This window comes from Heterodontus francisci, chromosome 32 (genome assembly GCF_036365525.1).
Source record: "Heterodontus francisci isolate sHetFra1 chromosome 32, sHetFra1.hap1, whole genome shotgun sequence".
Classification (NCBI taxonomy): Eukaryota; Metazoa; Chordata; class Chondrichthyes; order Heterodontiformes; family Heterodontidae; genus Heterodontus; species Heterodontus francisci.
This window is the reverse complement of record NC_090402.1, coordinates 52,557,895-53,105,030: the sequence shown is the minus strand read 5'-3', so window position 1 is coordinate 53,105,030 and position 547,136 is coordinate 52,557,895. Positions and strand designations below refer to the sequence as shown.

The window sequence follows — 547,136 nt, the reverse complement described above, 5'->3', positions numbered from 1 at the left end:
AAAGAAGGACCCCATGGCCTTCCAGTGGCTGACCCTCATGCCTGCTAGGAGAGCAGTTTACGATCAGAACCCGTAGGAAGACAACAGGATCGATGTGGGTAAGCTCTGAAGAAAGCCCTGGTCATGGTGTATTCATGCAAGTAAAGTGAATGGTTTTGAGATAATAGCTGCTTAAGATGCTAATGATATAGCTTTGATGTTGTTTCTCCATAGATTGCAAATAATAAGCAATTCAATAGCATGTCTCTACTGGGAAGGGATAATAGGAAGGTCACAGCTGATCCACAGTTTCTGATTAGTAAGTACAATGTACAAGAAACAGATCTTGTTGAGCAGACTTGTTGAAGGGAGATTAACCAAACATGGTTATAACACATTGACATAATGGCATTACATTAAAAGGATGTATTTAAACCTGTAAAGGGTACAATCAATGGAGCTACTTGGGGACTTATCTGGACTCGCTGAGTCTAGGGTAAGCAGTCAAGACAGACATACCTTTGATTTTCTGAAGTGATCCCCGGTATGTGATTTTATAATAATTGTTCTCTATATCTCATATGCACCCCACATAAGGGGTTGTTTTATTATCTCATTGAATTGATCTAATAAATAAGTATTAATCAAATTTTCAATGTTTCCTAGTCCTTGAATTTGTATTAGAGGTAAAACAAAAATGACGATATCCTACAATACAAGGGCAATAGGATTGTATGATGATATCCTAAATCAACCCAACACTTTTCACTTCGCAATTGTTCTTCTAGTGATAAGCTTCAATCTATGCTACTTCTTACTAAATCACCAACAAGGAAAATACTTCCACTATTTACTGTCTTAAAATACTTTTAAAAATTTCTAATACTCTATTAGATACCCGTTAACCTTCCCAGTTCCAGTTAAAAAGTCCCAATTTTTCAAGACTTTCTCCTCAACTATAACTTCTTATTCCTAGTGAATCCTCATTATCCTCTTTCTCTGGCTGTAATAATCTTCCTATAAAGGGGTTCCCAGAACTTCACACAGAACTCCACCTGTTGTTTTTGAATGTATCATGGATAGTTTTCTGCAATATGTTCTAGAATTAACAAGGGGGCATGCCATATTAATGAGCAATGAACCAGATTTAGTTAACAGCCTAATGGTGCGTGAATATTTATTGAATAATGATCAAACTATGAACAAACTCAACATAGTGTTGACAGGGATATATGCAAAACAACTGCTAAGATTCCAGGTTTAGGTAAGGTTGACTTTAATACAATGAGACAGAGACTGTCTGCAGTAAACTGGTTAAGTCTGTAAATGGGTAAAACAACAGGAGGTCAGTGGGAGGTATTCACAAAAGAATTTAATATGATATAGAACCAGTTTATACCACTAAGGGGAAAGGGTTCTACTTGCAAAAAAAGACAGCCATGGAGAGCTAAAGAAATAAGAGACAACATAAATCTAAAAGAAAAAGCATACAAAATGCAAAAATTAAAACGTGGCAAACGTAAAACATACAAAGAACAGCAAAGAGTGCCAAAATGGATAGGAAGAGCTACAAAAAGGGAGTATGAAAAGAAATTTGCAAGGGATTTCAAAATCAACGCAAAAGTTTTTTTTACAATTAAATTAGGAAAAAAGACGGTAGTCCGGTGCAATCGTGATACTGTCAATGAAATTAAGGAAATGATGTACATGTTGAATAATTACTTTGGATCAGTATTTACAGAACAGGAAGAGGTCAGCTTGCCGGAAATCCCAAGGAAACTATTATTGGATCAGGTACTCACCAAAAGTAACTTAAGCACAATAACTGTAATGAAGAAAATAATTGCATTAAAGAGTGACAAATCCCCAGGACCAAGTGGCTTCCATCCCAGGCTTTTAAAGGAAGTCAGTGAGGACATTACAGATGTAACTGTAATCTTACAAAGTTTTCTTGATTCAGGAACCATTCCTTTAGATTGGAAAATTGTGCCCATCATTCCACTATTCAAGAAAGGTGGAAGAGGAAAACTAGGGAATTATAGACCAGTTAGTCTAACATCTGTTGTCAGGAAATTACTAGATTTTAACATTAAAACTGAATGCCTTGAAAACCTTCAGCTGATCAGAGAGTCAGCATGGATTTGTAAAGGCTTGATCATGCCTGACAAACCTGATTGATTTTTTGAAGGACTGACTAAAATAGTGGGCAGGGGAATGTCTATGGATGCTATTAATGTGGACTTCTCAAAGCATTTGATAAAGTCCCTCATAGGAGGCTGTTAGCTAAAGTTGAAGCCCATTGAATTGAAGGCAAATTATTGACCTGGTTAGGAAATTGGCTGAGTGGCTTGAGACAGAGAGTAGGGTTAATGGGCAAGAACTCTAAATGGTGGAATGTGACTGATGAGGCTGGATTTTACCAGTCCTCCAACATTGTGGTCATGGTGGTGGGGGGGGGGGGGAGCCAGGACAATGCCTCCAGGAAGGCCCCACCCAATACTACCAGCGGCAGCGAGGCCTCATGGCGGCCACCCTGCTGCTCGGTGACAGGACCATCATTACAGTATGTTAACTTATTACAATCAAGGAATAATTACCTAACCCATCATGCCAGCCATTCCACTTCCATATTACTGTCGGTGGCCAGCCCTCCTGTGCCATCCGATCTCTGAACAGAGATCTGATGCGGGACACTGGTGGGGAGGGGGTAAGTATTTCAGCATGTTGGCGGGGGGGGGGCGGAAGAGAGGGAAAAAACTTAACCTGATTGGTCGACGGGGTGATGGGAAGGGGTGGGGGGGGGGAAGGTCAGATACTCAAGGTAAATATTCTTGGGGGGGTGGGAGGGCAGAAATGATATTTAGGCTATCGGGGGTGGGGGGGTGCATTGGTGGGAGAGGGGCTAGAAAGACTTCTGCAATAATTTTTAATATTTTAAAATGAACTGTTGCTTTAAAAATCAAAAATGTCAGTAAGGGCTCTAAGCACTTTAAAAATGCGCAGTGGTGCCGGACGCCGTTGTTGGGGATGGAGGGCCCGCCCCTTCCACGTTATTGGAGGCAGTTGGACCGCCCCAGCAATGTAAATGAGCTGCCGTGCTAAATATCACGGCAGCTACACAGCACACGTCTCGCTACTCCAAGAATTTCAAGCTTGAAAGTGATAGCTATGAGGAAAGATTGGATCGGGTGGGTTGTTTTCCTTGCAACAGAGAAGGCTGAGGGTGATTTAATTGAGGTGTACAAAATTATGAGGGGCCTAGATAGAGTAGACAGTGTTACAACCAGGTGAGAGGGGTCTAGGGGTTCCCTCAGCCTTTGCCTGATTTAACCATAACAGGCTTTAATTTTTTTTAAAACACCATGTTTTAGCTCCCCCTCAGTGATTCCTTGTCCACCGCTTTCCAACTGTAAGGCAAAGAAATCAATTCAGACAGGTTTTCTTAGATTTTTAAACAAGAAAGTTGTAAGTTTATTAATCTTAAACTATAATCCGGTTAACAACTACAAATATGCAGCGCGACCAGCATAGCATACATAAGCAATAAACACACATGCAGATAGAGACAGACAAGTAGAAAAGAATAAAGTCGAAAAGTTTGATGCAATAGATGGGTTTCTATTTTATTGTCCTTTGAGTTTGCTGTGAAGTCTTTGGTTGCCGTTCAGATTTGCAATTCGTTGGGGCCCAGTGCATGCTTCAACTTGTTTCGAGGTCGGAGTCTTTTCTCTCTTGAGATTTAAGTGTCTTCCGTGGGTCCGGTGGCTTGGGATAAAGCGAGAGAGAGAGACAGAGAGAGAGGCAGGCTTCCTTGCTCCAGTTTCAGTTTCGACAGCCTTCTGCCTTTCTCTGTGGCACAATTTTTAAAAACCAGGTTGCCCAGCAGGTTAGTCATGTGACTAACTGGTTTGACCACTGCTGTTTGTGGATTCTGCCATCTTAGCAGTCGTCCTGGAATGTGAGCTTCCTCACTTTCAATGTCTGGTGATCATAGTCCAATTTGGGTTAAGTGAACCAGGCAATAGTCCTTTTGTCTCTCCAAACACTGTCTGTTCGTATGTAAATATTTTTCCAACCAAGTGTCTGGTGATTTTTTTTAACCGGTCCTTTCTTCACTCCAACATTCTAAAATCAATGTCCATATGACAAAATTAATATGCCTCATTCTTGTCAGGTGGGGGTCTGCATGGCACCTCCACACCTACTGGAATGAAATGCGATTTTTAAAACAGAACATTTCATTAAAAGGGACTAGAGAGAAGATAAGGACAGGAACACACACTTGCATCTCTCTCATTCATTCAGAACCCTAACAGACAGTTCAGCCTGTCTTTTCTTGGTGGCAGTGCTGCTTTAAATGGCCCTTTCTGGCATCCCAATAAACATGCATTTTTGGGGCAGTTTTTTTCAGTTTGTACATTTCCCTGACTGCCTAAAAGGGTCTTTGTGTCTTTGATCTTGTTGAGGTCGGCAGTGGAGGCGGGAGGGGGGGGGAAATGGGGAGCGGGTTAGGTTTAATTAGTTCTAGGTTGGAGTTCTGTTCAGGAGCGGCGGCAGTGGGTGGTTCCACTGTGAACTCTCTTTCAGTGCCTTGATGAGTATGCAAGGGCTTTTCACCTCCGGGAATGGTTATTCCCTTTTTTCCTGTTGGGGAGGATTCTTTGCTAATCTTCCCTTTGTCCTCTGGGACACTCCTGCTTGCAAGTATTTTTAGAATTAGAATTATTATTTTGTGGCACTTCGACTAGGTGAGGCATCACCCTCACAGTTTCTCCGCCCTCTTGAAGACTTCCTTTGCCTCTGAAGGTGCCTGTAAATGCTGTTAGCAACTATGGTGGTGTGCTTCTAGTGCCTGCATTTACATAGTAGGATGTGGAGTCTAATTTTCCAAACATTTCTGGGTTGGCTGACCGGACAGTAGGGGTTTTCATCCGGGATTCTTCCCGGACTTCCTTTAACCTGCCCACTTTGTCCCTTTTTCCCCTTTCCTTTCTAACCTGTGCCAGCCTTGCGCCTCCCTGTCCCCTTTTGTTCTTGGCAGGGTCCCTTACAATTCACCAACCCTCTGCTGCAGGGTCCTCCAGACACCAATACAGGACTTAGGGGTGCAGGTTTCACTGTAGGTTGGGGTTTCTCCTCAACCTGGCACATGTGGCAACTCCTACAGCACTCCTCCACATCTTTGTGGAGTTTTGGCCAAACTACTTTCTAATGCAAACTTTGGTTTCTCGTATGCCGACATGTACAGCCTTACCATGGACCAGCCTTACTATTTTTCTCTGGTACCTCTGTGGCACCACTAACTGGTGAACCACTGTCCACTCCTTGCTCTCAGGTCTGTGAGGAGAACTCCATTTCCTCATCAGTACCTCATTCTTTAAATAATAGCAATCAGGGACTCCCTCTGCTTCAATTTCAGACTGGGCAGCCTGTGCTAACTCTCTCAATACTGGGTCAGCTCGCTGAGCCTCAGGTAGGAAAGATTGATTTAACTCATTCCCTGGGTCTTCTAATTTTCCAAAGAAATCCTCGGACAAACAGATTTCATTGTTATTGGCCTGCAGTGCCAATGGTGTCTTCTCTGGGAGAGCTGGTTTGATCATGGGCTGATTCATTACACATTCAGGGAAACTGCAGGGGACCATCTCCTGCCACTGCCCTGTTTCTCTGACCTCCTATGGTCTCTCTCTCTCTACTGGGAAAGCTACGACCTTCATCCCCGCCAGATCATTACCTAGGAGCAAGTCAACCCCGTCCACAGGCAAACTAGGGGCAATCCCTACAGTCACCGGTAAAGGCCTGCTCAGGTCAAGAAAGAAAACCCCGACCCGAATCTGACAGAGCCACATCGGACCCGAGCCCAACCCGGCCCAAGTCCTTCCATTTTTTCCCGCGCCCGACACGACCTGACCACTGTATGTGTGTAGACTAGAGTCCTGACAGTGATCATTTTATATTTTTATATAAATACTGTATATTTTATAATAATTAATCACTCAGGACCTTCCTGGTCTCTGCATCTCAGCTGCTCACTGGATAAACTTGCAGCAAGTAGTTCAACCCATAAAGCAAGAGTCTAGGTAATGTATATGATATTTTCTAAGCCTTCGGGCAATTGCTGTGTTTATTTTAAGCAATACAGATACTGGTACAATGTGGCACAACCTGTCTGGGCACAACTCCATGGGTTTCTGTTTAACTCGTGATCAAACAATCACTGACTTCGTGGCTCTAATCTTCAACATTTTAAACAACCTTTCAAGTCCAATTAATACTGTGTGTCCCCGACCTGGCCCGACCTGGACCCAACCCGACCCGAACCCGACACATGTTGTCGGGTCCCGTCGGGTTCAGGTCAGGTAGCAGGCCTTTAGTCACCGGTCCTGAAACTAGGTCATACACCAAGTGCACCCGGTGTAAAAGTGCAGGCATATGCTGCCCTCCAACTCCATTCACCACCATTCTGCAGTTTACTGCACTCTCTGGGGAAAAGGTCAGGCCTTTTCCCAGTAAAAGGGATCTAGTGGCCCCTGTGTCCCTGAGGATTACTATGGGCTTGCTTGCCCCACTCGAGGGGTATGGGGTTACTCTCCCTTCTGACACAAAACCCTGATAAACCTCAGGAATTCTATTAAATTTTCCTGCACTTGCAGCAGTACAAAGAACAAAGAACAAAGAAAATTATAGCACAGGAACAGGCCCTTCGGCCCTCCAAGCCTACGCCAATCCAAATCCTCTATCTAAACCTGTCGCCTATTTTCTAAGGGTCTGTATCTCTTTATTTCCTGCCCATTCATGTATCTGTCTAGATACATCTTAAAAGACGCTATCGTGCCCGCGTCTACCACCTCCGCTGGCAACGCGTTCCAGGCACCCACCACCCTCTGCGTAAAGAACTTTCCACGCATATCCCCCCTAAACTTTTCCCCTTTCACTTTGAACTCGTGTCCCCTAGTAATTGAATCCCCCACTCTGGGGGAAAAAGCTTCTTGCTATCCAGTAGACTTCCTGGGTCTCACTCTTACTGCAGTTAAAGCCATAGCTTGTTCTGCTGTGCTTTCCATCAAGTTCCTTACTTCACTGAGAAAGTGTATCCTGATTAACCCTCCAGGTTTTCCCTTTAGTTTCCAGCAATCAGCTATTAAATGCCCTGCTTTATTAGAATGGAAGCACACAGGTCTCCGGGTCTCACTCCTGCTTATAGCATCTTCCTTTTTGGCTGGCTGAGAGCCCCCTGTGTCTCCCGCTTTTCTTTCTCTCCCAGGACTGCTTGGGCTTCGATCACCTTCCCACCCTTTGTCCTTTACAAATTTATGGGGGTGATTAGGAAAGGTTTTCCTTGGGAAACCGACTTATAAATGAGAGCAAACTCATCGGCCAGAACTTTGGCTTGCCAGGCTCTATGAGCCTTCTATTCCTCTACATGTGTCTTTATGGAGAGTGGGAGAGAGTTTTTAAATTCCCTAGCAAAATTACTTCCCTGAGATTTTCACAGCTAAGCTGTATATTAAGAGCCCTCAGCCACTGGTCAAAAGCCCGCTGCTATTTCTCTCAAACTCCAGGTAAGTTTGGTCAGCTTGCTTCTTGAGAGTTCTAAACTTTTGGCGATAGGCTTCCGGTACTAACTGATATGCCCCGAGGATAGCATTTTTGTCAGTCCATAATTTGATGAACTCTCACCTGGCAACATAGAATAAACTTCATGGGCTTTCCCTACTAATTTACTCTAACAAGCCTCAGCTGGCCACTTTAACTGCCTTGCCAGTATTTCAAAAGACACAAAAATCACTTCCACATCTCCCTCATTGAATTTTGGGATCAGTTGGGAGAGTTTAACAATTCTGTACCCAGCCCTGAATTATGCTCCTCCATATTGGCCATGCTTTCACTGGGGTTACTCTGTTGCCCCCTAGTTAATTCAAGATGCATCAGATCTCTCCGCATTCTTTCTGGAAGGTTCTTTCTCTTCCTCTCTTCTGTCTCTCTTTCTTTCTCTCTCTCCTCTCTCTCTCTTTCTTCATGTTCCTTCTGGATGGCTTTCTTTTTCTCTCTCTCTCTTTCCTCAAATTCAAGTTTCCTTGTTCCAATTGTATACCCTGTCAGTCTACTTCTAACCCCATTTCTGCTTCTTCAGAGTCAAGGGAAAAATGGTTCGCCATCAGCCTTAGGAGTTCAGACTTCCTAGCCTTGCCACATACAGTAATCCCACACTGCTCAGCCATTTTCCTCAACTCCTGCATAGACAATGCTTTTAACTTATCCCAAGTTACTTCACCCTGGCTTGGGGAGCTACTAGCTTCAGACGCTAGACATTCTAGCACACAAAACCACAAGAAAACCTGTATTGAGATCTTTTCTCCTTTTTTTGATTGGGAACAATTTGGCTTCCCACTTCCAATTTCTCTCATTTGTCTATTGTCAAATCCAGGAGGGTAGCCCCCAAATTTCTGTTATGACCAGGTGAGAGGGGTCTATTTAAAAAAAAACACTGTTTTTTAGCTCCCCCTTAGTGATTCCTTGTTCACCGCTTTCCAATTGTAAGGCAAAAAAATCAATTCAGACAGGTTTTCTTAGATTTTTGAACAAGAAAGGTGGAAGTTTATTAATCTTAGTTTAGTTTAGTTTAGAGATACAGCACTGAAACAGGCCCTTCGGCCCACCGAGTCTGTGCCGACCATCAACCACCCATTTATACCAATCCTACACTAATTCCATATTCCCTACCACATCCTCACTTGTCCCTATATTTCCCTACCACTAGGGGCAATTTATAATGGCCAATTTACCTATCAACCTGCAAGTCTTTGGCATGTGGTAGGAAACCGGAGCACCCGGAGGAAACCCACGCAGACACAGGGAGAACTTGCAAACTCCACACAGGCAGTACCCAGAATTGAACCCGGGTCGCTGGAGCTGTGAGGCTGCGGTGCTAACCACTGCGCTGCCTAAACTTAAACTCTAACCCGGTTAATGACTACGAATATGCAAAGCAATCACTCTAGCATGCATACACGATAAACACACATGCAGCTAGAGACAGAAAAGTAGGAAAGAATAAAGTCGAAAAGTTTGATGCAATAGATGGGTTTTTATTTTACTGTCCTTTGAGTTTGCTGTGAAGTCTTTGGTTGCCAGTCAGACGCACACTTCAACTTGTTTCGAGGTCGGAGTCTTTTCTCTCTTGAAGTTTATGTGTCTTCTGTGGGTCCGGTAGCTTAGGAGAAAGCAAGACAGAGAGAGGGAGAGAGAGGCTTCCTTGCTCCAGCTTCAACTGTCTTCTGTCTATCTCTGTGGCACAATTCAAAAAAAAAAGCAGGTTGCCCAACAGTTTAGTCATGTGACTAGCTGGTTTTACCACTTCTGTTTGTGGATTCTTTTTTTTAATTCATTCATGGGAAGTGGGCGTCACTGGCTAAGCCAGCATTTATTGCCCATCCCTAATTTCCCTTGAGAAGGTGGTGGTGAGCTGCCTTTTTGAACCGCTGCAGTCATCCTGGAATGTGAGCTTCCTCACCTTCAATGTCTGGTGATCACAGTGGGCCAGGGAATAGTCCTTTTTCTCTACAAGCACTGTGTTAGTATGCAAATGTTTTTCCAGCCAAGTTTTGGTCATTTTTTTTTTTAACAAGTCCTATCTTCACTCCAGCAACAGTTTAAAATCAATGTTCATATGACAAAATTAATCTGCCCCATTCTTGGCAGGTGGCGGTCTGCATGACAACAGAAGGACCTGTTTCCCCTGGCGAGAGATCAGTTACCAGGGCACACAGATTTAAGGTTATTGGTAAAACGATTAGAGGTGACATGAGGAAAAACCTTTTCACCCAGAGGGTGGTGGGTGTCTGGAATTCACTGCCAGAAATGGTGGTGGAGGCAGAAACCCTCAACTCATTTAAAAGGTACCTCGACATACACCTGAAGTGCTGTAACCTGCAAGACTACGGACCAAGCTGCTGGAAGGGATTAGATTGGGCAGCTAGATTTTTCGGCAGGCGCAGACAAGACTGGGTTGAATGGCCTTCTTCTGTGTTGTAACTTTTCTATATTTTTTTCCCAGGAAAAACTGCTGCAAAACCAACTTTAATTGACTGGGCACTGTGTGCGGATGGCCGAAAACCATCTCATCCACAAGGTCCTGTTTTCTCAACTCTCAAATGGCCAGCATTCCAGGGGAGGACAAAAAAAAGCTTCAAAGACACTCTGAAGCTCTCTTTGAAGCGTGACAGCATTGACATTGATTACTGGGAGGAGCTTACTACCAATCGTTCAAAATGGCAACAACTTGTCCATCAAGCTGCATCATGCTTTGAGTCTAAACGCCTTAATGATGAGGCAGAGCGGCAGCAGAGAAGGAAAGAAAAGGAAGCAGTAGTACAGCCCTCAAGTTCACAGAGAATGGTGGCGAGCTTGATAAATTCAGCCCATTGTGTCCTGCAAGGATCGGTATTGGGACCTCAACCATTCACTGTATTTATTAATGACTCAGATGATGGGATAGAAAGCACCATATCCAAATTTGCAGATGACACAAAGATAGGCTGCATTGTAAGCAGTGTAGATGGAAGCATAAAATTACAAAGAGATATTGATAGATTAAGTGAATGGGCAAAACTGTGGCAAATGGTTTTCAATGTAGGCAAATGTGAGGTCATCCACTTTGGCCCTAAAAAAGGATAGGACTGGGTAATTCCTATTTTTCTTTAATTCTATCACAGGATGTGGCCATTGCTGGTTAGGCCAGCATTTATTGCCCATCCTTAATTGCACTTGAGAAGGTGGTGGTGAGCTGCCTTCTTGAACCATTGCAGTCCATGTGGTGTAAGTACACCCACAGTGCTGTTAGGAAGGGAGTTCTAGGATTTTGACCCAGCAGCAGTAAAGGAATGGTGATTTCGTTCCAAGTCTGCATGCTGTGTGGCTTGGAGGGGAACTTGCAGATGGAGGTGTTCTCATGCGTCTGCTGCCCTTGTCTTTCTAGGTGATAGAGGGCACAAGTTTGGAATGTGCTGTCGAAGGAGCCTTGATGAGTTGTTGCAGTGCACCTTGTAGATGGTACACACTGCTTCCACTGTGCGCGGTGGTGGAGGGAATGAATGTTAGAGATGGTGGATGGGTGCCGATCAAGTGGGTTGTTTCGTCCTGGACGGTGTCAAGCTTCTCAAGTTTTGTTGGAGCTGCACTCATCCAGGCAAATGGAGAGTATTCCATCACACTCCTGACTTGTGCCTTGTAGATGATGGACAGGCTTTGGGAGTCAGGAGGTAAGTTATTCACCAAAGAATTCCCAGCCTCTAACCTGCTCTTTTAGCCACAGTACTTAAATGGCTGGTACAGTACAATTTCTGGTCAATGGTAACCTCCAGGATATGGTGACAAGCTAGAAAAAGTGGCGGTCCAAAGAGACTTGGGGGCCCAGGTACAGATTAAAATGCATTGAACGAGTACAGAAAATAATCAAAAAGGCAAATGCAACGCAAGTCTTTATATCTAGAGGACGAGAATGCAAGGGGTAAAAGTCGGGCTTCAGCTGTGTAAATCCCTGGTTAGACCACACCAGGAGCTCTTCATTGCATTCATCAACCTGACCAAAGCATTTGACTCAGTAAATCGCAAGGCTCTGTGGATCATGCTCCAAAGATTTGGATGTCCAAGAAACTTCTTCACAATCCTGCAACTTTTTTTTGCTCCATGATGATATGACTGCAACTGTCTTGAGTGGGAGGTCTGAAACAGATGCCTTCAAAATCCAGACCAGGGTCAAGCAAGGCTGTGTGATAGCCCCTATACTATTTACAATCTATCTGACAGTGAAAGATCAGCTGCCCTCTGATATTAAATATCACCTAGATGGCAAACTCTAGCCTCAGTTGCCTCTGTCCCAAAATTAAACTGACCACCATAGACATACATGATCTACAGTTTGCGGATGACTGCAGTGTTGTTGTCCACTCTGCACCAGATTTGCAAGCCACTCTTGATCTCTTCAGTTCTGCATACAAGAGGCTTGGGCTGCTCTTGAATGTGGCCAAAGTAAAACTCATATCAACCCATGCCTGGTCAGCCAAACATTACACTTCCCATATATGTTGAAGGAGAGACTTTGGAATATGTTGATATGACTGCAACTGTCTTGAATGGGAGATCCCATACCTTGGCAGCCACCTCTCTCAAAAGACCACCATTGATGAGGAGATCCAACACCGGATCAGCTGCGCCAGCTCCGCCTTCTACAAACTACGACAGCGAGTGTTTGACAACAAAGATCTCTGCAAGTCAACAAAAGTCCTAGTGTACAGAACAGTTGTTGTTACCACACTCCTGCACTGCAGTGAGACCTAGACTGTGTATCAGCGACACATAAGAGTGCTAGAGAAATTTCATCAGCAACACCTCCGTCGCATCCTCCCGATTCAATGGGAGGACAGCCGAACAAACACTAGTGCTCTTCTCGAAGGCAGTTCCTTAAGCATTCAGGCAAAGCGGGTGCAAAACCAACTTCGATGCACTGTGTCTGGATGGCCAAAAACCGTCTCCCCCACCAGGTCCTGTTTTCTCAACTCTCAAATGGCCAGCGTTCCAGAGGAGGACAATAAAACGCTTCAAAGACACTCTGAAGCTCTCTTTGAAGCACGGCAGCACTGACGTTGATGACAGGGAGGAGCTTGCTACCAATCATTCAAAATGTCGACAACTTGTCCAAAAGCTGCATCATGCTTCGAGTCCAAATGCCTTAACGATGAGGCAGAGTAGTGGCAGAGACAGAAAGAAAAGGAAGCAAATCCTGCACTCCGCATCCCACTACCTCATGGGACATCCTTCCCCATGTGCCCAAAGATCTGCGGGTTGAGAATCAGCCTGTTCAGTCACCTGAAGATCCATGGCAGAAACTAGCGACCTTGAGTAGTTGTCATCCTCGAATCGAGGGACAGCTGACGACAATGACTGTGAGCAGTTCTAGGCACCACACCTCAGGAAGAATATATTGACGCTGGAGAGAGTGCAGCATAGGTTTACCAGAATAAAATTTGGACTTCTAGGGTTAAATTATGAGACAAGATTATGTTACGATCTCAGTGAGACCGTTAACATTAAAATACGAGATATGAAGCCCCAGTCCAATTTAAAGAATTACACAAGATTTCATGTTGTAGGACTTTTTTAGTATAACAACTAAACTTTAAAAAAAAACCCCATTAACTAAATAGTACTTTGTAAGTAGCTGATACCCCAAATTACAAAGAAAATTATTTACTTCTCAAAATACTTGAAAACCTCACACCACACTTACACATTACACAGTCCTTTTTGATGATGAAATCCTTTACTGATAAAAGTCCCAAACTCCTCCCAGTAGCAATAGGTTGGATCTACCACACCTTTTCAAAAATCAACGTCCTCTTCTTTCACTTCCCTGAGCACTTCTGCCTGGAGGTCCATGAATAAGGCAATTCCTGGTGATCCCACTGGTCTTCTACTTCTCTGCAAGCTTCAACTTTCAATACAAGTTCAAATCTTCACAGCCTTTTGCTGTATAAGGCTTCCGAAAGCAGGTGTCTCCTCTCACTCTCTCTCGAGTCTTCTACCACAGGTATTATGGGATATGGGGGAAAGGCATGGCAGAACAGGCTCAAGGAACTAAATGGCCTACTCCTGTTCCTATATTCCTAACTTATGAAAATTCAAATTTTGTGAGTCAAAATGTTGGAATTCTTACCTAACAGCACTGTGGAAGTACCTTTACCATACGGACTGCAGCAGGTCAAGAAGGTTCATCACCACCTTCTTAAGGTCAACTAGCAATAGGCAATAACTGCTGGCCATGCCAGAGACACCCGTATCCTGAGAATGAATCAAACTATCCTTCTACTTCTGATCTGATTATAAAATCTCTTATTAATTCCCTTTATGTTGATCATGATCTTTTTTTCTTCCTCTCTTAGCAATGATAATCTCCCTTTTCCTTCCCTTTGATACCTTTTATAAATATAACACTAAGTAGGCTCTGGTCCCTATTCCTTGTGGTACATGGAATCAGGAGTAATCCTCAATTTGCTATCCTGGAAGTCCCATTTTTAGTTAGCCATAGAGTCATTACAGCGCAGGAGGTGGTCATTTGGCCCATCGAGTCCATGCCGGCTCTCTGTAGAGCAATCTAATTAGTCCCATTCCCCCACTCTATCCCCGTAGCCCGGCAAGTTTATTTCCCTCAAGTTCCCATCCAATTTCCTTTTGAAATCGTTCAACATCTCCATTTCCACTACCCTCATAGGCAGCGAGTGCCACATCATTACCACTCACTGCATGAAAGAAGTTCTTCCTCACGGCCCCCTGCACCTCTTGCCCAAAACCTTAAATGTGTATCCCCTAGTCCTTGTACTAACAACTACTGGGAATAACTTTTCTTTGTCTACCTTATCTAAACCTGTCATAATCTTGCACACGTCTGTCAAATCTCCACTGCTGCATGGGAAAACACCAACTTCTCCAACCTAACCTTCATCCCTGGAACCATTCTGGTAAATCTCTTCTGCACCCTCTCAAGGACTCTCACATCCTTCCTAAAGTGTAGTGACCAGAATTGGATGCAATACCCTAGTTGGGGCCTAACCAGAGTTTAATACAGTTTCATCATAACTTTCCTGCTTCGGTACTCAATATCCCCATAGCCTAAGATCCCATATGCTTTGCTAACTACCCTCTCAATATGTCCTGCCACCTTCAAAGATCTATGCACATGAACCCCCAGGTCCCTTCTGTCCCTGTACACTCTTCAGAACTGTGCCATTTAATCCATATTGCCTCTCCCTATCCCTGATGCCAAAATGCATCACCTCACACATCTCTGTATTAAATTCTGTATGCCACTTGTCTGCCCATTCTATTCACCTATGTCCTGTTGAAGTCGATTGGTATTATCCTCACTCTCTGCCACACCTCTAAGTTTGGCATCATCGGCAAATTTATACACTGAACCTTTGGGACACTACCGTCTACCATCCTCCAGTCTGAAAAACAACCATTTACCACAACTCACTGTTTTCTGTCCTTAAGCCAATTTTTTATCCAAGTTGACAGTGACCCTCCTATTCCTGAGCCTCAATTTTGTTAACTAGCCTTTCATGCGGTACTTTCTCAAAAGCTTTTATAAAATCCATATAGACAGCATCCATTGCTTTCCCCTCATTAACCATCTCTGTTACTTCATCAAAAAATTCAATTAGTCATGCGCGATCTGCCTTTTACAAATCCATGCTGGCTCCCCTTAATTAACTCAAATCTCTCCAAATGCCTGTTGATTGTTTTTCTCTGATTATTTTTTCAAAACCTTACCCACCACTGATGTTAAACTGACTAGCCTGCAATTATTAGGAACGTCCTTACACCCTTTCTTGAACAAGGGTGCCACATTTGCCACTCTAGAATCCTCTGTCACGACCTCCGTATCTAGGCAAGTTTGGAAGATTATGGCAAGCCTTTCCGCTATCTCCACTCCCACTTCCTTTAGCAACCTGAGATACAAGCTATCTGGACCAGGTAACATATCCATTCTAAGCATAGACAGCATTTTCAGTACATCCTATCTATCAACTTTCACCCTATCCATTACCTCTACCATCTCCGCTTCTACCAATATTTTATCAGCATCCTCATTAAGTATTTTAGCCTGGCCCTCTGCCTCTTAAGCATATATCACCCTCTTTGTCCCTAATAGGCTCCACCCCATCTCCTACTACCCGCTTATTATTTACAAGCTGGTAGAAGATTTTTGGGTTCCCTTATATGCGGACTGACATTCTATTCTCTCTTTGCTAGTCTTACTTTCCTATTCACTTCCCCTCTCAACCTTATTGTATTTGGGCTCATTCTTGCTTGAAGAATTCACCTGAAATGCATCATACGCCCTCTTTTTTGTTTCATCATATTCTCTATCTCCCTTGTCATCCAAGGAGCCCTGGCTTTGGTTCCCTTACTTTTCACCCTTGTTGGCACAAACCTAGCCTGTATCTGAAACACCTCCTCCTTAAAGATCACCACTGTTCCGTTACAGTTTTTCCTGTCAATTTTTGATTCCATTTTATCCTGGCTAAATCCCCTCTCATCTCACTGACATTAGCCATCTTCCAATTTAGAAGTTCTACTTTGGATTTTTCCTTACTCTTCTCCATTGCTGATCTAAATCTTATGATATAATGATCACTCTTACCCAAAGTGTTCCCCGACAGACACATGCTCGATTTGGTCCACCTCTTTGCCCAGCACCAGATCCAGCAACACCTTTTTCCTAGTTGGACCAAGAAAATACTGGTCAAGGAAGTTCTCCTGAGCACATTTCAGAAATTCCTTCCCCTCCTTACCCTTTACTCTTACATTATCCCAATCGATATTTGGGTAATTAAAGTCCCCCAATATGATCACTCTATAGTTCTTGCATATCTCTAGTGAGATTGAGGAATGGAAAGAAATTATTCGTAAAAAAGTAGTACCAGAGATGTTAGTGAGACTGAAAGTTGAAAAATCCCCTGGACCTGATGATCTACATCCCAGAGTGTTGAAAGAAGTGGCTGTGGAGATAGTGGTTAATGGTCATCTTCCAAACCTCTATAGATTCTGGAGCAGGTCTGGAAGATTGGAAGGTAGCAAATGTAATCCCATGATTTAAGATAGGAGGGAGAAAGAAAAAGAGGACCTACAGACCTGTTAGTCTGACATCAGTAGTAGGGAAAATGCTAGAATCTGTTATAAAGGATGTGATAACTGAACACTTAGAAAATAATGTTAGGAATGGCCAGAGTCAACATGGATTTATTGAAGGGAAATCAGGTTTGACAAACCTTTTAAAGTTTTTTGAGGATGCAACAAATAGATAAGGGGGAACGAGTGGATGTGCTGTATTTGGATTTTCAGAAGGCTTTTGATAAGGTCCTACACAGGAGGTTATTAAGCAAAATTTAAGCACATGGGATTCGGGGTAATATACTGACATGGGTTGAAAATTGGTTAACGGATGGAAACAAAGAGTAGAAATAAATGGGTCATTCTCAGGTTGGCAGGCTGTGACTGGTGGAGCACCGCAAGGATCAGTGCTTGGGCCCCAGCTATTCACAATCTATATCAATGATTTGGATGTGGGGACCAAATGTAATATTTCCAAGTTTGCTGATGGCACAAAATGAGGTGGGAATGTGAGTTGGAAGGAGGATGCAAAGAGGCTTCAAGGGGATTTAGACAGGCTAAGTGAGTGGGCAAGAACATATGAACATATGAATTAGGAGCAGTAGGCCACTCGGCCCCTCGAGCCTGCTCCGCCATTGAATAGGTTCATGGCTGAACTGATTACTCCACATTCCCGCATACCCCTGATAACCTTTCACCCCCTTGCTTATCAATAATCTATCTACCTCTGCCTTAAAAATATTCAAAGACTCTGCTTCCACTGCCTTTTGAGGAACAGAGTTCCAAAGACTCACGACCCTGTGAAAATAATTTCTTCTCATCTCTGTCTTAAATGGGCAACCCCTTATTTTTAAATAGTGACCCACTAGTTCTGTATTCTCCCACAAGAAGAATCATCCTTTCCGCATCCACCCTGTCAAGATCCCTCAGGATCTTATATGTTTCTATCAAATCACCTCTTACTCTTCTAAACTCCAGAGGATACAAGCCTGGCCTGTCCAACCTTTCCTCATAGGTCAAACCGCCCATTCCAGGTATTAATCTAATAAACCTTCTCTGAACTGCTTCCAACATTTACATTCTTCCATAAATAAGGAGACCAATATTGTACATAGCACTCCAAATGTGGTCTCACCACTCTGTTTCACTGAAGCATAACTTCCCTACTTTTGTATTCAATTCCCCTCGCAATAAACATAATATTCTATTAGCTTTCCTAATTACTTGCTGTACCTGCATACTAACCTGATGCGATTCATGCATTAGGACACCCAGAGGTTGGAAAAACTCAGATTGTTTTCACTGGAACGACGGAGGTGGAGGGGTGACATGATAGAGATTTACAAAGTTATGAGCGGCATGGACAGAGTGGATAGTCAGAAGCTTTTTCCCAGGGTGGAAGAGTCAGTTACTAGGGGACATAGGTTTAAGGTGCGAGAGGCAAAGTTTAGAGGGGATGTGTGAGGCAAGTTTTTTTACACAGAGGGTGGTGAGTGCCTGGAACTTGCTGCCAGGGGAGGTGGTGGAAGCAGATACGATAGCAACGTTTAAGAGACATCTTGACAAATACATGAATAGGAAGGGAATAGAGGGATATGGGCCCCGGAAGTGCAGAAGGTTTTAGTTTAGGCAGGCATCAAGATCGGCGCAGGCTTGGAGGGCCGAATGGCCTGTTCCTGTGCTGTACTGTTCTTTGTTCTCTGCATCTCAGAGTTCTGGAATCTCTTATTTAGATAATATGCTTTTTTACTCTTCCTGCCAAAATGGACAATTTCACACTTTCCCACATTATACTCCAGATCTTTGCCCACTCAGTTAACCTATCTTAATCCCTTTGTAGCCTCCTTACGTCCTCTTCACAACTTACTTTCCTTCCTATATTTGTGTATTCAACAAATTTAGCAATCATACCTTCAGGCCCTTCATCCAAGTCATTTATATAAATTGTAAAAAGGTGAGGTCCCAGCACTGACCCCAGTGGCACACCACTCATTACATCTTGCCAATCAGAAAATTACCCCTTTATGCCAACTGTTTCCTGTTAGCTAGCCAATCTTCTTTCCATGCCGATATGTTACCCCTACTCAATGAGCTTTTATTTTCCGCAATAATCAAACTTATCAATTATCAAATGCCTTCTGGAAATCTAAGTACAGTACATCCACCGGTTCCCCTTTATCCACAGCACATGTTATGTCCTCAGAGAACTCCAATAAATTGATTAAACATGATTTCCCTTTCACAAAACCATGTAGACTCTGCCTGATTACCTTGAATTTTTCTGAATGCCCTGCTATACGTCTTTAATAATAGCTTCTAACATCTTCCCTATGACAGATGTTAAGCTATCAACCATTTCAAGCAAATTCTTCGCATGGACTGCCCACCTAAAAGCGGATGATAACCTGCAGTTTGGTCGGTCAACTAAGATCTTATGGAGCATCTCATCAAACATTGCATGATTTCTTTCACAGATGCCATTACTGAAAGGACTTTCAGCTGCGGTGTTCATCACTACAATGTTCATATTTTTGCATATGTCTCTAAACTCGTCATTGACAATTTGCCAGTCAGGAACTTAGCCAGAACCCCAGTCCAGTCCCTAACCATTTTTCCATGATTTTATCTACAATCACTCTTGTCTTTCCCATGTATTTCTGTAAAGACTGAATCTTGTTGCTATGTCTATGAAATGCAAATGAAAATATTTCTGTCCTTGTCCTCCACCTTCAAAATCCATAGCTACTACTTCATTAACGTCTCATGCTAATGGAGACTTAGAATAGGTCGTGATGATGTCTTCCGATACTTTTTTGCATATATCACATTTTTCACTAATCTCTTCAATAAGCCTTTGTGTTTCATCATCAATCACTTTAGTAGGATTTTTAATCTGTGTCAAGAGGGATGGGCTAATTGTCGATGTAGCTTTAAGACAATTTGCTTTTTTCTCTCAAACTCTTATTACCTGATGCCATTAACATTTCTTTAACTTCTTATTAGAGATGCTAGGTTTTGTTAAAGGGATGCATGTTCTGATCGGGTAAATTGAAAATCTATTGACTTTCCAAAGACAATTCCTTTCTCATGTCCTATGTCCAATTTCATTTGTGCCTTTTTCATGGAAGATTTGCTCAGCAAGGGTATCTCACTAGATACCATCTGTACTGTAAGGGTTTCAGTTCCCTTCCTCCTTACAATGATTCTTGGACCCTGGAATTATAAGAACAAAATAGACACAATAAACAGGTTTTGGCTCGTCAAATTCATTAATTAGACTAACAAACCCACAGTACAAACCCCTCTATGATTTTACTGAAACTTACAATCGCCCACACGGCTAGTTGTTACCGACGTTGATTGGCCTGGATCTGGAGATGACCAGTCCCCATCCTTCTTCACCTGACTGCAATACGCACATTCTGATGTTGTCCTTTCTTACAATGTTCCAGTCACGCTATCAGTTATCAGCCTGCTGAGCTGCCTGGTCTTTCACTTCTCTTTATCTTGCTCTTTCAATCTCCTGAGCTGTGCAAGGTCAAAGACAACTCATCTCCTCCCCTGCTGTCTTCACAGCATAAAAAGGCTGCGTTTGCTGACAACGCAACCACTCGGTGGCACAGTACTGGCACATATGCAAATGCAGCCTTATCCACTGAAACACCAGTCTGCGATGTCTCAGACAGCTGCCAGAAATAAAGATGGCACTGCTCAATTTGTCACAAAAAACAAATTAAACCCAACCTCCTCCATGGCTGCAATCGCCACCTCCATCCCACCCTCAACAGTACCCCACTCCCTCATACTATCACACTTCTCTTCGCCGCTCTCTCCAGCGCCCGTCTGCTCGTCGCTCGCTCCCCGCCTCGCCACTGCCTTCCCTCAGACATATGCTCCCACCCTCCCTGCCTTGCCACTTTGCTGCTCACTCCCCGCTTCCACCCCCCTCCCCCGGCCGCTCGCTCCCTGCCATACCACTTTGGCCATCACTCCCCATTCCCCACCCGCCCCCCACCCCAGCGTCTTCAGGAAGCATGCGGCTGAGGGGGGAAGCAGCGAAGTGGGGAGCAAGCGGCCGAGGGGGGGGGAAGCGACGAGGGCGGAAGCCAGTGGCTGAGGTGGGATGGAGCGGTGAGCAGTCGGGAGCGGGAAATTGAAAGTGGCGATTGAAGCAGATTGCAGGAGGGAGCAGGGCTCTGTCAGGGGGAATGGAGGCAGCAACTGCAACCATTGAGGGGTGAGGACATCTTTGCATGGCGACGTCAGCGTGCGCATGTGCACATTCATATTGGCAGGCTGGCAAATGTTCGCATGGACATCCATGATTGCTCTGCGCATGCTCTGCATTGTCAAGAGTCACTCCGTAAAGATGTGATTTCCCTCTTGGTGGCGCTTAGCACATGGCATTATTCAGGTGTTAAACCCTAATGTGTCTTCCATTCTTTCTAGGAACGGATTGTGATACATAATTTCAGTTAACTTATGGCATTGTCCAGTTGTTAACGTCCTCCAAGCTGATCATGAGTCAGAATCTCACTTAACTTATTCCTCCTGTGCATCGAGGTTAACTGTTTCATGTCCTTCAGTCTTAAAAGTGGCTTACTTCAACTAATCTGCATGGAATCACCACCCTTTTTAGTGACTTTAATGTATCATCCCTGAAACTGACCTAACTTCAATCCTTACTACTGAGTGAATCTAAATAACATTTCAACCTATCCATTCCACAAATAGGCAGTGCATTCCAAATCCTAACCATTTGCTGTGTAACAAAGTGTTTCCTCATGTCATCGTTGCTTCTTTTGCCAATCATCTTAAATCAGTGTCCTCTAGCTCTGGATCCTTCAGCCAATGTGAACAGTTTTGCCCTATCTACTCTGTCCAGACCCCTCATGATTTCAAACACCTCTATCAAATCTCCTCTTAATCTTCTCTTCTCTAATAGACCCAGCTTCTCCAACCTATCCATTAACTTAAGTTCTTCATTCCGGAACCATTCTTATGAATGGTTTCTGCACCCTCTCTACTGCCCTTAAGTGCCTCTAATGCCTCAAAAGTGTGGTGCCCAGAAAGGGACACAATACTCCAGTTGAGGTCAAACCAGTGTCATATACAGGTTTATTGTAACTTCCTTGTTTTTTGTACTTTATGCCCCTATTTATAAAGCTCTTATGCTCTATTAACCACTTTCTCAACCTGCAATGCAACCTATGATAATTTGTACACAGATAACCCCCAGGTCCCTCTGCTTCTGCACCCCCTTTAGAATTGTATCCTTTAATTTATATTGCCTCTCCTCATTCAGCTGAGCAAAATGAATCACTTCATTTAATTTCATCTGCCAGTTGTCTGCCCATTCCACCAGCCTACATCCTTTTGAAATTTACCACTATCCTCTTCACAGTTGTGTCATCCACAAATTTTTGAAATTTTGAACTGTACACCGAAGTCTAGGTCATTAATATATATCAAGAAAAGCAGGGGTCCTAACACCAAGACCTGGAGAACCCCACTAGTCCAAAAACAACCATTCACAACTACTCTTGTTTCCTGTCACTCAGCCAATCTTGTAACCATGCTGCTACTGTCCTGTTTATTCCATGGGCTCTAACTTTGCTGCCAAGCCTGTTACGTGGCACTTTATCAACTGCTTATTGGAAGTCCCCCTCTCTCTTGGCATTTCTTTGTGGACGAAGATTTTGGGAAGGTTGCAGTCATCGGTTGCAGGCCCACTGGTACCTAGTCAGGCCTATCCGTGACCAGCAGATTCTCCCACAGCAGGTACAAGTGAAGGTGTAGTCGCTGCTGGGGGCAATTGGATCCATCTTTCTCCTCCTTTTCTCTTTCATGCTGGTTCTTCATCAGTCTCAAAGGTGTCTGTAGCCCTCCTGATGTAACAACTCCAGGCATCACGGCCTATGGCAGGAGCTGCCCACTAGCGATGGTTGATGTGGCACACAGAGGGGGACTTCTTCAGGGAGTCCTTGAAACATTTGCATGGGACCCCTCTGTTCCTTTCACCAGTGGTCAGTTCTCCATACAACACGATCTTGGGCAGGCAACTGTCATCCATCCGGGCAATGTGACCTGCCCAACCCAGTTGGCTTTGCAGGATGATGGCCTCAATGCTGGTGATGTTGGCTGTTTCCAGGACTTCAATGTTTGTGACGTAGTTCTGCCAGCAGATCTTGAGGATACTGTGGAGGCAGCGCTGATGGAAGCGCTCCAGAAGGCATACATGACAGCGGTATAGGACCCATGACTTGGCCCTATACAAAAGGGTGGTGAGGACTATGGCTTTGTACACTTTGAGTTTGGTCTCTGCTCTGAGGCTGTGGCTGCTCCATACGTTTGTAGTCTGTCGAATTCCGTTTGCTTTTGAAAGCCTGTTGTCCATTTCCTTGTCTATGGTGGCATCAAACAAGGTGACGCTCCCCAAGTAAGTAAATTGCTTGATGGCATTCAGCTCAGTTCCCTCAATGACAATGCTTGGTGGTCTATATTCTTCTTGTGGAGTGCAGGCTGATGCAGGACTTGTTTTCTTTAAACTGATTTCTAGACCGAAGAGTTGTGCTGCCTCGGAAAAATGTGTTGTTATACGTTGTAGGTCTGACAGACTGAGAGCCAGGAGACCATAGTCATCGGATTACTATGGGCTTGCTTGCCCCACTCGAGGGGTATGGGGTTACTCTCCCTTCTGACACAAAACCCTGATAAACCTCAGGAATTCTATTAAATTTTCCTGCACTTGCAGCAGTACAAAGAACAAAGAAAATTACAGCACAGGAACAGGCCCTTCAGCCCTCCAAGCCTACGCCGATCCAAATCCTCTATCTAAACCTGTCGCCTATTTTCTAAGGGTCTGTATCTCTTTGCTTCCTGCCCATTCATGTATCTGTCTAGATAGATCTTAAAAGACGCTATCGTGCCCGTGTCTACCACCTCCGCTGGCAACACGTTCCAGGCACCCACCACCCTCTGCGTAAAGAACTTTCCACGCATATCCCCCTTCTGTAGTTGCTAGGATTGTCCTTTCACCCATTTTTGAACAAAGGTGTAACGTTTGCAATTTTGCAGTCCTCTGGCACACCTGTATCTCAGGAGGTTTGGAAGATAATGGCCAATGCCTGCGCAATTTCCACCCTTAGGTATCCTTGGGTGCATCTCAACCGATCCTGGTGACTGATCAACTTTAGCCAGCCCATCTAATACCTCCTTTTTAATCAATTTTTAGCCCATCCAGTGTCTCAACTGCCTTCTTTTTTCACCATGGCTTGGGAAGCATCTACCTTAGTAAAGACAGATGCAAAGTACTCATTTAGTGCCTCAGCTATGCCCCCTCCATGCATAAAATCCCTTTTAGGTTCCTTATTGGCCCCACTCCTTCTTTTACCATTGTTTTACAATTTATATACATGTAGAAGACTTTTAAATTCCCTTTTGTTAGCTGAAAGGCTCTTCTTATACTCTGTTTCTTTGTTTTTTCACTTCCTCTCTGAACCTTTTATAATCAGCCTGGTTGTCAATTGTAATTCCAACCTGACATCTGTCACATGCACCCTTTTTCTGGTTCATCTTAACTTTCCATCTCTTTTGTCATCCAGGGAGCTCTGATCTGTTTGCCGTACCTTTCCCCCTCGTGGGAATCTACCTTGACGGCAACTGAACACTCCTTTTTCAAGGCAGCCCATTGTTCAGTTAGTTTTGCCTGCCAATCTTTGATTCCAATTTACTTGGACCAAATCCGTTCTCACTCCATTGAAATTTAGTTCCCCACTTTTCCCCTTTGTTGGAATGTACCTCGCCTGTACCTGAAACATCTCCTTAAAGATCACCCATTGTTCCAATAGTTTCTCTTGTCGGTCTTTAGTTCCATTTTACTTTGGCCAGATCCCCTCTCATCCCATTGAAGTTAGCCCTTTTCCAATTCAGAGATTGTTCCTTGCTCCTCTCTATTATCCCTCTAAACCTTATGACACAATAATACTCTCACCCAAATGTTCTTAAATTTCAACTATCCATCCTTCTTCCTTTGAAAATAAAACTGATTGTACTATTTGGTACTTAGAATCAGTCTTTCCCAAGCCCTCTTGGCTTTTGAGTGCACCTTTCTCCCTGCATTATATCAAACTTGGGTTAAAAGTTTGTATCAATTCATCACTACTGCTTCATTTGACTAGTCTTGTCTCCTGTTTTTTCCAATCCTGGTTGTATCTCACTATCTAACCTTATCACTTAGATTTGTCAGTGTAAAAATGAAAGCAACCATTGATTGCACTAAGTGTTACAGTAACAAGAGGCAGCTGAAAGGTATTTAGCCTAATAGTTTCATGTAGAACCCTGAATACTGTGAGCTCACACTAGCATATTCATTGTTGTGGATCAATTACATGCAGTGCTGTCTGACCAGAACATTACACCTTAGACTAGCAATCTGACCTGTACTCTAGTTTTGGCTATATAATTTAGCCTTTCATAATGGAAAACTCAAGCTCCAGGATCTTTTATCAGTTTGCATGCTCATAAATTGAAAGCAGGGAGGGAAAAACACAAACTAAATTACAATCAACAATTTTTATTCAAATCAAACTAGCAGTTAATATAAAACTGAAAATATGAAACCACAGAACAGGAAAAAAGACAAACTTCAGAAACAGGTCTTAATGTAACAAAGAAAACATGTTTAGAAGTTCATAATATACAATTCTGTTTAAGCAGCCTCTTCCTCACCCTCCTCCTCAAATTCACCTTCATCACCAACTGTAGCATCCTGGTACTGCTGGTACTCAGATACTAGGTCATTCATATTACTCTCAGCCTCAGTAAACTCCATCTCATCCATACCTTCACCAGTGTACCAATGCAAGAAGGCTTTCCTTCGAAACATGGCAGTAAACTGCTCAGAGATGCGTTTAAACAGCTCCTGGATAGCCGTACTGTTGCCAATGAAGGTGGCAGACATCTTGAGGCCTCGAGGTGGGATGTCACAAACAGCAGTCTTAACATTATTGGGAATCCATTCAACAAAATAGGTACTGTTTTTATTCTGTACATTCAACATCTGCTCATCCACCTCTTTCATGGACATACGGCCTCGGAAAATGGCAGCAACGGTCAGGTAGCGGCCGTGCCGAGGGTCACAGGCAGCCATCATGTTCTTGGCATCAAACATCTGTTGGGTAAGCTCAGGTACTGTGAGGGCACGGTACTGCTGGCTACCGCGGCTAGTTAGAGGAGCAAAGCCTGTCATGAAGAAATGCAGGCGGGGGAATGGGACCATGTTCACTGCTAATTTACGCAAGTCAGCGTTCAGTTGACCAGGGAAACGCAGGCAGGTTGTTACACCACTCATGGTGGCTGACATTAGGTGGTTCAAATCACCATAAGTAGGAGTTGTCAGTTTAAGGGTATGGAAACAGATGTCATAAAGAGCCTCATTATCAATACAGAAGGTCTCATCAGTATTTTCAACAAGCTGGTGCACAGACAGAGTAGCATTATAAGGCTCTACTACAGTGTCTGATACTTTTGGTGAAGGCACAACGCTAAATGTATTCATGATTCTGTCAGGGTATTCTTCACGGATTTTACTGATAAGAAGTGTGCCCATGCCAGAGCCAGTACCACCACCAAGTGAGTGGGTGAGCTGAAAGCCCTGGAGGCAATCACACCCCTCAGCCTCCTTTCTCACCACATCCAGAACAGAGTCAATTAATTCAGCACCATCAGTGTAATGCCCTTTGGCCCAATTGTTACCAGCACCACTTTGACCTGCAAGAAAGGAAAGCAAGATAAATACTGTAAGGCAGTACATCAATGCACCAAAACAATCTTACAGTGAGAGATGCACCAAAGCTCAAAATTGGCCAAACGCAGGCCTTGCATGTTTAAGTTCCCACAGTTTCAGTCTATTGCTATAACGGATTAGTTACGCGAAGTGCCTTCATCGAAATTCTAGAAATTACCATTTTTGTAATAGTAGTACTCCCCCTTAGACTGTTCTCTAATTAAAGCTAAATAAAAAGCTTGACAATAAAAAAGAACCTAAGACGCAAATGTAAAAGATGGAACCAAGTGGCAATGGGCAAAATATCTGATGCGCAACATAGGGAAGATACTAATTAACTCCAGAGAATTTCAAACGAAATGAATAAAACTATGAGGCCTGGTTGCAACCTTCAAGAATATCAACTGATAAATATTATAAAATCTAAATCTCCTCAAAGGACCAAGTAATTTTCATAAAACTTCCCATCTCTTCAGGAATTAGTACAAAGCAATCTAGACAACAAAGGTAATTGTTGCTCTACCTGGAAAAGTTCATTAATTTCCAGAAAGTCTCCTACTAATTATCCACCCATCAACAAACCATGGATTAAGCACGCTGAACAAAATTGTCCAAATACTGCCAACCAGCTTCAGGTAGTCAATTTCATAAAAACTTTACCTACCAAACACAAAGTTATCTGGTCTGAAAATCTGTCCAAAGGGTCCAGAGCGAACAGAATCCATAGTACCAGGCTCCAAATCCATGAGAATGGCTCGGGGTACATATTTGCCACCTGTTTAAAAATAATCAAACGTAAGACATCACAATGCTCATAATGCAAGCGAAAATATTATCAATATTTTAAATACCTGTAGCCTCATTGTAATAGACATTAATCCTTTCCAGCTGAAGGTCACTGTCTCCATGGTAGGCTCCAGTGGGATCAATACCATGCTCATCACTGATGACTTCCCAGAACTAGAAAAAAGTAGTCTTATTAATAATATGTCCAACAGGTCATAAGAACATTGGAACAGGAGTAGGCCATTCAGCCCCTCAAGTTTGTTCCCCAAAAGGTCAAAAGCAATTAAGTTCTTCTATTATCATCCTTATGTCAAAGTACAGTACCCTCCACTAGTAGCTGCGACACTGGAGGTTGAATCCAAGATACTTGTGATGACTTGTCTTAACAGCAATGTGTTACCATTGTGAATTTTTCCTTTTGGAGGAACCTGTTCAATGTTGAGATCAAATATGGGATGAAATCTACTTGATCTTTTGGGGTTCTCAAAACGTCAGAGTAAAAGCCTTTTCACCAATCTGGTTTAACTTGTTCAATCGCAATAGATGACACCAGTCACCAACGTGTCAGGGACAAAACCAGGGTTACTCAGATTAGATGAAATGGCTTAAGAACTGTAGGAAGCAGTACAAAAATACACGCTGATAATCTGATCTAAACATTTTATATGATCCTCTCCTACCTGGTCACAGTTAAAGGATGCCTGTGATGAGAATCATGACAGCCTAGCTTCAAATGAAACACTCCATGTTTTCACACCACTGTGGATCCCACCTAAAGCCAGAAACTAGTAAAGGTCAATAACTGTCCTGGAAGAGCTTGGAGATACCATTAGTAGCTTGTAACCTTTCACCAATTGCTCTATTTGCAGTAAATGTCCATCTCATGCCAACAAGCAAATATTGGAAAGTTGTTATCTCCAGTTCCTGAGGAAACCTGAAAACATGCATGCCAACAGCATCAAATTCAGCTTCCTAATGCTTATAAAGTAGATCAAATACAGGCGGATGTCCTTAACAGAATATGGCAGCAATGGGGACCATCACACAACGGTCACATTGGATCATTCAACCACTAACAAAAGACCACAACAGTGCTTGAACAGACTTCCCAATTAATGCCGATGACACCTCAGGTCATCAACAGCCTCAGTAGCAAGGGCATTTCTTTTGGAAGATGTCTTCTACAACTTAGCGTCAAGCTATCTGATAATGTTGCATGTTAAACCAAAACTAAAATGGAAGTAGATCTCAACTAATTAATCATATGCCATGCCGCATTTACTGAGAAACAAGTCTTGATGCCAGATAGCACCAATTCTCCAAATAGTCGGGAGTCAAAGACATGCGCAATGCTTGTGATCATTGGAACTTGTGCCTCATGGCCTTCAGGATGATGTCTGGTTCAGACAATTCTGTTTTTCAAGCAAAGGCGAATCACAGCACCATATTATTGACAAATTGTTCAGAATTGGTCTTTTCCTATCTGCGCTTGTGCAAAGATTTACTATAATTGCACCAGGGATGCAGGACTTCAGCTACAAGGAGACATTAGAGAAAATGAGCATGTTACCCTTGGAGCAGAGAAGGTTATGGGGAGATTTAACAGTATTCAAAATCATGAAAGGTTTTGATGAGTAAATAATGAGAAACTGTTAAGAGGGCAAGTTTTTTTATGTAATGAGTTCTGATCTGCAATGCAATGCCTAATAGGGTCATGGAAGCAGATCTAAAATTGATGACTTTCAAGAGGGAATTGGATAGATACTTGAAGGGGAAAATTTACATGTCTGTGGGCTAATGGCAGGGAGTGATTAGTGTAATAGCTCTTTCAAGGCACTGGCACAGTTGGTCAAACAGCCTCCTTTTTGCTGTTACCATTTTAATGAATTTACAACACTGGTGGTGTCCGGCAATTTGGTGCTCAAGGTCAAATAGCAAAGAACAAAGTACCATCTTCAGATGAGACCCACATTGTCTAGCATCGTGGGACTGCCCACACTTTGAACTACTTAGTCAATCGTAGCTAGAGCATGTCTAGAAATAGGTACTATTCCCACCCCCAAATCATCTCTGGAGTTCCAAGGATCTATTTTTGGGCCACTCCTCTTCCTCATCTATATGCTGTTCCTTAGCATCATCCAAAGACATGGTATAAGCTACAACATAGGCCAGTTACACCTAGCACTATCTCTCCACTATTATTCCATCCTCTGCAGGCACCGTCAAGAAACACCAGAAAGACAGCAGCCATCACCTTCAGCTCCTACCAGGACTGTACCCCTCAGCATAGATCCAAGACAAAATAATACTATTCACAACCTGGGTGCCCCTTTTGACTCCAAGCTGGCCTTCTAAGACCACCAATTTCCACCTCCATCTGTACCTTAGCCCACTGCTACTGAAACTCATGCATGTTGTTGGCATCTCCAAGCCTAATTACTCCAAAACTCCTCTTGTCCAGCCTCCCATCCTGCATAAACTTCAGCTCATCTAAAATTCCATTGCCCATATTATAGCCATCACTACCGTCTTGCTAACCTATATTGGTCCCCAACACCTCATTTAAAATTTTTCACCCTGGTTATTAAATCACTCCATAGCTTCACCTCTATCTACATAGCCTCTTCCAACTTTTATAACCAAGACTCATCATTCCCGAGTCCAACCTCCCAGGCATAACCTATTATCTCCAGCCTTTCACCTCCCACTTTCATCCCTCATACTTTTTTTGTTTACCCCTCATACACTGTGCAGCAATAAATGTATGAGAAACGTGTACTTTCAATATCATAGCAGTCACGTATGAAACGTGTGCTTTTTGCTATCTCCACAAGAGAACAGGCCAAGTCAACACAGGAACGTGCAAAGGATGTAAACAGAAGCATGAGGTCAGGCTTGGTCCTGATACCAATACACGTCGTAGGGGAAATAAATCTATTCAGCTAATGGTCGCTCAGAATAATTTCGTTTTTGAATAAACGAGGAAAAATAAGACCTTTTCCACAGCTTCCTATGAGCTATTAAAAACAGGTTGAAGCATTTTTAATAACTTATTGGTTCTGAGTCATGAACTTCAACTGTTGACAGTGATCCTTAGTAGAATCTGGATATTAAAACGGAACTGCAGTTCTACACCAAATCTTCCGTCCAAGAGAGTACAGCTAACCCGTTATCCCATCTGGTCTCCACAGACATTGACCGCTAGCTTCCTGTAAACGTACCTTTGACCAAGCTTTTGGTTATTTGACTTAAGTATGTCTTTATGTGATTCCGCGTCAACATTTGCTTGATAAAAACTCTCATGTGAAATACCTTGGAAAATTTTATTACGTTAAAGGCGCGCTATACAAGTCATCATTTTGGATTCGCAGCATCTGCAGTTAATGCGCAGAACACCACAAGACTGTATGGCGCTCCTCGGGTACTTTGCTCTGAATCACATGGGTTGACTGCGCGTCACCCACGCATGCCCCGCCTCCGCGTGCGTCATTCCACGCACGCATGCGCCCAAAAACACGCCGGCACGCGCGCTTTCCAACGGTCGCACGACTCAATCGGTGGTTTTTATTGGTTGATCACAAATTTAACCGTCAATTGCCCCGCGAGGCGGGAAACACGCGAGCCGGCCTCTCAACCGACCATCTGCTCGGCTCTTCACAGTAACCATCCGCAACCCAGACCTCTCATCAGTGCCATAAACCCAACACCTCAGCACTATCATCGTAAGACGGGAAAGCATCCAGTTGAGTGGGCAGCTCTCTCCACCTCAGCAACTACTTTGCCCCGGAAACCCTGGGAGACTCTCTGGCCGTTCCGCCATCCTCGACCGTCGTAGCCCGATTCCCTCACTCACTGCCTGAGTGACTACAATACAAACCTTTGCTCCAATCTGATTACCACACTGGCCCGCCTGAAGATGTACAATCTCTCTCATCTTCCCAATTCTACTCTAAAAAAAAAACCTAACATCTACGAAAAACAAACGTCAATACTGAGAACAACTGCTTGCGCCGCACTTTATATAGTGTCTGCGTCATCACCGGTTGGACGTTCCGTACTCTGTTGCGTCCATTGGATTAGCCCTATGTCAATCAAACCAAACATCCGCCTATCCCGTGGAATATGTGCTCCCATTGGATCATTCCGATACTCGCCTTTGATTGGTTCTGTCCAGATTCAGGGCGCGGAGCCGTGGTTGACCCACGTGGTGAAGAGGGTGTGGCAGGAGGAACGTGGCCGATAAGATGGTAACGGGGTGTTAAAGGGGCACCGAGTTTATACCACTATTTCACAAGCCTTCATCCGTGCACATCATTCAGCTATATACTCTTTCTTTCTTTCTTTTGGGCCTCCTTATCTCGAGAGACAATGGATACGCGCCTGGAGGTGGTCAGTGGTTTGTGAAGCAGCGCCTGGAGTGGCTATAAAGGCCAATTCTGGAGTGACAGGCTTTTCCACAGGTGCTGCAGAGAAATTTGTTTGTTGGGGCTGTTGCACAGTTGGCTCTCCCCTTGCGCCTCTGTCTTTTTTCCTGCCAGCTACTAAGTCTCTTCGACTCGCCACAATTTAGCCCTGTCTTTATGGCTGCCCGCCAGCTCTGGCGAATGCTGGCAACTGACTCCCACGACTTGTGATCAATGTCACACGATTTCATGTCGCGTTTGCAGACGCTATATACTAGACAAAAGCTAAATGCTGCAAATCTGAAATAAAAACGGAGCATGCTCAACAGGTCCAGCAGTATCTGGGGAGAGTTAGTGGGCTAGTTTTCAGAGCTCAGAAGGTTGGGAGACGGCATGGGGGTGGTGTTGGGTTTCAGGAAACCCAGAAATATGTGCAGCATGTCTGTCAGCGATTTTTTTTTTAATGCAGTCACTTCATTAGCATCTGATTTCCGGGTTTCCTATCCAGTTTAGTTTAGTTTAGAGATACAGCACTGAAACAGGCCCTTCGGCCCACCGAGTCTGTGCCGACCATCAACCACCCATTTATACTAATCCTACACTAATCCCATATTCCTACCACATCCCCACCTGTCCCTATATTTCCCTACCACCTACCTATACTAGGGGCAATTTACAATGGCCAATTTACCTACCAACCTGCAAGTCTTTTGGTTGTGGGAGGAAACCACAGCACCCGGAGAAAACCCACGCAGACACAGGGAGAACTTGCAAACTCCACACAGGCAGTACCCAGAATCGAACCCGGGTCGCTGGAGCTGTGAGGCTGCGGTGCTAACCACTGCGCCACTGTGCCGCCCAAATTAGCAGCAGCAGGCGTGACACAATCCCAATTCCAGTAAATAGAGGGACACTCCAAATGTGCAAGTTGAAGCAGTTGGAGCTGGCATGGCGAGAGAAAGAAGTGTTGGAATGGAGTCAAGAAAGAAAGAAAGACTTGCTTTCCTATAGTGCCTTTCACAACCTTAGGATATTCCAAAGCACTTTTGAAGATATATCATTGTTGTAATGTAGGAAACGCAGCAGCAATCTCCCATAAACAGCAATATAATAATAAACATATAATCTGTATTTGTAGTGTTGACTGAGGGATAAATATTCGCCAAGACACAGAGGGGAATCCCCCAACTTCTCTTTGAAATAGTCCCTTGGGCTCTTTTACTTCCACCTGAGAGGATAGACCGAGCCACAGTTTAACTTCTCATCCAAAAGACAGCACCTCCACAAGTGCAGCATTCCCTCAGTACTGCACTGGATTGTCAGCCTTGATTTTTGTGCTCAAGTCTTGAATCGGGACTTGAACCCACAACCTTCTGGCTTAAAGGAGAGAGTGCTAACAATTGAGTCACAGCTGACACAACGGCTGCCCACTTTGCCAATGCCTCTCTGGAGGCTGTGCTGGGGGCTGTGAGTACCTGGATGGAGACACGGTTCCCTAACAATGAGAGAAAGAAACTGGCTGGGGACACCAAGGCGTGTTTGGAGGTGGCAGAAAAGGTCAGAAGCAGAAGCATAGCGCCATGCTCCTGGATCAAATGCAGGAAGCGGTTCAATGACCTAAACAGGGCAAGAAAGCTGAGAGCAATGGTATATTCAACTACATTCTGATGCGTGTATCACACCAACTCCCTCATTCTGGCTTCACAAACCTACTCCAGCAGATCAGTCCTCACATCAAATTTCCTTGCAGGTACACTCATCCCTCTCAGTCAATGTACTTCCTCACATCCCCATCTGTCCATCCATCACCTGCTCTCACCCACATCTTATGCTTATGCAATGTCCACACCTTTCCCTCATAGTCACCTTCAACAAATGTGTTTCATCCATTGGGTGAACAGATGCCATTACTCATAGGTCAGTTCTTTCCCTCCTTGCAGAAGAGAGTGCAGAACACTAGGAAGAGGCCCGTCCTCCAGCCATCTCGCTACTGACAGCTGCAGAGGAAGAGGCGCTGGGGATCAACAAAATGTCGGCCATTGGAGATGGGGTCTCCCAGCTATCTGGTGACAGAAATAACTATCAGACTGTCACATGCCATACAAAACTCACTCATGTTGCCTCAATGTCAATAGCGGTGAAGTATGATCATGTGCATAATGATAACTTCAAGCATTCTTCCCTTGACAGTACTCATTCATTTCATCTCCTACAGGACCTTCACACATCCCACAGGAGATGGTCAAGGTCGCCTCTAATGGTGATGACTCCCGTGGGGAGGTCACCCCCTCTGAGGGTGCATTGTTACAGGACTTAAGCAGACCATGAACCAACACAGATACTCAAACTTTGGTGAGTCTAATTAAAAAGAAAGCTGGGTTTTCACCTGGTGACACACACTTAACAAGTGAGCAAGAGCAGACGGTGGAGTCAGGGACCGCAATGGAGAGATCATGTCAAATGCACAGGATTCTCCAAGTTCTACTCAACTGAACGCAGATGCTGTACCCCGGGTGCCACCGATGACGAGGATCGCTATTGGGCATCAGCAGAGAATGTGCGATGTACTGACAGGTTTGCCAAGCACGCTGCGCATGATTGTGGAGAGATTGGAGGAATCCATCTTAAGCATGAGTGGCATGCTGTCATATTGCTGTCTTTCCATGTAAAGAGTGGCCACCTGCAGAGAACATCAAACACGGCAATTGCGTGCAGCCCTTCACACTCCAGATGCTAGCTTAAAAAGGATGACCGATAGCCTAGCCTCAGCCTAGCCACACCCCACTGATCTGCACCAAAGTGTTCTGCACAGTGGTAGCACTGAAATGCGGATGGGCTATGAGAGGGATGTTGGTGGAAGGGGACATGAAAGTAGCAATTCGGTTCAAAGCACTTCCACTTTTCACTCATTGTACCTCCCTCCCCAATCAGTACACCACAAGCTGCCTCATGGGCTCCAAAACCCAATGGATGTCGGCCAAGAGCATCTCAGCAGTCAGAGCAGGGATCTGAGCAGTCTGTCACTGCCTCTGCTGAAACTACAGAGGTTCCACCACGCAGAAGTACAATAAGGGAAAAGTAAAGATTTGTAGTTGCATAAGGGTATGCACATGGATGTCTTAGACATTGCTGTATTGTTAACTTTCTGTTGTTTATTTGAAGCATATAAATATTATTCATTTGCACCACTTTCACCACTTGCCTTTTCTTGGTTGCTGGCTGGCAATTAGCCAGTTGAATAGTAGGACTAGAAGTGGTGCTGACCAATGGGTGGCTGTGAAAGGGAGGCTTGGTTGTTTGTAGGACTGCTTTGTGTTAGTGATGTTGGTGGGAGGAGAGCAAAAGTGGCTTTTGCATGTGGTTGTTAGATGGGTAGACTGGTGGAACCTAAGTGAACCTGACAATAATCAGCATCCCGGGCAGCAATGTGTGCCATTGGTGAAGCAGTGCCCTCATCACCTTCCACCTCCTTATTGTCTTCCTCCTCCTCTTCTTCGTCTTCCTTCGATGAGGCTGTGTGGTGTGCAGCTTGTTCCTCCTGCAGGTCCAGACCTCGCTCCTGGGAAATGTTGTGCAGAACACAGCACTCTAAGACCATTCTGTAGACCCTGGCTGGTGTGTACCAAAGGGTGCGTCCAGATCGGTCCAGGCACCTGAAGTGTATCTTAAGCATGCTGATGGCTTTCATTGTATCAATCCTGGGCCTCATTGCTTGGGTTCCTCACGGGTGTCATCAGCCAAGTTTTAAGTGGGTGTATCTTGTCCCTGAGTAGCCAGCCAATAACTTTGCTTCCAGGTGTGAAGACATTTGGGAGCTTGGACTGCTGCAGGACAAAAACCTCATGGCAGCTGCCTGGGAAACTTGGGCACACCTGCACAAAAATTTTTTTGTAGTTAAAAACCACATTGAAGCCCTTGCAGTTGATGAATAGTCCTGGATGATCTGGCAGTGCCTGTATTGCCTCCTGTGTGCAATGACTCCATGCAACTGTGGGAAGTCAGCCAGAGCTGCAAACCCGAGCGTCCGCTCATTCCAACTGGCATTATGGGTGGCAAGGTTGTCATAATTGCCAGCCCTGGAATACAAGCCATCAGTCACCTGCCTTATGCATCTGTGGGCCGCTGACTGGAATATCCTGTAAATGTCCCCAGCGGAGCCTTGGAAGGATCCAGAGGTAAAGAAGTTGAGGGAGGTGGTGACTTTGACAGCCACTGGTAAAGCATGGTCTAGATCCAGCAAGTTGCAAATGTCTGTCACCACCTGATGTGACACCCTGAGCCTTCTGAGACCCTGGTATTCCATCATAATGAGAAAGCTGAAAAGACATGCTGTCAAAGCTTTTTGCCTTGCACTCATCAGGACAGACGCAAGAATGCCAAATTTCAACTGGAGCAGCAATTTATACTGCATGAGAAAAGGGTATTGATTAGTTAGCAAGTTGACTCTGATTAGTTGAGGCATTGCCATGGCAAAAGAACCAGGGAACTATTGTCCTCCACACTTTTGTTTAATTCAAAAAAGGCACAACGCATGGACATGTTCCTTCTGCCTGCAGAGGACAGGTCCCTGAATATATGTAGTAACATAAGAATATAGGAGCAGGAGTAGGCCATTCATCCCATCGAGCCTGCCCCGCCATTCAATATGATCATGGCTTCCACTTCAATGCCTTTTTCCCACACTATCCTCATATCCCCTTATGTCATTTGTATTTAGAAATCTGTCAATCTCTGCTTTAAACATACTCAATGACTGAGCTTCCACAGCCTTCTGGGGTAGAGAATTCCAAAGATTCACAACCCTCTGCGTAAAGAAATTTCTCCTCATCTCTTTCCTAAGTGGCTTCCCCCTTATTTTGAAATTGTGTTCCCTGGTTCTAGACTCCCCAACCAGGGGAGCATCTTACCTGCATCTATCCTGTCTATCCCTTTAAGTATTTTGTAGGTTTCAATGAGATCACCTCTCATTCTTCAAAACTCTAGAGAATACAGGCCCAGTTTCCCCAATCTCTCCAGAATATGATGTGCAAGCTGCACCAATTTGAGGTAAGTGTTATTTGGCAGTACTTGGATGGAAAATGGGAGTAGCTGCAATTGGAGGCAGTTCTATATTTTTGGTAGAACTGGGGTTTGGCAGAACTGACATGTGGAGGGGTGGGAGGGGTCCTGGAATTTGAAAATACTGTGATGGCACTGGTAGAATTTGACATTATGGAGGGCAGGTTTTCATGGTGCAACTTGGGTTTGAATGTGAAGTTCAGCTCACTGGTGCATTTCTGGTGTTTATCAGAGGTGAGCAGGAAATGGACTTGACAGCACTGGGTGGTGCTGGGTGGGCGGGATTCCCCAAGTCTGGCAGCACTAGTTTGTGACTTTCTGAGTTATGACTTTGTGAATTTGTGATTGATTACTGGACATGAATCTGTGTCTGCCTCCCTCTGGGCTGAATTTTGCAGCTAGGCTGCAGGTTCTGACGTCGGGTCCACGAGTAGGTGCTGCACTCATTCAAGCTTTGAGCGACAAGCTGCATGCAATTTTATGACGGCTGGCCAGTTAACATAGTGAAGGTGTGGGGGCCATCCACTCACAATGCAGAAGCAGGAAACGATGCAAAGGAGGCGGTCAGCTTATGCCGCACAAGGTGCTGGCATCATATTTAAAGGGCTGCCAGACCTGCATTCCCTGCTAACTGCCTCCCAAGTCCTACTGCGTACTTACCAACCACTGGTGACTGCCTGCCTGGAAATCAGAAAATTGAACGGAAACCTGCAGCCACAATGGCAGAAGGAAGACCCCGAGTGGCCCAATGGTTCAGTGATGCTTCCATGCAGGCTCTCCTCCAGGCTCCAAGGGCAAGGCAGGAATTTAGTTTTAGTTTAGAGATACAGCACTGAAACAGGCCCTTCAGCCCACCGAGTCTGTGCCGACCATCAAACACCCATTTATACCAGTAGTACCCTAATTCCATATTCCTACCACATCCCCACCTGTCCCTATATTTCCCTACCACCTAACTATACTCGGGGCAATTTATAATGGCCAATTTACCTATCAACCTGCAAGTCTTTTGGCATGTGGGAGGAAACCGGAGCACCCGGAGGAAACCCACGCAGACACAGGGAGAACTTGCAAACTCCACACAGGCAGTACCCAGAATTGAACCCAGGTCGCTGGAGCTGTGAGGCTGCGGTGCTAACCACTGCGCCACTGTGCCGCCCCTCAAGTTCTCTTTCTCAGGAATGGGAGGAGAAGACCAGACCGACTGATCAAGCAAGCCTGGATGGAGATTGCAGAGGAGGTCAGCAGCCGTGGGGTCACCCCTCAAACCTGGATATCGCAAGCACGTCAGTGACCTTATTTGGCCTGCCAAGTTGAGGACGCCAATACCTCTTTTCCTTTTGGGGATTGCATGTGGCAATGAGAATGGCTGCCTTTTGTGGAGAGCGAGTGACCACGCAGTCAGTGGCAATGGGGTTAGGCTGCCAGAGCAATGGTTGCATCTTTGTGAGAGGCTTCATCTGTCATTATTGACCCCCACAGGCTCCCTTGAGAGTGGCCACATGCAGGAGGAAATTCGTGTGCCCCCTTCATGGCTGGTGGGCTGCCACCAGAATAAGTGTTGTGCTTGTCTCCGGGGGAAATTAACAGTTCGTTTTTATGCTTGCAGGGGAAGACAGCCCATACATAAAGGAAAGGGCCAAGACAAGCAGAGGGGTTCCGTATTTGTCCATCTTGACCCCTATGGGGGAAGAGACCTTGGAACTGGCAGAGCATCAAGGCAGCGACTCTATCGCGAATGGCGAGGCAGAGTGTCAACACAAGAGAGTGAGTGAACAAGTGCAGGAGCACAAGGCAGCAACTGGCACGTAAAAGGCATAATGCTCATGTGTCCATCACTGGACACATGGAGCTCTACAGTAGGGATAGTTGGAAGGACAAATAGGAAGCCCATAACCCTTCAATCTATCTGTTTTTATGCAGGTCAGGGTCATACCGAAGGGCAGACAACTGGAGAGACCACGGTCAGACGGCCGCCTCTGAGGAGGAGGAGGGATCCTCAGAGGGTGCACCATCACATCATTCCCCTGAACCCCCCCCCAGCGCAGACACTCTCACGTCAGTAGGTATCTGTTCGTACTTAGGATCGGGCACATAACTAGGTGAGCACAGCGCAGACGTGCCTGAGCATCTGACGGTGCCACTGACAGTCAGAGGACTGTGGGAGGCTAGGCCGATGCTGAGCCCCAGGCAGATGACGTGCCTCTGGAGTCATCGGTAACACTTGCTTGCTGCCTCCTTTAACCAGGTGAGGCTCTGAAGTCGTGTGGTTCCTTTGTAGCATCTGTAAAATTCAAAATGCGCTCTAAAAGTGCAGCCAATTAGCCAATTTGGCGCCTTAATTACCGTCCAGTCACATTGATATGTGAAGCTTGCACTCCATGTCAACCATCGTCGGTAAAATGCGGAAATGACGTAAAGACGTAGGACTTCTGGTCCAATATCTTCTGTTCCACTTTTATGCACCCTCCTCTCCCCGAACCTGTTCAAAGCTATAAGAAAGTGTTAACATTCTATTATATGTCAACTAAACACAGGTGGAAATTATAGCTTTCAAAATTCAATTAATTTGCTTTTTAATTTGGAAAGCACAAATTAAAATGAGGAAAGATACTCTGGGGTCGATTTTACCTCACTGGCTGGTGGGTGTGGAAGGTTAAGATAGCATTTGGGTTATGTTGTATTTCTGACATGTTCCCCCCCTCCCCCAACCCCGTGACCAACTTAAATCAAAACTGGCACTCGAGGTTGGCCCACCTCAGTCAGCCAGGAGCCTATTTTATAATCAGATGTCATGGCCTGATGATGTAACTGACCCCGCCACACAATTTCAACTGTTGAAATTGGGAGTCCTGCAGAGTCAACCCCTACAGCAACACCGTGGCAAAAGTCAAGGTAAATACTTAAATTACCTTTTCTAATGATTCCATTGGGGCAGGAGGAGCAGGAGTCCTTGGAACTCCCCATCCCTAGCCATGCCTTTTCTTCCCAGGACTAGCACCCCCAGAAAACTGCCCCCATCCTGCCCCAGTATTAACCAAGCTGGGGTCCTCAGGCTCCCAACAGGATTTCTGCTCCCACCTACCCATTCTGATGTCACTCCTGTTGGGAGACAGTAATGGATTATTCAAATGAGTTCTGAGTTAAAATGGCCTCACTCTGAGCTCTCCACAGGGATTTCCCTCCTACCCCAAGTTAAAATCAACCCCTTACTTGTCTTTTTCTCTGTGAATGACAGTTGCTTATAATTAGAATGGTTATCTTTTCTTACTCTAACTTGTCCTTTGGGACAGAAGGAATTTGAGTAAGCCTAGCAAGCCACTCAAGATGTATCAAACCACGACAGAAAAGTTGAAAAAAAAACAAGACTGACTACCTGGCATTGACCTAGGCACTGGAAATGCCAAAGGCACACCCTGCCCAGTCAATTCTGCAAAGTCCTCCTCACTAACATCTGGGGACTTGTGCCAAAATTGGAAGAGCTGTCCCAAAGAACAAGTCAAGAAATAGCCTGACACAGACATACTCACCAAATCATACCTTACAGATTATGTTCCATAGAATAGTGACAGCACAGAAGGAGTCCATTCAGCCCATCATTTCTGTGCTGGCTCTCCACCAGAGCAATTTACCTAGACCCACTCCTCTGCCTTTTCTCCATAGCCCTGTAAATTTTTTCTCTTCAGATAATTATTCAGTTCTGTTTTGAAGGCCTCAATTGAATCTACCTTCACCATATCTCAGGCAGCGCATTCCAGATCCTAACTACTTGCTGTGTAAAAATGTTTTTCCTCATGTCTCTGTTGCTTCTGTTGCCAATCACCTTAAAACGGTGTCCTGTGATTCTGGATCCTTCGGCCAATGGGAACAATTTCTCCCTATCTACTCTGTCTATACCCCTCATGATTTTGAACACCTCTATCAAATCTCCTCTTAGTCTTCTCTTCTTGAAGGAGAACAGACCCAGCTTCTCCAAACTATCCATGTAACTGAAGTTCCTCATCCCTGGATCCATTCCTGTGAATCTTTTCTCACCCTCTCTCGTGCCTTTAACATCTTTCCAAAGGTGTGGTGCCCAGAACTGGATACAGTACTCCAGTTGAGGTTGAAACAGTGCTTTATACAGATTTATTGAAACTTCCTTGTTCTTGTACTCTATGCCCCTATTTATAAAGCCCAGGATCCCTTATGCTCTGTTAACCACTTTCTCAACCTGCCCTGCAACCTTCAATAATTTCTGCACATAAACCCCCATGTCCCTCTGCTCCTGCACCCTCTTTAGAATTGTATCTTTCAATTTATATTGTCCCTGCTCATTCTTCCTACCAAAATGAATCACTTCACACTTTTCTGCATTAAATTTAATCTTCCACTTGCCTGCCCATTCCACCAGCCTATCTCTGTCCTCTTGAAGTTTACCACTATCCTCCTCACAGTTCACAATACTTCCAAGTTTTGTGTCATGTCATGCACACCAGAAGTGTGATGATACAAATGATGGACCAACTGTGAAGAGTTATGAAAAATTGCCATGTCTTTTTTTTAAAATGAACCTTTATTTTGAATAGTGAACAATGGTCCAAAATGGCTGCCAAAGGAAAAGGAACTGACCTTTGTGCATTTAAACTCTGACAAAGACAAAGGACAAACCTTCAAAGCTGAGAGATGCCAATTGCACCCCATCCTAAAAACATTGCAGACTTGAATATCTTCTTCTGAAACAAAGAAGGTGTGAAGTAGTCACGTCCTGGGCCATTGTGCGATCACCATGGAGGAGAGATGAGACCGTCTCCTACCGAGGTTAGAAGTAACACAGCTTTACCTTAAAAAGACAACCTAAAGCCAAAAAGAGAGAGAGTGAGAGAGAAGCAACATCCAGCAGCTTGTTTTCCAGCAAGCAAGAAAGCATGTGCCCTGCTGTAGAATCTGACATCTACATTAGACTGCAGTGAACTAGAAGTATCCCACCATCTTCAACTGAACTTTCAATCAAGAGAGATGTCTACAATCATCTCAGGCCTACATCTGTCGAGAACTTGATTGCCAAGAGAATTCAATAGGTTTATCGTGATCTCGTCTCCCCCGCCCACTAAAAGTCACCTTCCTTTTGTTCCCTATCTGTCTCTTGTGTGTGTGCAAGCGAATGTGTGAGTGGATGTGCTTGCGACAATTTCATTGTAAGGCATATCAATCAATAAACAATTGATTTTCTGCTTTTTAAAACCTACAGGAAAACATGTCACTGCCTACTTATTTGAAAATAAAACACCAAGGGGTTAAACAAAGAACAGTACAGCACAGGAACAGGCCATTCGGCCCTCCAAGCCTGCGCCAATCTTGATGCCTGTCTAAACTAAAACCTTCTGCACTTCTGGGGACCGTATCCCTCTATTCCCATCCTATTCATGTATTTGTCAAGATGCCTTTTAAACGTCGCTATCGTACTTGCTACCACCACCTCCCTCGGCAACAAGTTCCAGGCACTCACCACCCTCTGTGTAAAGAACTTGCCTCGCACATCCCCTCTAAACTTTGCCCCTCGCACCTTAAACCTATGTCCCCTAGTAACTGACTCTTCCACCCTGGGAAAAAGCTTCTGACTATCCACTCTGTCCATGCCACTCATAACTTTGTAAACGTCTATCATGTCGCCCCTCCACCTCCGTCGTTGCAGTGAAAACAATCCGAGTTTATCCAACCTCTCCTCATAGCTAATGCCCTCCAGACCAGGCAACATCCTGGTAAACCTCTTCTGTATCCTCTCCAAAGCCTCCACGTCCTTCTGGTAGTGTGGCGACCAGAATTGTACCCAATATTCTAAGTATGGCCTAACTAAGGTTCTGTACAGCTGCAGCATGACTTGCCAATTTTTATACTCTATGCCCCGACCGATGAAGGCAAGCATGCCGTATGCCTTCTTGATTATCTTATCCACCTGCGTTGCCACTTTCAGTGACCTGTGGACCTGTACGCCCAGATCTCTCTGCCTGTCAATACTCCTAAAGGTTCTGCCATTTACGGTATACTTCCCACCTGTATTAGATCTTCTAAAATGCATTACTTCACATTTGTCCGGATTAAACTCCATCTGCCATTTCTCCGCCCAAGTCTCCAACCAATCTATATCCTGCTGTATCCTCTGACAATCCTCATCACTATCCGCAACTCCACCAACCTTTGTGTCGTCCGCAAACTTACTAGTCGGACGAGCTCCATTTTCCTCCAAATCATTTATATATAATACAAACAGCAAAGGTCCCAGCACTGATCCCTGCAGAACACCACTAGTCACAGCCCTCCATTCAGAAAAGCACCCTTCCACTGCTACCCTCTGTCTTCTATGACCCAGTCAGTTCTGTATCCATCTTGCCAGCTCACCATGTGACTTCACCTTCTGCCATGAGGCTTTACTGAAGTCCATATAGACAACAACCACTGCCCTTCCTTCATCAATCATCTTCGTCACTTCCTCAAAAAACTCAATCAAGTTAGTGAGACACAACCTCCCCTTCACAAAACCATGCTGCCTCTCGCTAATAAGTTCATTTGTTTCCAAATGGGAGTGAATCCTGTCCCGAAGAATCCTCTCTAATAATTTCCCTACCACTGATGTAAGGCTCACCGGCCTATAATTTCCTGGATTATCCTTGCTACACTTCTTAAACAAAGGAACAACATTGGCTATTCTCCAGTCCTCTGCGACCTCACCTGTAGCCAATGAGGATACAAAGATTTCTGTCAAGGCCCCAGCAATTTCTTCCCTTGCCTCCCTCAGTATTCTGGGGTAGATCCCATCAGGCTCTGGGGACTTATCTACCTTAATGCTTTGCAAGACTCCCAACACCTCCTCCTTTTTGATAACGACATGACCCAGACTATCTACACTCCCTTCCCTAGTCTCATCATCCAAGTCCTTCTCTTTGGTGAATACTGATGCACAGTACTCATTTAGTACCTCGCCCATTTCCTCTGGCTGCACACATAGATTCCCTCCTCTGTCCTTGAGTGGGTCAACCCTTTCCCTGGTTACCCTCTTGCTCTTTATATATGTATAAAAAGCCTTGGGATTCTCCTTAATCCTGTCTGCCAATGACTTTTCATGACCCCTCTTAGCCTTCCTGACTCCTTGCTTAAGTTCCTTCCTACTTTCTTTATATTCCTCAAGGGTTTCGTCTGTTCCCAGCCTTCCAGCCCTTACGAATGCTTCCTTTTTCTTTTTGACTAGGCTTACAATATCCCTCGTTATCCAAGGTTCCCGAAACTTGCCAAACTTATCCTTCTTCCTCACAGGAACATGCCGGTCCTGGATTCTAATCAACTGACGTTTGAAAGACTCCCACATGTCAGATGTTGATTTACCCTCAAACAGCCACCCCCAATCTAAATTCTCCAGTTCCTGCCTAATATTGTTATAATTAGCCTTCCCCCAATTTAGCACCTTCATCCGAGGAGTACTCTTATCCTTATCCACAAGTACCTTAAAACTTACGGAATTATGGTCACTGTTCTCGAAATGTACCCGTACTGAGACTTCAACCACTTGGCCGGGTTCATTCCCCAATACCAGGTCCAGTACGGCTCCTTCCCTAGTTGGCCTATCTACATATTGTTTCAAGAAGCTCTCCTAATAACAAAATTCTTGCTGCGGTCAGGTGAGGAGTTGAACAGTGGAAACTACCCACGTTGCACCACGTGGCCATAACAGTCATCTGCAGATTTTGAAATTGTGCCCTGTACACCCAAGTCTAGGTCATTAATATATATCAAGGAAAACAGTGGTCCCAACAGAGACCCCTGGGGAACCCCGCTATATACCTTCGGCCAGTGATACAAACAACCTTTCACAACTACCCTCTGTTTCCTGCCACTCAGCCAATTTTGTATCCATGCTGTTACAGTCCCACATATTCCATGGGCTCTAACATTGCTGCCAAGTCTGTTATGTGGCACTTTATAAAATGTCTTTTGGAAGTCCATGTAAACCACATCAACCGCATTACCCTCATCAACCCTCTCTGTTACCTCATCAAGAAACTCAAGCAAGTTAGTTAAACATGGTTTTTCCTTGACAAATCTGTGTTGGCTTTCCTTAATTAATCCACATCAGGAGCTGAAATTTCCAGCACAGCTAGGAGTTGAATGAATGTCGCTGCCATGCATCTATATCTCAGGGGCACCACCAGTTCACCAATGGGTCACACAGCACAAGAACATAAGTATAATATAATGTAATATAGGGTTGTTACCGAGCAGAGTATGTAACTAGACTGTGAACATCAACAAAGGAAGTGATGTCGTATAATCTGTACAGAACCTTGTGTAGAGTGGAAGTGGAAACCTTAGATGCAAGATGTGTGTAAATAAATTCCTGTTACTTTAACCGTCAGGCTATTATATATTCTTTACTAAGCTTAATAGTTATCAGAATATTTTATGATGGTAATGGTAAACTGAAGAGAAGATGGAAAAATCTTTGCCTATACCGACCGGAGAACTTTGAAAAAGTAGCTGGACTGAATCAAGCTGAGGCATAGCCAAAATGGGTCCGGAAGTTTGCAAGGTATATTGCATCGGGTCTCGCGCAGAAGCCAGACAAGGAGCAGGTAAGTATGCTGTTGTATGCAATGGGGGAGTGTGAAGACAAAATCCTCATTACTCAAGGCATAGACGAAGAGAAGGCTACATAAGGGGGGAAATTTTATGCTCTCCCCCGTGGCAGGTTTGGAGGCGGGGAGAGCATAAAATTGGGTGGGATGGTGGCAGGGGGTCTTCCCGCCCCACTGCCAAATGAGGCTCTTAACTAGGCAATTAACCCCCAATTAAGGGCCTTTCCCCGCCGTAGCCGCAATTATCGGTGCGGTGGGCGACCCTGTCACCGCTTAGAAAGCACGGAAGGAAAAATCGTGACAGCTGCTTCCCAGCTCTGGGGGGTGTGTGGGGGAACCCTCCTTCAAAGGCACTTAGAGCCTGAATGAAGACACACCGAGGGCAACCCACCCGCCCCCCGCCACCCTTGCTGCCTTCTCTCAGCCCCACGACCCCACCCCATGAGAATCTTCCAACCATGAAGCCTGGCACCAGCAACAATCCTCAGCCTCCAGGACCATCATCTCCAGCAGCAGCCACCGTCTCCGCAGTGGCACTACAGCTGCCGGCCTCTGTTTGGATGGCAGCTCTCCAAGGGTGGGCCTTCCTAAATCCCATGGAAGGCCCACCACTATCCACTTAAGTGCCTGTTTGATACTAGATTCGGTGGGCCTTCTGGAAAAGAGGCGATGTGGGATCTTGATTTCCCTCAGAGTCAAGATCCCCACCGCCAGCATAAAATTCCCCCCAAGAAGTCATTAAGGCACTCAAGACTTACTTTAATGTAAGGAAAAATGTCATCATGGAGCAGCCAAATTTAATAAGCGTACCCAGCAGAAAGGGGAGAGCATTAATTCATTTATCAATGATTTATATAAACTCGCTGAGGATTGCAAATACGGCAGGTTACAGGAAGAGCTGATTACAGACAGGATTGAACTTGGTGTAGTAGATGATGCCCTTTCGGATCAACTGCAGTTGAGGGCTGATCTCATGTTAACGAAAGTGATTCAATTAAGCAAGCAAGCAGAGGTCAGAAAATTTAACCGATTAGTTGTTCGAGGGAACAGGGAAAATCTGATCTCAAGAGTAGCAGACTCCATTAATACGTAAAGAAAACAAAAGGGAAAATGGCAGTAAAGGACACGAAAGGCGGGAAGAGCATCTAGAGGTTGCAGCAACTAATTGCAATAGGTGTGGCCGAGTGAGGCACCAGCAGGAAAACTACCCAGCCAAGGAAGCAGAGTGTTTTTTAATGCAAAAAGAGGGGACACTTTTAGTCAGTGTATCGCTGTAGAAAAACAGTGCTGTAAATAATTAAAGGGAAATTCAGAGAAAATAAAAAAGTTAATGAAGTATATGATGTACAAAGTGTTGAAGTACCTTTTTTAGGGGAAATCCAAGGAACAAGTGAGAATTGCTGGATGGCATAAATTCTTGTGGAAGGCAACAAGATTAATTTTAATAAAAGCAAAATACTGCAGATGCTGGAAATCTGAAATAAAAACAAGAAATGCTGGAAATACTCAGCAGGTCTGGCAGCATCTGTGGAGAGAGAAGCAGAGTTAACGTTTCAGGTCAGTGACCCTTCTTCAGAACTGGCAAATATTAGAAATGTAAAAGGTTATAAGCAAGTAAAGCAGGGGTGGGGCAAGAGATAACAAAGGAGAAGGTGTAGATAGAACAAGGTCACAGAATAGCTGACCAGAAGGTCGTGGAGCAAAGGCAAACAATATGTTAATGGTGTGTTGAAAGACAAAGCACTAGTACATATAGGGTGTTAACGGACTGAAAATTGAACAGCCGCAAGTGCAAACATGAAAAAAAAACAGTGGGTAAGCAAACTGAACAAACTAAGATGAAATAAAATAAAATAAACACAGAAAAAAAATTTTAAAAGGAAAAAGAAAAAAATAACTAAAAATAAAAGTAAAATAGGGGGCCCGTCATGCTCTGAAATTATTGAACTTAATGTTCAGTCCGGCAGGCTGTAGTGTGCCTAATCAGTAAATGAGATGTTGTTCCTCGAGCTTGCGCTGATGTTCACTCACTGGAACACTGCAGAAATCCCAGGACAGAGATGTGAGCATGAGAGCTGGGGGAGGGGGGAGGGGGAGTGTTGAAATGGCAAGCAACTGGAAGCTCAGGGTCCTGCTTGCGGACTGAGCGGAGGTGTTCCGCAAAGCGGTCACCCAGTCTGCGTTTGGTCTTCCCAATGAAGAGGAGACCACATTGTGAGCAGCAATATTTTTAAGGTTAATTTTAAACTGGACACAGGAGCAGCAGTTCCAGTACTATCAGACACAGAACCATGGCTGAAGAAGAAAAGTCTCAAATCAACAGGTAAAACATTATATGAGCCTGGTGGCATTGAGTTGAAGGTAATAGTAGAGTTGAAAACAACACTGAGTTACCAAGGAAAATAAATTCCTGAGACCTTATATGTAATCAAAAATCAAAGTTGTTCACTCCTAAACAGAAAGACTTGCATAGACCTACAACTAACATGTAGAGTAGAAGAGCTTAAATGTACAGAAGAGCAGCCTAGAGATCTTAGGCCAGAATTTCCAAAATTATTCAGAGGATTGGGTAAGTTAAAAACAGCACATCACATCACTCTGAGGCAGGATGCAGACCAAATGTGTTTGTGCACACCTCGGAAAGTTCCACATCCACTCGTCAAGAAAGTTAAAAACAAAATTGAATTAATGACAAAACAAGGAGTCATTTCACCTGTAACAAAACCCACAGGGCGGTGCTCAGGTATGGTCCCAGTGAAGAAACCTAATGGGTCCATTCGAATTTGTGTTGATCTCACACAACTGAATAGGCAATGGAAAGAAAAATACATCCAATGTCATCAGTAGATGAGAGTTTGGCAAAGCCAAATTGGATGCTTACAGTGGATTTTGGAAATTACCATTGGATGAGGAATCTAAACTCTTAACAACATTTAGAACACCATTTGGAAGATTTTGTTTTGACAGTTTACCATTCAGAATTATGTCAGCACCATCGATCTTTCAAAGGACAATATCAAGAATCCTGGAAGGATTAGATGAGATCATCTGCCATATGGATGATGTATTAATCTATGAAGCCAATCAGAAGGGACATGTTACAAGAGAGAGCAGTACTACAGAGATTGGAAGAAGCAGGTCTCACACTGAACGAGAAATGTGTTTTTTCACAGCCAATGGTAAGATTTCTTGGACATATAATCAATGGGTTCGGTATTAGAGCAGATCCACAAAAGACAAAAATGATAAAGGACTTCCCAGAGCCTAAAAACATTACAGAGCTTCAATGGTTTATGGGAATGGTGAATCAAGAAGGGAAATTTCTACTGAATTTAGCCAACATCAATGAGCCATTACGACAGTTGTTGAAAAATGACATTGTTTAGTGTGGAAAGAAGCCCAACAAGATCCTTTGAGAAAATCAAGGACATACTAGTATCATCAGTAGTTTTAGCACATTTTGACCCAAAGCTATCCACCATCATAGCTGCAGATACATCATCTGCGGGATTGGAAGCAGTCCTATTTCAAGAGCATGGGGATGGGAGACGCAGACCTGTATATTTTGCTGCTCATTCATTAACAGAAACGGAGCAGAGACACACAGTCGTAGAAAAGGAAGCATGAGCAGCAACTTGGACATGTGAAAAGTTTTCAGAAGTATGTCCTAGAACTTCAATTCAAAATCGAAACATATCATAAACCATTGGTTACTCTATTAAGCTCAAAGGAGCTTGTGAAATTACCTCCAAGAATACAGAGTTTTAGATTAAGATTGATGAGATTTGATGCAAAAATTGACTATGTTCCAGGAAAACAGCAGACACTTTATCACATATTTCATCAGCAGGACCAGAAGAAGGAGATATTTTGCTTCTTGAAGAAGTAAAAGTCTTTGCTTTGATGACGACAACAATTTTACCTGCTACAGCTCAGGAACTGAGTGAAATCAGGAATACGTAGAAAACAGATGATGTATGTGCAGCAGTCAGGGAATATTGCTTGCATGGATGGCCAGTGTACATGCCACATAACCCTGTTCTAAGGCAGTATTACGAACAGAGGGGTCATCTAAACATTGTTGATGATTTATTGACCTACGATGAGAGATTAGTTATCCCTAGAATATTGAGATTAGAGATCTTGGAGAGATTACGCCAAGGACATTTGGGAATAACAAAGTGTACAGGCAGGGCAAGACATTCAGTATGTTGGCCTGATATATCGAAAGAAATTGAAGAGATGATGATATCAAGATGTATCACATGTGCTATCAATTGTCATGAGACAAAAGAACCACTTCAGAATGGTTTATCCCCATGTGAATTGTTAATGGGAAGAAAGTTGAAGACCCAATTTTCCACACTCCCAAGAGCATTCAAGCCCCAAGTAAGTGCAGAAGACTTGGAAAAAGCGAGTGAGAGAGAGGATAGAGAGCGGACAAATCAATAAGGAAATTATGACAGATTTCACTGAACCAGAAACTTCTCAGACATCTAACTTAGGAATCAGTTTGGTTTAGAGACCAAAATCAGTATGGAGAAGTGAAAGAACAATCACCATATCCACGATCTTACATTGACCAAACTGAACAAGGGATGATAAGAAGAAACAGAAGGTCAGTGGTAGTGATACCAAAGAAGCAGCAAATACAAGAGGACCAATCATCTCAAAAATTTGATGAACCAGTGATGGTGCAATCAGCCATCAACCCAGAGGATAACCCGAATGAAGAACTTGAGTCATCCAATAGTTCTACTCAAGTACAGCAGAGTCAAAAGGAGGAACGAGAAGACTCAAAACCTCAAACCCCTTTGAAAAAAGAACATGTTATGGCAGACTTGTAAAAACATCACATGGTTAACAATCTGAGAAGTCAGAGACTTGGGAGGAGATGTAATATAATGTAATATAGGGTTGTAACTCGGCAGAATATGTAAACAGAGCATCATCACAGAAAGTGATGTAATGTAATCTGTACAGAGCCTTGTGGAGAGTATAAGTGGAAGCTTTAGATTCAAGACGTGTGCAAATAAACACCTGTTACTTTAACCGTCAGGCTCTTATATATTCTGTACTAAGCCTTAATAGTTATCAGAATATTACAATAATAACATAAGAAATAGGAGCTGGGGTAGTAATCTCTGGATTACTCCCAAGGACACATACTAGTGAGTATAGAAATAGGAGAATACACCAGATGAATGCGTGGCTCAAGGGATGGTGCAGGAGGGAGGGCTTCAGATTTCTGGGCCATTGAGACTGGTTCCGGGGAAGGTGGGACCTGTACAAACTGGACGGTCTACACTTGAACAGGACTGGGACAAGTATCCTTGCAGGAAGATTTGCTAGTGCTGTTGGGGATGGTTTAAACTAGATTGGCAGGGGAATGGGAACCTGAGGGCAGTTTCAGATAAGACAATTTTAGGCCAGGGAACGGAAGGCAGAAAATTAGTGAGTGACTCGGAATGACAGAAGAAGCAAAGATTAAAAAGTGTGCAGCACAGGAATTTGGCAGTGTTAAAAGGAGTATTTAAATGCAAGGAGTATAGTAAAGCCGATGAGCTGAGGGCACAGATAGACACATGACAACACGATATTGTTGCTATAACGGAAACTTGGCTTAAAGTGGGGCAAGAATGGCAGCTGAACATCCCTGGATATAGCTGTCAGGCGGGATAGAGAGGGGGCTAAAAAAGGAGGGGGTGTAGCATTATTGGTTAAGGAATCAATAACAGTTGTGAGGAGGGATGATATGCTAAATGAATCATCAAATGAGGCCATATGGGTGGAGCTCAGAAATAAAAAAGGGGCAGCCACACTACTAGGAGATTACTATAGACCCCCAAATAGAGAGAGGGAGACAGAGGAACGAATACGTAGGCAGATTTCTGAGTGTAAAAACTATAGGGTAATAATAGTTGGGGATTTCAACTACCCTAATATCAACTGGGATACAAACAGTGTGAAGGGCACAGAGGGCACAAAATTCTGGAACTGCATTCGAGAACTTTTTTAGCCAGCATGTAACAAGCCCAACGAGAGGGGGTGCAATTCTAGATTTAGTCTTCGGTAGTGAAGCTGGACAAGTAGATGAAGTAGCAGTGGGTGACTATTTTGGAGATAGCGATCATAATACAGTTAGTTTTAGCATAGTCATGGAAAAGGACAAAGATAAGACCGGAGTTAAAGATCTAAATTGGGGGAAGGCAAATTTTATGAAACTGAGAGACCATCTGGCAAAAGTGGACTGGATACAGCTACTTGAAAGAAAATCAATGGCAAACCAGTGGGAGGCATTCAAAAGTGAGATTCTACAGGCACAGTGTAGGCATGTCCCCACAAAGATAAAGGGTGGTATGGCCAAATCTAGAGCCCCTTGGTTATCTAGAGGCTTACAGAGTATGTTGAAGCAGAAAAAGAAAGCTTATGATGATCACAAAAAATATTAATACTTCAGAAAGCCTAGAGGAGTATAGAAAGTGCCGGGGTGAAGTAAAAAAGGAAATTAGAAAAGCAAAGAGAGACATGAAAAATTATTGGTAGGTAAACTCAAGGAAAACCCGAAGCTGTTTTATCAGTACATTTAGAGCAAAAGGATAACTAAGGAAAGGGTAGGGCTTATCAGAGATGTACAAGAAAACTTACACATGGATGCAGAAGATGTGGGCATGGTTCTTAATGACTTTTTTGCCCCTGTCTTCACAAAGGAGAGGGATGATGCAGACATTGTAGTTAAAGAGGAGGAGTGTGAAATGTTAGATACGATTAGCATAATGAGAGAGGAAGTACTAGAGGGTCTGACATCCTTGAAAGTGGATAAAACACCAGAGCCGGATGGATTGCATCCCAGGTTGTTAAAGGAAGCCAGGGAGGAAATAGTGGATGTGCTGAGGATCATCTTCAAATCCTCACTGGATACGGGCGAGGTGCCAGAGGATTGGAGGTCTGCGAACGTTGTACCATTATTTAAACAGGGTGTGAGGGATAGGCCAAATAATTACAGGCTGGTTAGTCTGACCTCGGTGGTGGGTAAATTATTAGAATCAATTCTGAGGGATAGGATAAACTGCCACTTAGAAAGGCACGGACTGATTAGTCCGTGCATTTGTTAAGGGAATGTCATGTCTTACTGACTTAATTGAATTCTTTGAGGAAGTAACAAGGAGTAGTGCAGTGGAAGTGGTCCACATGGATTTTAGTAAGGCATTTGACAAGGTCCCGTACGGCAGACTGGTCAGAAAAATGAAAACCCATGGGATACAGGGGAATGTGGCAGGTTGGATCCAAAATTGGCTCAGTGACAGGAAGCAAAGGATAGTAGTCGACAGATGTTTTTGTGAATGGAAAGCTGTTTCCAGTTGCGTTCTACAGGGCTCAGTGTTGGGTCCCTCGCTGTGTGGTATATATTAATAATTTGGACTTAAATGTGGGAAGCATGATTGGGAAATTTGCTGATGACACAAAAATTGGCCGTGTAGTTGATAGTGAAGAGGATGGCTGTAGACTCCAGAATGATATCAATGGTTTGTTTGGGTGGGCGGAAAAGTGGCAAATGGAATTCAAACTGGAGAAGTGTGAGGTAATACACTTGGGAAGGGCAACTATTGTGAGGGAATACACAATAAACAGGAGGATATTGAGAGGGGTAGAAGAAGTGAGAGACCTTGGAGTGCATGTCCACAGGTCCCTGAAGGTGGCAGGACAGGTAGATAAAGTGGTGAAGAAGGCATTTGGAATGCTTTCCCTTATTGGCCGAGATATAGAATACAAAAGCAGGGATGTAATGCTGGAACTGTGTAAAATGCTGGTTAGGCCACAGCTGGAGTATTGCATACAGTTCTGACCACCGCATTACAGGAAGGACTTAGTTGCTCTGGAGAGAGTGCAGAGGAGATTTACAAGAATGTTGCCAGAGCTTGAAAGTTGCAGCTATGAGGAAAGATTGGAAAGGCTAGGGTTGTTTTCCTTAGAACAGAGGAGACTGAGGGGTGACTTAATAGAGGTGTACAAAATTATGAGGGGCCTAGATAGAGTAGGCAGGAAGGACCTGTTTCCCCTAGCGGAGAGGTCAATTACCAGGGGCCACAGATTTAAGGTGATTGGTAGAAGGATTAGAGGGGACATGAGAAACTTTTTCACCCAGAGGGTGAATTCACTGCCAGGAATGGTGGTTGAGGCAGAAACCCTCAATTCTTTTAAAAGGTACCTAGATATGCACTTGAAGTGCTGTAACCTGCAAGGCTATGGACCAGGTGCTGGAAGGTGGAATTAGATTGGGTGGCTATTTTTTTAGCCGGCATGGATACGACAGGCTGAATGGCCTCCTGTGCTGTAATTTTTCTATGGTTCTATGGATCGAGGCCATTCAGCCTCTCGAGCCTGCTTCACCATTCAATAAGATCATGAATGACCTTCTGCTTCAACTTCACCTTCCTGCACCATCCCCCCATACTCAACAATTTGTTTCTCACATTATCATGGCAATAGGCTTTTATCAAAAGAAAGCTAAAGAGTGATTTGTAGGTTTTTGTGTAAACACAGGACTTCACTCCAACACACTACGGGAGCATTTCCACACATTGTTGTTTGTTAAAAGAAAGGTTCTTATCATTGTCCAAATAAATCAAAAGAAACACCAAACATGAGAGAAAGAAAGCAAAGACAGTGCAATTCTAAACTAATAACGGGAAATGCGTATCAGGTCCGTCAGCAGCCTTGAGTTTAAAGGTAGGTTAATGGTCAAGGAGAGATCCGGCAGAACAAAGAACATTTAGACAAAGTGTCACAGCCTGTATAGGATCTCATTGCTGAACGTTAATTTAAGGGATTCTTTTACTTTTGTAGTTCTAGTGACCACAGCAGCTATGAGTGGCACTCAAACTTCATTGTACTCCGCTCTAATGTTCAACAAAAAGAACCAATGTAGGAAAATCCAGTTAATCTGATATCACAATCCAGGAGAGAGAAATGGAGCCACTGGCTGGAATTCAGCAGAACAATCTGAGAAAGGACCTGGCAAACATAAGAGAACTCACAATATCATTAGGTTTAGAGTAGTTATGGAAAAGGACAAGGAACAATCAAATGTAAAAATGTACAACTGGAGGAGGGCTAATTTCAGTAAATTGAAAAGGGATCTGGCCCAGATAGATTGGAATTAATGATTGGTGGGTAAAACAGTAAATTAGAGATGGGAGGTCTCAGTGAGGAAATGGTTTGAGTATAAAATTGATCCATTTTCATGAAGGGACAAAGAAGGTCACTCAAAGCTAGAGCTCTCATGATGACAAATGTACAGAGATTAAAATGAAAAGAAAAAGGAGGCTTATGATAAATGTCAGGTCCATAATATGCTAGAAGAGTCCCAGACTCCTCCATCACTGTTCCTGGATATATCCTGTCCCACCGGAAGGACAGACCCACCAGAGATGGCAGACAGCACAGCAGGTACAGGCACCAACATATTGCACCACAGACATTTGACAAAATTATTGACTCAGCCACGGACATGGGGGCAATTAATTTGCACATAAAGTGTATAGCCAACCTAATACCATTAAAACACAGTCCGATTTTAAACACATTTCTCTTTATTTAGTGAGTACCTGGCATTGGTTTCGCTTGCACATGTAGTCAATGTCTGCCCACACACTTGATGTAGCGATGTGGAGAATCCAGATAGATGTCCATCTGTCAGGAGTGATCTTGATCTCTTTCTCTCCCCTCTCGCTCTCTCTCCCTTTCTGTGTCAATCCCTATCCCCTCTCTGTGTCCATCTCTGTGTCCATCACTCTTCCCTCTATGTTCACCTCTGTCCCCTGTCTCTCTCCCCTCGCTCTCCTCCCTATGTGTCCATCCTTCTCCCCCTCTCTCTCCCCTCCCTTCCCCTTTCTCTCTCTCCCCTCCGCCCTCTCCCCCTCTCTCATTCTCCCCCTCTCTCTCTCTCCCCTCCCTCCCTCCTCCCTCTCTCCCTTTCTCTCCCCCCCTCTCTCCCTCTCCCCCCTCTCTCTCCCTCTCCCTGGAACCGTAGAAAAGTTACGGCACAGAAGGAGGCCATTCAGCCCATCGTGTCTGCGGCGGCTAAAAAAAACTAGCTGTCCAATCTAATCCCACCTTCCAGCACTTGGTCCGTTGCCTTGCAGGTTACAGCACTTCAGGTGAATGTCCAGGTACCTTTTAAATGAGTTGAAGGTTTCTGCCTCAACCACCGATCCGGCATTGAATTCCAGACACCCACTACCCTCTGGGTGAAAAAGTTTTTCCGCATGTCCCCTCCAATCCTTCTACCAATCACCTTAAGTCTGTGCCCCCTGGTAATTGTTCTCTCCGCTAGGGGAAACAGGTCCTTCCTGTCTACTCTATCTAGGCCCCTCATAATTTTGTACACCTCAATTAAGTCACCCCTCAGCCTCCTCTGTTCTAAGGAAAACAACCTCAGCCGATCCAATCTTTCCTCATAGCTGCAACTTTCAAGACCAGGCAACATTCTTGTAAACCTCCTCTGTACTCTCTCCAGAGCAATTATGTCCTTCCTGTAATGTGGTGACCAGAACTGTATGCAATACTCTGGCTGTGGCATAACCTCTAACCTCTCCGTCTCTGTCACCACCTCCCACCGCCATGGACGTCCATGTGCAGACACGTTGCCGAACCCTGTGGCACAGTGGTATACAGTCGGGAGGGACTAGCCCTGGGAGTCCTCAATATTGCCTCTAGACCCCATGAGGTCTCATGACATTAGGTCAAACATGGGCAAGGAAACCTCTTGCTGATTACCACCCACCGCCCTCCCTCAGCTGATGAATCAGTACTCCTCCATGTTGAACACCACTTGGAAACATTAAGGGTAACAAGGGCACAGAATATACTGTGGGTGTGGGACTTCAATGTCCATCAAGACTGGCTCAGTAGCACCACTACTGACCAACCTGGCTGAGTTCTGAAGGACATAGCTGCTAGACCGGGCCTGCGCCAGGTGGTGAGAGAACCAACAAGAGGGAAAAACCTACTTGACCTCGCCCTCACCAATCTACCTGTCACAGATGCATCTGTCCATGACAGTATTGGTAGGAATCACCATTGCACAGTTCTTGTAGAGATGAAGTCCCATCTTCACACTGCAGATACCCTTCATTCGTGTTCTGTGGCACTACCACCTTGCTAAATGGGATAGGTTCAGAACAGATCTAGCAGCTCATAGCTGAGCATCCATGAGGCACTGTGGGGCATCAGCAGCAGCAGCAGCAGCATTTTGTTCAAACACCATCTGTAACCTCATGGCCTGGCATATCCCTCACTGTACTATAACCATCAAGCCAGGGGATCAACCCTGGTTCAATGAGGAGTGAAGGAGAAATCGCCAGGAGCAAAACCAGGGATACCTAAAAATGAGGTGCCAACCTGCTGAAGCAACAACATCGGACTACATGCATGCCAAACAGCGGAAGCAGCATGCAATAGACAGAGAAAAGCAATCCCACAACCAACAGATCAGATGAAAACTCTGCAGTCCTGCCATGTCCAGTCATGAATGGTGGTGGACAATTAAACAACTAACCAAAGGAGGAGGTTCCACAAGCATCCCATCCACCATGATAGGGGAGCCCTGCACATCAGTGCAAAAGACAGGGCTAAAGCATTTGCGACCATCTTCAGCCAGAAATGCCGAGTGAAGGATCCATCTCAGTCTCCTCCTGAGGTCCCCACCATCATAGATGCCTGTCTTCCGCCAATCTGATTCACTCCACATGATATTAAGAAATGGATGAAGGCACTGGATACAGCAAAGACTATGAGCCCTGACAATATCCTGGAGGCAGTACTGAAGACTTGTGCTCCAAAACTAGCCAAGCCACTAGCCAAGCTGTTCTAGTACAGCTACAACACTGGCATCTGCCCGACAATGTGGAAAATTGTCCAGGTATGTTCTCCAGAAAAAACAGGAGAAATCTAACCCAGCCAATTACCGCTCTATCTGTCCACTCTCAATCATCAGCAAAGTAATGGAACATTGACAGTGTTATCAAGCAGCACTTACTCAGCAATAACTTGCTCACTGATGCTCAGTTTGGATTCCGCCAGCGGCATACGGCTCCAAACCTTATTACAGCCTTGATCCAACAAAGGAGATGAATTCAAGAGAAGAGGTGAAAGTGACTGCTCTTGACATCAAGGTAGCATTTAACCCCAAGTGTGGCATCAAGGAGCCCCAGCAAAATTGGTTAATGGGAATTAGGGGAAAACTCTCCACTGCTTGAAATCATATCTAGCACGAAGGAAGATGGTTGTGTCTGTTGGAGGCCAATCATCTCAGCCCCAGGATATTGCTGCAGGAATTCCTCAGGGTAGTGTCATCAGCCCAACCATCATCAGCTCCTTCCTCAATGACCTTCCCTCCATCATAAGTGCAGAAGTGGGGATGTTCGCTGATGATAATTGGCAAGTAATATTTGCGCCTCGCAAATGCCAGACAATGACTTCTCCAACAAGAGCGAATCTTGTTGGAAAACCATTTCCCCCTGACTTTCAATGGCATTACGATTGCTGAATCCCCCATCATCAACATCCTGGAGGTTACCAGGATCAGAAACTTAACTAGAACAACCGTATAAATACTGTGGCTACAAGAGAAGGTTAGATGCTGGGAATTCTGTAGCGAGTAACTCACCTCCTGACTTCCCAAAGCCTGGATTAGTGCAGCTCCAACAACACTCAGCAAATTTGACACCATCCAGAATGAAGCAGCCCACTTGATTGGCACCCCACCAACCACCTTAAACATTCACTCCCAACATCACCACATGGCAGCAGTGTGTACCATCTACAAGATGCACTGCAGCAACTTGCCAAGCCCCCTTCGACAGCACCTTCCAAGCCATGACCTCTACCACCTAGAAGGACAAGGGCAGCAAACAAATGGGAACACCACCACCTGCAAGTTCCCCTCCAACCCACACACCATTCTGACTTGGAACTATATTGCCATTCCTTCATTGTCACTGGGTCAAAAGCCTGGAACTAGAGCCTACTTAAGGTCGGGAAAATGAATCCGACCCGAACCCAACCGAACCACCGTGGACCCGAGCCCAACCTGGCCCAAGTCCTTCCGCTTTTGCCCCAAGCCTGACCCGACCCAACCAGACTCGACCCGACCCGGCCATCCGTTTACTTACCTCCCGACTCGGAACCTCCACGAAGCTGCCGCGCATGCGTAATGACGTCATAGTGATGTCACTCGCTCACTGCGCAGACTCGGTTTCGTCCCGGACTCCCAGCTCAGGTAAGTGTTTTATTTTTAATACTTACCGGCACAGTACTGACCCTGTGTGGCCGGCCCGACCCGACTCGACTTGGACTCGGCCTGACCCAACCCGAACCTGAAAGCCGGAGCCTGAAGATGGGCCCGACCCAACCCGAACCTGACACGTGTTGTCGGGTTCGGGTCGGGTAGCAGCCTCCTCCTGGAACTCCCCTCCTAACAGCACTGTGGGTATATCTACACTATACAGACTGCAGCGGCTCAAAAAGGCAGCTCACCACCTCTCAAAGGGAATTAGGGATGCGCAACAATGCTCACATTCCATGAAAGAATAAAAAAAGTAGGGGAGAGCTGGGGAGGGGAAGGTTGGTGGGGATGTTGTATCTTACCATTGTTGCAAATATCACCAAGCTTTGATATCCCTGAAAACCAGCTCTGCTTGGGTTTCTTTAAGGGCTGAGTAAATCAAGTTATTGTCAGATATGTTTCCTATTTTCGTAAATGTTTTTCAGTAAACTTGCTTCAGTAAACTTTGCATCAGTATTCACCAAAGAGAAGGACTTGGTGGATGATGAGCCTAGGGAAGGGAGTGTAGATAGTCTCAGTCATCTCATTATCAAAAAAGAGGAGGTGTTGGGTGTGTTGCAAAGCATTAAGGTAGTTAAGTCCCCAGGGCCTGATGGGATCTACCCCAGGATACTAAGGGAGGCAAGGGAAGAAATTGCTGGGGCCTTGACAGAAATCTTTGCATCCTCATTGGCTACAGGTGAAGTCCCAGAGGACTGGAGAATAGCCAATGTTGTTCCTTTGTTTAAGAAGGGTAGCAAGGATAATCCAGGAAATTATAGGCCGGTGAGCCTTACGTCAGTGGTAGAGAAATTATTAGAGAGGATTCTTCGGGACAGAATTTACTCCCATTTGGAAATAAACAAACTTATTAGCGAGAGGCAGCATGGTTTTGTGAAGGGGAGATCCTGTCTCACTAATTTAATTAAGTTTTTTGAGGAAGTGACAAAGATGATTGATGAAGGAAGGGCAGTGGATGTTATCTATATGGACTTCAGTAAAGCCTTTGACAAGGTCCCTCATGGCAGACTGGTACAAAGGTGAAGTCACACGGGATCAGAGGGGAGCTGGCAAGATGGATACAGAACTGGCTCGGTCATAGAAGACAGAGGGTAGCAGTGGAAGGGTGCTTTTCTGAATGGAGGGATGGGACTAGTGGTGTTCCGCAGGGATCAGTGCTGGGACCTTTGCTGTTTGTAGTATATATAAATGATTTGGAGGAAAATGTAGCTGGTCTGATTAGTAAGTTTGCAGACGACACAAAGGTTGGTGGAGTTGCGGACAGTGATGAGAATTGTCAGAGGATACAGCAGGATATAGATCGGTTGGAGACTTGGGCGGAGAAATGGCAGATGGAGTTTAATCCGGACAAATGTGAGGTAATGCATTTTGGAATGAGGGTACAGAAGAGGTTTACCAGCATGTTGCCTGGTCTGGAGGGCATTAGCTATGAGGAGAGGTTGGATAAACTCGGATTGTTTTCACTGGAACGACAGAGGTGGAGGGGCAACATAATAGAGGCTTACAAAGTTATAAGCGGCATGGACAGAGTGGATAGTCAGATGCTTTTTCCCAGGGTGGAAGAGTCAGTTACTAGGGGATATAGGTTTAAGGTGAGAGGGGCAAAGTTTAGAGGGGATGTGCGAGGCAGGTTCTTTACACAGAGGGTGGTGAGTGCCTGGAACTTGTTGCTGGGGGAGGTGGTGGAAGCAGGTACCATAGAGACATTTAAGAGACATCTTGACAAATACATGAATAGGATGGGATTAGAGGGATACGGACCCCGGAAGTGCAGAAGGTTTTAGTTTAGGCAGGCATCAAGATCGGCGCAGGCTTGGATGGCCGAATGGCCTGTTCCTGTGCTGTACTGTTCTTTGTTCTTTGTTTGTTCTTGTCATGGCCTCCCTCCTGGCTAGCTCCCAGTATGCCAATGACCATGTGTCATGACTTGCTGAGTATTTCCAGCATTCTATGTTTATGTTCTCCATTTGCAAAACTTGCATTCTGTAACTGAACATGACCTTTCCATGCACTTCATTTTTAAAAATTGCCAACAGTGGAGATATCTTTACACAAGCCGGGGTGAGGGACCATCTGTATACAATGCTGGTCTCTGATACATGACTGGTATTTTATTATTGATCCATAGAAACCATCTTTTGTAATAACAATACAAGCAGAATGTCACGCGATCTATAATTTTAGTGAACTTGTGGATTTTAATGAATTGTCCTGGGGCCAATACTCATTACTCAACGAACATCACTAAAACAGATTACTTGGTTATGTATCTCATTGCTGTTTTGTGGGAGCTTGTTGTGCATAAATTGCCTGTCATGTTTTCTACATTACAATTGTGACTACACTTTAAAGGTTCTTGATTGGCTGTAAAGTGCTTTGTATTGTCCTGAGGTCACGAAAGGAATCATAGAAAGTTTATGGCACAGAAAGAAGCCGTTTTTCCCATCATGTCTGCGCCAACCAAGAAACGAGCCAACCCGCCTAATCACTCTTTCCAGCATTTGGTCCATAGCCCTGCAGGTTACAGCACTTCTGGTGCACTTCCAGGCCCCTTTTGAATGAGATGAGGTTTTCTGCCTCTACCACTCTTTCAGGCAGAGTGTTCCAGACCCGCAGCACCCTCTGGGTTAAAACGTTTTCCTCATCTCCCCTCTAATCCTTCTACCAATCACTTTAAATCTATGCCCCCTAGTCAGTGACCTCTCTGGTAAGGTGAATAGGCCCTTCCCATCCAGGCCACTCACAATTTTGTATATCTCAATCAAATGTACCCTCAGCCTCCGGTTCCAAGGAGAATACCACCAGCCTATCCAATCTTTTCTTATAGCTGCAATTTTCCAGTCCTGGCAATATCCTCATAAATCTCCTCTGTACCCTCTCTAGTGCAATTACATCCTTTCTGTCATGAGGTGACCAAAACTGCACACAGTACTCAAGTTGTGGCCTAACCAATGTTTATACAGTTCCAGCATAACCTCCCTGCTCTTATATTCTATGCCTTGACTAATAAAGGAAAGGAGTCCATATGAACAGGACTGGGACAAATATCCTTGCAGGAAGATTTGCTAGTGCTGTTGGGGATGGTTTAAACTAGATTGGCAGGGGGATGGGAACCTGAGCACAGTCTTAGATAGGACAATTTCAGGGCAGGGAACAGGAGGCAGAAAATTAGCAAAATTAGTGAGTGACACTGAAAGACAGAAGAAGCAACGGTTAAAAAGTGTGCAACACAGGAATTTGTCAGTGTTAAAGGGTATTTATTTAATGCAAGGAGTATAGTAAATAAAGCCGATGAGTTGAGGGCACAGATAGACACATGGCAACACGATATTGTTGCTATAACGGAAACTTGGCTTAAAGAGGGGCAAGAATGGCAGTTCAAGATCCCTGGATATGGAGTTTTCAGGCATGATAGAGAGGGAAATAGAAAAGGAGGGGGGTGTAGCATTATTAGTTGAGGAATCAATAACAGCTTTGAGGAGGAATGATATGCTAAATGAATCATCAAATGAGGCCATATGGGTGGAGCTCAGAAATAAGGGGGCAGCCACATTACTGGGAGTGTACTATAGACCCCCAAATAGTCAGAGGGAGATAGAGGAACAAATATGTAGGCAGATTTCTGAGTGCAAAAACTATAGGGCAATAATGGTTGGGGATTTCAACTACCCTAATATCTACTGGGATACAAACAGTGTGAAGGACACAGAGGGCAGAAAATTCTGGAACTGCTTTCAGGAGAACATTTTTAGCCTGCACGTAACAAGCCCAATGAGAAGGAGCGTAATTCTAGATTCAGTCTTCGGTAATGAAGCTGGGCAAGTGGAGGAAGTAACAGTGGGTGACCATTTTGGAGATAGTGACCACAATACAGTTAGTTTTAGCATAATCATGGAAAAGGACAAAGATAAATCAGGAGCAAAGGTTCTAAATTGGGGGAAGGTAAATTTTACGAAACTGAGAGGTGATCTGGCGAAAGTGGGCTGGATACAGCTACTCGAAGGAAAATCAGTGGCAAACCAATGGGAGACATTCAGAAGCGAGATACTACGGGCACAGTGTAGGCATGTCCCCACAAAGATTAAGGGTGGTACTGCCAAATCTAGAGCCCCCTGGTTATTTAAAGGTTTACAGGGTAAGTTAAAGCAAAAAAAGAAAACTTATGACGATCACAAATATCTTAATACTTTAGAAAGCCTAGAGGAGTATAGAAAGTGCAGGGGTGAAGTAAAAAAGGAAATTATAATCGCAAAGAGAGGACATGAAAAATTATTGTCAGGTAAAATCAAGGAAAACCTGAAGCTATTTTATCAGTACATTAAGAGCAAGAGGATAACTAAGGAAAGAGTAGGGCCTATCAGAGATGTACAGGGGAATTTGTGCATGGGTGCAGAAGATGTGGGCAGGGTTCTTAATGAGTTTTGTCTCAGTCTTCACAAAGGAGAGGGTTGCTGCAGACATTGTGGTTAAAGTGGAGGGGTGTGAAATATTACATACGATAGGCATATTGAGAGAGGAAGTGCTTGAGGTCTGTCGTCCCTGAAAGTGGATAAATTGCCAGGAACAGATGGATTGCATCCCAGGTTGTCAAAGGAAGCCAGGGAGAAAATAGCCGATGTGCTGAGGATCATCTTCAAATCCCCACTAGACACAGGTGAGGTACCAGATGATTGGAGGTCTGCAAACATTGTACCATTGTTTAAAAAGGGTGCGAGGGATAAGACAAATAATTATAGGCCAGTCAGTCTGACCTCGGTGGTGGGTAAATTGTTAGTTTATCCTGTCCCTCAGAATAGATTCTGTCACTTAGAAAGGCATGGATTAATCAGGGATAGTCAGCATGGATTTGTTAGGGGAAGGTCATGTCTTACTAACTTAATTGAGTTTTTTGAGGAAGTAACAAGGAGGATTGATGAGGGTAGTGCAGTGGATGTGGTTTACATGGTTTTTAGTAAGGCATTTGACAAGGTCCCACATGGCAGACTGGTCAGTAAAATGAAAGCCCATGGTTATTATATACCACAAAAAGCACGGAACCAGCACTGCGCCCTGCAGAACTCTGGGATCAGCCTTCCAGTTGCAAAAACACCTGTCAAGAATTGCCCTTTGTTTCCTGCCACTGAGTCAGATTTGTATCCAGCTTGCTACATTCCCCTGGATCCCATGGGCTTTTATTTTTTTAAACCAGTCTGCCATGCGGGACCTTGCTAAAATCCACATAGTCCACATTAACTGCACTACCCTCATCAATCCTCCTTGTTACTTCCTCAAAAAATTCAATCAAATAAGTCAGACATAACCTTTCTTATGAAATCCATGTTGACTATCCTTGATTAATCCGTGCCCTTCTATGTGACAGTTTATCCTGTCTCTCAGAATTGATTCTAATAATTTGCCCACTACTGAGGTTAGACTGACTGGCCTGTAGTTATTCGGCCTATCCCTCTCTCCCTTTTTAAACAAAAGTACAATGTTAGCAGTCCTCCAATCCTCCAGCACTACACCTGTATCCAGTGAGGATTGGAAAATGATGGCAAGATCTTCTGCTATTTCCTCCCTGGCTTCTTTTAACAGCGGTCATCCGGCCCTGCTGATTTATCTACTTTCAAGAATGCTAATTTCCCTTAATACTTCCTCTCTCCCTATGTTTGATATTAGAGATTGTTCTGTCAATGTAACACAGGTACAAATCAATGGTGATGAGAACTAGTTTGTTTCTAAATGCAACTTATGCTTTAGCAAAATGAACTCAAATTACAGAGGAAAGACAGTTATCTCCCTCAGCTAAATACACTTTCAAAAGTTTATACACTGCAAAATAGAAGTGAGAATAGGTGTGCATTTAGTCTTTTTTCTCACTCACTCAAAAAAAGTTTTAAAAACCTTAGTATAAACTTTACATAAAGCTTTCGAAATTGTCCTGCAGCTTTTCTTCATATAAGTTTTTAGAGCAACTGACGATAAACGGCTAGAAACTGAAGAAAGATATTCCATCAGTACAGCTGATACAATGGCACTTGTGCATCCCAGGAAATTATATATACTGCACATGCTCAGACTGCATAATCACAGCTCTAGTCAAAAATATTAAGTGCAAGTCCAAGATTTTGGAAGAGGTTAAAGCTTTCCCATGATGTTACTTTGACCCCGTTTCCACCCCCCCCCACCCCCACATAGATAAACTTACTTTCTCTCCCCTCCCCATCAGTGTGACGCCTCGTTTCCCCAGATGCGGATCCAAAGTTGAAGCAGCCTAGCCAGCAGCCAAAAAAATCACAGTGTGACACCAGGCTGTGGCGCAAGTATCATTTATTCATTCATTTTAATTTATTTACATATTCAAATGGGGGTCCCATTGCTGAGGGGACCACCACGAGGCCTCGCCACCAGCGGTAATATCGGGCCGGTCCTTCCCAGCATCAGGGTGCATGGCAGCCCTCTCCCAAAGCTATCTTCAGCACCTCCCCCACCCCCCACACCATGGACCCTAGCGCCTGAGGGAGAACAAAATCGAGCCCATAAAATACAAATAAATGGAAATTTAATCATCTTATTGTAATTTTTTTATTTTTAAAAAGCTTTGCTTCAACCCAAATTTGAACACTGAAATTTCAGTTAGTGAGAAAAAAGGCAGTGAAACATCTTTGTGATAAGTATTAAGTATAATTTTATCACCACTCAGTGGCCAGATTGTGCAAATACAGTATTAATATAAGGCAGTTTAATTATATATGTGGACACAAGGAATTTATAATAGAACAATGAGGGAAGTGTGGCAAGAGGACCAGGTTTTGTCGACAGGAATTGCTTGAAGACATAAAAATTTTATTCAGATATCATTTGAACACCTATAGCGATGCAGAAGGCAAGACAAAACCAAGGTGATTAGTGGGTGGGGATAATTGGACCTGGTACATGGATGTAATTCTATCGGTATTATAAACTCCCATGTCTAGACTGTCTATGCAAACTTGTCATGCTGTAATTCCATCCTCTGCTACCATAAAGATGTGATTAAAACTTGCATTTATCTAGTACCTTTTACAACGAGAAATATAGAAACTGGAATGTATAATGATGAAAGATGACAGAATTGCAAACACACAAGATCTTTAATATATTACAAGTCCATCTCCTGTGGTATTGCACATATTAAGTCAGAGAATATGGTTTCTCTTACCTGTCTGTGTTGCTGTTTCTGTCTCGCCTGTTCTGCTGCTTTATCTCTTCTAATCTCTGCAAAACTTTCTTCCTCCTTCATCTTCTACTTCTCTCTTGTTTGTTTGCTTTCAGGCAGGAGGTTGATGGTGTGTTAGGGAATTTGGTGTAGGATTGGGGAAAAACGTAGCCCTTAGTGATTCCATTCCCACTCCCTCACTCTCAGCATCATTTACCCCATCACCTTCCCTTCCTACCACCTTTATTTACTGTCATGACTACTCTTACCTCTTCCATTTTGAATTACCCACTCATCCCCCATATGCTCCCCTCACCCTTAACTCTCCATCTACTCGCCCCATAGGCAACTGGAGGCCAGATGCCTCTCACCCTGTTTCCCTTCTCTCTTCCTTTATCAGCTTCCTTCAGAGACTTGTTTGATTGCAAAATTTAACTTTTTAAAATTCAAATTATAAAGATATTGTATTTCTCTGTCCCTTCCTGTATCATCGGTGTCAGCAATGACCTCTCCTACGTGTCAGCAAACAGGTGAAATAATTAAATGGCTTCAAGATTCAACTGTTTTTGAAGATTAAACATTAGTTTGAGAAAGACTTTTGCTTTCTGATTTCAGTGGGTCACTTTAATACATTTTCCAACCTTTAGCTACATGTGGAATTAGTAGTCATATTTTCCTCACTCACACACATTCTCTGCTTAAAAGACACTCAATATAAACTTTACTTCAATTAAGTTTTGGAAATTTGCCTTTCAAGTTTTCTTCAAATAATTAGAACAGATTGCAAACTGCTAGAAACATAAATATATTCCATCAATATCAAAGTCTAATGCATCCTGCAGAATTAGATACATTGCACATGCTCAGACTGCACAACCCAAACTCAGCTCTGGGTAAAAATATGAGAAATTTGTTCACTTAGTGTTGCTTCCTAATGGCGCTATGACTATATCAATTCTTGGGGGCCGACAGTGTTGTGGGTCGCTTGCTGCTTGGCCCCAGCAAAACAACATAGTCTGCATAACATCGCTAGAAAGCAGCACTAAGTGAATGAATTTCTCCCCCATAAAGTCCAAACCTAAATTTTTGGGAGAAGCTAAAAGCTTCAAATAAAAACTTTTAAGAAGGCATTAAAAGACACAAAAATCAATTCAACAGACACATTTTAATCACAAATTATGTCATTAAAATATATATTTTGTATAACTGTTACTTTGGACATAGAAATTTCAGCTATTGAGGGGAAAAAGGTGATCAAAAATGTTCATGGCAAATGTTTAGAAAGCCTGTGGGAAAAGTCACCCAGTGGCCAGATTATGCAATTACAAAGTGATGAGTTTACATAGGCAATTTCCATTACAATTGACATGTTGGGAATTTGTAATGGAAATGTGTGGCAACAGGAAGTAAGATTTTGTAGACCAGCAGTGCTTGCCAACATAAGATTTTTATTAAGATACAGAATAGTATTTTTTCTAATTATCTAATTATTTTCTAATATCTGCACGTATCTCATTAAAAGTCTTGATCCTTTACGCCTGTACCAATTGTTATATAATTAATATCTTCAATTAGCTACCATACATTTTATAGATTTTCAATTTAGCAATGTATCACTATCTGTCTGGGAGTTAAGGATCTCTCATTAGATAATAGAAACACATTGGGTTCAACTTTGAAAACAACACTCCAAACAAAACTGCATTGCAATTATTTAAATTTATTCCCTTAAAAAGTAGCATTTGATATTAAAACAAGAAAGTGCAGAATGGCAATAGAGCACATGCACATCTGAAGCTTTGTAGATGATACACAAAATATAGCTTAATTTTCTTCTCCGCCTAATTCTTCCTCTTCAGCCTCCTCTCCAGATGTGGCATCCTGGTATTGCTGGTACTCAGATACCAGATCATTCATATTACTCTCAGCCTCAGTAAATTCAGTCTCTTCCATGCCCTCACCAGTGTACCAATGCAAGAAGGCTTTCCTCCGGAACATAGCAGTAAATTGCTCAGAGATGCGTTTAAACAGCTCCTGGATGGCTGTTGTATTGCCAATAAAGGTGGCAGACATCTTGAGGCCTCTAGGTGGGATGTCACAGACAGCTGTCTTAACATTGTTGGGGATCCATTCAACAAAATAGGTACTGTTTTTATTCTGTACATTCAACATCTGCTCATCCACCTCTTTCATGGACATACGGCCTCGGAAAACAGCGGCAACGGTCAGGTAGCGGCCGTGCCGAGGGTCACAGGCAGCCATCATGTTCTTGGCATCAAACATCTGTTGGGTGAGCTCGGGTACGGTGAGGGCACGGTACTGTTGGCTGCCACGGCTGGTCAGAGGAGTAAAACCTGGCACAAAAAAGTGCAGACGGGGGAAGGGGACCATGTTCACTGCTAGTTTACGCAAGTCAGCATTGAGCTGACCAGGGAAACGCAGACAGGTTGTTACACCACTCATGGTGGCTGACACAAGGTGGTTCAGGTCACCATAAGTAGGAGTTGTCAGCTTCAGGGTACGGAAACAGATGTCATAAAGAGCCTCATTATCAATACAATAAGTCTCATCAGTATTCTCCACAAGCTGATGGACAGACAGAGTGGCATTATAAGGTTCAACTACAGTGTCTGATACTTTTGGTGAAGGCACAATACTAAACGTATTCATGATTCTGTCCGGGTATTCTTCACGGATCTTGCTGATGAGGAGTGTGCCCATACCAGCACCAGTACCACCACCCAGTGAGTGGGTGAGCTGAAAGCCCTGGAGACAATCGCAGCTCTCAGCCTCCTTTCTCACCACATCCAGAACAGAGTCAACCAGTTCAGCACCTTCAGTGTAATGACCTTTGGCCCAGTTGTTACCAGCACCACTTTGACCTGCAACAAATGAGATCAATTTAAATTTTTACAACTCTTAGGCAATACATCAATTAGCTAGGATTTTGTTCTTTGGTAATCCAGGGCAGCATTACTTGTATACTATTTTAAAAGCTTGTGCTTATCTGCGTGAACTGCCTGGACAGCATTTACAAGAGCATTGATGGCCAAGACTTCTGAATTGCACAAGTACAGAGGAGTAAAGTCCTCGACTACGAACAGCATTGTTGCTACTTCAGCAATGACCTTAAACATACCTCACAACAATCTGCTATGTGTTTATATAGCTAGCTGCATTATATGATTTTTTTTGTGAATAATGGCAAGAGATTTTAGTGCTGGGGAACGGCACCCAGTATCAGCATTAACTGCTCCAAGGTTAGGTATACGATGCTTAGATACATAGTAAGTTGCCTCTACTCTGGCCCCAAAAATGTTCTTTAGCTGTAATCCCAGAAGATCACCTCATAGTTTATGTTTATCACTTGTCCATTTCCCAAATCCATCATCTTGTGCTTCTCTAAATGAGATTTCCAAGGGGTAATTTTGTGTTGTAGGTTAATCCTGAAACTCATCATCAGTGGAGTTTCATTCCAATAGAGGCTGGGCCGAATTTAAACCCAATCACAAATTTGAAAAGCCAATGTGTAAACATTGCTCCACCTAATCCTGATAAAAAGTATATACCTAGATGAATAAAGTAAATATTGTCACTTTTGAGCTGATTGGCAGCTATGGAGAAAGACTAGTAAAGATATGCAAGGTGGAGTCGGCTTCAGTTTATAAAAGCTACAAATACCGAGTAATCCACAATTCAGCAGTGAGTTTTGAGTATATAACGATAATGACCAGGTTAATGTTGTATGGCCCCCTTTCCCTTCGCCACCACCATCATTTGGCACAACCTGCCTGTTTCCAGGGGTTTCTTGGGCACTAGCTGCTACTCCTGAATTGTTATACTCTTACTTGGCGTCACTGACTCTATGGATGGTGTGTGGTGAACATGTGCTGGGGACTAATAGAGGTTTGTTTTGTTATAAACAAAAAGCCAGGAAAACAAGCAACAGTAGCAGGGCCAATAGGAGAACTTAGATTAACAAAGAAACAGCCTGAACAAAGAAGATGCATGGTACAGAAGAGAAAACTGCAGTAGCAAGAGGACAGTAGAGCTAAAACAGACGCAGCAACAGCCCATGGCTGATATAAAGGGGGTCAGATAAACAGCAGAGAAAGCACATCACCTGTCAGCCGGGGAAACTGCAGTAACGCAGCAGAATATACACTAAGCCTAATGCAGAAGTTTAAAGCCTGCATCCCATCCTGCTTGGACATACCGGCCTGGAATTTCCTTAGGGATTCTCCAGTGGAAGATTGGGAATACCCCACGGAAATTCATGGCCAATTTAGCCAGCTCGCTCTTCACATCTAAAGAAATGTACTGTCAGGAGTGCACAAATATTTAAATATTCACATACGGAACAGTAAAATAATTTTTAAAAATCTGCAGTAATGGATTTACCACAAGAAATACTTTTCTATTTGTGTGCACAGTAAATTTCATTCTAAATCTCTGGGAGCCATTTGTCACAGAAACCAGCAGCATTATGGAGGTCCCTAACACTGCATCTTGTAAGAGTATTAACTGCACTTCCCGCTCTCATTATGTTTGAGCTGAGCGCACAAATTGATTCTCTATTTTGTAATCTAACGTCTCATTATGATTGAGGTGCTATGGATTTGTAGTTTAGTTAACCTAGTGAAATGCATTTTAAAAACCATGATTCTCAAATTCAAGTTCTGATGAGAGGTCACAGACCTGAAACATTGACCAAAATTTTATGGCACCTCAACGAGGGGGCTGGAGACTGGGGGGGGCCGAAAAATTGCGTGGGAGGTGGGGGGCAGTGGGTGGGGTGCCTTTCCCCGACGCCTTCCCTCCTCCGCTGCAATTTTATGCGGGGTGGCGAGAAACGGCCCTCCCACCCCAGGCCAATCAAGGCCCTTAAGTGGCCAATTAACTGCCACTTAAGGGCCTCCTCCCGCTGCCGCAGGTATTTTAGCCCTGGCGTGTGGGCGACAAAAGCCCCAAGAACCACCTGACGGCATTCTTGCAGGCTGGGGCGTGGTCCTCCTGATCAGGAACCCTGTGCCCCAAGGCGGGCCACCCCCAAAGCCCCAACTGCCCCCAATGCACAACATTCCACCCCACCCCAACCGACCCCTCCCCCCGCACCCTTGCTTTGCCGGGGCCCCAAAAACTCCACCTCCTTTCTGGGGCCATCTTTCCTCCTCCTGCTGAAGCTGCGTATAGTCCCAGCAGTGGCGGACGCATTTAGTGGTGCTGCTGGGACTGTGGCTGGCAGCTCGATTAGGCTGGACTTCTTGCCTCAAGGAGGTGGAAGTCTCGCACAAGGCCAATTAAGGGCCTGGGGAGTGAAAAATCCCAGCCTGGCTCCCTCGGCCTGGCACAGGCAGGCTCGCCACCAACTTTTCGGCAGGTGGGCAGGGCCTCCTGCCCAATGATAAATTCTAGTCGTTAACTCTGCTTTTCTCTCCACAGATGCTGCCTGACCTGCTGAGTATTTCCAGCATCTTCTGTTTTAGCTTCTCAAATTTAGGTTTGGTACCTTACTTCCTCACAACCCCATTACTAATTATTTCCTACTCATTTATGAAGGTCTTGACTCCTTCCTGGGATACAGCTCCACAAGTACCAGCTGCTCTACCAGTATTGCCAAGCCATTCAACACCTAAGGACATCACAACAGAACCTGATCTGATCCTCAGTTGTTGTTCATATCTGTACATTTCCAGCAGGGATTGATGAATAGCGAACACGTATGGAAACCTACAGTGAATTCCCCTCTTTAATATCAGGGTACAGAATCAATGTAGCATCTCTACTGCCACTCTAGCGCAGATTGGCACAAAGCAGGAAACTGTGTGATTTTCTTGCTGTATCCTATTCTACTATATACTGGATGAACTCAGAGACACACAGAGAGAATTTATTTTTAAATACCATACATAGAGGTTTTTCTGTTTAATTTCAACCTCCACATATAGATTGATATTAGGCTATCATGGAACTAATCAGAGAAATTGCCCCTGAAGCCAACTTGCACCCTGAGTGTCAGATGATCCTTTACTTATTCTGTTATTTCACAGGAGGTTATTTTAACCCTCAAAAACAAGTGGCTTGGTTCAGGTAAGAAGGTAAGATGTGAAAAATCTCAAAAATAACCCCAAACCGGCTTGAACCCATTCTCTTCCAGTTTTTAGGAAGTTTAAAAAAAAATGCTTTAACCCATTTTGGCTGGGTTTCTGGGCCTCGGGAAAACTGGCAGGGTAAAAGGTGGCGAGAAGGGTATTAAGGTAATTGCATTTGTTCTCCCCAGCCAACAAGCTTACCTGCTTCCAGCTACACGATCACTCCCACCTCCACGCTCTCGCCCCCCTCCCCTGCAAATTTCCTTTTACCAACCCCAATCTGAAATCTCTGACAATGATCTGAGCCCTTCCCAGCTGTGATCTCTCCCTCCCTACCTGCTCTCTGTTCCTTGGTTGCGGCATTGTGTAAAAAAAAAACTGAAAGACAGTTAATATCTGCAGGAAATCCATACATTAGAACTCCTCCAACCTCACTCCCCCTCTTTCCTCCCCATAAATATTGGGGAAATGGTCTCACTTTGAGGCAGGCTTCTTTGCTGGCAGAAGCTATTGCAAGACCACTGAATTACAAACTAATGCAATTTTATGATTAGCAATGAAAACACTGTAAAACAGCTCCAACGTACAGCAGCCCAAAGAGAACAAGGCTTTGGAGCTTTATGAGTTCAGGATAATTCTGTCAGAATACTACATACTAGATTTATTCAGAAAATGGGATTAAAGGGATTAATTAAGGGGATTAATGTGATTAAAGAAATGGCGATAACTTGGTTACATAACTGGCTAACAGACAGGAGGCAAAGAGTAGTAATTGACGGATGCTTTCCTGCCTGGTACAGAAGTATGTAGTGGGGTCTCCCAGGAGTCGGTATTATGACCATTGCTTTTCTTATTATGTATAAATAACCTGGACTTGGGTATAGGGACTACAATTCTGAAGTTTGTGGATGCTATAAAACTGCCAACATAGTAAGTGGTACAGATAGTAACAGATTACAGCAGGACATAGATGAGGGAATGTGGATGAGTGTGAAGCGATGCATTTTAGGGTGAAAAACATGGAGAGGCAGTCTCATTAAAATGGTACTATTTTGAGGGGTGTACAAGAGCAGAGGGACCTTGATGGTGGTAGAGCAAGTTGATAACATAGTTAAGAAAGCCAATGGGATACTTGGCTTTGTAAATAGGGGCATTAAATACAAAAACAAGTAAGTCATGCTAAACCTTACAAATCACTGGTCAGGCTGCAGTATTGTGTACAATCCTGGGCACCACTCTTCAGGAAGAATGGCAAGGCCTTGGAGAGGGTGAAAAGGGATTTACGAGGATGACACAAGGGATGAGGGAGTCTAGTTATGTGGAGAAATTGGAGAAACTGGGATTGTTCTTCTCAGAGCAGAGAAGGTTAAGTGGAGACCTTATAGAGGTATTCAAAATTATGACGGGTTTTCATAGAGAGAAACTGTTTCCTCTGGTAAGTGGGTCAGTAACCAGAGGACACAGATTTAAAATAATCGGGAAAAAAAACTAAAGGGGAAATTAGGAGATTTTTTTCACATAGAGGCCTTTTAAGATTTGGAACACAATACATGAAAGGGTGATAGAAGCAGGAAATTTCAAAAGGCAATTGGCCATGTATTTGAAGAGAACTAACTTGCAGGATTATGGGGAAACAGCTGAGGTGTGGGACTTATTGGATAACTCTTTCAAAGAGCCGGCACAGGCACAATGAACCAAATTGCCTCTTACTGTGCTGTAAGATTTTATGAATAGGAGTGCACCCAAGTTCAAATGATCTATTATTATTTGTCAATTTTTCAACCTCCACTTACAAGTAGAAAATACTATAAAAGTAGCACAAACACCAACCATCTTCAGGCCAGCTCAGACAACAGAAACAGTGAAACACTTGTTCTGAGCTGTCAGGTGACTGATACTTGGTGAAAACATTACTAGTTTTACAGCCTTGAAAATAGCACAAAAGAAACCTAGGAGAGCACATTAAGCTCCCGTGTTGGGTTTTGCCATGATGGGAAGATACATGCCATTACCAATTTGCCAATTGTTTGACGTTTGGCTTTCTTCAAGTCTCAGTTCCAAGGAATAAAATATTTTGCTTGACTTTAGAGGCTCTCTGTGTCATCTGTCCCAACAGGCAATCTGAGCACATTGCGCATCTGACATTTCCGTTCTACAGAACAAACTGAAGACAGACATTCTAGTTACTCACCAGTAACCTGTGCGGTCTGGCACTACATTAACTGGAGACGCAAGATTTAGCAGGTTTGTGACTATGCTGGATGAGCTACTCTGAAGTCGGTTTTGTTGCAGAATGCTGCTCAGTTGCTGCATCTTTCTCACAATGCTCATCACCCAAAGGCCAAACATGGGCAACAAACATTTCAATAACATTCCATTCAGCAGGGAAATCTCCTCTAGGTTGATGTTAAGGCCTAGAGTTTCTGCTCAGTATTATTCTAATGATGTTAAAATAACACTAATAGAAAATCAAGGGCCTAACACACTACAAAAGCGATACATGTGAAGTAGCAGTTTACTTTAAGTATCAGCTTCTTTTGTCCGAGTAAGCAGGCAGTGGGTTCAAGCCCCACTCCACAGAGAGACTTCAGCAAAAAAAGTCCAGGTTGTACTGAGAGACTGTTGCATTATTGGAAGTACCATCTTTCAAATGAGATGTTAAAGCAAAGCTTCATCAGCCTGTTCTGGTGGATATAAGATTTCTTGACAATATTTGAAGTGCAGGAGAGTTCTCCCTGGTATCCTAGCCAACATTTAGTGATGTTGATGACTGAAGGATAAAACAGATTAACTATCATTGGTTGCTGTGTTTTCCTGCACAAGTGACAATGCTTCAAAAGTACTTCAGCACCTGAGAGGCACTTTGGGACATCCGGGGATATGAAAGGCACTATATAAATGCAATTTCTTTCTTATCTTATAAACTTTACTTACCAAACACGAAGTTATCTGGTCTGAAAATCTGCCCAAAGGGACCAGAGCGAACAGAGTCCATCGTACCAGGCTCCAAATCCATGAGGACAGCACGAGGCACATACTTGCCACCTAGATCAAAAGGCTAAATGTAAGTAACCTGTCAAAACTTGTATTATACTATGTTACTCACAGCATTGTACTGTATCAGTCACAGCATCAGACCACGCAGTCATGGCATCATACCGCGTTAGTCTCAGCATTGTATCATTCTCAGCATCAGTCAGCATTAGTCTCAACATCATACAGCTTCAGTCTCAACACTGTGTCGGCCTCAGCATCATACAGCATGTCACAGCACTGCACCAATTTCTGCATTGCATCAGTCTCAGCATCATACAGCATCAGTCTGAGAGCCTGGGAGTCTGCAAGGGCTCCCTGAAAATTGTGTCTTTTACTATGCTAGCTGTGTATAGGGCATGGAATGTTAAAAATCAAGTTCCTATCAGTGCCACTGAATTCTACAAGATAAGGAGGAGCAGCTACTATGGTAACCCCATCTAAAAGTAACTGGTGCACTCTGTAGCCTGGGTAGGGTTTCTTAGCCTCAGATCTCCCCTATCTTTGTTCCTACTCCATTGACCACTACCATTTCCAGCAGCCACAGGAAGCATGTGGCCTTTTTAGGTAGACACGATGGAGAACACTGTGGAATATTTCAAGAGCCTGGCATCAAAGTTACTAGCACCAGTTTAATGCTTATTTTTAAACTCATCTTTGGCACAGGACCTGTTTATTTGCTGTTAGCAGTTACGTTGATTTCTGCCTTTATGGCATTAGCTGTGGGCCTGTTATTCTCTCTCCTGCATTTCAGATAGGACACATGGAGTTCCCATTGGGGATTCCTCTGTATCTTTGCTTGTTGGATACAAGAAGAAGCAAAGGACCAGGCTGGTCAGTCAGTCCAAAGGTGCACAGTACCCCAAATCAGAACATATACCTTCAGTTGTGCCAGGAACATTATCTTCAAAAGGCTTCACTTTACTCATAAAGCTATTGCTCACTTCCACCACAAGTACTTCCACCCTTAAATCTTCTGCCACAGAGTCTTCCAGGTTGTCACTGAAGATATCCCTAACATTAATCAATCAGCTGTGCAAAAATGCATTAAGTAAATCGTTAATGAATTGTGTGCTACAGCAAGCAATCTCACCTCCTTCCCCATTGACAATCAGCAACAAGGTAACAGGGCACTGCAATTTTAGAGTTACAGGATACCCGACAGTCCAAGCAGTCATAGATTGCATGCACGTGGACCAATGTGCTCCCTTGTCAATGGATTACCTACCAAAACAGGAAAGGATTCCACTGTTATGCAAGTAAATCCTAATTCTTCCCTGGAGCAGCAATAATGCTTTCATTTTAAGGGGGTGCACTGTGCCAGCCCTTAATGACTCAGAAGCTAATCCTCAGTGTGGCTGCTGAGAGACCAGGGTTATCTTTGCAGCCATGGTTCCTGACACCCGCTTGGTATCCCAGGGCATGAGCTAACCTCTTAGATAACAAGGTCCATTTGCACACCAATAATAATCGAGCACACCACCGACATGATGAAGACATGTTTGAGGCGCCTGGTTCAATCTTGTGCCATCCTGCAATACCACTGGAGAGGATTTCAAGAATGATAGTTGGAGGCTGCATTCTGCACAACTCAGCCTTATAACAGGCCTCATCACTGAGGCACTGGAGAAAGAAGGCTCCAACAGGATCAGCAAGAAGAGCACAGCAGCCTGAAGAGGGTGTGCAAGGCATTCCAGCCAATCCAATAGCAAAGACCTTCTCTTGACTTCCAAATCTGGTCAGTGCATTAACAGTTGTTTATATCTTCCCTATCTAACCGAAAGTTGCCATCAAATGCAGATCCTCCTCTGCATGCAACAATTCATACAGCTCCCATTTATGGCAGCAAATAAAAGCAACTTCCAAATCTATTCAAGAACAATACCTTTGCATGCAACAAGTTTAGAGAAACTATAATTTTAATTAGAAATTGGATTGTTTGTGTACCGAGTGTTTCTGTCCACCGTGCTTTCCCTTGGTATCAATGCATCAAATATGGATTCCTATCCCTAGTATTACACTTCTCCTAGGGACTCTCTCAGTAGTAGACGTGTGTGAAATGGCTGACTGGCGTGTTCCAGTCGGAGCCGCCTTGCACTAAAGTGGCCCGAGTCTCATAGAAGCAGGACCTCTTGTGCCGTTGTCTGGGAAGCTTAGCCCTGAATTCTCCTCTGCAGTTATATAACAATCAGAGAGGGCTAGCACTAGAGCCATATTCACTTCCATCCCAAGAGTATCCATTGTCATCTGTGCTCATTTCTGCCATGGCAGTAGTACCTGGAACACTGGATCATCATGTAAACCTAACGGGTATAGGGCCAGCATGATAAAGCTTGCAGCTGAGGCAAAACTTGGAAAAGTAGTAGAATGCGATGAGGATAGTTCTAGGCTTCACGGTAATGAAGAGATAAGAGATGATGGAGATGTAGAAGTGCATCATAAACAGAGTGCTCAAGTTGAAAATTTGGTGAAAGTGGGAATTCTCTGGTAAGTACTGTTGTGGATATCTCAAACATAATTTAGTCTCTTATCTGACTTTAAAAGTTGTAAAAGAAACAGCAAGCTAGTTAACAGTGACAGTTAACTGTCATTCAGTTGTAAGTGATTGCCTGAATAGCAGCTAATTACTGTGACCAGGAATCTGAAAGACCACTTGTAACTGCTTCAAAAAAGTGTATAAACAGTATCTGTTGATGTAGAGAATATTTCATAAATAGATTGCATTCTAAATGGAGTATAAAAATTAGGAACTTGGCGAGAGTGGGAATTCAGTGCAGAGGCAGAAGGAGGTGCTGTTTATTGCCTCCAAAACATGTAGTGGTGGAAGTAAGCGTGAGGCAGTAAGTATTTACAATTTTTGTCCAGTATTTTAATGCTTAGTGCAAGATTGTGTGTAGAAAATTTTAAAAAAACACCTTACAAACTAAAAACTAGATATAAGTAATATAAATAATTTAGACTAAGATAGGGCGGAGCAGGTTGCGTATATGGACTGCAGTATGTGGGAGTGTGGACAGTGAGACTGCCCCGAGTGAACACATCTGCAGTAATGTGTCCATCTCAAAACTCTGTGGCTCAGAGTCATTGAGCTGGAATGCGTGTTGGAGAAACACCAACACAAAAGTGAACGGGAAGAGTATTTGGACAGTTGGTTCACAGCTCATAGAGAGATGCAAGTTCAGGGTTGATGAAACCGATAGTGTGCAGAATAAGGGCAACCCAGGTGAGATAGAGAATGAGGATCCGCAGAAACTGATCTGATCCAACAGGTACAATGTCCTAAATAAAAACAAGAAATGCTGGAAATACTCAGCAGGTCTGGCAGCATCTGTGGAGAGAGAAGCAGAGTTAACATTTCAGGTCAGTGACACTTCTTCAGAACAAGGTACAATGTCCTTGCTGCTTGTGAAGATAAGGATAAAAATTGTCGAAAGGACAGCCAGAATGAGAACCATGTCACCTTGAAGCAGGAGGCTATCTAAAGTGGGAAGGAGGAGGAAGAGGAGGGGAAGTGTAACATGGTGGTTGTAGGGGATTCAATAATTAGGTGGACATAGAGCATCCTCTGTAAGCAGGGTCAAGAGTCCCACATGGTGCCAAAGCACGGGACATCACAAATTGATTTAAAGACTATTAGAGAGGGAGGGGGAGAATCCAGTTGTGGTCCATATTGGGACCAACGACATAGGGAAGAGTAGGCAAGCAGTCCTATATGCAGACTACCAGGAACTAGGAGCTAAATTAAAGTGCAGAACCTCAACAGTTATAATCTCTGAATTATTACCTGAGCCACCTCCAAACTGGCATGTGGATAAGCAGTTAAGAGAGGTAAAGAAGGAGCTGAAGGGGTGGTGTGTTAAAAAGGGGTTTCACTTCATGGAACATTTGGCACCCGTACTAGGAAAGGAAGGAACTGTACCATTGGGATGGGCTTGACCTGAACCGGGCTGGGACCAGGGTCCTAGGGGAAAGTATAAATAGGTCAGTCTTTCGGACTTTAAATTAGTAAATGGCAGAGCGGGTGGGGGTGGTGGTAGGGAGGGCTTATGTGGAAAAGGTCATATAAATAATAGTTCCAAAACAGTGTAGAATAACAATTAAGAGTCAGCGTTTGCTCAGTTGCCTCGGAGTCACAAGGTTCCAGGTCCAAGTCCCACTGCAGGGCTTGAGCATAAAAATCAAGGCTGACACTCCAGTGCAGTACCGAGGGAGTACTGCATTGTAAGAGGTGCCGTCTTTCGGATGAGATATTAAGCTCAGGCTCCATCTGCCTGCTTGCGTGGATACAAAAGATCCCACGGCACAATTCAAAGCAGGGGAGTTATCCCTGGTGTCCTGGCCAATATTTACCCCTCAATCAACATTACAGAAACAAATTATCCGGTCATTATCACATTGCTGTTTGTGGCTGTGTGCTGTGTGCAAATTGGCTGCTGCGTTTCCGACATTATAACAGTGACTACAAAAGTACTTCAATGGCTGTTAAGCGCTTTAAGACATCCAGTGGTCATGCAAGTCTTCCTTTCTTTCAATCAGAAATTGTGCTTTAGGCACTATATGTATAGAAAAAACTAAAATATGTAATTAAACCAGGAGAGAGAAATAAGAAACATGTGAGTAAAGCATTTGAAGAGAAGGACAGGTTAGGGTATGTGGCCCAAGTAAACAGTCTTTATACAAATGTACAAAGTATAAGGAAAAAACTGAATGAATTGCAATCGCAAATTCAAATTGGAGGATATGACACGGCTACAAAACGGTCAGGACTGGGAACTAAATATACCAGGTTATAGGGTCTAAGATAAGGAGATTGGTAGAGGGGGAGAAGTACCCTTAGTGGTTAAGGATGAAATCACTTCAATGGTAAGAGAGGATATAACAAGAAGTAAGCAGGCAGCGTTGGCTTAAGAAATAGAAAAAGATGAAGTGGGAGTTGTGTATAGGCCCCTGATAGCAGTAGTGAAGTGGCAGATTGTACAAATTCAAAGATTAAACAAGTATGTAGCAAAGACAGAGTGATTTTAATGGGGAATTTAATTGGTAGGATGTAACTAGTAGAGTCCCATAAGAACCTGTGTTGGGCGTCAACAATTCACCATATTTATTAACAATTTTGAGTCGCAATAGAAAACCACAGATCCAAATTTGCTGTTGACACAAAATTGGCAGCATTGTAAGCAGAGTAAATGGAAACATAACATTACAAAGAGATATTGATAGATTAAGTGAAAGGGCAAAAACTGTGGCAAATGGATTTCAATGTAGGCAAATGTGAGGTCATCCACTTTGAACCTAAAAAGGATAGAACAGGGTACTTTCTAAATGGTGAAAAGCTGGAAACGATGGAAGCCCAAAGAAAATTGGGGGTCCAGGTACTCAGATCATTAAAATGTCATGGACAGGTGCAGAAAATAATCCAAAAGGCTAATGGAATGCTGGCCTTTATATCTAGAGGACTAGAATACCAAGGGGGAAGAGGTCATATTTCAGCTATACAAAGCAGTTCTGGGTACCTGTGGAATGATATTGGCCCTGGGGGGAGTACAGCATAGATTTACCATACTGGACTCGACAGGTTAAATTCCGAGGACAGATTACACAAACTAGAGTGTTATTCCCCGGAATTTAGGAAGTTGAGGGGTGATTTGATCTAAGTTTTCAAGATATTAAGGGGACCAGATAGGGTAGATAGAGATAAACTATTTCTGCTGGATTGGGAGTCTAGGACTAGGGGGTATAATCTAAAAATTAGAGTACTACTAAAATTAGGAAACACTTCTTTACATAAAGGGTGGCAGGCATTTGGAACTCCTTTCTGCAAACAGCAATTGATGCTAGATCAATTGTTACATTTAAAACTGAGATTGATAGGTTTGTGTTAATCAAAGATATTAAAGGGAGATGAGGCAAAGGCCCATGCAGTTAGGTCACAGATCAGCCATGACCTCATTTATTGGTGAAACAGGCTTGAGGGGCTAAATGGCCTACTCTTGTTCCTATAGATGTCTAGGCTCTTCATCCAAGGGAGTGCACAATCTCTAATCAGCAACACCTTTTTTTATTCGTTCATGGGATGTGGGCATCACTGGCTAGGCCAAAATTTATTGCCCATTCCTAAGTGCCCTTGAGAAGGTGGTGGTGAGCTGCCTTCTTGAACTGTTGCAGTCCTTGTGGGGTAGGAACACCCACAGTGCTGTTAGGAAATAGTTCCAGGATTTTGACCCAGTGACAGTGAAGGAACAGCGATATAGTTAGATATAGTCAGGATGGTGTGTGACTTGGAGGGAAAGTTGCAGGTGGTGGTGTTCCCATGGATCTGCAGTCTTGTCCTTCTAAATGGTAGAGGTCACAGGTTTGGAAGGTGCTGTCTAAGGTGAGTTGCTGCAGTGCATCTTGTAGATGGTACACACTGCTGCCACTGTGCATCGGTGGTGGACGGAGTGAATGTTTGTGGATGGGGTGCCAATCAAGCAGGCTGCTTTGTCCTGGATGGTGTTGAGCTTCTTGAGTGTTGTTGGAGCTGCACCTATCCAGGCAAGTACAGAGTATTCTATCACACTCCTGATTTGTGCTTTGTAGATGGTGGACAAGCTTTGGGGAGTCAGGAGGTGATTACTCGCCGCAGGCTTCCCAGCCTCTGACCTGCTCTTGTAGCCACAGTATTTATATGGCTACTCCAGTTCAGTTTCTGGTCAATGGTAACTCCCAGAATGTTGATAGTGGGGGATTCAGTGATGGTAATGCCATTGAACATCGAGGGGAGATGGTTAGATTCTCTTTTGTTTGAGATGGTCATTGCCTGGCACTTGTGTGGCGCAAATGTTACTTGCCACTTATCAGCCCAAGCCTGGATATTGTCCAGATCTTGCTGCATTTCTACAAGGACTGCTTCAATATCTGAGGAGTCATAAATGATGCTGAATATTGTGCAATCATCAGTAAACATCCCTACTTCTGAGCTTATGATTGAAGGAAGGTCATTGATGAAGCAGCTGAAGCTGGTTGGGCCTAGGATACTGCCCTGAGGAACTCCTGCAGTAATGGCCTGGAGCTGAGATGATTGACCTCCAACAACCACAACCATCTTCCTCTGCGATAGGTATGACTCCAACTAGTGGAGAATTTTCGCCCCTGACTTCAAACTGAAACAAAATAAAAAGGAAAAATATAACTAAAAATAAAAAGGGGGGCCCATCCTGCTCTGAAATTAGTGAACTCAATGTTCGGTCCGGTAGCCTGTCGCATGCCTAATTGGTAAATGAGATGCTGTTGCTTGAGCTTGTGTTGATGTTGAATGGAACACTGCAGCAAGCCCAGGACTGATATGTTGGCATGAGAGCATTTCAGAACATGACGGGCCCCCCTCTTTTATTTTTAGTTATATTTTTCCTTTTTATTTTGTTTCAGTTTGTTGCATCACTCATTTTTTACCATGTGCCTGCCCACTTTTTTTCATGCTTGTGCTTTTGGCCAGGCTATTAATTTTTCTGTCAATTAACACCCTCTCTGCAGTAACATTTTGTCTTTCAGCACACCATTAACACCTCCTTTGCTCCATGACCATCTTGTCAATTATTCTCTGTGACCCTCTGTCCTATCAACACTTTCCTTTTTGTTATCTCTTGCCCAAACCTGCTTTATTTGCTTGAAACCTATTACATTTCTAACCCTCGACAGTTCTGATGAACTGATGAAAGGTCACTGACCTGAAATGTTCCTTCTCCCTCTACAAATGCTGCCAGACCTGCTGAGTATTTCCAGCATTTTTATCTCAATCAAATGCTGCTTTGTTGTCAAGGGCATTCACTCTCATCTCACCTCGAGTTCAGCTCTTTTGTCCATGTTTGAACCAAGGCTGTAATGAGGTCAGAACACCTTCCTCCTCACAAGGGATAGAAGCTCCCTTCTTGCTCTGTGTGTCACAAATGTTCTCCCCTTTGGTTTACTCTGACAACAGATCTGCCCCACAGCCCCAATAAAATGGACATCTCTAAGGTGGTGCTTGGGAAGGAATAAAATGAGTCTGTGTGTATGAAGTGTTGGCTGGAATGTATGTACTGGGTTCTTCCTCAGGAAGATAGAATGGTTCTACAGACTAGGAACATAAGAACAAGGAGTAGGCTATTTAGCCCCTTGAGCCGGTTTCTCCATTCAATAAGATCATGGCTGCCCTAACTCCACATACACACCTTTGCCCCATAATCCTTTATCTAGCCTTGTTTTCCCTTGGATATAGAAGATTAAGGGGTAATCTAATTGAGGTGTTTAAGATGATTAAAGGGTTTGATAGAGTAGGTAGAGAGAAACTATTTTTTCTAGTGAAAGAGTCCAGAACAAGGGGGTATAACAAAAGGAAGATGGTTGTGGTTGTTGGAGGCCAATCATCTCAGCCCAGGTCATTGCTGCAAAAGTTCCTCAGGGTAGTGTCCTAGGCCCAACTAACTTCAGCTGCTTCATCAATGACCTTCCCGCCATCATAAGGTTAGAAGTGGGGATGTTCTCTAATGAATGCACAGTGCTCAGTACCATTCGCAACTCCTCAGATACTGAAGCAGTCCGAGCCCACATACAGCAAGAACATTCAGGCTGGGCAGATAAGTAGCAAGTAACACTCGTGCTACACAAGTGCCAGGCAATGACCATTTCCACAAGAGAAAATTTCACCATCTCTCCTTGACATAATAATTGACAATCCCTTGGGGATGAGCAACCATAATATGATAGAATTCTTCATCAAGATGGAGAGTGACATAGTTGATTCTGAGACTAGGGTCCTGAAATTTAATAAAGGAAACTACGAAGGTATGAGACGCGAGTTGGATATGATGGATTGGGAAATGCTACTTAAAGGGATTACGGAATAGGCAATGGCAAACATTCAAAGAGCGCATGGATGAACTGCAACAATTGTTTATTCCTGTCTGGCGCAAAAGTAAAACAGGAAAGGTAGCCAAACCATGGCTTACAAGGGAAATTAGAGATAGCATTAGATCCAAGGAAGAGGCATACAAATTCGCCAGAAAAAAAGACCTGAGGATTGGGAGCAGTTTAGAATTCAGCAAAGGGGGACCAAGGGATTGATTAAGAATGGGGAAAATAGAGTACAAGAGCAAGTCTGCAGGGAACATAAAAACTGACTGTTAAAGTTTCTATAGGTATGTGAAGAGAAAAAGATTGGTGAAGACAAATGTAGGTCCCTTACAGTTAGAAACAGAGGAATTTATTATGGGGAACAAAGAAATGGCTGACCAACTAAATGCATACTTTGGTTCTGTCACCAAAAAGGACACAAATATCATACCAGAAATGTTGGGGAACATAGGTTTAGTGAGAGGGAGGAACTGAAGGAAATCAGTATTAGTAGAGGAATGGTGTTGGGGAAATTGATGGGATTGAAGGCCGATAAATCCCTAGGGCCTGATAATCTACATCCCAGAGTACTTAAGGAAGTGGCCCTAGAAATAGTGGATGCATTGGTGGTCATCTTCCAAGATTCTATAGACTCTGGAACAGTTCCTACAGATTGGAGGGTAGCTAATGCAACCCCACTATTTAAAAAGGGAGGCAGAGAGAAACAGGGAATTATAGACCAGTCAGACTGATGTCGGTAGCGGGGAATATTCCAGAGTCTATTATTAAAGATTTTATAGCAGAGCACTTGGAGAACAGTGGTCGAATTGGACAGCGTCAGCATGGATTTACGAAAGGGAAATCATGCTTGACAAATCTACTAGAATTCTTCGAGGATGTATCTAGTAGAGTTGATGAGGGGGAGTCAGTGGATGTGGTTTATTTGGACTTTCAGAAAGCTTTCGACAAAGTCCCACATAAGCGATTAGCGTGTTAAATTAAAGTGCATGGTATTGCGATGGATAGAAAATTGGTTGGCAGACAGGAAACAAAGAGTAGGAATAAACGGGTCTTTTTCCGAATGGCAGGCAGTGACTAGTGGGGTACCGCAGGGATCGGTGCTCGGACCCCAGCTATTCACAATATATATTAATGATTTAGATGAGGGAACTAAATGTAATATCTCCAAATTTGCAGATGACAAAACGGGGTGGGAGGGTGAGTTGTGAGGAGGATGCACAGAGGCTTCAGGGTGATTTGGACAAGTTGAGTGAGTGGGTTAATGCATGGCAGATGCAGTATAATGTGGATAAATGTGAGGTTATCCATTTTGGTAGCAAAAACAGGAAGGCAGATTATTATCTGAATGGCTATAAACTGAGAGAGGGAATATGCAACGAGACCTGGGTGTTCTCGTACACCAGTCGCTGAAGGTAAGTATGCAGGTGCAACAGGCGGTAAAAAAAGGCAAATGGTATGTTGGCCTTCATAGCAAGAGGATTCGAGTACAGGAGCAGGGATGTCTTGCTGCAATTATACTGGGCCTTGGTGAGGCCACACCTGGAATATTGTGTGCAGTTTTGGTCTCATTATCTGAGGAAGGATGTTCTTGCTATAGAGGGAGTGCTGTGAAGATTCACCAGACTGATTCGTGGGATGGCGGGACTGATGTATGAGGAGAGATTGAGTCAGTTATGATTATATTCGCTGGAGTTCAGAACAGTGAGGGGGGATCTCAGAGAAACCTATAAAATTCTAACAGGACTTGACAGGGTAGATGCGGGAAGGATGTTCCCGATGGTGGGAGAGTCCAGAACCAGGGGTCATAGTCTAAGGATACGGGGTAAACCTTTCAGGACCAAGATGAGGAGAAATTACTTCACCCAGAGAGTGGTGAGCCTGTGGAATTCACTACCACAGAAAGCAGTGGAGGCCAAAACATTGTATGTTTTCAAGAAGGAGTTAAATATAGCTCTTGAGGTGAAAGGGATCAAAGGATATGGGGAGAAAGCGGGAACAGGTTACTGAGTTGGATGATCAGCCATGATCATAATGAATGGCGGAGCAGGCTCAAAGGGCCAAATGGCCTACTCCTGCTCCTATTTTCTATGTTGACATTCAATGGCATTACCATCGCTGAATCCCTCACCACCAACATCCTGGGGCTACCATTGACCAGAAACTGAACTGGAGCAGCAACATAAATGCTGTGGCTGAAAGAGCAGGTCAGAGGCTGGGAATTCTGCGGCGCGTAACTCACTTCCAAAGCCTGTCCACCATCTACAAGGCATAAGTCAGGAGCGTGATGGAAGACTCGCCACTTGTCTAGATGAATGCAGCTCAGGAAGCTCAACACCATCCAGGACAAAGCAGCCCACTTGATCAGCACACCACCTTCAACATTCATTCCCTCCACCACCGCACGCAGTGGAAGCAGTATATACCATATACAAGATGCACTACAGCAACTCAACATGCCTCCTTCAACAGCAGCTTCCAAACCTGTGACCTTTTCCATCTAGAAGGACAAGGGCAGCAGATGCGTGGGAACACCACCATCTGCACGTTCCCCTCCAAGTCACTAACCATCCTGACTTGGAAATATATCTCTGTTCCTTCACTGTTGCTAGATCAAAATGCTAGAACTCCCTCCTTAAAAAGCACTGTGGGTTTACCCGCATCAGCTGGACTGCAGCGGTTCAAGGCAGCAGCTCACCACAAGAGCAATTAGGGATGGGCAACAATTGCTGGCCACATCCCATGAAGCAAATAAAAAAAAGTTAGGCCATTCAAGGGTGATGTCAGAAAGCACTTGTTCACACAAAGGGTGGTGGAAATCTGGAACACTCTCCCCACAAAAGCTGTTGAAGCTGAGGGTCAATTGAAAATTTCAAAATGGAGATTGATAGATTTGTGTTAGGTCAGGGTATGAAGGATTACAGATAGATGAAATTAAGATACAGATCAGCCATGATCAAACTGAATGGCGGAACAGGCTCCTGTTCCTGTGTTCCAAATGGATTGTTGGTCTTTATCTGATGAAGACTGGAATGAAAAGGGTAGGAAATTATGTTTTAGCTATACAGAGTCTTGGTCAGATACCATCTGGAGTACTGTGCTCAGTTTTTGTGGTGTGAAATTATATAAGGATGTAGGCACTGTCTCAGACATTGGTAAGCAATCATCTGTATTCGCAACCATCTTCAGCCAAATGATCCTGAGATCCCCACCATGATAAATGCTAGTCCTCACTCCACTCAATTTACTCCACTTGATATTAAGAAATGCACTGGACATAGCAAAACCGAGGGCCCAACAACATCGCAGCTGTGGTAATATAGCCCCACTCTCCAGAACTGGCTGCATCTTCAGCCAAGCTGATCCAGTACAGCTACAACATGGGTATCCAACCTGATAATGTGGAAAATTTTCCAGATATGCCCTATACACAAATAGTAGGACCAAATCAAAGCCAGCCAATTACCATCCCATTAGCTTACTCTCAATCATTAGCAAAGTGTTACAAGGAGTCATTAAAATTTCTTTCAAGTGGCACTCACTCACCAACAACCTGGTCACTGATGCTCAGTTTGAATTCAGTCATGACCCCTCGGTTCCAGACCTCATTACAGTCTTAGTCCAAATGCAGACACATGAGCTGAATTCCAAAGGTGAGAAGAGAGTGACTGCTCTTGGCATCAATGCAAAATTTGACCCAGTTTGGCACCAAGGAGTCCTAGTAAAACTGAAGTCATGAGGATCAGGAAGGAAACTGTCCACTGGCAAGGAGGAATGTCTGAAATGTGTTCCGGAGAACTTCCTTGACCAGTATGTTCTCGGTCCAACTAGGAAGAAGGCATTGCTGCATGTGGTGCTGGGGAATGAGGTGGGCCAAGTGGACCAAGTGTCTATGGGGGAACACTTGGGTAAGAGTGATTTTTGTATCAAAGTTTACATTAGATTGTAGGTTGTTCTTCTCCATTGCTAAAGTAGAACTTATAAATTGGAAGAGGGCTAACTTCAATGCGATGAGAAGAGATGTAGCCGGGGTAAAATGGAACTAAAGATTGACAGGAATAGCTGGAACAGAACAATGGGTGATCTTTAAGACAACGACGTTTCAGGTAAAGGCTAGGTACATTTTAAAAAGGACAAAAGGTAAAGGAACTAAAGCCAGGGCTCCTTGGATGGCGAGGGAGATAGAGTATATGATGAAACAAAAATAAAAGCGAGTACAATGCATGTCAGGTGAATTCTTCAAACGAGAACCAGGCCAAATACAATAAGCTAAGAGGGGAAGTGAACAGGCAAAGAGAAAGCATGAGAATAGAATGGCAGTTCACATAAAAGGGAACCCAGAAATCCTCTACCCACATGTAAATAGTAAGGGATAGTAAGAGGTGATGTGGGGCCTATCAGGGACAAAGTGGGTGATATGTTCTTAGAGTTGAAGAGAAAGGCTAGAATATTTAATGAATACCTCGTATCGGTGTTTACTAAGAGGATGCCAATAAAATACTGTTAGAAGTAGAGGTAATGGATGAGATGAAAATTGATAGGCAGAATGCACTGCATAGAGTTTATAAGCTACCTAGCCCAGATGGCCTACATCCCAGGTTGCTAAAGGAAGTGGGCGTGGAGATAGCGGAAGGGCTTGCCATAATCTTTCAATTTTCCCTAGATACAGGGGAGGTGGCAAAGGATTGGAGAGTGGCAAATGTGACACCCTTCTTCAAAGAAAGGGTGTAAGGACAGTCCCAGCAACTACAGGCCAGTCAGTTTAGCATCAGTGGTGGGTCAGGTTTTAGAAACCTGAATGAGGGAAACAAAAAAATCAACAAGCACTTGGAGAGGTGTGAGTTAATTAGGGAGAGCTAGTCTGGATTTGGAAATGGCTGATCGTGCTTGACTAATTGATTTTTTTTAATGAATAACAGAGAAGGTTAATGAAAGGAAAGCAATGGATTTTAAGAAAGTATTTGACAAAGTACTACATAAAAGGGTGGTTAACAAACAAAATTGAGTCTCATGGGATAGGATGGTCAGTGTTAGTTTGGATGAAAAATTGGTTTAAGGACAGAAATCAGCGAGTCGTGCAAAATGGTTGTTTTTCAGACTGGAGGATGGTAGATAGTGGTGTTCGCAAGGTTCAGCGCTAGGACCACTGCTTTTTTGATATATATATATATTTTGATATATATATGACTTGGATATTGGAATACAGAGTAAAATTTCAAGATTTGATGCTACCAAACTTGGAGGAGTAGTAAACAATAAGGATGATATCAATCCACTGCAAGAGGACATAGATAGGCTAGCAGAATGGGCAGACAAGTGGCATACAGAATTTAATAGAGAAGTATTTGGGGCGGCACAGTGGCGCAGTGGTTAGCACCGCAGCCTCACAGCTCCAGGGACCTGGGTTCAATTCTGGGTACTGCCTGTGTGGGGTTTGCAAGTTCTCCCTGTGACTGCGTGGGTTTTCGCCGGGTGCTCCGGTTTCCTCCCACCACCAAAGACTTTCAGATTGTAAATTGCCCCTAGTGTAGGTAGGTGGTAGGGAATATGGGATTACTGTAGGGTTAGTATAAATGGGTGGTTGTTGGTCAGCACAGACTCGGTGGGCCAAAGGGCCTGTTTCAGTGCTGTATCTCTAAATAAATAAATAAAGTGTGAGGTGATGCATTGTGGCAGAAGGGATAGGGAGAGGCAATATAGACTTAATAACACAGTTCGAAAGAGTGTGCAGGGATAAAGGGACCTCGGGGTTCATGTGCAGAGATCTTTGAAGGTGGCAAGACACATTGAGAAAGTAGTTAGCAAAGCACATGGGATCTTAGGCTTCATAAATAGAGATATTTAGTACAAAAGCAGAGAAGTTTTGCTGAACCTTTATAAAACTCTGGTTAGGCCACAACTACTGTATTGCATCAGTTCTGGTCACCACATTTTAAGAAAGATGCGAGGGTCCTTGACAGGGTGCAGAGGAGATTTACTAGAATGGTTCCGGGGATGAGAGATTTTAGCTACAAGGTTTGGTTGGAAAAGCTGGTTTGTTCTCCTTTGAGCAAAGGAGATTGAGAGGAGATTTCATAGGGATGTACAATGTGTACAGGTTGAGTTAGGGTAGAAAAAGAAAAGCTGTTCTCATTAGCTGATGGTCCAGCATGGACTCGATAGGCCAAATGGCCTCCTTCTGTGTCTTTATGACTCATATGTAGCACAAAGGAAGATGGCTGTTGTTGTTGGAGTCCAATCATCTCAGCTGCAGGATCTCCGTTCAAGATGGGCAGTATCCTAGATCCAACTATTTTCAGCTGCATCACTAATGATCTTCCCTCCATCATAAGGTCAGACATTGGGCTGTTTGCTGCCAATTATAGCGTTCAGCTGCATTCATAATTCCTCAGTTAATGAAGCAAGTCCATGGCCACATGCACTAAGACCTAGACAACATCAAGGTTTAAACCAATATGCCCTTGTCCTTCTAGGTGGTAGAGGTGACAAATATTATAGGTGCTGTTGAAAGAGGCTTGGTGAGTTGCCGCAGTAGATCTTATAGGTGGCACACACTACTGCCACTGTGTACCAGTGAATGCTTAACGTGGTGAATGGGTTGCCAATCAAGCAGGCTGTTTTGTCCTGATGATGTTCAGCTTCTTGAGTATTGTTGGAGCTGCACTTAACCAGGCAAGAAGAGTATTCTATCACCCTCTTGATTGTGCCTTGTAGATGGTAGACAAGCTTTGTGGAATCAAGAGATGAGTTAATCGCCACAGGATTCCCAGCCTCTTACCTGCTCTTGTAGGCACAATTTTTATATGGCTGGTCCAGTTAATTCTCTGGTCAATGGTAACCCCAAGGTGGTTATTGTTGGATTCAGCAATGGCAATGCTGTTGAATGTCAAGGGCAGGTGCTTAAATTCTCTCTTGTTGGAGATGGTCATTCCCGTACTTGCATGGCAAGAATGTTACTTGCCACTTATCAGCCCAAGCCTGAATGTTGTCCAGGTCTTGCTGCATGGGGGCACAGACTGCTTTAGGATCGGAGGAGTCGTGAATAGTACTGAACGGCTGTGCAACCATTAGTGAACATCTACACTTCTGATCATATGATGGAGGGAAGATCATTGATGAAGCAGCTGAAGATGGTTGGGCCGAGAACACTACTCTGAGGAACTCCCGCAGCGATGTCCTAGGGCTGAAATGATTGACATTCAACAACCACAACCTTTTGCTAGGCATGACTCCAACACGTGGAGAGTTCCACACCCGTACTCCGCTTCCCGCCCCCCCCACCCCGATTCTCGTTGCCTTCACTTTTGCTAGGCTCCTTGATGCCATACTCTGTCAAATGCTGCCTTGATATCAAGGGCAATCACTCTCACCTCACCTCTGGAATTCAGCTCTTTTGTCCATGTTTGGACCAGGGCTGAAACGAGGTCTGGAGCCAAGCACCCAGCCAAATCAAACTGAGCATCGGTGAGCAAGTTATTGCTAAGTAAGTGCTGCTTAATAGCACTGTCGATGACCCTTTCTATCACTTTGCTGATGATCGAGTAGACTGGTGAGGCGGTAATTGGCCTGATTGGATTTGTCCTGCTTTTAGTGGACAGGACATACCTAGGCAATTTTCCACATTATTGGGTAGGTGCCACTGTTGTAGCTGTACTGGAGCAGCTTAGCTAGGGCAGCGGTTAGTTCTTGAGCATAAGTCAACAGTACTACAACCAGGATTTTGTCAGAACCCAAGGCCTTTGCTGTAGCCAGTGCCTTCATCTGTTTCTTGATATCATGTAGAGAATATCGAACTGGCTAAAGACTGCCATCTGTGATAGTGGGGAGCTCAGGAGGGGACTGAAACGGCACTTCTGGCTGAAGATGGCGGGCTGCACTATCATTGAGGATGGGATACGCTTGGAGACTCATCCTCCAGTTCGTTGTTTAATTATTCACCACTATTCATGACTGAAGAGCTTTGATCTGGTATTGCTCAGCTTTGTCTATCATATGCTGCTTCCACTGTTTAATGTGCATGTAGTCCTGTGTTGTAGCTTCACCAGGTTGGCACCTTATTTTTAGGTATGCCGAATACTACTCCCGGCATGCTGTCCAGCACTCCTCATTGAACCAGGGTTGATTCCCTGAGGGATATGACTGGCCACGAGGCTACCAATTGTGGTTGAATACAATTATGCTGCTGCTGATGGTGTACAGCATTTCATGGATGCCCAGTTTTAAGCTGCTAGATCTGTTCTGAGTCTATCCCATTTAGCACGGTGGTAGTGCCACACAACAGAATGGAAGGTGTCCTCAGTGTGAAGTCAGGACTTTGTCTCCACAAGGACTGTGCAGTGGTCACTCCTACCAATACTGTTATAGACAGATGCATCTTCCACAGGTACATAGGCGAGGATGAGGTCAAGTAGGTTTTTCCCTCTTGTTGATGCTCTCACCACCCTCCACAGTCCTAGTCTGGCAGATATCTCCTTCAGGACTTGGCCAACTCAGTCAGTAGAGGTGCTACCGAGTACATCCTGTTCCTTTACTACCTTCATTGCTTCTTCTAAATGGTTTTCAAAATGGAGGAGCACTGATTCATCAGTTGAGGGAGGGCAGAAAGTGACAATCAGCAGGAGGTTTCCTTGCCATTGTTTGACCTAATGCCAAGAGACTTTATGGGGTCTGGTAGGTTCAATGTTGAGGACACCCAGGGCCACTCCCTGCTGACTATATACCAGTGTTCCACCATATCTGATGTTTTTGTCCTGACGATAGGACAGGACGTACCCAGGGATGGTGATAGAGGAGTCTGGGACAGTAGCTGAAAGGTATGATTCAGTGAGCATGACTATGTGGAACAGCTCTCCAAATTTTGGCACAAGTCCCCAGATGTTAGTTTTTTTTTTTATTCGTTCATGGGATGTGCGCATCGCTGACTAGACCAGCATTTATTGCCCATCCCCAATTGCCCTTGAGAAGGTGGTGGTGAGCTGCCTTCTTGAACTGCTGCAGTCCATGTGGGGTAGGTACACCAACAATGCTGTTAGGAAGGGAGTTCCAGGATTTTGACCCAGCAACAGTGAAGGAAAGGTGATATAGTTCCAGGTCCGGCTGGCGTGTGGCTTGGAGGGAAACTTGCAGGTGGTGGTGTTCCCATGCATCTGCTGCCCTTGTCCTTCTAGGTGGTAGAGGTCGTGCGTTTGGAAGATGCTGTCTAAGGAGCCTTGGTGTGTTACTGCAGTACATCTTGTAGATGGAAAACACTGCTGCCATTGTGCGCTGGTGGTGGAGGGAGTGAATGTTGTGGATGGGGTGCCAATCAAGCGGCTGCTTTGTCCTGGATGGTATCAAGCTTATTGAGTGTTGTTGGAGCTGCACCCATCCAGGCAAATGGACAGTATTCCATCACACCCCTGACTGGTGTCTTGCAGATGGTGGACAGTCTAGGTTGATGCCAAGAGGTCCGTCTGGTTTTATTCTTATTCAAATTGTGTATAGCGGTTTGATACAAGTGAATAGCTTGCAGGTCATTTCAGAGGGTAGTTAAGAGTCAATCGCATTTCTGTGGCACTGCTGTCACATATAGGCCAGGTAAGGATGGCAGATTCCCTTCCCTGAAGGACATTAGTGAAGCAGATGGGTTTTTACAAGTTTCATGATTACTAATGAAACTTGCATTTTATTACAGATTAATTCAATTTAAACTCCCCCCAGCTGCCGTGATGGAATTTGAACTCATGGCTCCAGAGCATTAGTGCTGGCCTCTGGATTACTAGTCCAATAAAATTACCACTATGCTACCATCTCCATTCAAGGTGGCCCTTCTGAAGGGCGAAGAATGGACAATAAATGTCAACCTTGCCAGTGCTACCCAAATCCAGAGAATATAATTTTTTAAATGATCAATTCCTAGAATGTTACAGCACAGAAAGTTTTGTACTGCTGTTTTTCTCCAATAGAGCACTAACATATCTGAAGGTAAGATCACTGTAAGGGGTTTAACATGCTAAATACCATGCATTCTCCACAGTGTGGCTGGTTCCTATTACCTTGCTTTTCCTGAAAATGTCATTAAACTTCTTTTTGCACTGGTAGGTAGGTTATGTACAAGGTGTTTAAGTTGCCACTATATCTCCTGGCTAACTCCGGTTGGGTGGCTCTTTCTGTGGTGCTGTGTGCCAAAATGGATCTCCTTCCTTTGCTCCACATTCTGCTATTGCACTTCCACTGTTACTTCTGTAAACTTGGGCATTCTCTGTCCTCCTGCCATATATCTTCAGAGCCTTACTGTAGCAAAAGCATTAATAATGCCTGTTGTTTTAAGCTGCTGTGGCCTTTTAAATCCTTCGAATCCTAACACTGATTCTGACACCTGGTACTTTGCAAAGTATTATAATGATGCTAACTCCACTTATTTCCCCAGGATTAGTGCTCAAGACATTGAGTATGCACAAAATGTGATCGGAATTGCTAGACCAAGGCCCTTCTAGTTCAATTACTAACATCCTGGTAATCACATAATACCACCCACTTCTAGTCAGGTTTGTGTCCAATCGGAATATCCAGATTTTTATATCAGCCCACAAAGCAATAGGTTCATGCAATATGTCCCTAAATATGTCAGATAGATCAAGGATGATATTAGTAAAATTAGGAGTGTATATAGAATAGTACAAGTATAAATATTATTTGTGAGAGGGTAATGATGATCCATTGAAACCAAAGGAATGTTTCAAACTGTATGGATAAGCTAAGGAATATACTGCCTGGTTTTCATGGGACTGTCACTTTTGAGGAGGATCATCGTGTGAATTTTGTAGTTGTCTGTCTAAGTCACTTCAAATGGAACAATAATTGGAAAAATGGCAGCTATACCCGGAGTCCAAGAGTAGGAATGGAAGGATTGAAAGGAAGGGTAAATATCTATAGCTCTCAAATCTCTGATTAGCAAACATGAATCAGACTGGAAGTCAGTATTATGGAATATATGTGCCTGCAGGGGTTTGGAGCTTGAATATATCAAGAGCCTCTTCTAAGGCAATCCATGCTTGAAATAGAAGTAGAGCTATTTGTCAAACAATTTGTCAAATTACGTTTCTGCATATCTTGAGTACAGCCTTGTGGTAGAAATTTGGGCATACAGAATGTGGGGGGCGTGCAAGGTGAAATCCCTTCACCTATTGGGCCTTGGGCATCATTAATATCAAGCTGGTGTGAGGCAAACAGCCAGGCGGTGAAGTGTTGAATGAAGATCAGGCCACTTCTCGTGTCACAAAAGCCCTCAGGTTAATAAGAACTGGGAGTCAGGCGATCCGGGCCCGGGGTGGGGGGGAAAATTAGGTATGGGGAGCAGCAGCCTGGGTTCCTTAAAATATCAGGTTGGGATCAGCACTCCTGCTCCTCCCAGCTCCATATTTGGATAAGTAAATTTCAAAAACATATCTCTTTGGTAGCAAGTGGTCTCAAGGTCGGGTTTTACTGTGTGTAGCAGGCTGCCTCAGGCCAAGCCAGTCGCAGGGGAGGCTTCAAACAGATGTCAGGCCTTTTACTTGCATATGCAAACTGCCTAACGGCCATTTCAAGAGTATGGACTTTCTAGCATTTTATTTCTCTGCCCACCCTCTTGAGGTTTAGTAGATCATTTAGCACCAAAGAAACAGTGCTGTACATTCGAATTCTTCTCCATCTGAACATTGGTTTAGACTTAGATATGTTTTTAACTGGTTAATGCTTCCATTAAAATAGAAAAGAAATGTTATACAGACCTATTGAGCAAATATCAAAACCAGTAATTTCCTGGTTTACATGACTTACAAAAAAGAGCCCTTTGGTTTGGGGCTGTTATGACGAAAGAGGTTTTAACATGCAGGTGTTCAAAGCATGTCACTCAAGTTGTTAAAAATCCCCATGAAATACAACAATACAAATCGTGCCTCATTCAATTGCTAAATTAGAGGCTGTTTAATCTAATCCACAAACTAGTGATTGCTACTGAAAACATCCTTCCCTGTGCTAGTCAAAAGCTAGCATGATGCTTTGCATTTTTAATTCCATTGCTAGCAACAAATGTTTGTGAAATTCTACTTTTTTTTACAAGATAGTAGACACTTAAACTTGCAGAGCACCAGCAGTAACTGTCCTGCATCACCTGTGTGCCAAACTCCAGCTGATACAGTACAAAACTGTACAGCTCTCCAGCTGATAATCATCATAATGTTTCCACAAGCCAGAATTTAAGTACCAAATTTGCTCGTGGCAGCAAAATTTTAAACAAAAACTTCCTAAAAAACTGAAATTTAAAAAAGTGTGATTGATGATAGGATGCCATGTTGGGAGAAATCGCTACTCTTATCCATATTATACAACCTTAAATATGTAAAATATGCCAATTAATACCTGTAGCCTCATTATAATAGACATTAATTCTCTCCAGCTGGAGATCACTGTCTCCATGGTAGGTTCCGGTAGGATCGATGCCATGCTCATCACTGATAACTTCCCAGAACTAAAAAAAGTATAAAGTCAATATTAACATATGTAAATTAGTTAAGCAAGTTTAAAGAGGACTTGGTCTAGTATGTACGGACACGATCACTAATCAGACATATACTCATCTCTGGTCCCTGGAGGATTTTGCTCCTTTAACACCACCCCACTTGAACTAATGAAGCAATATAAGTATTCTTCACTCTTCAAATAAAATGGTGTACAGGTTCAGGGTGGAGGGGGGCGACGGTTTGGCACAGATACCATTAAGTATCTCAATAGGCTTCCCATAGGAAGGTTGAGGCCAGAACACTGCACTCCTTTAAGAAACAGCGAAATGGGAAGAGACTAAGGATGGTATTGTGAAAGAGATCAAATGAACTGAAAGGCTTTCTGCATGCAAACCTACCTCATATGATTAAACAAAAGCCCAAGTAATATGGAACAATTTTCTCAACTTTACAGTAAGACAATAGCAACACAAAAGAAACTCTTGCCTAGATGCAATTAACAAATTCAACTTGGATAACAACACACATGGGATTTCTCCTCACTCATTCACCAATGACCTGCTCGCTGATGCTCAGCTTGCAGTCCATCAGGTCCACTCAGCTCTAGACCCCATCACAGCCACAGACAAAAAAGCTGAATTCAAGGGGATCAGGGGGACACTCTCCAGTGGATGGAGTCATACCTAGCATTAAAGATGGCTGTGGTTGTTGCAGGCCAATCATCTCAGCCCCAGAGCATCAATGCACGAGTTCCTTAGGATAACATTCTAGGTCCAAGTATCTTCAGCTGCTTCATTAATAATAGTCCCTTCAGCATAAGGTCAGAACTGATGATTATACAGTGCAGCTCCAATCACAAATCCTCAGAAAATGGAACAGTCCACTCCCACATGCAGCAAAACCTGGGCATATCTCCAAGCTTGGAATGAAGTGGTAAAGTAACATTTGCACCATCTCCAACAAAAGCAAGTCTAATCACTTCCCCATGAGATTCAATGGCATTCCCACCACATTATTCCCCATCAACAACATTCTGGGGGGCGGGGGGGGGGGGAAGATGCAGCTTTGACCAGGAACTCAACTGGTCCAGTCACACAAGTGCCGTGGCTACTAGAGCAGGTCAGAGGCTGGGTATTATGAGTGGCTCAGCTTCTGATTCCCCAAAAATCAATCCACTATCTACAAGGAACAAGTTTGGCATGTAGTGGAATACTCTCCACTTGCCTATATGGGTGCAGTTACAACAACACTCAACAGGCGTTCCCCTCACTAACAGTAGTGTAGGTGCACCGACACCACATGGACTGCAGCAGTTCAAGAAGGCAGCTCACCACCACTTTCTCAAGGGCAATTAGGGATGGGTAATAAATGGTTATGCTTTGTAGTGGTTTGATGCAATTGAGTGGCTTGCATGGGCCATGTCCTCTGGTTCTACTGTTCTGGACAAAGTGAAATAGCTTGTCATGGTCTACATTGTGTTCCTTTAGAATCTGAAGAACAGCAATCCTTTTGACCTCTTGCTTCCAGTGACAGCATGCACAATTCACAGTCGCTCCATCTCTTCATGAATTCTAGTTGTTTTCTTCTGTATCCTTTCTATTGCTGCAATATCCTTTTTTATACTGCAGCGATCAAAACTGTACACTGTATTTCAGGTGAGATCGCGCCAATAAAGTTGCAGGATTACTTCACTATTTTGGCTCAATATTTACCTTTTAATACATCCCAAGATCTGATTTGCTTTACTCACTGCCTTGGAGCATTGGTATGATGAGCTGAATTTATTGCCAATCAGGAGCCCACATCGGTCTTATTTTCCACACGCAGCATTTTATTTCCATTTAAGTAGTCTCTTCTTTGATTTTTGTCCCTATATGAAGGACTTTGAATTTCTCTGCATTAAATTTCATCTTCCACCTGTATGCTTATCCTGTGTAGCTTTGCAATCTACCACCTTAATTAGTTTTGTATCATTTGCAAATTTAGCCATTGTGCTTGTGATTACTAGCTCCAGAACATTTATAACAATATTAAACAAAAGAGGTCCAAGAAACCACCCCTCTGGGACCCCACTGGAGACATTCTCCCAGGCTCAGGACAATTGCTGTACCAATACCTATGGGTTCTATTGGTTAACAAATTATGTATACATCACAAAATATTTCCACTGATTCCTGCTTTCTTGATTTGCAGTACCAGCCTTCCCAGAGGAACTGTATTGAAGGCCTTATTAAAATCCAAGTACAGAACATCTCTACTGCCTTTTCCCTATTGAGCTCCTTTGTCATACCCTCAAAGAAAACCAGTTAGATTGACAACAGGCCTTCATAAACCCATAATTGGCCATCTTTTATGATTTTATTTCTATCCAGATGCTCCACGATATTATCTTACATAATAGCTTCCATAACTTTACCCACAATGGGTATCAAACTCACTGGTCGGTAGTTCCCTGGGTCACTTTGCTACCTTTCTACAGTCCCCAGAGACTTCTCCAGTTTTAATTGCTGGAAGATTTGTATCAGAGTATAATTTCCTCCCTTACTTCCTGAATGGTCCACAAATGGATCTTATCCAGCTTATAAGATTTATTCACCTTAAGTTTGCACGGCTGTTTGAAAACCATGCTGGGGGTAATGTGAATAGTGTCGCAACTTACCTTTTCCAGATCAAGTAAGTTACCTGTCTCCTCCTCGGCAAAAACTGAAGCAAAAGAATTATTTAACACCTTTGCAGCATCAATCGTCAAGCTCTAACTTTCAGTGGTCCCATTCTTAATATAAACTAAAAAACGTCTTCACTTCTCTTGGCATATTTAATTCAAAAATTTGCTTTGTCATTCGATGCCTTTTTTACTCTCCAGGCATGCCTTTTGGTACTGAATCAAATTTTAATTCTGCACTATTTTCCTTCATGGCCTTAAATGATTTTGTTTTTCTTCATCAGTTGTTTGATAGACCCATTCAACCAGGCAGAAGTGCCTTTAAACTTGGTACCTTTGCTTTACATGGGTACATTAGTCCACTGCATTCAGGATCACATCTTTGAAGGAACTCTACAGTCCTTCTATTCTCCTAGCATATTCAAATGATCTAGGCCCACTTCGACAAGACTTCTCAAGCACTTAGAGTTGGCCCTCGTAAAATTTGGCAAATTTGTTTGGGTTTTAGTAACCTTTCCAACTCTTATGTCACATGTGACATTATGATCACTGACACTTGAAATGTCACTCACCTTTGTGTTGGAGATTTGACCATCCCCATTACTCAATCAAATCCAGGAAATTTTCTTCCATTGTCAGCTTTTTTTTTACAAACTAGGTCATAGAGCACTCTTACATATAATTCCAGAAATCCTTTCCTGTCTTACCAGCAGAGGCAGGATCAGCCCAGTCAATTCCTGGTAAATTGAAATCTTCAACCAATATAGTTGGTCCACTATTAGGCACCATCCTTATCTCATGGCACATTTCCACATCAAGGTTATAAGGAGCAAGGCTAGGAGTAAAGCAGAGAGACCCAGACAGAGCAATACAAGGAGCCCCAGAAGCAGAGTGGAGAGAGAAAGCAGAATAAGGAGCGAGGCCCAGGATCAGAGCAGTCAGAGAATGTGAAGCAGAACCGTATAAGGAACGAGGCCCAGGAGTAGAGCGGCGAGAGTGTGCACGGCGGTGCAGTATAAAGAGCAAGGTCTGGGAGTACAGCAGTCAGAGAGAACGAGGCAGAGCAGTATGAAGAACAAGGCCTGGTGCAGAACGGTCAGAGAGTGAAGCAGAACAGTACAAGAATCAAGGCCCAGGAGCAGAGCAGTCAGATAGAACCAGTCTGACTGAGAGTTGGTGACCCGAACGGGAGAAAAAAAAAAATCAGTGAGGTATCAGCACAAGGAGGCATGTAGGGATAAGTCTACAGGTAAATATTTAACTTAAATCAACATATAGTAAGCTAGATCAATTAATTATAAAAACTATCAAGTAAGCCAATTTGATAAAATACATAAACTTTAACATATTCTATACATTACATATTAATCATATAATTGCAATTTCGAACAGATCTAGCAATGCAAAACTGGGCATCCATGACGCGCTGTAGGCCATCAGCAGCAGCAGAATTGTACTCAACCAGGTAGTGTCCTAGGCCCAACCATCTTCAGTTGCTTCATCAATGACCTTCCTTCGATCATAAGGTCAGAAGTGGGGATGTTTGCTGATGATTGCACAATGTTCAGCACCATTCGCGACTCCTCAGATACTGAAGCAGTCAGTGTAGAAATGCAGCAAAACTTGGACAATATCCAGGCTTGGGCTGATAAGTGGCAAGTAACATTGGCACCACACAGGTGCCAGAAAATTAGCACCTCCCAACAAGACAGAATCTAATCATCTCCCCTTGACATTACGATCGCTGAATCCCCCACTATCAACATCCTGGGGGTGACCATTGGCCACAAGCTGAACTGGAGTAGCCATATAAATAATGTGGCTACAAGAGCAGGTCAGAGGCTAGAACTCCTGCAGTGCGTATCTCATCTCCTAACTCCCCAAAGCCTGTCCACCATCTACAGGACACAAGTAAGGAATGTGATGGAATACTCTCCACTTGCCTGGATGGGTGCAGCTCCAACAACACTCAAGAAGCTCGACACCATCCAGGACAAAGCAGCCCGCTTGATTGGCACTCCCTCCAAAACCAATGCACAGTGGCAACAGTGTGTACCATCTACAAGATGCACTGCAGCAACGCATCAAGCCTCCTTGGACAGCATCTTCCAAATCCGCGACCTCTACCACCTAGGGCAGCAGGTGCATAGGAACACCATCACCTGCAAGTTCCTCTCCAAGCCACACACCACCCTGACGTGAATGGAGAAAAAAAGTGACATATAGCACTAGAGTAATAAATAGTAAAGGCATTAGTTGGGGTCAGACTAAGAGAAAATACAATAAAGGTCCAAATTAGCTTTACAGTGTATGTATGTAAATGCATACAGCATTGTAAATAAGGCTAGTGAGCTGCAGATGCAGATAACCACATAGGACTATGATGTTGTGGTGGTAATGGAGACCTGGTTCAAAAAAGGGCAGGAATGGGTTCTAAATAATCCTGGATACAAGGTGTTCAGGAAAGATAGGGAAGGAAAGAAAGGAGGAGGGTAGCAGGATTGAGGAGACTATTATAGTGCTGGAAAGAGAGGATGTCCTAGAGGGTTCAAGGACAGAATATATTTGATCAGAGTTAAGAAACAATAGAGGTACTCTATTGAGTGTATTCTATAGGTCACGTAATAGTGGAAAAGTTATAGAGGAGCAAATTTGCAGAGAAATTACAAAGAGGTGCAATAAGTGATAATGAGAGAACTTTGATTATTCCTAATATGAACTGGGATAGTAATAGTGTAAAGGGCAGAGAGGGGGAAGAGTTTCAGGAGAATTTTCTAGGTCAGTACATTTCCGGCCCAACGAAGAATGAGACATTGCTGGATCTGGTTCTGGGGAATGAGATAGGTCAATTGGATCAAGTATCAGTAGTAGAACATCCAGGGAACAGTGATCAAGGTATCATAAGGTTTAGGTTAGCTATGGAAAAGGACAAAGAACAATCCAGAGTAAAAACACTTAATTAGAGGAGGGTCAATTTCAGTGGGATGAGAACGGATCTGTTCTGGGTAAATTAGAATCAAAGATTGGCAGGCAAAACTGTAAAGGAACAATGGGATACCTTTAAAAAGGAGATAGTTCAGGTATAGTCGAGGTACATTCCCACGAGGGAGAAAGGTAGGGCAATCAAAGCCAGAGCCTCTGGATGATGAAAGAGATAAAGATGAAGCAGAAAAAAAAGGTGAGTATGACAGATGTCAGGTTGATAATTCAAGTGAGAACAATGCTGAATATACAAAGTTCAGAGGGGAAGTGAAAAAGAAAATAAAAAAGAGACAAAGAGAGTATGATAAGAGACTGGCAGCTAATATAAAAGGGAATCCAAAAATCTCCTTCAGGCAAATAGTAAAAGGGTAGTAAGAGGAAGGTTTGGGCCGATTAAGGACCAAAAAGGGGATCTACGAATGGAAGAGGGCACGGCTGAGGTACTAAATGAGTACTCTACATCTGTCTTTGCCAAGCAAGAAGATGCTGCCAAAGTCATAGTGAGAGGAAAACAAGAAATGCTGGAACCACTCAGCAGGTCTGGCAGCATCTGTGAAAAGAGAAGCAGAGTTAACGTTTCGGGTCAAGGTCAGTGACCCGAAACGTTAACTCTGCTTCTCTTTTCACAGATGCTGCCAGACCTGCTGAGTGGTTCCAGCATTTCTTGTTTTTATTTCTGATTTCCAGCATCCGCAGTATTTTACTTTTATCATAGTGAGAGGAGCTATGCATGGGCTAAATATTGATAGAGGAGGTACGAGAAAGGCTGGCTGTACTTAAAGTTGATAAGTCACCAGGACCAGATGGGATGCATCCAAGGATGCTGAGGGAAATAAGGGTGGAAATTGTGGAGGCACTGACCATAGGCTTCCTTAGATACAGAGGTGGTGCTAGAGGACTGGAGAACTGCAAATGTTACACCCTTGTTCAAAAAAAGGATGCAAGGATAAACCCAGAAACTACAGGCCAGTCAGTTTAACCTCAGAGGTGGGAAAGTTTTCAGGAACAATAATCTGGGGCAAAATTAACAAGTCACTTGGACAAATGTGGATTAATTAAGGAAAGCCAGCATGGATTTGTTAAGGACAGTGTATAATTAATTTGATTAAGTATTTTAATGAAGTAACAGAGAGAGGGTTGATTGAGGGTAATATGGCTGATGTGGCGTACACGGACTTCCAAAAGCAGTTTGATAAATTGGTACATAATAGACTTGTCAGCAAAGTTGAAGCCCATGGAATAAAAGGGACAGTGGCAGCATGGATACGAAATGGCTGAGTGACAGACAACAGAAGGTGAACAGTTGTTTTTCAGACTGGAGGATGGTATTTAGTAGGGTTCCCCAGGGGTCAGTAATAGGACCCCCGCTTTTCTTGATATTTCTTGGGTACAATTTCAAAATTTGCAGCTGACAAAACTTGGAAGTATTGTGAACTGTGAGGAGGAGAATGATGGACTTCAAGAGGACATGGACAGGCTGGTGGAATGTGTGGACAAGCGGCAGATGAAATTTAATGCAGAGAAGTGTAAAGTGTTACATTTTGGTAGGAAGAGCAAGGAAAGGCAATATAAAATAAAGGATAAAATTCTAAGGGGGTCCAGGAGCACAGGGACCTGGGGGTATAAATCGTTGAAGATGGCAGTGCAAGTACAGAAAGTTAGTAAGGCATACAGGATCCTGGGCTTTATAAATAGAGGCATAGAGTACAAAAGCAAAGAGGTTATGGTGAACCTTTATAAAACACTGGTTTATCCTCAACTGGGGTATTGCCTTCAGTTCTGGACGCCACAATTTAGGAAGGATGTGAACATCTTAGAGAGGGCGCAGAAAAGATATACAAGAATGGTTCCAGGGATGACAAACTTTGGTTATGTGGATAGATTTGCAAAGATGGAGCTGTTCTTAGAGAAGAAAAGATTGAGAAGAGATTTGATAGAGGTGTTCAAAATCACGAGCGGTCTAGACAGAGTAGTTAAGGAGAAACTATTCTCAATAGAAGGGTCAAGAACCAGAAGTCACCAATTTAAAGTAATTAGCAAAAGCACCAGAGGTGTCATGATGGAACACTTTTTTTAGCAAGTGGTTAGGGAGCTAGAATGCACTGCCTGAGTGTGTGGTTGAGGCAAATTCAATCGTGGCTTTCAGAAGGGAATTGGATAATTATCTGATGAGAAAAGATTTGCAGAGCTATGGGGAAAAGATGAGGGAGTGGACTAATTGAGTTGCTGTTGCAGAGAGCTGGCATGGATACGATGGGCCGAATGGTCTCCTTCTGTCCTGTAATCATACTATGATAAAAGTGGAGTTTAAAGGAGCAGCTTCAACCAAGTGTGCTCTTCCGTAGTGAGAAAGTTTTTTTTTTATTCATTCATGGGATGTGGGCGTCGCTGGCCAGCATTTATTGCCCATGAGAAGGTGGCGGTGAGCTGCCTTCTTGAACCGCTGCAGTCCATGTGGGGTAGGTACACCCACAGTGCTGTTAGGAAGGGAGTTCCAGGATTTTGACCCAGCGACAGTGAAGGAACGGCAATATAGTTCCAAGTCAGGATGGTGTGTGACATGGAGGTGAACTTGCAGGTGGTGGTGTTCCCATGTATGTGCTGTCCTTGTCCTTCTAGTTGGTAGAGGTCACGGGTTTGGAAGGTGCTGTCTAAGGAGCCTTGGTGCATTGCTGCAGAGCATCTTGTAGATGGTACACACTGCTGCCACTGTGCGCCAGTGGTGGAGGGAGTGAATGTTTGTAGATGGGGTGCCAATCAAGTGGGCTGCTTTGTCCTGTATGGTGTCGAGCTTCTTGAGTGTTGTTGGAGCTGCACCCATCCAGGCAAGTGGAGAGTATTCCATCACACTCCTGACTTGTGCCTTTTAGATGGTGGACAGGCTTTGGGGAGTCAGGTGGTGAGTTACTCGCTTCAGGATTCCTAGCCTCTGACCTGCTCTTGTAGCCACGGTATTTATATGGCTACTCCAGTTCAGTTTCTGGTCAATGGTAGCCCCTAGGATGTTGATAGTGGGGGATTCAGCAATGGTAATGCTGTTGAATGTCAAGGGAAGATGGTTAGATTCTCTCTTGCTGGAGATGGTCATTGCCTGGCACTTGTGTGGCGCGAATGTTACTTGCCACTTATCAGCCCAAGCCTGGATATTGTCCAGGTCTTGCTGCATTTCTACACGGACTGCTTCAGTATCTGAGGAGTCACGAATGGTGCTGAACATTGTGCAATCATCAGCAAACATCCCCACTTCTGACCTTATGATTGAAGGAAGGTCATTGATGAAGCAGCTGAAGATGGTTGGGCCTAGGAACTCCTGCAGTGATGTCCTGGAGGTGAGATGATTGGCCTCCAACAAACACAGCCATCTTCCTTTGCGCTAGGTATGACTCCAACCAGCAGAGCGTTTTCTCCTTGATTCCCATTGACTCCAGTTTTGCTAGGGATCCTTGATGCCATACTCTGTCAAATGCTGCCTTCATGTCAAGGGCAGTCACTCTCACCTCACCTCTTGAGTTCAGCTCTTTTGTCCATGTTTGAACCAAGGCTGTCATGAGGTCAGGAGCCGAGTTGCCCTGGTGGAACCCAAACTGAGCGTCACTGAGCAGGTTATTGCTAAGCAAGTGCCGCTTGATGGCACTGTTGATGACACCTTCACATCAAGTCTATTTTCCTTTCAAGGGGTGAGCTACTGTACTTGTCCTTACAGGTGAATTTTTGCTGCATCCCTTCAAAAATGTCTCTTCCTTTGGTTAGGATGTTAGTGGAATATTAGATGAAGGATGAAGTAATTTAAAAAGACAGTTTACTCCCCACTAGGCAGTGCACAGCAAGTGCAGTAGGTTTACTACCAAAATATGTTCCCCTGGAGGAGAGATCCTTAGATAATATGCTGTCCCTATCAAAAAAAAGCATGCAATCCATGGCATGTTTTTTATCAAACTGAAGCTCCAGCAGGAAAGTGAACCATCTTGCTTGCTGGCTGCATGTTAGGCATAGCCTGTTACAGAACTGGAAACTGGTGGACACTTCCAAGAGATCAGAAAGCACATCTCCTCAGCAAAGATGGTATCAGGATTATTGTAAATTTTTTATTCTAAGCTCTTGTGAAGGATCTCCAAAATAAAAGGAATCTGGAGGAATGTGCATTGGAATAATTCATGTAAGAAGTCCTAGAGAACAAATATATATCATCCAACTGCTCCAAAATGAATGTGGTCATCAGATAATCCCATCTGCACAGACATATCAAACACATCCAAATGGAGAGGGGCCACAAAAAACGGGAAACTCATTCCCTAAGAAAATTTTCAGTAACCACATGGACTCTTGATAAGCTTTGAGCAGAAAGAACCGATTCTGGCAATACCAATATCACATTTACATCATGGCTCTACTCTGAAGAACTGTGGGGTACCCTATTTGGTTGATTGCATTGTCTCCCCAGAGATTCACTACTTCTCCCCATACTTAGAGGGTCAACCAAAAGCTGCGATTTCATGCCTAATGTGCCACCTGGCATGTCTCAGTAGACAGGTACAGGTTTTGACCAAATTTCATGAAAAGCTTCTGTGTATTTGTAGTTTGGTCTTAAGTAACTTTGGCCAATTCAACACCATCTTCCTCCTCAGAGGATTTGGGTTGCTAATCACGTTCAGGTCACTATTACCTTCTGAGGGAAGAGTATGTACCTTTACAGGTGGGAATTTGGCTTTTGATAGGGAATCAAAGCAGTCATGCAGTGTTTTATCCCAATATATTATCTGGGGCAGTCTGTTAGAGATAGCTCTGTAGCCTGGAATCTTTGCCCCCAAAAAGAGGGATATTTCTAATGAAGGTAGAAGATTATTACCACAGCAGAAGTCTTGGAGTACAAAGCTCGGCTTATCTGGAAATAATTTCTCTGGTAATGTTTTGAGTCCTCCTAGTTTCCCTGAACCAAGGCGTTATTTACGCTTGCGTGGATTACAGTCTGAAGGGCATCAATTGCTGACTAGCTGCAGGTTTGTTTCAGCAGTACTGTTGCAAGCACTGCCAGTATCCCTGAGCCAGGAGGAGTTGTCCATTTAAAAGGAAATATTGTGTTACTAGAGGTAACAGAACTTGGTGATAGTTGCTGACATTACTGAATGCACTGACTCAAATGCTCCACACTGAAAGGCATAAAAGAATCCTTAGATTCATTCAATACCAATAAATACCTCATATTGATTGAAAGTATCAGCATCCTTCAGTGATATTTTCTTTGCAGTCAATTCCAAGGTGGGCTCAGCAACATTCAAATGGACATGACTGGATTTCTATGACTTCGGTATTAGCTGACGTCAGTTAACAGCACTCTTGCATCAGGCAGTAGGTTCAAGACTGACACCAGAAATTGAGCATCTAATCTAGATGAAGATCTACTGGAGCATTGAGTGAGTACTGTTAAGGGTTGCAGGTACTACCTTTTACCTGACAGTTAGCAAAGGTCCCATTTATCCAGTCAAAGTGCGTTCAAAGAGCAGGGAGTTTTTCTAATGTCTTGTCCAACATTCCACCCTCAATCAGCATCAAAACAAGGCTGTCTCATCACTTAGCTTGCTGCTATTTATGCAATAGTGGGTGTACGCAAAATGATTGATGCAGGTATATGCAGCAATTATTGTATATAAAAGTACTTTGGAATATTTCTCAGCACCATATAAATGTGACACAATCTATTTCTAAATAATGTGAAACAAGTCACTCATGTTTAGGCACTGAGTGCATGTTTGTGCTGGCACAGTGACCCTACCACAAAAGTCAGTGTTTATTTGACACAGAAGATGTATTAGACATAGGAAGAGTAAACTGTTACGCTTCTCAGGCCTGCTCCACTACTTAAGTAGATTATAGCTAATCTGCACCTCAAATTCATTTTCCCACCTTTTGAAGGAGATTGTTCCAAACTTTTTCAGTCAGGTCATTGTAGAAGTGCTTCCTGAGCACCCTCTTGACTGGCCTAGCTCTTATTTTAGGATCATGTCCTTGTTCTTGATTTCAGAGAAAGTTTCTCCGCATATACCCAATCAAATCCTTTTAACATTTTAAATATCTCAAACAGACCTCAATCTCCAATACTCAAAAGGATTACAGCAAGTTTATGCAGCCTGTCCTCACAATTTAATCCTCTAAGCCACGGTATCACCCTGGCGAATCTGCACTGCACCCCTTCCAAGGCCAATATATCCTTCCTGAGGCATTATGTCCAAAATTGAGCTCAGTACTCAATGTCTCACCAAGGTTCTGTACAACAAACAAACTTGATCCTCTTTCTATTCCAGCCCTCCTGAGATAAAGGCCAACCTTCCATTTGCCTTTTTGATTCCTTTAAGTGCCTGTGTACTGACTTTTAATAAGGTGAATTTGGACTCCCAAATTTCTCCTCCTCTGCAGTCCCTCGTTTCTCAAGATTTAGAAGATACTTCCATTCATCTTTTATAGCGTCCAACATGAAGAAATAAAAAAGTGAATGATCTCAAACTTGCCCACAATGAACTTAATTTGACACTCTGGCCACTCACTTAATCTGTCTATATGTCCCTTTGCAATTTCCTGCCTCCATATGTACAACTTACCATATCTCCTAATTTACTGCAAACTTTGATATACAACTCTATTCCTTAATCCAGGTCACTAATAGTGAAAAGCTGAGGCCCCAGTACAGATTCCTTGTCACCTCCTATAAATCAAAATATACTATCCTTTATTCCCATTCTGTCTCGAACCTCACAAATAATTTACAACCCAAATCAAAAGGCTCCCTCCAAATTCTGTGCTCTCATTTTTGCCTGTAGCCATGTGTGGATCCTTATCGCATGCCTACTGGAAGTTCATATTAACAACATCCATAGACACATCCTTATCATTACTGACCTCCCCAAAAAATTCAACTCAATTAGTCAGTCATGACTTAGCCTTAAAGCTATATTAGTTCTCTGATCAGCTCAAAGTTGTTCAAGTGCTCAGTCACTCTATCCCTAATAACAACTGTGGGGAAGCTACTAGAATCTATTAATCTGGAATGCCTGTGACCTAGTTTCTCTCCCACCCTACTTAAACTTGTCAACATTATATCATGTCACAGGCTTGCTGGGGCATTGTCTCAGTACGAAGCATTGAATCTAATTTGTGCCTTGGTTGTTTGCAAATGCTTGTTTGGTATGTCTGTTTTATCTGATCGGATTTCTTTAAAGCAGAAGGAAAAGTAAGACTTGCATTTCTATAGCACCTTTCATGATCTCGGGAACTCAAAGCACTTTACAGCCCATGATGTACTTTTTGAAGTGTAGTCACTGTCACAATGTAGGAAATGTGGCAACCAATTTACACAGCAAGCTCCCACAAACAGAAATGTGGTAATGACCAGATGAACTGTTTTGCAATGCTAATTGGGGGATACATATTGGCCAGGACACCAGGGACAACTCCAGCTCCACTCTAAAATACTGCCATGGGATCTTTTAGGTTTACCCGAGGGCAGATGGACCTCAGTTTAATGTCTCATCTGAAAGAAATGGAAATATTGGTTCCTGGTGTTGACCTACCATCTAAAGAGCAGAGATTTTCAAACTCTACTTCTGGATCTTTATCACTTCAGTCTTCTAGGGAACTTGAGAAATGTAAAAAAAAAGTTCATACTCAGCACCTGATCAATCTAAATTACTGTCCTCAGAGTTTGGAGACTTTGCTCCTTAAAGTTTCCAAAAAGGAGAAAGAGCATTTAGTCAAGGAAAACTGAACTGGCAACAGACCCTGGAGTTCTGCATCATACAACAGTACACACTGCCTCCTATCCTCTACGCCACAACAACATTTTCTGCAGAATCTATCAACCTAGGCTGCAATGAGTTCAGTATTTTCCAGGTGAAAACAATCTTTATATTAAATATCTTGAGTTTTGAACACTTTGCATAAATACATTTTGAAATCAGGATCATCTGGCAAAGAAAGAACTGGGCATCCCTTTTGAGGAATCTCACTGGTAGAAAGTAAACGTTTGAGTTTTGCTTATGTCACTTTCTATTCTTCTTCAGCAGTCCCTCAGGAACGAGGATGACTTTCTTCCACTCCATGGTCCTTAGGTAACTGAATAGTCCAATTATGGATCCACACACTCTGCCACAAGTGGGAAGGTGGTGTTTGATGAGGCATGTGAATGGGATGCTCGAATTTCTGAATGCTCCTTCTACTGTTTGTGCTTGGTTGCTGCCTGGGCATGTCAACGTTGTTTGAACTGGCTGGCACATTCGCGCTTGCTTCTTCTCCATTTTGGGCAGTCTCAGGCAAGAGATTCCCACGAATCAATGGAGATGTCACATTTTTTCAGGGAGACTTTAAGGACATCCTTGTAGCATGACCTCTGCCCTCCTGGTAACCTCATGCCGTAACTGAGCTCAGATTAGAAAGCTTGTTTTGGGAGTCGTGTCAGGCATGCAGACGATGTGGCCCACTCAACATAAAAGGACTAGCCATGACCAGTATCTCGATACTGGGGGTGATGACCTCATATTGGAGCGCCTGTCCTGCCACTGAATTTGCAGGATCTTGCAGAGGCACTGCTGGTGATATCTCTCCAGGGCTTTGGGATGACTGCTGTACAGTGTCCATGTTTCCAATGCTTACAGGAGGGCAGGTAGCACTGTGGCCCTCTAGATCATGAGCTTGGAGCCAGGTTTGAGGTCTTTGTCATCAAACACTTTTCCTCAGATGACTGAAGGCTGCGCTGGCACACTGGAGACAATGCTGAGTTTCATCGTCGATGTCTGCCCTTGCTGAGAGAAAGCTCACAAGATATGGGAAGTGCACCTCATTGTCCAGTGGTTCACCGTGGATCTTGATAGTAATCACATTGACACTTGTAAGCACATAACCACCTTCTTAAATATCATAACATCCTCAGAGATACCCTCGCTTATAATTTCTATAACAAGTGACTCATCCGCAATGTTTTCAACCTACACCTAAACTCCAGCTCCAAATTCTGTCACCCTGTTCTTACTCAACTCATCTTTCACAAGTTTCTACCCAAACCCCCCCTGCCCCCACCATTCCTGAGGCATCAATCACTGAGCGACATTAAAGTTGTCAGAGATCACCTTACCAGCCACAATCCAGTGCCTTCCCCAAATCCCACTAGCCTAAATGCTTCCATCCCCTGACCCATCACAATACCCCTGCCGTTGCTATTCCCTCATCTCAAACTTTTGTTTCCTGATACAGTCCCTATTTTCAATCCTAAGAGCTGCAAACTGAAGTCATAGAGTCAGAGTTTTAAAGCACAGAAACAGGTCCTTTGGCCCAACGCACCTGCGCCGACCATCAAGCACCCGTCCTAACTAATCCCATTTCCCCGCACTTGGCCCGTAGCCTTGTATGTTATGGTGTTTCAGTGCTCATCTAAATATTCCTTGAATGTCATGGGTGTTCCTGCCTCTACCACCTCTTCAGGCAGTGTGTTCCAGATTCCAACCACCCTCTGGGTGAAAAACAATTTCCTCCTCAACTCCCCTCTAAACCTCTTGCCTCTTACCTTAAATCTATGCCCCTAGTTATTGACCTCTTTGCTAAGGGAAAAAGTTTCTTCCTCTCTATCCTATCAATGCCCCTCATAATTTTGTATACCTCAATGAGGTCCCTCCTCAGCCTTCTCCGCTCCAAGGAAAACAACCCCAGTCTATCTAGTCTGTCTTCATAACTGAAATGTTCCAGCCCAGGCAACATCCTGGTGAATCTCCTCTGCACCCTCTCCATGCATCCTTCCTATAGTGTGGTGACCAGAACTGTACACAGTACTCCAACTGTGGCCTAACCAGCGTTTTATATAGCTCCATCATAACCCCCCTGCTCTTATATTCTATGCCTCGGCTAATAAAGGCAAGTATCCCGTATGCCTTTCTAACCACCTTATCTACCTGTGCTGCTGCATTCAGTGATCTATGGACAAGCACCCCAAGATCCCTCTGACCCTCTGTACTCCCTAGGGTCCTACCATCCATTGTATATTCCATTGCCTTGTTAGACCTCCCAAAGTGCATCACCTCACACTTCTCAGGATTAAACTCCATTTATTTATTTAGAGATACAGCACTGAAACAGGCCCTTCGGCCCACCGAGTCTGTGCCGACCAACAACCAACCGTTTATACTAACCCTGCAGTAATCCCATATTCCCTATCACCTACCTACACTAGGGGCAATTTACAATGGCCAATTTACCTATCAACCTGCAAGTCTTTGGCTGTGGGAGGAAACCGGAGCACCCGGCGAAAACCCATGCGGTCACAGGGAGAACTTGTAAACTCCGGACAGGCAGTACCCAGAATCAAACCCAGGTCCCTGGAGCGGTGAGGCTGCAGTGCTAACCACTGCGCCACTGCTCCGCCCATCTTACCAGCCTATCTATATCGTCCTGTAGTCTAAGGCTTTCCTCCTCACTATTTACGACACCAATTTTCATGTCGTCTGTGAACTTACTGATCATACCTCCTATATTCACATCTAAATCAGTACACTACAAACAGTAAGGATCCCAGCACTGAACCCTGCGGTACACCACTGGTCACAGGCTTCCACTCGCAGAAACAACCCTCTACTTTTTGCTACTAAGCCAATTTTGAATCCAATTTGCCAAATTACCCTGGATCCCATGGGCCTTTACTTTCTTAACTAATCTCCCATGCTGGACCTTATCAAAAGCCTTACTGAAGTCCATGTAGACTACATCAACTGCTTTACCCTCATCTACACACCTAGTCACCTCTCTTGAAAAATTCAATCAAATTTGTTAGACACGATTTCCCCCTGACAAAGCCATACTGACTATCCCTGATTAATCCCTGCCTCCCCAAGTGGAGATTAATCCTGTCTCAGATATTTTTCCAATAATTTCCCTACACTGATGTTAGACTCACCGGCCTGTAATTACCTGGTTTATCCCTGCTACCCTTCTTAAATAATGGTACTACATTCACTGTACTCCAATCCTCTGGTACCTCTCCTGTGGCCAGAGAGGATCTTAAGATTTGTGTCAGAGCCCCCGCTATCTCCTCCCTTGCCTCATATAGCAGCCTGGGATACATCTCATCTGGGCCTGGGGATTTATCTACCTTCAAATCTGCTAAAACAGCTAATACTTCCTCCTTTTCAATGCTAATTTGATCGAGTATATCACAATCCCCTTCCCTAATCACTACACCTACTTCGTTCCTCTCCATATTGAGCACAGATGAAAAGTAATCGTTCAAAACCTCCCCTATATCCTCCAGCTCCACACACAGATTGCCCCCATGATCCCTAATGGGCCCCACTTTTTCCCTGGTTATCCTCTTGCCCCTAACATACTTATAAAACACCTTGGGATTTTTCTTTATCTTCTCTGCCAGTGATTTGTCATGCCCCCTCTTCGCTCTCCTAATTACTTTTTTACAGTACTCTCCTACACTTTCTATACTCCTCTAGGGCCTCCGCTGTTTTCAGCAGTCTGCCATACGCCACCATTTTTTCCTTATCCAATCCTCTATATCCCTTGACATACAGGGTTCTGACCTGTTGGTCCTACTCTTCACCTTTACAGGAAGATGCTGCACCTGAACCCTCAATTTCCCTTCTAAATGACTCCCACTGGTCTGTGCAGACTTTCCTGTAAGAAGTTGCTCCCAGTTCACTTTGGCCAGATCCTGTTTTATCATATTGAAATCTGCCTTCCTCCAATTCAGTACTCTTATTACCAGTCCCTCTATGTCCTTTTCCATAAAGATCTTCAATCTTAGAGTTATGGTCACTATCCCCGAAATGCTCCCCCACTGCCACTTCTACCACTTGTCCGGCTTCATTCCCCCTAGGATTAAGTCCAGTACCGCCCCTCCTCTTGTAGGACTCTCTACATGCTGGCTCAGAAAGCTCTCCTGAATACACTTGAATTCCACCCCCTTTAAGCTTTTTGCATTAATACTGTCCTTTCTAATATAAGCAAAGTTGAAATCCCCTTCTATTATTACCCTATTATTTTTGCACCTCTCCAATCTGCCTACATATCTGCTCCTCTATCTCAACTTGACTGTTTGGAGGCCTGTAGTACACTCCCAGCCAAGTGACTGCCCCTTTTTGTTTTTAAGTTCTACCCATATGGCCTCATTAGAGGAACTTTCTAGGATATCATCCCTCCTTACTACAGTAATTGTCTCTAATCAACAGTGCAATGCCACCTCCTCTTTTACCCCCTCCCCCATCATGTCTGAAGATTCTATACCCTGGAATATTAAGCTGCCAGTCCTGCCCTTCCCTCAACCATGTCTCAGTAATAGCAATAATATCATAATCCCATGTGTTAATCAACGCCCTCAATTCATCTGCCTTACTAGCAAGACTCCTTACATTAAAATAGATACAATCCAGCCTTGCATTATTTGCCTGAGCCTCAACAGGTCTACATTTACTCTGTCCTCCGGACTGACTTAGCTTCACATTAATATTTGATTGTACAACAGCCCCTACTGTGCATCCACTCTGTATCCCATCCCCTTGCCAAATTAGTTTAAACCACCCCCCAACAGCACTAGCAACTCCCAGCAAGGATGCTGGTCCCATTTTGGTTCAGGTGCAACCCATCCATCTTATACAGATCCCACCTTCACCAGAAACAGGCCCAGTGATCCAAGAATCTAAAGCCCTCCCTCCTGCACCATCTCCTCATCTGCTCTAACCTCCAATTCATATACTCACTCACCAGAAGAAACCCAGAGATTACAACCTTTGAGATCCTACTTTTTAAATCTACTGCCTAGCTCCCTAAATTATTTTTGCAGGACCTCATCCCTCTTTCTACCTATGTCATTGGTACCATCGTGGACCACGACCTCCGGTTGTACACCCTCATCCACCAGAATACTTTGTAGCTGCTCAGTGATATCCAAGACCCTTGCACCAGGGAGGCAACATACCATCCTGGAATCATGTCTGCGACTACAGAAACGCCCATCTGTTCCTCTAACCATAGAATCCCCCTACCTTTATTGCCCTCTTGTCCCTTTTTTCCAGCCCAGCACAGCCGTGTCAACCATGACATTCCGATCATGATCCTCGTTGCATTCTCCAGAGGAACCCTCTCTCCCATCGGTAGTCAGAACTGAATACCGGTTAGAAGGTGGGATGTCCTCTGGGGACTCCTGCACTACCTGCCCTGACTTCTTTGTCCATCCAGCCACCCAGACACCCCTGAACTGTGCTTGCTTAGGCACCAGCTTGACTACCTCCTGAAACGTGTCGTCCATGTAGTCCTCCACCTTGCGGATGCACCACAGTGTCTCCAGCTGCCGCTAGAGCTCCGAAACCCGAAGCTCAAGCTTCTGCAACCAGAGACACTTACTGCAGACATGTTCGCCAAGGTCACATGGCACGTCCACGACTTCCCACATTGCACAGGAGGTACATTCCGCATGGCCAAGTACATCAGGCACATTACTGGTCAAGTGATTCATTTGACTGCTTCTCACTTTACTCATCCAAATCCGAATACTTCATCGTGGAGGGCAAGGTCAACCCAAAGTTCTTGTCATCCAATGCAAACTGCCTCCTCAGACCTCTTTCCCCTGCACCATGCCAAGAGACCAAAAATCTCAACCATCTTTGAGATCATCTGTGCGGGTGTTTCTACCACTACCTATCCACTGATCTTGCATTAAATTCAGTCGAGCTGCAGCTTCTCTCCCATTTACCCCTCAACTGTCTCCAAGCTCCACTGTTCTTTGACATCCACCTCTTGTTCCCTCAGTCCTCTCTCACATCTCACTCAACTAACTCCTTCTCCAACCCTCCATGTTTACAGGCATTGCTAATGACTCTTTGCTCAGACATCATCCCCCATCCTTTCAAAACCACCATCACCATTTCTTCCGCAAAAACTAATCGATCCTCTCCAAATACAGGCCCATCTCGGACCTTCTTGAAAACATCATCTCCCAGCTCCAAGCAAACCTTTCCCAAAACATTCTGTTCAAATCCCTTTATTCCTGTTTCCATCCTGCATGGCATCGACACCATCCCAGCAAAATCACCACTGACAACCTCCCGTCACAGTGCATCCATCCTTACCTATTCACAACTTCTCTGCAGCATGTAATACAAGAACACAAAAAATAGGAGCAGAAGTAGACCATATGGCCCATTGAGCCTGCTCTGCCATTCAATAAGATCATGGCTGATCTTGGGCTTCAATTCCACTTTCCTTCCCACTCTTGATTCCCTGCAAGACCAAAAATCTATCTATCCCAGCCTTAAATATATTCAATGATCCACAACCCTCTGGGGTAGAGAATTCCAAAGATTCACAACCCTTTGACTGTAGTAATTTCTCATCTCAGTCTGAATGATTGACCCCTTATCCTGAGACTGTGTCCCTGTGTTCTAGATTCCCTGACCAGTGGGAACAATCTCTCAGCTTCTACCCTATCAAGCCCTTTCAGAATCTTGTATGTCTCAATTAGATCACACCTCATTCTTCTAAACTCCAGAGAATACAGGCCCAATTTACTCAGCCTCTCATCATAGGAGAACCCCCTCATCCCAGGGACCAATTTAGTAAATCTTCACTGCACTGCCTCCAGTGCAAGTATTTCTTTCTCAAATGTGGAGACCAAAACTGCACACAGTATTCCAGGTGCAGTCTCACCAAGGCCCTGTACAATTTTAGTAAGACTTCTTTATTCCTGTACTCCAATCCCCTTGCACTGAAGGCCAACATGCCATTTGCCTTCCTAATAGCCTGCTGCACCTGCATGTTAACTTTGTGCGTTCCTTGTATGAGTACACCCAAGTCTCTCAGATCAACACTTATCAGTTTCACATCTTTTAAAAATATTCTGCTTTTCCATTTTTACGACCAAACTTCACACTTCCCTACATTATACTCCATTTGCCATCTTGTTGCCTACTCACTTAACCTGACTATCTCTTTGCAGCCCCTCTACATCCTCCCTGCAGCTTACCTTTTCACCGAGCTTTGTATCATTAATTTTAGTTATACAGCACTGAAACAGGCCCTTCGGCCCACCGAGTCTGTGCCGACCATCAACCACCCATTTATACTAATCCTACACTAATTCCATATTCCTACCACATCCCCACCTGTCCCTATATTTCCCTACCACCGACCTATACTAGGGGCAATTAATAATGGCCAATTTACCTATCAACCTGCAAGTCTTTGGCATGTGGGAAGAAATCGGAGCACCCGGAGGAAACCCACGCAGACACAGGGAGAACTTGCAAACTCCACACAGGCAGTACCCAGAATTGAACCCGGGTCGCTGGAGCTGTGAGGCTGCGGTGCTAACCACTGCGCCACTGTGCCGCCCCTAAGCAAACTTAGATATATTAATCTCTGTCTCTTCATTCAAGTCATTAGTATAGAGTGTAAATAGTTAAGGCCCCAGGACTGATCCTTGCAGCACCCCACTATTTGCTGCCTGCCAACTTGAAAATGCCCCATTTATGCCCACTCTCTGCTTCCTGTCTGTTAACCAATTCTCTATCCATGCTAATATATTATCCCCAACACCATGAGCCCTTATTTTTAGTTTAGTTTAGAGATACAGCACTGAAACAGGCTCTTCAGCCCACCGAGTCTGTGCTGACCATCAACCACCCATTTATACTAATCCTACACTAATCCCATATTCCTACCACATCCCCACCTGTCCCTATATTTCCCTACCACCTACCTATACTAGGGGCAATTTATAATGGCCAATTTACCTACCAACCTGCAAGTCTTTTGGCTTATTAATCTTTTATGTAGCACCGTATCTTTTGAAAATCCAGGTATACTACATCCACTGGTTCCTCTTTATCTACCCTACTAGTTACATCCTCAAAAAAATAAATTTGTCAAACAGGATCTCCCTTTAGTAAAACCATGCTGACTTTTTCTAATTTACTATGCTTTTCCAAGTGCAATGTTAAGACTTCTTTAATAGTTTCCAGCATCTTCCCAATGACTGATGTTAGGCTAACTGGCCTGTAGTTCCCCATTTTCTGTAATAACCACATCATTCTCCTCCTTCACCCCATGTTCTGTTTCAGCTTCATGGACTTGTTCCACTGCATTTCTCAATATAACCAACACATCTCCAGCAAGTTTACCTTCCCATCCTGCACACAACTTAATTCCTCTTCCTCCCAACTACATGTTGCGCTTCAGGTGACATCTTCCACATGAACAGAGACATCTTTCATAAGTTTGTGACAGCTTCTGGTTCTACCCATCTACCAGTTCCCTGTGCTCAGTCATCAAATCATTAAAGATTCCCAGAACCATTTTTTTCAGCCATTACCAGAAACTTCATTTCCTTGGCACACAAATTATTGCCTGTCCTGTGCACAAGTAGTACAAACCTTGCTGTCCTCTTCATCCCAAAGCTACAAATCTCAACAATATCCATCACCATAATTTCTTTCTTACTCAAGATTATTTGCCTCCATGGCAGTATCAGCAAATCCCACATCCAGGTTTTTCCCCACCATTTCATCCTTGTTGGCCTCTCATCTTTAAGAAATCCAGATTGTTCAAAACAGCTTCCTATAATCTTGTCCTGCATAACCATTCTTCCCAATTTACATTGTTTATACTGTCTCAGCAAATTCCTCTTCCAGACCCAAGCCCATTATTTTCATTTCCACTTTTTCCCCTACCCTTTTGCTTCTTTTCTCTTTACCCCCTCCTAGCCCTCTTTCACTTCCTTTCATTCCTCCCCTCAGGTACTCTGCCTGCAACACACCTACCCGAGTCATATAGCACTCCCACATTCCTACTCTCCTGCCTCCATCCCAGACATGACCTACAGCTTCCCTGTGTTCCTCTTCGCATCCTCTGAAGGGCTTATCTATGTACTAGTAGCTGCATCCTTACAAGCATCAACCCTAACTAACCAGTTCTACACTCTTGCTGACCTGCCCACATGCCCACTGGGGGAAAATTTTGCCAAGCTCTTCCCCATCCATCTCACCCTTCCTAGTGCTGACCCTGTGGACTCTGCCAGCAGATCAGCTTCGCCGCCCCTCTCCGCATTATCCTTCCAGTTACAGATGTTCACTTGTGAACGAGGCCCTTGCCATCGATAAGCTTATTGGTGGATGACTGCATAAACATCATGGCCTTGATGGAAACATGGCTGAGGGGGTGACGACACCTTCCACCTAAATGAAGCCTCCTTGCATGGCTATATTTTTCCACCACTTGCTCTGTCCAGATCATCATGGTGGTGGTGTGGCTCTATCACCAAATCCCACTTCAGCCTGAAACCCACTACTCCCTCTGGCACTTTCTTTGCCTTTGAGCACTTCACCTTGTTTCACCCCTCATTTAAAATCCACATTCTCTACTACCCACTCAAGTACCATAAATAATTTCTCATATCTTCATTGCTTTCCTCCCTCAATTTCTGCACCGAGCAACTTCTCAATATCGGTGATTTCAACCTCCATTTCAATTCATCATGCTCTTGCTCCTGCGTTCACTGTCCTCCTAGCCTCCCTTAATTTCTCCTTTCATATAAATTCCCCTATCCAAAATCACAGCCACTGCCTTGGCCTTGCCATCTCACTTAGCCTTGCTACTCCAATAGTATCAATCACAGCTAAGGCCATCTCTGACCACTTCCTTGTATCACTCCCCACCCAAATCTCCCTTCCCTCTCCCAACGCTACTTTTTTCTGTGTCCACCCCTGGGGAAAAAAAACACTCCCAATTCACTTACAACTGCACTTTCAAAATTTCAGTGTCTAGCCTTTGTAACTTCACTCACCACAACATTTCTGCAGCTATCTTATCTGTTCAACCACACCCTCACCTCCACTTTTGATGTCCCAGTTTCCATTAAAATCATTGCTCTCTCACCTTGACTGATCCCCTGGTCCAGCCATCTCCACTCCCTCAAGTCTAAGGGACACAGAACTGAACAGATACAGCGGACAACTGATGACACAAAGATAGGCAGAAAAGTAAGTCATGAAGAGGACATAAGGAGATTACAAAGGGATTATAGATAGGTTGAGTGGGCAAAGATCTGGCAAATGGAGTCTAAAGTAGAAAAATGTGAAATTGTCCATTTTGGCAGTAAGAGTAAAATGGTGAGAGATTGCAGAGCTCAGATGCAGAGGGATCTGGGTATCCTAGTGCATAAATCACAAAAGGTTAGTATGCAGGTACAGCAAGTAATTAGGAAAGCTAATAGAATGTTATCATTTATTGTGAGGGGAATTGAATACAGAAGTAGGAGGTTATGCTACAGTTATACAGGGCATTGGTGAAACCACATCTGAAGTACTGTGTACAGTATTGTTCTCCTTATTTAAGGAAGGATGTAAATGTGTTGGAAGCAGTTCAGAGAAGGCTTTCTAGACTAATATCTGGAATGGGCAGAAGACAATTGGGAGAATCTAGAACCAAGGGTCACTGTTTAAAAATAAGGGGTCGCCCATTTAAGACAGATGAGGAGAAATTTTTTTCTGAGGGCCATGGGTCTTTGGAACTCGCTTCAAAAAGGCACTGGAAGCAGAATCTTTGAATATTTTTAAGGCAGCGGTAGATAGATTCTTGATAAGCAAGGGGGTGAAAGGTTATTGAGGGTAGGCAGGAATGTGGAGTTAAGGTTACAATCAGATCAGCCATGATCTTGTTGAATGGCAGAGCAGGCTCGAGGGGCCAAGTGGCCTACTTCTGCTCCTAATTTGTATGTTAGTATACATGTATGTGGTTTAGCTATTCAGGACCAGATGTAGCTGGACCACAAAGTGCTATCGGGTCCTGCTCTTGTCCACCAAAACTGTTTGCATTTTAGGATCATCCTAAAATGCAAAGATAACCCCTGTTTTTTCCTCTATTGCTAACCATTTTCTTAAATCCCTCTCCCATCTGCTCTACCGTCACCACTAAATGCAAGGAGCTCAAGAACTTCTTTGGTCTCCATTGTAGTGACAATCAGTTGCTTTAGCCCACTTCCCTCCCTTCCCCTAGCCCATTGGGCCAAACTTGCTGTAAGAGGTGAAGTGGTTTAAGGTGGGAATTCCAGAGCTTAAGGCCTTGGCAGCTGAAAGCATGGCCACCACTGATGCAGCGATTTAAAATTAGAGATGTGCAAGAGGTCATAATTGAAGCAGTTCAGATATCTTGGAAGGCTAAAAGAGATTAGAGATCAGAAGGGGCATGGCCATGGAGGGCTCTGAAACAAGGATGAGAATTTTAAAATTGAGATGTTGCTCAAGTCTAGAGCTAATAAAAGGCATGGATGCCCTGGCCCTGAACTTGCATCCTTCTCTACTTTAATCGCCCCACATGCCCTCTCCAAGCTTGTCTTCTCCTTGACACAACCTCTTTCTCCCGTGACCCATTCCCACCAAACCACTTATCACCTAGCCTAGCTCATGTTAGAGGATATTGTTAATGGTTCTCTCCTTAAATATTGTCCCGTCTCCTATAAAGCTATCAGCATCACCCCTGCTCTGCTCAATAAACTAACCCTTGACTCCACCATTCTTGCAAACTACCATGTTCCCTTTCCTCTCCAAAGTCCTTGAACATGTTGCCACCTCTCAAATCTATGCCCATCTTTTCCAGAACTCCATGCTTGAATCCCTCCAATCAGGTTTCTGGCCCTGCCACAGTTTCAAAATGGCTCTTTTTTTTTTTAATTTGCTCTTGGGAAGTAAGCATCACTGGCAAGGCCAGTATTGCCCATCCCGAATTGCCCTTGAAAAAGGTGGTGGTGAACTGCCTTCTTAAACCACTGCAGACCACATAGTGCAACTTCCACAGTGCTTTTAGGGAGGGATTTTGACCCAGGGACAGTGAAGGAATGGCAATATAGTTCCAAGTCAGGAAGGTGTGTGACTTGGAGGGGAACTTGCAGGTGGGTGTTCCCGTGCATCCACTGCCCTTGTCCTTCTAGGTGGTAGAGGTCATAGGTTTGGAAGGTGCTGCTGAAGATTCTTGGTGAGTTGTTGCAATGCCACTGTGCGCCAGTGGAAGAGGGAGTGAATGTTGAAGATGGTGGATAGGATGCCGATCAAGAGGGCTGCTTTGTCTTGGATGGTGTTGAGCTTCACTCATCCAGGCAAGTGGACAGTATTCACAGTCCTAACTTCAACCATGTAGATGGTGGATGGACTTTGGGGAGTCAGGTGGTGAGTTACTTACTGTAGAATTCCCAGCCTCTGACCCACTCTTGTAGCCACAGTATTTACATGACTGGTCCAGTTAAGATCCTGGTCGATGTTAACCCTCAGGATGTTGAAAGTAAGGGATTTAGCGATGGTAATGCCATTGAATGCCAATAGGAGACTGTTTGATTCTCTTATTGGAGATGGTCATTTCCTGGCCCTTAAGTGGCAATTAACATTTGTGTTACACATCAGCTAGAGCCTGAATCTTGTCCAGGCCTTGTTGCATGGGGCCACAGATTGATTCATTATCTGAGGAGTTGCGAATGGTACTGATCATTGTACATCCAGCAGCGAATATCCCCACTTCTGACCTTATGATGGAGGGAAGATCATTGATGATGCAGCTGAGAATCACTTGCAATGGCTTCCTTCTCTTCCTACTCGATTACTCTTTGTAGTCCCTCAAGGATCTATCCTTGGGCAACTCCGTCCTCCAATTCTCATCTCCATGCAGCCCTTCAGCAACATCATCCAAAAACAGTGTCAGTTTCTACATGTATGCTGATGACACCTACTGCCTCTCTCATCTCCTTCACTGTCTCTAAATTTATCAGACTGCTTGAGCAAAAATTTCCTCCAATTATAACACTAGGAAGACTGAACCCATTGTCTTCAGTCCCAACTACAAACGCCATTCCCTAGCCTTCAACTCCTCACTTCTCCCTGGCAACTGAGGCCAAACCAGACTGTTCACAACCTTTATGCCATACTTGATCCAGAGATAAACTTCCAACCACATCCACACCATCACTAAGACGACCTATTTCCACCTCACTAACATCACCTGAATCTCCTTTATCTCAGCTCATCTGCTGCTGAAACCCTCATCCTTTGTTAGCTCTAGATCTGACTATTCCAATACACTCCTGGCTAACATTCCACATTCTACCCTCTACAAACATGAGGTTATTCAAAACTCTGCTGCTGGTGTCCTAACTCGCACCAACTCCCATTCACCCATCACCGCTGTGCTCACTGATCTACATTGGCTCCTTGTTAAGCAAAGCCTCAATTTTAAAATTCTCATCCTTATTTTCAAAGCCCTCCATGGCCTCGCCCCTTCCGATCCTTAATCGTCTTTAGCCTTCCGAGATATTGCACTGCTTCAATTCTGGCCTCTTGTGCATTTCCAATTTAAAAAAAAAAAAATCGCTTCACCAATAGTGGCTGCGTGCCTTCAGCTACCAAGACCCTAAGCTCTAGAATTCCCTCCCTGGACCTCTCCACTTCTCTTACCTCCTTTAAGACACTCCTTAAAACCTACCTCTAAGATTTTGGTCATCTGCCCCAATATCTCCTTACATAACAGTCAAATGTTGTTCCATAATGCTCCTGTCCATTGCCTTGGGACATTTTACTACATTAGAGATACTATTTAAATACAAGTTCTTGTTGTTCAAATCTCTGTGGTCTTGTTAAATCCTACACAGCCAAACACCCACTCTCCTCAGGCCCTTCAACTCCTCTCATCACCAATCAATCATGGACTGTTCAGCCATCTCAGCCCCAAGGGCTTTAACTCCAATACTAATTTCATATTTTTTCAGTTTTAAATCATTCTAAAACCCATCTTTCCAGCCAAGCTTTCAATTACCTCTAATGCAGAACAGGACTCATTCCTTTAATCTATATTTCCTTTAACTCAAAGTGCTTTGAGTGGTTTCTACATTAAAGACATTAAGAACTCCACTTATTCTGCATTTTATCCTCTAATTGAAACCTTTCAAAATGTGTGCACTGGCACAAACAGGATTCTGATAACTCACTTCCACCATCCATAATCATATATTTGAGGTTTTTAAATCCAAGCATTCAAAAATAAGAGAGAACGATCTGCTATCCTTTTTATAGCTATATATTGACACTAAAGATGAGAGACTTCAATAATGTGGAGAGACTAGAGAAGCTGGGAATGTTCTCCTCAAAGCACTTGAAAGACTGAATAAAGGTGTTTTGATAAGGTAAGTAGGGAGAAACAATTTTCCATGGCAGGAGGGTCAGTAACCAGTGTACACAGATCATTGGCAAAAAGCTGAAGGCAGGGGAGGGGGGTGGGGTGGGCGGGGAGAGAGATTTCTTGTTTTTAAATGCAGCAAGTTGTTGTGATCTGAAATGCACTGACTGCATGGGCAGTAGAAGCAGATTCAATAGTAACTTCCAAAGGAAAATTGGATATATACATCTACACACACTTGAAAAGAAAAAACATTGCAGCATTATGGAGAAAAGGGGAGTGAGACAAATTGGATAGGTCCTTCAAAGGCCCAATGGCCCCCTTTGTTGTATGATTCTCGATGTTACTTTGCCATTTCACACATCTCTGGACCAAAGACAGTAAAAATAAACCAGGCAGACGCACAGCACAATCTGACTGACTTTGTTGATATTCACCCCCGACAACCTAGCCCCAACCTAAACAAGTATTTATATAGGGCCTTTAATGTAATAAAACATCCCAAGGGACTTCACAGGAGCATTATAAAAACAAAATTCGACACCAAGCCACATAAAGAGGCATTAGGGCAGATGACCAAAAGTTTGGACCAAAGAGAACATCAACATAAGCAATAGGAGCAGGAGTAGGCCATAAGTCCCTCCAGCCTGCTCCACCATTCAATAAGATCATGGCTCATCCGATCTTGGCCTCAGCTCCACTTTCCTGCTTGTTCCCATTACTCTTAACTCCCTTATATTCAAGGATATGAGCCTTGAATATATTGAATGACCCAGCCTCCACAGTTCTCTGGGGTAGAGAATTCCAAAGATTCACGACCTTCTGAGAGAAGAAATTCCTCCTAATGTCTTAAAGGCAATCCTTATTCTGAAAGTATGCCCCCTAGCTCTAGATTCCCCCACAAGGAGAAACATCCTGTCAGCACCTACCCTGTCAAGCCACCTCAGAATCTTGCATGTTTCAATAAGATCACCTCTCATTCTTCTAAACTCCGAGTAAAGGCCCAACCTGCTCAATCTTTCCTCGTAAGACAATCCCTTCATCCTAGGAATCAACCTAGTGACCCTTCTCTGATCTGCCCCTAAGGCGAGGAGTAGGTTTTAAAGGAGCATTTTAGTGGAGAAAAGAGAGGAAGAGATGCAGAGAGGTTGAGGGAGGGAATTCCAGAGGTTAAGACTTTGATGGCTGAATTCATACCCACCAATAGTGGAGCAATTAAAATCAGGGATGCTCAAGGGGTCAAAATTAAATGAGTGCAGATATATCTATGGATTGTGGAACCGGAGGAGATTCTACAAAGTTGGGGAAGGGTGAGGCCATGGAGGGATCTAGAAACAAGGAAAATTTAAAAATCACTGGGGGGATGAGTGAATGGGATTTGATGCGAGTAAGGATACAGGCAGCAGAGTTTTGCGTAACCTCAGGTTTACCGAGGGCAGAATGTGGGAGGCTGGCCAGGAGAGCATTGGAATAGTCAAGACTAGAAGTAACAAAGACATAGATAAGGGTTTCAGCAAATGAACTGATGTAGGTGCATAGTTGGGCAATGTTTAAGTGGAAATAGACAGTTTTAATGATGGTGCGGATGTGGTCAAAAGGTCGTCTCGGGACCAAGTATGACATGAAGGTTGCGAATAGTCTGGTTCGGCTTCAACAGCTGCCAGGAATAGGGATGGAGTCAATGGCTAAGGAATAAATTTGTAGCAGGGACCAAAGACAATGGCTTTGGTCCTCTACAATTTAAACAGAAGAAATTCCGCTCATCCAATACTAGGAGAGGTGAGTGACTGCCCTTGACGTCAAGGCTGCATTTGAATGAGTGTGGTGAAATTGAAGTCAATGGGAATCAGGGGGAAAACTCCACTAGTTGAAGTCATACCTAGTACAAAGGAAGATGGTTTTGGTTGTTGAAGGCCTAATATCTCAGTCCCAGGACATCGCCATAGGAGTTCCTCAGGCTAGTGTCCTAGGCCCGACCATCTTCAGCTATTTTATTAATGCTATTCCCTCCATCATAAGGTCAGAAGTGGGGATGTTCGCTGATGATTGTACGATGTACAGTATCATTAGTGGCTCCTCAAATACTGACGCAGTCCATGTCCATATGCAGCAACATCCAGGCTTCAGCTGATAAGTGGCAAGTAACATTCATGCAACAAAAATGCCAGGCAATGACCATCTCCAACAAGAGAGAATCTAATCAACTCCCCTTGATTTTCAATGGCATTACCATTGCTAAATCCCCCACTATCAACATCCTGGGAGGTTACCATTGACCAGAAACTGAACTGCAGCAGCCACAAATACTGTGGCTACAAGGGCAGGTCAGAGATTGGGAAGCCTGAGGCGCGTAACTCACCTCCTGACCGCCCAAAGCTTGTCCACTATCTACTAGGCACAAGTCAGGAGTGTGATGGAATACTCTCCACTTGCCTGGATGAGCATGCTTCCAACAACATTCAAGAACCTCAACACCAACTGGGACAAACCAGCGCATTTGAGCAGCACCCCATTCACAACTTAAACATTCACTCCTTCCACGAATGACGCACAGTGGCATATACAAGATGCACTGTGACAATTCAACACCTCCCAAACTTGCAACCTCTACCATCCAGAAGGACAAGGAAGCAGATGCATGGGAACGTCACCACCTGCAAGTTCCCCAAGCCACACACCATCCTGACTTGGAACTATATTGCAGTTCCTTCACCGTCACTGGATTACAATCCTGGAACTCCCTCCCTAACAGCACTGTGGGAGTACCTGCACAAGATGGACTGTAATGGTTCAAGGCAGCGGCTCACCATACAAACTAGGAGTAGGAGTAGGTTACTTGGTACCTCGAGTTTGTTCTGCCATTCTATAAGATCATGGCTGATCTATTTGCGGACACAATTCCACTTTTTTATCTAACCCCAATCCCCTTTGATTCCCTTGTCAAGAATCGGACTACCTCAGCCTTAAATACATTCAATGAAAATGCAATGACATTCAATGACCACAACCTTCTCAAGGGCATTTAGGGATCGGCAACAAATGCTGGCCTTGCCAGCGACGCCGACATCCCATGAAAGAATAAAGAAAATCTCCTCTACTCCCTCCACAGATGCTGATTGACCTACTGGGCCTTTCCAGTATGTTCTTATCAGCAGTTCCTTGGTTTTCTCATTGACGTTAGTTTGATTACTCTCCCTGTGGGAAGTTTAAAGCAGCAAAAAGCACAACAGGCGGAAATAAAAATAAATTATACCCAAGTATTAAAATGAAAGTTTCAAAGACATTTATATATTGCCTTTAGGACATCCCATAGCCAGTTAAAAATACTTTTTGAAGTGCAGTCAATGTTGTAATTAGGGAAAACACGATAGCCAAATTGTGCAGAGAGAAGTCATAGTTATACAGCATAGAAACAGGCCCTTCGGCCCAACGTGTCTGTGCCAGCCATCAAGCACCTATTTATTCTAATCCCATTTTCCAGCACTTGGCCTGTAGCCTTGTATGCTATAGTGTTTCAAGTGCTCATCTAAATACTTCTTAAATGTTGAGGGTACCAGCCTCTACTATCCCTTCAGGCAGTGCTCCAGCCCAGGCAACTGAAATGCTCCAGCCCAGGCAACATCCTGGTGAATCTCCTCTGCACTCTCTCCAGTGCAATCCCATCCTTCCTATAGTGTGGCGACCAGAACTGTACACAGTACACCAGCTGTGGCCTAACTAGCATTTTATACAGCTTCATCATAACCTCCCTGCTCTTATATTCTATGCCTCGGCTAATAAAGGCAAGTTTCCCATATGCCTTCCTAACCACCCTTATCTACCTGTGCTGCTGCCTTCAGTGACATGTACACCAAGGTCTCTCTGACCCTCTGTACTTCCTAGGGTCCTACCATCCATTGTATATTCCCTTGCCTTGTTCGTCCTCCCAAAATGCATCACCTCACTTCTCAGGATTAAAGTCCATCTTACCAGCCCATCATATCATCCTGTAATCTAAGGCTTTCCTCCTCACTATTTACGACACCACCAATTTTCATATCATCTGCGAACTTACTGATCATACCTCCTATATTCACGTCTAAATCATTAATGTACACTACAAACAGCAAGGGTCCCAGCACCAATCCCTGTGGTACACCACTGGTCACAGGCTTCCAATCGCAAAAACAACCCTCGACCATCACCCTCTGCCTCCTGCCACTAAGCCAATTTTGGATCCAATTTGCCAAATTGCCCTGAATTCCCACAGGATCTTACCTTCTTGACCAATCCTCCCTGCAGGACCTTATCAAAAGCCTTACTGAAGTCCACGTAGACGAAATCAGCTGTTTTACCCTCATCTACACACCTAGTCACCTCCTCGAAAAATTTAATCAAATTTGTTAGACACGATATCCCCCTGACAAAGCCCAAAACCTCTGACTAATCCCTGCCTCTCCAAGTGGAGATTAACTCTGTCCCTCAAATTTTTTCCATTAGTTTCCCCACCACTGATGTTAGACTCACTCGCCTGTAATTACCTGGTTTATCCCTACTACCCTTCTTGAATAATGGTACCACTTTCACTGTCCTCCAAGTCCTCTGGCACCTCTCCTGTGGCTAGAGAGGATTTGAAAATTTGTGTCAGAGCCCCTGCAATCTCCTCCCTTGCCTCACATCGCTGCCTGGGACACATCTCATCTGGGCCTGGAGATTTATCCACTTTTAAGCCCACTAAAACTGCTAATATCTCCTCCCTTTCAATGCTAATATGTTCGAGTATATTACAATCCCCCTCCCTGATCGTCACCTACATCGTCCTTCTCCATAGTGGCACAGATGAAAAGTAATCATTTAAAACCTCACCTACGTCCTCCAGCTCCACACAGATTCCCACTTAGGTCCCTACTCTTTCCCTGGTTATCCTCTTGCCCTTAATATACTTATAAAACGCCTTGGGATTTTCCTTTATCTTGTCCAATGCTTTTTCATGCCCCCTCTTTGCTCTCCTAATTACTTTAAGTACCCCCCTATACTTTCTATATTCCTCTAGGACCTCCACTGTTTCCAGCACTCCTAATATGCCATAAACCTCCTTTTTTTCCTTATGCAATCCTCTATATCCCTTGACATCCAGGGTTCCCTGGACTTGTTGGTCCTACCCTTCACCTTTACAGGAACATGTTGGCCCTGAACTCCTGCAAATACAAGAAAATAATAGTAGTAGGCCATTCAACCCTTTCAGCCTATTCCACAATTTAATCTTCCCACAATATACCCATATCACTTAATGTCCAAAAATCTATCATCTGGGTCTTAGGTATACTAGACTGAGCATTTACAGTCCTCTGGGGTAGAAAATCCACATCCCTTTGAGTGAAGTCCCAGATGGCTGACTCCTTATTCCGAATCTGTGTTTCCCAGTTCTAAACTCTCCAGGCAGGTGAAATATCCTTCCAGCATCCACTCTATCAAGCCCCTTAAGTAGTCTTGATGTTTTAATGGGACCACCTCCCATTCTATTGCAGAATAATGTGATGGTGCTGGGGAATAAACATTGGCCAGGACAACGGGAGAACATTCCTACTCCTCCACAAGTAGTGCTACGAGATCTTTTACATCCACCTGACAAAACAAAGGGGGCTTTGGTTTAATGTGCTACAGATGACCCGTCTGATAGTGTGACACTCACTCAGCACTGTCCCTCCAACAGTCTTTCAGGTTCTGACCCTCCGACAGCCCGGTCCCTCCACTCAGCCCAGCCCAAGCCCACCACCCCAGCCCTGACCCTCCAACAGGGCAGCACCTCCCAGCCCTAGCCTTCTGACAGTGCAGCGCTCCCTCAGCCCTGGCCTTCCGACAGTCTCTCAAGTACTGAACCTCTGACAGTACAACCCCTGCCCCCATCCCAGCCCTGACCCGCCGACAGGGCGGCGCTTCCTCAGCCCTGCACTGGGACTATCAGCCTGGATTATGATTAATTGTGGAGAATGGGACTTGAATCTAGAACTGTCTCGGAGGATTAGAGTGCCTCAGCTGGCACCAGTGAAACTCCTGAAGGACAAAACTGCCGAAGTAGGGAATGTAAAGCACCAAACAGAGGAGATAGCCGGAAAGAAAATAAATGAAAAGCACATTGCTTTAAACCACGACCCACACCCAACGCCAATGCCCAGCTCGCCGTTGCCGCGCCGGCACCGCGCATGCGTGCTCCGGGCGCGTGCGCATGGTTTAAAGGGCACGAGGCCGGCACCATCTGCCATTCGACTCGGCAGGGAGCCGGCGGTGAGTTCCTTGCGAAACGGTTAGCAAGACCCGACTGGCCTCCATAAATTGGGCTTTAATCGGAATCGGCGTTCAGCGCTAGCACGGCCCCGCCCGGCCCCTTAGGGCTCCCAGCCTGAGCAGGCGAATCCCTCGATTTCCCCTTTCCCAAATGCCCTACTTCCCCTCATTCTAATGCGGCTAACAGTACAGACCTTGGCCCCGATCTGGTTGCCACACTGGCCCGCCTGAAGATGCACGATCTCTCGCATACCGAAAGCTCTACCTAAACTACTCTAACCGGGATAACTACTCGCTCAAATGAGCTGTCAACGCCCGCGGCATTCTTTATATAATTCGGCGTCATCGCTGCCCATTCCCTATTGGATAATCACTTCCGTCAATCAACGACATCGCCTTCCCATTGGTTTAGTTGCACTGGGGCGTTGGCTTGCTGGACCTTGATTAGTTTTGAGTGGCTGTTGCCTGGTGACAGATGTACCCCGGTCAGTCACAATAACTGCTGTGACTTCACAATATCCTTTTCATCATCTCATAAAGAAACTTAACTGCCTCAGTGTTCAAATTGTCAAAACAAAATAATACTTTTAAAATGACCATTAGTTAGCTTTGTTTACAACCCTGGCAGCTGGTTAGGATGTGATGTGTAGTGGTGCAGTGTGAAAGACATACTGATATTTCTCTGCTGCTGACCACTGAACACAAGTCTCCTGATTGTTGTCCAGGAGTTTGGAGGCTACCTTCACTGATGAAACATAAAATGGGAATAGATTGAGCAGAGCAAGATATATGTTATCATAGCTGCTAATATTACAATGTCAATAATGAGGGAGGTGTCAATGTTTCTGTTTGGGAGTCTCAAATGCCCATGAATGTCTCTGCACCCACATTAACTGGACTAAACTCAACTCTCAAGCATTTATTGTCATCATGTTGATCCATTTTTTGTTACAGATCTGTCTGAGACACAGTCCCATTGCAACATGCACAACACATAATGGCTGGTGGATGCAGTATTTCTCCATTTACAATTCCATTTTTGAGTTGCACATGTTTGGTACATAACTAGTCAAGACAACTGAGTGCCTGTATGATATCAAGAATGTGCCTTCCAGCCCCACTCCCTGGCAGACCTCCTTATAAATATAAACTATTATCTGGCCTACCCAGCAATACATAACCACTTTACAATAAACAACATTCTAAAGCTGTGATTAGATAGCTACCAGGTATTTGGAATTCATGCAATTCTTTCTTAAATGTTGCATTTCTAACTTCATAAACAGGTTGCAAGAGGCAGAACAAATAGTTTATTTTAGACCAGGGAATACCAAGTTTGCTGGCAACAAGGAGAACTGTACTGTGTGTTCCAAAAGGTACTACTAGATACAGGATAAGGTTATTTGTTGCGTGTGAATTGCCCCTGATTATTAGACCAAGCAGCTTTGACTGGACTTCAACCAATCTTCAGATTTAATACGACTTTTGTTTTCCTTCCATAGATTTATTTTAGTGCAGAAAATGGTACTTTAGCAGAAATGGTAGCATCATAGTTATGTGACTGGACAAGTCAACCAGAGACCTGGACTAATGATCCAGTGACATGAGTTCAAATCCCACCACAGTGACTGGGGAATTAAAATTCAGTTAATTAAAGCAATCTGGAATTTTAAAAAAGCTAGTATCAATAATAGTGACCATGAAACCACCGACTGTCATAAAAAAAAATCTGGTTCATTAACGTCCTTTAGGGAAGGAAATCTGCAGTCCTTACCTGGCCTGGCCTATATGTGACTCCAGACGCACAGCAATATGGGTCGACTTTTAAATGCCTTCTGAAATGGCCTAGCAAGTCACTCAGTTGTCCAGAAGGTGGCTCACCATCACCTTCTCAAGGGCATTTAGGGATGGACAATAAATGCAGACCTTGCCAGCAATGCTCACATTCCATGAATGAATGGAAAAAAAAACTAAAGTAGAGTCTTGTTCATTCTTTAAGTTTTCAGTTTAGTTAGGAACTGCTGTAATTCCATATGAAAAAAATGCAGTCTCTGTCAACAGGCCTCTCCTGTATTGTATCTCCCAGCTGAGGAGTGGCAGCTTAGCTCAGTTGGTAGCACTTTCACTCCTTAGAATGTTGTGGGTTCAAGTCCCATTCTAGGCTTTAAGCATATACTCTAGCCTGACATTCCAATGCAGTACTGCAGAAGTGTTGCATTGTTGAAGGTGCCATCCTTTGAAATAAGCAAGCTCTGTCAACTTACTCATGTGATTCAGGTGATGTTTAATATCATGACATCATTTAAGGAGCAGTGGACCCTCCACCACCAAAAAAATGCTATCATAGTTAATCTGGTGTATTCTGTGAATACATCAAATTACATAGAAGGTATAGCACTGAAACAGGCTATTTAGCCCAACCGGTCCATGCCAGTGATAATGTTCTACGTGAGCCTCCACTTCCTTCTCCCTTATGTATTTATCTAGCTTCCCCTTAAATGCATCTATGCTACACACCTCAACTACTCCCTGTGGTTGTGAGTTCCACATTCTTAGCACTCTTTCGGTAAAGAAGTTTTTCCTGAATTCCTTATTGCATTATTAGTCACAATCTTATATTTATGGTCCCTAGCTTTGGTCTCCCCTACAAGTGGAAACATCGTCTCAATGTCTCCTCTACAAACTCTTTAGTAATGTTAAAGACCATATCAGGTTACCCCTCAGACTTCCCTTTTTGGGAGAAAAGAGCCCTATTCTGTTCAATCTTTAAAAATAGGTATAACCTCTCAGTTCTAGTATCATATATGTAATGCTTTTTTGTACCTTCTCCAGTGCTTCTATATCCTCTTTGTAATATGGAGAACAGAACTGTGCACAGTACTCTAAGTGTGGACTACCTAAGGTTCTGTACAAGTTCAACAAACTTCTTTGCTTTTCAATTCTATCCCTCTAAAAATGAACCCGTGCTTTGTTTCCTTTTAAGGCTTTATTAATGCATGTTGCTAATTTTAATGATTGGTGTATCTGTATCCCTAGCTCCCTCCATTCCTCTACCTTATTTAGACACTTATTTCCAAGGAAATCTTTTACAATTTATATAAATGACTTAGATGAAAGGACCGAAGGTATAGTTGCTAAATTTGCTGATGACACAAAGATAGATAGGAAAGTAGGTTGTGAAGAGGACATAAGGATGCTACAAAGGGATAGAGATAGGTTAAGTGAGTGGGCAAAAATCTGGCAGATGGAGTATGATGTGGGAAAATGCGAAGTTGTCCATTTTGGCAGGAAGAATAACAAAGAAGTGTATTATCTAAGTGGTGAGAGATTGCAGAGCTCTGAGATGCAGAGGGATTTGGGTGTCCTAGTGCATGAATCACAAAAGGTTAGTATGCAAGTACAGCATGTAATTAGGAAAGCTAATAGAATGTTATCATTTATCGCGAGGGGAATTGAATACAAAAGTAGGGAGGTTATGCTTCAGCTATACAGGGCAATGGTGAGACCACATCTGGAGTACTGTGTACAGTATTGGTCTCCTTATTTCAGGAAGGATGTAAATTCATTGGAAGCAGTTCAAAGAAGGTTTACTAGACTGATACCTGGAATGGGAGGGCTATCTTATGAGGAAAGATTGGACAGGCTAGGCTTGTATCCACTGGAATTTCAAAGAGTAAGAGGCGACTTGATTGAAACATATAAGATCCTGAGGGGTCTTGACAGGGTGGATGTGGAAAGGATGTTTCCCCTTGTAGGAGAATCTAGAACTGGGGTCACTGTTTAAAAATAAGGGGTCACCCATTTAAGACAGAGATGAGGAGAAATTGTTTCCCTTAGATGGCCGTGAGTCTTTGGAACTCTCTTCCAAAAGGTGGTGGAAGCAGAGTCTTTGAATATGTTTAAGGCAGAGGTCGTTAGATTCTTGATAAGCAAGGGGTAAAAGGTTATTAGGGGTAAGTGGTGATGTGGAGAAATTAGTTCAGCCATGAAATTATTAAATGGCGGAGCAGGCTCAAGGGGCTGAGTGGCCTACTCCTGCTCCTAATTCGTTTGTTCGTAATATGTGGCCTCCTTATTGTTCCTACCAAATGCATTAGCTCAAACTTATCCTCCTTAGTTTCTATCCTAAATGTCATTATATCTTTTTTGGTGTTTTCTTCTAATGTCATTTCACCCTGTTAAATTTCCTGGTATATACTGAGGCAAAGTACTCAATATTTCTGGAAATACTCAGGTTAGGCAGCATCTGTGGAGAGAGAACAGAGATTTCGCTTTTCATCAGAACTGGAAAAAGTTAGAGGTGTAAGCACATATAGAGGCAAGGAAAATGGGGAGGGGAGGTGTGATAGAGTGAAAGGCAGGAAAGAGTAAAATAAGAGGGTCACTGACCTGAAACGTTGGCTCTGCTTCTCTTTCCATGGGTGCTGCCAGACCTGCTGAGTATTTCCAGCATTTCTCGTTTTTATTTCAGATTTCCAGCATCCGCAGTATTTTGCTTTTAACATGAGGCGATGTTGCAGGTCAAACGGGGGGTAAAAAAAGATGAGTCTAGAGGAGCTATAAATGACAAAAGCAGAATTGTTACTGTTTTGCTTACAAGAAGTGCGACGATGAAAAAAATACAGACTCAAACTGAAGAGTTAATAAAAATTGAATTTACCTTTTTTTTAAAATGGACAATGCTGCAAAAGATGGCCACATGTGTATTCAAACATTGCCACACTGTCTGTTTAGAGCAAAGATGCCTAACCAGGTAGAGAGGTGTCAATTACCCCATCCTGAAGTATTTCTGAATTGAATGGCTTTTACTGAAACAAAGAAGGTATGAAGTGTGTTATGACCGACTGCTCCAGTCAAAGCCCCCAATCAAAATATACAATTCTGACTGTGGAGGGACCAACACACTGTTAATTCAATCCTGTCACTCCACAGATCGGCTAATATATCATTTAAAACTTTCCAAATTAAAGAAAGACCCAGCCAAATTGTACCATCTATTAATCCCCGAATGAGGCTAACCAAACCAGGTGTCTTTAAATCAACAAATTAACTCTTTAATTTGAAGCACTAAATTCTTAAACACTATGAAGATATAAATAACATTTAAAATAGAAAAAATTAGAGTCCTTGAAAATTTACAGTCCAATGTTGCTTGAAGTCCTCACAGAATGTTGCTTGAAGTCCTCACAGGATGTTGCTTGAAGTCCTCACAGGATGTTGCTTTCATTCTCCAGAGAATTTCAACAATTAACAACTTGCAACCACTTTCAACAGCATCAACCTGACTTTAGAATTTTTGAGGGATAAAAGATGGTCCCAGTCTAAATTCCAAGAGATCTCTGTTTTGGCTTGACTTTTTCTTAGAATTTTGAGAGATAATAATTAAACAGAATAAAATCCTCTTCCTTCAGTTTAAATGCTTGAGAGCTCTTTTTCAGGCGTGCTCATCACAGCTGTGCCTTCTGTGTCTGTGTGTTCTGTTGGGACAAACTGTCTTCAACTCATAAGCCAGTTCAAAACTGAATTGTAACAAATGTATCGCATCAGGTTCACTCCCAGTGGCTATATCTATGGTAACGAGAATGCACCCTTTGAATCGCAGTCTCCAAATGGCTGTTTCTAAGGCAACAAAAATGCATCTTCCTATAACTCCTAAGGCTTGCCAGCTCTTAAAGCAATGCTGATCCCTTGCAAGCCTTAAAGGCAAACTGCGTATTCCTAAAAAAAAACTACAGGACCATGACAAGTGGAAACATCATAACTGGATTATTCTCATCCTGGGCCATTGCGTGATTATTATGGGGGAGAGACCAAGGCATCTCCTATCAGAATCTGATGTGACAAACTTTTAACTTTTTAACTTAAAAAGGCAGCCCTTGAGGCACAGAGCGAGAGAGAGACCCAGAAGGAAGCATCACCAAAAAGCACGTCCAGCTAAAAGCTGGGAGAAAGTTCAGCAAGCCAGAAGCGAAGGCACCGTGCTGTATATTCTACATTTTCAACTTGTACAGCAGTGAATTGGAAGTGCTCCTCTGTCTTCAAACTAAGCTTACAACCAAGAGAGAAATCTACAAACACTTCAGGCCTGCAACCAACGAGAATTTACTTCAGAGAGAATTCAACAGCTTTACCGTGAAACCTGAAACCCCACTACACTCGAAAACCACTTACCCCTTTTCCTCTCTAGTGTGCTTGTGTATGTGTGTGCGTGCGTGTTCAAATGAATGCGTGAGTGGACGCAGTTACGACAATTTTGGGATATGGCATATTACTCAATAAATAAGTAATCATCTGTTTTAAACTGACAAGAAAACCTGTTGCTGTTGATTTATTTAACAAATAAAACACAAAGGGGTTAAACCCTAATAACAAAAAATACTTGCTACGGTCTGCTGGGAGTTGAACAGTAAGAACCACCTACACCCCTCACCATGTGGCGATAACATTACCAACAACTGCTGAAAAAGGAAACAGTAGTTATGATCTGAAATTGGTGAACTCAATGTTAAGTCCACAAAACAATAAAGTGCCTAGTTGAAAGACGAGATGCTGTTCCATGAGTTTACATTGATCTTCATTGGAACAGTGTAGGAGGTCAAGGACAGAGAGGTCAGAGTAAGTGTGGGGTGTAGAATTACAATTACAGATGACCAGACGCTGAAGGGAACACTTGTGGACTGAATGGAAGTGTTCCACCCAATCTGCATTTGGACTCATCAATCTATATATACACTAGCAGTGTTTGGGGCCTGGATAGTGGGAAAGGAGAAGGTAAAAAGGCAGTTGTTGCAGCTCCTGCACTTCCATTGGAAGGTGCCATGGGATGGGGAGGGAGTGTTGGGGTTGATTGAGGAGTGGACCAGGGTGTCGGAAAGAGAATTTTCCCTTCGGAATGCTAAAAGGGAATGGGAAGATGTGTTTGATAGTGCCTTCATGCTAGAGGTGGCGAAAATGGACACTGGTGTGCTGGAAAGTGAAGACAAAGGAAGCCCTATTATGATTGCCTCCCAGAAGTCATGATCAAGCCTTTTGTCATGAACGGATGAAAACCAACTGTAAATTATAGTATTTTTGTTCTGGGTATGGTATGTTTTTACTGAAGAATTTTTTGAGTTTGAGAACAGCCATTTTTTTTCTTTGATCTCTGGGTGGCACAGTGGTTAGCACTGCAGCCTCACAGCTCCAGCGACCTGGGTTCGATTCTGGGTACTGCCTGTGTGGAGTTTGCAAGTTCTCTCTATGACCGTGTGGGTTTTCGCTGGGTGCTCTGGTTTCCTCCCACAGCCAAAGACTTGCAGGTTGATAGGTAGGTGGTAGGGGAATTAAGGGAAGGTAGGAACATGGGATTAATGTAGGATTAGTATAAATGGGTAGCTGATGGTCGGCACAGACTCGGTAGGCCGAAGGGCCTGTTTCAGTGCTGTATCTCTAAATAAATAAAAATATATATATAGCATGTTAAGTTGTTTTACTTCTGTGTTCAACTTGTTTAAAATTGAGGGGGGAGATCACTTCAACTCTAACATGTAGTAAGACTAACAGGAGGTGGGACAGCTACTTGAAGGGGTCTGGTCACATGACCTAGAAGCCACCCTTTTTAGCCTGTCTAATTTTAAAACAGTTTCAGTTAAAGAGAAGAGCTCATACCAGAAACAGATGCCTTGAAGCCATGCATCTCTCTATCTCTGGGGCCTGCAAGAAGAAGAAAAAAACCACAGTTTGAAAAGCAGCAAGAAGATTGTCACTGCTCTCTGCCAGTTCCTCTCTCGTCGGAAAAGGTGAAATCAGAAACTAAGCTGCCTCAGCATATCTCTGAAAGTGCAGAAGAAGAAAGTGAAAGAGAAGAGATTTCCAGCGACTCCTACTCCACTTGGCATTTTCAGTCTGTTAATTCCCGCTTTGGACTTTATGTTAGTTAAAAAAAAAGGACTCTAGTTTAAACTGGGACTGTCAGTTTGTAATTAAGCTAGTTTCTACTTGGTAAATATCCTTGCTCTTTTGATGCCTTTACCATTCCTTGTATGTTTACAAGCATGTGTTGTGAAGTTAACCCCCTCCCGAGATTAAGAGTGTGTGTTAATAAACCCTACTTTTTTTTTACTTTAAAAACAGTGTTGTTGCAGTCCTTTCAAAGTCAGGGTTCACAAACTGAGGGAGTGGAGAAAAAAGCCATCATTTTTTTTTAAAAAGGGAAAAATTTAAATCACAATCTGCTTACGGACAGGTTGTTGAAAATTTGGAATTTGTTTTCAAAATTAACTACCTGTTTGTAACACTTTATTATCCTTTATCTCAATCTGGTTGGCATCCTTCCATCTGTAAGATGATGGATATGCAGCAAAGAATCCATTTAGGTGGGTGACTTCTTTTGGTTCATCTTTGCTGATGGCTGTGAAGGCTAATCCTTGAGAGGCAGATTCTGCCACAAATGCTGCACGTAAAGCTGCCAAGTGACGCTGTGAGATTTTTTTGATGTTGGTGCCTGTTGCCAAGCTGCTGTAGCAACTCGTCATCGTGGTCCACAGGATGTGTGGCCATTTTCCTTTTTCGCCAGCTAATGATTCCCCAGGTGTGGTAGTTGATATTTAGGGCCTTCATGTCACGCTTACAAGAATCCTAGAAGCGGAGTTGCGGGCACCCCACTGAGCATCTGGCCCATGCTGCCTCACCATACAGAAGGTCCTTGGGAATGCGACCCATCCTGCGGACGTGTCCAATCTACCAAAGCCGTCTCTGTTTGATTAGTGCCAACACTCTTGGGAGCTCTGCCATTGAACATAGGAACATGGAAAATAGGAGCAGGAGTAGGCCATCAGGCTCCTTGAGCCTGCTCCACAACTCAACCAGATCATGGCTGATCTCCTACCTCAACGTAATTTTCCTGCACTCTTCCCAGAGTCCTTGATATCTTTAATGTCTGGAAATCTATCAATCTCTGTATTGAATATACTCAATGACTGAGTCTCCACAGCTCTCTAGGATAGAGAATTCCAAAGATGCACCACCCTCTGAGTGAAGAAATTCCTGGTTCCAGAACCCACAGCCAGGAGAAACTTCCTTCCTGCATTAGCCCCGTCGATCCCTGTAAGAAATTTGTATGCTTCAATGAGATCACCTCTCTCTTCTGAACTCTAGAGAATAGAGGCCCAGTCTCCTCAATCTCTCTCCATAAGATAATCCCGCCATCCCAGAAATCAATCTGGTGAACCTTCATTTCACTCCCTCTAAGGCAAGTATATCCTTCCTTAGGTAAGGAAACCAAAACTGTACACAGTACTTCAGATGTGGTCTCACCAAAGTTCTATACAATTGCAGCAAGACTGTTTCACTCCTGTATTCAAATCCTCTTGCAATAAGGGCCAACATACCATTTGCCTTCCTAATTGCTTTCAGCGCCTGCATGTTAGCTTTTAGTGACTTATGAATAAGGACACCAAGATCCCTTTGGACATCAACCTTTCCCAATCCCTATCTTTTAAGAAATACTCTGCATTTCTGTTTTTTCCTACCAAAGTGGATCACTTCACATTTTTCCACATTATATTCCATCTGCCATGCACTTGCCCATTCATTTAGCCTATCTAAATCCCCTTGAAGCCTCTTTGCATCCTTCTCATTGCCACCTAGTTTTGTGTCATCAGTAAACTTGGAAATATTACATTTGGTCCCTACATCCAAATCATTGATATAGATTGTGAATAACTGGGCCCAAACAGTGATCCTTGCAGTACCCCACTAATCATAGCCTGCCAACCTGTGAATGACCCATTTATTCATACTCGCTGTTTTTTGTCCGTTAACCAATTTTCAATCCATGCCAGTATATTACCCCCAATCCTATGTGCTCAAATTTTGTTTACTAATCTCTTGTGTGAAACCTTATTACAAGCCTTCTGAAAATCCAAATTAAATGACATCCACTAGTTCCCCCATCTCTATTCTGCTAGTTACATCCTAAAAAAACTCCAACAGGTTTGTTAAACATGATTTTCCTTTCATAAATCCATGTTGACTCTGCCCAATCCTACCATTATTTTCTAAGTGTCCAGTTAGCATATCCTTTATAATAGAGTTTAGCATTTTCCCTATTACTGATATCAGGCTAACAGGTCTATAGTTCCTTGTTTTCTCTCTCCCTCCTTTCTTAAATAATAGAGTTACATTTGCTACCTTGCAATCATCAGGATCTGTGACAGAATCTATAGATTTTAGAAGATGATCACCAATGCATCCACTATTTCTACAGCCACCTCTTTCAACCTTGGGATGTAGATCATCAGGCCCAGGGGATTTATCAACATTCAGTCCCATTAATTTCTCCAGTACTTTTTTTTACTCACACAAATTTCTTTCAGTTCCTCATTCTCGCTAGTCCCTTGGTTCTTTAGAGATTTTTGTATCTTCCTCCGTGTAGACAGATGCAAAGTATTTGTTTAATTTCTCTGCCATTTCCTTATTCCCCATTAGAAATTCCCCTGTCTGTGCCTGTAATGGGCCCACATTTGTCTTTACTAATCTTTTCCTTTTTGCATACCTGTAGAAGCTTTTACAGTCCATTTTTATGTTTCTTGCCAGTTTACTTTCACATTCTATTTTCTGCTTTTTTATCAGTTTCTTGGTCCTCCTTTGCTGAATTCTAAAATGCTCCCAATCCTCAGGCTTACTGTTTTTTTTGGCAACTTTATAAGCCTTTTCCGCATGTGATTTTGTTCTACCAGGATATACCGATAATGTGCCGCAGACAGGAAAGATGGAAATTATTGAGCTTCTTTCCAATTGGATTATTTTTCTATCTTTGTGTTAATTATGTTCCCTTTTCCTACTGCCATTATGGTGTCTCTAATTAGTACAGGCACATTCTCCATTCCCTATCCATTCTAAAGACGTTATATCCTGCAATATTTAACTGCCTGTTGTCATGGTCCTGTAGTTTTTTTTTGGAAATACACGGTTTGCCTTTAAGGCTTGCAAAGGATCAGTATTGCTTTAAGAACCAGCAAGCCTCAGGAGTTATAGGAAGGTGCATTTTCATTGCCTTCAAAACAACCATTTAGAGACTGCGATTTAAAGGATGCATTCTCATTACCATAGATATAGCCACTGGCAGTGAATTTCATATGATACATTTGTTACAATTCAGTTTTGAACTGGCTTTTAGTGGAAGACAGTTTGTTCCAACAGACACAGAGATAGACAGAAGACACAGCTGTGTTGACAGCACCTGGAAAAAGAGCTCTCAACCATTTAAACTGAAGGAATAGGAATTTAGTCTGTTTAATTATTATTTCTCAAAATTCTAAAAAAGGTCAAGCCAAAACAGAGATCTCTGGTAATTTAAATTGAAGAGTAGTTAGACTGTGCCAATCTTTTATACCTCAAAATCTCTTAGGTGAGATTGATTCTATCGAAAGTGTTCACAAGTTGTTAATTGTTGAAATTTATCACCGAAGAAGGAAGCATAACCTACTGCTGAAGTTGGACTACGGACTGTTCTACGTGGAAGAACTTTTTTCCCCATAGGACGGCTGCGAGAACTTTGAGCAACATTCTGTGAGGACTTCAAGCAACATTGGACTGTATATTTTCAAGGACTCTAATTTTTTCTATTTTAAATGTTGTTTATATCTTCATGGTGTTTAAGAATGTAGTTATTCTAATTAAAGAGTAAATTTATTGATTTAAAGACACCTGGTTTGGTTAGCCTCATTCGAGGGTTAATAGATCGTACAATTTGGTTGGGTCTTTAATTTGGAAAGTTTTAAATGATATGTGAGCCAATCTGTGGAGCGACGGGATTGAATTAACAGTGCGTTGGTCCCACCACAATCAGAATCGTATTGTGGCAGGAACGGTTGGTCGTAACACTGTTCTTTTTTGAGTCATGTTTCAGTTATTCTAACTACATCTGGCTCTTCGCTATGAATTATTGCCTCCAATTCCCCCATTTTGTTTCAGATACTGTGCACTTGCTGTACAGGAAATGAAAGTTGTGTCATCTTTGTGCCTTTGGACACACTCTGCTAGAAGCTTGCATAATTAATTAAGGAGGCAATTAATGATGGTTAGTTTTTACTTTGATTGCATTATGTTAAATGTGGGAACTAATGGCACTCAACTGAATGGCTCATATTTTGCATGTGTTTAGCTGCAGCAGTGGATGTTTGCCATCTAAGGCATCCAGAGGAGCAGGGCCATGAACATCCTAGGAGACTTGCAGTACCCAAACTACCCACCACTGCAGCTGCACATCTTTCTCGAGGAGCACTTTAGCAAAGTATACAGTTAAGAAGTACATTGATTACAGCTTACACAATCACCAGCAACAAAGATAACTACAGGAGGAGACTTTCCTCGAGGATCACAGGGGAAGCATACCCTGAAATATGCTTGTACATATCACACCATGGGTCCAGATAAGCAATCTTCCAGGGTCTGCTTGTCCCCTAATTTAAATATTTACAAAACACCCCCTGACCTGATTGAGCCATGGTAAATCTGTTAAAAGAGCAGCTGCTATATCTTAAAGGGGCCACCTGCTTTTTCTGTTGTGATTTGATGTTTGCTGTTTGGCAATTCCTTTTAACTAGATCTTTGGATGGTAAGGAGTCTGCAAGGGTGCAGGGAGGGGAAAGGCTGTTCCCTTTTCTAACAGAACTTTGGAGGTAATGCTCAGACAGGTGAGCCCAAAGAACGTTTGGAATTATTGACCTCAAAGGGCATTCTTCTCAGAAGGCAGCTGTAAAGACTGCTTGGGCAAAGGAAGGGCAGGGATCGTAGATCAATGTGATGTCTGCACTTAGGAGGTGGGCAGCGCAGGAGGAAAAATGTGTTACCACCTTGACTAAGTTCTCTGGCACCACTCCCATATCCATGAAAGACCACAAGACTATGGTCAGAGCCTTTGCAATTTCCACCATTACTTTCCTCAATAATTTGGATGCAATCTATCTGAACTGGATAACTTTTCTACTTTGAGGACTGCCAACCTTTTAAGTACCTCCTCTTTCACTATTTTTATCCTATACCTCTACTGCCTCCTCCTTTACTCCTACATGGCAGCATCCCTCGGGGATAGTGACCATAACTCCGTAAGATTTAAGGTAGTTATGGAAAAGGACAAAGTGGCAATGTGTGTGTGGAGCAGGAGGACGTAGGTGAGGTTTTAAATGATTACTTTTCATCTGTGTTCAGTATGGAGAAGGACGATGTAGGTGTAGAGATCAGGGAGGGAGATTGTGATATACTCGAACAAATTAGCATTGAAAGAGAGGAGATATTAGCAGTTTTAGTGGGCTTAACAGTGGATAAATCCCCAGGCCCAGATGAGATGTGTCCCAGGCTGCTATGTGAGGCAAGGGAGGAGATTGCAGGGGCTCTGACACAAATTTTCAAATCCTCTCTGGCCATAGGAGATGCCAGAGGACTTGGAGGACAGTGAAAGTGGTACCATTATTCAAGAAGGGTAGTAGGGATAAACCAGGTAATTACAGGCCAGTGAGTCTAACATCAGTGGTGGGGAAACTAATGGAAAAAATTCTGAGGGATAGGATTAATCTCCACTTGGAGAGGCAGGGATTAGTCAGGGGTTTTGGGCTTTGTCGGGGGGAGATCGTGTCTAACAAATTTGATTAAATTTTTCGAGAAGGTGACTAGGTGTGTAGATGAGGGTAAAACAGCTGATGTAGTCTACATGGACTTCAGGAAGGCTTTTGATAAGGTCCTGCATGGAAGATTGGCCAAGTAGGTAAGAGCCCATGGGATCCAGGGCAATTTGGCAAATTGGATCCAAAATTGGCTTAGTGGCAGGAGGCTGATTGTGATGGTTGAGGGTTGAGTGTTGCTTTTGCGATTGGAAGCCTGTGACCAATGGTGTACCGCAGGGATCGGTGCTGGGACCCTTGCTGTTTGTAGTGTGCATTAATGATTTAAACGTGAATATAGGAGGTATGATCAGTAAGTTCGCAGACGATATGAAAATTGGTGGTGTCATAAATAGTGAGGAGGAAAGCCTTAGATTACAAGACAATATAGATGGGCTGGTAAGATGGGCAGAGCAATGGCAAATGGAATTTAATCCTGAGAAGTGAGGTGATGCATTTTGGGAGGACGAACAAGGCAAGGGAATATACAATGGATGGTAGGACCCGCGGAAGGACAGAGGGTCAGAGGGACCCTGGTGTACTTGTCCATAGATCACTGAAGGCAGCAGCATAGATTAGGTGGTTCGGAAGGCATATGGGATACTTGCCTTTAATAGCCGAGGCATAGAATATAAGAGCAGGGAGGTTATGACGGAGCTGTATAAAACGCTAGTTAGGCCACAGCTGGTGTACAGTCTACAGTTCTGGGCACCACACTATAGGAAGGATGAGATTGCACTGGAGAGGGTGCAGAGGAGATTCACCAGGATGTTGCCTGGGCTGGAGCATTTCAGCTATGAAGAGAGACTGGATAGTTTAGGGTTGTTTTCCTTAGGGCAGAGAAGGCTGAGGGGGGACCTGATTGAGGTATTCAAAATTATGAGGGACATAGATAGAAAGAAACTTTTTCCCTTAGCAGAGGTGTCAATAACCAGGGGCATCGATTTCAGGTAAGGGCAGGAGGTTTAGAGGGGATTTGAGGAAATTGTTTTTCACCCAGAGGGTAGTTGGAATCTGAAACACACTGCCTGAAGGGGTGGTAAAGGCAGGAACACTCTCAACATTTAAGAAATATTTAGATGTGCACTTGAAATGCCATAACATACAAGGCTATGGACCAAGTGCTGGAAAATGGGATTAGGATAGGTGCTTGATGGCCAACATGGACACGATGGGCTGAAGGGCCTGTTTCTATGCTGTATAACTCTATGTAGTGAAGACATACATGAAGTTCACCTACCTAGGCTCAACTATCACCAGTAACCTGTCTCTAGATGCAGAAATCAACAAGCGCATGGGAAAGGCTTCCACTGCTATGTCCAGACTGGCCAAGAGAGTGTGGGAAAATGGCGCACTGACATGGAACACAAAAGTCCGAGTGTATCAAGCCTGTGTCCTCAGTACCTTGCTCTATGGCAGCGAGGCCTGGACAACGTATGTCAGCCAAGAGCAACGTCTCAATTCATTCCATCTTCGCTGCCTCCGGAGAATACTTGGCATCAGGTGGCAGGACCGTATCTCCAACACAGAAGTCCTCGAGGCGGTCAACATCCCCAGCTTATACACACTACTGAGTCAGCGGCGCTTGAGATGGCTTGGCCATGTGAGCCGCATGGAAGATGGCAGGATCCCCAAAGACACATTGTACAGCGAGCTCGTCACTGGTATCAGACCCAGCGGCCGTCCATGTCTCCGCTTTAAAGACGTCTGCAAACGCGACATGAAGTCCTGTGACATTGATCACAAGTCGTGGGAGTCCGTTGCCAGCGTTTGCCAGAGCGGACGGGCAGCCATAAAGCCAGGGCTAAAGTGTGGCGAGTCGAAGAGACTTAGCAGTTGGCAGGAATAAAGACAAAAGCGCAAGGGGAGAGCCAACTGTGTAACAGCCCTGACAAACAAATTTTTCTGCAGCACCTGTGGAAGAGCCTGTCACTCTAGAATTGGCCTTTATAGCCACTCCAGGCGCTGCTCCACACACCACTGACCACCTCCAGGCGCTTACCCATTGTCTCTCGAGATAAGGAGGCCAAAGAAAAAAAAAGTGAAGACAGATGCAAAATACTCATTTCATACCCCAGCCATGCCCTCTGCCTCCACAAAAAGATATTTTTGGTTCCAAATGAGCCCCACCCTTCATTTGACAATCCTTTAGTTATTTATGTATTTTATAAGGGTTTTGCATTCCCTTTTATGTTACCCACTAATCTCTTCTCATGCACTCTCTTTTCCCCTCTTTTACATCTCCTCTGTACATTCTATAATTCTGTACTTCTGCATATTTCACCTGCTGTTTTGATAGCTTCCTATAAGAACACAGGAAATAGAAACAGCAGTAGATCATTCAGCCCCTCATGCTTGCTTCACCAGTTGATCAGATCTTGGCTGATCTTCGACCTCAACCCCACCTTCCCATCCTATTCCCATGTCCGTTGATTTCCTTAGCATTGAAAAATCCATCAATCTTAGCCTTGAATTTACTCAACTTCGCATCCGCAGCTCTCTGAAGTAGAGAATCCCAAAGATTCACAGCCCTATCAGTGAAGAAATTTCTCCACTTCTCAATCCTAAATGGCCGACCCCTTATCCTGGGACTATGTCCCCTAGTTCTAGACTCTCCAGCCGGGAAAACTGTGGGAGTGCTTGATGGTCACTGCAGGAACAACTGGCTGTACTTTACCAGGTCTAGGAGGCCTTGAAACTCATACTGCGGGAACAAAATCATAGTTTGGTTACAGCACAAAAGGAGGCCATGCGGCCTGTCAAGCCTGTGCAGGCTCTCTAAATGAGCAACTCAGCTAGTGCCGCCGCCTCCTTCCCCTCCATCCCCTACCCCATCCTTTCCCCATAGCCCTGCAAATGTTTTCTCTTCAGGTGCTTACCCAATTCCCTTCTGCTTCCACCACACTCTGAATCAGTCCATTCCAGATCCTGACCACTTGCTGTGTAAAAAGTATTTCCTCCTGTCGCTTTTGGTTCTTTTGCCAGTCACCTTAAATCTGTGTCTTCTGGTTTTTGACACTTCCACTAGTGGGAATAGTTTCTATCTACTCTATCCAGACACTTCATGATTTTGAACACCTCTATCAAATCTCCTCTCAACCTTAAAATAAAAGCAAAATACTGCGGATGCTGGAAATCTGAAATAAAAACAAGAAATGCTGGAACCACTCAGCAGGTCTGGCAGCCTCACAGAGGCTGCCAGACCTGCTGAGTGGTTCCAGCATTTCTTGTTTTTGCTCCTCTCAACCTTCTCTTCTCTAAGGAGAACAACCCCAGCTTCTCCAATCTTTCCACGTAACTGAAGTCCTTCATCCCTGGAACCAATCTCATAAATTTTTTATGCACGCTCACTAAAGCCTTCACATCTTTCCTACAGTGCAGTCCCCAGAATTGGACACAGTATTCCTGTTGAAGCTGAACCAGTGTTTTATAAAGGTTCATCCTAACAGCTGGCTGTGCTGTGCCTAATCTGGGTGTGTGCAACACTGATACCTTAAATCAGTGACAAAACTGGAGAAAGTGTTTCCCTCCCTAAACACTGGATGTAAAATACACCTCCCTACCCAAAATGAATATTATAAACTTAGCTACTGTTTTATAAATAGATCAGGGAATTGCAAGAAAACACAATGAACCGTAAAATAAATGATTCCCTCCAGCTGGAAGAGGCAGGGTAAACAGCATTTAGTTTCTTAGTATAGAACATAGAACAGTACAGCACAGTACAGGCTCTTCGGCCCACGATGTGCCGAACCTTTAACCTACTCTAAGATCAAACTAACTACCTACCCTTCATTCTACTATCATCCATGTACCTATCCAAGAGTCGCTTAAATGCCCCTAACGTATCTGCTTCTACTACCACCGCTGGCAGCGCATTCCACGCACCCACCACTCTCTGTGTAAAGAACCTACCTCTGACATCTCCCCGAAACCTTCCTCCAATCACCTTAAAATCATGCCCCCTGGTGATAGCCCTTTCCGCCCTGGGAAAAAGTCTCTGACTATCCACTCTATCTATGCCTCTCATCATCTTGTACCCCTCTATCAAGTCACCTCTCATCCTTCTTCGCTCCAATGAGAAAAGCCCTAGCTCCCTCAATCTTTCTTCGTAGGTCATGCCCTCCAGTCCAGGCAGCATCCTGGTAAATCTCTTCTGCACCCTCTCTAAAGCTTCCACATCCTTCCTATAATGAGGCGACCAGAACTGAACACAATATTCCAAGTGTGGTCGAACCAGGGCCTTATAGAGCTGCAGCATAACCTCGCGGCTCTTAAACTCAATCCCCCTGTTAATGAAAGCCAACACACCATACGCCTTCTTAACAACCCTGTTTTATTAAAACAGAAGATTCTATTTCATTTGCAATTGTTCCCAGGGTTTCACATTTAAATTACAGGTAATATTGAGAACATGTGTTAAAACACATTGAATGGTCAGATCCAGAAAGGCACATGGCAGCAGCAGGTCCTACATAGTACATAAAAATCCCTGTCACATGATTTATTCACAAAGCCTGTCAATTCGTTCAGTTTAAGATCCCTGATGCTCTGTGTTCACAATGCACAACAGATCCTTTACAAAAATCAGACACTTAACAGAAATGCAGTCAATCAGCTGCACAATCTTTCAACCTCTCTCAGCTCACTTCCACTCACACACATTATGCAACTAAATATCAGAAAGGTGCTAAACATTTCCACGAAAATCTGTTTTTGGTCTAACACAAGGGTTCAGCTTTAAAAGCACATATTTGGTATAATATCAGCTGTTCTACCAGACATGAACAGGAGTGGGGTGAATGGGAGCGGGGGGAGTGGGGTGAAGTGGAGTGGGGAGGTCTGTGGATATGATTTAAAATTCTTCATAATGCTGTGTTATGTGTCTGAGATGGAGCAGCATCAAATGTCCTTCAGCCATTTCAGGATCTGTGGCACATAGTACGTGATGATGATATCAGCACCTACAAGCAGAATAAACATCGCAGATGTACATTACCATTCTCCTTAAATAAACACTTAACTAGAAAACTATGCCCAGCAGCAGCCACCTGCTGGTACACATCTTCCTGTAGTTGGGGGAGGGGATTGGGAACGATGGGACTGTCACTGTTACAGAGCACACCAAGAGGAATGACCTCCTTCTGTGCCGTAAATGACACTATGACTATCCTGAGAATGTCCAGCAGATGTATTAGCAGAGAACCAGAGAAATTCAGTCAGCACCTCCATACAATGTCCTCAAGAGCATTCAAAATGTCTCAAATAACCCTAACCCTATCGAATGTTCCACCTGAGCCAATCCCCTATCAAATATCCCACTGGGGCTAGTACCTTGTAGAATGTCCCACCTGAGCCAGTCCCCTATAGAATGTCCCACCGAGAACATGTAAAAACATTCCAGGAGGGACTGAGAGGTGAATGAGCACTGAGAAACTCTTGTATCCATTGCCTTGATTGTGTGAATGCAAGGAAGGTGTGTGCTGCCCCGGCTCGTGGACTCCATAGAAGATATTTTCAATGTCCCTGAATCTCAGAGTACATTGTAGCTTATTAGTCAGGTGGCAACTGCCAACTTCAAAAGACTGAAGAGAAACAAGACTAAGTCAGAGCTCCTCCTCAGTCCTGTCCACTAATCTCTGCTAGATTGTGTATGGCAGTGCATGTGCGGTAGTGATGCCCACCACGGTGGAATAGCTGATCATCACATGCTGGTCCAGGTTCACATCTAAAGAATGGCCAGAGCCACTGAACCATAGCCCAGCAACAGTCAGTGCCTTTAGGGCAGAGGACAGGAAATAGTAGGGACCATCCACACACCAGTGTTAAGAAGCAGCTTACTGGATAGCAGAAACCCTGAATGCTTTTCTCCTCCTTGTTCAGGCATAGCTATTGCATCATTCTACCAGAAACTGCTCTAGGTTGGACATTCTATAGGAGATTGCTTTTCTATTTTAAAGGGGCACAACTCATTGAAAACAAAATCATAGAACAGAGGAAATTTAAATAATATTTCTGCCAGTCTCCACCATACACTCCAGTCACTGCAGTGCTCACTGGTCACAGAAGGCTTCTCGCATACCGGCAGACACCATGGAGTCCTTCTTCAGAACCACTTGGACACGGTATGGAAGAAAGGCAGGCAGAGCAACCCGCTCCCCCCCTTCCCAACAAGAACTGCCTCCAACCTGGACCTATGGATGGCCACCTTGGCCAGGCCCCAGGAGCAGACCGACAAGGAGGTCCTCCAACTTACTCACCCCACCCCCCCAATCCCCGCACTGGGTGACCAAAGATCAGAAACGTCAAAGTCAATGCAAAGTGACTCATTACTCCCTATTCCCCCGGTGCCTATGTTCTTAGGGAGATGGTGCTGCACACAGCTTGTTGTGAACTTTTTTCTATTCGTTCATGGAATGTGAGCATCGCTGACAAGGCCAGTATTTATTACCCATCCCTAATTGCCCTAGAGAAGGTGGTGGTGAGCTGCCTTCTTGAACTGATGCAGTCCATCTGGTGTAGGTACACCCACAGTACTAGGAAGGGAGTTCCAGCATTTTGACCCAGCGACAGTGAAGGACCGGCGATATAGTTCCAAGTCAGGATGGTGTGTGACTTGGAGGGGAACTTGCAGGTGGTGGTGTTCCCATGCGTCTGCTGCCCTTGTTCCTCTAGGTGGAAGAGGTCGCGGGTTTGGAAGGTGCTGTCAAAGGAGGCTTGGTAAGTTGCTGCAGTGCATCTTTTAGATAGAATCATTGAAAATGTATGGCACAGAAGGCCATTTGGCCCATCATGTTCATGCTGGTCAACTAAGAGCTACGCAGCCTAATCCCACCTTTCTGCACTAGATCTGTAGCCCCACAGTTCCTTCAAGTAGACATTTAAGTACTTTTTAAGTGTGGTGAATTTCTGCCTTGACCACCCTTTCAGGCAGTAAGTTCACCCCTCTGGGTGAAAAAATATTTCCTCATCTCCTCTCTAACCCTTCTACCAATTACTTTAAATTTATGTCCCTAGTTTTTGACCCCTCTGCTAAGGTAAATAGATTGTCCCTATTTACGTTTATGTAGGTCCCTCATAATTTTATACACCTCAATTAAGTCACCCCTCAGCTTCCTTTGTTCTGAAGTAAATAACCCCAGCCTCTCCTCATAGCTAAAATTTTCAAATCTTGGCAACAGCCTAATAAATCTCCTCTGTACCCTCTCTAGTGCAATCACAACTTTCCTGTAATGTGGTGACCAGAACTGTATGCAATACTCAAGCTGTGGTCTATCTAGTGTTGTGTAACCTCCCTGCTCTTAGATTCTATGCCTCGGCTAATAAAGGAAAGCATGCCACATGCCTTCTTAGCCACTCTATTGACCTGTTCTGTTATCTTAAGGATCCGTGGACACACACTCCAAGGTTCCTCTGTTCCTCCACACTACTCAGTATCTTCCCATTTATTGTGTATTGTCTTGCCTTGTTGTATCTCCCAAACTGCATTACCTCACACTTCTTTGGACTGAATTCCATTTTCCACTTTTCTGTCCAACTGACCAGACCATCTATATTGCCTTCCTGGAGCAAAGAAGATTGAAGGGAGATTTGATAGAGCTGTACAAGATTATGATAGGTTTGGATAAGGGTGACAAAGAAAGTCAGTTCCCATTAGCCAATGGTACAAGCACTTGGGGACACTGTTTAAAGTTTTGCGGCAAGAGATGCAGGGGGAAATGTGAGGAAGAATTTTTTACACAGCGAGTGTTGGAAGCACAGACAATGAATGATTTCAAAAGAAAATTGGAATGGGCACTTGATGGCTCCAAGGATACAGTGGGGGAATGGGACTGATTGGATTGCTCTGGAGAGCTGGCATGGACCCGATGGGCCAAATGGCCTCCTTCTGTGCCGTAATGACTCTGTTAGTGAGGATGACTTTGCAGGGTTGACTGGGCAGGGTGCACCTTCGTCGTTTCCGGTGCCTAGGTCGATGCTGGGTGGTCCGTTCAATTTTATTCTTCGTCTTTCCTGTCGCGGTTTGATACAACTGAGTGGCTTTTTAGGCCATTTCAGAGGGCAGTTAAGACTCAACCACATTGCTGTGGGTCTGGAGCCTGACCAGACTGGGTAAGAATGGCAAATTTCCTTCCCTAAAGGATATTAGTGAACCAGATGGGTTTTTAACGATAATCTGGTGGTTTCATGGTCACCATTCTTGAGTCTGTTTTTTTTATTCCAGAATTTATTAATTAATTGAATGTAAATTCCAATTGAACTTGTGTGACTGGAGCATCAGTCCAGGCCTCTCGATTACTAGTCCAGTAAGATCACCACTATGCTACCGTTCTCCTGCTTTTCTATGGACACAGTGCTGGGACCTGGTTTATGCAAGGGGCTAACACACTGGAAGAAGTGCTGTTTGTGTGGTTAACAGTATTACCTGCCCTCCTGAAGCTGGTCAGAGCTTCCATCACAGCAGTCTTGAGGTCAAATGCTCCAGCCTGGGCTCCATGCCACAGCATTGCGAACTCTCCCGAGACATGGTAAATTGCCAATAGATGTGAGGGGTGCTGAAGGGACAGAGGGAGATCACTAACTGCTAAGCATCAAGCATTCAGTAACTGCAACAAATCACTAAATTCACAGTAAGTCATCATGACATTCTGATGCATTGTGCACCCCATATGTCAGTGGTCATAGTGAACTAACACACTTGCTCTGTTCATCGCCCTGTGCCACGCACTTTTCTAAACTTTATGTTAAATTGCCTTTTCCCAGCTACTTTGAAGTTTTTGAGCATGCTAACAATATCAGTGAGGCAAGTGATGGGGAGGAGTTCCTGAGCCTGATAGTTCCAGACTCACTAGATACAGCAGTTCATTTACACTATGTACAGCAGGCACAACTTGGAGCAGGCATTGACTGACTTGGACATTAAGACAGCCAATTGGGCAGGGACATGAATGGTTATCAGTGCCTGTGAAACCAACACCTCACGCTAAGCTTCGCAGCATGGGTGTGATGGGCCAAACAGCCCCCTGTGATACTATGGGTCAATATACTAATGAGCAGAGGGAATAAAAGAACCCTTCTACCTCAACCCACTGTCAACTGATGGGTCCCTAACCCTATAAACCCATCTCACCATCAGCTAAGGGGCCCCAAATCCTACAAATCCAGCCCACGATCAGCTAGGTGGTCCCCAACCCTATAAACCCAGCTTGCTACCTGCATGAAATCGGTCCACCACCCAACCCAACAACTCCCCAACCCCCCACTCCACCACAGCATAATGGGTAGAAGGAATGTGCACAAACTTACTTTGTTTTTCACTTCTCGGACAATGTCTAAGTAAGGCATTCCTGGTTTGACCATCAGCATGTCCGCTCCCTCACGCACATCACGGTCCTGCACCAAGGGAGCAATCAGAGTTAATCCCAGCAATGCACCAACACGCAGACAGAGTCACGCCCCAACAGTGCACAATCCAGCAGAGCGGAAGAGCCATGGATTGCTGCCCACTATCATTTACCTTTTCCTTTAACATCATTATGACAGTACTCAACATCAATGGCACTCTATCCTGGAAAGCCCCTCAGCTAGCTTGGGCCCATGCATCATTACAAACCCATTTCCACAGCCTAGCACATTGATCCTGCAATTCATTGCTTCTTGGGATGTTGGGAGATCTTGGAATGCTACGTCATTGCCCATCCGAGCTGCCCTGAAAGATGATGGTAGGCCTTTGGCAATTGCTTTTACAAAGGAATGGTTTGCTCACTTCAGAAGGCATTAAAAGTCACTGTGTAGACGTGACCAGCAGCAGTTTTCCTTCATTTGTGAACAACTTTAGTGCACATTCTGTCTCCAGATTTACTGCATTCAATTTCAGAACCTAAACGTGGTGGGATTTAAACACATGAACTCCGGGTTGCCAGCCCAGAACCATAACCACTACACCTGTTGATATGCATATAACCTGGCAAAAATACAGAAAACAAGAGTACAATTTACACGGTAAGCTTCCCCAACCACACATCCAGGCTGGCATTTGTTGCCTAACTCCACTTACTTATGGAAATGGTAACGGGCCCTTGTTCTCGTACCTCTGCAGTCTGCGTGTTGAAGGTGCTCCTACAATGTTAACTTGGCACTGTTGGCCAGAAATGGCAGGGATCTTCTCACACAATCTTAGATTCAGACCAAGATAGAGGACTCTAACTTTGAAACTCATCTTGTGTGTTGACTGCTCCAACTACACAGGCGTGGACTTACCACAGCTCGGATCGCCAGCCCCCTGGCACCTGGTGGCAGCTGGTAACATCTCCGATCCCCAAAGGCCGGCTTTGATTGGGCAGCATCACTGATTGCAAAAGGCACAGAATTACAGAATTTACAGCATGCAAATAGGCCTTTCAGCCCAACAGGTCTATGCAGTATTTACTGTTAACACAAGGCTCCTCTCAGTCTATTCATCTCTTCCCATCCTGCACTCATATCCCTGTATTCCACTGTCCTTCATGTATGCATCAAGCCTACCCTTAAAAGTGGGAATGCTATCTGCTTTACCCAGTCCATATGATAGCAAATTCCACACTCACTTTCTTTGCTTAAAAAAATTCCTCCTAAATTCTTTAATCAATTTCCCACCCTGTACCGACCAGCACTGCCCCATGTCGCAGACCCAAACCACCCCGTGGTGCACTGCACTGACCCCACACCGACCTGCATCACACCCCTCACTCCACACTGTCCCACATCACACTGCCCGCTCCGCACTGACCCCACACCGACCTGCATCACACCCCTCACTCCACACTGTCCCACATCACACTGCCCACTCCGCACCGACCCCACACCGACCTTCATCACACCCCTCACTCCACACTGTCCCACATCACACTGCCCGCTCCGCACTGACCCCACACTGACCTGCATCACACCCCTCACTCCACACTGTCCCACATCACACTGCCCGCTCCGCACTGACCCCATACCGACCTTCATCACACCCCTCACTCCACACTGTCCCACATCACACTGCCCGCTCCGCACTGACCCCACACCGAGCTGCATCACACCCCTCACTCCACACTGCCCGTTCCGCACTGACCCCACACTGACCTTCATCACACCCCTCACTCCACACCAACCCGCATCGCACTGCCCAACACCAACCCACATCACGCACCCCCCAGCTCCAAACTGCCCCACACCAACCTGCATCACACTGCCCGACACTGTCCTTCAGCACACTGCCCACTTCACACTGCCCGCTTCACACTGCCCCACACCAACCGCTCCGCACTGCCCCACACTGACCCTCATCACACTGCCCCACACTATCCTTCAGCACACTGCCCGCTCCACACTGCCCCACACCAACCGCTCCGCACTGCCCCGCATCACACTACTGCTCCACACTGCCCCACACCGACGCACAGCGCAACGCCTTGCCCTGCACAGACCCGCATCACACCACTCTGCACAGAGCCACACCGACCCGTACTGCACTGCACTGGCCGTCCCACACAAGCCCACATCACATTGACCCGCACAGTCCTGCTCTGCTCTGCACAGACTCACGCTGACCCATCCTGCACCGCACTGGCCGTCCCACACAGGCCCACATCACATTGACCCGCACGGTCCTGCTCTGCTCTGCACAGACTCACGCTGACCCATCCTGCACCGCACTGGCCGTCCCACACAGGCCCACATCACATCGACCCGCACGGTCCAGTCACGCCCTGCACAGGCCTACACCAACCTGCAGCGCAAGCCCCAGCCCCGTACCAAATGCTCCCACCCCACATCACACCACCTTTCACCGTACTGCTCTAACTCGTACAAATACACTTTGACCCACACCACACCAATCACACAGCCACTTGCCTCACCTTCCAGTCCTAAGAGAGGAAATTGAGGTTAGGGTTTAAAAGGACAACAGTACATTTACAGCTAAAACACTCTGCATGTTGTTCCTGTTAGAATTAGTGAAACCGAGATTGAAACTTTTAGATCTCACCGGAAAGGTCCATAAAAACAGGAAGCAAACTTTGCGCTATAGCTCATCAATGCAACCTACAGGGAAACACATCGATCAGCAATGTTAAAGATCCAACACAATGCACACAGTTTTTACATGTCGACACCCCATCTCCATCAAACTGCCATACACCCATCCTGATTGCCCCCACCCCCATCCCCATGTCCCGATCATCTCCCCAGTCCCCCACGATGTCCTGATCAGTGTACTAAACCAGTCACAAACCAGAAGGCCGCAGGTTCAATCCTTGGCCTGTGCTGGCTGTGTTCTTAGCCGGAGCCACAGTTAGGCATTAATACTAGGCTCAGTGCCACTGGGCTAGGAAGGGGGAAAATCGACCAGAATTATGATCTCTGACCACCATCTGGCTTTGCTGGAAAGTGTGCAGATGTGAACAATGGTTAATAAGGTACAGTGTGGTGAAGACAGCCTGGTGAAAGTTCGAGAATCCATGATCACTTTAGTAAGAATCTGTAAGAATCGGTGTGTTCAGGATAGGAGGAAACTGCTGGATATTAAAGAAGCAACACTACAGATCAACAGAAATATATCTACATATTTGGAACTTGTACCTCACCAGGAGAGAAATCTCAGAACGAGAGGTAACCAATAACGGACGTGTATACTCAGCCAGACCTTGCTTCACTGGACTGCTTAGTGCAGCTTTACCTTGCTTCCCAGGTCATTGGAGATGAGAGCCTGTTTTATGGATCCAACTCTGCCGTCCATCATATCTGAGGGAGCTACAATATGGCATCCTGAAACAAGACCGATTGTAAATCCTTAGTCCTCACCGAGACATTCAGGCCCAAAACGTCACAGACAATGAGAGACTTTCCCACCTGAAGGGAGACTCAAACAGACAATGCACTCATCCTTGGCATCACTGTGAAACAACACAGAGATAGTGAGGCTGCCTCGGGCAGTCAGAAAGGAATGTGCAGACAATTGATGGATTAGATCTTCATTCAAGTTCACAGAGTCTAATTAAAATGTTTTAATAACTGGGTTTATTTGGTGCTCACAGCGAATGATAGGAATTCATGCAATGGATTTATGTTCATTGAGAACTGGATTGAGACCATCTAATCTCATTACACTGATGACATTTACTCATTTTGTTTGGGACTGATTCTTGCCTGGTTCCCAGCACACATCGTCAGTTCCTCAACAGAATCAGGAAATCCTCGTAAAGGATTCAAGCCCAGGCTCAAGATGTCAAATGGCATGGTCGAAGAAACTTGTGGTGCCCAGTTCCTCATCAGAGAAAGGAGACTCTGACCCTTCCTGTCTAAGATGGATTGTAAGAGAGGTGAAGGGACATTAAGTTACATAGTTCTCCGTACAGAACTGCAACGTTTAGCCTGTTGTCATGTGAGCATGTAAAACCTCTCAGTAACTTTCATTACCTTCACTTATTTTACAATTAATGATGTTCCTTACTACAAAACCCTTTCTCTTTGTTTAACTGAACTACACAGTAAACACAGTGAAGCCCACCTAGAATGACCAAGGTCAGGATGGGTTTAAGCCTCCTTGTGTAGATCCTAGTCTGATACTAATTTCAGACTTGCTGCAAAAAGGTGAACCATCTGCCACTTACTGCTTTTGTATCATGAGACTGTCAAGATCTAGGCCCCAACCTCTGGAATTCCCTCTCTAAACCTTTTTGCCTCTCTTTCCTCCAATAAGATGCTCCTGAAAACCTACCTCTTTGACCAAGCTTTTGGTCACCTGCTCCTATATCTCCTCATGTGGCCTGGTGTAAAGTTTTGATTGATAATTGCTCCTGTGAAGTGCCCTGGGACGTTTCATGAAGTTAAAGGCGCTATATAAATGCAAGCTGTTGTTGGTGTTAGTGTCCCTCTAAAAGCCAGTGACCCCCTCTGAGTGCTCTCTATCCTTGTTGTAGGCCAGTTACCTCCCATTAACAGACCATGTTTTAACTCCCAGGTTTGCTCCTGTCTGAAATTCTCTTGCTGCCTTAAGACAAGTTTGTGTCTACATTCGCACCAGTGCCCTGTAGGACAGCTGTGTAGATGATGCACAGCACCAATTCAACCACGAGGATCCTGAGGGTGGGGAGAGAAATATCAACTGAATTACACATATTGGATATATTTCTCTGCCTAATTAAAAATATCCACAACAGAAGCAAGCTTACAGGATATCCTAATGAACACAAAATACACAAATTATTTTTCCAGCATTTTTCATAAACTTTGTTTTTGTGTTCAACAAGGTGCCAGAAAACTAGGAACAGGAGTCGGCCATTTAGCCCATGAGCCTGTTCTGCCATTCAGTGAGATCATGGCTGATCTGTGACCTAACTCCATATCCAATAAAAATTAAAATCAAACTGATTTGATAAATACATCAACATGAACCTATATTTTATATATCTGATATTGTACAGATTTGTTTTGTACAGATTTAAAGTATTTGGTAAGAGACGCAAAAGTGACATGAGGAAAATCTTGGTTAAGGTCTGGAATGCACTGCCTGAGAAAGTGGTGAAGACAGGTTCAATTGAAGCATTCAAAAGGGAATTAGACTGTTATATGAAAAGGAAGGCGTCGCAGGGTTATAGGGAATGGAACTGAGTAAATTGCTATTTCGGAGAGTCAGTGCAGAGATGATGGGTCGAATGGCCTCCTTCTGCACTGTAACGATTCTGTGATAATCTATCATATAAATACGATCAGTATTTAAATCAGATCTGGGGGGAGGGTAAAGTTAAAATTAAATAAAGAATAGTAACATTAAAGGGTTCCTAATTTTTAATTAAATGAATATCCGAGACATATAGATAATTTAAATTAACCTACCTATGAAATAAAGAGATATCAGAAGAAGAGAAGGAGCTAATTGGTGAGGAGCTGATAGCGGTTTGCTTAAAAGTTAAGTTTATTTCTCTTCATTTAGTTAATAGTCTAATAAATAGAGGCATTGCAGGGCACCTCAGTCCCACAGAATGTGCATCATGTTCCAGGATGTTTCTCATGTCTTGGATAATCACATGTTCAGGAAGTGTCGCCAGCTGGAGGAGCTCGAGCTCTGGGTTTTGGCAGCAGCTGACGACAATGCAGTGCATCTGCAAGGCTGAGAGCTATGTGGACAGCACATTTCTAGATGTAGTCACCCCGCAGCTTAAGGGCGGGCAGGCAGAGAGGGAATGGGTGACTGCTAGTCACACAAGGAAGACCAGGCAGGCAGTGCAGGAATCCCCTGAGCATATCTTGCTCTTACCGATATTCAGTTCTGAATAATAGTGAGAGCAATGGTTCCTCTGGGAGTGCTGCCAGAACCAAGTCCATGGCACATGGGTGGCTCAGCTGTACAAGGGGTAGGAGGAAGATTGGGAAAGCAATACTGATAGGGTATTCTATAGTTAGGGGAACAGATTCCAGGATCATATGTTGCCCCCTGGTGCCAAGAGTCAAGGATGTTACGAGTGGCTGCACAACAGTCTGAGGAGGGGAAGTTGAACAGCCAGAGGTCATGGTCCATATAGGTACCAATGGCATTGATAGAAAGAGGGATGAGGTCCTGCAGGCAGATCTTAGGGAGCAGGCAGGAAACTAGCAGGCAGGACCTCAAAGGTAGTAATCTCTGGATTACTCCCAGTGCCACGCACTAGTGAATATAGAACTAGGAGGATATAGCAGATAAATACGTGTCTGGAGAGATGGTGCTGAAGGGAGGGCTTTAGATTCCTGGGACCGATTCTGAGGGAGGTAGGACCTACATAGGCCAGACGGGTTGTACCTCAACAGAACTGGGACCAATGTCCTCACGGGTGCTTTGCTAGTATTGCTGGAGAGGGTTTAAACTAACAAAGCAGGGGGTATAGGAACCAGGATGTAGCATTAGAAAGGAGATACAAGGTGCGCAAAGGTTTGGGATAGACAAATAGCACTACAGTAAGAAATAGTAGGGTATTAAGTGAGGTTTGACTGAGAGAGTGCAATCGATCTAAGTTAGGTTTACAGTGCATGTATGTAAATATACGAAGAGCAGTAAATAAGGTTGGTGAGCTGCAGACACAGAGAATCACATGGGAATATGATGTTGTGGCGATAATGGAACCTGGCTCAAAAAAGGGGTAGGAACTGGGTACTCAATATTCCTGGATACAAGGTGTTCAAGCAAGACAAGGTAGGAAGGAAAGAAAGGAGGAGAGGTGACAGGTGATTAAGAGGACTATTATAGTGCTGGAAAGAGAGGATGTTCTGGAGAGGTCAAGGACAGAATCTAATTGTTTAGAGTTAAGAAACAATAGAGTTACCATTATCCTACTGGATGTATTCTATAGGCCACCAAATAGTGGGAAAGATAAAGAGGAGCAAATTTGCAGGGAAATTACAGAAAGATGCAAAAACTATAGGTAGTGACAATGGGACACTTTAATTATCCCAGTACAGACTGGTTTCTTGGAGGCACCCAAGATCACTTCATTGGCACCAGCTGGACCTCATTGTCACAAGGTGAGCCTCTTTAAACAGCGTTCAAATCACACGCAGCTTCCACAGTGCGGACTGCAACACTGACCACTCCCTGGTGTGCAGCAAGGTTACACTCAAACCAAAGAAGCTGCATCACTCAGAGCAGAAGGGCTGCCCGCGCATCAACACTACTAGAATTTCTCATCCACAGCTGTTACATAAGGTTCTAAATTCACTTGAAAAAGCCCTTCAAAACACTCCTACAGGGGATGCAGAGACCAAGTGGGCCCACATCAGAGACACCATCTATGACTCAGCAATGACCACCTATGGCAAATGTGTGAAGTGGAATGCAGACTGGTTTCAATCTCACTTTGAACAGCTGGAACCAGTCATAGCCACTAAGCGCATTACACTGCTGAACTACAAGAAAGCCCCCAGCCGCACTGTGGAAGCTGCGTGTGATTTGAACGCTGTTTAAAGAGGCTCGCCTTGTGATGATGAGGTCCAGCTGGTGCCAACGATGTGATCTTGGGTGCCTCCAAGAAACCTGGTAACAGGGTTTAGTATGAAAGAACGAGTTGGTGATGCAGAGGTTATGATAGGTACACAACTCAAGCAGTCTCCGTCCATTCTCATTCATCCTTCCAATGCCATAGCGCCCAAGGCAGGAGGGCCATGAGTCATGGTCGGCCCCAACCCTGGCATTAAAGTCTCCCAGCAGGAACAGATGTTCGGTATTGGGGATGCTACTAATGATATTATGGAGTTCCTCATAGAAGTGGTTTTTAACTTCAGGTGGGGAGCAGAGTGTTGGAGCATAGATGCTGAGTAGGTGTACTGAACCAGAGGCGGTGAGCAGTCGGATGGACAGTATGCGTTCTGAGCCATTTGAGGGTGGCTCTATCATGCTGAGCAAAGAGTTTCTGATGGCGAAGCCCACTCCATGCTGTCTTGGTTCTTCAGGATCCCTACCCTGCCAGAAGAAGCTGTAGTCTTGCTCTCTTAGAGATCCGCTCGCAGGGAGGCGTGTCTCCTGAAGTGCTGCAATGTCCACATTGAGTCTGCTGAGCTCGTTGTCAATGATGGCGGTCTTCCGAGAATCGTTGATTTGTGTAAGGTCTTCCGACAGGCCAGGACATATAGTTCTGACGTTCCAGCTTGCAAAACGAAGGGCTGGTACCTTAATAAGGTAAAGGGAAGAGAGGGGGAGAGTTTCTGAAGTGTGTTCCAGAGAATTTTCTTGACCAGCATGTTTCCAGCCCAACAAGGAAGGAGGCATTGCTGGATCTGGATCTGGGCAATGGGGTGGATCAAGTCGATCAAGTGCCAGTAGGGGAACATTTAGGGGACAGCGATCATAGTATCATAAAGTTTAGGTTAGCTATGGAAAAAGACAAGAAGTAATCTAGATTACTAACTTAATTATAAAAAATAATTAGTTGGAGGAGGGCAAATTTCAGTTGGGCAAGAATGATTCCAATTTACCTGGGTCAAATTCAGAGATTGGCAGGTGGAACTCTAATGGAACCATGGGCTGCCTTTAAAGAGGATATGGTTTGGATATAGTCGAGGTATATACCCATAAGGGGAAAAGTAAGACAAGCAAAGCCAGAGCTCCTTGGATGATGAAAGAGATAGAGAGTAAGATGAAGCAGACGCCAAGTAAATAATACAAGTGAGAACAAGTATAAATAAAGTAAGTTCAGAGAGGAAGTGAGAAAAGAAATGAGAGAGACAAAGAGTGTGGATGAGAGGAGACTGGTAGCTAACACAAAAGGGAATCTAGAAGTCTCCTTTAAGCATATAAATAGTAAGCAGTAGCAAGAGGAGGGGTGGGCCTGATCAGGGAGCAAAAAGGAGATTTACGTATGGAAGCAGAGGGTATGGCTGAGGTACTAAATGAGTACTCTGCATCTGTCCTTACCAAGGAAGAAGATGCTGCCAAAGTCATAGTGAAAGAGGAAGTAGCTGAGATACTTGCTAAAAATTGATGACGAGGTGGTATCAGAAAGGCTGGCTGTACTTAAAGTTGATCAGTCACCAGGACCAGATGGGATGCATCCAAGGATGCTGAAGGAAATGGGGTGGGAATTGTGGAGGCACTGACCATACATAATCTTGCAATTCTCCTTCAATACAGAGGTGGTGCCAGAGGACTTGAGAATTACAAATGTTATAGCCTTTTCAAAAAAGGGTGCAAGGATAAGCTCAGCAACTACAGGCCAGTCAGTTTAACCTCAGGTGGTTGAAAAGCTTGTAAAGACAATAATCCAGTGCAAAATTACCAGTCACTTGGATAAGTGTGGATTAATTAAGGAAAACCAGCATGGATTTGTTAAGGGCAAATTGCATTTAACTAACTTTGGGCGGCACAGTGGTGCAGTGGCTAGCACCACAGCCTCACAGTTCCAGTGACCCGGGTTCGATTCTTGGTATTGCCTGTGTGGAGTTTGCACGTTCTCCCTGTGACCGCGTGGGTTTCCAGCGGGTGCTCCGGTTTCCTCCCACAGCCAAAGACTTGCAGGTTGATAGGTAAATTGGTCATTGTAAATTGCCCCTAGTGTAGGTAGGTGGTAGGAGAATTATGAGGATGTGGTAGGGAATATGAGATTAATGTAGGATTAGTATAAAATGGGTGGTTGATGGTCGGCACAGATTCGGTGGGCCGAAGGGCCTGTTTCAGTGCTGTATCTCTAAAAAAAAATAAATAAATAACTTGATTGAGTCTTCCGATGAGGGAACAGAGGGTTCATAAATAAGAAATCGAAGCAGGAGTAGGCTATTTGGCCTCTCAAGCCTGCTCCGCCATTCAATAAGATCATGGCTGATCCACTTTGCTGCCTGCCCCCCGTAACCTTTTGCTCCCTTGTAGATCATGTTTGTACTAGTGGCTGTTCAGTTTTCAGTCCATTAACACCCTATCTGTACTAATGCTTGGTCTTTCAACACACCATTAACATACTGTTTGCCTTTGCTCCATGACCTTCTGGTCAGTTATTCTCTGTGACTTTGTCCTATCTACACCTCCTTTGTTATTTTTTGCCCCACCCCCACTTAAAACCACTCACTTAACCTATCTATATCCCTTTTCAGACTCTGCCTCCTCCTCACAACACTTGGTTGATGAGAGTAATGTGGTTGATGTGGTGTACTTTGAAAAGGTGTTTGATAAAGTAGCACATAATAGGCCTGCCAGCAAAGTTGAAGTCAATGGAATAAAAGGGACACTGGCAGCATCCTGAGTGACAGTAAACAGAGTGTAGTGGTGAACGGTTATTTTTCAGACTAGAGGAAGATATACAGTGGGGTAGTGGGTACCCCAGGAGTTGGTACTAGGATCACTGCTTTTCTTCATATATATTAATGACCTACACATGGTTGTACAGAGCACAAATTCAAAATTTGCAGATGATACAATAATAGGAAGTATTGTGAACTGTGATGAGGATAGTGAGAGACTTTAAGAGGACACAGACAGGCTGGTGGAATGGACTGACACGTGGCAGATGATATTCAATGTAGAGAAGTGTGAAGGGATACACTTTGGTAGGAAGCATGAGGAGAGGCAATATAAAATAAAGAGTACAATTCTCAAGGGTTTCCAGAAACAGATTATTGTGCACAAATCATTGAAAGTGGCAGGGCAGGTTGAGAAAGTGATTAAAAAGGCATACAGGATCCTGGGCTTTATAAATAAAGGCATAAAGTACAAGAACTAGGATGTTATGGTAAACCTCTATAAAACACTGCTTTGGCCTTAACTGGAGTATTGTGTCCAGTTCTGGGCACTGCATTTTACGACAGATATGAATGTTGTAGAGAGGGTACAGAAAAGATTTACAGAAATGGTTCTGGGATGAAGGACTTCAGATACGTGGACAGATTGCAGAAGCTGGGGTTATTCTCTTTAGCGATGAGAGAATTGAGAGGAGATTTGACAGAGGTGTTCAAAATTATGAGGGGTCTACACAGAGTAGTTAGAGAAAAACTGTTTCTGCTGGAGGGTCAAGAACCAGAGGACGCCTATTCAAGGTGACTTGGAAAAGATCCAATGGCGATACAAGAAAAAACATTCTTAAGCATCAAATGATTAGAATCTGGAATGCACTGCCTGAGAGTGTGGTGGAGGCAGACTCAATCATGGCTTTCAAAAGGGAATTAGATAAACCCTTGAAGAGAAAAAGTCTTCAGGGCTACAGGATGGGGGTGAGACTAGCTACTTTACTCTTGCAGAGAGCCAGCGTGAACATGATGGGTCGAATGGTCGCCTTCTGTGATGTAACCATTCTATGATTCTATCCCTTAATACCTTTGATAACAAAAATCTATTAATCTCAGATTTAAAATTAATAGATCTAGCATCAATTGCCACTTGCGGCCAAGAGTTCCAAATTTCAACTACCCTTTCCACGTAGAAGCGTTTCTTAATTTTACTCCTGAAATGTCCAGTTCTAATTTTTACACTATGCCTCCTTGTCCTAGACTCCCTAACAAGTGGAACTAATTTCTCTCTATCTATCCTATCTGTTCCCCTTAATAGCTTGAAAACTTCGATCAAATTACCCCTTAACCTTCTAAATTCCAGGAAATACAAGCCTAGTTTGTATAATCGCCCCTCGTAATTTAACCCTTGGAGTCCAGGTATCATTCTGGTAAATCTACTCTGCACTCCCTCCAAGACCAATATATCCTTCCTAAGGTGTGGTACCCAGAACTGCTCACAGTACTCCAGGTGTGGTCTAACCAGGCTTTGTATAGCTTGAAATATGACTTCCCCCCCCCCCCTGGTATTCTAGTCCTTTAGATATTCTAGTCCTCCAGATATAAAGGCTACCATTCCATTAGCCTTCTGGATTATTTTCTGCATCTGTCCATGATCTGTGTACTTGGACCACCAAGTCTCTTTGGACTTCCACTATTTCTAGCTTTTCAGCATTTAGAAAGGCCAAAGTGGATGAATCACATTTCCCTACATTGAAATCCATTTGCCACAGTTTTGCCCATTCATTTAATTTATTAATATCTCTTTGTAATTTTATGTTTCCATCTATACTGCTTACAATGTTACCTATCTTTGTGTATGTAGCTTGGGTATGTAGCTTTCTATCCCATCATCTACGTCGTTAATAATATAGTGAATAGATTCTTGTGGGACACCTGTAGTCACATTCTGCCAATTAGAGTATCTGCCCATTATCCCTGCTCTGTCTCCTGCCACTCAGCCAATTTCCTAACCAGGTCAATAATTTGCCTTCAATTCCATGAGCTTCAACTTTAGCTAACACTCTTATTGAAGGACTTAATCAAATGCCTTCTGGAAATCCATATAAATAATATTCATAGACATTTCCATGTTCACTGCTTTAGTCAAAATTTAGTCTTCAAAATGAATATCTGGTTTGTAAAGCATTTACAAATCCATGCTGCCTCTCTTTGATCAGCTGAAAATGTTCAAGGCATTCAATTGCCCTATCCTTAATTATAGACTGTAATAATTTCCCGACAACAGATGTTAGGCTAACTCCTCAATAATTCCCTGGTTTTCCTTTCTCATCTTTCTTAAATAGCGGAGTGACATGCGCAATTTTCCAATCTAAAGGAACAGTTCACAAATCGAGAGAACTTTGTAAGATTACAGTTAGGACATCTGCAGTGTTCTCACCTACTTCATTCAAAACCCTGGGATGGAAACCATCTGGTCCTGGGGATTTGTCACTCTTTCGTGCCATTATTTCCTCATTACTGTTATTTTGCTTCTGATAATTTGGGTGAGTCCCTGTCCCTGATTTAATGTTAGTTTCCTTGGGATGTTGGCATGTTGCTCTCTTCCTCTACTGTAAATACTAACACAAACTAGGGGCGGCACAGTGGCGCAGTGGTTAGCACCGCAGCCTCACGGCTCCAGCGACCCGGGTTCAATTCTGGGTACTGTCTGTATGGAGTTTGCAAATTCTCCCTGTGTCTGCGTGGGTTTTCTCCGGGTGCTCCGGTTTCCTCCCACATGCCAAAGACTTGCAGGTTGGTAGGTAAATTGGCCATTATAAATTGCCCCTAGTGTAGGTAGGTGGTAGGGAAATATAGGGACAGGTGGGGATGTGGTAGGAATATGGGATTAGTGTAGGATTAGTATAAATGGGTGGTTGATGGTCGGCACAGACTCGGTGGGCCGAAGGGCCTGTTTCAGTGCTGTATCTCTAAACTAAACTAAACAAAATTAATTATTCAGTATGTCCAATGTTTCCCTATTTTTATTGACAATATCACTGTTTTAAGGGGCCAACATTGCTCCTACCACCCTCTTTTCCCTAATGTAATTGTGAAAACATTGTTTTGATAGCTCTTGCCAGTTTTCTTTCATACTCCCTTTTTGTAGTTCTTACTCTCTGTTTTGTTACCATTTGCTATTCGTATCTTTCTGATTTGCCAAAATCTGCACTAGTTTTTGCATTTTTATATGCTTTTACTTTTAGTTTTATGTTGTCTCTTATCTCTTTAGTTGTCTCTGGCTGTCTTTTTTGGCAAGTGGAGCTCTTGCCCCTTAGGGGTATAAAGTGGTTCTGTATCATTTTTTTTTTTAAACTGATCTTCTACTGTTTTACCTTTTAATAGATTTGCCTGATTTACTGTGAACAGTCTCTGTCTCATTGCATTGAAGTCAGCCTTACCTAAACCTAGAAGCTTAGCAGTTGTTTTGCATTTCTCCCTTTCAAACATTATGTTGATTTTGTTCATAATATGATCGTTATTTGATGAATGTTCACACACCATTAGGCTGTTAACTAAATCTGGGTCATTGCTCATTAATATGGCATGGCCCCCCCTTGTTGATTCTAGGACATATTGCTGCGGTGAATCAAATAATTATCATCTGGGAATTTCAACAGCCACTGGAACAGTGATAGGAGGAGGATCAATGTGTTCTTCAGAGTTCTCCTGAGCCTATAGTGCCCAACCTGTGCAGCAGAATCAGACACAGGGACTTACCTCTACCATGCTTAGTCCTGGCAACAGGCAGAGATGCTGAACATACAGATCTCCACAATGCGAATATTTTTAATCTAATACAGTTAGGAATTTTGATTCAGTTGAGGTCAGTGTTTGGGTCTATTTCTGTTTCCATTGTTTTGCCTCATTTGCCAACGTGAAGCACAAAGTAAATGACAGGCTAGATTCTGGTAGAAGCTCCCTTTAAACCACGTGCAGTGCCCTTACCCTCAGGGTGGCACAGTGGCGCAGTGGTTAGCACCGCAGCCTCACAGTTCCAGTGACCCGGGTTCGGTTCTGGGTACTGCCTGTGCGGAGTTTGCACGTTCTCCCTGTGACCGCGTGGGTTTCCAGCGGGTGCTCCGGTTTCCTCCCACAGCCAAAGATTTGCAGGTTGATAGGTAAATTGGCCATTGTAAATTGCCCCTACTGTAGGTAGGTGGTAGGAGAATGGTGGGGATGTGGTAGGGAATATGGGATTAATGTAGGATTAGTATAAGTGGGTGTTTGTTGCTCGGCACAGACTCGGTGGGCCGAAGGGCCTGTTTCAGTGCTGTATCTCTCTATGACTATGACTCAACTCAACATGAGCTTCACTCACCCTCTCATGATTGCTCTGCCAATTCTGTTCCTCATGCCAGCCACTGGGCCAACACTGTTGAAACTCATTTCATGAGCAGACAAGCTGAACTTTCACCCCACTTCATGCCCAGCTGGCAGAGGTTAAGGATCGTGCACACTCACATTGTACTTGTGTGATTGAGATAGTCACTTGAAAGATAAAGGAGGGATTTCCTGATTCCCCCTCCCCCACTGCCACTCCATGCTTTGCTTCATTATAAAGGGCTCATTGCTCCCAGTTTTAGCACTCACCTGCCTTGGCATAGGCCAGTGCCACCTCTGCCAGCCTCTGGCAGCTTGCTTCATTGTTCAATGTCCCATCCTCCCGGAGTATTCCTAGAACAAACAAACCAAGAGAAATTACCCCCAGGTATAATACCCATTACCTGTTTTTTTACTCCCATATGCAGTGCCTGGTACCTCCCGTTACCCCCGGGTGCAGTGCCTGGAACCTACCGTCACCCCCGGGTGCAGTGTCTGGTACCTCCCCTTACCCCCGGGTGCAGTGCCTGGTACCTCCCGTCACCCCCGGGTGCAGTGCCTGGTACCTCCCGTCACCCCCGGGTGCAGTGCCTGGTACCTCCCGTCACCCCCGGGTGCAGTGCCTGGTACCTCCCGTTACCCCCGGGTGCAGTGCCTAGAATCTACCGTCACCCCCGGGTGCTTTGCCTGGTACCTCCCGTCACCCCCGGGTGCAGTGCCTGGAACCTACCGTCACCCCCGGGTGCAGTGCCTGGAACCTCCCGTTACCCCCGGGTGCAGTGCCTAGAATCTACCGTCACCCCCGGGTGCAGTGCCTGGTACCTCCCGTTACCCCCGGGTACAGTGCCTGGAACCTACCGTCACCCCTGGGTGCAGTGCCTGGAACCTCCTGTCACCCCCGGGTGCAGTGCCTGGTACCTCCCGTTACCCCTGGGTGCAGTGCCTAGAACCTACCGTCACCCCCGGGTGCAGTGCCTGGAACCTACTGTCACCCCGGGTGCAGTGCCTGGAACCTACTGTCACCCCCGGGTGCTTTGCCTGGTACCTTATGTCACCCCCGGGTGCAGTGCCTGGTACCTCCCGTCACCCCCGGGTGCAGTGCCTGGTACCTCCCGTCACCCCCCAGGTGCAGAGCCTGGCACCTCCCGTCACCCCCAGGTGCAGTGCCTGGTACCTCCCCTTACCCCCGGGTGCAGTGCCTGGTACCTCCCGTCACCCCCAGGTGCAGAGCCTGGCACCTCCCGTCACCCCCAGGTGCAGTGCCTGGTACCTCCCGTCACCCCCAGGTGCAGTGCCTGGTACCTCCCCTTACCCCCGGGTGCAGTGCCTGGTACCTCCCGTCACCCCCAGGTGCAGTGCCTAGAACCTACCGTCACCCCCGGGTACAGTGCCTGGAACCTACCATCACCCCCGGGTGCAGTGCCTGGAACCTATCGTCACCCCCGGGTGCAGTGCCTGGAACCTACCGTTACCCCCGGGTACAGTGCCTGGAACCTCCTGTCACCCAAGGGTGCAGTGCCTGGTACCTTCTGTCACCCCCGGGTGCAGTGCCTGGTACCTCCCGTTACCCCTGGGTGCAGTGCCTAGAACCTACCGTCACCCCCGGGTGCAGTGCCTGGAACCTACCGTCACCCCCGGGTGCAGTGCCTGGAACCTCCTGTCACCCAAGGGTGCAGTGCCTGGTACCTTCTGTCACCCCCGGGTGCAGTGCCTGGTACCTCCCGTCACCCCCAGGTGCAGTGCCTGGTACCTCCCGTCACCCCCCAGGTGCAGAGCCTGGCACCTCCCGTCACCCCCCAGGTGCAGAGCCTGGCACCTCCCGTCACCCCCCAGGTGCAGTGCCTGGTACCTCCCGTCACCCCCGGGTGCAGTGCCTGGTACCTCCCGTCACCCCCGGGTGCAGTGCCTGGTACCTCCCGTCACCCCCAGGTGCAGTGCCTGGTACCTCCCGTCACCCCCCAGGTGCAGAGCCTGGCACCTCCCGTCACCCCCCAGGTGCAGTGCCTGGTACCTCCCGTCACCCCCAGGTGCAGTGCCTGGTACCTCCCGTCACCCCCAGGTGCATTGCCTGGTACCTCCCATCACCCCCAGGTGCAGTGCCTGTTACCTCCCCTTACCCACGGGTACAGTGCCTGGCACCTCCCGTCACCCCCGGGTGCTTTGCCTGGTACCTACCGTCACCCCCGGGTGCAGTGCCTGGAACCTACCGTCACCCCCGGGTGCAGTGCCTGGAACCTACCGTCAGCCCCGGGTGCAGTGCCTGGAACCTACCGTCAGCCCCGGGTGCAGTGCCTGGTACCTTCCGTTACCCCCGGGTGCAGTGCCTAGAACCTACCGTCACCCCCGGGTGCAGTGCCTGGAACCTACCGTCAGCCCCGGGTGCAGTGCCTGGAACCTACCGTCAGCCCCGGGTGCAGTGCCTGGTACCTTCCGTTACCCCCGGGTACAGTGCCTGGAACCTACCGTCACCCCCGGGTGCAGTGCCTGGAACCTACCGTCACCCCCGGGTGCAGTGCCTGGAACCTACCGTCACCCAAGGGTGCAGTGCCTGGTACCTTCTGTCACCCCCAGGTGCAGTGCCTGGTACCTCCCGTCACCCCCCAGGTGCAGTGCCTGGTACCTCCCGTCACCCCCCAGGTGCAGTGCCAAGTACCTCCGTTAACCCCCAGATGCAGTGCCTATTACACTCCATTGCCCCCAGGTGTGGTATGCATTACCTATCTGCAACTCCTGGTAATGGCCATCAGGGGCCTGGCATTTGGCTTCACCATCAGGCCAGACCTGCCCAGGGGACAGTGGGCAGGGGGGGGGGGGGGGCGGGAGGGTGGGAATCACGAGTCCAATGAGGCCCAGGCAGGAAAAGTTGACAAATTTAAAATTTCATTGTGGGCTAGAATGTGCAGGAGTGCTTCTCTAGGTCTACAAGGAGGCTTTGGGCCTTCCTTGCCCAAGGTTCCCCCCTCTCCCAATCTCAGCCAGAGCTGCTTCTCCTCCCCTCCCCACCCCACAACATTTGCAATGTTCCTGCAAGTCCCTGCCTGAGGCCTCTTGCTGGCAAACTCTCATTCCCATCCACCAGCCAGCCTGTGGTTCTGGCCTAGTTTGAACAGGACTCTGATAGAGGTTATGGTGCTGAGGCCTGATCATTATGGCCTCCAGGGGTGTGCCAGTGGCTCTGGGACTCGGGATCACCGTATGACCCAGCCGACAACCCCATACAACTGGGACCACTGTCTGACCCACTCACACCTGCTCACTGACACACAGTTTGGTTTCTGCCAGGGTCACTCAGCTCCTAGCCTCATTGTAGCCTTGGTGCAAACATGGAAAAAAGAGCTGAACTCCAGATGTGAGGCGAGAGTAACAGCCCTTGACATCAAGGCAGCATCTGACAGAGTATAACATCAAGGAGCCTCAGCAAAACTGGAGTCAATGGGAATCGGGGAAAAACTCTCTGCTGGCTGGAGTCATACTTAGCACAAAGGAAGATGGTTGTGGTTGTTGGAGGTCAATTATCTCAGTCCCAGGACATCACTGCAGGAATTCCTCAGGTTCGTGTCCGGGGCCCAACCATCTTCAGCTGCTTCATCAATGTCCTTCCCTCCATCATAAAGTCGGAAGTGGGGATGTTCGCTGATGATTACACAATGTTCAGCACCATTTGTGACTCCTCAGATGCTGAAGCAGCCTGTGTCCAGATGCAGCAAGACCTGGACAACATCCAGGCTTGGGCTGATAAGTGGCAAGTAACATTTGTGCCACACAAATGCCAGGCAATGACCATCTCAAACAAGAGAGAATTTAACCATCTCCCCTTGATATTCAATGGCATTACCATCGCTGAGTCCCCCACTATCAACATCCTGGGGGTTACCATTGACCAGAAACTGAACTGGACCAGCCACATAAATACTGTAGCTACAAGAGCAGGTTAGAGGCTAGGAATTCTGTGGCAAGTAACTCACCTCCTGTCTCCCCAAGTCAGGAGTGTGATGGAATACTCTCCACTTGCCTGGATGGGTGCAGCTCCAACAACACTCAGGAAGCTCAGCATCATCCAGGATAAAGCAGACAACTTGATTGGCACCCCATCCAGAACCTTCAACATTCACTCCCTTCACCACCGACACACAGTGGCAGCTGTGTGTACCATCTACAAGATACACCGCAGCAACTCACCACGCCTCCTTCGACAGCATCTTCCAAACCCACGACCTCTACCACCTAGAAGGACAAGGGAGCAGAAGCAAGGGAACACCACCACCTGCAAGTTCCCCTCCAAGCTACTCACCATCCTGACTTGGATCTATATCGCTGTTCCTTCACTGTCACTGGGTCAAGATCCTGGAACTCCCTTCCCAATAGCACTGTGGGTATACCTACACCCCAAGGTCTACAGCAGATCAAGAAGGCAGCTCAACCACCACCTTCTCAAGGTCAATAAGGGATGGGTAATAAATGCTGGCCTTGTCAATGATGCTCACATTCCATGAATGAAGGGAAACAAACCTGGCTGGCCTGGCCCAGACACGCAGTGCCCCTCACCCACCGTCTGATCCACCAGCTTCAGGCTGGCCTGCTGTCTCTGTACATTTGAAGCATTCCGTTTTGTAAGCTGGAGCTGAGATGTAGGAGGAGCTTGGTCCCCACTAAGATCAGTGCAGAAAGAGGAAGGTTTTAATGCCCAATGTTTGCTTACCACAGTGCCCATGGGAAGTGTATGGGCAGAGACAGATGTCGCAGGCAATTACCAGCATCGGGAAGGTTTTCCGCAGCTTTTTAATGGCCAGGATGGCTGGGGTATCGTCTAAGTCAGCTCCGGACCCTCTCTCATCCTGTCAAAGAAAACACAGCCTTACTGACACTGACTGCTAGCAAATCACTAGCTGATCGACTTGACTCTCTTATTACCCAGCCTCAAACCAGAGTCTTCTCAATACTGCACAAACATGCTTTTGAATGAAAGGATCCTCTCGATATCTCTCTCTCTCACACACACACACACACACACACACACAGTGAAGCTCCCTCTACACTGGCCCATCAAGCACTCATTGGACATTTACAGCATGGCTTAGATTCAGAGAGAAATTATACTTTCTCCTGATTGTGATTCTGTGTGGTGTCCTGTAGTACTATATAGCAATAATGTGAAGAACAGGAAACGTGGCAGATGGGAGATTAAACTGGAAAACAGTTTTGAACTGGTTTCTTTGCACTGACCCCTTAGGAGGTGACTTTCCAACAGTCTGACTTATACCAACACATCACACAGCATCGAAACATCTCTCCAAAGTGCCACACAATAAACTATTCAGTAAGCAAATAGAACAGGGTTTTTTTTTTTGCTGCTGTTGATTGAGAGTGAAGTATCAACCAGAGGACCAGGAGAAATCTCTGTTCTTTCTTGGATAGTGCTGTGGGATCTTCAGTACCCAACTGAATCACCAGAATAAATAGCCAGAGCTGTGCTTTAATCCCCCAACCAATGAACAAACTGCATTGCATATACCCCTGCATTCAAATCACAACCTCAGGACAATCCAAAGCACTTTACAGCCAATGAAGTACTTTGTGAAGTGGAGTTACTGCTGTAATGTAGGAAACACAACAGCCAATTTGCACACAGCAAGATCCCACAAACAGCAATGACCTGTTAATCTGCTTTAAGTGTTGTTTTTAGGAATAACTATTGTCCATGACACCGGGGAGAACACCCCCACACTTCTTCCAATAGCACCATGGGATCTTTTACATCCACCTGAAAAGGCCGACAGGGCCTCGGTTTAACAGCTCAACTGAAAGACGGCACCTCCAACAGTGCAGCACTCCCTCAGTATTATCACTGAGCCAAGATTTTGTGCTCAAGTATCTAATGTGGGACCTGAACTTATGACCTTCTGACTTGAAGGCACAAGTGCTGCCAACTGAAGCAGCCTAGATTATGTGCTCATAGTTTTAGTTTCGGTGACTGCAGCTTTGATAGTAACGGAGGTGCGGGAGCGGACTTACAGCTGTGAAGTCAATTTCAGTGCAAGTTTAAAAGTGAATTCCCTTTTGTTTTCGGAGGACCAGGGGACTGCTGGGTAAGTAAAAAGTATATATTTGTGTGGTGGCTGTACCCGAGACACTACACGTGTAGTGTCTCCCACCCACCCTCCTCCTCTAACCAAAAAAAAGGACTCTGGTGTGTTGATAAGGTAAGCTTTGTATTTAAGAAGTTCTGTCCGTTGGATTGCTAACCTCGCAAGTTTTGACTTTTTGTTTTTGGTTTTTCAGTAGATTTGTTGGGAATTTAGAATAGTGGGAATGGAGGTTAAGGCAGTTGTATGTTCCTCCTGCAGAATGTGGGAGGTAAGGGTCGCCAAGAGTGTCCCTGCTGACTGCATCTGTGGGAAGTGCACCCAACTTCAGCTCCTCGAGAACCGCGTTAGGGAACTGGAGCTGGATGAACTTCAGATCATTCGGGAGGCGGAGGAGGTTATTGAGAGGAGTTATGGGGAGGTAGTCACACCTCAGGTAAAAGAAGTAGGTAGATGGGTTACCGTCAGGGGAAGGAGAGGGAACCAGCAGGCAGTGCAGGGATCCCCTGTGGCCGTTTCCCTCAACAACAGGTTTACCGTTTTGGATACTGTTGCGGGGGACGACTTACCAGGGGTAAGCAATGGGGTACAGGTATCTGGCACAGAGTCTGTCCCTGTTGCTCAGAAGGGAAGGGGGAAGAGGAGCAGAACATTAGTCATTGGGGACTCCATAGTTAGGGGAACAGATAGGAGGTTCTGTGGGAACGAGAGAGACTCACGGTTGGTATGTTGCCTCCCAGGTGCCAGGGTTCGTGATGTCTCGGATCGTGTTTTTGGGATCCTTAAGGGGGAGGGGGAGCAGCCCCAAGTCGTGGTCCACATAGGCACCAACGACATAGGTAGGAAGAGAGATGGGGATTTAAGACAGAAATTCAGGGAGCTAGGGTGGAAGCTTAGAGCGAGAACAAACAGAGTTGTTATCTCTGGGTTGTTGCCCGTGCCACGTGATAGCGAAGTGAGGAATAGGGAGAGAGAGGAGTTGAACACGTGGCTGCAGGGATGGTGTAGGAGGGAGGGTTTTGGTTTCCTGGATAATTGGGGCTCTTTCTGGGGTAGGTGGGACCTCTACAAACAGGATGGTCTTCACCTGAACCAGAGGGGTACCAATATCCTGGGGGGGAGATTTGCTAGTGCTCTTCGGGGGGGTTTAAACTAATTCAGCAGGGGAATGGGAACCTAAATTGTAGTGCCAGTGTACAGGATGTTGAGAGTAGTGAGGTCAGGGATATGGTTACAAGGACGCAAGAGGGCACTGGCAAGCAAGAACCTGGTATAAAGTGTGTCTACTTCAACGCCAGGAGCATCCGGAGTAAGGTGGGTGAGCTTGCAGCATGGGTTGGTACCTGGGATCTCGATGTAGTGGCCATTTCGGAGACATGGGTAGAGCAGGGGCAGGAATGGATGTTGCAGATTCCGGGATTTAGATGTTTCAGTAAGAACAGAGAAGATGGTAAAAGAGGGGGGGGTGTGGCATTGTTAATCAAGGAGAGTATTACAGCGACAGAAAGGACGTCTGAGGACTCGTCTACTGAGGTAGTATGGGCCGAGGTTAGAAACAGAAGAGGTGAGGTTACCCTGTTGGGAGTCTTTTATAGACCTCCGAATAGTTCCAGAGATGTAGAGGAAAGGATAGCGAAGATGATTCTCGACAGGGGCGAGAGTAACAGGGTAGTTGTTATGGGGGACTTTAACTTTCCAAATATCGACTGGAAATACTATAGTTCGAGTACTTTAGATGGGTCAGTTTTTGTCCAGTGTGTGCAGGAGGGTTTTCTGACACAGTATATAGACAGGCCAACCAGGGGTGATGCCACATTGGATTTGGTACTGGGAAATGAACCCGGCCAGGTGTTAGATTTAGATGTAGGTGAGCACTTTGGTGATAGTGATCACAATTCGGTTAGGTTTACCTTAGCGATGGGCAGGGACAGGTATATACCGCAGGGCAAGAATTATAGCTGGGGGAAAGGAAATTATGATGCGATTAGGCAAGATTTAGGATGCGTAGGATGGGGAAGGAAACTGCAGGGGATGGGAACAATCGAAATGTGGAGCTTATTCAAGGAGCAGCTACTGTGTGTGCTTGATAAGTATGTACCTGTGAGGCAGGGAGGAAGTTGTCGAGCGAGGGAGCCGTGGTTTACTAAAGAAGTTGAAGCGCTTGTCAAGAGGAAGAAGAAGGCTTATGTTAGGATGAGACGTGAAGGCTCATATGGGCGCTTGAGAGCTACAAGCTAGCCAGGAAGGATCTAAAGGGAGAGCTAAGAAGAGCAAGGAGAGGACACGAGAAGTCATTGGCGGATAGGATCAGGGAAAACCCTAAGGCTTTCTATAGGTATATCAGGAATAAAAGAATGACTAGAGTTAGATTAGGGCCAATCAAGGATAGTAGTGGGAAGTTGTGTGTGGAATCAGAGGAGATAGGGGAAGTGTTAAATGAATATTTTGCGTCAGTATTTACAGTAGAGAAAGAAAATGTTGTTGAGAATACTGAGATTCAGGCTACTAGGCTAGATGGGATTGAGGTTCACAAGGAGGAGGTGTTATCAATTTTGGAAAGTGTGAAAATAGATAAGCCCCCTGGGCCAGATGGGATTTATCCTAGGATGCTCTGGGAAGCGAGGGAGGAGATTGCAGAGCCTTTGTCCTTGATCTTTATGTCGTCATTGTCGACAGGAATAGTGCCGGAAGACTGGAGGATAGCAAATGTTGTCCCCTTGTTCAAGAAGGGGAGTAGAGACAGCCCTGGTAATTATAGACCTGTGAGCCTTACTTCGGTTGTGGGTAAAATGTTGGAAAAGGTTATAAGAGACAGGATTTATAATCATCTTGAAAAGATTAAGTTCATTAGAGATAGTCAGCACGGTTTAGTGATGGGTAGGTCGTGCCTCACAAACCTTATTGAGTTTTTCGAGAAGGTGACCAAACAGGTGGATGAGGGTAAAGCAGTGGATGTGGTGTATATGGATTTCAGTAAGGCATTTGATAAGGTTCCCCACGGTAGGCTATTGCAGAAAATACGGAAGTATGGGGTTGAAGGTGATTTAGAGCTTTGGATCAGAAATTGGCTAGCTGAAAGAAGACAGAGGGTGGTGGTTGATGGCAAATGTTCATCCTGGAGTTTAGTTACTAGTGGTGTACCGCAAGGATCTGTTTTGGGGCCACTGCTGTTTGTCATTTTTATAAATGACCTGGAAGAGGGTGTAGAAGGGTGGGTTAGTAAATTTGCAGATGACACTAAGGTCGGTGGAGTTGTGGATAGTGCCGAAGGATGTTGTAGGGTACAGAGGGACATAGATAGGCTGTAGAGCTGGGCTGAGAGATGGCAAATGGAGTTTAATGCGGAAAAGTGTGAGGTGATTCACTTTGGAAGGAGTAACAGGAATGCAGAGTACTGGGCTAATGGGAAGATTCTTGGTAGTGTAGATGAACAGAGAGATCTTGGTGTCCAGGTGCATAAATCCCTGAAGGTTGCTACCCAGGTTAATAGGGCTGTTAAGAAGGCATATGGTGTGTTAGCTTTTATTAGTAGGGGGATCGAGTTTCGGAGCCACGAGGTCATGCTGCAGCTGTACAAAACTCTGGTGAGACCGCACCTGGAGTATTGCGTGCAGTTCTGGTCACCGCATTATAGGAAGGATGTGGAAGCTATGGAAAGGGTGCAGAGGAGATTTACTAGGATGTTGCCTGGTATGGAGGGAAGGTCTTACGAGGAAAGGCTGAGGGACTTGAGGTTGTTTTCGTTGGAGAGAAGGAGGAGGAGAGATGACTTAATAGAGGCATATAAGATAATCAGAGGGTTAGATAGGGTGGATAGTGAGCGTCTTTTTCCTCGGATGGTGATGGCAAACACGAGGGGACATAGCTTCAAGTTGAGGGGTAATAGATATAGGACAGATGTCAGAGGTAGTTTCTTTACTCAGAGAGTAGTAAGGGCGTGGAATTCCCTGCCTGCAACAGTAGTCGACTCGCCAACTTTAAGGGCATTTAAGTGGTCATTGGATAGACATATGGATGAAAATGGAATAGTGTAGGTCAGATGGTTTCACAGGTCGGCGCAACATCGAGGGCCGAAGGGCCTGTACTGCGCTGTAATGTTCTAATTCTAAAAAAAAAAATAGACTTGGGTGGCATCTCAACTCACAACCTTTTGACTCAAGACACAAATGAGGACAACAAACTGAGCCAAGCTGGCACTTCAGTTCACCTCAAACTCAGCTGGTGCTGTCTCAGCAGGAGAGGCAGAAGTGACAGCCAGCATATCGCAGTAAATGACAAAAACCACTGGGAATAGTGTCTCCAGCTGACTACATCTACCTGAAACAAAGAGTGTCAGTAATGCAGTGTTTAATGCTTTCAGTTGTCCTTAGTAGATAATCTATGAATGATTCTTCTGCGGAACAGTGCTCAAATTGTGCTTTTTCAAACTGTGAAGTTTTTATCCTTCAACCAACACCATCAAAACAGATCATCAGGGCTTTTGGCTCACTGCTGTTTGTGGAATCTTACTGTGCACCAAACTGGCTACCATACAAGGATTGTGGCCACACTCCAAAAACATTGCTGATTGGTTGCGTCATGTTTTGGGAAATCCTGAGGTGTGAAAGGCGTGACATAAATGTAAGTTTGTTCTTTTGGGCTTCAGCAAGCTCTCACTAGCACAAAATATAATGTTTATTAAGGTATGCAGGTACACTGTAGTAAAGTGGACAGCATAATGCTGGGACTCTCCTCCCCAGGGCTAGCTCCACCTGAGAACAGTGGTTGCTTTGAGCCCTACCTTAGTGAGTTTGGCTGGAACTCCAAAGATCAACACACAACCCAGGCCTTCGTCCACAAGGGGGTGCAGCATCGCCTCCAGTTTATTGACACCATACCTGGGAAACAAGCACAGAATGAAACCCTGAGACAAACACCTTTGGATTACACCAAGCCTGCACCCATCACACCAGCCCTGCTTAAACAAAGTGGGAAATGCACTTCATAATAATCCACCCACTTACAGTGAAAGAATTAATATTAGCAAAGAAAAAGTACTGGAGAAATTAATGGGACTAAATAAAACCTGACAAATCTGCTGGACCTGATGGCCTACAGGGTGGGGTTCAAGAGGTGGCTGCAGAGATGGCGGAAGCATTGAAATAAAAGCAAAATACTGTGGATGCTGGAAATCTGAAATAAAAACAAGAAATGCTAGAACCACTCAGCAGGTCTGGCAGCATCTGTGGAAAGAGAAGCAGAATTAACGTTTCGGGTCAGTGACCCTTCTTTGGAAGGGTGGAAGCATTGGTTGTGATCTTCCAAAATCCCTGAGATTCTGGAATGGTCCCAGCGGATTGGAAGTTAGCAAATTTAACACCACTTTTCAAGAAAGGAGGGAGAGAGAAAACAGCCAAATGCTAGAAGCCATTACTAAAGAAATGGTAATAACACACCTAGAAAATCATAGGATTAGGCAGAGTCAACATTTTTTATGAAAGGGAAATAGTGTTTGACAAATCTATGAGAGATTTTTGAGAGTCTAACGAGCAGGATAGATAAAAAGGGAACCAGTGGATGTAGTAGAATTGGATTTTCAAAAGGCATTCGATAGGGTGCCACATAAAAGGTTGTTGCACAAGAAATCAGGGGAATTGGGGGTAATATATTAGCATGGATAGAGGAATGGTTAAGGACAGAAAATGGAGCAGGAATAAACAGGTCATCTTCAGGTGATGCAAGGATCAGTGCTGGGACCTCAGCTTTTTACGATTTATATTAATGACTTAAATGAAAGGACCGAATGCAACGTATCCAAGTTTGCAGAAGCTGTGAGGAGGACATAAATAGGACAGATCTTAACCATTCAAAACCCATTCATTTGCATAAGAGTTAAAATCAGGCCCTGAGTCTGCAAAGGTATGTAGATACATTAAGTGAGTGGGCCAGAAGGTGGAACATGAAGTACAATATGTGAAATGTGAAGTGGTAGGAAAAATTAAAAACTAAATATTTTTTAAATAGTGAGAAACTATTAAATGTTGACGTTCATAGGGACTTGGATGTCCTTGTTCACAAAACACAAAGTTAACACGCAGGTACAGCAAGCAATTATGAAGGCCTTTACTACAAGGGGGTTGGAGAACAAGAGAAGTCTTGCTGCAATTGTAGAGTGTTTTGGCTCCCTCGGGACGTTGAAGGAATAGGAATTCCCTCAGGATAGCGAGGTGGGGTTTCCCCCGGGATAGCGAGATGGGGGGGTGGATTCCCTAGGACAGCAATGGAGGGGTTCCCCCTGAGTTAGGAGGTGGGTTTGCCCAGGAAAATGAGGGAGGGTTCCCCGAGATAGCAGGAGGGGTGGTTCTCCTGAGATAGTAAGGCGGTGGCTCCGCCCAGATTAGCAAGAGGGCAAGTTCCCCCAGGTGAGCGATGCTGGGGGTGGCGGCATTCCCCTGGGATAGCAAGGTGGGGGACCAACCCCTTTCCATATAGTGAGATAGGAATACGCCCGGGATATTGAGGTGGGGGTTCCCACCCTGGGTTAGTAAGGGGGCGGGCTCCCCAGGGTTAGCAAGGTGAGGCATGTTCCCCTGGTATAGGAAAAGGGAGTTCCCCCAGGATGATGAAGGGGATTCCCCCCAGGATTGCAAGAGAGGAGCTCCCTTGGGATAATGAGGGTGGTTCCCCTGGGAAAGCGAGGGAGCAATGGAGGGTTCCATTGGGATACTGGTCGGGGGGGTGGGGCTCTCCTGGGATTGGAGGGGGCTCTCTCCTGGGATCCCGAGGTGGGGGGGGGGGGGAGGCACTCTCCTGGGATCCCGAGGTAGCAGGGGGAGGGTGTCCCCTAGGATAGCAAGGAGGCTGGATGGTGTGTTCCCCTGGGATAACAAGGGAGAGGATACCCCGAGTTAGCGAAGGGGCTGTTCCTCCCAGATTAACAAGGGGGTGGGTCCTGCCGGTTTAGCAAGGGGGGGTGGGGGGAGGGGGGTTGAGGGTGGGTTGGCTGTCACCCAGGACTGTGTAGAGAAAAGCAGTTACTTTGTAGCTTACTTTACAGCAGCAGAAATATTTAAAATATATTTGCAGAAGTAAGATTTTCATGTTGAAAATTTCAGTCTATACCCATATGAATCCAGATTAGTGAACTAACCCAGAAACAGCCCGTCACTGGGTCAATTTTAATCGGACTACCAGAGAGACCCGGCAGTTTGCAGTGAACAGCAGAGGCTGCTCTCAATCTGCAGTCCTGGCCACACATCAGTTTACCTCTTGGCTTTGGGCTGTCAGGGTGAACTCCCAGGATCATATCAGAAAACCCAGTGACATATCTGGAGTGAGCCGCGCCCACAAGCTGATGCTGGACAGCAGGATAAGGCTGCCCAGCTGCAAGGTTACTGTGACTGAGAGGAAGAGAGCTCTGCTATGTCACTGTCCACATCTATCTGCATCCAGCAACATACACAAGAGAGTGGGGAGCCCCAGGGTAAGGGCATATCAGCTTCCACACAGACACAGTCACCAGCTGGGACAGCTTCTTACCATGCACTGTTTGGTTGATCCAAAGATTATTACTATACTGTCTGCCTGCCTTCCAACAGGTTTTGCTGCTATCTTTACAACCTCACTAGATAGTATAAGGTAAAATACATGAATAAGCAATAGACTGTATTCACAGTGAGAACAGGCAAATCCCATTGCTGCTTCAAGGAAAATAATAGATGTACATAGATCACTAAATTTTGAGGTACGAAAAGGCTAATGGAATGTTAATCTTTTTAACTAGAGGGCTAGAATATAAAGGTGAAGTTTTGCTACAGCTATACGAAGCCCTGGTTAGACCACATCTGGAGTACTTGAGAGTGAATGGGGAGATGATGAGAGAGAGAGGATGACAGTGGTGGGGGGGGGGGTGTTAGTGACAGAGAAAGTGTCTAGGAGTGACAGAGAGGGTGTTGAGAGAGATAGAGAAAGAGACAGGCGAGAGAGAGAGAAAGAAGGACAAGAGAGAAGGTGAGACAAAGAGGTAGCGGGGGGAGGGTGTTAGAGAAGTAGGGGGGTGTGTAAGAGTGAGGGGGTGAGAGAGAGAGCGAGAGGGGTGAATGGGGGCGGTGAATGAGAGAGAGGGTGAGGGGCAAAAATGAGAGAGAGGGAGTAGGGGTGTGAGTATGAGAGAGGGGGTGAGATGGTTGTTGGGGGTGCGTGTGGAGAGGGTTAGCGGGATTTATTTCCTGTGGGGCTACACACACACACACACACTATCTTCCAATACAAGGGACAATCCTCAAATGCCACTTTCACAAGACAGGAGAAGTACCCAGACCACAAAGGGCAACATCCCTACATCTTCTCTACACTAAAGAAATATAAATAATTTCCATCATATAAACTGGAAATTGTTGACAGGAGAGGAGCTGAGGAACAGAAGGTGCTTTGTAGTCTTGTGGAAAGATGTGAATTTAGGGACACTTCCCAAGATACTGTCCTCAAAAATGGCAGTTCATTTTAAAGTAGTTTTCAGGGGAACATCATTAGTCTCCAATGCTGTGAAGAAAAAGCAGCCCATCAAACGGGGATACAGTGATCAGGATCACTTAGATATCAAACCTTCCACTTCCCTCTCCCTCACTGCGTCCACTCATCTCCTCACTCCAAGAACACTATGCATGAGAGTTTTTCCTACCTGGCCTGTCCTGGGAGGCTTGCAATAGGTTCAACAGCATTGGCATCATCACTGAAACAGATAGACAGTAAATGTCAGTTAGGCAATGTCACAGAGCACTAACATGAAGCCAGCACCTGTCCTGGGCCTTGGTTGACCAGAGCTCCAGGACCAATCGCAGCATTACTATATCAACAGCACAACAGATTTGGTTTACTACTCCACGTAAATATTTGCCCGACTCCCTTTTCTTAAAATCATAACAATCTCAGGGTCGCACTCCTTCTCACTCCCTTTCAATGGCACTTACGTTACAAAGATGGGGTAGATGAGGCTGTTTGCATTGAAGGTGGTGGCACAGCACTGCCAGGCACGGAGCAGGGGGTGTGAGTAGCCACTGTGTAAGAGCGATTCTGTCTGCAGCATGCTTACACTCTGGAGGAAACTCAGGAATCTACAAACACAGTAAAACACAATGGGAAAACTAAAGACAAGAAAGACAGACAAAGCCCAGACCCACGCTAGCAGCACTGGAAGTCAGACCAGAAAACTTCAAACATACCAGGGGGAGGTGTCTAAGCTCCTCAGCAGACAGCAGCCCACAGATCAGTAACATGACCACTCCACCCCGCCTTGCATTAAGTGTCACTCCCACTCTCTTTCCCCTGTCTTGACATTTCCATCTCTACTGCAAATGAACACTTCACAGGGTCAGAACTGAACTTCAAATGTTTTCTTCACTGCACAAATCTTCAACATTTCCTGGCAATCAGGAGCTTGCTGTAGTTGAAAGCAGAAAGTTGATTACCAGCTGTCATGATTCTTTACACTGACAGGACTGGCTCAGAGATATCTCTTCCTCGGAGAGCTGTATGTTAATTTAAGGGGCACTGTGGCGCTGCCACTGGACCTGTATCCCAGAAATCTGTGGGTTCAAATCCCACCACAGCATTGTGAAACTAAATTCAGGTTATTTATGAGCTTGTGCCTGAAAAATGACTGTAAAAACTGCCAATTTTTTTCAAAAAGCCAACAGATTAATTGCTGTCCTGGAGGGAAAGAAACCTGCCACTTCTACCGGTCTGTCCCACACTAACTGGTTAACTCCGAATGCTATCTCTTCCACCCGAGCAAGCTACTCAGTTGTAAAAAGACGCACATTCATGGATGAGCAATGAATGGGACTTTGTCAGCATAAACCAAATCTGAGAGCAAGGTTTTTCTTTTCGGTACAGTTGTGATAATAATATCAAAGTCGCAGCCCAGGGAATCATAAAGAACTGAGTTGTTTCGACCTTTGTAATGAGTAGTTCCCTTTACTGACCAAAATTACCAGGCTGCACCTTCAGCGATTATCAAACAGAGCAGTTTTAAGGATCTCATCCAAACACAGTACCTTGAAGCACTCTGCAGACAGTACAGAAACCAGCAGAACTGGTTTCTATTGAATTGGTTACTCTAACCAGCACATACCGGACTTCCTATTGGTTACTGTTGTTAGTTACAGACTCTGTTCTTAACTCCCTATTGATTACTATAGTTACAGTCTCTATACCCAGTTCCCAATTGGTTACTGTATTAAGTTATGCGTTGCGCAAACGACTACTGGCAACACCTATGCAGTCATATTCAGCTGGCCTCAGACACCGGAAACATCAGAGGAATGTATGATGGCATGAAGAGAGCTCTTGGGCCAACCATCAAGAAGATCGCCCCCCTCAAATCTAAATCGGGGGACATAATCACTGACCAACGCAAACAGATGGACCGCTGGGTTGAGCACTACCTAGAACTGTACTCCAGGGAGAATGCTGTCACTGAGACTGCCCTCAATGCAGCCCAGCCTCTACCAGTCATGGATGAGCTGGACATACAGCCAACCAAATCGGAACTCAGTGATGCCATTGATTCCCTAGCCAGCGGAAAAGCCCCTGGGAAGGACAGCATTACCCCTGAAATAATCAAGAGTGCCAAGCCTGCTATACTCTCAGCACTACATGAACTGCTATGCCTGTGCTGGGACGAGGGAGCAGTACCCCAGGACATGCGCGATGCCAACATCATCACCCTCTATAAAAACAAAGGTGACCGCGGTGACTGCAACAACTACCGTGGAATCTCCCTGCTCAGCATAGTGGGGAAAGTCTTTGCTCGAGTCGCTCTGAACAGGCTCCAGAAGCTGGCCAAGCGCGTCTACCCTGAGGCACAGTGTGGCTTTCGTGCAGAGAGATCGACCATTGACATGCTGTTCTCCCTTCGTCAGATACAGGAGAAATGCCGTGAACAACAGATGCCCCTCTACATTGCTTTCATTGATCTCACCAAAGCCTTTGACCTCGTCAGCAGACGTGGTCTCTTCAGACTACTAGAAAAGATCGGATGTCCACCAAAGCTACTAAGTATCATCACCTCATTCCATGACAATATGAAAGGCGCAATTCAACATGGTGGCTCCTCATCAGAGCCCTTTTCTATCCTGAGTGGTGTGAAACAGGGCTGTGTTCTCGCACCCACACTTTTTGGGATTTTCTTCTCCCTGCTGCTTTCACATGCGTTCAAACCCTCTGAAGAAGGAATTTTCCTCCACACAAGATCAGGGGGCAGGTTGTTCAACCTTGCCCGTCTAAGAGCGAAGTCCAAAGTACAGAAAGTCCTCATCAGAGAACTCCTCTTTGCTGACGATGCTGCTTTAACATCTCACACTGAAGAGTGCCTGCAGAGTCTCATCGACAGGTTTGCGTCTGCCTGCAATGAATTTGGCCTAAGCATCAGCCTCAAGAAAACGAACATCATGGGTCAGGACGTCAGAAATGCTCCATCCATCAATATTGGCGACCACGCTCTGGAAGTGGTTCAAGAGTTCACCTACCTAGGCTCAACTATCACCAGTAACCTGTCTCTAGATGCAGAAATCAACAAGCGCATGGGTAAGGCTTCCACTGCTATGTCCAGACTGGCCAAGAGAGTGTGGGACAATGGCGCGCTGACACGGAACACAAAAGTCCGAGTGTATCAGGCCTGTGTCCTCAGTACCTTGCTCTACGGCAGCGAGGCCTGGACAACGTATGCCAGCCAAGAGCGACGTCTCAATTCATTCCATCTTCGCTGCCTTCGGAGAATACTTGGCATCAGGTGGCAGGACTATATCTCCAACACAGAAGTCCTTGAAGCGGCCAACACCCCCAGCTTATACACACTACTGAGTCAGCGGCGCTTGAGATGGCTTGGCCATGTGAGCTGCATGGAAGATGGCAGGATCCCCAAAGACACATTGTACAGCGAGCTCGCCACTGGTATCAGACCCACCGGCCGTCCATGTCTCCGCTATAAAGACGTCTGCAAACGCGACATGAAATCGTGTGACATTGATCACAAGTCGTGGGAGTCAGTTGCCAGCATCCGCCAGAGCTGGCGGGCAGCCATAAAGACAGGGCTAAATTGTGGCGAGTCGAAGAGACTTAGTAGTTGGCAGGAAAAAAGACAGAGGCGCAAGGGGAGAGCCAACTGTGCAACAGCCCCGACAAACAAATTTCTCTGCAGCACCTGTGGAAGAGCCTGTCACTCCAGAATTGGCCTTTATAGCCACTCCAGGCGCTGCTTCACAAACCACTGACCACCTCCAGGCGCTTACCCATTGTCTCTCGAGATAAGGAGGCCCAAAAAGAAAAAAAAAAGAAAAGAACTGTATTAAGTTAGTCTCCTTACCCAGCTCCCAAATGTTTAATTTAGTTATTCTCTGTACCCAGTTCCCTAATTGGCTACTGCAGTTAGTTTCTGAAACCAGCTCCCTCATGGTTACTGTAATTAATTTCTGAACCCAGTTCCCAATTGGTTAATGTAGTTACAGTCTCTTTACCCAAGTCCGTATTGGCTACTGTAGTTAATTTCTGCACCCAGGCCCGACTGGCCACTAAAGTTACAGTCTCTGTACCCAGCTTCCTATTGGTTACTGTATTTAGTTTCTGAACCCAGGTCCCTATTGGTTATTGAAGTTGCAGTCTCTGTACCCAGCTTCCTATTGGTTACTCCAGTTCAAGTCTCTGTTCCCAGCTTCCTATTGGCCACTATAGTTCAGTCTCTGTACCCAGTTCCCTATTGGTTACTGAAATTACAGTCTCTCTACTCAGGTCCCGATTGGTTACTAAAGTTACAGTCTCTCTAGCCAGGTCCCTATTGGTTAAATAAGAGTTAATTACAGTATTGTTTATTGTAGTTGACTACAGTTTTGGTTACATTGTAGTTAATTACAGTCTCTGCTTCCCGGCAATTCTCTTACCGCCACCGCCGCTGCTTCCTTTTGTGATACGACAGGATAACCCGGAAGAAATGACAGGCCCAGGCCCAGGCCCAGGCCCCGCCCCCAGTGGGCCTGAGTCACAACACAGTGAATGGTTTTTTAATTTGTGAATGGAGACGCGGGGGACAGTGCAGCGCACGGGGACAGGAAGCGCGAGTGATTGGTTCAGCGCAACCACGGCTGGAATCCGCAGTGAAGAGTGCAGCCAATCAGTATGGTCGGGTGCGAAGCTGTGGTGACGATGAGACAGCTGGGGCGGGGCCAGGGCAGTGGGCGTGGCTGTGAATTGTGGGCGGCTCTGGGCCTGGTGGGTAAACGGCAAAAGGCAGTTTCACAGTATCCACACTACTGCCCCTCCCAGGGGAAGGTGAATGAGGTGTGGGACTCTGCAGGCTGAATAGTGGGGCAAGGAGAGCCCTGGCCAAAAGCTGGCCCTATAGTTTGGTCTCCAGCAATGTGTGGAAGCTGGTGATTGGCAGTGAAGCGTGCCCCAGAGGTTGCAGACTACCTAATCCAGCTGCATTGCTTGATGGAGCTCACACCAGGTGTGCAAAGCTGGCAATGGGAACCAAACAAGATAATGGCAAACACTGAATTGGAGAAATTCTACCTGATCGATCAGTTAATTTCAGAGTGATGAGTTTTGGTTGAAACAAAAAAGTCAGACTTCATTTATATAGCACTTTTCATGATGCTTTACACCCAATGAAGTACGTTTTGAAGTCATTGAATCATTTACGGCACAGAAGGTGGCCTTTCGGCCCATTCGCATCCATGCCGGATTGTTTGTCATAGACCTTCCAGCTGTAATATTATACATAGTTGCAAATCACAGTCCATCACCAAGACCACCTACTGCCACCTCAGTAACATCACACGTCTCCACCCCGTCTCAGCCCATCTGCTGCTGAAGCCGTCAGCCGTGCCTTTTTTTGCCTCCAGACTGAACTATTCCATTGCTCTCTTGGCCAACCTCCCATCTTCCAACCTCCATAAACTTGAACTCATCAAAAACTTTGCAGCCTTTATGCTAACTTGCACCATGTTCCGTTCCCTTGCTGACCTACATTGGCTCCCAGTCCGACAAGGTCTTGATTTTAACATTCTCATCCTCGTGTTCAAATCCATTCATAGCTTCATAGAATCATGGAATGATACAGCACAGAAGGAGGCCATTTAATTCCCTTGTGGCTGTGACAGCTCTTTGAAAGAGCTATCTAATTAATTCCATTTCCCTGCTCTTTCCACACTGTACTGCAATTTTTCTACTGCAAGGAATTATCCAATTCAAATTATTAGATCGGTTTCCCCCACCCTTTAAGGCAGTGCGTTCCAGATCATAACAATGCACAACGTAAATCTGTGTCCTCTAGTTACCAACTCTTCTCCCACTGAAAAAAGTTTCACTTTATTTACTTTATCAAAACCATTCATGGTTTTGAGCACCTCCTTCAAATTTCCACTTAACTTATGCTCTAAGGAGAGCAAGTTTCTCCAGTCTCTCCGCATAACTGAAGTCCCTCATCCCTAGCACGATGCTAATCTCCTCTGCACCCTCTCTAAGGCCTTGACATCTTTGCTTTTGTACTCGGCCTCTATTTCTAAATCATAGCCATATACCTTTTTAGCCAGAGTCCTCAACTTGTCCTGCCACCTTCAGACTTGTGTACATGCACCTCCAAGTCGTTCTGTTCCTACAGCCCCTTTTAATTTTTACCATTTAGTTTATATTGCCTCCCTTCACTCTTCCTACCAAAATGAATCACTTCACAGTTCTGTGATAAATTTCATGTCATTTCATCAGTCTGTCGATGTCTTCCTGAAGTCTCTTTGCTTTCTGTCCCATAGCCTATTTCATATCCATGCAGCCACTGTTCCTTATATCCCAAGGGCTTAATTTTGCTAACAAGTCTATTATGTGATGTTTTATTAATCACCTTTTGAACATTTGTAAACACATTAACAGCACTGACCTCAACAAACCTTTCTGTTACTTTATAAAAGAACTCAAACAAATCACTCAAACATGATTTGCCTTTAACAAATCTATGCTGGCTTTCCACTTATTAACCCATATTTTTCCAAGTGCCAATTAATTTTGTCTCAAGTTATTGTCTCTGAACGTTTAGGCTGCCTGGCCTGTAGTTGCCAAGGTTATCCCTAGCTCCTTTTTGAACAGGGGTGTAGAGATTTGCAATTCTCCAGTCCTCTGTCACCATTCCTGTATCTAAGGAGTATCAGAAGATCATGACCAGTCCCACCACAATTTCCACCTAACTTCCCTCAGCATCCTGGAATGCATCCCAACCAAACTGGTGATTTTAAACTTTGGGCCTTGCCCCCCTCCAACTTCAAAAGGATTACAAATTCCAGCATAGAAGCAGGCCATTTGGCTCAACAGGTTTATGCCAGTGTTTGTGCTCCTCAAGATACTCCCAACCCTTCTTCATCCAATCTCAACAACAGAAAGAGATAGATAGAGCAGCTGAATGTGTGGCGAGAGAGATGGTGCAGGAGGGAAAGTTTTAGATTCCTGGGACATTGGGCCCAGTTTTGGATGACTTAAAAAAAGAGGGAGAAATTAGAGTACAAGAGAAAACTAGCAAGAAATATAAAAACAGAGAGTAAAAGCTTCTACAAAAAAGTAGCTAAAGTGAGCATTTGTCCCTCAGAGGGCGAGACTGGGGAATGTCACACTCATGGAAGTGCAGCGATAGAATTACAAAAAAAAAACTGGAGTGAAAAAAAAACAATTTAAAGACTAGTACACTTGCCTTCAACAAGATGGAGTCACATGATGTCCACCTTCTCCTGCTCTAAAATACACATTCATGTCTGTTACAACTAGAACTCATTAATCCTGTCCACATTGAAATTATAGACAGCTCATCATACATGGATGCGAGCTATACACAAAAATAAGCTAAAACAAAGGCACTCACAGATGCCCTGTCTCCAGTCACAATCACCACAATAAAGTGTGAAAATACCTCATCTTACCAAAATAGACTGCCATCAGAAGCTATTGTATAGCCCTTCAGGAACTGAAACCTAAAGTCACATCATAACGAACACTTTAATATGTTTACCTTTAAAGGTAACCTTTTTTTGGAGAGCAAAGGAGAACATCAGGACGTCAGAACATCAAGACATTGGCCAGGGATCTCCAGTCACAAAGAGAACTTCGAATTCCAGCACAAGGCTGAGAGAGAGAGAGAGAGATGAATTCCAGCTAAGACAGTTGAACCCTAGGAAAACAAGTTGTGAGGATACAAAGAGTCTTCAAAGGGATATAGATAGGTTAAGTGAATGGGCAAAAATTTGGAAGATAGAGAGACTGCAGAATGCTGCAGTACAGCGGGACCTGGGTGTCCCTGTACATGAATCACAAAATCAGCAAGTAGGTACAGCAAATAACTAGGAAGGCAAATAGAATGTAGGCCTTTATTGCAAGGGGGATGGAGTATAAAAGTAGGGACGTCTTGCTATAACTGTACATGGCATTGGTGAGACTGCACATAAAGTAGTACATACAGTTTTGGTCTCCTTATTTAAGGAGTGATGTACTTACATTAGAAGCCATTCAGAGAAGGTTCACTAGACTGATTCCTGGGATGAGGGGTTTGTCTTATGAGGAAAGGTTGAGCAGGGTGGGCCTACAGTCATTGGAGTTTAGAAGATTGAGAGGTGATCTAATTGAAACATATAAGATTCTGAGGGAGCTTGATAGGGTAGATGCTGACAGGATGTTTCCCCTCATGGGGGAATCTAGGGGCACAGTTTCAAATTAAGGGGTCTCCCATTTAAGACGGAGATGAGGAGGAATTTCTTCTCTCAGAGGGTCATTAGTGTTTGAAATTCTCTTCCCCAGCAAGCAGTGGAAGCTGGGGCATTGGATATCTACAAGGCTGAGTTAGACAGATTTTTGATTGACAAGGTAGCCAAAGGTTATGGGGGGCAGACAGGAAAGTGGAGTTAAGGCCACAATCAGATCAGTGATGATGTTATTGAATAGCAAAGCAGGCTCAAGGGTCTGAATGGCCTACTCCAGCTCCTATTTCTTATGTTCTTACAAGCTGGATGGGTTGTACCTTAACAGGGCTGGGACCAATATCTTGGAAGAGAGGTTTGCTAGTGCTGTTGGGGGGAGATCAGAGGAATTGGCAGGGGAAGTCATGCATTTAGGGAGGACAAACATGGCAAGATACTGAGAAGAGTAGAGGAAACTCGGAGTGCATATTCTCAGATCCCTGAAAGTAGCAAGATAGGTAGATAAGGTGGTCAAGAAAGCATACAGGATCATTTCCTTTATTAGCCTAGGCCTGGAATATAAGAGCAGGGAGGTAATGCTAGAACTGTATAAAGCACGAGTTAACCCACAGCTTGGAGTACCGTGTACAGTTCTGACCTCTGCATTACAGGATGTGACCACATTAGAGAGGGTACAGAAGAGATTTATGAGGATGTTGCCAGGAATGGAGAATATTAGCTACAAGGAAAGTTTGGATAAGTTAGGGTTGCTTTCTTTGGAACAGAGGAGACTGAGAGTTTTAGTAGAGGTGTATAAAATTATGATAGGAAGGACCGATTTTCATTAGTGGTGAGGTTAATAACCAGGCAGAATAGCTTTAAAGTAATTGGCAGGATTAGAGGGGAGTTGAGGAGTAATTTTGACACCCAAGAGGGTGGTGAGGGTCTGGAGCTCACCGCCTGAAAGGGTGGAAAGGCTGCACAAACCTTCCTCACATTTAAAAAACATTTGGATATCCACTTGAGATGCTGTAATCTACAGGGCTAAGTTGGTGTCACAAGAGTTTTTTTTAATTTGAAGCTTAGAATTCTGTGTTTTTTTTAAAAAGACCGAGAAAAAAGATTTTCTGTGAACATTGCTGAAATGTGATGTTTGAACTGAGTGGCACAGACTGCAAGACATCTGTCCCAAACAGCAGCAGAGGGAAACGACAGGTCACATGACTTGATTGTTAGCATTTCAGTTTCATTTTTGTATTGTGGAGATCAGTAAGCTGGACAGGCAGGAGGCAGAACAAACTGGCTGGGACCTGTTTTTTGCAGACCAGAATAAAAAAGCCCTCTCCCTGAAAAAAAAGACTTGCCTCTCTTATGACAAGAAATTCTACATTTGAGGTGGTGGCTGTGGTCTGCCTAGAGAGAGAAAAAGACCCCTGGAGAGGAAAAGACCCAGGAAAAGAGGAGTTGCTACACTCTGTGGAGGAGAAAGGCTCCTTTACTGAGAGGAAGCCCTGCATTTTAAAAGGTAGCAGATTCCTATTGCCTCCAGTCTCTGTAAAATCTCCGACTCAGGAGTGATTCCTGTGGCATTTTATGTTTTGGAAGATCCTGAAATCTCAAGAAAGCTTCTATTGCTAGACTGCTATTTCAAAACCCAAGTAGACCTGTTGCTACAGACTTTGCTGAAAGATCTGTGTGACGCCTGCTGCAGACGAAGTACTGTGAACACCTACCCATCACAGACTGTTCATCAACCTTGCTGGAGCGATTTCAAGTGGCATCCAATTATTCAACTCTGGGACACCTCACCGACCCGGAATTATTCTAGCAGAACGTGACAACCTAATTATATTATTATTCCCAAGAAACAGTTGTAATCCGAAAACATTCTTTTTTTCCGGTTAACCGGTTTTTGAATGTATGTGTGTGTGCATGAGGGTTAGGAAATAAGTTTGAAAAGAATCCTTTCGCATATAGAGTTATCTCATTTTTGTTTAAGACTTAGTTTATTAATAGTTCATTTTGTTGTTGTTTAAAGAAACCTGGTTTAGTATGCTTTATCCTGGGGGGCAAAGAGTATTTAATTTGGCTATTTTCTGGTAGGTGGACAACTTTACTAATATGCTATGACCTGTGGAGTGGTGGGACTGAATTAACAGTGCATTACTCCCGCCTTGGTTGTAACATTGGAAGGTGGGATTAGGCTGGACATCTCTTTTCGACCTGCACAGACACGATGGGCCATATGGCCTCTTTCTGTGCTGTAAACATTTTTACGTTTCTAACACAGCCTTCTATTCCTTTCTCCCTCCTGTGCTTATATGCTTCACCTTGAATGCATCTATGCTATTTGCCTCAACTACTCCTTGTGATAGCAAGTTCCACATTTTCACCACTCTCTGGGTAAAGAAGTTTCAACTGGATTCCCTTTTGGATTTATTAGTGACTGTCTTATATGTATGCCAGTAATTCTGCTCTTACCAGCAAGTGGAAACATCTTCTTTATGTCTACCCTATCAAATCCTTTCATAATCTTAAAGACCTCTATCAGATCACCCCTCAGTCTTCTCTTTCCTAGAGAAAAGAGTCACAGCCTGTTCAATATTTCCTGATAGGTATTCCATGTTCCTACCATATTGCTGTCATTACCTGAGAGCTTACTGTGTGCATCCTTTAGTGGCCCCTATTCCTATCCTGATTTTTCTTCTGTTATTAATGTATCTGCAGAATATCTTAATATTTCTTTTTATATTCCTCAATAACTCAATTATGTAGTTTCTTTTGGGCTTCCTAATTTTTTTTTTTTACTTCTTTCCGAATTCCCTTTCGTCATCCTCTCCTTTGTTTTCTATGTACTTAGTGTATGCCTTTTTCTTCAGTTTCAACTTTGCCCTCATCTCTTTATTCATCCCTGGTATGTCATTACTGGCTAGTTTATTCCTGCGTTTCATTGCAATATAGTTCGCCTGGACTCCATTGATCACAGCCCTCTGATGCTCCAACAGTAGCCATCAACTCACACTTCATTCACTCATTGCCAGTGCCCCTTTGAGGGGAGAAGTGACATCTTCCACATCCTCAGTCTCCCCCCCTTCCCCAATACTGGAATGTGATGCTGGAGAGCTCACCTGGCCCCAGAGGAGTGTGTCTGTGCTGGTACCCACTTGAGGAGATGAGTAGCACAGATGACTTTGACTCTGCTTGAGGGTAGCCTGAAAGTGGGAGAGGGTAAGGAGGTTGCACTCCAGGAATGAGTGAAAGTTTACAGCTCTGGCTTTTTATCACACCCAACACCCACCCCCCCCCACAGCTCAAATCTGGCAGCTCAATGAGGACAGACTGCGTGACAAAGCCAGAGTTCACGTTCTCTGGAAGCATCCCCTCCCTCGCCCCGAGGACACTCGGCTCCATCAGCGGTAACACAGAACTTCTTTCTCTGGGTCTACCGTCATGCTCAGCAACAACATCACCTACAAGGGAAACAGAATCCAATCTCCAGCCCATTTTATTGAATTAAATTGTAACGTTCAGTGTCCTCACAGTTAATTCTGGGAAATCAGTGATTCGCTGGGACAACTGGGATGAATGTTAAATTACAACACAACATACAACCGCATTCGCTTCAGCTCCTCAGTGGCAGAATGAAAGGGGTGGTCGGTCAGGTAACCTAACCCAGGATTGATTGCCGTGCAATCGGACTGCACTCACTGTCGCCTCATTCCAGGATGGGTAGAATGTGCTATCTGGGCTCTGAGCCCGGTGTTAACTGACACGCTGCTGGCTGTAACTAACGCATCCCGGGATTTTCAGGACCAGGTTTCCGTCTGGAATCGGCCACATCGCTCCAGTTCCACAAGAAGGTGCTCAGACTCGAGTTCAGAAAGGCCACCCTCTGAATGGAAAATAGACTTCAGGGAATCCGTGACCTGCGTTGGCATCATCTTGGCATTGCTATGGGAGAGAGAAAACAGAACGACATGGACTGGGCAAAGAGTTGCAGAAAAGCAAAAATATCTCTAACAACAAATCACAAATAAATCCAATAGGGAATTCAGGAAAAACTTCTTTTAACAGAGAGTGGTTAGAATGTGAAACTCACTACCAGAGGGAGTGGCTGAGGTGAGTAGCATAGATGTATTTAAAGGGAACACAAGGGAAAAGGAATAGAAGGATATGCTGATAAGGTTAGATGAAGTATGGTGCGAGGAGGCTCATGTAGAGCATAAACACCAGCACGGACCTGTTGAGCAGAATGGCCTGTTTGTGCTGTAAATACTTTGTAATCTACAAGGTGATGAAGCAGGTTCACCCCAACACCAGCATCTCCTCTAAAGCTTTGAGCATTATGAACTCCTTTGTGACCAATATTTTCGAGCACATCACAGGTGAAACTTTCAACCTGGCCCATTACAACAACAAGTATGTTCCCTGAAATAAAAAGGATGGGACTAAAATCCAGAGCCCCCTGGATGTCAAGGGGCTTAAAGGAGAGGAAAAAGAAAGAAAGGGAAGCTTAAGACAGATACCAAGGGCTCCATACTGCAGAAAACCTAGGAGTATAAAAAGTGTAGTGGTGAAATTAAAAAGGAAATTGGGAAAGCAAAGAGAAGGCATAAAAAAATTGGAAAGCAAAATCAAGGAAAACCCAAAGATTTTTTGTAAATACAGAAAGAGCAAGAGGAGAACTAAAGGATTAAGGCCTATTAGTGACCATCAGGATAACCAGTGTGTGGAGGCAGAGGATGTGGGTATGGTTCTTAATGAATACTTTGCGTCTGTTTTCACAAAAGAGGGGGACGATACAGACATTGCAATCAGGGAGGAGGAGTGTGAAATAGTAGATGAAATTAACATAGTGAGAGATGAGATATTAAGGGATTTAACATCTTTGAAAGTGGATAAATCCCCAGGACCGGGTGAAATGTATCCTAGGATGTTAAGGGAAGAAGAAAAGAAATAGCGGAGGCTCTGATATTATTTTCCAATCCTCTCTGGGTGCAGGCGTAGTGCCAAAGCACAGTCAACCTAACCTCAATGGTGGGAAAATTGGGAAAAATTCTAAGAGACAGCATAAATCTTCATTTAGAAAGACACAGACTAATCAAAGACAGTAAGCATGGGTTTGTCAAGGGAAGGTCATGTCTGACTAACATGATTGAATTTTTTGAGGAGGTAGCAAGGAGGGTCGATGAGGGTAGTGCATTTGATGTAGTCAATATGGATTTTAGCAAGGCTTTTGATAAGGTCCCACATGGCAGACTGGTCATGAAAGTAAAATCCATGGGATCCAAGGCAAAGTGGCAAGTTGGATCCAAAATTGGCTCAGAGGCAGGTAGCAAAGGGTAATGGTGGATAGGTGTTTCTGTGATTGGAAGGTTGTTTCCAGTGGGTTTCTGCAGGGCTCAACACTAGGTCCCTTGCTTTTTGTGGTATATATCAATGATTTGGAATTGAATTTTGGGGGTATCATTTAGAAGTTTGCAGGCGATACAAAAAATTGGCCGTATGGTTGACGAAGAAGAAGAAAGCTGTAGACTGCAGGAAGATATCAATGGACTAGTCAGGTGGGCAGAACAGTTTCAAATGGAGTTCAATCTGGAGAAGCGTGAGGTAATACATTTGGGGAATGCTAACAAGGCAAGAGAATACACAATAAATGGCAGGATACTGAGAAGTGTCGAGGAACAGAGGAACTTTGGAGTACACTTCCAAAGATCCGTAAAGGTGGGTGGACAGGTAGATAAGGTAGTCAAGAAGGCATCCGTGATGTTTGCCTTTATTGGCTGAGGCATAGAATATAAGAGCTGAAAAGTTTTGCTGGAACTGTATAAAATATTAGTTAGGCCACAGCTGAGTACTGCGTGAGTTCTGGTCACCGTACTAAAAGAAAGATGCGATTGCACTAGGAAGGGTACAGAGAAGATTTACGAAGATGTTGCCTGAGCTGGATTGTTTTCTTTGGACCAGAGGAGGCTGAAGAGAGACCTAATTGAAGTGTATAAAATTATGAAGGGTCTAGATAGAGTGGATAGGAAGGTCTAATTCCCCTCGGTAGAGCGGGTCCATAACCAGGGGACATCGATTTAGGATAAGAGGTAGGAGGTTTAGAGGAGATTCGAGAGGAAACTTTTTTTACCCAGAGGGTGGTGTGGATCTGGAACTCATTGCCTGAAAGGGTGGTAGGGGCAGAAACCTGCAAAACATTTAAAAAGTATTTGGATATGAAATGCCATAAACGACAGGACTATGGACCAAGAGCCGGAAAGTGAGATTAGGCTGGATGGATGGTTACTTGTCGGCTGGCACAGAAATGATGGGCCGAATGGCCTCCTTTCACACTGTAACTTTCTATGATTTCTATGAAGTGCCTGACCATCAGCTCCCAGAAGATCAAGACTGCCATGCCCCTGCTGCTGCTGGTGAGCTGGTCAAGCACACCGTGTTGAAGGGAAATAGGGCAGTGCACCTCCAAAGTAAAACTCCACAATATACCGAAACAAACACAAAAGAGCTGGGGACATAAACTGACTGATCAGTGATCGGAACACAGACCAGCTCAAAGCTAGGACTTATTTAACATGAATTAATGGCATACTCCCGAAAGCTAGTGATAGAACATAATGATATCAGCAATGCATCTAGAATTTCAGTACCTGTCATCCCAAGTGTTTGGATTTTCTCTGTAAGGCAAGGGTTAATCAGGTTGACTTGAAATGTCAGAATGCAATATCACTATTGATTTTTCTTTATATCAGTGGACGGTTAACTTTTAATCTTAAAAAAACCCAAGATATGTAAAACTTTAAAATAGCTACAGGAATAGAGCAATCCTACAGTGGTAACCTCTGCCCATTTGAACTGAGACTGATCCTTACAACATCAGCAGATTGTCATATAAAGTAACCATCTGCTTAATGAGAGATGTTAACAAAAGACACTGGTAGAAAAAGTCACTCTCTACCAAAGCACAAAAACAATGAAATTGTTTGACTCAGACCCCACTGGAACCCAAAGTGAAGGCTCCAGCCGCTGGACAGGGAGAATGTGCTGACATTACCAAATTAAGACAGTTTCACCCATCTCAAACATTGCAGTACGGATCTGTAGGTGCAAGGGCAGAATTATGTAGAACAGGGGGGTCTAAATTCTTTTTGGGCAGGAGCATAAAACACCAACAGCAGATAGACAGCCTGTTTTACAAAGTGCTCAATTATCATTTCCATTCACTGATCAGTATTAGTGACCTATTCACACTACTATACAGGGATGAGAGAATCCATCACTAAGATCACTTACCCTGCTATGTAGAAGTATGCCTGTTCCTTCTGAATTAAGTTCCAGATGAGAGATCCATTCTCCTTTATCTGATGTTGAACATAGATTTTATCCTCCTGCATTGAAACCAAACACAGGGCTGCTGCTATTTTAAATGAGACACAGAAGCACATCAGGAAGAGATGGAAAAAAAAATCACAATGTGAAGCAGGAATAATCCTGCAGTTTGTTCCAGAGGCTGGGGTCCTCATTGCTGAATATGGTTTGTTTCTTTGGCTTTTTCTCGCTGTCAGCTGTGGCTCAGTGAGTAGCACTTTTGTTTGAGTCAGGAGATTGTGGGTTCAAATCACACAATAATGAGACATTAAATCAAAGCTCAGTCTGCCCTCTTAAGTAGACAGAAAAGATACCAGGACCACTATTTCAAATAAGAGCAGGGGAGTTATCCTCAGTGTTCTGACCAATATTTAACCCTAAACCAACATTATTAAAACAGTTTATCTGGTCATTTATCTCATTGCTGTTTGTGGAACCTGTAGTGTTTCCTACATTACCTCTTCTCTAACAAAGCTTTCACAGAACCTCAATGTGACCCAGGTCAGGTCTCAATCTGTGTGAATTGAGACTATCAAGGGTGTGATGGGAGAAATTTCCCAGGGAAGCCTGGGAACCAATGCCACCTTCTGCCCCATCAGCACACTAACCTCAACACAGAGGGAATGGGCAGTCCCCTCCCACAAAAAACAAAATGTAAAAGTTCCACCCACATTCTGCAATGGTCCTCCAGCTCCAGGAATTTTAGGGCCTTGGTATATGGTCTCGACAGGTTTCCAACTAACTCTGTTATATTCTGAAAGAACTCCGATAGATTTTATAAATGACTTTATGATCTGTAAATCCATATCTTCTCATCACTCCCTGTTTTACCTGAAGCTTCTCTTGTTCAGGATCCTTTCTGTTCCTTTATCTTTAAATCTCCTTTTGTATACCTTGGTGGGGTTCCTTAAAGTGATATTGCCAGTACCTTAGATTTATCAACAAAACTTACCAATAAGTATGGAAATGACTCATAAAATAAGCAGTAGCATTGATCAAGCATCAGATTGTACTGCAATAGAGGGTTTCTGAAGATATGGTTGGAGTCCACATTTAAAAGATGATGATTTTCTCCTTCTCCACACCAGTCACCTGCCTCCAGCTCTTCCTCCCAGCCCTATTGTCACGCCTTACCTGGTCCCGGGAGAAGGCTGTGAATAGGGTCAGCAGGCCCTTCTGGTTCAGTTCCTCCCACTCCGCTCGGCAGAAAAAATCCTTCGACTTGCCGCGGCAGCCAAAAAACAGGTAATTGCCTAACGGTGGAAAGCAGACTGTCACAATGTGGGATTCTTCTGTGACCATTCCTTCCCCCCTCCGTCGCCACAAAAAGGACTTGGACATCAGTGATTTTAATATGTATTTCGGGGCTGTCGTTTCCCCAAGCAGCTCGATTCTGATTTTGGCCAGCCATAGGCTGGCGAGATGGATTTTAAATGTGAGACGTACAGTTGTTTTGCACAGACCATATTCGTTAGTAATGTCTTGACATTCAGGAGACAAGAAGCACCTTGCTGTTGCCTAATCTCTTCAATCTCTGCATGTCTTTATAGAGAGGCATTTATAGGGAGGTGGGCCAGGTAGCTGTAGGCTGCAAGCACAGACAGAGAGAGACTGTGTCTTTAAGCTAACAATCTATTGAAGTGGGTGAGTGGACGTGTTTATTTGTGTTGTGGCAGGCAAGCAGTAGTTGAACTGATTGTTACTACATCACTTTCATCGCATTCAGTGTTGTGACTGGGGAATAAAGCAGCTTATTAACCGTACCAAACAGCATTGCTCCTAGCGTTAGCTTGGTGATTCAGAGAGATTGAAGGAGTACGCATGATTGAGACATGGAGACCATCCAAGAGCAGGGGAGAGTTTCCTTCTTACGCTCCCGGCTCTGGCTACTATTCTATACAGGGCAGTGGGTAGTACTCTCACCTGTGAATCACAATGTTGTGGTTCTAGCCCCACTGCACAGACATGAGCACAACATCTAGGCTGACACTCCAGTGCAGAAATGAGGGAGCATTGCACAGTTGGAGGGGTTGTCTATTGGTTGAGATGTTAAACCGGGGCTCTGTCCGCTTTCTCAAGTGGATGTAAATGGTCCCATGGCACTATTTGAAGAGCAGTGGAGTTCTCCTGGATGTTCTAGTCAATATTTATCCCTTAACCAACATGCAACATTGCTTTAAAAAAATTATCCGGTCACTTCTCTTTGTGTGATCTTGCTGTGCACAAATTGGCTGTTCCATTTTCCACATTATATAACAGCAGCTACTCTTCAAAAAGTATTTCATTGGCAGTAAATGAAAATATAAATGAAAATTCATTCTTGTCTTTTCCTGTAAATAGGCAGACAACCAGATACAGTAAAAGCTTCGTTATCCGGCACTTTACCTGCCAGCAGCTCTATTTTCCGGAATTTTCATAATCTCCCAAAGGTCGCCCTGGCCAGGTTTTCCTGAGTGCAGTCTCACATGTACTACAGGTATATTGATGCACCAACCCCAAAGGGTCACCATAAGTGAAAATTAAAAATCAGCTTTCCCAATGCCAGGCCTTGGATGCCTTTGGTCCTCCAACAATACCTTCGGGATGAAAGGTCCGATTTAGATGCAAATGACAGATGATAGGGCTCGGTGAGGCATGGCGGGCAGTACCAGTGCCCCATGGCTGCATCTCTGCCCAGCTGAATGACAACAGGAAAGGCAGAAACTGCTTTCCATCTTTTGAATCCGTAAGGCCGAGGCCGACCTTCTCCATGTGTCGGTTGGTAGAAGCGGAGCTCAAGGGGCAACCAATGGTACCAGAACCAAATTGGTCAAACGCTGGAGATTTCTCAACCTACCAGGTTGGACCACCAAAAACTGGAATTAAGGTTGCCACCTGTGGGTGGAAATGCTACCTTGCCTCGGTGACTGGTTCCCCATTCACTATAATGAAATTCTTGGTCCCTGCAGTCAGACGGGTTTCACTCCAGAGTTCTGCGTACGATTCTTGATTAACTGGAATTTTTAATCATCCGGCATCTCTCAGGTCCAGCACATGCCGGATAACAAAGCTTCTACTGTATTTAGAATATTGGATACCACAACAGAAGGTGTGGAAACTACTGACATCAGCCACTAAACCAACAAAATGTTCTCTAAATCAACAACCACTGACCTTTTTTCCCCTCCACAACACGTTCCTGAATTACTGCTCGGAATGGCGCCACTCCTGTGCCGGGTCCAACCATTATAACAGGGGTTTTGATGTCTGTAGGAAATTGTAGCACCCCCTTCTTCACCCACAATGGCACATACACATCACCTGCAGGTGGAACAGAAGGAGTCTTCGTCACAATGATCGGTCTTCCAAAGGAAGTCAACGACAGAGGGAAAGGATGAGAGATCTCATCAGGTGACACCAACAAACGCAGTCCCCTAAACCCTTCCAGGATAAAGCATAGGTAAAGATAGTAAGCTTGAGAAAGCAGTGAGAGTTTTTGCATGCGGCCTTTCTGAAGCTGTTGAATTCAGGACAAAATATCTTGGGCAAACCATACAGGAAGAAGTTTAACATTTTAAATAGCTCACTCTACTAGCTACGCAGGAAGGTATTTCAACAGAAACATGTGCAATGGAAGGTGGTTGAACATATTCTGTTCCAGAAAGCCAGTAGGTGAAAGATAGAACCGGAGTCAATCTTTACACACTTTTATACTTATTTACAGACATACATATTACAAGCTTCCATCTCCTAAACAACACAATTAATTTATAATTAACAGACCACTGGCTAAAAGGATAATTATAAATAATGGAAAAAAGAGCTTCATAAGGATGTTGGTCATGGGGCTGTGTGTGTTCAGCAATCTGTTCGGTGAGCTAAAGGTTATAAGATGCTCAGTGACTTAAATTCAATGATGCAAGAGTCACAAGCTAAAACCTGATGACTTCAGTGAACTGTAAAAGTTACAACAGTGACAATACATGGATAATGAAATGACTATAAAGAGGGTGCAAAGCTCTCGGTATTTACTACTTTGGGACAATAGGAAGACAGAATTTGAACCTGGCCAAGTGTCCCAAGTGCGAATGTACAGTGACCTGCTTGTATCAGAATGGGTCTGACAGACTCCTGTTAACTGTCTATTAATGTAGTGTCTAATTAAGTTCAAATGGGCTTTTGACTAATAAAGTAATTTGTTGAACTGAAGTCTCATGAGTTCATAAGAACATGAGAAATAGGAGCAACAGTGTGCCATACGGCCCCTTGAGCCTGTTCTGCCATTCAATAAGATCATGGTTCATCTGATTTTGGCCTCAACTCCACTTTCCTGCCTGTCCCCCATAACCCTCGACTCCCTACAGTTCAAAAATCTAGCTATCACAGCCTTGAATATATTCAATGACCCAGCCGTCACAGCTCTCTGGGGTACTGAATTCCAAAGATTCACGACCTTCTGAGAGAAGAAATTCCCCCTCATTTCCATCTTAAATGGGCAACCCCTTATTCTGAAACTATACCCCCTCATTCTAGGTTCCCTCATGATCGAAAACATCCTGTCAGCATCTACCCAGTCAAGGCCCCTCAGAATCTTCTGTTTCAAACAGATCACCCTTCATTCTTCTAAACTCCAATGAGTATAGGCCCAACCTGCTCAACCTTTCCTCATAAGACAACCCCTTCATCACAGGAATCAACCTAGTGAACCTTCTCCGAACTCCTTAAATAAGACCAAAACTGTATGCAGTACTCAAGGTGCAGTCTCACCAATGTCCTGTACAGTTGCAGCAAGACTCCCTTACTTTTATACTCCATCTCCCTTGCAATAAAAGCCAAGATTACATTTGCCTTCCTAATAACTTGCTATAACTGCATGTTACCTTTTTGTGTTTCATGCACAAGGACACCCAGATCCCTCTGTACTGCAGCATTCTGTAGTCTCTCTCTCCACTTAACTATTTTGTTTTTCTATTCTTCCTACCAAAGCTATAACATCAGATTTTCCCACATTCTACCCCATCTGCCAAATTTTTGCCCACTCACTTAACCTATCTAGATCCCTTCGCAGTAGAAGTGTGCAAAGGAAACCCGACGCAAGCCGGAATTCCGGACCTGGAAGTCCGACCCGAACTCGACACATGTTGTCGGGACCCTTCGGGGTCGGGTCGGGTGGCAGGCCTTTACATCAGTACATGGGTAAAGGCCTGCTACCCGACCTGACCTCGACGGGATCCGACGGCACGTGTCGGGTTCAGGTCAGATTTCCGGGTCCAGCAATTGGACTTGGATCGGGTTTCCTTTGCACACCTCTACTTCGCAGACTCTGTGTCCTCTTCACAACTTGCTTTCCTACCTATCTTTGTATCGTCAGTAAATTTGGCTAAATCCAGTCAGTCCCTTCATCCATGTCATTCATATACATTGTAAATAGTTGAGGCCCCAGCACTGATTCCTGTGGCACCCCACCAGTTGCAGTTTGCAAACCTGAAAATGACCCATTTATCCCAACTCTCTGTTTTCTGTTAGTTAGCCAATTCTCTATCCGTGCTAATCTATACCCCCAACACCATGGACTCTTAACTGGTGCAGTAACATTTTACGTGGTATCTTATCAAATGTCTTTTAGAAATCCAAATACACTACTGGTTCCCCTTTATCTACCCTGCTCATTACAGCCTCAAAGAACTCTAATTTAGCAGAGCTAGCTAAAGTGAACTGGCAGATCAGGTTAAGGGATAGGTCAATAGAGATGCAGTGGCAGACATTTAAGGGGATATTTCAGAACACACAGAATAATACAAAACAATGAGAAAGAAACATTTTAAGGGTGGGACCCACCATCCATGGTTAACTAAAACAGTTAAAACTATAGTATCAAACTGAAAGAAAAAGCCTACAATTGTGCAAAGATGGGAGGCAGGTCAGAAGATTGGACAGAATATAAAAAAACAGCAAAGAATGACTAAAAGATTGATAAGGAAGGTAAAATTAGAGTACGAGAGAAAGCTAGCTAGAAATATAAAGACAGATAGTAAGAGTTTCTACAGATATTTAAAAAGAAAACAGTTAACAAAGTGAGCGCTGCTCCTATAGAAAATGAGTCTGGGGAATTAAGAATGGATAAGGAGATGGCAGATGAATTGAACAGATATTTTGCATCTGTCTTCACTATTGAGGATACAAGTAACATCCCAGAATTAGCTGCAAGTCAGGAAATGGAAGGGAGGGAGGAACTCAAGAAAATTACAGTCACCAGGGAAGTGGTATTGAACAAATTGTTGGAGCTGCGGGCTGACAAGTCCCCGGGTCCTGATGGACTTCATCCTAGGATGTTAAAAGAAGTGGCTAGTGAGATAGTTGATGCGCTAGTTTTAATTTTCCAAAATTCCCTAGGTTCGGGGAAGGTTCCATTAGAGTGGAAAATAGCGAATGTAACTCCTTTATTCAAAAAGGGAGGGCGACAGAAAGTAGGAAACTACAGGCCAGTTAGCTTAACATCTGTTTTAGGGAAATTGTTAGAAGCTATTATTAAAGACATTATAGCAGGGCATTTAGAAAAATTCAAGGTTAGCAGGCAATGTCAACATGGTTTTGTGAAAGGGAAATCAAGTTTAACCAATTTATTGGAGTTCTTTGAGGGAGTTACATGTGCTGTGGATAAAGGGGAACCGGTGGATGCATTGTACTTAGATTTCCAGAAGGCATATGATAAGGTGCCACATCAAAGGTTATTGCAGAAAATAAAAGCTCATTGTGTAGGGGGTAACATATTGGCATGGATAGAAGATTGGCTAGCTAACAAGAAACAGAGGCGTAAATGGGTAATTTTCTGGTTGGCAAGATGTAATGAGTGGTGTGCCACAAGGATCAGTGCTGGGCCCTCAACTTTTTACAATTTATATAAATGACTTAGATGAAGGGACCGAAGGTATGGTTGCTAAATTTGCTGATGACACAAAGATAGGTAGGAAAGTAAATTGTGAGGAGGACATAAGGGGGCTACAAAGGGATATAGATAGGTTAAGTGAGTGGGCAAAGACCTGGCAAATGGAGTATAATGTAGGGAAGTGTGAAATTGTCCACTTTGGCAGGAAGAATAAACAAGCATATTATCTAAATGGTGAGAGATTGTACAGCTCTGAGATGCAGAGGGATCTGGCTGTCCTAGTGCATGAATTGCAAAAGGTTAGTATGCGGGTACAGCACGTAATTAGGAAAGCTAATAGAAGGTTATCGTTTATCGCGAGGGGAATTGAATACAAATGTTGGGAGGTTATGCTTCAGCTATACAGAGCATTGCCTTAAAAATATTCAAAGATTCTACTTGGTGAGACCACATCTGGAGTACTGTGTACAGTATTGGTCTCCTTATTTAAGGAAGGATGTAAATGCGTTGGAGGCAGTACAGAAAAGGTTTACCAGACTAATACCTGGAATGGGTGGGCTGTCTTACAAGGAAAGATTGGATAGGCTAGGCTTGTGTCCGCTAGAATTTAGAAGAGTAAGAGGCGACTTGGTTAAAACACATAAGATCCTGAGGGGTCTTGACAGGGTGGATGTGGAAAGGATGTTTCCTCTTGTGGGAGAATCTAGAACTAGGGGTCACTTAAGACAGAGATGAGGTGAAATTTTTTCTCTCAGAGGGTTGAGAGTCTTTGGAATTCTCTTCCTCAAAAGGCGGTGGAAGTAGAATCTTTGAATATTTTTAAGGCAGAGGTAGATAGATTCTTGATAAGCAAGGGGGTAGGTGGAAATGTGGAGTAATCAGTTCAGACATGAACTTATTGAATGGCAGAGCAGGCTCGAAGGGCCGAGTGGCCTACTCCTGCTCCTAATTCGTATGTTTGTTCGTATTAATAAATTTGTCAAACAATATCCCTTTCATAAAACCAAGTTGACTCTGCTTGATTGTGTTATGATTTCTAAATTGTGCTGCTACTACTTCCTTAATAATGGATTCTAGCATTTTCCCAATGACCGATGTCAGTCTAACTGGCCTATAGTTTCCTGCTTTCAGTCTCCTTCTTTTCTTGAATAGGGGTCTTACATTTGTGGTTTTCCAATCCATTGGGAACTTTCCAGAATCTAGAGAATTTTGGAAGGTTACAACTAATACATCCACTATCTGTGCAGCGACTTCTTTTAAGGCCCTAGGATGCACATCATCAGGTCCAGGGGACTAGTTAGCCTTTCGTCTCATCAGTTTGACTAGTACTTTTCCTCTGTGATAATGATTGTTTTAAGTTTTGCCCCCTAATTTTCTCCTACTATTGGGATGCTTTTAGTGCCTTCTACCTTGAAGACAGATAAAAAATATTTCTTCCAAGTCTCATCCTCTAAAGGACTAACATTTACTTTAGTTACTCCCTTTCTTTTTATAGGCTTATTGGAACCAGACTTAACATTTCCTCCATACTGACATGTAACAAAATAAAAGATCCGAGTCTGAACACAACTGCACCTCTTGAATCATCCTCCATCCTTCACCCACCCTACTTTTTTCTGGAGTCTGAGACAGGATTTTCACCAAGAGGCAGCTATACAAATCATAGACTGCTCTCCTGTTGTTAACAAGAGATCCATGAAAGGTCCAGTAAGACAAGCAGCATTCCTTTCCCCTCTCATAAAAATAGGAAACCGTCATAATCCAGGGAAAAGGGAGATGCTTTTTGTTGGCACCGTTTCTCAGTTACCTTGACGCTGCATTTTATGCTTTTAGTGTCAGCTCAGTGGGTAGTACTCTCACCTGAGGCAGTAGGTTGTGGATTCAAGTCTAACTTCAGACTTGAGTACATAATCTAGGCTGAGACTCCAGTGTATTACTGAGGGAGTGCAGCACTGTCAGAGGTGCCATCTTTCCAATCATATGAAATCGAGACCCTGTTTGTCCTCTCAACTGGATGTGAAAGATCCCATGGCACTATTTTCTAACAGCAGGAAAATTCTCCCCAGCGTCCTAGCCAAGATTTATCCCATTGAAAATCATTTATCTTGCTGGAACTTGGCTGAAGTGTTTCCTACATTACAGCAGTGATTGCATTTCAAAAGCATTTTATTGATTGTAAAGCACGTTGGGACATCCTGGGGACATGAAAGGGGCTATATAAATACTAGCTTGCTCCCTTTTTTTGCCACAGGAATGAGAGGATAAGACAGATGAATGCGTGGCTAGAAAGTTGGTGCAGGAGGGAGGGCTTTAGATTCTTGGGCTATTGGGATCTGCTCTGGGGGAGACGGGACCTCTACAGGCCGGATAGGTTGCACCTAAACAGAGCTAAGACTGAGCTCCTTGCTGGACGTTTTGCTAGTGCTATTGCGGAGGGTTTAAACTAGCTTGACAGGGGGATGGGGACTTTTGTTGGCACTGTTTCTCCGTTATCTTGATGTTGCATTTTATGTCTTTAGTGTCAGCTCAGTGGGTAGTACTCTCACCTGAGTCAGTAGGTTGTGGGTCCAAGTCCAACTCCAGACTGGAGTACATAATCTAGGCTGAGACTCCAGTGTAGTACTGAGGAAGTGCAACACTGTCAGAGGGTAGATTCAGTTGGGACAAAATGGAATGGAAGCAGAAATTAGTGGATGTTTCCTCTGCCTTCCAGACTTAAAGGTTAGAAAATAAAACAAGAGTTTGGCAGTGCTCAAGGGTATCTACTTCAATGCAAGGAGTATAGCAAATAAAGCAGACAAGCTGAGGGCACAGATAGACATGTGGCTGTATGATATTATAGCTATTACAGAAACATGGCTTAAGGAGGGACAGGAATGGCAGCTCAACATTCCTGGTTACAGGGTTTTCAGACACGATAGAGAAGGGGATAAAAAGGAGGGGTGGGGGGGGGGGTGGCAATTTTGGTCAAAGAAACAATTACAGCTGTGAGGAGGGATGATATGTTGGAAGGATCATCAAATGAGGCCATATGGATCTAGCTAAGGAACAAAAAAGGGGCAATCACACTGCTGGGAGTGTACTATAGACCCCCAGTCAGAGGGAGATAGAACAGTGAATATGTAGGCAAATCTCTGAGGAGTGATTTAGTGAAAGTGGACTGGATACAGCTACTGAAAGGTAAATCAGTGTCACAGCAGTGGGAGGTATTCAAAGGGGAGATTCAAGTAGTTCAGAGTAAACATGTTCCCACAAAGAAAAAGGGTGGGACGGCCAAATCTAGGGCCCCATGGATGTCAAGGAGCCTACAGGGTAAGATAAGGCAGTAAAGGAAAGCTTATGTCCAACACAGAGAACTCAATACTACAAAAAGTCGAGAGGAGGAAAAAAAGTGGAGGGGTGAAATCAAAAAGGAAATTAGGAAAGCAAAGAGAGGGCATGAAAGAATATTGGCAAGCAAAATCACGGTGACCCCAAAGATGTCAATACATTAAGAGTAACAGGTTAACAAAGGAAAAGGTAGGGCCCATAAAAGACCAAAAAGGTAACCTAAGGGGCGGAAGATGTTGGAATGGTTCTTAATGAATACTTTGCGTCTGTATTCACAAAAGCGGGGGATGATGCAAATATTGTAGTTAAGGAGGAGGAGTGTGATGTATTGGATGTGATAAACATAGGGAGAGAGGAAGTATTTTTGGAATTAGCACCCTTGAAAGTGGATAAATCATCAGGGCCGGATGAAACGTACCCTTGGCTGTTAAAAGAAGCCAGGGAGGAAATAGCAGATGTTCTGACCATCATTTTCCAGTCCTCACTGGATACAGGTGTTGCCGGAGGATTCAAGGACTGGTAACATTGTACCCTTGTTTAAAAAGGGAGTGAGGGATAGACCGAATAATTGCAGGCCAGTCAGTCTAACCTCAGTAGTGTGAAAATTATTGGAATCAATTCTAAGAGACAGGATAAACTGTCACTTTGAAGGGCACGGATTAATCAAGGATAGTCAGCATGGATTTATTAAGGGAAGATCGTGTCCAACTAACTTGACTGAATTTTTTGAAGAAGTAACCAGGAGGATTGATGAGGGGAGTGCAGTTGATGTAGTCTACATGGATTTTAGCAAGGCTTTTGGCAAGGTCCCACATGGGAGACTGGTTAAAATAAAAAGTCCATGGGATCCAGTGAAATGTAGCAAGGTGGATACAAAATTGCCTCAGTGCAGTAAACAAAGTGTAATTGTTGACGGGTGTTTTTTGCGACTGGAAGGCTGTTTCCAGTGGTGTTCCACAGGCCTCAGTACTAGGTCCCCTGCTTTTTGTGGTATCTAGTAATGATTTGGCCATAAATGTATACGGCATGATCAAGAAGTTTGCAGATGACATACAAATTGGCCATGTGGTAGATAGCGAGGAGGATAGCCATAGACTGCATCAAGATATCAATTGGACTGGTCAGGTGGGCAGAAAAGTGACAAATGGAATTCAACTCGGAGAAGTGTGAGGTGATGCATTTGGTGAAGTCAAACAAGGCAAGGGAATACACAATTAATGGGAGGATACTTAGAGGTGTAGAGGACCTTAGAGTGAATGTCCACAGATCCCTGAAGGTAGCAGGCCGGATCGATAAGGTGGTTAAGAAGGCATATGAAATCCTTTCTTTTATTAGCCGAGGTATAGAATATAAGAGCAGGGAGATTATGCTGGAACTGCATAAAACATTAGTTAGGCCACAACTTGAGCTCTGAGTGCAATTCTGGCCGCCTCATTACAGTAGGGATGTAATTACACTAGAGAAGGTACAGAGATTTACGAGGATGTTGCCAGGACTGGAAAAATGCAGCTAAGAGGAAAGATTAGATAGGCTGGGATTGTTCTCCCTGGAACAGAGGAGGCTGAGGGGAGATTTGATTGAGATGGACAAAATTGAGAGGGGCCTGGATAGAGTGGATGGGAAGGGCCTATTTACCTTAGCAGAGAGGTCAGTGACTATGGGGCATTGATTTAAAATGGTTGGTAGAAAGATTAGAGAGGGGACGAGGAAATGATTTTTTCACCCAGAAGGTGGTAGGAGTCTGAAACTCACTGCCTGTAAGGATAGAGGCGGAAACCCTCAACTCATTTAAAATGTGTCCGGATATGCACGTCAAGTGCCCTAACCTGCAGGGCTATGGACCATATGCTGGAAAGCTGGTGCAGACATGATGGGCCAAGTGGCCTCTTTATACACCATAAACCTTCTATGATTCTATGACCCAGGAGCAGATATTAGGTGGATCTACCACTGATGTGAAATCATGAGACAATGAAGGCTGTTCACAACCTACCAATTCCAATAACAACTTCGAGATGTCTGAAGATATCATCCTGTTTTAACTTCTGACTGTTCACTAGCAGATATACTAAGAATGAAGATGTTTGGGAGTGGCTGACAGCCAACAGCAATGGGCATTGATACAGTGCCCTTAGTATAGACAAAGAATCTAGGCTCTTCACGGGCTGATGTAAGGAAATGGACACGCAGCAACAGAGAGCAATGTCAGAGAAAAGGGGCTTTGAGGAGATTTTGGAAGTGGAGAGAAAGAGTGAGAAAAGAGTTGGAGAAATGCTGGAAGGGATTTCATGAGAGTGGAGCCAACTCAGAGCCCCACCAAGAGCAGGCACAGACGGCTGCAGAACAACTGAGGATCTGGGGGGAGGCAATATAGCAGCGGAGGAGATTGCAGAGATAGGGAGGGGCATGGACAATGAGGGATTTATAGACAAGAATTTCAAGTGTTGGGGTATAGGGATCTAGTGGAGATCTGTGAGGACTGGGCCAATGGATCAGTGGACCATTGGGGGTTAGGATTCAGGCAGCCGAATCACAACCTTCTGACTCAGGCGAGAGTGGTATCACTGAGCTACAGCTGACACCTGACAGAAAGGAGTGGAATCACGTGAGAGAAGTCCCATGGAGACTGTGTGGTCAACTGCATCAAACACTGCAAACAGAAAGACAAAACAAGAATGAGTTTGATTCTCTATTCCACCAAATGGTTGACTTTAGCCAGTGGTAGGTCCTGAGCAGAGTTCTGACAGCTCCCTGCAGGACAGAGAGAAAAATAAATTGGTGAAGACAGACAAGGTCACAATGAATTGAGAGAGCAGTAAACCAGTCCACCCACTCACAGGAGGGTAACAGAGAAGATGCAAACCCTCAAAGGATACATACACACACTTAAAAACAAACTAATAAAAGGTGTGTGCAGTCCCAGTGTCAACCAGGCACTGCCGTCAGTCTCGGCATCTCTCTCTGTTTGGCTGTGACCATCAATCTTCCAACACCTCGGTGCGTTGGGAGATCCAGACTTCAAACATCAACTGATGATCATGACTTAAAGAGAATCGAGGGGTCACTGGGTGAGACTTACTCTGCTGAGGATTCTGGGATGCTAACCAACTGGAACATAGGCCACAACGAGGCTTCTTCAACTTGGTTTTATACCGAACAACAGCCATCAAAATCTGAATCTGACTGGGGTAAGCCTGGAAAACAGAAAGCAGAATGAGAATCTTTATATTCACGGCGATTTCCATCAATTATTCAATGGTTCCAGAGATCACTATGTTGCTACATTATATCAAACAATCAAATGAACATCGTTAACACATGGAAAAAATCCAAAGGTAGGATCAGATTCTGCTCTCAGTGTAGAGGGGAAAAGAAAAAGAACTCAGCCAGGGAAGGTCGCACCTCACTGCTTCCAGTGGCTGGAAGGGAAAATGTACAATCACCCACTTGAAACACGATTGGGCTCAGCTGGGACATTCTCCAAAGACTAATATCCTGCCGACACATGCGGGATGTTCTGTAACCTGCAGACACTGTCTGGGATCAAACATAGGATTCTGTAACCTGCAGACACTGTCTGGAGTCACACACAGGATGTTCTATAACCTGCAGACACTGTCTGGGGTCACACACAGGATGTTCTGTAACCTGCAGACACTGTCTGGAGTCACACACAGGATGTTCTATAACCTGCAGACACTGTCTGGGGTCACACACAGGATGTTCTGTAACCTGCAGATACTGTCTGGAGTCACACACAGGATGTTCTGCAACCTGCAGACACTGTCTGGGGTCACACACAGGATGTTCTATAACCTGCAGACACTGTCTGGGGTCACACACAGGATGTTCTGTCACCTGCAGACACTGTCTGGGGTCACACACAGGACGTTCTGTAACCTGCAAACACTGTCTGGGGTCACACACAGGATGTTCTGTAACCTGCAAACACTGTCTGGGGTCACACACAGGATGTTCTGTAACCTGCAGACACTGTCTGGGGTCACACACAGGATGTTCTGTAATCTGCAAACACTGTCTGGGGTCACACACAGGACGTTCTGTAACCTGTAGACACTGTCTGGGGTCACACTTGGGATGTTCTGTAACCTGCAGACACTGTCTGGGGTCACACTTGGGATGTTCTGTAACCTGCAGATACTGTCTGGGGTCACACACAGGATGTTCTGTAACCTGCAGACACTGTCTGGGGTCACACTTGGGATGTTCTGTAACCTGCAGATACTGTCTGGGGTCACACACAGGATGTTCTGTAACCTGCAGACACTGTCTGGGGTCACACTTGGGATGTTCTGTAACCTGCAGATACTGTCTGGGGTCACACTTGGGATGTTCTGTAACCTGCAGATACTGTCTGGGGTCACACACAGGATGTTCTGTAACCTGCAGACATTATCTGGGGTCACACACAGGATGTTCTGTAACCTGCAGACACTGTCTGGGGTCACACACAGGATGTTCTGTAACCTGCAGACACTGTCTGGGGTCACACACAGGACGTTCTGTAACCTGCAGACACTGTCTGGGGTCACAGTTGGGATGTTCTGTAACCTGCAGACACTGTCTGGGGTCACACACAGGACGTTCTGTAACCTGCAGACACTGTCTGGCTGGGGTCACACACAGGATGTTCTGTAACCTGCAGACACTGTCTGGCTGGGGTCACACACAAGATGTTCTGTAACCTGCAGACACTGTCTGGCTGGGGTCACACACAAGATGTTCTGTAACCTGCAGACACTGTCTGGCTGGGGTCACGCTTGGGATGTTCTGTAACTTGTAGTCACTGTCTGGGGTCACACTTGGGAATGTCTGTAACCTGCAGACACTGTCTGGCTGGGGTCACGCTTGGGATGTTCTGTAACCTGCAGACACTGTCTGGCTGGGGTCACGCTTGGGATGTTCTGTAACTTGTAGTCACTGTCTGGGGTCACACTTGGGATGTTCTGTAACTTGTAGTCACTGTCTGGCTGGGGTCACGCTTGGGATGTTCTGTAACCTGCAGACACTGTCTGGCTGGGGTCACGCTTGGGATGTTCTGTAACTTGTAGTCACTGTCTGGGGTCACACTTGGGAATGTCTGTAACCTGCAGACACTGTCTGGCTGGGGTCATGCTTGGGATGTTCTGTAACCTGCAGACACTGTCTGGCTGGGGTCAGGCTTGGGATGTTCTGTAACCTGCAGATACTGTCTGGCTGGGGTCATGCTTGGGATGTTCTGTAACCTGCAGACACTGTCTGGCTGGGGTCATGCTTGGGATGTTCTGTAACCTGCAGACACTGTCTGGCTGGGGTCATGCTTGGGATGTTCTGTAACCTGCAGACACTGTCTGGCTGGGGTCACACACAGGACGTTCTATAACCTGATGATACTATCTGTTCAGCGTCACAAATGAAGAATGGCTGCCTTGTCAAATTTTGGAGGGCTACTGGTCCCGTGGAATCCGTAACCCAGAAAGAATTGCTGCCTCATCACGTGATTGGGGGCGGGGCGGGGAAACAGTAGGATGAAAAGCAGCAGGATTCCTCCCAAGTAAATGTCTGAGCTTCACACAGGACACTTGGGTCTTTGTTGGCTGCTGTGTGTCACAGTTCCACACTATATCTTGAAGCCAACACACTACAACATATTAATAACATAGAAAGGAGGAGACAGAAACTGGTTCCTATAGTGACAGCCTCTTGATTCTGCTAGCAGGAGTCAGTATTTGCTGTTAACAGTGGAGGTTACAGTGTCTCTGCTCTGCTGGTAAATTCAGGCTTATTGAGAACAACACTGTAAAAATATTTAGAATTTCTGAAAGATACGACTTGGAATTTCTTCTTTTTAAAATAAAAATCATCATTCTCGGGCTGTGGGTGTCATTGGCAAGATTGGCATTTATTATCTATCCTTAATTACTCTGAAATCGTGGTTTAATATAAATGAGTGTCTTGCTAGACACCTTCAGAGGATCAACCTCATTTCTGTGGGACTGGTGGCACATAAGAATCAAAGAAATAGGAGGGGTAGGACATGCAGCCCCTCAAACCTGCTCTGTCATTCAACAAGAACATGGCTGACCTATATGAATTCCACTTTCCTGCCCTATCTCTACATAAGCCAGACTGGGTAAGGAAGCAAATTTCCTTCCCTAAAGGACAGTAGTGAACTGTATGTGGCAGGTTTGTCAGTGCTTTCAGCAAGATCTGTGCGGTTACGGTGGTCTGGAAGAAGGCAGGATTGAACTGATACAGTTTAAGAACAGCCAGATTGGCTTCCAGATCTAACCAATAGCTTCATGGTCAAATTCTTCATTCAAATTCTGAAACTGCCATGGTTGAATGTGAACTCATACAGTCTAGATTATTATTCCAGTAATGTAATCACTACACTATCAAACCCTGAACTCTTCACTCTGTGTGATTATAGGGGGAGTCGCCAGTTATACAAACTGCCCGATCTGCAGATCTGATGGTTTCTAATAACGGGCGCCTACCTGCAAGGCCAGTTTGATGCCTGGACAACAAGTTGAAAAACTATCCCATAGCGAACAATAGCGTCCTAAATGAATAGCATGAAGAAGCAAGGGTCCTTACCAGCTGTGAAGAAGCAATGGAGAATGCTCGGGGTCGGATTTCGGGAATGAGGTCGAAGAGATAGTCGGGCGGTATGGCAGAGGTGGTATGAGGAAAATCGTACAGAATCTAGGAAAGAACACAAATATCACAACTTAACAGAATCAAACACACACCCAGTGAGACCAGAAACAAGTATTTAATTAAAAAGCACTCGACTTTTCCAGAAACTCTGCCTTTGTCCTGAAGCTATGCTGCTGCGTTACAGCAGGATGCGCTGGGAACCTTGCACTATTTTATGACCAAGGCACTCAGTTGTGTTTCCTCCAGGCTGTTCCTCAAAATTTCTTCCCTTATCCATCCTAAGATGAAGTGGCTGTTTTCAGCCATTCATTTAAGAGGAGAAAACTGGAGGTGACAGGAACATCCTATTCCTTCCCTTGACTCTGAATTATTGCTGGCCTCACTCTTGAATAGACATCTCCTTCGAGCTCCTTCTTCCTCCCAAGGCATCAGTCCTCTTGGCATCTACCAAACAAGTCCCTCCTCAGAATAGGTGGCCCCGAGCACCATCCTTCACCCACCCGACACCCGCACCACCACCTCCCATCCCTCCACTTGCATTAACAGATGATCCCCCTCAGCAGTGGAAAACATTGAGCAGTGGATCATCCAGTTTCTGCCCACCAGGTGATCCTGTAGACTTCGTAATTTTGACCCTTAACCTTCAGAGTGCTTCCTATCTCTGTAATGTCCTCCAACTCTACAACCGAGATATCTGTGCTCCATTAGTTCTGGTCACTTGCACATCCCCAGTTTTCTTCCCTCCACCATTGGTGGCTGTGCCTTCAGCAGCCTAGGCCCCAAGCTCTGAAATTCTCTCCCTAAATCTCTCCACCTCTCTATCTCATTTTCTTCCTTTAGGATGCTCCTTAAAATGACCTATTCAGTATTTCTAGCATTTTCTGTTTTTGTTTCATATTTCCAACATTTGCAATTTTTTTGTGTTTGTATTAGTTTAATTCACTGCCACTTTTCTTCCAGGAATGCCCACCTTGAAGAAGTTCTGCTCTTCTCTCCGACGGCATTTCCGTTTATCTCTTCTACTAGTTCTGATGAAAAGTCACACAGACCTGAAATGTAAACTGTTTTTCTCTCCACCTAACCCGCTGAGTATTTTCAGCATTTTCTATTTTTGTTTCCAATATCTCCTTATGTGGTTCAGTGTCACATTTTGTTTGACAATGCACCTGTGAAGCGCATTGGGACATTTTACTGTGTTAAAGGTGCTATATAAAGGCAAATTGTTGCTGTCCTCTGGCTTACCTCCAAGGTTGTCCTGCGAAGTCTGTTGCAGTAACTATACAACTCATCTTGGCCCTCAGCTGAGCTGAATTCCTTCAGCTTCTCCCGCTCCATCTCATCAGGAGAGAAATATGACAAGAGATCAAAGAAGGACCGTCGAGGGACGCAGTTAATGTCCAGGTAACGCTCCACCAGGTATTGAACTGTACAGGGCTGTGGTAATCGAGCAGGAAGTGGCATTGCTGAAGGAGGAGAGTGTGGGATGTCAATCACAGCAGCACATGAGGTACAAGGGAAATCCAAAGGCAGGAATCTGGCGGGTTTGATCACAAATCACAATGAAGCTGATCCCACATCATATCTCATTTCCCACACACTGATAAAATCTCTTTCTGTGCTTCATACACAAATTGTCAAATAAGATTTTGACAAAATAACATCTTGGCACATGCACCAGGCAGCCTCTGATTCCAAAAGAGTGAACAGCAGTTTGGGAGGAACAGTAAGTGCAGGGCAATGAAATACAATGGGCCTCTACTTACTCCCATTAGACAGCTCAGGAAAATGAGGCTGGATTTACCTCATTTTACAGAAGCTGCTGTGGAACGTGGGATCAAATTTACTTAAACTGCCCAACAGTCAGTGCTCACAAGCATTTGCAGGGGACAGGTCACATTCTGTTTACAATCACAAAGTGTGGAAAAATGGGGAATGCATTTCATTCCCCAGTGTTAGTGGAAAGGTCAACGTTGATACAAGGCAAACAGCTCAGTATTATAAGTGAGAAAAAGAAAGTAAACTTTGAGAACCACGATCACTCTGTGTTGACACCATGAGGCTAGGACTCCCATCTCGAATGTGCTCAGCACAGTCCTAGTGCTCGCCCTGGCTGGAATCTCATTGAACTATTAGGCAAATGCACGAATCCCCTTAATGCAAACACATCATGCCTATCATCAGTTAATTGTGTAGTGTATAACAAGCATGCAAAGCCAAGTCAAGCAAGCTTGTAGTTATACGGAAACTGGATACACAGTGCTGCAGCTCCATTGCCACACTGCTCCCCACTGTCCACCACTGTCCCACTATACTCAACTGGCACTCTGTGTCCCAATACCATGCACTGATATAAAGCTGTTCCAATATCGTAAAGATATACTGTAGTTGGGAGATCAAACGTTATCTGGCCCACGAAATGTACTCCTGCTACTGGACCCCATCACCTCCACACACCATCCTGACTTGGAAATATATTGCTATCCCTTCATCGTCATTGGGTCAAAATTCTGGAACTCCCTGCCAAACAGCATTTTGGGAATACCTTCATTACATGGACTGTTCAGAGGAAATTAGGGATGGGCAATAAATTCTGGCCTTGCCAATGGCTCTCACAGAATATTAAAAAATACTTGCATTTGGCACCTTTTAGGACTACCAAACATCTCAAAGTGCTTTACAGCCAATGAAGTACTTTTGAAGTGTAGTCACTGTTGTGATGTAGGAAACATAGCAGCCAATTTGCCAACAGGATGCACCCACAAACAGCAATGTGATAATGACCAGATAATTGTTTTTGTGATGGTGATTGATGGATAAATATCAGCCAGGACAACTGAGACAATTTCCCTGCTCTTCTTCAAAATAGTGTCATATCTTTTACCTGAGAAGGCAGATTGCAGCCTCGGTTTAATGTCTCATTCGAAAGATGGCACCTCCACCAGTGCAGTTCGCCACCAGTGCGGTTCACCCTCAGTGCTGCACTGGAGTGTCAGCCTTGATTTGTGTGCTCAAGTCCTGGAGTGGGACTTCAAACCACAACCTTCGGACTCAGAGGCAAGAGTGCTACCAATTGAGCGATGGAAAAAAAGAATTAATTTCAACATTCTATTGCTACTGCTCCAGTCCCAGTGAAAGGAATCCAAAATCCTATCACAACAGTTCCTGGATCATCCTTTTCATCAGATACCGAAGGACCTCTTGACCCTGACTATTTAATCAATCACCAGCAGAACTCCCTGGCAATTGCTGAAGGATATTCAGCTTTCTATCAGTCAGGGAAAGTGCTATACGAAATATGCGTAACACATAACATTTTTAATAAGTCACTGACAATCTTGTATGTCATTGATTACACGGAGTCCGAGAATATGCTTCTTAATCGGGGTATTCTCAACAAGAAGTGACAGGAAAAGGGTTGTAGGAAGCAAGTGTGATCTTACAGGAAATGTGAATGATATGTCAGAATTTTAGTATGTTACATAAAGATAGAGCACAGCACACAAGTGCATTAATGAGTTAATAGAGCAGCGGGTAGCAGTGAATAAATAAATTAATAAAGTAGCAAGTGGATGCTAATTAATAGATTAACTCAGCAGCGAGTACCACTGAATTAATATAGCAGTCTGATGAAAGGTCACAGACATGAAACGTAAATTCTGTTTTTCTTTCTCCACAGATGCTGCCTGACCTGCTGAGTATTTTCAACATTTTCTGTTTTTGTTTCAGATCTCCAGCATGCGGAGTATTTTGTAATATAGCAGTGATCTCAGTGAACTGATAGAACAGCAAAAATGTGTGAATGAGTAAATTAATACAGCAGTAGGCAGGAAGGAATTCATGAACTTTTACAGCACCACATACAAATGAATAAATCAATTAATAGAGAAGCAGGCACCAAACTAATAATGAATTAACAGAACAGACACCAAGGAAATTAGAATTAATGAGAGCCGCGGCAAAGTTTTTGATCGTTTAAGGGTGCTCCCTTACCTCACTACCCTGATTGCAAACCATGGATCTATGATCTTAGGAACTGAACAATGTGAACTAATGTGACAGTGAAATGTTGACATAGGATTTTCCGATTAGAAATGCTGACCTGCGATTTTTGCATTCCAAAAATAGACGTAAAATCATTATTCAAAAATGTCACAGAAAGGACAATATGCCCAGAAATTGCACCCCATATGGAAGAATTCTAATAAATTATTGATAGATTTGATTGCAAAAATACTTAGTTAGCAGAGGACTGGTTTATTTTTCAGAAACAGCTGTTCCTTATTTGCAATGCTTCACCTTGGGTTCTGTGAGTAAATTCTGCTTTTAACACTTGCATCCAAAACTAACCAATAATTGAAGATATCCAACCTGAATCATAGGGCTTCAGCAGAAACTTTTTGCGCGGGTCGAGGCGCAGGAGCTGACAGAACTCCTTGATGCTGTCTGGTGAGTTTCGAGGTTCAATCATGGCCACATCCCCTGCCGAGTACCTGCAGGTCAAAAGGAAAAATTAATTGGGAGAAAAGGATTCCAAGGTCAATGCCTTTGAGCAGTAAACCTGTTTGAGCTTTAAAAACTAAATTCACTGGTTGAGCCTCAGCTCGAGTATTGTGTCCAGTTCCGGGCACCACACTTCAGGAAGGATAACAAGGCCTTGGAGAGGGTGCAGAGGGATTTACTATAATGGCACTTCTCTTCCAGGAATGCCTACCTTGAAGAAGTTCTGCTCTTCTCTCCGACGGGATTTTCGTTTGTCTCTTTTATCTTGTTCACCTTCATTGCTTTCTATTTCCCTCCTGGTGTTTGATAAGGTATCTACCAAAACTCGTTTTCACAGCCACATCTCCTTCCTCAGTGACTGTCTCCGGCTCCGACTTATTCCACGTGGATTCCAACTGCAGTTTCACCCATCACGTTTTGAATCCACCCAGGATCACAGATATCTCCGAGAAATAGAACGTTCCTCGGACTGCTACTCTTGCCGCATCCTGAGATCCACGCTCAGTGCTATGCGCCGCCACATGCACACACTGGACCTCTCTCTCCAGCAGCACCGCCTCACCTTATCTCAAAGCTGTTCTACTCCGCAGTTTCATTTCATCTTTCGTCTCATCCGACGCATTAACAAAAAACTTTTTTTCTTCCTTTCAGGTTTTAAGGAACGCAAGCTCCAGCAGCTGATGGGGACTAATGCCCCTCCAGATCCTCCCTCCGCTTCACTTCCCTCTGACCCCACCTCTTCTGATCTGACCCCTTGCCGTGTATTCATTATACCCTCTGACCTCCCCCTCTCTGATGCTGAGGGTTCTGTACTCAGCAAAGGTCTCAGTTTTATCCCCTTACGCCTCCACCTCAATGAATTTCAAGCTCGGCATGACGTTGAGTTCTTCTTCCGTCGCCTCCGCCTCCGGGCTCACTTCTTTGACCAGCAGACCCATTCACCCGCCTCCAGCATTCTCCCTCTACCTGGACCCCTCCCCCTGGCCTCTTACCCGCTCTTGATCTCTTCATTGAAAACTGTCGGCGAGACATTGGTCATCTCAATTTCTCTGCCCCCCTCACTCACTCTAACCTGTCCCCCTCTGAACTTGAGGCACTCCGTTCTCTCAGGACTAACCCCGACATGGTCATCAAACCTGCAGACAAGGGTGGTGCTGTTGTCGTCTGGCGTACCGACCTCTACCTTGCAGAAGCTCAACGCCAACTCATGGACACTTCTTCCTACCTCCCTCTGGACCATGACCCCACCACCGAACATCAAGCTACCGTCCAAAGGACTGTCACTGACCTCATCTCCTCTGGAGATCTTCCCTCTACAGCTTCCAACCTCATAGCCCCACAACCCCGGACAGCCCGCTTCTACCTCCTTCCCAAAATCCACAAACGGGACTGTCCCGGCAGACCCATTGTGTCAGCCTGCTCCTGCCCCACTGAACTGATTTCTTCCTATCTAGACTCTTATCTTTTCTCCGCTGGTCCAGTCTCTTCCCACCTACATCCGTGACTCTTCTGACACACTACGTCATTTTGACAATTTCTATTTTCGGGGCCCAACCGCCTCCTCTTCACTATGGACGTCCAATCGCTCTACACCTCCATCCCCCACCAGGATGGTTTGAGGGCTCTCCGCTTCTTCCTGGAACAGAGGCCCAACCAGTCCCCATCCACCACCACCCTCCTCCGCCTGGCTGAACTTGTTCTCACATTGAACAACTTCTCCTTCAACTCCACGCACTTCCTTCAAGTAAAAGGTGTCGCAATGGGTACCCGCATGGGTCCTAGTTATGCCTGTCTTTTTGTGGGATATGTCGAGCATTCTTTGTTCCAGTCCTACTCAGGCCCCCTCCCCCAACTCTTTTTCCGGTACATTGATGACTGTATCGGTGCCGTTTCCTGCTCCCGCCCCGAACTGAAAAACTTTATCAACGTTGCTTCCAATTTCCACCCTTCTCTCACCTTTACATGGTCCATCTCTGACACTTCCCTTCCCTTCCTCGACTTCTCTGTCTCCATCTCTGGGGATAGGTTGTCTACTAATATCCATTATAAGCCCACCGACTGCCACAGCTACCTCGATTACACTTCTTCACACCCTACCTCCTGTAAGGACTCCATTCCATTCTCCCAGTTTCTCCGTCTCCGACGCATTTGCTCTGATGATGCTACCTTCCATGACGGTGCTTCTGATATGACCTCCTTTTTCCTCAACCGAGGATTTCCCCCCACTGTGGTTGACAGGGCCCTCAACCGTGTCCGGCCCATTCCCCGCACCTCTACCCTCACCCCTTCCCCTCCCTCCCAGAACCGTGACAGGGTTCCCCTTGTCCTCACTTTTCACCCCATCAGCCTCCATATCCAAAGGATCATCCTCCGCCATTTCCGCCACCTCCAGCGTGATGCCACTACCAGTTGCATCTTCCCCTCCCTTCCCCTGTCAGCATTCCGAAGGGATCGTTCCCTCCGCGACACCCTGGTCCACTCCTCCATTACCCCCACCACCTCGTCCCCGTCCCATGGCACCTTCCCCTGCAATCGCAGGAGGTGTAATACCTGCCCATTTACCTCCTCACTCCTCACTATCCCAGGCCCCAAACACTCCTTTCAGGTGAAGCAGCGATTTACTTGTACTTCTTTCAATGCAGTATACTGTATTCGCTGCTCACAGTATGGTCTCCTCTACATTGGGGAGACCAAGCGCAGACTGGGTGACCGCTTTGCGGAACATCTCCGCTCAGTCCGCAAGCAGGAACCTGAGCTTCCGGTTGCTTGCCATTTCAACTCTCCCCCCTGCTCTCATGCTCACATCTCTGTCCTGGGATTGCTGCAGTGTTCCAGTGAACATCAACGCAAGCTCGAGGAACAGCATCTCATTTACCGATTAGGCACACTACAGCCTGCCAGACTGAACATTGAGTTCAATAATTTCAGAGCATGACAGCCCCCCATTTTACTTTCATTTTTAGTTATTTTTTCTTACTTTTTTTTTTACATTCTTTTTTACATTTTTTACCATCTTTTTTTTTTGCATTTATTTCATTTCATCTTAGTTTGTTCAGTTTGCTTACCCACTGTTTTTTTCAGGTTTGCACTTGCTGCTGTTCAATATTCAGTGTATTAACACCTAATCTGTACTAATGCTTTGTCCTTCAACACACCATTAACATATTGTTTGCCTTTGCTCCGCGACCTTTTGGTCAGCTATGTGGCCTGGTCCAATCTAGACCTCCTTTGTTATCTCTTGCCCCACCCCCACCTCACTTGCTTATAACCTGTGACTTTTCTAATATTTGTCAGTTCCGAAGAAGGGTCACTGACCCGAAACGTTAACTCTGCTTCTCTTTCCACAGATGCTGCCAGACCTGCTGAGTGGTTCCAGCATTTCTTGTTTTTATTTACTATAATGGTACCAGGGCTAAGGGACTTCAGTTATATGGAGAAACTAAAGAAGCTGGTGTTATTCTCCTTAGGGCAGAGAACGATACGGGGAGATGTGACAGAGGTGTTCAAAATTACAAAGGGTTTTGATATTTTCTCCTTATTTACTCTGTGTCCAGTGGCAGAAGGGTCAGTAAGCAGAGGACACAGATTTAAGGTAATTGACAAAAGAAACAGAGGTGAGATCAGCAGAAATTTCTTTCTGCAGTGAGTTATGATGATCTGGAATGCACTGTATGAAACAGTGGAGGAAGTAGATTCAAGAATAACTTTCAAAAGTTAATTGAATAAATACTTGAAGTGGAAAAAAAATTACAAGCTATAGAAAGAGGTAAAGAGCAAGGTTATGGGACAAATGCTGGAAATACTCTGCAGGTTTGGCAGCATTTGTGGAGAGAGTTAATGTTTCAGGACTGTGACCTTTCATCAGAGAAAATGTTACAGAAGTAAAAGGTTTTATGAAAGTGAAAGGGGCGAGGTGGGAAAAATAACACAAGGGAAGGTTGGTGATATGGTGGCAGGCAGGAGAGATTAAATAACAAAAGTGTTGAGGGAGCAGTAATGGGACAAATAAAGAAACAAAAGATATTTCCAGAGGAGGTATGAGAGCTGCCTTCTGAAAGCACAGAAAAAGGAAAAAAAAAAGAAACAGGACCAAAAAAAACCCAAACTATCAAAGGACATCAAACAAAATGGGGGCAGTGGTTAAGATCTAAAATTGTTGAACTTAACGTTGAGTCTGGAAGGCTGTCAAGTGTCTAATCGAAAGATAAGGTGCTGTTCCTCAAGCGTATATTGTGCTTAATTGGAACACCGCAGGAGGCCAAGAACAGAAAGGTCAGAGAAGAAGCAAGGTTGAGAATTAAAATGACAGGCCACTGGAAGCTTGGCATCATGCCTGCAGACTGAAAGGAGGTGTTCCGCAAAGCGGGCACCCAATATGTTATGAGACTAACTGGCCATTTCTAACAAAGAACTGACATAGGGCTGAATGGCCTCCTTTGGTGCTACACGATGCTATGATTCTATGATCAGGCCAATGCATGCCAATGCCGTACTGTTGGAGAGGCATTACTGAGGGAGAACTGCAACGTCGGAGAGGCAGGACTGAGGGACTGCCACACTGGCGGAGGGGCAGGACTGAGGGACTGCCACACTGGCGGAGGGGCAGGACTGAGGGACTGCCACACTGGCAGAGGGGCAGGACTGAGGGACCACTGCACTGGCGGAGGGGCAGGACTGAGGGACCGCTGCACTGGCGGAGGGGCAGGACTGAGCGAGCACCACACTGCCGGATGCACTCATAGTGACCGAGTAGTTGGAAAGGATGGGGAGGCAACTTCCCTGATTAACATTCAGCTGGGGATATTAATATTAGTCAGCAGCCCCTTGAGGGAATACAACTGACAGGACAGAGATCAGGTACTGGGGTCTCTTCAGTGTTGTTAAATTCAATTTGTTTATTTGGAAAGCAGATTCAGACACTTCTTACTCAATGCTGGAGCCAGCAATATCGAAGGTGATGAGCCGCACATCCTGGAAGTGGGTTTCGTCTGTGACCCTTTCATTAGAGATCATCTGTGCAGGGAATGGGTGGAGCTGCGAGGGTGGGCATTTAGTTTGACTGTTGATGTCGCATGGTCCCATTGAGATCCCATTGGCTGCATCATCCTCAAACTGAAATCTGTACTTCGATGGCAATCTATGCAAAAAATAAGAAAGTTCAACATTACACAAGAATGTATGCAATACTCAAGAATGCATGCATCTGCAACACACACTGGGTAAGGTACTTACCATAACACCAAGGAAATAAATCCCATTTTCACTGCCACCCCAGTCACGCAAGCATTAACCGTGCTGTTCATGTTGCATCCCATCACAGAAGCTGTCCACCTGACAAAGTCAGCTGAAAACCACAGCCTTAAGTTTGTGCAGATTGATGGATAAAGAAAAACACTGGGTGTGTTCAGACCAGCCAACCAGTTTCTCATTGGGTAGCATGTTTTCCCCTGAGTCAGAAGGTTGTGGGTTCAAGTCCCATTCCAGAGACTTGAGTCCATACATCCATCATTACATTTCTAAAGGCGAATGGTAGCATTGTGATAATGTTAACTGACATGCACGGAAGGAGCTGTGATGAAATAAACAATGAAATGGAAGAATAATGAATTTTAAAAAGTCAACTGCTAAACAAAATCACAAGAACATGGACACTTATACACAGTAAAAATGGAATAGCAGCCATGTGACCCCTCCTGTACTGGAAATCCATAATCTCGTCTGCAAGGATGAGGTTCATTAACCTCGTCTGAAATATTCTGGGGAGAACCCCTTTGAAATTGAATGGACCGATTGCACATTAATTCATTCATGTCGATCAGAGTCATTAACAGAGGATGCTGGTGACATAGCAAAACCAAGATGAATCAGGTATGAAGCAGCAACATCAAGACAGAATGATTTCCATTTCAAACATCAAATGATGGCCATGGTTATCATATATTAGCTCATTGTGTGGTCACAACAAGGGAGAGGGTCATGTGTCTCCTAACAAAAGCTAATGAGAGATTTTTACCTTAAAATGTAGCTCTCTGGGGGAGAAAGAGAGAGAGAGAGAGAGAGAGATGATCAAGCCAACATCACAGAAAACCTGTGAGAAGGACCCAGCAGACAAGACAGGAACCCTGCTGACCAAGAACACCAGCACAGCAGTCATTCACTCATAACTAGCAAGCCACTCAGTTGGATCAAACTGCTACAGAAAAGTCAAAGAAGAATAAAACCAGAGGGACCACCCAACGTCGACCGAGGCACTGGAAATGACAAAAGCACACCCTGCTCAGTTGACCCTGCAAAGTCCTCCTCACAAATATCTGGGGAAGTGTGCCAAAATTGGGAGATCTGTCCCTGGCAGAGTATTACTCACCAAATCACACCTTACAGCCAACGTCCCAGAATCCTCCATCACCAGTCATCGGAATATCTGTCCCACTGGCAGAACAGACCCAGAGGTGGTGGCACAGTGGTATAGAGTCGTGAGGGAGTGGCGATGGGAGTCCTCAACATTGACTCCACAGCCCATGAAGTCTCATGGCATCAGCTCAAACATGGGCAAGGAAACCTCCTGCTGATTATTACCTACCATCCTGCCTCAGCTGAAGAATCAGTGCTCCTCCATGTTCAACATCGCTTGGAAGAAGCACTGAGGGTAGCAAGTGCATAGAATGTACTCTGGGTGTGGGACTTCAAAGTCCATTACCAAAAGTGGCTCGGTAGCACCACTACTGACCAAGCTGGCCAAGTACTGAAGGACATATCTGCCAGACTGGGCCTGTGGCAGGTGGTGAGAGAACCAAAAAAGGGAAAAACATATTTGATTTCACCAATCTACCTGTTGCAGATGCATCTGTCCGCGATAGTATTGTTAGGAGTGACCATCGCACAGTCCTTGTGGAGATGAAGTCCCGTCTTCACACTGAGGACACCCTCAACCATGTTGTGTGGAACTACCACTGTGCTAAATGGGATAGACTCAGACCAGATCCAGCAGCTCAAAACTGGGCATTCATGAAGCGCTGTGGGCCATCAGCAGCAGCACAATCGTAACCTCATGGTCCGACATATCTCTCACTCTAGCATTAATATCAAGCCAGGGGGCCAACCCTGGTTCAATGTGGAGTGCAGAAGAGGATGCCAGGAGCAGCAAGCATACTTACAAATGAGGTGCCAATCTGGTGAAGCTATAACACAGGACTACATTCATGCTAAACAGTAAAAGCAGCATGCTACAGACAGAACTAAGTGATCCCACAACCAATGGATCAGATCAAAGCTCTGCTGTCCTGCCATATCCAGTTGTGAATGGTGGTCGACAATTAAACAATTAACCAGAGGAGGAGGCTCCAAAAGCATTCCCAATGTTGGGGGAACCCAGGACGTCAGTGCAAAAGACAAGGCTAAAGCATTTGCAAGCATCTTCAGCCAGAAGTGCCAAGTGGATGATCCATTTCGGCCTCCTCCTGAGATCCCCACCATCACAGATGCCAGTCTACAGACAATTCGATTCACTCCACCTGATATCAAGAAAAGGCTGAAGGCACTGGTTACTGCAAAGGCTACAGGCCCTGACAACATCCCAGCTGTAATACTCAAGACTTTTGCTCCAGAACCAGTACAAGTACAACACAGGCATCTACCTGACAATGTGGAAAATTGACCAAGTATGCCCTGTCCACAAAAGCAGGACAAATCCAATCAGGCTAATTACTGCTCGATCAGTCCACTCTCAATCATCAGGGAAGTGATGGAAGGTGTCATCAACAGTGCTATTAATGGCACTTACACAGTAATAACCTGCTCAGTGACGCTCAGTTTGGGTTTCGCCAGGACCTCTCAACTCCTGACCTCTTTACAGTCTTGATCCAAACATGGACAAAAGAGCTGAACTCAAGAGGTGAGGTGAGAGTGATTGCCCTTGATATCAAAGCAGCATTTGAACAAGTGTGGCATCAAGAAGCCCGAGCAAAATTGAAGTCAATGGAAATCAGGGGAGAAAACTCTCCACTGGTTGGAATCATATCTAGCACAAAAGGAAGATGGTTGTGATTGTTGGAAGCCAATCATCTCAGCCCCAGGACATCGCTGCAGGAGTTCCTCAGGTTAGTGTCCTAGGCCCAACCATCTTCAGCTGCTTCATCAATGACCTTCCCTCCATCATAAATGCAGAAGTGGGGATGTTCACTGATGATTCCACAGTGTTCATACCATTCACAACTCCTTAGATACTGAAGCAGTCTGTGTCCGCATGCAGGGCAACATTCAGGCTTGGGCTGTTCAGCGGCAAATGACATTTATGCCACACAAGTATCAGGCAATGATCGTCTCTAACAAGCAAGAATGAATTCATCTCCCCCGACATTCAACGGCATCACCATCACTGAGATTGGTTGCGGTGGTGGTTACCATTGACTAGAAACTTAACTGGACTAACCGTATAAATACCGTGGCTACAAGAGCATATCAGAGGCTGGGAATTCTGCAGTGTGTAACTCACCTCCTGACTCCCCAAAGCCTGTCCACCATCTAGAATGCACAAGTCATGAGTGTGATGGAATACTCGCCACTTGCCTGGATGAGTGCAGCTCCAACAACACTCAGGAAGCTCAACACTATCCAAGACATAGCAGCCCGCTTGATTGGCACCCCATCCACCACTTTAAACATTTACTCCCTCCACCACCAGCACATGATGGCAGCAGCGTGTATTATCTACAAGTTGCACTGCAGTAACCAGCCAAGGCTCCTTTGACTGCACCTTTCAAACCCGTACCCTCTCCCACAAGGACAGCAGATGCATGGTAACAGGATCACCTGTCAGTTCCCCTCCAAGTCACTCGACAACCTGACTTGGAACTATATTGATACTCCTTCACCATCGCTGGGTCAGAATCCTGGATATCCCTCCCTAATAGCAGAATAGGTGTACATACATGACATGGACTGCAGTGGTTTGAGAAAGCGACTCACCACCACCTTATCAAGGGCAATTAGGGATGGGGAATAAATGTTGGCCTTGCCAGCAACACACACATCCCAAGAACGAGTAATTGAATGCTGCCTTTTCTGCCATCCAGGGGTCTGTAAAAGATCCAATAGCACTATTTTGAAGAAGAGTGGGGAAGCTCTCCACAGTGTACTGGCCAATATTTATCCCGCAGTAAATATCACTAAAACAGATTATCTGGTTATTTATTGCATTGCTGTTTGTGGGAGCTTGCTGTGTGCAAACTAGCTGCAGCATTTCCAACATTACAATAGTGACTACAGTTCAAAAGCATTTAATTGGCTGTAAAATGCTTTGGGATATGCTGAGGACATGAAAGGTGTTATATAAATCTAAGTTCTTGCTTTCTTCTCAAAACCAACCTCATTAACCAGGCCTATGTGCACCATTCCAAATCCCTCCCTCCATTCATTCATTCTCACCATCTGTTTCCCTTTCTATAGCGACTGGTGAAATGCTTAGGTTCAATGTTTTTCATTAAAGCTGCTGCAGAACGGTAAGCCTTTGTTGCTGTATTCTAGACCCCAAGCATCGCACAGAATTACAGAGAATTTACAGCATAGAAACATGCTGTTTATACTCCACAAAAGTCTATCTCACAACATATTTGTCTATTCTTTTCTCTCTCATATACTTAGCCAGCTTCCCCTTAAATGTATCTATGCTATTCACCTCAACCACTCCCTGTGGTAGTGAATTTATTCTCACCACCTTCTAGGTAAAGAAATTTCCCATGAATTCCTTATTGGATTTATTAGTGGCTATCTTACATTTATGGCGCTCCCCCAGTTTTGGTCTCTCACACAAGAGGAAACAAGTTCTCTACCCTATCGAACCCCTTCAGAATTTTAAAAGATCTCTTAACCTTCTCTTTTCTAGGGAAAGTACTCCAGTCTGTTCAGTTTTTCCTGATAGTTACAACCTCTCAGTTCTGGTATCATCCTTGAAAATCTTTTTCACATTTTCTCCAATGTCGTTTTTAAAAAAAATGGAGACCAGAACTGTGAACAATATGCTTCAACCAAGGTTCTATATAGGTTTAACATAACTTCCCTGCTTTTGAATTCTATTCCTCCAGAAACAAACCCAGTACTTTGTTCGCATTTGTTAACCAACGTTAACTAACTACTTTTAATAAAAGCAAAATACTGCAGATGCTGGAAATCTGAAATAGAAACAAGAAATGCTGGAAATACTCCGCAGGTCTGGCAGCATCTGTGGAGAGAGAAGCAGAGTTAACGTTTCAGGTCAGTGACCCTTCTTCAGAACTCCTTGCTACTTTTAATGATTTGTGAATCTGTACCCCTAGGTCCTCTACCCTATCGAGACTCTTATTTTCTGAAGAGTATGTGACCAACTTATTCCTCCTACAAAAATGCAATGCCTCACACTTATCTATCTTGGAATTCATTTGCCTGGAGGCCTGAAGAGACGGTTCTCTTCAATCTGCCAGTCTAGGCCTCTATGACAGGAGTCTGAGGATCCACGGAGGTAGCACTGACTTTGGGGCTCTGTCTGAGTGACCCTCCAACAGGTGTCCCGCACAGTGCAGGACGAACTACAGTGATGCAAAACCACAGTATCAAAGGTGCGAGTAACAGATTCCTCCAAATGACTCACCATCTGCTGCACAGTGTCATACATTCTCCAGCACCAGCACCAAGAACAATTGGTTGTACAGAGTCGTACACAGTCTGCAGCACCAGCAACAACACCTGCGTACAATCTGCTGCACGGTGTCATACACAGTCTCCAGCACCAATGAGCAATCTGCTGCACCAGTACCAACATCTGCAGACAATCTGCTGCACAGTGTCACACACAGTCTCCGGCTGGCACCAACCTTCCTTTAAAGCCAGGGTGTATGAGGAGAGCCAATATAAATTAAAGGGTACAATTCTTAAAGGGGTGTAGGAGCAGAGGGACCTGGGGATATATGTGCACAAATCACTGAAGATTGCAGGGCAGGTTGAGAAAACGGTTAATAAGGCATATGGGATCCTGGGCTTCATAAAAAGGGGCATCGAGTACAAAAACAAAGAAGTTATGATAAACGTGTATAAAACATTGGTTTGACCACAACTGGAGTATTGTGTCCAATTCTGGGCACCACACTTTCGGAAGGATGTTAAGGGCATTAGAGAGGGTGCAGAAAAGATTCAAGAGAATGGTTCCTGGGATGAGGAACTTCAATTACTTGGATAGGTTAGAGCAGTTGGGGCTGTTCTCTTTGGAGTAGAGAAGACTAAGAGGAGATTTGATAGGAGTGTTCAAACTCATGATGGGTCTGGACAGGGTAGATGGAGAGAAGCTGTTCTCATTGGTGGAAGGATCCAGAACTAGAGGACATCGATTTAAGGTGATGGGCAAAAGAAGCAACAGTGACATGATGAAATACTTTTTTTTTTTTACACAGCAAGTGGTTAGGATCTGGAATGCAATGCCTCAGAGTGTGGTGAAGGCAGATTCAATCGAGGTCTTCAAAAGAGAACTGGATAATTATCTGACGAGAAAAAATTTGTAGGGCTATGGGGAAAAGGCTGGGGAGTGGAACTAGATGAGTTGCATCGAGATGGTAAGGACACGACAGGCCGAATGGCTTCCTTCTATGCTGTAGCCATTCTTTGATTCTATGAGATCTGGATCTCCAGACTCGAGCCAATGGGCAATGTATGCTCACCCTCTGATCAGGGTACTTCACCCGTCTCCGACCCCCTCATGATCTCCCTTCTGAGGAGTTGCACAGCCTCCGCCATGTACAGAACAAGAACATACAGTTTTAGAGACCCACATTCTGGCTATTATGGACTGTCCTCTCCTATGAGTCATAGTAAAGCCCAGGTGTGAGCAGCAGCCACAGTGAGGGAATGCAGGTGAGTGATTACAGCAAACAATTACATTCCAAGGTGACCCCTTTGTGCATTGATAACATGTTGGAAAATGGAATTGAGGGTTATGGCGATACAAACAGTGCTGTTCGAGTCACATGCAGTTTAAAGAGAGTACAGACACAGTGGTTAGGGAGTCCACGATTGAGGTAGGAAAAGGCCTGATTCTCCATGACTTTTACTTATTCCAATCTTCCATTTGTTTTTAATGGTCCAACATTGTCAGGAAGCTACTCAGCTTTGCACTGGTGAAAGCCAAGCACAAGACGCCTGCCTCCCTTACTGTATTGTACTCACATGACATCGTCACCAAGCATGCTTAACCCTGGCGGCAGAGGGTAGATACTCAAGGCTTGCTCCCAGAACTCCCTTAACCAGGGATCAATTACAGCATCGGGTCTGGACAGGAGAAAGAAGTTAAATCAGAATACATCCCTTTACAGAAATTTCTAAACTGCTTTGGTGAGAGATGGTGTCAAGATTTCAGCAGAAAACAAACAAAATACATAAAAAAGGCAGGTTTCTGCAAATCGGGCAATGATGGGAGGTCTGTGTACCGAGGAACTTCAGACATTGATAGATATAACTAACATTAGGCTCAGATAGTTCACATGAGTAATAATGGATACTTGGGAGTGAACTGCAGGCAGGAATCTAATCAAGGATGTGGAATATTGAGTAACAGAGCAAGTTATAGGCTAGTGTTCAGCTGAATAGTTTGTGTAACATCATTAACCAGGAGAGCAAAGGACATGTCAGTGAGAAGCTGACATTAAATAATGGCCTTGTTTTATTTATAATCCACACATGCTTTGTTCTGAGGTTCTGCTAGTTAATCTGTCCTGAGTCTGTACGATAGAGACAGTAGGGCAGTAAGACATTCGCAAAGCAATACAAACGCTTCTTTGCTGAGTTTTAGCTTTGTATAGAGTTACTGTAATTTTGATATTACACTTCAAGCATTCCCATTCTGCTGCCAGTGCGCCTCAACTTTAGTTTCCTTATCACCATGTGTATGCAGCTCATGTTCCCACACTACACAAGTGTCTCTCTTCAGCACCCAACATGAGTGAATGACCCAAGGAGCATACGGATGGACAATAAACCCAGACTGGCCAGTGTCACATCCTCAAGATAAGTTAAAAGCAAAGCCTGCTTGTGTGAAAAAGAGAGCGAGGAATACCACATGAAGACATTAGTATTGGTCCCGTAATACCGAACACAGTCATTTCTAGGCTTCTAAGCCTTAAACTTTACAAAGTACATCTAGTTAAACTCATAAAAGCAGTCACTATAAGCAATACATCGGACAGGAATCATGGTTTAAGGTGAAATGTGTCGGTGATGAGACAGGTTTGAGTAACATACTTGGGCTCAAACTTTATACATACACCTTCACTCGGTGCATTAGTTTCGGTTTGCATGCGTCATTAACCAACCAGCATGCTTGAAGGGTTTGGGGGATACTCAGAGAGCACTCTTACCCCAGATCATGCTGATCATCACCCAATCCCACAGGCAGCAGTCCATTGGATCCCAGCTGAATCAAACGCTTACTCAACTTCTTGGCAACAAAGTTAAACCTTTAATTAAAAAAAAAATCACATTTAAAATAAAAAAAGCATGCACTGTAGAAATTCGGTCACTTTAAAACATTCAAGTTCAAACATAGTTCCTAACTAGTGGTATTACAGTTACATTACTTACTGTGGTATTATTTAAATACTTCTGGAATCACTCAGATCTGATCAGACTTTGTGTTGTTAGAGAGTTCTTCAAACCTTAGAATTTCGTCACTTTACTTGAGGGGGAGATCATAATTAAATCTTCAATCAAGATTCTCAAGGGTCATATATCAGGCAGATACTCCAGATGGATCTAAGTGACCCAGTTAAGCATATCAGATTGACTTGGTCAGGGGAGCTCGACCGGATCAGCTTTAGCACTTTTACTTCTCAATAAGAAGGATCATGCTCCACACCAAGTCATGAATGCATAAATTCGGTTGACACTGCAGTACAGAACTGAGGGAGTGCTGCATTACCAGCGATGTCATCTTTTGAATTAGGTGTTAAGCTAAGAATTTATCGATCTGTGCTGGTGGGCATTAAAAGCTGGAATGAAAGTGGAAGGACGAAATAAAATGGGTCAAAAAGTATCTTCCTCCAGACCCATCCCAATTATCTTTAAATCTGACAAGTGAGAAAAGTGACACTTTGTAAATGTAATTTTTCCCCTTGTGAACTCTCTCACTTCCTCCCCTGAAGGTGCTGACTTACTGCTGGGATACTGCACCACAGATAGTTTGGTATATCACCCAAGTACCAGTATCCTGCATTAACCTCAACAATGGGCATCTGCAGGCTATTTGACTGCAAGTGGTATCCCATCCTCCCCTAAAATCCACATGTACACTTCCAGGAGTAGTGACTGGATGGCAAGCAAGTGTTGGAACCAATGTCAGATTTTACTCTTCTTTATCCAATGGGCCCAATAGCTGCCCAACTATTCCAGTTAGTGCACCACAGGCTGGGGATCAAACCAGGATACTCATGTCCTGTATACTTCAGTTACTCATTGTACAAACCCACAGAGTGATCCCAAGCAATACAATTATTTAAAACATCTTGTAGTTGGTTTGGAGAGAAGGGGGACAACTTTGACTGACATTCTGTGGCCAGAAGTTGATGCATTTTCTCTCTTGGCCTCTAGTGGCAGACTGGCCAATCACTCAACAGAGACACAAAACTTCACAATTGTGTAATGATGATCATCAGTACTTAAAACCCACTCCCCACAAACTCACCATTCAACTTACTTAGGGTAGGAGGAATCTCCAAGACCCAGGACAGCACAGTCCATCAGAGAGAGGGAGGCTGCAGGAAGGTTCCGTCGAAAGATAAACCGCCAGAATTTCTACAGGGCAAACAGAGAGTTAGCCTGGATCAAACTCGATCACTGTCGGGGAGATGGGGTTGGGGAAGGGTGTACAGCGAGTGGGGACGGGGGTGGGAGACGAAGTCTGACTGTGTGAGTGCGATGAAGTATGATATCAGTACTTGCATAGCACAGGACGATGCAGCTTTGACTGCAGGCTCAACGGTCCCAATACTTACAGGCAGGGAATGGAGGCAGGCCAAAAGTGGCTGAAAAATCCTGCAAGGACAGGGACCTGAGGTCCTGATGAATTTAAAAACAGAACCTCATTATATTTTTTTCTTCCATTTTCCGCCTGGCAGTTGACCAAATTGACAGGCGGGCTGGCTACCTGCCAGGTAGGAAAGCACTTTGGGATAGAGTCCAGCAAATTGGAGGAGAGCAAGCTTCAGATTGGGGCAGAGGCTGAAGAAAGAGGCTGTGATCTGCAGGAAGGAGGGAGAGAGAAAGACCCCATCGGCAGGAGGGAGAGAGGCCATGATCGTTAAGAGAGGGGGGCCACGATTGACAGGAGAGAACGAGAGAAAGGCCCAGCAATTGGCAGGAGAGATAGAGTGAGGCAGGAGACAAAGAGGCTGCGACTAGCAGGAGGGAGAGAGGTCACGATCGGCAAGACAGAAAGAGAGAGGCCATGATTGGCAGGAGGCAGTAGCTGTGATTGGCAAGGGGGTGGAGGGAGGGGGAGAGAGAGAGAGAGAGAAAGAGAGTGGCCACAATTGACAAGAGGGAGAGAGAAGACATAATCAACAGAAGAGAAAGAGGCCATGATCGTTGAGGGTGGCAGAGGTGGGGGTGAGGAGGGAGAGAGAGATGCTGCAATTGGCAGGAAGGTAAGAAAGAAGCTGATCTGCAGGATACAGACTGAAGGCATCCTTGAGGAGTTGTGGGTGGAGCACTCCTGCTCCTCTTGGCTTACAGGCAGTGTTATAAAAGGCATTTACTTTCTAGAGCTGGTGGCTCCTGCCTGAGTTTCTGGAGCCCTGGGAAACCTGGCCAGCAACTCTTAAATCAGGCTCCCAATGGTATTGTGGGACCCTAATTTAAATATGTTAATGAAGTGTCCAACCTCTCCAAGACGGGACACTCGCAGGCCTTGCTAATAGCTGCCATCAAAATGGCAACAGGCACATGCATGTTGGGTTGGTCACTTTGTTATGGTTTAACCCCTTCCTCAACACTGACCTCCTCTCACCTGTTGTGGGGGAGTTAATATCAAGCCCAGTGTCTCCATTACCTAATGCCGTTGGGTTACATGTCATAACTTCCCCACACTGACATGACAGGGGATATCCAGGTCTGAGTCTGTATGGATAGGGGTTGTATCCTGGTCCTAGCTGCATCAAGAATTAATACTGTATGGACAGGGATTGTATTCCAGATTGTACTGGGAGTTAATACTGTATGAGTAGGAGTTGTATTCAGGTCCAGACTGTACCAGGAATTAACAGTGTGGACAGGACTTGTATCCTGGTCCCAGACTGTACCAGGAGTTAACAGTAGGGCGGCACAGTGGCGCAGTGGTTTGCACCGCAGCCTCACAGCTCCAGCGACCCGGGTTCAATTCTGGGAACTGCCTGTGTGGAGTTTGCCAGCTCTCCCTGTGTCTGCGTGGGTTTTCTCCGGGTGCTCCGGTTTCCTCCCACAAGCCAAAAGACTTGCAGGTTGGTAGGTAAATTGGCCATTATAAATTGCCCCTAGTATAGGTAGGTGGTAGGGAAATATAGGGACAGGTGGGGATGTGGTAGGAATATGGGATTAGTGTAGGATTAGTATAAATGGGTGGTTGATGCTCGGCACAGACTCGGTGGGCCGAAGGGCCTGTTTCAGTGCTGTATCTCTAAACTAAACTAAACTAGATAGTACGAACAGAAATTGTATTTTGATCCCAGACTGTACCAGGAGTTAATATTGTATGAACAGCAGTTGTATCCTGGACCCAGACTGTAACAGGAGTTAACATTGTTTGGACAGGAATTGTATTCTATTGGTACACAAGAACACAAGAAATAGGATCAGGAGTAGAACATACTGCCCATCGAGCCTGCTCTTCCATTCAAAATGATCATGGCTGATCTTAGAATTCAACTCCACTTTCCCGCTCACTTGCCATACCCCTTGATTCCCTGAGAGACCAAAAATCTGTCTATCGCAGCCTTAAATGTATTCAACAATGGAGCATTCACAACCCTCTGGGGTTAGAATTCCAAAGAGTCACAACCCTTTGAGTGAAATAATTTCTCATCTCAGTCCTAAATGATCAGGCCCCTTATCCTGAGACTGTGCCCCCCTCCCAACCCCCGTGTTTTAGATTCCCCGACAAGCAGAAATAATCTGTCAGTGTCTACCCTATCCAGCCCCTTTGGAATCTTATATGTTTCAATGAGATCACCTCTCATTCTTCTAAACTCCAGAGAATATAAGTCTAGTTTACATAACCTATCACAGGACAAACCCATCATCCCAGGGACCAATCTGGTGAACCTTCGCTGCACTGCCTCCAATGCAAATACATCCTTTTTTAAATGTGGAGACCAAAACTGCGCACAGTATTCCAGATGTGAAGTTAACACAGTATGGAGAGGGATTAACACAGTATGGATAGGGATCGTATCCTGGTCCCAGACTGTACCAGGAGTTAACACTGTAGGAACAGGAGTTGTATTCTGGTCCCGACTGTACCAGGAGTGCACACTGTATGGACAGGGATTGTATTCTACTCTCAGACATACCAGGAGTGTACACTGTATGAACAGGAATTGGATTCTGGTCCCAGACCTTACTAGGAGTAAATACTGTGTGGGGAGGGAGAAACCAAACTCATGTTACTGTACATATTCTGCACTGCGTGAAACTTATTGATGGCTTATGTCATCCAAACATTCAAGTGAATTACAAGGCTGTAAATGCTCCCCTTAACTACATTCTACTTAAATTTGGTCCTAAATGTTCAAAGGACCCATTTCCCCAGCTGGTGAGAGGCGGTTTCAGCTGGTGTTAGTGTACCTTCATATTGTCCGGAGGTTCACCCTGGCCGGTGGTGGAGCAGACAAACACCACCAGGGGCTCCTGGATCAGGTCAGCCTGAGCAGGAAGAGAAAAAGACAGTTAGAACATCAGAGTACCAGGCTTGGCTCGAGAGCACAGTCTATCTGACGTGTAAGCAAGAAATCAGTGCAGGAGCTGCTCCCTCATTTCAGTTACAGGTCCAAGCGGCTCTGTGCATTTGCACGTCAGAGTATCAGTGGAAACTGCAACAACCACCTGCATTTCTATAGCACATTTAATATCGTAAAACAACCCAAGGCACTTCTCAGGAATGTTATAAAACAAAAGTTGCCACGTAAGAAGATATTAGAACATATGACCCATAGCTTGGTCAAAGAGATAGGTTTTAAGCAGCATCTTAAAGGAGGAGAGAGAGGTAGAGGGGTTTTTGGAGGTAATTCCAGAGCATGAAGGCAGGGTTGTGATTAAAGCAGGGATGCTCAAAAAGCCAAAATTGGAGGAACGCATAGATCTCAGAGGGTTGTAGGGTTGGGGGAGATTGCAGTCTTAGAGAGGGGCGAGCCATAGAGGGATTTGAAAACAAGGTTGAGAATTTTAAAACTGAGGTGTTGCCAGACCAGGAGCCAATGCAGGGCAGTGAGCATAGGAGTGACTGGTGAACGGAATTTGGGATTTAGGATACAGACAGCAGAGTTTCAATGATCTTAAGCTTACAGAGAGTGGAAGATGGAAGGTCGGCCAGATGAGCTTAAGAATACAAGGAATAGGAGTCGGAGATGGCCATACAGCCCCTCGAGCCTGTGCTGCCATTCAATAAGATAATGGCTGACCTTCTACATCAACTCCACTTTACTATCCTGTCTTCATAATCCCCAGAGGGCTGAATTGGTAAGGACAGCAGGTTTCCTTCCCTCACTAGTGAACCAGTTGGAGTTTTATGACAACTTGGCAGCTTCATGGTCACCTTTATTGATAGCTTTTTTATTTTTATTTCCAGATTTATTTGACTGAATTCAAATTCTGAAACTGCCAGGAAGTGGAAGTAGATGGTCTTGGTGATGGAGCAGATGTGTGGCTGGAAGCTCAGCTCAGGGTCAAATAGCACATCAAGGTTGCGAACAGTTTGGTTCAGCTTTAGATAGAGGCCAAGGAAAAGGATGGAGTCGATGGCTGGGGAACTGATTTTGCAGTGGGGACTTAAGACAATGGTTTTGGTCTTCCTAATATTTAATTATAGGAACTTTCTGCTCATTTATTAATGGATGTCAGTGACGCAACATGACAAATCAAAGACAGTGGATAGGTTGACAGAGGTGGTCGTGAAGCAGAGCTGGGTGTCGTGAGCATACGTGGGGAATCTGACATGTTTTTGGATGATATCGACGAAGGAAGCATGTTGATGAAAAATAGGAGGGGACCAAGGTTAGATCCTTATGGGACTCCAGAGATAACAGTGTAGAAGTGGGAAGAGAAGCCACTGCAGAGATTCTCTGGCTACAATAGGATACACAAGAATGGAACCTAGCGAGGGCAGTCCCACTCAGCTGGACTGCAGAGGAGGTGCTGTAGGTCGGTGCGATCAACCATGTCAATGCATACAGGCACCAAGGCTCCTTTGACAGCACCTTCCGACCCACGACCTTTACCACCTTGAAGGATAAGAGCAGCAAATGCATGGGAACATCACCATCTGCAAGTTCCCCTCCAAGTCACACACCATCCTGACTTGGAACTATATCGCCGTTCCTTCACTGTCACTGGGTCAAAATCCTGGAACTCCCTTCCTAACAGCACTGTGTGTATACCTACCTCACACGGACTGCAGTGGTTCAAGAAGGCAACTCACCATCACCTTCTCAAGGGCAATTAGGGATGGGCAATAAATGCAAAAAAGGCAGGTAGAGGAGGTTGATGAGGGATACCATGATTACAGTCCTAAAGGATGTCATTCTTGCCTTTGAAAAGGGCAGTTTCAATGCTGTGGCAGAGTCAGAAACCTGATTAGAGGCTTTCAAACATGGAGTTCCAGAAAAGATAGGCACAGAATCTCAGAATTGTTACAGCGCAGGAGACTATTCGGCCCATCGTGTCTCCGCTGGCTCTCCGAGTAATTCACTTAGTGTCATTCTCCTGCCTTCTCCCCATTACCCTGTACATTCTTCCTTTTCAGGTAACTATCTAATTCCCTTTTGTACGCCTCAATTGAACCTAGCTGCACCGCACTCTCTGGCAGTGCATTCCAGATCGTAACCACCCGCTGTTTGATCAAGTTTTTCAGATCACCATTGCTTCTTTTGCCAATTACCTTAAATCTGTACCCTCTCGTTCTTGAGCCTTTCATGAGTGGGAACCATTTCTCCCTATCTGCTCTGTCCAGACTCCTAATGATTTTGAATACCTCAATCAAATCTCCTCTCAGCCTTCCCTTCTCCAAGGAAAACAATCCTAACTTCTCCAATCTAACTTCGTAAATGAAGTTCCTCATCCCTGGAACCATTCTTGTGAATCTTTTCTGCACTCTCTCCAATGCCTTCACATCTTTCCTTAAATGCAGTGCCCAGAACTGAATGTAATACTCCAGCTGAGGCCAAACTAGCGTCTTATACAAGTTCAACATAATCTCCTTGCTCTTGTACTCTATGCCCCTGTTAATAAAGCCTAGGATACTGTCTGCTTTATTAACCACTCTCTCAACCTGTCCTGCCACCTTCAATGACTTAAGCACATATACACCCAGGTCCCTCTGTTCCTACACCCCTTTTAGAATTGTACCCTTTATTTATCATCTCTCCATGTTCTTCCTCCATGTGAATCACTTCACATTTCTCCACATTGAACTCCATCTGCCACCTGCCTGCCCATTCCACCAGTTTGTCCATGGCTTTTGGAGTGCTACACTACCGTCCTCACAGTTCACAATGCTTCCAAGTTTCGTTTCATCTGCAAATTTTGAAATTGTGCCCTGTACACCAAGGTCTAGGTCATTAATATACATCAGGAAGAGCAAGAGTCCCAACACTGATCTCTGGGGAACTCCACTACAAACCTTCCTCCAGCCCGTAAAACATCCATTAACTACCTACTCTCTGTTTCCTGTCACTCAGCCAATTTTGCATCTATGTTGCTAATGTCCCTTTTATTCCATGAGCTATAACTTTGCTCACAAGTCAGTTGTGTGGCACTATATCAAATGCCTTTTAGAAGTCCACGTACACCACATTAACAGCATTGCCCTCATCAACTCTCATGTTAACCCTTCAGCCAGACCAAGCGGACCTGCAAGGGGACAGGCACCGGCGAGCGGGAGTTCCAGCAGTTTAAAAGAGGCATACTCTCACAGGGATAGCGAGAGTGTTTCAGGACTGACGTCACAGTTCAGAAAGTGACGTGTTGCAAGGGGAGGCAGCTGATTGGTATGTAGGAATAGGTGAGTATTTCTACCCTTTTTTACAACTTTCAATAGCTGAAGTAAAAGTAAAGGCAGGGAATTTAGATTGTAGTAGGTAGTGTTTGGAGTAGAATAAGGTCCCTGTTGTAATTAGTACTCAAAATTAAAGGGAGTAACTAAGGAGCTCAATCTAAGGCTAAATCATGGCAGGAGAGTTCAGCCCCGTGGCATGCTCCTCCTGTGCTATGTGGGAAATCAGGGACACTGGAAGTGTCCCTGGCGACCACGTGTGCAGCAAGTGTGTCCAGCTGCAGCTACTAGCTGACCGCATTGCGCAGCTGGAGCTGCGGATGGACTCACTGTGGAGCATCCACGATGCTGAGGACGTCATGGATAGCACGTTTAGCCAGGTGGTCATGTTGCAGGTGTAGGGGTCCCTGTGGCCATCCCTCTCTCAAATAGATATTCTGCTTTGGATACTGTTGGGGGGATGGCCTCCCAGGGGAAAGCACAACGGCCAAGTTCGTGGCACCACAGATGGCTCTGCTGCTCAGGAGGGGGTGAAAAAGAGTGGGAGAGCCATTCTGATAGGGGATTCAATTGTAAGGGGAACAGACAGGCGTTTCTGTGGCCGCATACCAGACTCCAGATGGTATGTTGCCTCCCTGGTGCTAGGGTTAAGGATGTCTCGGAGCGGCTGCAGCACATTCTGAAGGTGAACAGTCAGAGGTCGTGATACACATTGGTACCAACGACATAGGTAGAAAGAGGGATGAGGTCCTGCAACAAGAATTTAGGGAGCTAGGTAGCAGATTAAAAAGCAGGACTTCAAAGGTTGTAATCTCTGGATTATTCCCAGTGCCACGTGCTAGTGAGTATAGGAATAGGAGGATGGAGCAGATGAATGCGTGGCTGAGGAGGTGGTGCAGGAGGGAGGGCTTTAGTTTCCTGGATCACTGGTCTGTTTCTGGCAAAGGTGGGACCTGTACAAGTTGGACGGGTTGCACCTGAACCAGAACGGGACCAACATCCTTGCTGGGAGGTTTGCTAGTGCTGTTGTGGGGTGGGGGGGGGGGGTGGGGGGGAGGGGAAGGGGTTTAAACTAATTCGGCAGTGGGGTGGGGTACAGAGTGGAGGTACAGTAGGAGGTGATGCACAGCCAAATATAGAAGAGGAAATGAGTCAGTCCGGAAGGCAAAGCAAATATAGACCTGTAAAGGTACAAGTGAAAAATGCAATGCTGGATTGCATCTATTTTAATGCAAGGAGTCTTACGAGTAAGGCAAATGAATTGAGGGCATTGATTAGCACATGGGATTATGATATTGCTATCATGGTTGAGGGAGGGGTAGGTCTGGCAGCTCAATATTCCAGGGTATAGAAACTTCAGGCATGAGAGGGGAGGGGGTAAAAGAGGAGATGGCATTGCACTGTTAATCAATGAGTCAATTACTGCAGTAAGGAGGGATGATATCTTAGAAGGTTCCTCAAATGAGGCCATATGAGTAGAACTTAAAAACAAAAAGCAGCAATCATTTGGCTGGGAGTGTACTACAGGCCACCAAACAGTCAGAGAGAGATAGAGGAGCAGATATGTAGGCAAATCTCAAAGAGTGTAAAAATAATAGGGTAATAATAGTAGGGGATTTCAACTTCCCCAATATCAACTGGGATAGTCTTAGTGCAAAAGGCTTAAATGGGTGGAATTCTTAAAATGCATACAGGAGAGCTTTTTGAGCCAGTATGTAGAAAGTCCTACAAGAGAAGGGGCAGTACTGGACCTAATCCTAGGGAATGAAGCCCGACAAGTGGTAGAAGTGTCAGTGGGGGATCATTTTGGGGATAGTGACCATAACTCTGTAAGAAATAAGGTAGTTATGGAAAAGGACAAAGATGGACCGAAAATAAAGGTACTGAATTGGGGGAAGGCCGATTTTGAGATGATAAAACAGGATCTGGCCAAAGTGGACTGGGAGCAGCTACTTGTAGGAAAGTCGACATCAGATCAGTGGGAGTCATTCAAAGAGGAAATAGTGAGGGTTCAGAGCCAACATGTACCCATTAAGGTGAAGGGTAGGACCAACAAGTCCAGGGAACTCTGGATGTCAAGGGATATAGAGGATTGGATCAGTTAAAAAAAGGAGGCTTATGGCAGATTCAGAGTGCTGAAAACAGTGGAGACACTACAGGAGTATAGAAAGTGTAGAGGGCTACTTAAAAAAGTAATTAGGAGAGAGAAGAGGGGACATGAAAAAACACTGGCGGGCAAGATAAAGGAAAATCCTAAGGCGTTTTATAAGCATATTAAGGGCAAGAGGATAACCAGTGAAAGAGTAGGGCCCATTAGAGACCAAAGTGGCAATCTGTGTGTGGAGCTGGAGGACATAGGTGAGGTTTTAAATGATTACTTTTCATCTGTGTTCACTATGGAGAAGGACGATGCAGGTGTAGAGATCAGGGAAGAGGATTGTGATATACTTGAACATATTAGCATTGAAAGGGAGGAAGTATTAGCTGTTTTAGCGGGCTTAAAAGTGGATAAATCCCCAGGCCCAGATGAGATGTATCCCAGGCTGTTATGTGAGGCAAGGGAGGAGACAGCAGGGGGCTCGGACACAAATTTTCAAATCCTCTCTGGCCACAGGAGAAGTGCCAGAGGACTGGAGGACAGCGAATGTGGTACCATTATTCAAGAAGGGTAGCAGGGATAAAACAGGTAATTACAGGCTGGTGTGTCTAACATCAGTGGTAGGGAAAATATTGGAAAAAATTCTGAGGGACAGAATTAATCTCCACTTGGAGAGGCAGGGATTAATCAGGCTAGTCAGCATGGCTTTGTCAGGGGGAGATTGTGTCCGACTAACTTGATTGAATTTTTTGTGGTGGTGACAAAATGTGTAGATGAGGGTAAAGCAGTGATGTAGTCCACATGGACTTCAGTAAGGCTTTTGATAAGGTCCCGCATGGGAGATTGGTTAAGAAGGTAAGAGCCCATGGGATCCAGGGCAATTTGGCAAATTGGATCCAAAATTGGCTTAGTGGCAGGAGGCAGAGGGTAAAGGTCGAGGGTTGTTTTTGCGAGTGGTAGCCTGTGACCAGTGGTGTACCGCAGGGATCTGTGCTGGGACTCTTGCTGTTTGTAGTGTACATTAATGATTTAGATGTGAATATAGGAGGTATGATCAGTAAGTTTGCAGATGACACGAAAATTGGTGGTATCGTAAATAGTGAGGAGCAAAGTCTTAGATTGCAGGATGATACAGATGGGCTGGTAAGATGGGCAGAGCAGTGGCAAATGGAATTTAATCCTGAGAGGTGTGAGGTGATGCATTTTGGGAGGACTAACAAGGCAAGGGAATATACAATGGATGGTAGGACCCTAGGAAGTACAGAGGGTCAGAGGGACCTTGGTGGACTTGTCCATAGATCACTGAAGGCAGCAGCACAGGTAGATAAGGTGGTTAGGAAAGCATATGGGATACTTGCCTTTGTTAGCCAAGGCATAGAATATAAGAGCAGGGAGGTTATGATGGAGCTGTATAAAATGCTAGTTAGGCCACAGCTGGAGTACTGTGTACAGTTCTGGGCACTGGAGAGGATGCAGAGGAGATTCACCAGGATGTTGCCTGGGTTGGAATATTTCAGCTATGAAGAGAGACTGAAAAGGCTAGGGTTGTTTTCCTTGGAGCAGAGAAGGCTGAGGGGAGATATGATTGAGGTATACAAAATTATGACATTGATAGGTTAGATAGGAAGAAACTTTTTCCCTTAGCGGAGGGGTCAATAACCAGGTGGCATAGATTTAAGGTAAGGTGCAGGACGTTTAGAGGGGGTTTGAGGGAAAAAAAATTCCCCCAGAGGGTGGTTGGAATCTGGAACACACTGCCTGAAGAGGTGGTAGAGGCAGGAACCCTTACAACATTTAAGAAGTATTTAGATGAGCACTTGAAACGGAATAGCATACAAGACTGCGGGCCAAGTGCTGGAAAATGGAACTAGAATAGTTAGGTCCTTGATGGCCAGCACAGACACGTTGGGCCGAAGGGTTTGTTTCTGTGCTGTATAACTCTATGACTCTAAAAAAAAAAAACTCCAGCAAGTTAGTAAAACACGATTTTCCCTTAACAAATCCATGCTGCCTTTCCTTCGTTAACCTACATTTGTCCATGTGACTGTTAATTTTGCCTTGAATTATTGTTTCTATAAGTTTCCCACCACTGAAGTTAAACTAACTGGCCTGTAGTTGCTGGGCTGATGTTTACATCCTTTTTTGAATAAGGGTGCAACTTTTGAAATTTTCCAGTCCTCGGGCACCAACTCAAGTCGAAGGACAAAGAACAAAGAACAAAAGAAAATTCCAGCACAGGAACAGGCCCTTCGGCCCTCCAAGCCTGCGCCGATCCAGATCCTCTATCTAAACCTGTCGCCTATTTTCTAAGGGTCTGTATCCCTTTACTTCCTGCCCATTCATGCATCTGTCTGGATACATCTTAAAAGACGCTATCGTGCCCGCGTCTACCACCTCCGCTGGCAACGCGTTCCAGGCACCCACCACCCTCTGCGTAAAGAACTTTCCACGCATATCCCCCCTAAACTTTTCCCCTCTCACTTTGAACTCGTGACCCCTAGTAATAGAACCCCCCACTCTGGGAAAAAGCTTCTTGCTATCCACCCTGTCTATACCTCTCATGATTTTGTACACCTCAGTCAGGTCCCCCCTCAACCTCCGTCTTTCTAATGAAAATAATCCTAATCTACTCAACCTCTCTTCATAGCTAGCGCCCTGCCCTCCATACCAGGCAACATCCTGGTGACCCTCCTCTGCCACCTCTCCAAAGTATCCACATCCTTTTGGTAATGTGGCGACCAGAACTGCACGCAGTATTCCAAATGTGGCCGAACCAAAGTCCTATACAACTGTAACATGACCTGCCAACACTTATACTCAATACCCTGTCCGATGAAGGAAAGCATGCCGTATGCCTTCTTGACCACTCTATTGACCTGCGTTGCCACCTTCAGGGAACAATGGACCTGAACACCCAAATCTCTCTGTACATCAATTTTCCCCAGGACTTTTCCATTTATTGTATAGTTCAATCTTGAATTGGATCTTCCAAAATGCATCACCTCGCATTTGCCCGGATTGAACTCCATCTGCCATTTCTCTGCCCAACTCTCCAATCTATCTATATTCTGCTGTATTCTCTGACAGTCCCCTTCACTATCTGCTACTCCACCAATCTTAGTGTCGTCTGCAAACTTGCTAATCAGACCACCTATACTTTCCTCCAAATCATTTATGTATATCACAAACAACAGTGGTCCCAGCACGGATCCCTGTGGAACACCTGGTCACACGTCTCCATTTTTAGAAACTCCCTTCCACTGATACTCTCTGTCTCCTGTTGCCCAGCCAGTTCTTTATCCATCTGGCTAGTACACCTTGGACCCCGTGCCACTTCACTTTCTCCATCAGCCTACCATGGGGAACCTTATCAAACGCCTTACTGAAGTCCATGTATATGACATCCACAGCCCTTCCCTCATCAATCAACTTTGTGACTTCCTCAAAGAATTCTATTAAGTTGGTAAGACATGACCTTCCCTGCACAAAACCATGTTGCCTATCACTGATAAGCCCATTTTCTTCCAAATGGGAATAGATCCTATCCCTCAGTATCTTCTCCAGCAGCTTCCCTACCACTGACGTCAGGCTCACCGGTCTATAATTACCTGGATTATCCCTGCTACCCTTCTTCAACAAGGGGACAACATTAGCAATTCTCCAGTCCTCCGGGACCTCACCCGTGTTTAAGGATGCTGCAAAGATATCTGTTAAGGCCCCAGCTATTTCCTCTCTCGCTTCCCACAGTAACCTGGGATAGATCCCATCCGGACCTGGGGACTTGTCCACCTTAATGCCTTTTAGAATACCCAACACTTCCTCCCTCCTTATGCCGACTTGACCTAGAGTAATCAAACATCTATCCCCAACCTCAACATCCGTCATGTCCCTCTCCTCGGTGAATACCGATGCAAAGTACTCGTTTAGAATCTCACCCATTTTCTCTGACTCCACGCATAACTTTCCTCCTTTGTCCTTGAGTGGGCCAATCCTTTCTCTAGTTACCCTCTTGCTCCTTATATATGAATAAAAGGCTTTGGGATTTTCCTTAACCCTGTTTGCTAAAGATATTTCATGACCCCTTTTAGCTCTCTTAATTCCTCGTTTCAGATTGGTCCTACATTCCCGATATTCTTCCAAAGCTTCGTCTTTCTTCAGCCGCCTAGACCTTATGTATGCTTCCTTTTTCCTCTTAGCTAGTTTCACAATTTCACCTGTCATCCATGGTTCCCTAATCTTGCCATTTCTACCCCTCATTTTCACAGGAACATGTCTCTCCTGCACGCTAATCAACCTCTCTTTAAAAGCCTCCCACATATCAAATGTGAATTTATCTTCAAACAGCTGCTCCCAATCTACATTCCCCAGCTCCTGCCGAATTTTGGTACAGTTGGCCTTCCCCCAATTTAGCACTCTTCCTTGAGGACCACTCTCGTCTTTGTCCATGAGTATTCTAAAACTTACGGAATTGTGATCACTATTCCCAAAGTAGTCCCCTACTGAAACTTCAACCACCTGATCGGGCTCATTCCCCAACACCAGGTCCAGTATGGCCCCTTCCCGAGTTGGACTATTTACATACTGCTCTAGAAAACCCTCCTGGATGCTCCTTACAAATTCTGCTCCATCTAGACCTCTAACATTAAGTGAATCCCAGTCAATGTTGGGAAAATTAAAATCTCCTATCACCACCACCCTGTTGCTCCTACATCTTTCCATAATCTGTTTACATATTTGTACCTCTATCTCACGTTTGCTGTTGGGAGGCCTGTAGTACAGCCCCAACATTGTTACCGCACCCTTCCTATTTCTGAGTTCTGCCCATATTGCCTCACTGCTCGAGTCCTCCATAGTGCCCTCCTTCAGCACAGCTGTGATATCCTCTTTGACCAGTAATGCAACTCCTCCACCCCTTTTACCTCCCTCTCTATCCCGCCTGAAGCATCGATATCCTGGGATATTTAGTTGCCAATCGTGCCCTTCCCTCAACCAAGTCCCAGTAACAGCAATAACATCATACTCCCAGGTTCTAATCCAAGCCCTAAGTTCATCTGCCTTACCTACTACAATTCTTACATTAAAACAAATGCACCTCAGACCACCAGTCCCTTTGCGTTCATCATCTGCTCTCTGCCTACTCTTCCCCTTAGTCACGCTGACTTCATTATCTAGTTCCTTACAGGCTTTAGTTACTACCTCCTGACTGTCCACTGACCTCCTCATTTGGTTCCCATCCCCCTGCCACATTAGTTTAAACCCTCCCCAACAGCGTTAGCAAAAGCACCCCCAAGGACATTGGTTCCAGTCCGGCCCAGGTGTAGACCGTCCAATTTATAATAGTCCCACCTCCCCCAGAACCGGTCCCAATGTCCCAAAAATCTGAACCCCTCCCTCCTGCACCATCTCTCAAGCCATGCATTCATCCTGACTATTCTTTCATTTCTACTCTGACTAGCACTTGGCACTGGTAGCAATCCTGAGATTATTACCTCTGAGGTCCTACTTTTTAACTTGGCTCCTAACTCCCTAAATTCTGCTTGTAGGACCTCATCCCATTTTTTACCTATATCATTAGTGCCTATGTGCACAATGACAACTGGCTGTTCACCCTCCCCCTTCAGAATGTTCTGCAGCCGATCTGAGACATCCCTGATCCGTGCACCTGGGAGGCAACATACCATTTGGGAGTCTCGTTTTCGACCACAGAACCGCCTATCTACTCCCCTTACAATCGAATCCCCTATGACTATAGCCCTTCCACTCTTTTTCCCGCCTTTCTGAACAGCAGAGCCAGCCATGGTGCCATGAACCTGGCTACTGCTGCCTTCCCCTGGTGAGCCATCTCCCTCAACAGTATCCAAAACGGTATACCTGTTTTGGAGGGAGATGACCGCAGGGGACACCTGCGCTGCCTTCCTGCTCTTTCTCTGCCTTTTGGTCACCCATTTCCTTTCTCCCTCAGCAATCCTAATCTGCGGTGTGACCAATTCGCTAAACGTGCTATCCACGACCTCCTCAGCATCGCGGATGCTCCAAAGTGAGTCCATCCGCAGCTCCAGAGCCGTCATGCGGTCTAGCAAGAGCTGCAGCTGGACACACTTCCAGCACGTGAAGGAGTCAGGGACATCAGCCATGTCCCTGAGCTCCCACATTGAGCAAGAGTGAAGACTGCAAAATTATGGCCAGTGATTCTGCAATTTCCGCTCTCACTTCCCTCAGTATCTTTGAATGCATCTCATCCGGTCCTGGTGCTTTATCAACTTTAAGAGTAGACAGCCTGTCTAATAGATTCTCCTTATCTATTTTAAAAACTTCTAGTGTATTAATTACCTCTTCTTTCACCATGGCCTGGGTAGCATCTTCTTCCTTAGTAAAGACAGATGCAAAGTATTCATTTAATACCTCAGCTACTCCCCGTCTCCATGCGTAAATCCTGCTTTTGGTCCCTAATCAGCCCTACTCCAGATTTAGGAGGCGACAACATGTTCAAGGGCTTTGCAGAAGAAAGGGAGTTTGGAGAGGAGGTGGTAGTTTGAAAGGATAATAGGGTCAAAAATGAGTTTTCTGAGGAGGGGGTTGATGACAACAGACTTGAAAGGGAGGGAAACAGTTCCTCAGGAGAGGGAAAAGCAATAGCTTGTGTGGAGCTCCCTCCAAATCTCTGACTATCAGCACAGGAAGGAAGAAAGGAAAAGACTTGTTGACATTGCGCTTTTCACAATTTCAGGATGTTACAAAGCTCTTTACAGACAATGAAGTATGTTTGCAGTGTAGTCACTATTGCAATTTAGGAAACACTGCAGCCAACCTGTATGCAGCAACATCCCATGTGCAGTATTGAGCTTATAACCCAATAATCTGGTAAACATTGGCCAGTACACTGGGAAGAACTCCTCTGTTCCTCAGATAGTATCATGTTCACCTGGGAGGGAAGTCAGGGAATCAGTTTAACATTTCATTTGAATGATGGCATCTCTGACAGTGCAGCACTCCCTCAGTACTGGATTGGAGTATCAGCCTAGATTATGAACTCAAGTCTCTGGAGTAGGACTTGAACTCACACCTTCTGACTCAGAGATGAGAGTGATACCAATGAATCACAGAAAACACCTTAGTGTCAATGCCAAGTGACAGCCACCTCGAGATGTAGATCTTCTTCTGATCTACCAATGGTACTTTCATCACCGAGTCCCCATCACCATCATCCTAGGGTCACCAGTGAGCAGAAGCTGAACACAGCCAATGTGGCTACAGGGAAGAGGCTGGGTATTCCGCAGAGTGACTCACGTCCTGACCCTTAAAGCCTCTTTACTATCTAAAAGGCTCGAGTCAGGAGGTTGAAAACTAACCACTCACCTGGGTGGGGCCAGCCACAACACTCAGGAAGCTCAGTACCATCCAGATCAGAGCAGTTCACTTAATCAGTGTCCCTGCCACTGGACTCAATATCCATCCCTACCTACAGGACTGGCTGACTGCAGCAACTCTTCAAGGTTACTTCAACATCACTACCTTCCCTGCAACCATCAGTGCAGCAACATTATGGGATCACCACTTGCAAGTTCACCTCAGGGTCCACTTCACAGTCAGATACTATTGTGACTTAAATATGCATTGCCATTCCTTTATTATTGCTGGGTCAGAACCCTGAAATATCTCTACCTAATACCTTTGTGGGAGCAAGATCGCCTCCTTTAATAGTGGTCACCACGCAGTAAGCACGGGCAATAAAGGCTACTTTTTAAAGTTCTGAATTCTTCTCCCCATGATGGTGGAGGAATTAAAAAAGACTCAAAGGTTAAGAAAGGGCAGAACTTAACATCCTCCATCTAGTTCCATCTGAAGTACGAATTATAATTTTAACTGAGAGATGCAGAAAAAGGAATCATTGAGAAACAGAACAACAGGAAGAAAGAAATAAGAACTTGAATTTATATGGTACCTTTCATGACAATGAAAGAACAGTGAAATACATTCAAGTCAGGATGGTGTCTGACTTATAGGGCAGAATGTCCTCATGATATTGTTGCTCTTGTATTTCTCAGTCGTACATGTTGCAGGTGTGGGGGGTGACGTTGAAGTGACCTTATGACTAGTTCATCTGTTTCTGGTGGACTTAATTGAAGGAGCAATGTTGACCAGGAAAACTCCTGAAAAGTGCCATGGAAACTTGAATGCCCGGCAGAACAGGCAAATAGTTTCATGGCACCTCTATAGTGCAGCACTCCGTGCATGCTGCATTGAAAAGCAGTCTGGATTATGGACTCAAATATATGGGGTGTGGTTTCAACCCACTACTTTTTACGCAGACGCCAGTGTTGCCAACTGAAGCACAGCTGACATACAGTAAGAAGGCAAAGAATTTCTGAAAAACCAACTTACACTTGGGAGCTAGAACATTAATTAAACTGGGCTCTTGCTTAAGAATGAGAAAAGACAGATCAACATCAGGGACACAGAGCCTGCATTATACCCTCTGTTTTTCATGTCAGAGATGCTGACTGACCTGCTGAATGATTCCAGTATTTCACACTTTTTTATATCTGTTCTGTGCTGTACTGAGTGCTGCATTGTCGAAGGTGCCGTCTTTCAAATGAGACATTAAACCAAGATCCCATCTGCCCTCGCAAGTGGATGTAAAAGATCCCACAGCACTATTTCGAAGAAGAGGAGGGATGTTCTCAGCAGTGCTCTGGTCAATATTTATCGCTCAACTAATATCACTAAAACAGATTATCTGGCCATTAGAATCACAGAATGATACAGTACAAAAGGCAGCCATTTGGCCCATCATGCCCATGCCAGCTCTTTGGTTGAGCTAACAAATTAGTCTCAATCCCCTCCATTTCAAGTAATTATCTAATTCCTTTTTGAAAATTATTATTGAATCTTCTTCCGCCACCCTTTCAGGCAGTGCACTGCCAATCACAAAAACTCAACACATAAAAAAAATTTCCCCATGTCACCTCTGGTTCTTTTGTCAATTACCTTAAATCTGTGTCCTCTAGTTACCGACCCTCCTACCACTGGAAAGAGTTTTTCTTTTCTTTATTTACTCGATCAAAACTATTCTTGAATTTGAACACCTCTATCAAATCTTCACCTTAGAACAGAGAAGATTTATAGCATACGCCCAGCTTCTCCACGTAACTGAAGTCCCTCATCCCTGGTACTAATAAATGGCTTCTACATCCTATCCATGGTGTTGACATTATTCCTAATGTGTGTAGTGCCCAAAGTTGAACACAATGGGCTGAATTTAGTCGTGCAGGCGGAGTCTCTGGTGCCGAGCTCAAAAAGGTGATCGGAACCCCGCCTCAGCCTTTTAGAGCTCTCCTCACATGATTCAATGGTGCCCGGGCACTTAAATGCCCAGCACCGCGATCCCTGGCCCTTTAAGGACAGGGATCCAACCTTCAAAAGCTGCCAGCCAGAGGGTCGGCAGCACAGTGGTATTGGCAGTGCCACTGGGAGTGGTGGCCACTGCCGGTACTACACCAGGCCTGGGACCAGACCCAGCAGTGGATCCCTGGACCAGAGGGAAGTGAGGCAGGGTCGCCGGGACCAGTCTGGCAGGCCCTGGCAATGGGGATGGGGAAAGGTGGGCGATGAGGGTGGGGGTGGGTGTTACTGGATGGGTGGCCTTTTCCGGGCCACAGATTGCGCACAGAGGTGCCATGCCCTCCAAGCCCACGGGGAGACCGCCTTGTTTTACTGAACAACCTCCCCATGTGGCAGAGGCACCCTGCCCCCCGCAGCTGCTTTAATTCCAGTGGCAGCGGGAAGTGGCCCTTAAGTGGCTACTGATTGGCCACTTAAGGGTCTCAATCACCCTCTGGACGGGAAGACCAGGCCCTCCCCACCCTGTCTTCCGTTGCATTTCTATGGGCAACCTCGTCTCCTTTCCCGTAACCTGGGGGGGGGGGGGGGATTAAATTCCACCCAATATTCCAATTAAGCTCTCACTAGTAATTAAGAAAGGTTTAGCAGAAAATCCTTGCTTTTGTACTCTACTCCTCTGTGAAGCCAGGATCCCATTTTAACATCCTTCTCACTTCTCCTTCCACCTTCAAAATTTGCTTACATACACTCCTAGATCGCTCTATTCCTGCACTTCCATCAAGATGGTGCCATTTAGTTTACATTGCCTCTCCTCATTTTTCCGACCAAAATGTATCACTTCACACTTATCTGCGTTAAATTTAATGTGCCTGCGTCTGCCCATTTCACTAGTCGATGTCCTCCTGAAGTCTGTTACCATCCTTTACATCGTTTACTACATTCCCAGCGTACAAACTTTGAAATTATGCCCTGTGTATCCAAGTCCAGGTCAGTAATATATATATTAAAAAAGCCGCGGTCCCAACACAGACCTCTGGAGGACTGCACCATATACTTCCTCCATTTTGAAACACGACCGTTCACCACTACTCTCTACTTTCTGTCTCCAAGTCAATGTTGTATCAATGTTGCCACTGTCCCTTTAATCCAAATGGTTTTAATTTTGCTAACAAATCTATGTGCTTTGTCAAATGCCTTTTGAAAGTTCAGACACACATGAACCACACTACCCTCATCAACCCTCTCCGTTACTTCATCAAACATAATTTGCCTTGAACAAATCCGTACTGACTTTCATTTATTAGCTCATAGGTTTCCAAATGACAATTACTTTTGGCCTGGATTATGGTCTCCTACAGCTTTCCCAACTCCGATGTTAGGATAACTGGCCTTTCGTTTATCACTCTCCCCTTTTTTCAACAGGGGTGTTACATTTGCAATTCTTCAGTTCTCTGGTGCCAATCCCATATCCAAGGAGAATTGGAAGATTGTGGCCAGATTGCCAAAATTTCCATCCTTACTTCCCTCAGTAACCAAGAATGTATCCCATTCACACTAGGTGACTTTTCTATTCTGACGACTGCCAATCTTTCAAGTGTCTCCTCTTTATTTTTAACCTGTACAATTTCTCTACCATCTCCCTCTTTGCTCCTACATTGGCTTCTCTAGAGAAGAAAGATGCAAAATACTCATTAATACCCCAGCCATGCCTTCTGCCTCCACAAGATGATCTCCTTTTTGGTGCCTAATGGACTCATCCTTCCTTTGAATATCCTTTCACTATTTGTGTGTTTATAAAAAACTTTTGGATTCCCTTTTATGTTAGCCATTAACCTTTTCTCGTACTCTCTTTTTTCCACCTCTCATTCCTTTTTAAGATCTCCTCTATACTTTCAACATTCAGCTTAGTTCTCTAATGTATTAGGAACCTGTATTTGTCGTAAGCCTCCTTTTTCTGCTTCATTTTAACCTCTATTTTTAGTCATGCTGGGAACTCTAGCTTTGATTGCCCTTCCTTTCTCTCTCATTGTAATGCATCTACCCTGTACCTGAATTCTCTCCTCTTTGAAGGCCCCCCATTGCTCATAGGAACATAGGACTTAGGAGTAGTACATTCGGCCTGCTCCGCCATTCGATAAGATCATGGCTGATCCGGTTGTGATCTCATATCCACTTTCCTGTCCTGCCCCCCATAACCCATGACTCCCTTGTCTAACAAAAATCTATCTAACTCAGCCTTAAATCAATTCAAAGACCCAGCCTCCACTGCTTTCTGGGGAAGAGAATTCCACAGATTAAGGACCCTTTGAGGAAAAAAATGTCTCATGTCGGTCTTAAAAGGAGACCTCTTATTCTTAAACTATGTGCCCCAGTTCGAGACTGGCCCCTCAAGAGGAAATATAGAACCACAGAATCGTTACAGGCAGGAGGCCATTCGGCCCGTCGTGTCTGCACCGGCTCTCTGAAAGAGCAAGGACCTCAGTTCCATTCCCCTGCCTTCTCCCCATAACCCTGCACATTCTTCCTTTTCATATAACTGTCTAATTTCCTTTTGAATGCTTTCAATTGAACCTGCCTCCACCACGTTCTCAGGCAGCGCATTCTAGACCTTAACCACTCACTGCGTGAAATGGTTTTTCCTCATGTCACTTTTGCTTCTCTTTCCAAACACTTATAATCTGTGCCCTCTCGTTCTTGATCCTTTCACGAGTTTCTCTCTATCTACTCTCTCCAAACCACTCATGATTTTGAATACCTCTATCAAATCACCTCTCAGCCTTCTCTTCTCCAAGGAAAACAGTGCTAACTTCTCCAATCTATCTTCATAACTGAAATTCCTCATCCCTGGAACCATTCTCATGAATCTTTTCTGTACTCTCTCCAATGCCCTCATGTCTTTCCTCAAGTGCAGTGCCCAGAATTGGATGCAATACTCTTCTACAAGTTCAACATAACTTCCTTGATCTTGTACTCTATGCCCATATTAATAAAGCCCAGGACACTGTATGCTTTATTAACCGCTCTCTCAACCTGTCCTGCCACCTTCAATGACTTATGCACAAACACACTTAGGTCCCTCTGCTCCAACACCCCCTTTAGAATTGTACCCATTATTTTATATTGTCTCGCCATGTTCTTCCTACCAAAATGAATCACTTCACATTTCTCTGCATTGAACTTCAGCTGTCTGCCCATTCCACCAACTTGTCTATGTCCTTTTGAAGTTCTACACTATCCTTCTCACAGTTTACAATGCTTCCAAGTTTTGTATCATCTGCAAACTTTGAAATTGTGCTCTGTACACCAAGGTCTAGGTCATTAATATATATCAGGAAAAGCAAGGGTCCCAACACTGATCGCTGGGGAACTCCATGACAAACCTTCCTCCAGCCTGAAAAACATCCATTAACCACTACTCTTTGTTTCCTGTCACTCAGCCAATTTCATATCCATGTTGCTACCGCCCCTTTTATTTCATGAGCTATAACTTTGCTCACAAGTCTGTTGTGTGGCACTGTATCAAACGCCTTATGAATGTCCATGTACAAAACATCAACAGCCTTGATCTCATCAACTCTCTTACCTCCTCAAAAAACTACAGCAAGTTAGTTAAACATGATTTTCCCTGACGAAATCCATGCTGGTTTTCCTTAATTAACTCGCATTTGTCCATGTGACTACTGATTTTGTCCCAAATTATTTTTTCCAGAAATTTTCCCACCACTGAAGTTAAACTGACTGGCCTGTAGTTGCTGGGCTTATCTTTACACCCTTTTTTGAACAACGGTGTAATGTTTGCAATTCTCCAGTCCTCTGTCACCACCCCAGAGTCTAAGGAAGACTGAAAAATTGTGGCCAGTGTCTCTGCGATTTCCACCCTCATTTCCCTCAGTATCCTTGGATGTATCTCATCCTGCCCTGGTGCTTTATCAACTTTAAGTACAGACAGCCTATCTCAAACTTCCTCTTTATCAATTTTAAACCCCTCTAGTGTCTGACTTACCTACTCTTTCAACATTGCCTGTGTTGCATCTTCTTTCTTGGTAAAGACAGATGCAAAGTATTCATTTAATCAAGCTATGTCCTCTCCTCCATGTGTTAATCCCCTTTCTGGTCTCTAATCAGCCCCACTCCTCCTTCACCACCCTTTTACTATTTACATGCCTATAGAAAACTTTGGGATTTCATTTAAAGCTACATCTCCCGGTATCCAGCTATCACTTCCACTCAGGATCTTCGATGTTTCAATAAGATCACCTCTCATTCTTCTAAACTCCAATGGGTATACACCCAAACTGTTCAACCTTTTTTCATAAGATAAGCCCTTCATTCCCAAAATAATGCTGACTGAACCTTCTCTGAACTGCTTCTAACACAATTAAAATCTTTTTCAAATAAGGAGACCAAAACTGGACACAGTACGCCAGTACCAAGGTCCTGTACAGTTGCAGTAAAACTTCACAACTTTTATACTTGATTCACCTTGCAATAAACGCCAACATCCCATGTGCCTTCCTAATCACTTGCTGTACCCTCATACTAACCTTTAGAGATTCATGTACCAGGACATCCAGTTCCCTCTGTACCACTGCGTTCTGCAATCTCTCTCCATTTAAATAGTATACAGCTTTTCTATTCTTCCTGCCAAAGTGGACAAGTTACCACATTATACTCCATCTGCCAAATTTTTGCCCACTCACTTTATCTATATCCTTTTGTAGACACTACTTTTTTTTATTCATTCATAGGATGTGGGCATCGCTGGCTAAGCCAGCATTTATTGCCCATCCCTAAATGCCCTTGAGAAGGTGGTGGTGAGCTGCCTTCTTGAACCGCTGCAGTCCATGTGAGATAGGTACACCCACAGTGCTGTTAGGAAGGGAGTTCCAGGATTTTGACCCAGCGACAGTGAAGGAATGGCGATATAGTTCCAAGTCAGGATGGTGCGTGACTTGGAGGGGAACTTGCAGGTGGTGGTGTTCTGTCCTTGTCCTTCTAGTTGGTAGAGGTCTTGGGTTTGGAAGGTGCTGTCTAAGGAGCCTTGGTGCGTTGCTGCAGTGCATCTTGTAGATGGTACACACTGCTGCCACTGTGCGTTGGTGGTGGAGGTGTGGAAGTGAGCAGAAAGGCATGGCACTATGCTTAATGGGAAATATAGTCAAGTTAGGAATAGTAGCTTTGCTGAGCTTTGATTTTAAGTGGCAGAAACCACAATGAAATAGTTAAAAGTAAAGGCAGAGCGTGTGAGACTGTAAAGACTAGCCGACACTGGTAATTGCAAAGACATCTGTTCTTTATGGCCTGATTGTGTGACTCCCTGTGGTTTGGAACAAATGGACTCCTGTGAATCAAATGATGTCCATCCCTGTGTGAGTGATAAGGAGTGCTAGGCCCCTCTTATCTTCGTGAGCTGCCACTACTTGTAGCTGCAGACTGCACGAAACACTCAGGAATGTACACCTAATAGAGATAGCAGGATGCGCCGCAATTACTTGTCACAAGGTAGAAACAGAACTCATGATCCATGTAGGGAGTGAGACCAGAATGGTTACTGATGATTCCTATGCTCTTGCTAATTAGCTTGCTTATCCACTTTGTTTTATCTTGCTGGTACAAAACAATATTTTATTAGTAACAAGTATGTATTGAGAATGGAGTGTATTGTAACCTCAGTAACAGATGTACTGCATGTCACCACGTGGGTGAAGTCGAATTGTACCGCACTGATTGGTTAAACAAGGAGGTGTAGCATGAATCTTAATGTATAAACAGTAGTACCTGTATCAAAAACTTCACTTACTCTGGTGGACCTGACAGACTCTGGGGTGGAGTCAGTGTCGTTGCATTAGAGTAAGTCAGCCGGCTAAATGCGCAAATAAAGTAATTGATTTTACCTACACATCCGACTCGGTATATTTACTGAACCAGACTGAAGGCAAAAAGAACTCAGATTTACAAAGGGAATGAATGTTTGTGGATGGGGTGCCAATCAAGCGGGCTGCTTTGACCTGGATGGTGTCGAGCTTCTTGAGTGTTGTTGGAGCTGCACCCATCCAGGCAAATGGAGAGTATTCCATCACACTCCTGACTTGTGCCTTGTAGATGGTGGACAGGCTTTGGGGAGTCAGGAGGTGAGTTTCTCGCCACATAGTTCCTAGTCTCTGACCTGTTCTTGTAGCCACAGTATTTATATGGCTACTCCAGTTCAGTTTCTGGTCAATGGTAGCCCCTAGGATGTTGATAGTGGGGGATTCAGTGATGGTAATGCCAAGGGGAGATGGTTAGAATCTCTCTTGTTGAAGATGGTCATTGCCTGCCACTTGTGTGGCATGAATGTTACTTGCCACCTATCAGCCCAAGCCTGGATATTGTCCAGATCTTGCTGCATTTCTGCACAGACTGCTTCAGTATCTGAGGAGTCACAAATGGTGCTGAACATTGTGCAATCATCAGCGAACATCCCCACTTCTGACCTTATGATTGAAGGAAGGTCATTGATGAAGCAGCTGAAGATGGTTGGGCCTAGGACACCTCCTCTTGACAACTTACTTTCCTTCCTATCTTGGTGTCATCGGCAACTTTAGCTACCCATACATTTGGTCCCTTCATCCAAGTCATTGATATAAACTGAAAATAGTTGAGGCCCCAGCACTGATCCATGTGGCACTTCCCTAGTTACAGCTTGCCAACCCTAAAAAGACCCATTTATCCCGATCTCTGCTTCGTTAGCTAGTCCTTTATCCATGCTAATATGTTACCCCCTACACTATGTGCTCTTACCTTGTGTAGTAACCTTTGATGTGACACCTTATAGGAACATATGAACACGAATAGGCCTTCAGCCCATTGAGCCTGCTCCACCATTCAATACGATCATGGAAGATCATCCACCTCAATGCCTTTTTCCCACACTATCCAAATATCCCTTTATGTCATTGGTATTTAGAAATCTGTCAATCTCTATTTTAAACATACTCAATGACTGAGCTTCTACAGCCTTCTGGGGTAGAGAATTCCAAAGATTCACAACTGTCTGAGTGAAGAAATTTCTCCTCATCTCTGCCCTAAGTGGCTTCCCCCTTATTTTGAAATTGTGTCCCCTCGTTCTAGACTCCCCAAAAGATCAGTACTTGGGCCCCAGCTGTTGACATCTTACCTGCATCTACACTGTCTATCCCTTTAAGTATTTTGTAGGTTTCAATGAGATCATCTCTCATTCTTCGAAACTCTAGAGAATACAGGCCCAGTTTCCCCAATCTCTCTTCATAGGACAGTCACACCATCCCAGGAACAAGGCAGGTGAACCTTCCTCTATGCACTCCCTCTATGGCAATAATATCCTTCCTAAGGTACGGGGACCAAAACTGCACACAGTACTCCAGGTGCGGTCTAACCAAGGTTCCATGCAATTGAAGCAAGACTTCACTACCCCTTTACTCAAATTTTCTTGTGATAAAGGCTATCTTACGATTAGCCTTCTTAATTGCTTGCTGCACCTGCATGCTAGCTTTCAGTGACATTGACGAGGACACCCAGGTCCCTTTGTACATCTACACTTTCCAATCGCTTTCCATTTAAGAAATACTCTGCACATCTATTCCTCCTACCAAAATGGATAACTTCACATTTTTCCACATTATATTTCATCTGCCACATTCTTGCCCACTTACTATGCCTGACAAATTCCAACCAACCTCCTTCAGTTCAGATCTGAACTGAACTGAAGGAGGTTGGTTGGAATTTGTCAGGCATAGTAAGTGGGCAAGAATGTGGCAGATGAAATATAATGTGGAAAAATGTGAAGTTATCCATTTTGGTAGGAGGAATAGATGTGCAGAGTATTTCTTAAATGGAAAGCGATTGGAAAGTGTAGATGTACAAAGGGACCTGGGTGTCCTCGTCAATGTCACTGAAAGCTAGCATGCAGGTGCAGCAAGCAATTAAGAAGGCTAATCGTAAGATAGCCTTTATCACAAGAAAATTTGAGTAAAGGGGTAGTGAAGTCTTGCTTCAATTGCATGGAACCTTGGTTAGACCGCACCTGGAGTACTGTGTGCAGTTTTGGTCCCCGTACCTTAGGAAGGATATTATTGCCATAGAGGGAGTGCATAGAGGAAGGTTCACCTGCCTTGTTCCTGGGATGGCGTGATTGTGAGGGACTTTATCAAAAGTCTTCTGAAAATCCAAATATACCACATCCACTGACTCCCCTTCATCAATTCTATTAGTAACATACTCAAAAAACTCTGAACAGGTTCATCAAACATGATTTCCCATTCATAAATCTATGTTGACCATGCTCAATCAGATCATTATTATGCAAGAGTCCATTTATCACATCCTTTAGAATAGCTTCTAACATTTTCCTGACAAATGATGTAAGGATAACAGGTCTGTAGTTCCCTGTTTTCTCTCTCCCTCCCTTCTTTAATAGAGGGGTGACACTTGCTACCTTCCAATCTGCAGGAACCATTCAAGAACCTATTGAATTTTGGATGATGATCACCAATGCATCCCCTATCTCCATAGATATCTCTTTCAACACTCTGGGATGTAGAATATCAAGACCCAGAGACTTAGCAACCTTCAGCCCCATTAATTTCTCCAATACAACCTTCTTACTAATGCCAATTTCCTTCAATTCTTCATTCTCCCTAGGATCTCTAATTCTGGGATATTTCTTGTATCTTCCACAGTGAAGACAGACACAAAGTAATCATTTAGCTTCTCTGCCATTTCTGTATTCATCATAGATTCTCCTGACTGCACCTGTAATGGACCCATATTTGTCTTAACCAAACGTTTTCTTTTTACGTACCTATAGAAGCGCTAACAGTCCATTTTTATGTTTTTTGCTAGTTTACATTTATATTCTATTCTCCCTTTCTTTATCAGTTTCTTGTCCCTCCTTTGCTGTATTCTAAAATTATCAAATGCCTTTTGGAAATCGAAGTACACCACATCTACAGGTTTCCCTTTATCCACCTAGCTCGTTACTTACTCGAAGAACTCTAATAAATTAGTTAAACACAATTTCCCTTTCACAAAACCACGCTGACTCTGTCTGATCCCATTATGATTTTCTAAGTATCCTGCTGTAACCTCCTTAATAATGCATTCTAGTAATTTCCTTATGACATATGTAACTGGCCTATAGCTTCCTGCTTTCTGTGTCCCTCCTTTCTTGAATAAATATTTGCTATTTGCCAGTCCGCTGAGACCCTTCCAGAATCTAAGGAATTTTGGAAGGTTATAACTAAAACCTCTATCATCTCTGCAGCCACTTCTTTCAACACACTAGGATGCAGGCCATCTGGTTGGAGACTTGTCAGCCTTTAGGTCCAACAGCTTTCCCAGCACTGGTGATTGTTTTAAGTTCCCCCCTCCCTTTCACCTCTTGATTTTCTTTGGCAGGTTTTCTAAATCTTCTACAGTGAAAACAGACACAAATACATGTTCAACGCCTCCGCCATTTCCTTGTTTTCCATTATCAGTTCCACAGACTCACTCTCTAGAGGATCAACACCAGCTTTAGTTACTCTTTCCCTATTTAAATACTTGTAGAAGCTCTTACTATCTGTTTTTATATTACCAGCTAGTTTTTTCTTATACTCTACTTTTTCCTTCTTAATTACTTTCTCATCATTCTTTGCTGGTTCTTAAAATCTGTCCAATCTTCTGATCTACCACTAATTTTTGCAAATTTTTTTTTTTACAGTATTTCTTTTAATTTGATACTATCCTTAGCTTCCTTATTTAGCCATGGATGATGCATCTTTCTCAAAGAATTTTTCTTTCTCACTGGGAGAAATCTTTGCTGAGAGTTAGTAAATATCTCTTTAAAAGTCTGCCACTGCATCTCTCCTGTCCTACCTTTTAACCTAGTTTCCCAGTACACTTTAGTTAGCTCTGCCTTCATACCCTTGTAATTGCCTTTATTTAGGTTTAAAACACTAGCCTTAGACCCACTTCTCCCTTCAAACTGAACTTGAAATTCTATCATACTCTGATCACTGTTGCCTAGAGGCTCCTTTACCATGAAGTTATTGATTAATCCTGTCTCATTGCACGTTACCAGGTCTAGAATAGCCTGCTTCCTAGTTGGCTCTAGAACGTACTGCTCTAAGAAATTGTTCCAAATACACTCTATGAACTCATTTTCCAGGCTACATTTGCCAATCTGATTGCCCAAGCTACATGTAGATTAAAAATCACCCATGACTATTGCGGTACCTTTCTGACATGCCACATTTATTTCTTCCTGTATACTCTGTCATACAGTGTAGTAACTGTTAGGGGCCCATAAACTATTCCCTCAAGTGCCCTCTCACATTTCCTATTTCTTATCTCTACCCAAAATGATTCCACACCTTGCTCTTCCAAGCTCAGGTCATTTCTCACTACTGTACTGATCTCATCCTTGATTAACAGAGCTAACTTTTCCTTTCTTCCTATCTTTTTGAAATGTCAAATACCCTTGAATATTTAGTTTCCAACCTTGGTTACCTTGTAATGGCTATCTGGTCAACCATATTTATTTTTATCTGTGCTAACAATTCATCCATTTTGTTACGAATGCTGCATGCAATCAGATCCAGAACCTATAACTGTCTTTTTACCATTTCTGCAACCTTGGACCTTATCTGCTGGCGCAGCCTTACGTTTGCATGCTCTATCTCTTCCTGCCACACTCTGGTCATCATTACCCAAATCACTACCCTGTTCGATTATCTCGTTGTTTCCCTTTGATTTACCAGATCGCCTCTCATATAATCCCTTCCCCCCACTATTTAGTTTAAAGCCCTCTCTACTGGCCTCATTATACGACTCGTCAGAACACTAATCCTAGCATGATCGTCCCAAAGCTAAAGCACCCACTTTCCCCAGTACTGGTGCCAGTGCCCCAGGAATCGAAAACCATTTACTGTTTTGCCTGTCAATCCTTGATTCCAATCCATCTGGATCAGATTCCTTTTCAATTCAGTGAAGTTAGCCCTTCTCCATTTAAGTATTTTTATGCGTGATTGATTGTTCCTTGTTCTTTTCCATATCAATTTGAAACCTGCTCATAATTGAGGTGTATAAAATTATGGGGGGTCCACATAAAGTGGATAGGAAGCACTTATTTTCCACTTATAACCAAAAACCACAGATTTAAAGTAATTGGTTGAAGGATTCAAGGGGAGCTGAGGAGAAATTTTGGTGTGGGTCTGGAACTCACTAGCAGATAGGGTGGTAGAGGGAAACTTTCATCACATTTAAAAAGCACTTGGAAATGCATTTAAAGTGCCGTAACTTACAGGGCCAGAAACCAAGACTTGGAAAGTGCAATTAGGTTGCTTGCTCTTTTTCATCCGGCACAGATACAATGGGCTGATTGGCCAGTTTCTGTGCCGTAAATTTCTATGCTTCTATGATATTATGATCACAGTTGCCCAAATGCTCTCCTACTGAAACATGTTCCATTTTACAACTTCATTCCCCAGAATGTAATCTAACACTGCTTTCTTCCCTGTTGGGATGAACACTGATCAACAAAGATCTCTTTTACACATTTCAGGAATTCCTCCCCCTTTTTGCACTTTACATTGTTACTATTCCAGTTTATTTTAGGATAATTGATGTCCCCATTATTATTACTCTGTAGTTCTTCCATCTTTCTCTAGTTTGCCTGAAATTTTGCTCCTCCATCTACTTTCCACTATTTGGTGGCCTATAGTAAACACCCAGTTATGCAATATCTCCTCTATTGTTCCTAAATCCTTAACAAATAGACTCTGCCTTTGACCCTTGACCAAACCATCCCTCTCCAGTGTTTAGTAGTTACTTTGATCAATACTGCCACCCCTTCCTTCTTTTAAAATTAATATCTTTCCGAATACTTTCAATGCAAGAATCTTAAGTGCCCAATCCTCCCCTCCTTTGAGCCAATTCTCTGTTATTGCCACTAGATCATTGGCAACTTGTGCCTGCAGCTCATCAACCTTCCACAGAATTCCAAAGATTCACAACTCTATGAGTAAAGAAATTTCTCCTCATCTCGGTCCCAAGTAGCTTCTCCCTTATTTCGAAACTGAAATGCCCTATATAACGTAAATCTTCCTTCTTTATTTTACATCTCTAGGATATCCCAAAGCAATTCACAACCAATTTTTGAATCGTGTCATTCTTGTAATGCAGGCAAACTCGATGCTGAGCAACTACGCCTACAATATACTGCGGGACCACTCACATCTCAGGCATTGAGCACAGCAAGTTTGAGATATAGTAAGAGGTTGCACACAGGGTGAAGGTTGGCCTCATTCATCTCCATCACTGCCACCAATACTCACTACTGTATAACTATCCAATGGCATCACTCTGCACTTGAAGTGCCGCCGCACTCCTTCCTTTCCGATCCGCTCGGCCACATCCTGTGCTGTGCCAGTCTGACTACCGAACAACACCAGCAGCTTCCGCTCAGCCATCTACAAGGAAATAGTACAGCTCGTGAGGCTGGAGGAGGGTAAGACGGAACCTGCACATCCCCAAGCTGCCATCAGACGTACTTGTTTAACTTATTGAAAATAGTACATCACACAAAGTAAGAGATCTGGAGCAGTACAGGAGACACCAGTAGCTTCAGTACAGAAGCCTAAGCAGATTACAAATCTCAACAGCAGTAAGATACTGTATTCTTTATAACATATCATTAAACACACACTTGAAAATAATTTTTAGTTTTAGGAACACAGGAAGATAGGAACAGGCCATTCAGCCCCTCGAGCCTGTCCTGCTATTCAATGAGATCATGACTGATCCGTGGCCTAACTCCATATACCAGCCTTTGGCCCATATCCCTGCCTTCGGCTCATATCCCTTAATATCTTTGCTTAATTTTAAATCTGAGATAGTTAGATTTTTGTTAACAACTGTTCGAGCTTCAACGGCTGTTTGTGGGCGAGAGTTCCAAACCTCTACCACCCTTTGCGTGAAGAAGTGCTTCCTAACATCTCTCCTGAACGGTCTGGTCCTAATTTTTAGACTATGCTCCCTAGTTTTAGAATCTCCAACCAGTGGAAATAGTTTATCTTTATCTAGCCTGTCTTTTCCTGTTAATATCTTGAAGACTTCGATCAGATCACCCCTTAACCTTCTAAATTCTAGCAAAAACAGGCCTAATTTGTGTAATCTCTCCTCGTAACTTAACCCCGTAGTCCGGGTATCATTCTTGTAAACCTACGTTGCACTCCCTCCAAGGCCAATATATCCTTCCGAAGGTGTGGTGCCCAGAACTGTTCACAGTACTCCAAGTGGGGTCTAACCAGGGTTTTGTACAGCTGCAGCATAACCTCTGTCTTTATACTCCAATCCTCTAGATAGAAAGGCTAGCATTCCATTAGCCTTTTTGATTATTTTCTGCACTTGCTCGTGGCATTTTAAAGATCTGTGCACCTGAACCCCCAAGTCTCTTTGGATATCCACTGTACTTAACCTCTTCCCATTTAGAAAGTACCCTGCTCTATCCTTTTTTGGTCAAAAATAGATAACCTCATACTTGCCCGCATTGAAATCCATCTGCCATAGTTTTGCCCACTCACGTAGTCTGTCAATATCTCTTTGCAATTTTACACTATCATCTAGACTGTCTACAATGCCGCCTAACTTTGTATCATCAGCAAATTTGGATATATGACTTACTATGCCATCATCCAAGCTGTTAATGAATAATGTGAATAAATGAGGCCCCAACACAGATCCCTGCAGGACACCACTAGTCACATCCTGCCAATCAGAGTACTTACCCATTATCCCCATTCTCTGCCGCCTACCACTCAACCAACTTTCTAACCATGTCAATAATTTGCCCTCAACTCCATGGGCTTCTACCTTACTTAACAGTCTCTTATGTGGGACTTTATCAAATGCCTTCTGGAAGACAATATAAATAACATCTATAGACACTCCCCTGTCCACTACCTCAGTCACCTCTTCAAAAAATTAAATGAGATTTTCTTATTATCCAGGAGTACTTACTGAAACAGCAGCAAGAGTGACCCTGACATCAGGCTGATAAGTGCAGTGCAGAACTACCAACACTGATTACTTCAAAATACCCCAAATCATAATAATATCGGGCTTCTGTAAATGATGCACAAATTTAGTCTCAGCTACAGAATGAGGCAAGTTAATGAGTTACCTTCCATAAATCAGCACAGAGTCAACTTCAGAATGTACCCTGAAAGAAGTCCCATCTCAGGAAACACTGGTGAAGTAAATGGATGGTTAGTGGCACAGAAAACACTAATGCAGGAAATGCACACAGCCACAGCAGGAAATGGGTAAGCGGGACTTGATGTGAGTTAGAAGAGGGGAGAAGAGTTTTGCATGAGTTCAAGTTTATGGAGGATAGAAGGTAGGAGGCCAGCCAGGAGAACATTGGTATGGTCGAGCTCCTGGGTGACAGAAGCATGGAAAAGGATTTTAGTGAAAGATAGGCTGATGCAGGAGTGGAGATTGTGATATTAAGAAGGTGGAAGTAGGCATTCTTTGTGATGGAGAGAATATGTGGCCAGAAGATCACCCCAAGTTCAATCAGGACACTAAAGTTACAAACAGTCTGGTTTAACCGGAGACTGTGGCCGGAGAGGGGAATAGGGGTAGCAAGAGCATGGAGTTTGTGGAAGGGACCAAAGACAATGGTGTTGGTTTTACCAACGTTTAGCTGGAAGAAATTGAGACAGTAGATAGAAAAGAGTGGTGTTGCCATGTTGTCAGCAAACTAGTGTTTTCAGATGCTGAGGGGCATCATGTTGATGAGAAATAAGAGCGTGCCAAGGAAAGATCATGGGGAATATCAGGGTAATGGCACAGGAGTGGCAAGAAAAGCCATTGCAGGTGATTTTCTGGCTACGACTGGATAGGTAAGAATGAAACCAGACAAGTGCAGTCCCACCCAGATGGGCAACGGAGGAGAGGCATTGGAGGATGATGATGTGGTCAACTGTGACAAAGGATGAACAGTGGTCGAAAGTGGGGGGTGGGGGGGGGGGGGCGTGTTTATCAAGGGCACAGTCACAGAGAATGTCACTTGTGATATTGATAAGGACGATTTCAGTGCTTTGGCAGGGCCAAACACCACTTGGTGTTTCTCACTATTCCCACATCCCCACTCGCCCTGTCCCACTGTCCCCACTCGCCCTGCCTCACTGTCCCCACTCGCCCTGCCTCACTGTCCCCACTCGCCCTGTCCCAATGTCCTCACAAAGCCCTGTCCCACTGTCCCCGCTCGCCCTGTCCCACTGTCCCCGCTCGCCCTGTCCCACTGTCCCCGCTCGCCCTGTCCCACTGTCCCCGCTCGCCCTGTCCCACTGTCCCCGCTCGCCCTGTCCCACTGTCCCCGCTCGCCCTGTCCCACTGTCCCCGCTCGCCCTGTCCCACTATCACCACTCGCCCTGTCCCCACTCGCCCAGTCCCATTGTACCCACTCGCCCAGTCCCACTGTCCCTACTCGCCCTGTCTCACTATCACCACTCGCCCTGTCCCCACTCGCCCTGTCCCACTGTCCCCGCTCGCCCTGTCCCACTGTCCCCGCTCGCCCTGTCCCACTATCACCACTCGCCCTGTCCCCACTCGCCCAGTCCCATTGTACCCACTCGCCCTGTCCCACTATCCCCACTCGCCCAGTCCCACTGTCCCTACTCGCCCTGTCCCACTATCACCACTCGTCCTGTCCCCACTCGCCCAGTCCCACTGTCCCTACTCGCCCTGTCTCACTATCACCACTCGCCCTGTCCCCACTCACCCAGTCCCACTGTACCCACTCGCCCTGTCCCACTGTCCCCACTCGCCCAGTCCCACTGTCCCCACTCGCCCTGTCTCACTATCACCACTTGCCCTGTCCCCACTCGCCCTGTCCCACTGTCCCCACTCGCCCAGTCCCACTGTCCCCACTCGCCCAGTCCCACTGTCCCCACTCGCCCAGTCCCACTGTCCCCACTCGCCCAGTCCCACTGTCACCACTCGCCCAGTCCCACTGTCCCCACTCGCCCAGTCCCACTGTCCCCACTCGCCCAGTCCCACTGTCCCCACTCGCCCAGTCCCCGCTCGACCAGTCCCGCTGTCCCCCCTCTCCCCGTCCCGCTGTCCCCCCTCTCCCCGTCTCGCTGTCCCCCCTCTCCCCGTCTCGCTGTCCCCCCTCTCCCCGTCTCGCTGTCCCCCCTCTCCCCGTCTCGCTGTCCCCCCTCTCCCCGTCTCGCTGTCCCCCCTCTCGCTGTCCCCCCTCTCGCTGTCCCCCCTCTCGCTGTCCCCCCTCTCGCTGTCCCCGCTCTCGCTGTCCCCGCTCTCGCTGTCCCCGCTCTCGCTGTCCCCGCTCTCGCTGTCCCCGCTCTCGCTGTCCCCGCTCTCGCTGTCCCCGCTCTCACTGTCCCCGCTCTCCCCGCTCTCCCCCTCTCACTGTCCCCGCTCTCCCCGCTCTCCCCCTCTCACTGTCCCCGCTCTCCCCGCTCTCACTGTCCCCGCTCTCCCCCTCTCACTGTCCCCGCTCTCCCCCTCTCACTGTCCACGCTCTCCCCCTCTCACTGTCCACGCTCTCCCCCTCTCACTGTCCACGCTCTCCCCCTCTCACTGTCCACGCTCTCCCCCTCTCACTGTCCACGCTCTCCCCCTCTCACTGTCCACGCTCTCCCCCTCTCACTGTCCACGCTCTCCCCCTCTCACTGTCCACGCTCTCCCCCTCTCACTGTCCACGCTCTCCCTGTCCTCGCTGTCCCCCCTCTCGCTGTCCCCCCTCTCGCTGTCCCCCCTCTCGCTGTCCCCCCTCTCGCTGTCCCCCCTCTCGCTGTCCCCCCTCTCGCTGTCCCCCCTCTCGCTGTCCCCCCTCTCGCTGTCCCCCCTCTCACTGTCCCCCCTCTCACTGTCCCCCCTCTCACTGTCCCCCCTCTCACTGTCCCCCCTCTCACTGTCCCCGCTCTCACTGTCCCCGCTCTCACTGTCCCCGCTCTCACTGTCCCCGCTCTCACTGTCCCCGCTCTCACTGTCCCCGCTCTCACTGTCCCCGCTCTCACTGTCCCCGCTCTCCCCGCTCTCCCCCTCTCACTGTCCCCGCTCTCCCCGCTCTCCCCCTCTCACTGTCCCCGCTCTCCCCGCTCTCACTGTCCCCGCTCTCCCCCTCTCACTGTCCCCGCTCTCCCCCTCTCACTGTCCCCGCTCTCCCCCTCTCACTGTCCCCGCTCTCCCCGCTCTCACTGTCCCCGCTCTCCCCCTCTCACTGTCCCCGCTCTCCCCCTCTCACTGTCCACGCTCTCCCCCTCTCACTGTCCACGCTCTCCCCCTCTCACTGTCCACGCTCTCCCCCTCTCACTGTCCACGCTCTCCCCCTCTCACTGTCCACGCTCTCCCCCTCTCACTGTCCACGCTCTCCCCCTCTCACTGTCCACGCTCTCCCCCTCTCACTGTCCACGCTCTCCCCCTCTCACTGTCCACGCTCTCCCCCTCTCACTGTCCACGCTCTCCCCCTCTCACTGTCCACGCTCTCCCCCTCTCACTGTCCACGCTCTCCCCCTCTCACTGTCCACGCTCTCCCCCTCTCACTGTCCACGCTCTCCCTGTCCCCCCTCTCCCCGTCTCGCTGTCCCCCCTCTCCCCGTCTCGCTGTCCCCCCTCTCCCCCTCTCGCTGTCCCCCCTCTCGCTGTCCCCCCTCTCGCTGTCCCCCCTCTCGCTGTCCCCGCTCTCGCTGTCCCCGCTCTCGCTCTCCCCGCTCTCCCCCTCTCGCTCTCCCCCTCTCGCTCTCCCCCTCTCGCTCTCCCCCTCTCGCTCTCCCCCTCTCGCTCTCCCCCTCTCGCTCTCCCCGCTCTCGCTCTCCCCGCTCTCGCTCTCCCCGCTCTCCCCCTCTCGCTGTCCCCCTCTCGCTGTCCCCGCTCTCCCCCTCTCGCTGTCCCCGCTGTCCCCCCTCTCGCTGTCCCCCCTCTCGCTGTCCCCCCTCTCGCTGTCCCCCCTCTCGCTGTCCCCCCTCTCGCTGTCCCCCCTCTCGCTGTCCCCCCTCTCGCTGTCCCCCCTCTCGCTGTCCCCCCTCTCGCTGTCCCCCCTCTCGCTGTCCCCCCTCTCGCTGTCCCCCCTCTCGCTGTCCCCCCTCTCGCTGTCCCCCCTCTCACTGTCCCCGCTCTCACTGTCCCCGCTCTCACTGTCCCCGCTCTCACTGTCCCCGCTCTCACTGTCCCCGCTCTCACTGTCCCCGCTCTCCCCGCTCTCCCCCTCTCACTGTCCCCGCTCTCCCCGCTCTCCCCCTCTCACTGTCCCCGCTCTCCCCGCTCTCACTGTCCCCGCTCTCCCCCTCTCACTGTCCCCGCTCTCCCCCTCTCACTGTCCCCGCTCTCCCCGCTCTCACTGTCCACGCTCTCCCCCTCTCACTGTCCACGCTCTCCCCCTCTCACTGTCCACGCTCTCCCCCTCTCACTGTCCACGCTCTCCCCCTCTCACTGTCCACGCTCTCCCCCTCTCACTGTCCCCGCTCTCCCCCTCTCGCTGTCCCCGCTCTCCCGCTCTCGCTGTCCCCCCTCTCGCTGTCCCCCCTCTCGCTGTCCCCCCTCTCGCTGTCCCCCCCTCTCGCTGTCCCCCCCTCTCGCTGTCCCCCCCTCTCGCTGTCCCCCCTCTCGCTGTCCCCCCTCTCGCTCTCCCCCCTCTCGCTCTCCCCGCTCTCGCTCTCCCCGCTCTCGCTCTCCCCGCTCTCGCTCTCCCCCTCTCGCTCTCCCCCTCTCGCTCTCCCCCTCTCGCTCTCCCCGCTCTCCTCGCTCTCCCCCTCTCGCTGTCCCCGCTGTCCCCGCTCTCGCTGTCTCCGCTCTCGCTGTCCCCGCCCTCCCCGTCTCGCTGTCCCCCCTCTCACTGTCCCCGCTCTCCCCCTCTCCCTGTCCCCGCTCTCCCCCTCTCCCTGTCCCCGCTCTCCCCCTCTCCCTGTCCCCGCTCTCCCTGTCCCCCTCTCCCTGTCCCCGCTCTCCCCCTCTCCCCCTCTCCCTGTCCCCGCTCTCCCTCTCCCCCTCTCCCTGTCCCCGCTCTCCCCCTCTCGCTGTCCCCGCCCTCCCCGTCTCACTGTCCCCCCTCTCCCCGACCCCGCTCTCCCCCTCTCCCCGTCCCCGCTCTCCCCCTCTCCCCGTCCCCGCTCTCCCCCTCTCCCCGTCCCCGCTCTCCCCCTCTCCCCGTCCCCGCTCTCCCCCTCTCCCCGTCCCCGCTCTCCCCCTCTCCCCGTCCCCGCTCTCCCCCTCTCCCCGTCCCCGCTCTCCCCCTCTCCCCGTCCCCGCTCTCCCCGTCCCCGCTCTCCCCGTCCACGCTCTCCCCGTCCACGCTCTCCCCGTCCACGCTCTCCCCGTCCACGCTCTCCCCGTCCACGCTCTCCCCGTCCACGCTCTCCCCGTCCACGCTCTCCCCGTCCACGCTCTCCCCGTCCACGCTCTCCCCGTCCACGCTCTCCCCGTCCACGCTCTCCCCGTCCACGCTCTCCCCGTCCACGCTCTCCCCGTCCACGCTCTCCCCGTCCACGCTCTCCCCGTCCACGCTCTCCCCGTCCACGCTCTCCCCGTCCACGCTCTCCCCGTCCACGCTCTCCCCGTCCACGCCCTCCCCGTCCACGCCCTCCCCGTCCACGCTCTCCCCGTCCACGCCCTCCCCGTCCACGCCCTCCCCGTCCACGCTCTCCCCGTCCACGCTCTCCCCGTCCACGCTCTCCCCGTCCACGCTCTCCCCGTCCACGCTCTCCCCGTCCACGCTCTCCCCGTCCACGCTCTCCCCGTCCACGCTCTCCCCGTCCACACTCTCCCCGTCCACGCTCTCCCCGTCCACACTCTCCCCGTCCACACTCTCCCCGTCTCGCTGTCCACGCTCTCCCCCTCTCGCTGTCCCCGCTCTCCCCCTCTCGCTGTCCCCGCTCTCCCCCTCTCGCTCTCACTGTCCCCGCTCTCCCTGTCCCCGCTCTCCCCCTCTCCCTGTCCCCGCTCTCCCCCTCTCCCTGTCCCCGCTCTCCCCCTCTCCCTGTCCCCGCTCTCCCCCTCTCCCTGTCCCCGCTCTCCCCCTCTCCCTGTCCCCGCTCTCCCCCTCTCCCTGTCCCCGCTCTCCCCCTCTCCCTGTCCCCGCTCTCCCCCTCTCCCTGTCCCCGCTCTCCCCCTCTCCCTGTCCCCGCTCTCCCCCTCTCCCTGTCCCCGCTCTCCCCCTCTCCCTGTCCCCGCTCTCCCCCTCTCCCTGTCCCCGCTCTCCCCCTCTCCCTGTCCCCGCTCTCCCCCTCTCCCTGTCCCCCCTCTCCCCCTCTCCCTGTCCCCCCTCTCCCTGTCCCCGCTCTCCCTGTCCACACTCTCCCCCTCTCGCTGTCCCCCTCTCGCTGTCCCCCTCTCGCTGTCCCCCTCTCGCTGTCCCCCTCTCGCTGTCCCCCTCTCGCTGTCCCCCTCTCGCTGTCCCCCTCTCGCTGTCCCCCTCTCGCTCTCCCCCTCTCCCTGTCCCCGCTCTCCCCCTCTCCCTGTCCCCGCTCTCCCCCTCTCCCTGTCCCCGCTCTCCCCCTCTCCCTGTCCCCGCTCTCCCTGTCCCCGCTCTCCCTGTCCACACTCTCCCTGTCCACACTCTCCCTGTCCACACTCTCCCTGTCCACACTCTCCCTGTCCACACTCTCCCTGTCCACACTCTCCCTGTCCACACTCTCCCTGTCCACACTCTCCCTGTCCACACTCTCCCTGTCCACACTCTCCCTGTCCACACTCTCCCTGTCCACACTCTCCCTGTCCACACTCTCCCTGTCCACACTCTCCCTGTCCACACTCTCCCTGTCCACACTCTCCCTGTCCACACTCTCCCTGTCCACACTCTCCCTGTCCACACTCTCCCTGTCCACACTCTCCCTGTCCACACTCTCCCTGTCCACACTCTCCCTGTCCACACTCTCCCTGTCCACACTCTCCCTGTCCACACTCTCCCTGTCCACACTCTCCCTGTCCACACTCTCCCTGTCCACACTCTCCCCCTCTCGCTGTCCCCCTCTCGCTGTCCCCCTCTCGCTGTCCCCCTCTCGCTGTCCCCCTCTCGCTGTCCCCCTCTCGCTGTCCCCCTCTCGCTGTCCCCCTCTCGCTGTCCCCCTCTCGCTGTCCCCGCTCTCCCCCTCTCCCTGTCCCCGCTCTCCCCCTCTCCCTGTCCCCGCTCTCCCCCTCTCCCTGTCCCCGCTCTCCCCCTCTCCCTGTCCCCGCTCTCCCCCTCTCCCTGTCCCCGCTCTCCCCCTCTCCCTGTCCCCGCTCTCCCCCTCTCCCTGTCCCCGCTCTCCCCCTCTCGCTGCCCCCGCTCTCCCCCTCTCGCTGCCCCCGCTCTCCCCCTCTCGCTGCCCCCGCTCTCCTCGTCCCCGCTGCCCCCGCTCTCCCCGTCCCCGCTCTCCCCGTCTCACCGTCCCCGCTCTCCCCGTCTCACCGTCCCCGCTCTCCCCGTCTCACCGTCCCCGCTCTCCCTGTCCCCCCTCTCCCCGTCTCACCGTCCCCCCTCTCCCCGTCTCACCGTCCCCCCTCTCCCCGTCTCACCGTCCCCGCTCTCCCCGTCTCACCGTCCCCGCTCTCCCCGTCTCACCGTCTCACCGTCCCCCCTCTCCCTGTCCCCCCTCTCCCTGTCCCCCCTCTCCCTGTCTCACTGTCCCCCCTCTCCCTGTCTCACTGTCCCCCCTCTCCCAGTCTCACTGTCCCCCCTCTCCCGTCTCACTGTCCCCCCTCTCCCTGTCTCACTGTCCCCCCTCTCCCTGTCTCACTGTCCCCCCTCTCCCTGTCTCACTGTCCCCCCTCTCCCTGTCTCACTGTCCCCCCTCTCCCTGTCTCACTGTCCCCCCTCTCCCTGTCTCACTGTCCCCCCTCTCCCTGTCTCACTGTCCCCCCTCTCCCTGTCTCACTGTCCCCCCTCTCCCTGTCTCGCTGTCCCCCCTCTCCCTGTCTCGCTGTCCCCCCTCTCCCTGTCTCGCTGTCCCCCCTCTCCCTGTCTCGCTGTCCCCCCTCTCCCTGTCTCGCTGTCCCCCCTCTCCCTGTCTCGCTGTCCCCCCTCTCCCTGTCTCACTGTCCCCTCTCTCCCCCCTCTCCCTGTCTCACTGTCCCCCCTCTCCCTGTCTCACTGTCCCCCCTCTCCCTGTCTCCCTGTCCCCCCTCTCCCTGTCTCCCTGTCCCCCCTCTCCCTGTCTCCCTGTCCCCCCTCTCCCTGTCTCCCTGTCCCCCCTCTCCCTGTCTCCCTGTCCCCCCTCTCCCTGTCTCACTGTCCCCCCTCTCCCTGTCTCACTGTCCCCCCTCTCCCTGTCTCACTGTCCCCCCTCTCCCTGTCTCGCTGTCCCCCCTCTCCCTGTCTCGCTGTCCCCCCTCTCCCTGTCTCGCTGTCCCCCCTCTCCCTGTCTCGCTGTCCCCCCTCTCCCTGTCTCGCTGTCCCCCCTCTCCCTGTCTCACTGTCCCCCCTCTCCCTGTCTCACTGTCCCCCCTCTCCCTGTCTCACTGTCCCCCCTCTCCCTGTCTCACTGTCCCCCCTCTCCCTGTCTCACTGTCCCCCCTCTCCCTGTCTCGCTGTCCCCCCTCTCCCTGTCTCGCTGTCCCCCCTCTCCCTGTCTCGCTGTCCCCCCTCTCCCTGTCTCGCTGTCCCCCCTCTCCCTGTCTCGCTGTCCCCCCTCTCCCTGTCTCACTGTCCCCCCTCTCCCTGTCTCCCTGTCCCCCCTCTCCCTGTCTCGCTGTCCCCCCTCTCCCTGTCTCGCTGTCCCCCCTCTCCCTGTCTCGCTGTCCCCCCTCTCCCTGTCTCGCTGTCCCCCCTCTCCCTGTCTCGCTGTCCCCCCTCTCCCTGTCTCGCTGTCCCCCCTCTCCCTGTCTCGCTGTCCCCCCTCTCCCTGTCTCGCTGTCCCCCCTCTCCCTGTCTCGCTGTCCCCCCTCTCCCTGTCTCCCTGTCCCCCCTCTCCCTGTCTCCCTGTCCCCCCTCTCCCTGTCTCCCTGTCCCCCCTCTCCCTGTCTCGCTGTCCCCCCTCTCCCTGTCTCACTGTCCCCCCTCTCCCTGTCTCACTGTCCCCCCTCTCCCTGTCTCACTGTCCCCCCTCTCCCTGTCTCCCTGTCCCCCCTCTCCCTGTCTCCCTGTCCCCCCTCTCCCTGTCTCGCTGTCCCCCCTCTCCCTGTCTCGCTGTCCCCCCTCTCCCTGTCTCGCTGTCCCCCCTCTCCCTGTCTCGCTGTCCCCCCTCTCCCTGTCTCGCTGTCCCCCCTCTCCCTGTCTCGCTGTCCCCCCTCTCCCTGTCTCGCTGTCCCCCCTCTCTCTGTCTCGCTGTCCCCCCTCTCCCTGTCTCGCTGTCCCCCCTCTCCCTGTCTCGCTGTCCCCCCTCTCCCTGTCTCACTGTCCCCACTCGCCCTGTCTCGCTGTCCCCCCTCTCCCTGTCCCCTCTCTCCCCGTCTCCTCTCTCCCTGTCCCCCCTCTCCCTGTCTCACTGTCCCCCCTCTCCCTGTCTCGCTGTCCCCCCTCTCCCTGTCTCGCTGTCCCCCCTCTCCCTGTCTCGCTGTCCCCCCTCTCCCTGTCTCGCTGTCCCCCCTCTCCCTGTCTCGCTGTCCCCCCTCTCCCTGTCTCGCTGTCCCCCCTCTCCCTGTCTCGCTGTCCCCCCTCTCCCTGTCTCGCTGTCCCCCCTCTCCCTGTCCCCCCTCTCCCTGTCTCCCTGTCCCCCCTCTCCCTGTCTCCCTGTCCCCCCTCTCCCTGTCTCCCTGTCCCCCCTCTCCCTGTCTCCCTGTCCCCCCTCTCCCTGTCTCCCTGTCCCCCCTCTCCCTGTCTCCCTGTCCCCCCTCTCCCTGTCTCGCTGTCCCCCCTCTCCCTGTCTCACTGTCCCCACTCGCCCTGTCTCGCTGTCCCCCCTCTCCCTGTCTCACTGTCCCCACTCGCCCTGTCTCGCTGTCCCCCCTCTCCCTGTCTCCCTGTCCCCCCTCTCCCTGTCTCGCTGTCCCCCCTCTCCCTGTCTCGCTGTCCCCCCTCTCCCTGTCTCGCTGTCCCCCCTCTCCCTGTCTCGCTGTCCCCCCTCTCCCTGTCTCCCTGTCCCCCCTCTCCCTGTCTCGCTGTCCCCCCTCTCCCTGTCTCCCTGTCCCCCCTCTCCCTGTCTCCCTGTCCCCCCTCTCCCTGTCTCCCTGTCCCCCCTCTCCCTGTCCCGCTGTCCCCGCTCGGCCTCTCTCGCTGTCCCCACTCTCCCCCTCTCACTGTCCCCACTCTCCCCCTCTCACTGTCCCCACTCTCCCCCTCTCACTGTCCCCACTCTCCCCCTCTCACTGTCCCCACTCTCCCCCTCTCACTGTCCCCACTCTCCCCCTCTCACTGTCCCCACTCTCCCCGCTCTCACTGTCCCCACTCTCCCCGCTCTCACTGTCCCCGCTCTCACTGTCCCCGCTCTCACTGTCTCACTGTCCCCGCTCCCCGCTCCCCGCTCTCGCTCTCCCCGCTCTCGCTGTCCCCGCCCTCCCCCTCTCGCTGTCCCCGCCCTCCCGCCCTCCCTGTCCCCGCTCCCCCCCTCTCCCTCTCCCCCTCTCGCTCTCCCCGCTCTCCCCCTCTCGCTCTCCCCGCCCTCCCCCTCTCGCAGTCCCCGCCCTCCCCCTCTCGCTGTCCCCGCCCTCCCCCTCTCGCTGTCCTCGCCCGCCCGGTCCCGCTGTCCCCGCCCGGCCTGTCTCGCTGTCCCCGCTCTCCCTGTCTCGCTGTCCCCGCTCGCCCAGTCCCGCTGTCCCCGCTCGGCCTGTCTCGCTGTCCCCGCTCTCCCCCTCCCCCTCTCGCTGTCCCCGCTCTCCCCTCTCGCTGTCCCCGCCCTCCCCTCTCGCTGTCCCCGCCCTCCCCCTCTCGCTGTCCCCGCCCTCCCCCTCTCGCTGTCCCCGCCCTCCCCCTCTCGCTGTCCCCGCTCTCCCCCTCTCGCTGTCCTCGCCCGCCCGGTCCCGCTGTCCCCGCCCGGCCTGTCTCGCTGTCCCCGCTCGCCCAGTCCCGCTGTCCCCGCTCGGCCTGTCTCGCTGTCCCCGCTCTCGCTCTCCCCCTCTCGCTGTCCCCGCTCTCCCCCTCTCACTGTCCCCGCTCTCACTCTCCCCGTCTCACTGTCCACACTCTCCCCGTCTCACCGTCCCCGCTCTCCCCCTCTCCCCGTCCCCCCTCTCCCCGTCCCCCCTCTCCCCGTCCCCGCTCTCCCCGTCCCCGCTCTCCCCGTCCCCGCTCTCCCCGTCCCCGCTCTCCCCGTCCCCGCTCTCCACGTCCCCCCTCTCACTGTCCCCGCTCTCCCCGTCTCACCGTCCCCGCTCTCCCCCTCTCCCCGTCCCCCCTCTCCCCGTCCCCGCTCTCCCCGTCCCCGCTCTCCCCGTCCCCGCTCTCCCCGTCCCCGCTCTCCCCGTCCCCGCTCTCCCCGTCCCCGCTCTCCACGTCCCCCCTCTCACTGTCCCCGCTCTCCCCGTCTCACCGTCCCCGCTCTCCCCGTCTCACCGTCCCCGCTCTCCCCGTCTCACCGTCCCCGCTCTCCCCGTCTCACCGTCCCCGCTCTCCCCCTCTCGCTGTCCCCCTCTCTCCCTGTCTCTCAAGTTCACACTCACTCAGTCTCCATCCTCCTGCCGTTTTACGACAATCTCGCTGCCGGATTCCAGGCTGATCTGGTTATCGCGAGAAGTGGGGATGGCGTTGAAGCCACTGCGGTTGCGCGGCTCTGATGCGGCCTGGAGTCTCGGAGTGCCTAAAGCTGGTAGGAGAGAATGAGAGAGTGGCGCCGGAATAGGAGAGAGTGCATGGAGGGTGAAAGAGTCTCAGTCCATGTGGGACAGAGAGTCTCACTACACTGGGACAGTGTTACAGGGAAGGACAGAGAGTCTCAGTACACTGGGACAGTGTTACAGGGAAGGACAGAGAGTCTCAGTACACTGGGACAGTGTTACAGGGAAGGACAGAGAGTCTCACGACACTGGGACAGTGTTACAGGGAAGGACAGAGAGTCTCACGACACTGGGACAGTGTTACAGGGAAGGACAGAGAGTCTCACGACACTGGGACAGTGTTACAGGGAAGGACAGAGAGTCTCACGACACTGGGACAGTGTTACAGGGAAGGACAGAGAGTCTCAGTACACTGGGACAGTGTTACAGGGAAGGACAGAGAGTCTCAGTACACTGGGACAGTGTTACAGGGAAGGACAGAGAGTCTCAGTACACTGGGACAGTGTTACAGGGAAGGACAGAGAGTCTCACGACACTGGGACAGTGTTACAGGGAAGGACAGAGAGTCTCAGTACACTGGGACAGTGTTACAGGGAAGGACAGAGAGTCTCAGTACACTGGGACAGTGTTACAGGGAAGGACAGAGAGTCTCAGTACACTGGGACAGTGTTACAGGGAAGGACAGAGTCTCACTACACTGGGACAGTGTTACAGGGAAGGACAGAGAGTCTCAGTACACTGGGACAGTGTTACAGGGAAGGACAGAGAGTCTCACTACACTGGGACAGTGTTACAGGGAAGGACAGAGAGTCTCACTAAACTGGGACAGTGTTACAGGGAAGGACAGAGAGTCTCAGTACACAGGGACAGAGAGTCTCACTACACTGGGACAGTGTTACAGGGAAGGACAGAGAGTCTCACGACACTGGGACAGTGTTACAGGGAAGGACAGAGAGTCTCATGACACTGGGACAGTGTTACAAGGAAGGACAGAGAGTCTCACTACACTGGGACAGTGTTACAGGGAAGGACAGAGAGTCCCAGTACACAGGGACAGAGAGTCTCACTACACTGGGACAGTGTTACAGGGAAGGACAGAGAGTCTCAGTACACAGGGACAGAGAGTCTCACTACACTGGGACAGTGTTACAGGGAAGGACAGAGAGCCTCAGTACATTGGGACAGTGTTACATGGAGGGACAGAGAGTCTCACGACACTGGGACAGTGTTACAGGGAAGGACAGAGAGTCTCAGTACACAGGGATAGAGAGTCTCAGTACACTGGGACAGTGTTACAGGGAAGGACAGAGAGTCTCAGTACATTGGGACAGAGAGTCTCACTACACTGGGACAGTGTTACAGGGAAGGACAGAGAGTCTCAGTACATTGGGACAGTGTTACAGGGAAGGACAGAGAGTCTCAGTACACTGGGACAGTGTTACAGGGAAGGACAGAGAGTCTCAGTACATTGGGACAGTGTTACATGGAGGGACAGAGAGTCTCACTACACTGGGACAGTGTTACAAGGAAGGACAGAGAGTCTCAGTACACAGGGACAGAGAGTCTCACTACAATGGGACAGTGTTACAGGGAAGGACAGAGAGTCTCAGTACACAGGGACAGAGAGTCTCACTACACTGGGACAGTGTTACAGGGAAGGACAGAGAGTCTCAGTACATTGGGACACTGTTACATGGAGGGACAGAGAGTCTCATTGCACTGGGTCAGTGTTAGATGGAGGGACAGAGAGTCTCACTGCACTGGGACAGTGTTACAGGGAGGGACAGAGGGTCTCACTACACTGCGACAGTGTAACATGGAGGGACAGCGAGTCTCACTACACTGGGACAGTGTTAGATGGAGGGACAGAGAGTCTCACTGCACTGGGACTGTGATACTTGGAGGGACAGAGAGTCTCACTACACAGGGACAGAGAGTCTCAGTACATTGGGACAGTGTTACATGGAGGGACAGAGAGTCTCACTACACTGGGACAGTGTTACAGGGAAGGACAGAGAGTCTCACTCCATTGGGACTGTGATACTTGGAGGGACAGAGAGTCTCACGACACAGCGACAGAGAGTCTCACTACACTGGGACAGTGCAAGATGGAGGGACAGAGAGTCTCACTGCACTGGGACAGTGTTACAGGGAGGCACAGAGGGTCTCACGACAGTGGGACAGTGTAACATGGAGGGACAGGGAGTCTCACTACACCGGGACAGTGTTAAAGGGAGGGACAGAGAGTCTCATTACACCGGGACATTGTTACAGGGAGGGACAGAGTCTAACGACACTGGGACTGTGTTACATGGAGGGACAGAGAGTCTCACTCCATTGGGACTGTGTTACATGGAGGGACAGAGAGTCTCACTACACTGGGACAGTGTAAGATGGAGGGACAGAGAGTCTTACTACACTGGGACAGTGTAACATGGAGGAACAGAGAGTCTCTCTGCAGTGGGACTGTGTAACATGGAGGGACAGTGAGTCTCACTGCACTGCGACAGTGTTATATGGAGGGACAGAGAGTCTCACTACACCGGGACAGTGTTTCAGGGAGGACAGAGAGTCTCACTACACCAGGACAGCGTTACATGGAGGGACAGAGAGTCTCACTACACCGGGACAATGTTCCAGAGAGGGACAGAGAGTCTCACTACACTGGGACAGTGTTACATGGAGGGACAGAGAGTCTCACTACACTGGGACAGTGTTACAGGGAAGGACAGAGAGTCTCACGACACTGGGACAGTGTTACAGGGAAGGACAGAGAGTCTCAGTACACAGGGATAGAGAGTCTCAGTACACTGGGACAGTGTTACAGGGAAGGACAGAGAGTCTCACTACACTGGGACAGTGTTACAGGGAAGGACAGAGAGTCTCACGACACTGGGACAGTGTTACAGGGAAGGACAGAGAGTCTCAGTACACTGGGACAGTGTTACAGGGAAGGACAGAGAGTCTCACTACACTGGGACAGTGTTACAGGGAAGGACAGAGAGTCTCACGACACTGGGACAGTGTTACAGGGAAGGACAGAGAGTCTCAGTACACTGGGACAGTGTTACAGGGAAGGACAGAGAGTCTCACGACACTGGGACAGTGTTACAGGGAAGGACAGAGTCTCAGTACACTGGGACAGTGTTACAGGGAAGGACAGAGAGTCTCACGACACTGGGACAGTGTTACAGGGAAGGACAGAGAGTCTCAGTACACTGGGACAGTGTTACAGGGAAGGACAGAGAGTCTCACGACACTGGGACAGTGTTACAGGGAAGGACAGAGAGTCTCAGTACACTGGGACAGTGTTACAGGGAAGGACAGAGAGTCTCACGACACTGGGACAGTGTTACAGGGAAGGACAGAGAGTCTCAGTACACTGGGACAGTGTTACAGGGAAGGACAGAGAGTCTCAGTACACTGGGACAGTGTTACAGGGAAGGACAGAGAGTCTCACGACACTGGGACAGTGTTACAGGGAAGGACAGAGAGTCTCACGACACTGGGACAGTGTTACAGGGAAGGACAGAGAGTCTCACGACACTGGGACAGTGTTACAGGGAAGGACAGAGAGTCTCAGTACACTGGGACAGTGTTACAGGGAAGGACAGAGAGTCTCAGTACACTGGGACAGTGTTACAGGGAAGGACAGAGAGTCTCAGTACACTGGGACAGTGTTACAGGGAAGGACAGAGAGTCTCACTACACTGGGACAGTGTTACAGGGAAGGACAGAGAGTCTCAGTACACTGGGACAGTGTTACAGGGAAGGACAGAGAGTCTCAGTACACTGGGACAGTGTTACAGGGAAGGACAGAGAGTCTCACTACACTGGGACAGTGTTACAGGGAAGGACAGAGAGTCTCAGTACACTGGGACAGTGTTACAGGGAAGGACAGAGAGTCTCACTACACTGGGACAGTGTTACAGGGAAGGACAGAGAGTCTCACTAAACTGGGACAGTGTTACAGGGAAGGACAGAGAGTCTCAGTACACAGGGACAGAGAGTCTCACTACACTGGGACAGTGTTACAGGGAAGGACAGAAAGTCTCAGTACACAGGGACAGAGAGTCTCAGTACACTGGGACAGTGTTACAGGGAAGGACAGAGAGTCTCACGACACTGGGACAGTGTTACAGGGAAGGACAGAGAGTCTCACGACACTGGGACAGTGTTACAGGGAAGGACAGAGAGTCTCATGACACTGGGACAGTGTTACAAGGAAGGACAGAGAGTCTCACTACACTGGGACAGTGTTACAGGGAAGGACAGAGAGTCCCAGTACACAGGGACAGAGAGTCTCACTACACTGGGACAGTGTTACAGGGAAGGACAGAGAGTCTCAGTACACAGGGACAGAGAGTCTCACTACACTGGGACAGTGTTACAGGGAAGGACAGAGAGCCTCAGTACATTGGGACAGTGTTACATGGAGGGACAGAGAGTCTCACGACACTGGGACAGTGTTACAGGGAAGGACAGAGAGTCTCAGTACACAGGGATAGAGAGTCTCAGTACACTGGGACAGTGTTACAGGGAAGGACAGAGAGTCTCAGTACATTGGGACAGAGAGTCTCACTACACTGGGACAGTGTTACAGGGAAGGACAGAGAGTCTCAGTACATTGGGACAGTGTTACAGGGAAGGACAGAGAGTCTCAGTACACTGGGACAGTGTTACAGGGAAGGACAGAGAGTCTCAGTACATTGGGACAGTGTTACATGGAGGGACAGAGAGTCTCACTACACTGGGACAGTGTTACAAGGAAGGACAGAGAGTCTCAGTACACAGGGACAGAGAGTCTCACTACAATGGGACAGTGTTACAGGGAAGGACAGAGAGTCTCAGTACACAGGGACAGAGAGTCTCACTACACTGGGACAGTGTTACAGGGAAGGACAGAGAGTCTCAGTACATTGGGACACTGTTACATGGAGGGACAGAGAGTCTCATTGCACTGGGTCAGTGTTAGATGGAGGGACAGAGAGTCTCACTGCACTGGGACAGTGTTACAGGGAGGGACAGAGGGTCTCACTACACTGCGACAGTGTAACATGGAGGGACAGCGAGTCTCACTACACTGGGACAGTGTTAGATGGAGGGACAGAGAGTCTCACTGCACTGGGACTGTGATACTTGGAGGGACAGAGAGTCTCACTACACAGGGACAGAGAGTCTCAGTACATTGGGACAGTGTTACAGGGAAGGACAGAGAGTCTCACTCCATTGGGACTGTGTTACATGGAGGGACAGAGAGTCTCACGACACAGCGACAGAGAGTCTCACTACACTGGGACAGTGCAAGATGGAGGGACAGAGAGTCTCACTGCACTGGGACAGTGTTACAGGGAGGCACAGAGGGTCTCACGACACTGGGACAGTGTAACATGGAGGGACAGGGAGTCTCACTACACCGGGACAGTGTTAAAGGGAGGGACAGAGAGTCTCATTACACCGGGACATTGTTACAGGGAGGGACAGAGTCTAACGACACTGGGACTGTGTTACATGGAGGGACAGAGAGTCTCACTCCATTGGGACTGTGTTACATGGAGGGACAGAGAGTCTCACTACACTGGGACAGTGTAAGATGGAGGGACAGAGAGTCTTACTACACTGGGACAGTGTAACATGGAGGAACAGAGAGTCTCTCTGCAGTGGGACTGTGTAACATGGAGGGACAGTGAGTCTCACTGCACTGCGACAGTGTTATATGGAGGGACAGAGAGTCTCACTACACCGGGACAGTGTTTCAGGGAGGACAGAGAGTCTCACTACACCAGGACAGCGTTACATGGAGGGACAGAGAGTCTCACTACACCGGGACAATGTTCCAGAGAGGGACAGAGAGTCTCACTACACTGGGACAGTGTTACATGGAGGGACAGAGAGTCTCACTACACTAGGAAAGTGTTAGATGGAGGGACAGAGAGTCTCACTGCACCAGGACAGAGTTACAGGGAGGGACAGAGAGTCTCACTGCAGCGGGACAGTGTTACATGGAGGGACAGAGAGTCTCCGTACACTGGGGCAGTGTTACAGGGAGGGACAGAGAGTCTAACGACACTGGGACATTGTAAGATGGAGGGACAGAGAGTCTCACGCCACTGGGTCTGTGTTACATGGAGGGACAGGGAATCTCACTACACTGGGACAGTGTTACATGGAGGGACAGTGTTACAGGGAGGGACAGAGGGTCTCACTACACTGGGACAGTGTTAGATGGAGGGACAGAGAGTCTCACTACACCAGGACAGTGTAACAGGTAGGGACAGAGAGTCTCACTCCACTGGGACAGTGTTCCATGGAGGGACAGTGGGTCTCACTACATTGGGACAGTGTTAGATGGAGGGACAGAGAGTTTCACTCCACTGGGACAGTGTTACATGGAGGGACAGTGGGTCTCACTAGACTGGGACAGTGTTAGATGGAGGGACAGAGAGTCTCATTACACCGGGACCGTGTTACAGGGAGGGACAGAGGGTCTCACTACACTGGGACAGTGATACATGGAGGGACAGAGGGTCTCACTTGACTGGGACTGTGTCAGATGGAGGGACAGAGAGTCTCACTCCATTGGGACTGTGTTACATGGAGGGACAGAGGGTCTCACTACACTGCGACAGTGTAACATGGAGGGACAGAGAGTCTCACTACACTGGGACAGTGATAGATGGAGGGACAGAGAGTCTCACTACACTGGGACTGTGTTACAGGGAGGGACAGAGAGTCTCACTACACTGGGACAGTGTTAGATGGAGGGACAGAGAGTCTCACTGCACTGGGACTGTGATACTTGGAGGGACAGAGAGTCTCACTACACAGGGACAGAGAGTCTCACTACACTGGGACAGTGTTACAGGGAAGGACAGAGAGTCTCAGTACATTGGGACACTGTTACATGGAGGGACAGAGAGTCTCATTGCACTGGGTCAGTGTTAGATGGAGGGACAGAGAGTCTCACTGCACTGGGACAGTGTTACAGGGAGGGACAGAGGGTCTCACTACACTGCGACAGTGTAACATGGAGGGACAGCGAGTCTCACTACACTGGGACAGTGTTAGATGGAGGGACAGAGAGTCTCACTGCACTGGGACTGTGATACTTGGAGGGACAGAGAGTCTCACTACACAGGGACAGAGAGTCTCAGTACATTGGGACAGTGTTACATGGAGGGACAGAGAGTCTCACTACACTGGGACAGTGTTACAGGGAAGGACAGAGAGTCTCACTCCATTGGGACTGTGTTACATGGAGGGACAGAGAGTCTCACGACACAGCGACAGAGAGTCTCACTACGCTGGGACAGTGCAAGATGGAGGGACAGAGAGTCTCACTGCACTGGGACAGTGTTACAGGGAGGCACAGAGGGTCTCACGACACTGGGACAGTGTAACATGGAGGGACAGGGAGTCTCACTACACCGGGACAGTGTTAAAGGGAGGGACAGAGAGTCTCATTACACCGGGACATTGTTACAGGGAGGGACAGAGTCTAACGACACTGGGACTGTGTTACATGGAGGGACAGAGAGTCTCACTCCATTGGGACTGTGTTACATGGAGGGACAGAGAGTCTCACGACACTGGGACAGTGTAAGATGGAGGGACAGAGAGTCTTACTACACTGGGACAGTGTAACATGGAGGAACAGAGAGTCTCTCTGCAGTGGGACTGTGTAACATGGAGGGACAGTGAGTCTCACTGCACTGCGACAGTGTTATATGGAGGGACAGAGAGTCTCACTACACCGGGACAGTGTTTCAGGGAGGACAGAGAGTCTCACTACACCAGGACAGCGTTACATGGAGGGACAGAGAGTCTCACTACACCGGGACAATGTTCCAGAGAGGGACAGAGAGTCTCACTACACTGGGACAGTGTTACATGGAGGGACAGAGAGTCTCACTACACTAGGAAAGTGTTAGATGGAGGGACAGAGAGTCTCACTGCACCAGGACAGAGTTACAGGGAGGGACAGAGAGTCTCACTGCAGCGGGACAGTGTTACATGGAGGGACAGAGAGTCTCCGTACACTGGGGCAGTGTTACAGGGAGGGACAGAGAGTCTAACGACACTGGGACATTGTAAGATGGAGGGACAGAGAGTCTCACGCCACTGGGTCTGTGTTACATGGAGGGACAGGGAATCTCACTACACTGGGACAGTGTTACATGGAGGGACAGTGTTACAGGGAGGGACAGAGGGTCTCACTACACTGGGACAGTGTTAGATGGAGGGACAGAGAGTCTCACCACACTGGGACAGTGAAAGATGGAGGGGCAGACAGTCTCACTCCACTGGGACAGTGTTACATGGAGGGACAGAGAGTCTCACTACACCAGGACAGTGTAACAGGTAGGGACAGAGAGTCTCACTCCACTGGGACAGTGTTCCATGGAGGGACAGTGGGTCTCACTACATTGGGACAGTGTTAGATGGAGGGACAGAGAGTTTCACTCCACTGGGACAGTGTTACATGGAGGGACAGTGGGTCTCACTAGACTGGGACAGTGTTAGATGGAGGGACAGAGAGTCTCACTACACTGGGCCAGTGTAAGATGGAAGGACAGAGAGTCTCACTTGACTGGGACAGTGTTCCATGGAGGGACAGAGAGTCTCATTACACCGGGACCGTGTTACAGGGAGGGACAGAGGGTCTCACTACACTGGGACAGTGATACATGGAGGGACAGAGGGTCTCACTACACTGGGACTGTGTAAGATGGAGGGACAGAGAGTCTCACTCCATTGGGACTGTGTTACATGGAGGGACAGAGGGTCTCACTACACTGCGACAGTGTAACATGGAGGGACAGAGAGTCTCACTACACTGGGACAGTGATAGATGGAGGGACAGAGAGTCTCACTACACTGGGACTGTGTTACAGGGAGGGACAGAGAGTCTCACTACACTGGGACAGTGTTACAGGGAGGGACAGAGGGTCTCACTACACTGCGACAGTGTAACATGGAGGGACAGAGAGTCTCACTACACTGGGACAGTTTTAGATGGAGGGACATAGAGTCTCACTACACTGGGACAGTTTTAGATGGAGGGACAGACAGTCTCAGGACACCGGGACAGTGTTACATGGAGCGACAGAGAGTCTCACTACACCGGGACAGTGTTAGATGGAGGGACAGAGAGTCTCACTACACTGGGACAGTGATAGATGGAGGGTCAGAGAGTCTCACTACACTGGGACAGTGTTACAGGGAGGGACAGAGAGTCTCACTACACCAGGACAGTGTTAGATGGAGGGACAGAGAATCTCACTACACTGGGACAGTGTTAGATGGAGGGACAGAGAGTCTCACTACACTGGGACAGTGTTACAGGGAGGGACAGAGGGTCTCACTACACTGCGACAGTGTAACATGGAGGGACAGAGAGTCTCACTACACTGGGACAGTTTTAGATGGAGGTACAGAGAGTCTCACTACACTGGGACTGTGATACATGGAGGGACAGAGAGTCTCGCTACACTGGGACAGTGTTAGATGGAGGGACAGAGAGTCTCACTGCACCGGGACAGTGTTACAGGGAGGGACCGAGAGTCTCACTACACCGGGACAGTGTTACATGGAGGGACAGAGAGTCTCACTACACTCGGACAGTGTTATATGGAGGGACAGAAAGTCTCACTGCACTGGGACAGTGTTACAGGGAGGGACAGAGAGTCTCATTGCACTGGGGCTGTTACATGGAGGGACAGAGAGTCTCACTACACTGGGACAGTGTTACAGGGAGGGACAGAAAGTCTCACTGCACTGGGACAGTGTTACAGGGAGGGACAGAAAGTCTCACTACACTGGGACAGTGTTACAGGGAAGGACAGAGAGTCTCACGACACTGGGACAGTGTTACAGGGAAGGACAGAGAGTCTCACGACACTGGGACAGTGTTACAGGGAAGGACAGAGAGTCTCAGTACACTGGGACAGTGTTACAGGGAAGGACAGAGAGTCTCAGTACACTGGGACAGTGTTACAGGGAAGGACAGAGTCTCACTACACTGGGACAGTGTTACAGGGAAGGACAGAGAGTCTCAGTACACTGGGACAGTGTTACAGGGAAGGACAGAGAGTCTCACTACACTGGGACAGTGTTACAGGGAAGGACAGAGAGTCTCACTAAACTGGGACAGTGTTACAGGGAAGGACAGAGAGTCTCAGTACACAGGGACAGAGAGTCTCACTACACTGGGACAGTGTTACAGGGAAGGACAGAAAGTCTCAGTACACAGGGACAGAGAGTCTCACTACACTGGGACAGTGTTACAGGGAAGGACAGAGAGTCTCACGACACTGGGACAGTGTTACAGGGAAGGACAGAGAGTCTCACGACACTGGGACAGTGTTACAAGGAAGGACAGCGAGTCTCACTACACTGGGACAGTGTTACAGGGAAGGACAGAGAGTCCCAGTACACAGGGACAGAGAGTCTCACTACACTGGGACAGTGTTACAGGGAAGGACAGAGAGTCTCAGTACACAGGGACAGAGAGTCTCACTACACTGGGACAGTGTTACAGGGAAGGACAGAGAGCCTCAGTACATTGGGACAGTGTTACATGGAGGGACAGAGAGTCTCACGACACTGGGACAGTGTTACAGGGAAGGACAGAGAGTCTCAGTACACAGGGATAGAGAGTCTCAGTACACTGGGACAGTGTTACAGGGAAGGACAGAGAGTCTCACTACACTGGGACAGTGTTACAGGGAAGGACAGAGAGTCTCAGTACATTGGGACAGTGTTACAGGGAAGGACAGAGAGTCTCAGTACACTGGGACAGTGTTACAGGGAAGGACAGAGAGTCTCAGTACATTGGGACAGTGTTACATGGAGGGACAGAGAGTCTCACTACACTGGGACAGTGTTACAAGGAAGGACAGAGAGTCTCAGTACACAGGGACAGAGAGTCTCACTACAATGGGACAGTGTTACAGGGAAGGACAGAGAGTCTCAGTACACAGGGACAGAGAGTCTCACTACACTGGGACAGTGTTACAGGGAAGGACAGAGAGTCTCAGTACATTGGGACACTGTTACATGGAGGGACAGAGAGTCTCATTGCACTGGGTCAGTGTTAGATGGAGGGACAGAGAGTCTCACTACACTGGGACAGTGTTACAGGGAGGGACAGAGGGTCTCACTACACTGCGACAGTGTAACATGGAGGGACAGCGAGTCTCACTACACTGGGACAGTGTTAGATGGAGGGACAGAGAGTCTCACTGCACTGGGACTGTGATACTTGGAGGGACAGAGAGTCTCACTACACAGGGACAGAGAGTCTCACTACACTGGGACAGTGTTACAGGGAAGGACAGAGAGTCTCAGTACATTGGGACAGTGTTACATGGAGGGACAGATAGTCTCACTGCACTGGGACAGTGTTACTGGGAAGGACAGAGAGTCTCACTCCATTGGGACTGTGTTACATGGAGCGACAGAGAGTCTCACGACACAGCGACAGAGAGTCTCACTACACTGGGACAGTGCAAGATGGAGGGACAGAGAGTCTCACTGCACTGGGACAGTGTTACAGGGAGGCACAGAGGGTCTCACGACACTGGGACAGTGTAACATGGAGGGACAGGGAGTCTCACTACACCGGGACAGTGTTAAAGGGAGGGACAGAGAGTCTCATTACACCGGGACATTGTTACAGGGAGGGACAGAGTCTAACGACACTGGGACTGTGTTACATGGAGGGACAGAGAGTCTCACTCCATTGGGACTGTGTTACATGGAGGGACAGAGAGTCTCACTACACTGGGACAGTGTAAGATGGAGGGACAGAGAGTCTTACTACACTGGGACAGTGTAACATGGAGGAACAGAGAGTCTCTCTGCAGTGGGACTGTGTAACATGGAGGGACAGTGAGTCTCACTGCACTGCGACAGTGTTATATGGAGGGACAGAGAGTCTCACTACACCGGGACAGTGTTTCAGGGAGGACAGAGAGTCTCACTACACCAGGACAGCGTTACATGGAGGGACAGAGAGTCTCACTACACTGGGACAGTGATAGATGGAGGGACAGAGAGTCTCACTACACTGGGACTGTGTTACAGGGAGGGACAGAGAGTCTCACTACACTGGGACAGTGTTACAGGGAGGGACAGAGGGTCTCACTACACTGCGACAGTGTAACATGGAGGGACAGAGAGTCTCACTACACTGGGACAGTTTTAGATGGAGGGACATAGAGTCTCACTACACTGGGACAGTTTTAGATGGAGGGACAGACAGTCTCAGGACACCGGGACAGTGTTACATGGAGCGACAGAGAGTCTCACTACACCGGGACAGTGTTAGATGGAGGGACAGAGAGTCTCACTACACTGGGACAGTGATAGATGGAGGGTCAGAGAGTCTCACTACACTGGGACAGTGTTACAGGGAGGGACAGAGAGTCTCACTACACCAGGACAGTGTTAGATGGAGGGACAGAGAATCTCACTACACTGGGACAGTGTTAGATGGAGGGACAGAGAGTCTCACTACACTGGGACAGTGTTACAGGGAGGGACAGAGGGTCTCACTACACTGCGACAGTGTAACATGGAGGGACAGAGAGTCTCACTACACTGGGACAGTTTTAGATGGAGGTACAGAGAGTCTCACTACACTGGGACTGTGATACATGGAGGGACAGAGAGTCTCGCTACACTGGGACAGTGTTAGATGGAGGGACAGAGAGTCTCACTTCACCGGGACAGTGTTACAGGGAGGGACCGAGAGTCTCACTACACCGGGACAGTGTTACATGGAGGGACAGAGAGTCTCACTACACTCGGACAGTGTTATATGGAGGGACAGAAAGTCTCACTGCACTGGGACAGTGTTACAGGGAGGGACAGAGAGTCTCATTGCACTGGGGCTGTTACATGGAGGGACAGAGAGTCTCACTACACTGGGACAGTGTTACAGGGAGGGACAGAAAGTCTCACTGCACTGGGACAGTGTTACAGGGAGGGACAGAAAGTCTCACTACACTGGGACAGTGTTACAGGGAAGGACAGAGAGTCTCACGACACTGGGACAGTGTTACAGGGAAGGACAGAGAGTCTCACGACACTGGGACAGTGTTACAGGGAAGGACAGAGAGTCTCAGTACACTGGGACAGTGTTACAGGGAAGGACAGAGAGTCTCAGTACACTGGGACAGTGTTACAGGGAAGGACAGAGTCTCACTACACTGGGACAGTGTTACAGGGAAGGACAGAGAGTCTCAGTACACTGGGACAGTGTTACAGGGAAGGACAGAGAGTCTCACTACACTGGGACAGTGTTACAGGGAAGGACAGAGAGTCTCACTAAACTGGGACAGTGTTACAGGGAAGGACAGAGAGTCTCAGTACACAGGGACAGAGAGTCTCACTACACTGGGACAGTGTTACAGGGAAGGACAGAAAGTCTCAGTACACAGGGACAGAGAGTCTCACTACACTGGGACAGTGTTACAGGGAAGGACAGAGAGTCTCACGACACTGGGACAGTGTTACAGGGAAGGACAGAGAGTCTCACGACACTGGGACAGTGTTACAAGGAAGGACAGCGAGTCTCACTACACTGGGACAGTGTTACAGGGAAGGACAGAGAGTCCCAGTACACAGGGACAGAGAGTCTCACTACACTGGGACAGTGTTACAGGGAAGGACAGAGAGTCTCAGTACACAGGGACAGAGAGTCTCACTACACTGGGACAGTGTTACAGGGAAGGACAGAGAGCCTCAGTACATTGGGACAGTGTTACATGGAGGGACAGAGAGTCTCACGACACTGGGACAGTGTTACAGGGAAGGACAGAGAGTCTCAGTACACAGGGATAGAGAGTCTCAGTACACTGGGACAGTGTTACAGGGAAGGACAGAGAGTCTCACTACACTGGGACAGTGTTACAGGGAAGGACAGAGAGTCTCAGTACATTGGGACAGTGTTACAGGGAAGGACAGAGAGTCTCAGTACACTGGGACAGTGTTACAGGGAAGGACAGAGAGTCTCAGTACATTGGGACAGTGTTACATGGAGGGACAGAGAGTCTCACTACACTGGGACAGTGTTACAAGGAAGGACAGAGAGTCTCAGTACACAGGGACAGAGAGTCTCACTACAATGGGACAGTGTTACAGGGAAGGACAGAGAGTCTCAGTACACAGGGACAGAGAGTCTCACTACACTGGGACAGTGTTACAGGGAAGGACAGAGAGTCTCAGTACATTGGGACACTGTTACATGGAGGGACAGAGAGTCTCATTGCACTGGGTCAGTGTTAGATGGAGGGACAGAGAGTCTCACTACACTGGGACAGTGTTACAGGGAGGGACAGAGGGTCTCACTACACTGCGACAGTGTAACATGGAGGGACAGCGAGTCTCACTACACTGGGACAGTGTTAGATGGAGGGACAGAGAGTCTCACTGCACTGGGACTGTGATACTTGGAGGGACAGAGAGTCTCACTACACAGGGACAGAGAGTCTCACTACACTGGGACAGTGTTACAGGGAAGGACAGAGAGTCTCAGTACATTGGGACAGTGTTACATGGAGGGACAGATAGTCTCACTGCACTGGGACAGTGTTACTGGGAAGGACAGAGAGTCTCACTCCATTGGGACTGTGTTACATGGAGCGACAGAGAGTCTCACGACACAGCGACAGAGAGTCTCACTACACTGGGACAGTGCAAGATGGAGGGACAGAGAGTCTCACTGCACTGGGACAGTGTTACAGGGAGGCACAGAGGGTCTCACGACACTGGGACAGTGTAACATGGAGGGACAGGGAGTCTCACTACACCGGGACAGTGTTAAAGGGAGGGACAGAGAGTCTCATTACACCGGGACATTGTTACAGGGAGGGACAGAGTCTAACGACACTGGGACTGTGTTACATGGAGGGACAGAGAGTCTCACTCCATTGGGACTGTGTTACATGGAGGGACAGAGAGTCTCACTACACTGGGACAGTGTAAGATGGAGGGACAGAGAGTCTTACTACACTGGGACAGTGTAACATGGAGGAACAGAGAGTCTCTCTGCAGTGGGACTGTGTAACATGGAGGGACAGTGAGTCTCACTGCACTGCGACAGTGTTATATGGAGGGACAGAGAGTCTCACTACACCGGGACAGTGTTTCAGGGAGGACAGAGAGTCTCACTACACCAGGACAGCGTTACATGGAGGGACAGAGAGTCTCACTACACCGGGACAATGTTCCAGAGAGGGACAGAGAGTCTCACTACACTGGGACAGTGTTACATGGAGGGACAGAGAGTCTCACTACACTAGGAAAGTGTTAGATGGAGGGACAGAGATGCCCAATACACTGGGACAGTGTTACATGGAGGGACAGAGAGTCTCACTGCACCAGGACAGAGTTACAGGGAGGGACAGAGAGTCTCACTGCAGCGGGACAGTGTTACATGGAGGGACAGAGAGTCTCCGTACACTGGGGCAGTGTTACAGGGAGGGACAGAGAGTCTAACGACACTGGGACATTGTAAGATGGAGGGACAGAGAGTCTCACGCCACTGGGTCTGTGTTACATGGAGGGACAGGGAATCTCACTACACTGGGACAGTGTTACATGGAGGGACAGTGTTACAGGGAGGGACAGAGGGTCTCACTACACTGGGACAGTGTTAGATGGAGGGACAGAGAGTCTCACCACACTGGGACAGTGAAAGATGGAGGGTCAGACAGTCTCACTCCACTGGGACAGTGTTACATGGAGGGACAGAGAGTCTCACTACACCAGGACAGTGTAACAGGTAGGGACAGAGAGTCTCACTCCACTGGGACAGTGTTCCATGGAGGGACAGTCGGTCTCACTACATTGGGACAGTGTTAGATGGAGGGACAGAGAGTTTCACTCCACTGGGACAGTGTTACATGGAGGGACAGTGGGTCTCACTACACTGGGACAGTGTTAGATGGAGGGACAGAGAGTCTCACTACACTGGGCCAGTGTAAGATGGAAGGACAGAGAGTCTCACTTGACTGGGACAGTGTTCCATGGAGGGACAGAGAGTCTCATTACACCGGGACCGTGTTACAGGGAGGGACAGAGGGTCTCACTACACTGGGACAGTGATACATGGAGGGACAGAGGGTCTCACTACACTGGGACTGTGTAAGATGGAGGGACAGAGAGTCTCACTCCATTGGGACTGTGTTACATGGAGGGACAGAGGGTCTCACTACACTGCGACAGTGTAACATGGAGGGACAGAGAGTCTCACTGCACTGGGACAGTGATAGATGGAGGGACAGAGAGTCTCACTACACTGGGACTGTGTTACAGGGAGGGACAGAGAGTCTCACTACACTGGGACAGTGTTACAGGGAGGGACAGAGGGTCTCACTACACTGCGACAGTGTAACATGGAGGGACATAGAGTCTCACTACACTGGGACAGTTTTAGATGGAGGGACAGACAGTCTCAGGACACCGGGACAGTGTTACATGGAGCGACAGAGAGTCTCACTACACCGGGACAGTGTTAGATGGAGGGACAGAGAGTCTCACTACACTGGGACAGTGATAGATGGAGGGTCAGAGAGTCTCACTACACTGGGACAGTGTTACAGGGAGGGACAGAGAGTCTCACTACACCAGGACAGTGTTAGATGGAGGGACAGAGAATCTCACTACACTGGGACAGTGTTAGATGGAGGGACAGAGAGTCTCACTACACTGGGACAGTGTTACAGGGAGGGACAGAGGGTCTCACTACACTGCGACAGTGTAACATGGAGGGACAGAGAGTCTCACTACACTGGGACAGTTTTAGATGGAGGTACAGAGAGTCTCACTACACTGGGACTGTGATACATGGAGGGACAGAGAGTCTCGCTACACTGGGACAGTGTTAGATGGAGGGACAGAGAGTCTCACTGCACCGGGACAGTGTTACAGGGAGGGACCGAGAGTCTCACTACACCGGGACAGTGTTACATGGAGGGACAGAGAGTCTCACTACACTCGGACAGTGTTATATGGAGGGACAGAAAGTCTCACTGCACTGGGACAGTGTTACAGGGAGGGACAGAGAGTCTCATTGCACTGGGGCTGTTACATGGAGGGACAGAGAGTCTCACTACACTGGGACAGTGTTACAGGGAGGGACAGAAAGTCTCACTGCACTGGGACAGTGTTACAGGGAGGGACAGAAAGTCTCACTACACTGGGACAGTGTGACAGGGAGGGATAGAGAGTCTCACTACACTGCGACAGTGTTACATGGAGGGGCCGAGAGTCTCTTTACACTGGAACAGTTTTACATAGATGGACCGAGAGTCTCACTACACTGCGACTGTGATACAGGGAGGGACAGAGAGTCTCACTGCACTGGGTCAGTTTTCGATGGAGGGACGGAGAGTCTCACTGCACCGGTACAGTGTTACATGGAGGGACGGAGAGTCTCACTACACTGGCACAGTGTTACATGGAGGGACAGAGAGTCTCACTACACCGGGACAATGTTACAGGCAGGGACAGAGAGTCTCAATACACTGGGACAGTGTTACAGGGAGAGACAGAGAGTCTCAATACACTGGGAAAGTGTTAGATGAAGGGACTGAAAGTCTCACTGCAGTGGAACAGTGGTGCTTGGAGGGACAGAAAGTCTCACTCCACTGCGACTGCGATACAGGGAGGGACTGAGAGTCAGTCTACACCGGGACACTGTTACCTGGTGGGACAGAGAGTCTCACCAGACCGGGACAGTGTTTCAGGGAGGGACAGAGAGTCTCAGAACACCGGGATAGTGTTTGAGGGAGGACAGAGAGTCTCAGAACCACGGGACAGTGTTACAGGGAGGGACGGAGAGTCTCACTACACCCCGGACAGTGTTAGATGAAGTGACAGAAAGTCTCACTATACTGGAACAGTGTTCCACGGAGGGACAGGGAGTCTCACTACACCGGGACAGCGATACAGGGAGGGACAGAGAGTCTCGCTACACCGGGACAGTGTTACAGGGAGAGACAGAGAGTCTCACTACACTCGGACGGTGTTATATGGAGTGACAGAAAGTCTCACTACACTGGGAATGTGTTACATTCCGGGACAGACAGTCTCACGACACCGGGACAGTGTTACATGGAGGGACAGAGAGTCTCACTACACTGGGACAGTGATAGATGGAGGGACAGAGAGTCTCACTACACTGGGACTGTGTTTCAGGGAGGGACAGAGAGTCTCACCACACTGGGACAGTGTTCCAGGGAGGGACAGAGGGTCTCACTACACTGCGACAGTGTAACATGGAGGGACAGAGAGTCTCACTACACTGGGAAAGTTTTAGATGGAGGGACATAGAGTCTCACTACACTGGGACAGTTTTAGATGGAGGGACAGACAGTCTCACGACACCGGTACAGTGTTACATGGAGCAACAGAGAGTCTCACTACACCGGGACAGTGTTAGATGGAGGGACAGAGAGTCTCACGACACTGGGACAGTGATAGATGGAGGGACAGAGAGTCTCACTACACTGGGACAGTGTTGCAGGGAGGGACAGAGGGTCTCACTACACTGCGACAGTGTAACATGGAGGGACAGAGAGTCTCACTACACTGGGACAGTTTTAGATGGAGGGACATAGAGTCTCACTACACAGGGACAGTGTTAGATGGAGGGACAGAGAATCTCACTACACTGGGACAGTGTTAGATGGAGGGACAGAGAGTCTCACTACACTGGAACAGTTTTAGAGGGAGGGACAGAGAGTCTCACTACACTGGGACAGTGTTCTATGGAGGGACAGAAAGTCTCACTACACTGGGACAGTGTTACATGGAGGGACAGAGAGTCTCACTACACTGGGACTGTGATACATGGAGGGACAGAGAGTCTCGCTACACAGGGGCAGTGTTAGATGGAGGGACAGAGAGTTTCACTGCACTGGGACTGTGTAACATGGAGGGACAGAGAGTCTCACTGCACTGGGACAGTGTTGTATGGAGGGACAGAGAGTCTCACTACACCGGGACAGTGTTACAGGGAGGACAGAGAGTCTCACTACACTGGGACAGTGTTTATTGGAGGGACAGAGAGTCTCACTCCACTGGGACAGTGTTACATGGAGGGACAGACATTTCACTACACTGGGACAGTGTTGGATGGAGGGACAGAGAGTCTCACTTCACCAGGACAGTGTAACATCGAAGGACAGAGAGTCTCAGTACACTGGGACAGTGTTAGATGGAGGGACAGAGAGTCTCAGTACACTGGGACAGTGTTAGATGGAGGGACAGAGAGTCTCACTACACTGGGACAGTGTTACATGGAGGGACAGAGAGTCTCACGACACCGTGACAGTGTTACAGGGAGGGACAGAGAGTCTCATTACACTGGGACATTGTTGCAGGGAGGGGCAGAGATTCTCACTACACTGGGACTGTGATACATGGAGGGACAGAGAGTCTCACTACACAGGGACGGAGAGTCTCACTACACTGGGACAGTGTTAGATGGAGGGACAGAGAGTCTCACTACACAGGGACGGAGAGTCTCACTACACTGGGACAGTGTTCGATGGAGGGACAGAGAGTCTCACTACACCGGGACAGTATTACAGGGAGGGACAGAGAGTCTCACTACACCGGGACAGTATTACAGGGAGGGACAGAGAGTCTCACTACACTGGGACAGTATTACAGGGAGGGACAGAGAGTCTCACTACACTGGGACAGTGTTACATGGAGGGACAGAGATTCTCACTACAGCGGGACAGTGTTACATTGAGGGACAGAGAGTCTCAATACACTGGGACAGTGTTACAGGGAGAGACAGAGAGTCTCGCTACACCGGGACAGTGTTACAGGGTGAGACAGAGAGTCTCACTACACTGGGACAGTGTTAGATGAAGGGACTGAAAGTCTCACTGCACTGGAACAGTGGTGCTTGGAGGGACAGGGAGTCTCACTCCACCGCGACTGCGATACAGGGAGGGACTGAGAGTCTGTCTACACCGGGACACTGTTACTTGGTGGGACAGAAAGTCTCACCAGACCGGGACAGTGTTTCAGGGAGGGACAGAGAGTCTCAGAACACTGGGACCGTGTTACATGGAGGGACAGAGAGTCTCACTACACTGGGACAGTTTTAGATGGAGGGACATAGAGTCTCACTACACTGGGACAGTTTTAGATGGAGGGACAGACAGTCTCACGACACCGGGACAGTGTTACATGGAGCGACAGAGAGTCTCACTACACTGGGACAGTGTTACAGGGAGGGACAGAGAGTCTCACTACACCGGGGCAGTGTAACATGGAGGGACAGAGAGTCTCACTGCACTGGGACAGTGTTAGATGGAGGGACAGAGAGTTTCACTGCACTGGGACAGTGTTGTATGGAGGGACAGAGAGTCTCACTGCACTGGGACAGTGTTGTATGGAGGGACAGAGAGTCTCACTACACCGGGACAGTGTTACAGGGAGGACAGAGAGTCTCACTACACTGGGACAGTGTTTATTGGAGGGACAGAGAGTCTCACTCCACTGGGACAGTGTTACATAGAGGGACAGACATTTCACTACACTGGCACAGTGTTGGATGGAGGGACAGAGAGTCTCACTTCACCAGGACAGTGTAACATCGAAGGACAGAGAGTCTCACTATACTGGGACAGTGTTACTTGGAGGGACAGAGAGTCTCACTACACTGGGACAGTGTTCGATGGAGGGACAGAGAGTCTCAGTACACTGGGACAGTGTTAGATGGAGGGACAGAGAGTCTCACTACACTGGGACAGTGTTACATGGAGGGACAGAGAGTCTCACGACACCGTGACAGTGTTACATGGAGGGACAGAGTCTCATTACACTGGGACATTGTTGCAGGGAGGGGCAGAGATTCTCACTACACTGGGACTGTGATACATGGAGGGACAGAGAGTCTCACTACACAGGGACGGAGAGTCTCACTACACTGGGACAGTGTTAGATGGAGGGACAGAGAGTCTCACTACACAGGGACGGAGTGTCTCACTACACTGGGACAGTGTTAGATGGAGGGACAGAGAGTCTCACTACACCGGGACAGTTTTAGATGGAGGGACATAGAGTCTCACTACACTGGGACAGTTTTAGATGGAGGGACAGACAGTCTCACGACACCAGGACAGTGTCACATGGAGCGACAGAGAGTCTCACTACACCGGGACAGTGTTAGATGGAGGGACAGAGAGTCTCACTACACCAGGACAGTGTTAGATGGAGGGACAGAGAATCTCACTACACTGGGACAGTGTTAGATGGAGGGACAGAGAATCTCACTACACTGGGACAGTGTTAGATGGAGGGACAGAGAGTCTCACTACACTGGGACAGTGTTACAGGGAGGGACAGAGGGTCTCACTACGCTGCGACAGTGTAACATGGAGGGACAGAGAGTCTCACTACACTGGGACAGTTTTAGATGGAGGTACAGAGAGTCTCACTACACTGGGACTGTGATACATGGAGGGACAGAGAGTCTCGCTACACTGGGACAGTGTTAGATGGAGGGACAGAGAGTCTCACTGCACCGGGACAGTGTTACAGGGAGGGACCGAGAGTCTCACTACACCGGGACAGTGTTACATGGAGGGACAGAGAGTCTCACTACACTCGGACAGTGTTATATGGAGGGACAGAAAGTCTCACTGCACTGGGACAGTGTTACAGGGAGGGACAGAGAGTCTCATTGCACTGGGGCTGTTACATGGAGGGACAGAGAGTCTCACTACACTGGGACAGTGTTACAGGGAGGGACAGAGAGTCTCAATACACTGGGAAAGTGTTAGATGAAGGGACTGAAAGTCTCACTGCAGTGGAACAGTGGTGCTTGGAGGGACAGAAAGTCTCACTCCACTGCGACTGCGATACAGGGAGGGACTGAGAGTCAGTCTACACCGGGACACTGTTACCTGGTGGGACAGAGAGTCTCACCAGACCGGGACAGTGTTTCAGGGAGGGACAGAGAGTCTCAGAACACCGGGATAGTGTTTGAGGGAGGACAGAGAGTCTCAGAACCACGGGACAGTGTTACAGGGAGGGACGGAGAGTCTCACTACACCCCGGACAGTGTTAGATGAAGTGACAGAAAGTCTCACTATACTGGAACAGTGTTCCACGGAGGGACAGGGAGTCTCACTACACCGGGACAGCGATACAGGGAGGGACAGAGAGTCTCGCTACACCGGGACAGTGTTACAGGGAGAGACAGAGAGTCTCACTACACTCGGACGGTGTTATATGGAGTGACAGAAAGTCTCACTACACTGGGAATGTGTTACATTCCGGGACAGACAGTCTCACGACACCGGGACAGTGTTACATGGAGGGACAGAGAGTCTCACTACACTGGGACAGTGATAGATGGAGGGACAGAGAGTCTCACTACACTGGGACTGTGTTTCAGGGAGGGACAGAGAGTCTCACCACACTGGGACAGTGTTCCAGGGAGGGACAGAGGGTCTCACTACACTGCGACAGTGTAACATGGAGGGACAGAGAGTCTCACTACACTGGGAAAGTTTTAGATGGAGGGACATAGAGTCTCACTACACTGGGACAGTTTTAGATGGAGGGACAGACAGTCTCACGACACCGGTACAGTGTTACATGGAGCAACAGAGAGTCTCACTACACCGGGACAGTGTTAGATGGAGGGACAGAGAGTCTCACGACACTGGGACAGTGATAGATGGAGGGACAGAGAGTCTCACTACACTGGGACAGTGTTGCAGGGAGGGACAGAGGGTCTCACTACACTGCGACAGTGTAACATGGAGGGACAGAGAGTCTCACTACACTGGGACAGTTTTAGATGGAGGGACATAGAGTCTCACTACACAGGGACAGTGTTAGATGGAGGGACAGAGAATCTCACTACACTGGGACAGTGTTAGATGGAGGGACAGAGAGTCTCACTACACTGGAACAGTTTTAGAGGGAGGGACAGAGAGTCTCACTACACTGGGACAGTGTTCTATGGAGGGACAGAAAGTCTCACTACACTGGGACAGTGTTACATGGAGGGACAGAGAGTCTCACTACACTGGGACTGTGATACATGGAGGGACAGAGAGTCTCGCTACACAGGGGCAGTGTTAGATGGAGGGACAGAGAGTTTCACTGCACTGGGACTGTGTAACATGGAGGGACAGAGAGTCTCACTGCACTGGGACAGTGTTGTATGGAGGGACAGAGAGTCTCACTACACCGGGACAGTGTTACAGGGAGGACAGAGAGTCTCACTACACTGGGACAGTGTTTATTGGAGGGACAGAGAGTCTCACTCCACTGGGACAGTGTTACATGGAGGGACAGACATTTCACTACACTGGGACAGTGTTGGATGGAGGGACAGAGAGTCTCACTTCACCAGGACAGTGTAACATCGAAGGACAGAGAGTCTCACTATATTGGGACAGTGTTAGTTGGAGGGACAGAGAGTCTCAGTACACTGGGACAGTGTTAGATGGAGGGACAGAGAGTCTCAGTACACTGGGACAGTGTTAGATGGAGGGACAGAGAGTCTCACTACACTGGGACAGTGTTACATGGAGGGACAGAGAGTCTCACGACACCGTGACAGTGTTACAGGGAGGGACAGAGAGTCTCATTACACTGGGACATTGTTGCAGGGAGGGGCAGAGATTCTCACTACACTGGGACTGTGATACATGGAGGGACAGAGAGTCTCACTACACAGGGACGGAGAGTCTCACTACACTGGGACAGTGTTAGATGGAGGGACAGAGAGTCTCACTACACAGGGACGGAGAGTCTCACTACACTGGGACAGTGTTCGATGGAGGGACAGAGAGTCTCACTACACCGGGACAGTATTACAGGGAGGGACAGAGAGTCTCACTACACCGGGACAGTATTACAGGGAGGGACAGAGAGTCTCACTACACTGGGACAGTATTACAGGGAGGGACAGAGAGTCTCACTACACTGGGACAGTGTTACATGGAGGGACAGAGATTCTCACTACAGCGGGACAGTGTTACATCGAGGGACAGAGAGTCTCAATACACTGGGACAGTGTTACAGGGAGAGACAGAGAGTCTCGCTACACCGGGACAGTGTTACAGGGTGAGACAGAGAGTCTCACTCCACCGCGACTGCGATACAGGGAGGGACTGAGAGTCTGTCTACACCGGGACACTGTTACTTGGTGGGACAGAAAGTCTCACCAGACCGGGACAGTGTTTCAGGGAGGGACAGAGAGTCTCAGAACACTGGGACCGTGTTACATGGAGGGACAGAGAGTCTCACTACACTGGGACAGTTTTAGATGGAGGGACATAGAGTCTCACTACACTGGGACAGTTTTAGATGGAGGGACAGACAGTCTCACGACACCGGGACAGTGTTACATGGAGCGACAGAGAGTCTCACTACACTGGGACAGTGTTACAGGGAGGGACAGAGAGTCTCACTACACCGGGGCAGTGTAACATGGAGGGACAGAGAGTCTCACTGCACTGGGACAGTGTTAGATGGAGGGACAGAGAGTTTCACTGCACTGGGACAGTGTTGTATGGAGGGACAGAGAGTCTCACTGCACTGGGACAGTGTTGTATGGAGGGACAGAGAGTCTCACTACACCGGGACAGTGTTACAGGGAGGACAGAGAGTCTCACTACACTGGGACAGTGTTTATTGGAGGGACAGAGAGTCTCACTCCACTGGGACAGTGTTACATAGAGGGACAGACATTTCACTACACTGGCACAGTGTTGGATGGAGGGACAGAGAGTCTCACTTCACCAGGACAGTGTAACATCGAAGGACAGAGAGTCTCACTATACTGGGACAGTGTTACTTGGAGGGACAGAGAGTCTCACTACACTGGGACAGTGTTAGATGGAGGGACAGAGAGTCTCAGTACACTGGGACAGTGTTAGATGGAGGGACAGAGAGTCTCACTACACTGGGACAGTGTTACATGGAGGGACAGAGAGTCTCACGACACCGTGACAGTGTTACATGGAGGGACAGAGTCTCATTACACTGGGACATTGTTGCAGGGAGGGGCAGAGATTCTCACTACACTGGGACTGTGATACATGGAGGGACAGAGAGTCTCACTACACAGGGACGGAGAGTCTCACTACACTGGGACAGTGTTAGATGGAGGGACAGAGAGTCTCACTACACAGGGACGGAGTGTCTCACTACACTGGGACAGTGTTAGATGGAGGGACAGAGAGTCTCACTACACCGGGACAGTTTTAGATGGAGGGACATAGAGTCTCACTACACTGGGACAGTTTTAGATGGAGGGACAGACAGTCTCACGACACCAGGACAGTGTCACATGGAGCGACAGAGAGTCTCACTACACCGGGACAGTGTTAGATGGAGGGACAGAGAGTCTCACTACACCAGGACAGTGTTAGATGGAGGGACAGAGAATCTCACTACACTGGGACAGTGTTAGATGGAGGGACAGAGAATCTCACTACACTGGGACAGTGTTAGATGGAGGGACAGAGAGTCTCACTACACTGGGACAGTGTTACAGGGAGGGACAGAGGGTCTCACTACGCTGCGACAGTGTAACATGGAGGGACAGAGAGTCTCACTACACTGGGACAGTTTTAGATGGAGGTACAGAGAGTCTCACTACACTGGGACTGTGATACATGGAGGGACAGAGAGTCTCGCTACACTGGGACAGTGTTAGATGGAGGGACAGAGAGTCTCACTGCACCGGGACAGTGTTACAGGGAGGGACCGAGAGTCTCACTACACCGGGACAGTGTTACATGGAGGGACAGAGAGTCTCACTACACTCGGACAGTGTTATATGGAGGGACAGAAAGTCTCACTGCACTGGGACAGTGTTACAGGGAGGGACAGAGAGTCTCATTGCACTGGGGCTGTTACATGGAGGGACAGAGAGTCTCACTACACTGGGACAGTGTTACAGGGAGGGACAGAGAGTCTCAATACACTGGGAAAGTGTTAGATGAAGGGACTGAAAGTCTCACTGCAGTGGAACAGTGGTGCTTGGAGGGACAGAAAGTCTCACTCCACTGCGACTGCGATACAGGGAGGGACTGAGAGTCAGTCTACACCGGGACACTGTTACCTGGTGGGACAGAGAGTCTCACCAGACCGGGACAGTGTTTCAGGGAGGGACAGAGAGTCTCAGAACACCGGGATAGTGTTTGAGGGAGGACAGAGAGTCTCAGAACCACGGGACAGTGTTACAGGGAGGGACGGAGAGTCTCACTACACCCCGGACAGTGTTAGATGAAGTGACAGAAAGTCTCACTATACTGGAACAGTGTTCCACGGAGGGACAGGGAGTCTCACTACACCGGGACAGCGATACAGGGAGGGACAGAGAGTCTCGCTACACCGGGACAGTGTTACAGGGAGAGACAGAGAGTCTCACTACACTCGGACGGTGTTATATGGAGTGACAGAAAGTCTCACTACACTGGGAATGTGTTACATTCCGGGACAGACAGTCTCACGACACCGGGACAGTGTTACATGGAGGGACAGAGAGTCTCACTACACTGGGACAGTGATAGATGGAGGGACAGAGAGTCTCACTACACTGGGACTGTGTTTCAGGGAGGGACAGAGAGTCTCACCACACTGGGACAGTGTTCCAGGGAGGGACAGAGGGTCTCACTACACTGCGACAGTGTAACATGGAGGGACAGAGAGTCTCACTACACTGGGAAAGTTTTAGATGGAGGGACATAGAGTCTCACTACACTGGGACAGTTTTAGATGGAGGGACAGACAGTCTCACGACACCGGTACAGTGTTACATGGAGCAACAGAGAGTCTCACTACACCGGGACAGTGTTAGATGGAGGGACAGAGAGTCTCACGACACTGGGACAGTGATAGATGGAGGGACAGAGAGTCTCACTACACTGGGACAGTGTTGCAGGGAGGGACAGAGGGTCTCACTACACTGCGACAGTGTAACATGGAGGGACAGAGAGTCTCACTACACTGGGACAGTTTTAGATGGAGGGACATAGAGTCTCACTACACAGGGACAGTGTTAGATGGAGGGACAGAGAATCTCACTACACTGGGACAGTGTTAGATGGAGGGACAGAGAGTCTCACTACACTGGAACAGTTTTAGAGGGAGGGACAGAGAGTCTCACTACACTGGGACAGTGTTCTATGGAGGGACAGAAAGTCTCACTACACTGGGACAGTGTTACATGGAGGGACAGAGAGTCTCACTACACTGGGACTGTGATACATGGAGGGACAGAGAGTCTCGCTACACAGGGGCAGTGTTAGATGGAGGGACAGAGAGTTTCACTGCACTGGGACTGTGTAACATGGAGGGACAGAGAGTCTCACTGCACTGGGACAGTGTTGTATGGAGGGACAGAGAGTCTCACTGCACTGGGACAGTGTTACAGGGAGGGACAGAGAGTCTCATTGCACTGGGGCTGTTACATGGAGGGACAGAGAGTCTCACTACACTGGGACAGTGTTACAGGGAGGGACAGAAAGTCTCACTGCACTGGGACAGTGTTACAGGGAGGGACAGAAAGTCTCACTACACTGGGACAGTGTGACAGGGAGGGATAGAGAGTCTCACTACACTGCGACAGTGTTACATGGAGGGGCCGAGAGTCTCTTTACACTGGAACAGTTTTACATAGATGGACCGAGAGTCTCACTACACTGCGACTGTGATACAGGGAGGGACAGAGAGTCTCACTGCACTGGGTCAGTTTTCGATGGAGGGACGGAGAGTCTCACTGCACCGGTACAGTGTTACATGGAGGGACGGAGAGTCTCACTACACTGGCACAGTGTTACATGGAGGGACAGAGAGTCTCACTACACCGGGACAATGTTACAGGCAGGGACAGAGAGTCTCAATACACTGGGACAGTGTTACAGGGAGAGACAGAGAGTCTCGCTACACCGGGACAGTGTTACAGGGAGAGACAGAGAGTCTCACTACACTGGGACAGTGTTAGATGAAGGGACTGAAAGTCTCACTGCAGTGGAACAGTGGTGCTTGGAGGGACAGAAAGTCTCACTCCACTGCGACTGCGATACAGGGAGGGACTGAGAGTCTGTCTACACCGGGACACTGTTACCTGGTGGGACAGAGAGTCTCACCAGACCGGGACAGTGTTTCAGGGAGGGACAGAGAGTCTCAGAACACCGGGATAGTGTTTGAGGGAGGACAGAGAGTCTCAGAACCACGGGACAGTGTTACAGGGAGGGACGGAGAGTCTCACTACACCCCGGACAGTGTTAGATGAAGTGACAGAAAGTCTCACTATACTGGAACAGTGTTCCACGGAGGGACAGGGAGTCTCACTACACCGGGACAGCGATACAGGGAGGGACAGAGAGTCTGACTACACCGGGACAGTGTTACAGGGAGAGACAGAGAGTCTCACTACACTCGGACAGTGTTATATGGAGTGACAGAAAGTCTCACTACACTGGGAATGTGTTACATTCCGGGACAGACAGTCTCACGACACCGGGACAGTGTTACATGGAGGGACAGAGAGTCTCACTACACTGGGACAGTGATAGATGGAGGGACAGAGAGTCTCACTACACTGGGACTGTGTTTCAGGGAGGGACAGAGAGTCTCACCACACTGGGACAGTGTTCCAGGGAGGGACAGAGGGTCTCACTACACTGCGACAGTGTAACATGGAGCGACAGAGAGTCTCACTACACTGGGAAAGTTTTAGATGGAGGGACATAGAGTCTCACTACACTGGGACAGTTTTAGATGGAGGGACAGACAGTCTCACGACACCGGTACAGTGTCACATGGAGCAACAGAGAGTCTCACTACACCGGGACAGTGTTAGATGGAGGGACAGACATTTCACTACACTGGGACAGTGTTGGATGGAGGGACAGAGAGTCTCACTTCACCAGGACAGTGTAACATCGAAGGACAGAGAGTCTCACTATATTGGGACAGTGTTAGTTGGAGGGACAGAGAGTCTCAGTACACTGGGACAGTGTTAGATGGAGGGACAGAGAGTCTCAGTACACTGGGACAGTGTTAGATGGAGGGACAGAGAGTCTCACTACACTGGGACAGTGTTACATGGAGGGACAGAGAGTCTCACGACACCGTGACAGTGTTACAGGGAGGGACAGAGAGTCTCATTACACTGGGACATTGTTGCAGGGAGGGGCAGAGATTCTCACTACACTGGGACTGTGATACATGGAGGGACAGAGAGTCTCACTACACAGGGACGGAGAGTCTCACTACACTGGGACAGTGTTAGATGGAGGGACAGAGAGTCTCACTACACAGGGACGGAGAGTCTCACTACACTGGGACAGTGTTCGATGGAGGGACAGAGAGTCTCACTACACCGGGACAGTATTACAGGGAGGGACAGAGAGTCTCACTACACCGGGACAGTATTACAGGGAGGGACAGAGAGTCTCACTACACTGGGACAGTATTACAGGGAGGGACAGAGAGTCTCACTACACTGGGACAGTGTTACATGGAGGGACAGAGATTCTCACTACAGCGGGACAGTGTTACATCGAGGGACAGAGAGTCTCAATACACTGGGACAGTGTTACAGGGAGAGACAGAGAGTCTCGCTACACCGGGACAGTGTTACAGGGTGAGACAGAGAGTCTCACTACACTGGGACAGTGTTAGATGAAGGGACTGAAAGTCTCACTGCACTGGAACAGTGGTGCTTGGAGGGACAGGGAGTCTCACTCCACCGCGACTGCGATACAGGGAGGGACTGAGAGTCTGTCTACACCGGGACACTGTTACTTGGTGGGACAGAAAGTCTCACCAGACCGGGACAGTGTTTCAGGGAGGGACAGAGAGTCTCAGAACACTGGGACCGTGTTACATGGAGGGACAGAGAGTCTCACTACACTGGGACAGTTTTAGATGGAGGGACATAGAGTCTCACTACACTGGGACAGTTTTAGATGGAGGGACAGACAGTCTCACGACACCGGGACAGTGTTACATGGAGCGACAGAGAGTCTCACTACACTGGGACAGTGTTACAGGGAGGGACAGAGAGTCTCACTACACCGGGGCAGTGTAACATGGAGGGACAGAGAGTCTCACTGCACTGGGACAGTGTTAGATGGAGGGACAGAGAGTTTCACTGCACTGGGACAGTGTTGTATGGAGGGACAGAGAGTCTCACTGCACTGGGACAGTGTTGTATGGAGGGACAGAGAGTCTCACTACACCGGGACAGTGTTACAGGGAGGACAGAGAGTCTCACTACACTGGGACAGTGTTTATTGGAGGGACAGAGAGTCTCACTCCACTGGGACAGTGTTACATAGAGGCACAGACATTTCACTACACTGGCACAGTGTTGGATGGAGGGACAGAGAGTCTCACTTCACCAGGACAGTGTAACATCGAAGGACAGAGAGTCTCACTATACTGGGACAGTGTTACTTGGAGGGACAGAGAGTCTCACTACACTGGGACAGTGTTAGATGGAGGGACAGAGAGTCTCAGTACACTGGGACAGTGTTAGATGGAGGGACAGAGAGTCTCACTACACTGGGACAGTGTTACATGGAGGGGCAGAGATTCTCACTACACTGGGACTGTGATACATGGAGGGACAGAGAGTCTCACTACACAGGGACGGAGAGTCTCACTACACTGGGACAGTGTTAGATGGAGGGACAGAGAGTCTCACTACACAGGGACGGAGTGTCTCACTACACTGGGACAGTGTTAGATGGAGGGACAGAGAGTCTCACTACACCGGGACAGTTTTAGATGGAGGGACATAGAGTCTCACTACACTGGGACAGTTTTAGATGGAGGGACGGACAGTCTCACGACACCAGGACAGTGTCACATGGAGCGACAGAGAGTCTCACTACACCGGGACAGTGTTAGATGGAGGGACAGAGAGTCTCACTACACCAGGACAGTGTTAGATGGAGGGACAGAGAATCTCACTACACTGGGACAGTGTTAGATGGAGGGACAGAGAATCTCACTACACTGGGACAGTGTTAGATGGAGGGACAGAGAGTCTCACTACACTGGGACAGTGTTACAGGGAGGGACAGAGGGTCTCACTACGCTGCGACAGTGTAACATGGAGGGACAGAGAGTCTCACTACACTGGGACAGTTTTAGATGGAGGTACAGAGAGTCTCACTACACTGGGACTGTGATACATGGAGGGACAGAGAGTCTCGCTACACTGGGACAGTGTTAGATGGAGGGACAGAGAGTCTCACTGCACCGGGACAGTGTTACAGGGAGGGACCGAGAGTCTCACTACACCGGGACAGTGTTACATGGAGGGACAGAGAGTCTCACTACACTCGGACAGTGTTATATGGAGGGACAGAAAGTCTCACTGCACTGGGACAGTGTTACAGGGAGGGACAGAGTCTCATTGCACTGGGGCTGTTACATGGAGGGACAGAGAGTCTCACTACACTGGGACAGTGTTACAGGGAGGGACAGAAAGTCTCACTGCACTGGGACAGTGTTACAGGGAGGGACAGAAAGTCTCACTACACTGGGACAGTGTGACAGGGAGGGATAGAGAGTCTCACTACACTGCGACAGTGTTACATGGAGGGGCCGAGAGTCTCTTTACACTGGAACAGTTTTACATAGATGGACCGAGAGTCTCACTACACTGCGACTGTGATACAGGGAGGGACAGAGAGTCTCACTGCACTGGGTCAGTTTTCGATGGAGGGACGGAGAGTCTCACTGCACCGGTACAGTGTTACATGGAGGGACCGAGAGTCTCACTACACTGGCACAGTGTTACATGGAGGGACAGAGAGTCTCACTACACCGGGACAGTGTTACAGGGAGAGACAGAGAGTCTCGCTACACCGGGACAGTGTTACAGGGAGAGACAGAGAGTCTCACTACACTGGGACAGTGTTAGATGAAGCGACTGAAAGTCTCACTGCAGTGGAACAGTGGTGCTTGGAGGGACAGAAAGTCTCACTCCACTGCGACTGCGATACAGGGAGGGACTGAGAGTCTGTCTACACCGGGACACTGTTACCTGGTGGGACAGAGAGTCTCACCAGACCGGGACAGTGTTTCAGGGAGGGACAGAGAGTCTCAGAACACCGGGATAGTGTTTGAGGGAGGACAGAGAGTCTCAGAACCACGGGACAGTGTTACAGGGAGGGACGGAGAGTCTCACTACACCCCGGACAGTGTTAGATGAAGTGACAGAAAGTCTCACTATACTGGAACAGTGTTCCACGGAGGGACAGGGAGTCTCACTACACCGGGACAGCGATCCAGGGAGGGACAGAGAGTCTGACTACACCGGGACAGTGTTACAGGGAGAGACAGAGAGTCTCACTACACTCGGACAGTGTTATATGGAGTGACAGAAAGTCTCACTACACTGGGAATGTGTTACATTCCGGGACAGACAGTCTCACGACACCGGGACAGTGTTACATGGAGGGACAGAGAGTCTCACTACACTGGGACAGTGATAGATGGAGGGACAGAGAGTCTCACTACACTGGGACTGTGTTTCAGGGAGGGACAGAGAGTCTCACCACACTGGGACAGTGTTCCAGGGAGGGACAGAGGGTCTCACTACACTGCGACAGTGTAACATGGAGCGACAGAGAGTCTCACTACACTGGGAAAGTTTTAGATGGAGGGACATAGAGTCTCACTACACTGGGACAGTTTTAGATGGAGGGACAGACAGTCTCACGACACCGGTACAGTGTCACATGGAGCAACAGAGAGTCTCACTACACCGGGACAGTGTTAGATGGAGGGACAGAGAGTCTCACGACACTGGGACAGTGATAGATGGAGGGACAGAGAGTCTCACTACACTGGGACAGTGTTACAGGGAGGGACAGAGGGTCTCACTACACTGCGACAGTGTAACATGGAGGGACAGAGAGTCTCACTACACTGGGACAGTTTTAGATGGAGGGACATAGAGTCTCACTACACCGGGACAGTGTTAGATGGAGGGACAGAGAATCTCACTACACTGGAACAGTGTTAGATGGAGGGACAGAGAGTCTCACTACACTGGAACAGTTTTAGAGGGAGGGACAGAGAGTCTCACTACACTGGGACAGTGTTCTATGGAGGGACAGAAAGTCTCACTACACTGGGACAGTGTTACATGGAGGGACAGAGAGTCTCACTACACTGGGACTGTGATACATGGAGGGACAGAGAGTCTCGCTACACAGGGACAGTGTTAGATGGAGGGACAGAGAGTTTCACTGCACTGGGACTGTGTAACATGGAGGGACAGAGATTCTCACTACAGCGGGACAGTGTTACATCGAGGGACAGAGAGTCTCAATACACTGGGACAGTGTTACAGGGAGAGACAGAGAGTCTCGCTACACCGGGACAGTGTTACAGGGTGAGACAGAGAGTCTCACTACACTGGGACAGTGTTAGATGAAGGGACTGAAAGTCTCACTGCACTGGAACAGTGGTGCTTGGAGGGACAGGGAGTCTCACTCCACCGCGACTGCGATACAGGGAGGGACTGAGAGTCTGTCTACACCGGGACACTGTTACTTGGTGGGACAGAAAGTCTCACCAGACCGGGACAGTGTTTCAGGGAGGGACAGAGAGTCTCAGAACACTGGGACCGTGTTACATGGAGGGACAGAGAGTCTCACTACACTGGGACAGTTTTAGATGGAGGGACATAGAGTCTCACTACACTGGGACAGTTTTAGATGGAGGGACAGACAGTCTCACGACACCGGGACAGTGTTACATGGAGCGACAGAGAGTCTCACTACACTGGGACAGTGTTACAGGGAGGGACAGAGAGTCTCACTACACCGGGGCAGTGTAACATGGAGGGACAGAGAGTCTCACTGCACTGGGACAGTGTTAGATGGAGGGACAGAGAGTTTCACTGCACTGGGACAGTGTTGTATGGAGGGACAGAGAGTCTCACTGCACTGGGACAGTGTTGTATGGAGGGACAGAGAGTCTCACTACACCGGGACAGTGTTACAGGGAGGACAGAGAGTCTCACTACACTGGGACAGTGTTTATTGGAGGGACAGAGAGTCTCACTCCACTGGGACAGTGTTACATAGAGGGACAGACATTTCACTACACTGGCACAGTGTTGGATGGAGGGACAGAGAGTCTCACTTCACCAGGACAGTGTAACATCGAAGGACAGAGAGTCTCACTATACTGGGACAGTGTTACTTGGAGGGACAGAGAGTCTCACTACACTGGGACAGTGTTAGATGGAGGGACAGAGAGTCTCAGTACACTGGGACAGTGTTAGATGGAGGGACAGAGAGTCTCACTACACTGGGACAGTGTTACATGGAGGGACAGAGAGTCTCACGACACCGTGACAGTGTTACATGGAGGGACAGAGTCTCATTACACTGGGACATTGTTGCAGGGAGGGGCAGAGATTCTCACTACACTGGGACTGTGATACATGGAGGGACAGAGAGTCTCACTACACAGGGACGGAGAGTCTCACTACACTGGGACAGTGTTAGATGGAGGGACAGAGAGTCTCACTACACAGGGACGGAGTGTCTCACTACACTGGGACAGTGTTAGATGGAGGGACAGAGAGTCTCACTACACCGGGACAGTTTTAGATGGAGGGACATAGAGTCTCACTACACTGGGACAGTTTTAGATGGAGGGACAGACAGTCTCACGACACCAGGACAGTGTCACATGGAGCGACAGAGAGTCTCACTACACCGGGACAGTGTTAGATGGAGGGACAGAGAGTCTCACTACACCAGGACAGTGTTAGATGGAGGGACAGAGAATCTCACTACACTGGGACAGTGTTAGATGGAGGGACAGAGAATCTCACTACACTGGGACAGTGTTAGATGGAGGGACAGAGAGTCTCACTACACTGGGACAGTGTTACAGGGAGGGACAGAGGGTCTCACTACGCTGCGACAGTGTAACATGGAGGGACAGAGAGTCTCACTACACTGGGACAGTTTTAGATGGAGGTACAGAGAGTCTCACTACACTGGGACTGTGATACATGGAGGGACAGAGAGTCTCGCTACACTGGGACAGTGTTAGATGGAGGGACAGAGAGTCTCACTGCACCGGGACAGTGTTACAGGGAGGGACCGAGAGTCTCACTACACCGGGACAGTGTTACATGGAGGGACAGAGAGTCTCACTACACTCGGACAGTGTTATATGGAGGGACAGAAAGTCTCACTGCACTGGGACAGTGTTACAGGGAGGGACAGAGAGTCTCATTGCACTGGGGCTGTTACATGGAGGGACAGAGAGTCTCACTACACTGGGACAGTGTTACAGGGAGGGACAGAAAGTCTCACTGCACTGGGACAGTGTTACAGGGAGGGACAGAAAGTCTCACTACACTGGGACAGTGTGACAGGGAGGGATAGAGAGTCTCACTACACTGCGACAGTGTTACATGGAGGGGCCGAGAGTCTCTTTACACTGGAACAGTTTTACATAGATGGACCGAGAGTCTCACTACACTGCGACTGTGATACAGGGAGGGACAGAGAGTCTCACTGCACTGGGTCAGTTTTCGATGGAGGGACGGAGAGTCTCACTGCACCGGTACAGTGTTACATGGAGGGACGGAGAGTCTCACTACACTGGCACAGTGTTACATGGAGGGACAGAGAGTCTCACTACACCGGGACAATGTTACAGGCAGGGACAGAGAGTCTCAATACACTGGGACAGTGTTACAGGGAGAGACAGAGAGTCTCGCTACACCGGGACAGTGTTACAGGGAGAGACAGAGAGTCTCACTACACTGGGACAGTGTTAGATGAAGGGACAGAGAGTCTCACTGCACCGGGACAGTATTACATGGAGGGACAGAGATTCTCACTACAGCGGGACAGTGTTACATCGAGGGACAGAGAGTCTCAATACACTGGGACAGTGTTACAGGGAGAGACAGAGAGTCTCGCTACACCGGGACAGTGTTACAGGGTGAGACAGAGAGTCTCACTACACTGGGACAGTGTTAGATGAAGGGACTGAAAGTCTCACTGCACTGGAACAGTGGTGCTTGGAGGGACAGGGAGTCTCACTCCACCGCGACTGCGATACAGGGAGGGACTGAGAGTCTGTCTACACCGGGACACTGTTACTTGGTGGGACAGAGAGTCTCACCAGACCGGGACAGTGTTTCAGGGAGGGACAGAGAGTCTCAGAACACTGGGACCGTGTTACATGGAGGGACAGAGAGTCTCACTACACTGGGAATGTGTTACATTCCGGGACAGACAGTCTCACGACACCGGGACAGTGTTACATGGAGGTACAGAGAGTCTCACTACACTGGGACAGTGATAGATGGAGGGACAGAGAGTCTCACTACACTGGGACTGTGTTACAGGGAGGGACAGAGAGTCTCACTGCACTGGGACAGTGTTGTATGGAGGGACAGAGAGTCTCACTGCACTGGGACAGTGTTGTATGGAGGGACAGAGAGTCTCACTACACCGCGACAGTGTTACAGGGAGGACAGAGAGTCTCACTACACTGGGACAGTGTTTATTGGAGGGACAGAGAGTCTCACTCCACTGGGACATGTTACATGGAGGGACAGACATTTCACTACACTGGCACAGTGTTGGATGGAGGGACAGAGAGTCTCACTTCACCAGGACAGTGTAACATCGAAGGACAGAGAGTCTCACTATACTGGGACAGTGTTACTTGGAGGGACAGAGAGTCTCACTACACTGGGACAGTGTTAGATGGAGGGACAGAGAGTCTCAGTACACTGGGACAGTGTTAGATGGAGGGACAGAGAGTCTCACTACACTGGGACAGTGTTACATGGAGGGACAGAGAGTCTCACGACACCGTGACAGTGTTACATGGAGGGACAGAGTCTCATTACACTGGGACATTGTTGCAGGGAGGGGCAGAGATTCTCACTACACTGGGACTGTGATACATGGAGGGACAGAGAGTCTCACTACACAGGGACGGAGAGTCTCACTACACTGGGACAGTGTTAGATGGAGGGACAGAGAGTCTCACTACACAGGGACGGAGAGTCTCACTACACTGGGACAGTGTTAGATGGAGGGACAGAGAGTCTCACTACACCGGGACAGTTTTAGATGGAGGGACAGACAGTCTCACGACACCAGGACAGTGTCACATGGAGCGACGGAGAGTCTCACTACACCGGGACAGTGTTAGATGGAGGGACAGAGAGTCTCACTACACTGGGACAGTGATAGATGGAGGGACAGAGAGTCTCACTACACTGGGACAGTGTTACAGGGAGGGACAGAGTCTCACTACACCAGGACAGTGTTAGATGGAGGGACAGAGAATCTCACTACACTGGGACAGTGTTAGATGGAGGGACAGAGAGTCTCACTACACTGGGACAGTGTTACAGGGAGGACAGAGGGTCTCACTACACTGCGACAGTGTAACATGGAGGGACAGAGAGTCTCACTACACTGGGACAGTGTTACATGGAGGTACAGAGAGTCTCACTACACTGGGACTGTGATACATGGAGGGACAGAGAGTCTCGCTACACTGGGACAGTGTTAGATGGAGGGACAGAGAGTCTCACTGCACTGGGACAGTGTTACAGGGAGGGACAGAGAGTCTCATTGCACTGGGGCTGTTACATGGAGGGACAGAGAGTCTCACTACACTGGGACAGTGTTACAGGGAGGGACAGAAAGTCTCACTGCACTGGGACAGTGTTACAGGGAGGGACAGAAAGTCTCACTACACTGGGACAGTGTGACAGGGAGGGATAGAGAGTCTCACTACACTGCGACAGTGTTACATGGAGGGGCCGAGAGTCTCTTTACACTGGAACAGTTTTACATAGATGGACCGAGAGTCTCACTACACTGCGACTGTGATACAGGGAGGGACAGAGAGTCTCACTGCACTGGGTCTGTTTTCGATGGAGGGACGGAGAGTCTCACTGCACCGGTACAGTGTTACATGGAGGGACGGAGAGTCTCACTACACTGGCACAGTGTTACATGGAGGGACAGAGAGTCTCACTACACCGGGACAATGTTACAGGCAGGGACAGAGATTCTCACTACAGCGGGACAGTGTTACAGGGAGAGACAGAGAGTCTCAATACACTGGGACAGTGTTACAGGGAGAGACAGAGAGTCTAGCTACACCGGGACAGTGTTACAGGGAGAGACAGAGAGTCTCACTACACTGGGACAGTGTTAGATGAAGGGATTGAAAGTCTCACTGCAGTGGAACAGTGGTGCTTGGAGGGACAGGGAGTCTCACTCCACCGCGACTGCGATACAGGGAGGGACTGAGAGTCTGTCTACACCGGGACAGTGTTTCAGGGAGGGACAGAGAGTCTCAGAACACCGGGATAGTGTTTCAGGGAGGACAGAGAGTCTCAGAACCACGGGACAGTGTTACAGGGAGGGACGGAGAGTCTCACTACACCCCGGACAGTGTTAGATGAAGTGACAGAAAGTCTCACTATACTGGAACAGTGTTCCACGGAGGGACAGGGAGTCTCACTACACCGGGACAGCGATACAGGGAGGGACAGAGAGTCTCGCTACACCGGGACAGTGTTACAGGGAGAGACAGAGAGTCTCACTACACTCGGACAGTGTTATATGGAGTGACAGAAAGTCTCACTACACTGGGAATGTGTTACATTCCGGGACAGACAGTCTCACGACACCGGGACAGTGTTACATGGAGGGACAGAGAGTCTCACTACACTGGGACAGTGATAGATGGAGGGACAGAGAGTCTCACTACACTGGGACTGTGTTTCAGGGAGGGACAGAGAGTCTCACCACACTGGGACAGTGTTCCAGGGAGGGACAGAGGGTCTCACTACACTGCGACAGTGTAACATGGAGGGACAGAGAGTCTCACTACACTGGGAAAGTTTTAGATGGAGGGACATAGAGTCTCACTACACTGGGACAGTTTTAGATGGAGGGACAGACAGTCTCACGACACCGGTACAGTGTTACATGGAGCGACAGAGAGTCTCACTACACCGGGACAGTGTTAGATGGAGGGACAGAGAGTCTCACTACACTGGGACATTGATAGATGGAGGGACAGAGAGTCTCACTACACTGGGACAGTGTTACAGGGAGGGACAGAGGGTCTCACTACACTGCGACAGTGTAACATGGAGGGACAGAGAGTCTCACTACACTGGGACAGTTTTAGATGGAGGGACAGAGAGTCTCACTACACTGGGACTGTGTTCTATGGAGGGACAGAGAGTCTCACTACACTGGGACAGTGTTACAGGGAGGGACAGAGGGTCTCGCTACACTGCGACAGTGTAACATGGAGGGACAGAGAGTCTCACTACACTGGGACAGTTTTAGATGGAGGGACATAGAGTCTCACTACACTGGGACAGTTTTAGATGGAGGGACATAGAGTCTCACGACACCGGGACAGTGTTACATGGAGCGACAGAGAGTCTCACTACACCGGGACAGTGTTAGATGGAGGGACAGAGAGTCTCACTACACTGGGACAGTGATAGATGGAGGGACAGAGAGTCTCACTACACTGGGACAGTGTTACAGGGAGGGACAGAGAGTCTCACTACACCGGGACAGTGTAACATGGAGGGACAGAGAGTCTCACTGCACTGGGACAGTGTTAGATGGAGGGACAGAGAGTTTCACTGCACTGTGTCAGTGTTGTATGGAGGGACAGAGAGTCTCACTACACCGGGACAGTGTTACAGGGAGGACAGAGAGTCTCACTACACTGGGACAGTGTTTATTGGAGGGACAGAGAGTCTCACTCCACTGGGACAGTGTTACATGGAGGGACAGACATTTCACTACACTGGCACAGTGTTGGATGGAGGGACAGAGAGTCTCACTTCACCAGGACAGTGTTACTTGGAGGGACAGAGAGTCTCACTATACTGGGACAGTGTTACTTGGAGGGACAGAGAGTCTCAGTACACTGGGACAGTGTTAGATGGAGGGACAGAGAGTCTCACTACACTGGGACAGTGTTACATGGAGGGACAGAGAGTCTCACGACACCGTGACAGTGTTACATGGAGGGACAGAGTCTCATTACACTGGGACATTGTTGCAGGGAGGGGCAGAGATTCTCACTACACTGGGACTGTGATACATGGAGGGACAGAGAGTCTCACTACACAGGGACGGAGAGTCTCACTACACTGGGACAGTGTTAGCTGGAGGGACAGAGAGTCTCACTACACAGGGACGGAGAGTCTCACTACACTGGGACAGTGTTAGATGGAGGGACAGAGAGTCTCACTACACCGGGACAGTATTACAGGGAGGGACAGAGAGTCTCACTGCACCGGGACAGTGTAACATGGAGGGGCAGAGAGTCTCACTACACCAGGATAGTGTAACATTGAGGGACAGAGAGTCACTGCACTGGGTCAGTGTTAGATGGAGGGACAGAGAGTCTCACTACATTCGGACAGTGTTCTATGGAGGGACAGAAAGTCTCACTACACTGGGAATGTGTTACATTACGGGACAGAGTCTCACGACACCGGGACAGTGTTACATGGAGGGACAGAGAGTCTCACTACACTCGGACAGTGTTATGTGGAGTGACAGAAAGTCTCACTACACTGGGAATGTGTTACATTCCGGGACAGACAGTCTCACGACACCGGGACAGTGTTAGATGGAGGGTCAGAGAGTCTCACTACACTGGGACAGTGATAGATGGAGGGACAGAGAGTCTCACTACACTCGCACAGTGTTAAATGGAGGGACAGAAAGTCTCACTGCACTGGGACAGTGTTACAGGGAGGGACAGAGAGTCTCATTGCACTGGGGCTGTTACATGGAGGGACAGAGAATCTCACTACACTGGGACAGTGTTCCAGGGAGGGACAGAAAGTCTTACTGCACTGGGACAGTGTTCCAGGGAGGGACAGAAAGTCTCACTGCACTGGGACAGTGTTACAGGGAGGGACAGAAAGTCTCTTTACACTGGAACAGTTTTACATAGATGGACCGAGAGTCTCACTACACTGCGACTGTGATACAGGGAGGGACAGAGAGTCTCACTGCACTGGGTCAGAAATAGATGGAGGGACAGAGAGTCTCACTACACCGGCACAGTGTTACATGGAGGGACGGAGAGTTTCACTACACCGGCACAGTGTTACATCGAGGGACAGAGAGTCTCACTACACCGGCACAGTGTTACATCGAGGGACAGAGAGTCTCACTACACCGGGACAATGTTACAGGCAGGGACAGAGATTCTCACTACAGCGGGACAGTGTTACATCGAGGGACAGAGAGTCTCAATACACTGGGACAGTGTTACAGGGAGAGACAGAGAGTCTCGCTACACTGAGACAGTGTTAGATGAAGGGACTGAAAGTCTCACTGCACTGGAACAGTGGTGCTTGGAGGGACAGGGAGTCTCACTCCACCGCGACTGCGATACAGGGAGGGACTGAGAGTCTGTCTGCACCGGGACACTGTTACTTGGTGGGACAGAGAGTCTCACCAGACCGGGACAGTGTTTCAGGGAGGGACAGAGAGTCTCAGAACACCGGGATAGTGTTTCAGGGAGGACAGAGAGTCTCAGAACACTGGGACCGTGTTACATGGAGGGACAGAGAGTCTCACTACACTCGGACAGTGTTATATGGAGTGACAGAAAGTCTCACTACACTGGGAATGTGTTACATTCCGGGACAGACAGTCTCACGACAAAGGGACAGTGTTACATGGAGGGACAGAGAGTCTCACTACACTGGGACAGTGATAGATGGAGGGACAGAGAGTCTCACTACACTGGGACTGAGTTACAGGGAGGGACAGAGTCTCATTACACTGGGACATTGTTGCAGGGAGGGGCAGAGATTCTCACTACACTGGGACTGTGATACATGGAGGGACAGAGAGTCTCACTACACAGGGACGGAGAGTCTCACTACACTGGGACAGTGTTAGCTGGAGGGACAGAGAGTCTCACTACACAGGGACGGAGAGTCTCACTACACTGGGACAGTGTTAGATGGAGGGACAGAGAGTCTCACTACACCGGGACAGTATTACAGGGAGGGACAGAGAGTCTCACTGCACCGGGACAGTGTAACATGGAGGGGCAGAGAGTCTCACTACACCAGGATAGTGTAACATTGAGGGACAGAGAGTCACTGCACTGGGTCAGTGTTAGATGGAGGGACAGAGAGTCTCACTACATTCGGACAGTGTTCTATGGAGGGACAGAAAGTCTCACTACACTGGGAATGTGTTACATTACGGGACAGAGTCTCACGACACCGGGACAGTGTTACATGGAGGGACAGAGAGTCTCACTACACTCGGACAGTGTTATGTGGAGTGACAGAAAGTCTCACTACACTGGGAATGTGTTACATTCCGGGACAGACAGTCTCACGACACCGGGACAGTGTTAGATGGAGGGTCAGAGAGTCTCACTACACTGGGACAGTGATAGATGGAGGGACAGAGAGTCTCACTACACTCGCACAGTGTTAAATGGAGGGACAGAAAGTCTCACTGCACTGGGACAGTGATAGATGGAGGGACAGAGAGTCTCACTACACTGGGACTGAGTTGCAGGGAGGGACAGAGGGTCTCACTACACTGCGACAGTGTAACATGGAGGGACAGAGGGTCTCACTACACTGGGACAGTTTTAGATGGAGGGACAGACAGTCTCACGACACCGGGACAGTGTTACATGGAGCGACAGAGAGTCTCACTACACCGGGACAGTGTTAGATGGAGGGACAGAGAGTCTCACTACACTGGGACAGTGATAGATGGAGGGACAGAGAGTCTCACTACACTGGGACAGTGTTACAGGGAGGGACAGAGAGTCTCACTACACCGGGACAGTGTTAGATGGAGGGACAGAGAATCTCACTACACTGGGACAGTGTTAGATGGAGGGACAGAGAGTCTCACTACACTGGGACAGTGTTACAGGGAGGGACAGAGGGTCTCACTACACTGCGACAGTGTAACATGGAGGGACAGAGAGTCTCACTACACCGGGACAGTGTTAGATGGAGGGACAGAGAGTCTCACTACACTGGGACAGTGATAGATGGAGGGACAGAGAGTCTCACTACACTCGCACAGTGTTATATGGAGGGACAGAAAGTCTCACTGCACTGGGACAGTGTTACAGGGAGGGACAGAGAGTCACATTGCACTGGGGCTGTTACATGGAGGGACAGAGAGTCTCACTACACTGGGACAGTGTTACAGGGAGGGACAGAAAGTCTTACTGCACTGGGACAGTGTTACAGGGAGGGACAGAAAGTCTCACTGCACTGGAACAGTGTTACAGGGAGGGACAGAAAGTCTCTTTACACTGGAACAGTTTTACATAGATGGACCGAGACTCTCACTACACTGCGACTGTGATACAGGGAGGGACCGAGAGTCTCACTGCACTGGGTCAGAAATAGATGGAGGGACAGAGAGTCTCACTACACCGGCACAGTGTCACATGGAGGGACGGAGAGTCTCACTACACCGGCACTGTGTTACATGCAGGGACGGAGAGTTTCACTACACCGGCACAGTGTTACATCGAGGGACAGAGAGTCTCACTACACCGGCACAGTGTTACATCGAGGGACAGAGAGTCTCACTACACCGGGACAATGTTACAGGCAGGGACAGAGATTCTCACTACAGCGGGACAGTGTTACATCGAGGGACAGAGAGTCTCAATACACTGGGACAGTGTTACAGGGAGAGACAGAGAGTCTCGCTACACTGGGACAGTGTTAGATGAAGGGACTGAAAGTCTCACTGCACTGGAACAGTGGTGCTTGGAGGGACAGGGAGTCTCACTCCACTGGGAATGTGTTACATTCCGGGACAGACACTCACGCGACACCGGGACAGTGTTACATGGAGGGACAGAGAGTCTCACTACACTGGGACAGTGATAGATGGGGGGACAGAGAGTCTCACTACACTGCGACAGTGTAACATGGAGGGACAGAGAGTCTCACTACACTGGGACAGTTTTAGATGGAGGGACATAGAGTCTCACTACACTGGGACAGTTTTAGATGGAGGGACAGACAGTCTCACGACACCGGGACAGTGTTACATGGAGCGACAGAGAGTCTCACTACACCGGGACAGTGTTAGATGGAGGGACAGTGAGTCTCACTACACTGGGACAGTGTTACAGGGAGGGACAGAGAGTCTCACTACACCAGGACAGTGTTAGATGGAGGGACAGAGAATCTCACTACACTGGGACAGTGTTAGATGGAGGGTCAGAGAGTCTCACTGCACTGGGACAGTGTTACAGGGAGGGACAGAGGGTCTCACTACACTGCGACAGTGTAACATGGAGGGACAGAGAGTCTCACTACACTGGGACAGTTTTAGGTGGAGGGACATAGAGTCTCACTACACTGGGACAGTGTTACATGGAGGTACAGAGAGTCTCACTACACTGGGACTGTGATACATGGAGGGACAGAGAGTCTCGCTACACTGGGACAGTGTTACAGGGAGGGACCGAGAGTCTCACTACACCGGGACAGTGTTACATGGAGGGACAGAGAGTCTCACTACACTCGGACACTGTTATATGGAGGGACAGAAAGTCTCACTGCACTGGGACAGTGTTACAGGGAGGGACAGAGAGTCTCACTGCACTGGGACAGTGTTACAGGGAGGGATAGAGAGTCTCACTACACTGCGACAGTGTTACATGGAGGGGCCGAGAGTCTCTTTACACTGGAACAGTTTTACATAGATGGACCGAGAGTCTCACTACACTGCGACTGTGATACAGGGAGGGACAGAGAGTCTCACTGCACTGGGTCAGTTTTAGATGGAGGGACGGAGAGTCTCACTGCACCGGTACAGTGTTACATGGAGGGACGGAGAGTCTCACTACACTGGCACAGTGTTACATGGAGGGACAGAGAGTCTCACTACACCGGGACAATGTTACAGGCAGGGACAGAGATTCTCACTACAGCGGGACAGTGTTACAGGGAGAGACAGAGAGTCTCGCTACACTGGGACAGTGTTACAGGGAGAGACAGAGAGTCTCACTACACTGGGACAGTGTTCCACGGAGGGACAGGGAGTCTCACTACACCGGGACTGCGATACAGGGAGGGACAGAGAGTCTCGCTACACCGGGACAGTGTTACAGGGAGAGACAGAGAGTCTCACTACACTCGGACAGTGTTATATGGAGTGACAGAAAGTCTCACTACACTGGGAATGTGTTACATTCCGGGACAGACAGTCTCACGACACCGGGACAGTGTGACATGGAGGGACAGAGAGTCTCACTACACTGGGACAGTGATAGATGGAGGGACAGAGAGTCTCACTACACTGGGACTGTGTTACAGGGAGGGACCGAGAGTCTCACTACACCGGGACAGTGTTACATGGAGGGACATAGAGTCTCACTACACTCGGACAGTGTTATATGGAGGGACAGAAAGTCTCACTGCACTGGGACAGTGTTACAGGGAGGGACAGAGAGTCTCATTGCACTGGGGCTGTTACATGGAGGGACAGAGAGTCTCACTACACTGGGACAGTGTTACAGGGAGGGACAGAAAGTCTCACTGCCCTGGGACAGTGTTACAGGGAGGGACAGAAAGTCTCACTGCACGGGGACAGTGTTACAGGGAGGGATAGAGAGTCTCACTACACTGCGACAGTGTTACATGGAGGGGCCGAGAGTCTCTTTACACTGGAACAGTTTTACATAGATGGACCGAGAGTCTCACTACACTGCGACTGTGATACAGGGGGGGACAGAGAGTCTCACTGCACTGGGTCAGTTTTAGATGGAGGGACGGAGAGTCTCACTGCACCGGTACAGTGTTACATGGAGGGACGGAGAGTCTCACTACACTGGCACAGTGTTACAGGCAGAGACAGAGATTCTCACTACAGCGGGACAGTGTTACAGGGAGAGGCAGAGAGTCTCAATACACTGGGACAGTGTTACAGGGAGAGACAGAGAGTCTCGCTACACCGGGACAGTGTTACAGGGAGAGACAGAGAGTCTCACTACACTGGGACAGTGTTAGATGAAGGGACTGAAAGTCTCACTGCACTGGAACAGTGGTGCTTGGAGGGACAGGGAGTCTCACTCCACCGCGACTGCGATTCAGGGAGGGACTGAGAGTCTGTCTACACCGGGACACTGTTACCTGGTGGGACAGAGAGTCTCACCAGACCGGGACAGTGTTTCAGGGAGGGACAGAGAGTCTCAGAACACCGGGATAGTGTTTGAGGGAGGACAGAGAGTCTCAGAACCACGGGACAGTGCTACAGGGAGGGACGGAGAGTCTCACTACACCCCGGACAGTGTTAGATGAAGTGACAGAAAGTCTCACTATACTGGAACAGAGTTCCACGGAGGGACAGGGAGTCTCACTACACCGGGACTGCGATACAGGGAGGGACAGAGAGTCTCGCTACACCGGGACAGTGTTACAGGGAGAGACAGAGAGTCTCACTACACTCGGACAGTGTTATATGGAGTGACAGAAAGTCTCACTACACTGGGAATGTGTTACATTCCGGGACAGACAGTCTCACGACACCGGGACTGTGTTTCAGGGAGGGACAGAGAGTCTCACCACACTGGGACAGTGTTCCAGGGAGGGACAGAGGGTCTCACTACACTGCGACAGTGTAACATGGAGGGACAGAGAGTCTCACTACACTGGGAAAGTTTTAGATGGAGGGACATAGAGTCTCACTACACTGGGACAGTTTTAGATGGAGGGACAGACAGTCTCACGACACCGGTACAGTGTTACATGGAGCGACAGAGAGTCTCACTACACCGGGACAGTGTTAGATGGAGGGACAGAGAGTCTCACTACACTGGGACAGTGATAGATGGAGGGACAGAGAGTCTCACTACACTGGGACAGTGTTACAGGGAGGGACAGAGGGTCTCACTACACTGCGACAGTGTAACATGGAGGGACAGAGAGTCTCACTACACTGGGACAGTTTTAGATGGAGGGACATAGAGTCTCACAACACCGGGACAGTGTTAGATGGAGGGACAGAGAATCTCACTACACTGGGACAGTGTTAGATGGAGGGACAGAGAGTCTCACTACACTGGAACAGTTTTAGAGGGAGGGACAGAGAGTCTCACTGCACTGGGACAGTGTTCTATGGAGGGACAGAAAGTCTCACTACACTGGGACAGTGTTACATGGAAGGACAGAGAGTCTCACTACACTGGGACTGTGATACATGGAGGGACAGAGAGTCTCGCTACACAGGGACAGTGTTAGATGCAGGGACAGAGAGTTTCACTGCACTGGGACTGTGTAACATGGAGGGACAGAGAGTCTCACTGCACTGGGACAGTGTTGTATGGAGGGACAGAGAGTCTCACTACACCGGGACAGTGTTACAGGGAGGACAGAGAGTCTCACTACACTGGGACAGTGTTTATTGGAGGGACAGAGAGTCTCACTCCACTGGGACAGTGTTACATGGAGGGACAGACATTTCACTACACTGGGACAGTGTTGGATGGAGGGACAGAGAGTCTCACCTCACCAGGACAGTGTAACATCGAAGGACAGAGAGTCTCACTATACTGGGACAGTGTTAGTTGGAGGGACAGAGAGTCTCAGTACACTGGGACAGTGTTAGATGGAGGGACAGAGAGTCTCAGTACACTGGGACAGTGTTAGATGGAGGGACAGAGAGTCTCACGACACCGTGACAGTGTTACAGGGAGGGACAGAGAGTCTCATTACACTGGGACATTGTTGCAGGGAAGGGCAGAGATTCTCACTACACTGGGACTGTGATACATGGAGGGACAGAGAGTCTCACTACACAGGGACGGAGAGTCTCACTACACTTGGACAGTGTTAGATGGAGGGACGGAGAGTCTCACTACACAGGGACGGAGAGTCTCACTACACTGGGACAGTGTTCGATGGAGGGACAGAGAGTCTCACTACACCGGGACAGTATTACAGGGAGGGACAGAGAGTCTCACTACACTGGGACAGTATTACAGGGAGGGACAGAGAGTCTCACTACACTGGGACAGTGTTACATGGAGGGACAGAGAGTCTCACTGCACCGGGACAGTGTAACATGGAGCGGCAGAGAGTCTCAATACACCAGGACAGTGTAACATGGAGGGACAGAGAGTCACTGCACTGGGTCAGTGTTAGATGGAGGGACAGAGAGTCTCACTACACTCGGACAGTGTTACATTACGGGACAGAGTCTCACGACACCGGGACAGTGTTACATGGAGGGACAGAGAGTCTCACTACACTCGGACAGTGTTATATGGAGTGACAGAAAGTCTCACGACACTGGGAATGTGTTACATTCCGGGACAGACAGTCTCGCGACACCGGGACAGTGTTACCCGGAGGGACAGAGAGTCTCACTGCACCGGGACAGTGTTAGATGGAGGGACAGAGAGTCTCACTACACTGGGACAGTGATAGATGGAGGGACAGAGAGTCTCACTACACTCGCACAGTGTTATATGGAGGGACAGAAAGTCTCACTGCACTGGGACAGTGTTACAGGGAGGGACAGAGAGTCTCATTGCACTGGGGCTGTTACATGGAGGGACAGAGAGTCTCACTACACTGGGACAGTGTTACAGGGAGGGACAGAAAGTCTTACTGCACTGGGACAGTGTTACAGGGAGGGACAGAAAGTCTCACTGCACTGGGACAGTGTTACAGGGAGGGACAGAAAGTCTCACTACACTGGGACAGTGACAGGGAGGGATAGAGAGTCTCACTACACTGGGACAGTGTTACATGGAGGGGCCGAGAGTCTCTTTACACTGGAACAGTTTTACATAGATGGACCGAGAGTCTCACTACACTGCGACTGTGATACAGGGAGGGACAGAGAGTCTCACTGCACTGGGTCAGAAATAGATGGAGGGACAGAGAGTCTCACTACACCGGTACAGTGTTACATGGAGGGACGGAGAGTCTCACTACACCGGCACAGTGTTACATGGAGGGACGGAGAGTTTCACTACTCCGGCACAGTGTTACATCGAGGGACAGAGAGTCTCACTACACCGGCACAGTGTTACATCGAGGGACAGAGAGTCTCACTACACCGGGACAATGTTACAGGCAGGGACAGAGATTCTCACTACAGCGGGACAGTGTTACATCGAGGGACAGAGAGTCTCAATACACTGGGACAGTGTTACAGGGAGAGACAGAGAGTCTCACTACACTGGGAATGTGTTACATTCCGGGACAGACAGTCTCTCGACACCGGGACAGTGTTACATGGAGGGACAGAGAGTCTCACTACACTGGGACAGTGATAGATGGAGGGACAGAGAGTCTCACTACACTGGGACTGTGTTACAGGGAGGGACAGAGAGTCTCACTACACTGGGACAGTGTTACAGGGAGGGACAGAGGGTCTCACTACACTGCGACAGTGTAACCTGGAGGGACAGAGAGTCTCACTACACTGGGACAGTTTTAGATGGAGGGACATAGAGTCTCACTACACTGGGACAGTTTTAGATGGAGGGACAGAGAGTCTCACGACACCGTGACAGTGTTACAGGGAGGGACAGAGAGTCTCATTACACTGGGACATTGTTGCAGGGAAGGGCAGAGATTCTCACTACACTGGGACTGTGATACATGGAGGGACAGAGAGTCTCACTACACAGGGACGGAGAGTCTCACTACACTTGGACAGTGTTAGATGGAGGGACGGAGAGTCTCACTACACAGGGACGGAGAGTCTCACTACACTGGGACAGTGTTCGATGGAGGGACAGAGAGTCTCACTACACCGGGACAGTATTACAGGGAGGGACAGAGAGTCTCACTACACTGGGACAGTATTACAGGGAGGGACAGAGAGTCTCACTACACTGGGACAGTGTTACATGGAGGGACAGAGAGTCTCACTGCACCGGGACAGTGTAACATGGAGGGGCAGAGAGTCTCAATACACCAGGACAGTGTAACATGGAGGGACAGAGAGTCACTGCACTGGGTCAGTGTTAGATGGAGGGACAGAGAGTCTCACTACACTCGGACAGTGTTACATTACGGGACAGAGTCTCACGACACCGGGACAGTGTTACATGGAGGGACAGAGAGTCTCACTACACTCGGACAGTGTTATATGGAGTGACAGAAAGTCTCACGACACTGGGAATGTGTTACATTCCGGGACAGACAGTCTCACGACACCGGGACAGTGTTACCCGGAGGGACAGAGAGTCTCACTGCACCGGGACAGTGTTAGATGGAGGGACAGAGTCTCACTACACTGGGACAGTGATAGATGGAGGGACAGAGAGTCTCACTACACTCGCACAGTGTTATATGGAGGGACAGAAAGTCTCACTGCACTGGGACAGTGTTACAGGGAGGGACAGAGAGTCTCATTGCACTGGGGCTGTTACATGGAGGGACAGAGAGTCTCACTACACTGGGACAGTGTTACAGGGAGGGACAGAAAGTCTTACTGCACTGGGACAGTGTTACAGGGAGGGACAGAAAGTCTCACTGCACTGGGACAGTGTTACAGGGAGGGACAGAAAGTCTCACTACACTGGGACAGTGACAGGGAGGGATAGAGAGTCTCACTACACTGGGACAGTGTTACATGGAGGGGCCGAGAGTCTCTTTACACTGGAACAGTTTTACATAGATGGACCGAGAGTCTCACTACACTGCGACTGTGATACAGGGAGGGACAGAGAGTCTCACTGCACTGGGTCAGAAATAGATGGAGGGACAGAGAGTCTCACTACACCGGTACAGTGTTACATGGAGGGACGGAGAGTCTCACTACACCGGCACAGTGTTACATGGAGGGACGGAGAGTTTCACTACTCCGGCACAGTGTTACATCGAGGGACAGAGAGTCTCACTACACCGGGACAATGTTACAGGCAGGGACAGAGATTCTCACTACAGCGGGACAGTGTTACATCGAGGGACAGAGAGTCTCAATACACTGGGACAGTGTTACAGGGAGAGACAGAGAGTCTCGCTACACCGTGACAGTGTTACAGGGAGAGACAGAGAGTCTCACTACACTGGGACAGTGTTAGATGAAGGGACTGAAAGTCTCACTGCACTGGAACAGTGGTGCTTGGAGGGACAGGGAGTCTCACTCCACCGCGACTGCGATACAGGGAGGGACTGAGAGTCTGTCTACACCGGGACACTGTTACTTGGTGGGACAGAGAGTCTCACCAGACCGGGACAGTGTTTCAGGGAGGGACAGAGAGTCTCAGAACACTGGGACCGTGTTACATGGAGGGACAGAGAGTCTCACTACACTGGGAATGTGTTACATTCCGGGACAGACAGTCTCACGACACCGGGACAGTGTTACATGGAGGGACAGAGAGTCTCACTACACTGGGACAGTGATAGATGGAGGGACAGAGAGTCTCACTACACTGGGACAGTGATAGATGGAGGGACAGAGAGTCTCACTACACTGGGACAGTGTTACAGGGAGGGACAGAGAGTCTCACTACACTGGGACAGTGTTACATGGAGGGACAGACATTTCACTACACTGGGACTGTGTAACATGGAGGGACAGAGAGTCTCACTGCACTGGGACAGTGTTGTATGGAGGGACAGAGAGTCTCACTACACCGGGACAGTGTTACAGGGAGGACAGAGAGTCTCACTACACTGGGACAGTGTTTATTGGAGGGACAGAGAGTCTCACTCCACTTGGACAGTGTTACATGGAGGGACAGACATTTCACTACACTGGGACAGTGTTGGATGGAGGGACAGAGAGTCTCACTTCACCAGGACAGTGTAACATCGAAGGACAGAGATTCTCACTATACTGGGACAGTGTTAGTTGGAGGGACAGAGAGTCTCACTACACTGGGACAGTGTTAGATGGAGGGACAGAGAGTCTCAGTACACTGGGACAGTGTTGGATGGAGGGACAGAGAGTCTCACTACACTGGGACAGTGTTACATGGAGGGACAGAGAGTCTCACGACACCGTGACAGTGTTACATGGAGGGACAGAGTCTCATTACACTGGGACATTGTTGCAGGGAGGGGCAGAGATTCTCACTACACTGGGACTGTGATACATGGAGGGACAGAGAGTCTCACTACACAGGGACGGAGAGTCTCACTACACTGGGACAGTGTTAGATGGAGAGACAGAGAGTCTCACTACACAGGGACGGAGAGTCTCACTACACTGGGACAGTTTTAGATGGAGGGACAGACAGTCTCACGACACCGGGACAGTGTTACATGGAGCGACAGAGAGTCTCACTACACCGGGACAGTGTTAGATGGAGGGACAGAGAGTCTCACTACACTGGGACAGTGTTACAGGGAGGGACAGAGAGTCTCACTACACCGGGACAGTGTTAGATGGAGGGACAGAGAATCTCACTACACTGGGACAGTGTTAGATGGAGGGACAGAGAGTTTCACTGCACTGGGACTGTGTAACATGGAGGGACAGAGAGTCTCACTGCACTGGGACAGTGTTGTATGGAGGGACAGAGAGTCTCACTACACCGGGACAGTGTTACAGGGAGGACAGAGAGTCTCACTACACTGGGACAGTGTTTATTGGAGGGACAGAGAGTCTCACTCCACTTGGACAGTGTTACATGGAGGGACAGACATTTCACTACACTGGGACAGTGTTGGATGGAGGGACAGAGAGTCTCACTTCACCAGGACAGTGTAACATCGAAGGACAGAGAGTCTCACTATACTGGGACAGTGTTAGTTGGAGGGACAGAGAGTCTCAGTACACTGGGACAGTGTTAGATGGAGGGACAGAGAGTCTCAGTACACTGGGACAGTGTTGGATGGAGGGACAGAGAGTCTCACTACACTGGGACAGTGTTACATGGAGGGACAGAGAGTCTCACGACACCGTGACAGTGTTACATGGAGGGACAGAGTCTCATTACACTGGGACATTGTTGCAGGGAGGGGCAGAGATTCTCACTACACTGGGACTGTGATACATGGAGGGACGGAGAGTCTCACTACACAGGGACGGAGAGTCTCACTACACTGGGACAGTGTTAGATGGAGGGACAGAGAGTCTCACTACACTGGGACAGTGATAGATGGAGGGACAGAGAGTCTCACTACACTGGGACAGTGTTACAGGGAGGGACAGAGAGTCTCACTACACCGGGACAGTGTTAGATGGAGGGACAGAGAATCTCACTACACTGGGACAGTGTTAGATGGAGGGACAGAGAGTTTCACTGCACTGGGACTGTGTAACATGGAGGGACAGAGAGTCTCACTGCACTGGGACAGTGTTGTATGGAGGGACCGAGAGTCTCACTACACTGGGACAGTGTTAGATGGAGGGACGGAGAGTCTCACTACACAGGGACGGAGAGTCTCACTACACTGGGACAGTGTTAGATGGAGGGACAGAGAGTCTCACTACACCTGGACAGTATTACAGGGAGGGACAGAGAGTCTCACTGCACCGGGACAGTGTAACATGGAGGGACAGAGAGTCTCACGACACCGTGACAGTGTTACAGGGAGGGACAGAGAGTCTCATTACACTGGGACATTGTTGCAGGGAGGGGCAGAGATTCTCACTACACTGGGACTGTGATACATGGAGGGACAGAGAGTCTCACTACACAGGGACGGAGAGTCTCACTACACTGGGACAGTGTTAGATGGAGGGACGGAGAGTCTCACTACACAGGGACGGAGAGTCTCACTACACTGGGACAGTGTTCGATGGAGGGACAGAGAGTCTCACTACACCGGGACAGTATTACAGGGAGGGACAGAGAGTCTCACTACACTGGGACAGTATTACAGGGAGGGACAGAGAGTCTCACTACACTGGGACAGTGTTACATGGAGGGACAGAGAGTCTCACTGCACCGGGACAGTGTAACATGGAGGGACAGAGAGTCACTGCACTGGGTCAGTGTTAGATGGAGGGACAGAGAGTCTCACTACACTCGGACAGTGTTACATTACGGGACAGAGTCTCACGACACCGGGACAGTGTTACATGGAGGGACAGAGAGTCTCACTACACTCGGACAGTGTTATATGGAGTGACAGAAAGTCTCACGACACTGGGAATGTGTTACATTCCGGGACAGACAGTCTCACGACACCGGGACAGTGTTACCCGGAGGGACAGAGAGTCTCACTGCACCGGGACAGTGTTAGATGGAGGGACAGAGAGTCTCACTACACTGGGACAGTGATAGATGGAGGGACAGAGAGTCTCACTACACTCGCACAGTGTTATATGGAGGGACAGAAAGTCTCACTGCACTGGGACAGTGTTACAGGGAGGGACAGAGAGTCTCATTGCACTGGGGCTGTTACATGGAGGGACAGAGAGTCTCACTACACTGGGACAGTGTTACAGGGAGGGACAGAAAGTCTTACTGCACTGGGACAGTGTTACAGGGAGGGACAGAAAGTCTCACTGCACTGGGACAGTGTTACAGGGAGGGACAGAAAGTCTCACTACACTGGGACAGTGACAGGGAGGGATAGAGAGTCTCACTACACTGGGACAGTGTTACATGGAGGGGCCGAGAGTCTCTTTACACTGGAACAGTTTTACATAGATGGACCGAGAGTCTCACTACACTGCGACTGTGATACAGGGAGGGACAGAGAGTCTCACTGCACTGGGTCAGAAATAGATGGAGGGACAGAGAGTCTCACTACACCGGTACAGTGTTACATGGAGGGACGGAGAGTCTCACTACACCGGCACAGTGTTACATGGAGGGACGGAGAGTTTCACTACTCCGGCACAGTGTTACATCGAGGGACAGAGAGTCTCACTACACCGGCACAGTGTTACATCGAGGGACAGAGAGTCTCACTACACCGGGACAATGTTAGATGAAGGGACTGAAAGTCTCACTGCACTGGAACAGTGGTGCTTGGAGGGACAGGGAGTCTCACTCCACCGCGACTGCGATACAGGGAGGGACTGAGAGTCTGTCTACACCGGGACACTGTTACTTGGTGGGACAGAGAGTCTCACCAGACCGGGACAGTGTTTCAGGGAGGGACAGAGAGTCTCAGAACACTGTGACCGTGTTACATGGAGGGACAGAGAGTCTCACTACACTGGGAATGTGTTACATTCCGGGACAGACAGTCTCACGACACCGGGACAGTGTTACATGGAGGGACAGAGAGTCTCACTACACTGGGACAGTGATAGATGGAGGGACAGAGAGTCTCACTACACTGGGACTGTGTTACAGGGAGGGACAGAGAGTCTCACTACACTGGGACAGTGTTACAGGGAGGGACAGAGGGTCTCACTACACTGCGACAGTGTAACCTGGAGGGACAGAGAGTCTCACTACACTGGGACAGTTTTAGATGGAGGGACATAGAGTCTCACTACACTGGGACAGTTTTAGATGGAGGGACAGACAGTCTCACGACACCGGGACAGTGTTACATGGAGCGACAGAGAGTCTCACTACACCGGGACAGTGTTAGATGGAGGGACAGAGAGTCTCACTACACTGGGACAGTGATAGATGGAGGGACAGAGAGTCTCACTACACTGGGACAGTGTTAGATGGAGGGACAGGTAGTCTCACTACACCGGGACTGTGTTAGATGGAGGGACAGAGAGTTTCACTGCACTGGGACTGTGTAACATGGAGGGACAGAGAGTCTCACTGCACTGGGACAGTGTTGTATGGAGGGACAGAGAGTCTCACTACACCGGGACAGTGTTACAGGGAGGACAGAGAGTCTCACTACACTGGGACAGTGTTTATTGGAGGGACAGAGAGTCTCACTGCACTGGGACAGTGTTACATGGAGGGACAGACATTTCACTACACTGGGACAGTGTTGGATGGAGGGACAGAGAGTCTCACTTCACCAGGACAGTGTAACATCGAAGGACAGAGAGTCTCACTACACTGGGACAGTGTTAGATGGAGGGACAGAGAGTCTCAGTACACTGGGACAGTGTTGGATGGAGGGACAGAGAGTCTCACTACACTGGGACAGTGTTACATGGAGGGACAGAGAGTCTCACGACACCGTGACAGTGTTACATGGAGGGACAGAGTCTCATTACACTGGGACATTGTTGCAGGGAGGGGCAGAGATTCTCACTACACTGGGACTGTGATACATGGAGGGACAGAGAGTCTCACTACACAGGGACGGAGAGTCTCACTACACTGGGACAGTGTTAGATGGAGGGACAGAGAGTCTCACGACACCGGGACAGTGTTACATGGAGCGACAGAGAGTCTCACTACACCGGGACAGTGTTAGATGGAGGGACAGAGAGTCTCACTACACTGGGACAGTGTTACAGGGAGGGACAGAGAGTCTCACTACACCGGGACAGTGTTAGATGGAGGGACAGAGAATCTCACTGCACTGGGACAGTGTTAGATGGAGGGACAGAGAGTTTCACTGCACTGGGACTGTGTAACATGGAGGGACAGAGAGTCTCACTGCACTGGGACAGTGTTGTATGGAGGGACAGAGAGTCTCACTACACCGGGACAGTGTTACAGGGAGGACAGAGAGTCTCACTACACTGGGACAGTGTTTATTGGAGGGACAGAGAGTCTCACTCCACTGGGACAGTGTTACATGGAGGGACAGACATTTCACTACACTGGGACAGTGTTGGATGGAGGGACAGAGAGTCTCACTTCACCAGGACAGTGTAACATCGAAGGACAGAAAGTCTCACTATACTGGGACAGTGTTAGTTGGAGGGACAGAGAGTCTCAGTACACTGGGACAGTGTTAGATGGAGGGACAGAGAGTCTCAGTACACTGGGACAGTGTTGGATAGAGGGACAGAGAGTCTCACTACACTGGGACAGTGTTACATGGAGGGACAGAGAGTCTCACGACACCGTGACAGTGTTACATGGAGGGACAGAGTCTCATTACACTGGGACATTGTTGCAGGGAGGGGCAGAGATTCTCACTACACTGGGACTGTGATACATGGAGGGACGGAGAGTCTCACTACACAGGGACGGAGAGTCTCACTACACTGGGACAGTGTTAGATGGAGGGACAGAGAGTCTCACTACACAGGGACGGAGAGTCTCACTGCACTGGGACAGTGTTAGATGGAGGGACAGAGAGTCTCACTACACCGGGACAGTATTACAGGGAGGGACAGAGAGTCTCACTGCACCGGGACAGTGTAACATGGAGGGGCAGAGAGTCTCACTACACCAGGATAGTGTAACATGGAGGGACAGAGAGTCACTGCACTGTGTCAGTGTTAGATGGAGGGACAGAGAGTATCACTACACTCGGACAGTGTTCTATGGAGGGACAGAAAGTCTCACTACACTGGGAATGTGTTACATTCCGGGACAGACAGTCTCACGACACCGGGACAGTGTTAGATGGAGGGACAGAGAGTCTCACTACACTGGGACAGTGATAGATGGAGGGACAGAGAGTCTCACTACACTCGCACAGTGTTATATGGAGGGACAGAAAGTCTCACTACACTGGGACAGTGTTACAGGGAGGGACAGAAAGTCTTACTGCACTGGGACAGTGTTACAGGGAGGGACAGAAAGTCTCTTTACACTGGAACAGTTTTACATAGATGGACCGAGAGTCTCACTACACTCGCACAGTGTTATATGGAGGGACAGAAAGTCTCACTACACCGGTACAGTGTTACATGGAGGGACGGAGAGTCTCACTACACCGGCACAGTGTTACATGGAGGGACGGAGAGTTTCACTTCACCGGCACAGTGTTACATCGAGGGACAGAGAGTCTCACTACACCGGCACAGTGTTACATCGAGGGACAGAGAGTCTCACTACACCGGGACAATGTTACAGGCAGGGACAGAGATTCTCACTGCAGCGGGACAGTGTTACATCGAGGGACAGAGAGTCTCAATACACTGGGACAGTGTTACAGGGAGAGACAGAGAGTCTCGCTACACTGGGACAGTGTTAGATGAAGGGACTGAAAGTCTCACTGCACTGGAACAGTGGTGCTTGGAGGGACAGGGAGTCTCACTCCACCGCGACTGCGATACAGGGAGGGACTGAGAGTCTGTCTACACCGGGACACTGTTACTTGGTGGGACAGAGAGTCTCACCAGACCGGGACAGTGTTTCAGGGAGGGACAGAGAGTCTCAGAACACCGGGATAGTGTTTCTGGGAGGACAGAGAGTCTCAGAACACTGGGACCGTGTTACATGGAGGGACAGAGAGTCTCACTACACTCGGACAGTGTTATATGGAGTGACAGAAAGTCTCACGACACTGGGAATGTGTTACATTCCGGGACAGACAGTCTCACGACACCGGGACAGTGTTACATGGAGGGACAGAGAGTCTCACTACACTGGGACAGTGATAGATGGAGGGACAGAGAGTCTCACTACACTGGGACTGTGTTACAGGGAGGGACAGAGAGTCTCACTACACTGGGACAGTGTTACAGGGAGGGACAGAGGGTCTCACTACACTGCGACAGTGTAACATGGAGGGACAGAGAGTCTCACTACACTGGGACAGTTTTAGATGGAGGGACAGAGAGTCTCACTACACTGGGACAGTTTTAGATGGAGGGACATAGAGTCTCACTACACTGGGACAGTGTTACATGGAGGTACAGAGAGTCTCACTACACTGGGACTGTGATACATGGAGGGACAGAGAGTCTCGCTACACTGGGACAGTGTTAGATGGAGGGACAGAGAGTCTCACTGCACCGGGACAGTGTTACAGGGAGGGACCGAGAGTCTCACTACACCGGGACAGTGTTACATGGAGGGACAGAGAGTCTCACTACACTCGGACAGTGTTATATGGAGGGACAGAAAGTCTCACTGCACTGGGACAGTGTTACAGGGAGGGACAGAGAGTCTCATTGCACTGGGGCTGTTACATGGAGGGACAGAGAGTCTCACTACACTGGGACAGTGTTACAGGGAGGGACAGAAAGTCTCACTGCACTGGGACAGTGTTACAGGGAGGGACAGAAAGTCTCACGACACTGGGACAGTATGACAGGGAGGGATCGAGAGTCTCACTACACTGCGACAGTGTTACATGGAGGGGCCGAGAGTCTCTTTCCACTGGAACAGTTTTACATAGATGGACCGAGAGTCTCACTACACTGCGACTGTGATACAGGGAGGGACAGAGAGTCTCACTGCACTGGGTCAGTTTTAGATGGAGGGACGGAGAGTCTCACTGCAGCGGTACAGTGTTACATGGAGGGACGGAGAGTCTCACTACACTGGCACAGTGTTACATGGAGGGACAGAGAGTCTCACTACACCGGGACAATGTTACAGGCAGGGACAGAGATTCTCACTACAGCGGGACAGTGTTACATCGAGGGACAGAGAGTCTCACTACACTGGGACAGTGTTACAGGGAGAGACAGAGAGTCTCGCTACACCGGGACAGTGTTACAGGGAGAGACAGAGAGTCTCACTGCAGTGGAACAGTGGTGCTTGGAGGGACAGGGAGACTCACTCCACCGCGACTACGATACAGGGAGGGACTGAGAGTCTGTCTACACCGGGACACTGTTACCTGGTGGGACAGAGAGTCTCACCAGACCGGGACAGTGTTTCAGGGAGGGACAGAGAGTCTCAGAACACCGGGATAGTGTTTCAGGGAGGACAGAGAGTCTCAGAACACCGGGACAGTGTTACAGGGAGGGACGGAGAGTCTCACTACACCCCGGACAGTGTTAGATGAAGTGACAGAAAGTCTCACTATACTGGAACAGTGTTCCACGGAGGGACAGGGAGTCTCACTACACCGGGACTGCGATACAGGGAGGGACAGAGAGTCTGACTGCAGCGGGGCTGTTACAGGGAGGGTCAGAGAGTCTCACTACACCGGGACAGTGTTACACGGAGGGACACAGAGTCTCAGTACACGGGGACAGTGTTACAGGGAGGGACAGAAAGTCTCACTGCACTGGAACAGTGTTACAGGGGAGGAATGTACACTCTCTGTACTGTGCGGCAGGCATATAGTCTCACTGTATGGGACCTGCACTTTGGAATCCCCTCTGTCCTGTCTCTTCCTCTCCTTCTTGAAAACTCTCCTTAAAATCCAATCTTTAACAAAGCTTTTGATCACCTCATACCATGGCCTCTTCCGTGTGATAATGCTTTTGTGTATTTATCTCTGATGTCAGACCTCTATTAGTACATGTTCTTTTAATTTCCCTCATTGCCATTTGCTTTGTTTGTCTGAGGCACAGTTGATAAGCTGTTGTCTTCCCGTTGAGTCTGAGGGAATGATCTGAGAATGTTTTCTCAGTGTCTTGAACTCCCCAGTGTGGGGCTATTCAACCCTTGCTCTTATTATTTTGATTCTAATTGTATTATGTTCGCGTCAACATTGGCTCAGTTGGTTACACTCTTGCCTCTTGTCAGCAGGTTGTGAGTTCAAGTTCTACTCCAGAGGCTTGAGCACAAAATCTAGGCTGACACTCCAGTGCAGTACTGAGAGAGTTCTGCACTGTGGAGGTGTCGTCCTTCCGATAAGATGTTTAACCAAGGCTCAGTCTCTCCTCAAGGGAACATTATAGGTTCTGTGGGAATAATCTGAAGAACAAGGTAATTCTCCCTGGTGTCCTGACCAATATTCATTCCCCAACTAACATCACTAAAACAGATGATCTGGCCATTATCTTATTGCTGCTCGTGGGAGCTTTCTTTGTGCAAATTGGCTGCTGCATTTCCTACATGCTTTGGAGCATTCTGTGGTTGGGCAAGGTGCTATATAATTGAGACTTTACTAATAAATCAGTCACAATCTCATGCAATTATTGAAATGAATGTTGGAAGTAAAAGGATAACAGTTTGCTACTTCTATTTATTTTTCAGAAGTTGTGTGTAGTGTTTCTGGACTGGAAATCAGCTTGGCGAACCAGGAGCCACTACGCTACTGATGTAAGTTGTTAGTTCCTGTTGACTGACGCAGGAGCCCTTTCTGGGACTCGTGCAGTACTGGCATCAAGATGCTGTTCTCATTGCGTGAGCTGGTACAGTGGCTGGGCTTTGCCACTTTTGAAATGCTGCTGCACCTAGTTGCCATCCTGGTGTTCTCCGTGCTGCTCGCTGTGAAGGTGGACAATTTCGCAGGGTGGCTGGACTGGTGGCACGTCTTCATCCCGCTTTTCACTGCCGACGGGCTCAGCACCTACTTCACCATGATCGTGTCCATCCGCCTGTTCCAGGACGGGGAGAAGCGCCTGGCCGTCATGCGGCTTTTCTGGATCCTGACTGTCCTGAGCCTCAAGTTTGTCTTTGAGATGCTGTTGTGCCAGAAGCTGGAGGGACGTAGCTCCCAGCTGTGGTACGGCCTCATCATGTCACCGGTGTTCATTCTCCTCCAGTTGTTGATGATTCGAGCTTGCCGAGTCAACTGAGCCCTGAAATCTCTCACTCCAAGCTTCCTGTTCAAGCTGTTGGACTGCCAGATATTCCCTTGAATATCAGGGGTTGGGGGGAGGGAGGGGTAAATTCAGTTTAATAGAGCATTTTTGTCTTGGCGCCAACCTTAAGTGCTGAGTTTTAATGCAGCAGCTGTGAAGTGCAACGCAACCAACCTCTGAACTTCGTGGCTAGCCTCCATGGGAGGAAACGTGAAGTGCTCCGTGTGCAAATGAAAGTCCAAGGCAGGCGGTTCTGAGTTTGCTGCTAATGTTCAGCTCCTGTAGTGGGGACAACCTGGGGCAGTTGCAGGATCCTGACGGGTGCAGTGATTCCTCAGGACTGTGACTGTTTCCCAGCTAGACATGTTAGTGTGTTGGACAAACGACTGTTCTCACAGGTTGACTCTCACTCGGGAAGTTGTGTTTGAGCAGTAGTGATTCAAATTGCTCAAAATGTGACAATATTGTGGAGTTTTGAGTTGTACAGTTCTCAGGAAAATTTGTGAGTTTGACTATTGAGATATGGAAAGAACAGCAGTTCATGGCCGGTAATCATCTTGGACCAGGTGTACTGCAGGGATGAAGTCATCCAGGTCACCTTTATAATTATGTTTAGAAATTAGCTTCACTTCTCCGCTTTCTGTGTTTCTACTTCCCCAAACAACATCCAACAGCTCCATATCCCTTCGTTGTAAAATCAAACCACCTGGCTAGACTCCAGGAGGGTGTAATGAAACATTTTAAAAACAAACAACTGTAAGCAGATCCAGTTTCAGACTTGGTTTTTAATTTTTTTCAAAGATAATTAACATTGAGGTTATATTAATTTAAAAATGTAACATTGGAAATGCTCGTGCTAGATTCTCGGGAGTACCATGAAGTCTTTAAGTGATCTGCAGTGTGTGACTGTACTAGGCCTGTGAAACAGACTGTAAAAGTCAATTTGTGTAGATCTGCATTAGAGAAATCTGTTCTTGGCTGGTTCTAGTACCCGCTTGTTTAGAATATCCCGGGACTGCAGTTGAAGTCAAAATTCCCAGTTTGCAGCCATCACAGGATGTGTGGCATTCATATGTTTTCAGTTGATCTCTGTCGTAACTATCCAACTAACTGCCTAGAATATATTAGGTTTACGTCTGAATGCATTACTTCCATTATAGGTTTGTAATGGAAACTGTCTATGTAAAGTTCCCACAGCAGTCATATCCTCCTACCGGTGGATTTGCTGTGATGCCACACTGCGAGAGGGTAATTACGCTGAAAAAAGTTTACATTGGCAGTTTCCATTGCAAATGTGGAAGGAAGAATTTAGAATGGAAGTATAAAAGTAAGGGCAGAATGTACAATTTTAGCATGTCCTGGTCCAGTCATCCCCCATTGACCTAACCCAGCTTCATGTAAATACTACTATGACTCCCTATGTGTGATGTCACGGGGGATGACTAGTAATTTGTTTCCATTTAAATCTCGAGTCAACAGAAGTAGCATTTCAGTCCTTGTAGTTGGAGCTCACTACTGTTAATGTCAGGAGTCCGCCACTGTTCCAGCTGTCTGCACTTTGCCCCACAGTTATCAGTTTATTACTGAGTGCACATCACAATCAATTTCCAATATGTTTGGCTGTACTCTGTGGTGAAATGAGGGTTTTAAACCCATTTGTTGAAGTATTTTGTGTGTTCTATGTTCATTTAATGTGTGAGGTGGCTATCCTGAGAAGTGTTTTTCTGTTGTTATTCATACCCTGGGATGGGATTCCCTTGTTTAGCTGTCCAGAGAGATCACGTTGGCATATTAGTCTGAAATTTGTCTTGCTAGCACCCTTTAAGAGGCCTCATAGGTGGGCCTTTGTGTCCTGTGATGTTTGGAGATTAATTGAGACACCTCCCTCTCAGTCAGCAGGAAGGGGACAGTCATACAATTGGGCGCCAACCCAGTGCTCTATAGAGCACCAAGACACAGGCTCATGTGCAGCATTGCCCGTTGATCAAATTCCTAATTTTAAGAGAAGTTGCATGGCAGAGGTTGAGCTAACCTTTAGGAAGGAGCAATGTGGGAGGGTGTAACCTCTTACACTTCATGTTGGATCAAAGTCAGCATTGGCAAAGTGGGGACGTAGTCAATGGGAAGGATGGGTGACAACTAAAGGAGCGGGGGGGAAATTGTCTAAAAATTGAGGAGAAAAGAATAGTTGACAACTATACAAACAGAGGGGGCCTGGGGAGCTGTTAGTGTGTAGTCCTTTCACATCTGTGATCAGGGTTTGGATCAAGCTGTAAGATTCGCTGTTTCTCGTATGTGTGGAACTAAAACACCAAGCGTCCTACTTTGTAAAGTGGAAAAATAGTAGTGCAATGAAGTGTTGTTTTTAGACAGCTGGGTAGAATAGAAAGAGTTATGCTCTGTACCTGGTCATGGCTATATCAATTCTGGCTTGCTTAATGCCGACTGTGTGCCCCGTTCACTGACACTGACCTACACAACCTTGATTCTAGGGTTCACAGGACAGTACACCCAGAATGTGCTTATAAGGTAGTCTGTTGGTCCCTTGCTGTGCTGAGATTGGCTGCCCTGCCTGTGTTACGTAGACTATATCCTAATCCAGAGTGGCAGAGGTGATGAGTAAATGTTAACTTGGCTCAATTGGTGGCACTCTTGGCTGAGTTAGCAGGTTGTGAATTCAAGGGCTTGAGGCTGGCCCACACTCAGTATTAGAGCAGAGTGCTGCATTCTCACAGGTGGTGTTCTTGCAGATCAAATGTTTAACCAAAGTTCCGTCTGCCTGTTCAGGTGAATGTTGAAGATCCTCGGTCGCTATTTGAAAAGTATAAAATTCACATACTCCTGGTCAGCATTACTTCCTCAATCCACACCTAAAGCAGAGCCCCCAGTCATTCATTTCATTTGTTTGTGGGATCCTGCTGTGTGCAAAATGGCTGACCTGTTTGTTTTCGGACAACAATTGTATCACTGAGAGGCTTGATCAAACACTTTATAAATATAATTTATAAGCTCAGTGACTGCTTCATGCACTCGGATCAGATTTTCTTTAAAATGTTGTATCAGTATTGCTGGGATAATGAGCTTTTGTCCTATTATTGGAAGAACACCTGTGCTGTATTGAACATTCCTGATAGGGATGCTGAACAGCCATCAGCAGGATTTTGGACCCAAGTCCCAGCATTAAAGGGGTCACATTGCAGTGCAACAGTACAATCCCTCCCAACCCAGCCACAGTTAACAAGCCCAAAGTAACATTTCTCTGCGTGATGCCATCTGTATGGCCCCCTTGTAATAGTCTAACAGACTCATTGCTCTGCAGTTTCTCAGAGGCTTCCCATGCTGTATGTCACGTGGTCCTGTTGAATTTTGTCATTCAGGACCGCACTAGAGATTGCTGCTTGTCTTATGACAGGAAATATAAATGAGGTGAGGTGTTTTGTTTGGAAATGTATGATCTGATAGATGTTTGCAAATGGTTATCACGTGCTGTCGTATCCCAATCACTGCCTGTTTCTAACTTTCAGCAATAAAGATCTGTTCTCCACCATTCTCCAGCTGTATATTAACTGCCAGTTTTAAAGTGGAACAAACATTACGTTTTAATTCAAATTGATAAAACTGGACTGACTTACTGAGCAGTTACTGCCTAAAAGAAAAGCTCCAGTTATTCCATCTTAAAATAAATTCTGTTTCCCCTAGAGTGCTAGCAACGATGTGCACTGCGTGGTTTGTTGTTGAGATTACTAACCTGGGAGGTCTGGGGTGCAATCCCTAGTGAGTGCTGATCAATGCACCTCAGGCAGGAGAGTAGGAGAGGCTCTATACCCTGCACTGTTGGTGGGAGTAGGGAAATCAGCCAATGTTCCTGCTCCTGCTGGATAGTCTGTACCCAGGTAAGGTCTCATCTCAATTGGGCTTTGTGCCGAGGTTGTGGAGTGCTGGGGATTTGGTCGGGTGTGGAGGAGTGGAGTTGGTGATTGGGGAACATAGAGCTGGGATTGAAGGGGCGGGGGGTGGAAGGCTGGGTTGTGGGGAGCAAAGGGATGGAGATTGGGACAGACAGAGATTGAGGGGTGGAGATGGGGTGACAGTGATGGGAGAGCAGAGGGGTGGAGATGGGGTGACAGTGATGGGAGAGCAGAGGGCTGGGGATTGGAAGGGATGGGGAATGAGGGGAGCAGAGGGCTGAGGATTTATTGGGGGGTTAGCAGTAAAATAGGGGGATTGGGGTAGAGGAGTACGGCTAGCCAAATCCTGGGGTAGAAAAGTTAAGAGCAGGAGGATCCAGGTAGGGAAGAGAACAGACCATTGTAAAGTCGCTCAACCCTTGGATCATAGTGAATCTTTCCTGTTTCCTCTCCATGTTCTGAACACTTGTAGTTCTGAACCGAACAGGGATGTGATGTTTTAAGCTGACACGGCTACAATGATTGTACAAGGTATTAATTGCAGGAGAGAAAACAGTAAGTCTTCACTGTGTATTGCAGTAATGAAATTTATGGTTTGGGGTTGGTTTATGTATGCGTTTATTTCCAAATAGCATATTGAAGTGTGAACTTCCCCTTGAGCAAACAACTTTCCACCTATTGAATTGTGTATCTTCCTGCTACCAATTGGGAATGTGTAGCTGAGGAATGCTGTAACTGCTCAATCCATGCTAATCCTCACTGTCCAGTCAAGTGTCTCTGTCCTGAGATCCAGCAGCCTTGCCATTGCACGTAGGACTGCCTCCATCACCTCTTCTCCTTTGGCTTCCTTATCTCGAGAGACAATGGATAAGCGCCTGGAGGTGGTCAGTAGTTTGTGAAGCAGCGCCTGGAGTGGCTATAAAGGCCAATTCTAGAGTGACAGACTCTTCCACAGGTGCTGCAGAGAAATTTGTTTGTCGGGGCTGTTACACAGTTGGCTCTCCCCTTGCGCCTCTGTCTTTTTTCCTGCCAACTACTAAGTCTCTTCGACTCGCCACACTTTAGCCCCGTCTTTATGGCTGCCCGCCAGCTCTGGCGAACGCTGGCAACTGACTCCCACGACTTGTGATCAATGTCACAGGATGTCATGTCGCGTTTGCAGACGTCTTTAAAGCGGAGACATGGACGGCTGGTGGGTCTGATACCAGTGGCGAGCTCGCTGTACAATGTGTCTTTGGGGATCCTGCCATCTTCCATGCGGCTCACATGGCCAAGCCATCTCAAGCGCCGCTGACTCAGTAGTGTGTATAAGCTGGGGATGTTGGCTGCCTCGAGGACTTCTGTGTTGGAGATACGGTCCTGCCACCTGATGCCAAGTATTCTCCGGAGGCAGCGAGGATGGAATGAATTGAGACGTCGCTCTTGGCTGACATACGTTGTCCAGGCCTCGCTGCCATAGAGCAAGGTACTGAGGACATCACCACACTAATAAAAAAGCAGGATAGGTAAGTCTGTTTCCTCCTTAGGACATTCTACAACTTCAAATAGGAAGCTCAACCTGATACACTGATCTCTTTTTGGGGCTGATTGATTCATAAGACATCGATAAGGTCCCACATAAGAGATTAGCGTGCAAAATTAAAGCATGTGGGGTTGGGGGTTAGGTACTGGCATGGATAGAGAACTGGTTGACAGACAAGAAACAAAGAGTAGGAATAAATGGGTCATTTTCCGAGTGGCAGGTAGTGACTAGTGGGGTACTGCAGGGATCAGTGCTAGGACCCCAGCTATTCACAATATATATTAATGATATGGATGAGGGAATTAAATGTAATATATCCAAGTTTGCAGACGACACAAAGCTGGGTGGGAGTCTGAGCTGTGAGGAGGATGCAGAGAAGCTCCAGTGTGATTTGGACAGGTTGAGTGAGTGGGCAAATGCATGGCAGATGCAGTATAATGTGGATAAATGTGAGGTTATCCACATTGGTGGTAAAAACAGAAAGGCAGATTATTATCTGAACGGCGCTAAATTGGGAAAGGGGGAGGTACAGCAAGAACTGGGTGTCCTTGTGCACCAGTCGCTGAAAGTAAGCATGCAGGTGCAGCAGGCAGTTTAGAAGGCAAATGGTATTAGAATTAGAACATTACAGCGCAGTGCAGGCCCTTCGGCCCTCGATGTTGCGCCGACCTGTGAAACCATCTGACCTACACTATTCCATTTTCATCCATATGTCTATCCAATGACCACTTAAATGCCCTTAAAGTTGGCGAGTCTACTACTGCTGCAGGCAGGGCGTTCCACGCCCCTACTACTCTCTGAGTAAAGAAACTACCTCTGACATCTGTCCTATATCTATCACCCCTCAACTTAAAGCTATGTCCCCTCGTGTTTGCCATCACCATCCGAGGAAAAAGACTCTCACTATCCACCCTATCTAACCCTCTGATTATCTTATATGTCTCTATTAAGTCACCTCTCCTCCTCCTTCTCTCCAACGAAAACAACCTCAAGTCCCTCAGCCTTTCCTCGTAAGACCTTCCCTCCATACCAGGCAACATCCTAGTAAATCTCCTCTGCACCCTTTCCAAAGCTTCCACATCCTTCCTATAATGCGGTGACCAGAACTGCACGCAATACTCCAGGTGCGGTCTCACCAGAGTTTTGTACAGCTGCAGCATGACCTCATGGCTCCGAAACTCGATCCCCCTACTAATAAAAGCTAACACACCATATGCCTTCTTAACAGCCCTATTAACCTGGGTAGCAACCTTCAGGGATTTATGTACCTGGACACCAAGATCTCTCTGTTCATCTACACTACCAAGAATCTTCCCATTAGCCCAGTACTCTGCATTCCTGTTACTCCTTCCAAAGTGAATCACCTCGCACTTTTCCGCATTAAATTCCATTTGCCATCTCTCAGCCCAGCTCTGCAGCCTATCTATGTCCCTCTGTACCCTACAACATCCTTCGGCACTATCCACAACTCCACCGACCTTAGTGTCATCCGCAAATTTACTAACCCACCCTTCTACACCCTCTTCCAGGTCATTTATAAAAATGACAAACAGCAGTGGCCCCAAAACAGATCCTTGCGGTACACCACTAGTAACTAAACTCCAGGATGAACATTTGCCATCAACCACCCCCCTCTGTCTTCTTTCAGCTAGCCAATTTCTGATCCAAAGCTCTAAATCACCTTCAACCCCATACTTCCGTATTTTCTGCAATAGCCTACCGTGGGGAACCTTATCAAACGCCTTACTGAAATCCATATACACCACATCCACTGCTTTACCCTCATCCACCTGTTTGGTCACCTTCTCGAAAAACTCAATAAGGTTTGTGAGGCACGACCTACCCGTCATTGTTGGCTTTCATAGCGAGAGGATTTGAGTACAGGAGCAAGGATGTCTTGCTACAATTGTACAAGGCCTTGGTGAGACCATATCTGGAGTATTGTGTACAGTTTTAGTCGTCTTATCTGAGGAAGGATGTTCTTGAAATGGCAGGAGTGCAGCGAAAGTTCACCAGACTGATTCCTGGGATGGCAGGACTGGTGTATGAAGAGAGATTGGGTAGATTAGGCTTGTATTTGCTGGAGTTTAGAAGAATGAGAGGGGATCTCATAGAAACCTGCAAAATTCTAACAGGACTGGACAGACTAGATGCAGGAAGGATGTTCCCGATGGTGGGGGAATCCAGGACCAGGGGTCACAGTCTAAGGATAAGGGGTAAGCCATTTAGGACTGAGATGAGGAGGGATTTCTTTACCCAGAGAGTGGTGAATCTGTGGAATTCACTGCCACAGAAAGCAGTTGAGGCCAAATCATTAAATATATTCAAGAAAGAGTTAGATATAGTTCTTAGGGCTAAAGGGATCAAGGGATACGGGGAGATAGCGGGAACAGGGTACTGGGTTTGGATGATCAGCCATGATCGTATTGAATGGCGGTGCAGGCTCGAAGGGCCGAATGGCCTACTATTTTCTATGTTACAGTCAAAGCCCTTTGTCACAGCCTGTAATGACCTACAAAAGCACATCTGCCCAGATCCGCAGTTGTGGCTTGAGGGGCCTGAACTGGGGACATCTGATGTAAGTTTACATCAGAGGTTTGTGCTAAGTTTTGACTGCTTTTGACCCATGTGGAGGCACATGTCCTGAATTTGCAGATAGATGGGAGTTAAGCTGTGGTTGCACTAGTTGTTGCCTTCTTTTGCCCAGCCTTTTGTTCCCATTGTTGGAATCCTAGCAGCTGGTTTCAGACAGCAAAGGAAATATGTTCCACCACAGCCCCCACCCCCACCCCCAACCAAGACTAGCTCAGGTAGTGTTTTCTGCTTGCTGTTTGATTCAAGCCCAGTGCATTTGCTGTGCAAATAACGGAATCCAATACTGAATGTGTTGTATGTAACCCTGCACTATGGCAATTACAGCTTTGTGAATGATTATTGGATGATGATTTCCCTCTTGCTGAGAGACCAGCCTGCATATAAGGGTGGATCGCTCGAGTTCATTATTTTAGTTACTTATGTCCACCTACCTGCTCATGCAAGTTGAATTTCATATCAGTTGAGCTGTTGGACTTGTCTATAGATTTGAATCGTGATGCTCTGAGTGCCTGCAGTCTTCACCTGATGGGCTTTGACAGCTCATATATACCCTCCATTAGAGGAGATCGTTCCACCTTACTGATAGCCTACCCCACTGCTGTGTAAACTGTGCTTTCTTGAACTAACAGTCATACACAGAACCAGAAACCCATTGCTAAACTAACAAAGAAATAACTTGCATCCCAAATCCAATAAAGTACTTATTAAGTTTAGTCACTGTTGTAAAGTAAGGAAATCCAGAAGTGAATTTGTGCACAGCAAGATCGCACATGACAATGAGTGGCGTTGGTTGAGGGATAAATGTTGGCCAGGACGCCATGGAGAACTCCACTAGTCTTCTAAGAATAGTACCATAGGATCTCGTGTGCCCACCTGAGAGGGCAGCTGGAGCCTCGGTTTACCGTCTCATCCGAAAGGCGGCAACTCCGACAATGCAGCACTCCCTCAGTATTGCACTGAGGTGTCAGCCTGGATAATGTGCTCAAGTCTCTGGAGTAGGGTTTGAAATTCGACCTTCTGAATCAGGCGAGAGTGCTACCCACTGAGCCACGACTGGCCAGCTGGTGGGAAGTCAGGTGATGTGATTTTTGCTAGCCTCATCTGAGGAAAAATTAAGTAAATTAGCTCAAACTCCATGCAGTTAACAAACACAAAATCCAAATGCAGAGGCAGTGAGGGGGAGGGATTGCAGGGAGTGGTGATGATGAAGGGTGAGTAATTCTAGTCTGCCACAAGAGGGTGGCATTGTACCTTGTGGAATTTTTCACCCCAGCAAAGCCTGACATCCTGGAGCAGTAAAATAGTTCTGTCCCCCAACATATTTTAATTTTCATAAATCTGTATCCATTGGAATCTATGTTTTACAGGCTTCAGTCCTTGAGCACATGGATTATAAATTGTAATTCTGTATTGATTCTGAAGAAACCTCCAGCAAAGTATAGTAAGATCTAATTGATCGTATTGCAGTTACAATATTCCCAAAATTCATAACTTCTCTCAATCTGTGGAAATCCTAAAGACTATTTTTTATCGAGGATGCTCGAGACTTTAATTTTAAATAGTCTGCCAGCCGGTCTACCTTCTCTTTGTGTAAATTTGACGCAACACGGATTTAAAACTCTGCTAGCATCACCAGCTGTTGCCATTTAACATTGTGATATAATCGCAGGCAGTAATGATTCATATCCAAGTGAGTGATGACCAATAGTTTAGCTGGACGGTCCCAAGTCTGCCAGTTGTATCAGCAGTCGTTTTGAGGGCATTTTACTACATTTAAAGATGCTATATAAATTTAAATTGTTGTTAAATATCAGTGCTGATAGGTCATTCAGACTACACGCCTTGTCCCATTGCTGCACTTGCGCAAAAGAGAAACAGAGTCCATCCAGTGAGGAATGGAGATCCTGGAGAGACGATGATTCAGGTCAGAGACCTGACCATTGTCCATGGAGCAGACAGCACAGCAGAGTGACAGATATAAACGGGGAGGGAGAATGGTGCCAATAAGCTGCAGTCAGTAGGACAGGAACAAGCTTGAACAATGGATCTACAATGGTGAATTTTATGCTAGAAATGGTCAGTGCAGGGTTTGGGGGACAATGAGATTGGAAACAGTAGGAAGAGTGGAGGGGGGACAAGGTGACCAAGGTTCGGAAATACATTTTCTAGGATACACATTTCGAAAAGACAGGCAGAATGAAAAAAGAGGAGTATCCCTGATAGTAAAGGTTGACATAAGGACATTAGTGAGAATGGCTCAGATCAGGAAGTAAAATCAATATGGGTGCAAATTAGGAATAATTATGGTGGCAGTAGTTTATAGGCCTCCTAACAGTAATTATACTGTTGGATATAGCATTAAGCAAGAAATAATTGGAGCTTGTAACAGTGGCAATGCAATAACAAGGGGGACGTTAAACTTCATATAAACTGGACAAATCAAATGGGTAAATGTAGTCTCTAAGATGAGCTTGTAGAATGCTTTTGCAGCAATTTCCTGGAACAATATGTTCTAGAACCAACATAGGATAAAGCTGTTTTAGATCTCGTATTGTGCAATGAGGCAGGTTTAATTAGTAATCTCAGTAAAAGATCTGCTGGGAAAAAGTGATCATAATACAATTGAATCCCATGTTAAGTTTGAGAGTGACGTATTCCAGTCTCAAACAAGAATTGTAAACTTAAAGCAAATTACATAGGTATGAAGAGAGAGCTGGCTGAGGTTGAATGGGTAAATAGACCAAAAAGTATGGAGGTAAATGACCAGCGGGAAACGTTTAAAGAAAATTCAAAATGTTTAACGAAAATACATTCCATTAAAAAAACAAAAACTCAACAAGAAAGATCCATCTGCTGGTTAGGGAAGTTATGGATTATAGATTAAAAGAGGCTTATAAATGTTGCAAAGAATATTGGTAAAGCCTGAGGATTGGGAGACTTTTAGAAACCAGCAAGGAGTGGCCAAAACATTGTTAAAAAGGGAACAAATAGAATGAGAGTAAACTAGCCAGGCATATAAAAATAGGTTGTAAGAGCTTTTACAAGTATATAAAAAGGAGAGTAGCTAAAGTAAACATTTGCCCCTTAGAGTCAGAGAAGGATAAATTATCATGGGGAATGAGGAAATGACAGAGACATTGACCAAATATTTTGTGTCTGTCTTCACAGTGGAAGGCACAAATTACATACTGGAAACAGAGGGTAACCAAGGAGCTGAAGAGTGAGGAACTGAAGGTAATTAACATCAGCAGAGAAAAAGCATTCTAGAAACTTACAGGACTAAAAGTGGCAAATCTCAGAACCTGATGGCCTACATTCTTGAGTTCTAAAAGAGGCAGCTTCAATGGATATATTGGTTATGATTTTCCAAACTTCCCTAGATTCTAGAACGGTCCCAGCAGATTGGAAGTTAGCAAATGTAATGCCTCCATTCAAGAAAGGAGGGAGAGAGAAAACGGGGAACTACAGGCCAGTTAGCCTGACGTCAGTCATTGGGAAATGCTGGAATGTTAATATTAAGGAATTCTTAATGCATTTGGAAAATAATAGTATGATTAGACATAGTCAATATGGTATTAGAAAAGGGCAATTGTGTTTGAAAAATCTAGTAGAGTTTTTGAGGATGTAACTAGTAGGGTAGATAAAGGGGAGCCAGTAGATGCAATATACTTGGATTTCCAAAAGGCATTCAATAAAGTGCCACACAAAAGGTTAATACGCAAGATAAGGGGCTCATGGAAGAGGATTGACTAACAGACAGGAAACAGAGAGTAGGGATAAGCAGGACATTTTCAGGTTGGCAGGCTCTAACTAGTGGAATACAGCTAGGATGAGTGCTGGGGCCTCAACTATTTACAATCTATATTAATGACTTAGATAAAGAGACTGAGAGTAATATATCTAAGTATACTGACGATACAAAGCTAGGTGGGAATGTAAGCTGTGAGGCGGACACAGAGGCTGCAGAGTTATGGACAGGTTAAGTAAGTGGACAAACCAGGTACGAAGGTGTCTAAGGGTCTGTTGCGATCTTTACTTGGTCTTATTGTAACAGGGTTTAATTTTAAACATACTGTGTTTGAGCTCCCCCTTTGTGAATCCTTGTTCACAGCTTTCCAATTATAAGGCAAAGAAACCAATTCACACAGGTTTTCTGAGGTTTAAAGAAGAAAGATGAAATTTTATTAAAACTTAAACTCTAATACGGTTCAAGCCTATGGATATACAACGCACCCACGCCAGCATGCATATGCGATATATGTGAATAGGACAGAAAAGAGGAGAGGAAAATATAGTAGAGAGGGGTTTGAGGCAATATCAGAAGAGTATCTTGTTTACTGTGCTTCAAGCTGACTTGATTGTAGGTAGTCTTGCTGTTTGTCGGGGCCCAGTGGTTGTCTTATACCTTGTTCACATAGGAAACTTTTTTCTCTTTGAGGTTCACGTGTTTTCACAAGATTCAGTTCGGTGGGAAAGAGATGGAGGCAGGCAGGACTGGAGAGGAGGTTCTGTTCCAACCATGAGCACACTGCTTTCTGAATTCAAATTCTGTTTTTCCAATTTAAAACTCCCATAGTTGGCCAGCAGGTGGTCACATGACTGACTGGTTTGACCAGGTCTCTCCTGTGTATTGGGGTAGGGACTGGTTCTTCATTCTTCCAACACTGTCTGTTACTATGCAAATGTCTTTCCAGTCAGGGGCTTGCAATTTTAAGTTTTACTGTTCATGTGGCAAAATCTGGTTGGTGGGAGGCTTGCCTGACAAGTATAACGTGGGGAAGTGTGAGGTTATTCACTTTGGTGATAGAAATAGAAAAGCAGGATATTTTTTAAAAGACGTGACACTTCTAAATGTTGATGTTGAGAGACTTGCATGTACCTATACAAGGAACATGAAGTTAGCATGCAGATACAGCAAGCAACTAAGAAGGCAAATGGCATATTGGCCTTTATTACAAGGGGTTACCATACCATACTATACGAATTTGAAGCAGAAGTAGGCCATTTGGCCCCTCGAGCCTGCTCCGCCATTCAATAAGATCATGGCTGATCTGTTTCTGACTCGAATTCCACACTCATATCTACCCCGATAATCTTTGATTTCCTTGCCTAACAAGAATCTATGTACCTCCGCCTTAAAAATATTCAATGACCCCACCTCCACCACCTTCTGAGGCAGAGAATTCCAAAGTCGCATAGCATACTGAGAGAAAAAAATTCTCTTCATCTTTGTCCTAAAAGGGTGACCCCTAATTTTAAAATAGTGCCCCCTAGTTCTGGACTCACCCACAAGAGGAAACATCCTTTCCACATCCACATTGTCAAGACCATTCAGAATCTTATATAATTCAATCAAGTCTCCCCTCACTCTTCTAAACTCCAGTGAAAACAAGCCCAGTCTGTCCAACCTTTCCTCATAAGACAACCCGCTCATTCCAGGTATCAATCTAGAAAACCTCCTCTGAACCACCGCCAATGCATTTACATCCTTCCTTAAATAAGGAGACCAAAACTACACACAGTGGTTTCACCAATGCCCTGTATAACTGAAGCATAACATCCTTACTTTTATCTCAATTCCTTTTGTAATAAAAGATAGCATTCCATTAGCTTTCTTTATTACTTGCTATACCTACATACTATTTGTGACTCATGCATTAGAACACCTCGATCCCTCTGCACCTCGGAATTCTGCAGTTGTTCTCCGTTTAAGTAATACTCAGCTTTGTTGTTATTCCTGTCAAAGTGAACAGTTTCACATTTTCCCACATTATATTCCATCTGCCAGATTTTTGCCCAATTACTCAACCTATCTATATCGTTCTGCAACCTCATGTCCTCCTCACAACATACTTACCTACCTATCTTTGTGTCATCTGCAAATTTAGCTATCATGCCATTGCTCCCCTCATCTAAGTCATTGATATAAATTGTAAAAAGTTGAGGCCCCAGCACAGACCCCTGCGGGACTCCACTTGTCACATCAGAAAAGGCCCCATTTATGCATACTCTGTTTTCTGCTGGTCAACTAATCTTCTATGCATGCTAATATGTCACCCCCTACACCATGAGCTCTTACTTTGCGCAATAACCTTTCATGTGGCACCTTGTCAAATGCCTTCTAGAAATCCAAGTACAGTACGTCAATAGGCTCCCTTTCATCCACAGCACATCACTCCTTCAAAGAACTCCAACAAATTGGCTAAAAATGATTTCCCTTTCATAAAACCATGCTGATAATTCCCGATTACCTTGAGTTTTTCTAAGTGCCCAGCTATAGCCTCCTTAATGATGGATTCTAACACCTTCCCTATAACACATATCAAGCTAACTGGCCTACAGTTACCTATTTTCTGCTTCCCCCTCTTCTTGAATAGAGGGGTTATATTTGCTGCTTTCCAGTCTGCTGGAACTTTCCAGAATCTAGGGAATTTTTGAAAATTAACATCAATGCATCTACTACCTCATTAGCCACCCCTTTTAATACCCTAGGAGGAAACCCATCAAGACCCGGGGACTTGTCAGCCTGCAGCTTCATCAGTTTGCTCAGTACTGCTGCCCTGGTGATTGTAATTTCATCAAGTTATTCTCTTCCTTCCACCTCCTGATTGACTGCTGTTACTGGAATGTTTTTTGGATCTATAGTGAAGACAGAAGCAAAATGTTTGTTCATTTCATCCGCCATTTCCTTATCTTTTATTAACTCCCCATTCTCACTCTCTAGAGGACCAACACTCACTTTACTTACTCTTTTCCTTTTTAAATACCTGTAGAAACTCTTGCTATCTATTTTTACATTTCTAGCTAGCTAGGGATTGGAGTACAAGAATAGAGGGCAGGTACAGCAAGTAATTAGGAAGGCAAATGGCACATTTGCCTTTATTGCAAGGCGATTGGAGTACAAGAATAAAGAAGTACATGGCTTTGGTGAGACCACGCCTGCAGTCCTGTGCGCAGTTTTGGTCTCCACATTTACTTGCCTTGATGGCGGGACAGTGAAGATTTATTAGATTGGTTCCTGGGATGAGAGTAATGTCCTATGATGAAAGGCTGAGTAAATTGTACTTTATCTCTCTGGAGTTTAGGAGAAAGAGAGGTGATCTCATTGAAACATACAAGATTCTGAGGGGGTTTGACTGGGTAGACACAGTGGTTCCCACCCTCCCCGGAGGGGAAACGAGAACACAGGGGCACAGTCTCAGAATAAGAGGTCAATCATTTAGGACTGAAATGAGGAGAAATTTCTTCACTCAGAGAGTTGTGAATCTTTGGAATACTCTACCCAAAAGGGTTGTGGATGTTCATCGTTAAGTATATTTAGGGCTGAGACAGACAGATGTTTGGTCTCTCAGGGAATCAAGGGAAGTGGGGAGTGGGCGGGAAAATGGAGTTGAGCCAGATGATCAGTCATGATGATATTGAATGGTGGAGCAGGCTCGAGGAGCTATATGGTTGTTTTCTCCTATTTCTTTTGTTCTTATGGCTTTGTAGCTGCTAATGGGATTTGAAACCAGAACAAACTAGGAAGAAGAGCCAGATAGTTGCTTTGGGCATAGGTCCATATGCCATTTAACAGCACCACCCTTGTTGATTTGATGAGAATAACACCTGTCTGACTGCTTTTCCAGCCCTGCCCCTGAATGGCATTCCCAACTCCAATCCTCATGCAGTTACTGCCCCAGGGATTTAAAACTGCTCTTGGGAGGAATTCATGCAGTTGTTTTCAGAGATTAGGTATTCCCAGTGTCATGCTCGGAAGAAGCCATGATGAAATAAACAATGAACTGGAGGAATTATGAAATAAAACTGTTGAACTGAACCACAAGAAAATGAGCACATTTGTACCACAGACAAATAGAGTAGAGATCAGGTGACCCCTCCCGTACTGTCAATAAACACATCCATCTGATGAGGATGAAACTCGTTAACCTTGTTTGAATTAGCTCTGGGGAGAATCCATTGAAATTGAAAGGAGTCGATTACATATTGATGACTCCTATCTATAGGAATGAACTGACAAAGGTTCTGTTGAGAGACTGATTCCACAGTCCAAACCAAGATGAATAGCTGTGAAGTAGCACCATTGTAACAGAATGGCCCATCCAGATGCCAACAGAAAGCAATAGTTTCCATATCCTGGACTGTTGTGTGGTCACACCAGGGGAAGATGGCCTTTTGTCACTTGATGATAGAGACTCAAATGTGATGGATTTTTACCTTAAAAAGTAGCCCTCTGGAGAGAGAAGGGAAATCAGCCAAAGACCACAGAAAGCCAGTTCCAGCCAGAGGCTGAGAGATACGGTCCAGCTAAGCAAGCGAACACTGCTGACTAACAACTTGAACAACCATTGCAGCAGAAAAAATTGCAACATTACTATTAAACTCTCCATCTGTGAAAGTAAACCAGATTCACATCACACCAACTTTGGGCTGAGTTTTAACCACAGAAGACTACAACACTTCAACTCCAAAACAAGAAAAATTCAGGCCTGCAACAGCATTATAAAATTTCCTCCCGAAAGAAACTATGAAGGTTCTTTAAGCAACGGACTCTTGTATAGTAATTTGGACTTTAGATTCCATTTTACCTTTTTCTCTCTATCTATTGTGTATGCATGTGTGTGAATGCGTGTATGGGTGAGGTTGGGACCATTTTGAGAATTGTTTAAAATAGTTTTTTTTTAACCTGTCTTTTGTTTATTTGACCCTTTTAAAAAAATACTTGGACTAACACCCCATTTTTAACAAAATATTATTGCCGTCAGTTGCGGGGTGAGAAGTGGAAGTTACCCATGCCACCTGTCTGTAACACAGCTCCAGAATTAGGCATGCTCCAAGATGAGGGGTGGAAAGAGAAAACACTGCAAGAAATGCAGCCAGTCCTGGGATATTTCACTCAAAGTGTTTTACTGTACTTAGAATGACCATTTTGAAAATAAGGACTTGGGTGTCCCTAAGTTACAGGTTTCACTGTAGTTTTGAACCCTGCATCATCAGAAAAGATTTTTATTTGAAGACCATGCCACACAATTGAACTGCTCAGAAAATATCTTTGAATGTAGATAAAAACAGACATTAACTGTAGCTGTGTTTTGTACAATTAATGCTGTTGGCCCCATCCATGTTGTATTGTTGGATATTGAATGAGGTCAGCATACTCAATAATAAATTCCTTGATGCCAAAGGATGATTTAGAAAAAACACACTATTTCCTGCCCTGATCACAAAAGCAATAAATGGAGTTCCTATCCAAATACTTCGGGCATGCTCACTGATCAGATTCACTACATTTGAGCTCAAAACTTGCCAATTGATAACCAAGGCTCTGATAGGTTCTCTCAAAATCCTCATTGTAGCTCTTAATCAATTGGTGTAAGGGCTGTGGCCAGTTGATGAATTTAAGTTATTTTATATACAAGATTGCAGAGCTCTGAGATGCAGAGGGATCTGGGTGTCCTAGTGCATGAATTGCAAAAGGTTAGTATACAGGTTCAGCAGGTTATTAGGAAAGCTAATAGAACTTTATCGTTTATTACAAGGGGAATTGAATACAAAAGTAGGGAGGTTATGCTTCAGTTGCATGATAACAGGAAACTGTTTACATAGGAATTACAACACGGAAACGGGATATTTTGCACATGAGCAGCAGTCCTAATCCTGTGTACCTACTGTCTTCCCATATCTCTTTATTCTCCTTGCTTTTAACAACCTATCTAAGCTATGCTTCAATCACTAACTCTGCTAGTGCATTTTTAGAACATAAGAACAAAAGAAATAGCAGGAGTAGGTCATTCAGCTCTTCAAGACCCCTTCGCAATTAAATGAGATCATGGCATCTTCACCATTTTCCTGCACTATCCCCGTATCCTTTGATGTTTTTAATATATAGAAAACTATTGATCTCAGTGTTGAACATACTGGTCTCCCTATTTAAGGTAGCAGTTGGAAGCAGTTCAGGGAAGGTTTACTAGACTAATACTTGAATGAGCAGGTTGTCTTAAGAGGAAAGGTTGGACAGGCTGGGCTTGTATCCGCTGGGGTTTAGGAGAGTAAGAGGCGACTTGATTGAAACATATAAGATCCTGAGGGGTCTTGACTGGGTGGATGTGGAAAGGATGTCCCCCTTGTGGGAGAATCGAGAACTAGGGGTTACTGTTTAAAAATAAGGGGTCGCCCATTTAAGACAGAGATGAGAATTAATTTTTTTTCTCTGAGGGTCCGTGAGTCATTGGAACTCTTTTCCTCAAAAGACAGCGGAAGCAGAAACTTTGAATATTTTTAAGGCAGAGGTAGATAGATTCTTGTTAAGCAAGGGGGTGAAAGGTTATCAGGGGGTAGGCAGGAATGTAGAGCCGAGGTTACAATCAGATTAGCCATGACCTTATTGAATGGCAGAGTAGGCGCGAAGGGCCATGTGGCCTACTCCAGCTCCTAATTCGTATGCAGGTAAGACAGCAACAGAGTTGAGGCTTCAGAAACTTAATCCACAATGCCATCTATTGGCCAGAGCCTGCAATTACATGATAACAGACAACTGTTTACATGGAAATTACAACATGGAAATGGGACATTTTTCACATGAGCAGTAGTGCTAATCCTATGTGCCTGCTTTCTTCCCCTATCCCTTTATTCCCCTTGCTCACCCACTATTTAAAAAGGGAGGTAAAGAGAAAGCAAGGAATTCCAGACCAGTCAGCCTGACGTCAGTAGTGAGGAAAATTTTAGAGTCCATTATCAAAGATTTTATAGTAGAGCACTTGGAGAACAGTGGTAGAATCGGACAGAGTCAGCGTGGATTTACGAAAGGGAAATCATGCTTGACAAATCTACTAGAATTCTTCGAGGATGTAACTAGTAGAGTCGATGAGGGGGAGCCAGTGGATGTGGTTTATTTGAACTTTCAGAAGGCTTTCGACAAAGTCCCACATAAGAGATTAGCGTGTAAAATTAAAGCGCATGGGATTGGGGGGGTTGTGTATTGCGATGGATAGAAAATTGGTTGGCGGACAGGAAACAAAGAGTAGGGATAAATGGGTCCTTTTCCAAATGGCAGGCATTGACTTGTGGGGTACCACAGGGATCGGTGTTAGGACCCCAGCTATTCACAATATACATTAATGATTTAGATGAGGGAACTAAATGTAATATCTCCAAATTTGCAGATGACACAAAGCTAGATGGGACGGTGAGTTGTGAGGAGGATGCAGAGAGGCTTTAGGGTGATTTGGACAAGTTGAGTGAGTGGGCAAATGCATGGCAGATGCAGTATAATGTGGATAAATGTGAGGTTATCCACTTTGGTAGCAAAAACTGGAAGGCAGATTATTATCTGAATGGCGATAACCTGAGAGAGGGGAATATGCAGCGAGACCTGGGTGTTCTCATACACCAGTCGCTGAAGGTAAGCATGCAGGTGCAACAGGCGGTAAAAATAGCAAATGGTATGTTGGCCTTCATAGCGAGAGGATTCGAGTACAGGAGCAGGGATGTCTTGCTGCAATTATACTGGGCCTTGGTGAGGCCACACCTGGAATATTGTGTGCAGTTTTGGTCTCCTTATCTGAGGAAGGATGTTCTTGCTATAGAGGGAGTGCAGCGAAGGTTTACCAGACTGATTCCTGGGATGGCGGGACTGACGTATGACGAGTGATTGAGTCGGTTAGGATTATATTTGCTGGAATTCAGAAGAGTGAGTGGGGATCTCATAGAAACCTATAAAATTCTAACAGGACTTGACAGGGTAGATGCAGGAAGGATGATCCTGATGTCTATGGATACGAGGTAAACCTTTCAGGACTGAGATGAGGGGAAATTTCTTCACCCAGAGAGTGGTGAGCCTGTGGAATTCGTTACCACAGAAAGCAGTTGAGGCCAAAACATTGTATGTTTTCAAGAAGGAGTTAGATATAGCTCTTGGGTCTAAAGGGATCAAAGGGTATGGGGCGAAAGCTGGAACAGGCTACTAAGTTGGTTGATCAGCCATGATCATAATGAATGGTGGAACAGGCTCGAAGGACCGAGTGGCCTACTCCTACTCCTATTTTTTCTATGTTTTAACAACCTATCTAACCGATGCTTCAATCACTAACTCTGCTAGTGCATTTTTAGAACATAAGAATAAAAGAAATAGCAGGAGTAGGCCATTCAGCTTGTCGAGCCCCCTCCGCCATTCATGAGATCATGGTTGATCTTCCACTTCAACGCCATTTTCCTGCACTATCCCCATAACCCTTGATATTTTTAATATGTAGAAATCTATTGATCTCAGTCTTGAACATACTCAACGACTGAACCTCCACAGCCCTCTGGGGCAGAGAATTCCAAGGATTCACCACCCACTGAGGGAAGAAATTCCTCCTTATTTCAGTTCTAAATGGCCTGCTCCTTATTCTGAGTCTGTGTCCCCTGGTTCTAGACTCCCCAGCCAGGGGAAACACCTTTCCTGCATCTACCCTGTCGAGCCCTGTAAGAATTTTGTATATTTGAATGAGATTTTTATTTTATTTAGGTGTACAAAATCATGAGAGGTATAGACAGGGTGGACAGCAAGAGGCTTTTTCCCAGAGTAGGGGTTTCAATTACTAGAGGACACGAGTTCAAAGTGAAAGGGGAAATGTTTAGGGGGGATATGCGTGGAAAGTTCTTTACACAGAGGGTGGTGGGCACCTGGAACGCGTTGCCAGCGGAGGTGGTAGACGCGGGCACGATGGAGTCTTTTAAGATGTATCTAGACAGATACATGAATGGGCAGGAAGAAAAGAGATACAGAACCTAAGAAAATAGGCGACATGTTTAGAGAGAGGATCTGGATCGGCGCAGGCTTGGAGGGCCGAAGGGCCTGTTCCTGTGCTGTAATTATCTTTGTTCTCTTTGTTCTTATACAGCAGTGAAACAGGCCCTTCGGCCCACCGAGTCTGTGCCGACCAAGAACCACCCATTTATACTAACCCTACAGTAATCCCATATTCCCTACCACCTACCTACACTAGGGGCAATTTACAATGGCCAATTTACCTATCACCTGCAAGTCTTTGGCGGTGGGAGGAAACCGGAGCACCCGGCGAAAACCCACACGGTCACAGGGAGAACTTGCAGTACCCAGAATTGAACCCGGGTTCCTGGAGCTGTGAGGCTACGGTACTAACCACTGCGCCACTGTGCTGTCCATATGAGATCATCTCTCATTCTTCTAAACTCCAGAGCATAAAGGCCCAGTCTATTTAATCTTTCCTCATAGGACAACCCCTCCATCCCAGGAACTAGTTTGATTAACTTTCATTGCACTCCTTCTATGGCAAGTATATCTTTCCTTAGGTAAGGAGACCAAAACTGCACACAATACTCCAGGTGCAGTCTCACCAAGGGTCTGTATAATTGCATTAAGACGTATTTCCTATACTCAAATCCCCTTGTAATAAAGGTCAACATGTCATTTGCCGCCTTAATAGCTTGATGTACCTGCATGTTAGCTTTCAGTGACTCATGAAGAAGGACAGTAAAGTCCCTTTTGAAGTTCAGCACTGCCCAGCCTCTCTCCATTTAAGAAATATTCTTTTGTCTTGTCAAATCACCTTAGTCCCCACTGTTGGAACAAAAACAATCCCGGTTTTTCAAGTCTTTGTATTTTCCCATACTAGGCAGATCCTAGTGAATCTGCACTGTACCATTGCATCAACATCTTTCCTGTAGTGTCAAGCCCAAAACAGTACACTGTACTCCAACAGTGATTTTAATAAAGTTTTATGTAAATTATGTATTTTGACTTTTATATTCTATTTTCTGTTTTAATTATAGCCCAAACAAGGTTGCATAACTTAACATTAGAGCTGGGCCGTTCAGGACTGAAATCAGAAAGCACTTCTTCACAGAAAGGGTACTGGAAAGTTGGAACACTGCCCCCACCTTCATCACAAAAGTTGTGGAGGCTGGAGTTCAATTAGAGTCAGAGAGTTATAGAGGTATACAGCACAGAAACAGGCCCTTCAGCCTGACTAACTGTTATAATCCCATTTTCCAGCATATCGCCCGTAGCCTTGTATGCTATGGCTTTACGAGTGCTCATCTAAATACTTCTGAAATGTTGTGAGGGTTCCTGCTTCTACCACCTCCTCAGGCGGTGCGTTCCAGGTTCCAACCACCCTCAGTGAAAAAAGATTTCCTCAAATCCCCTCTAAACCTCCTTCCCCTATGTCTATGTCCCCTGGTTATTGACCCCTCCGCTAAGGGAAAAAGTTTCTTCCTATCTAACCTATCAATACTCTTCATACGTTTGTACACCTCAATCATATCCCCCCTCAGCCTTCTCTGCTCTATGGAAAACAACTCTAGCCTTTTCAGTCTCTCTTCATAGCTGAAATGCTCCAGCCCAGGCAACATCCTGGTGAATCTCCTCTGCACCCTCTCCAGTGCAATCACATCCTTCCTATAGTGTGGTGCCCAGAACTGTACACAGTACTTCAGCTGTGGCCCAACTAGCATTTTATACAGCTCCATCATAACCTCCCTGCTCTTATATTCTATTCCTAGGTTAATAAAGGCAAGTATCCCATATGCCTTCCTGACCACCTTACCTACCTGTGCTGCTGCCTTCAGTGATCTATGGACAAGTACACCAAGATCCCTCTGACCCTCTGTACTTCCTAGGATCCGACCATCCATTGTATATTCCCTTGCCTTGTTAGTCCTCCCAAAATGAATCACCTCACACTTCTCAGGATTAAATTCCATTTGCCACTGCTCCGCCCATCTTACCAGCCCATCTATATCGTCCTGTAATCTAAGGCTTTCCTCCTCCCTATTTAAGGCACCACCAATTTTCACGTCATCTGCGAACTTACTGATCATACCTCCTATATTCACGTCTAAATCATTAATTTACACTACAAACAGCAAGGGTCCCAGCACCGATCCCTGCGGTACACCACTGGTCACAGGCTTCCACTCGCAAAAACAACCCTCGACCATCACCCTCTGCCTCCTGCCACTAAGCCAATTTTGGATCCAATTTGCCAAATTACCCTGGATCCCATGGGCTCTTACCACCTTAACCAATCTCCCATTTGGGACTTTATCAAAAGCCTTAGTGAACTCCATGTAGACTACATCAACTGCTTTACCCTCATCTACACATCTAGTCAACGCCTTGAAAAATTCAATCAAGTTAGTTAGACATGATCTCCCCCTGACAAAGCCATGCTGACTGTCCCTGATTAATCCCTGCCTCTCCAAGTGGAGATTAATCCTGTCCCTCAGAATTTTTTCCAATAGTTTCCCAACCACTGATGTTAGACTCACCGGCCTGTAATTACCTGGTTTATCCCTGCTACCCTTCTTAAATAATGGTACCACATTTGCTGTCCTCCAATACTCTGGTACCTCTCCTGTGGCCAGAAAGGATTTGAAAATTTGTGTCAGAGCCCCTGCTATCTCCTCCTTTGCCTCACATAACAGCCTGGGAGACATCTCATCTGGACCTGGGGATTTATCCACTTTTAAGCTCGCTAAAACAGCTAATACTTCCTCCCTTTCAATGTTAATATGTTCAAGTATATCACATGATCTCTACACCTACATCGTCCTTCTCCATAGTGAACACAGATGAAAAGTAATCATTTAAAACCTCACCTATGTCCTCCGGCTCCTCACACAGATTGCCACTTTGGTCCCTAATGGGCCTTACTCTTTCCATGGTTATCCTTTTGCCCTTAATGTACTTATAAAATGCCTTAGGATTTTCCTTTATCTTGCCGCCAGTGTTTTTTCATGTCCCCTCTTCGCTCTCCTAATTACTTTTTTAAGTAACCCCCCTACACTTTCTATACTCCTCCAGTGCCTCCGCTGTTTTCAGCACACTGAATCTGCCATAAACCTTTTTTTTCTGTATCCAATCCTCTATATCCCTTGACATCCAGAGTTCCCTGGACTTATTGGTCCTATCCTTCACCTGAACGGGTACATGTTGGCTCTGAACTCTCACTATTTCCTCTTTGAATGACTCCCACTGATCTGATGTAGACTTTCCAACAAGTAGCTGCTCACAGTGCACTTTGGCCAGATTCTGTTTTATCATATTGAAATCGGCCTTCCCCCAATTTAGTACCTTTATTTCCGGTCCATCTTTGTCCTTTTCCATAACTACCTTAAATCTTACAGAGTTATGGTCACTATCTCCAAAATGCTCCCCCACTGACACTTCTATCACTTGTCTGGCTTCATTCCCTAGGATTAGGTCCCGTACTGCCCCTTTTCTTGTAGGACTTTCTACGTACTGGCTCAAAAAGCTCTCCTGTAAGCATTTGAAGAATTCCGCCCCCTTTAAGCCTTTTGCACTAAGACTATCCCAGTTAATGTTGGGGAGGTTAGGGAATTGAATTGGTCAATTGAATATTTCAAAGCAGATTGCTGGATGTTTGTTGGGTAAGGGTATTAAGAGTTTTGGAACCAAAGTGGGTAGATGGAGTTAAGATACAGATCAGCCATGAACTAACTCAGTTTCAAAAGTGGGTGGAGGGACTGAAGGGCTTCCTCCTGTTCCTATATAAATAGTTGTGATCTGAACATCAAATAGCCATGAAAACAAGTGGAAGTATTCTCGTGCCTCAGTGCAAGAAAGTCAATCTTTTGTGGCTGGTACTAAAGTGTTAATGTCCCAGTGAACATACTGGTATCCCATGTGAATCCTTATATCCCAGTGAAAGTATTGATCTGCCAGTGGAAATACTCTTCTTCTTTGGCCTCCTTGTCTCGAGAGACAATGGGTAGGCGCCTGGAGGTGGTCAGTGGTTTGTGAAGCAGTGCCTGGAGTGGCTATAAAGGCCGATTCTAGAATGACAGACTCTTCCACAGGCGCTGCAGATAAAATTGGTTGCCGGGGCTGCTACACAGTTGGCTCTCGCCGTGCGCTTCTGTCTTTTTTCCTGCCAACTGCTAAGTCTCTTCGACTCGCCATACTTTAGCCCCGCCTTTATGGCTGCCCGCCATCTCTGGCGATCACTAGCAACTGACTCCCATAACTTGTGATCAATGTCACAGGACTTCATGTCGCGCTTGCAGACATCTTTAAAGCGGAGACATGGACGGCCAGTGGGTCTGATACCAGTGACGAGCTCGCTGTACAATGTGTCCTTGGGGATCCTGCCATCTGCCATGCGGCTCACATGGCCAAGCCATCTGAAGCGCCGCTGGCTCAGTAGGGTGTATATGCTGGGGATGTTGGCCGCCTCGAGGACTTCTGTGTTGGAGATACGGTCCTGCCACCTGATGCCAAGGATTCTCCAGAGGCAGCGAAGATGGAATGAATTGAGACGTTGCTCTTGGCTGACATACGTTGTCCAGGCCTCGCTGCCGTAGAGCAAGGTACTGAGGACACAGGCTTGATACGCTTGGACTTTTGTGTTCCGCGTCAGTGTGCCATTTTCCCACACTCTCTTGGCCAGTCTGGACATAGCAGTGGAAGCCTTTCCCATGCGCTTGTTGATTTCTGCATCGAGAGACAGGTTACTGGTGATAGTTGAGCCTAGGTAGGTGAACTCTTGAACCACTTCCGGATCGTGGTCGCCGATATTGATGGATGGAGCATTTCTGACATCCTGTCCCATGATGTTCGTTTTCTTGAGGCTGATGGTTAGGCCAAATTCGTTGCAGGCAGCCGCAATCCTGTCGATGAGTCTCTGCAGACACTCTTCAGTGTGAGATGTTAATGCAGCATCGTCAGCAAAGAGGAGTTCCTTGATGAGGACTTTCCATACTTCGCTCTTAGACGGGCAAGGTTGAACAACCTGCCATCTGATCTTGTGTGGAGGAAAATTCCTTCTTCTGAAGACATGAACGCATGTGAGAGCAGCAGGGAGAAGAAGATCCAAAACAGTATAGGTGCGAGAACAGAGCCCTGTTTCACGTCACTCAGGATAGGAAAGGGGTCTGATGAGGCGCCGCTATGTTGAATTGTGCCTTTCATATTGTCATGGAATGAGGTGATGATACTTAGTAGCTTTGGTGGACATCTGATCTTTTCTAGTAGTCTGAAGAGACCACATCTGCTGACGAAATCAAAGGCTTTGGTGAGATCTATGAAAGCAATGTAGAGGGGCATCTGTTGTTCGCGGCATTTCTCCTGTAGCTGGCGAAGGGAGCACAACATGTCAATGGTGGATCTCTCTGCTCGAAAGCCACACTGTGCCTCAGGGTAGACACGTTCAGCCAGCTTCTGGAGCCTGTTTAAAGTGACTCGAGCAAAGACTTTCCCCACTATGCTGAGCAGGGAGATTCCACGGTAGTTGTTGCAGTCACTGTGGTCACCCTTGCTCTTATAAAGGGTGATGATATTGGCATTGCGCATGTCCTGTGGTACTGCTCCCTCATCCCAGTACAGGCAAAGCAGTTCGTAAAGTGCTGAAAGTATAGCAGGCTTGGCACTCTAGATTATTTCAGGGGTAATGCCGTCCTTCCCAGGGGCTTTTCCAGTGGCTGGAGAATCAATGGCATCACTGAGTTCCGATTTTGTTGGCTGTTCGTCCAGCTCATCCATGACAGGCAGAGACTGGGCTGCATTGAGAGCGGTCTCAGTGACAACATTTTCCCTGGAGTACAGTTCTAGGTAGTGCTCCACCCAGCGGTCCATTTGCTTGTGTTGGTCAGTGATTGTGTCCCCTGATTTAGATTTGAGGTGGGGCGATCTTCCTGATGGTTGGCCCAAAAGCTCTCTTAATACCATCATACATTCCTCTGATGTTTCCGGTATCGGAGGCCAGCTGAATATGACTGCATAGGTGTTGTCAGAAGTCATTTGCTCAGTGCCTGGCTGTTCTTTGTGCAGCGCTTCTGGCTGCATTAAGTGCTTCAGATGTTAACTCGCTGGGGGCTTTCTTGTAGTTCAACAGTGCAGTGCACTTAGCGGCTATGACAGGTTCCAGCTCTTCAATGTGAGATTGAAACCAGTCTGCATTCCGCTTCACACGTTTGCCATAGGTGGTCATTGCTGAGTCATAGATGGCGCCTCTGATGTGGGCCCATTTTATTTTATTTATTTTATTTTATTTAGAGATACAGCACTGAAACAGGCCCTTCGGCCCAACGAGTCTGTGCCGACCAACAACCACCCATTTATACTAATCCTACATTAACCCCATATTCTCTACCACATCCCCACCATTCTCCTACCACCTACCTACATTAGGGGTAATTTACAATGGCCAATTTACCTATCAACCTGCAAGTCTTTGGAGGTGGGAGGAAACCGGAGCACCCGGCGGAAACCCACACAGACACAGGGAGAACTTGCAAACTCCGCACAGGCAGTACCCAGAATCGAACCCGGGTCGCTGGAGCTGTGAGGCCGCTGTGCTAACCACTGTGCCACTGTGCATCCCCTGTAGGAGTGTTTTGAAGGGCTTTTTCAAGTGAATTCAGAAACTTATGTAACAGCTGTGGTTAAGAAATTCTGCTAGTGTTGATGCGCGGGCGTCCCTTCTGCTTGGAGTGATGCAGCTTCTTTGGTTTGAGTCTAACTTTGCTGCGTACCGGGGAGTGGTCGGTGTCGCAGTCCGCACTGTGGAAGCTGCGTGTGATTTGAACACTGTTTAAAGAGGCTCGCCTTGTGACGATGTGGTCCAGCTGGTGCCAACGACGTGATCTTGGGTGCCTCCAAGAAACCTGGTGACAGGGTTCATGATGAAAGAACGAGTTGGTGATGCAGAGGTTATGCTAGGTACACAACTCAAGCAGTCTCTGTCCATTCTCATTCATCCTTCCAATGCCATAGCGCCCACGGCAGGAGGGCCATGAGTCATGGTCGGCCCCAACCCTGGCATTAAAGTCCCCCAGCAGGAACAGATGTTCGATATTGGGGATGCTACTAATGATATTATGGAGTTCCTCGTAGAACTGGTCTTTAACTTCAGATGGGGAGCAGAGTGTTGGAGCATAGATGCTGAGTAGGTGTACTAGACCAGAAGCGGTGAACAGTCAGATGGACAGTATGCGTTCTGTCATGCTGAGCAAGGAGTTTCTGATGGCGAAGCCCACTCCATGCTGTCTTGGCTCTTCAGGATCCCTACCCTGCCAGAAGAAGGTGTAGTCTTGCTCTCTTAGAGATCTGCTCGCAGGGAGGCGTGTCTCCTGAAGTGCTGCAATGTCCACATTGAGTCTACTGAGCTCGTTGTTAATGAAGGCGGACTTCCGAGAATCGTTGATTTGCGTAGGGTCTTCCGACAGGCCAGGACACACAGTTCTGACGTTCCAGCTTGCAAAACGAAGGGCTGGTACCTTCTTTCCTTTTTTGGTCGTGCTGTTTGGTGCGGTGTTACAGTCCACTTGTCGGGCAATGACCCTGAGCTCCAAGCACCCATGGAAGCAGGTGGACTGTGGCGGGACAGAACCTTACTGACCGGGGACTGCCTGGTTTGAGGCGGGCTGTAGCTGTCCAGTGAGATGCGATAACCTCTCCCACCGACAAAGGCAACCCATGGCGCCCAATCTCTATGCCAATTGAACTGGACTTATAACCCGTAACTGCTGCCTTCCATGTTGTTTTGGTCGCTGTGAGGTGACTATGGAGTGACCTCTCCATGGCGCATGCCTGAGCGGATATATGGAGGTTGTGAGTTGGCCAAGTGTCAAAACCCCCCTCTTGGCCTTCCTGGTGGGGTCCAAAGGAGGGCAGAGCACGATGTTTGGCACCGGTATGGCTGCAGGAACTGCCGGAAACATGCCAAAGGTGACACATGACCGCCTTCAGGGTTCCGCTCCGGATTTTCTGTTAGGGTTTACTCCCTTAGCCTTGGTCTCTCCCGAGATGCCCACAAGGCAGTGATGTTGTTAGGGCCCCTGCTCAGGGATAGGTGGATGTTGGTGGGAGGAGGTGTGCGGGGGGGAGGGGGTGGAGGTAAGGGGGTGTGACGGGGGCTGCAGGGGAAGGGGCTGCGAGGGGGAGGGTGTGCAGGGGAGGGCGGTGCGAGGGGGGAGCTGGGAAGGGGTATCTAGGGTGTTACGATGGCGTCCCCCACATATCGAGCCTCGGTCTTGTCGGCTGCCTGACCTTTGAAGATCATTGAGATCAGGATTGGCAGCTTGATTTCCCTGCCTCCCTTGATGTTGATCCCCTGACTATGGCGGTTCATAACAGTGGTGCTGTTCCTATGATTGCGCAGGGCATCTGGCTGAAAAACCTGAGCGTTGTCACTCAAGCCGTTGATCATGGGCGCGCTGTTGGATCTCAGCAGGCCGCCGCCGCCATCGATCGGAGCCAGCGGCATCGGGAGCTCCAGCTCCATCTTCTCCTGAGCCTCATACCTCAAAAAACACTAATATGAGTTGACGTATCCCAGTGTAAGTACTATATCACAGTGCAAGTGCTGATACTGTGGTGAAGGTCTTGACGTCTCAATGATGGTGTTTCGAATATTCTGTATTTTGGTCAAGTGGAGAGGGGTCGAAGGGCTTCCTTCTTTTCCCTCTCCTTGTTTGACCACAGCTGGTTTAATTCTTTTTCTGAAAATGGATGTACTGGTCAGTTCAATAGGTGTTTGGTTCTTGTTATGATCATAGCAAGTAAGTCATCAATCAGACAGGTTTTCTTGAGTTTGCTAAAGAAATAGGTTAACTTTATTGTGTCTAAACCAAACTAATAAAAATAAATTATGCATCAACTTTCACTCACACACACACACAAGAGGTTTACAAACACACAAATAGATTAGAGTGGGGAAAGGTAGATTGGTTGAGTTAGAGTCCATAGAAAAAAGGGGTATATCGTCTGTGGTGTTTGGTGATTCGGTTGGCTTCTAGCTGAATTCGCTGGTCCTGAGGCTTTTAGTTTGAAGAGGTAGATGATTGGTTGGGCGGGTCTCCTGGAGACAGTGATGCAGATGATTTCCTCCAATGGGGTTTCTGATTGTAGCCGGAGTTTGCAAAGGTGATCAATCAACAGTCAGACTTCGAAGCTTGTAAGCTGAAATGGAAAGAGAGAGAGAGGGACCCCCCCCCCCGCCCCCCCACCCCTCACTTGGGTCTGTAAGTGTCAGAGTTCAGAAGCTTCTCCTTTGCTGCAGTGCTTTCATGTTTTAATATTTTTTGAGGACTTGTGTGCAAAAGTCTGTGGAAATCTGTGGAGCTGCTTGACTTTGTTTTTTTAATGTCAAAAAAGGTCACTGGAAAGACTTGGGACTTACTGGAAGTCACATGTCTTCAGCTAAATAGACAACAGGAGCCTTGGTGATGAGGGGGAGTTGCTTACAGAGAAGTGATATACCAATATAATAAAAGCAAAATACTGCGGATGCTGGAAATCTGAAACAAAAACAAGAAATGCTGGAATCACTCAGCAGGTCTGGCAGCAGCTGTGGAAAGAGAAGCAGAGTTAACGTTTCGGGTCAGTGACCCTTCTTTTATGGTGGTCAAGAGTTGGTTTCATTTTGAATTTGGTTTTGAGTCATTTTGGGGTCAGCCTGCTAAGAGAGAAGCAACCAGCTCATCCTTTTCTCCACTTCTCTGAGAGACCTTGAGAATCCAGTGTGTGATAGCTGAAGCCCCTGATGCCGCATTTCTCCTGGAAAGCTTGCTAGATTAAGCCTTGATGTCTAATGAAGAGAACTGCACTAAAAATATCCCAGTGCCAGCCATCTACATGTATTTGGATGCCAGAATAAAGGGACAACTGATATCATTCCATGTCCTCTCCTTTTCCTTCAAGAATTTAAAAAATACTTGGCCAAATTATTTTTTTGTCATTTTTTTGTAAAGAGATCTCTGCAGAGAAAACCTCAATTTTTTTCTTTAACCAGTGTATGTGCGTGTGTTGGGTTAAGTTAAAAGGAAACTTTCATATTTCAATCTGTGTGTTATGCTTTGCATCTTTACTGAATAAGCCTTGTTTTATAATAAATTGATAAATTTGTTTATTAAAGAAACTTCATTGGTGGATTTTATTTTGAAACAAAAGTAGAGTATATAATTGGCCATATTGGTAACTGGGTAAACATTTAAATATATGTTGTGACCTGTGGAGAAGTGGAACTAGAGAAAAACAATCTACTCCTCCCGCCTCGGTCGTACCAAGGGAAACACAAGCTTAAAACCATGGAAGAAGAGGGGCTTGCCACATGACAGTCACTCAGTAATTCAAACATAGCAGTTAGCAGTATCTCTCTCAGTACTGCTAAAAAGAACAGGTAGTTCCCTTCAACTTCATGGGTCTTGGTTCTTGTTGGGAAATGAGCAGGCATTTCGTCTCCCTCCTCACAAGCCTTGCAATGTCAGATACAAATGAGGTGGCCATCCTAAGTTGCCAGCAAAGTTATTGTTTTTTTTCTAATCTGTTTTTAAAATTTCTTCAAAAAAAATCTAGATCTCCAGTCAGTGGATTAAAGAAAATAATCATTCAACAAAGCAAGTTGGCGTGACATTCTGAAACAAAGAATTTGTGTCTAGTATCCTTTTACTCCATGTAATTAAGGTCTTCCTGAGATTGCATTTGTGATAGTGTGTTTGATATGGAATTATTTAGGATAATTGTTCTTGTGCTACACGTTTCCAGTGCTGAATGAAAACTGAAAATACCCTGCACAGACCCTCTAAAGACAACTATGTTAACCCTCATAACAACAGTGACTACACTTCGATAGTAAAGCACTTTGAAATGTCCAGTAGACGTGAAAGGTGCTATATAAATGGAGGCTCTTTCTGTTTAGTTTAATGAATAGTAGAGGAGATTTGCTAAAGACTTTATGTTGGAATCGCTGTGACCCTTTTAATATAATCTAGGCTGACACTTCAGTGCATTACTGAGGGAGTGTTGCACTGGCAGAGGTGCCCTCTTCATTATCAGATGTTAAATTGAAGTGACATCTTCCCCCTCAGGTGGACGTAAAGAAGAGCAGGCAGGTTCTCCCCAATGGCCTGGCCAATATTCATCCCTCAATAAAGACCACCAAAAACAGGTTAACTGGTCATTTAACTTCTTGTGGATTGTGGGATCTTGCTGTGTATAAATTAACAGCTGCATTTTAACATAAGAAATAGGAGCAGGAGTAGGCCATTTGGCCCCTCAAGCCTGCCCCGCCATTCAATAAGATCATGGCTGATCTGCCCCAGACATCAACTCCTCTTTCGTGCCAGCTTCACATAGCCCTCAACTCCCCGACATTTCAAAAATCTATCTACCTCCTCTTTAAATACTTTCAGTGATCTAGCCTCCACAACTCTCTGGTGTAGAAAATTCCAGACATTCACTACCCTCTGAGAGAAGAAATTCCTTCGCATCTCAATTTTAAATGAGTGTCCCCTTACTCTGTAACTATGTCCTCTAGTTCGAGATTCCCCCACTAGTGGAAACATCTTCTCAACATCTACCTTGTCAAGCCCCCTCAGAATCTTGTATTTTTCAATAAGATCACCCTCATTCTTCTAAACTCTAATGAATAAAGGCCTAAACTGTTTAGCCATTCTTGATAAGTCAACCACTTCATTCCCAGGAATCAGCCCAGTGAATCTCATTTTGCTACATTACAATACTTTTTTTTAAAAAGTTGTTCACTATCCTTAAAACACTTTGAAACACCCTGAGGCCATTAAAGGTGCTATATAAATGCAGGTGTTTCTTTCTCTTGGAGCGAACTGTACTATCTTGAAATACCGAAAGCGTTGGGAGTGCACAGTAGTTTAACCAGCACCTGAAAGAAAGAGCCCAATTAACATTTCAGGTGTAACCCTGTGTCAGAATAGTTGTGTGGAAGAGTTACACCCAGAGCATTAGCCAAGCTACATCACTGCATGTCATGAAACTGAAATGTAATGCTGACCGACCAGCTGCACGTTGTCAGCGGTTTCTATTTGGCCCAATGACGTAGGATTGAGGTCCACCTCGTGGGATGGGTTGCAATTGGAACAGGTGGAGGTCACTCGGGCTCCCTTAAACCTGTTCTGCCATTCAATTAGATTATAGCTGATCTGTATCTTAACTCCATTTACTCACAACAAACACAGGGAGGTAAGATTTTTAGTGACTGTGCTCATTTGACCGATTTCAGGGCTATGGTAGTCTAGTGGTTATCTTACTAGACTGATAAGCCAGTGAATGAGAATTCAGTTCCTATGAAAAAGTCTGGAAAAGACAGTATTGTTCAAAGTTGCCATGAAGTTGTCTGATTGTCTTGGAAAACCAACTGGTTCACGAAAGTCCTTTAGGGAAGGAAACCTGGTTACCCTGTCTGGCCCATACGTGACTCCATCCCACACCATTATGGTTGAGTCATAACTGGGCACTGATGTGGCCTAGCAAGACACTCAGTTGTATCAGATCCACCTTCTATAGGCATCTGGGGACAGACAATAGATGCTGCCCTTGCTAGTGACTCCCACATTGCAAGAATCAGTAAAAACAACTCAAGGGTTCTAGGTGCGATGTTGATGCTATTTTATTGCAACATTTAAATCAGATTGATATTGATATGCTGCAGTTATAACACTCAAAACTAAAGTAGTAATGAATTTGGGAGTCAGATCAGCTTATTATAACAGAAGGAATAAACCACCAGTATTAGATACTTGCACACCCTTTTCACTGTGCACAGGCTGGGGTATAACTCCAGTCTGTAGAGCACCATGACATTGTCATGCCAGTTGAAGCCAAGTCCAAAGGCCATTTATATCATCTTCTACTGTCCTGGCCAACCTTTATCGTTCAACCAAAAACCAATCATTTATATTATCTGCTACATAATGACTGTAACGGCACTTCAAAGGAAGCTTGTTGCTAGTGAGTGAGGAAGGTATTTCACCCCCAAGACAGATAGCATGTTCCCTGTGACCCTTTACTTTTATCCACTGCATTCAGTGTCATTTAATCTGCTGTGTGTATGATGGTTCACATGTGCATGTGTGTCACCACACGCAGCTCACCAACATGCACAACTCCAAGCAACCAACAACATCTTTCAGAGCTGAGGGACCATGGAACCACTGGTTAGCCACTCAAACATGTACTCGTGTACATAGCTTCCTCAAGTGAGTCATTCTCTTCAGTTATTCATGACGTAATCACAAATTTAGACTTTCCATTGTTCATATTTTCAAAAGAAACTTGTTTTTTTATTTTTGTCTCATTGCATGTTATAAAAACAGGTTACAGTAAATACTGTGCAGGGTGTGGATACTGACGTGACCAGTGTGAATACCATATAGGGGTGGAACATAGTACAACCTCCAAGAGTTTATAGCATTCCGGTATATGTAATGTTACTAATAGCATTGGATTGCCAACCAATCTCATTTACGAACCAGAATTGGTAATATTTAAAGAGGAGAAAGGAGGGTGGATAATCTCCATGTAATATAACCCCACCTCTCTTCCCACCAATTTCGTGACTAGAAATCTCTTAATGTGTTGCAGATATTCTAAAGTGGCATGATGATACTCTTACCTCTGTGTCACTAGGTTCAAGCCATATTTAAGACTTGAGCATATTATCTAGGCTGACAGTACACTGCAGTACTGAGGAAGTGCTACGCTGTCAGAACTGCCGTCTTTCAGATGAGATCTTAGACCAGGACCCCATCTGGTTGTTTAACTGATGTAAAAGGTCCAATGGCACGATTTGAAAAGAGCAGTGAGTTCTCCTAATGTCCCAGTCAACCTTTATTGTTCAACCAAAAACAGGTCCTTTATATCATCTGCTACTACCTTTAACTACATAATGACTGTTAACGCACTTCAAAAGAAGTTTGTTGCTAGTGAAGTGCCTTGGGACGTCCTGAGAATGTAAGAGGCTTGAATAAATGCAAGTTCTTTAATTGTCAGTAGCTATTTTACCCTTCTTATTTGGAAACCTGCTGTTTTGGTGCTTCAAATTTTGGTACTTCAGATAGAAGCGTCAGCGGACTCAAAGGGGGAATGAAAGGTCGGGGGCAAAAAAAATATATATGTAGGGAAATCACAGATAGGTGTAGGAATTATAGCGTTGTAATAGTAGGTGATTTTAACTTCCTTAATATTGACTGGGACTGCCTTAGTGCTAAGGGGTCAGATTGGGAAGAATTTGTTAAGTATGTCCAGGATAGTTTTCTGAAGCAGTATGTGGATGGCCCTACTAGAGAAGGGGCTACACTTGACCTCCTCTTAGGAAATGAGGCTGGGCAGGTGGTTGATGTGTCAGTGGGGGAGCACTTTGGGACCAGTGACCATAACTCTATTAGCTTCAAGATAGTTATGGAAAAGGATAGGACTGGTCCTCAGGTTGAAGTCCTAAATTGGGGGAAGGCTAATTTCAAAGGCATCAGACAGGAACTCTCAAAAGTTGAATGGGAGAGGCTGTTTACAGGTAAAGGGACATCTGGCAAGTGGGAAGCTTTTAAAAGTGAGATAGGAAGAGTTCAGGGCCGGAATGTTCCTGTTGGATGGAAGGGCAAGGCTGGCAAGTTTAGGGAACCTTGGTTGATGAGGGATATTGAGGGTCTGGTCAGGATAAAGAAGGAGGCATATATCAGGTATAGGCAGCTGAGATCAAGCGAGTCCCTCGAGGAGAATAAAGGAGGTAGGAGTACACTTAAGAAGGAAATTAGGAGGGCAAAAACGGGCCATGAGATTTCCCTGGCAGATAAGATAATGAAGAATCCTAAAAGATTCTATAAGTATATTAAGAGTAAAAGGGTAGCTAGAGTAAGGAACAGTGTGGTAATCTATGTGTGGAGTCATGGGAAATAGGCGAGGTCTTAAATGAATATCTCTCGTCTGTATTTACCATGGAGAAGGTCATGGAAGCTAATGAGTTCAAGGGAGGGAACAGCGATATTCTGGAGCATATCAACATTACAAAGGAGGAGGTGTTGGAGGTTTTGAAGCGCATTAAGGTGGATAAATCCCCAGAGCCTGACCAAGTGTATCTTAGGATGCTATGAGAAGCAAGGGAGGAGACTGCTGGGGCCCTGGCAGAGATTTTTGTATCATTGTTAGCCACGGGTGAGGTACCGAAAGACTGGAGGATAGCTAATGTTGTGCCTTTATTTAAGAAGGGCAGCAGGGATAAGCCAAGGAACTACAGGCCGGTGAGCCTTCCATCAGTGGTAGGAAAGTTATTGGAAAGGATTCTGAGAGACAGGATTTATATGCATTTGGAAAGGCATGGTCTGATTAGGGATAGTCAGCATGGCTTTGTGCGTGGGAAATCATGTCTCACGAATTTGATTGAGTTTTTTGAGGAGGTGACCAAGACGATTGATGAGGGCAGGGCGATGGACGTTGTCTACATGGACTTTAGCAAGGCCTTTGACAGGGACATGGTAGGCTGGTCCAGAGGGTTCGAACACATGGGATCCAGGGTGAGCTAGCAAATTGGATACAAAATTGGCTTGGTGATAGGAGGCAGAGGGTGGTAGTGGAGGGTTGTTTTTCAGATTGGAGGCCGGTGACCAGTGGTGTGCTGCAGGGATCAGTGCTGGGCCTTCTGTTGTTTGTTATATATATTAATGACTTGGATGAGAATGTAGGGGCATGATTAGTAAGTTTGCAGATGACACTAAAATTGGTGGTATAGCGGACAGTGAAGAAGGTTGTCTAAGGTTACAACAGGATATAGATCAACTGGGAAAGTGGGCAAGGGATTGGCAAATGGAATTTAACGCAGACAAGTGTGAAGTGATGCATTTTGGGAAGTTAAACCAGGGCAGGACATATACAGTGAATGGCAGGGCCCTGGGGAGTGTTGTTGTGCAGAGAAACCTTGGGGTGCGAGTAGATAGTTCCCTGTAAGTGGCAACACAGGTAGATAGGGTGGTGAAGAAGGCGTATGGCATGCTTGCCTTCATCGGCCGAGGCATTGAGTACAAGAGTTGGGACATCATGTTACAGTTGTACATAACATTGGTTCGGCCACACTTGGAGTACTGTGTGCAGTTCTGGTGGCCGCACTACAGGAAAGATGTGATTAAGCTAGAGAGGGTGCAGAAAAGATACACAAGGATGTTGCCTGGTTTGGAGGGCTTGAGTTATAAAGAGAGATTGGATAGGCTGGGTCTGTTTTCCCTGGAGCGAAGGAGGCTGAGAGGGGACATGATAGAGGTATATAAAATTATGAGAGGCATAGATAGGGTAGATAGCCAGAGTCTGTTTCCCATGGTAGGGGTGACTAAAACTAGAGGGCATAGATTTAAGGTGAGAGGGAGGAGGTTTAAAGGGGATCAAAGGGGTAAATTTTTCACATAAAGAATAGTGGGTATCTGGAATGAGCTGCCAGAGGAGGTGGTGGAGGCAGGAACAGTAATGACATTTAAGAGGCATCTGGACAGGTACTTGAATGAGCAAGGCATAGAGGGATATGGAATTAATGCAGGCAGGTGGGATTAGTATGGATAGGCATTATGGTCGGCATGGACGTTGTGGGCCGAAGGGCCTGTTTCTATGCGGTACGACTCTATAACTCTATAATAACGTCAACTGGGGACAGAGTGGGGAACAGCTCCCAAACAAAACCTGGAGAATGGCACTTGATACCAGATCTTTCCATCTCACAGCAGTGCATAAGTGACTATCACTTTCACGGAGGACAATTCATACAGTGCAGTGCCAGGTCAAGTTTAAGTGCAGTCTGTTGGGTCACCTGGGCACTTTATCAGCTGGAGCAGTGTCTTTTTAATGTTTTGAGAGGCTGCTGACAACTTGTGAACAACATCAGTAATATACTGGCCAGAAATGCAGCTCCGTGCCTAAGTGTGCTGTGCTCTCCCCTGGCATCCCTGGTATGAATCACAGCATCCATGTAATCTGCAGTCACTGGCTGCAGTGACTGGTTCCTGTGTGGTAGTCTTGTGCACCTGCACCCTGCACTGTTTTCACTAATACATGGGCTGTTCTGGTATGAGCATCAGTGGGACACAGGGAGGTTTAGTGTGAACATAATACAATGATTAACCTTTGAATCTCATTACACATGAAGAGCAATGACTGACGCTTCTTCAACAAGTTGTCAGCACTCACAACTTGATGTCCTGGAGCGAGCCTTTGGATTAGTGGTAGGATTTGTGCCTCTGAATCAGGATGTGCAGGGTTTGATCCCTGCACCAGACATTGCTGGTGAATGGAGACTGGAGCTCTGGTTCTGAACTCTGGGTTGACAGCAAGTGAGATACTTGTGTTTACCTGCCAACAGCACAAAACTAGTCATCAGTTTGGCTGGTATCAAGTTGGTCTTGCCATGGAAGGAATATTCACGTTGCAGCCTGTCAAATTGTCAAATCAGCTTATGAATCCTTCCATTACTTCTCACTATTTTCCAAAGAAATGTGTGAAGATAGAAAAACACCGACCTGATATAATTTCTAGCCCCCCCCCATCCTGTATCTCTCTACATCTTTTGTCTGTGGCCCCAGGGTGTCAAGCATTGCGGTTGTGGAAGATGGTAAATGACATGATGGTGGGAGAGAGGGACAGAGCATCAAAGGGAGAAGTGAGAGAGCTGTTGAACAGATCAACAGAGACACTGACACAGTGATGGGTGAAGGCCGGGGAGAGGGAATTGATGAAAGATCTAGGGGTGAAGACCAGTTGGATTGCAAATAAGTATGGAGATATAAATTGTAAAGGAGACAAGGCTGAAGGCAACTGAACAGTGATCCAGAGAAACATTTGAAAGTTGGAGGGAGTTTAACTGGGTTCAAGGAATTAGAATACGAGTTATTCATGTTTTCTTTTAAATTGTTGAAATTATCTTACTGATCAGCCATGATCTCATTGAATGAGGGAACAGGCTGGAGGGGCTGAATGGCCTCTTCCTATTTCTCTGCTCAACTCTTGACTTAGGAAATGAGAGAGGCAAAGAGAGAGCATGAGAAGCTAATATAGAATTGAATCCAGAAGTCTTCCATAGGCATATAAATAGTAAAAGCAGAGTAAGAGGAGGGGTGAGGCCGATTAGGGACAAAAAACATGGATGCAGAGGACATGGGGAGTACTACATGAGTACTTTGCCAAGGAAGAATATGCTGCCAAACTTAAAGTCAAAGAGGAGTTAGTTGAGATACTGGATGGAGTAAAAATTAATAAAGCGGAGGTATTAGAAAAGCTGGTTGTACTTAAAGTTGGTAAGTCACCAGGACTGGCTGGGATGCATCTGAGGATGCTGAGTGGAAATTGTGGAGGCATTGGCCATAATCTTCCAATTCTCCTTAGATATGGGGATGGTGCTCGAGGATTGGAGAATTGCAAATGTTACAGCCTTGTTCAAAAAAGGAAGCGAGGATAATCTCAGCAACTGCAGGCCAGTCTGTTGAACCTCGATGGTTGGAAAATGTTTAAAAACAGTCACTTGGACAAATGTGGATTAATTAAGGAAAGCCAGCATCGAGTTGTTAAAGGCAAATTGTGTTTAACTAACTTGATTGAGTTTTTGATGAGGTAACAGGGTTGATGAGAGTAATATGGTGTATATGGACTTCCAAAAGGCTTTGAGAAAGTGCTACGCAACAGGCTTGCCAACAAATTTGAAGCCCATTCAATACAAGGGACAGTGGCAGCATGGATATGAAGTTGGCTGAGTGACAGGAAACAGAGTAGTGGTGAACTGTTATTTTTCGAACTGGAGGAAGGTATATAATGGGGTTCCCCAGGGGTCGGTAGTAGGACCACTGCTTTTCTTAATGACCTAAACTTGGTGTACAGGGCACAATTTCAAAATTTGCAAATGACACAAAACTTGGGAATATTGTGAACTGAGGAGGAGAATAGTGACAGACTTTAAGAGGACATAGGCTGGTGGAATGTGCGGACACATGGCAAATGAAATTTAATGCAGAGAAGTGTGAAGTGATACACTTTGCTAGGAAGAATGAGGACAGGCAACATAAACTAAAGGGTACAAAAGGGGGTGCAGGAATAGAGGGACCTGGGGATATATGTGCACAATATGTTGAAGGTGACAGGGCAGGTTGAGAAAGTGGTTAAAAAGGCATTTGGGATCCTGGTCTTTATAAACAGAGACATAGAGTGCAAAAGCAAGGAGATTATGATGAACCTTTATAAAACACAGGTTTGGCCTAAACTGGAGGATTGCGTCCAATTCTGGGCACTGCACTTTCGGGAGGATGTGAAGGCTTTAGAGAGGGCGCAGAAAAGATTTATGAGAATGGTTCCAGGGATGAGGGACTTCAGTTACATGGATAGATTGGAGAAGCTGGGGCTGTTTACTTCAGAGATGAGAAGGTTGAGAGGAAATTTGATAGAGATGTTCAAAATCATGAGAGATCTAGAGTAGATAGGGAGAAGCTGTTCCCATTGGCAGATGGGTCAAAAACAAAAGGACATTGATTTAAAGTGATTTTGTTTTATTCTTTTATGGGATGTGAATATCGTTAATTGACCTTGGAAGGTGGTGGTGAGCTGCCTTCTTGAAACTCTGCAGTCCATCTGGTGTAGGTACAACCACAGTGCTGATAGGAAGAGAGTTCCAGGGGTTTAACCCAGCAACAGTGGAGGAATAGACAAATATAGTTCCAAATCAGGATGGTTGGGTGGCTTGGAGAGGCACTTGTAGGTGGTGGTGTTCCCATGTTTTTGCTGCCCTTGACCGTCTAGGTGGTAGAGATTGTGAGGTTTGGAATGTGCTGTCAAAGGAGACTTGGCAAGTTGCTGCATTGCATCTTGTAGATGGTACACACTGTGTGTACTGGTGCTGGAGAGAGTGAATGTTGAAGGTGATGGATAGTGTGCTGATCAAGCGGGCTGCTTTGTCTTGGATTGTGTCGAGCTTCTTGAGTGTTGCTGGAGCTGCACTCATCCAGGCAAGTGGAGAGAATTCCATCACACTCCTGACTTGTAGATGGTGGACAGGCTTTGGGGAGTCAGGAGGTGAGTTATTCACCACAGAATTCCCAGACTCGGACCAGCTTTTGCAGCAACATTATTTATATGGCTGGTCCAATTAACTTTCTGGTCAATGGTAACTCCAGGGTGTTGGCGCAGGATGTAGTGATCATAATGCTGTTGAATGCCAAGGGCAGATGGTTAGATTCTCTCTTGTTTGAGATGGACATTGCCTGGCATTTGTGTGGCGCGAATGTTACTTGCCACTTGTCAGCAAAAGCCTGAATGTTGCCCGACATTCATGGACATTGCATGCAGACATGGACTGCTTGTTATCTGAGGAATTGTGAATGGTACTGAACATTGTGCAATCATCAGCAGCAAAACAAGCAACAGCGGCATGAGGAATAACTTTCTTAGGCAGGGAGTGGTCCGGATCTGACACTGCCTGAGAGTGTGTTGGAGAGACATTCAGTCGTGGCTTTCAAAAGGGAATTGGATAAGCACCTGAAGAGAAAAAAATAGCAGGGCTACGGGGAAAAGGTAGGAGAGCTGGACTAGGTGAGTTGCTCTTGCAGAGAGCCGGCAGGGGCACGACAGGCCGAATGGCCTCCTTCTGCGCTGGACCTATTCTATGATCCTGCCCGGCCGTGCAGGCAGGTGGCGCTGTGGCTCAGCTTCAGCTCCGCCCCTTCTGCAGCGTGTAGTGGTTTCCATGGAGACGGGGGCGTGTCGGGGGCGGGGCGCGGTGGCCATTGGGACGGTGGAGGTCCATTTGTCAGGCGGCTAAGATCGAGCGGACGGGATGTCGGTGAGTGAGCAGAGACCGCCGCCGCTGTCTTCCCCTCAGCCGCACAGACAGGAGGCGGGCCCGGACGGCCACACCGCCAGGATGCCGGCTTGGAAGAGGGAGATCCTGGAGCGGCGGAAGGCCAAGCTGGCGAGCCCGGCGGCGGACGGCCGGAGCTGGATCCCAAGCCGGGCCGCGTCCCATAGCAACCGGGCAGGAGGGGAGCCGAGTCCAAGTCGGGAGGCTGTTGTTGGCGGAGGGTCGGAGGCCGGGCCGGGGGGCGTCGTACTACTGGAGAGTATCGCTCCCATCCAGCAGAACCCGTTCATTAAGCGGGAACGGCGGCGACGGCTGGCGGAGCGCGAATCCCCGGGAGGCGGCTGCTCTTCCTCGGCCAAGCCGGTGCAGCAGCTGCTGGAGTTGTACAGCCACATCCCGGGGGTCCGCACCATCCAGGCCGACAACATCATCATCATCGAGTCCGACCCCGACTACTTCACCGAGGCCGGCTCCAGGGACGGCGGCATGCCCCGGGTCAACAGTGTAAGCGAGCTGCTGTCCCGGGCCGGCCAGGGCAGCGTGGCCGAGATCCGAGCGGCCGAGGTGCTCATCTACGAGGGGCCGGTGAGCCGGAGCGAGGAGAACTTGAGTACCCTGGGCACCGAGGAGCCGAGCCCGGCCCAGCTACAGGGCAAAGTCAGCCGCCTGCTCGAGAAGTTTGACCAAAACTACGTGAAGCCAACTCGGTCACGGAGCACGGAGAATCTGCTGGACGGCTTCTCCCCTTCCAGGGACCCGCATAAAAGGCCACTCCTGTTGCCAAAACCCCTCTCTCTCAGCAAGCACAGCCAAAGACCAGCATCGCAGGAAACCCAGTCCAGAGCTGGCGTCAGTGCATCCCCCGAGGGTGCGAGGTCACCTGGCCCTCACTTGGACAGCGTGCCTCCGTCTCGTCTCAAATCCTTCCCGGTGTTCTCGCCCACCAGATATTCTGCTCCTCTGTCTCCTGGCCGCACATCTTCTGTTCCCCCTGTAGCCTTACATGATCAAGGGAGTATTAAAGTGGGTGCCAGTGATAAGACTGTGCCTGAAGACAGATCCTACTCCGTGTCTTCTTATCGTAAGCAGTTTGAAAATGTACCCGCTAATGGACGGCAGCTCAAGCAGAAGGACTCTCCCCCAAAGAAAGCTCCGTCACACAGGAGCAACGAGAACATCTTGACAGATTGGACCAACAAGGAGAGTAAGTTAATTGAGAATGGTCACCCAGAACTCGATTTAATGGAGGCTGATTCATTCTCTGTGAATGAAGGAGAGATGGACAATGAAGATCAGGTAGATGGAGTTGGGAGTGGCCGGGTGCCTTGTTCTGCCACTGCTTCCAGCAATGAGGTTTCCAAAGGGGCTAATACATGGAGGCCAGAGTATGAGGTAGATCTGAGGAAAGCTTCAAAATTGAGCCCTGAAACACCCCAGTCTACTGCAGCTGGTGGTTCCAGATCTTCATCTGCAAAACCCAGCGCCACTCCCTTAGGGAAGGTGAACCAGAACTATGAAGCGGAAGGTTCAGCCAAAGTAACTCCAAACCAATGCAATGGCGTGTCTGCTTCCACTAGCCTGAACGACTCCTTTGAAATAGTACCTGCTACACCTCCAGATTTTTCATCCATTCCGGAAGATGATATCCAAGCAAGGGCGCTAGCAAATCTCAAAAAACAGTCCAGGAACTCATTTGTTGTGATTCCAAAGAAAAGAGTGGGTGCCTCTGTGGCATCAAGTGAGGTTTGTGATTATAAGGAAACAAATAAAATATGTGAAAAGCCAAAAGTTGAAAATAGTACTTCCACTTCTGTTGAGGTTCGAACAAGCAGAATTTCTGCAGTTTCTCTGGAAAGGATCAGCCCATCTGACCATAAACAAAGTAAAGAAGAAAAACTACCTGTTGGAGAGCCTCTTTTTCCCAAAACAGATTTCAAGCCAAAGGAGAAAGAGACCTTGAATAAATCTACATCAAGGGGTAGCTATGACGTCTCTTCTAAGCATATGAGTGCTCAGCTTTCAGTTGGAAAAGAAACAAGTGTGTTGCCTACTGAGATGTCCAAAGCAGAGCAGAATGCTGAATCCACTGTAATATTAATTAGAAAAGTGACATCTCGGCTTGAAGATGACCTCCCAGTCACAAATATAGATGATATCTTGGTAACAGAAGAGAAAGAAAATCCCAAACAGCCAACTGGGGCCAAATCAACTGTAACAAAGGACAAGCCTTCTGAAGAACCCTTTGGTAGCCCACAGCACCCCTTTGTGCAGCGAAAGAGTGGAAACACCTTCACCATTGTTCCTCAACGGAAGCCAGCTAGCAGAGACCAGCATCCCTCTGTCAATACAAATGAGATTTCTCAGGCAAATGGGACTGATGAGCAGTCAGTGGAAGATCCTGAACCATCACTTGCCAAATTGGGGGTGCTATTAAAGAAGCGCTATCCTCTTGCTGAGGAGATACAGGTGATAGGAGGGTATCTGTCATTGGAGAGATCCTGTTTGTCCAAGGGTGGCTCCACGAGAAAGAAGGTAGGCATCCTGATTCAAATAGCATCTTGGGATCCATGTGTGATATAAATTTGTAGGGAAAACAAATGGGTGACTGATTCTCATAGGTTTGACACAAAGAAAGTCTCCTGGGTGAAAGGTTGTTGATCCTTTTACTGTGTATCCTTGAATATGCTACAGTACAGCAATTACAAAGTGGTATTGGATACTAAAACATGCTATGTCACGCAGAGTAGAGCTGTACCCCAATAATCTTTTAACCTTAAAGTAAGAGGCCCACCCCATGCACTGGAGTGATTGCCAGTTTGGTCCCACATTGTTTGTTTTGTGCTGTGCTGTGGGCTCAGGGCCTTCAGCAAGATGACATTCTCACTGCTAAGTGGGAATAAAAAGTATCAGCACAGGCTCTCCCACAATTGATTCGAAAGTAAATGCATCCAGATCTCTGATTTAGATCAAATGAGCAATAGGGTGAGGTAGAGAAACACCACTGTATTCGTGCTTCAGGCATGACAAGAACTTTGTAATCAGCAATCCACAAAACCATGAAAAACTTTTTTACGCAGTGAGTGGTTAGGATTTGGATTGCACTGCCTGAGAATGTGGTGGAGGTAGACTCGATCATGGCTTTCAAAAAAGGAATTGGATAACTATCTGAAGAGGAGAAATTTTGCAGGGCTTTGGGGAAAAGGCAGGGGAGTGGGACAAGCAGAATAGCTCTTTACAGAGAGCCAGCACAGACACGATGGGCTGAACGGCCTCCTTTGTGAATTCTGTATGATTCTATATAAGCCAACCATTATTATCTGGGCCATATAATTTGAAACTTGTCCCATGCAGGGTAATATTTTGAGTTTAATTTAGATGATGAGTGCTTTTACCAGGAAGGTTATAATAAGTTGGAGCTGCTCAAAGTTCAGCTTTGCTAATCCTTTCAGAAACTGCAATCTATTTTGACATGCAGTTGTTTTTAGTAACGCTTCCTAACAATTCACTTTGCTTTTGCTGCATCAACTTCCTGAGAAACATAGTTTCTGAACGGCTCCAATTTCTGACTGAAGTTGTCATTCTTATGGAGTTTCTTAATTCATTCAGGGGATGTGGGCATCGCTGGAAGGGCCAGCATTTATTGCCCACCCCTAATTCCCCTCGAGACACTTGCAATCCGTGTGGTATAGGTACTTCCACAATGCTGTTAGGGAGGGAATTCCATGATTTTAACCCAGCATCAGTGAAGGAACAGTGATATAGTTCCAAATCTGGATGGTGAAGAACTTGAAGGGGATCTTTCAAGTGGTGTTCCCATGTGTCTGCTGCCCTTGCTCTTCTAGATGTTAGAGGTCGTGGGTTTGGAAGGTGCTGTTGAAGGAGGCTTGGCGAATTGCTGCAGTGCATCTTGTAGATGGTACACACTGCTGCTGTTGTGTGTCTGTGATGAAGGGAGTGAAGGTTTAAGGTGCTGAGTGGTGTGCTGATCAACCAAGTTGCTTTGTGCTGGATAGTGTCGAGCTTCTTTAGCACTCACCCAGGCAAATGGTGTGTATTCCATCACACTCCTGACTTGTAGATGGTAAGGCTTTGGGGAGTCAGGAGGTGGGCCACCCACTGCAGAATACCCAGTCTCTGACCTGCTCTTGAAGCAAAGGCATTTTATGTGGCTTGTCCAGGTAAAGTTTCTTTATGGTGAACCCCAGGATGTTAATCTTGCAGAATCTGACCATGGTAATGCCATTGAATGTCAAAAGGAGGTGGTGAGACTGTCTTTTGTTGGAGATGATAATTGCCTGACACTCGTATAGTGTAAATGTGGCTTGCTACTTATAAGTCCAAGTCTGAATGTTGTCCAGGTCTTGCTGCATGTGGACAGGGACTGCTTCATTATCTGAGGAGTTGAGAATGTGTTCCAGTATATATTTTAATTCTGTGAAAAGGAATTCTTGTCTGAAAGTATGATCCGTAATTCTAAGTTCCTGTAACTTGACTGTAATTGGATTGTGTACGAGAACCCAGAGGCTTTCGGACTGCCATCAGGACAATTAAAGGGATTAAATACTGACTAACCCACTACATTAAACTGTGAATTATATCCAAATAAAGATTTCTGCCTGTTTATAATAGAATGAACTGTTAATTAGGACAGAATGGAAATTGTGTGACAATCACAGTGATAAATCTTCATTTCAGCAAATGAATCGAAGCTGGATTTCACTAAAGGGCCAAGTAACTGGGGAATTAGTTTGGAGGACTATAATCTGAATTGAGATATTGAGGACTTTTAAAAAATTTCCTTCTGGCAAGTTCTGGTTTCAGAAACTCCCCATGTGGAGAATTGTGGAAACTTTCCTTTGGCACCATGTGTTCAAAGTATTACAGGAAGTTTCACCATGGTGCTGTTGGGGGAGTTCTCAGCCTGACATTAGCACACACAAGATGTGACGTGCTTTTGTCCCATTGTTCCTTGGCTTAACATTTGCAACGGGATGCCCTGTGATATGGGATACACCTGGTATGAGGGATGGTTAATAAGCTTGTGGCACAACTGTGGGTAAGGGCCAGGCACTGGCATGAAGTGCACCTGCATGTGGGAAATGTGCATTGGATCATTTAGTGCACCTCAGTGTGAGGGGCAGGTATTGGGGCACGTAGTACTTCCATATATGATGTGTGTGTATTGGGGAAATGCGTTATGTCAGTATGTCAGAAGAGTGGGTATTGGGATGTATGGTAGGCTGATTGGGGCTGTGTATAAGGGTCTGTGGTATGCCTGAATGTAAAGGGTGAGATGATATTGTGTTCTTTACTGGAAATGCTTCATAGTTTCCTTTATAATTTATTTTGCTGATGTACATAGCAAATTTAATGATTTGGATTTAGTTATAAAATGGTTACCTCCACAGCTTCTTATCTTTTCAGTGTACATCTGGCTGTTTGTCTTTCCATGTCAAAATACATAGATCAGAGTTTTATCCTTCGCATGGCCCAACTGAGGATTTATAAATAAAACCATTTATTCCGAAAATGTCTCCAAGTGTTACTTCAGAGTTTAGAGCAGTGATTTCTACACATGTCATTTATTTTAACCAGAATAATTAAAAGCTTTCCATTTTACCTGTTGCTGACAGGCAAATATAGAATTGTATGAGCTATGAACTTGATGATACTGTGTTGTATCATCCTCTGTAACTAATCGCTCACTTGGATAACATGGTGATGGTGAGTCATCTAGAACGATCAAAAGTCATGCTGCTCATTGTACGTGACCAAAACTTCAAGTGCAAAGACCAGTTCCAATTGGTCTGGCATAAACAACCAGTGTGTGAATTTCTAATTTGACTCTAAGTTATCAGCAGGTGTGAATAGATAATTTAATACTTGAATTGGTTCTGAGGCAGTGTGTAAAGCCTGAGGACTGCCTTCAGTTTGAGGTCAACATGACCTGAATGCAATGTTGCAGAGCCATGAGTGTAAACTATGAAAGTCTGTTCTCACAGCAAGACTCTGGTTAGTTCCTGGTGCTGTGTAACTGTCCACAGGAGTCTGACAGGATATCGCACACCTAGATGATGGACGTGCTTTCCAAAATGGGGTTTGGGGAGGGAATCTGCAATTGGATCAAACTGCTCTACACAAACATCAGTAGCGCAGTCTCAATCAATGGGTGGGAATCGGAAAGTTTCCCGATCCAATCTGGAGTCAGACAGGGCTGTCCTCTCTCCCCGGTCTTGTTTGTTTGCTGTATTGAACCCTTTGCTGAGTCTATTAGGAAGGATGCGAGCATAAGAGGGGTGACAATCCCAGGCAGCGGAGGCACTCAGGTTAAAACCTCCCTGTACATGGATGACGTCGCCGTCTTCTGTTCGGATCCGCTGTCTGTGCGCAGACTGATGAACATCTGCGACCAATTCGAACTGGCCTCGGGGGCCAAAGTTAACCACGGCAAGAGCGAGGCCATGTTCTTTGGGAACTGGGCTGACCGATCCTTTGTCCCCTTTACCGTCAGGTCAGACTACCTGAAGGTGCTGGGGATATGGTTCGGAAGGGCCGAGGCATACACCAAAACCTGGGAGGAGCGAGTAGCCAAGGTACAACAAAAGTTGAGCATGTGGGGGCAGCGATCTCTCTCCATTGTGGGTAAGAACCTGGTCATCAGGTGCGAGGCGCTCACGTTGTTGCTGTACGTGGCGCAGGTCTGGCCCATACCCCACTCCTGCGCTGTGGCGGTCACACGAGCCATTTTCCGCTTCATCTGGGGATCTAAAATGGACCGGGCCCGGAGGGACACGATGTTCAAATCTCTGGATGAGGGCGGGAAAAATGTACCCAACGTGGCCCTCATCCTGATGACCACCTTCGTGTGCGACTGCATCAAGCTGTGTGTAGACCTCCAGTACGCAAACTCCAAGTGTCACTACGTGCTGAGGTTCTATCTGTCCCTGGTGCTGCGAAGGATGGGCCTGGTCACATTGCCGTGGAACGCTCCATGCAGTTGGACCGTGCCATACCACCTATCCTTCGTGGAGCAGTTTCTGCGGGAAAACACCTTTGACCACCGGTCCATCAGGCAGTGGTCTGCACGGAATGTCCTCAAGGCCCAACGGGAACAGGAGACGGGGGATCCTGTCTGATGGTTCCCCGAGCAGACCGCCAAAGTCATTTGGCGGAATGCCTCATCACCAGAACTTTCAAACAAGCACCAAGTTGTAGCTTGGCTGGTGGTGAGAAGGGCCCTCCCCGTCAGATCCTTCATGCACCCCCGAAGTCTCGCCCCCTCTGCACAATGCCCCCATGGTGGCTGTGGTGGGGAAGAGACGGTTGCCCACCTCCTCCTGGAATGTGTCTTTGCAAAGCAGGTGTGGAAAGAGATGCAGTGGTTTTTGTCGAGGTTCATCCCAAGCAGCTCTAACACAGGAGTCTGTGCTCTACGGGCTGTTCCCAGGGACGCACACCGAGACAAACATCAACTGCTGCTGGAGGACTATCAATTCGGTGAAAGATGCCCTTTGGTCTGCCCGAAACTTGCTGGTCTTCCAGCGCAAAGAGTTGTCCACGACCGAATGTTGCAGACTGGCACATTCCAAGGTCCAGGACTACGTGCTGAGGGACACACTAAAGCTTGGGGCAGCTGCAGCAAAGGCTCAATGGGGAAAGACCACAGTGTAAGGTCCCCCCACCAAGCTGAACTGAGGGGCTGGATCCATGGGAAACCCCTCGAACTGTATCGGGAAAATTTCTGTCTCCTGTATAATGTAAAAATGTATCTGGCACGGCAAATGTGAAATGGAAGGGTTGTGAGGCAACTCATGATTGTCGAGAAGGAAACTGATCACCTTTGCACTGTTCGTATTTTTTGACTTCGTACTGTTTGAAACTGGTAATGTAATTTTCAGATTTTTATGAATAAAGTATATTTTGGAAATAAAAAAAAACTGTCCACTTGCTGTTAGGATTAGAAGAGTAGAGCCAAGAGCAAAGAACAACATATGTGGTGGGTGCAGGAGGAGCATATAATAAATTAAGATGTTAGGTCAGTATTTCTGGTTCCAGCTGCATTATAAACATGGAAAAATGAGATCAAGCTCACTGACATGCAGCTCGAAGTAAAGGACGGCTACCCGACCCGAACCCGATGGGACCCAAGGACGTGTCGGATTGCACTTCCGGGTCTGACATTCGGGCTCGGGTCGAGTCAGGTTGGATACGCTCTCCTCACATGTTAGTGACTGCATTGTTAATGTAATTTTTTGACTAGTGGTTTTGTTAGTTATTTTAAGCTTGTGCAGATCAGCGACAAAGTGAAAAACGGAAGGTAAGTTAACTGATGGTTGGGTCGGGCCTGGGAAAAATGGAAGGACTCGGGCCGGGTCGGGTTTAGGTCGGATGTGGTTCTGTCGGGCTCGGGTCGGGTTTTTATTTTTGCAGACCCGAGCAGACCTTTAATTCGAAGGATTAAAACCTATGCCACTCACCAGACCCAGTCCCCTGGGGTGCCTTGTAAGCTGCTATTTAAGGCATGCTCCTATTTCCCGATGTCTGTGCTATATGTACACTGCACATATACTGCACAGTATCAACAATGTATGATTGTGTTGAGTGAAACAAAAAGTATGGGTTCCTTATGCCTATGTGTTTTAATATATAAAGGCAGGGTCTTATCCTTCCTATTTCTTGCATGTTTGAGGATTTCTGAACAATGTCTCAAAGTATTACTTCAGAGTCCAGAGCAATTATTTCCATACAATAATTTTTTTAAGAAGGGAAGTTTTATAAGCCTTACATTTGTCAGTCAACCAGAAAATGAATTTCGATATAGATAAGTGAGTTGGTGCATTTTGATAGGAAGAATAAGGAGGCCACATGCTCCTTGGAAAATAAGAGTCAAACTGGGATAGAGGAGCAAAGTGATGTAGGACTACAGATACACAAGTCACTAAAAATAGTGACGCAGGTTAATAAGGCAAACGAAACACTGGAGATTGAAAAGCAGCGAAGTTATGTTAAAATTGTACAGAACATTGGTTACATCTCACTTGGAGTACTGTGCGCAGTTCTGGTCTCCATATTATAAAAAGGACATAGAAGCACTGGAGAAGGTGAAAAAAGCTTTACAAGGATGATATCCGGTAAAACTTTTCAGGTCTATCAGGAATGATTGAACAGACTGAAGGATGACCTGACCTGGTCTTGTAAGATTTTGGAAAGGGAGACATAGAGAAAATGGGGCAGGCCTAAACTAGGGGCCATAATTGTAGGATAGTCATTAATAAAGCCAATATGGAATTCAGGTGAAATCTCTTTACCCAGAGAGTGGTGAGAATGTGGAATTTGCTACCACTAGGAATAGTTGAGGCCAAAGAAGTTGCATCATTCCAAGCAGAAGGGCCACCCGCGCATCAACACGAGCAGAATTTCTCACCCACAGCTGTTAGAAAAATTTCTAAATTCACTTGTAACAGCCCTTCAAAACACTCCCACAGGGGATGCTGAGACCAAGTGGGCCCACATCAGAGACGCCATCTATGAGTCAGCTTTGACCACCTACGGCAAAAGTGCGAAGAGAAATGCAGACTGGTTTCAATCTCATAATGAAGAGCTGGAACCTGTCATAGCCGCTAAGCGCATTGCACTTTTGAACTACAAGAAAGCCCCCAGCGATTTAACATCCGCAGCACTTAAAGCAGCCAGAAGTACTGCACAAAGAACAGCTAGGCGTTGCGCAAACGACTACTGGCAACACCTATGCAGTCATATTCAGCTGGCCTCAGACACCGGAAACATCAGAGGAATGTATGATGGCATGAAGAGAGCTCTTGGGCCAACCATCAAGAAGATCACCCCCCCCCCTCAAATCTAAATCGGGGGACATAATCACTGACCAACGCAAACAGATGGACCGCTGGGTTGAGCACTACCTAGAACTGTACTCCAGGGAGAATGCTGTCACTGAGACTGCCCTCAATGCAGCCCAGCCTCTACCAGTCATGGATGAGCTGGACATACAGCCAACCAAATCGGAACTCAGTGATGCCATTGATTCCCTAGCCAGCGGAAAAGCCCCTGGGAAGGACAGCATTACCCCTGAAATAATCAAGAGTGCCAAGCCTGCTATACTCTCAGCACTACATGAACTGCTATGCCTGTGCTGGGACGAGGGAGCAGTACCCCAGGACATGCGCGATGCCAACATCATCACCCTCTATAAAAACAAAGGTGACCGCGGTGACTGCAACAACTACCGTGGAATCTCCCTGCTCAGCATAGTGGGGAAAGTCTTTGCTCGAGTCGCTCTGAACAGGCTCCAGAAGCTGGCCGAGCGCGTCTACCCTGAGGCACAGTGTGGCTTTCGTGCAGAGAGATCGACTATTGACATGCTGTTCTCCCTTCGTCAGATACAGGAGAAATGCCGTGAACAACAGATGCCCCTCTACATTGCTTTCATTGATCTCACCAAAGCCTTTGACCTCGTCAGCAGACGTGGTCTCTTCAGACTACTAGAAAAGATCGGATGTCCACCAAAGCTACTAAGTATCATCACCTCATTCCATGACAATATTCTTTTTTCTTTTTTTCTTTTGGGCCTCCTTATCTCGAGAGACAATGGATACGCGCCTGGAGGTGGTCAGTGGTTTGTGAAGCAGCGCCTGGAGTGGCTATAAAGGCCAATTCTGGAGTGACGGGCTCTTCCACAGGTGCTGCAGAGAAATTTGTTTGTTGGGGCTGTTGCACAGTTGGCTCTCCCCTTGCGCCTCTGTCTTTTTTCCTGCCAACTACTAAGTCTCTTCGACTCGCCACAATTTAGCCCTGTCTTTATGGCTGCCCGCCAGCTCTGGCGAATGCTGGCAACTGACTCCCACGACTTGTGATCAATGTCACACGATTTCATGTCGCGTTTGCAGACGTCTTTATAACGGAGACATGGACGGCCGGTGGGTCTGATACCAGTGGCGAGCTCGCTGTACAATGTGTCTTTGGGGATCCTGCCATCTTCCATGCGGCTCACATGGCCAAGCCAATATGAAAGGCACAATTCAACATGGTGGCTCCTCATCAGAGCCCTTTCCTATCCTGAGTGGTGTGAAACAGGGCTGTGTTCTCGCACCCACACTTTTTGGGATTTTCTTCTCCCTGCTGCTTTCACATGCGTTCAAATCCTCTGAAGAAGGAATTTTCCTCCACACAAGATCAGGGGGCAGGTTGTTCAACCTTGCCCGTCTAAGAGCGAAGTCCAAAGTACGGAAAGTCCTCATCAGAGAACTCCTCTTTGCTGACGATGCTGCTTTAACATCTCACTGAAGAATGCCTGCAGAGTCTCATCGACAGGTTTGTGTCTGCCTGCAATGAATTTGGCCTAACCATCAGCCTCAAGAAAACAAACATCATGGGGCAGGATGTCAGAAATGCTCCATCCATCAATATTGGCGACCACGCTCTGGAAGTGGTTCAAGAGTTCACCTACCTAGGCTCAACTATCACCAGTAACCTGTCTCTAGATGCAGAAATCAACAAGCGCATGGGTAAGGCTTCCACTGCTATGTTCAGACTGGCCAAGAGAGTGTGGGAAAATGGCGCACTGACACGGAACACAAAAGTCCGAGTGTATCAGGCCTGTGTCCTCAGTACCTTGCTCTACGGCAGCGAGGCCTGGCCAACGTATGCCAGCCAAGAGCGACGTCTCAATTCATTCCATCTTCGCTGCCTTCGGAGAATACTTGGCATCAGGTGGCAGGACTATATCTCCAACACAGAAGTCCTTGAAGCGGCCAACATCCCCAGCTTATACACACTACTGAGTCAGCGGCGCTTGAGATGGCTTGGCCATGTGAGCCGCATGGAAGATGGCAGGATCCCCAAAGACACATTGTACAGCGAGCTCGCCACTGGTATCAGACCCACCGGCCGTCCATGTCTCCGTTATAAAGACGTCTGCAAACGCGACATGAAATCGTGTGACATTGATCACAAGTCGTGGGAGTCAGTTGCCAGCATTCGCCAGAGCTGGCGGGCAGCCATAAAGACAGGGCTAAATTGTGGCGAGTCGAAGAGACTTAGTAGTTGGCAGGAAAAAAGACAGAGGCGCAAGGGGAGAGCCAACTGTGCAACAGCCCCAACAAACAAATTTCTCTGCAGCACCTGTGGAAGAGCCTGTCACTCCAGAATTGGCCTTTATAGCCACTCCAGGCGCTGCTTCACAAACCACTGACCACCTCCAGGCGCGTATCCATTGTCTCTCGAGATAAGGAGGCCCAAAAGAAGGAATAGTTGAGGCAAATAGCATAAATTAATTTAAGGGGAAGCTGGATAAGTACACAAGGGAAAAAGGAATAGAAGGATATGCTGATGGGGTTACACTAAGAAGGATGCGAGGAGGCGCATGTGGAGCATAGACCAGTTGAGCCGAATGGCCTGTTTCTTTATGTTCTATGAATGCCAGGTTGAATCTTGATGGTAAACTGGGTTGTTGAGGGCGTGCAAAGTATTGTGTATTCAGTCTGACACCTACACTGACCAACCACACATCTAGTAGAGCAAAGAAAGAACCATTAGTAATGGTAATGCTATCTCTCTGGCTGTTAGCCATTACACTAATATTGAAATCTATTAATTACATAAACTGATGTTTTAAATATTCTGAACATTTTAAAACATTACAGATATCTTTTACTTAAACTGTATGTATTACAATTCCATTTGGCTGCTTCTATTTTCCATAATGGGGAGGGGAAACACAAAGCATAGTAAAGCTTGCAGATTTATATAAGGGAGTGTGATTGCTATGGTTTGCTTGGTTGTGTTTGTACAAGTTGTAGGTCACGCTTTCCTAGAGGGATCTAGCCAGCACTGGTATGAAGGTACACAGGCTTTGGTCTACGTGTTGTCAAGTGTCTGAGATCATGCACCTTTGCCATGGTGATTTGGGTACTCCACTCATTCCATCTCTGTGTCCAAGTCTGGCCTTGTTTCAGCAGTTCATTTCTCTGCTCCTAGTTGCAGCGTGCGTCATACCTTGTCAACCACTGAAAATTCCAAAGCGCTTCTTTCCTTCCCAATTAGAGTCTGTTGTGTGGTGGAGGTGGGGGGAATGCTAAAATGAGTCAGTTATGTTTTGTTTTAGTGAGACTGCTACTAGCTTCTGTAACTTGGTTCCATACGTTTTTCTAATTCTACAGCATTTATTCAACAATGTTGTCTCCTTGCTCATTTTGTTGTTGACCTAACACAACCATAATCCTGTTCATCAGAACTTTATAAATTTTCAAATTAATGTGGAGAAATTCCATTGAAAGGTGCTCTTACCCTAGGCACCTGTAAAGTGAAGAGCCAGTGTGGATTTGGCATCTCTTGCAAAGCAATTATCCAACTATAACGCCCAATTTGATGCATAACTTAGTGAGAACATCTGACCAGCAAAGTCTGCTTCAGTCCAGAACTTCTGGCCCCAAGCAAGAAGAACTTGCATTTATATAGCACCTGTCAACCGCAGGATGTCACAAAGCACTTTACAGCCAGTGAAGTACTTTTGAAGTGTAGTTACTATTAGAATGTAGGAAGCGTGGCAGCCAATTTGTGCACAGCTGGATCCCACAATCAGCAATTAAACAACAGCTTGTATTTATAAAGCACTTTTAACATAGTGAAACATCCTAAGATTCTTCACAGGAGTGTCATCAAACAAAATTTCACAGTGAATCAGAGATTTTCTGAAAAGCAAAATACTGCGAATGCTGGATGTAAGTGCTGGAAATACAAAGCAGGTCTGGCAGCATCTGTGGAGAGAGAGTTAACGTTTCAAGTTTGTGACCGTTAATCAGAACTGAGATTTTAGGGCTGCTGGCCAAAAGCTTGAACAGAGAGGGAGGTTTAAAGAAGCATATTCAGGGCACAGAGGGGTGGAGAGGTTTATGGAGGGAACTCCAGTGCTTGGAGCTTTGGTAGCTGAAGACATGGTTGCCAGTAGTGGGGCAACTAAATTTAGGGATGCGCGTGAGGCTAGAATTGTAGGGGCACAGAGATCTCAATGATTTGAAGAGCTGGAGGAAGCTACTGAGATGGAAGGGGTGAGGATATGAAGGGATTTGAAAAACAAGGATGAAAATTTTGAGTCGCCGCCAGACTGGAAGCCGTTGTAGGTCAGTGAGCAAGGGCAATGGGTGAACGGAATTTGTACGCAGGCAGCAGATTTTTGGATGAGCTGAAGTTTATTTGGGATGGAAGTTGGGAGGCTGGCCAGGAGAGCATTGGAATAGTCCAATATAGAGGTAACAAAGGCATCGATGAACGTAGGCAGGGGCAGAGTCAGGTGATGTTGCAGAGATGGCAGTAGGCGATCTTAGGGATGGCACGAATATGTGATCGGAAGCACGCCTCTGGATTAAATATAATGCCAAGGTTGTGAACAGTCTGGTTCAGCTTCAGGCAGTTGCCTGGGAGAGGGTTGGAGTCAGTGTCTAGGAAACAGTGTGTGTCGGGGATGGAAGACAATGACTTCAGTCTTCCCAATATTTAGTTGGAGGAAATTTCTGCTTGGATGTCAAACATGCAGAATGACACATCACAGTGGAGGGGTCAAGATACTGACCAGATAATCTATTTTAGTGATGGTGATGGGATAAATATTGGCCAGGACACTGGGGAGAACTTCGAATATTGCCTTGGGATCTTTTACATCCGCCCGAGAGGGCAGACGAGCCTCCAGTTTGAGGCCTCATCTCAAAGACAGCACCTCCAACAGTGGAATGCCCTCAGATAGATAGATTTTACAAATCTCAGAGAGTCGAGGGTTATGTGAAGCAGGCCCAAAAGAGGAGTTGAGGCCTGGAGACAGATCAGCCATGATATTGAATGGCGGGGCAGGCTTGAAGGACTGAATGGCCTACTCCTCCTCTTTCTTATGTTCTAGTACTGCACTGAGATATCACCCTAGATTTTATGCTTGTTCCCCTGGGGTGTCACTTGAACCCACTGACTCTGAGGTGAAAATGTCACCAACTGAGCAACGGCTAACAAAAACGTGAGCCTCCAAGTCGCCGGATTGCAGGCGCTTGCTACCGGCCCCGCATGAGTGCCACGTGCTCCTGTTTTATCTGAAGTGTTGGTATTGTGCTCAAGTATCGAGTGGGACTTGAATCAGAGCTCACATTTTGTGTAATTTTTTTCCCACTGCTATTTTACAGAACTAAATTACACCAAAATATTTGTCAGTTTTCTCAGTATGTTAATGTGGAACTAACTGTGGTACTTCCTGCAGAACCAGGTGACTCATCGTTCACAGCCTTTTGTAAACCATTTCTCCTCTTTTGTTTCTTTGCATCTCTGGATTGAAAATAATCAGTCCCAACTTCCTTAATGGAGTCAGGAATATGTTGACTATTTCTGCCAAGTACAAAAAGTGCCCACCACCTGACTTTGTCGTGACTCGAGTAGTTTGGGTTGAAATCTCCACAGTGATGTAGTTTGAGGTTTGCAAATGCTTCTCCTCCTATATAGCAAGTATAAAGGAACTCTTGGACTTCTCTAGCTTACTGTTCAGACATGTGTGAAATATTTCTGAAGTCATTGCCAGATCTACTAGCAGATATTAATTGCTGATTGTACACCAAGATAGACAATCTTTTCACTAAATGGTGGATTCAAATCCTTTTTTTATGTGTTGAGAGGATTGTTGATTTTGCTGACCGTGTTCAAAGGAGCCTTGTGGTCGCATGACCATGCACAGTATAGAAATGCTGAGACCGTATTCAACATGTTATTTTTGTGTCTCTGGAACGCCCCGTAGTAGTGCTGTAAGCTGAATATTCCCTAGTTTATTTTTGTAATTTTGCTGTGTTTGTCACTTGTCGTTTCTCCTCCATCAGTTAGGAACAAGAAGAGTCCATCTGCTGCTCAATTGGATTATGGCTGATCAGTATCTCAATGCCGCCATTTACCAGCCTTTGATCTACGTCCTTGAATGCCCTTTCCTTACCCTGTTCAAAACATCTATTCATCTCCACCTTGAAAGCTCCAATTGACCTCCAGCATCCACAACCTTTTGTGGAAATAGCTTCCAAATTTCTGCTACTCTTTGTGGGGAAAAAATGCCTTCTGGTTTCACTCCTGAAAAGCCTTACTGTAATTTTAAGACTATGTCCTTTTTGCTGAAAATAGAGACATGTTGTTGAAGCTTTTCATCTTGCACTCATCAGGTCAATATGCAAGAATAATCAATGTAAGAGAAAACAACAACTTATCCTGCATGAGGAGAGAGTGCTGATTTTTTTGGCAAGTGAACTCTGGTACAGGAATTGCCATGGAGAATGCGCCTGTTTACGGTGACTGACAGTTAACTGCCAAGCTTTGTTTGAAATTTAAACCAGGTAGCTTGACTCTGGTCAAGGCATTGCCCTGAGGAATGAACCAGCGAATGGCTGTCACTTATTTTGTTCAGCTGAGACAGGTGCAATGTGTATCTGTTCTTTCTGTCTGCAAAGAACAGGGGCCTGTGTATTAATATATGTAGCTTCCAGTATGTGCCACCCTGTAAGCCCTACTGACGATCTTAAATTGGTTGTCAGCGTAATTCTTAGTGCACTGCGGATTATTTAGCAAATGTTGTCCAATCGTGGAATCACATTTAATGTTGGACACTGTTTTGAGTTTTGCAAGCATGGGCTGGTTTGGTAGTCGTTGGTAGTACAGAACTTGCCTGTACCTTGCCTGTTGCGAACAGCATGTCCCTTCTGTACCCAACCAACCCGTGCTTGCAAAACTCAAAACAGTGTCCAACATTAGATGTGATTCCACGATTGGACAAAATTTGCAAAATAATCTGCAGTGCTCTAAGAACTACGCTGACAACCAGTTTAAGATTGTCAGTCGGGCTCGCAGTGTGGTGCATTTGCGTGTACTGGAAGCTACATATATCAATACACCGGGCCCTGTTCTTTGCAGATGGAAAGAGCATGTACACACATTGTTCCTATTTTCAGCTGAACAAAATAAGTGACAGCCATTCGCTGGTTCATTCCTCAGTCCAATGCCTTGACCAGAGTCAAGCTGCCTGGTTTAAATTTCAAACAAAGCTTGGCAGTTAACTGTCAGTCACTGTAAACTGGTGCAATCTCCATGGCAACACCTCTACCAATAAGCACTCTGTTCTCATGCAGTATAAGTTGTTGTTTTCCATTACATTGGTTATTCTTGCGTATTGTCTTGATGAGTGCAAGATGAAAAGCGTCAACATGATGTCTCTATTTTCAGCAATTCTTAAGTTCTGTACTACCAAATGACTATATGTCCTTTTTGTTTTGGTGGAATAATCCAGAGGATGTACTCTCTATGTATCCTATCAAATTTTTTTATTATTTCATCAATTTTCTTAACTTGTGGCCATACAAGCATAGTTTATACAATTTTTTTTTTTAACCCTGGTCACATTATGGTGAATCTGTGATGCATCCCCTAAAGTATCAGTGCCCAAACTTCAGAAGGGGTCTGCGCAAGGTTCTGTATAAGTGAAGCATCACATCTTAATTTTTATATTCAGCCCTTGAGATAAAAGCCAACATTTCATTAGCCTTTATTACTTTTTGTATTTGTACACTAGCTTTTAATGATTTGTATGCACAAACGCCTGCATCCCTTTATTCCTCCCCGACTCCCTCCATTAAGAGAGTATTTTGATTTGTCTGTCTTGGATTCAAAGTACATGACCTTTCACTCCCAACATTGAACTCCATCTGTTGTAGTTTTGCCAACTACTTAATTTATCAATGTCCCTTTGCAGCCCCTTATTGTGCCTCCTACCATAGTGTCATATACAATCTTTGATCTATAACACTCTTTTTACATCCAAGTCATTGATATATATGGTGAAAAGCTAAGGCCCCAGTACATATCGCTGGGAAACGCCACTTGTCACATCCCGCTATTCCAAAAAATAAGCCCTTTATCCCTATTGTCTGTCTCTCACATCTCAACCAATAACCAGTTAGTTGTTTTCTTCAGTTAGAGGATTAATGAGTATGGATTCCAGGAATGCCAGACCCAGTGAAGGCTACCATGCTAGGTTAGCAAGGGGGTAAAGAGACAAAAAGAGTGATATTGGAAGCAAATGTAATGGGCTCGGAAGAAGGAAGTAGAGATTTACTAACCAGGAAATTCTAGCTAATTTTAATTGCCATGGTAACCATGAAAGTGCTCTGTTTGGAGATGCATACTGGTGCTATTTATTCCTATCCTCCCGTGACTTCTGACAATTAATATTGAGTTGTAATGTCAGAAAAGAATTTAAAGGAAATGTTTTTTCTCTGTAACTTTGATTTGGGAATGGAATGGTTGGGTGGAAGTTGGGAAGGTGCATTATCTGACATCGATTTCTTGTATTTTTTTAAAAATGATACAAGGAACATTAAATAGGTTCCATCAGGTGAGGAAAAAAGAGACAGTTATGTGAACCTCTTGCCTTATTCACTGCTCTTCTGTTTGTCCAGCTGCTTGAAGATAGCATTTAAAATTTTAGCTGCTCTCCCTTGTTAACTGGACAGGCTAATTCTGCTGCCAGTGTCCTAACACTCATATCACCCCTGTGCTCGCTGACCTATATTCTCATCGTTGTGTTCAGTTCCCTCCAGGGCGTTACCCCTCCCTATCTCTGTAATCTTCTCCAGTCCGACGACCCTCCAAGGCATCTGTGCTGCTCCATTACTGGCCTCTTGGGTATCCCTGATTTTAATTGCTCTACCATTGGTGACCCTGCCTTTAGCTGCCTAGGCCCTAAGTTCTGGAATTTCCTCTCAATCTCACCACACCTCTACCTTTAAGTCATTCTTTGAAACCCATCTCTTCGACCAAGCTTTTGGCTATCTGTTCTAATGCCTCTTAATAGTGTCATAGAATCATACAGCACAGAAACAGGCCTTTCGGCCCATCACGTCTGTGCCGGCCATCAAGCACCTACCTATACTAATCCCATTTTCCAGCACTTGGCCCGTAGCCTTGTATGCTATTGCGTTTCAAGTGCTCATCTAAATACTTCTTAAATGTTGTGATGGTTCCTGCCTCTGCCACCTCTTCAGGCAGCGTGTCCCAGATTCCAACCACCCTCTGGGTGAAAAAAGATTTCCTCAAATCCCCTCTAAACCTCCTGCACCTCAACTTAAATCTATGCCCCCTGGTTATTGACCCCTCTGCTAAGGGAAAAAGTTTCTTCCTATCTATGCCCCTCATAATTTTGTATACCTCAATCATGTCCCCCCTCAGCCTTCTGTGCTTTAAGGGAAACAACCCCAGCCTTTTCAGTCTCTCTTCATAGCTTTAATGTTTTGATTTATGTTTGATAATTAGTCCTGTGAAGGGCCTTGGATCATTTTAAAGGTACTATATAAATGCAATTTGTTGAAACGTGGTTCACGTGAATAGAAGTTCTGTACATGCTATGCAGGCTGAACTCTCCCTATGCCCACCTCTAATTTTACAAAGCAAAAATTAAAATATTAGTTCAAAATAAAGAGTGCAAAAAATATATTAATCAATTGCTGCAGATAGTTGACATTCAGTGACCTCTGGTTCACTTCAGTAAGTGATACTGTTAGTGATCAGCAGTAAAAGGCACCAGCCCACCAACATAATGTGGATAAAACCGTTCAGGGTGGAGTTGGAGTCAGTTTTTAAAACGGACACTTCCTACATGTGCAAGCTGCGTGCAAACAGGATGTGTACTAGTTTCTGATGTAAGGCTGGTTCATTCCTTGTGTTGTCTGGTAGTTGTTAAAGGTGGTTCATGGTTTTGGTTCATAGTTCAAGTGCCTGATACTTCCCAAAGGACAGTCCAAGTATAATGTCGAGGTCAGTTCTTTGTGCATCGTGTTTGTGCTAAGGCGTGGCTCGAAAAGGAACTTTACCCTCATCATTGAATGCCAGCCTGGTGTCTGAGAATCATTCAGGAAATTGCAAGAATTGCTTTATGAAGTAAGGGGTGGATTTTCCCTTGCACTGGCCTAATGCCCTCTAGTTGATTCTTTTATGATTTACCTGATTATGATACCCATTTAATGTCTGATTGTGTTACCTGCTCTTTGTTTAGCTGACAGGATATAGCTGCAATAAAAACAAGAAATTCTGGAAAAACTCAGCGGGGCTGGCAGCATCTGTGGAGAGAGAAGCAGAGTTAACGATTCAGGTCAGTAACCCTTCATCTGATGAAGGGTCACTGACCTGAAACATTAACTCTGCTTCTCTCTCCACAGATGCTGCCAGACCTGCTGAGTATTTCCAGCATTTCTTGTTTTTATTTCAGATTTCTAGCATCTGCAGTATTTTGCTTTTATTTTAGGGGATATAGCTGCAGTTGCGCTAATAGGCTCTAAGAAATGTTAATAGTTGAAGAATCTATGGTATCGGTATGGTAAGGAAACATGCATGTCAGTGGTGGAGTGACAGGGTTCAGTGATTGAAGTGGAAATGTGCAGTGAAGTGTCGGTGCTAACTCATCTTCAATGGACTGTAAAAACTGTAGGCTTTTGTTTCTGGTGGGGCTTTTTTGGCATGGGTTTTATTCTAACGTCTTGATTTTTATAACTAGTTTTGAATTTTCATCTGTTTCCGTGAGCCCACAAATGGGAGAGAATTAAAGGATAACAGGTGATGTAGTATACTGGGGTATGTTGTCATGGTGTCAGTAAGCTAGTTTCCTATTGAGGTATTGAGATTAGCCAGATGCTTTCTGCAGTGGTTTACTACAGGGGGGATTTGGTTACTTTTTTGTAGCCTCGTAGCAGGCTAGCTACCCACCCTAGAGCATGGTTACCTGACCCGAACCCGACTGGGCCCGATGATGTGTCAGGTTCGGGTCGCTGTTCCGGGTGCAGCATTCGTGTTCGGAGTGGGCTGGGTTGGACACAGTGACAGCCAGGACATCAAGGCGGGGAACACTCTGCACTCGTCTGCAGTGAGCGATTCCATCCAAGGTAGAGCACAACCTCTTCAATAAAGTTGATTATATTCCGGTAGTCGGGTCGGGCGCGGGAGAAAGTCAAAGGACTTGGATTGGGTTGGGCTTGGGTCAGGTTTCATTTGCAGACCCGAGCAGGACTTTAACCCACCCTCTTGGTTGAAGAATAGGTGAATGGGGGCAAAGACAAGGTTTTATAAAGAGCCGATAAATTAAGCTCAGGATGCGCCTGTGATTGAACTACTGCGAGATGACTAAGCACAACACCCAAGCTGCTGCTCAGGTGTTGCCATTGTGTAATGCTGTTGTATTAAATGTCAACTGTTGATGAACAGGGCCAGTGGAATGAATGGAGATGCACCCTCCTGTACACCACTGGGGATAGGGATTACTCCTGTGCTGTTACGTAAACTGAGCTGGGTGGAGGAATAAGTGGATGGCAGAGTGGGTTGGAACAGTGTCATCTAAAGGACTTTGAATCAGATTTGAACTCAACAGAGGTCTTTTTGCCAATTAAATTCAGATATGTTTGGAGCTGACTTGATACCTTTTTCATTTTTTTCTCAGGATGTGGGTGAGACAGGCAAGGCTGGTATTCAGTGCCCATTACTACTTGCCCTGAGCAGGTGATGGTGGGCCTTCTCTTGTGGTGATGGCACTCCGACAATAGTGTTAGGTCAGTAATTCCAGGATGTTGAGGTAATGAGGATTATTGGGCTCAAAGTCACAGCAAAAATCTGCTCATTATATCTGCATGACCTCAATTTGCCAGATGCCAGATCAGCCCTGTGTCTTTTATTTTAAAAATCTTGTCTAGAACATGCACTTTCTGTAACCTTTTTCCTGTCGCACTTTTTCAGTCATGCCTATCTGTCAAGCTTATGCATTTTGGTATAATTGAGTCATCCCAGCTCTGTCTCCAGTGCAGATGGTGCTGTTTTCCACTGCACCACCCACCTTTGGCCTGTGAAAAAGACTTGTCATCCTATGCTTCCCCTCGGCTGCTATTGTTGCTATCACTTTCATAATGAATTGTAATAAAAATGCACTTTCACTTAATCACCATAAACCAGTGGTTCCAATAATATATTGTACGTTTACTTACAATGTAAATCAGGTATGCCCTTGGATTCTGTGAGGAAAGCTGCAGAAACATCAGTAATGTAAATCCTTCTATTTCATAACCTTTTCATATGAATTTCTAGCTAGCCCTGGTGCAACATTTGGCCAGTAATTCTCACGGGTAAGCTCAGTGTTTCTGCTGCTTGAAATGCACAGCCAGACTTGAACGTTTTGAACTCTGCTGACAAAATTATGGATCATTTTGAAGTACAGTATGTAGTTTCTTGAAAATTCAGATTGGAATTTACACATAATAAGCTTTTATTTCTTTAGCTGCACCGTCAGAAAATAAGCTTTGCACTGAGGGATATAGGCCAGGTGTTTTGATTTGTAGATCAATCTGTGCAGAGAGCTATTCTGAGAGCTGCTCTGATTATATCTAGTCAAGGTATCAATTGGGTCTGTAAGGGCTACAAAGATGCTCCTCTTTTGTTCCAATTCTCAGTTGACTCATGGCTCCATATCAAAGAGCCTTATCTGTCTGGGAATAATACTGTTGGTCATCTGTAGTTTGTTTGGTCTAATTGTATTTCCACATGGCATTGAGATGTTATTCTGTGGAGCTAAAGCACCCACTTTGCTTTCATTTAAAATACAATAAAGACCTCAGTGAATTTCTAAATGCTTTATTGCTGAAAGTGGTTTAAATCATTGCTGCAAGTTAAATGTAGTATTTCTGTTAATTTAGTGACTGTTTAAATTTGTCTCAATTAAGTCAGGTTATAGTATTAACCTGAGCCACCTGGTCTACTTTTTTTTTAATTCATTCATGGAATGTGGGCATCACTGACCAGGGCAGCATTTATTGCCCATCCCAAATTGCCCTTGAGAAGGCGGTGGTGAGCCGCCTTCTTGAACCACTGCAGTCCATGTTGGGTAGGTACACCCACAGTGCTGTTAGGAAGGGAGTTCCAGGATTTTGACCCAGCGACAGTAAAGGAACAGCAATATAGTTCCAAGTCAGGATGGTGTGTGACTTGGACGGGAACTTGCAGGTGATGCTGTTCCCATGCATTTGCTGCCCTTGTCCTTCTAGTTGGTAGAGGTCGTGGGTTTGGAAGGTGCTGTCTAAGGAGCCTTGGTGCATTGCTGCAGTGCATCTTGTAAACACTGCTGCCACTGTGCGTCGGTGCTGGAGGGAATGAATGTTTGTGGATGGGGTGTCAATCAAGCAGGCTGCCTTGTCCTGGATGGTGTCGAGCTTCTTGATTGTTGTTGGAGCTGCACCCATCCAAGCAAGTGGAGAGTATTCCATCACACTCCTGACTTGTGCCTTGTAGATGGTGGACAGGCTTTGGGGAGTCAGGAGATGAGTTACTTGCCGCAGGATTCCTAGCCCCTGACCTGCTCTTATAGCTATGGTATTTATATGGATACTCCAGTTCAGTTTCTGGTCAATGGTAACCCCTAGGATGTTGTTAGTGAAGGATTCAGTGATTGTAATGTCAAGGGGAGATGGTTAGATTCTCTCTTGTTTGTGATAGTCATTGCCTGGCACTTGTGTGGCGCAAATGTTACTTGCCACTTATCAGCCCAAGCTTGGATATTGTCCAGGTCTTGCTGCATTTCTACATGGACTGCTTCAGTATCTGAGGAGTCATGAATGGTGCTGAACATTGTGCAATCATCAGCGAACATTCCCACATCTGACCTTGTGATGGAAGGAAGGTCATTGATGAAGCAGCTGAAGATGGTTGGGCTATGATGTTTGCTCTCTTAACTAAGTATTTTTGTGCATGTGGTAGGCATTCATATGTGTTCTTGTTCAAAACAGCTTAGGTACAAGAGTTCCATTCAGTCCTCTCAAGTCTGCTGCACCATTCAGTTCGATCAATGTTGATCTGTACTTCAATTCCATTTACCCTCCTTGGCTGTGTCTCCCTGATATGTTTTCTTAAAAATCTATTGATCACAGACTTGAAAGCTCCAGTTGTCTCCTAGCATCCACAGCTTTTTGAGGGAACGCATTCCAGATTTCTAGTAAAAAGCTGCTGATATTTTTCCTTCCTAAATGGTCTGATTCAGGATATAATCTTAAAATCAGTCATTTTTGGTTTTCTTGCCCCACAAGAGGAAAATTTCTCTCTCTATCCTACTGAATCCTTTTAACATTTTAAACATCTCAATTAGATCTCCCTTTAATCTTCTGTACTCAAGGAAATAAACTTGGTGAAAGGGTAGTTGCTAATCTTGTGGCATAATAAACATGTGCAAAGTACATAAATTATTTTGATAGGGAATGTGAGCTTGCCTGTCGAAACAACGTAGTTGCTGTCAGTATGAATTAAAATGCTGGGAGAATTATAATAGGTAGTTTTGTTCAAAAATCCCATAGGCCAGCTGATGTAGTAATTGGGTGTCGCCCTGTGCAATACAAGGTATCTGAGATTGTGGCTAACGCACATTGGCCCGGATTTTGCAGCCCCAGTATCGATGAACTCTGATAATGTTCACTGCTATCGAGAGTCGGAATGGCACCGCAACTTCCAGTGATCGCAGATGTGCCAGAAACCAGAAGTTGCAATGTGCCTCAGTGGGCTCTGAAGGAGCCTGTGCTGCCAGTCCTGCTGGGTCACTCTTTTTAAAGCGCAGCGACAAGTACTGCTTGATTTTGGGCTAATTGCCCACAACTTGCACAAATTTTTATGTGCCTTGTGTTCGAGCTGATGTTAACGGGTGTAAAGCCTGCTGCAGAGTGGATCAGCCAGTTAACTTTACAAGGAGCGGAAGGATCTCAGTGAATCTTGAGACTCAGCAGCACAGATGTTACTGAAGTGTCCGTGTCAAAACTTAGACCACAATTTAGTGGGTTGCATGCTTTCAGCTTAAGTACCTGATGCTTCAGATTTTTCAGAATCAAAACAAATTCAACAATTTAAATTATTTTTTAAAATTCAGTTTAATTTAAATGTCTTGTTAAGAGGTGTATGATGATTTGAATAGGCGTTAATTTTCAGAGTTTTTTCAGAGCAATACCAATTTAGTACTTAGAGAAGAAAATAGCTATATATGTTCCTGCCAGTTGCTGAACATGCTCTGCATGTGTCACATGCAATACATTGCTGATATTGGCAAATGAATGCTTAACAAGATCATAATTTCTTTTTTTCTCCCTTTTTAACAAGAGGTGCTAACTGAGTTTAAGACAGCAGAGAAAGGAATTTCATACAGAAGAGTTAATTGTGTCTGCAAATCTTATCGGTAATTTTGAGCCTATAATCCCTCTGAATACTGCCTGGAAAAGAATTGTTTTTCATGACATATTTGTTCTGACAAAAATATGATTTTTAAAACAAACTCCTGACTTTCATTCAAAACAAGCCAAACATAAGACAAGCCACAATAATTCGCTCAATCAAAGGTTGGGTGGTCATGTCACAAGTTCAGTATTTTAAGTGTTTCACAGTTCCTTCTTGTTTACCTGCCATGCATTAAATTTGGATCAGGTAGTGACAATTAAATAATTGCTCAAGCTAATGTACTGCAGTTCTCCTATATAATCCTTGGTAAGGACATGAAATGCCCCATGGGGGTTTTTCAGCAGAGTTGCCCTTCAACAGACATTCTGTTATTTGAAGTAAGCATATTTATCAATCAAATGAGATAAGTAACATTTCCTCACGTTGGATCTGGTGTCTGTCTCTGTTTCTCTCTGTCTCCTCTCATTGTCTAGAGTCTCTGCCCCAGTTTCTCTTCCTATCTCTGTATCTGTCTATGTCTCTCCTCTCTGTCTCTGTGTCTCCCTTTCTGTCTGTCTTTCTGTATCTGTCTCCCTTCCCTTCTTCTGTATCAGTATTTAAAGTTTATCACAGTTTTAAAAAGTATTTATAATCATCAAATGCTCAACTGCCTTTGAACTGAAGACTGACCTCAAGGGGCATGACTTGAGCTCGGTCATTCGGGCGCGGTGGGGGGAGTGAGGTGGCTTCAACAGCGATGCGCCACGCTGCTCAGCCTTGCAGATCCTCACGTTGGACTGCAGCAAAAAGTGGAAGTTCTCACTCCAGCCAATGAACCAGGTAAGTTTGTATTTCTGTATGCAGTCAGTGGTGAATGCCATTGCTTTGCTGCTGACTGCAAAATCTGGGCCATTGTTTATGGCACAGAGTAGTGGGCTATACCACATGCTGTAAATAAATATCACAATATGAAGATTTTAACCAACCAGAAAGAAAATAAGCTCTAGCTAAATTTAAGCTTCAGTGTATTGTTGCTCATCTTGTGCATGGCTTGTCTTCACAGCACTCACTGCTCCACTTCTCCTCCCTATCCATTTGCACTGACACATATGAACTCCCTTTCTCTTATTCTTCGCATTGGTAAATTGGAAGTGGCAGAAAATGCATCCTTTTATTAAATATCATGCGTATTACACCTGCAGTACAGGTAGTGCTGCTTCAAGGAGATGGCAGAATAGAGGAGTTTCCCAGGTTTAAAAGTTGTAACTAACTTTTTTTTCCTGCGAAGGTTCTCACCTCCCTTCTGTTACTGTCCCAGTACGCATATGCTGGTTGAACAGTTCTGCTTAAGATGTCCTTAAATTGGTGTTATTCATACCAGTATTCATGAAGTGCCGTTAGCATAGTGCTCTCCAGTGAAAAGAGAGAAAACATGGGAAATTGCAGGTGGTAGTACAGGAGATCAGATTGGTCATGAATGTCTGCTATATTTTGTAGTGTTGGCAGCATTGATTCGCCCCATTTGGAGGGTTAGGAGGATTGGTTTGATCAGATCACATCAGGACAGTACTTGCCAGTGGCGCAGTGGTTAGCACCGCAGCCTCACAGCTCCAGGGACCTGGGTTTGATTCCGGGTACTGCCTGTGTGGAGTTTGCAAGTTCTCCCTGTGTCTGCGTGGGTTTTCTCCGGGTGCTCCGGTTTCCTCCCACAAGCCAAAAGACTTGCAGGTTGATAGGTAAATTGGCCATTATAAATTGTTACTAGTATAGGTAGGTGGTAGGGAAATATAGGGACAGGTGGGGATGTTTGGTAGGAATATGGGATTAGTGTAGGATTGGTATAAATGGGTGGTTGATGTTCGGCACAGACTCGGTGGGCCGAAGGGCCTGTTTCAGTGCTGTATCTCTAATCTAATCTAATAAGGTTGTGTTTGGTAGGTTTCTGATCAAATTAAAACCTGGGGATTGAATTAGCTTTGCTTTAATATGTTAACCATTTAAAAGCACCTTAGCAGCCAAACTGCATTGTTAGGTACCATCAGTCACTATGGTCACCACTACTGGGATTCAAGCGGCTGCTGTGTTACTGTCCAGAACAAGCAGACATTGCTGTAGGTAAGTGGCTGTTACTGATATTTAGGTTGCTAGAGAAATTAAAGGCTCCAGATCGCTTCCAATCTAATACAGGCAGATCTCCAGCAGCTTGCCTCTGTCACTAGATCTGTACAGGAAAAATGAGTTTCATAGAAGGTATTTTCCGCAGTAGGATAGCATCTTTATTGGGAGAGAGTGTTAAAAGTTGAGTGATATTGAGTGTCAGCTTGCCTCGTTTGGTAGTACTCTTGTCTGAATTAGAAGATTGTGGGTTCAGGTCCCACTCCAGGACTTGAGCACAAGAATCAAAGCTGTGCTGAGGCAGGTGCCGCCTTTCAGATGAGACCTTAAATCAAGGCGTTGTCTTTCCACTCAGGTGGACATAAAAGATTCTATGGTGCTATTTCAAAACGAACAGGGTGCCAATATTAATTTCTCAATCAACATCACAAAAAACAGATCATCAGGTCATTATCACATTACTGTTTGTGGGAGTTTGCTGTGTGCAAATTGGCTGCTGTGTTTCTTACATCAGTGGCTGCACTTCAAAAGTACTTCATGTCTGTAAAGCGCTTTGGGGCATCCTGTAGTTGTGAAAAGCGTTATAGAAATGCAAGTCTTTTCTTGAGTTGGGGGTTGTAGGTTCCAGAACTATTCCTGGATTTGACACACAATCTAGGCTGATTGTCCAGTACAGCACTGAAGAGTGCTACATTGCCTGAGGTGCCATCTTTGAAAAGATTTAATGTCATTTTTTTTATAGAGCAGGGGAGTTCTTCTAGTGCCTGTGTCAACATCAATCCCTCAACCAACATAAGCAAAAACAGATTAACTGGAATTTGCCCTACAAAACATCAGTAACTATCCTTCAAAAATAATTTGTTGACTGTAGTGCATGATGGGGCATCTATAGGACATGAAAGATGCTGTATGAGTATATTTTCTTTTCCTTGCAACCAGTTTCTGGTTAAAATTTCACCAAAAATAAATTTTGAGTGACTTTTTTCACCTGTGTAGGAAAGCCATTAAAACAGAAAATTTACCACTGGTAACAAATTCTGTTTTTGTGAAATCTCCAAAATGGTGCTTCCTATGTTTGCCTTTTGTGTTCTCGCTCGAGCCAGGTACACTATTTTGTTCTGCTCCCCAATGACGATCCTATCTTCATTCCGTCCTACCATGCATCTTTACCCTGACTGCTGCCACAAAGATGGCAGTATCATGTCTCACTTGATGGCTCAGTCTTCTTGGTGCCTCTTTATGATGGTTAATATCTGACCTGGACAGAGGTAAGCTTTTGCAACTGATTTTATTTTGACACCTGATGCTATTTTTTACATTTTGTGTGAACGTTGAGGTTTAGAATTCAGGGAAGGAGGGAAGTGATTTGACTCTGGCTGGTTTTAATGTTCGGCTAAGAGCAGCAAATATTCCTGTGGGAGATGTCCACTATGTCTTCTTTAGCCTCCTTGTCTCTAGAGACAATAGGTAAGTGCCTGGAGGTGGTCAGTGGTTTGTGAAGCGGCACTTGGAGTGGTTATAAAGGCCAATTCTAGAGTGACAGACTCTTCCACAGGCGCTGCAGATAAAATTGGTTGTCAGGGCTGTTACACAGTTGGCTCTCTCCTTGTGCTTCTGTCTTTTTTCCTGCCAACTGCTAAGTCTCTTTGACTCGCCACTCTTTAGCCCCGCCTTTATGGCTGTCCGCCAGCTCTGGCGATCACTGGCAACTGACTCCCACAACTTGTGGTCAATGTCACAGGACTTCATGTCGCGCTTGCAGACGTCTTTAAAGCAGAGACATGGACAGCCAGTGGGTCTGATACCAGTGATGAGCTCACAGTACAATGTGTCCTTGGGGATCCTGCCATCTTCCATGCGGCTCACATGGCCAAGCCACCTCAAGCGCCACTGGCTCAGTAGGATGTATATGCTGGGGATGTTGGCTGCCTCGAGCACTTCTGCATTAGAGATATGCTTCTGCCATCTGATGCCAAGGATTCTCCGGAGGCAGCGAAGATGGAATGAATTGAGACGTTGCTCTTGGCTGACCTACGTTGTCCAGGCCTTGCTGCCGTAGAGCAAGGTACTGAGAACACAGGCATGAAACACTCGGACTTTTGTGTTCCGTGTCAGTGCGCCATTTTTCCACACCCTCTTGGCCGATCTGGACATAGCAGCGGACGCGTTTACCATGCGCTTGTTGATTTCTGCATCGAGAGACAGGTTACTGGTGATGGTTGAGCCGAAGTAGGTGAACTCTTGAACCACTTCCAGAGTGTGGTCGCCGATATTGATGGATGGAGCATTTCTGATGCCCTGTCCCATGATGTTCGTTTTCTTGAGGCTGATGGTTAGGCCGCAATCCTGTCGATGAGTCTCTGCAGACACTCTTCAGTGTGGGATGGTAATGCAGCATCGTCAGCAAAGAGGAGTTCCCTGATGAGGACCTTCCGTACTTTGGTCTTCGCTCTAAGATGGGCAAGGTTGAACAACCTGCCATCTGATCACTGCAGGTAAGTAGTTGCTGTTAATTTTCAGTTCTGATGTGGGTTAGAGGGAGAGATCAATGATTGAGTTGTGACCTCATGGTTTGCGATATATCATTGCTGTGAAGGGTGTAGAACCAAGTTCAGTGAAAGCTGGGACTGGTTTGCAAAGATAGTTCAGATAGTGGAGGCCATCTGAGCTATTTTTCTGTGCAAAGCTACAGTCTCACCATCTCAACATCCAGCCATCCTTGAATAGTTTGGATTTTTGCCTTTGCCATTGAGAGACCAATCCAGGTGTTAATGACTTTGTGCATGAAGAAATACTTCCTGATGCTAGTTCTGAACTTGCTTTTTACCAATTTATATTCAGTCTCCTTGTCCTACAGTTATGATCTAACTTGAAATCAGCTCAGGCTTTAGTCAGTCGGAACACGTTCAATCCAGTACAAAAGTAAAATACTGCAGATGCTGGAAATCTGAAATAAAAGCACAAATGCTGAAAATATTCAGGTCTGGCAGCATCTGTGGAGAAAGAAACAGTTAACATTTCAGGTAAATGACTCATCAGAATCCTTTCAATCTAGTTCCTGTTAGACATGGCCTCAGCTGCTTAAATTTGACTTCATTTTGTGTTAAATTGGCAATTTCATTTAGAGAAACTATAGAATGGTTGGGACATGTAACACTGCTGCAGTAAGGGCTGTTCTTCTCTGGTTAGAGCAGAGTAACTCTCAAACTGTGCTACATTCAATCATAGAGTGCTTGATGTTGACACTTGGCGCCTCAAATGAGAAAGTGTTTCATTTGCTGCCAATATGCCTCATCTTGAACATAAAATTCACCAGAAAAAGTATTTTAAAAAGGAAAAAAAGAGCTTTCCACACCCACCTCTGCCCCTCAGAGACAGGGGAAATTATCATGGGGAATGAGGAAATGGCAGAGACATTGAACAAATATTTTATGTCTGTCTTCACAGTAGAAGGCACAAGTTACATGCTGGAAATGGAGGGTAACCTAGAGGCTAATAAGAGTGAGAAAATTAAGATAATTGATGTTAGCAGAGAAAAGGTACTGGAGAAACTTAAGGGACTAAAGTCTGACAAATCCCCAGCACTTGATGGCCTACATCCTAGGTTTCTAAAAGAGGTATCTGCAGAGATCGTGGATGCATGATTTCCCAAAATTCCATAGATTCGACAATGATCCCAGCAGATTAGAAGTTAGCAAATGTAGCACTGTTATTCAAGAAAGGAGAGAGAGAGAAAGCGGGGAACTACAGGCCAGTTAGCCTAACATCAGTCGTCGGGAAAGTGCTGGAATCTGTTATTAAGGAAGTCTTAAGGTACTTGGAAAATAATAGTATGATCAAACAGCGGCAGCATGGTTTTACGAAAGGGCAATTATATTTGACAAATTTATTAGTTTTTTGAGGATGTAGATAGTAGAGTAGGTAAAGGGGAACCAGTAGATATGGTGAATTTGGATTTCCAAAAGGCATTCAATAATGTGGCACACAAAAGGTTAATATGCAAGATAAAGGGCTCATGGAGTTGGGGGTAATATATTAGCATGGAAGGTTAATGGACAGGAAACAAGAGTAAGGATAAAGGGGGCATTTTCAAGTTGGCAGGCTGTAACTAGTGGAGTGCCGCAAGGATCGGTGCTGGGGCCTCAGCTATTTACAATCCATATTAATGACTCAGATGATGAGATCGATTAATGTATCTAAGTTTGCTGACGATACAACGTTAGGTGGGAATGCAAGCTGTGAGGCTGGCTGCCAAGAGATATGGACAGGTTTAAGTGAGTGGGCAACAAGGGCAGATGGATTATAATGTGGGGCAGTGTGAGGTTATTCACTTTGGTAATAAGACGAGAAAAGCAGGATATTTTTTTAAAAGGCGTGAAACTTGTAAATGTTGCTGGTCTGAGGGACTTGTGTGTGCTTGTACAAGCAACACTAGGTTAGCTTGCAGGTACAAAAAACAATTAGGAAGGCAAATGGCACATTGGCCTTTATTGCAAGGGGTTTGGAGTACAAGAATAAAGAGGTCTTGCTACAATTGTACAAGGTTTTGGTGAGACTGCATCTGGAGTACTGTGTGCCATTTTGGTCTCCGTTTTTAAGGAACGATATACTTACATTGGAGGCAGTACATGTGAGGTTCACTAGATTGGTTCCTGAGATGAGAGGGTTGTCCTATGATAGGCTGAGTAAATTGGGCCCATATTCTCTGGAGTTTATAAGAATGAGAGGTGATCTCATTGAAACATACAAGATTCTGAGGGGGCTTGACAGGTTAGACATCGAGAGATTGTTTCCCCTCGCTGGAGAATCTAGAACATGGCAAAGTCTCAGGATAAGGGGCTGATCATTTAGGACTGAGATGAGGAGAAATTTCTTCACTAAAAGGGTTGTGAATATTTGGAATTCCCTATCCCAGAGGGTGGTGGATGCTTTATTGTTGGATATATTTAGGGCTGTGGTAGACAGATTTTTGGGGTCTCAGGGAATCTAGGGATGTGGGGAGCAGGTGGGAAAATGGAGCTGAGGCTGAGGATCACCCATGATCATACTGAATGGCAGAAGGGCTGTATGGTCTTCTCCTATTTTATGTTATGTTAAATGTTAACATCTGAACCATGGCACAGAACACTGTAACTCCAAGACATCAAGGCTACTAGTGGTGTTTACCTTTATTCATAATCTAGGTTCAAACTTATCAGAATGTGACAAAATGGCCTATCTACCCTTCCCTTTAAGCGTACCAGCTTTTATAAATCATTGCGATCTTCCACAAATGTACCCCTCTGACAAATCGTAGATATCTTGCAAACTCTCATTCTTTTAGTTTTATAGATCCAAGTAATGCAAGAGCTCCAATTAAGAGACAATTGTATTTTCTTGCTTCCCCTTGCCACACCAATACATGTATACAGTGCATGCTTCCAAACGTGATTGCATACGACAACCTGTAACAATAACTGAACATTGAGTTCTTTTGGGTTTTCGTTGCTTTTTGCTGAATCTTATTTGGCTTGTTACAGGTTTGTCATCTTCCCTCACCTAAGTTTCCCCCACTTTTCCCCAAACAAAAATGTTGAAAAGGAATTGATTTCCTATGTGGAAAAGCTTTTTTTCCCATGGTTTCAGATCAATTTAAGTGGGTTTAAATAAAAATTACTGAGCACACGTCACTAAAAACATTTCCAGCACCATCCTCTGTGTGCTGATTACTTACTGCCACAAAAAATAGCTTTATTCTCTAGTCCCCTGTGAACATGTGTGGGTGTGTAAGTTGTTAACACAACTGTGATCTATGTAAGAATATATATGAAGGAGAAAAAGAGGCTTGCATTTATATAGTGCTTTTCACGATCACAGGGTATCGCCAGCACTTAGCTACTAATGAAGTACTTTTGAAGTGCGGTTGTTCTTGTGTCGGCAATTCAGCAGCCAATTTGCATTCAGTAAACTCCCACAAACAGCAATGTGATCATGACCCGATAATGTGTTTATAACGTTGATTGAGGTATAAGTATTGGCCAGGACAGCAGGGAGAACTCCCCTGCTCATTCAAATTAGGGCCATGGGATCTTTTGCATCCACCTGAGAGGGCAGACAGAACCTCCGGTTTAACATCCCATCCGACCTACGGCACCTCCACCAGTGCAGCACTACCTTGGAGTGTCAGCCTAGAATTTTGTGCTCAAGTCTTGGAGTGGTACTTGAACCTAAAATTTTCACTTGAGGCAAGAGTGCTACCAACTGAGCTGCAGCTGACACTTTACATGGTCATCGCATCCTTCGGACCCAACTCCTCTCCACTCAACTATCCTTGTTGCCCTTGTTAATGGCTTCTTTTGCTCCAGCTCCCTCTCTTTCCAAACGAATGTCATCAGACCCTTCCTAAAAAAAAACTCATCTCGGCCCCGCTAGTTATTGCATGCTCTTCTGCCTCCCTTTCCTTTCCAACTTATTCTTGCCTCCCGGCTTCATGCCCATCTCTCCCAAAACTCTTTGTGCATCCCTTCAGTTCTGTTTTCACCTTCCTGAGTCGCAAGTTGCAATCTCTGTAGCAGTAACCCTGGTGCATTATCCCTCTTCATCCTCAACCACACCATTCTTCTTCACTGTTTCTTCTCTGTTGTCTTGCTTTGTAAGATTCCCCTCACATATTTCTACACCTTACCTGGCAGAATGCAACCAATGCATCTCCAGCAATGACTTTTACCACTCCCTGCAGTCACCCCCAGAGTCCCCCAAGAATCTGGTCTTGTCCCATTCCTTTTACATATCTGCCTGTTGGTGACATCATCCCTAGATCCATAGGTCTGGAGCTAGCTTCTATGTATATGCTAATGATGAGCCCTAGCTCTTCACCCCTTCCCATGCCACTTTTTGATAGAAGACATTAAAATTTCCTTCAACTAAACGTTGGGAAGACCAAAAGTGGTGTTTGAGCTTCCAGCATTATCGGCTGCCTTATATTGATTCCATCTTCTGTCTTGGCCACTTGCTCAAGCTGAACTTGACTGTACCCAGCGTGCCATCCTGTCTGACCCTGAGCTGTGCATCAGATTGCTATCCATCAGCAAGATCACTTCCACTTCTGCAACTCCATCTGTCTCTCTCCTTGTCTTACCCTAACTGCCACTTAAAGCCCTTACTCAAGTGTTGGTTGCCTCTAAATCCAATATTGCAATTTCCTCTTTGGCCTCCATAAATGCAGCTGCCTATACAATGCCCTGCATTCAAACCTACTTGTCTGAAACCCTCCATTCGCTGACCTATACTGGCTGTCTGCCCTACAACACACTAAATTTACAATTCTTGCCCTCAAAACCCATTTGGATCAAGCTTTCTGTCACCTTGTCTAATTTTTTATATACGTTTTTTCATGCTTTCTTGTCCTCTTGTGTGGGAGTGATGTACAAGGCACATTTTCTCCCCACCCCCCCCCCCCCCCCCAACTTTCCTCAGCTCCCCTGAAGAGACAGAATCTTCTCTAGGCACAGCAGCTTCCAGTTCTGTGCCCAGTTGAGCCTGGATGGGTAAGTATGGGCAGATTATTTGACAGAGGGCATCTTAGTTCATCCCTAACTTCTAATCATTTAAAATCGAGATGGGAGTATTTAGAGCATGGGTCAATGGATGGTGATCGGGAACCTTGGAGCCTTCATGCCCAACCCAGTGCCACTGAAGCCAGTTACAGTGCCCCAACTGCTGCTCCAGCACAGTCTTGGGGATCAAACCTGGGGCCATCTAGTTAATATGTCTTGGTACTTTAGCTGACTAGGTATTTACCAGTGGAGCTCCCTAGAATTCGGGGAATGACCTTATGGAACCTATTCTCATAGCTGTTGCAGCAGCAGCAGCTTCAATCATTTGCACCTGTTGTAAAATGCATCACCTTTGTTAACATGTTACTGATATTGTGGCAGTAGAAGGGGACTATAATGCTGGTCAGCCAAACATTCCACCTCCCATATATGTTGAAGGAGAGACTTTGGAATATGTTGCACACTTCCCATACCTTGGCAGCCACCCCTCTCAAAAGGCCACTGTTGACCAGGGGATCCAACACCAGATCAGCCTCGTCAGCTCTGCCTTCTACAAAGCTTTAAAAAGCATGCCAAGAAATCGGAGGCCAGAGAGGGAGTGGAGCAGGGGGGAGAAAAATCAAATAGTGACATCAGAGTGACGTCGCAGTCGAAAGATCAGGGAAACAGAAATCAGCCGGGTTGAGTATACAGGTAAACTTTTAACTTAATTTCGTCTAAAGCAATCAAATATAAAATAAGACTTGATCGATTCATTAGTATATAAGCTAAAAATTAAGCGGATTTGATCATTTATCATAGAGTGAGAGAGACCGACCAGCAGGGAGTGTATTCGCTCAAATTCAGACAACTTAATACATAAGCTGTATTAAATATTATTAGGGTTTCAGTATTTGTAAGGTTTACTAATAGTAGTAAGGTTTATTAGAATTGGCAAGCTTTATTAGCATTGGTAAGGTCTATTACCAGTAGGAACGTTTACAATTAATCAAGGAAAGTATAACTTTAGTTGAAGGTGGTACTAGCATTTAATAAGCACAGCAAATTCTACGATACGTAGGAATTATTCTGTTAAGTAAGTAATTAACGTAAATTAACTAAAAGCATAAGTAACAATGGCAGGACAAGTGTTATGTTGCAGCTGTGGTATGTGGGAGCTCCTGGATGCCAAGGCGATCCAGGACAAATACATCTGCAGAAAGTGTAAGCAGCTAGAGGAAGTCCGAATCAGGATTATTGATCTGAAAGCCGAGCTGCAAACATTGTGCAACATAAGGGAGGGGGAGAAATACCTGGACACATTGTTCCAGAGGACGGTCACACCTCTTAGAACAGCGTCATGTGTTTTGGTCAGCAGTGAGGGACAGGAGGATGTGATTTTGAGTGAAGCAGGTAAAGGGACCGAGCAGACAGTAGTGGAGGAGCCTCCGACTTTGCAATTGTCAGACAGGTTTGAGGTGCTCTCAACCTGTGTGGATGAAAGTGAGGTCTGCAAGGTGGATGAGACTGGCCATGGCACTGTGGTACAGGAAGCCATTCAAGTGGGGGGAGCAAAAAGGAATGTCGTGGTAGTGGGGGATAGTATATTGAGGGGGATTGACACTGTTCTGTGCAGCCGAGAGCATGAGTCCAGAAGGCTGTGTTGCCTGCCCGGTGCCAGGGATCGGGACATCTGTTCAGAGCTGGACAGGAACTTGGAGTAGGAGGGGGAGGATCCAGTTATCATGGTCCATGTAGGTACCAACGACACAGGTAGGACTAGGAAAGAGGTTCTGTTTAGACAGTATGAGGAGTTAGGCAACAAATTGAAGAGCAGAACCTCAAGGGTAATAATCTCTGGATTATTACCTGAGCCACGTGCCAATTGGCAGAGGGCACATAAGATTAGTGAAATGTTAAAGACTGGTGTGGGAGAAGTGGGTTTCGGTTCATGGGGCACTGGCACCAGGACTGGGGAAAGTGGGGGCTGTATCGTTGGGACAGTCTGCACCTGAGCTGTGCTGGGACCAGTCTTCTAGCAAATTGTATAACTAGGGAAGTAGAGAGAGCTTTAAACTAAACAAACGGGGAAGTAAATACGATCTGATAGCCATTATGGAGGCATGGCTGCAGGATGACGAGGATTGTGTCCTCAATATTGAGGGGTATTTAACATTCGAGGAGAATAGAAAGCTAGGTAAAGGTGGAGGGGTAGCACTGTTAATCAAGGATGGCATTGGTGCAATAGTTAGAGATAACCTTGGTTCAGGAGATCGGGTGTAGAATTGATTTGGGTGGAGATGAGGAATAGTAGGGGAAAGAAGTCACTAGTGGGAGTGGTCTACAGGTCCCCTAACAGTAACCACAATGTAGGACAAAGTATCCAAGAAGAAATATTGGGTGCTTGTGATAAAGGGGCAGTAATAATCATGGGTGATTTTAATCTACATGTAAACTGGAAAGACCAGATTGGCAATAGTAGCCTGGATGAGAAGTTCCTAGAATGCTTAGAGCAGCATGTTCTGGAACCAACCAGAGAGCAAGTTATATTAGACTTTGTATTGTGTGATGTGACGGGATTAATTAATGACCTCAGAGTAAAGGTAGCAGTGACCACAATATGATTGAATTTTACATCCAGTTTGAAAGAGAGAGGAGCGGGTCTAAGACTAGTATTTTAAACTTAAATAAGGGCAACTATGTGGGCATGAAAGCCGAGCTCGCTGAAGTGAACTGGGTTACTAAGCTAAGAGATCGATCAATAGTCAAGCACTTAAGGGGATATTTCCGAATACTCAGAATAAGTATATTCCTACAATAAAGAAAAAATCTAAGGGGAGGACCCACCATCCATGGTTAACTAAAGTTAAGGAAAGCATCAAACTTAAGGAAAGAGCATATAATTGTGCAAAGATGAGTAGCAGGTCAGATGATTGTTCAGAATATCAAGAATGGCAGAGAATGACACAAAAGTTTAATCAGGAGAAAGACATTAAGAGTATAGAACATTACAGCGCAGTACAGGCCCTTCAGCCCTCTATGTTGCGCCGACCTGTGAAACCATCTGACCTACACTATTCCATTTTCATCCATATGTCTATCCAATGACCACTTAAATGCCCTTAAAGTTGGCGAGTCGACTACTGTTGCAGGCAGGGTGTTCCACGCCCCTACTACTCTCTGTGTAAAGAAACTACCTCTGACATCTGTCCTATATCTATCACCCCTCAACTTAAAGCTATGTCCCCTCGTGTTTGCCATCACCATCCGAGGAAAAAGGCTCTCACTACCCACCCTGTCCAACCCTCTGATTATCTTATATGTCTCTATTAAGTCACCTCTTCTCCTTCTCTCTAACGAAAACAACCTCAAGTCCCTCAGCCTTTCCTCGTAAGACCTTCCCTCCATACCAGGCAACATCCTAGTAAATCTCCTCTGCACCTTTTCCAAAGCTTCCACATCCTTCCTATAATGCGGTGACCAGAACTGCACACAATACTCCAGGTGCAGCCGCACCAGAGTTCTGTACAGCTGCAGCATGACCTCGTGGCTCCTAAACTCGATCCCTCTACTAATAAAAACTAACACACCATATGCCTTCTTAACAGCTCTATTAACCTGGGTGGCAACTTTCAGGGATTTATGTACCTGGACACCAAGATCTCTCTGCTCATCTACACTACCAAGAATCTTCCCATTAGCCCAGTATTCTGCAATCCTGTTACTCCTTCCAAAGTGAATCACCTCACACTTTTCCACATTAAACTCCATTTGCCATCTCTCAGCCCAGCTCTGCAGCCTATCTATGTCCCTCTGTAACCTACAACATCCTTCGGCACTATCCACAACTCCACCGACCTTCGTGTCATCCGCAAATTTACTAACCCACCCTTCTACACCCTCATCCAGGTCATTTATAAAAATGACAAACAGCAGTGCCCCCAAAACAGATCCTTGCGGTACACCACTAGAAACTATACTCCAGGATGAACATTTACCATCAACCACCACCCTCTGTCTTCTTTCAGCTGGCCAATTTCTGATCCAAAGCACTAATTCACCTTCAATCCCATACTTCTGTATTTTCTGCAATAGCCTACCGTGGGGAACTTTATCAAACGCCTTACTGAAATCCATATAGACCACATCCACTGCTTTACCCTCATCCACCTGTTTGGTCACCTTGTCAAAAAACTCAATAAGGTTTGTGAGGCACGACCTACCCTTCACAAAACCGTGCTGACTATCTCTAATGAACTTATTCTTTTCAAGATGATTATAAATCCTATCTCTTATAACCTTTTCCAACATTTTACCCACAACCGAAGTAAGGCTCACAGGTCTATAATTACCAGGGCTGTCTCTACTCCCCTTCTTGAACAAGGGGACAACATTTGCTATCCTCCAGTCTTCCGGCACTATTCCTGTCGACAATGACGACATAAAAATCAAGGACAAAGGCTCTGCAATCTCCTCCCTGGCTTCCCAGAGAATCCTAGGATAAATCCCATCTGGCCCAGGGGACTTATCTATTTTCACACTTTCCAAAATTGCTAACACCTCCTCCTTGTGAACCTCAATCCCATCTAGCCTAGTAGTCTGTATCTCAGTATTCTCCTTGACAACATTTTCTTTCTCCACTGTAAATACTGACGAAAAATATTCATTTAACACTTCCCCTATCTCCTCCGATTCCACACACAACTTCCCACTACTATCCTTGATTGGCCCTAACCTATCTCTAGTCATTCTTTTATTCCTGATATACCTATAGAAAGCCTTAGGGTTTTCTTTGATCCTATCCGCCAATGACTTCTCGTGTCCTCTCCTTGCTCTTCTTAGCTCTCCCTTTAGATCCTTCCTGGCTAGCTTGTAACTCTCAAGCGCCCTAACTGAGCCTTCACGTCTCATCCTAACATGAGCCGCCTTCTTCCTCTTGACAAGCTCTTCAACTTCTTTAGTAAACCACGGCTCCCTCGCTCGACAACTTCCTCCCTGCCTGACAGGTACATACTTATCAAGGACACGCAGTAGCTGCTCCTTGAATAAGCTCCACATTTCGATTGTGCCCATCCCCTGCAGTTTCCTTCCCCATCCTAAATCTTGCCTAATCGCATCATAATTTCCTTTCCCCCAGCTATAATTCTTGCCCTGCTGTATATGCCTGTCCCTGCCCATCGCTAAGGTAAACCTAACCGAATTGTGATCACTATCACCAAAGTGCTCACCAACTTCTAAATCTAACACCTGGCCGGGTTCATTACCCAGTACTAAATCCAATGTGGCATCGCCCCTGGTTGGCCTGTCTACGTACTGTGTCAGAAAACCCTCCTGCACACACTGGACAAAAACAGACCCATCTAAAGTACTCGAACTATAGTATTTCCAGTCAATATTTGGAAAGTTAAAGTCCCCCATAACCACTACCCTGTTACTCTCACTCCTGTCAAGAATCATCTTTGCTATCCTTTCCTCTACCTCTCTGGAACTATTTGGAGGTCTATAGAAAACTCCCAACAGGGTGACCTCTCCTCTCCTGTTTCTAACCTCGGCCCATACTACCTCAGTAGACGAGTCCCCAAACGTCCTTTCTGCCGCTGTAATACTTTCCTTGATTAACAATGCCACACCCCCCCCTCTTTTACCATCTTCTCTGTTCTTAGTGAAACAAGGAGAGGAAGCTAGCTAGAAATGTAAAAACGGATAGCAAGAGTTTCTACAGGTACTTAAAAAGGAAAAGAGTAAGTAAAGTGAGTGTTGGTCCTCTAGAGAGTGAGAATGGGGAGTTAATAGATAATAAGGAAATGGCAGATGAAATGAATAAATATTTTGCTTCTGTCTTAACTTTGGAGGATATTAAAAGCATTCCAGTAATAGCTGTAAATCAGGAGGTGGAAGGAAGAGAGAAACCTGTTGAAATTACAATCACCAGGAAAGCAGTACTGACCAAACTGATGGAGCTGCAGGCTGACAAGTCCCCGGTCCTGATGGGCTTCATCCTAGGGTCTTAAAAGAGGTGGCTAATGAGGTAGTAGATGCGTTGGTGTTAATTTTTCAAAATTCGCTAGATTCTTGAAAAGTTCCATCAGGCTGGAAAATAGCAAATATAACCCCTCTGTTAAAGAAGGGGTGAGGGTGGGGGGAGGCAGAAAACGGGTAACTATAGGCCAGTTAGCTTGATGTCTGTTGTGGGGAAGGTGTTAGAATCGATCATTAAGGAGTCTATAGCTGGGCACTGAGAAAAAAAACTCAAGGTAATCGGGAATAATCAGCATGATTTTGTGAAAGGGAAATCGTGTTTAACCAATTTATTGGCGTTCTTTGAAGGAGTAACATGCGCTGTGGATAAAGGGGGGCCTGTTGACGTACTGTACTTGGATTTCCAGAAGGCATTTGACAAGGTGCCACATAAAAGGTTATTGCACAAAGTAGGAGCTCCTGGTGTCGGGGGTAACATATTAGCATGGATAGAAGATTGGCTGGCTGGCAGAAAACAGAGTATTCATAAATGGGTCCTTTGCTTGTTGGCAGGATATGACGAGTGGAGTCCCGCAGGGTTCTGTGCTGGGGCCTCAACTTTTTACAATTGATATCAATGACTTAGATGAGGGGAGCGATGGCATGGTAGCTAAATTTGCAGATGACACAAAGATAGGTAGGAAAGTATGTTGTGAGGAGGACATGAGGTTGCAGAACGATATAGATAGGTTGAGTGGGTAGAAATCTGGCAGATGGAGTATAATGTGGGAAAATGTGAAGTTTGCTTTGGCAGGAAGAATAAGAAAGCAGAGTATTTCTTAAACGGAGAGCGACTGCCGAATTCCGAGGTGCAGAGGGATCTAGGTGTTCTAATGCACGAGTCACAAACGGTTAGTATGCTGGTACAGCAAGTAATAAAGAAGGCTAATGGAATGCTATCCTTTATTACGACAGGAATTGAAAATAAAAGTACGGATGTAATGCGTCAGTTATACAGGGCATTGGTGAGACCACATCTCGAATACTGTGTGCAGTTTTGGTCTCCTATTTAGGGAAGGATGTGAATGCGTTGGCAGTTCAGAGGAGGTTTACTAGATTGATACCTGGAATGAGCAGGTTGTCTTATGAGGAAAGGTTGGACAGGCTGGACTTCTTTTCACTTGAGTTTAGAAGAGTGAGGGGAGACGTGATTGAAGTATATAGGATCCTGAACGGTCTTGACAAGATGAATGTGGAAAGGATGAGTCCAGAACTAGGGGGCACTATTTTAAAATTAGGGGTCGCCTGTTTAGGACAGAGACGAGGAGAAATTTTTTCTTTGAGGGTTGTGCGACTTTGAAATTCTCTGCCTCAGGAGGTGGTGGAGACAGGGTCATTGAATATTTTTAAGGTGGAAGTAGATAGATTCTTGTTAGACAAGGGAATCAGAGATTATTGGGGGTAAATGGCAGTGTGGAATTCGAGACAGAAACAGATCAGCCATGATCTTATATGGCGGAGCAGGCTTGACTCGCTGAATGGCCTGCATCTCCTAATTTGTATGGTCATATGGTAAATTACAACAGCGGGTGTTTGACAACAAGGACCCCTGCATGTCAACAAAAGTCTTAGTGTACAGAACAGTTGTGTCCACACTCCTGTATTGCAGTGAGACCTGGACTGTGTATCAGCGCCACATAAGAGTGCTAGAGAAATTCCATAAGCAGTGCCTCTGTTGCATCCTCCAGATTCTATGGGAGGACTGTCAAACAAACGCTAGTGCCCTTCTTGACGGCAGCTCCACAAGCATTCAGGAAAAACTTCTGCAAAACCAACTGCGATGGACTGAACACAGATGGCCGAAAACCGTCTTCCCCCGCCAGTTCCTGTTTTCTCAACTCTCAAATGGCCAGAGTTCCAGGGAGGACAAAGAAAATGCTTCAAAGACACTCTGAAACTCTCTTTTGAAGTGTGGCTGCACTGACATTGATGACTGGGAGGAGCTTGTTACCAATCGTTCAAAATGGCGACAACTTGTCTATCAAGCTGCATCATGCTTTGGGTCCAAATGCCTTAATGATGTGGCAGAGAAGGAAAGAAAAAGAAGCAAATCCTGCACTCCGGATCCCTCTACCCTGTGTGATGTCCTGCCCCATGTGCCCAAAGATCTGTGGGTCGAGAATCAGTCTGTTCAGTCACATGAAAACCCATGGCTGAAAGTAGCGACCTTGAGTAGACGTCATTCTTGAATTGAGGGACAGCTGCAGCCGATGATAGTGACGGTAGTGTGCAGTAGAAGGGGGCTATAATGCTGGAGCCACCTGTGTTGATCATTTCAGTAGAAGTTAATTCAACTCCTTTCTAGAGCTGGTATCAATAAGTTCTCCATGCTAATACTCTGGTGAATAAGGAAGGTGAGCTACAAGCATAAATAGCTTTGTGAGAATTTGATGCAGTGGCAATAACGGAATCATAGCTTAAAAATGGTGAGGACTGGGTGCTTAATATTCAAGGATAATAGTGTTCAGAAAAGATAGGGAAGGAAAAAAGGGAGTTGGGTTGGCAGTAGTGATTGGGGAAGACATTGTAATGATGGAAAGAGAGGATGATGTTGAGGGGGCATTTAGAGTTGAGAAGCAAAAAGGGTATGATCAAGTATTATTTTATTCTCTATCAGAGATGTGTAGCATCTGTTCAGGTACATTTGGGTAAGAGTGAACCATCATATCATGAGGTTTAGATGAGTCATGGAGAAGGGTAAGGGACAATCTAAAGTAAAATGTATAAATTGGAAGAAGGCTAACTTCAAGGGGATGAGAGGGGATCTAGCCAGAATAAAATGGAACCAAAGATTGACCAGAAAACCTATGACGGAACTATGGGTGATCTTTTAAGGAGGAGATGTTCAGGTACAGGCTAGATACATTACAACAAGAGGAAAAGGCAAGGGAGCCAAAGCTGGGGCCCCTGGGATGACCAGGGGGATGGTGAAAATGATGCATGTCAGTTAAATTCATCAAGCGAGAACCAGGCCAAATACCATAGGTTGAAAGGGGAAGTGAGGAAAACAAGACTGGTGAAGAGGAAAATAAGGCTAGCAAAGAGAGAATATGGGAATAGAATGGCAGTTAACATAAAAGGGAACCTAAAAATCTTCTGGTAAGTAAACAGTGAGTGGGTAGTAAGAGGTGGGGTGGGTCCTATTGGGAACAAAGAGGGTGATCTGTGTTTAGAGGCCCCAAGACTAGAGTACTTAATGAGGATGCTGACAAAATATAGTAGAAGCGGTAATGGGATGTACAGGCAAGGCTGTCTATTTTTAGTGGTTAAGATGCCTAGTTCAGATGGCTTGCATCCCAGGTTGCTCAAGGAAGTGGCAGTGGAGATAGCAGAAGAGCTTGCCGTAATCTTCCAATCTTTCCTAGATAAGGGAGATGTGCCAGTGGGTTGGAAGGTGGCAAATGTGACACCCTTATTCATTTCCTAATAACTCCAGACCAGGCAGTTTAACATCTGCTTCTCTCTCCACAGATGCTGCCAGATCTACTGAATATTTCCAGCATTTCTTGTTTTAATTTCAGATTTCCAGCATCTGCAGTATTTTGCTTTTATTTTAGTTTAACATCAGTGGTGGGTAAAGTTTTAGAGACAATAATCAGGGAAAAAAATCAACAGGCACTTGGAGAGGTTTGAGTTTATTAGGAGAGCCAACGTGGATTGTAAAAGGCGGACATCGTGTTTGACTAATTTAATTTATTGATGCAGTAACAGAAGGTCGATGAAGGGAATGCAATGGATGCTGTCTATATGGATAAGGGTGGTTAACAAATTTGAGGCTCTTGGAAAGGAGTGTCAGTGTCAGCTTGGATTTAAAAAAATTGGCTTAATGACCGAAAACAACTAGTTGTAGTAAATGGTTGTTTTTCAGACTGGAGGATAGTAGACAGAGGTGTTCCCCAATGTTCAGTGCTAGGACTATTGCTTTTTTGATATATGTAGATGACTTGGATATTGGAATGCATAGTAAAATTTCAAAATTTGCTGATGATACTAAAAATGGAGGTATGGCAGACAGTGAGGATAATACCAATCGACTGCAACAGGACAGATAGGTCAGCAGAATGGGCAGACAAGTGGCAGATGGAATTTAATGCGGAGAAGCGTAAGGTGATGCATTTTGCAGAAGGGACAGGACGAGGCAATATAGACTTAATGGCACAGTTCTGAAGTGGGTGCAGGAACAGAGGGACCTGGGGGTTCATGTGCATAGATCTTTGAAGGTGGCAGGACATGTTGAGTGAGTAGTTGGCAAAGCATATGTGATTTTGGGCTTCATAAATAGAGGTATTGAATACAAAAGCAGGGAGGTTATGTTGAACTCTTATAAAGCCACAATTGGAGTATTGTGTCCAGTTCTGGTCACCACACTTTAGGAAGGATCTGAAGGTCCTTGAGAGGATGCAGAGGAGATGTACTAGAATGGTTCCAAGGATTAGGGAATTTAGCTACAAGATTAGGTTGGAGAAACTGGGGCTGTTCTCCTTGGAGCAAAAGGGAAATCTGATAGAGCTGTACAAGATTATGACCAGTTTAGATAAGGTCGACAAAGAGTAGCTGTTCCCATTAGCTGGCGGTACAAGGACTAGGGGACACAGATTTAAGGTTTTGGGCAAGAGGTGCTGGGAGGATGTGAGGAAGAATTTTTTTACGCAGTGAGTGATAATGAACTGGAACTCGCTGCCTATGAGGGTGGTGGAAGTGGAGACGATCAATGATTTCAAAAGTAAATTGGATGGGCACCTGAGGGAAATCAAGTTGCAGGCTAATGGGAATAGAGCAGGGAATGACACTGATTCGTTTGTTCTACAGAGAGCTGGCAGCATTTGATGAGCAGAATGGCCTCCTTATGTGCCTAATGATTCTTTGGCTTTCCACTCACTGTCTGAAGCAATAACAGGACAAAGGTGTTTCCAGCTGTCACTAATTTAGATTTTTTTTTAGCTGGCTCTGATGGTGAGTGTTCCCCTCTTGAAAAAAAAAGTGCTGAGATCCTTTTAAAATAACTAAGGGAGCTTGTGAAGGCATGTTACACTTTTCACACCTTTTATATTTCTTTAAATAGTGCTGAGAGGTTCTTTTAAATAGTGCTATGTGGCTTTGGTTTCATAGAAGGAAGAGTTCTACAGTATACAGATCTGAGCACTTGCCGGCTTTATTAGCTGATGTTTCCAACACCAGCTAGCAACAGGAAACCGTTCACACCAGGATATATCCATTTAGCCGAAACTCTTGGGTAATAAGCAGTTGATACTTCGTAAAACTGCTGTACCATAAAGTTAGCTATTGGTGTACAAATTGATAAGATATGGATCCTGGCGAATAATAATGTAGTGACTGAGAAAGTATAATGTAATGGATACTGTTATCAGGATTGGGCTATCATTCAGCTTGTGACTTCTTTAATGAGCAATACTGATAGAGAATGGAATGAGGAAGAATGATGAAAGGTGAAGTACAAGTGATCTTCGTTCCCAAGTCTAACTAACTGAAGAGATTCTGTTTGGAGAGAACACTTTGTTTAAACACATTTTATATAGAAGTGCCCTACCCAGTTAATAAAGAGTTTTGTTTGTAATTATCTACCCAACGTTGTTGTGTGTAGCTGTGATCCTGCTATTCTTCCCTGTGGTAACCACGTTTAACTACAGACTGAAACACATGCTGTTCAAATATCAATGCGGCTTCAAATTGTGTGTTGGTGGGGTGGGGTGGGGCGAGGGGTGCTGTGGGTATCAAAGAATATGTAAACCATTCCAAATGACTGGAGACCCTCACTTCCCCATATTCCAAGGGAACCCTGTTCTGAGATATGAAAAGTTCACATTCTTAGAGTAACTGCCACAATTCCAACACTGGGTTTGAAGTCATATTTTGGTACCAAAAGTCCCTTCATGTGAGTAAACAAATGTACAGTTATGGAGTATACTCCTTGCCTTGAAGAAACATGAGCTCTGTAAAATTATGAGTTAAGGCACCTTTACTCAGTATAAGCAAGAGCTCTCTATATAGTTGCCAACAACATACCCTCTAATTTTTTTTGGATTGCACAGGCTGTTTGTTGAAGTGTGCAGCCCCTTTAAATTTTTTTTTTTGCAGTAACTTTAGAGGGGCTGACTTGTGCGTACCCTGCATGGGGACTTTCAGGTTGCTACACACCTGTGCAGCTTAGAGCAAGTATTGGTTGCAAAGTAAATGCAGTCACTGTTCTTTAACCCTGAATGTGTTTTTGTTGGCTTATTTAGTCTCAAATGAGGAGACTGCAGATTGATGCCTGCAGTAGCAGTATTAGTCCCAATTGTATAGCATCCCATTAATACTGGCTCAGCATCAGTCCCAGTCATACAGTATTCTATTAATACTGTCTAGCTCAATATTGCTCCCAAGAACACTGTAACCCATTAATACTGTCTGGCTCAGCATTGTTTCGAGGCAAGCAGTATCAGTTCTGGATCAGTATCAGTTCCAGGCAGACAGTAACAGACTGTCCAAATAACAGCGAGAATTAGCCTCTTTTGTTCTTTATGAGCAAATACTATAGCACCGTCTGCAATTTGGTGCCGAGATCCGAGTTCCTGTTCTTGAGCCGCTGTGCTGTTAACTTTGTGAAAACACCATCTCGCTATTTGCCTCAACATTGAAACACATTGAATGGTGTGAAGTTGCTGTACTTTTGAGGTAGGTACAAACTCTCCACATAATCTTAAGCCTTGTCCATTTTAGTCCGAGTACCCTTTTAACAGTGATGTGTTAATTACTGCCAGTCAACTGCTCGGGCACCGAAAATTAATTTTTACAAGTGTTATGAGCGCTCAGGACAAAGCCCCCAATCAGTGTATATGATTCTGATGGTGGTGGGAGCAACGCACTGTCAATTCAGTCCTGTCAGTCCACAGGTCGCATCATATTTCTTTAAGCTTTCCAAATCGAAGAAAAAAGCAGCCAAATTGAACAATCTAGTAACCCCCGAATGAAGCGAACCAAACAAGGTATCTTTAGATATCAACAAATTAACTATTTATTAAAAAACCTAAAATCTTAAGCACTAAGATAAACCAATATCTAAGTACCTTATAACTTATTTAAAAATCTATCTCCCACATCCGCATACATACACTCATTTTTAAATTAGCTGACTGAAAAAAATAGAAAAAAAATAAACTCTTTGCAAATTATGTTCCTGACGAATGGTCTTCCAATACAACACAGTCAAAGTTCACTTGCAGTTTTCCAAGGTCCAATAAAAACAGAAGGTCCTTCCAAAAATAGGGGTTCAACAGTTCGGCTGTATAGTATTAAACTCTTCTTTTTCCCAGCAATGAACACAGTAGATATCAATAATTTGTTGTGGAAAAAAAAAAGCTTTTTTCATAATGGAATTAATTCGGCTTGACTTTGCAGAATTTTGAGAGAGAAATAACACAGCTTTTCTTCCTTCAGTTTGTCTCAGAGAACTCTGCTTTTTCCTTCAATTGCTGGCACAGTCTCTCCCTGCAAACCAGCCTCAGCCAGCCAGTTATCAAAAGTCAAACTGCAACATTGAATCTCGTGTCCTCTCTCTCTCGCTCTCTCTCTCACTGGCTGTTACTTGGCAACCAGAATGCACCCTGGCTCACTGTGCTTCTGGAGAGTTCTTAAAGGTGCACTGATTCCTTCAGGTTCTAATTGCTGGAGATATTGGAAAAGTTAAATTTTAAACTTTTTTTTACTTTTTATTTTTGACTGTTCTCTATTAATCCAGTCTTTCTTTCCTGTATTTCTCTCTCTATCTGATTTGACATTAATTTGACTCTAATTTATACTTCCTTCTCAGACCTTGCACAGTTAATTTCATAATATGTCAGTCTGGTTAAGGAGCTTCATAGTTGCTTGTCCTGTTCACGCAGGTCCCAGATGTCCTGTTTCCCTCACTGTGCATTATCGGCTCACACTGTCAGCTACCTGCCAAGCCATGAACTTTTAAAAACCCAGACTTGCCCTTGCATGTTCATTGGCAGACGCTGTTAGGTGCCCTGCCACAGCAAATTGTGGCCTATCCTGTTTACACTTTTACACTGTTCTTCCTGCTTACTGGTGACTGTTTTTTCTTTAACAAAACTTGTAGCTTTCTTGCTTTGATCATGTGATGCTAGTTCTTGACTTTCTGTGTTTCAACTGAACCTAGCTGACGAATCATCATCTTTACAGCCTTCTGCGAAATAGTTACAGATTCTCAAATTTACCAAATTCCCATCTTACCCTCTTTACACCCAGTTCCCTTTTCCTCTTCCTAGATAATTCTGTGAACCCTTCAGTGAAAAATACTCCCAATGGCAGAGGTCAACTGGCAAAATAAACATTGCAGGTGTTTTGTGTCGTGTCTGGTGAAAGATGGTAACCTTTTAATTTAATGTTCACACACACGCTGCAAATACACCCTTGTACATCAGTCACCTTGTATTATAGATCCTATTTAATGTGCAGTGTCCTGATATAATTGTACTTATCCTACACATGAGCCTTCTACAATCTAATCCATAGCTCATGGGCGAATGAGAATGTCTTGAAGATTAGACACGTCGGCTGATGTGATTAAGATCTCGGATATGGACGGAGTCCTGCTTTCTGATGTTTTTATTTTACTTTTACTCCTGATCTGTGACTGAAATTCAGGAGTAGTTCATTCAAATGCAGCAACTGACAGGACAATTATGAATGAAAGTGAACTGTCCTTATTTGAGAATGCTGCATGAGTATATTTACGTCATTATACGTGTTAATATGACCAGATCTTAAACTATTTAAATACCTGCAGTTTTCCTATGTAGCTGACTTTGACTCGAAGGAATCTAAAGTAAATTATGTGTGAGAGCTCCTCCCGCATTGCTGAAACATGCACAGCCAAAGAGAACAACCACCATGCACCTCCCACCACCTTAGCTGTCCCATAAAACAGAGCAGATCATGGCATCTCGTTGTGATTGGGATTAAGTCATTGTAAACAGTTAGTGGACCCAAGTTTTGATTGCTTGTGTTACTGATTGAGACAGACAGCATGCATTGGTGTTATTGCTGTTGAGCCCTGCGAGTTTTAAGGGTCATCTTCTCCAGATGAAATGAGCCTGAATCACGGTCATTGATCTGTATTTTTTTTCATGCCTGTAGTCAAGGGATTCCTTTCCTTCCGCTCCCCCCCCACCCCCCACAACAGCGGGATATTCAAAAATAAAGGCTCTTTTACGTTATGGTTTGATGCAGTCCAGATCCTGAGAGAACTATGCCAAACCAAGCTGCCTGCGTATGCCCCATTTTTATCTTTAAAGTCTGCCCCTAGTCTGGATCTCTCGCAGAGATGATTCTAACAGGAAATCTAGAGACCCATCAAAAAATTTATCTTCATTGTTCCTGGAATGAGATAAACCAGGCAATTTACAATGCTTAATATAAAGCACCTTAAACTGCCCCATCAATCTCATTCAACTGTGGTGCTGTTGACTCCCTGCACTCCATCGACAGCACTCCCTAATGTTAATCACATGACAGCAGCCATATTCTTTCTTTCTTTCTTTTGGGCCTCCTTATCTCGAGAGACAATGGATACGCGCCTGGAGGTGGTCAGTGGTTTGTGAAGCAGCGCCTGGAGTGGCTATAAAGGCCAATTCTGGAGTGACAGGCTCTTCCACAGGTGCTGCAGAGAAATTTGTTTGTTGGAGCTGTTGCACAGTTGGCTCTCCCCTTGCGCCTCTGTCTTTTTTCCTGCCAACTACTAAGTCTCTTCGACTCGCCACAATTTAGCCCTGTCTTTATGGCTGCCCGCCAGCTCTGGCGAATGCTGGCAACTGACTCCCACGACTTGTGATCAATGTCACAGGATTTCATGTCGCGTTTGCAGACGTCTTTATAACGGAGACATGGACGGCCGGTGGGTCTGATACCAGTGGCGAGCTCGCTGTACAATGTGTCTTTGGGGATCCTGCCATCTTCCATGCGGCTCACATGGCCAAGCCATCTCAAGCGCCGCACAGCAGCCATATAGACCAACTTTATTGTGGGTCTTCAGATTTGCCATTGCAAATACCTCCTCCCTAAATCAAGTTCTTCCTGCAGGAGACTTCCAAATGTAAAAGTTGGAGAATTGTGCAGGGAAATCATTCTTTTGTGCTTGCAGAGTCCAGCCTGTTGCAAGCCACAATTTCATAGTGTCACCGATTGTACCAAACACGGGCCTTGGAAATTAATACTGCTCTAATGCAAAAGCCTCTTAAATTAACGAGTTTCCTTGGAGCCCAGAAGTGCCATGTCCCGAATCTGACTAATTTGAAGGATGATGGTTTGAACAAGGGGAACACTTGATAGTGGTACCGATTGTGGGGGTGGGGGGGGGGGAGGGTTCTGCACATGGTGTACTTTCCAATCTAATCTTTTTCTATTTAAATATGAGTTTGGCAGATACTTGGCATTACTGGTATATCCTGTCTAAATTCAAAAAAGGTGTATCCTGGCGTATCCCCATGAAATCACTTTTATTTTTAAATGCACTATTGTCAATATCGATGTGCTATTTTAATTGTGTGGAGCAGCTGCTACCTCCTAGCCTCTAGAGATTTGTGGCTTACAAATTAAAATAGCTGAAGTGGAGAGCTGAATTCCACACTCCTGCACTCAATTGATCACAGGGAAAGAAAGAGTGCATGGGGACTTATTTTAAAGGAGTTGTCTTTCCAAAATGTGGAAATGTATTGTTGGCTCCTAATGAGCCTCTCCTCGTTGTCGTGTTGGCTGGCATCTGGCTAGTCATACCCTAGCCATCCTGTTCATCTGTGACACTGTTGTTCGTGCAGGCTGTGCTGCGGACTGATGCTAATTTCAGTCTACGTTTGTTGGGTAAAGATTTATGTACTTGAGTTACTCCTGCAATGTCAACAGGGTGACTTAATAGATCATTTGCAACTAACCCTTCAAGAGCAGAATCCTATTTTTCTCCATAGTCCCAAAGTTTCATTCCAGGAAATGAAATTTTGTAGCAGAGCAAATTTTATTCAATCCTTTTGAAACAATTCAGTGTTATGCATAGTGATTAAAGATCTATTCTTCCACACGAATCCCCCAAATGATTTGCTTTACTTTGTGTTTGCCACTCTGTCTCAGTGGGACTGAGGCTCAATGACGATCAGCTTGCTATCACTAGGCGCCCCTGTCAAGTACAGTAAATAATGTAAGTGTATGTGAATCCTGCTGAGTGGTAAAGGATCTCCCTGCAGGAGTTTGTGCTTTACTGCTTGTCTATATTGATGCATATGCTGGGTGGAATCGTCTTTTACTTTGAAAGATGCCGAAATAGGCTAATTGGAATTCTGCTCTCAGATGCATACTCCGCCACCCAGCCCATCAGTATTCCAGGCTACAGACTGTGCCTTCTCAGTGCAAGTAAATAATGAACAGCCTGAACCACAAGCTGCAGCCAACTTGTTCCAGGTTGAAAATTGGCTCCTTTCGTGGGGACTGCTGGTGTGTATTGTGTTTAAGCGGGATGAGATCACAAAGTTGGTGTTTCGCTCAGTGCCAGGGTTCAGCCTGATGGAAATGAGATTAGCATTTCTTCATTAAATCTAATCCCTGTTGGGTAATTAACGATTGCTGTATTGTCATAGTCAGCTGAAGCCATTCCTGCTCATTTGACGTGTGGAGAGTTTGGTCATGGGGCGAAGCCATTTTAATTCCTACAAAAAGCTGACCTTGAAACCAATTGCGACCTTGGAGAGACTGGTCCCTTTCAGATGTTTCCTCTAAATCAGACCGAGACAAATGGAGAGTCTGTGTGGAGAAAACAGATTGCAAGAAACTCCACTAAATTAAAGAGCACACCATTCTCTTTTCTCAGCTTATCCTCCCCAATGAACAAAAATAATACTAACAGCAGTAAGTGCTGGATTTTCTTGTGTTGCTGTACTCCTTATTCATAACTTTGCTTCTTTTGAAAATAGTTTGTGATGACCTGGCCCAACTAGGGGGAGGGGAAGCTGAGGGTGGGTCTGTCAAAACCCTGCCTGACTTGAATTTGGCTGATCTTGCCATTTTAATTTATCCCTTTATTTGGCTTCCAGCTGATTCTGAAATCCTCTGCGACTGGGTCAGACGCGAGCCCATGTCACTCTGATTCTAAAAATGACTTTTAAATGCTTTGGGTGGAAAGCTTTCTCTTTCTGATTTAATTCCTCTGCCAGTTCCAACTTGCAGTTTAGAAATTCTTGTTTACTTTCAGGAATCACTTTTGCCAGTTTTTTAAAGGTGACATTCTGGTCTCTTGCCCTTTCTTGTACAGCTGAATGTCCATTTCCTGTTATCCACTCAGCATAGCCCTAGGTCCCCTTGTTGCTGTGTCCAGTTGATTTCAGGCGTTTTGCCTCCACTCCACTATCTTGGAGTTCATTCCAAGAGTCGATCACTCTCTGTGAAGAACTTCCTGAAGTCAGACCAGATTTGCCTTTTACTAGCTTGTACCCGTGTCCACTTGTTCTACATTCCCAATTTAACTAATAATAGGTATAAAATTTAAAAGATTTACCTTTTACCCCATTTCCTTATCTACTTTATATAACTCTTTAAAATCACCTCTCGCACATTTCCTTTCGAGACTGAGGAGCCCAATTTCTCTAGCCATATCTCGACTCAGTCCCTCTAACACTAGGGACCAGGCTCGTGACTCTATTCTGGACTGGTTTCAATCCCTGACCCTGGGGACCAGCCTTTGACTCTTTGCACTGGTTCCAGTGTCCTGAATGTGTCCCTGTGTCTGGGACTAGAACTGAATGTACTCGAGGCATGGTTTGACCAGTGGTCTGTACAGTTTACATACGACTGGTATGATATAGATTTTGTTCTGTGTTTTTCTAGAGCAAAATACTAGCGGTGAAGGTTATATAACCATTGCTTCTTGTTTTTTAGCCAACATTTTCATTTTCTCAGTTTATTAATTTTGGTACAGAAAATGGTACTTTACTCTGTAAAAGGTTAACCCAAACTGGATGCTTTCTATGCCCGCCTTGTACAGTGACTGGTAATCAAGGGCTGACCCTGCATGTTTAGGTTATGAGCAAGTACAAAGTGAGACCTTGGGGACTGTTATTGGTCATTGGTTGCAAAATATGTTTAGGTTCTAAGTTACCATATTGTGTGTTTTTGAGCTTGTGCTACCCATGACAGCAAGTGGCTCTGGAACCTGTGACAGTGACTTCATTTTAAGACTCCTTCATTGCCCATGGCGTGCTTTGGGTCATACTGAGGTCATGAATGGTGCTATGTAACTGCATGATTGTTTTTCTCTCCATTCTCCTCTCTCATTTTCTCATTTTCTCCTTTCTCTTCTTCTTTCATCTGTCCTTGTTTCTTGCTCTGTTTCCTTATCTATATTCTCTGTGTCTCGCTTTCTCTCTTTCCTCTTCTAACACCCACTTCCAATGTACAGAATGGAGGAGTAGTGACCCTTGATGATGCCACCCAACATAAAGATTTTTTCATGGAGGACAGGCACCTGTAGGAAGTAGTGCTCATGCCCAGGAAGAATGCTGAATGGATTCACTGATGCTGTTGTACTTGGGTGGTATCAGAAGGTTTAGCCATCTATTTGTGTTGACATTCTTGGATAAAACGGTCAATTGGAACCACTGCGTTTCTCATTCATTTGATACTCTCAGCATTCAGTGTCTTGAGTGTCAGTTTGAAAAAGTCTGTGTGGAGGTTATAATGTTGATGAGATGAGCACTTATTGGTTTCTCTCCATCCAAGTAATGGAGATGTGTGAAATGAATCAGGTGTGACCAGCTATTTTTGGTGCAAGATTCTCCCATCTAGCAGCGAAAGAGGATATTGATTACATGCAAATGGGTACCTAGTAAGAAACTGACTGAATCACTAGGCTTACATAATTGGCTGATGCTGACAACAGTCTGACATGAGGGTCCACTGCACACACAAGAAGTTCATCTGTATCACTGGGAGCTTGTTGTGCAGCCAGTGTATCTCTGCATGAAGCCTGCAATGAAAAAGGAAGCATAATTTCCGAAGGACGGATCCATTTCAGCGCCATGGCAATAATCCCTTGTAAAACAGGTTTTGTCAATGCTTTACGACTACGATGTACGTGGTCATTGTCCTTGATAACCCTTCAGGAGTTAGTATAAATTTGTTGGCATATCTTTTATAGACAGGTTAGTACAGAGCTGACCTGTTCAGAGTTGCAGAAACATGAGCCCAATTTGACAGTCCATGCCAGCTGGAACGTAACGCCATCAGAAATCAGATCTGTATAAATTTGGCTTCAGAAGAAGCTTAAGGGGTCCTGACTGAAATTAGTTTGCATTGTTATCTGATCAATGAAGGACTTCAATGCTCAGTTACCCCCTATCTAAACACTGTTAACATTGTTTTATCAACTCTGTCTTCAGATAGTAGTGGAAATATTAACAATGATAGTAGTGAAACAGAAAAGGGTTGTTTTCAGGACCCTGTTGAGGACAAGTCACTTTGATGACGGAACATGGTGCAGCTAGTTTTACTCTATATTGGAACAGAGGTGTACTTGACATGGTTCTGAATGTGTCCTCTGGATTAGTGTAAAGTAAGTCTCCTAGCCAAAATAAAACCACAGCAGGAATCAGCAGTATCTGAAAGAAAACTTGTTTCTGAGACCCTCAGGCAAACGTGAACCCATTTTTTTTCAGAAGCTTAACGCACCTGGTATGTATTTTCAGCATTTGCTGTTTTTTTTAATTTCAGATTTTCAGCATTTGCAGTTTGTTATTATACTTTTTGCCTGCCTCTATATACAGAGCAGGGAACAGAAGTGCTTTCAACATAGCACAGCATCTAACTAGCGTTTTGATTTTGATATAAAAGTTGTGCCATAAACTTTGAAATAATTACAGAATTGGCTTTGTCAGGGATTCATCCTAAGAAGAGATTTGTGGATCTTTTAAAAAAAATTTCCAACAGGAGTTCACAATGATGGGCAGTATGCAGCTGCAAGAGGACTTTCTGTTGCAGGGATTCGTGAGAGAGATTTAATCAAAAACACGCAAGTAGCTACAAATTGAATTTCAACCCACCCCTAAACTGGAGCTAAAGAAAGAGCTTAACGAATAGGGCCCCTTAAACCCCAGCTCTGACAAAGAATCATTACTCTAGCCCACTTATTTCTTGTAAATAGAAAGAGCATAGGAACGGGAGGAAGCCATTTAGCCCCTCAGACATGTTCCACCATTCAATGAGATCATGGCTGACCTGCGACCTAACTCCAGGGACCTGCTTTTGCCCTGTAATCCTTAATATTTTTGGCTAACAAAAATCTATCAAACACTGTTTTAAAAATCTTGCATCAATTGTTATTTGCTGAAGAGAGTTCCAAACTTCTGTCACCCTTTGCGCATATTGGATGTCTGCCTGTCCATTGAGTATATCTTGACAGAAGGACATGTCTTGGAGTTGCTGAATCTGGTGGGACTGCAATTATGGTTGCTGATTCTGGCATACACGAGGGAGGGGAGGTGATGCTGAGTCCCAGCAATGTGGCTGAGTGCGTGGGTTTGCACAGAAGAAGTTAGTGTCCCAGAGATAATGAGTTGAACATCAGTCAAGATAGAGTCCACTTCCTCCTTTATCCATATGTTTCCATCAACATGCTATCAGCACTCAGTTTAAACAGATATTCAAAAATCTAGCACAGCAATATATTAAGATGATTGTTGATCTTTTAAATTTAATTTTGATGAGCCTTATCTTACTCTCTCAAGTATAGCCTCTGTGATAATGAGATTGGGTAGTATTCAAAAGTGCTGAGTATGATGTGAGCAGTTTACAAGTCTAGGTATTTGGCAGGTTATCAGATTGTTAGCATTTCTAAAATGCTGGCTTATCCTAAATGCTGGAACTACACTTTTGCCTTGTACTAAATAAACACTTTACGCACTTCCACAAAGTTGCCTTGAAGGTGAAATGTTTTCAAAAGAGAGCTAAATGACAGTAAACAAAAGGTGTTTTTTTTTGTTACATCAGTGATACTGGAAGGTGTAGTGGAGCTTCCAAGCAGTCAAGACCACAGGTTATGTATTGTACAGGTGTGAAATACCCTCCTTAATCATGTGTTTCTTCTCTGGAACTATAATCCTTTTATGAGGTTCAGATCTTAAATCCCCATAAACATACTTTTACATGGAGAGAGGGCAGAAACCTGCTCCCCAGCTCAACGCCAACATTTAGTTTCTGCACTTTTAAAAAAAAAAAATTAGCTTGAGGGATGTGGGTGTCGCTAGTTAGGCCAACATTTATTGCTCATCCCTAATCGCCCTTGAACTGAGTGGCTTGCTAGCCCATCTCAGATTTCCTTCCCTAAAGGTGATTAGTGAACCAGATGGGTTTTTATAGCAATCGACAGTGGTTTTATGGTCACCATTAGACCAGCTTTTAATTCCAGATTCCACCTTCTGCCATGGTGGGATTCGAACCCATGTCTTATTTTTTTATTTCCAAAATATACTTTATTCATAAAAATCTGTAAAAATTACATTCCCAAACAGTTTAAAACAGCATCAAGTCAAAGAATACAGACAGTGCAAAGGTGATCAGTTACCTTCTATACAATCATGAGTTGCCTCACAACCCTTCCATTTCATTGTCATGCCATATACATTTTTACATTTACAGCACACAAAATTTCTCCGATACAGTTCGAGGGGTTTCCCATGGATCCAGCCCCTCAGTTCAGCTTGGTGGGGGGACCTTACACTGTGGTCTTTCCCCATTGAGCCTTTGCTGCAGCTGCCCCAAGCTTTAGTGCGTCCCTCAGCACGTAGTCCTGGACCTTGGAATGTGCCAGTCTGCAACATTCGGTCGTGGACAACTCTTTGCGCTGGAAGACCAGCGAGTTTCGGGCAGACCAAATGGCGTCTTTCACCGAATTGATAGTCCTCCAGCAGCAGTTGATGTTTGTCTCGGTGTGCGTCCCTGGGAACAGCCCATAGAGCACAGACTCCTGTGTTACAGAGCTGCTTGGGATGAACCTCGACAAAAACCACTGCATCTCTTTCCACACCTGCTTTGCAAAGACACATTCCAGGAGGAGGTGGGCAACCGTCTCTTCCCCACCATAGCCACCATGGGGGCATTGTGCAGAGGGGGCGAGACTTCGGGCGTGCATGAAGGATCTGACGGGGAGGGCCCTTCTCACCACCAGCCAAGCTACATCTTGGTGCTTGTTTGAAAGTTCTGGTGATGAGGCATTCCGCCAAATGACTTTGGCGGTCTGCTCGGGGAACCATCCGACAGGATCCACCGTCTCCTTTTCCTGTAGGGCCTTGAGGACATTCTGTGCAGACCACTGCCTGATGGACCGGTGGTCAAAGGTGTTTTCCCGCAGAAACTGCTCCACGAGGGATAGGTGGTACGGCACGGTCCAACTGGCGCGTTCCGCGGCAATGTGACCAGGCCCATCCTTCGCAACACCGGGAACAGATAGAACCTCAGCACGTAGTGACACTTGGAGTTTGAGTACTGGAGATCTACACACAGCTTGATGCAGACGCACACGAAGGTGGTCATCAGGATGAGGGCCACGTTGGGTACATTTTTCCCGCCCTTGTCCAGAGATTTGAACATCGTGTCCCTCCGGACCCGGTCCATTTTAGATCCCCAGATGAAGCAGAAAATGGCTTGGGTGACTGCCACAGCGCAGGAGTGGGGTATGGGCCAGACCTGTGCCACGTAGAGCAACCACGTGAGCGCCTCGCACCTGATGACCAGGTTCTTACCCACAATGGAGAGAGATCGCTGCCCTCACATGCCCAACTTTTGTCGTACCTTGACTATTCGCTCCTCCCAGGTTTTGGTGCATGCCCCGGCCCTCCCGAACCATATCCCCAGCACCTTCAGGTAATCTGACCTGACGGTGAAGGGCACAAAGGATCGGTCAGCCCAGTTCCCAAAGAACATGGCCTCGCTCTTGCCGTGGTTAACTTTGGCTCCCGAGGCCAGTTCGAACTGGTTGCAGATGCTCATCAGTCTGCGTACAGACAGCGGATCCGAACAGAAGACGGCGACGTCATCCATGTACAGGGAGGTTTTAACCTGAGTGCCTCCGCTGCCTGGGATTGTCACCCCTCTTCTGCTCGCATCCTTCCTAATAGACTCAGCAAAGGGTTCAATACAGCCAACAAACAAGACCGGGGAGAGAGGACAGCCCTGTCTGACTCCAGATTTGATCGGGAAACTTTCCGATTCCCACCCGTTGATTGAGACTGCGCTACTGATGTTTGTGTAGTGCAGTTTGATCCAATTGCAGATTCCCTCCCCAAACCCCATTTTGGAAAGCACGTCCATCATGTAGGTGTGCGATATCCTGTCAAAAGCCTTCTCCTGGTCCAGGCTGATGAGGCAGGTGTCCACCCTCCTGTCCCGTACGTAGGCGATCGTATCCCTGAGTAGCGCGAGACTATCGGAGATCCTCCTGCCGGGTACAGTACAGGTCTGATCGGGGTGAATCACCAACTCCAGAGCAGATTTGACTCGACTGGCTATGACTTTGGACAGAATCTTGTAGTCAATATTAAGCAGTGAGATGGGCCGCCAATTTCTGATTTCTGCCCTCTTTCCCCCTTCCGCTTGTAAATGAGGGTGATGATGCCTTTCCTCATGGATTCTGACATGCTGCCGGCCAGGAGCATACTGTCGTATACTTCCAGCAGGTCCAGGCTGACCCAGTCCCACAGGGCCGAGTACAACTCGACCGGTAAGCCGTCGCTTCCGGGAGTTTTACTCATCTCGAAGGACTCGACGGCCTTTGTCAGCTTATCCAGAGTTAGCGGCTTGTCCAGTCTCTCCCTCCTGCTGTCATCTAAGACCTCTGTGATAGATGACAGGAAGGACGGGGAGGCTCTGCTGTCTGTGGGCTTCGCGTCATACAGCCCGGCATAAAAGGATTTGCTGATCCTTAGTATGTCGGACTGCGAAGACGTTACCGAGCCATCTTCTTCCTTCAGGCTGCTGATAACAGAGCTCTCTCTGTGTACCTTTTGGAAGAAGTAACGCGAGCACGTCTCATTCTGCTCGATGGAGCGGACTCTGGACCGGAAGATGATCTTGGAGGCCTCCTTGGCAAAGAGCGGGGCCTGCTGGCTCTTCACCTCTTGGAGGTCCTTCTTGACCTCGACCCCCCATTGACTGCAACCGGAGCAGATTTTGCATACTTTTCTGGAGTCGGGACATTTCCCTCTGTCTCTCTCTCGCCCTCTGAACACCTTTGTGGATGAAGAACCTCTTGATGTTCTCCTTGATCGCTTCCCACCAGTGAACTGGAGACTCAGGGGTTTCACGGTCCTCCAACCTTTGTAATCCCTTTTGAGTTCCTCAACGTTCTCTGGGGTCAGCAGTGTAGCATTGAGCTTCCACGTCCCTCTGCCAACCTGCTGGTTGTCCTGTAAGTGACAGTCAGCCAGTAAGAGGCAGTGGTCTGAGAAGAACACCGGCTTGACGTCGGTGGATCCGACCGTGACAGCACGGGACACAAACAGGAAGTCAATCCTGGAACGGGCAGACCCGTCCGATCCTGACCATGTGTATCTGCGCTGCGCTCCGTCTGCAGGTTTGCTGAAGACGTCGTGCAGTTTGGCATCTTTAACTGTTTCTATTAGGAATCTGGACGTAGCGTCCAGTTTGCTGTCGTCACTGCCGGATCGTCCAGCCGCATCGATGATGCAGTTGAAGTCACCGCCTAGGATGACCGGCCTGGACGTCGCCAGCAGCAGTGGGAGCTGCTGGAAGACGGTCAGCCGCTCGCTGCGTTGTACAGGGGCGTACAAGTTGATCAACCGGAGCGGAGCGTTGTTGTACATTACGTCTGCTACGAGGAGGCGACCGCCCACCACCTCCTTTAACTTTGGAGATGGTGAAGTTACCTCCCCGCAGCAGAATACCCAGGCCGGAGGAACGGCAATCATTACCCCCCCGACCAGATCGATGGCCTGTGGGACCACCATCGCGACCACTGCCTGTAGGTGCTGAGGTGTGGTATTCCACACTCCTGCAGAAACAGTAGGTCAGCTTTGACCTTGGCAAGGTAATCCAAGGTTGAAACACATCGCGTAGTAGATTTAATGCTACGCACATTCATGGAAGCAATTCTTACACCCATTTTTAAAAAAGTTAGTTGTTGCTTCCCATACCATTTGTCCTTGCTAGTCCCAGTCCTTCGGGATGTTCCTGCATACCCATCGTGTGAGCAAGCTGTTTCACGTTGGTTGGGCTCAGAAACCCCTCCTGGATTTTCATGCAGGGGTTTTTCCGCTGGGGTGACATCGGTGGGGGGGGTTCTTGTAGGCAGCAAAGGTTGGGTTATCCTCTGCTGCTTCCATCTGTTCCTCCTCGAAAACATCACTGCTCCCGGCCTCCCGGAGCTGAGGTGCGCCAGACGTGTCTTTGCTCTCGGTGTCCCGGAGTTGAGATGCATTGGCCACGTCATTACGTGTGGCACTTTGGGGTTGGGGCACGCCGGGCCCATCACAGCTTCCAGTGCCCTGGGGCTGGGATGCTTTATCTTCCATCTCCTTGGAGTTCTGCTGCCTTTTATGGGCGGCGCAGTGGTTACCACCGCAGCCTCACAGCTGCAGCGACCTGGGTTCAATTTCGGGTACTGCCTGTGTGGAGTTTGCAAGTTCTCCCTGTGTCTGCGTGGGTTTCCTCCGGGTGCTCCGGTTTCCTCCCACATGCCAAAGACTTGCAGGTTGATAGGTAAATTGGCCATTATAAATTGCCCCTAGTATCGGTAGGTGGTAGGGAAATATAAGGACAGGTGGGGATGTGGTAGGAACATGGAATTAGTGTAGGATTAGTATAAATGGGTGGTTGATGGTCGGCACAGACTCGGTGGGCCGAATGGCCTGTTTCAGTGCTGTATCTCTAAACTAAACTAAACTCTTTTGAAGAGGCTGTCGTTCCAGCATTCCCCCGTCCAGTGAAGAGGAGTTGTTGCAGTCTGATTCAGAAGATAGCCTCCTCTTGACACTGGTTTGGGTGGTGGCCTGTTCTGCTTTTGGATGTTTTTTCTTTGTGATTTTCCTCTGGACCAATTGCCACTGACCTGATTGTCCATCTGCTGCCTCCTCCTCCATTGATTCTGTCTGTGGAGGAGGGGTTTCCGAGCGCAGGGTAGGCACTGGGTCGCTGGTTTCAGCTGCCTGCCCTTCCTTCTCCTTCTCAGGTTGAAGTTCCTCATTGCTGAGAAGGTTGCTTGTCTCCATTCGAACACCGGACGCCTTCGTCGAACCTTCTCCCGGCCTTTCCTTGGACCTTGCTGCCTGAGCATAACTGAGGCAGCGTTTGGGGCAGATTTTGTAGAGATGGCCTGCCGCACCGCACAAGTTGCAACACTTAGCCTGCTTACAGTCCTTGGTCCCATGTTCCCAGAGCAGTAGCCTAGGTCTACTGGGTTACTAGTCCAGTGACATTACCGCTATGCCACTGCCGCCCCAATCTATCCAGTACCACAACTTGGTGGTGGTGGTACTGTAGAGTGAACCTGTGCTCCACCCCTTTATTATTGCAATTGCTGTGTTTTATTGGCTGATTTGTTCTTCGGAAACATTACTGGAATACTGCTAGCCTATGTTAGAATTGTCCTTTAACAGTTAAAAGTTAAGGATGTGCTGAGTTAGTCTTTCTCAGCAAGGTGGGAGTAGAGTGCAATATTTGACTTCAGTGCGCTAGACGGTGAAGTCAGGATGAGATTGAATGTGGCTGTGATGCCCTCTCTCCGCACCCACCCCCCCACGCACACGCACACACACACGCCTATGAGGAATGGCCAATGGTGGGAGTGTACCCCAGCAGGTCAGTATCTGACTGGAGAATATTTAACAAAAAAAAAGACCTTATTTAAAAATATGCCTATTTACATCCTGGTCCACTCTTGGCTCCACCCTGATTTTGCTTTGCCTTTGATCTTTCAACCTCCTGCTCAGTCATTTTGTAGAAGGAACATACTTTTCAAAAATGTTGCTGTGTGTGTTGCAATAATGCACAATGACTATGATACAGGCCTGATGGAGGATTGAGATGCTGCCTATTGGAAAAGGATGCGGTGTAGGGGGGAGCTTGGGGATGTGCCACGGATGGAGGATGTGGTGTTTGTGGTGAAGTTCTGACACACTTCTATTTCTCTTCAAAGTGAAATACCAGGAGTCCACTTGAGAAGAGAGTGCTGTGATAATAGTTAAACTAAATTCCAGCAGCCAATTTTTAATTGGAGAGTATTTAAAGATGCTTTATAATTATATAGAGAGTGAAGGTACCAAAGGAATTGCTTCTGAAAACAGTACCCAATTAGGCATCAACATTAAACTTTGTTTTTGTGAAATTTAGTCTATTTCCTGTAACCCAGTGTATGTAATCACCTCTTATATAGTCAGTTAAAGCTGTGAAATTGCATGCCTTTATTTTAAGAATATAAACATTTGTGTAAGAATATTTCAAGATATCAGTGAACAGTCAGATTGAGCTGATCCCTTTGCAGTTTAGTGTAAAATATCCACTTTCTCATATCAAAATAACACTGAACGATTCCTTCTCTGACGTAGTTGATACGCTGATCAAATCCCCAGGGTAATAAGACTACAAGCAGGGGAACCAATCTGCCAACACAGCTTTGGGACCCAAAGATGAACAAGAAGTTTTTGTGTAATCAGATGGAATATCTGGCAGTTTTGTTTTCCTGAGCTTTGGCCTCTTCAGTGCTGGTCAGTGATGGATAGAATTAACTGTCCCTCTGCTTGTCCTGGGATAGTCAGCATAAGGTTCCTGCCACTGGCCTATCTGCTGTGACATTTTGGGTTTTGTGCCAGACATTGAGGTTCAGTGTCACCAGTCATTTGTCCTCCATGATTCAGATTGTACTTTTTCCGCCCAATAATAAACAAAGATCATAAAATGGAGGCCAGACTGCATTTACTGGCCGCTGTAACCTCATACATGCCACCACATATGGTCTCCTGCCTTTATGGAAGATGGACTGAAAACATTTCAAGACGGGATGCAAATCAGCAATTTACTTTACATAAAATGCATTGTTACGACCGACTGCTCAAGTCAAAGCCCTCAATCAAAGTATATGATTCTGATTGCACTGTCAAATCAGTTGCACCACTCCACAGATCGCCTAACATATCACTTTAAACTTTCCAAATTGAAGAAAGACCCAGCCAAATTTTACCATCTATTAACCCCTCGAATGAGGCGAACCAAACCAGGTGTCTTTAGATCGATGAATTAACTGTTTAATTAGAAAAACTAAATTCTTAAACACTACTAAGATGTAAACAACATTAAAAATAGAAACATTAGTGTCCTGGCAGATTTACGCTCCTGCCGAAGTGGAATCTTCCAATGTGAAATAGTCCAAGGTTGCTCGAAGTCTTCACAGCCATACGATGGTGGAATAAAAAAGGTTCTTCAACAGTAGGACAGTCTAATTCCAGTTGAAGTGACACTCTTCCAGCGATGAATTCAGCAATTACAGTTCAGTAGTTAAAGTCTTTGGTTATTTTCTTTTAAGAAATTATTCTGGCTTGACTTATCAGAATTCTGAGAGTATAATAAATAGGGTTTAAATAAACCGAGGGAGAAATCTCTTTTTTTTTCCTTCAGTATATGCTGGCAGAACAGTTGTCTGTCTCTGTGCCTGTTAGAACAGTCTTTTAAAATAAAAAGCCAGTTCAATTGCAACATTGTATATCCGGTCTGTGGTCTCTGGCTGTTGCCGGATAACCAGGATGCAGTCTTTGAAGCTGGTTTGTTCCCTCTCCGTATGGTTGTATCCTATGACAGCCAGAATGCACTTTCTCTAACTCCTGAGGCTTACTGGTTCTTAAAACAGTACTGATCCTTTTACAGCATTGAAGGCACACCGCATACTTCCCGGAAAAGAAAAAACTACAGGATCATAACAACATGAATAAACAGAATACAATTTAATTAATTCACTACTACTCTGTTTGATGAAAGCATCAGTATGGTAACCCTGCTGCTGTTCTAAATGATAACACTTTTTAAAAAAATTAGTTGATTTTAAGCTAACTGGTGCTGCGTGCCATCACAAAGAATGTGGCTTCACTCCGATTTGGGAACCTTTGTGTACCCAGAAAGAGAGAGACAGGCAGTGTTCTCTGGCCACCTCAGTTAATTTGTCTGTGGGGATTGACTTAGCTGTCAGTCAAAGTTGCCACTCTAACTGAAATGCCTCCCCTTTTGAAGTAGAGCGTATTTTTCAACTGGTTGTTTAGTTAAACCTCTGCTGGGTGCATTGAATGAAAATTATGGATTGTGATGAAAAATGCTTTAAATTGTATCTAGTGATCCCCTTTGTTCAAAGCTACAGCAACCTAAGTAGGTAAATGGATTTGTAACTACTCCATGTTTCTTCGGTAAACTAACTTCAAATCACGAAAGCCTCTACCTAAAGCCTGGCTCAGAGATAAAATCCGAACTGGGCCCGAGCCCTTGAATTTTTTTTTGCGCCCGACCCGACACGAATATCTTTCATCCGTTCCGGCATAAGGCTATTCCTGCAGATGGAATTGTGGGAATCATGGGTAAGCCTGATCCTGTGACTTTCCGGAAGCAGCACTGTCCAGCCCAGCCCGACCCGAGCCAGAATGCTGGACTTGGAATATAGACCCGAACCCGACACATGTAGTCGGGTCTAGTCTGGTTCGGGTTGGGTAGCCAGGCTTTACCTCCACCCATGGTTGCTAAATTTGCTGATGACACAAAGATAGGTAGGAAAGTAACTTGTGAAGAGGACATAAGGAGGCTACAAAGGGATTTGGATAGGTTAAGTGAGTGGGCAAAGACCTGGCAAATGGAGTATAATGTGGGAAAGTGGGAAATTGTTCACTTTGGTAGGAAGAATACAAAAGAAGCATATTATCTAAATGGTGAGAGATTGCAGAGCTCTGAGATGCAGAGGGATCTGGGTGTCCTAGTGCATGAATTGCAAAAGGTTAGTATGCAGGTACAGCATTTAATTAGGAAAGCTAATAGAATGTTATCATTTATTGTGAGGGGAATCGAATACAAATGTAGGGAGGTTATGCTTCAGCTGTATATGGCATTGGTGAGACCACATCTGGAGCACTGTGTACAGTACTGGTCTCCTTATTTAAGGAAGGATGTAAATGCGTTGGAAGCAGTACAGAGAAGGTTGACTAGACTAATACCTGGAATGGATGGGCTGTCTTATGAGAAAAGATTGGACAGACTAGGCATGTAGAGATAAGGAGAAATTTTTTCTCTCAGAGGGTAGTGAGTCTTTGGAATTCTCTTCCTCAAAAGGCAGTGGAAGCAGAGTCTTTGAATATTTTTAAGGTAGAGGTAGATAGATTCTTGATAAGCAAGGGGGTGGAAGGTTATTGGGGGTAGGTGGAAATGTGGAGTAATCCGTTCAGCCATGAATGTATTGAATGGCGGAGCAGGCTCGAGGGGTCAAGTGGCCGACTGCTCCTAATTCTTAAGTTCGTATTCTTAAATATCTGCTGTTTAAAAGTAAAAAAGAATGCCGTTATCACTTGGAAGTTAAGTCATTGCAAACTGAATCTAATCTAGCAGCAAAATCATAACATTAATTCAAACAGAATTCCTGAAGGCTGTGTAGGTAAAGGTTCCCTAATGTTACACAGCTTATCATCTTCTTTCTTCTTCTTTGGCCTTCTTTTCCCGGGAGACAATGGGTAGGCGCCTAGAGGTGGTCAGTGTTTGTGAAGCAGCGCCTGGAGTGGCTATAAAGGCCAATTCTAGAGTGATGGACTCTTCCACAGGCGCTGCAGATAAAATTGGTTGTCGGGGCTGTTACACAGTTGGCTCTTTCCTTGTGCTTCTGTCTTTTTTCCTGCCAACAGCTAAGTCTCTTCGACTCGCCACTCTTTAGCCCCGCCTTTATGGCTGTCCGCCATCTCTGGCGATCACTGGCAACTGACCCCCACAACTTGTGGTCAATGTCACAGGACTTCATGTCGCGTTTGCAGATGTCTTTAAAGCGGAGACATGGACGGCCGGTGGGTCTGATACCAGTGACAAGCTCGCTGTACAATGCGTCCTTGGGGATCCTGCCATCTTTCATGCGGCTCACATGGCCAAGCCATCTCGAGCGCCACTGGCTCAGTAGGGTGTATATGCTGGGGATATTGGCTGCCTCGAGTGCTTCTGCATTGGAGATATGGTCCTGCCACCTGATGCCAAGGATTCTCCGGAGGCAGCGAAGATGGAATGAATTGAGACGTCACTCTTGGCTGACATACGTTGTCCAGGCCTCGCTGCCATAGAGCAAGGTACTGAGGACACAGGCTTGATACACTCGGACTTTTGTGTTCCGTGTCAGTGCGCCATTTTCCCACACCCTCTTGGCCAGTCTGGACATAGCAGCGGACGCCTTTCCCATGTGCTTGTTGATTTCTGCATCGAACACAGCTTATACAGGTAGAAAATTGCTGTAATATTATAAACAACAGACTGTTACAGGATGAAGAGTGAAGGGGTTGCAGGAGTATTGGAGACAGACGTCAGTATCAGTAGTGAAATCACTAGTATATTTTGGTTCCCAAAATGTGGCTCACTCAGCCAGCTACAAACTGCTGGGATTTGCCCAGACTTGACTTGCATACAGTATGTAATGGATTCAAGTAGTGGAAACTTAATTTACATAGAATCATAGAGTTACAATACGGGAGGAGGTCATTTGGCCCATCGTGTCTGTGCCAGCTCTCTGCAAGAGCAACTCATTTAGTCCCACGCCCGTCTTTTCCTTGTAGCCCTGCAAATTTTCTTCAGATAATTATCCAGTTCTCTTTTGAAGGCCTCGATTGAATCTGCCTGCACCACGCTCTCAGGCAATGCATTCTGGATCCTAACTACTCGCTGTGTGTATAAAAAAAAAAGTTTTCCCTCATGTCACCATTGCTTCTTTTGCCAATCACCTTAAATGGGTGTACTCTGATTCTGGATCTTTCAATGAATGAGAACAGTTTCTCCCTATCTACTCTGTCCAGACCCCTCATGATTTCCAACATCTCGATCAATATTTCCTCTTAATCTTCAAGGAGAACAGTTCCAGCTTTTCCAACCTCTCCATGTAACTGAAGTTCCTCATTCCTGGAACCATTCGTGTGAATTTTTTCTGCCCCTCTATAATGCCTTAAAATCCTTCCTAGAGTGTGGTGCCGAGAACTGGACACAATACACCAGTTGAGGCTGGAGTTTTATACAGGTTTATCATAACTTTCTTGTTTTTGTACTCTATGTCCCTGCTTATAAAGCCCAGGATCCCGCATGCTTTATTAACTGCTTTTTCAACCTGTGTGCAACCTTCAATGATTTATGCATATATACCCCCAGGTCCCTCTGCTCCTGCACCCCCTTTAGATTTGTACCTTTTAATTTCTATTGCCTCTCCTCGTTCTTCCTACCAAAATGAATCACTTCACACTTTTAGAATATTTACAGCCTTCAGAGTTAAGAGACGATCATCCCACGAGTCTGTTGTGGACTCATTCCAGAGATGTTGGACAGTGTAGTGATTGACTACACCACTCCGTACCTAATATCAAGTGTGACAGCTGCAGTTACTGAAGGGTTATGTTTGCAGTCAGTAACGTCAATTTCTGACCATCTGTTTTATGCCTTGCTGTTGAATGAGAGGAGCTCTGGTATAGACAGTGTTGCAAAAAGGGTGTGTCTCTTTAAGTTCGTGATTAAAGTGATGCCGATATTCAACAGTTCCATATCAAGCCTTCAGATGCACACCTCGTTTTTATTTCCAAAATAAAGATAACTCAGAGGTCTTGCCAGCTTCAGGCTGCTGGACTGCATCAGTTAGCTTTCATCGTTTCCACATTGGATGCCGAGTATGTAATGTACAGTCTGCTATAGACTGCAGGTCTGGATTGCTTTGAATAAATGGACCTCAGACCTGTTCTTGTCTGGGTGTCCTTACTGTAACTTGTGTAAGGTATAGTGATTCACATGCAGTTCACACTGTAGAAAATCTTTAAGCACATAATGAAACAAAGGGTAACTCCAATTAGAGTGCTGTTCAAAGCGTTGCACACTTATGATGTGTCCGAGTGCTGAGTCTGGGATGTGGAAAAGTAGCAGAGACAGCTTCTACGGCATAACAGTTTTGTGACTGGGTGATCCAGTGTGTCAGGACAGTTACTCTATTTTCTTGCCTTGAATAAGAGTAGTGTCAGTTTATAAAACAAACCAGAGTTCACAGTTCATTCTTGGTATGCTGCAAAAATGCTTTATCTGGGAGTGCCAAAGCCTTTTGAAAGAGTTGATCCACCCTGTTTTTTTTAATGTTGTAACACCGAATGGTCAAACTGAAGTTTGCTCACTGTGATTGTAAATTATAGCTGACAGGACTGTTGTTGAGCCTTGTTAACTGGATTTGAGGTTCACTAATGGTCTTTCTCAGCATTAGTCTGGAATGTGGAAAAGTAGCAGAGAGAGCTTCTTTCAATCTGAATGTTTGTTTCTAAGCAGCATCAAAAACTGGCTGTTAGGTTCTTGCTGTTCTATTTCTGATATTACTGGGCCTGTGGGTGGGGTGCTACACTGAGGCGTAACTTATGAACTCTACACTTCACTTTTATCAGTTCATCTGGAATGAATTAGGAGTGGCCAGATACAGCACTGTGGTGACACTGTTGGCTTCTCAGTCATATTGATGTCCTGAGGTTGTTTAGGTAATCTTTGGGTCCCAAAGCTGTGTTGGCAGATTGGTTCCCCTGCTTGAAGTCTCCAACGTGAGAAAATCTAGCCATCTTCCCTTGACGTTGAATGATACCATCACTGAATATGCCACCATCAACATCTTGGGGGTTACCATTAACTAGAAACTGAACTGGACCATCCATATAAATACTATGGCTGCAAGAGCAGGTTCAAGGTTGGGAATTCTGCGGTGAGTAACTCACCAGCTCGGTCCACAAAGCCTGTTCACCAGTTACAAGGCACAAGTCAAGAGTGTGATATAATACTGTCCACTTGCCTAGATGAAGAAGCACGAAGCTGAACAACATCCAGGACAAAGCAGCCCATCATCGCCTTGCCAATGACGCTCACACCTCACGAATGAATTTTTTTTTAAAAAGACAGTGGACAGCACGTGAGCCTCAGTGAATAGCCAATTTCTCATACAAACTTTGCATCACAGATGTTGGTCCAGGTACAACAGTAACACTACAGAGTGCTTCAGGATGTTCTTGCTGCTTTAGAATGGGGGAACTATAAAGTTTTGAAATCTGCTGTGTTCATTTGTTTAAGCTTCCTTCTTAATAAATCTGATACATAATTTATAGCCTAGGACATATAATCTGTCAGTGTTAATTTGTCTGTCAGTTGGAGAGACTGAGTGCGAGGTTTCCTGTGATGATATCAGCAGTATATTGTTCACCCTAGAACATTACACTTTCGGATACATTTTATATAAATCACACTTCTGTTCATGGGGCAAGTACTAGCTTATGGGAGCATTACTGTGCATGAGTAAAGCCACCTGGAGCACATCGAAATTGTGAGCACGGATTGGCCTTAAGACACAGTGGACATTGAACTGCCTTCTCTCTCGTTCTGCTTTCTCCCTAGCAAAGAAGTGTTGAATAGATTTTTTTTTTGGTTTGCAAATTTGTAATAGCCTGTGGTAATCAGGCTAGCAGGTCATTGCAGTTAATGCAGTCGGTGAATGGACATAGAACAGAGGGAGATGAATTCTGCAGATTGTATAAATTAGAATGCGAGTGACAATTCTGTTATGATTTGGGGATGGCTGCTCTTGGGTAAATGGTATGATAGTTCCCACAAGCACCAACCTTATAAATAAGGATTACAGGAGAATCATTGAGCGTTGGAGGATGCTCAATGCACAGAGCAATTCCCACAATCCTGGTACAGGTATTCTGCAGGGGTGATCATTTTTTACGGTACTGCTTTGAGTCGGTGATTTTGAAGAGTTCATTCTCCAGCTTTGTGTTTTAATATGTATTTAAGCAGTTGAATATTTTATTGAGCTGGTGGTTCCACTTTGGTGCGTTCAGCTGTCTGCTTTTCATACTGTCATATTTACACTGCAATTATGTGTTTGTGTTTCATGGCTACGAGTTCTTTGTACTCATTGATCAACTTGTTTGCATGTGGTCCTACAGCTCCTTGCCGGAGTCAATCTGGGTGTGAGCTGCTTGTTTTGCTGGCTAATCAGTGTGTGGCTAGTGACTGTGGAATCTCTGGTGCTCTAAGTGATGCTCTATATCACAGTGGTGGATTACTAAGTGATGATTTAATTAGCAGAAGATATCTTCAATATTGAAGGAACTGCAAATCGTACTGAATGCTTTGTAATCATCAGCAAACATCCTCAGTTCTGATCTTATGATGGAGGGAAGGTCATTGAAGCAGCTGAAGATGGTTGGGTCTAGGACACTACCCTGAGGAACTCTTGCAGTGATGACCTGGGGCTGAGAAGATTGGCCTCCGAAAGCCACAATCACCTTCCTTTGTGCTGGGTATGACTCTAACTGTTGGAGCGTTTTCCCCGATTCCCATTGACTTCAATTTGACTAGGGCTCCTTGATGCCGCGCTGAATCAAGTGCTGCCTTGATATAAAGGGCAATCACTCTCTCCTCACCTCCCGAGTTCAGCTCTTTTGTCCATATTTGGACCAAGGCTGTAATGAGGTCAGGAGTCGAGTGGTTCTGGCGGAACCCAAACAGAGCATTAGCGAGCAGGCTACTGCTGTTTAAGTGCCGCTTGATAGCACTGTCGACACATTCCATCACTTTGTTGATGATTGAGAATAGACTGATGGGGCGGTAATTGGCCGAATTGGATTTGTCCTGCTTTTTATGGACAGGACATACATAGGCAATTTTCGGCCTTGTCGGGTAGCTGCCAGTGTTATTGCTGTACTGGAGAAGAGGACATTGCCAGTTCTGCAGAACAAGCCAGGATGTTTTCAGCCTTTGTAGTTTCCAGTACCTTCAGCCATTTCTTGATACCCTGTGGAGTGGATCGAATTGGCTGGAGACTGGCATCTGTGATGTTGGGGCCCCCAGGAGGAGTCCAAGTTGGATCATCCACTTGGCACTTCTGGCTGAAGATGATTGCAAATGCTTCAGTCTTTTCTTTTGCACTGATGTGCTAGGCTCCTCCATCATTGAGAATGGGGATATTTGTGGAGCCTCCTTTTGCTGTTAGTTGCTTAATTGTCCACTATCATTCACGACTGAAGAGCTTTGATCTGATCCGTTGGTTATAATGGCACCTTTCGTGACCTCAGGACATCCCAACGTGATTTACAACCAATTGAGTTCTTTTTTTGAGTGTAATAAAGGAGATGTAGCAGCCAATTTGTGCACATCAAGGTCCCACAACAACAGTAAGGTAATGACCAGATAACATGACTTAATGATGTTGGTTAAAGGCTACATATTATACAGAATTTCCTTCTTCCAATACTGCCATGAGATCTTTTACATCTACCCTGGTTTAATGTCTGATCAGAAAGACAGCACATCTGACATTGCAGTACTCCCTCAGTACTGCACTGGGAGCGTTAGCCTGGATTATGGACTCAATTCTCTGGAGTGGGACTTGAGCCTAGAACCTTCTGACTCCGATAAGCATGCTGCCACTAAGACACAGCTGACACTAATGAAGACACAGTTGTGCTGTGAGCACAGAGAATTTGGAGAAATTATTAGGGTATCAGTGGGTGAGTCACAGACTTACCATGGTCTTGCGCGTGCTCTGGGAAGCTTAACTCTGCATCTGAAGCTTAGAATACATGGACAGAATTTCAGACAAAGGTTCACACGGGTGGAGCAGTGTGTAAAATTGTGTAGGTGGAATTTTACATGAGAACATAGGAAATAGGAGCAGGAGTGGGCTGTATGGCTCCTTGAGCCTGCACCCCCGCCATTCAATAAGATCATGGGTGATCCTCTATCTCGACTCCACTTCCCTACCATATCCCTATATCCTTTGATTACCTTTGTGCCCAAAAACCTATCACTCTCAGTCTTGAATATGCTCAACAATTGAGCATCTACAACTCCCTCGGCATAGAATTCCAAGGATTCCCAACCCTTGGAGTGAAGATATTTCTCCTTATCACAATCCTAAATGGCCGGCCCCTTATCCTGAGACTGTGGCCCCTAGTTCTGGATGTCCCAGCCATTCTGAGATGAGAGAGTCACAAGTTACTGCTGGAATAGCTCTTTTGCTCTCTGATAAGTATCAATGTCTGACTGCAGCACCAGCAACCCTTGTGTGGTGCTCATTTTTCCTTAAGCCTGTAGCATATTGACAACCTAGCTCCATCTCTTCAACTTAAAGAAATTTGCAAATAGATACGGATAGGTTCGGTGAATGGGCCAAAATTTGGCAGATGGAGTTTAACATGGATAAGTGTGAGGTTATCCATTTTGGTCCGAAGAATAGAAAGGCAAATTATCATCTAAATGGAGAGAAACTTCAGAGTGCTTCGGTGCAGAGGGATCTGGGTGTCCTCGTGCATGAATCACAGAAAACTAGTATGCAGGTACAGCAGGTAATAAGGAAGGCAAATGGAATTTTGGCATTTATTGCTAAAGGGATAGAGTATAAATGTAGGGAAGTGTTGCTGCAACTGTACAAGGCATTCGTGAGACCGCACCTGGAGTATTGCGTAAGTTTTGGTCTCCTTACTTGAGGAGGGATGTAGTTGCATTGGAGGCAGTTCAGAGGAGGTTCACGAGATTGATTCCGGAGATGAGGGGTTTGTCTTATGAAGAGAGATTGAGTACTTTAGGCGTATACTCTCTGGTGTTTAGAAGAATGAGAGGAGATCTAATTGAGGTGTGAAAGATGATTAAGGGGTTTGACAAAGTAGACGTAGAGAGGATGTTTCCTCTTGTGGGGCAAACTAGAACAAGAGGTCATAGTTTTAGGATAAGAGGTAGCAGATTTAAAACAGAGATGAGGAGAAATTACTTCTCTCAAAGGGTTGTGATTCTGTGGAATTCACTATCCCAGAGTGCGGTGGATGCCGGGACATTGAGTAAATTTAAGGAGGAGATGGACAGATTTTTAATTAGTAATGGGTTGAAGGGTTACGGAGAACGGGTAGGAAAGTGGAGTTGAGGAAGAGATGAGATCAGCCATGATGGTATTGAATGGTGGATCAGGCTCGAGGGGCTGAATTGCCTACTCCAGCTCCTAGTTCTTACTTCGGGAGTGGTGAGGGAAGCAGTGGGGTGACAAAGGCATGGAGTAGGTCATTGTCTTTTTATTCAATGGTTCACATTGTGTTTAGACTGCTTTGAGCCCAGAAGCAAGGGATTTTTTTCCTGTAACCAGTCGATATAGGCTTTATAGAACACTGATTGTGAAGAGCTTCCTTGAGGATTTATGCATTCCAAATAGCCTTTCCATTCTGTTTCACCCCTTTTATGCAGTTAATGTGACGAATCAAGTTGGAGCTGATTTGTAAATGAGGATAGAGTCATAGAGCTGTACAGCACAGAAACAGGCCCTTCGGCACACCGCGTCCATGTCGACCATAATGCCTGTCCATACTAATCCCACCTGCCTGCATAAATTCCATATCCCTCTATGCCTTGCTCATTCAAGAGCCTCTTAAATGTCACTACTGTTCCTGCCTCCACCACCTCCTCAGGCAGCTCATTCCAGATACCCACTATTTTTTGTGTGAAAAATTTACCCCTTTGATCCCCTTTAAACCTCCTCCCTCTCACCTTAAATCTATGCCCTCTAGTTTTAGTCACCCCTACCATGGGAAACAGACTCTGGCTATCTACCCTATCTATGCCTCACATAATTTTATATACCTCTATCATGTCCCCTCTCAGCCTCCTTCGCTCCAGGGAAAACAGACCCAGCCTATCCAATCTCTCTTTATAACTCAAGCCCTCCAAACCAGGCAACATCCTTGTGAATCTTTTCTGCACCCTCTAGCTTAATCACATCTTTCCTGTAGTGCGGCCACCAGAACTGCCCACAGTACTCCAAATGCGGCCGAACCAACATTATGTACAACTGTAACATGATGTCCCAACTCTTGTACCCAATGCCTCGGTCGATGAAGGCAAGCATGCCATAGGCCTTCACCACCCTATCTACCTGTGTTGCCACTTTCAGGGAACTATGTACTTGCACCCCAAGGTTTCTCTGCTCAAGAACACTCCCCAGGGTCCTGCCCTGATTTAACTTCCCAAAATGCCTCGCTTCACACTTGTCTGCGTTAAATTCCATTTGCCAATCCCTTGCCCACTTTCCCAGTTGATCTATATCCTGTTGTAACCTTAGACAACCTTCTTCACTGTCCACTATACCAGCAATTTTGGTGTCATCTGCAAACTTACTAATCATGCCCCTTGCATTCACATCCAAATCATTAATATATATGACAAACAACAGAGGACCCAACACCGATCCCTGCGGCGCGCCACTGGTCACCGGCCTCCAATCTGAAAAACAACCCTCCTCTACCACCCTCTGCCTCCTATCACCAAGCCAATTTTGTATCCAATTTGCTAGCTCACCCTGGATCCCATGTGTTCGAACCTTCTGGACCAGAATACCATGAGGGACCTTGTCAAAGGCCTTGCTAAAGTCCATGTAGACAACATCCATTGCCCTGCCCTCATCAATCCTCTTGGTCACGTCCTCGAAAAACTCAATCAAATTCGTGAGACATAATTTTCCACGCACAAAGCCATGCTGACTATCCCCAATCAGACCATGCCTTTCCAGATGCATATAAATCCCGTCTCTCAGAATCCCTTCCAATAACTTTCCTACCACTGATGTAAGGCTCACCGGCCTGTAGTTCCCTGGTTTATCCCTGCTGCCCTTCTTAAGTAAAGGCACAACATAGGCTATCCTCCAGTCTTCTGGTACCTCACCCGTGGCTAACGATGATACAAAAATCTCTGCCAGCGCCCCAGCAATCTCCTCCCTTGCTTCCCATAGCATCCTAGGATACACCTGGTTAGGCCCTGGCGATTTATCCACCTTAATGCGCTTCAAAACCTCCAACACCACCTCCTGTGTAATGTTGATATGCTCCAGGATATCGGTGTTCCCTCCCTTGAACTCACTAGCTTCCTTGACCTTCTCCACGGTGAATACGGACAAGAAATATTCATTTAAGACCTCGCCCATTTCCCATGACTCCACACATAGATTGCCACACTGATCCTTAAGGGGACCTACTCTCTCCCTGGCTACCTTTTTACTCTTAATATACTTATAGAATCTTTTGGGATTCTCCTTTATCTTATCTCATGGCCCCATTTTGCCCTCCTAATTTCCTTCTTAAGTGTAGTCCTACATCCCCTATACACCTCGAGGGACTCGCTCGATCCCAGCTGCCTATACCTGACATATGCCTCCTTCTTTGTCCTGACCAGACCCTCAATATCCCTCATCAACCAAGGTTCCCTAAACTTGCCAGCCTTGCCCTTCCATCCAACAGGAACATTCCGGCCCTGAACTCTTCCTATCTCACTTTTAAAAGCTTCCCACTTGCCAGATGTCCCTTTACCTGTAAACAGCCTCTCCCATTCAACTTTTGAGAGTTCCTGTCTGATGCCATCAAAATTAGCCTTCCCCCAATTTAGGACTTCAACCTGAGGACCAGTCCTATCCTTTTCCATAACTATCTTGAAGCTAATAGAGTTATGGTCACTGGTCCCAAAGTGCTCCCCCACTGACACATCAACCACCTGTCCAGCCTCATTTCCTAAGAGGAGGTCGAGTGTAACCCCTTCTCTAGTAGGGCCATCCACATACTGCTTCAGAAAACTATCCTGGACACACTTAACAAATTCTTCCCCATCTGATCCCTTAGCACTAAGGCAGTCCCAGTCAATATTAGGGAAGTTAAACTCACCTACTATTACAACCCTATAATTCCTACACCTATGTGTGATTTCCCTACATATATGCTCCTCCGCTTCCCTCTGACTATTGGGGGGCCTATAGTATAATCCCATCAAAGTGATCACCCATTTCTTATTTCTAAGTTCTACCCATATGGCCTCGCTGGACATTCTCTCTAAGTACTGCCGTGATGTCCTCCCTAATCAATAGTGCAACTCCCCCTCCTCTCTTACCTCCACCTCTGTCACGCCAGAAGGATCGGTACCCCGGAACATTGAGCTGCCAGTCCTGCTCATCCCTCAACCACGTTTCCGTAATAACTATAATATCACAATCCCATGTACCGTTCCATGCTCTGAGTTCATCTGCCTTACCTGTAAGGAAGGCTTCTTGCATTAAAGTAAATGCAGCTTAGCCTACCAGACCTTCCACGCTCCCTGTCCTACCCCTGCCCGGCCTGCCTACTGGACTTGCTTGCTTTAACCTCTACATTTGCCTCAAGTATCTCATCTGAGAGGCTACTACTTTGGGTCCCACCCCCCTGCAAGACTAGTTTAAACCCTCCCGAGTACTACTAGCAAACCACCCCGCAAGGATATTGGTCCCCTTCCAGTTTAGATGCAACCCGTCCTTGTACAGGTCACCTCTGCAGCAGAAGAGGTCCCAATGATCCAAGTAGCTGAAGCCTTCCCGCCTGCACCAGCTCTGCAGCTACGCATTCATTTGCCTAATCCTCCTCTTCCTACTCTCACTAGCACGTTGCGCAGGGAGTAATCCTGAGATTATAATGCTAGAGGTCCTGCTTTTTAACCTTCTGCCTAATTCTCTATATTCACTTTGCAGGACCTCATCTCTCTTCCTGCCTATGTCATTAGTACCAATATGGACCATGACCTCTGGCTGCTTGCCCTCCCCCTTTTAGAATGTCGTGCAGCCGCTCTGAGTCATCCTTGACCCTAGCACCAGGGAGGCAACGTACCATCTTGGAGGCTCGTTTGTGGCCACAGAATTGCCTATCTGCACCCCTAACGATGGAATCCCCTATCACTATTACTCTTCCAACCCTTTTCCTCCCCTGCTGTGCAGCAGAGCCCTCCGTGGTGCCACGAACTTGGCTGTTGCTGCTTTCCCCTGGAAGGTCATCCCCCCCCCACCACAGTATTCAAAGCGGTATATCTGTTTGAGAGGGGGATGGCCACAGGGGACTCCTGCACTATATTCCTGCGCCTACTACTCCATCTGGTGGTCACCCATCTCTTTTCTGCCTGTGCAGTCATTACCTGCGGTGTGACCACCTCACTAAACATGCTATCCACGACTTCTTCGGCATTGCAGATGCTCTACAGTGAATCCACCTGCAGCTCCATCTCTGTAATGCGGGTAGCCAGTAGCTGCAGCTGGATACATTTCCTGCACACATGGTCACCAGGGACACTGGAAGCGTCCCTGATTTCCCACATAGAGCAGGAGGAGCACGTCACGGGGCTGAGCTCTCCTGCCATGACTTACCCTTAGGTTAATTAGTTACTCCCTTCATTAAAAAATACTAATTATACTAGGGGCCTTGTTCTACCCACTTCAAACTAAAGTCCTTAAAAAAAAAACACTTTAGTAGTCCTCACCTTATCACGAGAGATTTTTTTTCCAACAAAAAAAACTTTCCCCTTATTTTTTTTTAAGATATTCTAACAGCTGCTACTCACCAACCAATCACCTTGCAGCTCTCCTCTGACGCCTTTTTTTTTCAAAACTCCGGCGCTGTAAGAGCTCTTCGCACCGCTCCCGGAAGATAAGAGACTGGGCCTCGATCCTTGGGGTTGATTTATAGGCTCCGCTCCCGGCGTTCTCCCCACAGATCCGCTCCGCTCCTGGAAGGTAAGAGACTGGGCCTCGATCCTCGGGGTCGATTTATAGGCTTCTCTCCTGGCGTTCTCCCCATAGGTCTGCTCTGCTCCCAGAAGGTAAGAGACTGGGCCTCGGGGTCGGTTTATCGGCTCCGCTCCCTGCATTCTCCCCACAGGTCCGCTCCGCGCCTCTCCGCTCTGCTCCCGGAAGGTAAGAGTTTGACACCATTTTCAAAGTGATGGAGATAGTATCATGATCCATCTTTTCTCAGCCTATTATTGAGTTGGTGTACTGTTATGAGTGGCATAAAAGCATGCCTACTTAGCTGGCAACTGTACTCACCACTCTAAAGCATGTACTGGTGTCAAAATGGTACTTGCAGTGTAAGAGAGCTACTTTATACCTTTTGATCTTGAGTATAGAGCAGGATAGCCAGAAGCTTGTGAGCTGCATGGCATGAGGAATGGGGTGATGTGTTAAGGGCCACAAGAAGTAGGAGAGAAGAAAACTACCGAGCAAACTTTACAGGTCAGAGTGCAGTGGCACTTGGCAAGTTTGCTGTGTGTCAGCTATATCACTACTTTGGAATTTTTCCAGTTTTCTTTGTCTCGTGTTCCTGTGACCGGACTGAGAATGTCACAGAGTTCCTGTGTGAAAAGAGTCTGGTATATTATGGCATTGAACTTGGCAAAATTCAATCTTGGCACAAGTAGAAATGAAAGAAAACACAGAAACCAACAGTAATTTTAAGCCATAACAGCACAGGACAGACGCCTGTACTGTCCATGTATGTTGGGGTTCAGTAAATCTGGTACTTATTTAGTGCAGGTGGGATTCAGAGGGCAACAGTGTAAATCCAGATACTCCTTTTTACCCCAGCATCACCTGACCTTTCTTACAGGCCTGAGGCTTGCTTTTTATTTTGTAGGATCTGGAGAAAAAACTTGTATGGTACATGCATGGAGGAAGGGGTGGGTCCTACATATAGTGGAGCTAAACTCCTATCAGATTATAGTTTTTAAAATGCAGAGAATGTTTTTGGCTGCTTTCAGTTGTTCGCTGAGAAATATTGTCCTCAACTTTTTTTTTCTAAAAAAGGAAATGTTGGTCGCACACTGATGTCATCTTATAACAGCACAGACAGGCTTTATGAGCAACCCAGAGACTTGTATGGTAATACACAGTACATTCCAAAATTGAACTTGACTCCTTAAATACCTGCTGCCTAATTCCAAATCTAAAACAGTCTCGCGCAGCTGGCCCTTTATTTTAAGTGGCCTTTTGTGTGAATTTAGTGCTCATCAAATTTCTGTTAGTGTTTGTCGTTTGTTGCTGCACTTCGCATTTCAGGCACATGTTAGGTGCCCCAAGCATCCTGAAGTCAGCGGAATAATGGTTCAGTGCAGTGCTTTTACTCTGTTCCAATAACATCCTTGGATTCCACCTAGAAGAGATCAGTCGTACTGCATCAGTGTGGTATTTCCCCAACAAGCCATCCTGTGTTCTCCAAAATAGACTGCCAACTTTGCACCATGTTAGGCCATTGGGTGGGCACAGGCCAAATGCATTCTTGCAGATAGAGGTGACATTCTCCCCCTACTCTTGGCTGGATTTGTACCTCGATCACCGAGATAAAAGACCAGTGTCTAAGCTGCTGTGCTACTATTCACCCAAGAAATATTGTTTTAAAGTATTGACAAAAGTGGCTGAGAGGCGCCAGAGACTGGTAACTTTTTTAAAATTCATTTCATGGGATGTGGCTGTCGCTGGGCAGGCCAGCACTTAATTGCCCATGAGAAGGTGGTGGTGAGCTGCCTTCTTGAACTGCTGCAGTCCATGTGGGTTAGGTACATCCACAGTGCTGTTAGGAAGGGAGTTCCAGGATTTTGACCCAGCAACAGTGAAGGATGCCGATATAGTTCCAAGTCAGGATGGTGTGTGCCTTGGAGGGGAACTTGCAGGTGGTGGTATTCTCACGCATTTGTTGCCTTTGTCCTTCTAGTTGCTAGAAGTCATGGGTTTGGAAGGTGCTGTCTAAGGAGCCTTGGTGTGTTGCTGCAGTGCGTCTTGTAGATGGTACACACTGCTGCCGCTGTGCATCGATGGTGGAGGGCTTGAATGTTCGTCAATGGGCCAGTCAAGCGGGCTACCTTGTCCTGGAAGGTGTCGAGCTTCTTGAGTGTTGTTGGAGCTGCACCCATCCAGGCAAGTGGAGAGTATTCCATCACACTCCTGACTTGTGCCTTGTAGATGGTGGACAGGCTTTGGGGAGTCAGGAGGCGAATTACTCGCCGCTAGATTCTGACCTACTCTTGTAGCCACGGTATTTATATGGCTATTCCAGTTCAGTTTCTGGTCAATGGTAACCTCTAGGATGTTGATAGTGGCAGATTCAGCAGTCGTAATGCCATTGAATGTCATGGGGAGATGGTTAGATTCTCTTTTGTTGGAGATGGTCATTTCCTAGCACTCGTGTGGTGTGAATGTTACTTGCCACTTATCAGCCCAAGCCTGGATATTGTCCAGGTCTTGCTGCATTTCTCCACGGACTGCTTCAGTATCTGAGTAGTCGCGAATGGTGCTGAACATTGTGCAATCATCAGCGAACATCCCCACTTCTGACCTTATGATTGAAGGAAGGTCATTGATGAAGCAGCTGAAGATGGTTGGGCCTAGGACATTACCCTGAGGAGCTACTGCAGTGATGTCCTGGAGCTCAGGTGATTGACCTCCAACAAACACAACCATCTTCCTTTGCGCTAGGTATAACTCCAACCAGCGGAGAGTTTTCCCCTGATTCCCATTGTCTTCAGTTTTGCTAGGGCTCCTTGATGCCGTAGTCGGTTGAATGCTGCCTTAATGTCGAGGGTAGTCACTGTCAGCTCACCTCTTGAGTTCAGCTCTTTAGTCTATGTTTAAACCAAGGCTGTAATGAGGTCAGGAGTTGAGTGGCCCTGCTGGAACCCGAACTGAGCGTCACTGAGCAGGTTATTGCTAAGCAAGTGCCGCTTGATGGCACTGTCGATGACACTTTCCATCACTTTACTGATGATTGAGAGTAGACTGATGGGGCGGTAATTGGCTGGGTTGGACTTTTCCTGCTTTTTGTGTACAGGACATACCTGGGCAATTTTCCACTTTGCTGGGTAGATGCCAGTGTTGTAGCTGTACTGGAACAGTTTGGCTAGAGGCGCAACAAGTTCTGGAGCGCAGTTCTTCAGTACTATTGCCGGAATATTGTAAGGGCCTTTGCAGCATCCAGTGCCTTTAGTCGTTTCTTGATGTCACGTGGCACGAATCGGATTGGCTGAAGACTGGCACTTGTGATGCTGGGGACTTCAGGAGGCGACCGAGATGGATCGTCCATTTGGCACTTCTGGCTGAAGATGGAAGCAAATGCTTCAACCTTGTCTTTTGCACTAATGTGCTGGGCTCCTCCATCGTTGAGGATGGGGCTATTTGTGGAGCTTCCTTCTCTTGTCATTTGTTTAATTGTCCACCAGTATTCATGACTGAATGTAGCAGGACTGCAGAGCTTAGCTCTGATTGGTTGGTTTTGGGTTTTTTTTAAGCCCTGTGTATCACATGCTTTTTCTGCTGTTCGGCACGCAAGTAGTCCTGTGTGGTCGCTTCACCAGGCTGACACCTCATATTTAGGTATGCTGGGTGCTGCTGCTGGCATGCCCTCCTGCATTGAACCAGGGTTGGTCCCCCGGCTTAATGGTGATTGTAGAGTGGGGGATATGCCGGGCCATGAGGTTACAGATTGTGGTTGAATGCAATTCTGCTGCTGCTGATGGTCCACAGAGCCTCATGGATGCCCAGTTTTGAGTTGCTTGATCTGTTTGAAATTTATCCCATTTAGCAAAGTGGTAGTACCCTCAATGTGAAGATGGGACTTCGTCTCCACAAGGACTGTGTGGTGGTCACGCCTATCAAACTGTCATCGACCGATGCATCTGTGACAGGTAGATTGGTGAGGAAGTGGTCAAGTAGGTTTTTCTCTCAGACCCAGTCTAGCAGCATGCCCTTTAGGACTTGGCCAGCTCGGTCAGTAGTGGTGCTACCGAGCCACTCTGAGTGATGGACATTGAAGTCCCCCAGCCAGAGTACATTCTGTGCCCTTGCTACCCTCAGTGTATTTTCCAATTGGTGTTCAACATGGAGAAGCACTGATTCACCAGCGAGGGGGGGCTTTGGTAGTAATCAGTAGGAGGTTTCCTTGCCCATGTTTAATCTGATTCCATGAGACTTCATGGGGTCTGGAGTCAATGTTGAGGACTCCCAGGGCAACTCCCTCCTGACTGTATACCACTGTGCTGCCACCTGCGGTGGGTCTGTCCTGCCAGTGGGACAGGACATACCAAGGGATGGTGATGGTGATGTCTGGGACATTGTCTGCAAGGTATGATTCTGTGAGTATGGCTATGTCAGGCTGTTGCTCGACTAGTCTGTAGGACAGCTCTCCCAATTTTGGCACAAGTCCCCAGATGTTAGTAAGGAGGACTTTGCAGGGTCGACACAGCTGGGTTTGCCGTTGTTGTTTGCGGTGCTAGGTCGATGCCATCCAGTTTCATTCCTTTTCTCAGACTTTGTAGCGGTTTGATACAACTGAGTGGCTTGTTAGGCCATTTCAGAGGGCATTTTTGAGTCAACCACATTGCTGTGGGTCTGGAGCCACATGTCAGCCAGACCAGGTAAAAATGGTTGATTTTCCTTTCCTATAGGACATTAGTGAACCAGATGGGTTTTTAAAACAATCGACAATGGTTTCATGGTCACCACTGAACAAGCTTTTTAATTCCGGATATAGTAATTGTATTCAAATTCCACCATCTGCCGTTTTGGGATTCAAGCTCATGTCCCAGAGTATTTGCCTGAGGCTCTAGGTTACTAGTCTATTGACATTACCACTATGCCACCGCTTCCCCAATTACTTTCACTCCCAGGTTGCTAAGGAAGTAGGGGTGGAGATAGTGATGGGCTTGCCATAATCTTCCAATCTTCCCTGGATACAGGGACATGCCAGAGGATTCGAAAGTGGCAAATGTTGGCCCCCTTAAGAAAGGGTGTAAGGACATTTCTAGTAACTACAGACCGGTCAGTTTATCATCAGTGGTGGGTAAGGTTTAGCAACAATAATCAGGGCAAAAATTAACAGGCACCTAGAGAGGTTTGAGTTAATTAAGGAGAGCCAGCTCAGATTTGTAAAAGGCAAATCAGGTTTGACTAATCTAATTGCATTTTTGAGGAAGTAACAGAGAAGGTTGATGAAGGGAATGCTGTGGTGTTGACCATATGGATTTTAAGAAAGCATTTGACAAAGTACCACATAAAAGGCTGGTTAACAAAATTGAGGCTTATAGAATTGGAGGGTAAGTATCAGCTTGGATAAAAAAATTGGCTTAAGGACCCAAAACGGCGAGTTGCGGTAAATGTTTTTCAGACTGGAGGATGGTAGACAGTAGTGTTCCCCAAGGCTCAATGTTAGGACCACTGCTTTTTTGGATTATATATAAATGATCCATTTCGAAGTGCAAAATCCAAGATGTCTCTGTATGTAAGGCTGTTACTCCTTATTAACAATATTGTTTACTGCAACTAACAGGACACATATGATATCACTGATGCTGGGCATTTCACTGAAGGCTTTTTATTAATTTCCACTTGAAGTTATTGACTTGATGGTGTAGAATGGTGACATGGGTGTTGTCTGGCACCTCATCCAAATAACCATGATTTATTGGTAAACCTTGATTATGAGTGTCCCTCGGCCATTCAGTCAGAGGGCCAGAAAGATCAAGTCAAATCTTGTTCTTACCTGTGATTCACTCCCACACATGGCAGTCAGGAGAGGGAATCTTGGCTGATTCTTACTGCTCCTCCTCACTAACCCAAGGAGCCAAGTCCAACTCTAGTTCACCTATCTCCACTCTAGCTGAGATCAGCTAACAGTGCAGACTACGGATCAAACCAGAGACCCAAGTCAATCTGGCTCAGCTACTTGCTGAATAAACTTGCTGATCTTTCAAGGTGCCTACTTCAGGTTAAATATCCAAGCAAACAGCCAGGTTGCTGGCAATGCTAATTTGAAAGCTGCAAATTATACGTGGATCAGCTTCTACTGAGCTTTCAGTCTCCTGACTTTTCTCTAATCTGCAAAAAAAAAAAGGAACCTAGGATATGTTCATTCCTGCAGGACTCTATACCCTTGGCTAATGTGAAGATCTCCATGTTAGTCTCTGCTGCTGTTGGATTTGCACCGTGGGCCTGCTCAATTGTGTAGGGCCTACTATCTAACAATATAGACTAGAGTGAATGTATTGGCCCAAAATAGCTGCTTCTATGATCCTTTCGAAATTACCACTAAGCTACCGTGAGCCTCGCTGGTCACAATGTACTGCCGAGCAACACTCTCAATGAATGATGTTCGTTACAATTATTGTAGGTGAGATTTATTTTGTGTGCAAATACACAACTTTTGGCACACTTATACTGTTGAATGAATTGTGTTTGTGAAAAAGGGGATCTTATTTTCTCTGTTAACCACTCTTGTGCTGTGAGCATTACCTGGATCTTGCATTGGAAACAAAGACACTTAGTCACTAAATTTAACTTTTGTCCGTCGGTGCTGGTTTGACTCCACTTACAATTAGGCTGGAATCCCAAGCCGCACTCCAGTTGTATTGAATGCGCCACGTTGAGCGGGTTTTTAATTTGAGCACACTGAATGGAGTTTGTTCACTTCCTGACTTTGAGACACAAAAGCACCGTTCAGAAGAGAGTGTTTAATGCTGTGTTTGTTTCAGTTGATTTGCTGAATGAACAGTTAAATGGACTAGTATGATGGACAATTTATGAGCTGCTTCCTTTTCTCTTGGTTTGTATAAATGAATGCTTGGTAAGGGCTTTGACTATATCTCTGATGACTGCTTAGATTTTGCTCAATATTAATTTTCATGTTGCTGGCAAGATGCATTTTTGTTCATCCCTGGTTGCTGTGAAAAAGTTGATGTTAGGCTGCCTCAAAAAGCAATTTGTTTGTACAACTCAGTGGCTTGCTGGACCCTTTCAGAAGGCATGACAAGTCAACCGTATAGTGTAGGACTGAAGCCAGGTGTAGAGTAGATCAGATAGGTTTCCTTCCTTAAAGGGCATTAGTAAACTAGTTGAGTTTTTATGACCATCTGGCTGCTTCTGTGGTCATTTTCTGATGCAAGCCTACAAATGACCAGATTTCACAGAATCGCTACAGTGCAGAAGGCCATTTGGCCCATCGTGTCCACACTGGCTCTTTGAAAGAGCAATTCCCTCAGTTCCATTCCCCCGCCTTCTCCCCATAACCCTGCACATTCTTCCTTTTCATATAACTGGCTAATTCCCTTTTGAATGCTTCAATTGAACCTGCCTCCACCATGTTCTCAGGCAGCACATTCCAGACCTTAACCACTTGCTGTGTCAAAAAGTTTTTCCTCATGTCACTTTTGCTCCTCTTACCAAATACGTTAAATCTGTGCCCTCTTGTTCTTGGTCCTTTTATGAGTGAGAACAGTTTCTCTCTACTCTGTCCACATGTGAGGTGGCCTGGTCCAATCTGCACCTTCTCCTTTGTTATCTCTTTCCCCACCCCCACCTCACTTGCTTATAATCTGTGACTTTTCTAATATTTGTCAGTTCCGAAGAAGGGTCACTGACCCGAAACGTTAACTCTGCTTCTCTTTCCACAGATGCTGCCAGACCTGCTGAGTGATTCCAGCATTTCTTGTTTTAGTGTCTTATACAAGTTCAACATAATTTCCTTGCTGTTGTACTCTGTGCCCCTATTAATAAATCCCAGGATACTGTATGCTTTATTAATAGCTCTCTCAACCTGTCCTGCCACCTTCAATGACTTATGCACATATACACCCAAGTCCCTCTGCTCCTGCACCCCTATAGAATTGTACTCTTTGTTTTATATTATCACTCTATGTTCTTCCTACCAAAATGAATCACTTCACATTTCTCTGCATTGAACTTCACCTGCCACCTGTCTGTCCATTCCACCAACTTGCCTTATATCCTTTTGAAGTTCTACACTACCCTGCTCACAGTTCACAATGCTTCCAAGTTTTGTATCATCTGCAGACTTTGAAATTGTGCCCTGTACACCAAGGTCTAGGTCATTAATTCTTTTTTCTTTCTTTTGGGCCTCCTTATCTCGAGAGACAATGGATACGCCCCTGGAGGTGGTCAGTGGTTTGTGAAGCAGCGCCTGGAGTGGCTATAAAGGCCAATTCTAGAGTGACAGGCTCTTCCACAGGTGCTGCAGAGAAATTTGTTTGTCGGCGCTGTTGCACAGTTGGCTCTCCCCTTGCGCCTCTGTCTTTTTTCCTGCCAACTACTAAGTCTCTTCGACTCGCCACATTTTAGCCCTGTCTTTATGGCTGCCCGCCAGCTCTGGCGAACGCTGGCAACTGACTCCCACGACTTATGATCAATGTCACAGGATTTCATGTCGTGTTTGCAGACGTCTTTAAAGCGGAGACATGGACGGCCGGTGGGTCTGATGCCAGTGGCGAGCTCGCTGTACAATGTGTCTTTGGGGATCCTGCCATCTTCCATGCGGCTCACATGGCCAAGCCATTAATATATATCAGGTAAAGCAAGGGTCCCTGGGGAACTCCACTAAAAACCTTCCTCCAGCCCGAGAAACATCCATTAACCACTACTCTTTGTTTCCTGTCACTTAGCCAATTTTGCATCCATGTTGTTACTGTCCATTTTATTCCATGAGCTATAACCTTGCTCACAAGCCTGTTGTGTGGCACTGTATCAAACGCCTTTTGAAAGTCCATATACAACACATCAACAGCATTGCCCTCATCAACCCTCTCTGTTACCTCCTTTTAAAAAAAACTCCAGCAAGTTAGTTCAACATGATTTTCCTTTAAGAAATCCGTGCTGGCTTTCCTTCATGAACTCGCATTTGTCCATGTGACTGTTGATTTTGTCCTGAATAATTTTTTCTAGAAGTTTTCCCACCACCGAAGTTAAACTGACTAGCCTGTAGTTGCTGAGCTTTATTATTTATTTATCTGTTGATTTCTCCCTTCCTCCCTTTTCACAGCTGAGCCTATGTGAACAATGTTTTGTGCCGTAGAGTGTTGACGATTGTTGTGTTGGAGCTATGCTGGTGGTATGCGAGAATTCATCTGATTATTTGACGGATTTTTGATTGCAGTGTCCCTGCAGAGAAATAATTGGTACACAAAATTGTAGACTCCCGCAAAGTATGATGTATGTAGACTGATTCAACAGAGACCCCATGGAAGGGGTAAATGAACTGGTGAGGCTCAGACTTGACATGAATTGTGCATCCAGGTCATTGATATCATGTCAAAGCTGAGGTGCATTAGCTCCTGATATCCAATACCTATCTGGAAGCAATGAATGGTTCGTTCCATTTCTGTAAACGTGCTCACCACCTCCTGGTTTTCCTTACAACTGAACGTGAAGTGTTTAAAATCTAAAATATGTTAAGCGCACTGTCCTGTAGCGCAAATCCCTGGGATTTGAATAGGCTTCTGTCTTAACGTGCTTCCCTGAGCCATGTGATTGGATTAGTGACATTGTTTACAATTTAATTCTGCTGATTTACTGCTGTATTACTAAGACTGTTACTGTACCTAGGACTGAGAAGCCCGACACAGCTGAAGGGAGAAAACATGACAGAAATCACTTAAACAGGGTTGGCACTGACCTCCCTTCCTCACTCTCAAATTTCAACTCTTCCAAAGCTCTGCTACCTCTATCCTATCCCACATCAAGTCCCATTTGTCCGTCAACTGTAACCTCATTTGAGGAACTGGGAGGTAGTGTCTCAAATTTAAAATTCAGTCCTGTGTTCAAATTGCACCATAGCCTTGACCCTGGCTGTCTCTGTAACGTCTTGCAGTGCTACAATACCTCCCCTCCCTCCAAACTCTCTCTCCCTTTTGTACATCCCCTTGTTTAACCCTGCATTGGAAGCCATGCCTTCAGCTGCCAAGGCCCATGCTCTGGAATTCCATCATTGAAACCTGCTTATTTAACCAAGTTTTTGGTTATCCATCCTAATGCCTCTTTCTTTGGCTTGGAATCTGTTTTTCTCCTTGCTTCCCTATGAAGTGCATTGGGACATTTTTCTACATTTAATGGATTATATAAATGCATGCATATTGAAACGTAGGGGGCTTGACAGGGTAGATGTTGAGAAGATGTTTTCACTAGTGGGGGAATCTCAAACCAGGAGACATAGTTACAAAATAAGGGGGCACTCATTTAAAACTGAGATGCGAAGGAATTTCTTCTCTGAGGGTAGTGAATGTCTGGAATTCTCTACCCCAGAGAGTTGTGAAGCTAGATCACTGAAAGTATTTAAAGAGGAGGTAGACAGATTTTTGAAATATTGGGGAGTTTAGGGCTATTCGGAGCTGGCACGAAAGAGGAGTTGAGGTCTGGGGCAGATCAGCCATGATCTTATTGAATGGCGGGGCAGGCTTGAGGGGCCGAATGACCTACTCCTGCTCCTATTTCTTATGTTTATTCTGTTGTATTGAAGAAAATATTTTACTGCATTACTTGTAATCCCTTGGGCAGGTAACAGGGAGTGTATGATGAGGCTCACTCGAGAAATACCTGCCTATTTTTAAAAGCCAGAAATACTGGCCCCCAATAGGGATTTTTCTTTGTTTTTGATTTTCATTTTGTATTGTTAAATGAACATAACAAGAAAAAGGAGTAGAAGTCGGCCATCCGGTCCTTTGAACCTGCTCTGCCATTCAATAAAAGACCATGGCTGACCATCTACCTCAACTCCACCTTCCTGCACTATCCCCATATCCCTTAATTCCCTTAAGGAAAATTTCAAGTGACTTCTTTCTCAAAATGGAGACGTGTGACCAGTGGTGTTCCACAGGGATCCGTGCTGGGACCACTGTTGTTTGTGATATACATAAATGATTTGGAGGAAAGTATAGGTGGTCTGATTAGCAAGTTTGCAGACGACACTAAGATTGGTGGAGTAGCAGATGGTGAAGGGGACTGTCAGAGAATACAGCAGAATATAGATAGACTGGAGAGTTAGGCAGAGAAATGGCAGATGGAGTTCAATCAGGGCAAATGCGAGGTGATGCATTTTGGAAGATCCAATTCAAGAGTGAACTATACAGTAAATGGAACAGTCCTGGGGAAAATTGATGTACAGAGAGATTTGGGTGTTCAGGTCCATTGTTCCCTGAAGGTGGCAACGCAGGTCAATAGAGTGGTCAAGAAGGCATACGGCATGCTTTCCTTCATCGGACGGGGTATTGAGTACAAGAGTTGGCAGGTCATGTTACAGTTGTATAGGACTTTGGTTCGGACACATTTGGAATACTGCGTGCAGTTCTGGTCGCCACATTACCAAAAGGATGTGGATGCTTTGGAGAGGGTGCAGAGGAGGTTCACCAGGATGTTGCCTGGTATGGAGGGCGCTAGCTATGAAGAGAGGTTGAGTAGATTAGGATTATTTTCATTAGAAAGACGGAGGTTGAGGGGGGACCTGATTGAGGTGTACAAAACCGTGAGAGGTATAGACAGGTTGGATAGCAAGAAGCTTTTTCCCAGAGTGGGGGGTTCAATTACTAGGGGTCACGAGTTCAAAGTGAAAGAGGAAAAGTTTAGGGGGGATATGCGTGGAAAGTTCTTTACGCAGAGGGTGGTGGGTGCCTGGAATGCGTTGCCAGCGGAGGTGGTAGACGCGGGCACGATAGCGTCTTTTAAGATGTATCTAGACAGATACATGAATGGGCAGGAAGTAAAGAGATACAGACCCTTAGAAAATAGGCGTCATGTTTAGATAGAGGATCTGGATCGGCGCAGGCTTGGAGGGCCGAAGGGCCTGTTCCTGTGCTGTAATTTTCTTTGTTCTTAGAATTTCTGCCTTGAGCTGTTGCACACAGAGAGCCATGGGCTGAGCTCTCTGGTGCAACTGAATTACTTTGGACCGCTCCTGACCCCTCACTGAGAGACTCCACATACGTACTGTCAAACCAGAGACTCGTCTTGCAGATGGGGCCTTCCTTCCTTCCTGTTCTGCATGCAGTGAGCGTGACTGCCCTTGACGTCAAGTCAGCATTTGACAGAATATGGCATCAGGAGCCCCAGCAGAACTGGAGTTAATGGGAATCGGGGAAACCTCTCCCCTGGTTGGAGTCATACCTAGCACAAAGGAAGATGGTTGTGGTTGTTGGAGGTCAGTCATCTCAGTTCTAGGACATCACTGCAGAAGTTCCTCAGGGTAGTGTCCTAGGCCTGACCATCTTCAGCTGCTTCATCAATGATCTTCCCTCCATCATAAGGTCAGAATTGGAATGTTCGCTGATGATTGCACAATGTTCGCCATTCGTGAGTCCTCAGATACTGAAGCAGTCTGTGTAGAAATGCAGCAAGATCTGGACAATATCCAGGCTTAGGCTGATAAGTGGCAAGTAACATTCGCCCACACAAGTGCCAGGCAATGACCATCTCCCCTTGATGTTTAATGGCATTACCATTGCTGAATCTCTCACTATCAACATCCTGGAGCTTACCATTGACTAGAAACTGAACTGGGCCAGCCACTTAAATACTATGGCTACAAGAGCAGGTCAGAGGCTAGGAATTCTGTGGCGAGTAACTCACCACCTGACTTCCCCAATGCACGTCCACCATCTACAAGGCACAAGTCAGGAGTGTGAAGGAGTAATCTCCACTTGCCTGGATTGGTGCAGCTCCAGCAACACTCAAGAAGCTTGACACCATCCAGGACAAAACAGACCATTTAATTGACACCCCATCCACAAACATTCACTCCCTCCACCACCAACAGACAATGGCAGCAGTGTGTACCATCTCCAAGATGCACTGCAGCAACTCACCAAGGCTCCTTCAACAGCACCTTCCAAACCTGCGACCTCTACCATCTAGATGGACAAGGGTAGCAGATGCATGGGAACACCCACCACCTGCAAGTTCCCCTCCAAGTCACGCACCATCCTGACTTGGATCTATTTCACCATTCCTCCTCTGTCGCTGGGTCAAAATCCTGGAATTCCCTTCCAAACAGCACTATCGGTGTACCTACCCCACAAGGATTGCAGCGGTTCAAGAAGACAGCTCACCACCACCTTCTCGAGGGCAATTAGTGATGGGCAATAAATGCTGGCCGAGCCAGTGACTCTCACATCCCATGAACGAATAAAAAATAATTCATGAAAAGGTTTCAGACTCTTCCTATTGGACCCTTTTCATCTTGCAGCCTCACATTAACCAAATCATTGTGTCCAAGCCACACTAAATTGTTTCTCCTTGCTGGGATAATTGTTTAGCAAGCATTATTCACTGCGATGGAAGGCTTTATTTTATCCTGGAATCTTGATCAAAGAGCAAATGACTAATAATTACTGTGAGCAGGTTGAGGCAAGACTTCTGTATAGGTCACTCTGTGTGGAAACCCACGTTTTCTGCAGGATTTATTGCAAATCTGCACAGAAAAGTATAGTAAGTTCCAGTGTGTAAAATGTTTTTGTTCTCATTGTGGGTGATGGTGACAAGTCTTGCATTTCGTGCCCATCCCTAGTTGAACTGACCGAGTGGTTTGTTAGGTCACTGCAGAGGCTGTTAAGTGTCAATCACATACCATGGGACTAGAGTCACAAATTGGCTAGACTGGATGGGATTGGAAAGTTAGTTCAGTGAACCAGTTAGGGTTTTTACTACAATCTGACAACTTTTCTGGTCTTAGTTTTTTCTGGTGCCCTTTTATGAATTACCAGATTCATTAGATCCTGTTTACTAGTTTTGAATTTTCAACCTCCTAGTTCTTAGTCCTATACCACTAAGCTACCATCCCCACAATGGACTGATGCATGTTTCCTGTTCTGTGATGGTTAATTTGTATATTTAAAAAAAATACTGATTCAGCTAAATGAGAAACCGGGATGATCTCTCTGACACCTCAGCTGCCATTATGCTTTGTGTAGGTGGATGAGGAGAAATTTGAAAGTGGGAGGTGTGTAGTCTGAGTTGAAGCTGCAATACTGGGGCAAGATTGTTTTTCTTGAGGCTGAGTGAGGTCTGTCTGAGCCTCAATATTTCGGGGAGGAGGCTGCGTGAGGTCAATGCCTGGTTTGATCTTCCCATCTCCTTTTCTTCTCTTGCCAGATGAAGATTTCTTTCAACGATTCCAGTCTGCACACGACATTCGAGTATCCATCTGAGAACTCGCTCATTCAAGAGGGGGAGTCTGAGGAGAGTGACGACGATGAGGAAGAGCAGTCCTCGACATTCTTCTTTCCACGTCCCAGCTACACCAGCTCTCCAACGTCATCAAGCAGCCCTTTGCGGACTAATACCCTAGCCTCAGGTATGTGTCCCAAATAGGAGTGCATGGCAACTTCCATCCTCTGGAGCCTCCATTCTCTATGAAAGGTAGTTACTCCAAATTATTGTGATATGTTCTCTTTCACTAGAGATGCTGTTTCCATTCCTGACAACTGAATGGTGAGTTCAGGAGAGCTTCAATCCCTTGCACTCATCACCATGTTGCCAGGTGGTCGGTAAATAAATAAACTTGAGCAGTAAACTGGCATTCCGCAGCAGCAAGCCCAGGAGGATGGCTGCTACAAGAGCAAAATTCATATTGGTGCAATCAGCATGCTTTCAATTGAAATAACAAGAAAAACAACTACTTGTATTTGTACAGCACCTTTAATGTAATAAAACTTCCCAAGGCGCTTTAAAGAAGCTTCTAGAACATACAAACATTCAAATTAGGAACAGGAGTAGGCCACCTGGCCCCTTGAGTCTGCTCCGCCATTCAGAAAGATCATGGCTGATCTGATTGTAACCTCGACTCCACATTCCTGCCTACCCCCGATAACCTTTCATCCCCTTGCTTATCAAGAATCTATCTACCTCTGCCTGAAAAATATTTAAAGACTCTGCTTCCACTGCCTTTTGAGGAAGAGAATTCCAAAGACTCATGACCCTCTGACAGAAAACATTTCTTCTTGTCTCTGTCTTAAATGGGCGACCCCTTATTTTTAAATAGTAACACTTAATTCTAGATTCTCCCACAAGGGGAAACATCCTTTCCACATCCACGCTGTCAAGACCCCTCAGGATCTTATATATTTCAATTGAGTCACCTCTTACTCTTCTAAACGTGAGCGGATACAAGCCTAGCCTGTCCAAACCTTCCTCAAAAGATTCCCATTCCAGGTTTCAGTTTAGTAAACCTTCTCTGAACTGCTTCCAACGTATTTACGTCCTTCCTTAAATAAGGAGACCAACACTGTGCACAGTACTCCAGATGTGGTCTCACCAATGCCCTGTATAGCTGAAGCACAACCTCTCCACTTTGTTATTCGATTCCCCTCGCAATAAACGATAACATTCTATTAACTTTCCGCATTACATGCTGTACCTGCATACTAACCTTTTGTGATTCATGCATTAGGGCACCCAGATCCCTCTGCATCTCAGACCTATGTAATCTCTCACCATTTAGATAATATGCTTATTTTTTATTCTTTGTGCCAAAATGGACTACTACACATTTTCCCATATTATACTCCATTTGCCAGATCTTTGCCCACTCACTTAACCTGTCTTTATGCCTTTGTACCCTCCTTATGTTCTCTTCACAACTTACTTTCCTACCTATCTTTATGTCATCAGTAAATTTAACAACCATAACTTTGGTCCCTTCATTCAGTTCATTTATATAAATTATAAAAAGTTGAAGCCCCAGCACTGATCCCTGTGGCACACCACTCATTGCATCTTGCCAACCAGAAAATGACCCATTTATGCCTACTCTCTGTTTCCTGTTAACTAGCCAATCCTCTCTCCATGCCAATGTGTTACTCCTACACCATGCGTTTATTTTCCACAGTAACCTTTGATGTGGTACCTTATCAAATGCCTTCTGGAAATCTAAGTACAGTACATGTTACTGCTTCGAAGAACTCCAATAAATTGGTTCAACATAATTTCCCTTTCACAAAACCATATTGACTCTGCCTGATTACTTCAAATTTTTCTATTACGTAATAGCCCTGCTATTACGTCTTTTAATAGCTTCTAACATTTTCCCTAAGACAGATGTTAAGCTAACTGGCCTGTAGTTTCCTGCTTTTTGTCTCCCTCCCTTTTTAAATAAAGTTACATTTTCTATTTTCCTGTCTAATGGAACCTTCCCCGAATCTATGGAATTTTGGAAAATTAAAACCAACCCATCAACTATCTCACTAGCCACTTCTATTAGAATCCTGGGATGAAGTCCATCAGGACTTGGTAACTTGTCAGCCCGCAGCTCCAACAATTTGCACAGTACGACTTCCCTGGTGATTGTAATTTTCTTGAGTTCTTCCCTCCCTTCCATTTCCTGATTTACAGATATCTCTGGGATGTTACTTGTATCCTTTATAGTGAAGACCAAAGTATGACACCGAGCCACAAAAGGAAATATTAGGGTAGATGACCAGAAGCTTGGCCAAAGAGGTAGGTTTTAAGGAGTGCCTTAACAGAGGAAGCAAGGCAGACAAGGTTTAGGGAGGGTCTTTCAGAGCTTGGCAACTGAAGGAGTGGCCACCAGTGATGGAGTGATTAAAATCAGGGATGCACAAGAGGCCGGAATTACAGGAGTGCAGATATCTTGGAGGGTTGTGGAGCTGGAGGAGATTAGCCGGATAGGGAGGAGCGAGGCCATGGAGGGATTTGAAAAGGATGAGAATTTTAAATAAAAACAAGAAGTGCTGGAAATACTCAGGTCTGGCAGTATCTGTGGAGAGAAAAGCAGAGTTAACATTTCAGGTCAGTGACCCTTCATCAGAATTTTAAAATCAAGACATTGCTTGACCAGGAGCCATTGCAGGTCAGCGAGCGCAGGGGCGATAGGGAAATGGGACTTGGTGCGAGTTAAGACATGGGCAGCAGAGTTTTGGATGACCTCGAATTTACAGAGAGTAGAATGTGGGAAACCAGCCAGGAACGTGTCGGAATCGTCAAGTTTAGAGGTAACAAAGGCATGAATGAGGATTTCAGCAGCAGATGTGCTAAGACGGGGGCGAAGTCAGGCAATGTTAAGGAGGTGGAAATAGGCGGTCTTAGTAATGGCATGCATATGAAGGTCAGAAGCGCTTAATCTATGACTGTTGCCAGGTAGTGAGATGAAGTCAGTAACTAGGGAATGACATTTGGACTGGGGACCGAAAACAGTGGTTTCAGTCTTCCCAATATTTAATTGGAGGAAATTTCTGCTCATCCAGTACTGGATGTTGAATAAGCAGTCTGATAGTTTAGCAACAGTGAATGAAAGAAAGCACAGTGTTTGGCAGAGTTGAAGGGCAATGACTGTGTGCTATATCTGACCTGGGAGTGCTTGATGCTGACATTAATTGCCAGAAATGGAAAATGTTGTCCTGTTCCACAGCACAAGCATTCCCCACCTTGATCCCATTTCTTTTTTAGTTTAAAGAGGATGGAGAAAGAGGTCACTGAATTTGGTTTGGCTCAGCAGCTGTTTCCATCCTGTGTGGAGCCCTCCGATATGGGCCACTTGTTGAGCAGTCACTCTGGTGTTGGAGGGTGGGAAAAAAGATAAAACGTGGTCAGAGTCCATCTTTACAAAACCAGCATATCCAGACTGGGAAGCACAGATGACCTCTTTGACAAAGGGAATCCCCCAGCAGATGTTGCCAGAACATCCACAGGAGGAGCTTAGAACTGAAAAAATGAACCTCAGGCTTAGGTGAAACACTTTGGCTGAATGCTTTGTGGTGTAGAGAGAGACTGCTACTAATCAGCTGCAGTTTTCGGCTGGTTTATACAGCACCGTGATGACTAAAAGTGCACAGAGTGGGGAGAAGTCACTGTTGGGTTTTGTGGATGAAAGAGGGGAGGGTTCAGCGTTGAAACCGCAGCATAACCTTGTTCATTTTCAGTTATCGTAGTTAATCCTATTATTTGTATAGTTTTGAATTTCAAGAACAGTTGTTTTGCGTAATAAAAATTGGGGTAAAAGTACAAATCTTAGTTTATTCTCAGTGAGTGGCTTGCTCTAAATATTTATTGTCATGAAAAATGTTCTTTTGTGGCAGAGTGTTGGAAGTTATATTTGAGACCCAGTTTTGGCTTCCAGGCTGAACTGGAGTGATAGCGCTGCCCAGTGCCTGCAACAGGGTACTGCAAATCTCCTTAAATACACACAAAGGCAAACAGGAAAGAGAAATTGAAAGTGAATCAAAAAGTTCAAAATAGGACTAGCAGATGAGCTGTTTTGATGTCCAGTTGTTTTGCTCTTGTTTTTCATGTGATCATGTTGATCATGCGAAAGCAAACTAGGCAACTGTTGATGGAGAGTTTGTGAGCCAGCTCTTGCAGGAGTAAACCATGATCACTGACTGAGGGACTGAAGCCCAGGAGAGAGTACATGAGATACTTTAAGAATAGAAGAAAATAATGGATGATGAATGCTATTTAGCTGAATGCTTCTCGATGGAGCTGGGGAGTAGTGTTTAGCACAGGCTAAGTAGTTGGACATAGTTGGTAGGCACATCAAATAATGTTTCACTAGGAGTGATCACTAGTGCTTAGCTGGGCATAATAGGTTAGTCATTGATTGGGGCTGGTTGTGTTAAACTGGATGAGAGTTAGTGATTGGGCAGATAGTGTTATGGTGAGTGTGGGTCAGTGGTCAGAACCAATGATGTGTCTCCATCAAAACTGCCTACTTTCACCTCTGCCCGACCTCGGCCCTGTCTCAGCTCATTAGCTGCTGAAAACCTTTACTACCTCTAGACTTGATCATTCCAATGCTGTCTTGGCCAGCCTCCCATTGTGCTGTCTTGGCCAGCCTCCCATTTTCCAATCTACATAAATTTATGTTCATCCAAAACTCTGCTCGTCGCTTAACTCACACCAAGTCTCGTTCACCTATCACCACTGTAAATGCTGACCTGCACTGGCTCCTGGTCCAACAATGCCTCAATTTTAACGTCCTCATCCTTATTTTCAAATCCCGCATGGTCATGCCCCGCCTTATCTCTAACATCCTCCAGCCTGACGAGCCTTCAAAATTTCTGGACTCCTCCAATTCTGGCCTCTTATGCATTCCTAATTTAAATTGCCTCCGCCATTGGTAGCTGTGCTTTTAGCTGCCTTGACTCGCATCTCTGGCTTTCCCCTGCCCCAATCCTCTCCAGCTCTTTTTAAGATGCTCCTTAAAACCTCCTACTTTGACCAAGCTTTTGGTCATCTGTCCTGATATCTCCTGTGGCTTGGTGTCAAAGATGTTTTTAATGATAAGACTCTTGTTAAGCATCTTGGGATGTTCTGTTATGTTAAAGGCACTAAATGAAGGCAAGTTGTTGCTTAATCTGGTGTTGGTTGGTAGACATAAACCTCATTGATTATACTGGCTACCACGGCAACAACAGGTACATAATGAGTTATGGTGGAAGAAGAACAACAGCAACAACTTGTATTTTAAAAACGGGCGGCGCAGTGGTTAGCACCGCCGCCTCACAGCTCCAGCGACCCGGGTTCAATTCTGGGTACTGCCTGTGTGGAGTTTGCAAGTTCTCCCTGTGTCTGCGTGGGTTTTCGCCGGGTGCTCCGGTTTCCTCCCACAGCCGAAGACTTGCAGGTTGGTAGGTAAATTGGCCATTATAAATTGCCCCTAGTACAGGTAGGTGGTAGGGAAATATATGGGGACAGGTGGGGATGTGGTAGGAATATGGGATTCGTGTAGGATTAGTATAAATGGGTGGTTGATGGTCGGCACAGACTCGGTGGGCCGAAAGGCCTGTTTCAGTGCTGTATCTCTAAATAAATAAAACATAGTGGTGACTCAGCTGTGTGTTGTACATCAGGTTTTTTAATATCTTCTTGATCAGTGCAGTGTTTGATTATTTCAGAGATTGCTGTGTGCTGTTGTTGAGGAGGTACAACACAAAGAACATGTGGCATTTCGTTATGATGCTATCAGTAGTTTAAACTTCAGGCTGTTCGGTACTGTCTTCACCTCACTTGTTACTGGTTGGAAATCTTGCATAAATCAGATTTTTTTCCCCAGGAAGAAAAAACAGTTGCCATTAATGTTCAGTTAATGTGATTTTCATTGTGGTCTTCAGCAGTCTTGGGGGTAATAACAGAGGGAGGCACGAGCTATATAAAGACTGAATGAAGAGCAGACCTTGAGATGCTTTTGAGGTGCATGCTACCTTCAGATAGATCAGATCCTGGCACTGGTGAATGATCCACAGATTGCATCACGTTCCCAACTTAATTGTGATTTCAGTCCTGTGAAATTCAAAGGTTTTGAGCTGCTTTGGTGTAAAGTTTCATGTGGCACACAGCAATGCTCACCTGGCAGAGTTATGCTCTGGATTCACTCACTCCACAGGATAATGTGCAATATGGGTACATATTATGGTACCCATGATTTGATATGATTTCAGGTGAGCCATTTAGGATCTGATATTCCAGACTTCTCTAAAAGCTAATGATTTTTGTCGTTCCCTCTTTTCCTGTCATTCTCCCTCCCACTTTCCATGCAGCCTTTACAAACTACACTCCTAAACATGCAGTATCATTCAACACATGGCAGGAACAGAAGCTCGATGAATCAGTTTCTGATGGGGACAGCTCTCTGCAGGATACAGAATCCACAACCGAAGATGACATGGTGAGTTTGTGCAGCAATTGAGTTTGACTGCCGGGCTGTATGAATACCAGCTTATCAGGGATGTGCCTACCTTGGGCTCATCATGTGAGCAGTCCAGCTGAGATCTGACATACTGGCAGGGGAATCACATGCATGTATGTATTCTGTAGCACACTACTTTGGTATGCTACTGGACTATTGCATTCAAGAACGTGTGATCACAGAGCTATGCTCTGGTCTGTAATGGGCCCTCTGTTCCTTCTTGGGTACACACGTACACAAATCATAAAAGAAGTGGGCAGGTATAAAAAGTAATCCTAGGATGGCTGGATCCCAGATATAACCATCAAGGTTGCCTTTACCCTCTCCTGAATCCTACACTGTCCTAACATGTATTTAATAGTGCCCAGCACTCACTTCTGTTTCATTTTCCCTCAGCTAACGCCAGCGGACAGCAGCTCCCACTCTGATTACAGCAGCGAGCCAGCCCTGTACTTCTGACCTGAAGGAGACGGGACCTGGGAATGGTAACTGAGTGCTCCAACACTTGGGATTGACTTAGCAGGAAGTCCTGAAATGGCAAAAGCCAGCTGCGTGCCATCTGATATGTAGTCAGACGTCCTTTGAAAAGCCCATCTCCCTCACTGCAGTTTGCAGGCCATATCCCAGGACTGAGGTTTCTCTTGGGGCAAGTTGATCTTTCGTTCCTCCACGCCATGTTGGATTTCTCCTGTACCTCTGAGGAAACCAGTCTCCGGACTACATGTGAGGCCCACACGGCATGTATGTGGCAGCTTTGAGATTCGGACACCAATTGCCTGCACACTGAGTTTGCTATGTTTGCACTTGCTCTCTAAGGGCTGTGACCTATATTTCTAAATCATTCCTGAGCACTGCCATGGACACTGAAGCCCGTACACATGACAATGACCATTCAATTCCTCACAGAAAAACTAACTTTTATCCTGTGCTTTGGCCTTGGCCACCTTTGTCCTTAAGAGTATTGGGCCTATATGAGGGCCAGACCCTGGGTCGTGTTTTCAGGATTGACTGTGTTCCAGTTGCATTCCCATTTACAATGTTGTACATTGGGTCCTGGATGTATGTACTGTATTGTGTCATTTCCACTGTGCCACAGTTTTTACTGGTGGTGGTCCTGGTCACGGGGTTTCCCCAGGACTATAACCATTTCCATTTTCTGTGATTATTTCCTGTTTCTTTAATATTGTAAATATCCTGGCACTCGGACTTGTGAGGGCCTCCTGGTGAGGTCAAGCTGGGTGGAGGGTTGTTTGAGTGAGCAGTGGGAGTGCTAACCTCCTTCCAGAGTTTGAAGACAGGAGTTTTTCAGAACTACTTTGTGAAACATATTTAGTGCCATGTATTCAGTGGGCAGCTAGGACTGTGAGAGGGAATTTCTAAATATGGAAGGGCGAGAGTGAGTGGAGTTGGTTTTTTGTGCATGCAGCTGTTACACTGAAGTGGAAGCTTGGTACCTCAGGCTGAGACTATCAGATGTTAAACTTTCACTGGTTTCAAATAGTCAGTGACTGAGCACAAAGCTCTTCCTTCTGTCTTTGTGCAGCTTTTGGCCTGAACACGCATTGTGCACACTGCATAAAGGGCCACGGATCTGTATTGTCACCTTTATATGGGACATTGACATTAACTCAGAGTTGGATGCTGGAGAGTGTTAAAATTGAAGCAGAAATAATTTCTAAGGTTTTGCCAGAGAGTTTGATGTTAACAGCCATACACAATCATCACCTGATTCGCATCTAGACATTGTTCCTGATCATATACCTGGACTTCATTATTAGTATCGGCACTAAATTGGATTCCCAGATCCTACTAGGAAGGTCCTCAGTTAATAGAACAACTGGGACCTTGAAATTCTGCTGTAACCCTTGTGTACTTGGTGCAATCAATGGTACCCATGTAACTGGGGACAGGACACACAACATTCCACTTTAGTCTCCAGTGGGGAGTACAGCAATCCAAGCGTTGGCTTGAAGGCTGCTCTTCCGCAACTGAGCTTGTGTGTGTCAGAGCTGGGAAGCAGTTAGTGCTAATACTAACTTCAATCCAGCAGTGCCTATTGGCTTTACTGGAGGCAAATGAAAAAGAACGATTAATTATTAACTCTAATCTCACCACAAGGTGGTTGAATTGTATACAGGAAGGCATTTTGTGTTTGGATTTTACATTAGCTCTGAATGGGGGTGATGGGGAGAGTGGGAAGAGGTAGGTTTTAAAAATGCAGAATTAGGTTTGTAGGGATGCTTTGATTGCTGTGTCACAATTTCCAGATAGGTCTCAAGTGGAAATAACTTCTTTATCCTGTGATGGTGACCGAATCGTTCAGATAATGAACTTTGGTTGATCCACAGAAACTGAGAGCAGCAGAATACTCATTACTTGGGCAATGTATCTTCTGTTCCAAAAGGAAGTAGAATTTTGTAGTAGTTGAGAGACTGTTATTCTTACTGTTATAAAATAAACTGAGTTCTAATCAGAAAATTGTATTAGATCAGGAGAGAGAAATAGAGCAATGAATGTGTAGGGAGAAATATCTCGACCACTAAATTAATTCTGTATACACTCCAGTAAAATATAATCATAAACACAATTTGCCTTGCTTGTGTCTGGCTGCAATTTGATTACCTCAGAAATGTCTCCCTTTGAACCCATTATTCATGTTGGAATAGAAACCTGCAGACAAGACACAGCAGGTTAACACACACTCCTTTCACTTCTGGGCCTGAGTCCTGACCAACTGTGGGTAATTAAAGATTCCTGTCTGTTGACTGTAAATGGAAATGATTTTCAAGAGGTCTCAGCTCAGTTTCATGTGAACATATGTCTAAGTACAAAAGCACTTGTACCTATAGTTACGGAATTATCTCCCGAGGGATGAATAATGGTGGAGGATGAGAGCAATGAAAGCATCCCATTTCTGTGGGGTGGGGGGGGGGGCGCAAAGTGGGGGATGTACAGTTCTAAGGTTGCAATTGAAGTAGTTGAGCCAGTGTTGTAACTGCACATAAGCCATCATGGTGTGCTTAAAATTATTTTACCAGACTGATCTGTATAAAGGCTGCACTTTATTAGCAAAAATAATCCATTTAAGTTGGGGTTACAATCTACATGCTTTCATTATTTTTTCTTCCTAAGGGCCAAAGTTTGAATTGTAGCTTTACCTACCTGTTTTTGTGGAGATGCCTTTGGGTGATTCAAGCCAGACATGTTGTCCAGGCAGCTGCTGTCCAACTACCATCCCTCCACCCCCCCAAAACAAGTGTTGCTGTTCACTAGTAGTTTGTGATAATGCAGTTGAGGTAACAAGAAATAAACTGGAAACATGCAGCAGGTCTGTCATTACTGGGAGAGAAAAACAGATTAACCTTTTGTGTACAGTGCCTTGGTCAGAAACTGATTCAACGAAAGCTTTCTACCCAAACCATTAATGTGTCATTTCTTCATTGATATAAATGCTAACAGGACTGTTGTGTATTTCCAGCATTTCAGTTTTCTGTTTATTAATAGTGCATTGTTCCTGAACTTCAGACTCTCCTCCAACTGCAGAATGAGATTGCTCCCATGCCACAGTACTGTGCAGTGGGGTTCACACTGCGAAAGCCAGATGTGCTATTGATGGACTCCTCTGAATAACCACCCTATACATAGATGGGGCTACAGTATCTGAATGACCTTTAGAATCTCTAAAGTGAATTAACTGTTTGCTGCACTTAACACTTAATGCACACTCCAAATACCTTCACTGACAGAGTAACAGTGTCCTTGGAGAATGTCGCAGCCCTGGCTGTGATGCAAACCTTTTGTTCACGACTAAAGCACTTATGAATTGAGTCTTCCATGACTGTCGAGATGAACCACTCTGTGATATCAGATATTAATAGTAAGGGGACGGGGGCATGAGTTCCAAGTGAGCTGATTACTGGTCTTGTTTTGAAAATTCCTGGCATTACATTATAGTTGGAGTGGATTCCAGATGAGGGAAATATTATTCAACAAAATTGCATATGCACTAGAGAATTTTGCACTTAGAGACTGAACTGAAAGGAAAAATCAAACTTGCCAGCATTCAGTCACATGGCCAAACGTGTTGCTCCACCATTCGTAATATTCACTTTTGTTGCAAATCTGAGAAATGCACATTGTTTTTAAAAAAAAAAAGTCAGATAGCAATGGACATACAGTAGTGCTTCAGCTGGAGAGTCTAATTCTGTATAGTGATACCCAATGCAGATTTTGATAGAATTTTCTTATTTTTGGTTGTAGATGTAATGACTGTATAATTTAACATTTTCACAGACATGATCAACTGTTGATTAAAAAGAAAGATATACTGGCAATAAGTTGTTTTTAATGCGTGAAAAGGCATCTAATAACTCAATTTATTTTTAATATAGATAGAAACAGGAGATGACTGTTCCACCATTCAATTAGATCATGGCTGATCTGTATCTGAATGCAGCTACCCACCTTGGTTCTGTAACCCTTAATGTCTTTACCTACCAATCTCAGTTTTGAGATTTTCAATTCCCCCCACCCCCCCCAACCTCAACAGCTTTTGGAAGAGAGTTCCAGATTTCCAATTTTTGTGTGAAGAGATCCTTACTGATGGTCACCTCTGAACCGCCCAGCTTTAATTCTAATTTTATGCCTGCTTGTTCTGAACTCCTCAGCACAAGACCACTGAACATAATTTTCCCATCCATCAGGCTAGTCATGGTGCCAGAAGACTGGAGGACTACTAACATGGCACCATTGGTTAAAGAGAAAGGGATAGACTGAGTAAGTACAGGCCAGTTACCCTAACCTTGGTAGTGGGAAAATTACTGGAAAAAATTAAGGGACAATATTTTCAATTAGAAAGGCACTAATTAATCAAGGAGAATCAGCATGGATGGGAATGTCATGTCAAATTAACTTGAATTTTTTGAAGAGGTAACAAGGATTGATGAGGGGAGTGCATTTGAGTAAGGCTTTTGACAAGGACCCAGATGGTAGACTGGTCAGTAAAAGATATGGAATTCAAGAGAAAGTGGCAAGTTGGATCTAAAATTGGCCCAGTGGCAGGAAGCAAAGGGTTGATGGGTGTTTTTGTGACTGGAAGGCTGTTTCTAGTGGGGTTCTGCAGAGCTCTGTACTAGGTCCCTTGCTTTTTGTGGTAATAATGTTTAAGACTTAAATGTAGGGGGCATGATTAAAAAGTTTGCAGATGCAAAATCAAGGTGAACCAAAAGATGTTTTATCAATACATTAAGAGGATAAGTAAGGAAAGAGTAGGGCCCATAAAAGAGCAAAAAGGTTACAAATGTGCAGGGGCGGAAGATGTGGGTAGTGATGAATATTTTGCGTCTGTCTTTACAAAAGAGGGGGACGATGCAGGTATTGGATGTGATCAACATAGGGAGAGCGAGAGGACATATTAATGGGATTAGCATCCTTGAAAGTGGAAAAAAACAGAAGTACAAAGGATAGACCGAATAATTATATGCCAGTCAATCTAACCTCTGTTGTGGGCAAGTTATTGGAATCATTTCTGACAGACAAGATAAACTGTCATTTAGAAGGGCACAGATTAATCAAGGATAGTCAGCATGGATTTGGTACAAAAAGATCTTGTCTGACCAACTTGATCAAATTTTTTGAAGTAACACGATAGTTTGATGAGGGTAGTGCAGTTGATGTGGTCTACATGGATTTTAGCAAGACTTTTGACAAGGTCCTACATGGCAGACTGGTTTAAAAAAAAAAAAAAGCCCATGGGATCCAGGGCAATGTAGCAAGGTGGATACAAAATTGGTTCAGTGGCAGGAAACAAAAGGTAATAGTTTGGTGTTTTTGCAACTGGAGGGCTGTCTCCAGTGTCGTTTGTCGGTATATATACAAGGCATGATCAAGAAGTTTGCAGACGACACAAAGATTGGCTGTGTGTTAGATAGCGAGGAGGATAGCTGTAGGCTGCAGGAAGATATTGATGGTCTGGGCAGAAAAGTGGCAAATGGAATTCAACCTGGAGCAGTGTGAGGTGATGCATTTGGGGAGGTCAAGCAAGGCAAAGAAATACATGATTAATGGGAAAATACTGAGGTGTAGAGGAAATGAGGGACCTTGGAGTGAATGTCCACTGATCCCTGAAGGCAGGAGGACAGGTTGATAAGGTGGTTAAGAAGAATATGGAATCCTTTACTTTATTATCCAAGGTATAGAGTATAAGAGCAGGGAGGTTATGCTGGAACTGTATAACTCACCGGTTAGACCACAATTTGAGTACTGTGTGCAGAGGAGATTTACAAGGATGTTGCCGGGACTGGAAAAATGCAGCTATGAGGAAAGATTGGATAGGTTGAGGTTGTTCTACTTGGAACAGAGAAGGCTGAGGGGAGAGCTGATTGAAATGTACAAAATTGTGAAGGGTTGGGATACAGTGGATATGAAGGGTCTATTTACCTTAGAGAGGTAAGTGACTAGGGGCATAGATTTCAAGTGATTGGTGGAAAGTTTTTTCACCCAGTGGGTGGTTGGGGTCTGGAACTCATTGCCTGAAAGGGTAGTTTAGGTAGAAACCCTCAGCTCATTCAAAAGGAGTCTGGATATGCACCTCAAGTGCTGAAATCTGCAGGGTTACAAACCAAATGCTGGAAGGTGGGATTAGACTAGGTGGATTGTTTTTCGGTTGGAACACACGATGGGCTAAGTGGCCTCTTTCTGTGCCGTAAACATTCTATCTAAAAGAGAAAAATTGACCGTGTGGTTGAAAGTGAGAAAGATGGCTGTAGAGTGCAGGTGGATAGAAAAGTGGGGAAAAAAATGGAATTCAATCCAGAGAAGTGTGAGGTCATGCATTTGGGAAAACAAATAAGGCAAATACATAAACTGTAGAATACTGAGGGGTGTAGAGGAACAGGGGGATTGTGGTGTGCATGTCCACAGATCCCTGATGGTAGGACAGTAGGTAAAGTGATTAAAAATGCATATGGGATACTTTCCTTACTAGCAGAGGCCTAGAATATAACAGCAGGGAGGTTCTGATAGAACTGTATAAAACACTGGTTAGGTCACAGCTAGAGTACTGTGTACAGTTCTGGTCATTACAGGAAGAATGTGATGGCTGGACCTACATAGCCATTTGGAATAAAAACAAGAAATGCTGGAATCACTCAGCAGGTCTGGCAGCATCTGTGGAAAGAGAAGCAGAGTTAACGTTTCGGGTCAGTGACCCTTCTTCGGAACTGACAAATATTAGAAAAGTCACAGATTATAAGCAAGTGAGGTGGGGGTGGGGCAAGAGATAACAAAGGAGGTCTAGATTGGACCAGGCCACATAGCTGACCAAAAGGTCACGGAGCAAAGGCAAACAATATGTTAATGGTGTGTTGAAAGACAAAGCATTAGTACAGATTAGGTGCAAATACACTGAATATTGAACAGCAGCAAGTGCAAACCTGAAAAAAAACGGTGGGTAAGCAAACTGAACAAACAAAGATGAAATGAAATAAATGCAAAAAAAGAATGTTTTAAAAAAAAAGAAAAAATAACTAAAAATGAAAGTAAAATGGGGGGCTGTCATGCTCTGAAATTATTGAACTCAATGTTCAGTCCGGCAGGCTGTAGTGTGCCTAATCAGTAAATGAGATGCTGTTCCTCGAGCTTGCGTTGATGTTCACTGGAACACTGCAGCAATCCCAGGACAGAGATGTGAGCATGAGAGCAGGGGGGAGTGTTGAAATGGCAAGCAACCGGAAGCTCAGGGTCCTGCTTGCGGACTGAGCGGAGATGTTCCGCTAAACGGTCACCCAGTCTGCGCTTAGTCTCCCCAATGTAGAGGAGACCACACTGTGAGCAGCGAATACAGTATACTACATTGAAAGAAGTACAAGTAAATCGCTGCTTCACCTGAAAGGAGTGTTTGGGGCCTGGGATAGTGAGGAGAGAGGAGGTAAATGGGCAGGTGTTACACCTCCTGCGATTGCAGGGGAAGGTGCCCTGGGACGGGGACGAGGTGGTGGGGGTAATGGAGGAGTGGACCAGGGTGTCGCGGAGGGAACGATCCCTTCGGAATGCTGACAGGGGAAGGGAGGGGAAAATGTGACTGGTAGTGGCATCACGCTGGAGGTGGCGGAAATGGCGGAGGATGATCCTTTGGATATGGAGGCTGGTGGGGTGATAAGTGAGGACAAGGCGAACCTTGTCACGGTTCTGGGAGGGAGGGGAAGGGGGGAGGGTAGAGGTGCGGGGAATGGGTCGGACACGGTTGAGGGCCCTGTCAACCACAGTGAGGGGAAATCCTCGGTTGAGGAAAAAGGTCATATCAGAAGCACCGTCATGGAAGGTAGCATCATCAGAGCAAATGCGTCGGAGACGGAGAAACTGGGAGAATGGAATGGAGTCCTTATAGGAGGTAGGGTGTGAAGAAGTGTAGTCAAGATAGCTGTGGGAGTCGGTGGGCTTACAATGGATATTAGTAGACAACCTATCCCCAGAGATGGAGACAGAAGTCAAGGAAGGGAAGGGAAGTGTCAGAGATGGACCATGTAAAGGTGAGAGAAGGGTGGAAATTGGAAGCAAAGTTGATAAAGTTTTTCAGTTCGGGGCGGGAGCAGGAAACGGCACCGATACAGTCATCAATGTACCGGAAAAAGAGTTGGGGGAGGGGGCCCGAGTAGGACTGGAACAAAGAATGCTCGACATATCCCACAAAAAGACAGGCATAACTAGGACCCATGCGGGTACCCATAGCGACACCTTTTACTAGAAGGAAGTGCATGGAGTTGAAGGAGAAGTTGATCAATGTGAGAACAAGTTCAGCCAGCCGGAGGAGGGTGGTGGTGGATGGGGACTGGTTGGGCCTCTGTTCCAGGAAGAGGTGTAGAGCGATTGGACGTCCATAGTGAAGAGGAGGCGGTTGGGACCAGGAAACTGGAAATTGTCAAAATGACGTAGGGCGTCAGAAGAGTCACGGATGTAGGTGGGAAGAGACTGGACCAGCGGAGAAAAGATAAGAGTCTAGATAGGAAGAAATAAGTTCAGTGGGGCAGGAGCAGGCTGACACAATGGGTCTGCCGGGACAGTCCCGTTTATGGATTTTGGGAAGGAGGTAGAAGCGGGCTGTCCGGGGTTGTGGGATTATGAGGTTGGAAGCTGTGGAGGGAAGATCTCCAGAGGAGATGAGGTCAGTGACAGTCCTTTGGACGGTGGCTTGATGTTCGGTGGTGGGGTCATGGTCCAGAGGGAGGTAGGAAGAAGTGTCCGTGAGTTGGCGTTGAGCTTCTGCAAGGTAGAGGTCGGTACGCCATACGACAACAGCACCACCCTTGTCTGCAGGTTTGATGACCATGTCGGGGTTAGACCTGAGAGAACGGAGTGCCTCGAGTTCAGAGGGGGACAGGTTAGAGTGAGTGAGGGGGACAGAGAAATTGAGACGATCAATGTCTCGCCGACAGTTTTCAATGAAGAGATCAAGAGCGGGTAAGAGGCCAGGGGGAGGGGTCCAGGTAGAGGGAGAATGCTGGAGGCGGGTGAATGGGTCTGCTGGTCGGGGGGAGGACTCCTGGTCAAAGAAGTGAGCCCGGAGGCGACGGAAGAGGAGCTCAACGTCATGCCGAGCGCGAAATTCATTGAGGTGGGGGCGTAAGGGGATAAAACTGAGACCTTTGCTGAGTACAGAACTGAGTACAGCATCAGAGAGGGGGATATAATGAATACACGGCAAGGTTTCAGATCAGAAGGGGTGGGGTCAGAGGGAGGATCTGGAGGGGAATTAGTCCCCATCAGCTACTGGAGCTTGCGTTCCTTCACACCTGAAAGGAAGAAAAAAAGTTTTTTGTTAATGCATCGGATGAGATGCAAGATGAAATGAAACTGCGGAGTAGAACAGCTTTGAGATAAGATGAGTCGGTGCTGCTGGAGAGAGAGGTCCAGTGTGTGCATGTGGCGGCGCATAGCACTGAGCGTGGATCTCAGGATGCGGCGAGAGTAGCAGTCCAAGGAACGTTGTATTTCTCGGAGATACCTGTGATCCTGGGTGGTTTCAAAGCATAATGGGTGAAACTGCAGTTGGAATCCACGTGGAATAAGTCGGAGCCGGAGACAGTCACTGAGGAAGGAGATGTGGCTGTGAAAACGAGTTTTGGTAGATACCTTATCAAACACCAGGAGGGAAATAGAAAGCAATGAATGTAAACAAGGTAAAAGAGACAAACGAAAATCCCGTCGGAGAGAAGAGCAGAACTTCTTCAAGGTAGGCATTCCTGGAAGAGAAGTGGCAGTGAATTAAACGCTAAAATAAAAGCAAAATACTGCAGATGCTGGAAATCTGAAATAAAAACAAGAAATGCTGGAATCACTCAGCAGGTCTGGCAGCATCTGTGGAAAGAGAAGCAGAGTTAACGTTTCGGGTCAGTGACCCTTCATCGGAACTGACAAATATTAGAAAAGTCACAGGTTATAAGCAAGTGAGGTGGGGGTGGGGCAAGAGATAACAAAGGAGGTCTAGATTGGACCAGGCCACATAGCTGACCAAAAGGTCACGGAGCAAAGGCAAACAATATGTTAATGGTGTGTTGAAAGACAAAGCATTAGTACAGATTAGGTATAAATACACTGACTATTGAACAGCAGCAAGTGCAAACCTGAAAAAAAACAATGGGTAAGCAAACTGAACAAACAAAGATGAAATGAAATAAATGCAAAAAAAAAGATTGTAAAAAATAGCCATTTGGATGCCTGCTTCTCGAGGAGACAGGGGAGGCACTGCAAACTTCAGTCCAGTGTTGGCAGGTTTACCAGCCCCCTCTGGTAATACTATGTCTAAACAAAGAAAGTTTTCCATGTCTAAATTTTATTATAAAACAAATAGAAATTCCAGAGTTTTTTTTTAAAGTAATTAATCCCTGATAAGTTCAAATTCTAACAGTGATCAAATATTAGGTATTTATTGAGTAGATCTCCCGCTGTTACAATCACAGATTCTCTGTCTCCTGTACTCGCTATTCCTCTGAAGCTGATTGCTGAAAATCAGGAGTCCTTGATGTCGCTGTTCTCATTGACTTGATTCAGGGTTCCTGCTTCCCGCTTCAGGACAGTCAGCAGCGTCTGGGAGCTTTCCAGGATCTACACAGGCAGAAGGAAACAGCACACCATCAGTGCATTTAACTGATGGAAGGAAGAGCTAAATGGGCAATGAGTCACCTTCATCTGAACTTAATGGGGACAAGGATAATAATCAGTGTAGTTGGCTGAAATTGGTTTGCAGCATTTGACTTATAGGCAATGTTCCCTTTAAGATGCGCGGCCATGTAGCAATCTGGAATATATCATGTTTTGAAATAAACAGACAACAGCGAATTTGAGCAGAGTTCAGCATTAAACCCCAACCTCAAAAGCACAAGCAGCTGGAGAGGGCGTGGAAAAAAAAATGCAGCTGTGATTGACAGAGAAGCGAGGGACACTGATTGGAGGAGCAGCATGTGATGAGAAGGACAAAGGCGAAGAGCTGGACAAGATTGCAGAGCCCAGAGGAGACTGAACTTCAAAGTGAGTGGACTCTGGCTTCATCGGTCAAGGATTGCTGCTGAGCCAGATTAAAGTGACTGAGCTGTAGCCTCTGGTTCGCAGCCCTGGATTAGATCCAGAGTTGTGAGTTCTTCCCACGCAGCAGCTCTTAATAACTCAGGATTCAACCTGGAGCCGAATGATTCAATGGCCCACACCAACTAAAGGTCCCTAACCAAATTGGCACAAGCCATCATGTTCAGATAAACACAGTCTGGAGTGAAGTTGATCAATAGATGCACCTAATGTTTTCTGACAGGCAGGCTTGTGATGAAGATTAGGGTATTGGTATATGGAGCATAGCCAATGAACATCTTTAGCATTGACTGAATCACATATACCAGCCTGGAAACTAGAGGTTAATTCGAGCTATCTAGGTTAATGGATAGTGGATTCAAGACCAGACTTTCCAGCTGTGTGCACACTTCCCACTCCTTTTGCATGTCATCATCTCTCCTGAAAGTGTGTGCTCTCGTCAGCAAAGGGAAACTAACAAACCAGCTGTGGGATCTGTAAGGAGAGGGAGAGGGGTGGATTTGGATGTGCGAGTGTAGAGGTACAACGTGAATGTTAGATGAAAGATGGATTGGGACCTGCAAGGAAAAGAACAGGCCCAGTGGGAGGACAGCAGTGTTTCTGCTAAGGTGCACACGCTGTGGCCACACGGCAATCTAGAATATACAACGCACATAAATAAAATGGCCCTCAACTTCAGAAAAGTTCAGTGACTTTCAAAATATAAATTGCTGATGGACAAGAAAGTAGCACTCAGAGGAGTTTATAGCCCATCCAGGACAAAAAGTTTAGAGGGACCAATGCCTATAGGTGAAGATAAATGAAGACAACACCAGATGCCAGATAGGACAATGTCAAAAGGACCTTCCTCTCCAGCCACTTGTACCCAGAGTGCTCGGTAGATAATGCATTCCAAATCTGCAGATTACCAATCTAGAGTTGCAAGATAGAGCAATTCCGCTACCATGAGCCAATTAAAAGGCCACAGCCAAGGGTGGTTACAACTTCATTTACTGCATGCTGTGTTTGGGAGGACAAACGTTACTTGTTTGTTCGAAATTACATTAACAGGAAGGGACGCCAAGTAGACCCACATTTGTAAAATATGCTAATTTCTGAGCCGTGCACAATCTTTGGTGCAATAAAGGTGATGCTTTCTAATCTCAGGTCTTCATTAAATTAGGAAAAGCAAAAGCTGGCAGTGACATACACTCACCATTACAAGAAAATGAGATGGGCATTGGAGCTCATGACTTTTCCAAAGGCTAGTTCTCTTGTGACTGACATTTTGACCATCTTTCCCAGAAAGAATTTGGAAAAAAGTACTTTAAATATTCATGCAAGCAAACATTCATGCAAGTTTTTTTTTTAAAAACAAGCGTCTGAGAAGACATAGTTCAATAGTAATATATTAGCTTTGATGTTGCTTCCTCATATTGAATGTAAATAAGCAATTTCTTAACCGCTACGCTACTACTCAAGTTATGTTACTGGACTACTACTCTGGAGACAAAATTTCAAATCCCAACGTGGCAGCTGGGCACTTTAAATTCAATAAAATAAATCTGGAATAAAAAGCTAGTCTCAGTAATGGTCATAAAAACCAATTTGGGTTTAAGGAAGATAATTGTAAAAAAATGTTTATTGATTGATATTTTACAATTGTATTAGGAAAAAGGTGGTGAGGAGCCACATGAATACCTTGAAAACTGGTAAGTGATATTCTCAATGAAAATAAGGAAATGGCCAATATGCTGGATAATCATTTTGCATAAGTATTTGCAGTAGAGAAAAAGGTCAGCGTGCCAGAAATCCCAAGGAAACTAATGTTGAATCAGGGATAGGTCTCACCCAAATTAACATAAGTAAAATAGTAATGAGGAAAATAATGCCACTAAAGAGTGACAAATCCCAGGGACTAGATGGTTTATTTCCCAGCATTGTAAAGGAAGAAGGTGAGAACTAATTATAATCTTCTAAAGTTCTCCTGATTCAGGAACAGTTCCTTTAGTTTGGAAAATTGCACTGCTCCCTTTGCTATTTAAGAAAGACGACAGAGGGATTTATAGACCAGTTAACCTAACATCTGTTGTTGGAAAATTACAAGAGACTAATTATGGATAGGGTAACTGAATACTGTGACAATTTACAGCTGATCAGAGAGCCAGCATAGATTTGAAAAGGGTAGGTCATGCCTGATGAACCTGATTGAATTTTTGAAGAAGAGGTACCTAAAGTAGTGAATAGGGTAATATCTGGATGTTATTTATATGGGCTTCCAGAAGGCATTTGAGACTGTTAACTAATGTTGAAGCTCGTGGAACTGAAGGCAAATTATTGACCTGGTTAGGAAATTGGCTGAGTGGCAGGAGACAGTAGGGATAACAGACAGGTACTCAAATTGGTAGGAACTGTGTTGGAGTCTCAACTATTCACCATATTTATTAATGCCTCAGATGATGGGATAGAATACCATTTATCCAAGTGTGATGATACAAAGATGGGCGGCATTGTAAGCAGTGTTGATGGAAACAAAGTTACAAAAAGATATAGACAGATTGAGGAGAGAGACAGCACCGAGAGAACAGGTCAGAGCACGGTGGGGATAAAGCAGTGGCAATGAGCATGCACTATGAAAACAGCAGAAGGTCCGAGAGTACAGCAGGGATAAAGCAGCGGCAGAGAGAGCACAGCGAGAGGAAACCAATAAGAAAAAAAATCAAAAGTGTGACATCACAGGAAAGTGGTTAAGTGATTGGTGAGCGTTTCTCTCTCTAAACTAGGGCGTTCTTTCAAATTAGGAGCCGGGAAATTAACAACTTCAATCAGGGTAAGTATAACTGAGCGAATTAATAATAGCACAGAACAGGTCTAGAGGCATAAAATTAATAGTTTAAACAGTTACCAACTAAAAGAGTGTCTCGAGTTTTTTTTTAAGATTATGGATGGGCAACTGCGACCTGTTGCTTGCAATTCCTGCGTGATATGGGGACTCCAAAAGACTTCATGTATCTTGGGTGACCACATGTGTATTTAGTGTCTCCAGCTGCTTCAGCTCGAGCTGAGGCTTTCCAAACGTGAGGGGCAGTTGGAGTCACTGCAGAGCATCAGGGCGGAAGAGAGTTTCCTGGATTGTACTTTCCAGGAGGCGGTCACCCCACAGGCAGTAAGAAGTCAGGATACTAGGTGGGTGGCCATCCAGAAGACTAGGAAGAGGCAGGAAATGCAGGAGTCTTTGGGTGTGTGAAACTCTCAAACAAGTACTCGGAATTGGGGACTGCTGGGAGTGACGATACCCTGAAGGAATGCAGTCCAGACCATGGCACCAATGGGCAAGGTACTGTACAAGAGGGAGCACCAAAGTGTAGAAGTGCATTTGCAATAGGAGATTTCATAGTCAGGGGGAAGACAGGCATTTGTTAACAGTCATTGTGAGTCCCAAATGGCGTGTTGCCTCCCTGGTTTCCAGCGTAAAGGAGATCACTGAGAGGGTGCAGGATATTCTGCTGGGGGAACAGTGAGCCAGAAGCTGTGGTACACATTGGTACCAATGACATAGCAAGGGCAGGTATTGAGGTCCTCCGGGTCAGATTTTCAGGAGCTAGGGAGAAAATTAAAAAGAGTAGGACCTTGCGTCACGCGCTAGCGAGACTAGAAATAGGAAGTTAGGGAGGATCAATGCGTGGCTTGAAGCATGGTGCAGGAGGGAGGGCTTCAGATTCTTGGGAAACAGGGACCAGTTCTGAGGCAGAAGGGACAGGTTGCATCTCAAGAGGACTGGGACCAATGTCCTCATGGGAAGTTCACTAACGTAGTTGGGGAGGGTTTACACTAAATTGGCAGGGGGGTGGGCACCAGTATATAGAAATAGAAAAGAGAAATAAGGTGCATAATGAGTGTGCTGGCAGTACGAGAGAAGGGAGTAGTTCAATATTACACAGGACCAGACAGAGAAGGGCTACGAGGAATGCAAAGACAAGATTACAATGCATGTATGTAAATACATTAAGTGTGGTGAATAGGGTTGGTGAGTTAGAAGCACAAATGGCAGTATGGTTATATAATGTAGTCATAGAATCATAGAAAGTTTAAGGCACAGAAAGAGGCCACTTGGGCCATTGTGATTGTGCTGGCCAAAAAACGATCCAGCTATTCTAATCCCAGATGACAGCATTCGAGGTGCATATCCAGACTCCTTTTGAATGAGTTGAAAGTCTCTGTCTCAGCTACCCTTTCAGGCAGAGAGTTCCAGACAGCCCCCCACCCACCCCAGATGAAAAGGTTTTTCCTCATTTCCCCTCTAATTTTTCTACCAATCACTAAGTCTATGCCCCCTCGTCACTGACCTCTCTGCTAAGGTGAATAGACCCATCACCTCCACTCTTTTCAGCCCCCTCAATTTTGTACATTTCAATCAGATCTCCCCTCAGCCTTCTCTGTTCCAAGGACAATAACCCCAGCCTATCCAATCTCTCCTCATAGCTGCATTTTTCCAGTCCTGGCAACGTCCTTGTAAATCTCCTCTGTACCCTCTCTAGTGCAATTACAACCTTTCTGTAATGAGGTGACCAGAACTGCACACAGTACTCAAGTTGTGGCCTAACCAATGATTTATACAGTCCCAGCATAATCTCCCTGCTCTTATATTCTATACCTCGGCTAATAAAGGAAAGGATTCTTTTCCATTTGCTACTTTTCTGCTCATCTGACCAGACCATCAATATCTTCCTGCAGCCTACAGCTAACCTCCTCGCTATCTACCACACAGCCAATCTTTGTGTCGTCTGCAAACTTCTTGATCATGCTCCCTACATTTACGTCCAAATCATTAATATATACCACAAAAAGCAGGGGACCCAATACTGAGCCCTGCGGAACGCCACTGTAAACAGCCCTCCAGTTGCTAAAACACCCGTCAACGATTACCCTTTGTTTCCTGCCACTGAGCCAATTTTGTATCCACCTTGCTGCATTTCCCTGGATCCCATGGGATTTTATTTTTTTAAACCAGTCTGCCATGTGGGACCTTGTCAGAAGCCTTGCTAAAATCCATGTAAACCACATCAACTGCACGACCCTCATCTCTCTTCATTGTTACTACTTCAAAATATTCGATCAAGTTGGTCAAACATGTTCTTCCCTTAACAAATCCATGCGGACTATCCTTGATTAACCTGTGTTTCGTTTAGAGATACAGCACTGAAACAGGCCCTTTGGCCCACCGAGTCTGTGCCGACCATCAACCACCCATTTACACTAATTCCATATTCCTACCACATCCCCACCTGTTCCTATATTTCCCTACCACCTACCTATACTAGGGGTAATTTATAATGGCCAATTTACCTATCAACCAGCAAGTCTTTGGCATGTGGGAGGAAACCGGAGCACCCAGAGGAAACCCACGCAGACACGGAGAACTTGCAAACTCCACACAGGCAGTGCCCAGAATTGAACCCGGGTCGCTGGAGCTGTGAGGCTGCGGTGCTAACCACTGCGCCTTCTAAATGACTGTTTCTCCTGTCTCTCAGAATAGATTCCAATAATTTGCCCACTACTGAGGTTAGGTTGACTAGCCTGTAATTATTCGGTCTATCCTTCGCTCCATTTTTAAACAGAGGTACAATGTTAGCAGTCGTGGCAATAACAGAAACATGGCTTAAAAATAGTGAGGACTGGGCGCTTAATATACAAGGGCTAAATTGTGGCGAGTCGAAGAGACTTAGTAGTTGGCAGGAAAAAAGACAGAGGCGCAAGGGGAGAGCCAACTGTGCAACAGCCCCGACAAACAAATTCTCTGCAGCACCTGTGGAAGAGCCTGTCACTCCAGAATTGGCCTTTATAGCCACTCCAGGCGCTGCTTCACAAACCACTGACCACCTCCAGGCGCATATCCATTGTCTCTCGAGATAAGGAGGCCCAAAGAAGAAGAAAGAAGAAAGTGTCCAGAAAAGATGGAGGAGGAGAAAAGCAGGTGGGGTGGCAGTACTGATTAGGAAAGGCATTGTAGTGTTGGAAAGAGAGGACAGAATCCATTTGGTTAGAATTGAGAAGCAAAAAGAGTATGATCATGCCACTGGTGGTATTCTATAGACCTCCAACGAGTGAGAGAGAGGGATAGAGGAGCATATCTGCAGGGAAGTCAGAGATATGCAAGAACTATAGAGTGGTGATATTGGGGGACTTTAGTTCCCCAAATATCAACTGGGATAATTTGAGAGTAAAAGGAAAGGGAGGAATTTCTGTATTGTGTTCAGGAGAATTTCCTTGATCAGTATGTTCTTGGCCTAACAAAAAAAAGAGGCATTGCTAGATCTGGTGCTGGGAAATGAGGTGGGCCAAATGGACCAAGTGTGGTGGGGTGCATTTGGGTAAGAGCAATCATCGTATCATAACGTATAGACTCATAATGCAGAAAAGCAAGGAACAAAACAGGTAGAACGGCTAGATTGGAAGAGAGCTAATTTCAAAGCAATGAGAAGGGATTTAGCCAGGATAAAATGGAACCAAAGACCGACAGGAAAAACTGTAAATGAACAATCACAGAATTGTTACAGCACAGAAGTAGGCCATTTTCCCCACAGTGTCTGTGCTGACTCTCCGAAACAGCAATTTACCTAGTGCCACTCAGCTGCCTTCTCCCCGTAGTTCTGCACATTCTTCATTTTTAGATAACAATTCAATTCCCTCTTGAACACCTCAACTGAACCTGTCTCCACCACACTCTCAGGTAGTGCATTTCAGATTCTAAAGACTCACATGAAAAGTTTTTCCTCATGTTGCCATTGCTTCTTTTGCCATTCACCTTAAATCTATGCCCTCTTGTTCTCGATACCTCCACCAATGGGAACAGTTTATCCCTATCTACTCTGTCCGGACCCCTTATGATTTTGAACACCTTGATCAAATCTCCTCTCAACCTTCCCTTCTCTAAGGAAAACAGTCCTAACTTCTCCCTTCTATCCCTGGAACCATTCTCATGAATCTTTTCTGCACTCTCTCTAATGCCTTCATATCTTTCCTAATGTGTGGCGCCCAAAACTGGAAACAATACTCCAGTTGAGGCCGAACCAGTGTTCTACATAAGTTTAACATAATTTTCTTGCTTTTGTACTCTATGCTATTAATGAAGCCTAGAATGCAGTCTGCTCTATTAACCGCTCTCTCAACCGGTCCTGCCACTTTCAATTATTTATGCATTTATACACCCTTAGCTTGTCTAAATCCCCTTGAAGCCTCTTTGCATCCTCCTCACAACTCACATTCACACCTAGTTTCTGTCATCAGCAAACTTGCAAATACTACATTTGGACTGCACATCCAAATCATTGATATACATTGTGAATAGCTAGGGCCCAAGCACTGATCCTTGCGGTACCCCACTAGTCACAGCCTGCCAACCTAAGAATGACCCGTTTATTCCTACTCGCTGTTTCTGTCCATTAACCAATTCTCAATCCATGCCAGCATGTTACCCCCAATCCCATGTGCTCTAATTTTGCTTACTATCCTCTCGTGTGGGACCTTTATCGAAAGCCTTCTGAAAATCCAAATACACCATATCCACTGTTTCCCCCTTATCTATTCTACTAGTTACATCCTTTAAAAACTCCAACAAGTTTGTTAAAAATGATTTCCCTTTCATAAAATATGTTGACTCTGCCCAATCCTACCATTATTTTCTAAGGGTCCAGCTATCACTTCCTGGGTACGTGAAGAGGAAAGTAAGACTGGAAAAGAGAGAATATAACAATAGAAAGGAGGCAGACAGAAAGCAGGAAACTATAGGCCAGTTAGCCTACACCTGTCAAAGGGAAATTACTAGAATCCATTATTAAGGAGGGATAGGAGGGTGTGACTGCAAGTGAGGCAGGATCGAGAATGCAGAAGTGGAGGAGCCTCAGCCCTTGCAATTGTCCAACAGGTTTGACGGTCTGTCAGCTTTTATGAATGAGAGCGACAGCTGCAAGGTGGATGAGCAAACTGACCATGGCGCCGTGATACAGGAAGCCATTCAAGCGGAGGGGAATAAACAGAAATGTAGTGCGAGTGGGAGATGATATAGTCAGAGGGATAGACACAGTTCTCTGTGCCAAGAGTGAGAGTCCAGAAGGCTGTGAACAGGAGTTGGTGCAAGTTACGTCATGGGAAGCAGAGATTTGGATGGCCTCAAGTTAATAGAGGGTAGAATGGGAAGCCGACCAGTAGTGCATTGGAATAGTCAAGTCGAGAGATAACAAAGGCATGGATGAGGGTTTCAGCAGCAGATAAGCTGAGGCAAGGGCAGAGTCAGGAAGTTGGAAATAGGTGGTCTTAGTGATGTTGTAGATATGTGATAGGGAAGTCATCTTAAGGTCAAATATAACATCAAGGTTGCAGAGAGTCTGGTTCAGCCTCAGATAGCTGCCAGGGAGAGGTTTATATGAATCCTGGGGAAAACACAGTCGAATGGATGTACCCTGCCATGGGTTTTACACTCACCTTCATGTAAGCAGCTTCAGTTTCTGCAATAGTTCTATCAAATTCATTTCGGGTTGCCATTTTGCGTGCCAGGCTCTCGTTGACCTTGGCAAGTTTCTCTGTTAAAATGCGGATATCGTTCTGCAGCTTGTTCTTCTCTTCTTCTTCTTGTAAGATTTGTTGGTTCAGCTCTTCTCTTTTTGTACACAAATCCTCAATACCTGGCATAACAATTTGCAGTTAGACCAGGAGATAAAACAGCTCTACATGTGTAAGGGCATCAAGGGTCATGATTTAACTGACTAATGGAACAAGCTCGAGGGGCTGAATGGCCTCCTTCTGTGCCGTTATGACTCAATAAATACTCTATAAAGGCATGGATCAGTGTTTCAGCAGCAGATGAGCTGAGGCAGGGCCAAGTTGGTGATGGACAGGATATGGGTTTGGAAACTTTGCTCAGGCTCAAACAGGATACCGAGATTCTATACAGTCTGGTTCAGTCTCAAAGTGGCCAGGGAGAGGAATGGAGTCAGTGGCGGGATGATGGAGATTGTGGCAGGGAATAAAAACAATGGTTTTGGTCTTCCCACTGTTTAATTGGAAGAAATTTCTGGATGTTGGACAAACCGCTTGTCAAATGCGGAACAGTGCAGACGTTGACAGGTGGTGGTGAGATCAAGCTGGGTGTCACCACCAAACATGTGGAACCTGATGTATTTTCAGATGATGTTGCTGAGTGACATCATGTTGATGAGAAATAGGAGAGGACCAAGTATAGAAACTCTGAACTTTGGTCTATTGATTTATGAATTATTCAATGTTCCCAAAATGAATAATTTACATAGAATTTAGATTTTAACATATCAATCGAGAAAGGAAATCTACAACGTGGCACCATTAGGCTACCCACAATTATACCCCCTCATCCCACACCCTCCCGCTCCCCCAACCTGCACACAAGTTCCTCACCCTCTCACACCGACACATTCTCCATCCCAACACCCTCATCCCCACAATTTCAACCCACCGAACATTCCCCATCCCTCTGCACACCTCCCCCTACACAAGCGCAATCCCCCCCCCACAACCACTGCACCCCACCCCCTACCCTGCCACACCCCACCCTTCCCCCCACATATGCCACACACCCCTTCACCTTAACCCATCCCACCCTACTTAGGAACTCTAGACCCCCCCCCCACCACCGGCGGGCCAAACAACATTTCCTACCACACACACACACACCCATTCAGGCCCAGGCGACTCCTTACATTTGACCAGTTCGTTGTTGTAGCTCTGGAGCGCGGCCCCTTGGTGGGACATCGCTGCTCTCTCGTCTCTCCGCACGACTGGGGGGTTTTTACCCTTCCCGGCCACTGCAGCCGCGCTCTGTCTCCCAGTAACCAAGAAACCGCTCAAACTCTCATCCGTCATCAATCTGCGACATTCTGGCGCCTCGAGTGATGTAACTCCTCTGCGACAGTTTGCTATCATGGCTACAGCTTGTTTATAAGTTAATGTTCTTGAGAAAGCTTAATCCGCTTAATAGCTTCAATTCTAATCGACATTCACTATAACAATAACGGTAATAAAATAAGAAATCGGAATTATTCCATTCAAACAAATAAATTTTCCAGATGGCCGTTTAAATTTACACTCATGCGCAACACGCATACGGTGGTTGTTTCTGCGCACGCGCACTGCCCCCCCCCCCCCGGTCCTCCCTGTCTGTCGATGCTGTGGCTCATGGCGGCTGTGAAGGAAGCCGGGTTTTGTCAGCTCGGCCTCTCGGCCGCTTGGAGTAGGCTGAGCATCGGGCTCGCCCCGCCTTCTGCACTCGGCCTGGTACAGTACCCAATAACTGGGGAGTCTGACTGGGGGAAAGGAGCATTTAGCTGTCATATTGGTAAAGAATGGCGGGGAAGGGATGTGGAGGGCGCCGCTGGGATCGTGTGAAGAGGGAGCCGATGATGGGGGGCGCTGGGAAGCGAGGTGGATGCGGAGATGTACGGGGGAATTGGGTAGGAGGGGAAGTTCGCAGAGCGGGATGGGAGGGGGTATGATGGTACAGGGGCGTGTGGTATGGGGGAGGAGAGAGTGGGAGTGGGGGTGGGGGTGGGGGGGCGTGCGTGAGTGGTGGTGGTGGGTGGGGGGGGAGTCATAGAGTTATACAGCACAGACACAGGCCGGGTGGGGGGTGGGGGGGAGGGGCGTGGGGGAAGGGTGGGGGGGAGGGGCGTGGGGGAATGGTGAGGGGGAGGGGGCGTGGGGGAATGGGGGGAGGGGTGTGGGGGAATGGGGAGGGGGAGGGGCGTGGGGGAATGGTGAGGGGGAGGGGGCGTGGGGGAATGGGGGGAGGGGTGTGGGGGAATGGGGAGGGGGAGGGGGTGTGGGGGAATGGTGGGGGGGAAGGGGGTGGGGGGCGTGGGGGAATGGTGGGGGGGAGGGGGAGTGGTGGGGAGGCGTGGGGGGACGGGGGATGGTGGGGGCGTGGGCGTGGGGGAATGGTGAGGGGGGGGGCGTGGGGGGGACGGGGGATGGTGGGGGCGTGGGCGTGGGGGAATGGTGAGGGGGGGGCGTGGGGGGGACGGGGAATGGTGAGGGGGTGGCGGGGGGGACGGGGGATGGTGTGGGCGTGGGGGAATGGTGAGGGGGGGACGGGGGATGGTGAGGGGGGGACGGGGGATGGTGAGGGGGGGACGGGGGAATGGCGGGGGGGATGGGGAATGGTGGGGTGGGGGGGAGGGGGCGTGGTGGGGGGGAGGGGGAATGGTGGGGTGGGGGGGAGGGGGTGTGGTGGGGGGGTGGGGGAATGGTGGGGTGGGAGGGGGTGTGGGGGAATGGTGGGGGGAGAGGGGGTGTGGGGGAGTGGGCGTGGGGGTTAGGGGGAGTGGTGGGGGGGAGGGGGTGTGGGCGTGGGGGAATGAATGGTGGGGGGGAGGGGGTGTTGGGGAATGAGTGGTGGGGGGGGAGTGGTGGGGGTTAGGGGGCGTGGGGGGGAGGGGGTGTGGGGGAATGAATGGTGGGGGGGAGGGGGAGTGGGGGAATGAGTGGTGGGGGGGTGGGGAACAGGATATGCTGCGGGGAAGGAGTGGGATAGGAGGGGAGCTTGTGATGGGAGGTAGTACTGGGATAAGAAGAGGGGTGATGTTTGCACTGTAGATCAAACAGTGTGTAACCATGGAGTTCTATTTCAGCCAGATCCTATCCATCAGCAAGACCTCTGATATCTATTGCTGCAATATTGCACCAAATTCCCACCCACTGCCAACAAACCTTTATCCAGGTTTTTTCCCCAGTTCCTTTGCTGCTAGCTTCCTGATGCTTACTGCCCCAATCTCCAACTTTTTCGGGTTGTGTCGTGCTTCACCCTTTACCTCGGCTGACCTGCGTTAATTCTATACTCTGCCCTGTGCTGTAACAACCAGAAAATCCTCAAAGTCCCCACTGATTTGCTGAAGAGAACATTTACTGTAAAGTCATTTTGGCACAGAAAGAGGCCACTTGGCCCATTGTCTCTGTAGAGCAATCCAGTCAATTTCTTTCCCTGCTCTATTCCGTAACCCTGCAAGTTTATTTCCCTCCAGTTTCTTTTGAAATAGTTGATCGTTTCTGCTTCCACCATGGCCATCGGCAGGAGTTCCGGGTCAGTACCAGTGTCTGAGTCAAAAAAGTTCTTCCTCACGTCTCACTGCATCACTTGCCCAAAACCTTGTCTGTATCCCCTAGTCCTTGTACCATCAAATAATGGGAACTGTTCTTTGCGTACCTTATCTAAATCTGTCATAATCTTGTACACCTTTCTCAAATCTCCCCTCAACCTCCTTTGTTCTGAGGAGAACAACCCCAGCTTCTCGAACCTAACCCAGCAGCTAAAATCCCTTATCCCTGGAACCATTCTGGTAAATCTCCTCTGCACCCTCTGAAGAACTCTCAGATCCTTCCTAAAGTGTGGTGACCAGCATTTATAAAGTTTCACTATAAACTTTCTTGCTTTTGTGCTTGATCTCTATTTATGAAGTCCAAAATCTCATATGCTTTGCATTTAACTCTCTCACTATGTCCTGCCACCTTCAAAAAATCAATGCACATGAACATCTCATACGTCAGTCTGTGTTAACATCAGACTGTTGAGGTTGAGTTCAGATCAACCAGTTAACTTTTTTGAAATAGCAAATTTATTGAGCTTTTTTCATTTTTTGATATGGGTGATAACACCAGTTCTGTCCTGTAAGTTGAGAGATATTCATTGTAAGGTGACACCATAACTAACTACTCACCTGTTAATGTGTGCATACTGCAAAAGAAGATATATTCTATGAGGTGTACCTCCTTGGTTGTGAAGCTATTTGGTTTGGGTACATCTGAAGTTTCTGCCTTCAAGATTCAGCTAGCAGTCACAGCAGTGCAATAGAACCATTTTAATCACATTGACCTGTGTAAACCTGAAGTAAAAATAATATCCTTGATGTGGTACTAATGGTTGAATGTGTAGGGAGCAGTAAAAGTATGAATTCATTGTGTTTATAAATGTATTTGTTTCTCAGGAAGCTACTGGATTGGGAAGTGGTGGTGAGTTTCTGGAGGATGACCTGCGTGCTGCACTGGAAACTTTGCGGCAGTATGGTTTGCACTCAGTTGTGGTGGAATGGTTCATGGAGGTGTTGCAGATAGACCTACAAAGGAAGATTGCAGCAGAGTTTTGGGACTTTCTCACACAAAGGGAGAACATGGTGACAGAACAACAGCGTTCAAAGCTCCTGTACGATGCCTTCTGTATGTTGGATCAGAGACTAGCACCCTATCTGCGCAGTTTGAAACATTTAGAGACCTGGATTGAGGCAGGACTGATTAACAGTGTAGGACCTGGAACACTGAAAGACAAAGTCTACAACATGATTAAAGCTGTGTTATTCTTCTCGACTGTTCAACCCTTCCAGGAGATTATACATGAGTTTTACACTCGCGCTTTCAGTATCTACGTGCACCGGGACAAGAACCTGCAGCATCGAGATAGCATGAGTGAAGAGGAAGATGAGAGTGCTGTCGATGATGTGGAACTGCTAAGCTGTTCAGGTTGTAGTACAGTGAAAGAGCAATGCTGGTGTACCACTGCAGTGGAGCAATTTGCACAAGTCAATCACGTATTGTAAGTACTATAGTTTTTGTCCATAATTTTAGCAGCTTGCCAATTGCTCCCTTTAGTAAACACACACCCAAGTATCCATGGCTGTTGATGGTTGGCATTCTAATATAGATGTAGAAAGAACACAATCTCAGCAAATTATACAATGTGACAATATAAGTGCAAGGGAGTTTTCAGTAAATTACAAATCCTGTTGTATTTTTGTGTAGTTTGAGAGGTTTTCTGTGAAGGAATATTTGCAGAGAAGTAAGAGACTTGGCCTAATCACTTGAAACTTCTCCAGATTTGTGAAACTGGTGTATTTTCCCTCCAGAGTCATGTATCTTTCTCATGTTGGTAGATCTCCTATTGCCAGGTCTTGACTAGTAGGTAGGAGATGCGTGAGAACTATACTGGGTAACGCACCACCTTCCAATTCTCCACTTTTTTCCTCATTGCTGATGAGAGGATCTGGTGAAGGCTGCTTAGTGCCTCTCCAAGATTGGAAAAGTTATGGTGAATGTCCAACCAATTCTAAAACTGCTATGCTTCCAAATGCCACCTTCCAACAACAGTTTGTATTTATATAGTACCTTTAATGTAATAAAATGTCAAAGGGAACTATATCAAAAAAAACTATACCAAGTCACAAAAGGAGATATTAGGCGGATGACCAAAAGCTTGTTCAAAGAGGTAGGAGTGTCTTAAAGGAGGAAAGTGAGGTAGAGGAACAGAGAGATTTAGCGTGAAAATTATAGCGCTTAGGGACCAGGCAGCTGAAGGCACAGCAGCCAATGGTGGAGCATTAAAATTGAGGTGCCCAAAAGGCCAGAATTAGAGGAGCGCACATATTTCGGAGGGTTGTAGGCTGGAGGAGATTATAAGTATAGAGTGGTGAGGCCGCGGAGAGATTTGAAAACAAAAATGTGATTTTAAAATTCAAGGCATTACTTAACTGGAAGCCAATGTCGGTCAACATGGGGTAATAGATGAATGGGATTTTGTGCAAGTTAAGGCACAGGCATCAGAGTTTTGGATGACTTTAAGTTTATTAACTGTAGAATGTGGGAGGCTGGCCAGGAGCGCATTAGAATATACGTAATGAAAGCATTGATAACGGTTTCAGCAGAAGATGAGATGAGGTGACGCAGGATCGGCGTCAGGCAGTGTTATCGTGGGGTAAATAGGCTGTCTTAGTGATGGTGCAGATATGTGGTTGAAAGCACATCTTGGGGTCAAATAGCACAGTAAAGTCTGACAGTTGCCAGGGAGAGGTTGGAGTTGGTGGCTAGAGACTGGAGTTTGTGATAGGGGTCGAAGACAATGGCTTCAGTCTTCTCAAAATTGAAGAAAATTTCTGCCGATCCAGTGCTTGTTGCCTGACGAGCCATCTGACAATTTAGAGACAGTGGAGGTGTTGGTGAGATAGAGCTGGGTGTCAGCATACATGTTGAAACTGACCTGTTTTTGGATGATGTCGCCAAGGGGCCGCATGTAGATGAGAAATAAAAGGGAGTCAAAGATAGATCCTTGGGATACATCAGAGGTAACTGCTGGAGCAGGAAGAGAAGTCATTGCAAGCGATACTTTGGTTAAGCTTAGATAAGAATGGAACCAGATCCAGCGTAGTTCCACCGAGCTGGACGATGGTGGGGAGGTGTTGGAGGAGAATGGTTTGATCAACCATGTCAACGGCTGCAGGCAGGAAGGGAAAGACGAAGAGGGATAGTTTACCTTTGTTACAGTCGTATAGATTGTCGTTTGTGACTTTGGTAGCTGTTTTGGTACTGTGGTGGGGCAGAAGCCTGATTAGTAGGTTTCAAACATGGATTTAACATTTTTATTAAAATATTTCTTGTAAAATGCTAGGTGACGAAATTAATACAGTGCAATTTGTCATATTTAACATGCATTATTTGGTATTGTTAGAAATGACTGCACTTATAAACTAAGGTTTAGTTTTGCTAGTAAGAAAAAATATGATTTCAAGTCAGGTTGCCTTAGTGCTGATTCTGCACTAGATGGCAGTCAAGTGTTTTTTAAATGCAACTTGCTCAGAAATGCCTTGACATGTCAATAGAGATTGTGTGTTTATGTCTCTGGAATGGGACTTGAACCCATGACCCTCTGACTCAGTGGTGAGAGTGTTTTTTTTATTCCTTCATGGGATGTGAGCGTCTCTGGCAAGCATTTATTGCCCATCCCTAATTGCTTTGAGAAGGTGGTGGTGAGGCCCCTTTTTGAACTGCTGCAGTCCGTGTGGTATAGGTCCACCCATGGTGCTGTTAGGGAGGGAGTTCGAGGATTTTCACCCTGTGACAATGAAGGAATGGTAATTTATTTCCCAGTTAGGATGATGGGTGACTTGGAGGGGATCTTGCAGGTGGTGTTCTCATGTCCCTGCTGCACATGAGCCAAGGCTAATATGAACCTGTGACCTATTTGGGGATGCATCACCCTATCCTTGGAAGTGATATACTTATAGTGCTTCTATCAGGTTTGAACTAAACCAAAAACATGATGTTCTGTATTTGGAAGATTGAATAATTCAGGAGAGCTCAACACTCAAGTTATACTGGTCGAAGAGACTTCACCAACCAGTAAAAAGGTGAAATATTGAGAGGAACAGGGCAAGACTTGGTAAAATATCTACTTAAGGCTGTCCAGGGACCATTGAGAGAATAATAAATCCATTGATTCTCTGCATGGTGGTGTGAAATGATAAACACAGTCCTGTATAGCAGCCATTGTGATCAGTATTGACATCACAGATAGATGTTGGTTCCCTATAAATGTTTTTAAATCAGCAAAAGTGCTACAGGATTTCCATGCTATGTAACAGTACAAAAATCATAGCCGAAGATCTTACCTGTCATTAATAAATCTAACATAAATCAGGAGAAACTTCTGAACCCAGAGTGTGGTGAGAATGTGGAACTCAATAGCACAGGAAATAATTGAGGTAACTAGCATAGATGCATTTAAGAGGAAGATAAATAAACACGAGAGAGAAAGGAATCGAAGGTTATGCTGATGGGAATAGATGAAGTAGGGTGGGAGGAAGCTCGTGAAGCGTGAACACCAGCACAGACCTGTGGGGCCGAATGGCCTGTTTCTGTGTATTGTGATTCTGAAAATGAGGTGATTCAGGATTGTTTTGTTTCCTCCATCATGTGACTAAAATGAAGCAAGAAGCCCTGCACTGATCTGGTTGTAACATGTTTACTGATATCTTGTGACAGAGAATGGAATGACTCTGATCATTGAAGGTATAATGTAGCATGGATACAATCTCATTTAACCATTACAGGTACTCCTGAAGATGTAGTGATTACAGTTCCTTCGCTGGCAACACAAGTGCAGGAAAATAAGTGGCCAAGGTATCTTGAATTTCTGACACATGCTGTCTTATCCTTGCGAAGATTTGAGGCTTGGGAGCAGGTCATTCCTTCACCCTGTCAGTTGGAGAATGGTGCTGGGATAAGGAGAACATACAGGACTGGACAGACTAGAGGCAGGAAGGATGTTCTGATGGTGGGGGAGTCCAGGACCGGGGGTCACAGTCTAAGGATAAGGGGTAAGCCATTTAGGATTGAGATGAGGAGAGATTTTTTCATCCAGACAGTGGTGAACCTGTAGAATTCTCTACCACGGAAAGCAGTTGAGGCCAAATCATTAAATATGTTCAAGAAAGAGTTAGATAGTTCTTGAGGCTGAAGGGGTCAAGGGATACGGGGAGAAAGCAGGAACAGGGTACTGAGTTTGGATGATCAGCCATGATCGTATTGAATGGCGGAGCAGGCTCGAAGGGCCGAAAGACCTACTTTTTTTCTATGTTTCTAAAATGAAACTTTTAAATCTTTCATGGGCTTTGAGCATTGCTGGCAAGGTCAGCATTTGTTGCCCATCCTTAATAGCCCTTGAAGGTGGTGGTGAGCCGCCCTGGAACTACTGTGGTCCATGTATAGGTGCACCCACAGTGCTGTTGGGGAGGAAGTTCCAAGTTTTTGACCCAGTGATAGTGAAGGAATGGCGATATAGTTCCAAGTCAGGATGGTGTGCAACTTGGAGGGGAACTTGCAGGTGGTGTTCCCAGGCGTCTGCTGCCCTTCTCCTTCTAGAGGTCATGAGTTTGGAAGATGCTGTCGAAGGAGTTTGGTGAGTTGCTGCAATGCATCTTGTAGATGGTACACACCGCTGCCATTGTGCACTGGTGGTGGAGGGAGTGAATGTTCTAGGTGGTGGATGGGGTGCCAATCAAGCGGGCTGCTTTGTCCTGGGTGGTGTCGAGCTTCTTGAGTGTAGTAGCTGCACTCATCCATGCAAGTGGAGAGTAATCCATCACACTCCTTACTTGAGCCTTGTAGATGGTGGTTTTGGGGAGTTAGGAGGAGAGTTACTTATGGCAGAATTCCCAGCCTCTGACCTGCTCTTGTAGCCACAGTATTTATATGGCTGGACCAGTTCAGTTTCTGGTCAATGGTAACCCCCAGGATTTTGATGGTGGGGGATTAAGCGATGCCATTGAATGTCAAAGGCAGATCGTTAGATTCTCTGGTGATGGAGATGGTTGTTGCCTGGCACTTGTGTGCTGCGAATGTTACTTGCCACTTATTAGCCCAAGCCTGAATGTTGTCCAGGTTTTGCTGCATGCGGGCACAGACTGCTTCAGTATCTGAGGAGTTGCGAATGGTACTGAACATCGTACAATCATCAGCGAACATCCTCATTTTCTGACCTTCTGATGGAGGGAAGGTCATTAATGAAGCACTTGAAGATGGTTAAGTCCAGGACACTACCCTGAGGAACTCCTGCAGCGATGTCCTGGGGCTGAGATGATTGGCCTCCAACAACTACAACCATCTTCCTTTGTGCTAGGTATAACTCCAACCAGTGCAGAGTTTTCCCCCTGATTCCCATTGACTTCAATTTTGCTAGGGTTCCTTGATATCAAGGGCAGTCACTGTCGACTCACCTCTGGAATTCAGCTCTTTTGTCCATGTTTGAAGCAAGGCTGCATTGATGGCTGGAGCCGAGTGCCCCTGACGGAACCCAAACTGAGCATGAATGAGGAGGTTATTGCTGAGTAAGTGCCACTTAATGGAAGGTGTCGTCGACACCTTCCATCACTTTGCTCAGAGTAAACTGGGCAGTAATTGTTTGGATTGGGTTTGTCCTGCATTTTTGCCGACAGGATATAACTGAGCAATTTTCCATATTGTTAGGTAGATGACAGTGTTGTAGCTGTACTGGAACAGCTTGGCTAAGGGTATGGCTAGTTCTTGAGCACAAGTCTTCAGTCAGGATGCATAGCCTTTGCTGTATCCAGTGCCTTCAGCCATTTCTTAATATCATTGAATCAATTTGGCTGAAGATTGGCATCTGGGATGCTTGGGGACCTTGGTGCTGAGATGTAACAGCCACTTGGCGCTTCAGGCTGAAGATGGTCACAAATGCTTCACCTGTGTCTTTTGCACTGACATGTTGGGCTCCCTCATCATCGAGGATGGGGATGTTTGTAGAGCCTCCTCTTCTGGCATGGACAGATGCATCTGCGCAGCCGGTCAATCGGCTGGCGGGAAGGCGGGATTGCAGGGAGAGGCTGGGCTCGAGGGGATACCAGCCCGCCTCTGCTCGTCCTCTCCGCCAATCCGAGGCCAGTGGGCCTTGAGAACGGCCCTGATTGACAGGCAGCAGCGCCAATGGTTTGTCCCCTTGGACCCCTTGATTTCAGCCAATCAACTAGAAGTCCTTGTTTCTACCCCGCCCCATGCTTAAAGGGGAGGTTGCACTGAATTAGGGTTAGGGACAATAAATCTTCCTAATTCTGATCCTGGTCCAGTGACTGCCCACCCCTCTTCCCCCCCAGCTAATTTATGCCAGATGGTGGGGAGCGAGGACAACTTCAGGCCCAGCGGTGATACCACTCACAGTCGAATAACCACTGCCTCGAAGTCTCCTTGGCTGAGGGCAATGTGGAGCTTCGCTTAATGAAGGTTGGGAAAATATTGGAAAAAATTCTGAGGGACAGGATTAATCTCCATTTGGAGAGACAGGGATTAATCAGGGATAGTCAGAATGGCTTTGTCAGGGGCGATCGTGTCTAACCAACTTGATTGAATTTTTCGAGGAGGTGATTAGATGTGTAGATGAGGGTAAAGCAGTTGATGTAGACCACAAGGACTTCAGTAAGGCTTTTGATAAGGTCCCGCATGGGAGATTGGTTAAGAAGGTAAAAGCCCATGGGATCCAGGGCAATTTGGCAAATTGGATCCAAAATTGGCTTAGTGGCAGGAGGCAGAGGGTGATGGTCGAGGGTTGTTTTTGCGAGTGGAAGCCTGAGTCTAGTGCTGCACCGCAGGGATCGGTGCTGGGACCATTGCTGTTTGTAGTGTACATCAATGATTTAGACGTGAATATCGGAGGTATGAATAAGTTCACAGATGACACGAAAATTGATGGTGCTGTAAATAGTGAGGAGGAAATCCTTAGATTACAGGACGATATAGATGGGCTGGTAAGATGGGAGGAGTAGTGGAAAATGGAATTTAATCCTGAGAAGTGTGAGGTGATGCATTTTGGGAGGACTGACAAGGCAAGGGAATATACAATGGATGGTAGGACCCTAGGAAGTACAGAGGGACCTTGGTGGACTTGTCCATAGATCACTGAAGGCAGCAGCACAGGTAGATAAGATGGTTAGGAAGGCATATGGGATACTTGCCTTTATTGCCGAGGCACAGAATATAAGAGCAGGGAGGTTATGATGGAGCTGTATAAAACGCGAGTTAGGCTACAGCTGGAGTACTGTGTACAGTTCTGGGCACCACACTATAGGAAGGGTGTGATTGCACTGGAGAGGGTGCAAAGGAGATTCACCAGGATGTTGCCTGGGCTGGAGCATTTCAGCTATGAAGAGAGACTGGATAGTTTAGGGTTGTTTTCCTTAGAACAGAGAAGGGTGAGGGGGGATTTGATTGAGGTATACAAAATTATGAGGGGCATAGATAGCTTAGATAGGAAGAGACTTTTTTCCCTTAGCGGAGAGGTCAATAACCAGGGGGTATAGATTTAAGGTAAGGGGCAGGAAGTTTAGAGGGGTTTTGAGGAAACATTTTTTCACCCAGAGGGTGGTTGGAATCTGGAATGCACTGCCTGAAGGGGTGGTAGAGGCAGGAACCCTCACAACATTTAAGAAGTATTTAGATGAGCACTTGAAACACCATAGCATACAAGGCTACGGGCCAAGTGCAGGAATATGGGATTAGAATAGTTGGGTGCTGTATGGCCGGCATAGACACGATGGGCAGAAGGTTCTGTTTCTGTACTGGATAATTCTATGACTCTATGACACTAATTGTTTATTCACCACCATTCATGACTGGCTGTGGCAGGACTGCAGAGTTTTGATCTGATACATTGTTTGTGGGATTGCTTAGCTCTGTCAATCACAGGTTGCTCTGCTGTTTAGCATGCATTTAGTCCTGGATTGCTGTCCTGCACTCCTCTTTGAACCAGGGTTGATCCCCTGGCTTGTTGGTAATGGTAGAGTGAGATTATATGCCAAGCCAGGGGGTTACTGATTGTGATTGAATACAATTCTTGTGCTGATGTGTTTGTTCCAAGCGAACCTCCTCCCACACTAAACCTTCTATTTCTTTCTCCCTCATGTATGTATCTAATTTCCCTTTGAATATATCTATTCACCTCTACTACTCCATGTGAGAGTGTGTTCCTCTTTCTCACCATTCTGAATAACGAGGACTCTCCTGAATTTCTTATCGAACTTATTAGTGACTATATTAGGGTGGCGCAGTGGTTAGCACCGCAGCCTCACAGCTGCAGCGACCCGGGTTCTGGGTACTGCATGTGTGGAGTTTGCAAGTTCTCTCTGTGAGTAACTCACCTCCTGGCTCCCTAAAGCCTGTCCACCATCTACAAGGCACAAGTCAGGAGTGTGATGGAATACTCTCCACTTGCCTGGATGATGCAGCTCCAACAACACTCAAGAAACTTGACACCATCCAGGACAAAGCAGCCCGCTTGATTGGCACCCCATCTACAAACATTCACTCCCTCCACCACCGACGCACAGTGGCAGCAGTGTGTACCATCTACAAGATGCACTGCAGCAATGCACCAAGGCTCCTTAAACAGCACCTACCAAACCCGTGACCTCTACCAACTAGAAGGACAAGGGCAGAAAATACATGGGAACACCACCACCTGCAAGTTCCCCTCCAAGTCACACACCATCCTGACTTGGAACTATATTGCCGTTCCTTCACTGGAACACGGGGTCAAAATCCTGGAACTCCCTTCCTAACAGCACTGTGGGTGTACCTACACCCCACATGGACTGCAGGGGTTCAAGAAGGTACTCACTACCACCTTCTGAAGGGCAATTGGGGATGGGCAATAAATGCTGGCCTGGCCAGTGACGCCTACATCCCATGAATGAATTTTTAAAAAATGACCGCGTGGGTCTCCACCGGGTGCTCCGGTTTCCTCCTACAGCCAAAGACTTGCAGGTTGATAGGTAAATTGGCCATTGTAAATTGCCCCTAGTGTAGGTAGGTGGCAGGAGAATTGAGGGAAGGTGGGGATGTGGTAGTGAATATGGGATTAATGTAGGATTAATATAAATGGGTGGTTGATGGTCGGCACAGACTTGGTGGGCCGAAGGGCCTGTTTCAGTGCTGTATCTCTATAACTCTATATTACATTTAGGACCCTTTATTTTGGACTCCTCCATAAGTTCTCTACATCTTACCCTATCAAATCTCTTCGTAATTTTAAAGACATTGGGTCACCTCTCAGTTTTCTCTTTTCCAGAGAAGTTTTTCAGACTGGAGGAAGGTTTGTAGTGGAGTTCCTGGGGTTATTGTTGGGACTCTTGCTCTTCTTGATATATATTAATGACCTACAGCTTGATTTACAGAGCACAGTTTCAAAATTTGTGGATGATATGAAACTTGGAAGCATTGTGAATTGTGAGGAGGATGGTGTAGCACTTCAAAAGGACATAGTCAAGCTGGTGGAATGGGCGAACAAGTGGCAGATCATGTTCAATGCAGAGAAATGGGAAGTGATTCATTTTGGTGGGAAGAACAAGGAGAGACAATAATAAATAAAGGGTACAAATCTAAAAGGGGGTGCAGGAACAGAGGGACTTGAATGTATATGTGCATAAGTTATTGAAAGTGGCAGGCCAGGTTGAGAGAGTGGTCAATAAAGCATACAGTACAATAGGCTTTATTAATAGGGGCATACAGTTCTGGGCAGCACACTTTAGGAAAGATGTGAAGGCATTGGAAAGAGTGCTGAAAAGATTCTCGAGAATGGTTCCAGGGATGAGGAACTTCAGTTATGGAGACAGATTGGAGAAGTTGGGACTGTTTTCGTTGAAGAAGAGAAGGCTGAGAAGTAATTTGATAGAGGTATTCAAATTCATGAGGGGCCTGGACATAGTGTATAGGGAGAAACTGTTCCCATTCGTGAGAGATTAGAGAACGAGAGAGCAAAAGTGACATGTGAGAAAACTTTTTCACACAGCGAGTGGTTAAGGACTGGTATGCACTGCCTGAGAGTGTGATGGAGGCAGATTCAATTGAGGCATTCAAAAGGGAATTAGACTGTTATCTGAAAAGGAAGAATATGCAGGATTACGGGGAGAAGGCAGTGAAATGGCATTAGTGAATTGCTCATTCCCTTCTGTGCTGAAACAATGCTGCGATTCTGTGCCATGAAAAGAGCCCAACCTGTTGTAAATCATTTTTGCACTTACTCCAGTGCATCTATATCTTTGTTTGTACTATGGAGGCCAGAACTGTGTCACTGGACTGTAGGTGTGGTCTGACCAAGGTTCTGTACAAGTTTAACATAAAATCTCTGCTTTTGAATGCTGTTCCTTTCAAATAGTTGGACATCAATGTATATTTAAACATGCTGTTGTACCAGTGAACAGAGTGCCTGTTGAATCTAGTGTCAGCTGGTACAGCTGATCATATGTTCAGCACCTGCTCTGTTCACCATAACAGGTACATTTAAACAGCTAGGTATTCTGTTGATATTAATGTCAGTAGTAGATATTAATGTCAGCATGGATCTCACCAACAGTTGCTGACTGGATTGCTGAAGGTAAATCCATGCTACCTGGATTGCTAACCTTTCTAGCTGGGGTACACTTTAGGAGCAATATTTTTAGTTGCTTTCTGCAGTCTGGCAGGCAGATAAATGTCAAAAGTTTTGAAATGGCTGTTGCAGTTCCAGCTGATCTTGCCCTACTTCTGTTAGCGTGAGTGGGAATCGATGTTGGGAAGTCAATTATCCAGAATTACTTAGGCCCCTCTTCCCTGGCAGATATTAAAATGGGTGTATAATCAAAGTTGATTGATATTGAAGTCTGTATCTACCTGTATAAAATAAGAGCACATCCAGCAATAGGCTCTGGTTAAATCTGCATAAGTTCATGTCGCAGGTCTTTCTTGATGAAATGAACTACTCATTACCACCAAGTTTGTTAAACTTAATGGTGTTTTTGATTGTTGTCAGGCACTCACTGAATTTATTAGAACGAATCAGTGCGGACGCCATCACTACAATCCTGCATAAGATGATAGAAGAGCATGTGGGCAGGTTATGTCGTGGAGAATATGAGAACTCCTTTCTCTCCCAACTTGAGGAGGTAAGAGTGCCAGAATTGGGAGGTGAGCACAGCTCTTTGCCTTTACCTGTTAAATAACAAGACCCTCTTTGTGGTTAGCAAAGTGATAACTGATGTTTTGAGTTGGGAAGCCATCCAGTTAGTTGGTTTTGTGGGTGGAGATGATGTTGGCCAGCGTATCAATGTACTTGAATCTGTATGTAGTTTTTGTCTTTACATAAGAAATGAAAACAGGAATAGGCCATTTGCCCCTTGAGCCTGCTCTGCCATTCAATAAGATCATGGTTTATCTGATTGTGGCGTTAACTCCACTCTCCTGCCTGTCCCACCAAAAACCTTGACTCCCTTGTAGATCAAAATCTGTCTAACTCAACCTTGAATATATTCAATGACCCAGCCTCCACTGCTCTCTGGGGGAAGAGAATTCCAAAGATTAACGATCATCAGAGAAGAAATTCATCCTCATCTCCACCTTAAAAGGAAGACCCTTTATTTTGAAGCTATGCTCCCTAGTACTAAGCTCTCCCACAAGGGGAAGCATCTGTTCAGCATCTCGCCAAACTTGGAGGTGTGGCAAACAGTGAGGATGGTATGAACCACCTGCAACAGGACATAGATAGCAGAATGGGCAGAGAGGTGGTAGATGGAACTTAATACTGACAAGTATGAGGTGATGCATTTTGGAAGCAGGAGTAGGGAGAGGCAATATATACTTAATGGCACAGTTCTAAAGAGTGTGCAGGAACAGTGGGATCTGGGGGTGCCTGTGTATATATATTTAAGGTGGCAGAACATATTGAGAGATATAAAGCATATGGGATCTTGGGCTTCAGAAATAGAGGCAATGAGTACAAAAGCAGGGAAGTTAGGCTGAACTTCTGTAAAGCTCTGGTTGGGTTCCAACTGGAGTATTGTGTCCAGTTCTGGTCACACACTTTCGGAAGGATGTGAGGGTTCTTGAGAGCTTGCAGAGGAGATTTACCAGAATGGTTCCAGAGATGGAAGATTTTAGTTACAAGGGTAGGTTGGAAAAGCTGGGTTTGTTCTCCTTAGAATAAAGGAGATTGAGGGGAGATTTAAGAGAAGTGTACAAGATTATGACAGGCTTGGATAAGTTAGACAAGGAACAGCTATCCCCATTAACAAATGCTACAAGGTCCAGGGGACACAGATTGCAAGTTTTGGGCAAAAGATGCAGGGGGTATATGAGGAAGCACTTTTTTACGCAGCGGGCAGTAATGACCTGGAACTCGCTGCCCAGGAGGGTGGTGGAAGCGGAGACGATCAATGACTTCAAGAGGAAGTTGGATGGCCATCTGAGAGAAAGAGAGAGACTTGCAGGGTTACGGTGATCAAGCGGGGAATGGGGTTGACAGCATAGCTCCGTAATGAGTCGGCATGGATTTGATGGGCTGAATGGCCTCCTTCTGTGCCATTTATGACTCTAAGATCACTTCTCGTTCTTCTAAACACCAAATGAGTATAGGTCCAACCTGCTTAACCTTTCCTCATAAGACAGCCCCTCAATCCCAGGAATCAGCCTAGTGATCTTTCTCTGAAATGCTTCCAATGCAAGTATATCCTTCATTAAGTCAGGAGACCAAAAATGTACACAGTACTCTAGGTGCAGCCTCACCAATGCACTGCACAGTTGTAGGAAGGCTTCCCTACTTTTATACTCCATCCCCCTTGCAATAAATGCCAGCATTACATTTTCCTTCCTAATTACCTGGTGTACCCGCATGCTACCTTTTTGTGATTCATGTGCAAGGACACCCAGAGCCCTCTGTATGATAGCATTCTGCAGTCTCTCTCCAGGTAAATAATATGCTTTTGTATTCTTCCCACCAAAATGGACAACCTCACATTTTCCCACATACTCCATCTGTCAAATTTTTGCCCACTCACTTAACTATCTATGTCCTCCTCACAACTTGCTTTCCTACTTATCTTTGTATCATCAGCAAATTTGGCTACTGTACACTCAGTCCCTTCATCCAAGTCATAAATATAGATCGAAAATAATTGAGGCCCTAGCACTGAACCCTGTGGCACTCCACTAGTTACAGTTTTCCAACCTGAAAATGCCTCATTTATCCCAACTCTGTTTCCTGTTAGTTAACCAATCTTTTATCCATGCTAGTGTATTACCCCCAACACAATGGGCATGCATCTGCGGCAGGCAGGTTGGTGAGGACGAGGTCAGTATATTTTTCCCTCTTGTTGGTTCCCTCACCACCTGCCATAGACCCAGTCTAGCAGCTATGTCCTTTCAGACCCGGCCAGCTCGGTTAGAGGTGGTGCTACCAAGCCACTCTTGGTGATGGACATTGAAGTTACCCACCCAGAATGCATTCTGTGCCCTTGCCACCCTCAGTGCTTTCTCCAAGTGCTGTTCAACATGGGGGAGTACTGATTCATCAGCTGAGAGGGGATGGTAGGTGATAATCAGCAAGAGGTTTCCTTGCCCATGTTTGACCTGATGCTATGAGACTTCATGGGGTCTGGAGTCAATGTTGAGGACTCCCAGGGAAACTCCCTCCCGACAGTATACCACTGTGCTGCCACCTCTGCCAGTGGGACAGGACATACCCAGGGATAGCGATGGCGGTGTCTGGGATATTGTAAGGTATGATTCAGTGGGTATGACTATGTCGGGCTGTTGCTTGACTAGTCTGTGGGACAGCTCTCCCAACTTTGGCACAAGCTCCCAGATGTTAGTAAGGAGAACTTCGCAGGGTCGACAGGGCTGGATTTGCTGTTGTCGTTTCCGGTGCCTAGGTCGGGTGCTTCATCCGGTTTCATTCCTTATCGATTTTGTAGCGGTAGATACAACTGAGTGGCTTGTTAGGCCATTTCTGTGGGCATGTAAGAGTCAACCGCCTTGCTGTTGGTCTGGAGTCACATGTAGGCCAGACAAGGTAAGGACAGCAGATTTCCTTCCCTAAAGGACAATGGTGAACCAGATGGGTTTTTATGACAATGGCTTCATGGCCATCATTAGACTAGCTGTTAATTCGATTTATTAATTGAATTTAAATTCCACTTTCTAGTGTGGTGGGATTCAAACCTATGTCCCATGAGTCTCTGGGTTACTTGTCCAGTGATAATACCACTACACCACCGCCTCCCTCCACTACTTGAGTGTTGTTGGATCTGCACCCATCCAGGCAAGTGGAGAGTATTGCATCACACTCCTGACTTGTGCCTTGTAGAGGCTTTGGGGTCTCAGGAGGTGAGTTACTCGCCACGTGATTCCTAGCTTCAGACCTGCTCTTGTAGCCATATAAATACCATGGCTGCTCGAGTTCAGTTTCTGGTCAGTCGTAACCCCAGGATGTTGCTGGTGGGGGATTCAGCAATCGTAATGCCATAGAATGTCAAGGGGAGATGGTCAGATACTCTCTTGTTGGAGATAGTCATTGTCTGGCACTTGTATGTCTGCCACTGCTTCTCTACCTTTTGCTTATTTTTCTAGTTCTCTTTAGCCAACTCTGTCTTCATACCCTTGCAATTGCCTTTATTTAAATTGAAGACACTAGTTTCAGACCAAATGTCTCGCCCTCAAACTGAAATTCATCAGAGGTAACAAAGGCTATGGTGAGGGTTTCAGCAGCAGATAAACTGAGGCGGGGCATTGTTGGGTGATGTTAGAGATGGAAGTGGTTGGTCTTAGTGATGACACGGATATGGTCATAAGCAAATCTATGGGACACCAAGGTTGCAAATGTCTGGTTCAGTCTCAGACAGTTGCTAGGGAGAGGAATAGAGTCAGTGGCTGGGTAATGGAGTTTGTGACAGTGACAGGGATTGATGATGATGGCTTCGGTCTTCCCAATATTTAGTTAGAGGAAATTTTTGTTCATCCAGTGCTGGATGTCTGTCAAAGCAGCCTGATAGTGGAGGTGTCGCGAGAGGTGGTAGTGAGTTAGAGCTGGCTGTTGTCAGTGAACATGTGGAAGCTGACAGCGCGGGCAGTCTTAGAGGAAGTTTGGCCTGGTGGACTAGGGGAAGGGAGGGAAGTGGCAGAGGCAGCTGATCAGATGGTTTCAATCTTAGTGACAAAAGTCCATGAGCATCTCGCACTTGTTGGTGGAGAAAATAGCAGAGAGGGGTTTAAGATGACAATTTGCAGTAGAGAAAAGAAACTGGAAGTTATCTTTGCATTGTAGGATGAACAATTTTGGCAGATAAGAGCAGGTCTCGATAGTGCTTTACATGGTCTAGTCAGATCTGGCTGTGAACAGCTAAACCAGTTATCTGCCATATCCATTTAAATCTGCAGCCTTCAGACTTACAGGAGTGGAAGTGAGGGTTGTACCAGTGCTCACAAACAACAGATGGGTGTGATCGGGATTGGAAGTTTAAACTCACAGTCAGTGGCAATTTCAACTTTCAGTTAATATGTTGTTAGAGCAAAAATACACTCACCGAGGGCCAGGGAAACTTAGTGAAAGAGAGGAGATTAGGGAGAAAGGACTAAGAATGGCAGCTGATGGCCTAGGATGGAGGTGCATGGTATGGAATTCCCTAGGGAGCTGAATGCCCAAGAGCCAAATTGGGGCTTCCTAGCTACCTTTGGTTTCAGGAGCTCCGGGCTATTTGCTATCAAATCAGAAAAGTATGCCAGAATTCTGGGAATCAACCCTTTGGGCCCTGAGCCTAACTTCATATCAGAAACATAAGGTAGGTTTTCTCCTTAACCACCTGGATAATAATGTGGCAGAACAGATCGCCCATCAGTTGTAAAACATGCTCGATTTACAATTCATTGATTTAGATAAGCAGTAGGAAGCTTACCATTGTATTGTTAGTAAACTGCATAGGTTTTGCTGATTAACAGTATTTCCTGCATAATTTGGGGTCCCTCAACCAGCCTGGTGTTAAGTAGGTGAGAGATATCCCTCTTGGGCGCGTGCACACACCCTATGGGGTAGACAGAAATTCTGCAGATGTACATTTCTCAATAGCTTGATTCTAAGATTCTTAAACATGGTGAGTGACAATATGGGTCAGCTACAGTTTTTTAAATAGTTGACGTACTGAATGCTGTGTGTTCATTACCTTCACCATTATGCGCTTGCATTTTCTTTTCCTGAGATGTCTTTTATCTCTCTCTCACCAGCAAACCCCCCCCCACCCCCAAAAACAGTGAACTATATTCTATTAGCAACAGGAAATTGCTTGCATTTTAAATGATATGAACCAACTAACAGTTGGTGAGCTGACACTACATTTATGGAGTTAGTAACTGCACCTTTATTATTTTACATAACCAAGGAAAATTGATTATTTTGAAAACTGTATACTGCTCATTCATACATTTTATGTAAAATAAATCCGTGGTTGCTTTGAGACTGTGTAGATACAGCGCTTTTCAATCTATCTTCTGTACAGAGAGGTAAAAGCACTTGCAATAATTCAGTACCAGATATATGAAGTAAGCGTTCTCCGTGCACACCCTGGGTCATACTGTTGTTTAACGAGATATTGAACAATAAAAGATGCACTCTGGAATCTAAGGGATGTGAGGTCCACCTCTGGGGGAAGCTGGTGATGCCGAACCTGAGAGAGCACTCAACATAAAGTCCAGAAAGATGTGACGTTGGTAATAATAGACTCACGATGTTCTCTCTGCCCGCACTGAAATTATTAGCATTTCTACATTTGTCCCATTAGTTTAGAGAAATACAGCATACTGTAAATCAAAATATCTTTGCTACATTTATTTAATGCCCTGCAATATTTTATTATCTTTTTTGGCCTAGCATACATGTGTGTTTGTGAATGAAATGGTCTCTTGAGCCCCAAGTTTTTACAGGGTTCTGGCAAAGGCATAGAGGACAGCACGGGGTGGGGGAAGTTGGATGTTTTTCCCACATGGCGTGAAGGAAGATTCAAAGCTGTGGTATTCTGGGTCAGGCTTTGATGGCTAGCAACAGTTGGTTAAGGACAAGTATGAAAGGAGTTCAGCGGGGATTCACCAGAATGTTAGCAGGGTTCCAAGGGTTAGATTGAGGTGAGATTACATAAAATAGGCTTATGTTTCCTGGGATATAGAAGGTTAAAGGATGACTTGATTGAGGTTTTTAGAATTTTGAAAGGAATTGATGGGGTAGATAGAAACTATTTCTGCTGGTGGGGGAACCTAGTGAGAGGGGCCATAACCTTAAAACCAGAGCCAGGCCATTTAGGAGAGAAGTTAGGAAAAACATCTTCACAAAGGGCAGTGGAAGATGGCACACTCTCCCACAAAAAGCTGGCCCAATTAATGTTATATCTGTTTGATAGATTTTTGTTAGACAAGGGATATGGAGCCAAGGCGGGTGGATGGAGTTGTAATGCAGATTAGCTACGATCTCACTAATTGGTGGAACAGGCTTGAGAGGTTGCATGGTCGTCTCCTATTCCTGTGTTCCTATATAGGGATTCAGGTCTTCTACCTGCATTCTGAAATTGTTAAATAGGGAGTGGTGATGGAGTTATTAAACAGGGCAGATTATTATGGAAGGAGTGAACCATGTACTGATAGCTGAAGTCTTCTCTCTTTTTGTTCAGTGGTTGGAGTCAAAGGTCATTTGTTGGTTGAGCATGGTGTTCCTTCAGAAGGCCAGCACTAAATCAGCTTCTCCTCAGACAAGCAGCACACTACAACGCTGGCGAATACATCTGCAGTTTTTCCTTTATCAGGTGTATGCTAATATGAGGATCGAGGAACTGTTCAGCATTATTCGTGGTAAGTGGGTGCAATTACATCTTCATGGCTAATATTTTATGAGAGGAATTGCGGCACTTTACTTTTGGAGTTCCAGTAATTCCAGTGTTTTCAGTTTGCATCTAGATTCATACTGGGTTATTCCTGACAAGTGCCAGAGGAGCAGTTTCCAGCTTTGTGCTGCTTACCTGGCAGTACCTCCTCCAATTACTGTGCAGCTTGTGATTGTTAGATCCCAATTTCTTTGATTTTCTCGCCCCCCCCCCCCTCCCCCTCCAATACCTCTAACCTGGTCCTGGGGTCTGATGTGTGGAAATAGGAACAATTGTTAGGATTTGGGTGCTGACATTATCCTAACTGAAGTAACATTGTGTCGTTTTTCTCAAAATATATGCCAGCCTTTATGAAGTTAAAATAATGTGTGTAAAACATACTCGAGTCTACATTTCAGTATGAAAGCAGACAACTTAGTGCTGTTTGGTTACAGTACTGCCCATTTTCCATATGTATGCTTTGTTTAAAATGCACTATAAGTGTATTCTATTTGGGCTCAGAAACCAGTGTTTCCTTTGGAAGTTGCTGATCTTTATTTTGTTTTGGACTGCAGACTTCCCAGAATCCAAAGCAGCATTGCATGACCTGAAAGTTTGCCTTGAAAGGACCAATCAGAGGCAGCAGTTGCTTTCATCACTCAAAACAGCCCTGGAGACCAGGCTTCTCCACCCAGGTTTGTTCACGATTACCCATCTCCTTCCGGGTACTGTTAGCTGCACACTTTCTAAAATATGCAATATAAGATGAGTAGAGTTTGGGAGTAATGTACCTCCTATTGTTCAACTGGTGACTTTAAAAAAAGAAAAGCAGTCATTTCTTGGCCTCAATGTCCAGTACTCCAGCAAAAAGCTGTAGAAATTCCTTGTTTCACGTTACTGCTGAATATTTTTAGGAGCCTGAATTTCAGACCTGTTCTTATGATCTGACTTGCCATGCAAGCAGCAAACGGGCCACATGCATGACTGCTCAGTCTGCCTTCATAAAGATTGGAGAAGCATACACAGGGGCATAAATATCCAAATAAAGAGACCACATAGTGCAACAAACAGCTCATTCACAAAAAGAATTTAGATGAAACATGTGATCAGTAAGGGGCCACAGGTCTATTCTATCAGAACTTTACATGGTGTTTCATAGGGACATTTCAAACAAGAGGGTTTTAGAAATAGGGTGATTCGTGGAAATTATTGCACAGCTGAAGAAGTTTCCATAGAAAGAGTTTGGAAAAAAGTTGTAGTTAAGTGTTGGGTTTTATAGCAAAATATATTCACATAATCCTAACAAGAAAAGTGCTGAGATGAAGGATGTTTAAAATGCAAAGGAACTCGACATTGAGGTTGTTTCTCCACTCAGCCTGTCTCGGTAACTAATGAACAACTCACACCTATTGTGTTAGGTGCTTAGTGGGGAATGTCTGGCACAGACTCTGAGACAAAAACACTCTGGCTATCAGGTTTTCAAAGAGAAAGTTGCTAGGGCAGACTTTCACCAGATTCAGGTGGTTGCAAAGTAGTGTGGCAGTTAAAATTATTTTGAAGTCAAGCAGGATAACCGACTGACTGATTTGGGGAAGCGTAGCATGTTCATTGTTTTATGTCATTATGCAACAGTAGTTGTATTGATTAAGAGATCCCACTCAACTCTTGCTATGTGTGTTCAATTGTTGTCTGAAATAACACAGCTTGATTATTTGTACCTAGTCTTGCCTTACCAAGTATTTGCTCAGTCTGTCTTCATGCCTTCATAAAGATTGGAGAAGCATACACAGGGGCATAAATATCCAGTTCACATCACAATTGAGTCCTATTGTAACACCCTGGGTCACGCTATTATATAGTTAGATGCTAGGCATTAAGGGTTCCTAAATGCAAGGTGCTCAGACCTCTTGTATAATATCGAAGGCAAGATGCAAAGTTTGTAACCACAAAATTGAGGTGGGGTGGGAGGAGGCAGCTTCATAACTAAGTACAGTTCTCCCCTCACTGGATGCCCACGCACAGGTTTCCAGCTGAAGTTGTTGGGGTTGCATTTAGGAGTGGAGTCCTGCCAATTTTCTCTTCCCTCATCCGGGCTGCTTGTGGCCAATTGGAGCACCCAGATATAGGACATAGCTGCAGGTGCCGCAGGTGAAATGAACTAACAGCACAGACTGAAGATTGAACCTGGGGAGTCTACCTGCACCAGCTCTAGGTAGACTGCTCGACATGCAGACCAGAAAATAATTTTGAATTGCTGTGTAAAAAGAGGTTAACCAGATTGTTCCTATAAACAAGGGCTAGAATTTTACTCAACATTTAATATCAGATTGGAGATTATCTGTTTTAACTTGTATGTTAACATTGTCAGTTATACACTCTACAATTGTGCTGTTTTAACTAGAGAATCTTTGGTTAGCCCATGTAAAATTAATTACCATCGCAATACATCAGTATATTTCTAGAGATAGATCAATACGTTGATTACATTGAGATACCTATGTATATTGTTTTAAAAAGCTTGCTTTGCAGTGTGAAATATATGAAATTCTAAATGTTGCTAAGGTGGAATATGGACTAACTGTGTTGCAGCCTGTTATCAGTTTTGAGAACTGTTTACTGCTATTTTAAGTGGTTAAATCATTTATTTCTTTCAGTTTTCATCTCTGCTGCAGCTTGTGCTGTGTTACAGTTTCACAAGCACTTGAAGTCTTGCAATATCCTCAGCCAAGTATTTATTTCTTCTGTGAGCCTACAAGCCTAGACTGTCTTAGCAGGCTATTTGACTTGGGGAGGTATCACAGCTGAGCTCAGTCCCATCCTTCTGTAAGCTTATACGTTTCAGATAGAGATCAAGAAGGCAACCTTGGCTGATCTGTTTCTTCTCCCTAGCCCAGCTGTTATTCTAGCTGAGATTAACTGACTCAGTGAGGTAGGAGGGAATTGTCTGGGAATGTCTGCCATACATGCTTTAGTAGCTCACCTGGTGGTGCCTGTTCTTACTAAGATGTCAGGATAATATCTTGCCCTTAAATAAAATGGCACAAATTCAAAGAACGATGATAATTTCACATGAAAGGAAGTAGTTCTAGACAATTTTCTAGCACTGATGCAGCATTTTGTGTTTTTATTTTTTATATGTTTGATCAATGAGCACCAAGTTTAGAGAGTGTGCTTCTAAACTGATTTCCAACAATTAATGGGATAACATTTTCTTGTTTAGGAGTGAACACTGCAGATGTGATAACTTTGTACATATCTGCAATCAAGGCCCTTCGCGAGTTAGACCCATCCATGGTTATTTTGGAAGTGGTGTGTGAGCCAGTCCGCAAGTATCTAAGGTACAGTGTTGCATCTCTACAGTAAGGATGAGTGGGCGAATGTAAAGTAAACATCAAGGAGCAATGATTATCTCTATTTAAGGGTAAGTGGGTTATTACTGTTTTCTCACTCAGTGTTTCAATTTTTACAGCCTTGGGATTGTCAAGGAGAAAATGACTTGGACAATTGTGACATTTGAAGATGTCATAAAGTTTGGAAGAGTAGTAAACAGTGAGGAAGATAGCAATATACTTCAAGAGAACATAGGTTGGTGGAATGGGTGGGCATATGGTAGATGAAATTCAACACAAAGTGTGATGTGATTCATTTTGGTAGGAAGAATGGGGGGGAGGCAATCATGCTAAATGCTACAGTTTTAAAGGGGCTGCAAGAACAGCGAGACCTGGGAGTGTTAAGGTGACAGGATGGGTTAACAAAGCTTTAATAAAGAATGTAGGATCCTGGACTTTATAAATAGAGCCATGGAGTACAAAATCCGGGAAGTTATACTGAACCTATATAAAACGCAAGTTCAGCCCGAGTAGCTCAGAGACGTGCATTTATAAGATGGATAACAGGACCAGCAGATGTGTAAGAGAAGAGAGTGCTATCAAAAACAAATGCACAGTAACAAGGATGGAAGCAGGCAAATGAATAGAATCACTGCATTAATCAGGAAGGTAGGATTTGCAAAGAAACCAAGCTGGATATCGATTTTCAAGGATTTATCTGAAATCTTGCTTCTGTCTGGTGTTTCCCTATCATGATGTTGCAGAGTAGGACCTCAGGAATGTGAAGAATGGTGAGCCACATCTAGAAGTCTGGCTGATGCACATTGATACTCCAGTTCACCATGCAGCCTTTAAAAATTCTCCTTTCAATTTAGCAAAGTAGTGCTTTTCTGCCCCCAAAATTTAGAATAGGCAAGTATTTTCTCTGTCATCTTTTTCCGGTCGTTATCTGATCAACTCAAGTCTGCAGTATTTTGAGCTATTTCATAAGGAGTTGAGTTTTGATAATTGAGTCAACAATTTACATTTATATAGCGCATTTAATGCAGTAAAATGTCTCAAACTGTCAACGAGTCAAAAGTGGTTACAATCATTAAAAGTGTGCATAGTAATCAGAGTTATGGATAGCTTGCAACCAAAGCATTTGAAATGGTTGTAACTGCATTATTGCAAGGGATGGTGTTACAGTTTTGAGCTCCAGATCATATAGAATGGTTGTAAGAAAAATAGGGAAGGGTAAAAATTAATTGATAGGTCTAAAGCTAATTATGTTACATCAGTGAGGAGTGGAAATGAGTTGTAAGTTTTTGGGAGTTTGTTGAAGAGAAAAGTTATGGAAATGGGTTGGAAACAACCACACAAGCAAAAAGATCTAATGGAATGGAAATGTTTTGTAAACATAAGATCACTCAAAATGTTGGTGGAGGGGAGAGATCATTGGGGTGGGTGCAGGCAGTGGGATGTTCAAGGTTTTGAATTAAAGAATTTTGGGTGATCAGTTAAAAGTAAGTTGAAGTGGAGGATTCTGTTGGTAGAGACCTTTGTCCCTCTGACAATTAATAGCAGGGTTCTGAATCATAGTGGCTGTTAATTCCACTGTAGAGAGGGTTGGACTATATGTTAAAGGGGTCTGGAAGTGCTTGTTGTATATGTTGGGATGAATAGTGCAGGCACTATTTAATCAGAGGCTGTTCAAGCTGCAGAAATTAAAGTTCAAGGACTTGTTCCCAGCTTTAATTGTCATATCTACAAGAAGAGATGAAGATGATTTAAAGAACAATGGTAATACTAGCTCTTAAATTGTTGAGTTATAATAGGCTCTGGTTAGGCTGGTTTACTGATGAGGTTGGGGGTTGGGTGGAGGGTGACAATTAGTTTTTAGAATAGTTAGTGAACGGGGTCCAGAGAATGGGATGGATGTTTTAAAAAAAAAAAGTTCTTGTGTTAAATCAGATGTGAACTAGATGACAATTAAAAGCTATGGAACATTGAACGAAACATAATTTAAGGAGTAACTGCTTTACTTTTGAGAATGGCTATTGTAGGTGGAGCTAAGTGGCATGGTAGACCAGATGTCCTTTCAAAAGCGCAGTTAATTTTTTAACTTTAAAAGCCCAATTTTCCATTTCTTTTTGTTTAACTACAGGACACGGGACGACACTGTGAGACAGATAGTAGCAGGTTTGACTGATGATTCAGAGGGATCCAGTGATCTGGCAAATGAACTGTCCAAAGCAGATCCAATCACTCTGGAGCATGGGCATGATAGCGATGATGACATGTCTGATCCAGAGGATTGGCTTCCTGATCCTGTTGATGCAGATCCAGGTAATCTTAAAACTCCCAAGGAGCAGGAAGAGTAATCTCTAAATCTGGGAATAAAGGTCTTTGTGGATTTGGAGGGATTAAAGTGGTCACAGCTGGGTAACTGGCTCAAATCTCAGAGCTAACAGCACGTTTGTATTCCAACAACAAATGGATCTGTTATTAAAAAACCTGAATCAATATCTTAAAGAATTTGAAAGGCTATTGCTGATTTATTATCAAGTTTAATCCAGCAATAATGTTCAGCTCAACATGGAAGAGATTTATTTATTCCATAAATGGATAGTCTGTTTAGAGGAAGAAGCAATATCAAATAGGCATTTGACAAATTTTTCTGCTTTTCAGTTCTGTTGGGCAAAGTAGCTAAATATGCAGGCTGGGCACTTTGGGGGCAGGATTCAGACTATGGCACATGACCTGTTATTTGGCTTGATATTGTTGGTGGCTGCGACAGTCCCTGAAGTCTGGATGCAAACCGTGCCTCCAAGATTTCTGAAAACTGAATGCTGCAATAGTGTCTTTTGGGTTGGACTGGTGAGATTAATTTATTCCATGAATGGCCAGTCTGTTTAGGGGGGGAAGCAACATCAAACAAACATTTGACAAATTTTTCTGTGAATGAGAATTTCCTCTTTTCTCCATAGAAAGAAAACAAATTGCATTTATATAGCATCTTTCACAACCTCAGGACTTCCCAAAGTGCTTTACAGCCAGTGAAGTACTTTTGAAGTGTAGTCACTGTTGTCCTGTAGGAAATGCAGCAGACACTTGGTGCACAGCAAGCTCCCACAAACATGAAATGTAGTAATGACCAAATAATCTGTTTTTTTGGGATGATTGGGGGCTAAATATTGGCCTGGACACTGGGGATAACTCCCCTGCTCTCCTCTTAGTGTTGTGGGACCCTTTATGTTCAACTGTGAGAGGGCAGCCAAGACCTCAGTTTAACCTCTCATCCAAAAGATGCCACCTGCAGTACTCTCTCAGTTCAGCGTTGGAGTCTAGATTCTTGTGCTCAAATCCTGGAGTGGGACTTGAATGCATAACCTTACTCAGGCGAGAGTGCTGCCAACTGAGTCACAGTTGACATAGAAATTCCAGTAGCTGGCCCCAAGAGGGCACACAGCAGTGTCTCTTTGACAATTCTCCCTCTTAATTTCCTCTCCTCACAGCAACATGTGACTGGGATCAGGAATTTGAGTGACCACTATTAACTCTTAGATGGGTAACAAGCTGAGGCAGGTTCCGAATGCAACTGGACAGATCACTGGTATCGTCCTAGGCACTGGAAATGACCACGGCAAACCCAACCCTGTCGACGTTGCAAAGTCCTCCTTGCTCACGTCTGAGGCTTGTGCCAAAATTGGGAAAGCTGCCCCACAGATTAGTCAAGCAACACACACGGAATCATACCTTGCAGACAATGCCCCAGACACCACCATCACCATACCTGGGTATGTCATGTCTCACCAGCAGGATAGACCCACCAGAGGCGGTGGCACAGTGGTATACAGTTGGGAGGGAGTAGCCCTGGGAGTCCTCAACATTGACTCAGCACCCCATGAAGTCTCATGGCATCAAGTCAAACATGGGCAATGAAACTTCTTGCTGAATACCACTTACTGCACCTCGCCCTCCCCCCACAACCCCCTCAACTGATGAATCAGTACTTGTCCATGTTGAACACCAATTTGAAGAAGCACTGAGGGTAGCAAGGGCACAAATGTACTCTGGGTGGGGGACTTCAATGTCCATCACCAAGAGTGGCTCATTACTGGCCGAGTCCTGAAGGATATAGCTGCTAGACTGGGTCTGCGGCAGGTGGTGAGGGAGGGAAAAACCTACTTAGCCTCATCATCGCCAATATACCTGTTGCTGATGCATCTGTCGACGACCGTATTGATAAGAGTGACCACTGCACAGTCCTGTGGAGATAAAGTCCCATCTTCACATTGAGGATACCTACACTCATGTTGTGTGGCACCACCACTGTGCTAAATGGGATAGATTTCGAATAGATCTAGCAACTCAAAACTGCTGCTGCTGCTGATGGCCCACAGCGCCTCATGGATGCCCAGATTTAAGTTGCTAGATCTGTTTGAAATCTAACCCATTTAGCACGGTGGGCATCCATGAGGCGCTGTGGACCATCAGCAGCAGCAGAATTGTTTTCAACCACAAGCTGTAACCTCATAGCCCGGCATATCCCCCAAACTGCCGTTACCATCAAGCCAGGGGACTACCCTGGTTCAATGAAGAGTGCAGGAGGGCATGCCAGGAGCAGCACCAGGCATACTTAAAATTGAGCTTGGTGAAGCAACAACACAGGGCTACTTGCATGCCAAACAGCATAAGCAGCATGGAATAGACAGGGCTAAGCGACCCCACAACCAACGGATCAGATCTAAGCTCTGCAGTCCTACCGCATCCAGTCGTGAATGGTGGTCAATTAACTAACAGGAGGAGGAGGTGTCACAGATATCCCTATCCTCAACGATGGGGGAGCCTAGCACGTCAGTGCAAAGATGAGGCTGAAGCATTTGCATCCATCTTCAGCCAGAAGTGCCGAGTGGATGATCCATCTCTGACTCCTCCTGAGGTCCCCAGCATCGCAGATGCCAATCTTCAGCCAATCCAATTCACTTCACATGATATCAAGAAGTGACTGAAGGCATTGGATGCTGCAAAGACTATGGGCCCTGACAATATTCCAGCAATAGTACTCGAGACTTGTGCTCCAGAACTAGCCACACTTCTAACCAAGCTGTTCCATTACAGCTGCAACACTAGCATCTACCTGGCAATGTAGAAAATTGCCCAGGTATATCCTGTACACAAAAAGCAGGACAAATCCAACCCAGCCAATTATTGCTCCATCTGTCTACTCTCGATCATCAGCAAAATGATGGAAGGGGTCGTCAACAGTGCTGTCAAGCAGCATCTGCTCAGCAATAACCTGCTCACTGACGCTCAATTTGGGTTCCGCCAGGGCCGCTCAGCTCCTGACCTCATTACAGCCTTGGTCCAAACATAGACAAAAGCGCTGAACTCCAGAGGTGAGTTGAGAGTGACTGTCCTTGATATCAAAGCAGTATTTGACCAAGTATGGCATCAAGAAGCCTTAGCAAAACTGCAGTCAGTGGGAATCGGGGAAAGCTCTCTGCTGGTTGGAGTCATACCTAGCACAAAGGAAGATGGTTGTGGTTTTTGGAGGTCAATCATCTCAATCCCAGGACATCACTGCAGGAGTTCCTCAGGGTAGTGTCCTAGGCCCAACCATCTTCAGCTGCTTCACCAATGACCTCTCCATCATGAGGTGGAGATGTTGGCTGCTGATTGCACAATGATCAGCACCATCTGCGATGACTCATACTGAAGCAGCCCGTGTTCAAATGCAGCAAGACTGGTACAACATCCAGGCTTGGGCTGATAAGTGGCAAGTAACATTTGCACCACACAAGTGCCAAGCAATGAGCATCTCAAACCAGAGAATCTATAACGATCTCCCATAGATGTTCAGTGGTATTATCATTGCTGAATCTGCCACTATCAACATCCTGGGGGTTACCATTGACCAGAAACTGAACTGGACCAGCCACATAAATGCTGTGGTGACAAGAACAGGCCAGAGGCTGGGAATTCTGCTGTAAGTAACTTGCCTCCTGTCTCCCCATTGCCTGTCCACTGTTTACAAGGCACAAGTCAGGACTCTGATAGAATACCCTCCACTTGCTTGGATGGGTGCTTCTCCAACAATACACAAGAAGCTTGACACCATCCAGGACAAAGCAGCCCAATTGATTGGTACCCCATCCACCACCTTCAACATTCACTCCCTTCACCACCAGCGCACAGTGGCAGCAGTGTGTACCATCCAAAAGATGCACTGCAGCAACTGACCAAGGCTCCTTCAACAGCACCTTCCAAACCCGTGACCTCTACCACCTACTAGAGAAAGGGCAGCAGATGCATGGGAACACCACCACATGCATGTTCCCCTCCAAGCCACACAGCTTCCTGACTTGCAACTATATTGCAGTTCCTTCAATGTCGCTGGCCCAAAATCCTGGATCTCCCTAACAGCACTGGTGTACCTACATCCCTGTCGAGCCCTGTAAGAATTTACAGAAGATCACCTCTCATTCTTTTAACCTCTAGAGAATACAGGCCAAGTCGTCTCAATCTCACAGATTAATCCATCTTATAACTTGGCTTGTGACAGAAGTCTCCATTGAGATGTTGCCACAGGTGCCCCCTCTGCACTATGAATGTCTTATTTCACACTGCAGCCTGGCTTGAGGTTATTTCTCACACTGCATCATTCTTTAACAATTTTGTTTCTCCTTTATTTGATTTCAGGTAAATTTGGTTCTAAGCGAAGATCTTCTGACATCATCACCTTGCTGGTCAGCATTTATGGTAGCAAAGAGCTGTTTATCAGTGAATATCGTACGCTACTGGCAGACCGAATACTCCATCATTTCAGCTACATTACCTGCAGGTACCAAAATGCTTGCAGTGTTGCACGGTTGGGTTAGAAATATTTAACCATAATTGACCTGCCTGTGGCTGATGTGCTTGATTCTGAGAGATTTCAGAATAGATATTGGAACAATGTCTATCCTATTCAGAAGGTTGTAGGTTCAAGTCCCAGAACTTTCAGCTAGCACTAGCCCTCAGAATTCCCCATCTCCTGCTTACGTTGCTGTCTGGTTATCTAGGAGCTCCATTGTTTCATCCTTGTTGGAGTTTGTGTGGGCGTGGCCAATCTCTTTCTTCTTCTAAATATTATTGTTGCAAAAATGAATGCCTCTAGTTGCCGTGAAATGCAGTCACACTCGGGGATCAGGAGTCAAACCCTAGTGTGGTGTGATGACATGTCTGAAAAAGGCTGTGCTTTACCAGGTGAGGGTTTGTGAATTTCTTGCTGTGAGTGAAGAAAGTTTGCAGGTATAAAGAGCCCTGTGGACACTCCAGGCTATTAATGAAGAGTTCGTGAAGTCCTTCAGCATGTTGAGGGAAAGGTGGTAGTAAGTAGCAAATCTGTTGACTGTAATGCATTCTTGAGTAGTGCAACTGAATCATCATTCCTGATTTGCTAAGATCATGAAATTCATCAGTGCACTGCGGGTTATGGATGTGGCACTTACTGGTAGGGTCTTCCTCTCTGGCATTTGTGGCACAACAGGACTTCACCTATTCAACGGACTCCATTGTGTCTGTCTAGTTCCCTCAGCTGCTAATCATCCCGAACAGTATCTCCCTCCTCATCCAAATTTGTACCAACAGCACTTCAATGAAGACCTTTGAAAATCTGAGGACTTTGCATCCTGTAAATGAAGCTTCAGATAATGTGTTGATGGCAATCCTGATGACAGCAAAAAATCAATTGTCCCTGATGATTCCTATCCCTTTAAGCTGCTGCAGTTGTGTAAATCCTGTAATAACATGTCCCCATCGGCCAATAACGTTTCCAATTGGAAGTGAGGGGTCCATTGGGTGGGCTGAAGGTATGTGAGAGGAAAACCAGGCGGTTTACTTGTTAATGTCAGTGTTTGTTGTTTTTGTGTCTTTTTACTTTTCTCCCCTGTAGAAGAGTGTGAAATATTGGAAGGATTTGCAGGCTGATGAATGGTCTCAGAGCTCACTACATGAACTCTCCCTCCATGAACTCTCCCTCCATCGTCATAACCATCTTTATACCAGCCAATAGCATGGTTAGTCCTGTACAGGGGGAGGGCTTTAGTGAGTCCCACAACCCATTTGGTGTGGTGGTGGGATGGGGGGCGAAGGCTGTGAGTATCCACTGGGTTTCAACCCTGATTTTGGAGCCAGAGTTCCACTGGATGGTCTAGAGCTTTGATCTGAGGCATGATTACTGCCGCTAAACAAAAGGCTTGCTCCTATTTTCAGTGGTATATTCAGAAACCCAATCTTATGACATTTGTGCATATCTTAATTGTATTCAATTGGAGAAAGTAATGTTAGAAACAAGTTATTTTTATTCAAATGCTTCTACCTTCAAAACCTCTACCAAATACGTACTGTGTTTAAAAGTTCAACGTAAAATCATTGCACTCAGAATGCTTAAAGGTTACTTCATTGCATCTGGCTGTTTCAAGTCCTTTTGCAGCGAATGACTGAGATTCTTCTGAACCCTTTGACCATTTTATTTGTGAGAACTGAATCATCACCTCTTCTGGGTTTAGCAGGAAATCTTTTATGCTGTGCTAATCCTGATTATTCATGTCTAGTCAATTTGATGTCACTGCTTCACTGCAGGGAGATCCGAAATCTGGAGCTGCTGAAGCTACGTTTTGGAGAGGCTCAGATGCACTACTGTGAGGTCATGTTAAAGGTCAGTGGGAAGGACTGAGAGTTAAAGCGGTTTAATACTACTAGCTGCCTGAAACAGCAGGTGAATTTGCACCTTGGTTGTGTTTTTGATTAATCTCTCTTGTATGATTATAATGTGAATTAGCTTGTGTTGGAGTATTGCAAGTAGTTTTGGACCTCTATTATAGGAAGGATATAAAAGCAGTGGGTAAATGCAATGTATGTTCACTAAGATGTTACAAGGATAAGGAAATACTTTTAGGAAGAGGCAATTTGAGAATTTAGTGCTGTTTTCAGCAGAGCTAAGAAGGTTAAAAGGGGAAGTCATAAGTCTTCAAGATTATGAAATGAACAGGCACTGGACTTCTTTTTCAGATACTGACCTGCTGAGTATTTTCTGTTTCTATGTAGCGTTCGTTTCAGCCACTGCTAAAATGTAGCCTGTTGCTTTATGCCATACCTCACCAATCAACTTCCAACTGTATAATAGGCTTTTCCCAGCTGCAGACTTGTGGAGTTAACCTACTCTCTGCAGCTATACATTGAGTGTAATTTGCTGAACGTAGGCTCTTTGAGGATTGAGACCAACTTTATTCAGTTTAAAATGGCAGCACAAGGGGCTAACTCCCACCATGGTAACATAGGAACATAGAAAATAGGAGCAGGAGTATGCCATTCGGCCCTTCGAGCCTGCTCCGCCATTCATTATGATCATGGCTGATCATCCAACTAAGTAGCCTGTTCCGGCTTTCGCCCCATACCCTCTGATCCCTTTAGACCCAAGAGCGATATCTAACTCTTTTTTTGAAAACATACAATGTTTTGGCCTCTACTGCTTTCTGTGGTAGTGAATTCCACAGGCTCACCACTCTCTGGGTGAAAAAATTTCTCCTCATCTCAGTCCTGAAAGGTTTATCCTGTACCTTGAGACTATGACCCCTAGTTCTGGACTCCCCCACCATCGGGAACATCCTTCCTGCATCTAACCTGTCAAGTCCTGTTAGAATTTTATAGGTTTCTATGAGATCCCCCCTCACTCTTCTGAACTCAGGCGAATATAATCCTAACCGACTCAATCTCTCCTCATACGTCAGTCCCGCCATCCCAGGAATCAGTCTGGTAAACCTTTGCTGCACTCCCTCTGTAAGCAAGAACATCCTTCCTCAGATAAGGAGACCAAAACTGCACACAATATTCCAGGTGTGGCCTCACCAAGGCCCTGTATAATTGCAGCAAGACATCCCTGCTTCTGTACATCGAATCCTCTCGTTATGCAGGCCAACATACCATTTGCCTTTTTTACCACCTGTTGCACCTGCATACTTACCCTCAGCGACTGGTGTACGAGAACACCCAGGTCTCGCTGCATATTCCCCTCTCTCAGTTTATAGCCGTTCAGATAATAATCTGCCTTTCTGTTTTTGCTCCCAAAGTGGATAGCCTCGCATTTATCCACATTATACTGCATCTGCCATGCATTTGCCCACTCACTCAACTTGTCCAAATCACCCTGAAGCCCCTCTGCATCCTCCTCACAACTCATCCTCCCACCCAGTTTTGTGTCATCTGCAAATTTGGAGATATTACATTTAGTTCCCTCATCTAAATAATTAATATATATTGTGACTAGCTGGGGTCCTAGCACCGATCCCTGCAGTACCTCACTAGTCACTGCCTGCCATTCGGAAAAAGACCCATTTATCCCTACTCTTTGTCTCCTGTCCGCCAACCAATTTTCTATCCATCGCAATACTTACCCCCAACCCCATGCGCTTTAATTTTACATGCTAATCTCTTATGTGGGACTTTGTCGAAAGCCTTCTGAAAGTCCAAATAAACCACATCCACTGGCTCCCCCTCATCAACTCTACTAGTTACATCCTCAAAGAATTCTAGTAGATTTGTCAAGCATGATTCCCCTTTCGTAAATCCATGCTGACTCTGTCCGATTCTACCACCGTTCTCTAAGTGCTCTGCTATAAAATCTTTAATAATGGACTCTAGAATTTTCCCCACTACCGACATCAGGCTGACTGGTCTATAATTCCCTGCTTTCTCTCTGCCTCCCTTTTTAAATAGTGGGATTACATTAGCTACCCTCCAATCTGTAGGAACTGTTCGAGTCTATAGAATCTTGGAAGATGACCACCAATGCATCCACTATTTCTAGGGCCACTTCCTTAAGTACTCTGGGATGCAGACCATTAGGCCCTGGGGATTTATTGACCTTGAATCCCATCAATTTCCCCAACACCATTTCCCTACTAATACTGATTTCCTTCAGTTCCTCTCTCTCACTAAACCTTGTGTTCCCCAACATTTCTGGTATGATATTTGTGTCCTCCTTTGTGAAGACAGAACCAAAGTGTACGTTTAGTTGGTCAGCCATTTCTTTATTCCCCTGTTTCTGACTGTAAGGGACCTACATTTGTCTTCAATCTTTTTCTCTTCACATACCAAGAGAAACTTTTACAGTCAGTTTTTATGTTGCTCTTCATGATTATCCTCTGATGGAGTGTCATATACTCAGCTAACATTCTTGCAATTTGTGTAGTACAGAGTGGATAAGAAAGTGCACTGCCTGTATGAAAACCTTAACCTATTCTGAAATTCTATAATGAAACACAAGTGTTCATTTGAAGTCAACATTTTATATTTCCCTTTCCTGCTTACAGCTTTCCTTATACCATTCCCAGGCTGAGAGAATGAGTGTGCAACTTGCTCCAAGTCTCTGTGTGGCTTTTTAGCCAATTGATTGAACTTGTGTAAGAATACTTGCAGGTTGACTTTACTCTTGTTACCTACAGAGAAATGCTTACCTTTGGCACTTCTCAGATGGCATGATTGAGCCCGGAGACGCGCTGTATATAGAATTACAGCCCTGAATCTGCATCTTGGTGTGTTCTGGCACAGTATCCTAGTGCTGTAACGTGCTGTACCAGAATGCCACCTTTGAATTTCACACTATCAGCTGTGCCATAATAAACTCAACCTATTAGTGGGTATTACCCACTGTGCTTATTGTTGGTGAAGTTATTTTTTATTCATTCTGGGGAAATGGACATTGCTGGCAAGGCTGGCATTTATTATCCTACCCTAAATGCCCTGAGAAGGGGGCAGTGGGCCACCTTTTTCAACTGTTGCAATCTGCACTGTAGGTGTTCCCATGAGACAGAGCGCGAGCTATTAGCAGTTTGAGTGTCTTGCTGGGCCACTTCAAGGGGAAGTGGAGACCTGACCCAGACCTGAAGGTCTGGGGCTGGAGTCACATATAGACTAGACTGGGTAAGAATGGTAGGTTTCCTTCCATGAAGGGCACTAGTGAACTAGTTACGTTTTTACAATAATCATACGGCTTTGTGGTCACTTTTACTGAACCAGCTTTTTTTTCCAGACTTTAAACTGAATTCAAAACCTCAGACTGCCATAGTGGGATTTGTACATGCATTCTCTGGATTATTAGTCCAGGCATCCAGTAACATTCCCACTGCATTACTGTTGATGCCCTTAGTAATATACTCCATTACCGCTTGGGTTTTTGGTTCAGGATGTGGCAGATTCTCGGCGGATAAACAGCCATATTCACGAGGAGGACCAAGAGGCTCCCTTACACCTGAATGCAATGATCCTGTCTGGGGAATTCTGGCCACCACTGAAAGAGGAGAAACTGGAGCTCCCTCCTGAAGTGAAGGAAGCAATGGATGCTTATACCAAGAAGTATGAGAAGTTAAAAGTAAGTACTGAGTATTTATGAAATGCCTTTCTTCAGTGACTGCATGGTCCCAATGCAGGTTAAACTTGGAGTGCCTTGAATATGCAAGCAGCTCTTTTTCAGGGTTCAAATGTATTTAACATGCAACAGAAGAGCTACCTTCAGCCCATCTGGCCTACAAGGACTGTAATTGCTCACCCAGGAGGTAAGAAGCAGTTTTGCAGTGAGCAAGTCTTTTTACCAAAGTCCCTCACACTAGGACCTGGATTAAACAGCTGAGTAAAGGCATTGTCACGAGTGGTACAAACAAATATGTTGAGGGATCCTGAGCTGTGTTCCCTGATGAGAAGTACTTCACTGCCTTTTAGTGCCTGCTCAATTTACATAAGACTGGAAGTGATGTGGGAAAGTGCACGTGTAGACCTGTGTCCATTGCCCCACTAACATGCATTGGGTTTCTCAAGCTTAATTTGTATGACCTCCGACTACATCTCATCTTGCTCCCTCAAGAGTTAGATCTTTTTGTACTCTGTCGCAGTACCTTCCCTCAGTCGAGGCACAGAATCTCTTGTTTAAATTGGTCATTCTTATAGAAGGCATTTTGGGCATCACAGCCACATGCAAAGTCATGGTGTTTGAAAGAAGGATTTTGACAAGAGGTTCAGCATCTGTCCTTTTTCTGCATTGCAGGCTTCACAATGAAAGGTTCTAGAGTTTTAAGTTTATATTTTAGGAAATCCACAGGGGAAAATATCAAGCTGCAAGCATTTTGATCCTGATTGGACTTTTTAATATTTTACTGTGAGCACTGTCTGTGCCAGTCACTTCAATAAAAAAAAGTCAATGTCATAACAGCCAAGATTTCATGAAGCCCTGGAAGAAAAGTACAATGCAGGTTTGATTTTCTTTGAGTAGCATTTTAGAGAACTTTCTATAATTAGTTTACTTGAGGCTGTTAAAAAGCCTGTTGCCCTGTTAGTGATGCTTTAAGGATCCGAGCTGGGTGGAGTGCAGTTTTTTCAAGTGATGGAGTGAAGCTACTAATCTACAGTCCTGTGATAGTTTTAGTGCTGACTGAGGTCACTGCAAGGGCTAATGCAATCGGGATTTCTCTCTTGCCACGATACATGGTTTCATCTTTTTCAGGCCATGAGATCATTGAACTGGAAACCTCACCTAGGAACTGCTGACCTGGAGATTGAGCTGGCAGATCGAACATTGTCTATGTCTGTCTCACCTGTCCATGCTGCCATTATTATACACTTCCAACAGAAAAGTAAGTATCTCTGTGTGATTAGTGGCAAATGAAACATAATTTCCCCTCAGAGATTTGAATCTACATTCTCTCAACATAAAAATATTGTTCTTCATCCAGCTATCCTTGATGGACAGGTAGGGATATTGCTTTGTTGGGGTAGTATCTGGGGCACAGTACCTTCTAAGACGTTTATACTCTGTGTGGTACATGCCCTTTCCCCATTCTATTACATAGAAAACCTTGTTCTGGCTCCACCCTTGTTTTTATCTCCTTCTGGTCATTGTCCACATTGATTTGTGATATAAATGACCAGGAAAGACTATTGAAGCACATTATAGTCTGGCTAGGCTAAGCTGAAAAAGGAATCTGCTTTATTTTTGCTGCCAATTTTCTTCTATCCCTGTCTCTCCTGAAGATTTTCTACCCCTTGCTGGGGTACGATTTCACCAGCATTGGCCACTTTCTAGGACCTGAATAAAAGTCTCAATGTGTAATCGTTTGAGCTGGGGCAGTATCAGTGAGCTATGCAACTGCATGGGCATCATAGCTAAGCCCAGTCCTGTCTCCAGTCTGTGGATCATTATACAACAGTCAGGATTGGGAACACGGGTTGATTTAAAAAAAAACTTTTCTCTCTCTTTCTCGCTCCCTAACCTAGGGGAGCTGAGGCTAGCTACACCATCTGAACTGATTCATCACAAGCCAATATTTAAACCTGGGAACTATAGTTCTGTCACTCATTACCTTAACTAGCTGCTAGGACCCTGTGATTTATTTTTCTCCCACAATTCTTGCATTCCTTTGACTAGCTTCAAGAATTTTTATGGTTTTGAATTAGGGTGTAGTGAAGGCTGTAAATTAAATTTGTATTCTTACAAGGAGATTTGGTATCTGAAATGATTCATTTACTAGATGTGCTAGTGCAGAACCTTAGCTGAGTTTTTGTTTAATGTGTGTGCATCCATAGGTACCTGGACTCTGGACGAACTCAGTGATGCACTTAATGTTCCTGTCATCGCCCTGAGAAGGAAAATTGCTCTTTGGCAGCAGCAGGGGGTCCTAAAAGAGGAGCCCACAGATACATTTACAGTGATTGAGGAGGAACAGAAGGATCAACAGGAGAAAATGGTTTTGATTGATAGTGATGAGGAGGGAGACTCTGCCATGGCTTCCCAGGCTGATCAAAAAGAGGAGGAATTGCAGGTAGAGCTGTTTTAGTAGGTTACGTTAAGGTAACTTTTGCTAAAATAATCAAGGTAAATACTATATCCCCTTTACTAGGCATGATCAGATAATCACATCATCCCTGAGAGATATCTTAGCATTATAAAAAAAAAAAGGCTGTCTTGTCCATTAATACCTATCTTGATATCACCAGTATTCATGACTATCGATTGACTCCTGTATGTGTGTGGGCATCATGTGAGGATTGATGCCCCTTGTGGTTGAAAGATAAAGAAAGACTTGCATTTATATAGTGCTTTTTACAATCTCAATGTCTCAGAGTGCTTTACAGCCTGTGCAGTGCTTTTAAAGAGCAGTCTCTGATGTAATGTTGGACTTTACAGACAGCAAGATCCCACAAACAGCAATGTGATGACAATATGCTAATTTGTTTTAGTGATCTTGGTTGTGGGATAAATGTTGGCCAGGACACTAGGAGGACTTCCGTCTTCCTCTTCAAAATAGTGCCATGGTTTCTTTTCCAACCACCTGGGATGGCAGATGGGGCCTTGGTTAAAGTCTGCTGGCATTCCCCGTTTCAGCTCAAACATGAAGCGAAAGGCCAGGTGGAAAAATATTGGATTACGTCCAGTTGGGGGTGGGCACGAATCCTGCATAAAGTGTTTTCATTCATTTTAAATAAATTTGTATTTCACAGCTTTTCTGGACATACATCCAAGGTATGCTGACTAATCTCGAGAGTTTACCACTGGACCGTATTCACACCATGCTCAAGATGTTTGTGATGACGGGGCCGGTAATGGCCGAAATTGACATGCAGGAGCTTCAGGCATTCTTAGAGAAGAAAGTAAAGGACCACCAACTAGTTTACTCTGGCGGAGTGTACCGGCTTCCCAAATCGAACTGCTGAATGGAGGTCTCGTGCTCAGAAAGGTAACTTGCTGTCCTTTTCTCTGTAGGTTGGAATGAGTTTCCGTCTGCTTTAAAAGTAATGGGCAGCAGTATTGACCCGTGGGCTGCATTGACATTTAGGAATATGTCTGCCATCTTGGACCATGCTTTTGGAAGCTCTCAGTTCATGCAGTATATTGCTGGAAAAGACACAAAAGGCTACTGCAATGTCACTTATATCAGCCCTAAACTCAAAATGTAAAACCGTAAGATTTCCAAATAATTCCAAACATTTTAATTGTGCTTCCCAATTTTCTGTTCTGTCACAATGTGTTCGCTTTATTTTATCGATTTATTTTAACCAGATTTCTTTTCTAACTTGAAATCTTTTCACTTTTCTTCCTCTTCCCGTGGTTTTAAGCAGTTGCTCAGTCAAAGTACCAGTAGCTGACAATTGATGTGTTTGTGATCAAGATGACCAGGACACACTGGGGTAGATTACTACTCAGGGCATGAAGACTAAATTCTGTCCTACTATTTTTACTTATTGATCATGAAAGAGTCTGCACTAAGTCAGTGATATCTGGAGCTCAGTGAGGCCTGGATGGATATTTTTTGCAGTGAAGGGTTAACTTTTGGAAATAAATGTGTTTGTAAATATTCCTGCTGTTTAATTATAAAATTTAAAGCTATCCTTGTTACAATTTGGAGTTTTCATAAAACTCTCTTCCCTCACACATTGAGAAGTTTTCATACAAGCACTTTGGCCTTGTGATCTGGAAGCTGTAATGAAATGCTTACCCAGAGCTTAACTGTTATCCCACTTGCAGTGAGATTCCTCGATTTAAGATAATCTCACCAAACTCTCATCTGAAAAGCAGCTATTATAAATCAGAAAGTTACAGAGACCCCCATCTTATGCGACTACAGTGTTCTGTCTGGAAGGTCTCCTGTTAAAGTTAACCTCCAAGAAGAGATCACTTGCTGACTGTGACCAGCACTCAGGTTGTTTTTGGCCTGTAATTCATGATCTCAGTAGTTGTGATAACCTCCTATGTGACCTAGTCTTGAATGTTAATGTGGTCTCTGGTATTCCACCATCTCATAAGACTGTTCATAAAAAAAAAAGGTTTCTCTTGCTCTTTGTCTCAAATCTCTTGTATTTAATCTTACATCTGTGTCCCATCATTTTGAATCATTGTAAACTGGCGTGTTGTCTACTCTGTCCCATCCATCGTAGTTTTAAACAGGACACTGAGGTTGTGAGCCATCTGGTTCAGTCTGGGGCAGTGACTGTAATAGGAATAAGATGGAGAGGACATGAAGTTTGTAGCAGGGACCAAAGATGATAGCTCTGGTCTTCTCAGTATGTAGTTGGATAAAATTGTGGCTCATCCAAGCCGGGCTGTTGGCAAACCATCTGATAGTGCAGAGGCAACCAAGTAGTTGGGACAGATAGTGGAGTTAGTTGTTTGTGTCCAGACCTTTCTTCAGCAACAGTAATTTATAGCTCGCCTTCCTTTCTCCAAACTTGAACAGTTATTGATTTTTTTTTTCCTCAATGTAAATATGTCAGCCAGTTAGTCACATTGCAGAAACTGGATAGACTGTTGAAGAATATATAATTTCACTGCAAAAATTAGCCTTAAGGTGCCACAGAATTCCAAGTACATATTACAGATGTTCCAAAGAAGGGTCACTGTCCCGAAACGTTAACTCTGCTTCTCTCTCCACAGATGCTGCCAGACCTGCTGAGTATTTCCAGCATTTCTTGTTTTTATTTCAGATTTCCAGCAGCTGCAGTATTTTGCTTTTATCCAAGTATATATTGTTCATTTGGAGGCGGTATTTATTTTATTTATTTAGAGATACAGCACTGAAACAGGCCCTTCGGCCCACCGAGTCTGTGCCAACCAAGAACCACCCATTTATACTAACCCTACAGTAATCCCAAATTCCCTACCACCTACCTACACTGGGGGCAATTTACAATGGCCAATTTACCTATCACCTGCAAGTCTTTGGTGGTGGGAGGAAACCAGAGCACCCGTCAAAAACCCACGCGGTCGCAGGGAGAACTTGCAAACTCCGCACAGGCAGCACCCAGAATTGAACCCAGGTCCCTGGAGCTGTGAGGCTGCGGTGCTAACCACTGCGCCACTGTGCCGTCCATATGGAGGTGTATACCTGACAGATCAATTAATCTGTTCATGATTTAAAACAAACGTTCTTCATAACAAGTGCTTGTCAAATTGACCAGATTACAGACTAAAACAATTATATTTATAATTAAATTGGAATGTGAAGCACAAAAATCAACAAACCCTAAAAGTACAATATATCTAAGCATATTGGCAATGAGAGAGTCTGAAGAGTCATTCACCCTTCATAAAGAATGTCTTTGGATGGAGTCTGAAAGTTTCCAGCAAATGCTGGCATTCTGATTCTTTACAGTTGGTCTCATCCTCATGTAAAACCTGCTTAACAGTGAACTGTAGGATATCAGATCACTCGAGCAAAGTGTGAATGGAGTGTTTATCCTCATCACAATAGCCAGAACTTGCAGTCTTTTGTGGCACTTCAAAATCATTACTTCTGGTAGATGGTTTGAAGTGAAGTTGTCCAAACACATTTAACTAAACATCATGTTAATCACAGAGGAGGATGGATGTGTGAAGTCAATGATAGATATCCTGAAAAATCTGAATCTTTTTCTGCCTGTCTGCATCACATCAATACAATGGAGCAAAAATAATTATTTTTCATCAAAGTAGCAGGCTGTTCATTAAATTAAGAAAATGGAACATTTGATATTCTGATGAAATGGCATGGGGATAAATTTACATCTCCATCCTCTGCAGTAATCTGACAGTGAATAGCCTGCCCATTTTAGATCCCACCTCAGTTTTCATTTGTCCCATAGTCTGAGCTTTAATTGAGGGAAGCAATTCAGACTTTGTTATAGTTATCATGCCCCACTGTGGTACTTGAAATGCTTTCTACCATCTCTTCCCAGTAGCAGTTGTAAGTACTGTAGAAACACTGAAGCAGTTGCAGAATGTCACAAGCAAAGTTCACACTATGCTGCAGAAAGTACTGCTTTCGAGATTGAGTTCTTTGGGACAGTATAGAAAGACCACCATTTACCTATGGTTGACTGATCTGAAAGTTCTGAATGTTAATATTGGAGGTCCAAATGGAAAAATGAGCCCTTTTAATGAATTACACCATTGACCCCTCAAAATGTGAATTTCTTGGAAGCAAAGTCAAGTCTCTTTGTTTTTAATGAGAAAGAGGGCTGTTTCTGAACTCTACTATCTTCTTACTTCACAGGACTGACGGAGCGGATCCTTGTTTCAACTTGTGGCTTGCTGCCTTCTGTGACCTATGATCCAAAGCCTTGGTTTGGAAGGAATATTGATGCAGTCAGCACTGCCCACTCGCCAGTAACTACAAGAACTTTGAAAGCTGCAGGATCTTTCTTGCTTGACCTTCATAACCAACATTCACCTGGATTCTTCTACAACCAAGATCTGTGGCAGAAATCTGTCTAATAATGTCCTTGGTAGTGAATGCGTTAACAACTTGTGATGGAAATTAAACTACTTGTCAATGTACCTGAGCCTTTTGAGCTATATAATTCCACAAGACATACGGGGAGTAGAGTATCGATAGTGTGTAACTCCTGTTGCTTATCTGAATGTCTGTAAGGAACCAGATTATCTTTATATTCACCCCCATAATCAGTATGTGACACAGACCTATTGGTCATCACACATGTGCCAGTTAAAATTGGCTTTACAAATTCTTTAAATGTTAAACTTATTTTAATGTCTACAGTGCTACACTTCGGTTTAGAGATAGTAGTCCAGCTTTTGCCCTTGAGGCAGCAGCAAATGATCCAATGGGTTGTGGGCATTTCTCCACCTTGTGATCTGCCTGTGAACCTGGCTTGAGTTTGATTTGCACAAATTGAGGCCAGGCAATTGGGTGAGGCAGACACCCAAGATATCTTGCCCTCCTTTTTAAAATTGGTGAGGTAAATTATTGAACTACCCAAGCTACCCAGGGCTGCAGTAAAGATCCTCTTTAAAGAATGAAGTGATAGCCTCCTGAAATCCGGTGCTTAAGTCCTGTGTAGCAACTCTTCACTTGAACATTTTGTAGTCTTGTAATAAAGTGCAGGGTAATAACAGGAAATTACAGATTTTCAGCAAGTGGGAACAGTTGTGGAAGGTGTAGAGCCTGACAGCAGTAACCATTCTGTGCTTCAGCCAATGCACTCCACTTCGACCTATTGAGACAAGAGGGGGAGGAGGGAATGAAATTCCTATCTGCTTATTTCAGCTTATAGCTGGTGTTTTCTCTCTCTCACCTTAAAACCTGTGCTACTTTGTTTAGCAAAGATGACAATTTCAACCTGCACTTCATGGATGCTGTATATTTGGGTTATCAGCAACAATGTACCATGTATATAGTGACCATTGGATTGTCTGAATAGGAAAACAGTTATCAAAAAACAGCGATATCTTTTTACCTCTTATGAGGAATTGTGATTCCTTGTTATCCTGATTAAAATAAAGATTAAAGATTTGCTTTAAAGATTCAGTAGACTTTGAGTACCAATTTGTTTGCTGAAAAATGTAGTTCTGTGACAATCTTGTTCTGCACAAATTTTTACTCATTTGGAATTTACAGTTGTCATGCAGGCCTCCACCTGCCAAGAATGAGGCATATTAATTTCACCAAATGAACATTGATTTTAAACAGTTAAAATCACCAGATATTGAAAGACATTTGCATATTTAAAGGGACAAAAGACCATTCCCAGACGCATTCAATCCACAATAGACTTTTGATTACCAGACGTTGAAGGTGGAGCAGCTAGCATTCCAGGTTGATTGCTAAGATGGCCGAATACACAAACTGATGTGGTCAGACCAGTTTAGTCACATGACTAACTGGCTGTTGCAGGTTTTTTGAACTCGGAAAGCTCCTGGTTTAAGAACATCTCTCTCCTGTCTGCTGTCATCTTTCTCA

The 547,136-nt window shown here is 45.8% G+C and overlaps 8 protein-coding genes across 18 annotated transcripts; 3 read left to right on the top strand and 5 right to left on the bottom strand.

Moving 5' to 3' along the window:
- Nucleotides 1-25,363: 25,363 nt before the first annotated feature.
- Nucleotides 25,364-31,160, bottom strand: LOC137347516 (tubulin beta-4B chain-like). Of its 2 annotated transcripts, none has more exons than XM_068011968.1 (4): nucleotides 31,104-31,160; nucleotides 27,292-27,400; nucleotides 27,105-27,215; nucleotides 25,364-26,424 (listed from the first exon to the last, which is right to left on the bottom strand). In XM_068011968.1, the coding sequence occupies exons 1-4, from the start codon at nucleotides 31,158-31,160 to the stop codon at nucleotides 25,364-25,366; spliced, it is 1,338 nt and encodes a 445-aa protein (XP_067868069.1). The 2 variants fall into 2 exon arrangements, with proteins under 2 accessions (XP_067868069.1, XP_067868070.1); XM_068011969.1 differs by lacking the exon at nucleotides 31,104-31,160 and adding an exon at nucleotides 30,448-30,519.
- Nucleotides 31,161-67,040: 35,880 nt separating this feature from the next.
- Nucleotides 67,041-145,468, bottom strand: LOC137347811 (tubulin beta-4B chain-like). Of its 4 annotated transcripts, none has more exons than XM_068012818.1 (4): nucleotides 145,431-145,468; nucleotides 134,776-134,943; nucleotides 74,845-74,955; nucleotides 67,041-68,700 (listed from the first exon to the last, which is right to left on the bottom strand). In XM_068012818.1, exons 2-4 carry the CDS (start codon nucleotides 134,837-134,839, stop codon nucleotides 67,643-67,645), a joined length of 1,233 nt encoding a protein of 410 aa, XP_067868919.1. In that variant the 5' UTR covers nucleotides 134,840-134,943; nucleotides 145,431-145,468; the 3' UTR covers nucleotides 67,041-67,642. The 4 variants fall into 4 exon arrangements, with proteins under 4 accessions (XP_067868919.1, XP_067868918.1, XP_067868921.1 ...); XM_068012817.1 differs by lacking the exon at nucleotides 145,431-145,468 and adding an exon at nucleotides 135,047-135,184; XM_068012820.1 differs by lacking the exons at nucleotides 134,776-134,943; nucleotides 145,431-145,468 and adding exons at nucleotides 96,193-96,301; nucleotides 132,161-132,231.
- A 2,875-nt stretch (nucleotides 145,469-148,343) lies between these two features.
- alad (aminolevulinate dehydratase) lies at nucleotides 148,344-187,218 on the bottom strand. Of its 4 annotated transcripts, none has more exons than XM_068012812.1 (12): nucleotides 187,093-187,218; nucleotides 183,127-183,270; nucleotides 182,838-182,888; nucleotides 178,959-179,055; nucleotides 172,795-172,930; nucleotides 168,366-168,449; nucleotides 156,730-156,818; nucleotides 156,040-156,095; nucleotides 154,287-154,374; nucleotides 153,333-153,419; nucleotides 152,452-152,581; nucleotides 148,344-148,990 (listed from the first exon to the last, which is right to left on the bottom strand). In XM_068012812.1, the coding sequence occupies exons 2-12, from the start codon at nucleotides 183,240-183,242 to the stop codon at nucleotides 148,929-148,931; spliced, it is 996 nt and encodes a 331-aa protein (XP_067868913.1). In that variant the 5' UTR covers nucleotides 183,243-183,270; nucleotides 187,093-187,218; the 3' UTR covers nucleotides 148,344-148,928. The 4 variants fall into 4 exon arrangements, with proteins under 4 accessions (XP_067868913.1, XP_067868915.1, XP_067868916.1 ...); XM_068012814.1 differs by lacking the exon at nucleotides 187,093-187,218 and adding an exon at nucleotides 186,673-186,761; XM_068012815.1 differs by lacking the exon at nucleotides 187,093-187,218 and adding an exon at nucleotides 183,379-183,501.
- Nucleotides 187,219-194,352: 7,134 nt separating this feature from the next.
- ndor1 (NADPH dependent diflavin oxidoreductase 1) lies at nucleotides 194,353-277,891 on the bottom strand. 2 transcript variants are annotated; one of them, XM_068012807.1, is made up of 16 exons: nucleotides 277,816-277,891; nucleotides 266,462-266,527; nucleotides 264,615-264,749; nucleotides 237,422-237,499; nucleotides 234,300-234,397; nucleotides 232,966-233,064; nucleotides 231,779-231,880; nucleotides 224,520-224,729; nucleotides 219,461-219,582; nucleotides 216,335-216,555; nucleotides 215,030-215,137; nucleotides 211,509-211,623; nucleotides 201,388-201,534; nucleotides 199,369-199,487; nucleotides 198,160-198,254; nucleotides 194,353-194,814 (listed from the first exon to the last, which is right to left on the bottom strand). In XM_068012807.1, the coding sequence occupies exons 3-16, from the start codon at nucleotides 264,747-264,749 to the stop codon at nucleotides 194,670-194,672; spliced, it is 1,794 nt and encodes a 597-aa protein (XP_067868908.1). In that variant the 5' UTR covers nucleotides 266,462-266,527; nucleotides 277,816-277,891; the 3' UTR covers nucleotides 194,353-194,669. The 2 variants fall into 2 exon arrangements, with proteins under 2 accessions (XP_067868908.1, XP_067868909.1); XM_068012808.1 differs by lacking the exon at nucleotides 237,422-237,499.
- On the top strand, nucleotides 277,145-374,196 carry tmem203 (transmembrane protein 203). 3 transcript variants are annotated; one of them, XM_068012811.1, is made up of 4 exons: nucleotides 277,145-277,961; nucleotides 338,887-338,952; nucleotides 350,631-350,696; nucleotides 370,804-374,196. In XM_068012811.1, the coding sequence occupies exons 1-4, from the start codon at nucleotides 277,929-277,931 to the stop codon at nucleotides 370,864-370,866; spliced, it is 228 nt and encodes a 75-aa protein (XP_067868912.1). In that variant the 5' UTR covers nucleotides 277,145-277,928; the 3' UTR covers nucleotides 370,867-374,196. The 3 variants fall into 3 exon arrangements, with proteins under 3 accessions (XP_067868912.1, XP_067868911.1, XP_067868910.1); XM_068012810.1 differs by lacking the exon at nucleotides 370,804-374,196 and adding an exon at nucleotides 369,604-370,320; XM_068012809.1 differs by lacking the exons at nucleotides 350,631-350,696; nucleotides 370,804-374,196 and having other exon boundaries at nucleotides 277,930-277,961; nucleotides 338,887-343,183.
- A 6,785-nt stretch (nucleotides 374,197-380,981) lies between these two features.
- On the top strand, nucleotides 380,982-484,833 carry tprn (taperin). Its single transcript, XM_068012806.1, has 4 exons — nucleotides 380,982-383,605; nucleotides 473,957-474,158; nucleotides 480,358-480,485; nucleotides 480,903-484,833. Exons 1-4 carry the CDS (start codon nucleotides 381,050-381,052, stop codon nucleotides 480,963-480,965), a joined length of 2,949 nt encoding a protein of 982 aa, XP_067868907.1. The 5' UTR covers nucleotides 380,982-381,049; the 3' UTR covers nucleotides 480,966-484,833.
- A 6,579-nt stretch (nucleotides 484,834-491,412) lies between these two features.
- ssna1 (Sjogren syndrome nuclear autoantigen 1) lies at nucleotides 491,413-502,044 on the bottom strand. The gene is made up of 3 exons (XM_068011967.1): nucleotides 501,794-502,044; nucleotides 500,544-500,743; nucleotides 491,413-491,606 (listed from the first exon to the last, which is right to left on the bottom strand). The coding sequence occupies exons 1-3, from the start codon at nucleotides 502,014-502,016 to the stop codon at nucleotides 491,511-491,513; spliced, it is 519 nt and encodes a 172-aa protein (XP_067868068.1). The 5' UTR covers nucleotides 502,017-502,044; the 3' UTR covers nucleotides 491,413-491,510.
- A 199-nt stretch (nucleotides 502,045-502,243) lies between these two features.
- Nucleotides 502,244-546,704, top strand: anapc2 (anaphase promoting complex subunit 2). Its single transcript, XM_068012803.1, has 14 exons — nucleotides 502,244-502,367; nucleotides 505,070-505,671; nucleotides 516,202-516,334; nucleotides 522,872-523,049; nucleotides 523,636-523,755; nucleotides 526,281-526,398; nucleotides 528,536-528,717; nucleotides 533,074-533,215; nucleotides 534,997-535,072; nucleotides 538,598-538,783; nucleotides 539,909-540,038; nucleotides 540,988-541,223; nucleotides 541,903-542,138; nucleotides 545,430-546,704. The coding sequence occupies exons 1-13, from the start codon at nucleotides 502,257-502,259 to the stop codon at nucleotides 542,113-542,115; spliced, it is 2,427 nt and encodes an 808-aa protein (XP_067868904.1). The 5' UTR covers nucleotides 502,244-502,256; the 3' UTR covers nucleotides 542,116-542,138; nucleotides 545,430-546,704.
- Nucleotides 546,705-547,136: the final 432 nt, after the last annotated feature.

What these genes read in the sequence shown, in the direction of transcription:
- LOC137347516 (XM_068011968.1), bottom strand. Translation starts at nt 31,160, where the DNA reads ATGAGAGAGATTGTACATCTTCAGGCGGGCCAGTGTGGTAATCAGATT. An exon ending in GTAATCAGATTGGAGCAAAG is followed by an intron (nt 27,401 to 31,103) that starts GTTTGTATTGTA and finishes ACTTTTTTCTAG; the next exon opens with TTCTGGGAAGTCATCAGTGA. An exon ending in ACCAGATAACTTTGTGTTTG is followed by an intron (nt 26,425 to 27,104) that starts GTAGGTAAAGTT and finishes CCTTTCTTGCAG; the next exon opens with GTCAAAGTGGTGCTGGTAAC.
- LOC137347811 (XM_068012816.1), bottom strand. Translation starts at nt 130,637, where the DNA reads ATGCGAGAGATCGTGCATCTTCAGGCGGGCCAGTGTGGCAACCAGATC. An exon ending in GCAACCAGATCGGGGCCAAG is followed by an intron (nt 96,302 to 130,580) that starts GTCTGTACTGTT and finishes TACTTTTTTTAG; the next exon opens with TTCTGGGAAGTTATCAGTGA. An exon ending in ACCAGATAACTTCGTGTTTG is followed by an intron (nt 68,701 to 74,844) that starts GTAAGTAAAGTT and finishes CATTTGTTGCAG; the next exon opens with GTCAAAGTGGTGCTGGTAAC.
- alad (XM_068012812.1), bottom strand. Translation starts at nt 183,242, where the DNA reads ATGCTGCAGACAGAATCGCTCTTACACAGTGGCTACTCACACCCCCTG. An exon ending in CACTTCCCATGGGCACTGTG is followed by an intron (nt 168,450 to 172,794) that starts GTAAGCAAACAT and finishes TGTTTGTTCTAG; the next exon opens with GAATACTCCGGGAGGATGGG. An exon ending in ACTGGCCTATGCCAAGGCAG is followed by an intron (nt 156,819 to 168,365) that starts GTGAGTGCTAAA and finishes GTCTTGTTTCAG; the next exon opens with GATGCCATATTGTAGCTCCC.
- ndor1 (XM_068012807.1), bottom strand. Translation starts at nt 264,749, where the DNA reads ATGGCTGAGCGGAAGCTGCTGGTGTTGTTCGGTAGTCAGACTGGCACA. An exon ending in AACCTCCGGACAATATGAAG is followed by an intron (nt 234,398 to 237,421) that starts GTACACTAACAC and finishes TTTGCCCTGTAG; the next exon opens with AAATTCTGGCGGTTTATCTT. An exon ending in TGTTGTGGAGGGGAAAAAAG is followed by an intron (nt 199,488 to 201,387) that starts GTCAGTGGTTGT and finishes TTCCACCGTTAG; the next exon opens with GCAATTACCTGTTTTTTGGC.
- tmem203 (XM_068012809.1), top strand. Translation starts at nt 339,021, where the DNA reads ATGCTGTTCTCATTGCGTGAGCTGGTACAGTGGCTGGGCTTTGCCACT.
- tprn (XM_068012806.1), top strand. Translation starts at nt 381,050, where the DNA reads ATGTCGGTGAGTGAGCAGAGACCGCCGCCGCTGTCTTCCCCTCAGCCG. An exon ending in GACTAATACCCTAGCCTCAG is followed by an intron (nt 474,159 to 480,357) that starts GTATGTGTCCCA and finishes CTTTCCATGCAG; the next exon opens with CCTTTACAAACTACACTCCT. An exon ending in CCACAACCGAAGATGACATG is followed by an intron (nt 480,486 to 480,902) that starts GTGAGTTTGTGC and finishes ATTTTCCCTCAG; the next exon opens with CTAACGCCAGCGGACAGCAG.
- ssna1 (XM_068011967.1), bottom strand. Translation starts at nt 502,016, where the DNA reads ATGATAGCAAACTGTCGCAGAGGAGTTACATCACTCGAGGCGCCAGAA. An exon ending in CAACAACGAACTGGTCAAAT is followed by an intron (nt 500,744 to 501,793) that starts GTAAGGAGTCGC and finishes TTGTTATGCCAG; the next exon opens with GTATTGAGGATTTGTGTACA. An exon ending in CTGAAGCTGCTTACATGAAG is followed by an intron (nt 491,607 to 500,543) that starts GTGAGTGTAAAA and finishes CTGCCTGTGTAG; the next exon opens with ATCCTGGAAAGCTCCCAGAC.
- anapc2 (XM_068012803.1), top strand. Translation starts at nt 502,257, where the DNA reads ATGCTGTGGCTCATGGCGGCTGTGAAGGAAGCCGGGTTTTGTCAGCTC. An exon ending in GACCAGGCTTCTCCACCCAG is followed by an intron (nt 523,756 to 526,280) that starts GTTTGTTCACGA and finishes TTTCTTGTTTAG; the next exon opens with GAGTGAACACTGCAGATGTG. An exon ending in CCAGTCCGCAAGTATCTAAG is followed by an intron (nt 526,399 to 528,535) that starts GTACAGTGTTGC and finishes GTTTAACTACAG; the next exon opens with GACACGGGACGACACTGTGA.